General features: G+C 44.6%; 3 protein-coding genes, 1 long non-coding RNA gene and 3 pseudogenes across 14 annotated transcripts; 6 read left to right on the plus strand and 1 right to left on the minus strand.

Moving 5' to 3' along the window:
- The first annotated feature begins 64012 nt into the window (after positions 1-64012).
- Positions 64013-70117, plus strand: LOC143924138 (uncharacterized). The gene is made up of 2 exons (XR_013261828.1): positions 64013-64505; positions 68356-70117. It is a non-coding gene; the product is annotated as an uncharacterized LOC143924138 (long non-coding RNA).
- A 7787-nt stretch (positions 70118-77904) lies between these two features.
- On the plus strand, positions 77905-331547 carry LOC143924139 (UDP-glucuronosyltransferase 1A1-like). Of its 10 annotated transcripts, XM_077448213.1 has the most exons (6): positions 298790-298961; positions 308540-309547; positions 316823-316954; positions 324620-324707; positions 327424-327643; positions 331408-331547. In XM_077448213.1, exons 2-6 carry the CDS (start codon positions 308693-308695, stop codon positions 331544-331546), a joined length of 1434 nt encoding a protein of 477 aa, XP_077304339.1. In that variant the 5' UTR covers positions 298790-298961; positions 308540-308692; the 3' UTR covers position 331547. The 10 variants fall into 10 exon arrangements, with proteins under 10 accessions (XP_077304340.1, XP_077304341.1, XP_077304337.1 ...); XM_077448214.1 differs by lacking the exons at positions 298790-298961; positions 308540-309547 and adding an exon at positions 77905-78782; XM_077448215.1 differs by lacking the exons at positions 298790-298961; positions 308540-309547 and adding an exon at positions 108174-108953.
- On the plus strand, positions 239721-252316 carry LOC143924142 (UDP-glucuronosyltransferase 1A5-like). Its single transcript, XM_077448217.1, has 2 exons — positions 239721-240627; positions 252199-252316. The coding sequence occupies exons 1-2, from the start codon at positions 239764-239766 to the stop codon at positions 252205-252207; spliced, it is 873 nt and encodes a 290-aa protein (XP_077304343.1). The 5' UTR covers positions 239721-239763; the 3' UTR covers positions 252208-252316.
- Positions 247593-251196, plus strand: LOC143925181 (UDP-glucuronosyltransferase 1A1-like; annotated as a pseudogene).
- Positions 262456-263402, plus strand: LOC143925443 (UDP-glucuronosyltransferase 1-2 pseudogene; annotated as a pseudogene).
- LOC143924141 (UDP-glucuronosyltransferase 1A1 pseudogene) lies at positions 272809-273847 on the plus strand (annotated as a pseudogene).
- An 85971-nt stretch (positions 331548-417518) lies between the features above and the next one.
- SH3BP4 (SH3 domain binding protein 4) lies at positions 417519-493768 on the minus strand. 2 transcript variants are annotated; one of them, XM_077448219.1, is made up of 6 exons: positions 493641-493750; positions 488507-488552; positions 447764-447968; positions 428016-430375; positions 425282-425470; positions 417519-418941 (listed from the first exon to the last, which is right to left on the minus strand). In XM_077448219.1, the coding sequence occupies exons 3-6, from the start codon at positions 447879-447881 to the stop codon at positions 418717-418719; spliced, it is 2892 nt and encodes a 963-aa protein (XP_077304345.1). In that variant the 5' UTR covers positions 447882-447968; positions 488507-488552; positions 493641-493750; the 3' UTR covers positions 417519-418716. The 2 variants fall into 2 exon arrangements, with proteins under 2 accessions (XP_077304345.1, XP_077304344.1); XM_077448218.1 differs by lacking the exon at positions 488507-488552 and having other exon boundaries at positions 493641-493768.
- Positions 493769-576716: the final 82948 nt, after the last annotated feature.

Below are 576716 nucleotides of genomic sequence, written 5' to 3' on the forward strand. Positions count from 1 at the left end.
TATTTAAAAGGAAGTTTTCCAACAGGGGTAATCATCAGTGTTCTGTGACAGCGTTCCCCAACGAGGGGATTAACGTAAACATGCACAGTAACTGCTGTCAATCATCTTTTTGTAGCAGACACTTAGAAAACTGTTTAAGTCAGACAATTCAATTCTTAGTAGCATAAATATCAAATACCAAACCAGTCAACGGTGATACCCTTGGATGCAGGTTGCTCACTGATTTGGTGGCAGTGCTTCATTACCAGCATGGGCTGCCACTGCTTGGTTAGCACTCCTAGAGGCCGTGTAAAAGGCTCCAGCTCTCCTGTGGTAAAAGCCTTTATGCTTCCGCAAAGGCTGGAAGGTCCAAAGGGGAACAGAGAAAGTGAGCTTTACCACCATACGGTGGCAACAGATAGAAGGGATTTTCCCATCATTAAGGTGTAGCGCTAACCCCGCTGAAATTAGCTAGTTCTTCCCCATACAATACAGAGTACGGTTGAAATGGATCAGACTAATCATCTGTTGAGTATCTGTCCCTGTCCTAATTTGGTTGTAGTCTCGGAGAAGGTGCCATCTTGGTCTTCACATCCTTTCACACGATGGGAGGGGATGCAGCGGGTGGCCATTTTGAGCAAGGAATATAAAAGCAGTTTATATACAGGAAAAAATATAGACTTTATAGTATAGAAAAGATACATAGAAAATGGGCATTTTACCTGATCCATCACACAGTCACCCAAGCAATAGCCCATTCACTCCGGCTCCAATAAACACTCTAGGGGTTGTCATTTTGTAATTTATTGCTTTTACAATTTGTATCAGGAGAGGGATTGGGGCATGGGATACTCCAAAATGCTTAGTAGTAGTTAGAGGACAGTCTCTTCTAGTAGTGGTATTAGCTGATTGCAGACAGTCCAAAGCCACACAGCTGAAGACCATGGGGCAAATTTTTGGGTATCTTGTTACCATTTGTCAGTAAGCAACTTTCAGTAGCCAGTTCAGCTTACAGTACACAGTCTCATGAATCAAATTAAGGTCACTACTCACAAGTCCCCAGGTTAGCTGCCTCCTTCCATCTTCCTTTGGGCACAGTCCAGTGAGGGAGACGGCACCTCTCAGGGCCAGGTCCCAGATGGAGTGGTTTCTGCAAACAACTTTGAGCAAAATCAATTCAAGTTCTCTGTCCTGGCCTCTGGAGCAGTTGTACAGTCCATGGGTTGCCCAAAAGCATCAGCCCTGTACCTCCAAAGCTCTTCAGGGGAGATGGAACCCTGTTCCCCAGTGTCTCAGACTATTTATCTGCATTCCTTTCTGGTAAATTCCCCTCCAGGGATTGGCCAGAACCTGATAAATATTCAGGCTGGTCATTTTGAGTCTCTTGCCCTTAGCTGTGGATGCTTTTTCCAGAGACAGATTGAAGCAATCACTCCCAGCCTGTGAGATCCTTAACAGGCCAGAACAAACAATTACTGAGGGTCAGATGGGAAACATCTAAGTAGAATGATACATGGGCCACATTGAAGTCCAGAGTATCCTTCTCCCTGCTCTTAGCCAGGATTTTTTCTTTTTTGCTAGAAGAAATGGTAGAAAAAATGTACTCAAATGAGTTGGGTTCCTGAAAGCCTGGGGTATGGTGAGTTGATTAGAGTCCACTTGTGGTAAATTCAGTTGATTAGACATGATTTGGAAAGGCACACACCTGTCTATATAAGGTCCCACAGTTAACAATGCATGTCAGAGCACAAACCAAAGCCATGACATCCAAGGAATTGTCTGTAGACAGGATTGCATTGAGGCACAGATCTGAGGAAGGGTACAGAAACATTTCTGCAGCATTGAAGGTCCCAATGAGCACAGTAGCCTCCATCATCTGTAAATGGAAGAAGTTTGGAACCACTAGGACTCTTCTTAGAGCGGGCTGCCCAGCAAAACTTTGCTGGGCAGCAAAAAAGTGATCGGGGGAGAAGGGCCTTAGAGAGGTGACCAAGAACCCGATGGCCACTCTGACAGAGCTTCAGCATTTCTCTGTGGAGAGAGGTGAACCTTCCAAAAGAACAACCATCTCTGCAGCACTCCATCAATTAGGCCTTTATGGTAGAGTGGCCAGACAGAAGCTGCTTCTTAGTAAAAGGCACATGACAGCCCTCCTGGAGTTTACCAAAAGGCACCTAAAGGACTCTCAGACCATGAGAAACAAAATTCTCTGGTCTGTTGAAACAAATTGAACTCTTTGGCCTGAATGGTAAGAGTCATGTATGGAGGAAACCAGGCATCGCTCATCACCTGGCCAATACCATCCCTAAAGTAAGGCATGGTGGTGGCAGCAGCATCATGCTGTGGGGATGTTTTTCAGTGGCAGGAACTAGGAGACTAGTCAGAATTGTGGGAAAGATTAATGCAGTAATGTACAGAGGCATCTTTGATCAAAACCTGCTGCAGAACGCAGACTGGGGGGAAGGATCATCTTCCAACAGGACAACGACCCAAAGCACACAGCCAAGATCACAAAGGAGTGGCTACGGGACAACTCTGTGAATGTCCATGAGTGACCCAGCCAGAGCCCAGACTTGAACCTGATTAAACATCTCTGTAGAGATCTGAAAATAGCTGTGCACTGATGCTCCCCATCCAATCTGATGGAGCTTGAGAAGTCCTGCAAAGAAGAATCAGAGAAACTGCCCAAAAATAGGCACGCCAAGCATGTAGCATCATACTCAAAAAGACTTGAAGCTGTAATTGTTGCCAAAGCTGCTTCAACAAAGTATTGAGCAAATGAATACTTACTGTATGTACATGTGATTTTTTTTTCTCAATATGTACATGTGATTTTTGTTGTTTTTTATTTTTAAGAAATTTGCTAAGATTTCAAACAAACTTATTTCACGTTGAAATTATGGGGTATTTTATGTAGAATTTTGAGGAAAATAATAAATGTAATCCATTTTGAAAAAAGGCTGTAGCATAACAAAATGTGGAAAAACATGAAGCGCTGTAAATACTTTATGGATGCACTGTAGCAGTTTGTTGGCTGACCAGTCTGCTAGGCAACTATACACACACACATATTTCTGTCTAATCAATCTGCTTTGATGCTTGATCTGCATGCAATCTACAAACACACAATGCAATTATACAATTTTATATGTACCTGTAGGCCATGAGGTGCACTATCAGGTAGAATCAAGCTTGACATACACAAGTAGTTTTTTTTTCATTCGGCCAGAAGATTCCTTCATCCACAGAAGTTAATCATCCCTACTGTGACATTGTATTCTAGCAGCGTGACTTGCAGTTGTCAAAATACACTTGTATGCAAGTGCAGTTAGCTAGTCTGCCACTAGGTGGTTCTGTCCCAGAATAGTGTGGGATGACAGAGAATAGTGTAATCAGGTGCTAGGTCCCCTTTAGGCTGGATTCACACTATTGCGAATTGGATGTGGGGAAGCAGGAAATTTTGACCGGCTTTCTATGAGGCCAGTTCACAAATCTCCGGTGCGAGTTTGCACAGGGGTTCTGTGTGTCCTTTGGTCCGTTTCAGGTCCAAATTCAGACAAAAATGCGGGCTGAAATCGGACTTGAAACGGTGAACGAGGACGCACTGGACCCCTGCTGTGAGCCACAGGCAAAGATAGTGTTAACCCAGCCTTAGCTAGAGCCTCCTGTAGTGATGTAATGGCGGAGTCAATGCCCATACTGTATATAAGCCAGGTTGAGAGGAGCCTTGTGGCAGTTAGGGCATGAGAGCCAGATATCCCATAATGGGCAGATGTAGTCATCTAGTGCAGGGGCCCTTGACAGGGCTGGAGGACAACGTGAGATAGGCGAAAACAATATATACTCCATAAGATGAAAAACAATAATTAATGATGTATATAGAACTTGCAACTGCTGTACACAATGTGCTAATTACTTGATAACATACAGTGGATACATTACAGCGCTTGCAGCATTATAAATAAAGCAAATAACTTATCATAATTATGTTGAAGTATTTCAAAAATTATACTATTAGACCCCTTTCACACTGAGGCAGTTTTCAGGCATTTTACACCCAGGTGGTGTGTTTGTGGGACGTTAGAAAAAGTCCTGAGAGCAGCATCCTTGAGGCGGTTTGTGTATACCGTGCTCCCAAAATGCCCCTGTCCATTGCAATGAATGAAGCACCACAACATGGGAGTTTTCAAAACCTTTTTTGGGCTTAAAAGTGCCCCCCTAGCGGCCAAAAAGCAGAGCAGAACAAAACAACGTTAAAGCATTACTAAAACGAGCGATGCTTTACCACGAATACATGGGCGGCCCAAGTGTGAAAGGGGTCTTAAAGTGCTCTAGTGCTCCAGAAAAAAATAATTCAAAAACTATAAAATTACAACGCTTGAAACAGTGCAAAATGTAAACAACAACATGTGGGATTGAATTATATTTTTACAAAAACGGCCCAATATAGATGCTCTTGTGCTCCAATCCACTGAAAAGTGCAAAGTGCTTTAAACTTCCACTCTGTGATGTGACACACTCCCCTTCAATGTCCCCACTCACCAGATAAAATGGACTCCCTAGCCTTTTAGTCTAAGGGTAAAGTAAGCTGATATCTGGCTAAGGATAATGATTTAAACAGGTCCACAAGACATCTCTCCCAGCGTGGTTAAAGTTGCAATATTCACCAGGAAAGGGAGCTCATAGTGAAGTTCTGTATGATCGGTATTTATTGCGCAAACAAAAAATTCCTACTCACAAGACACCAAATTACAATGGGCATGTAATTAGATACAGGGATACAATCCAGAAGCGCCGCATCCAGCATGCACTCCACCGAAACCGGAAGTGACGTTGTCTGGACTCGGCACCGGAAATGACGTCAACACATTTGGGAAGTCCTCTGGCAAGGAGTGGGCACAATGTGGCGTAGGTTCAGGGCTCCAAGCAGGTGGGTTGCTCTAGCAAGAAGAAGTGAGGCAGAGACTTGTACCAGTTGGCGCCAGCCTTGGCCAATCATAAGCCCTCTTACATATTGATCAGTGACTGTAGCTGCTGACAAACATTTTCCAGCTTTGCTCTTTATGGTTTTTGAAAATTAATATTCCTAAAACCACAGTTGGGTTTTCGGGTTAATTTTTCCAAACTATGGTTTCAGTGCCAGTCTAGCTGGATTGTGCTGAGTTCTCCTTGGCTGCAGGTGTCGCTGTCACCGCCAGCAAGTGGTAGAACGCAGTCTAGTTGGTTGTATTGAGTACCATCATTGTCTCGGTACCAGCCTTGTGGAAGTATTTTCCTGCTGTGCATTCTGGGAGGTTGTATTTAAGGTACTGTGATGACGTGCTTCGGGGTTCCGGTCCAGATGAGATTTTCTGTCTGTTTGGTCCTGGTCCTCCTGACCAGCCCCCATGGCCCTCCTGCCATGGGGTGCGGATCCATGCAATTCCGAGCCTCGGGGCTGGATAGCCTGAGGCAAAGCAACTGCAGGGACAGGCCTGAATGGATATGAGGCCATAATGATTCAAAGGTGGTCCGGTGCCGTCTCATCTAGGGAGAGGCCCAGCAACTCTAGAAGCATTCAGGGGAGGACTCTTCGGGATAAGGCCATGCTCAAGGCTGGTTTCTCAGAAGGAGCCTGGAGGCTCAGTTGAAGAACACTTTGTGGATCTAGATTCATACGGTATCGCTGGACTGGCTGAGAGATACTGGTAGCATATGATAGTTCTCTAAATGCCTACATCCCTCAGTTACATCCAAGTCTGTGGCAGAGGCTTTTATTTCTCAAGTGTTCTATATCCAAGTCTGTGGCAGAGAGTTTGTTTCTCAAGTGTTCTATATCCAAGTCTGTGGCAGAGACTTTGCTTTACTTGACACCCTGCCGGCTGCTGGCCTAGTGAGAGAAGGTCTATCCGGAGGTTGCGAGAATCCAGCTGTGATACGTTTATTCTCTGGATTTTGCTGTTCCAAAAGTACCGGAACTTCCTTCCTAACCCTCTATCCTGCATTACGAGACTATGTTATCTTATAAAATAAATAACCCAAAAGAAGATCCAGTGTCAGTTTCTGCATTTCTTTGGGCCATCTACCACGGGAACCCCTAGACAGAGGCGAGGTCAAGAAGGTAACGGTAAGCCCAACAAAACCAGCAGCTCCTTCGGGGGTCAGTGCTACACTACTAAGTAGGAAAAATAATATGTCTCCTCTCCTAGTCCATCCTATCCCTATACAGTTAGAACACACCAGGGGTAACAATTAACCCCTTGATCACCCCCTAGTGTTAATCCCTTCCTATGCAAATTTTGTCTGGGTGCAGCATCGAACGACCGACCAATAGTCAGTTAATGTGACACAGTGCCAAATTGTAAAAAGAGCTCTAGTCAGGAAGGGGGTAAAATATTCTGGGGCTGAAGTGGTTAATGAATGCAGTGTAATTACCTGAATTGGATTCGGTATCAGCCTTCAGCACTCCCTGTACAGCACAGCAGGAACGTGTGAATGGAAGACACAGTACAAAGGGAAAATCAGCTTATGTGCTGTCAAGAGCATGCTGATAAGGAAAGAAAGCAGAGTAATGCTGTGTACACACAATCAAATTATCCGGCGGAAAAATCCAGTGGAGTCCGCCGGACAATCCGCCCATGTGTGGGCTCCGGCTGACTTTTTTTACCCAAAAGTCCGGCGGACTTAGAAAGTATTTTTGACCCAAAAATTGTCCGCAGGCCCTTGTCCTCATCAACATGGGGACAAGGTGCTTTCCTGATCGACCGGGTTGCGTGCTCGGATAAGGGTCTGATATGGACCTGGGGGGGACCCCCACCCTGTTTTTTTGGCATAGGGCTTCCCCTTTAAGTCCATACCAGGTGACGGGGCCAGCGACGTGTCTATCTCGCCCACCGAAGGCGGCGACATTGACTTCCTTCGCTAGTCCCGGCTACCTGGAACCACGTTCAAAATGAACGGACTTTCCTCCGTGTGTGGGCAAGTCCATTCATTTCAAAAGTACGGCGGATAGTCCGGCAGACTATAGGGTGGACCTAGTCCACCAGAAAAGTCCTGTGTGTGGGCAGGTCCGCTCGTTGGGACAGTCCGGCGGACTTTACGGTGGTTTGTCCGCCAGACTAAGCCCTTGTACACACGGTCAGAGATTCCGTCAGAATGTGTCCAATCGGAGCATTTTGTCGGATATTCCGACTGTGTGTGGTATGCATCGGACTGTTTCGGTCTGAATATCCGTCGGACCAAATTTTCCAACTTGCCGTTCAGGTAAAACTACTGCTCGTAATCGATATAGCACATTCGTCACGCTGCAGTGTTAAAAAGTCTTTCCTGAAGTGCATGCTCTTGTTCTTTACAATGCTGCAAGAAGGAACTTCTTTTGATGCTCATAGACACACACACTTCTCCTGAACGTATTTCCTGACTCTTTTTTAACCATTTCGGCAATACAATTTTTGATTTCGTCACATCTACACAATTTTAGATTTTTTTTTTTTTTTGGATGCATTTATTTTTTGTTTTTTCCTAAACATCTCCTTTTTTGACAGTTTGCTCATTTCTCAATTTTTTGGGGTGTGTTTTGTGTGTAAACTTACCACAACAACATTATTATATTTTTTAGATTTTCTTTTTTAATCTACAGGAGGTTGTTTAGTGTTGGTACCCCTTGTTATTCATTTCACTTTGTATTTTTGAAATGTACCTGCCTGCTCACAAATAAACTGGCCTTTTGGAAGGAAAACACATACGCAAGTATTTCATCAAACAAAAAAAACGTTATTTTGGTCGCAATAAAATAAAAAGAGGAAGGCGGCACTGGAGAAACTTGTTACTTTGGTGCAGCCTTTGGCCCCCAGGGCAGACGTGACCTAATTAGAAAAAGAAAAATTGATGGCCTGAGGAGTACATATCTCAGGGAGAGAAGTCTGGTCCAGAAGTCCTAGAGATCAGGAAAATCAGATGTCATTTATGTCCCCAGGATGTGGTTCTTCAAGAGGCTGCATCTTCTGGCAGACCAGACTGAACCCAGGCCATCACTCTATCGTCTTCCTTAGGCACTTACCACCAGGCATCCTTCGAGGCTGTGGCTGGGCTCCTGTAGTTGGGGCAGGAGGAGGAGAAGGAGGGCGTTGGTCGACCTCCTGGCTTCCATTTGCCACAGCCTCCCCCTGACTGTGGTCTTCCTGTGTATGAAAATGGGACATAGTTTTAGTTTTTTGATCATCAATCACACCATTTTGAGCTCCTGACTTTTGCAAATTGAATGTTATCAAATAGAACAGACTATCATTCTGAGCCCAGCATTTTTCTTTCCTGTCCCAATCATTTTTGGTCACTACTGTCTATTGATATGTAAACCACTTTGTTAAATCACAACTTACTGAGCAATTAGAACATCTAGTTAACATCATTAAATGTACCACAGGAAATATGTTCAACAATGCAATACCTGTCTCAAGCTAGGCCCCACCACATGTTGCTGCCTGGAAGGCCCAGGTTGGACGTTGGAAGCCTCAGCTGGGGGTGAAGGATGCCTTGAAGGAAGACGGTCGAGTGGTGGCCTGGGTACCCCCTGGTCTACCAGAAAATGCAGCCTGTGGAAGTAAACCATCCTGGGGTAATAAACGGCATCTGGATCTCCTGATCTCAAGGACTCCAGGTGCTTCTTTCTCTCCCTGATATATGTAATCTTCATGACCCCAATTTTCCTATTCATATAGGCCATTGGTGGTGAACCTTGGCACCCCAGATGTTTTGGAACTACGTTTCCCATGATGCTCATGCACTTTGCAGTGTAGTTGAGCATCATGAGAAATGTAGTTCCAAAACATCTGGGGTGCCAAGGTTCGCCATCACCGATATAGGCCATGTCTGCCGTGGGGACCATGATCCGCACCAAAGAAAGAAGTTTCTCCAGCGCTGCCTTCCTCTTTCTTCAGTCGTAATAAAACTGGTTGTTGATCTGCCACAGGCAAGGCATCTCCTTGTACAGTTGGAGGAATAGCCCCATAAAATTGGGGTTTTGAAATGGATCCATCTTGTCTGCAAGAACAACACAAGACAAACCCTAAAATACTAATAATGCCATGAAAAACCCTCCTAATCTTGTCCCAACATCGGCCTAGATAGAAGCAGTCTAGTCTAGTGATGCACCAAGTTCAAAATTTTACCTTCGTTTGCACGATCGTCGCGTCCGCACCAAACTCTGTTCCCAGATCATACGTACGACACACGCGTGTTGCGTTTTATATACAGTGCGCATGCGTGAAACTCCGCCCACCCCTGAGTTCTTTCTAGACTATTCCCCGCCCCTTCGCTTTTGGCGCAGTGGGGAGAGCACATGGCGGAGAGAACACGTGCACAATCACAGTTACACTAACGAGGAGGAGGGTGAGGAAAGCCGGGAGCCTGAAACGTCCCGAACCAGGAAGAGAAAATTTAAGGCCTCAAATGTGTCTTTTGGAGAGATGTTGGAGATGGTGGACATATTGAACAGGACCGACTATGATAGGAAGTATGGACTTTACCCAAACCCAAATATCAGAAAGGCCAAGATCATGACTAAAGTTGTGAAGAGTCTTCAGAAGAATTTTGGGGTACGCCGATCCAAGGATCAACTGAGAAAACGCTGGTCAGACCTGAAACTGAGGTAACACGAGCAGTACATAAGGATCAAGCGTGTTCTTAAAAAAAGTAAGTAGTTGTCGTGTGTTCATATGATTATTCTTGCTTGCATACTGCTCCATGTGCTTTGATTTCATGTTGTGCATTTTAAAATGGCCACTTTCAAGTTCATGGTTTCATTCATTCATAAGAAACATCGTTCTGCAGGTAAGTATTCCAGCTTAACAAAGTGTCCACAATAATGCTCTCACCTTGGAACTCAGACAAAAAACACAATTGTACAACACTTCCAAGCAATGTTTCATATTCCTATTTCTGCCCTCTGTGTGCTAATTATTCTTTTTTTACATTCTCATAGGGGAGAGAAGACTCGGCAAGTATGAGGACACCAGGGACCACACCCCTCCCAAAGAAGGGCAAATTCGAAAACCAGAAACAGAAGAGGAGGAGGAGGAGGAGGAAGGAGAGATCGTTGAGGTTGGGCAAATTGTCACCACAACAGGTGAGTGTCGGAGAACACAGCTTCCGGTAAGCTCATCAATGTATGTCACCATATTTTTATTACATGGTGTGTTTTTTTGCTTTGTTTTGTAGGTGATGTGGAAGAAGATTCATGTTTTACCAGTGAAAGTGCCCAGATCCTGATTGGGGAGATAATGGGGTGCAATCGGGATTTGGAAAATATACAGCAAAACATCAATGATGTTAAAAATAAAATGAAGAACATCATTGATGTTTTGGGGAGAGTGTGAAACAGCCAAAACTAGCTAGAGTTTTAGTTTTGCTATTTTAAAACACAACTTTTGTATTTTTCGAAAATCCAAATTTGGAAGATGCACAGAGTGTGTAAACATGCGCTATCTCCCATCATGGGGGATCAATGTACGTGTTTTGTGGAAAGTGGCTGAGATGAAGGGGTTGCAGCCCCAAAACATGTACATTGATCCCCCATGATGGGAGATAGCACATGTTGACACACTGTGTGCATCTTAAAAATTGGGATTTTACAGGGGTGATACCCCATGTGATAAAGGCAATATCAGCCCAGTTTTTACAAACTCATGTCTGACATTGTCTTCACTTTTCAAAGTTGAACTTTGTAAGTTCCTGTGTTCTGTATTTTATGCTGTGATACATGCCTGTTTACACAAAAACACCATGTAAACAAAAATTACCTTAAATAATGTTTTTGATACACACAATTTCTTGGTTTGTTGTAAAAACCTTTTCTAAACGCACATGTGAATGTGCTTGGATTAAAAAGTTAAATTATCAACAATGTGTGGCTTCCTTTTTCATTCCGCCACAAATGTATTTGGAGTAAAATTTTAGTTTGTGGTGAGAATGGGTGTTATTTACTAAAGGAAACTCCACTTTGCACTCCAAGTGCAGTTTCAGGTGCACTTTTGCAGTGCACTTGTAGGGCATAGTGGATGTGCCTTTAGTAAAAAACACCCACAGTGATGTGTAAATTTGGACAATAATGCCATTTTCCTGCCATGGTGCTGAAAATTAGCACGATTTTGGTCAGTAATGCACTACATACATTAGTTAACAAAAACAAGGTTTGTGTGTAGCAGACCCACAACATAATAAGATTATCTGAAGAAGAGACTGTCCCCTCATCTCGCTCAGAAATTGGGTTTGCACTGTTGGTGAAAAAGGCACAACTTGAAAAAACATAAATATACCTAGGAGACACCTAAAAGCAAGCCAAGCAGTAAATGAAGGAGTTTCAAAGAAAAATTTATTGTGAAAATGCCTCTCAGTCTGGCATATCAATGGCCCCCCTACCCACAAAGTAGTCCATGTATTGGGTTCTAACCTCACGGGCGCTTTGAGGGGGGCAAGCCAGCTAGGCGTTAGAAAAAGGCGAAACCGGCTGGCCAGTATACCAAAAGTGTTCTCCACCACTCTTCGGGCTCTGGACAGGCGGAAATTAAAAATCCTCTGGTCTGGGGTGAGGGTCCTCATCGGGAAAGGCCGCATCAGATGGTTCGCCAGGGCAAACGCCTCATCCGCGACGAAGACGCGAGGAGTCCTTCCAGATTCTCCTCTGGGGGTGGCAAGCCCAGACTGCCACTCTGGAGATGCCAGTAGAACTCCGTCCGTGCGTCCACATACAAAAACTCATATGTCGCAGACACCACCACCAACATCACGATACTATGAAACCCCTTATAATTATAATAGTATGACCCCGAGATGGGTGGTGGGATGATGCGGACGTGCTTCCCATCTATTGCTCTTCCAAAATTTGGAAAGTCCCAACGACTGGCAAAGTGGGAGGCCACAGTCTGCCATTCTTGTGGTGTTGAAGGACACTGTGGAGTGAAACAAGACCAAAAATTAGTAGTTTGACAAATCAATATTGCAAGCAGATTAGACACCAACATTTTTGGGCTAAATTAGTCTAACATTTTGGGAACTGAGTATTTAAAGCCTAAGTATAAGGCCCCCCTATCAGAGTCATCACGCCCCTATCCCCCCCATCTGATGGGCCCTTGCTAAAAAATGAGGGGTGATATTTTGGACAGGTAACCCAGCCCTCTCTACTTGATTGAGAGCTGAATGCCAAAATAATGTGTGATACTTTGGGAAGCCCCTCCTTACTTACACTATTGACAGCCCACCGGACAGGTAAGAAGTGTCATAATACCAAAAAGAAAACAAAATGGAAGCACATTTTGACATTCTGCTATTACATATCAAGATAATTAACCTCTAGAGATCCGCGCTATAGCCGAATGATGGCTACAGCGCGGACCTGCTTTGCCGGGACAACGTCTATTTACGTCGTCCCGTGCACGAGCGGCCTGCGCGCCCCCTGAGTCTATGAGACTCGCCTGATCACGGATCCGAGCAAGGGGTTGATCCCGATCCCTTACCACGTGATCAACTGTCAACCAATGACAGCTGATCATGTGACAAAACAGAGCCGGTAATCAGCAAAAAAGCCGATCACCGGCGCCCGCGATCGGGACATCAGTCCCGATCACGGCCAGCGTATCAGTGCCCACCTGCCCCCTGACAGTGCCACCTATAGAATAAAAAAGTGCCCCCCATCAGTGCCCACAGTGCCACCCATTAGTGCCCACAGTGCCACCTATCAGTGCCCACAGTGCCATCTATCAGTGCCCACAGTTCCACCTATCAGTGCCCACAATCTGCCGCAAAAACAGTGCTGCACCTCAGTGCCACATATCCGTGCCCATCAGTGTCATCTACCAGTGCCCAGCAGTGCCGCCCATCAGTGCCCAGCAGTGCCGCCCATCAGTGCCCAGCAGTGCCGCCTATCAGTGCCACCTATCAGTGCCCATCAGTCTCATCTATCAGTGGTACCCATCAGTGCCCATCCAGCCACCCATCCGTGCCGCCCATCTGTGCCATCTTATCTGTGCCCATCTTTGCCCATCAGTGCCGCCTTATCTGTGCCCATCAGTACTGCCTTATCTGTGCCCATCGGTGCCACCTTATCTTTGCCTATTAGTGCCAACTTAACTGTGCCTATCAGTGCCCAACAGTGCAGCCTATCAGTACCCACCAGCGCCGCCTCATCAGCGCATTTCAATAAAGGAGAAAAATGACCTGTTTGCAAAATTTTATAACAAACTATTAAACATGATTTTTTATTTATTTTTTATTTTGCATTGTTTTTTGTTTGTTTATCAAAAAATAAAACTCCCAGCTGGAATTAAATACCACCAAAAGAAAGCTCTATTTGTGGGAAAAAAATGATAAAAATGTCATTTGGGTATGGTGTTGTAGGACCGCGCAATTGTCATTCAAAGTGCATCAGCGCTGAAAGCTGAAAATTGGTCTGGGCAGGAGGGGGGTTTAAGTGCCCAGTAAGCAAGTGGTTAATAGGTGAAAAAACAAAATAAAAAATGCATTTGAAAGTATTGAGGCAGGCCCTTGCACTACATGCTTAGGTGAATTCATCCATAAATGTGAGCATCAAAAAGGTAGGTATAGTGTGTATTGAGTTTGGTAAAGTCATCAGATAGAGGATTGCTATCAGCTGAGCTAACAATTGGGGGGAGGGGGGTTCCTGATGAGTTTGGCACAACCAATTTTTTTTTAAAAAGTCACTCTGCATGAATTGAAGCACACACATAACATTTGTAGACATTTTAGGGGGTGTTTAGGGGAAAGCAATACTATGAAGCTGACAAAAGACATTGCTAAGTGACTAGACTATAGTTTTATGGGCCAAGAAGAGCATGGTGTGGAAGTTAGTGAGGCAAATATGCCTGAGGACAAAGGGGCAGAGTATATGAATTAGAGCATATTGCAATGATGGTAATTTGGGAATGAGGAAAGAAATGCAAGACATTAGCAATCATGAAATACATAGAATGTGATGTTAAAGGATAAAACTTACCTTCATATAGTCCTTCTGCAGGACCTGAATGATGGCAGAACAGGCCTCTGGAATAATGATCCCCAGAGCCTGGGGGGAGATGCCTGTGGAGAACTTGAGGTCCTGAAGGCTTCTCCCTTTTGCCAAGTAGCGCAACGTGGCAATGAGTCTCTGCCCTGGAGTGATGGCTTGCCACATGCAGGTATCCTGCCTGCTGATATAAGGGGTCAGCAAAGCCAGCAGACAGTGAAAAACGGGGTCCGTCATCCGGAGATAATTCCTGAAATCATCAGGATTATTCTCGTGGATCTCACGGAGCAAAGGTATGTGCGAGAACTGGTCATGCTGGCGCAACCAATTCTTGGTCCACAAACGCCTCCCCTCCCTGTTCATGGACCGGGCTTGTGTCAAAGTAACAACCCCAACACGAAGCCCCTGCACAGCACAAACTCTACGACGAGTACGTAGACGAAACATGGTTTCAAAATGGTCGGCTCGTCAGAACGGACAACAGAAAGCACCGATAAACAGCAATGCCTGAAAGAACGACCTGAATAGCAGAAGCAAGCAGACAATAAGAAATGCAAATCAAAGCGTACTATACCAAGGTATAGTCCACAATGAGAAACAAATACTTACTGACTGCACGCACTGATTATCAGATACGCAAAGACAAGCACAAACCGAAGAGCAGTAGCGATCTGAATCACAAATCTGAAAAGCGCGAATCGTCTCTCACCAAACTTCTACTAACACGCGATAGACACGAGATCAGCAGAAGGAGCCCAAAGGGTGCCGGACGTGGTGCTGAACTACCTTTTGTAGGCCCGCCGTACACGGCTTACGTCACTGCGTTCTTGGCAACCGTAAATTCCAACAACTTGATCCGACCGTGTATATGCAACATCACTTCAGGACTTCGTCCGGAATGAATCCGTCGGAATAACTCCGACCGTGTGTACAAGGGCTAAGTCCACCGGATAGTCTGATCCGTGTGTACGTGGCATAAGGCTCCATGCACTCTGGGCTTAAAAAAAAGTCAGTTCCCTTGGCAGAAAAAATAAATAAATTCTCATATAGAGTCTTTTTGAACACAGTTTAGGAGTGTTTAGCATTTTATTTTTTTTGCCAGAAAGCTCCAATCAAAACTGCAAAACAAAAGGGTAATTTTTCCTGCCTCTAAACTCTGAGCTTAAAAGGTGCCTGTAATCGTCCTAATGTGCATGGACGCATAGGATAACATTGAGCTGCTTCTACAGGCAAAACTATAGAAACAGTGATTTTTAAGGTTCTGTGCATGGACCCTGACAGAGATGAGCTCATCCTTGTGTTGCTTCTTCTTTCGCTGACCAGTAACTGGCTGGGGCAGATCCAGGATGACCTGGGCTCAAAGGAAGTGGATTGAATAATGTTTGCCATCAGACAAGAATTTCTAATGGGAAAAAATACTGTAGGAGAAATATCTGAAATGAGGGTGAATATCGCAGCAAAAGCTGGTTTTGTCATATCTTTTAATGGGCAGTGCATTTTTATCTTGTTATTTTTGGCTAGAGTTCTGGTTTAACCTCAAATGATCTAATGTTTTAGATGTTCCTGACCAGTACCTTTCACATTCTGCCCTTTTCTTCCAGTGTACTTTGAATTCAAAGACTTTCAACTCTGGTACAATTGTTTTGCGTTACCATTTATTTTGGTATATTTTAGTCTCTCTTGGCAAAATGTAGTATGCCTGAAAGAACTAATTAGTAAAACAACAACACATTCCTAATCTAGTCCAAATAAGAGATGTTATTAATTAATCTAACTATCCTCAGATGACATGTTTTTAAGATGCAGCCAATGTAGGCTTAATTTATAACAAGGGTCAGAAACCCCTGTTATACAGTACAAGCCAAGGCAAACACTGCCTTCTCCACTGATGTGTTTTATTTTGTAAAGTTTCCAGGTAAGTCCATTCACACAGGGGCAACTTTGGATCCGACTAGTCGCCCATAGTTGCCCCAAGTCGTGCTACATGAAAAAATCAATGTAAGTGAATGGATCCATCTTAATGGACACTACTGCAGTTGCTCCGACTTCAGAAAAGGTTCCTGTACTACTTCAATCTGACTTCTAGGCAACTTGTACCCATAGAATTCAATGGAAGTCACTTCCAAGTCGGATCTCCATCTATATTGAAGCAACTTTACAGGAAAAGTCGCCTCTCTAATAAAAACCGTCATGGGTTCCCCTCCAGGGGCAAACCAGGCCCTTAGGTCTGGTACAAATTTTAAGGGGAACCCCTATGCGGAAAAAAACGGCGTGGGGTCCCCCCAAAATCCATACCAGACCCCGATCCGAGCATGCAGCCCGGCCGGTCAGCAAAGGGGGTGGGGACAAGCTGGTTTTGTCATATCTTTTAATGGGCAGTGCATTTTTATCTTGTTACTTTTGACTGGAGTTCTGGTTTAACCTCAAATGATCTAATGTTTTAGATGTTCCTGACCAGTACCTTTCACGTTCTGTCCTTTTCTTCCAGTGTACTTTGAATTCAAAGCCCCCGTAAACACAGTCGGACATTCCAGCAACCAAATCCGTCAGATAAATTCCAATGGATTTAGTCCGGAAGAGGTCCGGAAATGGTGTCGCATACACACGGTCGGACTAAGTTGTCGGAAGTTTCGGTTGCCAAGAACGCGGTGACGTAAGCCACGTACGACGGGACTAGAAAAAGGAAGTTCAGCACCACATCCGGCACCATTTGGGCTCCTTCTGCTGATCTCGTGTTTATCGCGTGTTAGTAGAAGTTTGGTGAGAGACGCTTTTCAGATTTGTGCTTCAGTTCGGTACTGCTCTTCAGTTTCTGCTTGTCTTTGCGTATATTATTATCAGTGCGTGTAGTCAGTAAGCATTTGTTTCTCATTGTGGACTATATCTTGGTATAGTACGCTTTGATTTGCATTGCTTATTGTCTGTTTGCTTCTGCTTTTCAGGTCGTTCTTTCAGGCATTGCTGTTTATCGGTGCTTTCTGTTGTCCGTTCTGACAAACCATGTTTCTTGTACGTACTCATCGTAGAGTTTGTGCTGTGCAGGGGCTTGGTGTTGGGCTTTTAGCTTTCACACAAGCCATCGAAGGCCATAAAATGCCAAAATAGCACAAAACCCCCCAAAATGACCCCATTTTGGAAAGTAGACACCCCAAGTTATTTACTGAGAGGCATGTTGAGTCCATGGAATATTTTATATTTTGCCACAAGTTGCGGGAATATTACAAACTTTATTTTTTTTGCACAAAGTTGTCACTAAAGGATATATTGCTCACACATGCTATGGGCATATGTGAAATGACACCCCAAAATACATTCTGCTGCTTCTCCTGAGTACAGGGATACCACATGTGTGGGACTTTTTGGGAGCCTAGCCGCGTACGGGACCCCGAAATCCAAGCACCGCCTTCAGGATTTCTAAGGGCATACATTTTTTATTTTACTCCTCACTACCTATCACTACCTATCACAGTTTTGAAGGCCATAAAATGCCAAGATGGCACAAAACCCCCCCAAATGACCCCATTTTGGAAAGTAGACACCCCAAGCTATTTGCTGAGGGCCATGTTGAGACCATTGAATATTTATTTTTTTTGTCCCAAGGGATTGAATAATGACAAAAAATAAAATTATTTTTTACAAAAAGTTGTCACTAAATGATATATTGCTCACACATGCCATGGTTATATGTGGAATTGCACCCCAAAATATATTCCGCTACTTCTCCCGAGTATGGGGATACCACATGTGTGGGACTTTTTGGGAGTCTAGTCGCGCACGGCACCCCGAAAACCAATCACCACCTTCAGGATTTCTAAGGGTGAAAATTTTTGATTTCACTCCTCACTACCTATCACAGTTTCGAAGGCCATAAAATGCCAAAATAGCACAAAACCCCTCAAAATGACCCCATTTTGGAAAGTAGACACCCCAAGCTATTTACTGAGAGGCATGTTGAGTACATGGAATATTTTATATTTTGCCACAAGTTGCGGGAATATTACAAACTTTATTTTTTTTGCACAAAGTTGTCACTAAAGGATATATTGCTCACACATGCTATGGGCATATGTGAAATGACACCCCAAAATACATTCTGCTGCTTCTCCTGAGTACAGGGATACCACATGTGTGGGACTTTTTGGGAGCCTAGCCGCGTACGGGACCCCGAAATCCAAGCACCGCCTTCAGGATTTCTAAGGGCATACATTTTTTATTTTACTCCTCACTACCTATCACTACCTATCACAGTTTTGAAGGCCATAAAATGCCAAGATGGCACAAAACCCCCCCAAATGACCCCATTTTGGAAAGTAGACATCCCAAGCTATTTGCTGAGGGCCATGTTGAGACCATTGAATATTTATTTTTTTTTTGTCCCAAGGGACTGAATAATGACGAAAAATAAAAAAATAATTATTTTTTACAAAAAGTTGTCACTAAATGATATATTGCTCACACATGCCATGGTTATATGTGGAATTGCACCCCAAAATATATTCCGCTACTTCTCCCGAGTATGGGGATACCACATGTGTGGGACTCTTTGGGAGTCTAGTCGCGCACGGCACCCCGAAAACCAATCACCACCTTCAGGATTTCTAAGGGTGCAAATTTTTGATTTCACTCCTCACTACCTATCACAGTTTCGAAGGCCATAAAATGCCAAAATAGCACAAAACCCCCCAAAATGACCCCATTTTGGAAAGTAGACACCCCAAGCTATTTACTGAGAGGCATGTTGAGTCCATGGAATATTTTATATTTTGCCACAAGTTGCGGGAATATTACAAACTTTATTTTTTTTGCACAAAGTTGTCACTAAAGGATATATTGCTCACACATGCTATGGGCATATGTGAAATGACACCCCAAAATACATTCTGCTGCTTCTCCTGAGTACAGGGATACCACATGTGTGGGACTTTTTGGGAGCCTAGCCGCGTACGGGACACCGAAATCCAAGCACCGCCTTCAGGATTTCTAAGGGCATACATTTTTTATTTTACTCCTCACTACCTATCACTACCTATCACAGTTTTGAAGGCCATAAAATGCCAAGATGGCACAAAACCCCCCCAAATTACCCCATTTTGGAAAGTAGACACCCCAAGCTATTTGCTGAGGGCCATGTTGAGACCATTGAATATTTATTTTTTTTGTCCCAAGGGATTGAATAATGACAAAAAATAAAAAAATAATTATTTTTTACAAAAAGTTGTTACTAAATGATATATTGCTCACACATGCCATGGTTATATGTGGAATTGCACCACAAAATATATTCCGCTACTTCTCCCGAGTATGGGGATACCACATGTGTGGGACTTTTTGGGAGTCTTGTTGCGCACGGCACCCCGAAAACCAATCACCACCTTCAGGATTTCTAAGGGTGCAAATTTTTGATTTCACTCCTCACTACCTATCACAGTTTCGAAGACCATAAAATGCCAAAATAGCACAAAACCCCCCAAAATGACCCCATTTTGGAAAGTAGACACCCCAAGCTATTTACTGAGAGGCATGTTGAGTCCATGGAATATTTTATATTTTGCCACAAGTTGCGGGAATATTACAAACTTTTTTTTTTTGCACAAAGTTGTCACTAAATTATATATTGCTCACACATGCTATGGGCATAAGTCAAATTACACCCCAAAATAAATTCTGCTGCTTCTTCCGAGTACGGGGATACCACATGTGGGGGACTTTTTGGGAGCCTAGCCACGTACGGGACCCCGAAAACCAAGCACTGCCTTCTGGATTTAAATATAAAATGCTACCAAAAAAACTGTTAGCGATCGCAGGGATCAGGCCTGACTCTGCGATCGCTGCAGTTATGTGTTTAGTGTTTTGTAAGTGACAGTGATCGATCGATACTGCACTTGGGTGGGCTGGGCAGAGGGGCAAAACGCAGGTGCCAGCAGGTATCTGGGCTGATCAAGCTAACAATGCGTTTTTTTGGAACCCTGAACTGCTGGGGACGCTAGTATAGATCTGATCAGATCAGATATTGATCTGTTCAGGTTCTATACCACTATAGGAGGTTTATGCTTTGCGTGTGGGTGTTAGCGGTACTGGCACTAACCTAGCGCTGCCTGGGGCGACGCAGACCCTGACCCTAAAATCTAATTGATATCACCCACCGGGTGATCAGGGGGTTAAACCTTTATTGGGTAATAAATGGTGGGTGACCTGATGCTATAAAAAGCAAACTAACCAGAGTCACCCGTAACACTTATACGGTGATCAGTGGTGAAAGGGTTAACTAGGGGCAATCAGGGGGTTCAAATTTTTATTAGGTAGTATATGGGGGTCCCTGGCGCTATATAAAAACCTGATGGGGAACCTAAATAACTAACTGGCTAACCAGCGTCACCAGTGACACTTATACTGTGATCGTTGGTGAAAGGATTAACTAGGGGCAATCAGGGGGTTAAAACCATTATTGGGTAGTATATGGGGGTACCTAACGCTATAAAAACCTGGCGGTGAACCTAAAAAAATAACTAGCTACCTAGCGACACTAGCGACACTAATGCAGCAATCAGAAAAATGATCGCTTAGTGACACTGGCAAAAGGGGGTGAAAGGGTTAACTAGGGGCAATCAGGGGGTTAAAACCATTATTGGGTAGTATATCGGGGTACCTAGCGCTATAAAAACCTGGCGGTGAACCTAAAAAAATAACTAGCTACCTAGCGACACTAGCGACACTAATGCAGCGATCAGAAAAATGATCGCTTAGTGACACTGGCAAAAGGGGGTGAAAGGGTTAACTAGGGGCAATCAGGGGGTTAAAACCATTATTGGATAGTATATCGGGGTACCTAGCGCTATAAAAACCTGGCGGTGAACCTAAAAAAGAAACTAGCTACCTAGCGACACTAGCGACACTAGCGACACTGATGCAGTGATCAGAAAAATGATCGCTTAGTGACACTGGCAAAAGGGGGTGAAAGGGTTAACTAGGGGCAATCAGGGGGTTAAAACAATTATTGGGTAGTATATCGGGGTACCTAGCGATATAAAAACCTGGCGGTGAACCTAAAAAAATAACTAGCTACCTAGCGACACTAGCGACACCAATGCAGCGATCAGAAAAATGATCGCTTAGTGACAGTGGCAAAAGGGGGTGAAAGGGTTAACTAGGGGCAATCAGGGGGTTAAACCCATTATTGGGTAGTATATCGGGGTACCTAGCGATATAAAAACCTGGCGGTGAACCTAAAAAAATAACTAGCTACCTAGCGACAGTAGCGACACTGATGCAGTGATCAGAAAAATGATCGCTTAGTGACACTGGCAAAAGGGGGTGAAAGGGTTAACTAGGGGCAATCAGGGGGTTAAAACCATTATTGGGTAGTATATCGGGGTACCTAGCGATATAAAAACCGGGCGGTGAACCTAAAAATATAACTAGCTACCTAGCGACAGTAGCGACACTGATGCAGCGATCAGAAAAATGATCGCTTAGTGACACTGGCAAAAGGGGGTGAGAGGATTAACTAGGGGCAATCAGGGGGTTAAAACCATTATTGGGTAGTATATCGGGGTACCTAGCGATATAAAAACCTGGCGGTGAACCTAAAAAAATAACTAGCTACCTAGCGACAGTAGCGACACTGATGCAGAGATCAGAAAAATGATCGCTTAGTGACACTGGCAAAAGGGGGTGAAAGGGTTAACTCTAGGGGCAATCAGGGGGTTAAATCTTTATTGGGGGGTGATAGGGGGCTACCCTGGACCTAACAATAACTGCCCTGACAGTTTTAACTGTTACAACTGACACTGAATGCATTGATCAGTAAAGAAATTATCAATGCAATCAGTGACACTGTGACTGGGGGGGAGAGGGGGCGGGGGGGATCGGGGGGCGATCGGGGGGGGGGGTTTGTGTGCCTGTGTGTACCTACATGTCAGTGTAGTGTTGGTGCACACTTACTTTTAGTCTTCTCCTCGTAGTCCGGTCAAAAAGAGACCGCCCCGAGGAGAATGACATCACTTCCTCCTTCCTGTGTAAACAATACACAGTGGGAGGAAGTTCGTCATTGGCCAAGAGCGATCCAGAGGGGGTTGCCAGAAACCAACGGCCATCCCCTCATCACGGATCGCTTCTGCAGCGAACCGGACCGCCGTATCCAGCGGGAGGGGGTCCGATCGGACCCCCCACCCGCTGGAAGGCAGGCACGTACATGTACGTGCTTGTGCCTGCCTGTGCCATTGTGATGACGTACAATGGCAATACGGCGGTCCTTAAGTGGTTAAGATAATTTTTTTTGTAACTTGGCGTTTTTGTGTAAACAGGCATGTATCAAAGCGTAACATACAGAACACAGGAACTTACAAAGTTCAACTTTGAAAAGTGAAGACAATATCAGACATGAGTATGTACAAACTGGGCTGATATTGCCTTCATCACATTGGATCGGATTGGCAGAGGCTGTTACATCATCAGCCCGCGCCTCTGACTCTCACAGCCAATCCCAGCAGGCTGCAGAGGTTGTTACTCCAATCCGAGCAGGCGCTGTATTCATTAATAGAATACCTTGCTCGCCGGGATGGCTCAGCGGTGTATATTGTATGTATACAGTATTACCGCACACTCGGCGAGTATCCGGAGGGCTTGACATCCAGCGGATGGCTGGCATATGATAACCCCAGCTTTATATCCGGCGTATAAGACGACCCCCACTTTTTGCTCATTTTTTTTACTGTAAAAGGTCGTCTTATACGCCGGCAAATACGGTAATCATATGAACACACCACAACTACTTACTTTTTTGAAGAACTTGCTTGATCCTTCTGTACTGATCGTGCTTCCTCAGTTTCAAGTCTGACCAGCGTTTTTTCAGTTGATCCTTGGATCGTCGTACCCCAAAATTCTTCTGAAGACTCTTCACAACTTTAGTCATGATCTTGGCCTTTCTGATATTTGGGTTTGGGTAAGGTCCATACTTCCCATCATAGTCGGTCCTCTTCAGTATGTCCACCATCTCCAACATCTCTCCAAAAGACATATTTGAGGCATGAAATCTTCTCCTCCAGGATCGGGACGTTTGAGGCTCCGGGCATTCCTCGCCCTCCTTCACGTTAGTGGAACTCTGATTGCGCACCTGCGTTGTCTCCGCCATGTGCTCTCCCCACTCCGCCGAAAGAGAAGAGGCAGGGAATAGTCTAGAAAGAATGTCGGGGCGGGCGGAGTTTCACTCATGCGCACTGTATATAAAACGCAACACGCGTGTGTCGTACATACGATATGTGAACAGAGGGAGAAGCTGACGTGTCGATCGTGCAAACGAAGGTAAAATTTTGAACTTGGTACATCACTAGCCTATACTGCTTCTAGATTGAGGCCTAAATTAGTGGAGTTTAGCCTGACATTAGGGTTTGTCTTGTGTTGTGTCTTGCAGAGATTATGGACGGTTTCGATGACCACAGTTTCCTCCCTCTGTTCATCAATAAATACAGGGAGCTGCCCTGCCTGTGGCAAGCTATGCACCCACATTACAGTAACAGACTAAAGAGGCAGGCAGCAATGGAGAAACTGGTTGAGTTTGTGAAGCCGGTGGTCCCCAGGGCAGACATCCACTATTTAAAAGTGAAAATTGGTGGCCTCAGGAGTACATATCTGAGGGAGAGGACCAAGGTGCTGAAGTCCATGCAATCTGGAGCTGCAGCAGATGAAGTTTATGTCCCCAGGCTGTGGTATTACGAGAGGATGCAGTTTCTGTCAGACCAGGCTGATGTCAGAGAATCCCTCTCTACCCTTCCTTCCACGCGTCCTTCTATGCTACATTCTACACCCGCTGAGTCTTCCGACGCCCAACCTGGGCCTTCCACTCAGGAAGAACTGGGGGAGCCCAGCTTGAGCCAGGTATAGTATTGTTCTACATATTTTGGGAGTAAAAATGAATGATGTTAACTTGATTTTTGCTCACTAATTGCTGATTTTAGAAAGTGTTTTACATATCAATAGACAGTAATGGCCAAAACCTTTGGACCAAGAATGAAAAATGCTGGGCTCAGAATGATAGTCTTTTCTATTGGTTAACAATTTGCAACAGTCTTGATGTGAAAATTGTGTGTGTTTGATGAACCAAAAACTAAAACTATGTCCCTTTTTCATACACAGAAAGACATCAGCCAGGAGGAGGGTGTGGAATGCAGCAGCCAGGAGGTGGCTGTGGAAAGTGGCAGCCTGGAGGAGGCAGGGGTAAGTGGCAGCCAGGCGGTGGTTGGGCGGAGGAGCCTGACAGAATCCCAGGTCCCTCCCCTCCGACCTTCCACGCAAAAGGGTGAGAAAGGGGGGGAATGTGGAGGAGTCGGCTCTGAAGCTGATCGGGGAGGTTTCAGCGGCCCTCAAAGCCACCCCCACCTATCAAGAGGCCTTTGCCGCCTTGGCTGCATGTAAACTCGAGCAAATGGAGGAGGGGCAAAAGATCTTGTGTGAGGAGCTCATTATTCACACCCTCAACAAGGGTCTGTTGGGCCAAATCACACAAGCAACACACTTGTGTGATTTGGCCCATGCCCCTCCTCCTCCTCCTCCTCCTCCTCCTTCTGCCACACCTCCAGCACCACAGCCACAGCCTGGAAGGAAGCGTGGAAGGAAGACCAGAGTGTGATAACCTGGGTTCACTCTGGTCTGACAGAAGATGCAGCCTCTTGTAGTACCACAGCCTGGGAACATAGATGTCATCTGCTGCTGTTCCGGGTTTCTTGGACTTCTGGACCAGACTGCTCTCCCTCAGACATGTACTCCTCAGGCCACCAATTTTTGTGTTTAAATAGTTGATGTGTGCCCTGGGGGCCAAAGGCTTTGCTTATCTCCCCAGTTTCTCCAGCGCTGCCTCCCACTTTATCTGTTACTGACACCTAAATAAAGGTTTTTTTTGTTTGAAGAAATACTTGCGTATGTGTTTGACTTCAAAAAGGACAGTTTATTTGTGAGTAGGCAGGTACATTTCAAAAATACAAAGTGAAATGAATAACAAGGGGCACCAACACCAAACAACCTCCTGTAGATTAAAAAAGAAAAACAAAATGCAAAAAAGATAATAATGGTGTTGTGGTAAGTTGAAACCCAAAACACACCCAAAAAAATGCAAAGATAAGCAAACTGACAAAAAAGGAGATGTTGATGAAAAAAACCAACCACCAAATAAAAAAATAAATAAAAAAAAAAGATTGGGTAAATGTGATGATTTAAAATATTGTATTGCTGAAATGAGTAAAAAGACTCAAAAAATACGTTCGGGAGAAGTGTGTGTGAATATGAGCATCAAAACAAGTTCATTCTTGCAGCATTATAAAGAACAAGAGAATGCGCTGCATGAAAGAATTTTTAACATTGCAGTGTGACGAATGTGCTATATCGATTACGAGCGGTAGTTTTACCTGAGCGAGTGCTTCCGTGTCCGAATTTGATTGTGAGCATGCGTGGCACCTTGTCTGTCGGAGTAGGCTACACATGATCGGACTATGTCCGATTGGAGCATGTTGTCGGAAAATTTTATAGACAAGTTGGAAAACTTGGTCCGTCGGATACTCCGACGGAAACAGTCTGATGGAGACCACACACAGTCGGATTATCCGACAACACGGTCCGATCGGACACCTTCCGTCGGAATGTCCGACCCTGTGTACAAGGGCAAAGACTTTCAACTCTGGTACAATTGTTTTGCGTTATCATTTATTTTGGTATATTTTAGTCTCTCTTGGCAAAATGTAGTATGCCTCAAAGAACTAATTAGTAAAACAACAAAACATTCCTAATCTAGTTCAAATAAGAGATGTTATTAATTAATCTAACTATCCTCAGATGACATGTTTTTAAGATGCAGCCAATGTAGGCTTAATTTATAACAAGAGTCAGAAACCCCTTTTATACAGTACAAGCCAAGGCAAGCACTGCCTTCTCCACTGATGTGTTTTATTTTGTAAAGTTTCCAGGTAAGTCCATTCACACAGGGGCAACTTTGGATCCGACTAGTCGCCCATAGTTGCCTCAAGTCGCGCTACATGAAAAAATCAATGTAAGTGAATGGATCCATCTTAATGCACACTACTGCAGGCGCTCCGACTTCAGAAAAGGTTCCTGTACTACTTCAATCTGACTTCTAGGCAACTTGTACCCATAGAATTCAATGGAAGTCGCTTCCAAGTTGGATCTCCATCTATATTGAAGCAACTTTACAGGAAAAGTCGCCTCTCTAATGAAAACCGTCATGGGTTCCCCTCCAGGGGCAAACCAGGTCCTTAGGTCTGGTACGGATTTTAAGGGGAACCTCTACGCGGAAAATACGGCTTGGGGTCACCCCAAAATCCATACCAGACCCCTATCCGAGCATGCAGCCCGGCTGGTCAGAAAAGGGGGTGGGGACAAGCGAGTGCCCCCCCAGACCGTATCAGGCTGCATTCCCTCAACATGGGGGGGTGAGTGCTTTGGGGAAGGGGAGCACCCTGCGGCCCCCCCACCCCAAAGCACCTTGTCCCCATGTTGATGAGGACAAGAGCCTCTTCCCGACAACCCTGGCCGTTGGTTGTCCGGGTCTGCGGGCGGGGGGCTCATCGGAATTCGGGAGCCCCCTTTAATAAGAGGGTCCCCAGATTCCAGCCCCCCACCCTATGTGAATGAGTATGGGGTACATCGTACCCCTACCCATTCACTTGAGGGAAAAAACATACTAGACAGGTTTTTAAAGTAATTTATTAGGCAGCTCTGGTGGTCTTCTTCTGACTTCGGGGGTCTCTTCTGACTTCTCCACTCTCCAGCCTTTTCTCCTGGTGTCTGGTTCTTCTCCTGCTCTCCAGCCTCTTCTCCAGGTCTCCGGTTCTTCTCCCGCTCTCCGGTTCTTCTGCCGGGCTCCTCCTCTGACATCTGCTGCTCTTTTGCCGCTCTTTTGCTATTGGTGGCCTGGTCTTCTCTATCGTCTTGATCCCTCTTCTCTTCTTCTGATGTTGACACAACGCTCTCTCCCGATGTAATGCAATGCGTGAGGTGTGCAACGACTTATATAGGCATGGGGCGTGGTCCCCAGGTGATGTCACCCAGTGACCCCGCCCCTTATGACGTCACAGCACGCTGGGACTGTGACGTCATAAGGGACGGGGTCACTGGGTGACATCACCCGGTGACCACGCCCCATGCCTATATAAGTTTTATTATGTAAAACATTTTTTTTTCTACCAAAACATTTAACAGAAGGTACAATTATGATATAATACAGATGTATTCTCAGAGAATTATGAGTTTACAAAAGGAAGAGAGAGAGCACAGCAGACCTTCAAAAGAGAATGGGGTGAGGGGGAGTAGTCTCTATTCTGTCACTTATTGGCTTGCATGTTTAAAATTCAGCTTGCGCTACTGTCAGGGCCTTGCTACAGCAAGACAGAGATGCGTGCCTGTGCGCATGCGCACATGGGTTCCAGTGTTGGTCCAATGAGCTGAGCAGCAGCGCGTGTGTGCGTGCACAGGCACGCACGCTAGCCTCTGCTTGGCGCCAATGGGCCTTTAAGCTTGTGCAGTGCTGTTTGATCTGCAGCTTACCTGTGTTCTGAAACCTGTACCTGCTCTCTGTTACCAGTACTGACCCGGCTCTGCTGACTTACCTGCTTTCTCCAATCCTGACCTCAGCCTGCCTGACTCTGCTAAACCTCTCATGCATGATATTCTGTTGCCAACTAGTGCCTGTCCTTTTGACCTTGCTTCAGCCTGCTGCCTTGCTCTATCTGATTACTTGTGCTGACACGGCTTGTCTGGCCCTGCTCCAGCCTGCTGCCTTGCTCTTTCTGATTTCCTGTGTTTGACCCGGCTTGTCTCACCCTGCTCCAGCCTGCTGCTGATCTTGCATCAGCCAGCACACCTTATTGCTGACCTGCATCTGCTTCTGCTGCCATCTGCATTTCGGTCCTTCCTGGTGATCCATATCCACCCTTCTGTGTCAGCTACCACAGATCTTACAGGCACTCCTACCTCTCTGTGCTATCAGAGCCACTGTCCCAACTCCAGTGGCTCCCGAGCCAGGGCTGTAAGAGAGGTCTCCTCCTACAAGTCATGCTCTACGATAACGTACGTAACAGTATCAAACAACCATGTCTGAACCTGCGGCAGGAACCTCACCAGTTGAGGAGATTTGTCAGCACCACGCAGCCCTCATGCAGGCCATGAAATTTCTATAGGAGGGCTACGTTTGGCTGGAAGAACGAGTACATAATTTAACGGTTCCTACTAGTGCAGCTTCAGCATCCTCTGCTGCACCTACACAGACTGCTTTCCACTCCCTCAGTGGTGATGCTACCACCCAAACCAAGAGTCCCCACTCCAGAGAAGTTTGCAGGGGACCGAACTAGATTCTCAGTCTTCCGCAATGCATGTCAGCTGTATTTGCTCTGCAACCCTGGACTTTTTCACTAGAATCCACCAAAGTGGGATTTATAATTTCTCTGCTTCAAAGGGAACCCCAGACCTGGGCCCATCAGTTAATTGAGGAAAACAATGTACAGACGCATGCTATGTCATCCTTCTTTGACACCATGGTCCAGCTTTTTGAAGACCCACAGCAGACTGCCACAGCAGAGACTGCCCTGTTTGTGCTCTAGCAAGGCCGCAGAGCGACTGAGGACTATGTTACGGACTTCAGATGCTGGAGCACAGACACCCAGTGGAATGACGCAGCTCTGCGACACCAGTTTCGCATGGGTCTTTCCAAAAACCTCAAGGATGAACTTGCCCAAGTGGAAATACCCAATACCCTTGAAGGATTGATCACCCTAGCTATCCAGATGATTGGTGGCTCCGTAAGTGCTGATCAGAGTGTTCCGCCCAGCAGGGCCATCCTGTATGGATAACACCAAGAGCTCCAGTCGCTGCATCACGCTACCTGACACCACCCAGTTCAGGCCTTAGCAGTTTAGCATCTGATGTTCCTGAGCCTATGCAATTAGGATTGATGCAACCAACCCTGTCTCCTGAAGAGTGAGCACACTGCCGACACTGTGGAGAGGCCGGCCACTATGTGCGCAGCTGCCCTGCAAAGACTTGTAAGTGTCCATCTTCTGTTCCTGCTAACCTGTCAACATTGTCTGCCAATACCACTCACCTTGCTCTTCCACTCTCGTTCCAGCTCCTGGAAAGAACAATCTCAGTCAACACTATCGTTGACTCCGGGGCATGCAGTTGCTTCATTGATCTAACCTTCGCCCATTCAGCAACTTATCCCACTGCAATAAAAGACGCATGGACTTTCTGTCTACTGATGGTGCTTATATAAAGTCAGGATGGGTAACCCAGGAGACCCCTCCATTACCTGTTATCATCTCCTCCAAACATAAGGAACTACTGAGCCTTGACGCCATCTCCTTCCCATTGTTCCCTGTTATCTTGGTTCTACCCTGGCTTCAGGCCCACAATTCTCAGATCAACTGGATATCCGGAGAAGTCAAATTCTTGCCATCCTACTGCCAGAGACATTGTGTGTCAAAGCTCCCTGATCCATCAGCCACATTGTTATGTATGGACTCTGATCAAAACATACTCCAGTCAGTGCCTGAACCGTATGACAGATTTATTAACCTCTTCAGCAAATGTGGGGCAGACACACTTCCCTCTCATTGTACTTATGACTGCCCGATCAAACTTCTCCCTGGAGCTGAGATTCCTTTTGTGTGCATTTTTCCACTTGCAGAACGGGAGCAAGGGGCATTGAAGGAATACATCAACGAAAACCTCGAAAAGGGGTTTATCCGCCCTTCTACCTCTCCAGCAGGTGCAGGGATATTCTTCGTAATGAAGGACCAGTTCCTTCGTCCATATGTGGACTATCGAGAATTAAACAAAATCACAATCAGAAAAACTCTATCCCCTGCCTTTGATGCCTGAGCTATTTCAGCGATTACGGTCTTCAACTATCTTTACCAAATTAGATCTGAGGGGATCCTATAACCTGGTCCGCATCCGAGCTTGGGATTAGTGGAATACAGCCTTTCATACCCGATTTGGTTACTACGAATATTTGGTCATGCCATTTAGACTCTGCAATGCCCCTGACACCTTCCAACATTTTATCAATGGTGTGTTTAGAGACTTTTTAGATGTTTTTGTAATCGTCTACTTGGACAATATTCTGATTTTCTCAGGATCTCTTGACCAGCATAGTGAAGTAGAATAATAACGTATTGAACAAGGCAGGACTTCTGTGATGCAGGTTTATTAACCGCTGGGAACATACAGCCTTACAAACAAAGTATTACAAGATGCAGGTCTAATTTATACAGTTTCTTACAATGCAAGCATATTAGGTACAACATGTTTGTTTGGTTGCTAAGATCTACGTCAATGTAACTAACCATAAATCTGACACCTGTCTTATAGGCTTCTCTATATTTATGGAATAACATAGTATACATTAATAAAGATTAATAACTATTGCTTTACTTATTGAATAAGAATATTGACAAGGCCACTACTATATAATAATCATTATAATACTAATAATATGAATAATAATAATTATATTATCAATAAAATATATGCAAATTAATATGAATAACATAAAATATATATTGGTTAATATGAAATTCTACTACAATAGAGAACATGTGTTATGCCAGCTTCGCCAAAACAGATTGTATGTAAAGGCAGAAAAATGTGAATTTGAGCAGCAGAGCATTCAGTTTTTAGGGTTGGTGATTTCTCAGACAGGAATTAAAAATGGACCCCTAGAAGGTGTCCGCAATACTGGATTGGCCTGCACCTACGAACAAGAAAGAGTACAATGTTTTGTGGGCTTCGCAAACTTTTACAGGAAGTTCATTAACCACTTCAGCCCCGGACCATTTTGCTGGTCAAAGACCAGACCACTTTTTGCGATTCGGCACTGCGTCGCTTTAACTGACAATTGCGCGGTCATGCGACGTGGCTCCTGAACAAAATTGACATTCTTTTTTTCCCACAAATAGAGCTTTCTTTTGGTGGTATTTGATCACCCCTACGGTTTTTATTTTTTGCGCTATAAACAAAAATAGTGAGACAATTTTGAAAAAAACACATTATTTTTTACTTTTTGTTATAATAAATATCCCCCAAAAATATATAAAAATTTTTTTTTCCCTCAATTTAGTTCGATACGTATTCTTCTACATATTTTTGGTAAAAAAAATCATAATACGTGATTATTGATTGGTTTGTGCAAAAGTTATAGCGTTTACAAAATAGGGGATAGTTTTATGGCATTTTTATAAATATTTTTTTTTTACTAGTAATGGCGGCGATCAGCAATTTTTATTGTGACTGCGACATTATGGCGGACACATCGGAACATTTTTGTCACATTTTTGGGACCACTGTCATTTATACAGCAATCGCTGCTATATAAATGCAGTGATTTCTGTGTAAATGACACCGGCAGTGAAGGGGTTAACCAGTGGGTGGCAGTGTAGGGGTTAAGTGTTCCTAGGGGTGTGTTACTAACTGTGGGGGGCTGGGCTTTCATTTAGTGAACACTGATCTCTGCTCCAATCACATGGAGCAGAGATCAGCATCACTAGTTGCTAGGCAGAATGGGGAAATGCTGTTTACAACGGCATTTCTCCATTCAGCTGCCCCGTGAGACGATCGCGGGTATGCCCGTGGTGATCGAGTCCGCAGGACCCGCGACCGGACTCACGGGGGTCCCGACCGGCATGCGAGCGCGTCGCTGGCGGCGCGCTCGCGATGGCAAGGCGGCAAATTTAAAGGGACGTACAAGTACGCCCATTTGCCTGCCCGTGCCATTCTGCCAACGTACATCGGTGTGCGCCGGCCGGGAACCGGTTAAGGGGTTCTCTGCCATAATCACTCCCATCACGTAGCTGACCAAGCAAAACCTGCAAATTCACTGGAAACCGGAGGCACAAGATGATTTTGAGACACTTAAGAGACTTTTCATCCTGACCCATCATTAGAAAACTAAAAAAGGCTCCGCTACATCCCATCATCCGATCACCGGTCACTTTGGGCTCCTGGTTTGACGCCCTCTGAGTTCTTTATACCTGATCTTTTAAAACAAGACCCTGGTGGGGTGTTTAGCCACAAGCTGTTTGTTGCTTGCCTCTGGTGATCATCACTTATCAGTGATGGAAGATTGCACGATTTTATCACAATTTCTCAGTTATTAATTGGGACTTTATCGATTATTTGATTTTTATCACATTCACTTTTCATTTTTTTTTCATCATCACACTCATATGGACTTTTATTCATTTAAGCCAGTGTTTCTCAACTCCAGTCCTCAAGGTGCACCAACCAGTCATGTTTTCTGGATTTCCAATATTTTGCACAGGTGATTTGATCAGTTTTCACTGCCTTAGTAATTACCGCAGCCATTTCATCTGAAGGGAAATCCTGAAAACATGACCTGTTGGTGCGCCTTGAGGACTGGATTTGAGAAACACTGATCTAAGCACTCAATTTATGTGGCAACATAAAAACATAAATGTTTTCAGGATTTCCCTTCAGATGAAATGGCTTTATATATATATATATATATATATATATATATATATGTATATATATATATATATATGTATATATATATATATATATATATATATATATATATATATATATATATATATATATATTTATATTTAATTTATTTAGCACTGGTGTATTACCAGGTGTCACTGTCAGCGCAGCTATCTTTTTAGTTTTCTAGTGTTATATGTCTGTATTCCATATATTCCATATATTAGTTGCTGCTTTAAGTTTGTGTTTAGTTAAAATTAACTCTGTTAGGAGCGCGGTATTTTTCCTTTTTTCATCTGACCCATCATTGCCCTACATCTTTGAGGTAGATGCATCCGAAATGGCAGTAGGGGCAGTTATTTCCCAGCATCAGGGTATTAAGGACTTAATGCATCCTGTAGCATTTTTCTCACAGAGGCTTTTCCTAGCAGAAAGGAATTATGATGTAGGAATGGGAATTATTGGCCATCAAAATAGCTTTGGAAGAATGGAGGTACTGGAGGTACTTGTTGGAAGGAACTGCCCATCCAATACTAATATACTCTGATCGTAAAAATCTGGAGTATTTAAGATCTGCTAGGGGCTGAAACCACGGCAAGCCCGATGGGCCCTGTTTGTTTCATGCTTCTCTTTCCACATTACCTATCGACCTGGATCAAAGAATATTAAACTAGAGGCATTATCTCAAATGTATGATGACCCCAAGGACCTACCTGTTCCAGACACTATCTTGCCCTCAGGTAACTTTCTGCTACTGCAAACAGATCTCCTCTCTTGAATCAAAGAAGCCTCTACGGACATTTTTAGTCCCCCTGGGGCCACCCTTACATCTAGAGATGGATTACTTTGGAGAGGGAGACAATTTTTTTCCCCAGAAGATGTACAAGTAGGGGTCTTGAAGCTACTTCACGATCATCCACTGGCAGGTCAGTTTGGCATCCATAAAACCCTGGATCTGGTACGGAGGCCTGGTCTGGAGGAGTTTTGCAAAAAGTATGTGAACTCATGTCCTGTCTGCACTCAAAACAAGATGGCAAGAAGTAGGGCTGTTCCTGATAGATCATGGAGGCTGATCTCCATGGATTTTATAGTAGAGCTCCCATCTTCTGAAGGATTTACTGCAATTTTTGTAGTTGTGGACCGATTATCTAAAATGGCCCATTTCCTGCCGTTAAAAGGCCCCCCGTCCATTATGGAAACCAACAGAGTACTTATAAAGGAAATTGTCAGATTACACAGAATCTCTGTAAACATTTTTTCCACTTTGCCTTGTCCGCTAACTGAAAATTTTCACAAGTATACAGGCTGTGATTTATGCCCAGAATTTGGGGCCTTAAAGCAAATCTGCTGGGGCTTGACTGTCCTTTCCAACGTTTTTTTTGTATTTTAAATAAGCCTTTGTCACTACTACATTATTTTGCCACCATAACACACACAGCTGTTCACTGTAGAAGTGGACACTGTGAAGACCCCAAACTGTATGTAGTTAGAATAATGGGCTTTGCATTTTCTGCAGACCCTGAAGATGCCTCCCTGATTCCTCTGACAACTAGGTTGAGTCCTCTGAAAGCACTGGTGACTGTACTGATTACATCCATGCAATAGACAGTTAAAATTGAGGACTCCCTAAATTTTTCCTTACCCCCTCATACTTTGATAAGTTTATTTACAAAGATTGGGAACATCTGAAGCGTCCTTTTTTGGTTCCAAAGCACTTTGCAGTACATTACACCTTTGAGGAGGCCCTTCTGAAGAAGTGCCTCCTGTGGTAGATTCCCCCTATTTTGAGGTTAAATAAAGCAGCCATGATACATGTGGAGGAGTCTCCCTCCTTTAACCACTTGCTTACTGGGCACTTAAACCCCCCTCAGTCCCAGACCAATTTTCAGCTTTCAGCGCTGATGCACTTTGAGTGACAATTACGCGGTCATACAACACTGTACCCAAATGAATTTTTTATCATTTTTTTCCCACAAATAGAGCTTTCTTTTGGTGGTATTTAGTTACAGCTCGGAGTTTTATTTTTTGCTAAACAAACAAAAAAAGATGCAAAAAATAAAAAAATAAAAATCATGTTTTAATAGTTTGTTATAAAATTTTGCAAACGGGTCATTTTTCTCCTTCATTGAAGTGCGCTGATTAGGCGGCACTGATAGGCTGCATTGGTGGGCACTGATGGGCTGCATTGGTGGGCACTGATGGGCTGCATTGGTGGGCACTGATAGGCTGCACTGGTGGGCACTGATAGGCATAGTTAAGGCGGCACTAATAGGCACAGATAAGGCGGCACCGATGGGCACAGATAAGGCGGCACTGATGGGCAAAGATGGGCACAGATAAGATGGCACGGATGGGTGGCACGGATAAGTGGCACGGATGGGTGGCACGGATGGGCACTGATAGGTACCACAGATAGATGGGACTGATGGGCACTGATAGGTGGCACTGATAGGTGGCTCTGATAGGTGGCACTGCTGGGCACTGATGGGCGGCACTGCTGGGCACTGATGGGCGGCACTGCTGGGCACTGATGGGCGGCACTGGGGTGCAGCACCTGAGGCAGATTTTGGGTGGCACTGTGGGTGGCACTGTGGGTGGCACTGCTGGGTGGCACTGTGGGTGGCACTGTGGGCACTGCTGGGTGGCACTGTGGGCACTGCTGGGTGGCACTGACAGGGGGGCACTTACTTTATTTCAGGATGGCACTGCGGGTGGCAGGTGGGCACTGGCAGGGGGCAGGTGTCCGTTTAAATTGCTGGCCGTGATCGGGACTGATGTCCCGAACACGGCCGCCGGCGATCGGCTTTTTTTTTTTCTCCTCGCGCTGTCAGCGCGAGGAGGAATACTAGCCGATTACCGGCTCCGTTTTATCACATGATCAGCTGTCATTGGCTGACAGCTGATCACGTGATAAGGGGTCGGGATCGACCCCTTACACGGATCGGTGATCAGGCGAGTCTCACGGACTCGCCGATCACAGAGCGCGCCGCGCGCGCCCCTCAGGGGGCGCGCAGGCCACTCGTAACCGGGACTACGTCAATAGACGTAGTCCCGAAAATGTGGGTCCGCGCTATTGCCGTCATTTTGCAATAGCGCGGATCCCAAGTGGTTAAGGAACCTGCAGACCACTGAACAGAATCGGTTGCCCATTCTATCTTTACCATTGCAGGGTCAGTGTTGAGGCCTGTGTTGGCCATGGCTCTGGGGTCTCAAGCGCTTAGCGACTGGGCCAAGGTGCCGCGGCATAATTTTTTCTCCAGACAAGTGGATCAGGTGTACGTGGATCTGGCAGACCAGCTGGTCCAGGACCTACAGTACTTTTGTGATGTATACTTGAATGCTGCTCTGCTGTTTTACAAGCTCTACATTTTGGCAATTGATCTTTGGTGGGGGTTTTGGCCCAAATTATGGTCTTCTATCCAGACTTCTAAAAAGGTCTTGACAGATCTACCCTTCCAGGGAGAATGTCTATTCAGTGCTACCTTGGATGACTTTATCAAGAGCATCATGGGAGGCAAGAGTATTTTAGTCCCACAGGCCAGGGGATTGAACCGTGTCGGAAGCCTGAGCCTTCCTTTTGTCAGGAAAGGTTTCACCTGCTGGTGGCACTGTCAGACCTTTGGTTTGCAGTACTGGTGTCCACCAGAGGGTGTCTCCTAGCAGTCTGTAACTGTCAGGAAAGGTTTCACCTGCTGGTGGCACTATCTGATCCTTGGGTCGCAGTACTGGCGTCCAAAAGCGAGTGTTTCCCGGCAGTGTGGAGCTGACATTATCTCCTGCGATCAGGCGTCACCTGAGAATGATTGCAGAAGATGGACCTGTACCCGTGATCTGTGATCCTGACTCTGTACCTGTCCCTCCTGTGATCCTGTTACTTTGTAGCTTTGCCCTGCAGCCTGATCCTGCTCACCTTCTCCCTGTGCTTCCCCCAGTGCCCGTTACCCAGCCTGTTTAGCCGATGCCTGTTACTCAGCCTGTGGGGCCGGTGCCCATTACCCAGCCTGTGTAGCTGGGGCCCACTACCCAGCCTGTTGAGCCAGTACCCATCATCTGGCTTGCTGAATAGGTGCCCGTCACCCAGCTTGCCGAGCCAGTGCCCGTTATCCAGCCTACTGGGCCGATGCCCATTATCCAGGCATCCAGGCACCAAGTAAGTTTAATTACTACCTTAATCAGCCACAGAACCTGGGAAATCAATGTTTTCGCTTTTAAAGCGATGAGGTGGCAACCCTATTCATATTTTGTGTTATATATAGAGAGATTCTTACACTGTACTCTATACACAACAGGGCAGGTCTATGTGGGATTGTTGTGCTGGACTAGTGGGCTCTCGGGAGACCCAGTCACACATCGCCTGTGGAGCTTCTTTGATGCCTTGGGTGTTAGGCCCCTTTCACACTGGGGCGGTGCGGGCGTGGGCGGTAAAGCGCCGCTATTTTTAGCGGCGCTTTACCGTCGTTTTAGCGGCGGTCTGCGGGCGCTAGCGGGGTGGTTTTAACCCCCGCTAGCGCCCGAAAAAGGGTTAAAACTGCCCGCGGTATTGCCGCGCTGTCCCATTGATTTCAATGGGTAGGAGCAGTTTAGGAGCGGTTTAGGAGCGGTTTAGGAGCGGTGAATACACCACTCCTTCACCACTCCAAAGATGCGGCTAGCAGGACTTTTTTCACTGTCCTGCCAGCGCACCGCTCCAGTGTGAAAGCCCTCCGGCTTTCACACTGGAGTGAAAGGGGCCGGTTTTTTTCAGGCGCTACACAGGCGCTATTTTAAGCACTGTAACGCCTGAAAACCACCCCAGTGTGAAAGGGGCCTTAGTGCAGATTTGCCCACACTTGATGGACCGGACATTGAATTAAACACTTCCTGTTTTGGGGTGAGAGATATATATATATGCTTTGTTTAAGGTCACTTGTGTGTATGGCTTATCTGGTGAGGGGATATTTACCTTTTCTCCTCTTGGATATAGTGTGCTGATGCATCAATTCTGATTGATGTTGCATCTAGATGTGCACTCCCAGATCGTTCTTCATCTATTACTATTAGAGTTTGAACCAATGTACTTTTGCAGGGGAGTGTAGCAGTATTCAGGGTTTTTTTTTTACCATCTCAAGTGTTGTTGGTAACATGGCTATATGGCTAGTGAAATGGGAACTCTGGTTCATCACTGATACACTTTCTTGATTTATTCCCATTAGGTGTGCTCTTTATTATAATCTACACCATATACGGTGACCAAGTCTAATGTATGCTCCATATCAGTGAGGTGACATGGCTTTTCCTTTCTTGGTCTCCCGTTAGCCTGAACACATCCAACTATATATGTATGCTGTGTTGGATGGTCGGACGGGTGTGTGGTGGTCTTTTTTTTGCATGGTGACAGGTGTGTGTGAGTGCGTGTATATATATGAATATATATATATATATATATATATATATATTCAATTGTATGTTAATAATGAAATGATTAATTATGTCTTGTTTGTACATAGATGTTTTGTCATTCGCATATAGAGAATTAAGCCTTGACGTGGTAATGACAACAAAACATGTTGGCAGATCCCGTACAAGCCATGTGATACCGTATTTGATATATGTGCAGTATGCTTTCTACATATATTTGGGCTTTAGTTGCCCCTTTTGTTTCTTTCTCTTTTTTCTCTTTTATGAATATATATACTTTTTTATCTTTGATAATGATTTGTGTGTATGTATGTATATGTTGTATCTTAACCATGAGGACTACCATTTAAAAGCCCATTTTTTACAATATTATTTTTTTTTGGTTTTGCCTATAGATTAAATTAGTTTATTTTGGCGCTACTGTATGTAATCATTTTATTTTGTTCTTATTTTAACAGGGCAGTTCTAGCTCCAAGCCCATATGAGAGATACTGATTATATATTTTTATTGTACCATTTTAGTATTGTTTTTTGTAAATGTTGTTTATCATATTTTTATAAATGTTTTGTTAAATGTTCAACTTAATAAAAAAAATCAGTTTGAGGCGGTTTCTCCGCATCCAATTCACATAGCAAGAGAATGTGACTGGCTCCCTATGGAGCCGGTTCACATATCTCTGTTGCGGCTGCGTTTCAGGGCCAAATTCAGGCATAGACTCGGCCCTGATTGGTCCCTGAAACGGGGACCTGGGACGCACAGCCCTCCTGTGCGATCCGCAGCTGGTTTAAGTGTAAACCTAGCCTAAAATATTTAATACAGTGTTATGTATTGATTTTATTAACCACTTGACCACTGGGCACTTAAACACCCTTAATAACCAGACCAATTTTCAGCTTTCGGTGCTCTCACATTTTGAATGACAATTACTCAGTCATGCAACACTGGACCTATATGAAATTTTTGTCCTTTTTTTCACACAAATGGAGTTTCTTTTGGTGGTATTTAATCACCACTCGTTTTTTTTTTTGTGCTATAAAAGAAAAAATACAGAAAATTCTGTAAAAAAATGAATTTTTCTTTGTTTCTGTTATAAAATTTAGCAGATTAGTAATTTTTTCTTCATAAATTTTGGCCAAAATTTATACTACTACATATCTTTGGTAAAAATAAGTACAAATTGGTGGATATTATTTGGTCTTTGTGAAAGTTATAGAGTTCACAAGCTATGATGCCAATATCTGAAAATTGATCACACCTGAAGCACTGACGGCCTATTTCAATTCTTGAGACCCTAACATGCCATAAAATTATAAATACCCCCCAAATGACCCCTTTTTGGAAAGAAGACATTCCAAGGTATTTAGTAAGAGGCATGATGAGTTTTTTTAAGTTGTCATTTTTTCCCACAATTCTTTGCAAAATCAAGATTTTTTTTACTTTTTTTTTTTCACAAAATTGTTATATTATCAGTTTATTTCTCACACACAGCATATGCATACCACAAATTACACCCCAAAACACATTCTGCTATTACTCCCGAGTATGGCGATACCACATGTGTGAGACTTTTACACAGTGTGGCCACATACAGAGGCCTAACATGCAGGGAGCGCCATCAGGCGTTCTGGAGCACCCAGGACAATTTTGACATTTCTCTCCTACATGTAAAAATCATCATTTATTTGCTAGAAAATTACATAGAATCCCAAAACATTATATATGTTTTTTTAGCAAACACCCTGGAAAATACAATGGTGGTCGTTGCAACTTTTTATCTCGCACGGTATTTGCGCAGCAATTTTTCGAATGCTTTTTTTTGGAAAAAAAACAGTTTTGTGCTAAAAAAAAATAAAACACAGTAAAGTTAGCCCAATTTTTGCATAATGTGAAAGATGAAGTTGCGCTGAGTAAATAGATACCTAACATGTCACTCTTCAAAATTGCACATGCTCGTGGAATGGCGCCAAACGTCGCTACTTAAAAATCCCCATAGGCGACAATTAAATTTTTTTTTACTGGTTATATGTTTTGAGTTACAGAGGAGGTCTAGGGCTAGAATTATTGCTCTCGCTCTAACGTTTGCACCTCACATGTGTGGTTTGGACACCGTTTTCATATGTGGGCGGGACTTACGTATGCGTTCGCTTCTGCATGCGAGCACATGGGGACAGGGGCGCTTTAAAAAAAAAAAAAATTATTGTTCATTTTACTTTATTTATTTTAGTTTGACTTTTTTTTCCCCAAAAATAAATTTTTTGATCACTTTTATTCCTATTACAAGGAATGTAAACATCCCTTGTAATAGGAATATGGCATGAAAGGTCCTCTTTACAGTGAGATATGGGGTCAATAAGACCCCACATCTCACCTCTAAGCTGGGAAGCCTGAAAAAAAAAAAAAAAGATTCTGGCTTTGATCGTATTTGCAAGTCGGTAGAAGCACTGGAGGGCGGCGGGAGGGGGGGGGGATGTCTATGGCTGGGTATTGCAGGGTATCACCGACTATGGCTGGGTATGGCTGGGTATCTCAGAGTATGGCGTTGCAGTGTATTGCGTTGCAGAGCATTGCAGGATATTGGCGGGTGTTGCAGAGCATTGCAGAGTGTTGCAGGGTATTAGCGGGTGTTGTAGAGCATTGCAGAGTGTTGCAGGGTATTGGCAGGTGTTGCAGAGCATTGCAGAGTGTTGCAGGGTATTGCCGGGTGTTGCAGAGCATTGCAGAGTGTTGCAGGGTATTGGCGGGTGTTGCAGGGTATTGGCGGGTGTTGCAGAGCATTGCAGAGTGTTGCAGGGTATTGGCGGGTGTTGCAGAGTGTTGCAGGGTATTGGCGGGTGTTGCAGAATGTTGCAGGGTATTGGAGGGTGTTGCAGAGCGTTGCAGAGTGTTGCAGGGTATTGGCGGGTGTTGCAGAGCTTGGCAGAGTGTTGCAGGGTATTGCAGTGTTGCAGGGTAGTGCAGAGTGTTGCAGGGTATTGCAGAGTGTTGCAGGGTATTGCAGAGTAATGCAGAGTATTGCACAGTAATGCAGAGTATTGCAGAGTATTTCACAGTAATGCAGAGTATTGCACAGTAATGCAGAGTAATGCAGAGTAATGCAGAGTATTGCAGAGTATTGGCAGGGAATTGAGGGGTTCAATTTCGGTGAGCAGTGATGTGGGCACTGCAGATGCAGCCCACATTGCTGCTGACACCGATCTCTTCCCCCTCCGCTGTTCCGATCGGTACAGAGAGGGGGAGGGAGGAATCGGCGTCATAACATGACGCCGGTTTGTTTACAAGTGATCACTCCGTCATTTGACGGAGCGATCACGTGGTAAACGACCGCGATGAGCGGCCGTTTACCGTAATCCGTGATGCGCCGGGTCCTGTGGACCCGGCGGTCACGAATGCTCTCGAGTGCGCACCCCAGGGGGCGCGCGAGAGCGTAATTCTGGGAGGACGTCATATGAACACTGTTTGGATGGGATCTGACAGGGCACTCTGTAGTGCTCACTGGTTCCTGCTGTCCTCACACTTGCTCCCATGCATCCAGGAAGGATTCCTCCATGTGTTGTAGAGGGTCCCTCCAGTACTCAAGCCAAAGACCCGAGGTCACCCCCCCAGACTTGGGGGCTACCCTCAAGGGTCCGCCGACAGCCTCCTCAGCACTCCATCTCCAGCTTCCACCTGAACTCTGAAGACCCTGCTGGGCTGACTCTGAGTATTTATGTGGGGGCCTGCTCCTGCCAACCCATCCTGTCAGGGCACTCATGAATACTCCAAGCAGGTTCTCCTAACCTGCCTCCCATTCTTCTGGGAGTTTTTCAAAAGTTCCATAAGTAGGGGGAGGTACCAGAGATGCTGCCTGCTGAGACATCCAGCCTGTCAACCTGACCCAGATTAAAAACACACGGGCCTGGCTCCTTGCCAAGCCTATTTATCTACACAGCAGAAAAAAAAACTATTTACATTTCTAGGACACTAGAGGGTGCTACAGTTTTAATATATATATATTTTTTAGATCGGTTTTGTCTTAAAGTGGTTGTTAACCCACTCATTTAACTTTATAGAATCTCTATGATAAAAAAAAAGTAGTATATACCATATTTCAGAGCGCTGTTTGGTGCTCACGTGACCATTCGTCTCTCTCCTCTCTCTGACAGCTGTAGCAGGCAGGGCCTAGATTTCCCCACTGGCGTCTGTCGGGAGAGGAAGAGAGAGCTGGCTGGTCTGAAATGCGGTGTATACTGCATTTTATTTTATAATTCACAGAGATGGGAGCACACAGTACTAGCACACACGCAGAATTCTATACGTTTTTTTTTTTTAATGTTATTTCAACAGCAGGAATTTCAACAGCAGGAAGGGGGAGGGGGGGGGGGGGACTTGCATAACTCATTGCTGTGGACTTGCGAGGCTCTTGCTGTGGACTTGCGGGGCTCTTGCTGTGTAGACTCACCACTGCAACTTTGCTCATGCTGGACCAGTGAGGACCAGGGAGGACAGAGGAGAGATAGGAGAGCTGCAGATGATGGAGGCATATAAGCTAACCATGGTGTCGGGGCTCAGCAGCCATGATACCGTGGGCAGTTTACAGGGGGGCGGGGAAAACCAGGCAGGATCAGACAGTTATTTCAGCTCATACAGGGGGCCAAATGACCTAGCACAAACACGTGTTGTATAACATGCTTTAAGGGAACAGGATTTTATTTTTATTGTTTTAGGGTAATAAAAGCTTTAATGGACTATTCAGTGAATTGAGGTAAATTTTCAGGTAATTGGTAACATTTAGGCCAAAAACGATGAACTAGAAATATTTGAATGGGAGATTTAGTTTTTTTCGACTTCAGCCACTTTGGCTTACATTTTGCAATTATCTTTACTTCACTTTCACTTTTTAATGAATAGACCCTATAAAAACTGACTTACATAACTTATTGCTGTGGACTTGCATAACTCATTGCTGTGGACTTGCGAGGCTCTTGCTGTGGACTTGCGAGGCTCTTGCTGTGGACTTGCAGGGCTCTTGCTGTGTGGACTCACCACTGCAACTTTGCACTTGCTAGACCAGTGGTTCTCAGCTCCTGTCCTCAGGACCCACTAACAGGCCAGATTGGAAAGTGATTGTGAAGGCTTGTTTTTTTTTTAAAATAACAAACATATCATACTTACCTTGGAGGGCTTTTTTTTTGTTTTGTTTTTAAGAATGTATTTTTTTTAGGGTGGCCCTCCACTTTAACCACTTGACAACTGGGCACTTAAACCCCCCTCGTGACCAGACCAATTTTCAGCTTTCAGTGCTTCGAAACTTTGAATGACAATTACTCAGTCATGTAATACTGTACCCAAATTAATTTTGTGTCCTTTTTTTCATACAAATAGAGCTTTCTTTTGGTGGTATTTGATCACCTCTGTTTTTTTTTTTTTTGCTCTATAAATTAAAAAAGACCGAAAATTTTGAAAAAAAATAAAATTTTTCTTTGTTTCTGTGATAAAATTTTGCAAATAATGAATTTTTCTTCATAAATTTTGTCCACAATTTATACTGCTACATATTTTTGTTAAAAATAACCCAAATTAGTGTATATTATTTGGTCTTTGTGAAAGTTAGAGAGTCTACAAGCTGTGGTGCAAATCATAAAAAATTGATCACACCTGATGTACTGGTGGCCTATCTCATTTCCTGCAACCCGAACAAGCCAGGAAAGTACAAATACCCCCCAAATGACCCCATTTTTGAAAGTAGACATTCCAAGGTATTTAGTAAGGTGACAGATGGCACTAATATGTGGCACTAATGACACGTGACACTGACAGATGGCACTAATATTTGGCACTGATGACAGATGGCACTAATACGTGGCACTGATGACATGTGACACTGATGACAGATGACACTGATAAGTGGCACTGATGACATGTGACACTGATGACAGATGGCACTGATAAGTGGCACTGATGACAGATGGCACTGATACTAGCTGGCACTAATTTGTGGCACTGACACGTGACACTGATGACAGATGGCACTAATACGTGGCAGTGATGACATGTGGCACTGATAACTTGTGGCACTCATACATGGCACTAGGGACAGGTGGCACTGACATTTACTGTGGGCACTTTATTTTCCTTTTTTTTTTCTCTCTTTCACTGGCCGCTGCAGCCGTTCGTCTCTCCCTCCTCACACACTGTCTCTGATGTTTACATATGAGATCATCTCTCATTGGACACTCAGATCACGCTGTAAATGGCCACTGTGATTGGCCATTAACAGCGATCTGTGACTGGCTGTGTCCAAGGGACACGGCCAGCACAGAATTTACCCAATGCGTGCTTGCGGGATCGCGCATTGAGGAAGTAAACAGGAGGACGTCCAGGGATGGCCTCCCCTCAATTGGCGTCCACGCTGTAGCCGTCTTTCAGCTATAGTGCAGTCGCCTAGTGGTTAAAGAGGGCTGGTTTTAAATTTTTTTTTTTTAAAGTCAGCAGCTGCAAACACTGTAACTGCTGACTTTTAATAAGCACACTTACCTGTCCCGCGATGTCGGCCGTCTGAGGCTGACCCGTCCCTCGGCTCTCGGGTCCCGCCATTTTGGTTAAGGGAAACAGGCAGTGGAGCCTTGCGGCTTCACTGCCCGTTTCCTATTGCGCATGCGCGAGTCGCGCATCGCTTTGTGAATGGGTGCTCTGTGTTCTGGGACACACAGTTCCCAGAACACAGCGCGACCCATTACCCAGAAGATACCGCACGGAGGAGAGACGATAGAAGATCTCCGCGGAGGAGGAAGAGGGAGATTAGGATGATATGCCTAGAAACAGGCATTTCTGGTAAGGTGAAAGAACACGAGGGTTTACAACCCCTTTAAGTATTACCTTGGGGAGATGCAGACTAGAATACTGCAATCACTGAGCAGCAAATGATATCACCTGTGATGTATTTCAGATAGCATGCAAGCCTGGCCTGTTAGTGGGTCCTGAGGACAGGATTTGAGAACCACCGTACTAGACACTTGCCACTCAAGTTTTCTACAAATTGGAAAAGTGTCAACTAGAACTTGTGCTTCAAGTGCTCTGTAAGTGTACGACTTGCCAGTGAAAATGTGCAGCAAGTTAACCAGACTTAAATTTTTCACAGGCATCTTTTTGGTGACATTCTAAGCCCTTGTACACACGGTCGGAGATTCCGACGGAATGTGTCCTATCGGACCGTTATTTATTCCGACTGTGTGTGGTCTCCATTGGACTGTTTCTGTCGGAATATCCGACGGACCCACTTTTCCAACTTGCCGATAAAATTTTCCGACAAAATGCTCCGATCAGACATACCCCGATCATGTGTAGCCTACTCCGACGGACAAAGTGCCACGCATGCTCAGATCAAATTCCTAGACCAAAGCTATTGGCTACTAGCCTGAACGTAGTCCCGTCGTAACGAAATAACATCATCACGTTATGTACAATCAGATTTTCCGACAACTTTGTCCGACCGTGTGTATGCAACAGTTTCGGACAAAATCCGTCGGACAAAATCCAACGGATTTGGTTGTCAGAATGTCCGACCGTGTGTACAAGGGCTAAGAAATAAGACAGTACAAAAAAAACGCCTATTCCTTCTGACTCCATTATTTGCCCATTAGCTGTGATGATTTTTTTCTGTTTTACTCTGGTCAAGGTGAAAAAAACAGAACATTTTATCATACTTACCGTAATTTTCCTTTCCTGGTGCCTATCCATGGCAGCATACCTGTGATAAGCTCCGCCCCAGAGTCCTCCCCTCAGGATAGTTAATAGCTTATAAAAATGAACACTATGTCCCCCCCTAGCATTCTCCCATTATATCAAATACCAAGGGAGGGTATGTATGCTGCCATGGATAGGCACCAGGAAAGAAAAATTACGGTAAGTATGATACAATTTTCCGTTTTTTTGGTGCCTCCATGGCAGCATACCTGTGATACAATAAATAGCTAAAACAAAGATGGGTAATGCTTCTAAGAAAACTTTTATTTAACTGGTTCCCGACCACCGCACGCCGATGTACGTCGGCAGAATGGCACGGGCAGGCATATTGGCATACAGGTACGCCCAATCTTCAATGCCGCGCTGCCATCGCGAGCACGCCGCCAGCGGCGCGCTCACGTGCCGGTCGGGACCCCCATGAGTCCGGTCGCAGGTCCCGTGGACTCGATCACCGCGGGCATACCTGCGATCGTCTCACGGGAAGGCTGAATGGAGAAATGCCGTTGTAAACAGCATTTCTCCATTCTGCATAGCAACTAGTGATGCTGATCTCTGCTCCATGTGATTGGAGCAGAGATCAGTGTTCACTAAATGAAAGCCCAACCCCCCACAGATAGTAACACACCCCTAGGAACACTTAACCCCTACACTGCCACCCACTGGTTAACCCCTTCACTGCCAGTGTCATTTACACAGGAATCACTGCATTTATATAGCAGTGATTGTTGTATAATTGACAATGGTCCCAAAAATGTCTCAAAAATGTCCGATGTGTCCGCCATAATGTCGCAGTCACAATAAAAATCGCTGATCACTGCCTTTACTAGTAAAAAAAATAAGTAATAAAAAATTATTAATAAAAATGGCATAAAACTATCCCTATTATGTAAACGCTATAACTTTTGCGCAAACCAATCAATAATCGCTTATTGCAATTTTTTTTTACCAAAAATATGTAGAAGAATACGTATCGGCCTAAACTTAGGGAAAAAAAAGTTTTTTTATATATTTTTGGGGGATATTTATTATAACAAAAAGTAAAAAATAATGAGTTTTTTTCAAAATTATCGCTCTATTTTTGTTTATAGCGCATGTATGTGCCATTGCTTCAGTGAGTGTGCCATTACTGTATGGGAGTGACGTCATCGCGGCTCCGGCCAATCACAGCGCCGGAGCCGCGATAACCGGAAGTAACCACTGGGAGTGATGTCGGCTGCCGGAGTGGTGTATGGGCACCACAGCGAGGGCTTCAATCTCAGGTGAGTATTACATAATGAGCTAGTATGCTATGCTTGTGCCTTTGTCTTGCAGATGTTTAGTTTTTTTTTTAAAGTAGGTTTACAACGGTACTAGTTCACATCTATGTGGCCAGTGCATTTTTGGAAATGTTCGGTGACTTTTTTCAAATGATTTGCAGGTAATAGATTTCAATGGAACTGCACCAGAAACGCAACTGTTGCGTTTGTGATGTGATTTTTGATGTGTTTTGCGGTTATTATTTTAACACTGTATATAGCTGGTTGCTAACCGGGGGGCCAGGAAGCCAGCTGCTGCGTCTTTAACAATCAATGAATCTTCAGCTGTCAGCGATCTCCCCACTGAAAGTAAAAAAAATGGCAGCCAAAAAAAAATTGCAAAAAAAACTGTATGGGGTCCCCCCCGGTCTATACCAGGCCCTTCGGGTCTAGTATGGATTCAGAGGGGACCCCCCTACGCCACAATTTAACAAATGGCATGGGGTTCCCCCCCAGTTCATTACCAGGCCCTTTGGGTCTGGTATGAAGATTAACCAGTTGCCGACCGCCGCACGACGATGTACGGCAGAATGGCATGGGTAGGCATATGGGCGTACTTGTACGTCCCTACCTGCCCGCGGGTGGGGGGCCCGACCGGGCCCCCCGGTGCCTGCAGTGGTTGAATTATCTTCAGGAGCAATCTGTGATGAGGGGGAGGCCACCGATTCATGGCCACCCCCTCACGATCGCTCCTGACGAATAGAAACCTTCCTCTGCTCCTGTAATGTAACCAGGAGCAGCGGAAGTGATGTAATCGCTCCTTTTGCCGGTCTTTTCATTCCGGCGCTGAGGAGAGAAGACATATGTGAGTTGGACCAAACACTAAACTTACAGTAGAACATGCAGGCACACATTTCACCCCCCAATCAACCCCCCGATCATCCCCCTGCACTCGCTGTCATAGTGACACCAATAGCAGTTTTTGTTTTATTATTGATTATTGCATCGGTGTCATTTTGTGACTGCAATAAGTGGTAGGGCAGTTAGTGGTAGGCCCCTTTAGGTCTAGGGTACCCCCTAACCCTCTCTAATAAAGGTTTAACCCCATGATCACCCCCCATTGCCAGTGTCACCAAGTGGTTGTTTTTCTGATCGCTGTATTAGTGTCACAGGTGACGCTAGTTAGGTAAGTATTTAGCTTCGCCGTCAGCTTTTTTTGTCAGGTACCCCCATATACCACCTAAGAAAGGTTTTAACCCCCTGCTTGCCCCCTAGTTAACCCTTTCACCATTGATCACCATATAACTGTTACGGGTGACGCTGGTTAGCTAGTTAGTTTTTTTATAGTGTCAGGGCACCCGCCATTTATTACCTAATAAAGGTTTAACCCCCGATTGCCAAGTGGGTGATATCAGTTAGGCTTTAAGGTCAGATAGGGACTGCGTTGCCCCAGGCAGCGTCAGGTTAGTGCCAGTACCACTAACACCCACGCACGCACCATATGCCTCTCTTAGTGGTATAGTATGTGAACGGATCGATATCTGATCTGATCAGATCTATACTAGCGTCCCCAGCAGTTTAGGGTTCCCAAAAACACAGTGTTAGCGGGATCAGCCAAGATACCTGCTAGCACCTGCGTTTTGCCTCTCTGCCCAGCCCAGCCCACCTAAGTGCAGTATCGATCGATCACTGTCACTTACAAAACACTAAACACATAACTGCAACGTTCGCAGTCAGGCCTGATCCCTGCGATCGCTAACAGTTTTTTTGGTAGTGTTTTAATACAGTCGCTAACAGTCAGGAGTTTTTTTTCCTGTGAGTCTCACTAGTGTACCAGTAAATTTAGAGCCCAAAATGGCAAATCGAAGGTACACTAGTGAAGAGGTCTACACGTTTCTGAGCATGACAGATAGTGAAGAAGAAGTCACTCATCTGCCAGATTCATGCTCAGAATAGGATCCTGTAGACGACGGCGGCTCCATGACAGATGGCCAACCTGGCATTGAGGTCTCTATAGATCTATTGTGGACCAAAGCAATTTGTATGCTGGTCAATACAATCCCCAGTCTTCCATTGCCAGAGATTGGAGACCAATTACGGTTTCTGAATTTAAGATCTTTCTGGGCCTTTCTCTCGACATGGGCATAGTTAAAATGAGTATGTTGCGGTCATATTGGTCCACTGACCCAATGTATCATATGCCCGTGTTCTCTGCTTCAATGGCCAGGGCAAGATACGAACAGATTTTTGCAGTTCATGCACTTCAATGACAATGAACGTCCTTGTGGAGACCCTGAATAAGATCGGCTCTACAAAATTCGGCCCCTCGTAAACCACTTCAACCAAGGTTTTGCAGACTTGTTTACTCCACATCAAGTTGTCTGTGTTGATGAGTCCCTTTTTAAGTTTTAAGTCATTCAAACAGTACCTTCCCAGCAAGCGTGCCAGATACGGGGTCAAGATGTATAAGCTCTGTGACAGGGCTACAGGCTATTGTTAGGTACCTGATGCTGAGCCTGACTTGGTAGGAGAAGACCTCTCTTACGACTCTGGTGCAGGGGCCACTGGAATGGAGACAGTGAGCACAGCGGGATAGGAGTGTCCGAGCAGGTCGCAGCAGATGATGTGGAGCAGAGTGAAGATCCTCCGGGAAGGCTGTAACTGCAGGAGCTGGCTGGGATGACAGCGGATCAGCGACCAGAGGACCAGCAGATGCTGGAGCAGCGGCTACAGGACCTGGATAGGTTACAGCACACTCGGGGCAAGGCAGAAGAGTAGTCAGGCAAGCTGCGTGAGAACGCGTCAGGCAAACAGGCAGATGCAGCAGGCTGAAGCAAGGCCAGATGGCAAGCAGGTGTTCGGCAACAGAGATCAGGCAAAAGTGCATAAGCCGTGGTCAAACAAGCCGGGATCGGATTAGAAGAGGTCAGAGCAGTCAGACAGGAGGCGGGTTGGTAACACAGGATCAGAACTGTCAGGAATCAAGAACTTGGGCACAGAGCTGCAGATGAAGAGTGCCGCATAAGTGTAGCTGGAATCCTTTTAAGGCCACTGGCCCCAAACAGCGCTAGCGCGTGCACCCGTTGTACGCACCCCCGCACCTGTCACGCACGTTTGCGCGCCTGCAATAATCACACACGTGCGTGCGCCTTAAGCACGCCGATGCCTAGATCGGTCGGCTGCACGCACGCATATTCGCAAATCTTATGCTAGTAGTTCCCTGACATTGCCCCCCCCCCCCCCAAGGGGCAACCTCCAGATGCCCAACAAGTCCTTTTTTTCAGGGTGGGAAGAGAAGAAAGCACAAATCAACCTCTTAGCATGAATGTTACTATCGGGCTCCTAGGAGTTGCTCTCAGGGCCATAACCTTTCCATTTAATCAGGAACTGTCTTTGCCCTTGCTTCCTTCTACAATCAAGGATGGCCTCAACCTCATACTCCTTGCTTCCATCCACTAGGACAGGCTCAGGAGGTCTGGCTCCTCTATCGGGGAAAGGAACGGCCACAGAAGTTTTTAACAGAGAGACATGAAACACCGGATGGATTTTCAGCGAATCAGGCAAAGACAGTTCATAAGAAACTTTGTTCATCTTCCTCCTTCTTCGAAGGACAGGCTAATTTAAGGTTATTAGTAGAGATCCATACCTGGTCGCCGATCTGCAGGTTCAATTCTCCTCTTCTCTTCCAGTCAAAGCCTCTTTTGCTGTCTGCCTGTGCCTTGGCTACCACCTCCTGCAACACTCAATTGTTGCGGCTGTGGAAGTTTACCACGTCATGGACTGCCGGAACTTGAGACTCTGGAATGAGATCATGTAAAAAAGATAAGTGAAAACCATAATTGGCAAAAAAGGGGGACTGTCCTGTGGCCGAGTGACTATCATTTTTATATGCAAATTCTGCTTGTGGCAGCAGTGACACACAGTCATCCTGTACAATGGACGTGAAGCATCTAATGTACTGTTCGAGAGTCTGGTTTGTTCTTTGTTTGCCCGTTGGTCTGGGGGTGATAAGCGGATGACAGGGCTAGTTTGATCTTCAGAATCTTACACAGAGCCCTCCAGAAATGTGAAGTGAACTGTACATCCCTGTCTGATACTATATTAGCAGGGACCCCATGCAATCGAACAATTTCCTTGATGAATATACGGGCAGTCTCGACAGTGGATGGAGTCCCCTTTAAAGGTAAAAAATGGGCCATCTTAGATAGTCAGTCCACGACCACAAATATGGTTGTACATCCCTCGGAGCATGGAAGTTCGACTATAAAGTCCATGGTGATAATTTTCCATGGTCTATCGGGTGTGGGTAAATGTTTTAGTAGTCCCCAAGCTTGGTTTCTTGTTGACTTTTTCCGGATGCAGACAGGACATGAAATAACGTATCTTTTGCAGAATTCCCCTAGACCGGGCCACCAAAACATGCGTTGCACAAGCTCCAATGTCTTGCGAGCCCCAAAGTGCCCTGCCAGTGGGTGATCGTGGAGAAGTGTTAGGACTCTGACCCGGACGGCTTCCGGAACAAAATCTTGACTCCCCCTCCAAAAAAGGCCCTTTCTGCATGTCAAGGTGATTCCGGGGAGTTTTGCAGAGTTTGCGGATGCTTCTCTGATCTGGGAAAGAAGGTCTGTTTGCACGAGTAAAAAGTTGCTTGCCGGTATGATGGTGTCTGTGGTAGAAGAATCCTTAGGGCTATCATACATGCACGAGAGCGCATCTGGTTTCACATTCTTTGATCCCGGTCTGTACATGATGTGGAAACAAAAACGTGAGAAAAATAAGGCCCAACGAGCTTGCCAGGTTTTTAGTCGCTTGGTTGATCTTAAATATTCAAGGTTCTTATGGTCCGTGTAAATCAATACTGGGTGAACCGCACCCTCTAACAAGTATCTCCATTCCTTCCATGCAGATTTAATGGCAAGTAATTCTCGGTCACCAACATTTCTCTCTGCAGGAGAGAGTTTCCAAGAAAAGAACCCCACGGGATGCATCAAGTCCTTGCTGCCTTGCCGTTGTGAAACGACTGCTCCCACAGCTATCTCGGAGGTGTCTAACTCTAAGATGTATGGTAAAGAAGGATCAGGGTGGCTGAGGATTGGAGCTGAGGTGAAAAGTCTCTTGAGTCTTTCAAAGGCATCTTGAGCTTCAGAGCCCCAGTGAAAGCGTGCGTTTTAATTGGTTAGTTGTGTGATGGGGGTGATTATAGCGGAGAACATTTTAATAAATTTTCTTTAAAAGTTTGTGAAGCCTACAAAACATTGAACCCCTTTTTTATCCAAGGGTACAGGCCAGTCAAGTATAGCAGACACCTTTTGGGGATCCATTTTGATACCCGTTGAGGAGATTTCCATTGCGAGAAACTGAATGCTCTGCTGCTCAAATTTGTATTTCTCAGCCTTCGCATACAGTCCGTGCTGACAGAGACGAAACAGAACTCTGCAAACATGTCTCCGGTGCTGGTCAAGTGATTCAGAGAAAATTAAAATGTCATCTAAGTAAACAATTACAAAAAGGTCCAAAAAGTCTCTGAACACATCATTAACGGGGTGCTGGAAGGTATCGGGGGCAGAAGGGCATTACCAAATACTCATAGTGGCTGAATCGAGTCCGGAAGGCCGCTTTCCACTCATCCCCGGCCCGAATGGGGACCAGGTTGTAGGCTCCCCCCAAGTCTAACTTGGTGAACTTGGTGAAGATAACGGCCGATCTTAGTTTTTGAAAAAGTTCTGGTATCAGGATAGCGGTTTTTGACCGTGATTTTGTTCAGCTCACGATAGTCCACACAAGGACGAAGAGTCTGATCTTTCTTAGTGACAAAGAATATTCCAGCGCCTGCAGGAAGGTCGAATGGCGGATAAACCTATTCTCCAGATTTTCATTAATGTAGATCTTCATAGCTTCCTGCTCTTTTTCAGATAAGGGGAAAATACGCCCAAATGGGATCTTGGCTCCCGGGAGAAGTTCGATCGGGCAGTCATAGAGACGGTGCGGCGGAAGGGAGTCTGCACCCCGCTTGCTGAAGACATCAAGAAATTCATGGTATGGTTCAGGGACAGACTGGCACAGATTCTGGTCAATGTCCAAGCACAGAAGAGTAGTTGAAGAATCAGAGGGTTTAGGTAGGCAATGCTTTTGGCAGTAGGGAGACTGGAACTTCACTTCCCCGGTGGCCCAATTGATCCCGGGGTTGTGAGCCTGGAGCCAGGGTATGCCCAGGATCACGAGGAATAAAGGAAAGGAAATCACATCAAAGGTCCAAAGTTCCTTATGTTGGGAAAGAGTAGTAGCAGGCAGAGGCAGGGTCTCCTGGGTCACTTGGCCTGATTTAATGCGGGAACCATCAGCCAAGTAGACGGAAAGTCCCTGTGTTTTCTCTCGAAGGGGCAAAGCATGCTGGTTGGCAAAGGTGGCATCAATGAAATAATTGCATGCTCCGGAATCAATGATGACATTGATTGAGACAGACTTTCCTCTGAACTGTAATGAGAGAGGGAGAGCAAGGTGGGTTGTGTTGGCAGGTAAGGATGAAGAACTGGCAAGAGCAGAGATTGGCACTTACATGTCTTGACAGGGCAGTTGTTCACGTAGTGACCTTATCCACCACTAGGGATGAGCTTCGAGTTCGAGTCGAACTCATGTTCGACTTGAACATTGCCTGTTCGCCTGTTCAGCGAACAGTGAACAATTTGGGCTGTTCGCAGCCAATTCGAAAAGACGGGACACCCTATACAAGTCTATGGGAGAAATCTAAAGTGCTAAGTGATGTAAAGTGCTAAGTGCTAAGTGATGTAACGGAAACGCAGGTTTCCGTTACATCAGAGGGGGCGGGGTCACCCATACGTCACTGGGGAACTCCTGGCTCCCTTCACCAGCGTCAGAGGGGGCGGGGTCAGGTGACGGGTGGCCCCGCCCTCCTAATATATGAAACGTCAGCGATGGGATCCCCGCAGTGTCTCCGCACTGGAGACAGAAGACGGATGTATGGACAGCGCTGGACTGAGAGATCCCCCGTCGCTGGATATGATCATCCATCGCTGGACCCCGGAGATTCGTCGCTGGATAGCAAGAGTGGATTAGCACCGCTGGAATCTTTTTTTTATTTTTTTTATTTTTAATAAAGGAATTTTTCAAAAGTGTGTTTGTCTTATTTAACCATTTTTACACTTTCTTTGTGAAATGGTAGGGGTACTTTTGTACCCCCTTACCATTTCAAACAGGGGGGGGGCCGGGATCTGGGGGTCCCCTTGTTAAAGGGGGCTTCCAGATTCTGATAAGCCCCCCGCTCCCGCAGACCCTCACAACCACCGGCCAGGGTTGTGAGGATGAGGCCCTTGTCCTCATCAACATGGGGACAAGGTGCTTTGAGGGGTCACAGACCCCCAAAGCATCCTCCCAATGTTGAGGGTATGTGGCCTGGTACGGTTCAGGAGGGGGGGGGGCGCTCTCTCGTCCCCCCCTCTTTTCCTGCGGCCTGCCAGGTTGCGTGCTCGGATAAAGGGTCTGGTATTGATTTTTAGGGGGACTCCCACGTAAATTTTTTTTTTTAATTTGATGCGGGGTTCCCCTTAATATCCATATTAAACCTGAAGGGTCTGGTATGGATTTTTAGGGGGACTCCCACGTAAATTTTTTTTTTTACATTTGACACGGGGTTCCCCTTAATATCCATGTCAGACCTGAAGGGCCTGGTAATTGAATGTAGGCGAACCCCCACGCTTTTTTTTTTTTTATCAATGAATGAATGAATTGTCGGCTAATACAGAGAACACTCATTGAATGTTCTCTGTATTACGGGGAGCCGACAATTTAGCCGCAAGTGATTTTAAAAGACTTTTTTTCCTGCACAAATGACACTTTGTGCAGGGACAGTTCTAAGCACCAGAAACATGCGCCCCTTCACAGGCATACTATAGATACTCCCCAGCTACGAAATTTAAAGGAAAATTACACTTTTATTGTTTCACTTTAATCATTATTAAAATCACTGCTCCTGAAAAAACGGCAGTTTTTAAAACTTTTTTTTGCAATGATCCATGTCCCCTGGGGCAGGACCCGGGTCCCCAAACACTTTTTAGGACAGTAACTTGCATATTACCCTTTAAAATGAGCACTTTAGATTGTGAACGTTCGAGTCCCATAGACTTTAATAGGGCTCTAAAGTTCACACGAAGTTTAGGTCTGTTCGCAGGTTCTGGTGCGAACCGAACAGGGGGGTGTTCGGCTCATCCCTATCCACCACAATAGAGGCATAAGTTCAGCTGACGGCGTCGCACATGTTCCTCCGGAGCAAGGTAGGTTGCATTAGACCCAGTTGCATAGGTTCCGAAGTATCAGGAGCTGAACCAGCAGGATCCACCCAAGGGGCGGGTAGGTAACAGGTTGCAGGAATCAGGGCTTTTGCAGTCATCCAAACCGGGCAGCTTTGTTGGGAGGAGTGTTCGGACCAGCGCTCTCAGAGCCAGCGGTCTATTTGAATAGCTAAGGAGAGGCGTGAAATCAAAGACGTGAAATCAAAAATTTAAGCCTGAAGGTGGTGCTTGGTTTTCGGGGCCCCCTACTCGGCTAGGACCCCAAAAAGTCCCACACATGTGGTATCCTCGCTCTCAGGGGAAGCAGCAGAATGTATTTTGGGGTGTAATTTCACATATGCCCATGGCATGTTTGAGCAATAGAACATTTAGTGACAACTTTGTGCAAAAAAAAAAAGTTTGTAATTTTCCCGCAACTTGTGGCAAAATATAAAATATTCCATGGACTCAACATGCCTCTCAGCAAATAGCTTGGGGTGTCTACTTTCCAAAATGGGGTAATTTGGCTGGGTTTTGTGCCATCTTGGCATTTCATTGCCTTCAAAACTGTGATAGGTAGTGAGGAGTGAAATCAAAAATTTACGCCCTTAGAAATCCTGAAGACGGTGCTTGGCTTTCAGGGCCCCGTACGCGGCTAGGCTCCCAAAAAGTTTCACACATGTGGTATCCCCGTACTCAGAAGAAGTGGCAAAATGTATTTTGGGGTGCTATTCCACATATAACCATGGCATGTGTGAGCAATATAACATTTAGTGACAACTTTTTTTTCTTTTCTTATATCAGGGGACACAGAGCCGTAGTACTTACTACGTGGGCTATATCGGCGTATCAGGTGCTGGACACTGGCACACCCCTTAAGGCGCAAACTTCCCCCATATAACCCCTCCCACTACTGGGGGTCCTCAGTTTTTTCGCCAGTGTCTAAGGTGTTGGGCACGTGTAAGGATGTGTGTACTGAGCTCCACGGGCAGTAATCCTTTGATGAGAGCCAGAAATCCTGACCGGATCCGTTCTGATGTCTCTGATGAAGGCAAGTTTTCTCCTTTAACATCACATTCTATGTATTTAATGATTGCTAATGTCTTGGATTTCTTTCCTCATTCCCTAATTACCATGATTGCAATATGCTCTCATTTATATGCTGTGCCCCTTTGTCCTCATGCATGCTGGAAGCTTTTCAAGTTCCTTTTTTGTCCTTCATGCATATTTGCCTTCACTAACTTCCCAGCATGCTCTTCTGGGCCCATAAAACTATAGTCTAGTCACTTACCAATGTCTTTTGTCAGCTCCATAGTATTGCTTTCCCCTAAACACCCCCTAAAATGTCTACAAATGTTATGTGTGTGCTTCAATTCATGCAGAGTGACATTTTTTTTTTTTGGTTGGGCCAAACTCATTAGGAACCCCGCTCCCCCCAACTGCTAGGTCAGCTGATAGCAATCCTCTATCTGCTGACTTTACCAAACCCAATACACACTCTACCTACCTTTTTTCTGGTTACATTTATGGAGGAATTTACCAAAGCATGTAGTGCAAGGGCCTGCCTCAATACTTTCAAATGCTATATATTTTTTCTCCTATTATTATCTTGATAGGTAATAGCAGAATGTCAAAATGTGCTTCCATTTTGTTTTATTTTTGGTATTATGACACTTCTTATCTGTCCGGTGGGCTGCCAATAGTGTAAGTAAGGAGGGGCTGCCCAAAGTATCACACATTATTTATGCATTCAGCTCTCAATCAAGTGGAGAGGGTTACCTGTCCAAAACACCCCCCCTCATTTTTTTGCAAGGGCCCATCAGATGAAGGGGGATGGGGGGGGGGTGACTCTAATAAGGGGACCTTATACTTTAGGCATTAAATACTAATTTTCCAAAATGTTATACTGATCTTGGTCAAAAATGTTGGTGTCTAATCTGCTTGCAATGTTGATGTGCCAAATTACTAATTTTTTGTCTTGTTTCACTCCACAGTTTCCTTCAACGCCACAGGAATGGCAGACTGTGGCCTCCCACTTTGCCAGCCATTGGGACTTTCCCAATTGTGGAGGTGCAATTGATGGGAAACACGTCCGCATTGTCCCACCCCCCAACTCGGGGTCCTACTATTATAATTACAAGGGGTTTAATAGTATCGTGATGTTGGCGGTGGTGTCAGCGACCTATGACTTCCTGTATGTGGACGTGGGTCAAAACGGCCGGATGTCGGATGGCGGAGTGTTCTCACGGACGGAATTCTACTGGCATCTCCAGAGTGGCAGTCTGGGCTTGCCACCCCCAGAGGAGAATGTAGAAGGACTTCCGTTCGTATTCGTCGCAGATTAGGCGTTTGCCCTGGCAAACCATCTGATGCGGCATTTCCTGATGCGGACCCTCACCCCAGATCAGAGGATGTTTAATTTCTGGCTGGCCAGAGCCAGAAGAGTCGTGGAGAACACTTTTGGAATACTGGCCAGCTGGTTCCGCCTATTTTTGACACCAATCCACATGGCGGAATATAAACTCAATCACATTGTGCTAGCCTGCTGTGTTCTGCACAATTTCTTGAAAAGACATTCAGCAAACTATGTGGTCTCAGTTGGCCCAGATGCAGACTTGCCTGAAAATTACAATCTCACGGCCCTTGAAGCTGCTCGTCCTGGCTTGCCCCCCCAAAGCGCCCGCGAGGTTAGAACCCAATACATAGAGTACTTTATGGGTAGGGGGGGCCATTGATATGCCAGACAATGTCTGAGAGGCATTTTTGTAATACATTTTTCTTTGAAACTATAATCATCTTTGTTTTCATTTACTGCCTGGCTTGGTTTTAGCTGTCTCCTAGGTATTTTTGCTTTTTTTTGTTGGGCCTTTTTCTACAACAGTGCAAACCCAAGTTCTGAGTGAGATGAGGGGACAGTCTCTTCTTCAGATAATCTTATTATGTTGTGGGTCTGCTACACACACACCTTGTTTTTGTTATAGGGGTGTTTCAGACTCTCCCCAAAACATCAATGATGTTCTTAATTTTATTTTGAACATCATTGATGTTTTTCTGTATATTTTCTAAATCGCGATTGCACCCCATTATCTCCCCAATCAGGTTCTGGGCACTTTCACTGGTGAAATGTGATTCTTCTTCCACATCACCTAAAAAAAAAGCAAAAAAACACACCATGTATTATAAATATGACGACATACATTGATTAGCTTACCGGAAGCTGTGGTCTCCGACACTCACATGTTGTGGTGACAATTTGTCCAACTTCAACGATCTCTCCTTCCTCCTCCTCATCCTCTGCTTCTGGTGTTGGAATTTTGCCTTCTTTGGGAGGTGTGGGGTCCCTGGTCTCCTCAGACTTTCTGAGTCTTCTCTCCCCTATGAGAATGTAAAAAAGGAATACTTAGCACACAGAGGGCAGAAATATGAATATGAAACATTGCTTGGAAGTGTCGTACAATTGTGTTTTTTGGCCGAGTTCAAAGGTGAGAACATTATTTTGAACACTTTCTAAAGCTGGAATACTTACCTGCAGTGTGAAGAAATGTAGTGAAGTGTAATTTGGGAAAACATTGTTTTGGGAGTGGGCTAACGAACAATGTTTCTTACGAACGATTGAACACATGAACTTGAAAGTGTCCATTTTAAACTGTACAACATTAAATCAAAGCACATGGAGCAGTATACAAGCAAGAATAATCATATGAACACATGACAACTACTTACTTTTTTGAAGAACACGCTTGATCCTTCTGTACTGATCGTGCTCCCTCAGTTTCAGGTCTGACCAGCGTTTTCTCAGTTGATCCTTGGATCGTCGTACCACAAAATTCTTCTGAAGACTCTTCACAACTTTAGTCATGATCTTGGCCTTTCTGATATTTGGGTTTGGGTAAGGTCCATACTTCCCATCATAATTGGTCCTCTTCAATATGTCCACCATCTCCAACATCTCTCCAAAATACATATTTTAGGCCTTAAATCTTCTCCTCCAGGATCGGGACGTTTCAGGCTCCGGGCTTTCCTCGCCCTCCTCCTCGTAGTGGAACTCTGATTGCGCACCTGCTGGGTCTCTGCCATGTGCTCTCCCCACTGCGCCGAAAGAGAAGTGGCGGGGAATAGTCTAGAAAGAACGTCAGGGTCGGGTGGAATTTCACGCATGCGCACTGTATATAAAACGCAACACACGTGTGTCGTACGTACGATCTGTGAACAGAGTGAGGAGCTGACGTGCCGATCGTGCAAACGAAGGTACAATTTTTAACTTGGTACATCACTAACCTAGATTGCTTCTATATAGGCCTATGTTGGGACAAGATTAGGAGGGTTTAGCATGGCATTATTAGTATTTTATGGTTTGTCTTGTGTTGTGTCTTGCAGACAAGATGGATTCCTTCAAGAACTCAAATTTTATGGGGCTATTCATTGATCTGCTGAGGGAGCTGCCCTGCCTGTGGCAGAAGAACAACCCCTTTTATAATGACCAAAGAAAGAGGAAGACAGCGCTGGAGAAACGTCTTGCTTTGGTGAAGATCATGGTCCCCACGGCAGACATGACCTATGTGAAGGGCAAAGTTGGTGCCCTGAGGTGTATATATCTCAGGGAGCAAAAGATGCACCAGAATTCCCTGAGATCAGGAGATCCAGATGCCATTTATGTCCCCAGGATGGTGTACTACGAGAGGCTTCATTTTATGGCAGACCGGGGGAACCCACGCCACCACTCTCCAGTCTTCCTTCAAGGCTTCCTTCACCCCCAGCTGAGGCTTCCGATGTCCAACCTGGGACTTCCAGGCAGCAACATGTGGAGAGGCCCAGCTTGAGACAGGTATAGCATTGTTGAACATATTTCTTGTCGTACATTTAATGATGTTAACTAGATGTTATTATTGATCAGTAAGTTGTGATTTAACAAAGTAGTTTACCGTATATACTCGAGTATAAGCCGAGATTTTCAGCCTCTTTTTTGAGGCTGAAAGTGCCCCCCTCGGCTTATACTCGAGTCATCGCTGTCTGCCCGCTCGATCAGCGTGTCGAGCAGACAGACAGCGGCCATTCTATGATTCAAAAGCCGCGCCTCCGGCTCCGCCTTCGCCTGTGATAGGCGGAACACTGAATTTCCCAGCAGCCTGTGTTCCGCCTATCACGGGCATCGTCTCATCCTCGTACTACGGACGAGGATGATACGACGTCCGTGATAGGCGGAACACAGGCTGCTGGGAAATTCAGTGTTCCGCCTATCACAGGCGAAGGAGGAGGCGCGGCTTTTGAATTTTACAATGGCCGCCGACGAAGAGGGCACGGGACGGAGGCAAGGCAAGGCACGGCACGGGACAGGACGGGACGGGACGGGACGGGACGAAGGCAAGGCACGACACGGGACGGAGGCTCGGGACAAAGGCTCGGGACACAGGTAGGCTGGACACACACACACACACACACACACACACACACACACACACACACACGGATGGAGACACACACACACGGATGGATGGATGGATGGATGGAGACACACACACACACAGGGATGGATGGATACACACACACACAGGGATGGATGGATGGATGGAGACACACACACACAGGGATGGATGGATGGATGGAGACACACACACACAGGGATGGATGGATGGATGGATGGAGACACACACACACAGGGATGGATGGATGGATGGACACACACACACACAGGGATGGATGGACGGACACACAGGGATGGACGGACACACAGGGATGGACGGACACACAGGGATGGACGGACACACACACAGGGATGGACAGGCATGTCTCACCCTCGGCTTATACACGAGTCAATAAGTTTGCCAGTTTTTTTGGGGGTAAATTGGGGGCCTCGGCTTATATTCGGGTCGGCCTATACTCGAGTATATACGGTACATCTCAATAGACAGTAGTGACCAAAAATGATTGGGACAAGAATGAAAAATGCTGGGCTCAGAATGATAGTCTGTTCTATTTGGTAACATTCAATTTGCAACAGTCATGAGCACGAAATGGTGTGATTGATGACCAAAAAACTAAAACTATGTCCTATTTTCATACACAGGAAGACCTCAGCCGGGGGAGGCTGTGGCAGGTGGCAGCCGGGAGGTCGACCATCGCCCTCCTCCTCCTCCTGCCACAACTACAGGAGCCGAACCACAGCCTGGAAGGATGCCTGGCGGGAAGTGCCCAAGGAAGACCAGAGAGTGATGGCCTGGGTTCAGTCTGGTCTGACAGAAGATGCAGCCTCTTGTAGGACCACATCCTGGGGACATAGATGGCATCTGCTCTTCCTGATCTCTAGGACTTCTGGACCAGACTTCTCTCCCTGAGATATGTACTCCTCAGGCCACCAATTTAGCATTTTTGAATTAGTTCATGTCTGCCCTGGGGGCCAAAGGCTTCGCTAAATTGACAAGTTTCTCCAGCGCTGCCTCCCTCTTTAGTTGTTTGACACCTAAATAAAGGTTTTTTTTGTTTGAAGAAATAGTTGCGCATGTGCTTTACTTCAAAAAGGACAGTTTATTTGTGAGCAGGCAGGTACATTTCAAAAATACAAAGTGAAATGAATAACAAGGGGCACCAACACCAAACAACCTCCTGTAAATGAAAAAAGGAAAACAAAATTCAAAAAAGATAATAATGGTGTTGTGGTAAGTTGACACACAAAACAAACCCAAAAAAATGCAAAGATGAGCAAACTGTCAAAAAAGGAGATGTTGATTAAAAAAATCAACCACAAAATAAAAAAATAAAAAAATAAAAAGACTGTGTAGATGTGACGATTTAAAATATTGTATTGCTGAAATTAGTAAAAAGAATGTTTGGGAGAAGTGTGTGTGAATATGAGCATCAAAACAAGTTCATTCTTGCAGCATTTTAAAGAACAAGAGAATGCGCTGCATGAAAGAATTTTTAACATTGCAGCGTGATGAATGTGCTATATCGATTACGAGCGGTAGTTTTACCTGAGCGAGCGATTCCGTGTCCGAATTTGATTGTGAGCATGCATGGCATCTTGTCCGTCGGAGTAGGCTACACATGATCGGACTATATCTGATCGAAGCATGTTGTCGGAAAATTTTATAGACAAGTTGGAAAATTGGTCCGTCGATACTCCGACGGAAACAGTCCGATGGAGACCACACACAGTCGGATTATCTGACAACACGGTCCGATCGGACAGTTTCCGTCGGAATGTCCGACCGTGTGTACAAGGGCTAAGAGATTTGCCAAACTGTATCCTATGGAAAAGGATTTCTATAAGAAATGGGGGATTCCAGCGGTTGATGCTGCGATTACCTCTGTAAATAAGAACCTCACATGTCCGGTTGATAATGCACTCATGCTGAAGGACTCAGCGGATAAGAAGCTGGAGCACCTTTCTAAGAACCAGATGGCTTTAGCAGGTTCAGCAGTGCAGCCACTTCTGGCCGCAATGGGTGTATCCCAGGCCATTAAGGAACAATTTGAGGAGATGCTTAAATTTTTACCTGTTGAACAGGCTCAGCAGTACGCTGATTTAGCAGACGCACTGTGTTTCACAGTGGATGCTATTAGAGATGCGTCCATTCAGATTTCACATCTGATGTTGGGACTAGTGCATTCTTGCAGAGTTCTTTGGCTTAAGAGTTGGTCAGCCGAAGCACCGTGTAAGAAGCTCCTAGCCAGGTTCCCTTTTCATGGTGAAAGGCTATTTGGAGAAGATTTGCATAAATATTTACAAAAGATTTCCAATGGCAAAAGCTCTCTGTTGTCAGTAAAGAAGAAATTTAGAAATTTCTCATTTAAGCGGGCCTCTTTTCCTGTATCAGGGACATCAGCCTCTAGGCAGTCTCGACGGCCTCAGCCGTCAGGTTCAAGGGGGAAACCCCAGGGACAGCACCAAGGTCAGAAAAGATCTTGGGGAAAGAAGCCCAACAAGCAGAGTACTAAAGCCTCCTTATGAAGGGGCACCCCCGCTTGCTCGAGTGGGGGGAAGGCTCCTGCAATTTTCAAAGATCTGGCAGGAGCAATGTCAGGACAAATGGGTGGCTTCTGCAGTGTCTCTAGGCTACAAATTAGAGTTCCGAGTTTTTCTGTCTCCTCGGTTTCTAAGGTCAGGGGTTCCCAAGGACCCAGAAAGGAAGAAGGCTCTCCTTTTAGCACTGGACCATCTGCTAGCCAAGACAGTCATATCAGAGGTTCCCTTAGAGCAGCCGTCATTAAATGGCGGCCCTTGCCGCCAGTGTAGTAAACGACAGCAATCACTGGTTTGCTGGGACCGCAGGTTTCCCCAGCAACCAGTGACACTGCGTGCATGCGCCCGCCCCATGCTCCTGGCAGCGTCTCTCGGAGCTGAAGAGACACTCACGGGCAGTAGGGGTGTGATGTCACGTGCGCGCCCCTCCCCCCCTGCTGCCCGCGGTTCCCGATTCCCGGGTCCTGGATCTCATTGCGAGGCAGCTTCAGTTGTGCCCACCCTCCTGCAGTTAAGGTATGTGGGCACATTAGGGATCTATAAATAAGAATGCTTTTATTGTGCACACTGTTGGGCATATTTTAAGGGGCACACTGGTATATTTTTAATATGCACAATGCTGGGCTTTTTTTTTGTAAGGGGCACGCTGATGGGTATATTTTTTATGTGCACACTGATGGGCATGTTTTGTTAAGGTGCCCCTTAACAAAATATGCCCATCAGTGTGCACATTAAAAATATACCCATCAGCACGCCCCTTAAAATAAAATGTGCCCATCAGAGTGCCCTTTAACATAAAATTTTCCCATCAGCGTGCCCCTTAATAAAAAATAAGGGTCACGCTGATGGGCACCTTTTATGTTAAGGGGTAATCCGATGGACAAATTGTATTTTACGGGGCACGCTGATGGGTATATTTTTAATGTGCACATTGAAGGGATATTTAGCTTAACTGCTTTCATTCTTTAAGAAATTTAGTTTCCATTTTGTGTCTCTCTCTCTCTCTAACATCCACCTCACAAAATGTATGCTCAAGTTTTGCTAGTCTAGTTTCGTTTCCCATGTTACTGTTATCTTATTTAGTTGTTTCGTTTCTTGGAAAGCACATGATTTTGAGGAATTGCTAGTTTCACTTTTATTGTAGGCTGTACTTGTATATGATTGGATAATCTGTATGACACGTTCAAAGGGTGGTACTTTCTGAAAGCCCCCTTTAAATATTCACACCAAAGAATAAAGATTAGATTTGCTCGGAGAGACTTTGTTGTTTTGTGTCATTGTCTCAATGGGCTAATCTCCCAGGCCTATGTGGGGATTGAACGTCACACTTTGACAGACATGAAGGGGTTAAGAAATCACCTTTAGACAATCTACATTTTCCTTCAGTTTGGGGGCTCGTCCGGGGTCGATTATAATATATGTCTATATGGTGAGTTGAATTGATATATGTATCTCTCACTGACATCTATTCAGAAATCGTTCTTTGAACCTGAAAATGTATGTAGAAGTTGTTTTCAGACCTCGTTGATAAGTTTAACTGCTCCGAGAAGCAGTAAAAAAAAGCTGTTCTGAGTTAACAGTGATAAAGCCTTGGGTGGGCTTTAATGGACTCTGAGAAGTTCATTTAATAAGACTGCTTTAAGAAGCAGCACCTGTTCCCGTGTGAACAGGTAGAGAATACTTGGGTGGGCTTTAATGGACTCCGAGAAGTTCATCTAATAAGACTGCTTTAAGAAGCAGCACTTGTTCCCGTGTGAACAAGGAGAAAGCTCTGGGGGGGCTTTCACGGACTCTGAGAAGTTCGTAGGAAAATGATTTATACAGTACTGTAATCATAAGAAAAAGTCTGCTAAAGTGTGACGGACAAAACTCTTCTCTTTGCTTATCTTCCTATCGCCTGTAGAAGTTTATAAGATGATCTGTTAACTGTTTGTGTGGAATTTGTCAACGTTGTAAGGTAAGACGACGCTTTCCACTGCACTGTGTTATAAGGGTACGTAAATAAAAGGCGACAGAGGTGTCTTGCGGTGAACTCCCGACTCCTTTTTGTGATTGATGGAAGTTCCCCAACCGAAACGTAGAGCGATGCTACAGTATCCGGTGATGTATTTATGTTTTCTCTTAATGGTTTACATATGAATGTTTTGACTCCAATGTATGAGATAGTGAGCACAGTAGCAGTGTTAATAACACTCTCTTAAGGTAATACATGAATTGGCATAGTCGGTAGTATACTCTGAGGCTAACTTTTGATCAAAATATGCTATTTGAATAATTATTTTTGCTACTGACATCTCTTGCACAGGGGAATCCAGATGCAAAATTTGAATATTTGGCTTTTTGCCAACAGGGTTCAAGTGCTAATATCTCACTGACCGAAATAGATAGTGAGGAATTGTTTGCGGCATTGGTACTACAGCAATTGAAAGTACAGTTTGAACCCGTTGGCACGCTGCCAAAAATTTGAACTATAAATAAAAATTGTTTGGTTATAAAAATAAGAAAGTAAAGGAAATAAAAGTCAGAATGTTTAGAAAGAAAAATAAGGATGAAAATAAACATGCTGTGGAGATCCCCGGCTGGACCGAGGCTCCCTATAGCATCCTAGCCACAACATTGTCCACGATGGGTTTAACAGAGACATGAGATGGTGGATTTAAGGGTTAAATAAATGTTTTCTATGCATGTACCATGCGCCCCCCTCCTCCCCCTTACATTCCACAACCAGATAAGAGTTTCATGAAAGACTTCATTACATGAGGACACAGTAAATATCAGAGTGGGCTACAAGCACAATAACTGATTTCTGACAGCGAAGGATGCTGCAGGATGTTTTGACATCCTTAAGCAAACACCAGTGCAGACACATTATCAAAATGATTTCTCAGGAAATAAAAGGGGTAACTTTTATAAAAGGGAGGGGGCAAGGACAAAGAGGGGGTTACACACAGAGACAACCAAGAGGGAAATTGTCTCGCCCTACATTAACATTAACCCAGTAAAAAGGCAAATGGTGACTATAGGTTTGTACAAGACCTAAGGGCCATCAATAGCCTAATGGTACCGATTGCCCCAATAGTGCCTGATGTGTCATCAATACTGCCATACCACAGGATGCAGAGTATTTTATTGTGATTGATTTATTGAATGCTTTTTTTATTTCCATCCCTGTGGATGAGGAGACACAGCCAATCTTTGCTTTCTAACAAACATATATGGTGTAGAATGCCCCAGGGCTATGTAGACTCCTCTGCAGTCTATCCCATTGTCCTCCAAACTACTCTCAGAGCTTGGATACCAGGACACTGTTCATCCCTGCTGCAGTATGTGGCTCCTCATCTGCAGTTCTACTCGGTGGCCACCCTGGAGGATGGGAGGGATCTTTTGAAATGTTTTTTTGAAAGTGGTCACAAAGTGTCAAAGAAATTATTGCAATGGTGTCAGGAAATGGTTGCATATCTTGGTTGTGTACTCTCAAAAGGAGAAAGGAAAGTCAATCACAAAAGAGCTATGGTTCTTGTGGGTCTGCCCCACCCACTTACTAAGAAAGACATGCTTACCTTTCTTGGTATGATTGGTTACTGCAGCCAATGAATACCTGACTGTTCCTACTATGACAATCTCCTGAGACAAGCCACAGGTTCAGACATGCCAGACTGTATAAAATGGTCAGATGAAATGTGCAATGCTTTTGTGTATTTGAAAAATGCTATGGTAATGGCTCCAGGGCTCGGCCTCCCTAATTATGGAAAAAAATGTTTTATTTGTTTTCAAGGGAAAATTGTAAGACTTTGTCAGGTGTCCTCGCTCAGGAACATGGAGGCAAGTTGCGCCCTATTGTTTTTTTTTCCTCAAAGATGGTTCCGGTGCAGGTTCAGGGCATGCCTGTGTGTCTCAGAGCTCTCACGTCCTGTGCGATGATGGTTCAGATGACCACTTCTTTCACTCTGGGGCACGACACCACACTTCACACCACCAACAATGTATCAATCCTATTGAAAAATGTACATACACAGCACATGTCTGCTCAGAGGTTGAGTGGCTATGAGGTGATCGTGCTGTCTAATCCAAAATTGCATATCAAATATGCTTCTCCCACTGCAGGACTAGCACCAATCTTAAATGTCCTTTAGAATTAAAAGGAGAGCAGGATGAGGTTGTGCCACAACACGATTGCATAAACCTCATTCACCAAGACACATCAGCCAGGTCTGATTTATCTTTCACAGCACTGCAGAGCACACACAGGCCAACAAACAGATAGCCAAGGGAAATGCTCTGGCTGGTTTAGCTGCTAAACAAGCTGCTATTTCACAAAATGCACACATCTAAATGCCCATGCTAGCCCCAGAATTGCCCTTCTATGATCAGGTTCTTTCAGATTTGCAGGGATGTGCAGAAGAAGCTGATCTCAGGGATTGGGACAAAATAAGTGTGCAGAAAGATCCAAAGACTGGACTTCTCTGCAAAGAGGGGAAGCCATGTATACCAGTAGCTAGTGCATCACTTTTTATTTCCCAGTACCATGGAATAGGTCACAGAGGCTGGAAGGCCACTTGTGAACTATTGGAGAAATATTTTTATTTTCCAGAACTTTCCTGGAGGGTTAAAGATTATGTATCAAGATGCATCACATGTATCAGGAGCAACCCACACAAGGCCAAACACTCCTTTTACACATTTGCAGATTGACTTCACACATATGCCCAAACTAGGCAAAAGACAGAAATATCTTTTGGTAATTGTGAACATTTTCTCAAGATGAGTTGAACTTTTTGTAACCACAAAAGAAGATGCACAAACAGTAGTGAGGATCCTCATTCAGGAAATCATTCCTCGATGGGGATGCCCACTTCAAATAAACTCAGACAATGGACCTACATTTGTATCAAGGGTCTGCCAGGACTTGGTAAAAACTCTCAAGATAGAATGGAAGTTTCACATTCCCTACCACCCTCAAAGCTCAGGGATAAGAGAAAGAATGAACAGAACAATTAAAAAGACAAAATAAGAAAGGCCACAGGAGGAACCTTTGCCAACTGGAAGAAGGTCCTCCCAGCAGTCCTGGCAGAAATAAGAATGACCCTTCCAAGACAACAGGGTATTCACCTTTTGAAGTCTTGATGGGTCTACCTTTCCCCACCCCATGGGCCAGAGCACCTTTAATGATAGAAAAGGGAGATTTAGACTTAATACAGGAAGAATATGTAAGGAAATTGGTTGAAACATTCGATACAGTTGAGAGAAATGTTGCTCGCACCTCTCCTTTTTCTTCACAGGAAGCTACTCACCTCTTTAAGGTGGGAGACACCGTGGTGGCCCAAGGCCCAATAGCTGAACAGAAGTAAGAAGCAAGAGTATCCCTTTGGACCTCCTACCACAGTGGTTGCATTGACCAGAACAGCCATCCCAGTGGAAAATTGCCAGTCTTCGATCCATGCCAACAGAGTGAAAAAGGTTGCCCAAAGCCCCAAGAGCTGGAAGGAGATCTTGGATACAGGAGACCCTCAAGCCGAAGTCCAAGCAGAGGAAGGAGGAGTTCCTGGGAAAGCAGGTCCGGCCAGAGAAGATGACCTCACTTATTTCACCACAGACTTCTGCCAATGCATTTTGCCTCCTGATCCTGATCTCTCTGACAGTGTTCCTACCCACCTGAAGATTTGGGTGCAATTAAAAGTATCTTTTGGAACACACACACAAACACACAAGAGAACATTACAGTGACACAAGTTAGAATCAAGAGAGAGACTGGAGATAGTTTTACTGATAAGATGCTTTTGCTAAAATTTAAGTATGCTTATGCTCGGGAAAAAATCAGGGTATGAAGAATGTAGGATATGTAACAAATTACATCCTAGCACTGCCTGAATTTCCCTTTTGTCTGTACCTTTAAATATTTCCTCCTTTCTCAAGGAGACTCCTCCTCCGGTATTCCTGACTAACATATCCACTCTGTACATAAACAACTTTGTTACCTTTCCAATAGCAGGTCGAAGTCATTCCCCGGATTGGTGTTTTATTTTAGGGAATGAGACGCAGACTAATCCTTCTTTCTGCAGCAGGTCAATATTTAACATCAAGATGTGGGAATCCAGAGTCTCTGCCCCTGCCTGCTCACTGTTTCAAGTATCTGACCCAGGGCTAAACTGTACTTTGCAAAACTTTTCTTCTTTCCCTAAAAATGTAGGTGAAATATTGCACCAATAATCGCGACACAGGACAAGTACACTCATGAGATTGTCGCTAAGAGACCTTTTGCACTAGGACAAAGTATTTATGTATGTTGTGGGAAAGTGTGTTATCCCTGGGTGCCCCTTCATGTTAAGGGATGGTGTTACCTTGCATACTTGGTACCTGTCATGGGAGTGGTAGGGGATGATAAAAGGGGACATCCCTTAGAAGTCAGCTCCAGCAGGAAGCTAGGGACATTGCTAAAACATGGAACCCATTTGCCAATGCAGGATTTGGGCTTGGAGGTATATTTTCATGGTTAAAAGACATTGTCCTTGTTATTGTTATGATATTTATCCTTGCTCTGATTCTTTACCTCTGCTTTAAGTGTTGCACTTGCATAGTTGCACGCCTTCAATCTCCCGATAAGGTTCTATCCTACATGACATACATGAAAAGTCATCAGGCAATCAACACCACAACCCCAAAGAAGTATTAAGACACAACATAGAATGTAGAGATCATCTTATATGATCTAAGAGGGGATTGAAGGGATATTTAGCTTAACCACTTTCATTCTTTAAGAAATTTAGTTTCCATTTTGTGTCTCTTTCTCTCTCTAACATCCACCTCACAAAATGTATGCTCAAGTTTTGCTAGTCTAGTTTCGTTTCCCATGTTACTGTTATCTTATTTAGTTGTTTCGTTTCTTGGAAAGCACATGATTTTGAGGAATTGCTAGTTTCACTTTTATTGTAGGCTGTACTTGTATATGATTGGATAATCTGTATGACACGTTCCAAGGGTGGTACTTTCTGAAAGCCCCCTTTAAATATTCACACCAAAGAATAAAGATTAGATTTGCTCGGAGAGACTTTGTTGTTTTGTGTCATTGTCTCAATGGGCTAATCTCCCAGGCCTGTGTGGGGATTGAACGTCACACTTTGACAGACATGAAGGGGTTAAGAAATCACCTTTAGACAATCTACATTTTCCTTCACACATCGATGGGCATATTTTGTTAAAGTGGTTGTATACTCATTTTTTTAACTTTTACCTACAGGAAAGCCTATAATAAGGCTTACCTGTAGGTAAAAAAAAATCTCCTAAACCTGTACGGTTTAGGAGATATTCCCCTCGGTATGCGCCGCTGACTGCAGCGGCGCATGCGCACAAGGGGATTCTCGGCTGAAAGTCTGGCAGTGGCCGGCCCGGCCGGGATGACGATATCGCGGCTCCGGCCACTCACAGCGCCGGAGCCGCAATACCCGGAAGAAACGCAGAGGGAGCATGTCAGCTCCCTCAGTGTGGATCTGGCCAGATGTCGGGGCCCCGTTCTAAGGTGAGTATTTCATAATGAGCTAGTATGCGCGGTTCATACTAGCTCATTATGCCTTTTGCTTTGGTTTACTACCGCTTTAAGGGGCACGCTGATGGGTACAGCAAAATGTGCCCTACAAAATATGCCCATCGATGTGCACATTAAAAATATACCCATCAGCATGCCCCTTAAAATAAAATTTGTCCATCAGAATGCCTCCTAACATAATAGGTGCCCATCAGTGTGACCCTTATTTCATGTTAAGGGGCGCGCTGATGGGCAGATTTTATTTTAAGAGCAACACTGATGGGTACATTTTATATTAAAAGGGGCACTTTGATGGGCAAATTTTAAGTTAAGGGGCACGTTTTGTTGTGTCCATCAGAGTGCCCCTTAATATAAAATGTGCCCATCAGCATGACACTTATTTTATGTTAAGAGAAATCCTGATGTGCACATTTTATGTTAAGGGACACTGTGATGGGGACACCTGATGTAAAGGGGCACTGTGGTGGGACACCTGATGTAAAGGGGCACTGTGGTGGGGACACCTGATGTAAAGGGGCACTGTGATGGGGACACCTGATGTAAAGGGGCACTGTGATGGGGACACTTGATGTAAAGGGGCACTGTGGTGGGGACACCTGATGTAAAGGAGCACTGTGGTGGGGACACCTGATGTAAAGGGGCACTGTGGTGGGGACACCTGATGTAAAGGGGCACTGTGATGGAGGCACCTGATGTAAAGGGGCACTGTGATGGGGACACCTGATGTAAAGGAGCACTGTGATGGGGACACCTGATTTAAAGGCGCGCTGTGATGGGGGCACGCTGATGGGCATATTTTATTTTAAAAGCAACACTGATGGGCACATTTTGTATTAAGGGGGCACTCTGATGGGCAAATTTTAACTTAAGAGGCACGTTTTGTTGTGTCCATCAGAGTGCCCCTTAATATAAAATGTTCCCATCAGCGTGACCCTTAACATAAAATGTACCCATCAGTGTGACCCTGATTTTATGTTAAGGGACACCCTGATGTGCACATTTTATGTTAAGGGGGACTCTGATGGGGACATCTGATGTAAGGGGACACTCTGACAGGAATGTCTGATGTAAAGGGGAACTGTGATGTGGACACCCGATGTAAAGGGGCACTGTGATGGGGACACCCGATGTAAAGGGGTACTGTGATGGGGACACCTGATGTAAAGGGACACTGTGATGGGGACATCTGATGTAAAGGGACACTGTGATGGGGACACCTGATGTAAAGGGGCACTGTAATAGGGACACCTGATGTAAAGGGGCACTGTGATGGGGACACCTGATGTAAAGGGGCACTGTAATGGGGACACCTGATGTAAAGGGGCACTGTAATGGGGACACCTGATGTAAAGGGGCACTGTGATGGGGACACCTGATTTAAAGGGGCACTGTGATGGGGACACCTGATTTAAAGAAGCGCTGTGATGGGGACACCTGATGTAAAGGGGCACTGTGATGGGGACACCTGATGTAAAGGGGCACTGTGATGGGGACACCTGATTTAAAGAAGCACTGTGATGGGGACACCTGATGTAAAGGGGCACTGTGATGGGGACACCTGATGTGATGGGGACACCTGATGTGAAGGGGAACTTTGATGGGGACACCTGATGTAAAGGGGCACTGTAATGGGGACACATGATGTAAAGGGGCACTGTAATGGGGACACCTGATGTAAAGGGGCACTGTAATGGGGACACCTGATGTAAAGGGGCACTGTGATGGGGACACCTGGTGTAAAGGGGCACTGTGATGGGGACACCAGATTTAACTTGATCTGGGGACACCAGATGTAACTTGACAATAAATATTGTTGAAATGCTAAGGAAATTGTACATTTCTCAAAGTTTTTGATAGATATACAGTTACTACAATATTTCAGTCATAGCACAGACTTGAGATTCGGACCTCGGCCCAAAGAAAATGTTGGCGACCGGACCTCCTTGAATTTTAATTCATTACCCCTGCCTTAGAGGAACAGGGCACAGGTTTTTATTCAAACCTCTTCACTGTCCCAAAGCCAAATGGGAAAGTAAGACCTATCTTAGATCTCAGAGATCTAAATCGGCACTTGAGCATCCGATCCTTCCGCATGGAGTCAACTCAGTCAGTAGTAGCCATCCTCCAAGGAGGAGAATTTTTGGCTTCAATCGATATCAAGGATGCCTATCTTCATGTGCCAATATTTCCCGCTCACCAGAGGTTTCTACGCATCGAAGTAGAAAACCATCACTTTCAGTTTGTGGCCCTGCCATTCTGTCTAGCCACAGCTCCTCTAGTATTCTCAAAGATTCTGGCTCCTGCTTTGGCCAGATTAAGGGCTCAGGGCATAATGGTCCTAGCCTATTTGGACGATCTACTCTTAGTAGATCATTCTGTTTCTGGGTAAGACCATGGTCTGGTAACAACTGGAAAAATCCTCCTTGAGACCATCCAGGAGAGTACAGTACCTGGGACTAATCATAGATACCAGGCAGGGAAAGGTATTTTTACCTCCAAAGAGAATCAGTTCCATTGTAGAACTAATTTATCTCATCAAGGCAAAGAAAAAGCCTTCCATTTGGTTGTGCATGAGATTATTGGGGAAGATGGTGGCCTCCTTCGAGGCCATCCCTTACGCATAGTTTTATTCAAGATTGCTACAAAGCGCAATCCTGTCAGCCTGGAACAAATAGGTTCAGGCCTTAGATTTTCCAATTCAGCTTGCTCCCGAAGTACGTCAGAGCCTGAATTGGTGGCTGATATCCTTCAAAATCCTTCAAAAGGGAAGGACATATTTACCTTCCACCTGGAAGGTAGTAACCACTGATGCCAGTCTTTTAGGCTGGGGAGCGGTCCTGGAAGAGGATTCTGTCCAGGGAAAGTGGTCCAGGTTGGAAAGGATCTTGCTTTCAGAAACAGACTGAGACAGAAGTACAATCAATTCACACATGTTTATTAATAAAAAGGTAAATAGAAAAAAGCGTAGTCAAGCATAGCCAGAGTCCAGTAGCCAGATCGGGTAGTCAGCCAGTCCAAAGTTCATTAACCAGATCGGGTAATCAGCCAGGTCAGAAGTCAGGGATCCAAGGAGAGCAACTGCAAGCAGGATAAGAAGCCAGGAGGGATGTCAGCAAGCCAGTCTTGAAACAAACAGCAGGAGATGGTTCCTTGTGATGTGACCAGGCAAAGGAAAAAGTGAGCTGGAAGGCTTTAAATAGGCAGGTCAGACGAGCATCATCGGGAACAGCTGGTAACTGTGGAAAGAGAAGAGAGCTGGCAATTAGCCGACAGCCGAGTGGCCAGCCCAGAGGAGGAAGGGCTAAGCCAGCCCTGACAGTACGCCCCCATGACCCCTCTCCCTCGGAGGGCCACCGGGCTTGAGGGGAAATCGTCTATGGAACTCGCGGAGGAGGACAGGGGCATGTACATTAGAGGATGAAACCCGGACCATACCCCTTCCAATGCACCAGGTACTGTATGCGCCCACGGAACCTACAGGAGTCAACAATGGATTGTACCTCATACTCCTCATGGTTCTCAACCTGAATAGGGTGAGGATGTGGCACTGAGGTGGTAAATTGGTTACAGACCAACGGTTTCAATAAGGAGACATGAAACACATTTGAGATGCTCGTAGTAGGAGGAAGGTCCAACGCATAAGTTACTGGGTTAATCCTGCGAAGGATACGGAAAGGCCCAATAAACCGAGGTGCAAACTTCAGTGAGGGAACACGAAGCTGGAGGTTGCGAGATGACAGCCAGACCCTGTCCCCAACCTGGTAGGAAGGCGCAGGCAGGCATCTGCGGTCAGCATGGAGTCTGTACCTATCATTAGCATGATGCAAAGCCTCCTGGACTAGTACCCAAGTGGAACGAAGATGCTCCTCTAATGCAGGAATACTCTGCGGAGCAAACAAGTCAGGCAACATTAAAGGTTGGAAATCATAATTCGCCATAAATGGAGACAACGTCCCTTGCCTATCGGCAGTTTTCATTCCCGGTGTAGAGAATTGGCAGGCGGACTACTTGAGCCACCAACAATTGTTTCCAGGAGAGTGGTCTCTTCACCCCAACATCTTTCTTGCGATATGTTAGAGATGGGGTACTTGAGAACGAGGGATTAGCATGCGGAACAGACGCATTTGTTTTCACTGATCTATGCGTTTCCTCCAGTTCTGCTACTTCCGTGTCTTCTCCACAGGATCAAGCAGGAACGAAAGGAGGTGATTCTGGTGGCCCCAGTGTGGCCCAGAAGATCTTGGTTTGCCGAAATCATAAATATGGCGGTAGGAGTCCCTTGGACTCTGCCATTATGGCCAGACATCCTCACACAAGGTCCGTTATTCCATCCTACCTTACGGACGCTAAATTTAATGGTTTGGCTATTGAAACCCACATTCTAAAGGATCGTGGGTTATCTCCTTCAGTAGTGTCTACTTTGGTTAATGCCAGGAAGCCGTCTTCCAGAATTATGTACTATAGGTTCTGGAAGGCATATGTTTCTTGGTGTAGATCCAGGGGTTGGCACCCCAGGAAGTATGTCATAGGTAGGGCAAAAGGGAATGTAAAGCCGCGTACACACGGGCGGACTGTATGGCCAACTTAGTCCGTCGAAACACATTTCAGCGGACAGTCCGCTCGTGTGTGGGCTTCAGCAGACTTTTTCAGCGTGCAGTCTGGCGTACTAAGTATTTCGGAATTTCCGTAATACTGTCCGTCATACTTTGGTTTCAGCGGACAATCCGCTCGTGAGTAGGCTAGTTCGACGGACTAAGAATGGCGCATGCTCAGAAAGGATTTACACGGCGAAAGGTTGCATTGCTGTGTATTGGACTTCCTATTTCTAGTCCCGTCGTACGTGCTGTACACGTCATCGCGCAAGCTTTCGACGGACTGTTTGTGCATCCGTGTGTGGTCAAGTCCGTTCATTCGAAAGTAGGACGGACTGTCCGTCGGATTGTATGGCGGACTAAGTAGGCCATACAATCCGCCCGTGTGTACGCGGCTTAAGAGCGCTAAAGTAAAAAAATATACATAAAATAAACATGCACAGAACAGCAGCAGCATATATTGTGCGACAACACCAAAATACAATAAATAAAAACAAAACTGCGCTTTTCCAAATATTAAACTAAAGTCCAAATTTAATTTCAAGTCCCAAGGAAGTAAAACGTTGTTCAAATATTTGTAGGAAAAAGAAAAATTGAGATTCCTAATTCCAGACACCACGGTGTGCATGCATGAATTCCAAACAGTGCCCGATCACCATAAATGTAAGTTATGCTCACCAGATAGCAAGCATTGAGGGCGATTGGCTAAACTCAGCCTAAGGCCTTTAGGCTTGCAGATGTCCACACCAGGAAACAGAATACACTAGGTCTGTTCCATACATCCTCACAATTCTCTCAAAAAGAAGAAAATGGCTGCCATAGTGTAGTATATTAGATAATGACGAATAGATTTATTTAAAAGTTGCACTTACAATTCCGTAAAGCATAAAACGCATGTAAACAATGTTGCCGGCCGGCATTAAATGAACGGAGCCTGTCCTCCTTGAACAAACAGCATGGTGATGTCACTCTGTACCCTTCCAGATGCGTTTCGTCACTAATCGGACGTTTTCAATGGGGAATTATTTAATATAGAGTCTGGAAGGCATATGTTTCCTTGTGTGGATCCAGGGATTGGCACCCCAGGAAGTATGTCATAGGTAGGATCCTTGATTTCCGGCAAATGGGATTAGAAATGAAGCTGGCTTTGAGTACTATCAAGGGCCAGATCTCTGACTTGTCAGTATTTTTTCAACAGCCTCTTGCTTCTCACTCTCTGGTGTGTAGCTTTATACAGGGGGTAGCACGGATTAATCCCCCTATTAAGGCACCTCTAAATCCTTGGGATCTAAATTTGGTCTTATTGGCTTTGCAGAGTCAACCTTTTGAGCCTATATGGGAAATTCCCTTGGTTATTTTGACAAGAAAGATAATCTTTTTGGTTGCCATTTCTTCTGCTAGAAGAGTATCGGAACTAGCGACTCTATCTTGTAAAGAGCCATATTTGATCACGCATAAGGATAAGGTGGTTTTGTGTCCTCATCCTGAATTCCTACCAAAAGTACTGACAGGTTTTCATTTAAACCAGGATATTATTCTTCCTTCTTTTTTCCCAGAGCCTCAATCTAGGGAAGAGAAGGCACTACATTCCCTTGATATAGTAAGAGCGATCAGAGTCTATTTAAAGGCGACCGCTCAGGTTCACAAAACAGATGTTTTGTTTGTACTGCCAGAAGGTCCAAAAAGGGGACAGGCAACATCAAAATCTACTATTCCCAAATGGATTCGTCAAGTGATTGTTCAAGCTTACAGCTTAAAGAAGAAAATTCCTCCTTTTCATGTTAAAGCACATTCAACCAGGGCGATTAGTGCCTCTTGAGCGGTGCATCATCAGGCCTCTATGGCTCAGATCTGTAAGGCCGCAACTCGGTCTTCTGTTCATACATTTACCAGATTTGATCAATTTGATGTTAAAGGTCATGGGGATATTGCCTTTGAGTGTAGTGTACTGCAGGCTGCAGCATGAGTCCTCTGGCCTCCTTTTTTCCCTACTTTTTTTATTGTGTCTCCCTCCCTTCAGTTGCCGTTGCCATGGGACATCCCACGTAGTAACTACTATGGCTCTGTTTCCCCTGATGTATGAAAAGAAAACAGGATTTTTAAAACGGCTTACCTGTAAAATCCTTTTCTTTGATGTGCATCAGGGGACACAGAGGTCCCTCCATAGTTGTTATACACTTGTATTGCTTGACTACAAAACTGAGGACTCCCAGTAGTAGGAGGGGTTACATAGGGTGTACACTTCTTACCTTAGGGCGTACCAGTGTCCATCAACTATCAGTGGCCCTATAACCCACATAGTAACTACGGCTCAGTGTCCCCTGATGTACATCAAAGAAAAGGATTTTACAGGTAAGCTGTTTTAAAAATCCAGTTCTTTTTTTTCAAAATTTTCAATTTATATCGCAAAAAATAACAAAGCTAACAAAGTTGCACAGAAATCTCAAACACATTTTTCACCCCTGACTTAGTTCTCGTTGGCTCTGTAGTAGTAGTTGGGTAGTCCTAACACACTTTCTGTCCTAGGTTGACCCCAAAGATATAGTACAAACTGCAACTATGCCCAGATGTCACATGTTTACAGATTTTGTTGTTTGAAACAAAGTTAATTGATAACTTTGTGATTTTAGTTAGATGTTTTTATGCAAGATTGGTAGATAAAGGCAGATAAATGTAAACTGATTATAGTAACATTCACAGCAATCTTACCGAGAAGTTCTTCAGCATGGGATTATTTTCATTTTTTAGAATATGGCTGTTTTTTTTAGGAACTTTTAACTTGGCAGATGCTGGTAAACTGCTAGTTGTCCCTATGGATGGTAGTCATTGGCTCAGTATGCGTCATGTGGTGGAAAGATTGGCACAGAAGGGGCATCAGGTTGTGATGGTGATGCCTGAAAGTAGTTTATCAATAAGTGGATCTGAACTTTACACAGTTAAAATTTACCCGGTGCTTGATGAAAATAAAAAAATGAAGGCCCATTTACAAGAGTTTGGAAGAAAGCACTTTATTGATCCTCCATTCCCTGGTGTTGCCTATACAATGCTTAAAGACATGCAAGAAGTGAGCTTACTTTTCCACAAAGTTTGTGAGAGCCTGCTTAGCAACAAACATCTTATCAGTGACCTCAGAGAGGAGAAATTTGATGCTATGCTCACCGATCCTGTATGGGTTTGTGGTTTGATTTTAGCAGAAGATTTAGGCATTCCTTATGTGAGTTTTCTAAGGGGATTGCCTTGTGCCTATGAATATGTAGGTGCACAGTGTGATAGTCCCCTTTCATATGTCCCTCGAATTTTCACTAAGAACTCGGATAGTATGACTTTTATTCAACGTGTGGAAAATGTATTGGTCAAACTTATGGAACCTTACTATTGTGACTTGATATTGCAGTCATTTGAGAGCCTTGCATCAAATTTCCTAAACAGAAAAGTTACTCTGATGGATCTCTACAGCAAATCTTCAATCTGGCTTCTGAGATATGACTTTATCTTTGAATATCCAAGACCAATAATGCCCAATATGATCTTTATAGGAGGAATAAATTGTGTCAAACAGAAGAGTCTACCTAAGGTAGGAGTCAACATTAGAAATTCGTTTTCTTTGTTAAAGCATGTGTATGAGAAAGGAAAGTTGCTTTTAATAACAAACTAAAATGTAGACGTGTCAATTGTATTTAAAGGAGGGAAAACCACACATATACATATAAAGCAATCCAAAATTAGTCGATTTAAAAACTCCTGAAAATGTAAATGATTTTCTAATACATCCCCCCCCCCCCAGTTAGGGAATACTTATAGTGATTGTAAAGTCTGTTTTTTTTTTTTTCTATAGAAATAACTAACATGTCATACTTACCTGCTCTGTGCAGTGGTTTTGCACAGGGCAGCCCAGATCATCCACTTCTTGTGTCCCTCTTCTGCTCTCCTGGCTCCTCCCTCCTGTCGAGTGTCCCCACAGCAAGCAGCTTGCTATAGGGGCATCCGAGCTGAGCAACAGCTCCCTGTGTCCATTCAGACCCAGTGCCCCGGTTCGCCCCACCCTCTCTCTCCCGATTGGCTAACTAATTTTGATTGACAGCAGTGGGAGCCACTGTCCTGCTGCTGTCAATCAAAATTGCCACTCAAAATTGCCACAATCTCAGCCAATCAATGGGGAAAGTCCTGGACGGCAGAGGTATTCGTGGACATCGCTGCATAGAGATGGGGCTCAGGTAACTATTAGAGGGGCTGAGGATGGCTGCTCCACACAGAAGTGGGTAGGGTTGAATATTGATGTTTCGAAGGCCAAACTGTGTCGCAGCGGTCTACAGATATTGGAAATAGGCCGTAGGAGGAAGGCCATAATCCCTGCGAAAGTCAGCAATGGATCGAAAAGTGTTCACGACAAATAAGTGAGAAATAAATCTAACCCCCCAGTTTGAACCAGTACCCCCTGTTTGTTCCACAGAATACTTCTGGTGGAGCATTGGGGGAGTATGTGGTATGTTTTGGACAGCAATAGCTTTGAAAGCTTGATTATCTGTAGGGTCATGAAGAGAACTTTCGTACCCTCCCATCCCCTAATGGAGAGGTGATGTATTTGATTTTGAAGCGATTCATAGGAAGGGAGGATGGCTGCCCCTAATGCTGCAGCCGCATTGTTCTCCTCTGGGCAGAACCACCAGTGTTCATGAGCCAGCTGTGAGGCCCCATAGTTAGTTTGGAGGCAAGGGAGTGCCAGTCCCCCCTCCAAAATTGGTCATTTTAACGTGTTTTTTGCTATCCTAGATACCCCCCCCCCCCCCAAATAAATGTAATGATTGTGTCAATTTCTTTGAATTTGCTTTTAGGGATGTATATTGGGGACTTACTCAGAATATATAAAAAGTGTGGTAGAAAGATCATTTTAAAAATGTTTATTGTACCCAACAGTGTCAGGGGAAGATTGGCCCAGGTCTTAAGTTTATTCCTCATTCTACTGATGAGTGGATCTAAGTTCATTTTGATGTATGAGGAGGTAGGCCACTGTATCTCAATACCTAAGTAGCGAAAAATGTGAACAATCTGCAATGGGCATAAGGGTGGTAGTGAAATTGAGGTGGATTGGTCTAGCATAAACAACAAGGATTTGTCCCAGTTTACCTGGTAGCCAGAAAATTGCCCAAAGCGCCGAATGACATCCAATAGAGTAGGAAGTGACAACTAGGGGTCTGCCAAATATATCAGCATGTTGTCTGCTTATAAGGAGGACACCTTTTCTTTCAGGCCCCCAATCCTCATTCCCATCACCGCCACAATAGATCTGATCAGCGTTGCCAGAGGCTCTATCGCCATTGCAAATAGTAGTGGTGACAGAGGGCACACCTGTCTGGTGCCTCTGCATATCATGAAGGGGTCAGAAATAATTGTATTCAGTCTCAATCTAGCTGTAAGTTTTTGATGTAATAATTGAACCCATTTAATAAATGTGCTACCGAATCCAAATTTTGCCAAGGATTCCTGTATATATGGCCATTGTACCAAATCAAAGGCTTTATGGGAGGGGCCTGCATGTCGTAATTTATTCGAAGTAGACCTGGGGGATAAATCCTGTCTAATTCGCTCCAATGACAGCAGTAATGACCGTATTTCATCTTTGGGCAAGTACTTTGGCTAAAATTTATATTTCCAAATTAATTAGGGAGATCGGTCGGTATGATTTGCAGAGAAGATGATCCTTGTGAGGTTTGGAGATAAGGACAATTAGCGCCTCAGACCAGACATGTGCACTGACAAAAAATGTGTTCATTTTCGTTTCATTCGTTTTTTTGGAAATTCGGAAATTCACAAATTTGGTTATTCAGAAGAAATTAAAAATGTTGGAATTTGGAAATCCTAAAATTCGGACTTTCAAATTTCCAAATTTTTGGAAAATTCTGAAATTTGAAAATCTGAAAAAAAAAGAAAATCGGTAAAATTCTAAATAATAACTAATAATAACGAACTATTAAATTATAGGTATTGGAATTTCCTCTCAAATTTGACTGTTTGTGAACGTAACGAATATAAATTTATCTGAAGTTCTGAATTATCTGAAATAACGAATGCCGCATCTAAACAAATGGAATGGAACAAATTAATTTTAATTAATAATAATAATAAATAATGTTTTTTTTATTATTGTTATTTATTATTAGAATGTTGCGTTCCATTCGTTTAGATATGCCATTCGTTCAGATAATTCATAACTTCTGCTAGTGAACGTAACGAGTACGAATTTAACAGCCAAATTTGAAAGGAAATTCCAGTACCTATAATTTAATATTTATTATTGGTTAGTTGTTGTTTAATATTTTCATTCTTTTGAATGTTCAGATTTTCATTCTTATTTTTGGATTTTTGAATTTCCGAATTTAGAATTTCTGGAAATTCGGAAACCTCTAAATTAAAAAATTCGTAACGAATTCGGAAATAAACGAATTGCACATGTGTACCTCCGATATAGAGAGCGGGAGCTGTTCCATCTTCAGGGCATAGTTATATACCCCGAGTAGATGTGGGACCAGTAGCTCTCTAAATTGCATATACCATTTTATAGGGAATCCTTCCAATCCGGGTGTTTTATTTCTAGCAAAGGACTTGATGGTATCTTCTATTACATGGTACGTTAAATGGGCATTTAGCAATGAAACCTCATAATCTAGCAATTTTGGAAGTGAACTATCCTGCAAATAATCGTCTAATTCCACAATAGTATAGTGGGCTTTGGTGGAGTAGAGAGTAGAGTAAAATGTAAGGAAAGCCTCCACTACCTCCTTTGTCTGTTCCACTGTCTGTATGCCCTCAGAGTTCTTGATTCTAGGGATGTTGCATGGCTGATAGTCAGGTCTAGACAGGTAAGCTAGCAGGCGACTATTTTTGTCGCCACATTCGAAGAGTTGTTGATTTTGACACAACAGTTTTTTCTGAGTTCGTTCAAGTAATACCATGTCCAACTCTCTGGCCTTGTGTTGCCAGACAGCGTGTGTCTTGGGCGCAGGGGACGCTGAGTAGGCAGTCTCCATCACTTGAAGCTCCCCTCCACATCCACTAGTCTGGAATAAGACTCCTTGCAGGCCTGCCCTATTGCCGCAGCAAAAGAACCACGCATGGTAGCCTTGAAGTCATCCCAGACCACAGGGATGAATACACTCTGTGTATTGGTGGTCCAGTATGAGTTCATATCAGCCATTCCCCGGTCTGTGACAGCCTGGTCCGCCAGCCATAGCGGGCTCAGTTGCCACACCCGAAAGGAGGGTGGCACTCCCAGAGCAAGGTCCACCAACGGGAGAGTGATCAGACACTGCCCTAGGGAGGTATCTGACGTCACTCACCATGCTAAGTAAATCAGAGGATAACAGACATAAATCAATACATGATAATGTACTATGAGAATCAGATTAACAGGAGTATTCCCTCACATCTGCATGTTTTCGTCTCCAGGCTTCTACTAGGTCATATTGGGTCAAATAAGGGCCTAAGGGAATAGGGGGTACAGTCACTGGTGGTGACTGTACCCCCCCATGAAATAAGACTCTTGCAGGCCTGCCCTTATGCCGCAGCAAAAGAACCATGCATGGTAGCCTTGAAGGCATCCCAGACCACAGGGATGAATGCACTCCATGTATTGGTGGCCCAGTATGGACTCATATCAGCCGTTCCCCGGTCTGTGACAGCCTGGTCCACCAACCATAGCGGGCTCAGTCGCCACACCTGAAAGGAGGGTGGCACTCACAGAGCAAGGTCCACCAATGGGAGAGTGATCAGACACTGCTCTAGGAAGGTATCTGACGTCACTCACCATGCTAAGTAAATCAGAGGATAGCAGACATAAATCAATACATGATAATGTACCATGAGAATCAGATTAACAGGAGTATTCCCTCACATCCGCATGTTTTCATCTCCAGGCTTCTACTAGGTCATATTGGGTCAAATAAGGGCCTAAGGGAATGGGGGGGGGGGGGTACAGTCACTGGTGGTGCGTGCATAAAGGGCGCAGGAGTGCTGCCCCCTCTCTCCTGGCACCACTCTATCACCATAGATAGATTCATGCATTGCATGAATCTATCTATGGTCGCCGCTGACAGCCCCTATTCAGGTGTCCGGCCCTTTTTCGGTCACTGGGCACCTGAATTACAGAGGCAGGGTGTTTCTTGAAAGCACATGATTAGAGATGTAGGCTCTGAACAGTGGGCGCAATGCTGTTCATTCGCTGTTTACTCAGCTGTGTGTTAGCAAAGCGAAGGAATTCGCTTTTCTAACACTGAACCGCCTCTTAGCCAATCAGGTGCTCGGGTCTGTTACCTGTCACCTGATTGGTTGAAACATCAGGCGATGTGATTGGATACCTGATAGAGAGGAGCGTGCAGGACCCCGCCGATGACCCGCTGCGAGACAGGTAAGTGCCGGGCAATGCACATTGGCAGCATTTGATGGGGCACAGTAGTGGAAATTGATGGGCACAATAGTGGCTATTAATGGGCACACTGGCAGCATTTGATGGGGCACAGTAGCAGCAATTTATGGGCACACTGATAGCAATTGATGGGGCACAGTAGCGGCAATTGATTGGCACACTGGCAGCAATTAATGGGTACAGTAGCTGCGCTTGATGGGCACATTGGCTGCGTTTGATGGGCACAGTGGCTGCATTTGATGGGGGGTTTTTTTTTTAGTTTGTTTGCGCCCCCCCCCCCCCAAAAAAAAAATTTGAGCACCAGCCATCACTGGGTACAGTAGAGCTCCAAAATCTATCAAGAGAGTTGTCAAGGACCATATTATAATCTCCGGTTATCAATAAAGGGCCTTCTGCAATTTCCAGGATGGAAGTGAGTATGCGATCAAAGAATTGTTTAGTAAAGTGCGATGGGGTGTACAGGCTTGTCACTGTGTATAGTTTACCAAGGAGTTCTAGCACCGCAATTAAGTAGCAGCCACCAGGATCTAACTTAACCATTTTCAGACTGGACCATTTTGCTGGCTTAAGACCAGACCACTTTAACTGACAATTGCGCGGTCGTGCGACGTGGCTCCCAAACAAAATTGATCTCATTTTTTTTCCCACAAATAGAGCTTTCTTTTGGTGGTATTTGATCACCCCTGTGGTTTTTATTTTTTGCACTATAAACAAAAATCGTCAATTTTGAAAAAAACGCATTATTTTTTACTTTTTGCCCCAAAATAAATACCCCTCAAAATATATATAAAAAAATGTTTTTCCTCGGTTTAGGCCGGTACGTATTTTTCTACATATTTTTGGTAAAAAAAAACGCAATAAGCGATTATTGATTGGTTTGCGCAAAATTTATAGCGTTTACAAAATAGGGTATAGTTTTTATTAATCATTTTTTTTTTTACTAGTAATGGCGGCGATCAGCGATTTTTATTGTGGCTGCGACATTATGGCGGACACATTGGACATTTTTGACACATTTTTGGGACCATTGTCATTTATACAGCAATCGGTGCTATACAAATGCACTGGCAGTGAAGGGGTTAAACAGGGGGTGGCAGTGTAGGGGTTAAGTGTGTCCTAGGGGCGTGTTACTAACTGTGGGGGGCTGGGCTGTGTCTTAGTGAACACTGATCTCTGCTACAATCACATGGAGCAGAGATCAGTGTCACTTGTTGCTAGACAGAACGGGGAGATGCTGTTTACCCCCGCGGCGACCCACGACTGGACTCATGGGGGGTCCCGGTGGCACGCAATGGCAGGGCGCCAAATACAAATGGACGTACCTGTATGCCAGTTTGCCTGCCCATACCATTCTGCCAACATACATTGTCGTGCGCCGGTCGGGAAGTGGTTAATATGCTTGATAGTGACAGGAGCTGGTTTAGCAATGAAAATGGATGTGCCCTGAGAATATGTGGAGTGTATGGTGTAAGCTATTTTCTCTCTCGCAGTCTGGCCAAGAAAGTATCCCTCTGTTTCTGCATAGTTACTGAGAAATCAGGAAAGATAGTGATCCCACTGCCATTGAAGGATATACGGCCCTTTGCTCAAGCAGCCCTGAGAACAGCTTCCCTGTCTATGAAGTGTAGTAGTTTGATGAGCATGGCACGTGGCAGTGCCCCAATAGTTAATTAGGACAAGGGAACTCTATGTGCTCTTTCTATGGTGAATAGGGGCCAAAAGTAAATATCAACCACCGTTTCATGAAAGCCTTAGGGGCTGTGCCTTCTGAACCCTCCAGAAATCCCATAAAACGCTGATTATTACGCCTCAGGCGGCCTCCCTATCAATTAACTTATCAGTGGTATAATCTTGGTTTTGATGTAATTCTCTAACAGAGGCCTGTAAAGGACGGGTGTCAGCCTCCAAATCTCCTATGCACTGTTCTGCATTGGTCACTCTATGCACATCTTGTTTCAGGAAGGACAGATCTGATCGGCTAGAGTCTGAGTGGTAAGGGAAGTATGGCTGTGCTGAATAGCCTCCATGATCTGTGTCAGTGTGGGTTCTGCAGGGCCTGTGTCAGCATGGTCAGTACTGGGGAAGAGAGGAGCTGTGAGAGCAGGAGGGGATCATCAGGGCTAGAAGCAGAGGGGTTTTGTCACTCACCCTTCCCTGGATTGTGTTGCGCTGCTGCAGATGAAGAGGAGGGCTTGCTGTGATCCCATCCATTAGGCTGGAGCCGTTTTGCTGCAGCTCACATGGAGAAGGCAGCGGCGGAAATTCTGCAATATCCTCCAGCCATTTTTAACCATCCTCAGGTGTTCCAGGTAGTCTCAGGAGGGTAAGGAGGCTGGTGGGTTCCCATAGGAGCGATCCGGTCAGCAAGATGAGGCTAGGATAGAAGCAGGACAGACGGAGCTCAGGCAAGCTGCTTCCTCACATCCCAGTAGTTGGCGACGACCAGTAATCCGTGTCCTTAGTCTGCTTGTCTTCAACAAACTGTTTGCAGGCTTTCTTGTGCATTATCTTTAGAAGAGGCTTCCTTCTGGGACCTCAGCCATGCAGACCAATTTGAAGCAATGTGCGGCGTATGGTCTGAGCACTGACAGGCTGACCCCCCCACCCCTTCAACCTCTGCAGCTATGCTGGCAGCACTCATATGTCTATTTCCCAAAGACAACCCCTGGATAGGACGCTGAGCATGTGCACTCAACTTCTTTGGTCAACCAGGGCGAGGCCTGTTCTGAGCAGAAGCCGTTGTATGGTCTTGGCCACCGTGCTGCAGCTCAGTTTCAGGGTCTTGGTAATCTTCTTATAGCCTAGGCCATCTTTTTGTAGAGCAACAATTCTTTTTTTCAGATCCTCAGAGAATTCTTTGCCGCGAGGTGCCATGTTGAAGTTCCAGTGACCAGTATGAGAGAGTGAGAGCAATAACACCAAATTTAACACACCTACTTCCCATTCACACCTGAGACCTTCTAACACTAACACGTCACATGACCCAGGGGAGAGAAAATGGCTTAGGCCGCGTACACACGGGCGGACTGTTCGCCCAACCTTGTCCGCTGAACAGTGTTTGGGCGGACAGTCCGCTCGTGTGTGGGCTTTCAGCGGACAGTTTCAGCGGACAGTTGGACGGACAAAGTCTTTCGGAAATTCCGAAAAACTGTCCGCTGAAACTGTGTTTGAGCGAACAGTCCGCCCGTGTGTGGGCTTGTCCGCTGTACTTTCGAAATGAGCGGACTGTTCCCGCTCGGAAAGTCCGCCCATTTCGAGCGCGTGTACAGGTAGGCGGGGCCCGCGAAGGAGACGTCGCGGGCTCCGCCGCCTGGAATGGGCTTAAAGGGGAACCCCAACGCCGAAAAAAATCGGCGTGGGGGTTCCCCCAAAGTCCACACCAGACCCTTGTCCGAGCACGCTACCCGGCCGGCCAGGAAAGGGGGGCGAGCGAGCGCGCCCCCCCTCCTGAGCCGTACCAGGCCGCGTGCCCTCAACATGGGGGGGTGCCTTGGGGAAGGGGGGGCCGCGCGGCCCCCCCACCCCAAAGCACCTTGTCCCCATGTTGATGAGGACAAGGGCCTCTTCCCGACAACCCTGGCCGTTGGTTGTCGGGGTCTGCGGGCGGGGGGCTTATCGGAATCCGGGAGCCCCCTTTAAGAAGGGGGCCCCCGGATACCGGCCCCCCACCCTATGTGAATGAGTATGGGGTACAATGTACCCCTACCCATTCACCTGTGAAATAAAGTACAAAAAAAAACACAACACAGGGGAAAAAATATTTTATTGCACAGCTCCGGGGGTCTTCCGTCTTCGGGGGTCTTCTCGCCGGACTCCTCCGCTATCTGTGTGTAGCTCTTTTACTAGCGGAGGAGTCCGGCTTTCTTCCTCCCCGCCGCCGGCCTCTTCTCCCGACTTCGGGGGTCTTGTCCCCCTCTTCGGTTCTTCTGCCGGGCCACCGCGCCTTCTTGTAGCTCTTTTACAGGCGGTGGCCCGGTCTTCTGTCGCCGCTGTCGTCGTCGCCGCCGCCGCCGCCGCCTTCCGTTCTTGTTCTTCTTCTTGTTCTTCTTCTTCTCCTGGAGATGTTGACTCGACGATCTCTCCGGCCGGAATGCCAGGGACACGCTCCGCTGCCACTTATATAGTGACAATGGGGCGGTGTCACATGGTATATGTCACATGGGTTGGTCACATGGTGACCCCGCCCCCTTACGATGTCATAGTCCCCATGTGACATCAACCCATGTGACCAACCCATGTGACATATACCATGTGACACCGCCCCATTGTCACTATATAAGTGGCAGCGGAGCGTGTCCCTGGCATTCCGGCCGGAGAGATCGTCGAGTCAACATCTCCAGGAGAAGAAGAAGAACAAGAAGAAGAACAAGAACGGAAGGCGGCGGCGGCGGCGGCGGCGGCGGCGGCGGCGGCGACGACAGCGGCGACAGAAGACCGGGCCACCGCCTGTAAAAGAGCTACAAGAAGGCGCGGTGGCCCGGCAGAAGAACCGAAGAGGGGGACAAGACCCCCGAAGTCGGGAGAAGAGGCCGGCGGCGGGGAGGAAGAAAGCCGGACTCCTCCGCTAGTAAAAGAGCTACACACAGATAGCGGAGGAGTCCGGCGAGAAGACCCCCGAAGACGGAAGACCCCCGGAGCTGTGCAATAAAATATTTTTTCCCCTGTGTTGTGTTTTTTTTTGTACTTTATTTCACAGGTGAATGGGTAGGGGTACATTGTACCCCATACTCATTCACATAGGGTGGGGGGCCGGTATCCGGGGGCCCCCTTCTTAAAGGGGGCTCCCGGATTCCGATAAGCCCCCCGCCCGCAGACCCCGACAACCAACGGCCAGGGTTGTCGGGAAGAGGCCCTTGTCCTCATCAACATGGGGACAAGGTGCTTTGGGGTGGGGGGGCCGCGCGGCCCCCCCTTCCCCAAGGCACCCCCCCATGTTGAGGGCACGCGGCCTGGTACGGCTCAGGAGGGGGGGCGCGCTCGCTCGCCCCCCTTTCCTGGCCGGCCGGGTAGCGTGCTCGGACAAGGGTCTGGTGTGGACTTTGGGGGAACCCCCACGCCGATTTTTTTCGGCGTTGGGGTTCCCCTTTAAGCCCATCCCCGCCTACCTGTACACGCGCTCGAAATGGGCGGATTTGCCTCCTCCTTACGTGGGCGAGTCCGTTCATTTCAAAAGTTGAGCGAACTGTTTGCCCAACCTTGTTCATCAAACAGTCCGCTCGTGTGTGGGCAAGTCCGCTCATGCAAATTTTGAGCGGACTGTTTGCCGAAACTGTTTGACGAACAAGGTTGGGCAAACAGTCCGCGCGTGTGTACGCGGCCTAAGTCCCAATTTGGACATTTTCACTAAGGGGTGTACTCACTTTTGTTGCCACCAGTTTAGACATTATTGGCTGTGTTTTTTTGAGGGGACAGAAGATTTACACTGTTATACAAGCTGTACACTCACTACTTTACATTGTCGCAAAGTATCATTTCTTCAGTGTTGTCACATAAAAAAGGTATAATAAAATATTTACAACAATGTGAGGGGTATACTCACTTTCGTGAGATACTGTAAATGCATTAGCAGCACAGAGTTACCAAATTACAATTTTTTAATGAATGTAGTCGTTAATGATGCCAGCAGTGTAGCATGTGTAGCAGTCGATGATTGGCATGGATGGTTTAGCAGCTGATCCTGTTTTTCAGTTCACTGATATTAGTGCCCTAATGAGGCAGTATTATACATTTTTATAATGCCAGTGCTAATTCATTACCTTCTGCAATGTTATAAGCAGAACCCTCACTAAATTTCACTGGGTGACTGGGGAATTGAGGTCCCACTGAACAGGGGCGTAACTATAGGGGGTGCAGCAGTTGCGACCGCAACTGGGCCCTGTGCTGCAGGGGGCCCATGCAGCCCCCTCTACATATGGCTGGCAGCAGCATAGGTAGCTAGGGGTACCAGTGCACCATGCACACGGGTGGCTGGAGGTGGAGGGTGACTAGAAGAGCTCCATGCTCGACTATAGCACTGGCTGCTCTTTAGTTGTGCATTCCCCGCATGACCTGTGTCCTCGGCCGGCTCCTCAGAGTACCCCTCTCCTGCTCCATGCATTGATGCTCAGCCCGATGTCTGTTCTCCCCAGCCAGAGTTCCGCCCCCCCGAGTCCGGCCCACACTGCACTGCATACTTCTCCCGGATAAACAAACTTTAAGCACACAGATGCAGTGCAGCCCTATGAGAGCCGGCTCCCCGGAGGACACTGCAGGCTTGTCTGCCAGCCCCCCTCCTCCCCCATCATACACAGATGATGAAAGGTCTTTCTGGGAGATATACTGATCACCCGTCCAGCACACTGGATGGAGCCCAGGCCAACATGGATGAGTGCGTGGCCTGCAGCTTGGTCATGGTGAGTGAGAGGACCCCATCCCCCACACACCATTATTTACCCCCTCCATCTCCCCCTGGGGACAGGGGCCCCTTCTCACGTGGGGACAGGGGCCACCATCTCCCCTGGGGGCAGTAACTTCATCTGCCCTGGAGAAAAGGACCTCATCTCTTCTGGGGACGAGAACCCCATCCTGCCTAGGGACAGTCCCCCAATGGGGCACCTAAAAAAAAAAAAAAAAAACAATACAAGAAAACTACTGATGCCAGTGGTGGAACTACAGGGCTCACAAAGGTCATACCTGTGACCATGCCCTGGAGTTCCACCGCCAGACTCAGAGGGAAGGGCCCTGGCATGGTTTCTTGCATCGGGGCCCTGAAGATTTTAGTTACGCCACTGCCACTGAACACACTGCCGTGTTTGGGGTGAACTGGTTTAGGCCAGTTTACTGAATGAACTGGTCTGTGTGTGTCACATATGGCTGGGGATCTGGGGATTAGGGGCCTTCTGTGCAGTCTGCACTATTGATGGTGGTGTGCTTTGAGAGTACACCCATGCAGGCTACAGCTGATCAGGTCCAGAGAAGTTTTAACAGGAATAGCAGAAGTATCTTGTAGCACTGGGGAGCTGGAATTCATTAGAACAAAGAATGATGGGATTTACAAGGAACTTAGAGCTGCACAGGTGATCCAGGGGATGTAGGTCTGCTGGACAGAGTTGGAGTTAGAGACGGGAAGGACCAGAAAAGCTGGGAAACATTTATTCATTTTTTTTGGGTTTTTTTTTCAAAGCCATTATTTTTATTTATTTTTATGAGAAAAAAGGTGGACTATTTTCTTTTAAAATGATAAGTAATATATCTATGACATGGTATTCAAACTAAATAATATGAAGACCTTAATAAAAGATATCTGAGATTTTATGCAAAGTCTTAAATTATTGCAAGTTCTCTCAGCTGAAGACATTAAAAGCCTGGAACAAAGCTGCAATTTGCAAATATTTTAAGAAGAATGCTACAAGGGTGACAAAATGCATCATGGCATGCCAGAGGTGGCCTAAAGGCACTAAAATACTTTATGTAATTAAATGATGAGGACCATAATGAAAGTGCAAGTAGCTTTTCCCTCTAGAGTTCTCATTTCAGAAACACTCTTCCTGCTTTCTCTGGATAATCACAAAGTGTTTCTTCACCAGCAGCATCTTCAAGTAAGTTGCAAACCGCTACTCACAGAAATACACAATCCCTAAATTTATAGATACAATAGCACCTGAAAATTAAAAGCACATTGATCAAGCTCTTGCAAGAGCAATTTATGCCTCTGGATTAGCATTGTCAAAACCTGAAAATGCATATTGGCAGGAAGCTTATAAACTTATGAGGGAAAGGTAGGTGTTTACCTGTTCTCATAGAAAGCTGAAATGTTCTTAACATATACAGTCCTTGTTATTCCATTTGTAATAAAAAATTAAAAAGAAAGTTTAGTTTATTTACTGAATAAGCTGTACTTTTATTTTACACATAATGTCTGTCTGCTTATCTCTGGGGTTATATCAACTGTAGGGCCTGCACTCACTCTGTCTGCTTAAGTAATCTTCCCTCAAGCTTGTCTCTACCCCAGCCTCTAAGTAGGAACACGATATTAACCTTTGCACTGCAAGCCAGCCTTGCTGATTAATATTGTGTTTGGCTTGCTGTGTGCTTCTTGCTGTGTGCTCTACATCTTATCCTGTTTACCGACCTTTGCTTTTTCTTGACTGTCTCTGCTTGCCGTGTTTTTTTACTTTTCCTGCCTGCTTGTTGCCCCAAACTTTTGGCTTATACCCTGATTATCCCTTGTTGTCCTGGTCTGCTGCTTTCTCTCTATCCTCCAGTAGCCTACCATGAGCGAGATCTGGGAGAACCTGGGGGCCACGACCTGGAGGCAGTTGCAGAAAAGTCCATCCCCACCATCAGGGGCTCTGGTGAACACTTGCTTGGCTCTTAGATTCCATGCTCTAGGGAATCTCATGCTCTAGGTCCCAGTGTGATCCTTGTTGGTGCTCCAGAGGACCTGCTTTCCTGAACCACCCAGAGTTCTATTTGCAGCAGTCAGCCGTAGGGTCCACTAACTTAGCGATGCACTCCGACCTCAACGGGGTGCATTGTCACCTGGCAGTTTGATCTGCCATGGAACCGGCTGATGTGCCACTACCTGCCGATGATCCGCTGCAGGGCATAGTCCGCAGACTCGAGACCCAGTAATTTAATCAGACCCATGTATTGAGGTTCATTCAGGATTTGGCCCCCTGCTTTGAACAGCTTCAAACCTCCTTAGGACCCCCGGTTCAATAACCTCAAACGCTATCTGCTGCTGCACCTCTTCTGGTCACAGCCACAGCCACAGCCACAAATTCTTTGCATTTTTCTGCTCTGACCCATTACTCTGGGGATTCCAAGGCCTGCAGGGGGCTCCTTAGCCACATGAGACACATCAGGAATTGGCCAGTAGTACACAAAGACACAGATGAATTACTAGAAGCAGACAGATTTGGTAATGGTAATGGTAATGGTAATGAATGGTAGGCTGAAACTCAGAGTACAGAGGATACAACAGGTACAAGGATATAGGTTGCAGGTAGGAACACGCAGAGAGTCTATGGGGATAGGCTGGATGACATTGGGAACATTGGGGATATGAAGATCACACTGGAAGGCTCTTGGAGTCACTTGGAATCTCTTGAAATGTTGGAGACACTAGGGAACTTTGAATCTTGGGTTCACTCGGGATCTCAGAAAGTCAGGGGCACCTGGAAGCTCATGAAAACACTGGGGGGGGGGGGGGGCATGGCTCCTGGAACACTAGTTGTTGCTCAGGCAATGGCTGAGGGGATAAGCTTAGCTTAAATAGAAATGGAGATTGGTTGGGCTGGGACTGGGCATGGAAAATGACTGAATCAACTGTAGTCCTGAGTACATATCTTGTGGGATAACAGTAAAGAGTAGAAACTTGATTGTTAAAGCTATGAAATTATCTAAAACCGAGCTCTTAATATTTCCTCCCCCACGTGCCCCATCCCCTGACTTCTCTGCCAAGATCAATGGCACATCTATCAGTCCGTCCTCACATGCCAGGGTGCTAGGGGTAACCTTAGACTCTGAACTGTCCTTTCAGGTCCACATACAATCCCTGTCCAAATCAATGCCGCCTTAGCCTCCGCAACATTTCCAGAATATGCCCCTTTTTAACGAATGACCCAATCAAGCTTCTAATTCACTCCCTGATTATCTCTCACTTCAACTACTGCAACTGCCCCCTCATTGGATTACCTTTACATAGACTATCCCCCCTTCAGTCCATAATGAATGCCGCTGCAAGACTCATCCACCTTACCAACCATTCAGTGTCCTCAATCCCTCCACTCGCTTCCACTCACCCAACAAATAAAATTCAAAGTACTAACAATAATTTACAAAGCCATCCATAACTTTGCCCCCAGCTACATCATTAACCTAGTCCTCCCATGCTCGCCTCCAGGATTTCTCCAGAGTTACTCCCATCCTTTGAAACTCCCTACCCAAATCTGTCCGACTATCCCCTAATCTATCCATCTTTAGGCGATCCCTGAAAACCCTTCTCTTCAAAGAAGCCTATCCTGCTTCTAACTAACACTGTTTTACTTCCTCCATCAGCTCATCCCCCACAGCTATTACCTTTTGTATCAATTGACCCTTCCTTTTTAGATTGTAAGCTCTAATGAGCAGGGCCCTCTGATTCCTCTTGTACCAAATTGTAATGCAACTGTAATGTCTGCCCTCATGTTGTAAATCACTGCGCAAACTGTTGGCGTTATATAAAACCTATATAATAACAATGTTTGCTGCTGATCTGTGACAGGTGGAATGGCCAGTTTGCCTAAACTTGTGTTTGAAGCACGTTGGATTGATCCTCTGCAAGTTCTGACACACACAAATGGGTTCATCTATCTCTAATGCTTAGTTTGCATTGCCCAGTTTTGTGACCATCTATTGCTCTAGTCTATAGAAAAACAGGGCTAACCACGGACCATCTTCTGTGAATTGTAATGGATACAAGCCCATGCAGACCTACCTGTCAGCCACACAAATGCAAAAATGGCAGGTTTGGGACCCTTACACTCTATACCCCTGACCTCAGTCCACAACAACCCCCTTGTGCCTAGAGAAAATTTTACACAGGGCCCTTCATTATACTTGTGGTTTAAGTTAGGACTCCGTAGGTTCAGCTGAACACATGGTGTTCTCCAAGACAAGGGCAAATCCCCTGTCAAGCAGTTGTCACCAGAAGAGGTGCTCCTATTGGACGACTTCCCCTCAACTCCTGATTCTATGACAACATAAAAATGTTGGGTCTCCCATCACTTTCTGTACCTGAGACAGAGGTAACTAAGACAAATAATGATGGTGAATCATCCCAAAGACACAGACAGCAATAAATACCAGCCAAAGGTTTAAAACACTTTATTTCTTTATTTTACCTGGAGATCTGCCAGTAATACACCTACTGTCTTAAAATGGTAGTAGAGTCTTATTTTTCACTTCTACCTACAGGGAAGCCTATAATAAAGCTTACCTGTAGGTACAGTAAATATCTCCTAAACTTGCAGTGTGTAGGAAATATTCACACTACATGCAGCTGGTGACGTCAGCAGTGCATGTGCTCTGAAGCGACGACACACCCGTGCCATCCCTTCAGCGCTCTGTGCCGCGGTTGTGACTCCCATGCGCATGCATGGGAGTAACGTCATCGTGGCTCGACTGAACAGATGGCCGGAGTATGAGAACCTGGAAAGAAAGACCTGAGTGAAGATGGAAGCCTTGTCAGCGGTGACAGCGCGCCTCTGGAGGGCTTTGCTAAGATAAGCATTTCATAATGTGCTAGTACGTGATGCATACTAGAACATTATGTCATTGCTGACCAGTGCTATGGTTGAATACATTGCGATTTTACAAGGTCCTGGCAATGATTTATGGCTGAGACCTGCTGATCGGCTGTGTCCAATCACAACAAGAAGCCCTGTTTTTACAAAAATACACAGAACACCATCAGGCTGTTTCTTCTCCCCACAAAACAGGGAGAAAAACAGCCAGATCTCTTAGTAAAAGCAACACATATTATACACATTACACTTGTTAGGTACACAGTTAACCCCATTGATTGCCCTAGATGTTACCCCTTCCCAGCCAGTGTCATTAGTACAGTTCCAATGTATTATCACCGATAGCTGTATTAACGTCACTATTAATCTAAGTTAGTCAGTTAGTATACCTCCCAGCGAGGGTGTGTTTGCACCAGATTTCCCGCCACACTAACACAATCCCACTATAAGTTGCTGATCACAGCCATTGCCAGTATAGTGTCATATGTATTTGCATACATTTCAGTAAACTGTATATACCATAGTTTGTAGACACTATAATTTCTGCACAAACCAATTAACCGATTGCCGACCGATCACGCCGATATACGTTGTCAGTATGGCACTCCTGCGCAAACTGACAGTCCGCAAAAGCAGGATATAGGGTGCATGCCCACTGCCAATGGCGCGTGCTCCCATCAATGTCCCTCAATGTCTGCCAGCGGCCCACGATCTCAGTGAGGAGAAGCAGAATGAGGAAATGCCTATGTGGACAAGGCATTTACCTGTTCTGCCTAGTTACATGACAGGGATCTTCTGTTCCCTGTCATCGGGAACAGTAATCTCTGTCATATCAGTGGTAGCCCATCAGAGGCGTACCTAGGGTCTCCAGCGCCTTTGGCGAGAATCTGTATCGGTGCCCCCCCCCCTTCATTAAACAGTTAGAATTTCAGTTGTTTGTTTTTTTACATCAATTTCCTTTAATTTTAAATTGTCTGCATATCCATTAAATATAATGTTTAGGCTATACAGTCCCTTTTCCGATGGAGCATACACACGGTCGCATTTTCCGACCAAAAGCTCACATCAGACTTTTGCTAATGGCATTTCCGACCGTGTGTTCCTCCACTAGGCACGGAGGAAGAAGAAGAACCCTCCTATGCAGGGCCGTCTTTAATATTGATTGGACCCGGGGGAAAAAAAAAAAAATTTGGGGGGGGGCCCCCTCCCATGCAATTTCACTCTCCACCTGCTCTGAGACATAAAATAAATAGAAGCTGGACTTAAAATCAGTTTACTGTATCAGATCAGGCAGCAATTGTGATTGGTTGCCAGAGGTTACAGCATATCATTACTGCTTACTGACTGGTTGCTAGAAGTTACAGCACACATTACGGCTCACTGATTAGTTGCTAGAGGTTACAGCAAATGATTTCTGCCTGTTAATTTGTTGCTAGAGGTTACTGTACAGTAATAATGCTCACTGATTGCTAGAGGTTACAGCATATCATCTTCTCACTGCAGGGAAGCATGATATACATATGAATACCAGAATGCCACCTTTATTTACATATCAATGCAGCTGGCCACAGCTATTTGCTTAGTAATGTAGCTGCTATTTGCATATAAATGCCAGTTATTTACATGTAAACACAGGGTATGCAGGTGAGTCATCTGTACACAACAACAGGGCTAAAACTTCAAGGGACAAGGAAATTTAAACTGGGATAGTTGGCAAGTATGAGGCAGCTACTTTGGGCCCCACAACAATGACAGGGCCCAGGGCAGCTGCCCCTTTTGCCCTGCCTTAATGACGGCCCTGCTCCTATGCTCTGAATGTCCATTGACTGCGACAGCAGGAATTTTTGCTGCACCGCAATGCCACGGCATATATTAAACATACTCCTGCTGCCTTTGCACCTAGCTCTGGTCAGGGGTGACTGCAGGCTTAGTCTAGGTTAAAAACTAGCTCTGCCGCATAATGATGTGTTTTTCAGTGCATTCTTGTAGTGCATTTTTCCACAAATCTTTATGTTTGACTGCCAAAAATGCACCATAAATACACATACATGCATTTTTCATGCCCTCCTATTGAAGTCTTTGGAGCCAAAAATACAGGCTGCACTTTTCAAAAATCGCACTGTATCATGTTGCATTGATGTTAACGAACACCATTGAGAAATTTAATGATTTCCTGTTTTGTGCATTGCAGTGCAACAGCAGACACGGGATAAATCGCTAGTGTGAATGGGGTCTTAATGATACTTTAAAGCTCAATTTCAGTCATATGTGAAAGACAAATATTCAATACATTTAAAGCGGAGGTCCACCCTAAAGTGGACCTTCCGCTCATCGGAACCCTCCCCCCCTCCGGTGCCACAATCGGCACCTTTCAGGGGGGAGGGGGGTGCAGTTACCTGGATAATCCAGGTAACTGCACCCACTTCCGGGATAGCTCTCTGCGGAAAGGGGCGTAACTTACGCCCCTTTCCGCAAGTGCCCGCCCCTTCCCGCAAGTGCCCCGCTGCCTGCTGGGAAACACACAGATCCCAGAGGCAGCGGGGAGCGTCCTTATTGCGCAGCGTGATTCGCGCATGCGCAGTAGGGAACCGGGAAATGAAGCCGAAAGGCTCCATTTCCTGATTCCCATACCCAAGATGGCGGCGGCAGGACCCGACAGACGACCTAGAGATCGGCTTCGGGTGCCGACATCGCGGGCGCGCTGGACAGGTAAGTGTCACTATTTTAAAAGTCAGCAGCTGCAGTATTTGTAGCTGCTGGCTTTTAAAAAAAAAAAAAAAAACGCTTTAACTTTGCAAAAAATAAAATAATTTGTTAAAATAACTAAATATTTATTCAATAAATGTAATTTAAAGCAGTTATAAAGATAGTGGTGTTTAGCTCTGTAATTTAGAGCCGAGTTTAGCAATGTAAAAAAAATCCTGCTTTGGAGATGAGTATTTTGGCATAGTTTATGCTCATACGAACGTAAATGTATTCCGATGGATGAAGAATTACATGCTTAACCACTTCTGGACCGGAAGACCGGAAGGATTTGCCCCCTTAATGACCAGGCCATTTTTTGCGATTCGGCACTGCGTTACTTTAACTGACAACTGCGCAATCAGTCGTGCAATGCTGTACCCAAATAAAATGTACATCTTTTTTTTCCCCACAAACAGAGCTTTCTTTTGGCGACATTTGATCCCCTGTGCGGTTTTTTGATTATGCGCTATAAACAAAAAAAGAGCGTAAATTTTGAAAAAAAATTAATATTTTTCACTTTCTGCTATAAAACATTCCCAATAAAAAAATGTAAAAATCTTTTTTTTTTCATAATTTTTGGTCAATTTTTATTCTGCCACATATTTTTGGTATAAAAAAAATCCCAATAAGTGTATTTTGATTGGTTTGCACAAAAGTTATCAAACTACAAACTAGGGGAAAGATTTAGGTAATTTTGAAATTTGAAATTTTTTACTAGTAATAGTGGCGATCTGCGATTTTTAGCTGGACTGCAACATTGCGGTAGACAGATCGGACACCTAACTGACATTTTTGACACTTTTGGGGGGACCAGTAATCAGTGCTAAAAATATGCACTGTTACTGTTATACTGACACTGGCAGGGAAGGGGTTAACACCTCAGGGGCGATCAAAGGGTTAAATGTATGGGGGGTGTCAATAGAAAGTTAACAACACCCCAGATCAGTTTGCATATCGCAGTGCGATCTGTCAGTTTGGACAGGAATCGGATCGCATAGGTCTGAACACCCATGCAATCCGATTCTGCTGGGTCCTGTAACAGTGAAGAGAACTGCAGACATGATCAGAGAGACAGCTAACAGAAGAACTGACCTGTACTGTAGCGAGAGACAGCCAAACAGTGAAGAGAACTGTTACCACCACCACTGCACCAGGCACCACCATCACTGACTGCTGGGAGGAAACTTCAAAGGCCCCCCACTGCTCAAGAGGAAAAAACAGGCAGCGCTGGGGAAGACCACTGGTCTTGCACATGACCTATGGGAGGATCATAGATATGAGGCAGATCGGTCAGGTGTGCCACAGTTACAGATATATCTCCTCTCCCTTCAGTAGCTGAAGCCGACAGGAAGGAGAGGGAGACCGAGACTCCCGCTGCCCCCTATCAGCGCTCTGCAGTGCCAGCAGCAAGCAGCAGTGCTCAGCGGCGGCGCCGCCAGCCCACCGCTACTGCTGGCTGGGGCGACGCAGACCCTGACCCTAAAACCTAATTGATATCACCCGCCGGGTGATCAGGGGGTTAAACCTTTATTGGGTAATAAATGGTGGGTGCCCTGATGCTATAAAAAGCAAACGAACTAACCAGAGTCACCCGTAACACTTCTACAGTGATCACTGGTGAAAGGGTTAACTAGGGGCAATCAGGGGGTTAAAATCTTTATTAGGTAGTATATGTGGGTCCCTGACGCTATATAAAAACCTGATGGGGAACCTAAATAACTAACTGGCTAACCAGCGTCACCAGTGACACTTATACGGTGATCGCTGGTGAAAGGGTTAACTCTAGGGGCAATCAGGGGGTTAAAATCTTTATTGGGTAATATATGGGGGTACCTAGCGCTATAAAAACCTGGCGGTGAACCTAAAAAAATAACGAGCTACCTAGCGGCACCAGTGACACTAATGCAGCGATCAGAAAAACGATCGCTTAGTGACACTGGCAAAAGGGGGTGAAAGGGTTACCTGGGGGCAATCAGGGGGTTAAAACCTTTATTAGGTAATATATGGGGGTCCCGAACGCTATATAAAAACCTGATGGGGAACCTAAATAACTAACTGGCTATCCAGCGTCACCAGTGACACTTATACGGTGATCGCTGGAATGACATCACTTCCTCCCTGTCTATGTTTACACTACACAGGCGGGGGAAGCTTCTCATTTGCCAGGAGTGATTGAGAGGGGATGGCCAGAAACCAACGGCCATCCCCTCATCCCAGATCGCTCCTGAAGTGAAACGGACCGCCGCAGCCAGCGGGAGGGGGTCCGATCGGACCCCCCACCCACTGGAGGGCAAGCACGTACATGTACGTGCTTGTGCCTGTCGGTGCCATTGTGCCGACGTACATTGCCGTGCGGCGGTCCTTAAGTGGTTAAACAGTGGGGGGTTATTTACTAGAGGCAAATCTACTTTGCGCTACAAGTGCACTTGGAAGTAAAGTCGCTATAGATCCGAGGGGGACATCCAAGGAAAATAAAAAAGCATTTTAGCTTACACGATTGGATGATAAAATCAGCAGAGCTTCCACTCATTTCAGATCTACCCCTTATGCCATGTACACACGACCAGACTTTCCGGCAGACTAGGTCCGATGGTCTTCTCGACAGACTTTCGGTGGACTTTCCGAACGAACGGACTTGGCCACACACAATCCCACCAAAGTCCGACGGATTAGACTGCGATGACTTACGACCGGACTATAATAAGGAAGTTCATAGCCAGTAGCCAATAGCTGCCCTAGCGCCGGTTTTCGTCCGTCAGACTAGCATACACACGAATGGATTTTTCAACCGGACTCGAGTCCGTCGAAAAGATTTGAAAAATTTTCTAAATCTAAATTCCGTCTGATTTTTCAACAGCAAAGGTCAGATGAAGCCCACACACGATCGAATTGTCTGACGGATTAGTTCCGTAGGACCTTCGCTGTCAAAGTCCGCCCGTGTGTACACGGCATTAGATTTAGTGTGACTGCACTTTCAAGTGCACTTGTAGTGCAAAGTGGATTAGCCTTTCGTAAATAACCCCCAGTGTGTTACCTGTAGGATCACCAGGTGAAAGTAAAAGAATACATGCTAAATGAGGTAAAAGTAAGGGAATACATACTGAACAAAAAAAAAAATTAAAAACGAATGTAGCCACCACATTTAGGATAAGTTCACCTTTTAGGGGAAAAAATAATAAATGCACAAAGTTTTGCAGGAAACAAAAAGTGCATACCGTATATACTCGAGTATAAGCCGAGATTTTCAGCCTCTTTTTTGAGGCTGAAAGTGCCCCCCTCGGCTTATACTCGAGTCATCGCTGTCTGCCCGCTCGATCAGCGTGTCGAGCAGACAGACAGCGGCCATTCTATGATTCAAAAGCCGCGCCTCCGGCTCCGCCTTCGCCTGTGATAGGCGGAACACTGAATTTCCCAGCAGCCTGTGTTCCGCCTATCACGGGCATCGTCTCATCCTCGTACTACGGACGAGGATGATACGACGTCCGTGATAGGCGGAACACAGGCTGCTGGGAAATTCAGTGTTCCGCCTATCACAGGCGAAGGAGGAGGCGCGGCTTTTGAATTTTACAATGGCCGCCGACGAAGAGGGCACGGGACGGAGGCAAGGCAAGGCACGGCACGGGACGGGACGGGACGAAGGCAAGGCACGACACGGGACGGAGGCTCGGGACAAAGGCTCGGGACACAGGTAGGCTGGACACACACACACACACACACACACACACACACACACACACGGATGGAGACACACACACACGGATGGATGGATGGATGGAGACACACACACACACAGGGATGGATACACACACACACAGGGATGGATGGATGGATGGAGACACACACACACAGGGATGGATGGATGGATGGAGACACACACACACAGGGATGGATGGATGGATGGATGGAGACACACACACACAGGGATGGATGGATGGATGGATGGAGACACACACACACAGGGGTGGATGGATGGATGGACACACACACACACAGGGATGGATGGACGGACACACAGGGATGGACGGACACACAGGGATGGACGGACACACAGGGATGGACGGACACACACACAGGGATGGACAGGCATGTCTCACCCTCGGCTTATACACGAGTCAATAAGTTTGCCAGTTTTTTTGGGGGTAAATTGGGGGCCTCGGCTTATATTCGGGTCGGCCTATACTCGAGTATATACGGTATATAATATTTCCCTAAAGAGCCTGGAAAGTATTGTACGTGATCAGTGGATAAGGGGTGCATTGCTAGACTCCTGCAGACAAGCCCAGTAGGGCTTATAAATGAACTGCAAAGCAGCTCATCAGCGACCTTGCAGTCCATTCAAAACTACAAGCCGCAATGACTGACGGAAGTTGTGGTTCATGCACTCACAGGAGACTGTGAATGAATGAAGCAGCTGTGTGGGGGCGGAGCCCTACAAGATCACGTTATTTTCAAATAGTGACAGCAGGGACAGGGAGAAGATCCCCTGCTCCCTGTCATGGGTGAAACGGGGAGAGACTATAGCTGCAGCTGCTGAAACATGTTACATATTCCACCCTAAATAGCAGTGGAATATGTAACACGTTCCAAAAGTGAACTTTGTGTATGGTATATTTTGCTTGCACCAATGTAAATATATATTGTATATACTGTACAGTGGAACATTGGATTATGAGCATAATTTGTTCCAGAAGAATGCTTGTAATCCAAAGCACTCATATATCAAAGCGAATTTCCCATTACAAGTTAATGGAAACACAAATAAATCATTCCACATTCCACACGCATGGGCGTGGCCTAGGACGTGCACCTCATACTGCTATACAGGCAGCAACGCCAGCGCAGCCATTTCAAAGGCGAATTGTTTTATGAAATATTGTGAGTAGTTTGGATTTTAGATAAATAAATCGTTAACAAACAGTGTTGCACTATGGTTGTACTTCTGTTTCCTCCCTCATGCACTTGCTAAACGGACTATTTGCGGAAGTAAAAGGGCGAACATTCCCCCAGCACAGCAGGAGCAGAGCCCAAGGAAAGCTGCACAGTGGCTTATACTGTGACTGCTCGGCTAACCCTTTCAGGGTTCTCTGTCTGGTGAGCGCAATTATTTCTCTGACACTGAGTGGCGCACCGGAGAAGATTGTTCCTAACCTTTCTGCACTAGTCACTTTGGTCTACCCTTTTTACTTGAAGAGACTTTATGCGTTTTTTCGAGCAACTGTGTGATGCGATTTGAAAAAATTTGTTTGGGCATTGAAAGAATTCTTTTTGTTTTTGCTGTTCTAGGACTGTCACTCTTGGGACTCATAATATAGAGCACAGTTTACAGACCACTAATATAGTGACTTGTGGTTTGCATATGATCTCTCTCACTTAGCATATATGGTTTATTTATTTACATTTTTATGAAATATTTTCACTATTCTTTGGTTATAACACATGTGTACTTTTTGAGTTGCATGCCAACAGGAAAAAATTGTCTTTTCTACACAACACGCATTTATAAGAAGTATATATATAATATTTGGTAGGTACCACCTATAAGGTGGTCCTCAGGAGACCACACATTTCACATCAATTCACAGTATTTATTTATATTATTTTCCGGGGCAATAAACAGGGCCATCTATTTATTACACTGATTAGATCTTTACACACCTTTTTGACACCAGGATATTTGTTAGAAAAGGTTTTAGCGCCACAGCTTAATTCATACTTTATACTATAACTGTGGTTGTCCACACCTGAGTTCAATTTCTCTAGCCACACCCAGGCCTGATTATTGCCACACCTGTTCACAATCAAGGCATCACTTAAATAGGAGCTGCTTGACACAGTAAGGTCCACCAGAAGATCCTTAAAAGCTACACATCATGCCGAGACCCAAAGAAATTCAGGAACAATTGAGAAAGAAAGTAATTGAGATCTATCAGTCTGGAAAGGGTTATAAAGCCATTTCCAAAGCTTTGGGAATCCAGCGAACCACAGTGAGAGCCATTATCCACAAATGGCGAAGACATGGAACAGTGGTGAACCTTCCCAGGAGTGGCCGGCCGCCCAAAATTACCCCAAGAGCGCAGCGACGACTCATCCAAGAGGTCACAAAAGACCCCACAACAACGTCCAAGGAACTGCAGGCCTCACTTGCCTCAGTTAAGGTCAGCGTTCATGCCTCCACCATCAGGAAAAGACTGGGCAAAAATGGCCTGCATGGCAGAGTTCCAAGGAGAAAACCACTGCTGAGCAAAAAGAACATCAAAGCTCGTCTCAATTTCTCCACAACACATCTTGATGATCCCCAAGACTTTTGGGACAACATTCTGTGCACCGATGAGACAAAAGTGGAACTCTTTGGAAGGTGTGTGTCCAAGTATATCTGGCGTAGAAGGAACACTGCATTTCATAAAAAGAACATTATACCAACAGTAAAATATGGTGGTGGTAGTGTGATGGTCTGGGGCTGTTTTGCTGCTTCAGGACCTGGAAGACTTGCCGTGATAAAAGGAACTATGAATTCTGCTGTCTACCAAGAGATCCTGAAGGAGAATGTCCGACCATCTGTTCGTGTACTCAAGCTGAAACGAACTTGGGTTCTGCAGCAGGACAATGATCCTAAACACACCAGCAAGTCCACCACCGAATGGCTGAAGAAAAACAAAATGAAGACTTTGGAGTGGCCTAGCCAAAGTCCTGACCTGAATCCTATTGTGATGTTGTGGTATGACCTTAAAAAGGCCGTTCATGCTCGAAAACCCTCTAATGTAACTGAATTAGGACAATTCTGCAAAGATGAGTGGGCCAAAATTCCTCCAGGACTCTGTAAAAGCCTCATTGCACGTTATCGCAAACGCTTGGTTGCAGTTGTTGCTGCTAAGGGTGGCCCAACCAGTTATTAGGTTTAGGGGGCAATCACTTTTTCACACGGGGCCATGATGGTTTGGATTTTTTTTCACCTTTAATAATAAACACCTTCATTTACAAATTGCATTTTGTGTTTACTTGTGTTGTCCTTGACTATTGTTTAAATTGGTTTGATGTTCCGAAACACTTAAGTGTGACAAACATGCAAAGGAACAGGAAATGAGGAAGGGGGCAAACACTTTTTCACACCACTGTATATATATATATATATATATATATATATATATATATATATATATATATATATATATATATATATATATATATATATATATATATATATATTTATTTACAGTATATACTATACATGGCCAATTTCCCTGGAGGATGGAAGACACTGAAGTAGACAGCACTACTCCGGTGATCGCCACTTGCTTCCAGGTTGCAGGTAGGGTTGCCACCTGTCCGGTTTTGACCCGGACAGTCCGGGTTTGGACACATGTGCCCGGGTTTCCACCCGGCGGAAACCCGGGCACACATATCAACCATCCTGTGGCAGCCGGATCTCTGGCTCCAGCCACAACAAACATCTGGGGTGCATGATCATCCTGTCCCATGTCTGCTATCAATATTTACAACTTCACACACTGCCTAAACATCGGTGCACTCAGAGTCTGAGCCCAGCTCAGCAAAGGGCAGTGGCAGGTGCTCTGTTATTGGCTGAGCAAGCTGCAGGTGACAGGTCATGTGCGGGACGGACCGGATGGCGGACATGAAGGTCAGTGAAAAATTTGCTTGAGAGAGCCGTAGCTGCTGGTCATATGTGCATGCAGGGCTGCACTGTGTCTGGAAAATCGGGCGAGCCCTGCATGCTCCGGAGTGCTAATCCGCGCTGTGAGGTCACACACCTGAGGTCCGTCTCTCTCTCATCTGCTCTGTCAACCCAACCGGCCCCCCTTCTCCTCTCTGTCAGACCCCCCTTCTCCTCCTGTGAAATGCCCCCTCTAATCTATTAGACCCCCCCTTCTCCTCTTTGTCAGACCCCCCCTCTCTCTCTCTCTCTCTCTCAGACCTCTCTCTCTCTCTCTCAGACCCCCCTCTCTCTCTCTCTCTCTCTCTCAGACCCCCCCTCTCTCTCTCTCTCTCAGACCCCCCCTCTCTCTCTCTCTCTCTCTGTCAGACCCCCTCCCCCTGTCTCCTGTATCTTTCTCCTGCCTCTCTTTAACCCCCCCTCCCAACCCCTCTTTCCCTCCTCAGGTGATTGGGGCCCCAATCATTTCTAACAGCAGCCCTGTGAGTGAATGCTTCGACTCCCACACTTCCTGGCTCGAAGCAGCTCTTGGTAAGGCAGTCTATTGGGGGACTTTCAGGTCAGGGGACACTGATGAAGGGTCCCTGATCTAATCAAGGGGGGGGGGAGGGCAATATAAGGGAAGGGGAATCTGAACTTATAGAGGGAGTCTGTGGGGAGGGGGGGTTCTGACTGCTGTTGACCACTTAGAGACCCCCATTATATCAGCACCCCCCTACCTAGAGATCTCTATTAGATAAGGGAAACTCTCTTTATATAAGGACCCCCTTTGGAGACCCACATTATGATATAAGGATCAGTGTTTCCTTATATCACCCCTCTCTTTAGACACACCCATTATTTCACAGTCCCCTTACATCAACACCCCCCTTAGAGACTGGTCTCTAAAGAGAATCTGATATAGGGGACTCTGATTTAAAAGAATAATAAAAAAAAAAAAAGCCTACATTTTTTTTTTTAAAACACGCAGTGCAACCTCCACATATATTTATATTAATACAAATGTGAAAAAAATTAATTGTGAATGATGGTGGAAACCCCCAAGGATAATCCAAGTATTAATACACTCCAATCTTATTTAAACATACATATTGTTCAATTTCCACACACATACAATAGTGTATGAATAGTGGTGTAAATCCATTTCACAAGGTGCTGTGCTAATATCCAACGTATCCAACTCAAAAGGTGTTTATAAATTGGATATTAGCACAATACATTTTGAAATGGATTTACACCACTATTCATACACTATTGTATGTGTGTGGAAATTGAACAATATGTATGTTTAAATAAGACTGGAGTGTATTAATACTTGGATTATCCTTGGGGGTTTCCATCATCATTCACAATTAAGGTTGTGCTGCATTTTTTCAGTCTTTATTTTTTGGGGGTTTTAAGGGGATTCCGATCTAATGGGTTCCTCTATGGGGGTCCCTGTATTATGGAGGGTGTAATACTGACCCCTATATTAAGTGGGTGACACCAACCCTCTGTTATGGGGGATGAGGGTAATACTGACCCCTATATTACAAAGGGGGGGGGGGTGATACTGACCCCTGTATTATGACACCTAGGATTGCCAGCTGTGCGGGGTATACCGGAAATAGCTCAGGTTTTGAATCATGTGTCTGGATTTCAGTCTGCTTAAAACCCAGACACATTATTCAGACCGACTGTGGCTTCCCAAGTAACCAAAATAGTCAGACACCAATCTGTTGCCACCTGTTAAAATTGGGCACTCCAACTGTTTGCCGCGGTGTGCTAAGTGTGATGCATTATTGCTCTCCTCCAGGTCTTTAAAATCCTATAGCATAAAAAAATTTGCCATGCGGCGCTAAAGTGTTCGGGTTTGGCTTGAAGAAAAGGTGGCAATCCTAGTTGCAGGCTGCTCAGCATGGATGCCACTGAGAAAATGCCAATGCCAATTAGAGAACACTGGACCAATGTAACTATATAAAAATATACCATACCTGCAATTCATCTTTAAAGCGGAGGTCCACCCTAAAATGGACCTTCCGCTCATCGGATTCCCCCCCCCCTCCGGCGCCACAATTGGCACCTTTCAGGGGGGAGGGGGGTGCAGTTACCTGGATAATCCAGGTAACTGCACCCACTTCCGGGCTAGCTCTCTGCGGAAAGGGGCGTACATTACACCCCTTTCCGCAAGTGCCCGCCCCCTTCCGCAAGTGCCCCGCTGCCTGCTGGGAAACACACAGATCCCAGAGGCAGCGGGGACCGTCCTCATTACGCAGCGCGGCTCGCGCATGCGCAGTAGGGAACCGGGAAATGAAGCCGAAAGGCTCCATTTCCTGATTCCCATACCCAAGATGGCGGCGGCAGCACTCGAGTGTCGATCTAGAGATCGGCTTCGGGTGCCGACATCGCGGGCGCGCTGGACAGGTAAGTGTCACTATTTTAAAAGTCAGCAGCTGCAGTATTTGTAGCTGCTGACTTTAAAAAAAAAAAAAAAACGCGGAGTCCCGGCGGACTCTTGCTTTAAGGATTGCTAGGCTGCAATATATTACACTTTTGTTTTTGGGTTTAATACCGCTTTAAGTATTTCTGCCTTGTGCAAGACCGGTGGTTAATTTCATAATTTCAAGTCCCAGACCCATACTTGATTAGCTCTTGATATTTTAGATCTAAACACTGACGAGTCACAAACTAAACAGCAGGTTAAACAGCAACTTTTCCTGACAAAATTCCAAGTTCCTCCACAAGATAAAGGGAAGCTATCAAGGTTACCAACATGATCTATTAAAAAGAGCATTTTGCGTTTGATCATCTATAGCGATGTTGCCACGCAGCCTTGCTGTCTTTTTGTTCTTTTTGTGTGCCCTTAGTAAAGGCAATGGGGGCAGGCTGCTTGTTGTTCCCATGGATGGCAGTCACTGGCTCAGCATGCGTTCACTGGTAGCAAAGCTGGGTCAAAATGGCCATCATGTTGTGGTGGTCATGCCTGAAAGCAGCTTGGCAATGAGAAAGTCTGATCTATACAATATAAAGACATTCCCTGTCCCATACACCACTGAAGAGATTGATGCAATACTTCAGAAAATGGGCAGTGAACACTTTACTGCTCCCAACTATTTTCCTGGGACTGCTAATACAATGCTCAACAGCATGATGGTTGTATTTAATATGTTCTACAACATTTGTGAGAGAATGTTACTTAATGAAGACTTAATACGTGAACTTCAGGAAGAAAAGTTTGATGTTGTCCTTACCGATCCATTTTTACTGTGTGGAGTGATACTAGCGGAACATCTTGACCTGCCCTCTGTGAATTTCTTAAGAGGGTTGCCCTGCTCTTTTGACTATGTAAGTGCACAGTGTGAAACTCCACGTTCCTATGTACCAAGATTGTTCAGTAAGAATGAAGACAAGATGACCTTTATGGAACGTGTGAAAAATGTCATGATCAATGTGCTTGAACCAATGTATTGTGGGCCAATGTATGAACAATATGTGCAGCTGGCATCAAAGATCCTCAAAAGAGAAATGACCCCGGTGCAATTTCTAAGTAGAAGCTCTGTATGGCTCTTGAGATATGATTTTGTTTTTGAGTATCCGAGACCTATAATGCCTAACATGGTATTCATTGGAGGCATCCATTGCAAGGAAGGGAAAGTTCTGTCTAAAGTAAGTGTACTTCAGATATTTTTATGTGTTTTTACATCACCTTTTCCAAAACTATAAGCAAATTATTTTTTTGTTTTGGATAGAGTGGAGAGGGATTATTACACCAGTCAGGTTTTTAGTGCTGTCTGTGCCCCCTGTAGGGAGATTCGCCCCCTCTATTTGTCCTATTTATCTGTCGTGTACCTGGTGGAGATCAGGCTGAAGAGGGGAATTTTCCTTAATACCACTACTATAGCCGTCAGGTGGTTAATGGTCTTCTAAAGAGCAAATTTTAAATTCACAGTAGAGATGTGCCCATTCCTACAACAATAGCCAGTCTCTTGATAACTTTAAATTGCAATTTGTTCTTCATTTCACTACATTCAATATTTGTTCAGAATAAAATATATATATATTTTTTTTAACAAAATAAAGGCAAATGGAATGATTAGCTGTAATGACAAATTCTCTGGAGTTATTCTGTAATGGATATTGATCCCTCTCTGTCCCTTACCTTAATCATTTTTTGTCATAGTGTTACAACCAATTTGCACATGATAAATGAAAATCAAGAATTCTTATAGCATGCAGTACATAAGTATTATTATTTAGGTTTTGGTATCGTTTGGTACCCAACAGACCCAGCAATTAGTCTCCACCTGATGTAAGCTGCTGGAAGGGTACTTAGTCTCTCTTTTAGGTTCTCCCCATGTCTAAGTGTTTGTTATCTGTGTATTTTATGCCTGCTCCTGACCCAGGCTCTGTACCTCTTATCCTGACCCAGTATGTCTTTCATCTGCCACCCTGTCACTGACCCAGCTGCCTTCAACCTTTCATCTTGTTCCTACTGTTTATACCTGTTACCATGATCCTGTTGTCTCTAATTCCTCACCTTGTACCTGATCCCTGTCCTGGCCTCCTTCTTGACCCGTTTCACATGTTCTACTGTACACCTCCCCCCTGACTCGGCCCTACCAGATCTCTCCCCCTGATTGTATATAGTTAGTTAGATAGTAAGGCTATGTTTCACTAGGTTTCACTTATCACGTATTTACTTTTACTTGTAAACATTTGTATGGTTTTGTCACTTGCTGTGCTCCCAAAATAACGTAGTTCCAGTCTCCTTTGTGCAGCTACACAGATGTGGTCACACCTGCTTACACGAAAAAGAATACTGTAAGGGATCTTCCCGGGGTAGGGTGTGTTTGGACACAGTTCACAGCAGACTTGGAATATATGAAGCAGATCTTGGCGTTTATTCGTGGTACAAACAGTCCAGCAAACAAAACATACAGCAACACCGTGCTTTCTAAGTACAACAAAATAAACAAAAGACCTAGCCCGGCTGGGCGCTTACTAACAGGTTCTTCTCACCTATCTGACATTTATAAAGACAGCGTCTTTTCGTCTGGATATCGCAGGGTGGGTTTTAGCTCCAGCAGTGTCTGTGCTTGCAGCTTCCTTCAACATACAGGCTGTTCATTCCCTGGCTGGGAGCAATCACCTGCAGACCCTACAGAGCCTTTAGCTTCCCAGGCTAATTAGGATCCAAGCTCACCTGATCCCAAACCCAGAACTGGATCGGGGGATGTGGAATGACAGGTCCCTCTACCAAACCTACCTGCCATTCCATATAAACCCAGACCCGGCAAAATTAAATAACAATTCAGCAGCATATCACTGCTGAGAAACTGATCCATCCTGGATTTACCATCTCACACTGTGTAGCAACCTAGGTGAGATGTACACCCCCTCGATCACTTCTCCAGTGACATGTCTACATATCCCCCCCCTCTTTTTCAGACCGGAGGGCTGAGCCTTTTGTCCCCACAGACAACTTACCCTCGACAATGCGTCAGCATTTGCCTGTAATTTCCCTGGCCTGTGTTCCACAGTGAAATTAAAGTTTTGTAGGGAGAGAAACCATCTAGTCACTCTTGCATTTCTCTCCTTGTTTAACTTCATCCATGTTAGGGGGGCATGGTCTGTCACCAACTTGAATTTCCTGCCTAGCAAGTAATACTTTAACGATTCTAGGGCCCACTTTACTGCCAAACACTCTCGCTCCACAATGGCATAATTTTTCTCGGCCGGGGTTAATTTTCTACTCAAGTACGTCACCGGATGCTCCTCACCATTCACTACTTGTGAGAGTACTGCACCTAAGCCTGTGTTAGAGGCATCTGTCTGGACCAGAAACTCTCGTTTGAAATCGGGGGTAACTAACACAGGTGGTTGGCACAAGGCAGACTTAAGGCTTTGGAAAGCCTTCTCGGCCTCTGGGGTCCACGTGACCATTGCTGTCTTTCCGCCCTTTGTCAAGTCAGTTAGTGGAGCAGCAACTGAGGCAAAGTTCGGCACAAACCTACGGTAATACCCCGTAATACCCAGGAAAGCTCTAACCTGTTTCCTTGTCAGGGGTCTAGGCCAATTCTGTATTGCCTCAATTTTATTTAGCTGTGGCTTAATCAACCCTCTCCCAATAATGTAGCCTAGATATTTGGCCTCTTCTAGGGCTAGAGCACACTTCTCGGCATTTATGGTCAACCCCGCATCACTTATGGCATCCAACACGGCCTGTACCTTACAGAGGTGACTTTCCCAATCAGGGCTAAAAATGACCACATCATCGAGGTAGGCAGCTGAGTAATCACGATGTGGTCGCAGAATCAAGTCCATCAACCTCTGGAAAGTTGCAGGCGCTCCATGTAACCCGAATGGCATCACTACATACTGGAATAGCCCATCAGGGGTGGAGAATGCAGTTTTCTCTTTAGCCTCACCAGAAAGTGGAATCTGCCAGTAGCCCTTTGTGAGATCGAGAGTGGTTATGTACCTGGCGTTACCCAACTTCTCAATCAACTCATCTACCCTGGGCATAGGATACGCATCGAACTTGGAGATCTCATTCAACTTTCTGAAATCGTTACAGAACCTCCAAGTTCCATTGGGCTTTGGGATTAGCACAATTGGGCTGGACCATTCACTCTGTGACACCTCAATTACCCCCAGAGCAAGCATACGTTTTACCTCGGCAGATACGGCTTCCCTACGTGCCTCCGGTATCCTATAGGGCTTAAGGTTTACTCTGCTTCTAGGCTCAGTTTCAATGTGATGATGGATGAGGTGTGTACGCCCTGGGAGGTCAGAGAACTTTTTTTTGTTTTTCTGTAAAAATTCCTGAGCCTCCTGTTTCTGTGACACTGATAGAGTATCACCTACCTTGACTGGAGGGATTGGTTGTGACAAATCATTAACAGTATTTGTCGCCACCAAGGATTCCCTGTCTTTCCAGGGCTTGATCAAGTTTATGTGATAAACTTGGAAAGGCTTCCTTCTACCTGGTTGGTGCACCTTGTAGTTCACCTCACTGATCTTTTCAACAATTTCATAAGGACCTTGCCACTTCGCCAAGAATTTACTCTCAACAGTGGGGACTAGTATAAGGACCCTATCGCCTGGGTTGAATGTCCTGATTCTTGCGGACCGGTTGTAAATTCTACTTTGGGCCTCTTGAGCCCTCTGGAGGTGTTCCCTTACCAGGGGCATTACAGTGGCTATACGGTCCTGCATTTGTGCTACATGCTCAATAACACTCTTGTATGGGGTGGACTCATTCTCCCATGTCTCTTTTGCAATGTCCAGTAGACCCCTAGGGTGATGACCATAGACCAACTCGAATGGTGAGAACCCTGTGGACGCTTGGGGCACCTCCCTAATAGCAAACATGAGGTAGGGTAATAAATGATCCCAGTCACGACCATCTTTTGCCACCACTTTCTTCAACATATGTTTCAAAGTCTTATTAAATCTCTCCACCAATCCGTCCGTCTGGGGGTGGTACACAGAGGTACGGATGTGTGAGATTTTAAATAGTTTGCATAATTCCTTCATTACTTTCGACATAAATGGCGTACCTTGGTCAGTTAGGATTTCTTTGGGGATCCCAGTCCTAGAGAACATATAAAACAACTCACGTGCAATTGTTTTAGATGCAGTGTTTCTTAAGGGTACAGCCTCAGGATAGCGGGTCGCATAATCCAGGACTACCAAAATATACTGGTGTCCTCTAGCTGACTTTACAATGGGACCCACTAAATCCATGGCAATACGCTCAAAAGGCACCTCTATAATAGGGAGCGAAACCAAAGGACTGCGAAAATGTGACACTGGGGCACTAACCTGACATGTGGGGCACGACTCACAGTATTTTTTAATGTCATCATATATGGCCGGCCAAAAAAACCTCTGGAGAACCCTCTCTCGCGTTTTGTCAGTCCCCAAGTGTCCCCCAAGAACATGGTTATGTGCCATGTCAAGCACCTGACGCCGGTACGGCTTAGGTACCAGAAGCTGTTCCACAATCTCATCTTTAACCTTATTGACTCTATAGAAAAGATCATTAGTCACCGAAAAATGTGGAAATCTTTTTTCAGCATCTGGTTCCTGAGGTACCCCGTTCATAACAGCAACCTGCTCTCTCGCATTTTTGAGAGTGGGGTCCTGTAATTGTGCAGTCACAAAATTATCGCTAGACACCTCTAAGTCTAGTATATTTTGCTCAGTGGGAGGATCCTCCTCCCCAACCAGGACCTGCAAAGGAAAACAATCATTTTCATCCTGCATACTTTTATCATTCACAGCGGACAAGGCAACCTCCTTAGAGGTATCCTCACTCCTTTTGGGGATTTCTCTTTTTTCCCAGAGAGCCCAGAATAACGGAAAATCGCGGCCCAATATTACATCATGCATGAGGTTTTTAACCACACCCACTTCATATTGTACGGTGCCTTGTTTAGTCCCGACTTTAGCCCGCACTATAGGGTACACTTTTGTATCACCATGTATGCACACAACACTCATATGCTTGTTAGGCTCTAAGTCCCCAGCCACCAGACTAGCATGCACCAAGGTTACGAGGCTTCCTGAGTCCATTAACGCTTTAACAGGAAAGTCATTGATTGTGATGTTGCAGATTTGCGGTTCAGTCTCTAGTCCAGGAACTGCAGCACAAGATGGTTCCGCAAATAGCGACTGACGCCGGCTAGCGTCACATTCCATGGGTTCAGAGGTAAGAGGGCAATGGGCAGACACGTGTCCCGCCTCATGGCATCTCCAACACTGGATAGGGCCTGGTCTCTTTGGCAAGGAGTCCTTTTCAGAGCCCCTTAGCCACCCGGGACCATCACCAGTCTTTTGTCCCTGAGACACCACTTGAGCCCTTTTCCCCCCATCAGCACCCCTCCACACTCCCCCAACAGATGGAAGTCTTATACCAGCTGACGGCACAGATCTGGCGCTCCGGGGAGGTGAAGATGCTGCAGGAACATCGCGGAGGTAGTCCTCAGTCGCCTGGAACCTCTCCACAAGGTTGACAAGTTCGTTTGCGTCCCTAGGATCACCTTGTCCCACCCAGCGTTGCAGGTCAGTAGGAAGCGCTCGGAGGTAGCGATCCATCACGACCTTCTCTAGGATTTGTGCAGGAGTAGAAGTGTCTGGCTCCAACCACTTTCTTGCCAAATGGATTAGGTCATACATCTGGGACCTCGCTGATTTGTCCAGACTGTAGCTCCAGTTGCGTACCCTCCGGGCACGGACTGCAGTAGTAACTCCTAGTCGGGCAAGTATCTCCTCTTTTAGCCGAGTATAGTCCTTAACCTCTTGCTCACTGAGGTCATAGTAGGCCTTTTGGGGTTCACCTGTTAAATAGGGTGCAATTACCTCTGCCCACTCAGCAGCTGGTAACTTCTCTCGCTCAGCCACGCGCTCAAATACTGTTAGAAAGGCCTCAACATCGTCCTCAGCAGTCATCTTTTGCAGCGCTTTCTGCACAGTCCTTCTCCCAAAAAAAATCTCTGGAGCGGCTCCCTCCATTGTGGGTGGATTAGTAACCACAGGCGCCTCTCGATTTACTATCAGGTGCTCGATAAGTTGTTGTTGGCTTTGGCGCAAAGCTTGCAACTCTTCCTTATGCATCCGCTGTTGTGCAGCCATCATCTGCTGTTGTGCAGCCATGGACTGTTGTTGTGCAGCCATGGACTGTTCATGTCGTCTATTGGCCTCTGTCTGAGCCTGCTGTTGTGCAGCCATCATCTGCTGTTGTTCAGCCATGGACTGTTCATGTCGTCTATTGGCCTCTGTCTGAGCCTGCTGTTGTTGCAAACTCACTTGCATAAACTGCTTCAGCATCTCCTCCATGTTGCTGGACTGTTTTTGGAGTGTAGTTGCAGCTTTCACCCAGGACATCAGCAGCTGTAGCCAAGTCTGTCCACACCGTTGCCCCTAGCAACCGCGTTGCCCGCTACCTCCACCAATTGTAAGGGATCTTCCCGGGGTAGGGTGTGTTTGGACACAGTTCACAGCAGACTTGGAATATATGAAGCAGATCTTGGCGTTTATTCGTGGTACAAACAGTCCAGCAAACAAAACATACAGCAACACCGTGCTTTCTAAGTACAACAAAATAAACAAAAGACCTAGCCCGGCTGGGCGCTTACTAACAGGTTCTTCTCACCTATCTGACATTTATAAAGACAGCGTCTTTTCGTCTGGATATCGCAGGGTGGGTTTTAGCTCCAGCAGTGTCTGTGCTTGCAGCTTCCTTCAACATACAGGCTGTTCATTCCCTGGCTGGGAGCAATCACCTGCAGACCCTACAGAGCCTTTAGCTTCCCAGGCTAATTAGGATCCAAGCTCACCTGATCCCAAACCCAGAACTGGATCGGGGGATGTGGAATGACAGGTCCCTCTACCAAACCTACCTGCCATTCCATATAAACCCAGACCCGGCAAAATTAAATAACAATTCAGCAGCATATCACTGCTGAGAAACTGATCCATCCTGGATTTACCATCTCACACTGTGTAGCAACCTAGGTGAGATGTACACCCCCTCGATCACTTCTCCAGTGACATGTCTACAATACTCATAGGGTGGCTTGACATCTCCAATGTATGTGTTGCATTAATGTGTGGTAAAACTCTAACAAGCAGGGGCGGACTGACCATTGGGCCACTCGGGCATTGCCGATTAACAGCTTCAGGGCGGTTGTATAACTCTGAGAGGCCGTTAATTAACGGCCTCCCAGAATTCTGCTCTCGCGCGCCCCCCTGGGGCGCGCACACGAGATTATCCGTGACCGACGGAGTGATCACTTGTAAACAAACCGGCGTCATAACATGACGCCGGTTCCTCCCTCCCCCTCTCTGTACCCATGGGTACAGCGGAGGGGAAAGAGATCGGTGTCAGCAGTGATGTGGGCTGCATCTGCAGTGCCCACATCGCTGCTCACCGAATTTAACCCCTCAATACCCTGCCAATACTCTGCAATACTCTGCAATACTCTGCAGTACCCTGCCATTACTCTGCAGTACCCCCCATTACTCTGCAGTACCCCCCAATACTCTGCAGTACCCCCCAATACTCTGCAGTACCCACCATTACTCTGCAGTACCCACCATTACTCTGCAGTACCCTGCCATTACTCTGCAGTACCCCCCAATACTCTGCAGTACCCTGCCATTACTCTGCAGTACCCCCCCAATACTCTGCAGTACCCTGCCATTACTCTGCAGTACCCTGCCATTACTCTGCAATACCCCCCATTACTCTGCAGTACCCCCCAATACTCTGCAGTACCCACCATTACTCTGCTGGACCCGCCATTACTCTTCAGTACCCCGCCATTACTCTTCAGTACCCGGCCATTACTCTGCAGTACCCGCCATTACTCTGCAGTACCCCCCAATACTCTGCAGTACCCTGCCATTACTCTGCAGTACCCCCCAATACTCTGCAGTACCCTGCCATTACTCTGCAGTACCCCGCCATTACTCTGCAGTACCCCGCCATTACTCTGCAGTACCCGCCATTACTCTGCAGTACCCTGCCATTACTCTGCAGTACCCCTCAATACTCTGCAGTACCCTGCCATTACTCTGCAATACTCCCCAATACTCTGCAGTACCCCCCATTACTCTGCAATACCCCGCCAATACCCCGCAATACCCTGCCATAAATTGCCATACTTGGAGATACCCAGCCATACTCGGGGATACCCTGCAATACCCAGCCATAGACGCCCCCCCCACCCCTCACCACCCTCCGGTGCTTCTACCAACTCGCCAGTACGATCAAAGCCAGAATCTTTTTTTTATTTTATTTCAGGCTTCCCAGCCTAGAGGTGAGATGTGGGGTCATATTGACCCCCAGATTTCACTGTAAAGAGGACCTGTCACCCCATATTCCTATTACAAGGGATGTTTACATTCCTTGTAATAGGAATAAAAGTGATCAAAAACGTATTTTTGGGGAAAAAAATGTCAAACTAAAATAAATAAAGTAAAATGAACAATAAAAAAATAAAATAAATTTAAAGCGCCCCTGTCCCCATGTGCTCGCATGCAGAAGCGAACGCATACGTAAGCCCCGCCCACATATGAAAACGGTGTTCAAACCACACATGTGAGGTATCGCCGCGAACGTTAGAGCGAGAGCAATAATTCTAGCCCTAGACCTCCTCTGCAACTCAAAACATGTAACCAGTAAAAAAAATTTAAAGTGTCGCCTATGGGGATTTTTTAAGTAGCGACGTTTGGCGCCATTCCACGGGCATGTGCAATTTTGAAGAGTGACAAGTTTGATATCTATTTACTCAGCATAACTTCATCTTTTACTTTATGCAAAAATTGGGCTAACTTTACTGTTTTTTTTGTTTTTTTTAAGCACAAAACTGTTTTTTCCCCCCAAAAAACACGTTCGAAAAATTGCTGCGCAAATACCGCGTGAGATAAAAATTTGCAACGACCACCATTGTATTCTCCAGGGTCTTTGCTAAAAAAAATATATAATGTTTTGGGGTTCTCTGTAATTTTCTAGCAAATAAATGATGATTTTTACATGTAGGAGAGAAATGTCAGAATTGTCCTGGGTGCTCCAGAACGCCTGATGGCGCTCCCTGCATGTTGGGCCTCTGTATGTGGCCACACTGTGTAAAAGTCTCACACATGTGGTATCGCCGTACTCGGGAGTAATAGCAGAATGTGTTTTGGGGTGTAATTTGTGGTATGCATATGCTGTGTGTGAGAAATAACCTGATAATATGACAATTTTGTGGGAAAAAAAAAAAAAGGAAAAAAATCTTGATTTTGCAAAGAATTGTGGGAAAAAATGACAACTTCAAAAAACTCATCATGCCTCTTACTAAATACATTGGAATGTCTTCTTTCCAAAAAGGGGTCATTTGGGGGGTATTTGTACTTTTCTGGCATGTTAGGGTCTCAAGAATTGAAATAGGCTGTCAGTCCTTCAGGTGTGATCAATTTTCAGATATTGGCACCATAGCTTGTGGACTCTATAACTTTCACAAAGACCAAATAATATCCACCAATTTGTACTTATTTTTACCAAAAATATGTAGTAGTATAAATTTTGGCCAAAATTTATGAAGAAAAAATTACTAATCTGCTAAATTTTATAACAGAAACGAAGAAAAATTCATTTTTTTCGCAGAATTTTCAGTCTTTTTTCTTTTATAGCACAAAAAATAAAAAACTGAGAGGTGATTAAATACCACCAAAAGAAAGCTCAATTTGTGTGAAAAAAAGGACAAAAATTTCATATAGGTCCAGTGTTGCATGACTGAGTAATTGTCATTCAAAATGTGAGAGCACCAAAAGCTGAAAATTGGTCTGGTTATTAAGGGTGTTTAAGTGCTCAGTGGTCAAGTGGTTAATGCAGCCACCACAGTTGTACTGGTAAATCAAAATATATCTAAAACTTTTTTCTTAAAAGTTGAAAAGTTTTGACACAAATACATTTTTTTACAAAGTCTGCTGCTTCAGTATTTTTTAATCTTTTTGTCAGATGTTATGGTACACTGACTTATAATTACAAGCATTTCATACTTGGCAAAGGATTTTATTGACAATTATATTAAAGTGTGTGTAAACCCGATTCATGAAATTTGACCACATATATCTGCAGTGTTTACTTATCTCTCTCCAAAGCAATAAGTCCCGTGATTTTCTGCTGCTCTGTTCTTCTGTTATCAGCATGATAACTTCTGACAAGTTCTCTGACACATGAAATAAAAGCAGCTGTAAATTTGTGTCGAGGAGGGTGCATAAATAGATTAGCAGAGAGCTGGTATATTCACAGCACAGCTCTGCAAGTATCTTCCTTCCTCTGCCTATGTGGAGGGGGGTGGGGGTGCCTTACCTCTAATCAGCTGTCACACAGTGTAAGCCAAGACTATACTCCCACTGCTGAAACAGGAAGAACAAAGTTTAACATGATCTTCACTTTCTAAAGAATATAGAAAGCTGAAGACAGCAGATATACATGTAAAACTTATATAGGGAGATTTGTATCATCCCTGAGTATCATCTGAGGTTGTTCGCTTCACTGGGTATACGTGAAGGTTTACATCCACTTTAAGTTTATGCAAAGAGTCAATATTTGCAGTGTTGACCCTTCTTTTTCAGGACCTCTACAATTCGTCCTGGCATACTGTCAATCAACTTCTGGGCCACATCCTGCCTGATGGCAGCCCATTTTTGCATAATCAATGCTTGGAGTTTGTCAGAATTTCTGGTGGGTTTTTTGTTCACCTGCCTCTTGAGGATTGACCACACGTTCTCAATGGGATTAAAGTTTGGGGAGTTTCCCATCCATGGACCCAAAATTTGGCTTATCCCCTTACTATCCTCGTTGTTCCAGCCTGCTGCTTCCTTCCTCTATCTCCTGTAGTCTACCATGAGCGTGAGCTGTGAGACCCTGGGGGCCGTGACCTGGAGCCAGACTGCAGCGCAGTCCATCCTCACCACTAGAGGCTCTGGTGAACACCTGCTGGCTCTTAGACTCCACCCTGGGGAATCTATGCTCTAGCTCCTGCTGGGATCTGTGTTAGTGATCTAGTACAGTGGTCATCAACCCTGTCCTCAGGGCCCACTAACAGGCCAGGTTTGCAAGATAACTGAAATACATCACAGGTGATAACATTTTCTGCTCAGTGATTGTAGTATTCTAGTCTGCATTTCCCCAAGGTAATACATAAAACCTGGCCTGTTAGTGGGCGCTGAGGACAGGGTTGATGACCACTGATCTAGTAGACCTGCTTCCTGAACCTCCCAGGGTTCAATCCGCAGCAGTCAGTCCTAGGGTCCACTACCTTAGCGGTGCACTCCTGACTCCTATGGAGTGCATCTGTCACCTGGTCTAAGGTGACCTGACATTGATTCTGTAGTTTGTGTATGTTATATATAGTTCAGGACATTTATGTTATTGTACAAATGCAAAATTAGAAAATTGTACTTGGTTGCACATCATACTTCTAAAATGCTATTTGACATGTTCCTACAAACTATGCCCAAAATGTCATGTGTTCTTGGATGTTATTTGAGAGACAAATAAAGTTAATTACCCCAGCAGGGTACCCCTGTCTGACGCTGTGGCCCGGTGTGGGGGTCTGGCAAAAAAGCTCCAGTGGCCTGGACCTCCGCGCCCAAGTGCCGTTCTGCAGCCACCCACGACCCCGCACCGCCGTTTCCTCTCTCAGTTGGGCCAGGAGCCTTTCCACATCTGCCATGCTGCTGCTGGAACTTTCCCTCATACTGTGGTGACTCATGGGGAGGGGGCCTACCCTTTTATCTCCTCTTGTCCCCTCCCCCTCGGCACCATCCTAAACCCTCTCTATCTCATGTTACCACTCTCTGTTTTCCATGTCATGTGAACCCTGTGCCTATATTATTTCATTTATTTTGCTTTTCTGGTAAGTTCCGGGGGATGTTTTCCTTAACCACTTTCAGACCGGACCATTTTGCTGGCTTAAGACCAGACCACTTTTTGAGATTCGGCACTTTGTCGCTTTAACTGACAATTGTGCAGTCGTGCGACGTGGCTCCCGAACAAAATTGACATCCTCCTTTTCCCACAAATAGACCTTTCTTTTGGTGGTATTTGATCACCCCTGCGGTTTTTATTTTTTGTGCTATAAACAAAAATAGAGCAACAATTTTGAAAAAAAAAAAAATTTTTTTTACTTTTTGTTCTAATAAATATCCCCCAAAAATATCTAAAACAACATTTTTTTCCCTCAGTTTAAGCCGATACGTATTCTTCTACATGTTTTTGGTAAAACAAATCGCAATAAGCGATTATTGATTGGTTTGCGCAAAAGTTATAGCGTTTACAAAATAGGAGATAGTTTTATGGCATTTTTATAAATTTTTTTTTTTTACTAGTAATGGCGGCGATCAGCGATTTTTATTGTAACTGCGACATTATGGCGGACACATCGGACATTTTTGACACATTTTTGGGACCATTGTCATTTATACAGCAAACCGTGCTATACAAATGCACTGATTCCTGTGTAAATGACACTGGCAGTGAAGGGGTTAACCAGGGGTTGGCAGTGTAGGGGTTAAGTGTTCCTAGGGGCGTGTTACTAACTGTGGGGGGGCTGGGCTTTGTGTTAGCGAACACTGATCTCTGCTCCAATCACATGGAGCAGAGATCAGTGTCACTTGTTGCTAGGCAGAACAGGGAGATGCTGTTTACAATGGTATCTCCCCGTTCAGCCGCCCTGTGAGACGATCGCGGGTATCCCCGCGGCGATCGAGTCCACCGGACCCGCGACCGGACTCACAGGGGTCCCGACTGGCACGAGAGCGATGGCAGGGCAGCATATAGAAATGGACATACCTGTACGCCAATATGCCTGCCCGTGCCATTCTGCCAACGTACATCGGCGTGCGCCGGTCGGGAAGTGGTTAATAAGGAATAAGAAATAATATCCAGAGTGATGAATATCTTTTGTAATGCTTTACTGCAGTACAACCTTTTGACCTTCCTGGGCCACATTGGAAGAAGAGGAATTGTCTTGGGCCACACATAATTTTTTTTATATTATAAAGTAAAAGAGGGTAACATAAAACTAGTGCAATATTTGAAACTGTTTTTCATAAACCAGTACATCAATTATCTGGTATGATAAATGTAGTAGCAATTCTAAATAAATTCTTAAGGTGCTTATTGGATATTTTGGTTCTAATTTTGCCCTTCGTGTGTTTGATCCTTGAAAATAGTTGTTCCCATATATACAGTGTCTTGAAAAAGTATACATACCCTTATATTTTCCACATTTTGTCTTGTTACAACCAAAAATGTAAATGTATTTTATTGGGATTTTATGTGATAGACCAACACAAAGTAGCACATAATTGTAAAGTGGAAGGAAAATGATAAATGGTTTTCAATTGTTTTTACAAATAAATCTATGAAAATTTGTATTCAGCCACTTTTACCAATTGCCCTCAAAAGTTACCGAATTGGTAAGTAGAGTCCACCTGTGTGTAATTTAATCTCAGTATAAATACAGAGGTTTGTGGAGAACCTCAGAGAACAAAGAGCATCATGAAGGCCAAGAACACAGCAGACAGGTCAGGGATAAACTTGTGGAGAAGTTTAAAGCAGGGTTAGGTTATAAAAAAATAACCCAAGCTTTGAACATCTCATGGAGCACTGTTCAATTCATCATGCAAATAGTATGGCCCAACTGCAAACCTACCAAGACATGGCTGTTCAACTAAACTAAAGGCTAGGCAAGGAGAGCATTAATCAGAGAAGCAGCCAAGAGGCCCATGGTAACTCTGGAGCAGCTGCAGGGATCCACAGCTCAGGTGTGAGAATCTGTCCACAGGACAACTATTAGCAAGAAGAAAGCCACTGTTGAAAGAAAGCCATAAGAGGTCCTGTTTTCAGTTTGCGAGAAGCCGTGTGTTACTTTTTCGCCAAAATGCAAAACGCTATGTGTGGCGGAAAAATAACACTGCCCATCACCCTGAACACAACATCCCCACCATGAAACATGGTGGTGGCAGCATCATGTTGTGGGGATACTTTTCTTCAGCAGGGACAGGGAAGCTGGTCAGAGTTGATGGGAACATGATGGAGCCAAATACAGGGCAATCTTAAAAGAAAACCTGTTAGAGTCTGCAAAATACTTGAGACAGGGGTGGAGGTTCACGTTCCAGCAGGACAATGACCTTAAACATACAGCCAGAGCTACAATGGAATGGTTTAGATAAGGCATATTACTGTGTTAGAATGGCCCAGTCAAAGTCCAGAGCTAAATCCAATTGAGAATATGTGACAAGACTTGAAAATTGTTGTTCACAGACATTCTCTGTCCAATCTAACATAGATTGAGCTATTTTGCAAAGAAGAATGGGCAAAAATGTTACTCTCTAGATGTGTAAAGCTGATAGAGATATACCCAAAAAGACTTTCAACTGTAATGGCAGTGAAAGGTGGTTTTACAAAGTATTAACTCAACTATTTATCATTTTCATTCCACTTTACGATTATGTGCCACTTTGTGTTGGTCTATCTCATAAAATCCCAATATGATACAATTAAGTTTTTGGTTGTAACATGACAAAATGTGAGAAATTTCAAGGGGTGTGAATACTTTCTCAAGGCACTGTAAAATAAAGTTTAAAAAAATTAAAGCACTTAATCCACTGCACTCATGCGCAAATGCAATTGTGTACGTTAATCCCATGCACATATGTAAATGGCGATCGCGGCACACATGTGAGGTATCGCAGCAAACATCAGAGTGAGAGAATAATTCTAGCACCATACATGCTGTGTAACTCTAAATTGGTAACCTGTAAGGACTTTTAAGGCATAGTCTATGGAGGTTTTTAAGTACCATAATTTGTGGCCATTCCATGGACGCTCACAATTTTAAAGCATGACATGTTAGGGATCTATTTACTCAGCCAAACATCTTTTATATTTTACCAAACAATAGGGTATTTCATTGTTTATGTGCACTAAAATTCATTAAAGTGTACTATACCCCCCCAAAAAAATTGCGTTTGAAAAACTGCTGTGCAAATATCGTGTGACATACTGTAAATTGCAACAACTAACATTTTTCCCCTACATGCTCTTGCTTTCAAAAATATACAGAGGTTTTAAGGGGAACTCCACACCACCATTTAGAGTCTGCAAAATATTTGAGACAGACCAGACCCTTATCCGAGCATGCAGCCTGGCAGGCCAAGAAAAGTCAGAAAAGTCAGAGATGAGCGAGCGACCCCCTCCTGAACCATACTAGGCCACATGCCCTCAACATGGGGGGGGTGGGTGCTTTTGGGCAGGGGGGATCTGTGCCCACCCATCCAAAGCACCTTGTTCATGGGGACAATGGCCTCTTCCAGACAACCCTGGGCTGTGGTTGCTCGCCCCCTTTTACTAACCTGCCATGGATTTTGGGGGGACCCCACGCCATTGTTTTGTTAAATTTTGGCATGGAGTTCCTCTTAATATCTATACCAGATCCAAAGGGCCTGGTATGGATTTTGGGGGATCCCACATAGTTTTTTCCTTTAATTCTGTCATAGGGTTCCCCTTAACCACTTCAATACAGGGCAAATTCACTCCCTTCCTACCTAGACCAATTTTCATTTTTCAATGCTCTCACAATTTTAATGACAATTACTCATAACACACTGTACCCAAACAAAATTGTTATTTTTTTCACACAAACAGAGCTTTCTTTTGATGGTATTTAATCACCACATTTTCTTTTTTTTTTTTTTGCAATCCAAGTAAAAAAACTGCGAAAATGTTGAAAAAAATATATATAAATGATTTCAAATAAGTACCTTTTGTTCATAAATTTGGGCCAAAATGTATACTGCTACATGTCTTTGGTAAAAATAACCCAAATTAGTGTATATTATTTAGTCTGTGTGAAAGTTATAGAGTCTACAAAAAAATTATCACACCTGATGTACTGGCAGCCTAACGCATTTCTTAAGGCCCTGAAATGTCAGGACAATACAAATACCCCCCAAATGACCCCCCAATTTTGGAAAGTAGACAGTAAGAGGTGAGTTTTTATTTTTTTATTTTACATAAAATTGTCATAATAACAAGTTATTTCTCACACACAGCATATGTATACTTCCAATTACACCCCAAAATACATTCTACTACTTCTCCTGAGTATGGCGATTCCACATGTGTGAGACTTTTTCACAGCCTGGCCACATAGCAAGGTCTAACATTCAGGGAGCACCATCAGACGTTCTAAGAGCATACACATCATTCCTACCTATCACACTCTTGAAGGTCCTGGAGCAGCAGAAAAGTGGAATTACCAACAAAATGACCCCATTTTGGATAGAAAACACCCCAACATATATTCTATGAGACATGGCTGTAGATAAGTTCTCATAAGTGCTTTACAATGCGCCGGTAGGGAAGTGGTTAACATCCATACCGGACCCAAAGGGTCCATCCACGCCGTTTTTTCCCCCATTTTTTTATTTTATTTACATTATTGTTTTTACATTTACTTTGTTAAATTTAGCTCTCAGCGGGGAAACGCTAACAATCTATTGACTCTGCACTCGTCCTTGCATTGACATTCATTGAAAAAAAATTGAAATTATAAGCAGCTGTCAAACGGGTGCAGAAAAATTGGGCCTTGGATGTTTGTGCTGCCTGAACACTGTAACCCCTCACAGTTACTCTTGCTGGGTGCAGGAACGGGTCCTGCTGTTTAAAATTAGAAGAAAAAAAATGTAATTTCATGCAGCTGTCAAACAGGTGCAGAAAAATCAGGCCTCTTCTGCAGTTGTGGCTCAATAACACGACCAGTACCGGAAAAAAAGGAGAGACATGCCCCGCCTGCAGAGGATGCACCATGTCCGCGACCCTCACTTTTCACTGTAGACACAGATGCTGCTTGCCCTCTTTTAGTGGCCTGTGAGCGTCTGCCTCTCCCTCTTGGCCTTTCAGACATGATGAGGATTTTTGGGGGGGATTTTTATAACTTTTTTATTATAGAGTGTGGGATTGAAATATTGTGCTTGGGTACAATACTTTTGTGCTTGGTGCATCATAATCTGTTTTATTATTGTTGTAAGAAAATAAGGGTGCAGCAATTGAGGAGACTTTTTTTATTTTACTGCTGCTGAAAAAACATATAATAACATAAATGTAAAAAAATTAAGAAAGGCCAAAAAAACAAAACAGTGGTAACGCAGAAGGAAGACCACCTGCAACTCAGAAGAAAGAACAGCAATTAAGGAGAATTTTTTTTTTTTGCTACTGAAAAAAAAAAATTATTCAAAAAGCCTGAAAAAAAAAGAAAAAGGGAACCACTGCTGACGCATAAGGAGTAACACCTGCGACAGGGGGGAGTACTAATAATGCAGCAACAGAACCTGATACTGCAAAAAAAAAAAAAGATTACTGAAAAAAAACTGGGATCAGTGGTGACACAGAAGGGTTGTACACACCAACACTTCAATAGCATCACAACACTGTGTTACTCACACAACACTATACTGTGTTATATACACTGCACTACAATGTGTTCTATACACTGCACTACACTGTATTATATACATGGCACTACACTGTATTATATACGCCACTGTGTTATATACACGGCACTACACTGTGTTATATACACAGCACTACACTTTGTTAAATACAAGACACTACACTGTGTTATATGCACTGCACTACACTGTGCTATATACACTAATCTGACTGACCGCACAATACACTAACTAACATGCCTAATCTCCACTAATACACAGCAATATACATGGCTGCCATGTAAGCAGCCTTATATAGTGTGGTTGCATGGACTTAGCCCCTGAGCCATGATTGGGCAAAGGCACCCGGCCTTTGGCCAATCATAGCTCTCACAGTACATCGTGCTGTGATTGGCCAAAGCATACAGGTCAGGTGCTTGATTTGGCCAATTGGCAGCAATCAATGCACTGTGATCTCTCACTTTGATTGGATGGCAGTTATTAGGGACACTGACTTGTAACAGTGAGTTAAAATGTTTTTTTACATTGTGTTTACATACTTTCACCCCAGCAGTACAGTGTCATCATAGTGACACTGCATTACTCTGTGGGAGGGTTAATAGGGATTTTTTTTTTAAACAATGATTGTTTTACAGCCATGATTGCTGTAAAAGCAATAATTTCTCACTCTCTTTGGCTGCAGGAATGCAGCCAGTGGGAAATACGGTGATAGCCGTGATTGGTCACAGCTATCACATGGTACAGTGCTGCTGTGACTTGCTTTGTACCACGTGATCTCTTTGACCTTTGAATTTATTTAGTATTCATTTTCAAGTCCTTTTGCTTTAACATATAGCTAAACAACATGTGAAGATCAACCCTATTTTAATTTCAGTTTATATTATATAATACCGTATTTTGTACATCTTGAAGGTACTGTACATCAATTTAACATTTTGTCCTTTTAAGACTAAAAAATATACAGATAAACTTTCTAAACTCCGTGTTCAAGTATTTTGCACAGTGATGTAGTGAAGACTGTTAAAGATTAAATAACAAATGCTTAAAAGCAGCTTACACATCAGCTGATTTTCAGCAGACATGGCCAAAATGTTTTACTATGTACAAGTCACGGCTGTCCTTATTTTCTTTTCTTCTGGATATGTAACATTTGTTGAGCCTGGTAACGTGCTTGTAATACCTGTTGAAGGCAGCCATTGGCTTAGCATGCGTGCAGTTATGGATGTGTTGGGGCAAAAAGGACACCAGATTTTTGTAGTAGCGCCAGACTTCAGTATCCATATTCAAGCCTCTGAAGGTTATGAGATCAGATTTTACCCTGTGTCATATTCTCGTGAAGATCTACAGAGTCATTTTAAAACTTTTTCAGCTGAAGTTTTCACAGAAAGACCTCTTCTGCAGAAGATTCTTAAGATGCATGAGAAGATGAAACAAGGAGCAGCCCTAATGTTTGATACTTGTTTTAGACTACTGAACAACAAAGAGTTAATACGGACCTTAGAAGAGACCACTTTTGATGTTGTTTTCACAGATCCCGTGCTTCCATGTGGCCAGATCCTTGCAGAGCATCTTGCAGTACCCTCGGTGTACTTTTTGCGTTCCATATTCTGTCAGAAAGATGCAATATCTTCTCAGTGTCCAATACCACTGTCATATGTACCACGGCAGTTATCAGGCCTTACTGATCATATGACTTTCCCTCAACGACTGCAGAACTTTCTTTTTGAAATAGTTTCACATTTTCTGTGTGATGTACTTTACTCTCCATACCAGCAACTGGCTTCTGAGTTCCTTCAAAGAGAGGTCAGTTTACATGAAATTTTAGGTCATGCAGCCATCTGGCTAATGAGACTTGATTTTGCTTTTGATTATCCAAAGCCGGTGATGCCCAATATTGTCTTTATAGGGGGAATTAACTGCGTTCAAAGAAAACCTCTAAATCAGGTGAGAATTCTAACAATTTGATGTGCTAGTATTTATTATGAATTTCTACTGTATGTGTATTTGTTTACCAGGTCCCTATAAACATACAAAGTCTGTCGAGTGTAGGTAAATGTATGTGCATTGACATGTGTTGGCATGCTGTGTTGCATTTTAAAATGAAAAGTTCTCTGTACATCCTGGAGCATGCACAGGGTCTATGGAATGGCTGAAATGTCAAACTTGTGCTGATTTGCTGTCGTCGTTGAGGCATGTTGCGCTGCACTGGTAAGCTTTAACATGTCTTGCGTTTTGCTGAGAAAAACTGGAGCTTGCTATACTTTTTTCCACTGCAAACCAGTGTATATTAGCACAATGCACCAGTTTGAGCTGCTCCCATTCATATATCTAATTTTTACAGGTCCTTGAATTGACATTCATTGAAAAAAATGTGTCAACGTGTATGGTGTGAATGGACCCTTAATGTCAGCTTGAGCTATTCAACTTTTAAGCACCAGACTCTCTACAACAGGTGGTAAGAGGAGAATTGAAAACATGTAAAGGGTCTTGAAGCACCATGTCCTTGCAGGTATTTACTGTGTATACTGTGTATTTACTGTGTAATAAGCCATTTAACCACTTCAGCCCCTTGGAAGATTAGGCTGCTCAATGACCAGAGCACTTTTTACAATTTGCCACTGCGCTTCATTAACTGCGTGGTCATGCAATGTTGAAACCAAACTAAATTTGCGTCTTTTTTTTCCTCCACAAATAGAGCTTTCTTTTGATGGTATTTGATTGCCTCTGGCATTTTTATTTTTTGCGTTAGAAACGGAAAAAGACTGAAAATTGAAAAAAATACATTTCTACTTTTTGTTATACGAAAAATTGAAAGAAAAAAACAAATTTTAGTCATAAATTTAGGCCAAAATGTATTCGGCCACATGTCTTTGGTAAAAAATGTGCATAAGCATATATTGGTTTAGGCAAAATTTATAGTGTCTATAAACTAGGGTACATTTTCTTGAGGTGCTAAAATACCAGGGCAGTACAACTCCCCCCAAATTACCACATTTTGGAAAGTAGACACCCCAAGGAAATTGCTGAGAATCTTGTTGAACCCATTGAATATTTTATTTTTTTGTCACAAGTGATTGAAAAATGACAAAAAAAATAATTACACAAAGTTGTCACTAAATGACATATTTCTCAAACATGCCATGGTTATATGTGGAATTACACCCAAAATACATTCTGCTGCTTCTCCTGAGTAGGTGAATACCACATGTGTGAGACTTTTTGGTAGTCTAGCCGTGTACAGGACCCCGAAAACCAAGCACTGCCTTCAGGCATTCTGAGGGCTTAAATTTTTGATTTCACTCCTCACTTCCTCACAGTTTTGTAGGCCATAAAATGGCAAGATAGCACAACCCCCCCCCCCCCCCCCAAATGACCCCATTTTGGAATGTAGACACCCCAAGCTATTTGCTGGGAGGCATGTTGAGTCCATGGAATATTTTATATTTTGCCACAAGTTGCAGGAAAATGAAATTATTATTATTTTTTGCACAAAGTTGTCACTAAATTATATATTGCTCAAACATGCCATGGTTATATGTGGAATTACCCCCCAAAATACACTCTGCTGCTTCTCCTGAATACAGAGATACCACATGTGTGAGAATTTTTGGCACTTACCCGTGTATAGGACCCTAAAAACCAATCACTGCCCAGTATCCCCATACTCAGGAGAAGCAGCAGAATGTTTTTGGGGTGTCATTTTACATATGCCCATGGCATGTTTGAGCAATAGATCATTTAGTGATTTAGTGAGGTGTCTACTTTCCAAAAAGAGGTCATGGGGGGGGGGGGGGGTGTTAAACGGTCCTGGCATTTTATGCACAGCATTTAGAAGCTTATGTCACACATCACCCACTCTTCTAACCACTTGAAGACAAAGCCCTTTCTGACACTTTATGTTTACATGAAAAAAACATTTTTTTTTTTGCAAGAAAATTACTTTGAACCCCCAAACATTATATATTTTTTGAAAGCACATTAAAATGGTGGATGTTGCAATTTTTTTTCACACAGTATATGTGCATCTATGTTTCCCTCACATTTAACTTGTCTGACTATCCGTTCCGGTTCCTGAACTCTGCTTCTGTTTTGACAACGTTTTGTTCTATTTACTTTTATTATTAAACAAGTATGATCTAACTGTACTTCTGTCTCGGCCTGATTTCATGGTTTCTGACATGGTCCAAAAGAGTTGATTCTTCCCAGGGTGGCCAGCAGCTTTGGGAGAATGGTAAGTCTGGAGCACGCCAGTACGAAGACTCTCTGGGACAAAGCAACAGTCACAAGGTTTCTCGGGAGGAGCATGGACTTGAGCAGCAAGAATTTTGTCACCCAAAGGAGAAGTGAGACTGGTGCGACCCGTAGCCAGAATACGATCAGGAGGAATCACAGGAACCAGAATCGACTCCAACTTGGATGTGGAGGAAAATTGTCTTAACAAGGTGTCAAATAAATAGAAAAAAATCCGTGCTTGGCAAAAACCAATAAAGAAATCAGCAGCTGAACACCATAATCAAGATACTGGGCACAATAAAAATAAAAGAAAAAAAGTGCAGCACTTAACCAATAAATATTACTGAGACTATTGAACAATTAAAGTGCAAAAAGTGCCAAAAAACCTGTAAAAAATAAATGCACAAATACTATTAAGAATAAATCAAGTGTTTAAAAAAATATGAAAATTTATATATGAAAAATTATATATTCAAGTGTCCATATATATTGCAAAAACAAAAGAATATTGTCCAATGTGTGTGTAAAGATAGCTGAAGCTTGATTGCTTAATCAGATTGTATTTGACCACGTGGACCCATCACCTCTAAACACCACTTAAAGATGGAGACTTTCAAGATCCCCAGTGACCCCCCTGATAGGGGAGGTCAAACTGCACGAATTGTATCTCAGATCCCACCATAGTTACCCAGATGTCTGGATGCCAGAGATTGTCCTGATCTTTCAGATGTTTCACAATCTTTGGATTCACATGGCTACTCACAGCAAACCTCTAAACGACGTATCACCATGAAAAAACAAAAGTGCACCAAATCGTGTGATATGGTTTCAACTAAAGATTTATTAGAGCCTGATGCTTAAGCACACATAAAACTACTCCACCGAGTCACAAGAAAAATATACAAGTGCCGTGACAATGCAGATGACAATTTCTTGGAAAAGTAGCCACAAAGATGCATAGCGCTCTCAGAGGTAGGACGTTGAGACAGAAGGGGGCCAACTCCAGTCTCAGAAGCATCAACCTCAAGGATAATTGAGACACAATATACAAGGATACGGACAATTGTAGACACGCACCCACACTCAAGTTGAACTGGATGGACTGGTGTCTTTATTCAACCTTACTATGTAACTATAAAACTATAATAAAAGGTAACGTAGGATCAAGATGTGCCAACACAGGAGTAGAAACAAAGGCAGCCTTGAGACTCTCAAAGGCCTTAACGGACTCCTATGTGGGTTACCATCTTTTCTGGTCATATCAGTCAAGGGCTTGACCAGAGATGAGAAGTTCTGAATAAACTTCCGATAATAGTTGGCAAAGCCCAGGAAACTCTGTAGAGGACGTAAACTCACAGGGTTGCTCCCTTGAGGTGATCAAATAACTCCGTACTCAACAGAATAGGCATTCTTAATTGTGAAACAATTGAGACCCCTATAATTAATACAAGGTCTCAGTTCACCACTCTTCTTTTTCACGAAGAAGAAACCAGCACTAGCAGGGGACAAGGATGTGCAGATGAAACCTTGATAAAGTGCGTCTGCAACATACTTCTCCATGGTCTTATCCTCCAAGAGCGACAAAGGGTAAACCAAGCCACGGGGGGGGGGGGGGGTTGACGTCCCTTCTGGTTTCTGATCCTGCTTGCTGTTCCACTGTTTCCTGATTTCCTGGCCTGTCTGAAGTACGCTGATCTTTGGCTCCCTGACATCCTGGCTTGTCTGACTATCCGTTTTGGTTACTGGCTATGATTTGACCACGTTGCTCTGTTTACCTTTTACTATTTTTTTTATTAAACATGTTTGATATTAAGTGTACTTCTGTCTCGGTAGCAGTATATATTTTGGCCCAAATTTTTGAAGAAAAATTATGTATTTGCAAAATTTTACAATAGAAACTAAAAAAAAAGTGTTTTTTTTTCAAAATTTTGAGTCTTCTTTCGCTTATATCACAAAAAATAAAAAAATCAGCGGCGATTAACTTCCTCATATCCATGCTATAGCTGAATGACGGCTAAAGAGCGGATCTACTTTGCCGGGGCACTGTCATGACGTAGTCCCCTCTTGTCCCCTTTCAGTGCTTCCTACGCACCCTCACGAGCACACATTGGGGAAAATTTGTAATGGCTGTGTCCAAGGGACACAGCCAATCACAGATCATGGCAATCATAACACCCATTGGCGTGTCCAGTGAGAAATGATCTCAAATGTAAATCTATGATATTATCTCTCATTGACAGCTGTCCCTCCTAACACAGAGTGTGAGTGTGAGGAGGGAGAGCTACCTGTGCTGATTAGTGAGTAGTGATGGACGAACGTTTCGCCCGGCGGTCGTTTCGCGGCGAATTTCCGACTTTCGCCGTCCGCGGGTTCGAACGCCTTTTTCCGTCGTTCGCCCCGGCGGACTTACGTGTTTAATGTATACAAGAACTTTAACCTTTCGTGACACGTTTATCATGTGTTACAGGACAACCAATTGAGACATGACAGCTCATGGACACTTGGACATTCCCCCTAACCTATAAATACACCCGATCCGGTGGCCATTTTACATTCTTTCTTCTGTCACTGTAGGGAAAGGATCCTGTGTGGAGTAGGGACAGAGAAAACGCTAGCTATTTGGTACACAAAAGTTCTTTTCAGGACTGGTATAGGTGTTAGGTCAGCAGCCTGAGTTTCTTTTGTCAGTTTAGATAAAGGGACAGAGCGCTGTATGCTGCTATTTTAGGGACAGCTCAGCCAGATTAGTCTTTCTTCATCATCATCATCATCATCATCATCATTAGCTGTTACTATCAGGTCCACAAAAGAGCTGTTCCAGCTAATCGTTCCAGCCTACTCTTTTTTGCCAATTTGTATAGGGACAGGCAGGAAGCAGTGTGTCAGGCAGTGAGGATAATTTTAAAGACTTGCTGTTACTATTAGTTCCACAAAGGTTCTTTTCAGGACTGGTATCAGTGGTACGGTAATAGGCTTGTACACGTATAATATTCTTTCTTCCAAATATAGAAAGAATATTATACTTGACTGCTGCCCTTCTGCTGCAGTCTGCTAATCATTCACAACTCACTTGTTCCACAAAGCTCTTTATCAGGACTGGTAACTTGGTCTGTCTAGGGTGCTACGGTACATAGGCTTGGGTGCGGTACAGTCTGCTGTTCTGTAAGGACCGCTATCGGTCCACAATACATAGGGTTGCCGTGCACTACTGCTGACCGCTGCCCTATACTGCAGCAGTCCTTCAGCGGTATAGGGACTGACGCACAGTCTGCTAAACACTAATACACAACCTGCTTGGTCCACAAAAGTTCTTATAAGGACTGGTAACTTGGTATAGGGTGCTACGGTACATAGGCCTGAGTGCGTTACAGTCTGCTGTTCTGTAAGGACCGCTATCGGTCCACAATACATAGGGTTGACGTGCACTACTGCTGACCGCTGCCCTATACTGCAGCAGTCCTTCAGCGGTATAGGGACTGACGCACAGTCTGCTAAACACTAACACACAACCTGCTTGGTCCACAAAAGTTCTTATAAGGACTGGTAACTTGGTATAGGGTGCTACGGTACATAGGCCTGAGTGCAGTACAGTCTGCTGTTCTGTAAGGACTGCTATCGGTCCACAATACATAGGGTTGCCGTGCACTACTGCTGACCGCTGCCCTATACTGCAGCAGTCCTTCAGCGGTATAGGGACTGACGCACAGTCTGCTAAACACTAATACACAACCTGCTTGGTCCACAAAAGTTCTTATAAGGACTGGTAACTTGGTATAGGGTGCTACGGTACATAGGCCTGAGTGCGTTACAGTCTGCTGTTCTGTAAGGACCGCTATCGGTCCACAATACATAGGGTTGACGTGCACTACTGCTGACCGCTGCCCTATACTGCAGCAGTCCTTCAGCGGTATAGGGACTGACGCACAGTCTGCTAAACACTAACACACAACCTGCTTGGTCCACAAAAGTTCTTATAAGGACTGGTAACTTGGTATAGGGTGCTACGGTACATAGGCCTGAGTGCAGTACAGTCTGCTGTTCTGTAAGGACCGCTATCGGTCCACAATACATAGGGTTGACGTGCACTACTGCTGACCGCTGCCCTATACTGCAGCAGTCCTTCAGCGGTATAGGGACTAAGAGTTTTGTCACAGGGTGATTTAAAAAATGACAGGCAGAGGAAGAGGCAGGCCCTTCCGCAGGGGTGGTAGGGGTAGGGCAGGAGCAACAGCCTTGAGCCAAAGTGGGAAGTTGCAGAAGGTGCGTTCAATTACTTTAAAGGACGCACCAGACTTGGTTGAGTGGCTCACTCAGCCTTATTCTTCTGCACCCTCCTCATCCTCTCGATCTGCACCCTCTTCTTCACTCTCTGCTATGTGCACCCCCAAAGACACTACCACCAACAACACCACCACCACCACATACCTTCCGCTTGAGTGCAAATGGGGGCCTTCATGCTCCAGTGTTTTAATAGGGACCCCCGTATAAAAAGCATGAGGGTCAAGGACCAGTACTGGGTGGCAACGTACTTAGATCCCCGGTACAAACACAAAATGGCGGAAATGTTACCGCCGTCGCAGAGGGCTGTCAGAATGCAGCACTTCCAGGCCTTGCTTCGAGAAATGCTGCATTCTGCTTTTGCGTGCGCTGGCAGAGGAGCAATTCCCACTCCCAGAGAAGGATTTGCGGGTACCAATCCAACAGCGCCTGCAAGAAGAGGCCGGTTTGAAGATGTGTTGGTGACTTCGGATATGAGGTCATTCTTTCAGCCGACCCATCGACAGGTGTCATCCGGATCCAGCATCAGGGAACGCCTAGACCGTCAGGTGTCCGACTACATTGGGTTAACGGCCGATGTGGACGCTCTGAGGAGTGATGAACCCCTAGACTACTGGGTGGGCAGGCTTGACCTCTGGCCAGAGCTTGCCCAATTTGCAATCGAACTGTTGGCTTGCCCCTCATCCAGTGTCCTGTCCGAAAGGACGTTCAGCGCAGCAGGGGGGATTGTGACCGATAAGCGTACTCGCCTAGCTCACGACAGTGTTAACTACCTCACATTTCTAAAAATGAATGAGGCATGGATCTCGGAGGAATTCAACACATGTGATCAGTAGACCATGTATATGTCTATAAACAATTTTTGGAATCAAGCACACAGACCTTCTTAATTCATTTGGCTCACTTCCCTGACCCAAAAAAGCACACCGTACTATATGCCCCTACCCTCCTCTTTGAAGAGGTTGAGCGGTGTCATATTTCTACTGGGGCTGCTTATTATGAGGGGTTCCCACCATCCCTGTGCTGTGCTGACTTCCTCCTGGGTGTTCTTATTATGAGGGGCTCCCACCATCCCTGTGCTGTGCTGACTTCCTCCTGGGGGTTCTTATTATGAGGGGATCACACCATCCCTGTGCTGTGCTGACTTCCTCCTGGGGCTGCTTACGGTGCTGCTGTCAGCGCTGTATGTCACGGAGCTGCTGTCAGCGCTGTATGTCACGGAGCTGCTGTCAGCGCTGTATGTCACGGAGCTGCTGTCAGCGCTGTATGTCACGGAGCTGCTGTCAGCGCTGTATGTCACGGAGCTGCTGTCAGCGCTGTATGTCACGGAGCTGCTGTCAGCGCTGTATGTCACGGAGCTGCTGTCAGCGCTGTATGTCACGGTGCTGCTGTCAGCGCTGTATGTCACGGAGCTGCTGTCAGCGCTGTATGTCACGGAGCTGCTGTCAGTGCTGTATGTCACGGAGCTGCTGTCAGCGCTGTATGTCACGGAGCTGCTGTCAGCGCTGTATGTCACGGAGCTGCTGTCAGCGCTGTATGTCACGGTGCTGCTGTCAGCGCTGTATGTCACGGAGCTGCTGTCAGCGCTGTATGTCACGGAGCTGCTGTCAGTGCTGTATGTCACGGAGCTGCTGTCAGCGCTGTATGTCACGGAGCTGCTGTCAGCGCTGTATGTCACGGAGCTGCTGTCAGCGCTGTATGTCACGGTGCTGCTGTCAGCGCTGTATGTCACGGAGCTGCTGTCAGCGCTGTATGTCACGGAGCTGCTGTCAGCGCTGTATGTCACGGAGCTGCTGTCAGCGCTGTATGTCACGGAGCTGCTGTCAGCGCTGTATGTCACGGAGCTGCTGTCAGCGCTGTATGTCACGGTGCTGATGTCAGTGCTCTGTATTACGGTGCTGCTGTCAGTGCTCTGTATCTCCTGCACCCTCTTGTTTGCCTACCCTGGTCCCTGACCTTCCCTCTCCTCCATTGCCTTCATTAGCTCCATAGTCCTGAATTGTCAGAACAATTTCCCAAATAAAAAAAAAATGCTTGTAGTTATCGATCCCAAATTCACCTCATACATGTATTATGCTATTGTCCAGGTGGTGGGACTACGTGCTACCCCCTAATAATTACCCCGTGGCCGCAAATTCGACCTAAAGGTTTGCGAAATTCGCCTCCCATTGAAGTCAATGGAGCCCGCGGCGAACGGTCGTTTTCGCGAACGTTTGTGTCCGTTCGCGTTTCGCGTTCGCGAAACGTCCCGTCGGAAGTTCGTCCATCACTATTAGTGAGTGATTCTACTATACACCAGGGTATACAGTGCCAACACCAGTGCCCAAACAGTACCCAATCAGTGACACAGTGCCAGTGTCACAGTGCCCATCTGTGCTATCACTGCCCATCTGTGCCGCCTCATCAGTGCACATCTGTGTCATCAGTGCCCATCTGTGCCACCTCATCAGTGCACATCTGTGCCATCAATCAGTGCCCATCTGTGCCACCTCATCAGTGCCCATGTGTGCCATCAGTGCCCATCTGTGCTGCCTCATCAGTGCCCAGCTCATTCAAAGTGTGATAACGCGGAAAGCTGAAAATTGGTCTGGGCATGGAAGGGGGTTTAAGTACCCAGTAGGCAAGTGGTTAAATACCTGTGAGAAAAAAAAAGTTATAAGAATTTTGTTTGGATACAGTGTAGCATGACTGAGTAATTTTCATTCAAATTGTGAGAACACTGAAAGCTGAAAATTGGTCTGGGCAGGAAGCAGGGGCATTGCTTGGTCTACAAAAGCGGGTGTGTGTGACCCCCTGGATGGGTTCACAACACAAAATCAGGCACAGCAGACAGCGTTGTAGGTGCAAAAAAACAAAAGATGCGGTTTATTTATGCTCCATGCAGTGATACATATAACAGCCAAACAAAAATAAAACATGAAAATAAATCCTGGTCAGCTTGACCTCTAACTACACACTTAGATTCCCTGTCTAACAACTGAGTGCAGCCTTGTGCTGCACCAGTCCCTGTCTCTGTTGTAGAGGTTTGCCACACAGGCGTTAACTCACCGCACAGAACAGGTGTCACACTCCCCAGTCTATACAACACAAAACTGGTTCCAGGATGGAGCATCTCCCTAAGCATGCTGGGGTTTTTTGTAGAGGTCTTAATGAGCCCACTTACTTCAGCTGGGCTCATTAACTCTTCCCCTCTAATTGTAAAAGTCTGCATAAAGCCTGAATCTAGGGCACACATATTTCCCATCCTGGATACAACCAGGTGACTTTACCTGCGTGCTGCCACATACCCCCCCCTCTTGTTTCAACCTTGGGGTTGTAACACAAGCATTCAGACACGCAGAAAGCATCCACATTCCCCATTTTAACACCAGGGCGATGCTTAACTGTAAAGTTGAATTCTTGTAGGGCCAGGAACCACCTATTTACCCTTCTATTGGTCTCCTTGTTCTGAGCCATCCACTTTAAAGGAGCGTGATCAGTCACCAGGTCAAAGTGCCTACCTAGCAGATAGTACCGAAGGGAATCTAGAGCCCACTTCACTGCTAAACATTCCTTCTCAATCGTGGCGTAATTTACCTCATGGGACTTCAACTTCCTGCTGAGGTAAATGACTGGGTGCTCTTCCCCGTTCCAGACCTGGGATAACACTGCTCCTAACCCAACGTCTGATGCATCAGTTTGTACAACAAAGTCCTTAGAGAAGTCTGGTGAGTACAACACTGGCTGGCTACATAAGGCTGTTTTTAAGGACTGAAATGCTTATTCAGCCTCTGGGGACCATTTAACCATGACAGACTCTTTCCCTTTTGTCAGGTTGGTGAGGGGCACAGCCTGAAAAGGAAAATGGGGAATGAATCGTCGATAATAGCCAGCGATTCCCAGAAAGGCTCGTACCTGTTTCTTGCTGTTGGGACGTGGCCAACTCTGTATGGCCTCGACTTTATTGACTTGGGGTTTTATCACCCCCCTCCCAATAGTGTACCCAAGATATTTGGCCTCCTCCTGTCCAATGGTACACTTCTTTGGATTGGCCGTAAACCCAGCTTCCCGGATAGAGTCTAGGACTGCTTGTACTTTTGGCAAATGTGAGACCCAGTCTGTGCTATGGATAATCACATCATCCAGGTAAGCTGCAGCATATTTCTGATGGGGCCTCAGAATCGTATCCATTTTCCGCTGGAATGTTGCCGGTGCATTCTGTAACCCAAACGGCATTCTCTTATATTGGAATGCCCCATCTGGGGTTACAAACGCAGTTTTCTCCTTGGCCGACTCGGCCAGGGGAATTTGCCAATACCCTTTGGTGAGATCAAGAGTTGTCATATATCGGGCTGTTCCCAGCCGGTCAATCAACTCATCTATGCGCGGCATGGGGTAGGTGTCAAATTTTGTAACTTTATTTAATTGTCGAAAATCGTTACAAAACCGCCAGCTCCCATCAGGTTTGGGCACTAGTACGATAGGACTGGACCAGTCACTCTGGTACTCCTCTATCACACCCAATTCCAACATCCTTTGAACCTCCCCACGTATTACGTCCCGTCGGGCCTCTGGTATTCTATAAGGTTTTAGTTTTACCCTTTCTCCTGGCGGGGTGATAATGTCATGCTCTACGCCAGATGTTTGTCCCGGAAGCTCAGAGAAAATCTCTTTGTTACGAAGTACAAACTCTTTAACCTCCTGTTGTTGGGGTTTCGATAAGGTGTCTGCTATTCCAACCTCAGGAACTAAGCAATCAGGCTGTACTTGTGACAAAGTCTCTGCGACTAGGGATTCCCTATCCCTCCAGGCTTTCAGCAGATTGACGTGATAGATCTGCTCCGGCTTTCGCCTTCCTGGCTGTCTAACCCTGTAGTTCACCTCACTAATTTTTTCAATTACTTCATATGGACCTTGCCATTTGGCCAGAAATTTGCTTTCAACCGTAGGGACTAGCACCAAGACCCTATCCCCCGGGGAAAAAGTACGGGTCTTGGCCCCACGGTTGTACACTCTCTGCTGTGCTAACTGCGCTTGGGTTAAATGTTCCTTTACAATTGGCATTACCTGTGCAATTCTATCTTGCATCAGGGCTACATGCTCAATCACACTCCTGTGAGGAGAACTCTCATTTTCCCAAGTTTCCTTGGCGATATCCAGCAGCCCTCTTGGGTGTCTCCCATAGAGCAACTCGAAGGGTGAGAAACCCGTAGAGGATTGGAGTACCTCCCTAATGGCAAACATTAGATAGGGTATTAGACAGTCCCAATTCTTTCCATCTCTATCCACCACCTTCTTTAACATTTGTTTAAGGGTTTTGTTGAATCTTTCAACCAACCCATCTGTTTGGGGGTGATACACAGATGTACGCAATTGCGTCACTTTGTACAACTTGCATAATTCTTTCATAACCCTGGACATAAAGGGTGTACCTTGGTCCGTAAGCAGTTCCTTACAAATACCCACGCGGCTAAAAACAAGAGATAGCTCTTTGGCTATGGTTTTGGCCAAGGTATTTCGGAGAGGAATTGCTTCCGGATAACGGGTGGCATAGTCCAATATAACCAAAATGTACTGATGCCCCCTGGCGGACTTCATTATCGGACCTACCAAATCCATTGCGATCCTTTCAAAGGGGACCTCAATGATAGGAAGAGGTACCAGCGGGTTACGGAAATGTGGCATAGGTGCCGACTTCTGACACACAGGGCAGGAGGAACAATAATTTTCTATTTCCTTCATGACCCCAGGCCAATAGGATCTCTGCAATACCCTCTCTCTGGTTTTCTCTGTCCCCAGATGACCTCCCAGAATGTGCCCATGAGCCAATTCTAACACCAACTTCCTGTAAGGTTTGGGCACTACAAGTTGCTCAATGGTTTCTTCTGCCCTTTGAGCCACTCGATACAGCAGGTCCCTTTCCATAGTGAAGTAAGGATAAGGGCAAGTCTTATCTGGGTTCACTAACTCGCCATCTATTTTCACCACATTTTCCCGTGCCTTTATTAGGGTGGGGTCTTTTAACTGTTCTGTGGCAAAATTTTCCCTGTGAACCTCAAGATCCGAAAACTCCACAGACGGCATGTTTTCATCTGAGGATGTTGGCTCCTCCCCAGTTTCTCGAGTTTCCCCCGCCAATACCGACAAGGGAAATTCAGGAGAGTCCTCACCACTCCCAGAGGAATTCTGGTCATCTTCCTGGTTTATAGGGGCACCAGTGGGGGGCTCAGGACAATCCCAGAGTTCCCAGAATTTTGGAAAATCCCTTCCCACAATAGCATCATGTGGTAAGTGAGACACTAACCCCACCTGATGAGAGAGGTTACCTTTGGGGGTCTCAAAAAACACTGAAGTTACAGGATACTCTCGGGTGTCCCCATGCACACAAATAACAGCCACCCTGTTCTTCCCAGAGACCTCTGTAGTAACTAATTCAGCTTTTATCAATGTTACCAGGCTACCTGAATCCAGCAACACATCAACATTTCTACCATTAATACACATTTTACATAAATGTTTCTCAGGTCCCCGAATGGCAGTGCATGCAACTGTCGCAAACAGCGACTGACGTCTCTCCCTTATAAAGTCACATTGCATAGGCTCATCCACAACGGGGCAATTGGCTGCAATATGTCCCTCTTGCCGGCAGCGGTAGCAAATAATCTTTTTCACTGTCTCTTGCAGCATGGGCTTCCTGGGCTGCTCCCGCCAGACCTTAGGTAGAACTCCCACCCTCTCACTCTCTCCACCCTCACTCCTTGGAGTCATCTTACCCGCCACTGGGGATGATCTGGTCTTAGGGTGGAAAGTCCATGAGTCCCTGGAAGAGGTGGTCAGGTTCTCTGTAGCCAAGTACCTCTCAACCAGATCCACAAGTTTATCTGCATTTTCTGGGTCTCCATGGCTTACCCATTTTTGGATGGCAGTAGGAAGAGCTCTCAGGAAACGATCCATAACAACACGTTCCACAATGTTTGGTGCGGTCAAAGTCTCTGGCTGCAGCCACTTCCTGCTCAGGTGAATGAGATCATACATTTGAGACCTGGGGGGTTTTCCAACCTGAAAAGTCCAATTATGCACACGCTGAGCCCGGACGGCCAAGGTGACACCCAGCCGTGCCAATATTTCTGTTTTTAGCACCACATAGTCTTTTGCTTGGTCAGGCTCTAGGTCATAATAAGCTTTCTGCGATTCCCCAGTTAACAGAGGGGCCACCAGTCCAGCCCATTGCTCCTTAGGCCACTTTTCCCTTTCAGCAGTCCTTTCAAATGTGGTCAAAAACACCTCCGGATCATCCTCTCCAGTCATTTTTGTCAGTAAACGGCTCACACCAAAGGATGCGGTATTATTGTAACCACTTGCTTCATTGGTCTGCGGACGTTGCTGTATTAATGTCTCTATTTTCTGTTGAAAACTCTGCTCTTGCTTCTGCAACAGGTCTATAAAGCGGGCTTCAGATTGCTGCTGTGCTTGTTGCTGAGCTTCCAGACTCTGCAGGTGAGCTTTCTGCTGGGCTGCAAGGCTCTTTTGTAAAGCCGCATTTGTTTGCTGCTGATTTGCATTTGCTAGAGCCAGCTGTCTCAGTATCTCCTCCATGCTGGCCTTTAAAAAAAATTGAAAAAAACTGCCAAAATTCTCCACCAACTGTGAGGGGTTAGCTCGGCAGCGGGTGTGTGTGACCCCCTGGATGGGTTCACAACACAAAATCAGGCACAGCAGACAGCGTTGTAGGTGCAAAAAAACAAAAGATGCGGTTTATTTATGCTCCATGCAGTGATACATATAACAGCCAAACAAAAATAAAACATGAAAATAAATCCTGGTCAGCTTGACCTCTAACTACACACTTAGATTCCCTGTCTAACAACTGAGTGCAGCCTTGTGCTGCACCAGTCCCTGTCTCTGTTGTAGAGGTTTGCCACACAGGCGTTAACTCACTGCACAGAACAGGTGTCACACTCCCCAGTCTATACAACACAAAACTGGTTCCAGGATGGAGCATCTCCCTAAGCATGCTGGGGTTTTTTGTAGAGATCTTAATGAGCCCACTTACTTCAGCTGGGCTCATTAACTCTTCCCCTCTAATTGTAAAAGTCTGCATAAAGCCTGAATCTAGGGCACACATATTTCCCATCCTGGATACAACCAGGTGACTTTACCTGCGTGCTGCCACAATATGTATATATATATATATATATTATCTATATTGTTACATATCTGAGTGCGGATCCCCCTTACATCAGGGTCCCCAGAGAGCCCCCCTTACATCAGACTCTCCAGTGAGCCCCTTCCTTACATCAGGGTCCCCAGAGAGCATCTTCCTTACATCAGGGTCCCCAGAGAGCGTCCTCATACATCAGGGTCCCCAGAGAGCCCTCCCATACATCAGGGTCCCCAGAGAGCCCCCCATACATAAGGGTCCCCAGAGAGCCCCCGCATACATCAGGGTCCCCAGAGAGCCCCCGCATACATCAGGGTCCCCAGAGTGCCTCCCATACATCAGGGTCCCCAGAGAGCCTCCCATACATCAAGGTCCCCAGAGAGAGAGGGGGTGGATGAGAGAGGGTGAGGGAGTGTGAGAGAGAGAGGGTGGATGAGAGGGGGTGAAAGAGAGAGAGTGGGTGGGAAAGAGGGACCCCCTAGCCCTGCCTGCAGTCCCTACTGTTCCAGTCCCTGTCTGTGTGGGTAGGCTGTGTGATTCACCTACTGAACATCCTCGGTCAGCCTGTTTGTTTCCTGTTACATGACAGTGACTAGGGATGAGCCGAACACCCCCTGGTTCGGATCGCACCAGAACTTTCAAACGGACCCCAAATTCGTACAAACTTTAGTACCCCGTTAAAGTCTATGAGACTCGAACGTTCGAAATTAAAAGTGCTAATTTTAACGGCTAATATGCAAGATACTGTCCTAAAAAGGGTTTGGGGACATGGGTCAATGCCTAAAATGTTTTTAAAAATGGCCGTTTTGGCGGGAGCACTGTTTTTAGTGACGATTAAAGTAAAAAAAAAAGTGAAATATTCTTTTAAATATGGTGCATGGGGGGTGTCTGTAGTATGCCTGTGAAGTGCCACGTGTTTCCCGTGTTTAGAACAGTCCCTGCACAAAATGACATTAAATGGAAATAACATCATTTAAAACTGCTTGCGGTTTTAATGTTATATCTGGTTCCTGCAATATGGTTGAAAAACATTGAGAAAAATGGCATGGGTAGCCCTCCCTGCCCATTACCAGCCCCTTTGGGTCTTGTACGCATATTAAGGGGAACCCAGTACCCATATTAAATAAAGGAAATGCGTGTGGCCCCCAGGGCCTATATACTCAGAACAGCAGTATACAGGCGGTGCAAACAAGACAGGGACTGTATAGGTTTGTTGTGTTAAGTTGAATCTGTTTGTAATTTTCAACTGGTACATTTTTAAAGTGTAGCTCCAGTCAAAAAAACTATTTTTAAGCTTTTTGGAAAACATAGGGAAGGGTTATCACCCCTGTATAATTTGTTTTGTCGTACATCTTTTTTCATCTCACTTGCTGTTGTCTCCTTCAGTTTGCAAGTAGGAGATGTTTGTAAGTTGGATGTTTGAAAGTAGGGGCCTGCCCTATATGCTCTGCAGAAATGGCGGAACAAGGTGTTGGTTTTGCCACAACATTGTAAGCCCTCAAAGTGACTCTTGGTGGGCGCTGGAGCGCCCTGCTGTGAACGATTATATCAAGAATTGTAATTACATGCCATTGTTGAACAGTGGTAGAAAAATTGACCTTTGGTGGTTGTGGTGCTGGTGTCACAACACTATAAGTCCTCACAGTTACTCTGGGTGGGCACAGGAACGGGCCTTCCTGTGAAATATTATATCAAGAATTGTAATTACATGTCCCTGTTAAACAGGGGCAGAAAAATTGGGTTTTAGGCACTGGTGCTGGTGCCACGACACTGCAACCTCTCCCATATACTCTAGTTTTATTGCAGGAATTAGCCCTGCTGCAAAGCATTCCATCAAAAATTGTAATTAAACACCCCTGTTAAACAGGAGCAGAAAAATTGGGCCTTAGGCACTGGTGCTGGTGCCACGACACTGCAACCTCTCCCATATACTCTAGTTTTATTGCAGGAATTAGCCCTGCTGCAAAGCATTGCATCAAAAATTGTAATTAAACACCCCTGTTAAACAGGAGCAGAAAAATTGGGCCTTAGGCACTGGTGCTGGTGCCACGACACTGCAACCTCTCCCATATACTCTAGTTTTATTGCAGGAATTAGCCCTGCTGCAAAGCATTGCATCAAAAATTTTAATTAAACGCCCCTGTTAAACAGGGGCAGAAAAATTGGGCCTTAGGCACTGGTGCTGGTGCCACCACACTGCAACCTCTCCCATATACTCTTGTTTTATTGCAGGAATTAGCCCTGCTGCAAAGCATTGCATCAAAAATTGTAATTAAACGCCCCTGTTAAACAGGGGCAGAAAAATTGGGCTAATGGCATCACCCAGAACCAGAAATGTTCTTCCAACATATCAGGGGAAGAGGAAGAGGATAGACAATCAACATAACAGGACAGTCACTCAGCATCAGCATAGGCAGTCTTGAAGGGATGTGATATTTCAAAAAAAATTATTCGGTTACATCAGCTTCAGGTGCTTGGTAGCTGTGGGTGATCCAAGACTGATTCATCTTGATGAAGGTCAGTCGATCAACTGATTCGGTGGACAGGCGCACCCTGTGATCGGTAACAAAGCCACCAGCAGCACTGAAGGTGCGTTCCGAAAGAACGCTGGATGCAGGACAGGCCAGTAGCTCAATTGCATACTGTGCAAGCTCTGGCCAGTGATCCATCCTCAAGACCCAGTAAGCCAGAGGATTTTCGGTGGGAAAGGTGTCCAAGTCTGACCTTGCCCCTAGGTATTCCTGCACCATGTAAATCAGACGCTGGCGATGGTTGCTGGAACCGATCATACCTTGGGGCTGCGGACTAAAAAATTGTCTGAAAGCATCAGTCAGACAGCCACCTTCTCCACCGCTCCTTCTGACCGATGCCTCAGCAACACGTTGTCCAGGACCAGGAGTTTGTAACCTCCCAGTCTCTGGGAACGCGTTGCACAGACCTTTCTGCAAGGCCTCCCGGAGATGTCTCATCCTCTGCTCCCTCTGCGATGGCAAGATAAGGTCAGCAACCTTACCCTTGTACCGTGGATCAAGGAGAGTGGCCAGCCAGTAATGGTCCCTCTCCTTGATCCAAAGAATACGAGTATCCTTCCGCAGGCTTTGCAGGATCGGGGAGGCCATGCAGCGTAGGTTAGCTGAGGCATTCGGTCCGGAGTCCTCTGGGTCACTAAGGACAACATGATCCGCAGCTACCTCCTCCCAGCCACGTACAAGTCCACGTGATTCTTGGGACTGTAAATCATCCCTACAAGACTGCTTCTGCTGATGCTGAGTGCCAGCCTCCACCTCCATGCTGACACAATCATCCTCCTCCTCCTCTTCCTCCTCCTCATCCTCTTCCTGTGTGATGGGTGGCACAGCAGGAACACTGTCTGGATAAAGGGGGCCTTGAGAGGCAAGGAAGTCCTCCTCTTCCTGCCTCTGTTCTGCCTCAAGTGCCCTGTCCATTATTCCACGCAGCGTATGCTCCAAGAGGTGGACTAGAGGTACAGTGTCACTGATGCATGCACTGTCACTGCTCACCATCCTTGTGGCCTCCTCAAAGGGTGACAGGACAGTGCAAGCATCCCTGATCATGCCCCACTGGCGTGGTGAGAAAAAACCGAGCTCCCCTGACCCTGTCCTGGTGCCGTAGTCGCACAGGTACTCATTGATGGCCCTCTGCTGCGTGTGCAGCCGCTGCAGCATGGCCAACGTTGAGTTCCACCTGGTGGGCATGTCACATATAAGGCGGTTCTTGGGCAGGTTCAACTCCTTTTGGAGCTCAGCCGGCCGAGCACAGGCATTAAATGATTGGCGGAAATGCACACAGACTTTCCTGGCCTGCTTCAGGACATCCTGTAAGCCCGGGTACCTGCCCAAGAACCGCTGCACCACCAGGTTAAGGACGTGAGCTACACAGGGCACATGGGTCAGTTGTCCCTGTCGGAGGGCGGAGAGGAGGTTGGTGCCATTGTCGCAAACCACCATTCCTGGCTTAAGCTGGCGTGGCATCAACCACCTCTCGGCCTGCCCCTGCAGAGCTGACAAAACATCCGCCCCAGTGTGGCTCCTGTCCCCCAAACAAACCAGCGCAAGCACGGCATGGCATCGTTTTGCCTGCGTACTTGCGTAGCCCCTGGAACGCCTACGGAGCACCGCTGGTTCTGAGGACAGAGCACTGGAAGAGGCCATGGAGGAAGAAGAAGAGGAGGGGGTGGAGGAGAGAGGTGTGTCACAACCAATAGTAGCATTTTGGAGGCGTGGTGGCGGAACAACCTCCAACAGTACTGCACCTTGTCCTGCATCCTTCCCAGCTGCCAGAAGAGTGACCCAATGGGCCGTGAAAGACAGGTAACGTCCCTGTCCATGCCTACTGGACCATGAGTCAGCAGTAATATGCACCTTACCGCTGACCGCCCTGTCCAGCGAGGCAAGGACATTGCCTTCCACATGCCGGTAGAGACCCGGAATTGCCTTCCGTGAGAAAAAGTGGCGTTTGGGGACCTGCCACTGAGGAACCGCACATTGTACAAACTCACGGAAGGGGGCCGAGTCTACCAACTGAAAAGGCAGCAGTTAAAGTGCTAGCAATTTAGCCAAGCTAGCATTCAACCGCTGGGCATATGGATGGCTGGGAGTGAACTTCTTTCGCCGGTCCAGCAGCTGGGTAAGGGACATTTGCCTGCTATAATCGGACGTGGGTGTACTGCTAGCAGAGTGCCCGGAAGCACTTAGCTGTGACACACCTAATTCTACACCTTCATTCCTCTCAGAGCAGGTTTCAGAGAGGACTGAAGGTCTAGTGGGGTTGGAGATGCCAGCTGATGAGGAGCAAGGAGAGGTCCACTTTGTTCTTTGGTGTGGGTCTTTGAGGTACGCTTGCCAACGAGCTGCATGGCAGGTCAACATATGTCTGGTCAAGCATGTGGTGCCCAAGCGGCTAATGTTTTGGCCACGTGAGATACGCTTGAGACATATGTTGCAAATAGCAGCGGTGTGATCTGATGCACTCGTCTCAAAAAAGGCCCACACCAAAGAACTTTTAGAATAACGCGCAGAGGCAGCGCCCTGCACAAGCGGAGCTCTGCGGTGTGATTCAGTCGGTGTGCTGCCCCTAAGCTGGCCCCCGGAGGGCATCCTGCCTCGTTGGACATGTGCCTCCCCCTCCTCCTCCTCCTCTCTCCTACCAGGCACCCACGTGGAGTCAGTGCCCTCATCATCCCCTCCCTCTTCATCGCTGTAGCAAACCTGGCAATATGCTGCAGCTTGTGGAACATGACTGCCAAATTGCTGTCCTTCTTGAGCATCCCCTCTCTCTGCATTCACGCTACTGCCTTCCTCTAGCTGAGTGTCATCATCAGAGCCTACAAAACACTGGGCATCCTCCTGGAGCATGTACCCAACACTGTGCTCAAAGAGTTCAGGAGACTCCTCAGGAGGACGTGGTGGGTCTAGGGAAGGAGTCACTGATGATGACATTGAGACGAGGGAAGACGATGCGTTGGCAGCTGCTTTGGTAGTACCCTGAGACTGGGTGAGAGAGGATGAGGAGGATGAAGAGGGCTTGGTCATCCACTCTACCAAGTCGTTGGCATGTTGCGGTTCAACATGTCCAGCTGCCGAAAAGAAGGACAAGCGTGTCCCATGGCCACGCGCTGATGACAATGCACTGCGTCCATGACCAGCACTGTTGTCTCTAGACACAGAGCCTGCTTGCCCTCTTTTATCGGCTCGCGCCTGTCTGCCTCTCCTTGCTGGCCTTCCAGACATGGTAATGGCCTGAAGGGAGTTGGGTAAAACAGCAGTTGGGTAGTGTATATTGTGCTGGAGGCACACAACACCCACTAACTCCTGCAGATGCCTTTATTATAGAACACCAGAGATAAAGGGGTATACTGTAATGGAGTCACACAACACCCACTAAGCCCTGCAGATGGCTCTATTAGAGAACAACAATAAAGGGTAGATACAGGTGTATATTGTGCTGGAGGCACACAACACCCACTAACTCCTGCAGATGCCTTTATTATAGAACACCAGAGATAAAGGGGTATACTGTAATGGAGTCACACAACACCCACTAAGCCCTGCAGATGGCTCTATTAGAGAACAGCAATAAAGGGTAGATACAGGTGTATATTGTGTTGGAGGCACACAACACCCACTAACTCCGGCAGATGCCTTTATTATAGAACACCAGAGATAAAGGGGTATACTGTAATGGAGTCACACAACACCCACTAAGCCCTGCAGATGGCTCTATTAGAGAACAGCAATAAAGGGTAGATACAGGTGTATATTGTGCTGGAGGCACAAAACACCCACTAACTCCTGCAGATGCCTTTATTATAAAACACCGGAGATAAAGGGGTATATACAGATGTATACTGTGCTGTGCTGGAGGCACACACAACTTCCAATAACTCCTGCAGATGGCAGATGGCTCAAATAGAGAAGAGCTATGTAGGTGGATATAGCAGTGTGTACTGGGTACAGAGCACGCAGACAGCACGCACAAGCTCCTAACACTACTGACTGCAAGCTCTATTATAAAAGATAGATCACTAGCTATATAGGTGAGGTGAATATAGTGGTGTATACTGCGGTCAGGGCACGCAGACAACAACCACTACAGAAGAGCAAGATCGAAAATCGGCCGATAACGATCGTGTATACTGTGTTGAAGGTACACAGAACACCCACTAACTGCCTCAGACGCCAACACACTACACAAGGCCGCCGCGCTGGCGGCCTTATATAGTGTGGGGCGTGTACTACACAGCCTGAGCTATGATTGGCCACAGGCATCCTGCCTGTGGCCAATCATGGCTCTCCTCGCTGCTGGTGCTGTGATTGGCCAAGCATGCGGGGTCACAGTGCATGCTTGGCCAATCATGAGCCAGCAATGCACTGCGATGACGCAGTGCATTGTGGGCCGTGAGCGCCACATGAATTTGGCGCGAACGGCCCATAATGTTCAGAATTCGCCGAACGGGCGAACAGCCGATGTTCGAGTCGAACGTATGTTCGACTCGAACACGAAGCTCATCCCTAACAGTGACAGCTGGGACAGGAGCTTGGAGAAGGAGTGCAGGCTCTGGGAAGCAGTGAGGCCTCGTCTTCTCTCTCACTCCCTCCTGGACTCTTCCCGGCTGCCCAGGCCTCCTCCTCCCTGTTTGATGCCTGCTGCCTTGCACCCCGCCATCATCAGACCAGCGGCAGGAAGAGGGGGCTGGGCTCAACTCTTTAGGCCCCACGAGCACTAGCGAGGAAAGCTAGGAAGTGGAATCCTCCTCTGCTTTGAATGCTGGGCTGGGAGAGAGTTGCAGCTGTGATGTCACTGGTTGCTAGACGCTAGGCGGCTCTAGCAACCAGTGGCCAAAAGCAGAGTCAGTTGGAGGCGGGGGTGGGGCCAGAGCCAGCACTATCACGGCTCAGTCCTCCCGGTCCCCTGCATTCTGTACCGGAACATACCTGCTAATTGCGGCACTGCAGCCACCCCGTAAGATACCCAGTGCTATGGGCCCCAGACTCAGGGCTATAGCCACCCCCTAGCGACGCCACGTGCAGGAAAGGTGTATAAGTGCCCTCTATTGAAGTGGTTAAGACTTTTGCATAGTACTGTATAAAAGTGCATAAAGTGCCAGCAAAAAGTGCTGCAGCTTGATTCGGTTCTAGGAACCAGAGAGCAGAGCACTGTGGAAGGATGAATAATCTACCCTGGATGAAAGTTATCTATGATGACATGTTAAGTTTGCTACACATATTGTAGCATATTTTCTGGGAAGTGTTCATTTCAGGAGGTGGTGGCTGCTGCTTCTTTACATTGGGAAGAGTCTGGCAACAATCTGAGTTGTTGTTGGAGGATTTATAATATATGTTTTCTGGACTATACAGAACTTTTTTGCACTTTATGCACTTTTATACATATATACTTTAATTATTTTAATTATTATTGCCATATTATACTTCACTTTAGGATTGATTATATTTGTGTTGATTTTTGCACTTTACATAGTTATGCGATCAATTGATGCACATTTGATTAATTGTTGATTGTATAGTGCTGCAGGTGATTATTTTTATGGTTCCATAGGGTATTTTTATATATCAACCATTCTGCTAGCAGACTCTTTTTACACAGCGCAGACCTTATAGTAGATATCTGGATTACATTATTGTATTTGTAGATGCATTTTGTAAAACTTACAATTACTCACCTTTGCAGATCTTTATTTTCTGAAATGATGAAAGGTCAGTGCGTGGTCCACTCTTACATAGGGCCAGGAAGTTTAAATAATAAATCAAAAAGCTGATGTTCTAGTAAGGGGAAACATATTTCTAGGCAAATTATTTCTGGGAAAGTTCAAAACTAAAATTAGAAAATACTATTTTGCAGAAAGGATAGTTGATGCTTAGAATAGACTTCCAGCAGAAGTAGCAAGTCAGTCATCGGTAAAGGAATTCAGACATGCTTGGGTTAAGCATAAGTCTATATTCAGACAAGAAAAAAACTCTTCTATTTCAAAAATATTATCTTTTTATTAGAAATTATCTGCTTTATATCCAGTTTATTAATAGTTATTTGCTTTAATTTAATTTATAGCTAAACAACATGTGAAGATCAACCTTATCATTTCAGTTTAAATTATAATATACTGTATATTGTACATCTAAGCCTTGAAGGCCCCAGGATATGTTCTGTGCATCAAGTTAACATTTTGCCAATACAAATATACACATGAACTGTTCAGGTTTATTACATAGTGATGTAATGAAGACTGTTAAACATTAAACAATAAATGTTCAAAAGCGGCTTACAGATCAGATAAGCTTCTTTCAGAAGAGATGGACAAAATGTTTCACTGTGTACAATTCACGGCTGTCCTTATATTATTTTCATTTGGATATGTAAAGTTTGTTGAGCCTGGTAAGGTGCTTGTAGTACCTGTTGACGGCAGCCATTGGCTTAGCATGCGTGCAGTTGTGGATTTGTTGAGGCAAAAAGGACACCAGATTTTTGTAGTAGCGCCAGACTTCAATATCCATATTCAAGCCTCTGAAGGTTATAAGATTAAGTTGTACCCTGTGTCATATTCCCGTGAAGATCTACAGAATCATTTTAAACGTTTTTCAGCTGAAGTTTTCACAGAAAGACCTCTTCTGCAGAAGATTCTGAAAATCCATGAGGAGATGAAACAAGGAGCAGCCCTAATGCTTGATACTTGTGTCAGACTACTGAACAACAAAGAGTTAATACGGAGCTTGAAAGAGACCACTTTTGATGTTGTTTTCACAGATCCCCTGTTTCCATGTGGCCAGATCCTTGCAGAGCATTTGGCAGTACCCTCTGCTTACTTTTTGCGTTCCATACCTTGTCAGAAAGATGCAATATCTTCTCAGTGTCCAATACCACTTTCTTATATACCACGGCAGTTCTCAGGACTTACTGATCATATGACTTTCCCTCAAAGACTGCAGAACATCTTTTTTGAAATAGCTTCACATTTTGTGTGTAATTTACTTTACTCTCCATACCAGCAACTGGCTTCTGAGTTCCTTCAAAGGGAGGTCAATTTACATGAAATGTTAGGTCACACGGCCATCTGGCTAATGAAAATCGACTTTGCTTTTGATTATCCAAAGCCGGTGATGCCCAATATGGTCTTTATAGGAGGAATTAACTGTGTTCAAAGAAAACCTCTAAATCAGGTGAGGATTCTAAGCATTTGATGTGCTAGTATATATTTTGGAGTTATATGTGTGCATAGCTACCAGGTCCCTGGACTCATATCCTCTCCAGGCAAAGTCTAGGAGGCAATGGCCCTTTTTGACAAGCTCCCTGACTATCCCCTTCCCTAGCACACAGTACTGGAATAAAACCTCTTAATGATTGGACAGGGTGAAAAAATATATAGCATTGTTTCTTCTTCTATCTACTGGGGGACATCAGCTAGACAAAACTAAACAATATTCAGAGTTTAGGACAAACCCAACAAATGCAGAAAACAATAGCGATCAGAACTCAGGATGGCTATAAGCTTAGCAGTTTCCCACTACATTAACCCTAGTGGCACTCTAACTTTGCCAGAGCACCTCTTTTAAGGCACAATTCCTCCTTTTGAAACCTAAGCAGGAGTGGTAGGGAGAAGAGTCGGAGTGAGAGGGAATGAGTCCCTGATTAGATGTATTCAGTTGTGTTTAAGGGTCCACTGCAAAGTGTATGTTGAGTGTAGGTAAATAAACGTGTGTTGATGCGTGTTGGCATGCTGCGTTGAATTGCATGTTTAACCACTTTCAGACCGGACCATTTTGCTGGTAAATGACCAGAGGTCTTTTTACACTTTGGCACTGCGCTGCTTTAACTGGTAATTGCGCGGTCATGCAATGTTGTACCCAAACAAAATTTGCGTCCTTTTCTTCCCACAAATAGAGCTTTCTTTTGATGGTATTTGATTGCCTCTGCGATTTTTATTTTTTGCGATATAAACGTAAAAAGACCGCAAATTTTGAAAAAAAATTATATTTTCTACTTTTTGTTATTAGAAAAATCCAATAAACTCAATTTTAGTCATACATTTAGGCCAAAATGTATTCAGCCACATGTCTTTGGTAAAAAAAAAGTCAATAATTGTATATTTATTGGTTTGCGCAAAAGTTGTCACATCTACAAACTAAGGTATGTTTTCTGGAATTTACACAGCTTTTAGTTTACGACTGCCTATCTCATTTCTTGAGGTGCTAAATTGGCAGGGCAGTACAAAACCCCCCCAAATGACCCCATTTTGGAAAGTAGACCCCCTAAGGAAATTGATAAGAGGCATGTTGAGCCCATTGAATATTTTATTTTTTTGCCTCAAGCGATTGAATAATGACAAAAAAAAAATTTTTTTTTTTTTTTTACACAAAGTTGTCACTAAATGATATATTGCTCACACATGCTATGGGCATATGTGAAATGACACCCCAAAATAAATTCTGCTGCTTCTCCTGAGTACGGGGATACCACATATGTGGGACTTTTTGGGAGCCTAGCCGCGTACGGGGCCCCGAAAACCAAGCACCGCCTTCAGGCTTTCTAAGGGCGTAAATTTTTGAGTTCACTTCTCACTACCTATTACAGTTTTGAAGGCCATAAAATGCCAAGATGGCACAAAACCCCCACAAATGACCCCATTTTAGAAAGTAGACACCCCAAGCTATTTGCTGAGAGGCATGTTGAGTTCATGGAATATTTTATATTTTGCCACAAGTTGCGGGAAAATTACAAACTTTTTTTTTTTTTTTTCACAAAGTTGTCACTAAATGATATATTGCTCACGCATGCCATGGGCATATGTGAAATGACACTCCAAAATAAATTCTGCTGCTTCTCCTGAGTACGGGGATACCACATATGTGGGACTTTTTGGGAGCCTAGCCGCGTACGGGGCCCCGAAAACCAAGCACCGCCTTCAGGCTTTCTAAGGGCGTAAATTTTTGAGTTCACTTCTCACTACCTATTACAGTTTTGAAGGCCATAAAATGCCAAGATGGCACAAAACCCCCACAAATGACCCCATTTTAGAAAGTAGACACCCCAAGCTATTTGCTGAGAGGCATGTTGAGTCCATGGAATATTTTATATTTTGCCACAAGTTGCGGGAAAATTACAAACTTTTTTTTTTTTTTTTTTTTTTCACAAAGTTGTCACTAAATGATATATTGCTCACGCATGCCATGGGCATATGTGAAATGACACCCCAAAATAAATTCTGCTGCTTCTCCTGAGTACGGGGATACCACATATGTGGGACTTTTTGGGAGCCTAGCCGCGTACGGGGCCCCGAAATCCAAGCACCGCCTTCAGGCTTTCTAAGGGCGTTACAGTTTTGAAGGCCATAAAATGCCAAGATGGCACAAACCCCCCCCCAAATGACCCCATTTTGGAAAGTAGACACCCCTAAATTTAGGGGTACACTAGTGAGACTAGGTAATAAATGGCGGGTGCCCTGAAACTATAAAAAAATAACTAACCAACCAGCGTCACCTGTAACAGTTATATGGTGATCACTGGTGAAAGGGTTAACTAGGGGGCAATCAGGGGGCTTTATGCGGTAGTATATGGGGGTCCCTGGCGCTATAAAAAGCTGCGGCGAACCTAAATACCTACCTGCCTAACTAGCGTCACCTGTGACACTAATACAGCGATCAGAAAAACGATCGCTTATTAGGCTGGGTTCACACTGGAGCGATGCGGGAACGCCACGAATGCGCGGCGGGTTTCCGCATCGCATGCCTCCCGGCGGCAGTTCACACTGCCCTATGCGAACTGCTGGGAGTGTCAGTGAAATGTTAATGACACCCCCAGATCAGTTCGCATATCGCAGTGCGATCTGCAAACTTGGATCGCATGGTGTGAACACCCATGCGATCCGATTCTGCTGCGGACCAAAAAAAGGGTCCCGTGCGAGTTTGCGGCGGGTGCGGCGGGTGTGACACGAATTCAGCCATACTATCTGTATAGCTGAAGTCGAATCGCACAGAGATCGGATGTGATTTGCACTGCAGTGCGGTGCGAATCACATCCGTTCTCATAAACCGCTGCAATGTGAACCCAGCCTTAGTGACACTGGCGACGGGGGGTGATCACGGGGTTAAACCTTTATTGGGGGGGTTAGGGGGGTACCTTAGAACTAAAGGGGGCTAACCCTAACTGCCCTAACAGTTATTAGTCACAAATGACACCCGCCGGGTGATCAGGGGGTTAAACCTTTATTAGGTAATAAATGGCGGGTGCCCTGAAACTATAAAAAAATAACTAACCAACCAGCGTCACCTGTAACAGTTATATGGTGATCACTGGTGAAAGGGTTAACTAGGGGGCAATCAGGGGGCTTTATGCGGTAGTATATGGGGGTCCCTGGCGCTATAAAAAGCTGCGGCGAACCTAAATACCTACCTGCCTAACTAGCGTCACCTGTGACACTAATACGGCGATCAGAAAAATGATCGCTTATTAGGCTGGGTTCACACTGGAGCGATGCGGAAACGCCGCGAATCCGCGGCGGGTTCCCGCATCGCATGCCTCCCGGCGGCAGTTCACACTGCCCTATGCGGACTGCTGGGAGTGTCAGTGAAATGTTACTGACACCCCCAGATCAGTTCGCATATCGCAGTGCGATCTGCAAACTCGGATCGCATGGTGTGAACACCCATGCGATCCGATTCTGCTGCGGGCCAAAAAAAGGGTCCCGTGCGAATTAGCGGCGGGTGCGGCGGGTGTGGCGGGTGCGGCGAATGGCTGAACTCGAATCGCACAGAGATCGGATGTGATTTGCACTGCAGTGCGGTGCGAATCACATTCGTTCTCATAAACCGCTGCAATGTGAACCCAGCCTTAGTGACACTGGCGACGGGGGGTGATCACGGGGTTAAACCTTTATTGGGGGGGTTAGGGGGGTACATTAGAACTAAAGGGGGCTAACCCTAACTGCCCTAACAGTTATTACAGTCACAAATGACACCAATGCAAAAAAAAAAAAAAAAAAAAAAAAAATGACATTGGTGTCACTGTGACTGGGGGGCAGGGGTAATTGGGGGGGGGGTGATCGGGGGGGTGTGAGTGTGCCTGGTATGTTCTACTGTGTGTGTAGAGTGTTGGTGCAACTCACCGATCCGCTCTCCTCCGTGTCGGAACGAAAAATACTGACACGGAGGAGAGAATACATCACTTCCTCTCCTGTGTTTACATTACAGGAGAGGAAGTGATGTCACGGGGGATTCCTATTCGTCGGGAGCGATCGCGTGGGGGTGGCCATGAATGAATGGCTGCTCCCTCGTCCCGGATCGCTCCCGGACGAAAACCGACCGCCGCAGGCACCGGGCGGGGGCCCGATCGGGCCCCCGACCCGCGGGAGGCAAGGGACGTACATGTACGCCAATATGCCTGCCCGTGCCATGCTGTCGACGTACATTGTCGTGCGGCGGTCGGCAACTGGTTAACATGCAAATTTCTCCTAACTTCTTGCAGCATGTAAAGGGTCTACAGAATGGCTGAAATGTCAAACTTGTGCTGGCCTGCTGATTTTCCTCTTCGTTGAGGCATGTTGTGCTGTGCTGGTAAGCGTTACCATGTGTTGCCTCCCATTATGGTGAAAAAAATTGGAGCTTACTATACTTTTTTCCACTGCAAACCAGTGCATATTAGTGCAATGCACCAGTGTGAGCTGCTCCCATTCACATACCTCATTTTTTACAGGTCCTTGCATTGACATGCATTGAACATAATCTGTGAGGGCATCTGGTGTGAATGGATCCTTAATGTCAGTTTGAGCTTTTCAACTTTATAAACAACAAACTCAACACAACAGGAGCAAGAAAATGAAAATAAAGGGTGTTGAAGCACCATCTTCTTGCAAGCACTGTGTATAAACCATGTATAAACCATTTAAAATAAAAATCTGTGCTTAGCGCCAGATACTAAATGTGAAATTGGACAGCCGCATTCACTAAATATTTGAATGTAAATATTGATATAGTATGAGAGTCCATTCACACCAGATGTGTTTGGACTACATTGGGTGGTTAGTCCAGTGCAGTCCCACCACACCTCTACGGCAAGACAAGACCAGGCAAAATGTTGTGTCACCAATGTGCCTGTTTAGACCACTTTGTGATGATGTGCGGGAAGTGTGCACTGAAAATAAGTACTGTGTGTAGTATCTTTTTCCAGTGGAGCAGCAGGGGTCATCGAACATCACCTGATCTTTGTGTGTTTTACTCTGGTGCATTCATGTATTTTAATGGACATTTATTTTGTGTTTTTACCAATAATTTGTTTTACACATTGAATGTGCAATTGTGAAATGTCTATTTGTCACTTGCATTGTGTTTCCCAAGTACGATTTAAGCACTACTGATGCACTACTGATTTGTTTATAAGAGATATTTGTTTTCGAAACAGCACAACACTTTTTAGTTTTATGATATATCAATATTTATATAATAATATTAGTGACTGCGGCTGTCTAATTTAACATTTGTTAGTTTACACTAAGGGCCGGTTCACACAGCGAGGCGCGGCGAGGGAGCTCAGCGGCGACTTGCAGAGGACTTCTGTATAGAAGTCAATGCAAGTCGCCCCCGAAGTCGCCCCGAAGTAGTACAGGAACCTTTTTTCTGAGTCGGAGCGACTCGAGTCGCTCCTCTCAGAACGGTTCCATAGTACTGAATGGGGGCGACTTGCGGGAGCGAGGCGAGGCGAGCCGTGTCGCCTCGCCTCGCCTCGCTGTGTGAACCGGCCCTAAGTGCACATTTTTACTTATATATTTTTTTTTTTTACACATTGAATATACAATGTCTTGCCGCTGATGCGTTAAATTGTGGATATCTTTGAATATCGCAATAACAGAAAAATTGATGCAGAAAAACTTTTAGAACATCACAATGAGGCCAATTTGGATATCAGTGGTACCTTCATTTGGTTAAAAAAAATATTATAGTGACTGAAATGCACACATGGATATTATGTTCCTTGAAAAATAAATTTCAGATGGGATGGTTTCTAGAAGCTTGAGGTGGAATGTTTTTTTCAGAAAAACAATATAAAGAACTTAAAAACTTAGGTTCTAAAGCCTTGTGTTTTTTATATGTAACTCCACTCACAAAAATAGCAAATAAAGAAAAAATAATATAGCACATACCATTGCGACACAAGTCAGTATTTACTGAATTTAGTGCTCGTGCTAGATAAGTGCCTGGTTTGTTGATTTTTGTATAAAAATTACGTCTAATGCATTTATAGGTTTTATCTGCCTTTTCCGTAAGAAATAAATCATATTCTATACACGTTTTTTCCAATTGGGATTTCGCTATTTCGTATATATTGCAATGGTATCCCTAAGGCTGTTACTATTTCTATTAATTCTCTTCATATTTAAACTAATATATTGGACAACATTAAACAGAAAATTATGTTATTGGTCAATTTGAGTGAGGCTATTTGGGATAAAAGGATAGTTCGAGGCTAATGGTCAGGTAAAGGGATTATCAGTCTTCTTCTGACCCCTAATTAGCCTGAATGTATGCAGTATTTTGCTACTAGTCATTTCCTGACCATTTGTGAAGCTAAATCACAAAAGAATAAAAAATAAATAGTTTATAAGAAAAAGCACAATATTTCCAAATAGCCTCTTAGCCCTTTTACACACGGTCGGAGATTCCGACAACCAAATCTGTCGGAGTAATTCAGATGGATTAATTCCGGAAGAGGTCCGGAAGTGATGTTGCATACACACGGTCGGACTAAGTTGTCGGAAAATCCGATTGTACATAATGTGATGACGTTTCGTTACGTTACGTTCAGGCTAGTAGCCAATAGCTTTGGTCTAGGAATTTGATCTGAGCATGTGTGGCACTTTGTCCGTCGGAGTAGGCTACACATGATCGGAGCATGTCCGACCGGAGCATTTTGGCGGAAAATTTTACCGGCAAGTTGGAAGACTTGGTCCGTCGGATATTCAGACGGAAACAGTCCGATGCAGACCACACACAGTCGGAATATCCGACAAAACGGTCCGATAGGACACATTCCGTCGGAATCTCCGACCGTGTGTCCAAGGGCTTAGGGGTTAAGTAAATATATGAGTTAATGCTATCCATGGAATCTTCTTGATCCAAAGGAGTGGGGGCATATCTTATTCTTTTGTGAGAATGATGGTTCCCATTATTTTTGGATGGGGCTGCTCTTCTGCGCTGTGGGGAAGTGCAGATTGTTTCATGCATCAGGTGAAGGTTTATTAGGGTTTGTTGCAATTCTTCAGCTGTTCTAGAGGTGTATCTGTTGCCTTGAAAGGTGAATTTGATGGAGAAGGGGAATCCCCATTGGTATACAATATTGTGGTGTTGGAGTTCCAGTAATTGGGGTTTCATTGAGAGTCTTTTGGCATTGGTAAGCTGGAATAGATCCGCAAACAGCTGGTACTTATAGCCTTGAAAGATTAAATCTTTTTTTATCTCTGGCTGCAGTCATAATTTGCTCCTTTGAATGATAATAGTGGAATTTTAACAATTATGTCCCTTGGGGGACTGTCTGTTTTCTTTGCTGTGAGGGGCACGATGGGCTCTGTCCAATTCCAGACGTTCGATAGGAATTGATGGTGAAAGTTCTTGAAACAGCTCTGTAACTGTAAACTGTATATCTGTCAACGTTTCTGGAATTCCTCTTATGCGCAAATTCGATCTTCTGGCCCTATTTTCATAGTCTTCTAATTTTAGATTGGAGTAATACATTTTCTTCTTTTAAATTCTGCATTTCAGTCATGTTGGCTTGTGTGTTCAGTTCTATATCATCTATTTTTAGCTCCAAAGCAGCAGTGCGGCTACCTAGCTCTCTGATCTCTTTGGTGAGGCTGTTAGTTATCTGTTCAGAGGTCTGCTTTAATGCCCTGTGGAGCATTTTCTCAAACTAATGCAAAAGTGCGGTGGATGCTGTGGATATTGGTGAGGGATTATGTGAAGGAGTTAGCTCAGTTTCTGAATCAGCGGGGGAGATTAGCTGGGAGTGCTTTTTGCCTGTGGGAATGCAGTGAATGTGGAGAGAGCTGCCGCCATTTTAGCTGCGGTGCGCCCCTGTATGTCCTTTGTGAGGAGAATATTTGACTTGCCACGGCTTCCTCCCAACACCATTATGGTGGCTTAAAATTATATCTGCCTGTTCCCTGGTACAAGGGGTACTGAAGGATACCTTTTTATCCTGTCCGTTATAAAGGTGGCTTTATCCCTCAGTGGAGTGGAGCTCTAGCTCTCCATGTCTGTCCTGCTAGACTCCACCTGCAACCCCCATGTTTTAATATTTTCATTTAAAAAAGTAAAGCGTTACAATCACTCTAAAGAATGTTTTCTATATACTGTAGATGAAGAAATTAATAACATTAAAGTGATACTAAACACACACTGTTTAATTTACATTGTCCCTCCCTTCTATTTCTGTATATGGATGATAGCACTGTAGTTATTTAAAAAAAAAATATATATATAGATACAGCTGTCACATGACCCAGCTCTTTCTCAGCCTGTCTACAGTGAAACATAAGCAGGAGGAGCTTTTAGTCATAGCTAGCTTCTAGCGTCTAGTCCTCTGCTGCTGGTCACAAAAAAAGCCTTTGGAATGCAGAGTAAAAATAAATAATTAATAACAATAACCGTTTTAAATTGTCATACAAATATGCATTTTAAATCTTTATTATTTGTGTCACACCCCTCCAGCCTTTGTCTTAGAATAAGAAAGAGGTGAAGCCTCCATCAATCTACATGTAATTTCACTCCCCTTTCTGTTTAGCTGGTATGTGGTCATGGAGGAGGAAGGAGTGGGCTGTAATTTACCACTGTGTATAAATCCACATGTGCGACTCTATAGTCATATGGGCTGCTCAGATATAAAAGGAAGGAAATGTTCTGCATAGAAACTCACAAAAAACTATATATGTGCAAAGCTGCCAACACTGCTCTGCAAAATCCCTAGCTGAATTGGGGAAATGGACAAAAGGGGGACATAGAGAACAGCAGGATAAACCAGTTTTCCATAAACCATCTTCACCTGGTCTTCCTTCTAGGTTCGCGGACTCCTGCCGTCTGACTGGATGACGTCACTGCATGTCTCACCCGTGGCACATGCATGGGTAAATTCACAGACTGCTGCTTTTTAGAATATCTTTTAAACGGTACACAAAAACTAGGGTTCGCTGAAACCTTAGGGAGCAATTAGGTGGCAGGAGGATGTAGAAGCTGATTCAGGTCCCAGCAAAATAGAGAAAGTTGGTTCAGAATTGGAGCCGATAAAAAATAAAAAATAAATTATATTGAACAGAGAGATGTTCCCTTTACTCCAATTCAGAAACATAAGACTAAATACTCCCATAAAAATGTAACGATGATGAGGGAGGGCACTGTAGATCCCCTAAGGGGAAGGGCGTTGTGGATCATAGGGATACTTTTATGTGGATGGAAAGGATAGCTTCCTCATCCAATTATAGCCCTATCCATTTAACTAACAGATTTGCTTTATTTCTGAATGAAATGTCAAGGGGAGAAATAGAGCCTGTATTTATTATACTAATGGGACCACAGAGTAGCAACACTGGAGATAACAGCAATCCTTTAGGGGAACACAGTATCAAAATAAGGCCTGGTCAAGTTCAAGGGAAAGAATAAGAAGAGAGGTAGCTGAGGAGGAAGAAGGAGCAAGCATAAAAAAAGAGGGGGTTTTATAGGGGAGTCGCATTTTGAATTTAAGTGGTACTAGTCTTAAGCTGCGCCCCATACATGGATTGAAATTTGGTTGGTTCAGCAGTGACTGATCTATGTGTGGTTGCTTTGTTTAACCACTTCAGCCCCGGAAGATTTTACCGTCTTCCTGACCAGAGCACTTTTTGCTTTAACTGACATTGTTTTAACTGACAATTGTGCGGTCATGCAACGTTACGCCCAAACAAAATTGACGTCCTTTTTTCCCCCACAAATAGAGCTTTCTTTTGGTGGTGTTTGATCACCTCTGCAGTTTTTATTTTTTGCGCTATAAACAAAAAAAAGCATACATTTTGAAAAAAATTCATTATTTTTTACTTTTTGCTATAATAAATATCCCCCAAAAATATATTAAAATCTTTTTTTCCTCAGTTTAGGCCAATATGTATTCTTTTACATATTTTTGTTAAAATCGCAATAAGCGCATATTGATTAGTTTGCGCAAAAGTTATAGCTTTTACAAAATAGGGGATGGTTTTATGGCATTTTTATTATTATTATTTTTTATATTAGTAATGGCGGTGATTTTTATCGGGACTGCGACATTAAGGGGGACACATCGGACATTTTTTACACTATTTTGGGACCATTGTCATTTATACAGCAATCAGTGCTATAAAAATGCATTGATTACTGTGTAAATGACACTGGCAGTGAAGGGGTTAACCACTAGGGGGTGATGAAGGGGTTAAGTGTGTCCTAGGGAGTGATTCTAACTATAAGGGAGGATAGGCTTCAAGTCACATGACAGTGATCACTGCTTTCGATGACAGAGAGCAGTGATCTATGTCATGACACAAGGCAGAACGGGGAAATGCCTTGTTTACATAGGCACTTCCCCGTTCTGAAGCTCCGTGACACGATCGCCGGGAGACCAGCGGACATTGAGTGTGCCGGTCCCACTGGCACGGTCATGAAAACTTCAGCCGCTCAATCAGTGCCATCTGTGTATTCTGATGGTGGGAAAGTTTCCTGCTGGAAACATTGAGAGGGCACTTAAGGAGGTTTTCACTCCATTTCTGGAGATATAGACAATTACTAGATTAGCCCAATTAGCCATTTTCCCTCCCTGGTGTCATGTGACTCGTCAGTGTTACAAGGTCTCACATGTGAATGGGGAGCAGGTATGTTAAATTTGGTATTATCGCTCTCTCTCTCTCTCATACTGGTCGCTGGAAGTTCAACATGGCACCTCATGGCAAAGAACTCTCTGAGGATCTGAAAAAATGAATTGTTGCTCTACATAAAGAGGCTATAAGGCTATAAGAAGATTGCCAAGACCCTGAAACTGAGCTGCAGCATGGTGGCCAAGACCATACAGCGGTTTAACAGGACAGGTTCCACTCAGAACAGGCCTCATCATGGTTGACCACAGAAGTTGAGTGCACATCCTCCGCCTCATATCCAGAGGTTGTCTTTGGGAAATAGATGTATGAATGCTGCCAGCATGCAGAGGTTGAAGGGGTGGGGGGTCAGCCTGCCAGTGCTTAGACAATACGCGGCACACTGCACCAAATTTGTCTGCATGGCTGTCATCCCAGAATGAAGCCTCTTCTAAAGATGATGCACAAGAAAGCCCACAAACAGTTTGTTAAAGATAAGCAGACTAAAGACATGGATTACTGGAACCATCTCTTGTGGTCTGATGAGACCAAGATAAACGTTTCTGATTCAGAAGGTGTCAAGTGTGTGTGGCGGCAACCAGGTGAGGATTACAAAGACAAGTGTGTCTTGCCCACATTTAAGCATGGTGGTGGGAGTGTCATGATCTGGGGCTGCATGAGTGCTGCCGGCACTGGGGAGCTACAGTTCATTGAGGGACCCATGAATGCCTACATGTACTGTGACATATTGAAGCAGAGCATGATCCCCTCCCTTTGGAGACTGGGCCGCAGGGCAGTATTCCAACATGATAACGACCCCAAACACACCTCCAAGACGACCACTGCCTTGTTAAAGAAGCTGGGGTAAAGGTGATGGACTGTACAAGCACGTCTCCAGACCTAAATTCTATTAAGCATCTACGGGGCATCCTCAAATGGAAGGTGGAGGAGCACAAGGTCTCTAACATTCAACCGCTCTGTCATGTCATCATGGGGGAGTGGATGAGGACTCCAGTGGCAACCTGTGAAGCTCTGGTGAACTCCATGCCCAAGAGGGTTAAGCCAGTGCTGGAAAATAATGGTGGCCACACAAAATATTGATAATTTGGGCCCAATTTGGATATTTTCACTTAGGGATGAACTCACTTTTGTTGCCAGCAGTTTAGACATGAATAGCATTGTGTTGAGTTATTTTGAAGGGACAGCAAATTTACACTGTTATACAAGCTGTACACTCTTACTACTTTGCATTGTAGCAAAGTGTTATTTCTTCAGTGTTGTCACAGTATTGTCACAGTATTCACTTTTGTGAGATACTGTATGTTCTATTGGAACCAAAACTCAACTGCTACAACATTGTTGTCAGGGGTTCAGGCCACCCAGGCGGAACGGCGCTCTGGCGCATGCACATTCATGGTCTGACGCGCAGGCACACGCACATGCGCACTGGTGCACGCCTGTGCGCATTGGAGCATGTTTAGCGTCCCCCTGATGGCCTATAAAAGCTGCTCTGGCGCACACATCAATTGCTGGTTTGTCTACAGCTCCTGTTACTTGAAAACCTGTTTGTGCATCTGATTACCCGTTGTGACCCAGATTGTTCTTTGACGCTGCTGCTTATCTCCTGGACTTGACCTTCGGCTTTGTTACTCCGCTTCTCTCCAGTGTTTGACCCTCTGCCTGTGACCCGGACCTGCCTCTTGTCTCCTGTCCTGACCCTCGGCCTGTGACCCGCACTTGCTTGTGTCTTCCTAAGACACCTTACCTGAGCCTGTGCCTGTATCTAGGACTACCAGTGTTTGACCCCCAGCTGGGCGTTCCGCCCTCTACAGCTACCAGCCAGTTGCTACACAAGGTGTCCATCTCTACCAGACCTTCACACAAGGCTTCCCCTGCCACCTGGGTTGCCTGTGCCTCTTTGTGCCATTTGCTCCCTGTATCACCTCTAGGGGGCGAACTGCGCTTAGTCGCAAGGGCGAACCGCTCTCGGCATCTCAGCAAGTACTTCTCTGATAATTGTGTCAAGATGGTATAAGTCTCCCTCCCTAAATTCCTGGGTTATATTATTTCCAGTGCTGGTTTTTCGATGGACCCAGAGAAACGATCAATAGTCCTACAGTCCCAACCCGTGGGTTTACATCCTCTGAAGCGTTTTCTTGGCTTTGCCAACTATTATCACAAGTTTATTCGTAACTTCTCATCTCTGGTCAAGCCCTTGACTGATATGACCAGAAAGTACAGTAACCCAAAGAGGGATCTTTTCTTGTCAAGTTTCAATTACATTGTCTCATTCTTACCCGGTACTAAAAAGGTAAGGGCTGACACTTTGTCACGACAATTTTCCTCCACTTCCAAGATGGAGTCGGTTCCAGCTCCTGTGATTCCTCCTGATCGTATTCTGGCTACAGTTCCCACCAGTCTCATTTCTCCATTGGGTGACAGAATTCTTGCTGCTCAGGTCCATGCTCCTCCTGAGAAACCTTATGACCACTGCTTTGTCTCAGAGAGTCTCTGTACTGCCATGCTCCAGACTTATCATTCTCCCAAGGTTGCTGGCCACCCTGGGAAGAATCAACTCTTTTGGGCCATTTCTCAACAATTCTGGTGGCCTAGTCTATGTGCTGATTTAGGCTCCTTCGTAGCTGCCTGTTCCATGTGTGCTCAGAGTAAGACTCCACAACACCTTCCAGTGGGTCTCCTACAACCCATACCCAATGGAGCGAGGCCCTGGACCCACCTGTCTATGGATTTAATTGTGGATTTACCCAGATTTCCAGGGCAACACAGTTATCCTTATGGTGGTTCTCGAAAATGCCTCATTGTATTCCACTTAAGAAGTTGCCCACTTCTAAGGAACTGGCTTCCATTTTTGCTCGGGAGATCTTTCACTTACATGGGCTACCCAAGGTGATTCCCTCAGACAGGGGTAGTCCGTTCTGGCAAGCCTTTTGTGCACAGTTGGGAATTCAGCTTGCTTTGTCCTCTGCGTATCACCTGCAGTCTAACGGGGTCACAGAACGAGCCACTCAGTCCTTGGAGCAAATCCTACATTACTATATATTCGACCATCATAACAACTGGTCAGACCTCTTACCGTGGGTGGAGTTTGCTCACAATAGTGCCTTGAATTGTGTTTCCCAATTGTCCCTATTTATGGTGAACTATGGTTTCCAACCTTCCATGTTGCCTGACTCTTTGGTTCAGCAGAATATCCACTTGGGCACAAGTCCAGGAGGCTTTACGACATGCTAATGAAAGGTACAGACTCCATGCTGACCGCAGACCCCTGTCTGCGCCTTCCTACTAGGTTGGGGACAGGGTCTGGCTGTCATCTCGCAACCTCCAACTTCGTGTTCCCTCTCTGAAGTTCGCACATCAGTTTATTGGGCCTTTCCGTATTCTTCACAGGATTAACCCAGTGGCTTATGCATTAGACCTTCCCTCTAATATGCCTATCTCAAATGTATTTCATGTCTCCTTATTAAAGCCTTTGGTATGCAACCACTTTACCACCTCTGTGCCATGTCCTCACCCTGTTCAGGTTGAGAACCATGAGGAGTATGAAGTACAGTCCATTGTTAACTCCCGTAGGTTCCGTGGGCGCATACAGTACCTGGAGCATTGGAAAGGGTACAGTCTGGAGGAACGCTCTTGGGTCCCATTCTCGGACATACATGCCCCTGCTGTCCTTTGTGATTTCCATAGACATTTTCCCCTCAAGCCTGGTGGTCCTCCGAGGGGGGGGAAATTGAGGAGGAGTACTGTCAGTGCTGGGCTCAGCCCTTCCTTCTCTGAGCTGGCTGCTCAGCTATCAGCTAATTGCCAGCTCCTATCTCTCCACAGTGACTCACCTGCTGATGATCCTGCTCGTCGGTCCTGCCTACTTAAGCCGTCCAGTCCAGATGATCTCTGCCTTTGCCTTGGTCAAATCTCTAAAGAAGCTCTCCTGTTAAAATACTTGCTTGGCTGACATTCCTTCTGGCTCCCTGATGTTTTGGCTTGTCTGACTATCCGTTCCGGTTTCTGAACTCTGGCTATGTTTTGACAATGCTTACTCTGTTTATCTTTTTTATTATTATTAAACAAGTGTGATTTAATTGTACTTCTGTCTCAGTCTCATTCATGGTTTCTGATACTCTCGGACTCAACATCAGAATTTTCTCTCACTAAAGGTTGCGCAAAAGCTTCAGGTGCATGAGGGATATCATGGTCAGGCATAACACCCTCTCCTGGGTCAACAATTGCATCCCCAAAGGAATCCACAGGCTCAACAGGACACTCAGGTTCCTCACTTCAGTCCGTGGCCCAATCCTCAAGAGGAACTGTGGGGTCTTCCCCTACAGGACAGTCAGGGTCCAGAGCTGTAGTTTCTACAGGGGCGAGTACTATTCTGTAGGAACTTATTGGATAGGAGGAAGGTCTGTAGTGTAGAAATCCTTCCAATCCAAGGGGGTAGCTGACAGAACAATCCCCACTCAGCACACAAGACCTTAGTAGGTTTCTATGAAGATGTTTCCTGTCAGCTTTTGGGGCCTTCAGACACTGCATTATATATGGGTTATGGTGGGAACAGTTGTTTTTCTACTCAATATGGGGTGATCTCCCATAGAGGCTCTAGTGTGCTTCCTCTTTCGAATTTTGGATTTTTCATTAACAACCCATTCTGCTCTCTCACTCAAACCTGCCAGTACCCATTAGCCAAGTCCAGTGTGGATAAAAAACTGGTGCAACGGTGCACAGATGAGCTCAAATGCTGGTTGGGACTTCATAATGCAGTGCTTGGGTACCACATAAATTTCACTGATGATCACGTGCTTTGGCAGTGGAATTAGGGCAGTTCCCAGGTTAATTAGCTGGACCAGCGCCCTAACCCGATGAACTTTGGACAGGGTTGGGGCCATTCGGCTCCAGGTGACTTCTTTATAGGGGCCAGGGGTAGATGATGCTTAGGTGGTATACGGTTGATGCCTACTCACTCTGTTTGCTGCCTATTTTCCTTGCAGTCAGCCTTGTAGGCTTGGATCACATTAAGCCATATGGCTTGCAAGCCACACCCTGGTTTGGGCCCGCAAAGCTTCTTATATTCTGCCATTAAGCAGGACAAATCAAAGTCTTTCAGGACATTCATGCTGTCAGGGCTGGGCTCTCAGCAGCTCTCTTCTCTGTGTTCAGGCTGCTCAGCTGTCAGATAATTGTCAGCACTCATGGTTTCCACAGTGGCTCATCTGGTGATCACTTCCTGCTAGTCAGTCCCACCTACAGCCAGTCCCTTCTGGCTACTTAAACTGCCTTGTTCATTCCTTTCATGCCTTTGGGTTGGTCAAATATCTAAAGATTCTCTGCTGTGTTCCTGTGAAAGACTTTACCCAGCTGACGTCCCTTCTGGTTCCTGATTCTGTGGCAGACTCACCCAGGACAGGGGCTTTTGGAGGGGACTGAATGCTAGCCTCTGGCTTACCGATTATGGGCCCTGGAATTTGGGGGAATGGTGCTCTTTGTGAGCTGTATGCCTGGGAACCCTTGAGGTGGTGTTACTATAGATTCAGGTCCATGTCCCCCAAGACACACAGACACACAGACTCTGGGGACCCTGTATCTGCCATATTGGAAATAGTGACTGATTCATACTGTTGGGACACATACTGTAAGGAGATGCTGATGTCATCAACTCCAGCCGCCTGTCTGTTGTCTGCTATAATGTGTTTATTGTAAATCAGGCTAGTGTGGGCTCTAAGAGTCTTTCATCCATTGTTGTTTGTGTTAATTAACTCTTCTACTGTGAGAAGGTTTTCTTGGATTTTCCAAAAAGATTATTCTTGGTTGTTAATTCTGAACAATACATGATCATTGAAAGAGCTGATCACATTGACCTCCGGAGACGGACTGTCTGGTCACCTAGGCTGCCTTAAGTGCTGTGTTAATTAACATGTTAATTATATAATTGTCTTTTAAGTTGTTGCTAGAGGGGAGGGGGGAGTATCCAAAAGCCAGCCCTACCTCTTTATCTAACACCTTGTGTTAAAAGTGTATAAAAAGGCTGTATTCTGTCCAATAAATCATTCAAGATTCTACAAGCTGTTTTTGGCTAGACTTGTATTCAATTCAGCTATAATAATATATGTCTCTGATGGTCAGACTGGAGGAAGTGGGATATACTGATGGAAGCACTCAAGCAGAGTGTCTGATAAGTTCCGTTGCAGCCTCCAATTACGTTAATCTCTGGTTTCATGATTACTGGCCTGTCTGACTATTCACATTGCCTTCTGATCCCGTGCTATGTTTTGACAATGTTTACTGATCTGTACCATTTTTACCATTACATTAATAGGTGTGATTTTACTGCATTGTTTGAATCATGGTTCCTGACACATGCCCAGGACAATGGGTACTGAGGAAACCAATGTACTGCAGGAAACCATGACCAATACTTGCTCCACCACTTGGTTGAATACCTAAACCATCAAGCAGGTGACCCTTTCCACCACAGTGGTTAAATTATTGGCCACTTTGAGAGCCAACCATGACTGATCTAGCTGACCCCGTATTCCGAACAGCTGCACATAAAATTCATATTTTATTGTGATAACTTCAGGCCCACTGACAATCATGCTGGCCATTCACTAAAGCAGCAACCATGGACTTGCTTTGTGGGACATTGACGTGAAGTTTCTAGAGATCATCCCTCTCCCAGGGAACCTCTAGTTTAATGGCTAATGAAAGGTTCCCTTGTTCTAGGAGCAACTGCAGCTCCTAGCCAGGTGCCTGTAGCGCCCACACTGCCAGGACCTCCAATCTTCATCCGGGTCTCTCCACAGCGGATTCTTGTCCTTAGAGAACTGGACCAATTCCTGCTTAACAGGTCTTTCTTTTCTAACCGTTTCCATAACTCTTTAAGGGGTACAGCAAAGTGAGTGAGGCTCTTGCCTTCTTGTTGTCTGCGGGTGAAAAATGCATGTCTGTCGGGGTCACTTTTTCCCCAAATAGGCCTTCTAGCCATGCCACGATTTTCTCTAAGCTAACACATTCATTCTCTGGAAGCACTATAATAGCTTGGCGAGCATCATCCTCCAAGAAGTTAATAGCCAGTTCTGTGATTATTCGGGTGGGTACTTGGTAGAGACAAATGACTCTCCCCAGTCTCTCTTCCCACTCAAGCAAGATGCTGGACCCATTCAGTTCTGGAACCGGAAATGGTGCGCAGTGGCGGCTGGTGGGTACTTCTTTTGGGGGGCAGCAAAACAAACACCACACCGGCAGCACGGCACTTACACACTTGTGTGGCGGAGCTGTGGTGTCCTCTCCTCCTCTGCTGGAGTGCAGACAGCGGTGGATCCGGTGTCCGCTCCTCATGCTTCCTCTGCCACGTGTCCCCTCTTCCACCAAATCCCTAGGCATCCAATAGGATCGCCTGACGCTTTGGTCAATCAGAAAACAGGTCTCATACCTGCCTCCTGATTGGCGGGGAGGAACTTTAGTGTGAAAATAGTGAAAAATTAATTCCCTATCGTCCCACAACTGGGTGGGCTTGGAGCGCAATGCTGCGCTCTCTGAGCCCACCCTTTTTTGAAGCCTAGTAGAGGCTCTGGCTCTAATCAGGTGCTTCAAAAAAATACCCAGCCGCATTGGAATCCATAGTCCGGTGCCCTGTTATGTAGATCAGGGGGCCGGATGCATGGATAGGGGATGTGGCGCCTGTACGCCCTCTATGGACAGACTGCCACTACTAGAGCCACTCCTAACAGTGCCATGGTGGCTCCTTGTCACTGCCAGGGGTCAGGCTCAGGCCAGTAGCTATAGAAGTATGAAGACTCCCACCAACCAGCCGGATAAGTGAACAAGAAGGTCACCTTGGCAGATGCTGCAGGCTCACCAGAGGTGCGGGGTTTAAATATTAACTGATGTTCACCAGAGCTCCCAATGGTGGAGATGGGTTTTGCTGGGTGTTAGTACCAGTTCATGGTCCTTGGAATCACCCGCCAGAAGGTGAGCAAGTCAGGGTCCAGTAGCAGATTGAGCAGGTAGGGATCGAGTAGAAGCATAATTAGTAAACAAGCCAAAGGTCAGTAACAAGTGGTTGCAGGTTAGGATCAAGCAGAAGCATAGTCGAGGAACAAGTCAAAGGTCAGCAATGAGTGGTAGCGAAGATATGGATGGCAGCAGGAGTGACAAGAGAGATATTGGCTGGAGACAGCACAATGATCTGGCAAACAGGAAGTGCAGAGACATGGCTCAAACCAGGAAGTTTATGGCAGGAACAAAGAGTTCAAAATTCACAAAAAACAAAACATAAGGTAAAGATGGCTAGGTAAGAGGGGCGTGGCCTAGGTGGTCATGTGAACAGACGTCTTTCTGTGCAGCTCCAACATCTCCCGCTACAATCCAGCTCCATCCTGGGTTAATCCCTCACTATATGCCGAACGAAAGACGCCGTCCATACCGGAGGACTCCCCCGCTTCCTTGGAAGGTGATATCGGTGGATGGGCAAACGCAGAAGGCAGCCGCCGGGGCGAATGTATGTGCACACACGCTCGGGCCAAGATGGCCGCCGGACCACCGCCGCGGAGCCCTGTGATTCTCCGGCCTCCACGCCGAATCTCTTTGGGGAAGCCTCTCCGCCATCCTCCCCGGGACAGCCGGACCCTCCTATCCTGATGTCACAGATCTCGGCGGGGGAGGAGGCGGAGGAGAACGAACGAGGGCCTACGCTTGCTGAGGTGCTGCAGACCATTAAGGTATACCATGCTGCTCTTATGGGGACAGTGGCTGAAATCAAAAGTCACATTACACTACTGAGGCAGGATGTTCAAAAATACGTGGAAGGGTGGATGAGACTGAAAAACGTATTAGTGACTTGGAAGACTCAGTTAACCCCTTATTGCCTAAACTCAATAGTGCGGGGGGTAAAATAGCCTCCCTAGAAGACAAGGTGGACGACCTCGAGAACCGCCTCAGACGCAATAACCTGAGGCTGGTGGGCCTTCCTGACCGCTCAGGGGGGTCTGACCCAGTGGCCTTTTTGGAAAGTTGGTTGGAGCAGGAGTTTGGTCGTGACACACTGTCCCCTTGCTTTGTGATAGAACGGGCTGACAGAGTCCCGGGCAGACCTCTCCCTGCAGGCAATCCGCCACGCACCATGGTTCTCAGGTTGCTGAACTACAGGGACAGAGACGCTATATTGCGGGCAGCCAGAATAAAAGGCAGTCTGAAGATTAACAATGCTACAGTGTCACTGTACCCAGATTATTCGGTGGCTGTTCACAACCAAAGGGCAAAATTCCAGTCTGTTAAACAAAAGCTGAGAGAACATGCAGTGAAGTTCTCTATGATATTCCTGGCTACCCTGCGTATTGTGCATCAAGAGAAGGTTCTTTTCTTCCAGTCACCCAAGAACGTCATCGCATGGTGGGAGTCCCTACCCCAACCACCTTGAGATCCTGCCTGAAGGATGTTGGCCTGGATGGTTGACGTCTCTGTTTTCTTTTGCCCTCCTCATCTCCCCCCCATTTTTGAATCTACCTCTGGTCAGTGCGGTGGGTCTCTGCTGCTCTTGCTGAAACATAATGGGATTGACAATGTTTATTTTTGTTGCGGGACACTTACTCCCCCATCTTTTTGGTTGAGTATCTGGGAGCTGCTCTAGGAGAACGATGTTGAGCCACTCAGTGGTGAAGTTGACTTGTTGCGGTTAACCACATGGATATCAGGCCATGCGCCCCATGCATGGCCCTAGTTTTGGGTAGAAGCCCGCTCCATTTCCGTGGGAGCAGGGCAGGGTTGTTGCTGCTTATTGGCAGCTCTTTATTTGTCGTCTATTGTATGGTTGAGGTGTGTGTGGAGGATGGATGGATGTGTGTGTGTGTGTCACATTGTCCCACTGGAGGTGCTGTGGCTCTGGCTGCTTGGCGGGGGACTGTCCTGGGGCTCCTGGACAGGCTGCGCCCGCTTTTTCCCAATTGTGCGATATTACCAACCCTCCATGGCTGAGGTAAACATATGCTCATGGAATGTGCGGGGGCTGAATTCCAAATTTAAACGTGCATTGGTGTTTGAGCAGATCAAACGATTGCAACCGCATATTCTCTGTCTACAGGAGACTCATCTGGTGGGCTCAAAAATCCTTGCGTTAAAAAAGTGTTGGGTGGCTCAAAACTTTCACTCGACTTACTCTAATTATGCTCGTGGGGTGGCCATCTTAATTCGCAAAGGGCTACATTTTGAGTGCCACCAGGTGGTCTCGGACCCCAGGGGTCAGTTTTTGGTGTTACACGCTACGGTGCAGAGAACGCCTGTCATCCTGGTCACAATCTATGTTCCTCCGCCAGCAACAGCCACGGTATTCTCAGACTTCAGCGTTAAGTTATCACTGTTACCTGTTTGCCCTACGTTCATTGTGGGGGATTTTAACTCAGTGTTACGGCCCGGATGTCCAGGATGTCCAGGATGTTTAGTAAATGGTGTGAGGCGTATGGATATGTAGATATTTGGCGTTGGAAGTTCCCGGGGGAAAAGGTATTCTCCTGTCAATCCAAAACCTATGGTTCTCTGTCCAGGCTGGACTATGCACTGGCCACCGGGGACTTTCTGCCGGTTGTCAGGGCAATTAAATATGTCTCTCAAACAGTGTCGGATCACTCACTACTACAGGTTACTCTTACCCTGGGACATTGTCCTTCATTTAGGGTGTGGAAACTTAGCCCCTTGTGGGTGTCCACACCGGGGATACAAGAGGCCATCCCATCGGATATGACAGACTATTGGTCTACTAACATTGACACCACAGCAGCGGGCCCCACGTGGGACGCCGTGGAAAGTACATGTCCCGCATTAAGCATCATAGACGAGCCGGGAGGGCCCAACAAACGGAAATTGAACGTTCCCTTGAGGAGGCTAGACGTAGGCATACGCTAAACCCGACAGAGACTACCCGAGGTGAGCTGACGAATGCCCATAAGATGTTGCAGTTACATCTTGTAGACACGACTAAAATACAACAACTACACTTGACAGCAAAACTACATGAACACGGGGGGAAGAACGGGAGGTTGCTAGCCTTTCTTGCCCATACGGACTATATGGATAGTTCCATCTCTACCATACAACTGACCGATGGCTCCACTACCGAGGATCCTGTAGCTATAAATCAGGAATTTACCTCATACTACAGCAGACTATATGACGATCCAGCGCCCCCCTCGGAGGCTACATTTAGGGGTTTCTTCTCCTCGTTGGTGTTCCCTGGCCTGGAGGAGGCTCAGTGGGACCTCTTGGACCGGGAAATCACTCTTGAGGAGGTGGAAACAGCGATAGGTTCCCTACTGCCATCGAAGGCTCCTGGCCTAGATGGTATCCCTTCCGCATGGTATCAGACCTACACTGAATTGATAGCTCCTAAACTACTCCTCACTTACCGAGCGTCCCTGAACTTGGGATCTCTTCCTGGTTCCATGAACGAGGCTCTGATAGTGGTTTTGCCCAAGCCGGGCAAAAACAAACTGTTATGCGAGTCCTACCTTCCCATTTCCCTCCTCAATAATGACGCAAACATTTTGGCTAAGATCTTAGCTCTTCGATTGCAACAAGTCATACTTACTTTGATATCACCAGATCAGGCTGGTTTTATGCCTGGGCGTAGCACATTTGACAATATACGCAGATTATATCTACATATCCATAGAGCATGCAGGGATAAACATAGTAGCTTGGTGTTGTCCTTAGATGTGTTAAAGGCTTTTGATACAGTGCGTTGGTCATTCCTGTGGGAGAAAATGGCTAACATGGGCTTTGGCCCACAATTTACAAAATGGGTCCGCCTGCTGTATGCTAAACCGAGTGCGAGGGTGCGAACCAATAGAGATGTCTCTTCACCATTTCGGCTACTTAGGGGGACTAGACAAGGGTGTCCCCTGTCCCCGTTCCTGTTCGCCATCGCCATAGAGCCCTTGGCTCTGGAGGTGGAGCAGGCTTCGGGGATAGGGGGCATCAGACTTGGGATGCTGGAGGAAAAGATATCTTTGTATGCAGATGATGCCTTGATTTATTTAGATGGTAAGGAAAGCTCCTTCAGTAGCCTCATGCAGGTGGTAGAAGAGTTTGGGGATGTGTCTGGTCTGAGGGTTGGTTGGGATAAATCGATAGCTTTTCCCATTGGCCCTCACTGCTCCTATGATTACTTGAACACTTCTAAACTTCAGACGTCCCGGACATTCAAGTATCTGGGCATTCAGATTCACAACAAGCTCCCCAAATACAAAGACTTAAATATTGCCCCTATTACAAAACAGATGGTTGACAAACTCCAAACATGTGCAACTCTCCCTCTCAACTTAATAGGACATATCAACGTATTTAAAATGATATTCCTCCCTAAATTTTTATATTGTTTTTGAGCTGCTCCAGTTTATCTCCCTAAAAAGTTATTTCTGAAAATAGAGTCTATTGTGTCCTCCTTTATGTGGCAAAATTCCCACCCGTGCCAAGGCGTCTTTTCAATCCTCCAAATCGAAAGGAGGCCTGGCCCACCCTGGCCACTCTCATGTCAATCCTACATGCACCGTTTGACACAGTCAATGACGTACTGCATAGGGCACTATATTCTAAGTGCTCTAGGTTTTCCCCTATGGAGGTAGGTTTACTGGCCTGGAGTGAGGGAGAGAAGCTGCTTTCAATTACCACCCCTGGCAGGTCACCGCAAACCCCACTATGGGACAATCCTAGTCTGCCTGAATTGTGTGGGCATCCAGACTCCCAATGGTGGACCAGGCTGCATATACTGCGCTTGTCCCATATAGTTAAGGGAAATGTATTTGAATCCTTTGAAAATTTACGGGGCACTTTTACAATAGATCATAAATTTTTCTATAATTACCTACTTCTTCGACATGCCATTCGGGCGCAGTTTGGCTCCCTGACTATAGAGCTTCAGGAGTCTCCTATGGAGGACCTGATGTCCTACCCAGATCTTACTAAACAGGTTACAACTTTCTATGGTCACCTCTCCAGGGTAGGGGCAGACCCATTTCACAATTCTTTTGTGAAATGGAAAAGATTAATACCTGACCTGTCGGAGGAGGGGTGGGAGGAAACTACTGAAACTTGTTTTCAGGATATTATCAGCACTTCCGATCAATATGTGCAATTTAAGTTTATTCATCATTTGCATTATACTCTGGCTAGACTGGCTAGAATGGGTCTGAGAAATGAGGCCTTGTGCCCTAGATGTACATTTGATAAGGCTGATTTATATCATATGTTCTGGAGTTGTCCTAGACTGGATTCGTACTGGAAGGACCTGTTTAATTTTTTTGATGAACATCTTGCTTTCCCGGTGCCCCAAACCCCTGAGGTGGGGCTGCTGGGTATACTGAATGACTTCATCCACAGGACATCAGCTCGGACTTTACTACGTACCATTTTATTTTATGCACGTAGAGTGATCTTATTGCACTGGAAAGAGAGTGCCCCTCCAAGGATTCAATCCCTATATGGTATTATTAATGGTGAACTCCCCAAATTTAAAATTGTGTATAAAAATAGAGCCTGTTTGAAAAAGTTCCATAAGGTGTGGCAGCCGTGGATGGATGTCTCTGGTTCTTTCTGGGGGTCGGTACTATCCTCGCAAGTCCCCTAGGTGGGGCTGTGGGGGTTGGGCCGGGGCCTCGGGTAACGTAGAATGTGATGCTGGGTATGGGGGGAGGGGGCGAATTATGGTAGAAGTCAGCAAATATATGACCTTACGAAGCTGCTATCTACGTTAAAAATGATACTGTGCAGTGGGACGGTGACTTGTGTGGATGGGTTGTGTGTGTATGTTGGGATGCCTGCTTGTCTTTTTGTGTCTATGTTTAGTTGGGGTTCTCTGTGTTTTTGTGTTTAACTGTTTTGCTTACTCCAGGGATGCATCCCCACCGTATATTTTGTTTTTTTGGGGTGTTCTGAGTACCGCCACAGTTTTTGCACTAATAACGGTGTAGGCAGCGGACTGTGTGTCAGCTCGCTGCATGGAGGGTTACCTACATGGGGCGGTGCTCGGGCTACTACATACATTACTTTACGCTGTATCCTGCGGGTTTATGCCTCAGTCTGCGCCTCTGGAGTGATGCTATTCGATATGTATCCTGATTGTTGTATAAGCTGTATGTTAAAAATTTTAATAAACACCTTTTAACAAAAAAGGATGGCTAGGTAATCAAGCAGGGAGCTGTCCAGCATCTCAGGTGGCTCAGTGTCAGGAAGAGCACATAAATATGTGCAGGCACAGAACCACAGTGGCCCTTGTTCATACATCATGTGTGGGTCCGCGAACACGCACAGGCACCAGGCGGGCTATTTAAACTGGACTATTGCAATGGGTCCTTGCCGTTAAGTCTATTATATTCCCTGTGTAACCTGCTAGCTGTTCCTGCATTTGATCCTCTGCTGCCGACCTACTCCTGCTCCTGAGCTTGCCTGAATACTGCCTGAACTGACCCCTGGCTTATCTCTGGATCATATTTCTGCTGGCTCCCTATGATTATCTGCCTACCGTTACCAACCCTTGCCTGACTCCTAACAACTCTTCTGCCTGCCGTCTGCACCTAATCTGCCTGCTAGCTGCTGACCTTGATTGCCTGACTCTGATTAAAGACTTTCTTTCTGTATCTGTGCCTGCTAACCTGTGCTTGACTTGCTGTCCAGACTAACTGCCACTGATCATCAGTCAGTCTGCCATCCCCGCACAGTCAGCACCCACTAGCTGAAGACTTAGCAGACACTTGTGCCACTTTGTGCTCTGGCACTCCCTGTTACCTTACTAGGGGTCCTGAGTGAGAGCTGTAAGAGAAGTCTACCTTTGCACGTCAGGCTCCACCATCAGGTACATGATACTCAGCAAAAAGAGCTATTTCCAGACACACCAGAGGTCCCAGATTCAGGTCCTCACATTCATACTTCCCTGCCTGTGCCTAACACTGTGTGGGGCATATCCTGCCAACTTATGCCAAATTGTAAGAGGGGGCCAGATGTTTGGCACCCTAAGTGCAGTGGATACACACAGAGGTCAAGGAATGCAGCACAATATATTAACTCAAAGTTCCAACAAATGTCATGGCAGAACCTAGTATGGCAATACCTGACAGAAGGACTCGTGTTACACAGTCTCAATACGGTAGCAGAGACGCTAGCAGGTTTGCGATACCCATCAGCATCTGATGAAGGGGGTGACTCATGGGCAGTATGGTGACAAAGGCACCCCAGAGGAAGAAAGAGGTCCAAGGAAGCAGCTTAGTTATAAGGTCCCTACATAGTCCCTCTTAGCCCTTGTACACACGGTCGGAGATTCCGACGGAATGTGTCCTATCGGAATGCTTTGTCGGATAATCCGACTGTGTGTGGTATGCATCAGACTGTTTCCGTCGGAATATCCGTCGGACCCAATTTTCCAACTTGTTGGAAATATTTTCCGACAAACTGGTCCGATCGGACATACTCCGATCATGTGTAGAGAATTTTGATCGGAAAAAGTGCCACGCATGCTCAGATCAAATTCCTACACCAAAGCTATTGGCTACTAGTGTGAACGTAGTCCCGTCGAAACGAAATAACGTCATCACGTTCTGAACGATCGGATTTTCCGACAACTTGGTCCGACCGTGTGTATGCAACAGTTTCGGACACAATCCGTCGGACAAAATCCGTCGGACAAAATCCAACGGATTTGGTTGGCAGAATGTCCGACCGTGTGTACAAGGGCTTACAATGGAATCTTTCCCTATGCTAGTCACACTGTCCCTAAACAGTGAGTTCCTGTGCCTGACATAACCACTTCAGAAATGCACGCTAACTTCAGTGAGACAGTGCTTTTTATTAGCACTGCCCTCTCTAAAGATGGCTGCTGAGGTCATTCAGCGCAGCAGCATCCAATCGAACAGCTGCTCCCTTGGTGATGCCTATGGATTCTCAAAGGAACAAAAGTTTCTTTCCGCCTCCATTCTCTCTGCATAGCAGCTGTGGTAACAGTGCCACCTGTGCAGAGAGACTGAACTACACGTGTCTACATGCAGGTCCTCTCCCACCAACCCATAGTTATATGGGCTATATATTGGAGTACTCTTGATACATTTTGAGTTCTGTTAGAACTCTTGAGTTTAAGTGTTTGTCTATCAGGTAAGCAGAAGTGTTTGAAGGTGGTGGAATATTGAAGTACCGTACTTTGAATAGAAGCAGTGCATCTATGTGTGTTTTACTCTGGTGCATTCATGGATTTTTACGGACATTTATCTAGTGTTTTCACTAATGATTTGCTTCACACATTGAATGGGCACTGGTAGAATGTCCATTTGTCATTTTCATTGTTTCTTGCAAATACAATTGATGCACTATTGATTTGTTTGTAAGAGGTATTTGTTTTAAAGGAACAGCGCAACACTTTTCAGTTTTAAGATATATATATATATAAATACATATATATTTATATGGAATATTTTATATTTTCCCACTTATAATTCTTTTCCTTTGGGTATCCTTAGTCAAAAAAAAAAACATTCCAGCTAGAACAGTTCACTTAATACAAATATTGTAGTAAACCTAATAAGTAACCTATTACAGAAAGAGATATTATTAATTCTGATTGCTCCCATCTCCTTTTATCTTCTTGGCAGTTTTTCATGAACTATAATTCCAGGAAAACAAAACTGCCTAACAAAAACAAATCAGCATTTTTACAACATTTGAAAGTGTATTAGTATTTTATATGTTTAGTATTAAAGTGAGATTTTCTTGCATTAGAAAAACATAAAAACACATTATATGAGCCATTATTTTAGACGGTAAAAACATGGTTAAAGCTTGCTTTCAAAATAAAAAACACAAACATTTTCTGCTTGCCGTTTCAGTAAAGCTACATAATATTTTTTCTTAAAACTTTACAAAAATCTGTGTATAAACATAGAAAAAAAAGCAGCTGGGGTTACAAAATCAGCCAATTCAACATTTTGTAATACCTTGCGCAAATATTTTTAACAATTAAAAAACACATAAAGTATTGAATAGTTGTATGGCTTGAACTGCTTTTAGGGTACATAATGGCCTTATAGCAGCTCATTGATATTTTTGATATATACGGAAAGCTGTATATTTTGATATCTTATGATATGTTGGTTCGAATCCCAACCGCAACATTACCTGCCTGGAGTTTGCATGTTCTCCCTGTGCCTGCGTGGGTCTCCTTGAGTTTCTCCGGGAACTCTGGTTCCAAAGACATGATGATAGGTTATTGGCTCATGTCTGAATTGGCCCTAGTATATGTATGTATGAATCCTGGAGGGCAGGGACCAATGTGAATGTACAATATATATGTAAAAGCACTGAGTAAATTGATGGCACTATAAGTACCTATAATAAATAAATAACAATGTCATTTGTACAATATTACACTGCTGTGCTACATACCTATGAAATGTTTTCTCTTTTCACTTTTTCTACATTTTCTTTCTTATAAAAATGTGGAACATTTTCTTACTTCTTACTTACCCTTTTGTGGGGAGAAAATAATAGCAAATAAATAAAAAATAATATAGCACATATAATTGCAACACTACTCATATTGTAATTGAATGTTATGAAAAATTACCTTTCCTTTTCAATCTGCAGCCACTGTCATTTTCTGAGAATGCATTGCAATATGGCTACATAGAGTGGTTTTTGTACACAGAGTGTGTACTGACCACTCCCCATAAATATCATTTCCTGCTTGTGTGAGTGGCTCAACAATTTTTCAGGCATCCCCTAAAACAAAAATTTCGTTTTTGGAGAGATACTTTCAATAGAAGCACATCTAAAGGGATGCAGGGCCAGCAGATTTCCTCATTAGTGCCCTGCAACTGCACACCTGACAATTATGAAACCACTCCCACTTGGTACAGAAGCACAGACAAACACACATGGATTACTTCAGAATAACAAAAGGTAGGAATCTGCAACAAAGGTTGTTATAATCCTTGCAATGTACATAGATCACCCAGAGGGGAATGGAGTTACGCTTTAAATAAACATTTATGTAAAAAAACACAATAGGTTAAAGTAAGTAAATAAGAAATCCCCTTTGTACAAAGTTGAGTTGCTTAGCCTTGTTTCCATGTCCTATGCATGGAAACATAGGAACTGGGGTGCAGAAAATGGCAGCAGGTGCTCTAGACTGATGAGTCAAATTTTGAATTATTTGACTGCAGCAAAAGCCAGTTTGAGGAGGAAGGAGAGTGATATAATAATGAGTGTCTGCAGGCAGTTTGGGGTGAGGAAAGGGGAACAACAATGAGTGTCTGTAGGCAATAGTGAAGCATGGTGGAGGTTCCTTGCAAAGTTTGGGGCTGTATTTCTGCAAATGGAATTGGAGATTTGGTCAGGATCAATGGTGTCCTCAATGCTATGAAATACAGCCAGATACTTATCCATCATGCTATACCATCAAGGAGACATGTAATAGGCCACAAATTTATTCTGCAGCAGGACAATGACCCCAACCATGCAGCCAATGTCATTAAGAACTATCTTCAGTGTAAAGAATAGTGATGGCCGAACGGTTCGCCCGGCGGTCGTTTCGCGGCGAATTTCCGACATTCGCGGTCCGCACGTTCGAACGCCTTTTTCCGTCGTTCGCCGCGGCGGACTTACGTGTTTAATGTATACAAGAACTTTAACCTTTGGTGACACGTTTATCATGTGATACAGGACAGCCAATTGAGACATGACAGCACATGGACACTTGTACATTCCCCCTAACCTATAAATACACCCGATCCGGTGGCCATTTTACATTCTTTCTTCTGTTAAGATAGGGACAGGTTCCTGTGTGGAGTAGGGAGAGATAAACCACTAGCTATTTGGTACACAAAAGTTCTTTTCAGGACTGGTATAGGTGTTAGGTGTTGATAGGTTTGCTGTGCTGCTGATTCTTGCAGCAGCCTGAGTGTCTTTTGTTAGTTTAGAGAAAGGGAAAGGACGGTGTATGCTACAGGGACAGCCAGATTAGTCTTTCATCATCATCATCATCATCATCATCATTAGCTGTTACTATCAAGGTCCACAAAAGAGCTGTTCCAGTAACCACTAATCGTTCTCTTTTTTTGCCAATTTGTATAGGGACAGGAAGGAAGCAGTGTTGTCAGGCAGTGAGGGTAATTTTAAAGACTTGCTGTTATTATTAGTTCCACAAAGGTTCTTTTCAGGACTGGTATCAGTGGTACAGTAATAGGCTTGTACATGTATAATATTCTTTCTTCCAAATATAGAAAGGATATTATACTTGACTGCTGCCCTTCTGCTGCAGTCTGCTAAACATTCACAACTCACTTGTTCCACAAAAGTTCTTATAAGGACTGGTAACTTGGTATAGGGTGCTACGGTACATAGGCTTGAGTGCGGTACAGTCTGCTGTTCTGTAAGGACCGCTATCGGTCCACAATAGATAGGGTTGACGTGCACCACTGCTGACCGCTGCCCTATACTGCAGCAGTCCTTCAGCGGTATAGGGACTGACGTACAGTCTGCTAATCACTAACACACAACCTGCTTGTTCCACAAAAGTTCTTATAAGGACTGGTAACTTGGTATAGGGTGCTACGGTACATAGGCTTGAGTGCGGTACAGTCTGCTGTTCTGTAAGGACCGCTATCGGTCCACAATAGATAGGGTTGACGTGCACCACTGCTGACCGCTGCCCTATACTGCAGCAGTCCTTCAGCGGTATAGGGACTGACGTACAGTCTGCTAAAAACTAATACACAACCTGCTTGGTCCACAAAAGTTCTTATAAGGACTGGTAACTTGGTATAGGGTGCTACGGTACATAGGCTTGAGTGCGGTACAGTCTGCTGTTCTGTAAGGACCGCTATCGGTCCACAATAGATAGGGTTGACGTGCACCACTGCTGACCGCTCACCTATACTGCAGCAGTCCTTCAGCGGTATAGGGACTGACGTACAGTCTGCTAAACACTAATACACAACCTGCTTGTTCCACAAAAGTTCTTATAAGGACTGGTAACTTGGTATAGGGTGCTACGGTACATAGGCTTGAGTGCGGTACAGTCTGCTGTTCTGTAAGGACCGCTATCGGTCCACAATAGATAGGGTTGACGTGCACCACTGCTGACCGCTCACCTATACTGCAGCAGTCCTTCAGCGGTATAGGGACTGACGTACAGTCTGCTAATCACTAACACACAACCTGCTTGTTCCACAAAAGTTCTTATAAGGACTGGTAACTTGGTATAGGGTGCTACGGTACATAGGCTTGAGTGCGGTACAGTCTGCTGTTCTGTAAGGACCGCTATCGGTCCACAATAGATAGGGTTGACGTGCACCACTGCTGACCGCTCACCTATACTGCAGCAGTCCTTCAGCGGTATAGGGACTGACGTACAGTCTGCTAAACACTAATACACAACCTGCTTGTTCCACAAAAGTTCTTATAAGGACTGGTAACTTGGTATAGGGTGCTACGGTACATAGGCTTGAGTGCGGTACAGTCTGCTGTTCTGTAAGGACCGCTATCGGTCCACAATAGATAGGGTTGACGTGCACCACTGCTGACCGCTGCCCTATACTGCAGCAGTCCTTCAGCGGTATAGGGACTGACGTACAGTCTGCTAAACACTAATACACAACCTGCTTGGTCCACAAAAGTTCTTATAAGGACTGGTAACTTGGTATAGGGTGCTACGGTACATAGGCTTGAGTGCGGTACAGTCTGCTGTTCTGTAAGGACCGCTATCGGTCCACAATAGATAGGGTTGACGTGCACCACTGCTGACCGCTCACCTATACTGCAGCAGTCCTTCAGCGGTATAGGGACTGACGTACAGTCTGCTAATCACTAACACACAACCTGCTTGTTCCACAAAAGTTCTTATAAGGACTGGTAACTTGGTATAGGGTGCTACGGTACATAGGCTTGAGTGCGGTACAGTCTGCTGTTCTGTAAGGACCGCTATCGGTCCACAATAGATAGGGTTGACGTGCACCACTGCTGACCGCTGCCCTATACTGCAGCAGTCCTTCAGCGGTATAGGGACTGACGTACAGTCTGCTAAACACTAATACACAACCTGCTTGGTCCACAAAAGTTCTTATAAGGACTGGTAACTTGGTATAGGGTGCTACGGTACATAGGCTTGAGTGCGGTACAGTCTGCTGTTCTGTAAGGACCGCTATCGGTCCACAATAGATAGGGTTGACGTGCACCACTGCTGACCGCTGCCCTATACTGCAGCAGTCCTTCAGCGGTATAGGGACTGACGTACAGTCTGCTAAACACTAATACACAACCTGCTTGGTCCACAAAAGTTCTTATAAGGACTGGTAACTTGGTATAGGGTGCTACGGTACATAGGCTTGAGTGCGGTACAGTCTGCTGTTCTGTAAGGACCGCTATCGGTCCACAATAGATAGGGTTGACGTGCACCACTGCTGACCGCTGCCCTATACTGCAGCAGTCCTTCAGCGGTATAGGGACTGACGTACAGTCTGCTAAACACTAATACACAACCTGCTTGGTCCACAAAAATTCTTATAAGGACTGGTAACTTGGTATAGGGTGCTACGGTACATAGGCTTGAGTGCGGTACAGTCTGCTGTTCTGTAAGGACCGCTATAGGTCCACAATAGATAGGGTTGACGTGCACCACTGCTGACCGCTCACCTATACTGCAGCAGTCCTTCAGCGGTATAGGGACTAAGAGTTTTGTCACAGGGTCATTTAAAAAATGACATGCAGAGGAAGAGGCAGGCCCTTCCGCAGGGGTGGTAGGGGTAGGGCAGGAGCAACAGGCTTGAGCCAAAGTGGGAAGTTGCAGAAGGTGCGTTCAATTACTTTAAAGGATGCACCAGACTTGGTTGAGTGGCTCGCTCAGCCTTACTCTTCTGCACCCTCCTCATCCTCTCGATCTGCACCCTCTTCTTCACTCTCTGCTATGTGCACCCCCAAAGACACTACCACCAACAACACGACCACCACCACCACCACCACATACCTTCCGCTTGAGTCACTGGAATTATTTTCCGATCCATATCAAGAGGACATTTCTGATGCGCAGCCACTCTTGGTATTGGATCAGGAAGAGGAGGTAGCAACAAGCGCTACTCAGCAGTCTGACGCCAGTACCCAGATCAGCCCAAGGAGGAGGTTGGTCCCCGGTGTTGCTGCCTACTCCGAGATCTCTACTTATAGCGGTGGGGAAGGTGACGTTGATGATGACGTGTCTAGTGATGTCACGTGGGTGCCCACAAGAGAGGAAGAGGAGGGGAGTTCAGAGGGAGATATGGACCAGCAGATAGGGAGGAGAAGCAGCAATGACTTACATTGCACAGCAGGGACAAAGCAGACTGCAAATGTATCAGGAGCGAGTCATCGACCATGTACGGTCACATCTGGCGCTCCCAGGACACCGGCACATGGCTCCGCAGTGTGGGCTTTTTTTAACGTGTCCGCTGCTGACAATAGCGTTGCCATCTGCAATCTTTGCAGTCAACGCGTTAGTCGCGGTAAGCCCAATACTCACCTAGGGACGACCGCCTTAAGAAGGCACATGAGCAGCCATCACCGAGCCCAGTGGGAGCAACGGAACACACAAAGCCACACTGCAGGCTCTCACCGTCCAGCCTCGTCTTCTACTTCTCCTTCTCCTCTCTCCTCACAATTGTCCTCCACTCCACCTTCCATCACGCCAAGCTCACATTTTTCTGCAAAAAGGCAGGCTTCCGTGGGCCTAATGTTTGAGCGTAAAAAAATGATGATGCCGGATAACCCTCTTGCCCAACGGTTGGCGGCTGGCTTGTCAGAACTCATAGCCCGCCAACTACTGCCATATAAACTGGTGGACTCGGAGGCCTTTCGCAAATTTGTGGCCATTGGAACACCACAATGGAAGGTCCCAGGAAGGAAGTATTTCTCAGAGAAGGGCATCCCAGAGCTATATGGCCATGTTCAGCGGCAAGTGAATGTATCTCTGGCACACAGTGTCGGTGCCAAGATACATCTGACCACAGACACGTGGTCTAGCAAACACGGGCAGGGAAGGTATATCAGTTTTACTGCCCACTGGGTGAACCTTCTGACGGCCGTCAAGCATGTAACCCGTGGCACCCGTGTAGATTTGGTTTTACCGCCACGGATTGCATGCAGGCCTGACTCTTCTTCTCCTCCTCCTACTCCATCCTCCTCCCTCTCCTCCTCAGCTGCCTCCTCCTTTTCCGCTGCTAGCGTCTCTTCCACTGCACCGCCCAAGCTCCCCAGAACCTATTCCACATGCCAGGTGAGACGTTGCCATGCCGTGCTGCGTCTGTTGTGCCTGGAAGCAAAGAGCCACACTGGCCCGGCACTCCTTTCAGCTTTGCGTTCACAGGCAGATGAGTGGCTAACACCGCTCAATTTGACAGTTGGTAAAGTGGTGTGTGACAACGGTGCCAATCTGCTTAGCGCATTGAAACAGGGCAAAATCACGCACGTGCCGTGCATGGCACACGTCTTAAACTTGGTCGTGCAGCGATTCCTTGTCAAATACCCTGGGGTCCAGGACATCTTGCGGCAGGCAAGGAAAATCTCGGCCCATTTCAGAAGATCTTACACGGCCATGGCTCGCCTTGCTGACATTCAGCGGCGACACCATCTGCCGGTCAGACGTCTTATTTGCGATTGCCCGACGCGATGGAACTCAACCTTCTATATGCTTGATAGGCTGCTCCAGCAGAAACGTGCAGTTAACGTCTACCTGTATGAACTCTGCGAAAGAAACGGTTCTGGGGAGCTGGGTTTTTTTTCACCGCGCCAGTGGCTGCTCATGCGCGACACATGCAGACTTCTGCGGCCATTTGAGGAGATCACCAAACTGGTCAGTCGCAGCCATGGCGCCATCAGTGACATGGTACCTTATGCCTTCTTTCTGGAGCGTGCATTGCGTCGTGTCATTGATCAGGCTGTGGAGGAGCAGGAGCGGGAAGATGAGGAAGTCGCAATGCTGGATGAATTCCCAGGGGGGGCTACTCTATCTGAGACAAGTCAACAACAGGAGTCTGATGAGGAGTCAGAGGAGGATGGTGCCGGGGCGGATGAGCAGGAGCAAGAAGAGCATGCTTTAAACCTTTCTGGGATCCCTGTTGTGCGAGGATGGGGAGAGGAGAATGAAGAGGACGACATTATCCTGGATGATGAGCAGGAGCCAGGCCACCACACCGCTTCCACTTTAGTGCAAATGGGGGCCTTCATGCTCCAGTGTTTTAATAGGGACCCCCGTATAAAAAGCATGAGGGTCAAGGACCAGTACTGGGTGGCAACGTACTTAGACCCCCGGTACAAACACAAAATGGCGGAAATGTTACCGCCGTCGCAGAGGGCTGTCAGAATGCAGCACTTCCAGGCCTTGCTTCGAGAAATGCTGCATTCTGCTTTTGCGTGCGCTGGCAGAGGAGCAATTCCCACTCCCAGAGAAGGATTTGCGGGTACCAATCCAACAGCGCCTGCAAGAAGAGGCCGGTTTGAAGATGTGTTGGTGACTTCGGATATGAGGTCATTCTTTCAGCCGACCCATCGACAGGTGTCATCCGGATCCAGCATCAGGGAACGCCTAGACCGTCAGGTGTCCGACTACATTGGGTTAACGGCCGATGTGGACGCTCTGAGGAGTGATGAACCCCTAGACTACTGGGTGGGCAGGCTTGACCTCTGGCCAGAGCTTGCCCAATTTGCAATCGAACTGTTGGCTTGCCCCTCATCCAGTGTCCTGTCCGAAAGGACGTTCAGCGCAGCAGGGGGGATTGTGACCGATAAGCGTACTCGCCTAGCTCACCACAGTGTTAACTACCTCACATTTCTAAAAATGAATGAGGCATGGATCTCGGAGGAATTCAACACATGTGACCAGTAGACCATGTATATGTCTATAAACTATTTTTTTAATCAAGCACACAGACCTTCTTAATTCATTTGGCTCACTTCCTTGACCCAAAAAAGCACACCGTACTATATGCCCCTACCCTCCTCTTTGAAGAGGTTGAGCGGTGTCATATTTCTACTGGGGCTGCTTATGATATCCCTGTGCTGTGCTGACTTCCTCCTGGGGGTTCTTATTATGAAGGGATCACACTATCCCTGTGCTGTGCTGACTTCCTCCTGGGGGTTCTTATTATGAGGGGATCACACCATCCCTGTGCTGTGCTGACTTCCTCCTGGGGCTGCTTACGGTGCTGCTGTCAGTGCTGTATGTCACGGTGCTGCTGTCAGCGCTGTATGTCACGGTGCTGCTGTCAGCGCTGTATGTCACGGTGCTGCTGTCAGCGCTGTATGTCACGGTGCTGCTGTCAGCGCTGTATGTCACGGTGCTGCTGTCAGCGCTGTATGTCACGGTGCTGCTGTCAGCGCTGTATGTCACGGTGCTGCTGTCAGCGCTGTATGTCACGGTGCTGCTGTCAGCGCTGTATGTCACGGTGCTGCTGTCAGCGCTGTATGTCACGGTGCTGCTGTCAGCGCTGTATGTCACGGTGCTGCTGTCAGTGCTCTGTATTACGGTGCTGCTGTCAGATGCCTCTATCACGGTGCATGTGTCATTCCGGTATGTCACGCTGCTGGTGATCATCTCCTGCACCCTCTTCTTTGCCTACCCTGGTCCCTGACCTTCCCTCTCCTCCATTGCCTTCATTAGCTCCATAGTCCTGAATTGTTAGAACAATTTCCCAAATAAAATAAAAATGCTTGTAGTTATCGATCCCAAATTCACCTCATACATGTATTATGTCATTGTCCAGATGGTGGGACTACGTTTTACCCCCTAATAATTACCACGTGGCCGCAAATTCGACATGAAGGTTTGCAAAGTTCGCCTCCCATTGAAGTCAATGGGGCCCGCGGCGAACGGTCGGTTTCGCGAACGTTTGGGTCCGTTCGCATTTCGCGTTCGCGAAACGTCCCGTCGGAAGTTCGTCCATCACTAGTAAAGAACAAGGAGTCCTGGTTTGGCTCCCACAGAGCCTTGATCTCAACATCATCGAGTCCTGGTTTGGCTCCCACAGAGCCTTGATCTCAACATCATCGAGTCTTTCTAGGATTACATGAAGTACCAAAAGATTTGAGACAGCCTACATTCACAGAAGATCTGTCGTCAATTCTCCAAGATATTTGGAACAACTTACCTGCCGAGTTCCTTCAAAACCTGTGTGCAAGTGTACCTAGAAGAAGTAAAGAATGGATGCTGTTTTGAAGGCAAAGGGTGGTCACACCTGATATTGATTTGATTTGGATTTCACTCCTGTTCATCTACTTTCCATTTTGAAAGCATTCTTAAAGCGGGGTTCCACCCTAAAGTGGAACTTCTGCTCATCGGAACCCTCCCCCCCTCCGGTGTCACAATTGACACCTTTCAGGGGGAAGGGGGGGTTCAGATACCTGTCTAAGACAGGTATTTGCACCCACTTTCGGGCATAGACTCCCATGGGAGTCTATGCCTCTTCCTGTCCTTGCGCGCTGTCTGCTGGGACACACACGGGTCCCAGAGACAGCGCAAACAATTCCTATTGCGCTGCGTGACTCGCGCATGCGCAGTAGGGAACCGGGAAGTGAAGCCGCAACGCTTCACTTCCTGATTCCCTCACGTAGAATGGTGGCGGCAGCAGCCGAGAGCTGAGCGACCGATCAGCCTCGGCTGCCGACATCGCTGGATCCTGGGACAGGTGAGTGTCCATTTATTAAAAGTCAGCAGCTGCAGTATTTGTAGCTGCTGGCTTTTAATAATTTTTTTCACAGTGAAATCCCTCTTTAATTTACTGCATTTTTTCACACCTGCCAAAGAATTTGGCACAATACTGTATAAAAGTGCATAAAGTGCCAGTAAAAAGTGCTGCATCGTTGTTAGAAACCAGAGAGGAGAACACTGTGGATGAATGCACAGGCTTCCCTGGGTGACAGTTATCGATGATGACGTGTTAAGTTTGTTACACATTTTGTAGTACATTTTCTGTGGAATGTTTATTTAATGAGGTGGTGATTGGTGCTTCTTTATATTGGGAAGAGTCTGGCAACAATTTTAGTAATTGGTGGAGGATTTATAATATATATGTTTTCTGGACTATTTAGAATTTTTTTTTGCACTTTTCTGACATTCTATGCACTTTTATACGTATATATTTTATTATTATTGTTATATCATACTGCACTTTTGGGTTTGATTATACTTGTGTTGATTTACATACCGTATATACTCGAGTATAGGCCGACCCGAATATAAGCCGAGGCCCCCAATTTACCCCCAAAAAACTGGAAAACTTATTGACTCGTGTATAAGCCGAGGGTGAGACATGGCTGTCCATCCCTGTGTGTCCGTCCATCCCTGTGTGTGTGTCCGTCCATCCATCCCTGTGTGTGTGTCCATCCATCCATCCATCCATCCATCCCTGTGTGTGTGTCCGTCCATCCATCCCTGTGTGTGTATCCATCCATCCATCCCTGTGTGTGTGTGTGTGTGTGTGTGTGTGTGTGTGTGTGTATTCATCCATCCATCCATCCCTGTGTGTGTGTGTGTGTGTGTATCCATCCATCCATCCATCCATCCCTGTGTGTGTGTGTGTGTGTGTGTGTGTGTGTGTGTGTGTGTGTGTGTGTCCGTGCAGCCTTGTGTGTGTGTCCAGCCTACCTGTGTCCCAAGCCTCCGTCCCGAGCCGCCGTCGTCCCGAGCCTCCTCTGTCCCGTGCCTCCTCTGTCCCGTGCCTCCTCTGTCCCGTGCCTCCTCTGTCCCGTGCCTCCTCTGTCCCGTGCCTCCTCCGTCCCGTGCCTCCTCCGTCCCGTGCCTCCTCCGTCCCGTGTCGTGCCGATGGATCGCCGCTCCAGGATCGCCGCTCTTCTCGGCGGCCATTCTACAATTTAAAAGCCGCGCCTCCGTCCTCCGCCTGTGATAGGCGGAACACTCAATTTCCCAGCAGCCTGTGCTCGTCCGTAGTATGAGAATGAACGGATGTCCGTGATAGGCGGAACACTGACTGCTGGGAAATTCAGTGTTCCGCCTATCACAAGCGGAGGCGGAGAAGGAGGCGCGGCTTTTGAATTTTAATGTCCGCCGTCTGTCTGCTCGATACGCTGATCGAGCAGTCAGACAGCGGTGACTCGAGTATAAGCCGAGGGGGCACTTTCAGCCTCAAAAAAGAGGCTGAAAATCTCGGCTTATACTCGAGTATATACGGTAGATAAGCAATTATGTGCTGCACCATTAATTGTTGCAATTGTTGATTGTGTGGTGCTGCAGGTGATTATTTTTGGGGTTTATAGGGTTTTTTGTATCAACCTTTCTGCTAGCAGCCTCTTTTATCACAGCACGGACATTATATTAGATATTTGGATCACAATAAGTACTTACCTTTGCTGATCTTTTTCGTCTGAAATGTTGAAAGGTCAGTGTGTGGCCCACTCTTACAAAGGGCTATCTGTACTTTGATTGTGTTTTGTAATCATGCCCACAGGAATTTTAAATAATAATTTCAAGGGGGGCATGACCGGATGTGAACAAGGCAGGACGTGTTTCTCAGGAGCTCCATATCTCTCCTGTAAAACATCATTTTTTTGGAACTTTCTTGCCCGGTTTCCATTGCTGGTGGTACTTCCAAAGCGACTTCCAAAGTTGGGCACCAGGCGCAGAAAGATCGGAGTAAGACCCGCTCTGCACGAGGCCCAGAACAAGGCTCCACCTCCGCCATCTTGCCTTCTTCTCAGAAGTCCAAGAGAGCCAAGAAGCAGGCAAGAAAGATGGCAAACAGGGCTGTGGTGCAGTGTCACAGCCCTGAGGCTTCTCTGCCTCTCCAGAGCAGGAGATAGCTCAGGATGCTATAACCAGACCCATTCTGGAGGCTATTGATGCCAATAAGGCTGCAGTGATGGTGAGGATTTACCATTTAACTACTGAGTGTACGCAAATCGGGTATGATCTGGATAAGGACTAGGACTGCATCACTGCAGCTGAAGATAGGATTTCAGAAGTGGAGGATGCCTCTCATTCCCAAGGTAATCAATTATCCAAGCTTCAGGATATGGTGAGATCACTGCAACATAGGGCTGATGACGCAGAGGACAGGCAGAGGAGGAATAACGTGAGAGTAGTGGGGCTGCCAGAGTGGGCAAAGCCCACCATGTTTGCAGAACAGTTATTCAAACAGCTTTTGGCTTTGTGGGAGCTACCTCCCACATAAGTGGTTGAACGGGCCCATCAGGTCCCCGAAGGATCTCGTCCCGCGGGGGAATTCTCCCATCCGTTCTTGGTCAGATTCCTGAATAAAAGAGACTGGGACATTTCTTGGCAAAGTCCAGGAAACACCAGGAGCTAAGTTTTGAGAATACTCGTGTGATGTTATCCCCTGACTTGTCTGCTAAAACCCAGAAAAAAGACGCACTCATTTACTAATGTCCAGAAAAGATTGCGAGATAAGGTTATACAGTACAGCATGCATGAAATTCTTTGATAATCCACTAGAGGCTTGTGAATGGCTTGACAGGAATCCCTAAAGATTGTCTGGGCTGTGATATGTTTTTTTTTTTCTTTTTTTTTCACTGCACCCTGATGGATCCTAGGGCTGCATGCCTTTTCACATTGTTGCATCTGTTGTGCCTTTTTCTGGGCCTACATCTTATTGCTGCAGGCAATTTATTCCAGGTTTCACTTGCTTTAATATTATAAGTTTGGATCAGACATGTAATATCTACTATACATCAACAGATGACGCCAGATGGCCCATTTTTTTTGCTGATTCCTGTTTCAATCAGTTTATGCAGTATTTTGCTCTTTGCTCCTTATTAAGTGGGGTTTCCTGGAATCCATAGGTATACTTATTTGATCTGTTGAAAAGTTGGACCTGCAGTTGAACTTCCGATATCATTTTTTGTTTGTGTTTGGGACTAAAGCTGCATAGCGGACTTTGTTTTTTCTTTTTTGGTTCTGGTATAATGGCAGGGGGGGGGGGGGGGGGGGTAATGTTTTAACTCAGTTCCCAGCTCACTTGGGAATTTTAGCACCAACTATGCATGGCACTGCTCACATAATTCTGACAGTACCTTGACACTATATATATGTGAATGCACTCCTGGTTTTACAATATTTGTGATACGTTTTCATGGCTAACCCAATTAAAATAGTGTCTTGGAATGTTAGGGGGCTAAATAACAAATTCAAAAGGGCTTTGTTGTTCCAGTATCTTAAACAATCTAGGCCGCATGTCGTGCTCCTGCAGGAGACACACCTGGATGGTAATAAGGTACTCGCTCTGCGTAGGCTTGGATACAAAGAGCCTTTCATGTTACGTTCTCTACCTTTGTGAAAGGAGTATCTATTCTCATCAGTTAGGCTATTCCCTGTACTATCCACCAGGTGTACTCTGATCCGGGGGGCGGGGGGGACGATGTGAATATTTACTTACCACCTCCATTTAATGTTCAATTATTGTATGATCTATTTGTTAAAGCAGAGTTCCACCTAAAGAAGAAACTTACCTGTTCAGAGTGCCCGCAATGTTCTCACCCAAAGCTGACCCTTCCCTCAGCTCCGGGGGGAGGCGCCGGCATCGTAAGTAAGGGAATCAGGAAATGAAGCCTTGAGTCTTCACAGCCTGGTTCCCTACTGCGTATGCGCAAGTTGCACTGCACGTTCTGAGTGGTCCCTGCTGTCTTCTGGGGCCTGTGTGTCTCCCAGAAGACAGCGGGGGAGGGGCCGGACATGGCGTAGATTGCTGCAGATACTGTGGCGATCTTTCGCCGTAAGTGGGAGAAAATACCTGTATTAGGTATCTGCTCCCCCCTGAAAGGTGCCAAATGTGACAATCCGGGAAGGATAAGGTTTGTGGAGCTTCTTTCCTGGGCTTTCAGTGACCGGACAGACTGAGTTGCGGCGCTCAAAAAACCCCGCCAACCCAATAAATGCTACACTCACCTCTTGATGTCTCATCACTCATCGGCCAGGATAGATTTAGCTTTTGGCAATTCAGCCTGTTACCATTTATACAAGGGATTGAACATTTGGTTGGGGGCATGTCTGATCATAATCCACTTTCTCTCTCCTTGGCCCTCCCTTTGGGGAAGAGGTCAGAGGGCTGGAGACTTTTTTCTGGCTGGTTGCAAAATGATCAGGTATCCTCTCAAATACTGGACTCTATTTCCCCGACTAGAATTATAGTGTCAATCGATATTGAAAAAGCTTTCAAATCGATCGATTAGCAGCATATGCTTAGAGTTCTAGAGAGGATGGGCATCAGCATGGTCTTCCGACAGTGGATCTCTCTTCTGTATAGTAATCCTAGGGTGGCGATTCGGTTGGGCATTTCCCCTTTCTTCTCAGTGAGTAGAGGTACTAGGCAGGGTTGCCCTCTGTCCCCCTTCCTTTTTGCTCTTATGATGGAGCCACTGGCAGTTGCATTTAGATCATCACAGAGGTTGAGGCTATCAGAGTAGGAAACATTGATAAAGGTCTAGCACTTCATGCAGACGACTTGTTGCTGTTCCTAAAAGACCCGGGAGAGTCATTGAAAGCTGCACTAATCATTATGAATGAATTCACTACTTTCTTGGGTTTGAAGGATAACTGGAACAAGTCATCTATCTTACCATTAGACCCAGGGGCGAGGGAGGAAGCTGACCCTGACTTACCATTGCGATGGGTTTGGTAGAGGCTTCCCTTATCTCTGGTAGTAAGGATAAACCTACTTAAGATGAAAATTCTCCCGGTTATATTATATTTTTAGAGACATGCCTCCTCATGGATTCCTAAATCCTTTTTCAAAAACTTGGATGGCATCACACGTTCATTTCTATGGTCCCCTAAACCACCCAGGATAGGGCTGAAGGTACTGCAGGAGCCATGGGGACAGGAAGGTTTAGCCTTGCCAGATTGGCAGAAATACTATTTAGCAATTCAACTGGTGTTTGCTCACCACTGGTTAATTTCAGATGGTGGGGACTTGGCTTCGGTATTAGAGGCGGCTCACTTGGGGTCGTATGAGTCCTTACGATTGGCAATTCATAGAGGTACTAAGTCGGATCTTCCCCTTACGTTGTCTATGAAAGCCACCATCAAAGCTTGGGACGAAGCAGTCAGGATAGCTTGTCCCAATCATCTGGACTTCTCTCCCTTAACTCCCTTGTGGGTGAATCCCAAACTGCCTCACTTTTACTTTTGCAGATCCCATGGTGTGGGTGATTAAAGGAATCCAGCTACATAAGGATATCACAAGAGATGGGGAAGTTCATCAACTCAACATTTGGTTGAACATTTGGTTGGAGGCATATCTGATCATAATCCGTTTTCTCTCTCCTCGGCCCTCCCTTCGGGGAAGAGGTCAGAGGGCTGGAGACTTTTTTCTGGCTGGTTGCAAAATGATCAGGTATCCTCTCAAATACTGGACTCTATTTCCCCTACTAGAATTATAGGGTCAATCGATATTGAAAAAGCTTTCAAATCGATCGATTAGCAGCATATGCTTAGAGTTCTAGAGAGGATGGGCATCAGCATGGTCTTCCGACAGTGGATCTCTCTTCTGTATAGTAATCCTAGGGTGGCGATTCGGTTGGGCATTTCCCCTTTCTTCTCAGTGAGTAGAGGTACTAGGCAGGGTTGCCCTCTGTCCCCCTTCCTTTTTGCTCTTATGATGGAGCCACTGGCAGTTGCACTTAGATCATCACAGAGGTTGAGGCTATCAGAGTAGGAAACATTGATAAAGGTCTAGCACTTCATGCAGACGACTTGTTGCTGTTCCTAAAAGACCCGGGAGAGTCATTGAAAGCTGCACTAATCATTATGAATGAATTCACTACTTTCTTGGGTTTGAAGGATAACTGGAACAAGTCATCTATCTTACCATTAGACCCAGGGGCGAGGGAGGAAGCTGACCCTGACTTACCATTGCGATGGGTTTGGTAGAGGCTTCCCTTATCTCTGGTAGTAAGGATAAACCTACTTAAGATGAAAATTCTCCCGGTTATATTATATTTTTAGAGACATGCCTCCTCATGGATTCCTAAATCCTTTTTCAAAAACTTGGATGGCATCACACGTTCATTTCTATGGTCCCCTAAACCACCCAGGATAGGGCTGAAGGTACTGCAGGAGCCATGGGGACAGGAAGGTTTAGCCTTGCCAGATTGGCAGAAATACTATTTAGCAATTCAACTGGTGTTTGCTCACCACTGGTTAATTTCAGATGGTGGGGACTTGGCTTCGGTATTAGAGGCGGCTCACTTGGGGTCGTATGAGTCCTTACGATTGGCAATTCATAGAGGTACTAAGTCGGATCTTCCCCTTACGTTGTCTATGAAAGCCACCATCAAAGCTTGGGACGAAGCAGTCAGGATAGCTTGTCCCAATCATCTGGACTTCTCTCCCTTAACTCCCTTGTGGGTGAATCCCAAACTGCCTCACTTTTACTTTTGCAGATCCCATGGTGTGGGTGATTAAAGGAATCCAGCTACATAAGGATATCACAAGAGATGGGGAAGTTCATCAACTCAACATTTGGTTGAACATTTGGTTGGAGGCATATCTGATCATAATCCGTTTTCTCTCTCCTCGGCCCTCCCTTCGGGGAAGAGGTCAGAGGGCTGGAGACTTTTTTCTGGCTGGTTGCAAAATGATCAGGTATCCTCTCAAATACTGGACTCTATTTCCCCTACTAGAATTATAGGGTCAATCGATATTGAAAAAGCTTTCAAATCGATCGATTAGCAGCATATGCTTAGAGTTCTAGAGAGGATGGGCATCAGCATGGTCTTCCGACAGTGGATCTCTCTTCTGTATAGTAATCCTAGGGTGGCGATTCGGTTGGGCATTTCCCCTTTCTTCTCAGTGAGTAGAGGTACTAGGCAGGGTTGCCCTCTGTCCCCCTTCCTTTTTGCTCTTATGATGGAGCCACTGGCAGTTGCACTTAGATCATCACAGAGGTTGAGGCTATCAGAGTAGGAAACATTGATAAAGGTCTAGCACTTCATGCAGACGACTTGTTGCTGTTCCTAAAAGACCCGGGAGAGTCATTGAAAGCTGCACTAATCATTATGAATGAATTCACTACTTTCTTGGGTTTGAAGGATAACTGGAACAAGTCATCTATCTTACCATTAGACCCAGGGGCGAGGGAGGAAGCTGACCCTGACTTACCATTGCGATGGGTTTGGTAGAGGCTTCCCTTATCTCTGGTAGTAAGGATAAACCTACTTAAGATGAAAATTCTCCCGGTTATATTATATTTTTAGAGACATGCCTCCTCATGGATTCCTAAATCCTTTTTCAAAAACTTGGATGGCATCACACGTTCATTTCTATGGTCCCCTAAACCACCCAGGATAGGGCTGAAGGTACTGCAGGAGCCATGGGGACAGGAAGGTTTAGCCTTGCCAGATTGGCAGAAATACTATTTAGCAATTCAACTGGTGTTTGCTCACCACTGGTTAATTTCAGATGGTGGGGACTTGGCTTCGGTATTAGAGGCGGCTCACTTGGGGTCGTATGAGTCCTTACGATTGGCAATTCATAGAGGTACTAAGTCGGATCTTCCCCTTACGTTGTCTATGAAAGCCACCATCAAAGCTTGGGACGAAGCAGTCAGGATAGCTTGTCCCAATCATCTGGACTTCTCTCCCTTAACTCCCTTGTGGGTGAATCCCAAACTGCCTCACTTTTACTTTTGCAGATCCCATGGTGTGGGTGATTAAAGGAATCCAGCTACATAAGGATATCACAAGAGATGGGGAAGTTCATCAACTCAACATTTGGTTGAACATTTGGTTGGAGGCATATCTGATCATAATCCGTTTTCTCTCTCCTCGGCCCTCCCTTCGGGGAAGAGGTCAGAGGGCTGGAGACTTTTTGATGGCTGGTTGCAAAATGATCAGGTATCCTATCATCTACTGGACTCTATTTCCCCTACTAGAATTATAGTGTCAATCGATATTGAAAAAGCTTTCAAATCGATTGATTGGCAGTATATGCTTAAAGTTCTAGAGATGATGGGCTCCGTCATGGTCTTCCGACAGTGGATCTCTCTTCTGTATAGTAATCCTAGGGTGGCGATTCATTTGGGCATGAGCTCAAGCACAGACATGACCTTCCCAATTCGTATTATTTCAGGTTCCTACAGCTGCGTCATGTTTTTCAGGCTTAGGGACAGGAGCATTGAGTCCTTTCCTTTGGATTTCGAAAACCCGCTTATGAGGAACTGAGGAACTTCCTAAAACACGATCTGTAGCATACAAAGAGTTATTTAAAAAGCGACCACTGGCAGTGACTAAATGTAGGGAGGCAGAAATATCTGACATAGGGGAACAGTGGGATGACATGTGGGATCACCCCTTTCAGAATCTGGTCTCTGCAAGAGATAGTTTGATTCACTTTAAATTTTTGCATAAAATTTATTATACACCAGCTAGGCTGGCTGCAATTTATCCATCTGTCCCGGCGGACTGTTGGAGGTGTTCTTTCTCACCGGCGGGTGCTGACCACGTCTTCTGGAGGTGCCTGCAGATCCAAAAGTTCTGAACTAAGGTTACCTCCTGCATTGCAGAGGTCCTAGTGGTGCCAATTCCATTGACAATCAGGGTGTGTCTTCTGGGTCTGGTGGAGTAGGTGGTTACATCACGGGCACATATCCTACTATTCTATGATAGGAAGACCATTTTGTTACACTGGAGGAAATCGGAGGCCCCTAGTTTGCCCTTCTGCAAAGGGCTTGTGAATTCAATGATGCCGTATAATAAGGCGACTTACTTATCAAGAGATTGTGGGAAGAAATTTGATAAGGTGTGGCAGGCATGGTATAACTCTGATTTACTGGTAGGGTTAAAAGGATTGAAGAAATCAACAGTTTTTGAGTGTTCATCCCTTTAATACACTGGTTAGAGGTGGGAGATACTTAACGTCCTGCATGGGGTTGAAAATGCATCCGTGTTTTTTTAGCTGCAATAGATGATAGAGTTTACTGCAGGAGGTGAATGAGATACCCACAAACAATCCTCAAAGGTTTTATATCAAGCATTAGGGGCACTTTTCTTTGGATGATTATGACATATGGGAGCATGAGAGGACTCAGCTTTGGTATGTTGGGGGGTGGGGGAGGGGGGCACTGGGATTGTTCTCTGAATTTTAAGTCAGAGTTTGTTAGTTAGATTGACTGTCATATGTAACTTGTTGGGCCATGCTTGGCTGTGTGAGTGACTTGGCGTTGTGTCAATGTCACTTTTTTTCACTGTCTTTTATAAAATGTAATAAAAAGAATTTTCCCAAAAAATAAAAAATAATAATAAACCCAAAAGCTGATATTCTAGTAAGGGGAAACATATTTCTAGGAGGGTTATTTAGAAAAATTCAAAACTAATTATGAAAGTACTATTTTGCAGAAAGAGTAGTTGATGCTTGGAATAGATTTCCAACAGAAGTAGCAAGTCAGCCAACAGTAAGTGAATTCAGACATGCTTAGGATAAGCATAAATCTATATTCGGACCAAAAAATTGTTAAAAAAAAATGGGGCAGTCTCGATAGACCACATGGTCTTTTTCTGTCGTCACGCTTCTTTTTTAAAAATAAAATCTTTTTATCCAAAATGATCTGCTTTATAGGCAATTTATTAATATTATTTTTCCAGTTCTTTACTTTAATATATAGCTAAACAACATATGAAGATGAGAATTATTTTTTATTTCACTTTAAGTGATAATATACTGTATATTGTTCATCAGAGTCTTGAAGGCCTTGGGATATGACCTGTGCATCAGGTTAACATTGTTGCCCTTTAAGACAATACAAATATACAAATGAACTTTCTAAACTCTATGTGCAGGTTTATTACATAGTGACGTAATGAAGACTGTTAAACATTAAATAAAAAATGCTCAAAAGCAGTTTACAGATAAGCTTCTTTCAGAAGGCATGGACAAAATGTTTCACTATGTACAAGTCACGGCTGTCCTTATATTATTTTCTTTCGGATACGTAACGTTTGTTGAGCCTGGTAACGTGCTTGTAGTACCTATTGAAGGCAGCCATTGGCTTAGCATGCGTGCAGTTGTGGATTTGTTGAGGCAAAAAGGACACCAGATTTTTGTAGTAGCACCAGACTGCAATATCCATATTCAAGCCTCTGAAGATTATAAGATTAAGTTCTACCCTGTGTCATATTCCCGTGAAGATCTTCAGAGTCATTTTAAAAGTTTTTCAGCTGAAATTTTTACAAAAAGACCTCTTCTGCAGAAGATTCTGAAGATCCGTGAGGAGATGAAACAAGGAGCAGCCCTAATGTTTGATACTTGTGTTAGACTACTGAACAACAAAGAGTTAATACGGACCTTGGAAGAGACCACTTTTGATGTTGTTTTCACAGATCCCATGCTTCCATGTGGCCAGATCCTTGCAGAGCATTTGGCAATACCCTCTGTGTACTTTTTGCGTTCCATACCCTGTCAGAAAGATGCAATATCTTCTCAGTGTCCAACACCACTTTCTTATGTACCACGGCAGTTATCAGGCCTTACTGATCATATGACTTTCCCTCAAAGACTGCAGAACATCTTTTTTGATATAACTTCACATTTTCTGTGTAATTTACTTTACTCTCCATACCAGCAACTGGCTTCTGAGTTCCTTCAAAGGGAGGTCAATTTACATGAAATGTTAGGTCACGCGGCCATCTGGCTAATGAGAATCGACTTTGCTTTTGATTATCCAAAGCCGGTGATGCCCAATATGGTCTTTATAGGAGGAATTAACTGTGTTCAAAGAAAACCTCTAAACCAGGTGAGGATTCTAAGCATTTGATTTTCTAGTATATATTCTGTATATATGCTTTATATATTCTGTACATAGTGTGTGTGTGTGTGTGTGTGTGTGTGTGTGTGTGTGTGTGTGTGTGTGTGTGTGTGTGTGGTTACTGGGTTCCTGGAGTCACTCACATCCTCTCAAGGCAAAGTCTTTAAGGCAATGATTATCTCCTTCCCTAACACACAGTACTGGAAACAAATCTCATAGTGATTAGCCACAAAATAAATATCCATAACTCCTGCTAGCAACAGGCAAAAGCAAACAATATTCTGAGATTAGGGCACATTCAATGAATGCAGAAAACAATACCAATCAGAGCTCAGGCTGGCTTTTAGCTTAGTAGCCTCTTACTAAATTTGTTATAATGGCACTCCAACTGGCAGTGCACCTACATCTCCTTTCAGGTAAGATTTCTACTTTTGAAACATCTGAACACATAGTAGGGAGAGGAGTGGGAGTGGGTTGGTATGAGTCACTGTGTAAACTTATTTAGTTATGTTTAAGGGTTCATTCAAACTTGTCCAAACATGTACATTGAGCGAAGGTAAACACGTGCATTTATGTGTATTGGTATGCTGCTTTGCAGTGCATTTTAACATGCACTTTTCTCCCCACTTTCTGAAACATAAAAAGGGTCTACAGAATGACTGAAATGCCAAACTTGTGTTGGCCTGCTGTTTTTCCCATTCGTTGAAACACATTGCTCTGCACTGGTAAGCTTTACCATGTGTTGCCTTGCATCACGCTAAAATAAAGTGGAGCTTGCTGTACTTTTTTCCATTGCAAACCAGTGCATATCAGTGCAATGCACCAGTATGAGCTGCTCCTATTCACATACCTTATTTTTTACAGGTCCTTGCATTAAAAAAATGTATGAATGGACCTCTAAGGTCATCTTGAGCTATTCAACTTTCTGCACCAGGGCATAAAAAGAGAATTTAAAACATATAAAGGATCTTGAAGCAAGATCTGCCTGCTGGTATATACTGCATATAAACCATCTAAAGCAAAAATCTGTGCTTAGTGCCAACTACCAAATGTGAAATTATACATGTAAATATTGATATACCATGAGGGTTCTTTCACACCAGGTGTGGTGGGACTGTATTGGGTAGCTATTCCAGCGCAGTCCCATTGCAAGACTGAACAAGGCAGAAAAGCCAAACTTGTGCTGGCCTGCTGTGTCTCCTGTGCATTGAGCACATTGCGCCAACAAGCAATATCATGCTTTGCTTCACGTTGCACTGAAAAGAAGTTGGGCTTGCTCTACTTTTTTCCACTGCAAGCAAGTGCATATCAGTGCAACGCACCAGTATGACTGCTCCCATTCACATATCTTATTTTTTATGGGTCCTTGCATTGCCAACGCATCTGGTGTGAATGATTACTTAACCACTTACAGACCGGACCATTTTGCTGGTCAAAGACCAGACCACTTTTTGCGATTCGGCACTGCGTCGCTTTAACTGACAATTGCGCGGTCGTGCGACGTGGCTCCCAAACAAAATTGACGTCCTTTTTTTCCAACAAATAGAGCTTTCTTTTGGTGGTATTTGATCACCCCTGCGGTTTTTATTTTTTGCGCTATAAACAAAAATAGAGCGACAATTTTGAAAAAAACGCATTATTTTTTACTTTTTGTTATAATAAATATCCCCCAAAAATATATAAAAAAACATTTTTTTTCCCTCAGTTTAGGCCAATACGTATTCTTCTACATATTTTTGGTAAAAAAAAAGAGAATTAAAAACATCAGCGATCAGCGATTTTTATTGTGACTGCGACATTGTGGGGGACCCATCGGACATTTTTGACACATTTTTGGGACCATTGTCATTTATACAGTAATCACTGCTATATAAATGCAGTGATTCCTGTGTAAATGACACTGGCAGTGAAGGGGTTAACCAGTGGGTGGCAGTGTAGGGGTTAAGTGTTCCTAGGGGTGTGTTACTAACTGTGGGGGGGTTGGGCTTTCATTTAGTGAACACTGATCTCTGCTCCAATCACATGGAGCAGAGATCAGCATCACTAGTTGCTAGGCAGAATGGAGAAATGCTGTTTACACGGCATTTCCTCCATTCAGCCGTCTCGTGAGACGATCGCGGGGATGCCCGCGGCGATCGAGTCCGCGGGTCCCGCGACCGGACTCACGGGGGTCCCGACCAGTGCAGGAGCGTTCCGCCAGCGGCGCACTCCCGATGGCAGGGCGGCATTGAATATTGGACGTACCTGTACGCCAATATGCCTGCCCGTGCCATTCTGTCAACGTACATCGTCGTGCGCTGGTCGGGAACCGGTTAAAGTATTAGTAAACCTAAAGACAAAAAAATATTAAATTGCAGATTATCAGTGCTTAGTTGTGGTGGTTGGATTAGATTTTTTTTTTAACCTTTTTTTCCTTTTTTTAATTCTTTATTTAACCTCCCTGGCGGTATGATTAGTTCTGGTTTTAGGTGCTGGAAGCGGTACAATTATTTTGCATGGAAATTTGGCGTTTTATATTGTAGTCCTGTAATTCTTAGGAATAACGCTCTTAAATCTGTTCAAAACAGAGTCTAGCAGACATGATAAAGTTTATAATATAATAAATAATAATAAAAATTATTCAATAATGTAATCAAATCCAAAAACACTGAAATTTGCTAATTTGCAGAATTGTCGCTGTCATTAGATTTAGTGTTTGATGACGAATTTCCCCACAAATCGCTATCGCTCAATTCTGCAAGTGATTATAATTTATTATCGCTGTTTTCTAGTTGGTCTAAAATCACTTTTGACATAAAGGGACACTTTTTGGTTGCTATGGACAATCTCCAAATTCCAGGCAGAAAAAAACAGTATTTATAATATAAAAGTGCATGCAGGGCACTGCACAGACCACTAGGGACAAAGGGGGTGTGTAATTTTTTTTATACAGTACTGTAATCTGTAAGATTACAGTACTGTGTGTGTTTTGTGTGTTTTTACTTTTTTGAATTTGGCGCCGATCTCCACTCCCGTGCGCCGTAACGTCGCAGGGAACGGAGCTCGGCGGCATTCGGGCACTGTGTGAATCGAGCGGAGGACAGCTCGATCACACAGCGCGGAGGACATCGCTGGATCCTGGGGGATCCGATGCGATCCCGAGTCTGACTCGGGGTTACCGATTATGGTACTAAAATTCCAGGCCGAGCCAGACTCGGGATTACTGCTAGGGAGGTTAAGCATAGCATTCAGCAAAACAATACAAAGCGGCCAGCACATATTACATTACCAGGTAACATTGTCCTGAGTGGGAACCAGTCAATAGAAACAAAAAGATAGGTAAGGGACATCATAACAGGACATGTTTGTATACAGGAAAATAATAATAATAAAAAAAGGGAAAAAAAAACAACATATGTCTCAGTACATACAATAGGCTTTATGACCCAGCAAAGAGCTGCCAGAAATTAGAAAAAAATATTGCATTCCAGCATATTTTGGGAGGCACTGTGCCCCCATACATTGTAAAAGATGGGAAACCTTGTTTGGTTCTCTAACTTTGCTGTAGCTGCGATCGTCAGCTTCTGTGATGGGGAAGAGATTAGGTGCAGCTCTGCTAGGAGGGCAGTCCCTGTTTCCAGGAGGAGGAGTACTGTCTTGGCCACTGCTAAACCCAATCACTGTAACCAATTTCACTCAACCAATCACTGGATCAGCAGGATGAGTGTGCCAGGACAGGTAGATGTGTCTCATCTCTGCTTCCTTTCACCACTCTGCATACCACGCATGTCATAGATGAGAAGAGGGTACAGTGGTGGAGCAGATGAGCAGGAGGGTACAGCAGTGGCAAAAATAAGCAGGAGGGGTTCAGAGGCAGAACAGACGAGCAGGAGGATACAATGGTGGGGCAGATGTGCAGGGAAGTACAGTGGTGAAAGAGATGAGAAGGGGGTTCAGGAGTGGAACAGAAGAGCAGAGGGGCACAGTGATGGGCCAGATGAGCAGGGGGGTTCAGTGGTGAGACAGAAGAGCAGGGGGATACAGTGGTGGGGCAGATGAGAAAAGGGGTACATTGATGGGGCAGATGAGCAGGGCGGGTTACAGTGGTAGGACAAAAGAGCAAGGAGGTACAGTGGTGGGGAAGATGTGCAGGAGGTACAGTGGTGGGAGGGATGAGAAGGGACTTCAGCGGTGGGAGAGAAAAGCAGGGGGGTACAGTGATGGGGCAGATGAGTAGGGGGTTACAGTGGTGGGACAGATGAGCGGGGGGTCAGTGTTGGGCCAGATGAGAAGGGGGTTATAGTGGTGGAAAAGATGAGCAGGGGGTTCAGTGTTGGGGCAGTAGAGAAAGGAGGTACATTGGTGGGACAGATGAGTAGGGGGTTACAGAGGTGGGGCAGATGCGTAGAGGGGTGTAGAGGAGAAAGGAGTTACATCGGTGGAACACATGAGCGGGGAGTTGCAGTGGTGGGGCAGAAGAGCAGGGGGAACAGAGGTGGGACAAATGTGCAAGATATACAGTCATGGGGCAGATGAGAAAGGGGGTTACAGTGGTGGGGCAGAAGAGCAGGGGGAACAGAGGTGGGACAGATGTGCAGGGGAGTACAGAGGTGGGGCAAATGTGCAGAGTAGTACAGTGGTGGGGCAGATGTGCAGGGGGTTACAGTGGTGGGGCAGATGTACGGGGGGTTACAGTGGTGGGGCAGATGTACGGGGGCTACAGTGGTGGGGCAGATGTACAGGGGGTTACAGTGGTGGGGCAGATGAGCAGGGGGTTACAGTGGTGGAGCAGATGAGCGGGGGGTACAGTGGTGGGGCAGATGAGAAAGGGGTTATGCCCCATACACATGGACGGACATTCCGACTACAAAATCCGTCGGATTTTTTCCAACGGATTTTGGCCCAAACTTGTCTTGTATACACACGGTCGCACAAAGTTGTCGGAAAACCCGATCATTCAGAACGCGGTGACGTACAACACGTACGATACTATAAAGAGGCCAGTAGCCAATAGCTCTTCGTCTCATATTTTATTCTGAGCATGTGTGGCACTTTGTCCGTCGGAATTGTCTACACACGATCTGAATTTAAACGATTGGATTTTAAGGGTATGCAGTAATGTAAAAGTGTTACAAGGGGGTGCCATAGTATAAGAGAATTTCAGTGGTAGAATATAGCTGAAAAGGGTTGCAGGGCTGAGCAGTAGTAGAAGAGAAGTGTAGGGGATATAGTGGAGGGTACAGTTGTGGAAGAAATGTACAGAGGAAAGCAGTGGTGTGAGTGGAATGCAGAGGTAAGCAGTAATGGAAGATGGGTGCAGTGCAACAGAAGGAAAGAGGTGGACAGCCTAGGGAGATATGAGGCAATACTGTGCCCTGAGTACCTTGCTGCAGCAACAGTGGCAAGGAGGACTCTTAATGAGGGGGTAGGCTAGGAGGACCTAATTGGCTGCTGGCCACATTTAGCCCTGCCCACTACTCGGGAAAAAAGCAGAAATCCATGTGGAGTACAGAGGGAGTCTGCTGAGAACTGCAGGGGAAGCTGAGGTGCCGGGGGGGGGGGGGGGGGGGTGTGACCCCTGACTGTGCTGCCTGGAGCTTTGGACTGCCTGTTCCTAAACTGTGCTGTAGGAGGAAAGCTGCAAGTGGACTTTGCTACTGAGAGCTTAGGCAGAAAAAGAGACTGGTCACTATGAATATTCTGCTACTACTATGTTTAAAGGCAGCTGCTTTTTCCAGTGCTGGATGAGTGAGCCTCAGAGATGCATGCTGCTGCAGTGGAGACTGTCTGCTGAGAGAGGGCTATGTACTGCATGTATAGTACTACACTTCTGTTCCAGTTGTATCCTGTGTTCCAGTGTTTCAGTTATCCAAAGCTTAAGAGGGAGGACCCTTTTGCTGGCCACCAAGGGATCTCTTGGGACAAAAACAGAGCTATCAGTGGAGAAAAGCCTTTTGTCATAATTTTAGTTACATTCCTGCTGAAAGGGACCACACTATCCCTTTCTGGGACCACCCAGGATCTGTTCTGTGGAGTGTTTCTCTTTTCTTGTTATGTCTAATTCTGCGTACATACGATCGGAATTCCGGACAGAAAAAGACCGATGAGAGCTTTTCATCGGAAAATGTGACCGTGTGTTACTCCATCGGAATTTAGCTGTCCGAATTCCCGCCAGCCAAAAATTGATAGCATGTTCTCAATTTTCCCGACAGAAATTCCGATCATGTGTATGAAATTCCAATATGCCAAAAATTATGCATGCTCAGATTCAACTACAAGGCAGAGGCTATTAAACTTCCTTTTTCTAATCCCGTCATACGTGTTGTACATCACCGTGTTATAAACGATCGGAATTTGGTGTGACCATGTGTAGGCAAGACAGCTTGAGCGGAGTTCCATTGGAATTCCGACGGGAAAACCATCAGAGCTTTTTACGACGAGAATTCAGATCGTGTGTACGCGGCATTAGTGTATGAATATGTTCATTAGATTTTATATGAGGATGAAATATTTACTTGTGTTTAGAATTAAAAGAAGAAAAGAAATAAAAACTGATTATTTCTAGAGTTCAACTTTAACCACGTCAGCCCCGGACCATTTTGCTGGTCAAAGACCAGACCACTTTTTGCGATTCGGCACTGTGTCGCTTTAACTGACAATTGCGCGGTCGTGCGACGTGGCTCCCAAACAAAATTGACGTCCTTTTTTTCCCCACAAATAGAGCTTTATTTTGGTAGTATTTGATCACCCCTGCGGTTTTTATTTTTTGCGCTATAAACAAAAATAGAGCGACAATTTTGAAAAAAAGGCATTATTTTTTACTTTTTGTTATAATAAAAATCCCCCAAAAATATTTATAAACATTTTTTTTTTTCCTCAGTTTAGGCTGATACGTATTCTTCTACATATTTTTGGTAAAAAAAATCGCAATAAGCGATTATTGATTAGTTTGCGCAAAAGTTATAGCGTTTACAAAATAGGGGATAGTTTTATGGCATTTTTATTAAGAATTTTTTTTACTAGTAATGGCGGTGATCAGCGATTTTTATTGTGACTGCGACATTATGGCAGACACATCAGACATTTTTGACACATTTTTGGGACCATTGTCATTTATACAGCAATCATTGCTATATAAATGCAGTGATTCCTGTGTAAATGACACTGGCAGTGAAGGGGTTAACCAGTGGGTGGCAGTGTAGGGGTTAAGTGTTCCTAGGGGTGTGTTACTAACTGTCGGGGGCTGGGCTTTAATTTAGTGAACACTGATCTCTGCTCCAATCACATGGAGCAGAGATCAGCGTCACTAGTTGCTAGGCAGAACGGGGAGATGCTGTTTACAATGGCATTTCCTCGTTCAGCCGCCCCGTGAGACGATCGCAGGTATGCCTGCGGTGATCGAGTCCGCGGGACCCGCGACCAGACTCACGGGGGTCCCGACCAGCACTGGCAGGGCGGCAAATTTAAAGGGATGTACAGGTACGCCCATTTGCTTGCCCGTGCCATACTGCCGACGTACATCGGCGTGCGCTGGTCGGGAACCGGTTAAAGAGAACTTGTGCTTTGACAATGTAGGGCAAAGCAACAGATTCACTCTAATTCTGGTGAACGTGGTCCTCACATTTACTTGTATTTACCTTCTATTCATCTGGTGGATTGAGGAAAGGAAACTTTCTCTCTGCTTCATGTAACAGGACTGGGTGCCTGAGTAGGCAATTATAGAGCACTAGCTCGATTACGTGGAAGAAAGGGGAGTAAAACACATGACTAAGACCTATGTAAGAGGCTAAAACGCATCAATAACTACTGGTATTGATTCCTTTTATTAGATGGATTAACCACTTGTGGGCAGCCACTTTGTGCCAGATCACATACCTAGTACATGATCTGACACTTCCGGGTCCAAGGCACGCATGCGTACCGCCGGTGACCAGCTCCCACTGTAATTGGACACATCAGGAGCCAATCAGAGGGTCCGGTGGATGCGAAGTCCGACGGGACCCACCGATCATTTGGGAGACAGGCACAACTAAGGTCTGCCTATGTAAACAAGGTAGATTGCCTTCCTGTGAGAGGTGAAAATGCACATCTTGTGTTTCTCTTAACCAGGAACATGGATCTTTACCTTCCTCCAGTCAATGCACCTCCCCCACAGTTAGTAAGGACTCCCTAGGAACACATTTAACCCTTTGATTGCCCCTAATGTTAACCCCTTCCCTGTCAGTGTCATTAGTACAGTGACAGTGCATATTTTTTATCACTGATCACTGTATTAGTGTCACCGGTCCCCAAAACGTGTCAAAAGTTAGTTAGGTGTCTGGCTTGTCCGCAATATCGCAGTCCTGCTGTAAGTTACTGATCGCCGCCATTACTAGTAAAAAATAAATAAATATATCCCATAGTTTGTAGATGCTATAACTTTTGTGCAAACCAATCAATATACGCTTATTGGGATTTTCTTTACCAAAAATATGTAGCAGAATACATATTGGCCTAAACTGATAAAGACATTTTTTTTTTATGGCAGAAAGTAAAAAATATTGTTTTATCTTTAAAAATTGCCTGCCTTATTTTGTTTATAACACAGAAAATAAAAACCGCAGAGGTGATCAAATACCATCAAAAGAAAGCTCTATTTGTGGGAAAAAACAGATAAACATTTGATTTGGGTACAGCGTCGCATGACCACGCAATTGTCAGTTAAAATAAACCTTCTGGGGCTGAAGTGGTAAATAAAATCGTATATGTTTTATTTTTGAGACCTGAGCACTGGGGGATAACACATGAGTCTATATCCCATCCTGCTTATCATTAAGGGCTACTTCGGGGTAGTAGCACTATTTCAATAGATGCATGGAGTAAAACACACAGGGCCTGATTTACTACTTACTTGTGGAGACCTGGGGGATTATTTACTAAAGGCAAATCCACTTTGCACTACAAGTGCACTGCAGTCGCTTTAGATCTGAGGGGAAGATCTGAAATGAGGGGAAGCTCTGCTGATTTTATCATCCAATCATGTGCAAGCAAAAATGTTGTGTTTTATTTTCCTTGTCCCCTTCAGGTCTACAGAAACTGCATTTCCAAGTGCACTTGGAAGCCTTTAGTGAATAAACCCCTAGGTCTCCACACCCAGAAGTACCAGGTATTAATCTTCGCTGCTGGTGCTTGAACTGAGTGGAGTGTTAACATGAGTATATGCTGCTGGGGGGCTGCAATAAAAATGTACCGGTTGCATTGCCCTGCTGTCCTTACTGTATTTTTCACTATAAAATATGTAACAGAAAGCTCAATTTAAACAAAGAAATTCAAGAGGTTTGCAGAACGCTTGAATAAGGAATGCCCTACGTTTCTAACCTTACCTTTACTTGTATTCAGTTTTGAATATCACTCAATATTTACACTTTACCGGCACACTGGGCTCTCACCTGCTTTATCTTTTTAAAATGTTATTTATTATGAATAATTCTAATAGCTACTATACATTAGTTATCACATTTTATGATAAGGCTGACAAATTGTTGTTATAGAAGGGAGTGTCCGGCACTTGAGACATTGTGATAGACATAGGCTATTTGAATTATTTGACTCACTGAAAACCAAATTTATAAGAATCTATTTCTGAGGTGTGTTCTCAGAGAGTGCAGACTACTCACTCAGACATGGCGGCCATTATTCTTTCACTGACATTCATCTGGATTGTTGTCATTCTGGGTCTTCCCACCTTGGCAGAGAGTGGAAATGTACTGGTAATCGCTCAAGATACCGATACGTGGCTTGACATGCGCACTATGGTGGATAAAATCCAACAAAACGGACATGAGATAGTGTTGGTGATACCTAGGAACATGATGGACATGGGCTCATTTGAAGGAATAATAGTGAAGATGTACAGTGCCCCTCTCCTTAAGTCTGGGCTCAGTATAAATCTGGAACCTATATCAGGTCAATCTCTGATGGACAGCTTGCTAAGTTCTATTAGTACAGAATATAAGAGGATGAAGTATACGGCATCAATTTTATCTTGTACCTGTCTGGATCTCCTGGCTGACCAGGAGTTGCTTAGTTTCTTGGAAAAAATACGTTTTGATGTTTCAGTCATGGATCCTTTTTTTCCCTGTGGTCCAATCCTTGCAGAACATCTCCAGCTCCGATCCATTTATTTTCTACCCTCACTTCCCTGTGGCTGGGATAAAAAGGCTGTAAATTGCCCAAATTCAGATCACTCTGACCTAGGAAACAATCAGGAGGATCTTTTCCAGCGGACGAGGAATGTTCTGTTTCACATTTTAAAAACCTTAGCCTGCCAGCAAATTGAGACTGAATACAACAGACTGGCTTCCAAGTTCCTACATAGAGATGTGAAGTTACTTGAAATATTTAGTCAGGCTGAACTTTGGTTATACAAATTTGATTTTGTACTAGAGTCTGCTAAACCTTTAATGCCAAATATGTTGTTTATCGGGGGTCATAGCTGTCCAGAGAAGAAAAGAGCAAACCCGGTAAGTGTACTAAGTGTGTTCAAGCTCAACAATCTAAAAAATTGTTGAGCGTGTTGAGAGTTGTTGACCAGATACTGAGTGTGCAATGTACAAATTTAAAGAATGTGGTCTTCTAGTGTTCTTTGTAATATTGTGCCTTTTAGTGGGGATTTAAGCATTATGTTTTTATGTGAAATACCAATAATTGCAAATAACGCAGGAGTGAATCTGTGGTAAACCAGATATCAGACTGTAACCTGTCAAATAACAGTATAAAAAGTTTCTAAGAACATATGATCGGTGAATGGGGGACAGCGGGATGATTGATAGCTCCGAACACTACATTAAAGTGTAGTAAAATCAGTAAAATCAGTTTGTATATGCAGTAAACCATGCTTGTTATACTCAACATGGAACCTAAGGGTTTTATCCTCTGCATGGTGTAAACAGGTTGTTTGATCCTGTGTTGTCTGATCCTCCCCTTCTTCCACAGTCCCCAAACCATCTCCTGATTGAACAGAACTTTGGGTGCAAGCTGCACATGCTCAGTTTGGTGTGTATTGTTAGAGAGTTTTCCTTTTCTTGGGAGAGTGCATGTGATCAGCACAGGGCCAATCATTACTGTCCAGACAGAGGGTCAAGGGTCCTGCAGCCTCATAGGACAGTCAGGGTACAATGAAAATGCCTACTACAAGCTTTAACCAGACACTGATAGAAGTCACAAGACTGCTCTAACTGCTGATGAGAAAAGGTATTTAGCAGTTTATATTTACTAAAACTATTGCATTTCCATGTTCTGTGTAATGTGGCAGACCAGATATAGTAAATGCAGGGTCCTGGGTTTAGTAACACGTTAATAGATCCTGTGTAATTCATAGAAGCTGTAGTACGGCTCTTTTAATGAGAGCTCCTGACAGCCTTAGAAACTGTATAAACTCCTGCAGCACTGGAATATTATGTCAGTCAAGGATGGCTAACCATGGGGGCGTGGCCGGATGTAGACCTAGGAGGACGTGTGGTGCTGGAGCTCCTGCCATCCTGAAAATAATCCTCTGCCATCCTTCGCCTGTCTGACCTTGGGGACGGCCAAGTTATCTCCCCTGTGCCTCTGACATCCCGCTGGGCTATAGGGAGGCATTATTGGCGCGGAGAGCGGTGTGTTTGGTGGCCCTGTGGCTTGAGGCCTAGCTGACTCGCGGTGTCCGGCCGCCATCTTGCGGCCTGTAGAGCCTCCGGACCGGCCGCGGTGGAGTACTGAGTGCGGGAATCGGCTGCACCGGGGCGCGGAACGGAGGGGACGCGGGAAGGAGAAGAATCCTCGGGCCATACCGCCGGACACGGATGCGGTGACTGCCACGATCCGTCGCAAACGGCCGTGCAGCGGTACATCTGCCGTGGGGAGGACTGTCTGATCTGTGGAGGCCCTGTACTGTCCTTGCTGGGGCGGTGAGTCCTTGACTGGGGGGCATTGATAGCTGCACAGGAGAGGTGGAGAAAGGAGAGGGAGAGAGGGTAGCAGCCCTGGTGCCATTCCCTGATGCTTTACATGCTGGGCAGATGAACTGAATGAACTGAATATCTTCAAGGGCCATACTCCAACTTCCTAGTACATAGCAAGACTGTATGCATACTATATTGTTTTGTTTCTGGATGTGAGAGGCTCTTGGGGGCTACCAGAACTGTGCTTTTTGCCATTCTAATCATTCTCTGCTGTATCCCTGAAGTTGAGTATCCTTAAAGGGCCGCACCATCCTCTCTACACACAAGTATACTTCAGGCCAGCTTGCCTGTCATCTTTTCCTCATGCCCTCCAAAGGCAAGTCTGCGGCTAAGAAAGCACCGTTACAGCCTGTGCAGACTCCTAGTGACTTTCTAAATCAATTCAAGGCTCTAATGGCGGATATGGAGCAGGCGGCCCCACAGGAGGCTAACCCATCTGCACCCACGTTACCTCCAACCAATGATACCACTGTTATTCTTGCAGCGATTGAGCAAAGCAGAACTTCTTTGTTGGTGCGCATAGATCACCTGGCGGAGGAATGCAACCTCATAAGACCAGATTTTGATAAATTCCAGGGCAGGCTCTCGGAAACTGAATTGCGCATCTCAGTGACGGAGGACACTACTCACCGTCATGATGAGGCCATCCAAGCGCTGCAGCGTACGGTTCAGACTCTGGTGGCCAGGTCCGATGACGCTGAAAACCGTTTGCGCAGAAACAATGTCAGGGTCTTGGGCCTGCCGGAGGGAGCAGAAGGGGACCGTCCGGCTGAATTTGCCGAAGATTTCTTTAAATCGTTGCTTCACTTGACCGATGTCCCCCCAACGTATGTGGTTGAAAGAGCTCACAGGGTCCCGACCAGTCGGGGTCCCCCGGGGGCCCCCCCAGACCATTCTTGGTACGCTTTCTCAATTTTCGGGACCGAGATCGGATCCTGCGTGAGGCTCGTAAACATCAGAATTTGCCTTTTGAGAACACGGTGGTGCACCTGTATCCTGATTTCTCTGCTGATCTTCAGAGACGACGCAAGACATTTACAGACGTCAGAAGGAGGCTTCGTGAGCGTGAGCTGAAATATTCTATGCTTTATCCCAGCCGACTGCGGGTGCAACATGGAGGATCGGTGAAATTCTTTGAGTCTCCTGCGGAAGCAGATCAATGGCTACAATCGCTGTAACTGGCCTGCTAGGACACTCCTGATTACCAAACGGCGGATTGATTTGCAGCTACCTGTTTTTTCTTCTTCTTTTTTGTTGCCATGTGTGGTTGATGCCCCACTTCGGGGTGGCCTGACTCCTCTACAAATGTGTCTCCTGCTGGAATGCACTTGATATCCACCAAGAAGCCTGACGTACTTTGGCTGGGGTGGGGGGTGGGTGGTGGCAGTTGATGGCAGCTTCTCCTGTACATTCTCCTGCAGGTTCCCTGCCTCGGTTGGGGCCGCCTGTCATGGTTGCCTATATCTTTTCTTCTTTTGTTCCTACCCCCACCTGGATAAACGAGCTGGTGGAGGATGCGTAGAGGCACAGGCTTTCCGGATATCCATACCGAAGGACTGACGTGTTGCGAACGGAGTGGGAGCTCCAGGCACGTGAACACTATGTCCATGTTACTTTGGACTCTTGGTTTACACTTGAACCTTTTTTGGTTCTAGGGTTTTTACTTTTTGTCTAGTGGTCCTTTTTTGACCCATCAAGGCTATGCCTTCCGGGACTGTTTTTGGACTCAGTTTGGGGATAAGCTGCGTGTACATGTTTTTTTGTGTTGTTACACAGCAGCAGGGTGTTTTTGGGTTTCACAGGGTAATGGGTGTGATAGGTGCAGCCCTCCAAGGTAAATTGTTTATTTATATGCTTAATGTTATCTCTGATTTCAGTCTGCAAGTGTATGTATCACTGATGTCGTTTGTACTTTACTTACCGTCTAACGAGTCACGTGGGGAATGATGGCGGGGTCGGGGTTTAATGTAGTGTCATGGAATGTTAGAGGTCTTAATGATAAATTCCGTAGAGCTTTAATGTTTCAATATTTAAAAACGTTCAATCCTCATGTGGTGTTCTTGCAGGAGACGCATCTGGATGGGAGCAGGGTGTTGGCCTTACGCAGAGCCTGGGTACAGAGAGCGTTACATGCTACATACTCTACCTTCTCCAGGGGAGTATCAATTTTAATTAGCAAGGCGGTACCGTGCACCATCCACCATGTGATCTCAGACCCGGGTGGTAGGTTTTTGGTGATTGTGGCGGATATTGGTGCGTGCAAAATGGTATTGGTGAACGTTTATATCCCACCCCCATTCCAGATTCAGATCCTGTATGACCTTTTGGGTAAATTGGCGCCCTACATGCATCTCCCTCTCCATCTCCCCTAGCTGGGGACTTTAATGCTATCCTATCTACTGCTTTGGACTCGTCCAATGCATCTAGAGTAGCGTCGGCCGATCTCTCTGCCTGGGCGGCGGTTGCCTCCCTGACAGAGCTTTGGTGTTGGAAAAACCCTGTCACCAGAGGTTACTCACATTTATCAAAAACTCATAAATCCTCTTCGAGAATAGATCTAGCATTTGCAAATACATCTATGCTTCAATTAGTGGGGGGGGGGGGAAACTATTTAGCGGGTGGTATTTCAGACCATTCGCCCTTGTCAATTCACATTGGATCCACCTTAGGTCCTACGGGGAGGGGGTGGAAATTGAACCCGGGGTGGTTGGAGGTGGAAGAGGTGTCCTCTCAAGTAGCACCACACTTTGCACATTATTGGGAGGATAACGAGGGGTCTGCTGACGCCGCCATCGTATGGGATGCCTTTAAGGACCTGCATGCGGGGGCACTATATTTCAGCCATCAAACAGGCCCGCAGGTCCCATAATCAGATGGATCAAGAATTGCAGGACAGGGAGAGGGTGTGTGCTATGGAGCACGCGAACAATCAGTCTGATGCCACCTATGGCGCACTGTTGGAGGCAAGGCGTGCTTTAGCACTCCATTACTCTGATCTAACACACGCATCTAGGTCGAAAATGGCTGAATCCCTATTTGAACAAGGGAACAAGAACGGTAAACTGTTGGCCATGCTAGTGGCTGAGCAAAGGGTGCAGACTAATATTCCTTGTATCAAGAACACTCAGGGTGACCTATTGACAACCCCGACGGACATACTAGACACATTTGTGGAATACTACAAGACTCTGTATGCACCCATACCGACCTATGACATAGCGGAGTTAGACGGGTTGTTAGCATCATTGCAGATCCCGAGGCTGTCTGAGGCGGATAGGGACTTTTTGGAGGCTGACATAACGACAGAGGAAATTGAAAAAGCTATTAGGTCCTTCCCTCCCCGTAAATCCCCAGGGCCTGACGGCTTCTGCATCGAGTGGTATAGGCAGCATCTGGAAGAATTGGTTCCTAGACTTAAAAACCTATATGATTACTGCTTGGAACACAGGTGTCTCCCGGCTTCTTTGCTGGAGGCACAGGTGATCCTGCTGCCGAAGCCGGGCAAGGACCCCCTATCCTGCTCTTCGTATAGACCGATCGCACTGCTGAACCAAGATTTAAAAATTCTAACGAAGGTGTTGGCTACCAGACTCTCTCAGGTTATCACGACTCTGGTGGATATAGATCAGACGGGGTTCATTCCGCAGAAATCTACTGATACTAATTTACGCAGATTGTTTACCCACCTACAGATTGAACACACAGAAAAAGGATCTAGAGTGGTAGTTTCCCTGGATATGGCCAATAGTGATGGACGAACTTCCGACGGGACGTTTCGCGAACGCGAAACGCGAACGGACACAAACGTTCGCGAAAACGACCGTTCGCCGCGGGCTCCATTGACTTCAATGGGAGGCGAATTTCGCAAACCTTTAGGTCGAATTTGCGGCCACGGGGTAATTATTAGGGGGTAGCACGTAGTCCCACCACCTGGACAATAGCATAATACATGTATGAGGTGAATTTGGGATCGATAACTACAAGCATTTTTTTTTTATTTGGGAAATTGTTCTGACAATTCAGGACTATGGAGCTAATGAAGGCAATGGAGGAGAGGGAAGGTCAGGGACCAGGGTAGGCAAACAAGAGGGTGCAGGAGATACAGAGCACTGACAGCAGCACCGTAATACAGAGCACTGACATCAGCACCGTGACATACAGCGCTGACAGCAGCTCCGTGACATACAGCGCTGACAGCAGCTCCGTGACATACAGCGCTGACAGCAGCTCCGTGACATACAGCGCTGACAGCAGCTCCGTGACATACAGCGCTGACAGCAGCTCCGTGACATACAGCGCTGACAGCAGCACCGTGACATACAGCGCTGACAGCAGCTCCGTGACATACAGCGCTGACAGCAGCTCCGTGACATACAGCGCTGACAGCAGCTCCGTGACATACAGCACTGACAGCAGCTCCGTGACATACAGCGCTGACAGCAGCTCCGTGACATACAGCGCTGACAGCAGCACCGTGACATACAGCGCTGACAGCAGCTCCGTGACATACAGCGCTGACAGCAGCTCCGTGACATACAGCGCTGACAGCAGCTCCGTGACATACAGCGCTGACAGCAGCTCCGTGACATACAGCGCTGACAGCAGCTCCGTGACATACAGCGCTGACAGCAGCACCGTGACATACAGCGCTGACAGCAGCTCCGTGACATACAGCGCTGACAGCAGCTCCGTGACATACAGCGCTGACAGCAGCTCCGTGACATACAGCACTGACAGCAGCTCCGTGACATACAGCGCTGACAGCAGCTCCGTGACATACAGCGCTGACAGCAGCACCGTGACATACAGCGCTGACAGCAGCTCCGTGACATACAGCGCTGACAGCAGCTCCGTGACATACAGCGCTGACAGCAGCTCCGTGACATACAGCGCTGACAGCAGCTCCGTGACATACAGCGCTGACAGCAGCTCCGTGACATACAGCGCTGACAGCAGCTCCGTGACATACAGCGCTGACAGCAGCTCCGTGACATACAGCGCTGACAGCAGCTCCGTGACATACAGCGCTGACAGCAGCTCCGTGACATACAGCGCTGACAGCAGCTCCGTGACATACAGCGCTGACAGCAGCTCCGTGACATACAGCGCTGACAGCAGCTCCGTGACATACAGCGCTGACAGCAGCACCGTAAGCAGCCCCAGGAGGAAGTCAGCACAGCACAGGGATGGTGTGATCCCCTCATAATAAGAACCCCCAGGAGGAAGTCAGCACAGCACAGGGATGGTGGGAGCCCCTCATAATAAGAACACCCAGGAGGAAGTCAGCACAGCACAGGGATGGTGGGAACCCCTCATAATAAGCAGCCCCAGTAGAAATATGACACCGCTCAACCTCTTCAAAGAGGAGGGTAGGGGCATATAGTACGGTGTGCTTTTTTGGGTCAGGGAAGTGAGCCAAATGAATTAAGAAGGTCTGTGTGCTTGATTCCAAAAATTGTTTATAGACATATACATGGTCTACTGATCACATGTGTTGAATTCCTCCGAGATCCATGCCTCATTCATTTTTAGAAATGTGAGGTAGTTAACACTGTGGTGAGCTAGGCGAGTACGCTTATCGGTCACAATCCCCCCTGCTGCGCTGAACGTCCTTTCGGACAGGACACTGGATGAGGGGCAAGCCAACAGTTCGATTGCAAATTGGGCAAGCTCTGGCCAGAGGTCAAGCCTGCCCACCCAGTAGTCTAGGGGTTCATCACTCCTCAGAGCGTCCACATCGGCCGTTAACCCAATGTAGTCGGACACCTGACGGTCTAGGCGTTCCCTGATGCTGGATCCGGATGACACCTGTCGATGGGTCGGCTGAAAGAATGACCTCATATCCGAAGTCACCAACACATCTTCAAACCGGCCTCTTCTTGCAGGCGCTGTTGGATTGGTACCCGCAAATCCTTCTCTGGGAGTGGGAATTGCTCCTCTGCCAGCGCACGCAAAAGCAGAATGCAGCATTTCTCGAAGCAAGGCCTGGAAGTGCTGCATTCTGACAGCCCTCTGCGACGGCGGTAACATTTCCGCCATTTTGTGTTTGTACCGGGGGTCTAAGTACGTTGCCACCCAGTACTGGTCCTTGACCCTCATGCTTTTTATACGGGGGTCCCTATTAAAACACTGGAGCATGAAGGCCCCCATTTGCACTAAAGTGGAAGCGGTGTGGTGGCCTGGCTCCTGCTCATCATCCAGGATAATGTCGTCCTCTTCATTCTCCTCTCCCCATCCTCGCACAACAGGGATCCCAGAAAGGTTTAAAGCATGCTCTTCTTGCTCCTGCTCATCCGCCCCGGCACCATCCTCCTCTGACTCCTCATCAGACTCCTGTTGTTGACTTGTCTCAGATAGAGTAGCCCCCCCTGGGAATTCATCCAGCATTGCGACTTCCTCATCTTCCCGCTCCTGCTCCTCCACAGCCTGATCAATGACACGACGCAATGCACGCTCCAGAAAGAAGGCATAAGGTACCATGTCACTGATGGCGCCATGGCTGCGACTGACCAGTTTGGTGATCTCCTCAAATGGCCGCAGAAGTCTGCATGTGTCGCGCATGAGCAGCCACTGGCGCGGTGAAAAAAAACCCAGCTCCCCAGAACCGTTTCTTTCGCAGAGTTCATACAGGTAGACGTTAACTGCACGTTTCTGCTGGAGCAGCCTATCAAGCATATAGAAGGTTGAGTTCCATCGCGTCGGGCAATCGCAAATAAGACGTCTGACCGGCAGATGGTGTCGCCGCTGAATGTCAGCAAGGCGAGCCATGGCCGTGTAAGATCTTCTGAAATGGGCCGAGATTTTCCTTGCCTGCCGCAAGATGTCCTGGACCCCAGGGTATTTGACAAGGAATCGCTGCACGACCAAGTTTAAGACGTGTGCCATGCACGGCACGTGCGTGATTTTGCCCTGTTTCAATGCGCTAAGCAGATTGGCACCGTTGTCACACACCACTTTACCAACTGTCAAATTGAGCGGTGTTAGCCACTCATCTGCCTGTGAACGCAAAGCTGAAAGGAGTGCCGGGCCAGTGTGGCTCTTTGCTTCCAGGCACAACAGACGCAGCACGGCATGGCAACGTCTCACCTGGCATGTGGAATAGGTTCTGGGGAGCTTGGGCGGTGCAGTGGAAGAGACGCTAGCAGCGGAAAAGGAGGAGGCAGCTGAGGAGGAGAGGGAGGAGGATGGAGTAGGAGGAGGAGAAGAAGAGTCAGGCCTGCATGCAATCCGTGGCGGTAAAACCAAATCTACACGGGTGCCACGGGTTACATGCTTGACGGCCGTCAGAAGGTTCACCCAGTGGGCAGTAAAACTGATATACCTTCCCTGCCCGTGTTTGCTAGACCACGTGTCTGTGGTCAGATGTATCTTGGCACCGACACTGTGTGCCAGAGATACATTCACTTGCCGCTGAACATGGCCATATAGCTCTGGGATGCCCTTCTCTGAGAAATACTTCCTTCCTGGGACCTTCCATTGTGGTGTTCCAATGGCCACAAATTTGCGAAAGGCCTCCGAGTCCACCAGTTTATATGGCAGTAGTTGGCGGGCTATGAGTTCTGACAAGCCAGCCGCCAACCGTTGGGCAAGAGGGTTATCCGGCGTCATCATTTTTTTACGCTCAAACATTAGGCCCACGGAAGCCTGCCTTTTTGCAGAAAAATGTGAGCTTGGCGTGATGGAAGGTGGAGTGGAGGACAATTGTGAGGAGAGAGGAGAAGGAGAAGTAGAAGACGAGGCTGGACGGTGAGAGCCTGCAGTGTGGCTTTGTGTGTTCCGTTGCTCCCACTGGGCTCGGTGATGGCTGCTCATGTGCCTTCTTAAGGCGGTCGTCCCTAGGTGAGTATTGGGCTTACCGCGACTAACGCGTTGACTGCAAAGATTGCAGATGGCAACGCTATTGTCAGCAGCGGACACGTTAAAAAAAGCCCACACTGCGGAGCCATGTGCCGGTGTCCTGGGAGCGCCAGATGTGACCGTACATGGTCGATGACTCGCTCCTGATACATTTGCAGTCTGCTTTGTCCCTGCTGTGCAATGTAAGTCATTGCTGCTTCTCCTCCCTATCTGCTGGTCCATATCTCCCTCTGAACTCCCCTCCTCTTCCTCTCTTGTGGGCACCCACGTGACATCACTAGACACGTCATCATCAACGTCACCTTCCCCACCGCTATAAGTAGAGTAGGCAGCAACACCGGGGACCAACCTCCTCCTTGGGCTGATCTGGGTACTGGCGTCAGACTGCTGAGTAGCGCTTGTTGCTACCTCCTCTTCCTGATCCAATACCAAGAGTGGCTGCGCATCAGAAATGTCCTCTTGATATGGATCGGAAAATAATTCCAGTGACTCAAGCGGAAGGTATGTGGTGGTGGTGGTGGTGGTCGTGTTGTTGGTGGTAGTGTCTTTGGGGGTGCACATAGCAGAGAGTGAAGAAGAGGGTGCAGATCGAGAGGATGAGGAGGGTGCAGAAGAGTAAGGCTGAGCGAGCCACTCAACCAAGTCTGGTGCATCCTTTAAAGTAATTGAACGCACCTTCTGCAACTTCCCACTTTGGCTCAAGCCTGTTGCTCCTGCCCTACCCCTACCACCCCTGCGGAAGGGCCTGCCTCTTCCTCTGCATGTCATTTTTTAAATGACCCTGTGACAAAACTCTTAGTCCCTATACCGCTGAAGGACTGCTGCAGTATAGGTGAGCGGTCAGCAGTGGTGCACGTCAACCCTATCTATTGTGGACCTATAGCGGTCCTTACAGAACAGCAGACTGTACCGCACTCAAGCCTATGTACCGTAGCACCCTATACCAAGTTACCAGTCCTTATAAGAACTTTTGTGGACCAAGCAGGTTGTGTATTAGTGTTTAGCAGACTGTACGTCAGTCCCTATACCGCTGAAGGACTGCTGCAGTATAGGGCAGCGGTCAGCAGTGGTGCACGTCAACCCTATCTATTGTGGACCGATAGCGGTCCTTACAGAACAGCAGACTGTACCGCACTCAAGCCTATGTACCGTAGCACCCTATACCAAGTTACCAGTCCTTATAAGAACTTTTGTGGACCAAGCAGGTTGTGTATTAGTGTTTAGCAGACTGTACGTCAGTCCCTATACCGCTGAAGGACTGCTGCAGTATAGGGCAGCGGTCAGCAGTGGTGCACGTCAACCCTATCTATTGTGGACCGATAGCGGTCCTTACAGAACAGCAGACTGTACCGCACTCAAGCCTATGTACCGTAGCACCCTATACCAAGTTACCAGTCCTTATAAGAACTTTTGTGGAACAAGCAGGTTGTGTGTTAGTGATTAGCAGACTGTACGTCAGTCCCTATACCAATGAAGGACTGCTGCAGTATAGGGCAGCGGTCAGCAGTAGTGCACGGCAACCCTATGTATTGTGGACCGATAGCGGTCCTTACAGAACAGCAGACTGTACCGCACTCAAGCCTATGTACCGTAGCACCCTATACCAAGTTACCAGTCCTTATAAGAACTTTTGTGGACCAAGCAGGTTGTGTATTAGTGTTTAGCAGACTGTACGTCAGTCCCTATACCGCTGAAGGACTGCTGCAGTATAGGGCAGCGGTCAGCAGTGGTGCACGTCAACCCTATGTATTGTGGACCGATAGCGGTCCTTACAGAACAGCAGACTGTAACGCACTCAGGCCTATGTACCGTAGCACCCTATACCAAGTTACCAGTCCTTATAAGAACTTTTGTGGACCAAGCAGGTTGTGTGTTAGTGATTAGCAGACTGTACGTCAGTCCCTATACCAATGAAGGACTGCTGCAGTATAGGGCAGCGGTCAGCAGTAGTGCACGGCAACCCTATGTATTGTGGACCGATAGCGGTCCTTACAGAACAGCAGACTGTAACGCACTCAGGCCTATGTACCGTAGCACCCTATACCAAGTTACCAGTCCTTATAAAAACTTTTGTGGACCAAGCAGGTTGTGTGTTAGTGTTTAGCAGACTGTGCGTCAGTCCCTATACCGCTGAAGGACTGCTGCAGTATAGGGCAGCGGTCAGCAGTGGTGCACGTCAACCCTATCTATTGTGGACCGATAGCGGTCCTTACAGAACAGCAGACTGTACCGCACTCAAGCCTATGTACCGTAGCACCCTATACCAAGTTACCAGTCCTTATAAGAACTTTTGTGGACCAAGCAGGTTGTGTATTAGTGTTTAGCAGACTGTACGTCAGTCCCTATACCGCTGAAGGACTGCTGCAGTATAGGGCAGCGGTCAGCAGTGGTGCACGTCAACCCTATGTATTGTGGACCGATAGCGGTCCTTACAGAACAGCAGACTGTAACGCACTCAGGCCTATGTACCGTAGCACCCTATACCAAGTTACCAGTCCTTATAAGAACTTTTGTGGACCAAGCAGGTTGTGTGTTAGTGATTAGCAGACTGTACGTCAGTCCCTATACCAATGAAGGACTGCTGCAGTATAGGGCAGCGGTCAGCAGTAGTGCACGGCAACCCTATGTATTGTGGACCGATAGCGGTCCTTACAGAACAGCAGACTGTACTGCACTCAGGCCTATGTACCGTAGCACCCTATACCAAGTTACCAGTCCTTATAAAAACTTTTGTGGACCAAGCAGGTTGTGTGTTAGTGTTTAGCAGACTGTGCGTCAGTCCCTATACCGCTGAAGGACTGCTGCAGTATAGGGCAGCGGTCAGCAGTAGTGCACGGCAACCCTATGTATTGTGGACCGATAGCGGTCCTTACAGAACAGCAGACTGTAACGCACTCAGGCCTATGTACCGTAGCACCCTATACCAAGTTACCAGTCCTTATAAGAACTTTTGTGGACCAAGCAGGTTGTGTGTTAGTGATTAGCAGACTGTACGTCAGTCCCTATACCAATGAAGGACTGCTGCAGTATAGGGCAGCGGTCAGCAGTAGTGCACGGCAACCCTATGTATTGTGGACCGATAGCGGTCCTTACAGAACAGCAGACTGTAACGCACTCAGGCCTATGTACCGTAGCACCCTATACCAAGTTACCAGTCCTTATAAGAACTTTTGTGGACCAAGCAGGTTGTGTGTTAGTGATTAGCAGACTGTACGTCAGTCCCTATACCAATGAAGGACTGCTGCAGTATAGGGCAGCGGTCAGCAGTAGTGCACGGCAACCCTATGTATTGTGGACCGATAGCGGTCCTTACAGAACAGCAGACTGTACCGCACCCAAGCCTATGTACCGTAGCACCCTAGACAGACCAAGTTACCAGTCCTGATAAAGAGCTTTGTGGAACAAGTGAGTTGTGAATGATTAGCAGACTGCAGCAGAAGGGCAGCAGTCAAGTATAATATTCTTTCTATATTTGGAAGAAAGAATATTATACGTGTACAAGCCTATTACCGTACCACTGATACCAGTCCTGAAAAGAACCTTTGTGGAACTAATAGTAACAGCAAGTCTTTAAAATTATCCTCACTGCCTGACACACTGCTTCCTGCCTGTCCCTATACAAATTGGCAAAAAAGAGTAGGCTGGAACGATTAGCTGGAACAGCTCTTTTGTGGACCTGATAGTAACAGCTAATGATGATGATGATGATGATGATGAAGAAAGACTAATCTGGCTGAGCTGTCCCTAAAATAGCAGCATACAGCGCTCTGTCCCTTTATCTAAACTGACAAAAGAAACTCAGGCTGCTGACCTAACACCTATACCAGTCCTGAAAAGAACTTTTGTGTACCAAATAGCTAGCGTTTTCTCTGTCCCTACTCCACACAGGATCCTTTCCCTACAGTGACAGAAGAAAGAATGTAAAATGGCCACCGGATCGGGTGTATTTATAGGTTAGGGGGAATGTCCAAGTGTCCATGAGCTGTCATGTCTCAATTGGTTGTCCTGTAACACATGATAAACGTGTCACGAAAGGTTAAAGTTCTTGTATACATTAAACACGTAAGTCCGCCGGGGCGAACGACGGAAAAAGGCGTTCGAACCCGCGGACGGCGAAAGTCGGAAATTCGCCGCGAAACGACCGCCGGGCGAACCGTTCGGCCATCACTAATGGCCAAGGCCTTTGATTCAGTAGACTGGCAATACATGTTAACAGTTCTGCGGAGAATGGGCTTTGGGGAGATCTATGTGACCTGGATTTCTTTGCTTTACAGTTCTCCACAGGCGGGTATCAAGATGGCCAATTCAGTCTCACCCCAATTTGGCGTTAACAGGGGCACGCGTCAGGGGTGTCCTCTATCCCCATTCTTATTTGCATTGGCAATAGAACCACTGGCTATAGCCCTGAGGCTATCACCTGGGGTAGGAGCACTGGAGGTGGGGGGTATTAGGGAGTGTATAGCGCTCTATGCAGATGACATGCTCCTCTTCTTTAAGGACGCTGGGCCATCTTTGGAGGCGGTGTTTGGGGTGCTCGACAAATTTGCTGAGTTCTCCGGGGGCTCCGGTTCAATTGGGAGAAATCCAACGTGATGGCTATTGACGGGGAGGCGCGAGAGTTGGCGACCACTAGGGTCCCCATTGCCTGGGTGCAGGAATTTAAATACTTGGGAGTGAGAGTTTCACCAAGAGTGGGCGACTTTATGTCTCTGAATCTCCTCCCCTTGCTGGCCAGGGTTAAGGTGCAGCTGGAAGCTTGGAAGCATCTGCCGCTGTCCCTCATTGGTAGGGTTAACCTGCTCAAAATGAAGGTTCTGCCTGTATTCCTTTACCTTTTACGTAATTCTCCTATTTGGATTCCCTGCTCATTTTTTCGGAGGGTTAATAGTCTCTTTGGATCCTTTTTATGGGCCGCTACGCACCCCCGAATAAGTCTCAGGGTTTTGCAGGAGCCATGGGGTCAAGGTGGCTTGGCATTGCCGGATCTTTTTAAATATTATCTAGCTGGGCAAATGGTGGTCGCCGGACGGTGGCTAACACGGGAGGACGGGGATTCGGCAAATGTACTGGAGGCGGCCCTTTTGGGCTCATATGAGAGCCTGTTCTATTTGGTGTATAGAGGTCAAGGGGCTTCACCAGCTCTGACGGCCTCTATGCGGGCAACGATACGGGCCTGGGAAAAAGCGCAGACCTTGATGAAACAGCCAGAGGGAAGCTGGTCTCCTGACACTCCTCTATGGTTCAATCCTAAATTGCCACATTTTGGGGGCATACCGGATCCGGTGATATGGGCCAGGGTAGGCATTAAACAACTGAAGCATGTGGTGGGAGGGGGGAAGCTCTTAACGTTTGATCAGCTTAAGGTAAATCATGATCTTCCAAATTGGTATTTTTTTCGATACCTACAGTTGCGGCACGCTTTTCTCTCTCAGTTCGGTCCTGGGGCTCTGCAGTTGGGAGCGTCGCCTCTGGAAAATGTGCTGCGGACAGAGGACCTGAAAAAGCCTCTCTCCGTGGTGTACAGAATGTTGTTCCGGACAGGCCGAAGCCTGTCCAAAAATGTAGAGATGTTTGGAGTGCTTTAGTACCAGACTTTGGAGGGGAGGATTGGGACGACATGTGGGGACACCCGTTTCAGACCCTAGTATCGGCTAGAGACAGTTTTATCCAGTTTAAAATCCTGCATAGAGTATACTACACCCCAGCCAGACTGGCTAGAATTTACGGTACGGGTGCGGGGGGATGCTGGCGTTGCACAGCTGACCGTGCTGACTTTGACCATGTGTTTTGGCAGTGCCCGCGGATTGAGGAGTTCTGGAAGGGAGTGACACAAGTTATACAATCTGTCCTTTCGGTGACGATTCCAGTCACAGTTGCGGTATGTTTGCTCGGACTGGTGGAGGAGTTGGCACCTCGAAAGGCGCAGAGGACTCTGATCTCTCTGGCGCTGTTTTATGCACGTAAAGCTATCCTGCTATGTTGGAAGAAACCCGAACCTCCTACGGTTTCTTATTGGAAAGGTTTAATTAATAAAGCTTTACCGTTATACAAAGCCACCTATCTTAGCAGAGGGTGTCCTAACAAATTTGAGAGGGTGTGGCGGTGTTGGCTTGATGCCGCAGATACTGTGAATTAATCGCTAGGCGGGTGGTGTACTCCTTGAGTGTCGGGTGAGGGGCGGGGCAGGGAGGTGCTACCCCTTGGGTTGGCTTACATCCCCATCTCGGGTAGTTAAATACTCAGTTACGGTACAAGCTATGTGTTTCTTATATGTGTGATACTGTCGGTGATCATAGACTGAGCTCAAGAAGAAGAATGGAGGGCTGCACAGGAGGGAGTTTTGTTGGGTGGGGGGAGGGAGAGGGTGGGAAAGGCGGGGGGGGAGGTCTGGGGGTTTTTGAGACCTTTTTGTATGTTTGTATGTTATTAATGTGTTGAAAAACTTTCAATAAAAAAATAAAAAAAAATAAATAAAAAGGATGGCTAACCATGAGGGCTGGATATAAAAGGGCTTAGGCCACCCAGATCAGCTTAAACAGTAGCAATAACGCCCAAAAATGCGATGGTGGGCAGCAGTGAGGTTTTATCTAACGATACCGAAGCTTGCCAGTGTGCGCTACTGATGACAGTAGTAGGCCTAAACCAGCTGGGTAAGCACAGTTATATTATAACTAACATCAAAAAAGATAGAGGAATCTGGGGGGGGGGGGGGGGGACCTGTAAGACTAATGGTAGGGGTAGTCCTTTGAGTTAGGCAGCGTACACACGGGCGGACTGTTCGCCCAACTTTGTCCGTCAAACAGTTTCGGCAAACAGTCCGCTCAAAATTAGCATGGACGAACATGGCCACACACAGGGGTCAAGTCCTGGGAAAAAAAGTGTGGGAACTCCCACCCAAGATCCATTCCCCCACCAAAAAAAAAAAAAAAAGGTACGCTCATATGCATATATACTTCACAGAAAATACAGTACAACATGTATTGTAAAGTGCCAGTTTACAAAAACAAAATAACGTGTCAAACAAAACAATCAACACAATGGGTGATGATCTTTCCCTCGCAGGGAATTTCTACCACAAATACACCCTGTTCCAAATTCTGTTACACAGCCCATTAGAAAATATCCCACAAAAGGAATAAGTATTGAAGAGTATTGGCAGGGTATTGCAGAGTATTGATAGGGTATTGCAGAGTATTGGCAGGGTATGTATTGAAGAGTATTGGCAGAGTATTGCAGAGCATCGGCAGGGTATGTATTGGCAGGGTATTGCAGAGTATTGATAGGGTATTGCAGAGTATTGGTAGGGTATGTATTGCAGAGTATTGGCAGGGTATTGCAGAGTATTGATAGGGTATGTATTGTAGAGTATCGATAGGGTATTGCAGAGTATTGGCAGGGTATTGCAGACTATTGGCAGGGTATGTATTGGCAGGGTATTGCAGAGTATTGATAGGGTATTGCAGAGTATTGGCAGGGTATTGCAGAGTATTGGCACAGGTTGCAGAGTATTGATAGGTTATTGCAGAGTATTGGCAGGTTATTGCAGAGTATTGGCAGGGTATGTATTGTAGAGTATTGGCAGAGTATTGGCAGGGTATGTATTGGCAGGGTATTGCAGAGTATTGATAGGGTATTGCAGAGTATTGGCAGGGTATGTATTGCAGAGTATTGATAGGGTATTGCAGAGTATTGGCAGGGTATTGCAGACTATTGGCAGGGTATTGCAGAGTATTGGCAGGGTATTGAAGAGTATTAATAGGTTATTTATTGCAGAGTATTGGCAGGGTATGTATTGCAGAGTATTGATAGGGTATGTATTGTAGAGTATTGATAGGGTATTGCAGAGTATTGATAGGGTATTGCAGAGTATTGGCAGGGTATTGCAGACTATTGGCAGGGTATTGCAGAGTATTGATAGGGTATTGCAGAGTATTGGCAGGGTATTGCAGAGTATTGATAGGGTATTGCAGAGTATTGATAGGGTATTGCAGAGTATTGGCAGGGTATTGCAGAGTATTGATACTGATAGGGTATTGCAGAGTATTGGCAGGGTATCACAGAGTATTGATAGGGTATCGCAGAGTATTGATAGGGTATTGCAGAGTATTGGCAGGGTATTGCAGAGTATTGATAGGGTATTTCAGAGTATTGATAGGGTATTGCAGAGTATTCGCAGAGTATTGCAGAGTATTGATACTGATAGGGTATTGCAGAGTATTGATGAGTATTGGCAGGGTATTGCAGAGTATTGATAAGTATTGGCAGGGTATTGCAGAGTATTGATAGGGTATTGCAGAGTATTGGCAGGGTATTGCAGAGTATTGATAGGGTATTGCAGAGTATTGATAGGGTATCGCAGAGTATTGATAGGGTATCGCAGAGTATTGATAGGGTATTGCAGAGTATTGGCAGGGTATTTATTGGCAGAGTATTGGCAGGGTATTGCAGAGTATTGGCAGAGTATTGCAGAGTATTGATAGGGTATTGCAGAGTATTGGCAGGGTGTTGCAGAGTATTGGCAGGGTATGTATTGCAGAGTATTGGCAGGATATTGAAGAGTATTGGCAGGATATTGAAGAGTATTGGCAGAGTATTGGCAGAGTATTGAAGAGTATTGACAGGGTATTGCAGAGTATTGGCAGGGTATTTATTGGCAGAGTATTGCAGAGTATTGGCACAGTATTGCAGAGTATTGATAGGGTATTGCAGAGTATTGGCAGGGTGTTGCAGAGTATTGGCAGGGTATGTATTGCAGAGTATTGGCAGGATATTGAAGAGTATTGGCAGAGTATTGAAGAGCATTGGCAGGGTATTGCAGAGTATTGGCAGGGTATGTATTGGCAGGGTATTGCAGAGTATTGGCAGGGTATTGCAGAGTATTGATAGGGTACTGCAGAGTATTGGCAGGGTATTGCAGAGTATTGGCGGGGTATTGCAGAGTATTGGCGGGGTATTGCAGAGTATTGGCGGGGTATTGCAGAGTATTGGCGGGGTATTGCAGAGTATTGGCAGGGTATGTATTGGCAGGGTATTGCAGAGTATTGGCAGGGTATTGCAGAGTATTGGCGGGGTATTGAAGAGTATTGGCAGGGTATTGCAGAGTATTGGCAGGGTATGTATTGCAGATTATTGGCAGGGTATTGCAGAGTATTGGTGGGGTATTGCAGAGTATTGGCAGGGTAGTGCAGAGTATTGATAGGGTAGTGTAGAGTATTGATAGGGTATTGCAGAGTATTGGCAGGGTATTGCAGATTATTGATACTGATAGGGTATTGCAGAGTATTGATAGGGTATTGCAGAGTATTGGCAGGGTATTGCAGAGTATTGATAGGGTATTGCAGAGTATTGGCAGGGTATTGCAGAGTATTGATAGGGTATTGCAGAGTATTGATAGGGTACTGCAGAGTATTGGCAGGGTATGTATTGCAGAGTATTGGCGGGTATTGCAGAGTATTGGCGGGGTATTGCAGAGTATTGATGAGTATTGCCGGGGTATTGCAGAGTATTGGCGGGGTATTGCAGAGTATTGGCGGGGTATTGCAGAGTATTGATGAGTATTGGCGGGGTATTGCAGAGTATTGATGAGTATTGGCAGGGTATTGCAGAGTATTGATGAGTATTGGCAGTATGGATGAGTATTGGCAATTTGGCAGGGTATTGCAGAATGCAACTTACTTACACACTACTAGTGACTGACCTCCTGGTATTCTCTTCCCTTCTGTTCTGGGGGGAGAAGAACTAAGTAAACTCAAAGTGCAGCGGCTGTTTCCACAGGAGGCACTGGGTAGAGGGGAGCGGGAGGACAGTCCGGCGCGCGTGTGTCACACTGACGGTCTAGTGCCTGTGCGTGCCCACGCCGAAGTCATGTGACCGGTTGCTAGGCAGGGGCCGCTCCGCATCTAGCAACCGGTCACATGACTTCGGCGTGGGCACGCACAGTCACTCGGCGGCTGAGGAGCGGCGCGGACTACGCGCTGCATAGCCTCAGCCGGCCCGGCTCAGATAGCTAATGGGAACGGCGTTCCCGCTGTGGAAATAGTACGGGAACGCCGTTCCCATGCGTTCCCGCAGCACTCGAGCCCTGGCCACACACGACGAACGAACAGTTTGCTGAAACCGTGCGCGATGACGTGAACGGCACGTACGACGGGACGAAAAATACGACGTCCTATACACTGCATTATAACTTTCGGCGTGAAAATCCTTTCTGAGCATGCGCGCAACTTTGTTTGACGAACAAGCCTACACACGAGCGGACTGTTCGCTGAAACAAGGTTTCAGCGGACAGTTTTACGGAATTTCCGAAAAACCTTGTTCGTCAAACTGTCCGCTGAAACTGTCCGCTGAAAGCCCACACACGAGCGGACTGTCCGCCCAAACACTGTTCAGCGGACAAAGTTGGGCGAACAGTCCGCCCGTGTGTACGTGGCCTTAGTCTTCTGCTGTAGTGTAGTGTAGTGACACTATGGAGGCACTCTCTGTTCTTCTTTTATGTTTTATGTATTGTTACTCTATCCATACTGAGCTTGTGAGCAGCCTTGAGGAGCCTAAGGTTTTGGGGACACCTGTGAAGTTTCCCTACGCTTAAAGAGACCATTGTATTATGGTCATGTGGAGTCGGTAAGGGTTACCTTTACTCACCTTTTGTGTATCACATCTTTTCTGGATTGATTTACCGGCTGGGATTAAGGAGTTTATTTCACATCTATCAATCTGAGACTGGATTGTTTTTAAACACCTTTGGCATGGACATTAATTAATTTTTTTAGCACTATTGCAGAACATTGTTCTATATAATGATTATTTAATTTATTATTTGCTTATTAATTCTATTTGAGCAAGTTATCTTTTCACTTGATTAATTTTTGGTGGTTGCTTGCCTTAGTTTTACTTAATAAGGTTCTTTTCACCACTACTGGGATATTGGATGTATTTATTTATTTATTTATTTATGCATTCTTTCATCACATTATATGATTCATTCTTGTCACTTTATAGGTATTTATATTATTAATTGAATTTATTCATTCATTTATTTAAATAATGTAATGGTTACTTATTTAGTTTAATACTTATTAGCGCTGCAGTCTCTTTGCACATTTATAGACACACACAGGGCGCTCAGCCCTGTTCCCTCCTCTAACGATATGATTGACATCAGCAGGAGCCAAAGGTTCCCAATGCTGCCTCTGTCCTGTGAATGCAGGGAAAAAGAGGAGAGAACTTCTACATATGGGCACAGCAATTGATCGAGTGAGGACTGAGGTAAGTATTTAAAAGGACGGGGGGATACAAATACTGGTACATTTTTACTTGCAGGGAATGCATTTAAACGGTTCTGCACTCACTTTCAAAAGTTAGGCTTATTCGCTAGGAAACGCAGCAAAGAGTGCACAGTGGCTTTTTTATTTTTTTTATTCGTACCTGTTCATGTATGTAATCTTTTTCTTCCATACCCTGCGGCTGTGGGCGGTGTTTGTGCGGGGATCCGCATCATGTCCGGTGAACGCCGCACTGTCTCCTGGGATTACGCCGCTGTAGTGTCACATCGTAGAATGCTCCAGAAGTGATGTTGCGGACAGAAGTCTCACACTGCGCATGCGCTATACGTTCCAAGCCCTTGCACCATGCGTTCCAAAGGATTTGCAGCAATGCAGTTCAGTGAAATAAGACTTAAAACGGAGCGGAGAGTGGCGGAGAGAGAGTGGGTAATCGTGGCTCGGGGAGGGGATTACCTCCCCATGTGGATTCGGGAGGAAATTATCTGACAATTTCAGTGGTCTGCATTGCCGCAAATCCTTTGGAACGCATCGCGCATGCGCAGTGCGAAATTTCTGTCCGCAACGCCACTTCCGGAGCATTCTATCATGGGGAGCAAGATATGACACTACAACGGAACACGGAAGTGATTGCTTGTGGGCTTTAAATGCCCAAAAGCAAGATGACATCTGCAGTGCTCGATTTTATAAAGTGTCGATTATACCAAAAAACGGACCTGGATACTGGGCATCAGCAGTACAAGTAAGTCTGGCATTAGAATGAAATGCTTTTTAAACAGTACAAGAAAAGAAAAAAAACATCAGTGCAGAACTGCTTTAAGTTAAAAAATGTGTAGCCTTTGTAACCACTGTGTACTGGCAGTTTTACCACACTGGACCTACTATTCCAAAATGTTTCTAACTGTAATGAATACAGAGAAAAGGAATGTTTGTAAAGATAATTTTCAGGAAGCTTGAAAAATTATATGAAAACCATTGCACTGACTTATTACTTACTAGGGATGGAGGTACTGTATAATGACATGTGCGAGAAGCATAGAAAATACAGAAATGTGTATTTTAGTAGCTGGCTTTGGTCAAGAGTGGGTGGTGGTCTGTAGATGACAGATCTGATAGTGGAGTGGTTGATAGGTTTCATTGATACCATCACTAGGATGTTTGGGATACTGCAATGTGATCTCTATAGAAAGCACAGGGTTTGCCTATGGACTAGACCTGAAACCTCTGAGGAAGTTCAAAGACCTGAGAATGCCAAGTATGTAAGTGTTGTTCACAACAAGACCATAGGAAGAGAAGTTGCCGTGAATCTGTTCACATGAGAGCCGTGGGATGGGATTGGGCCATGGTGCTCCATCCCTGCAAAGCTTTAATGCAGTCACCTGGGTTGGAAACTGGCCTAAAAACCTAGCCCCTCACAGTGGTGAACTCCCCCTCGCCCTCATTGGGAGAATACAATGTCTTAGCAGGAGGGATTCCCCTGTCAGCAATGTCTGGGAAAAGAAATTCGCACCGTCTATGGCCAGCTTTAGTCTGAGTGCTGCTGCTGTGTAAGCCCCTGTACACACGGTCGGAGATTTTGACAACCAAATCCGTCGGATTTTGTCCGTCGGATCTTGTCCGAAACTGTTGCATACACACGATCGGACTAAGTTGTCGAAAAATCCGATCATTCAGAACGCGATGGCGTAATTTCGTTACGATGGGACTACGTTCAGGCTAGTAGCCAATAGCTTTGATGTAGTAATTTGACCTGAGCATGCGTGGCACTTGGTCCGATCAAAATTCTCTACACATGATCGGAGTATGTCCGATCGAACCAGTTGGTCGGGAAATATTTCCAACAAGTTGGAAAATTGGGTCCGACGGATGTTCCGACGGAACTTGACACATTACGCACACAAGTCACTGACATGCTTAACTTTAAAGCAAAGATGGTCCTACAAATCTCACGCAAAAAGATCTACGAATCGGGAAATAAATGTGGCAGGCTACTTGCTCAATCCCTACGTGACCAGAGAACAGCCTCTTACATACCGTTCATACAGTCCTCGACGGGACAAAAGGTAGCCCTTCCCCAGCAAATAACACAGGAATTTAAATCTTACCATGAATCACTCTACAATTTGAACAGCTCACCTCCACCAAGGACCCGACCAACTGCGGAAGCTACAGACCTATATCCCTACTCAATACAGACCTTAAATTGTTCACCAAAATAATAGCTACCAGACTACAGATTCATTTACCCCACCTGATCCATCTTGACCAAGTAGGTTTCGTCCCCACAAGAGAGGCAAGGGACAACACCACAAAAGTCCTGAATCTGCTCTATTCAGTCACCCGCACCAAAACACCCAGCGTATTCTTAAGCACAGATGCTGAGAAAGCGTTTGACCGTGTGAGCTGGGCGTTTATGTTTGCCACATTGCGACATATAGGTCTGGGTGACAATATGCTAAATTGGATGACCGCAACGTACAAGACTCCGTCGGCCAGAGTCAGGGCCAATGGTGTACTCTCAGACCCATTTCCGATCACCAACAGGACAAGGCAGGGCTGCCCGTTGTCCCCCCTCCTGTTCGCCCTATCCCTCAAACAGTTCTTATGCCATATACGATTGAATCCCAACATCTTGGGTGTGCAGGTCCACCAAACCCAACACAAGGTCTCAGCTTATGCGGATGACCTTATGTTCACCCTCGCCACCCCCACGATCTCCCTTCCCAACCTCCTACGGGAATTTACCACATATGGAGCTATCTCCAACTTAAAAATCAATTTCGCCAAATCGGAAGCAATGGGAATGGAGATTCCACCGACCCAACTTGCCCACCTACAATCTAGCTTCAAACTGAAATGGACGACAACTGCTCTGAAGTACTTGGGTACAAACATACCCTGCAAGTTCAAGCGGCTTTATGAACTTAATTTCCCGCCCCTTCTGAACACAGTTAGGACACTACTGACCAAATGGATCATGGGCCTACACTCGTAGATAGGCCGCTGCAATATATTAAAAAAGACGATCCTCCCGAAATTCCTGTACCTCATGCAGGCACTACCCATCCACATACCGACGTCCTACTTTAAGCGGGTACAAACTGTGTTCACAGAATTCGTCTGGGCTAAGAAAAGGCCACGACTCTCACACAAACTTTTAGTCCTTCCCAAACAACACGGTGGGCTTGCGCTGCCAGACATTCGCACATATTACCGAGCGACACACCTAGGAAGACTCATAGACTGGGCCCGGCATTATGAGTCCAAGCTTTGGACACAGCTAGAGCAAAACCAAAGCGGGATCCCCCTTAACAGAGCCCCCTGGTGCCACTCGTCCCTACCAGCAGAAGACAAGCGACACCTACTAATTGGCAACACATTACGAATTTGAGCACGCCTTATAGCAGGGAACTCCATATCATCTCCTAACTCGCCTCTTTTCCCCATTTTGGGGAACCCCAGTTTTTTGGCAGGAATTCATGACCCAGTGTTCCGGAGACTGGCAGACGTGGGCCTATTTCAATCCTCCCACTTCAGTACTAGGAGTAGATGGTACACAATAGCAGAGCTCTCCAAGCCTGCAGGTCAGTTCAGACTGGACTTCCTGAGAGCCCGCCAACTAGGCCACTTCCTCCACTCACTGACTCCCCCTCCTACAGAGGATTCTCCCCCTCACGTTATTGGAGGAATTATGCAATGCCACAGGTATCGTAACACACACACTCTCACAAGCCTACAATTTACTGAATGTACCAAAAGCTGACTTTATACCCCCAAGCTTACTTAAGTGGGAGTTGGAACTAAACTGCCACTTCAATATTACCAAAAGACAACAGATACTCAAATTTACACATAAATCCTCTATATGTGCCAAAATTCAAGAGACCAACTACAAAATCCTGTCGCGATGGTACAGAACCCCCGAATTGCTCCATAAAGTCTTCCCGGAGGCGTCAGACATGTGCTGGTGCTGCCGGGCAGATAAGGGAACACTGCTACATATTTTCTGGTCATGTCCCGAATTGCATCATTTACGGAAAGTAGTGCGTGAGGTCACCCAGAAATTTACAGATCGTACTATACCAGAAGACCCCGTGTTTTTCTTACTCCACGCATCTGACTCCCCGGAGAAAACATACAAAAAATCTCTGATTAGACATCTGCTGGATGCTGCCAAAGCCTGTATACCGCTACAGTGGAAGTCCACACGCCCCCCGACGATAACCTCATGGGTTGCTAGAGTAGAGGAAATAAGGCGGATGGAGGACCTCGTCCTTACCACGCAACATAAACAGGAAGCATTTTCTAAAACCTGGCAGCTGTGGATTGCCTTCATCTACTCGGCCGAAGGCCAGGCGCTGAAGGGAACCACATCAGATGCATAGGGTCGTACTCCCCCTTCGTCTGTTCCACCTAAAACCCAAACCTAAGTAACACCAATATAACTACCCCTATCGAAAAGCTCCCTGCAGCTATCTCCTGTATAAACGCCCCAGTAATGTAACCTCATCTCTCAATTACCCCCCCTCCCGCCTTACGGCCTCCAGCCTCCCCCCCCCCCCCCCCCTTACTGCTATTATCTCTTGCCTTCTCTTAGGCATTCACTTTAACTGTCTCCCCCCATAAGGGGATCTATTAGTTCCCTTCCACTAAAAAGGAAAATTAAGGAACCGGACTCGTGACCCCGACAATGCACACCGAAATAACCCTACACGCAATTACCCCTGTAAGGGAAAGAAAGCCCATAGACGGCTTGGAACATTCAGAGACGCCTGGGTTATCAGAACCAACATACACTAGAAAAGATCACCAGGGAGTTAACGATAACCCGAACCTACCATACCATGTTTTTTTTTTGTTTTTTTGTTTTTGTTACATATTACGGTTATATTCAGTTACATAATAACTTGACCTGTTGGTCTCTGCATTTTCTGAATAAGGTGTTTTTCCTGTCTCATGTAATGCTCTGTAACCTGTCGACCCGATTGGGTCCTGTTCCTGTTATAAATAAAAAAAAATTAAAAATACAGCTCAAAAAACTCAGTTGTTACCAGCCTGAGGTTTAGGCAGCAATAATAAATGTGGTAATGGTTTGTGAACTGAGTTTTGATGTTAGGAAATCACAATGTTAGAATATGATTAAATTATATTGTTTTATGCAATATTGCCATAAGTGCATAAAACATTAATTTGTGTTCATACAGAAAAAACTAATTACATAAGGATTTATATACCAAATGTGTTATGCTTTTATTAACTAAGCGTTGGAAATTTAATATACACATTAAGTTATGTTCAATTGCATATTTCAGCTCAGCTTTTAGAACAGCATAATGTGATTGGTGGCTGTAAGTGGCATAATCCAGACTTTTCCCTAACTAATTAGTTCTTGCTAACATATGAGGTTTATTGTCCCATTTGTTTTACAAAATAAAGTTTAAGCCACACTTTCAAAAACCTTGGATGGAGTAGGGAATGGTAAAATTTTGTCTAATTTCTCCATTTCTGTTCTGTCATCTATTTCACACTAGGGAAATGTTTTGTTACTCGTTGCACAGTAAACACAACAGCAAGTGAGAGGAAACATTTCAAAAGTGAAAACATATCAAATGGCCATATTGGAAGATTTCCCTTTTATTCCTCTTTTGGTGGAAATTAATATTCCTTCAATTTCTGTCCAAGCGACAGTGGTCACCAGGACAAACAGAAAGGGACTTTCCCTAATGGCAGCAATAAAGCCTGACAGGGGCTCTAGCCCCCCCCCCCCCCCCACCACCACCACCACTGTATCCAAAAGATCTTATGACTTTAGATACACTATACTTATGTGGTTGCTTTAACAAATACTTAGCACTCATTCTGCACAGCCTTACTCCTGCGTGTCAGCGTTCTTTGTGCACAACAAAGTGTTCAAATATTTGTGCCATAAACAATCACCTAGCATTCTGTTATCTAAGTCTCTAGGTCATTTGTGTTTGATTTTTTTTTTGTGCCATGCAATGTGTAGTCAAAGTTCATTTCTGAAAAGGATTTCAGCTCCGGCTACATTAACATTCATTCTGTGGAACCTCTGGATGTAGTCATGGGGACCTGGGTTATGTGCTTCAGTTTTATTGGAATTCTTCTTTTCTCCACAGCATTTAGACTAAGTGAAAGTGACAAGTTGCTTGTTATACCACAAGATGGAAGTCTTTGGCTCGCTATGAGTAGTGTGGTTGAGAAGCTGTCCCAAAGAGGTCACCAGATTGTTATGGTAGTCCCTGAAGTACATTTTTACATAAATAAGATGGATAATGTCACAGTGAGAACTTTTACTGTACCCTTTAACAAAGAGTTTATGGAATCGCTGGTAAAGGAGACTGGTCATGATATATTTCAATACCGGCCTGTTCTGCAGGATGTGAAGTTTATGTATGATAGAATAGTAAACATAACCAGTTTTGTAGTTACTCAGTGTGAGTACTTACTGCAAAATGACTCCCTTATCAAGTATTTGGAAGACTACAAGTTTGATGCTATGTTGAATGACCCTGTCTACCCATGTGGAGAAATCATTGCTGAACATCTTTCTATACCGTCCGTGTCTTTCATAAGGGGGGCTTTCTTCGGTGCAGACCTGGAAGCAACACAGTCTCCAGTCCCAGCTTCTTATGTTCCCAGATTCTTTACTGTGTATACCGACCATATGGAGTTTACCCAGAGAGCGAAAAACTTTATTATAAGTTACATCGACCAGATTGTATGCCGCTTATTCTATGCACCCTATGCCCGTTTAGCTTCAGACTACTTGCAAAAGGATGTCACAGTTATGGATCTTTTCAGTAGAGCTTCCATTTGGCTTCTAAGATATGACTTTGTATTCGAATTTCCTAGACCTACTATGCCAAACATGATCTTTATAGGAGGCATCAATTGTGTTAGAAGAAACCCTCTGACTGAAGTAGGTGCAATGCTTGCTAATGCCTTTAAAGTCTGTGTTTCTTTGTTTTTTTTTAACCGTTGTGTTATTATTTGTTGTCAGTAAATAACAGGGATGAATTTGCCAACCAGCATACCAGGCCTTTGTGAATTAAGGTGCAACTCAAGACAATTTTTTTAAATATAATTTTGATTAGAGTGAAAAAGAGTTACAGCCCCTGTAAACTTTTTTTTTTTTACAGTTGTCTATGTTCCCATGCAGAAAATTCTCCTCACTTCCTGTATTTTTAACAATTGTTACAACAGAAAACAACATTCAAAACCATCCTCTTTATTACTTACTAAGGGACAATTACTTTTCCTCAAAAAGTTGAATGCCTTTCTCGGTTTGCCCATGCATTATAGTTTGGAGAGAAATTTCAAATATGAAGTAATACAACATTTTTTTCTCTTACTACCTACTTTCTCAGCTTTGTAGAAATGCATATGTAGCAATTTAGCTTTCAACTGAAAGACTGACAGATATTGAGAAACATTTAGTATCTGAAAACGTTCAATAAAAAAGCAAAGTTCATGTTGTGATAGCTGATAAGGAATTAGAGTGGACTACAAAGTGCATATAAGTGCATACAGTGCTGTGTAAAGAGTTTTGAATGAACCTCTTGGCAGACATGAGTTTCTGCAACGTTATTAGATTTCTTTTTTTTTTGGTGACATTTAGACTGAATGAAGGTGGAAAGCTGCTAGTTGTACCGCAAGATGGAAGCCATTGGCTCAGCATGCAAAACTTGGTGGAGGAGTTGTCCCACAGAGGTCATGAGAGTGTTGTGGTTGTCCCGGATGTTAACTTTCACTTTAAGAATTTAGACCAATTCACAGTGAGGACTTTTTCTGCTCCATACACCAAAGAATATATGGAATCAATGATAAAAGACTATACTGATACACTGTTTGAAGAGAGAACAGGCTTACAGAAAGCAATGTATATGTATGATAGGATGGTGAATATGAGAAAATCTTATGTAGCGGTCTGTCAGAACTTTCTTTACAATGAAACTCTTATCAATGATTTGGAAACATTCAAGTTTGATGCTATGTTGACTGATCCAGTTCTCCCATGTGGAGAGATATTAGCAGACCATTTATCTATTCCAACTGTGTTCTTCATGAGAGCGGCTTTTTTTGGGGTTGACCAGGAAGCAACCCAGTCTCCCAGCCCACTTTCCTATGTGCCACGATTCTTCACTGAGTACACTGACCACATGACCTTCAAAGAAAGAGTAAAAAACTTTCTGTTGAGATATGCGGAGCTGATTATGTGCCGAATTTTCTATGCTCCTTTTGCCGAACTGGCATCACAATTTCTGCACAGGGAGGTCACAGTTGTGGACCTTTTTAGTCGGGCTTCAATCTGGTTATTAAGATATGACTTTGCCTTTGAATTTCCAAGACCTTTAATGCCAAGCATGGTATTTATTGGAGGAATCAACTGTGCTAAGAAGAAGCATCTAAACCAGGTAGAAATTGGTGTTAAAACTATTTGAATGAAAAAACAAATGCATGCAATCCAGCATGCCAAGTTGTGAATGGGCCTTAATTAACCACTTTCAGACCGGACCACTTTTTGCGATTCGGCACTGCGTCGCTTTAACTGACAATTGCGCGGTCGTGCGACGTGGCTCCCAAACAAAATTAACGTCCTTTTTTTCCCACAAATAGAGCTTTCTTTTGGTGGTATTTGATCACCCCTGCGGTTTTTATTTTTTGCGCTATAAACAAAAATAGAGCGATAATTTTGAAAAAAACGCATTATTTTTTACTTTTTGTAATAATAAATATCCCCCAAAAATCTATAAAAAAAAAAATTTTCCCTCAGTTTAGGCTGATACGTATTCTTCTACATATTTTTGGTAAAAAAAATCGCAATAAGCGATTATTGATTGGTTTGCGCAAAAGTTATAGCGTTTACAAAATAGGGATAGTTTTATAGCATTTTTATTAATAATTTTTTATTATTTTTTTTTTTTACTAGTAATGGCGGCGATCTGCGATTTTTATTGTGACTGCGACATTGTGGGGGACCCATCGGACATTTTTGACACATTTTTGGGACCATTGTCATTTATACAGTAATCACTGCTATATAAATGCAGTGATTCCTGTGTAAATGACACTGGCAGTGAAAGGGTTAACCAGTGGGTGGCAGTGTAGGGTTAAGTGTTCCTAGGGGTGTGTTACTAACTGTGGGGGGGTTGGGCTTTCATTTAGTGTACACTGATCTCTGCTCCAATCACATGGAGCAGAGATCAGCGTCACTAGTTGCTAGGCAGAATGGAAAAATGTTGTTTATACAGCATTTCCTCCATTCGGCCGCTCCGTGAGACGATCGCGGGGATGCCCGCGGCGATCGAGTCCGCGGGTCCCGCGACCGGACTCACGGGGGTCCCGACCAGCATGGGAGCGTGCCGCCGCCGGCGCGCTCCCGATGGCACGGCGGCAACGAATATTGGACGTACATGTACGCCAATATGCCTGCCCGTGCCATTCTGTCGACGTACATCGTCGTGCGCTGGTGGGGAAGTGGTTAAAGACCAGTAATGAATTTGACAGAAAAAAAAAAGATATTGGCGTTAAATTGCTACTTGTATCTCTGAAGTTAAAGATGTGAATGGTCCTACAAGTTTGCATTTTATTTTGGAGTTATAGAAAACCATATAGCCAAATCCTGCAAATATAAATAATTTAGTATCAGATCACTTCACAAGCATCTCCATAAGAGACAAAAGAGCTCAAATGTTTCTTCTTATTGGGATTGATTTGCTTGAAGGTAAATAGGATGTTCACTTTGCAAGGGAATTTGCCCCAGAGCCTAGTGAATGAGGTGAAGCTCTGCTTCCTTCATTGAATCATGTACAAAGAAAAATGCAATTTTTTTATTATCCTTGCATGTGAGTGGGTATTCTTTGCAAAAGGAGCCACATTCATTAAACTCTGGAACTAACTCCCTTACAAAGTGAATAGTCTATTTGCCTTTAATAATTCAACTCCCTTGTGTTGTATGAGGATAGCAGACATGCTCTAAACCAGTGTGAAAATCAATAACAAGGTTGTGCTGAAAAGAATACCAGAGGGAACCCACCTATGTGCAGCATTAGGAAAACGTTACAACGGACAGAAGAGCTGACGCGTTTCACACTATCAAACAGTGCTTAATCATAGCTATGATTAAGCACTGTTTGATAGTGTGAAACGCGTCAGTTCTTGTCCATCAAACAGTGCTTAATCATAACTTTGATTAAGCACTGTTTGATAGTGTGAAATGCGTCAGCTCTTCTGTCCGTTCTGCTGCGGCATGTATTTTTTGATTCCTTTTGACAAATAAAGGGTATTTTTTGGAGTGCGGCTGTCCAAAATTTGTCTCAAATTTCATTGCTATATGCATTGCCAACATCTGTGGATTCCAAACTAGAGGGGAGGTTTATTCCAATCTGACCTGCCTGGAGCGGTGATATCCCTTTCTCCATTAGAAAAATTATTAACGATAAAAAGACAATAAACAACTCGCACAGGTAGCAAATATGGCACCTGTCATAAGCATATCACGGTACAGACCCCATGTGGATACATGGCAGATCACTCCAATCCAGGAACCAGCCTCACTGCAGCTGGCTGGGTATAGACATGTGCAGAATTAAAAAATGTGTTTTGTTTCGATTTGTTATTTGCATAAATTTGTTTAGTTAAATTCGTTTAATCCATTTTAATTTGTTTTCGGAATTAGTTTCCTTTATTCATATTTGAATCAATTAAAATTTTTGGAATTTGAATTCAAATCGTCTTTGAATCAATTTCAAACAATTTTCAAATTCAAATAGTTTTCAAATTCAAATAGTTTTTAAATTCAAATAGTTTTCCAATTCGAAAAATTTTCTAATGTGGAAAATTTTCGAATTTGAATGGTTTTTAATTTGAAAAGTTTTCTGAGTTCCAAAGAGAATAAAATAGAAAAGAAGATAAATGAATAGAATAGAAAACAAATTGAATAGGAAAGAATATAACAGAAAATAAAAGAATATAATATAATAAAGTAAAACAGAACAAAAAGTGAACAGAAAATAAAAGCACAGAATAGAATAAAATAGAATAGAAAAATAGAATAGAATAAAATATAATTAAAAAAAGAATAAAATAGAATATAACCATCTTTTGAAATTCGAATAGGAAAGAATAGAATACAAAAGAATATAAGTAAAAAAACAATAGAATATAATAGAAACAATATAGCCATTTCCCAAAATTCAAATAGAATCAATTTGAATAGAATAGAAAATAATATGTTAGAATAGAATAGAATAGAAAATAATAGAATAGAATAGAAAAACAACATAATAAAGGAAGAGCAATTGGTTTTTATAGGAATACACCATTTATTTTAAAAGCAATAGAGTCTGACTCTGAAGGAAGGTACCTATTTATTAAAGGTTCCCTGTTTAACTATGAGTATGCATTTGTTAATATTTACTGCCCAAATAGTCACCCTTGTGTCTTTTTGAGAAAGATATTGAGAAACTAAAAAATTTTAAGGAGGGGAAAGTTATTATGGCAGGAGACTTTAATTTTGTGCTTGATCCAACTCTTGATACTCTAATATCAAGAGTTGATATATATTAATATTTTAGGACCAACATGGAGAAAACTGAGATATTAAATATCTCTGTCTCCTCAACTGAGGGTAGGCTTCTCAGAGCTCTCTTTCACTTTGTGTGGAAACAAAAGGGAGAAATAATAGACTTAATCCAAAAAATGTGTGGACATGAAATCGGGCTGGATCCTTGGCAATGTTTGTTCCATGCGATAAATTTCACAAGGAAGAAATATAGAACAGCAATTATTCCTTTTTTGCTGAATGCGGCAAAGGCACTGATCCCCAAACATTGGGGGTCTAAGAAGGCCCCATCAATAAAGGAGCGGTTTAGGGAGGTAGATAAGACTAGGCTTATGGAGGAAGTAATCCACTTGCAAAATGACTCTGAAGCAAGATTTGCTAGTATTTGGAAAGAATGGTCAGAATTTAAACAATCTCCGGTATACAGGAGTTATATGGGAATTGAGGGGGGTAGTTAGGGTCCTGCGCTGGGCCCCTTCCCTTCTCCTTCCTTCCTCCCTTTTTTTCTTCTCCCCCCCCTTTTCTATGCCCCTCATGAAGAGGCACATTATTAGGGGTATATAGTGGTGGTTGAGATATGGTTCTCTCCACCTCATAAATAAATAAAGAAAAGGGTAAGGGAGGATCACAGATTCACTAGTGTGTGTGTGCACTGTGTGTGTATAGACATATACATAAAAGAGATATTAATAAATAAGGTAGGAGTAGGGGGGGTGTTTATTAAATAAATAATATAGACTAGAGTGGGGATGGGGGACATTCACTACACGGGGGGGGGGGTGGAATGAGAGTGTGTGGGGGGGGGGAGAGGGTTGTATATAAAAGCACATTATAAATTTAAAGAGGAAGGGGGAGGGATGAGAGGAGAGGGAGTGAAAAGGGGAAGTAGGGAGGGTTTGTATTTAATTTTTTAATTTTAATTTTTTTGGGGGGGTGGGTTGTGAAGAGGGGATTGGGAGCTAAGGGCGCAGTATCCTTGCCTCCACACTTAACAGGAAACAAGGAGATAGGGAGAAAGGGGGAAGAAGGGAGAGAGGAAAGGGGAAAGTAAAAGAAAATGTTTTGACTATACATTTTTTCAGAAATGTGGCCATTCGAGAGGGTATGATAAAGGATAGATCCAAGGTTTGTCTTTTTTCTTGTTTTTGCATTTGTAAATGTGTATGTATTTTCCCTTTTTTGAATGTTTTATATTCATGTATTGGAAATTATGTATTGGAAATTATAAAAAAATAATTTAAATGAAAAGAAAAACAACATAATATAATAGAAAGAATATAACTATGTTCCTCTTCTAATTTATTATTTTCTATTCTATAGAATCGAAAATAATAGAATAGTATAGAAAAACAACATAATAGAATAGAAAGAATATAACCATCTTCCTTTTCTAATTTATTATTTTCTGTTCTATTCAAATTAGAATTGATTTGATTTGAACTTTGGGAAATGGTTATATTCTATTGTTTTTAAAAGTCTATAATTTTTCTATTTGTTTATTATAGAAAAAAGGGAGGGCTATGGACTTTCTAGGCACAATTACAAAAATTGTTATTTAAAAAGGTATAATTTTATTTACAAAAATAGCAATACATTTATAAACATCTTAGCCACTTAAGGACCAACTCCTGCACATATACGTCGGCAGAATGGCATGGCTGGGCACAAGCACGTACCTGTACGTTGCTTTGTAAGTGCCCAGCCATGGGTCCCAAAAACGTGTCAAAAATGTCCGATGTGTCCGCCATAATCCCGCAGTCACAATAAAAATCGCTGATAGCCGCCATTACTAGTAAAAAAAAAATTAATAAAAATGCTATAAAACTATCCCCTATTTTGTAAACGCTATAACTTTTGCGCAAACCAATCAATAATCGCTAATTGCGATTTTTTTTTTAACCAAAAATATGTAGAAGAATACGTATCGGCCTAAACTGAGGAAAAAAATGTTTTTTTTTATATATTTTTTGGGGATATTTATTATAGCAAAAAGTTAAAAAAATGTAATTTTTTTCAAAATTATCTCTCTATTTTTGTTTATAGCGCAAAAAATAAAAACCACAGAGGTGATCAAATACCACCAAAAGAAAGCTCTATTTGTGGGAAAAAAAAGACGCCAATTTTGTTTGAGAGCCACGTCGCATGACCGCACAATTGTCAGTTAAAGCGATGCAGTGCCGAATCGCAAATAGGGGCCTGGTCCTTTGGGTGCAAATTGGTCTGGGGCTTAAGTGGTTAAAAAATCATAAGCAATCATGGGTTCATCAACAAAAGATGTTACTGCTATTAGTACCGTAGCCATAATAGAATTATTAGTAGGAAGAAGACATTTTCTTCAATATTAACCAGCCCAAGACTTTGGTATAATAGACAACGTTGTGGAATATCAAGGATGACTGAGTGCTGATGCTGGATTCGTGCTTGACATGTTTTGCGTACCTTTACGCTTCTTCTGTAAAAAATTTATAACATTACTGACAAGAAGATAATAAAGATTTATGGTGGTATATTGTTACCATCTAGGATATAAATCTGCAATATCCCAGCAAGGGAGTGGAGATACTTTTTGAAACACATTGTAACAATTGCCAGAAAGTCGGCGTTGGATGAGAGACCACTGGACTCAGGCTAGTCTGTTTTACCACTGTTACTCCCTGTTTGAACAGCACGGGTTTTCTTTTTTATCTTGCTGCTTCTCACTGGAGGATGATTAAAAATTTTGGTTTTCCGTCTTTTTGATTGCACCCTTGCGGAATTTTTTTAACCTTTGTTGTGCTGGCTCCAACCTATTATAATTACCAGTGCTCTCCATACCAAGTCCTCCTCTTTTTTGAGCTCCCCTTTGACTGCAGAAACATAATATATACCTGAATCTCTCTCCCTTCCTGGGATATTGCAGATTTATATCCTAGATGGTAACAATATACCACTATAAATATTTATTATCTTCTTGTCAGTACCATTATAAATTTGCTCCAGAAGAAGCATAAAGGTACGCGAAACATGTCGAGCACGAATCCAGCATCAGCACTCAGTCATCCTTGATGTTCCGCAACTTTGTCTATTATACCAAAGTCTTGGACTGGTTAATATTGAAGTAAATGTTTTCTTCCTACTATTAATTATATTATGGCTAAGGTACTAATAGCGGTAACATCTTTTGTTGATGAACCCATGATTGCTTATGACTTTTTAAGATGTTTATAAATGTATTGCTATTTTTGTAAATAAAATTATACCTTTTTAAATAACAATGTTTGTAATTGTGCCTAGAAAGTCCATAGCCCTCCCTTTTTTCTTTTTTCTTGACTTTAATTCAGGACATGGCACGCTCATTTACTATTTGTGTATCCACCACACCACATGGTGTATTGATACACTTATCGTCTTTTCATGTTTGTTTATAATATTCTTTTCTATTCTATTATTTTATATTCTATTCTTTTCTATTAAAATAAAAATTTATTCTATTCAAAATTTGAATTTCAGAAGATAGTTATATTCATTCTATTCTATTCTGTTGCTTTTTTCTATACAATTATGTTATTTTCAATTCTATGCTAATCTATTCTTTTCTATTCAAAATTTAAATTTCGGGAAGATGGTTCTATTCATTCTATTCTATTCTGATATTTTTTTTCTGTACTATTTGTGCCATATACATTCACCTGGCATTCTGGTATCTAAGTCTCTAGGTCATTTGTGTTTGATTTTTTTTTTTTGTGCCATACAATGTGTATTCAAAGTTCATTTCTGAAAAGAAATTTCAGCTCAGGCTACAGTAACATTCATTCTGCGGAACCTCTGGATCTAGTCATGTGGACCTGGGTCATGGGCTTCAGTTTTATTGGAATTCTTCTTTTCTCCAAAGCATTTAGACTAAGTGAAATTGCTTGTTATACCACAAGATTGGAGGCTCTGGTTCGCCATGAGAAGTTGTCCCAAAGAGGTCACCAGATTGTTATGGTAGTCCCTGAAGTACATTTTTACATAAATAAGTTGGATAATGTCACAGTGAGAACTTTTACTGTACCCTTTAACAAATAGTTTATGGAATCGATGGAAAAGAGACTGGTCATGATATATTTTAATACCGGCCTGTTCTGCAAGATGTGAAGTTTATGTATGATAGAATAGTAAATATAACCAGTTTTGTAGTTACTCAGTGTGAGTACTTACTGCGAAATGACTCCCTTATCAAATATTTGGAAGACTACAAGTTTGATGTTATGTTGAATGACCCTGTCTACCCTTGTGGAGAAATCATTGCTGAACATCTTTCTATACAGTCCGTGTCTTTCATAATGGGGGCTTTCTTCGGTGCAGACCTGGAAGCAACACAGTTTCCAGTCCCAGCTTCTTATGTTCCCAGATTCTTTACTGTGTACACCGACCATATGGAGTTTTCCCAGAGAGCGAAAAACTTTATAATAAGTTACATTGACCAGATTGTATGCCGCTGTCAGGTCACCTGAGACCAGGTGACAATTGCACTCCATAGGAGTCGGAAGTGCACCGCTAGGTAGTGGACCTTAGGACTGACTGCTGCGGAGATTCAGGACACAGGTCTACAGGATCACTAACACAGATCCCAATGGGAGCTGGAGCATAGATTTCCCAGGGCGCGGAGTCTAAGAGCCAGCGGGTGTTCGCCAGAGCCTCCAGTGGTGAGGATGGACTTCGCTGCAGTCTGGCTCCAGGTCGCGGCCCCTAGGGTCTCACAGCTCACGCTCACAGTAGACTACAGGAGAAGGAAGCAGCAGACTGGACCAACAAGGATAGTAAGGGGATACGGTAGAGGTCAGAGCAACCAGCAGACAGGAACAACAGAGTACACGCCAAAGGTTCAGGGTCACAGGCAGACAGGGATGGTCAGGGACATGCAAAAGGTCAAGGTCACAAGCAGACAGGAATCATTGAGAACACGCCAAGGTCGGTAACAGAGTCAAACATAGAGCACACGGCAAGCAGGAACCAGGAAGCCAAACACACAATGAATACACAATGGTTGATCAGCACTGTTGGCTTGTAGTGCACAGGCTAATATAGGGTTCCCTAATAGGGCCTGGGGTGGAGCCATGCTTAGAGGAGAGGTTATAAAAACCACCAGGTGGAAGTGGCTGGCCTCTTAGTCAGAACACATGAGGGGAGGTAAGCAACCAGAGGAAGATCACTGCATAACCATGACAGCCACTTATTCTATGCACCCTATGCCCGTTTAGCTTCAGACTACTTGCAAAAGGATGTCACGGTTATGGATCTTATTAAAGATACTTTTAGACTCATATGCTGTGGTATGTTATTGCCATCATCCCTATATTGTAAACCAGATTTGATACCTCAAAATGGATGTGATTTTTAAGGCAATATACAAAAAATATATAATTCTTATAGAAAAATATTTTTTATTATAAATACAAAAAGAAAAAATACTATATATATATATATATATATATATATATATATATATATATATATATATATATATAAAAATCAATAATGTAACATGATTATATAATCATACAATCCTGCATTAAACAATACAGCATACATGAACATATAGAACAGATGAGAGGCTATTCCAACGCGTTTCGAAAAGTGCATATAAATAGTTTCTTCTTCAGGGAAGCCACTCTCTGAAAGCACATAATATACAATAAATATAACACATTTAAAAAATACACAAAAAAAGAAGAATAAATATTTATATATCATCATTTACATAGATAGAGCCAACATTGGACTACTCACATGTTCACCCTTTACATCAAGGAGACGATTCTGTATCCCTCACCAGAACAGCCCAAAAAGGAAGGATCATCTGTTGGTTTACCACTGTACTGCAAAGCCCAGGAGTCAAGAGGACTCAACAATAGATGAACAAAAAAACTTCCTTTTAACATGTCATACGGCCCAGGTGTGAAAAAACAACTGAGCCCTCAATCACCAGGAAAAAGGGGAAAACCTAAGGCAGAAAGAACGATAAAGAAGCTTTTAACTTTTCTTCTACTTCGCCATTTCTTTCGAAAATAGAGAAAATGTTACTATTACTTATGGCAATATTGAGGTATAAAACCTCATCCAAAGTCCAAAGACCAAAAACCTCAATTCCCACATCTTTCTGCCATTGCACCCTAGTCCTGGAGACATGTGAGGAGTTACCACCCTTTTGGGCTCCTGGCGTCTGCCTTAAATAGCCCGAATCAGGGTGACCGGCGCCAAATAATCCTCCAATCAAAAGTGCTCTTTAGGTGGAAGGGGAGGGGCCTGCCACACTTTATTTACAACCAATAAACCAATAATGCATGTACATCCAGACAATCTAGGACATTATCATTCACCAACTCACCAAAAATACATTGCCCACACATCAGAGAGCCCATCTTTATCACCAACATAACCCATCGGTGGAGGGCCTCTCCGTGGAATCCATTCCAGCCAAACGGCGCCGCCGTTACCTAGACGACGGAGTCGTCACTGTCATCCCGTCCACATCCGGTTCGTTATCTTCACCCGGAATCCGGTTCTTATCGTTCTTTCTGACTTAGGTTTTCCCCTTTTTCCTGGTGATTGAGGGCTCAGTTGTTTTTTCACACCTGGGCCGTATGACATGTTAAAAGGAAGTTTTTTGTCCATCTATTGTTGAGTCCTCTTGACTCCTGGGCTTTGCAGTACAGTGGTAAACCAACAGATGATCCTTCCTTTTTAGGCTGTTCTGGTGAGGGAGACAGAATCGTCTCCTTGATGTAAAGGGTGAACATGTGAGTAGTCCAATGTTGGCGCTATCTATGTAAATGATGATATATAAATATTTCTTCTTCTTTTTTATGTGTATTTTTTGATTGTGTTATATATATATTGTATATTATGTGCTTTCAGAGAGTGGCTTCCCTGAAGAAGAAACTATTTATATGCACTTTTCGAAACGCGTTGGAATAGCCGCTCATCCGTTCTATATATTCATGTATGCTGTATTGTTTAATGCAGGATTGTATGATTATATAATCATGTTACATTATTGATTTTTTTTATATATATATATATATAGTATTTTTTCTTTTTGTATTTATAATAAAAAATATTTTTCTATAAGAATTATATATTTTTTGTATATTGCCTTAAAAATCCCATCCATTTTGAGGTATCAAATCTGGTTTACAGTTATGGATCTTTTCAGTAGAGCTCCATTTGGCTGCTAAGATAAGACGTTGTATTCAAATTTCCTAGACCTACTATGCCAAACATGATCTTTATAAGAGGCATCAATTGTGTTCGAAGAAACCCTCTGACTCAAATAGGTGCAATGCTTGCTACTGCCTTTAAAACCTGTGTTTCTTTGTTTTTTTAACTGTTGTGTTATTATTCATTGTCAGGAAATAACAGGGATGAATTTGCCAACCAGCATACCAGGCCTTTGTGAATTAAGGTGCAACTCAAGCCAATTTTTTTAATATAATTTTGATTAGAGTGAGGAAGAGTTACAGCCCCTGTTTTACAGTTGTCTATGTTCCCATGCAGAAAGTTCTCCTCACTTCCTGTATTTTTAACAATTGTTACAACAGAAAACAAGAGCTTCCAAAACCATCCTCTTTATTACCGTATTTATCGGCGTATAACACGCACTTTTTCCCCCTTAAAATCAGGGGAAAGTCGTGGGTGCGTGTTATACGCCGATCCCCACTATCTGCGAGTCAAAAATACCGAGCGCGGCCGAAAAATACAGAGCGCAGCCGAAAAATACCGAGCGCCGCCGAAAAATACCGAGCCGGTTGCTCGGCTCCGCTCATAGTCCCGCCTCCCTGCTGTTTCTCTAGCGAGCGCTGCTGAAAAAGACCAAGCCGACTGTACTGTGTACTCGGCTCGGCTCGGCTTGCAGTCCCGCCCATACTGGGCGGGACTGCGAGCGGAGCCCAGCCGAATACACAGTACAGATGGCTCGGTATTTTTAGGCGGCGCTCGCTCGGTCTGTCTCGGCTGCAGGAAATTTAAACATGGCCAAGCTGCAAATGACACTGCAAAGCTGCAAACAGCGTGGGGCAAGCTGCAAATGACACTGATCATTCTGCAATGATGGACAAGGCTGCAGATGCACACTGATAAGGCTGCATTGACTGGCATTTAAATGTAAGTTTTTTTTCCCTTAAACTTCCCTCCTAAAATGTTTTTCCTTAAAATGCCCTCCTAAACTTGAGGTGCGTGTTATACGCCGGCGCGTGTTATACCCCGATAAATACGGTACTTACTGAGGGACAATTACTTTTCCTCAAAAAGTTCATGTTGTGATAGCTGATAAGGATTTAGAATGGACTACAAAGTGCATATACGTGCATACAGTGCTGTGTAAAGAGTTTTGAATGAACCTCTTGGCAGACATGAGTTTTTGCAACATTCTTAGATTTCTTTTTTTTTTGGTGACATTTAGACTGAATGAAGGTGGAAAGCTGCTAGTTGTACCGCAAGATGGAAACCATTGGCTCAGCATGCGAAACTTGGTGGAGGAGTTGTCCCACAGAGGTCATGAGAGTGTTGTGGTTGTCCCGGATGTTAACCTTCACTTTAAGAATTTAGACCAATTCACAGTGAGGACTTTTTCTGCTCCATACACCATAGAATATTTGGAATCAATGATAGGAGACTATACTGATGCAGTGTTTGGAGAGAGAACAGGCTTCCAGAAAGCAATGTATATGTATGATAGGCTGGTGACCATGAGAAATTCTTGTGTAGCAGCCTGTCAGAAACTTCTTTACAATGAAACTCTTATCAATGATTTGGAAACATTCAAGTTTGATGCTATGTTGACTGATCCGTTTTTCCCATGTGGAGAGATAGTAGCAGAACATTTATCTATTCCAACTGTGCACTTCATGAGAGCGGCTTTATTTGGGGTTGACCAGGAAGCAACCCAGTCTCCCAGCCCACTTTCCTATGTGCCAAGATTCTTCACTGAGTACACTGACCACATGACCTTCAAAGAAAGAGTAAAAAACCTTCTGTTGAGCAATGCGGAGCGGATTATGTGCCAAATTTTCTATGCTCCTTTTGCCGAAATGGCATCACAATTTCTGCACAGGGAGGTCACAGTTGTGGACCTTTTTAGTCGGGCTTCAATCTGGCTATTAAGATATGACTTTGCCTTTGAATTTCCAAGACCTTTAATGCCAAGCATGGTATTTATTGGAGGAATCAACTGTGCTAAGAAGAAGCATCTAAACCAGGTAGACATTATTGGTGTTAAAACTATTTGAATGAAAAAAAAAATGCATGCAATCCAGCATGCCAAGTTGTGAATGGGCCTTAATTAAAGACCAGTAATGAATTTAACAGAAAAAAAAAAAAAGATTGGTGTTAAATTGCTACTTGTATCTCTTAACCACCTTCAGACCGGACCATTTTGCTGGTAAATGACCAGAGGTCTTTTTACAATTTGGCACTGCGCTGCTTTAACTGGTAATTGCGCGGTCATGCAATGTTGTACCCAAACAAAATTTGCGTCCTTTTCTTCCCACAAATAGAGCTTTCTTTTGATGGTATTTGATTGCCTCTGCGATTTTTATTTTTTGCGATATAAACGTAAAAAGACCGCAAATTTTGAAAAAAAATGATATTTTCTACTTTTTGTTATTAGAAAAATCCAATAAACTCAATTTTAGTCATACATTTAGGCCAAAATGTATTCAGCCACATGTCTTTGGTAAAAAAAAAGTCAATAATTGTATATTTATTGGTTTGCGCAAAAGTTGTCACATCTACAAACTAAGGTACGTTTTCTGGAATTTACGCAGCTTTTAGTTTACGACTGCCTATCTCATTTCTTGAGGTGCTAAAATGGCAGGGCAGTACAAAACCCCCCCAAATGACCCCATTTTGGAAAGTAGACACCCTAAGGAAATTGATAAGTGGCATGTTGAGCCCATTGAATATTTTATTTTTTTGCCTCAAGCGATTGAATAATGACAAAAAATAATTTTTTTTTTTTTTTTTTACACAAAGTTGTCACTAAATGATATATTGCTCACACATGCTATGGGCATATGTGAAATGACACCCCAAAATAAATTTAGCTGCTTCTCCTGAGTACGGGGATACCACATATGTGGGACTTTTTGGGAGCCTAGCCGCGTACGGGGCCCCGAAAACCAAGCACCGCCTTCAGGCTTTCTAAGGGTGTAAATTTTTGATTTCACTTCTCACTACCTATTACAGTTTTGAAGGCCATAAAATGCCAAGATGGCACAAAACCCCCACAAATGACCCCATTTTAGAAAGTAGACACCCCAAGCTATTTGCTGAGAGGCATTTTGAGTCCATGGAATATTTTATATTTTGCCACAAGTTGCGGGAAAATTACAAACTTTAATTTTTTTTTTTTTTTTTTCACAAAGTTGTCACTAAATGATATATTGCTCATGCATGCCATGGGCATATGGGAAATGACACCCCAAAATAAATTCTGCTGCTTCTCCTGAGTACGGGGATACCACATATGTGGGACTTTTTGGGAGCCTAGCCGCGTACGGGGCCCCGAAAACCAAGCACCGCCTTCAGGCTTTCTAAGGGAGTTACAATTTTGAAGGCCATAAAATGCCAAGATGGCACAAACCCCCCCCAAATGACCCCATTTTGGAAAGTAGACACCCCTAAATTTAGGGGTACACTAGTGAGACTAGGTAATAAATGGCGGATGCCCTGAAACTATAAAAAAAATAACTAACCAACCAGCGTCACCTGTAACAGTTATATGGTGATCACTGGTGAAAGGGTTAACTAGGGGGCAATCAGGGGGCTTTATGCGGTAGTATATGGGGGTCCCTGGCGCAATAAAAAGCTGCGGCGAACCTAAATACCTACCTGCCTAACTAGCGTCACCTGTGACACTAATACAGTGATCAGAAAAATGATCGCTTATTAGGCTGGGTTCACACTGGAGCGATGTGGGAACGCCACGAATGCGCGGCGGGTTCCCGCATCACATGCCTCCCGGCGGCAGTTCACACTGCCCTATGCGAACTGCTGGGAGTGTCAGTAAAATGTTAATGACACCCCCAGATCAGTTCGCATATCGCAGTGCGATCTGCAAACTCGGATCGCATGGTGTGAACACCCATGCGATCCGATTCTGCTGCGGACCAAAAAAAGGGTCCCGTGCGAGTTTGCGGCGGGTGCGGCGGGTGCGACACGAATTCAGCCATACTATCTGTATGGCTGAACTCGAATCGCACAGAGATCGGATGTGATTTGCACTGCAGTGCGGTGCGAATCACATCCGTTCTCATAAACCGCTGCAATGTGAACCCAGCCTTAGTGACACTGGCGACGGGGGGTGATCACGGGGTTAAACCTTTATTGGGGGGGTTAGGGGGGTACCTTAGAACTAAAGGGGGCTAACCCTAACAGTTATTATAGTCACAAATGACACCCGCCGGGTGATCAGGGGGTTAAACCTTTATTAGGTAATAAATGGCGGGTGCCCTGAAACTATAAAAAATAACTAACCAACCAGCGTCACCTGTAACAGTTATATGGTGATCACGGGGTTAAACCTTTATTGGGGGGGTTAGGGGGTACCTTAGAACTAAAGGGGGCTAACCCTAACAGTTATTACAGTCACAAATGACACCCGCCGGGTGATCAGGGGGTTAAACCTTTATTAGGTAATAAATGGCGGGTGCCCTGAAACTATAAAAAAATAACTAACCAACCAGCGTCACCTGTAACAGTTATATGGTGATCACTGGTGAAAGGGTTAACTAGGGGGCAATCAGGGGGCTTTATGCGGTAGTATATGGGGGTCCCTGGCGCTATAAAAAGCTGCGGCGAACCTAAATACCTACTTGCCTAACTAGTGTCACCTGTGACACTAATACAGCGATCAGAAAAATGATCGCTTATTAGGCTGGGTTCACACTGGAGCGATGCGGGAACGCCATGAATCCACGGCGGGTTCCCGCATCGCATGCCTCCCGGCGGCAGTTCACACTGCCCTATGCGAACTGCTGGGAGTGTCAGTGAAATGTTAATGACACCCCCAGATCAGTTCGCATATCGCAGTGCGATCTGCAAACTCGGATCGCATGGTGTGAACACCCATGCGATCCGATTCTGCTGCGGGCCAAAAAAAGGGTCCCGTGCGAATTTGCGGCGGGTGCGGCGGGTGCGACACGAATTCAGCCATACTATCTGTATGGCTGAACTTGAATCGCAGAGATCGGATGTGATTTGCACTGCAGTGCGGTGCGAATCACATTCGTTCTCATAAACCGCTGCAATGTGAACCCAGCCTTAGTGACACTGGCGAGGGGGGGTGATCACGGGGTTAAACCTTTATTGGGGGGGTTAGGGGGGCACATTAGAACTAAAGGGGGCTAACCCTAACTGCCCTAACAGTTATTACAGTCACAAATGACACCAATGCAAAAAAAAAAAAAAAAGCAATTGGTGTCACTGTGACTGGGGGGGCAGGGGTAATTGGGGGGTGATCGGGGGGTAAAGGGGGGGTGTGAGTGTGCCTGGCATGTTCTACTGTGTAGTGTAGTGCTTGTGCAACTCACCGATGCTCTCTCCTCGGTGCCGGAACGAAAAATACCGACACGGAGGAGAGAATACATCACTTCCTCTCCTGTGTTTACATTACAGGAGAGGAAGTGATGTCACGGGACATTTTCATTCGTCGGGAGCGATCGCGAGGGGGTGGCCATGAATGAATGGCCGTCCCCTCGTCCGGGATCGCTCCCGAACGAATACCGACCGCCGCAGGCACCGGGCGGGGGCCCGATCGGGCCCCCGACCCGCGGGCAGGCAAGGACGTACATGTAAGCCCTTATGCCTGCCCGTGCCATTCTGTCGACGTACATCGTCGTGCGGCGGTCGGCAAGTGGTTAAGTTAAAGATGTGAACGATCCTACAAGTTTGCATTTTATTTTGGAGTTATAGAAAACCATATAGCCAAATCTTGCAAATATAAATAATTTAGTAGCAGATCACCTCACAAGCAAAACATCTCCATAAGAGACAAAAGAGCTCAACGTTTCTTCTTATTGGGGTTGATTTGCTTGAAGGTAAATAGGCTGTTCACTTTGCAAGGGAATTTGCCCCAGAGCCTAGTGAATGAGGTGAAGCTCTGCTTCCTTCATCGAATCATGTACAAGGAAAAATGCTATTTTTTTTATTTTCTTTGCATGTGAGTGGGTATTCTTTGCAAAAGGAGCCACATTCATTAAACTCTGGGACTAACTCCCTTGCAAAGTGAACAGTCTATTTGCCTTTAGTAATTCAAATCCCTTGTGTTGTATGAGGATTGCAGACATGCTCTAAACCAGTGTGAAAATCAATAACCAGGTTGTGCTGAAAAGAATACCAGAGGGCACCTACCTATGTGCAGCATTAGAAAAACATTAGAACGGGCAGAAGAGCTGACACGTTTCACACTATCAAACAGTGCTTAGTCATGATTAAGCACTGTTTGATAGTGTGAAACGCATCAGCTCTTCTGTCTATCAAACAGTGCTTAATCATAGCTATGATTAAGCACTGTTTTATAGTGTGAAACGCGTCAGCTCTTCTGTCCGTTCTGCTGCGGCATGTATTTTTTGATTTCTTATGACAAATAAAGGGTATTTTTTGGAGTGCGGCTTTCCAAAATGTGTCTCAAATTTCGTTGCTATATGCATTGCCAACACCTGTGGCTTCCAAACTAAAGGAGAGGTTTATTCCAATCTGACCTGCCTGGAGAGGTGATATCCCTTTCTCCATTAGAAAAACGTTATTAATAAAAAGACAATAAACAACTCACACAGGTAGCAAATATGGCACCTGTCATAAGCATATCACGGTACAGACCCCATGTGGATACATGGCAGATCACTCCAATCCAGGAAACAGCCTCACTGCAGCTGGCTGGGTATAGACATGTGCAGAATTAAAAAATGTGTTTTGTTTCGATTTGTTATTTGCATAAATTTGTTTAGTTAAATTCGTTTAATCCATTTTAATTTGTTTTCGGAATTAGTTTCCTTTATTCGTATTTGAATCTATTCAAATTTTTGGAATTAGAATTCAAATCGTTTTTGAATCAATTTCAAATAATTTTCAAATTCAAATAGTTTTCAAATTTGAATAGTTTTTGAATTCCAAAAAAACTTTCTAATGTGCAAAGTTTTCAAATTCGAGTGGTTTTTAATTTGAAAAGTTTTCCAATTTCCAAAGAGAATAAAAAAGAAAAGAAGATAAAGGAATAGAATAGAAAAAATTAAATAGGAAAGAAAATAAAATAGAATATAATAGAGTAAAGCAGAACAAAAAATATAGCAGAAAATAAAAGCACAGAATAGAATAAAATAGAATAGAATAAAATATAATTAAAAAAAGCATAAAATAGAATATAACCATCTTTTGAAATTCGAATAGAAAAGAATAGAATACAAAAGAATATAAGTCAAAAACAATAGAATATAATAGAAACAATATAACCATTTTCCAAAATTCAAATAGAATCAATTTGAATTTGAGAGAATTAGAAAATAATACAGTAGAATAGAATAGAATAGAAAATAATAGAATAGAATAGAAAAACAACATAATAAAGGAATAGCAATTGGTTTTGATAGGAATACACCATTTATTTTAAAAGCAATGGAGTCTGACTCTGAAGGAAGGTACCTATTTATTAAAGGTTCCCTGTTTAACTATGAGTATACTTAGGTCATATAATTTGGAACCCACCACAGTACAGAACACTGGGTCAGAATACACATGGCATAAGGAGAGTCACATTGAAAATATGGGATAGGGTACACATACAGAAAAAATTTAAGTATAACTCCCCTTTGATCTATTTAAATGAAAATGAATATTTTGAACCAGGACGGAAGGAGGTGGGGGGGTAATTTGATAAAAGAAGGGGACACACAATTGAAAGATGTAGTAAAAAATGGGAAAATACTCACATTTCAAGAACTTAAATTAGACACGGGGTGATGAAAATTGACATATGACGGTACATTCAACTGAAGCACTTTGTGCAGAATCTCCCAACCCCCATTAGATCTGGAGAAGATTACACTCAGTTGGAGAGGTTGACCTTGAGGGAATATCCCCCAAAAAAAAAATATATAGCAAGTCTATATAAAATCCTCCTAGGAGAAGAGGAAGGGGATGTACCGCCATATATTAAGAAATGGGAAAATGAAATAGGGACACGATGCACTTTACATAAGTTAGAAAAAATCTGGAAGCTTACTCACAGTTCTGCGATAGATATTAAGACGGCCAAAACAAACTAAACTAAACTATGAATGTCTGGCAATATGGTATCTTACGCCAGACTGAATAGGCAATTTTCAACGGGAGAAGTCTTCAGACTGTTGGAGGGGGTGTAAAATTAAAGGTACAATGCATCATATGTGGTGGGATTGTCCCGTTATTAAAAAATACTGGAGAGATATATTGCACCTAATCAAGACAATCATTAAGGAAGACATTCCAGAGGACCCATGGATATGCCTTTTCCATGGGACAGATAGACCAGTTAGATAGGCTGTGGAAAGTCCAAAAACACAGGATTGGATTTTCAGGGTAAATTCTATACAAAGATTGGAGAGAGATGACGAATGGGGGAAGACCAGATAGAAGAAGTAGAGGAGTGGAATAAGTTTAAAAGTACATGGAGGTATTTGATGGAGATCACTCAATAAATATGAAAAGTGGTAGGAGGAAGAAGGAGGGAGGATAAGGGAAAAGAAGGAAGAGGAAAAGGAGGAGGGTGAGGCTGGAAAATGAAACAAAAAAAAAAACTATGAGTATACATTTGTTAATATTTACTGCCCAAATAGTCACCCTTGTGTTTTTTTTAGAAAGATATTGAACAAACTAGAACATTTTAAGGAGGGGAAAGTTATTATGGCAGGAGACTTTAATTTTGTGCTTGATCCAACTCTTGATACTCAACCTATTTCCCTACGTTCAGAAGGGGTAAAACCTTGAAGCTGTCAAACAAAAACTATATCAGCAGCAATTAGTGGAGGTGTGGAGAATTATGCACCCTAAGGGGAGGGACCTCACATATTATCCTCAAGTTCATTCATCCTATTCAAGAATTGATTATATCCTAGACCATCAGCTTTTAGAGGGCCTATTAAAAGTGGAGGTGAAGTCAATCACCCTCTCGAATCATTCTCCGGTCTTATGCCGCGTACACACGATCAAACAATCCGGTGGAAAAGTCCGGCAAACTCAAGTCCGCCAAACAATCCCCCCCGTGTGTAGCCTCCGGCATACTTTTTTGACCCGACAGTACGGCGGACTTAGAATTTCGGTTTTTCCAAAATTCTGTCCGTCGGACTCGCATTTCGGAGGACAATCCGGCCGTGTGTATGCCAGTCCGCTGTACTTTAGAAATGAGCGGACTTTTCCCGCCCGGAGAAAAGTCCGCTCATTTCGAGCGGGTCTCCAGGTAGGCGGGGCCCGCGAAGGAGACGTCGCTTGCCCCGCCTGGTATGGACTTAAAGGGGAACCCCAACGCCGAAAAAAAACGGCGTGGGGGTCCCCCCCAAGTCCACAACAGACCCTTGTCCGAGCACGCTACCCGGCTGGCCAGGAAAGGGGGGCGAGCGAGCGCCCCCCCTCCTGAGCCGTACCAGGCCGCGTGCCCTCAACATGGGGGGGTGCCTTGGGGAAGGGGGGGGCGCGCGGCCCCCCCACCCCAAAGCACCTTGTCCCCATGTTGATGAGGACAAGGGCCTCTTCCAGACAACCCTGGCCGTTGGTTGTCGGGGTCTGCGGGCGGGGGGCTTATCGGAATCCGGGAGCCCCCTTTAATAAGGGGGCCCCAGGATACCGGCCCCCCACCCTATGTGAATGAGTATGGGGTACAATGTACCCCTACCCATTCACCTGTAAAATAAAAGTACAAAAAAAACACAACACACAAGATAAAATAATTTATTGCACAGCTCCGGGGGTCTTCCATCTTCGGGGGTCTTCTCCTCCGCTATCTTCTTGTAGCTCTTTTGCTAGCGGAGGAGTCCGGCTTTCTTCCTCGCCGCCGGCCTCTTCTTCCAACTTCGGGGGTCTTGTCCCCCTCTTCGGTTCTTCTGCCGGGCCACCGCGCCTTCTTATAGCTCTTTTACAGGCGGTGGCCCGGTCTTCTGTCGCCGCCGCCGCCGCCTTCCGTTCTTCTTCTTCTCCTTCTTCTCCTGGAGATGTTGACTCGACGCTCTCTAGGGCCACAATGCCAGGGACGCGCTGCGCGGCCACTTATATAGGGACAAGGGGCGGTGTCACATGGCTTTATGTCACATGGGTTGGTCACATGGGTTGATGTCACATGGGGACTGTGACATCGTAAGGGGGCGGGGTCACCATGTGACACCAACCCATGTGACATAAAGCCATGTGACACCGCCCCTTGTCCCTATATAAGTGGCCGCGCAGCGCGTCCCTGGCATTGTGGCCGGAGAGAGCGTCGAGTCAACATCTCCAGGAGAAGAAGGAGAAGAAGAAGAAGAAGAAGAACGGAAGGCGGCGGCGACAGAAGACCGGGCCACCGCCTGTAAAAGAGCTATAAGAAGGCGCGGTGGCCCGGCATTTTTTTGTGCCATACAATGTGTACTCAGTGTGAGTACTTACTGCAAAATGACTCCCTTATCAAGTATTTGGAAGACTACAAGTTTGATGCTATGTTGAATGACCCTGTCTACCCATGTGGAGAAATCATTGCTGAACATCTTTCTATGCCGTTCATGTCTTTCATAAGGGGGGCTTTGGTGCAGACCTGGAACAACACAGTCTCCAGTCCCAGCTTCTTATGTTCCCAGATTCTTTACTGTGTACACCGACCATATGGAGTTTACTCAGAGAGCGAAAAACTTTATAATAAGTTACATCGACCAGATTGTATGCTTATTCTATGCACCCTATGCCCGTTTAGCTTCAGATTACTTGCAAAAGGATGTCACAGTTATGGATCTTTTCAGTAGAGCTCCATTTGGCTTCTAAGATAAGACTTTGTAATCAAATTTCCTAGACCTACTATGCCAAACATGATCTTTATAAGAGGCATCAATTGTGTTTGAAGAAACCCTCTGACTCCAGAAGTTGCAATGCTTGCTACTGCCTTTAAAGTCTGTGTTTCTTTGTTTTTTTAACTGTTGTGCTATTATTCATTGTCAGTAAATAACAGGGATGAATTTGCCAACTAGCATACCAGGCCTTTGTGAATTAAGGTGCAACTCAAGCCAATTTTTTAAATATAATTTTGATCAGAGTGAGGAAGAGTTACAGCCCCTGTAAACTTTTTTTTTTACAGTTGTCTATGTTCCCATGCAGAAAGTTCTCCTCACTTCCTGTATTTTTAACAATTGTTACAACAGAAAACAAGAACATTCAAAACCATCCTCTTTATTACTTACTAAGGGACAATTACTTTTCCTCAAAAAGTTGAATGCTTTTCTAAGTTTGCCCATGCATTATAGTTTGAAGAGAAAGTTCAAGTATGTAGTAATCTAAATAATTTTTCTCTTACTACCTACTTTCTCAACTTTGTAGAAATGCATATGTAGCAATTTAGCTTTCAACTGCAAGACTGACAGATATTGATAAACATTTGTTATCTGAAAAAGTTCAATAAAAAAGCAAAGTTCGTGTTGTGATAGCTGATAAGAATTAGAATGGAATACAAAGTGCATATACGTGCATACAGTGCTGTGTAAAGAGTTTTGAATGAACCTCTTGGCAGACATGAGTTTTTGCAACATTCTTAGATTTCTTTTTTTTTTGGTGACATTTAGACTGAATGAAGGTGGAAAGCTGCTAGTTGTACCGCAAGATGGAAGCCATTGGCTCAGCATGCGAAACCTGGTGGAGGAGTTGTCCCACAGAGGTCATGAGAGTGTTGTGGTTGTCCCGGATGTTAACTTTCACTTTAAGAATTTAGACCAATTCACAGTGAAGACTTTTTCTGCTCCTTACACCATAGAATATTTGGAATCAATGATAGGAGACTCTACTGATGCAGTGTTTGGAGAGAGAACAGGCTTACAGAAAGCAATGTATATGTATGATAGAATGGTGACTATGAGAAATTCTTGTGTAGCAGCCTGTCAGAAACTTCTTTACAATGAAACTCTTATCAATGATTTGGAAACATTCAAGTTTGATGCTATGTTGACTGATCCGTTTTTCCCATGTGGAGAGATATTAGCAGAACATTTATCTATTCCAACTGTGTTCTTCATGAGAGCGGCTTTATTTGGGGTTGACCAGGAAGCAACCCAGTCTCCCAGCCCACTTTCCTATGTGCCACGATTCTTCACTGGGTACACTGACCACATGACCTTCAAAGAAAGAGTAAAAAACTTTCTGTTGAGCAATGCGGAGCGGATTATGTGCAGAATTTTCTATGCTCCTTTTGCCAAACTGGCATCACAATTTCTGCACAGGGAGGTCACAGTTGTGGACCTTTTTAGTCGGGCTTCAATCTGGCTATTAAGATATGACTTTGCCTTTGAATTTCCAAGACCTTTAATGCCAAGCATGGTATTTATTGGAGGAATCAATTGTGCTAAGAAGAAGCATCTAAACCAGGTAGATATTATTGGTGTTAAAACTATTTGAATGAAAAAACAAATGCATGCAATCCAGCATGCCAAGTTGTGAATGGGCCTTAATTAAAGACCAGTAATGAATTTAACAGAAAAAAAAAAAAGATATTGGCGTTAAATTGCTACTTGTATCTCTTAAGTTAAAGATGTGAACGGTCCTACAAGTTTGCATTTTACTTTGGAGTTATAGAAAACCATATAGCCAAATCTTGCAAATATAAATTATTTAGTAGCAGATCATCTCACAAGCAAAACATCTCCATAAGAGACAAAAGAGCTCAACGTTTCTTCTTATTGGGGTTGATTTGCTTGAAGGTAAATAGGCTGTTCACTTTGCAAGGGAATTTGCCCCAGAGCCTAGTGAATGAGGTGAAGCTCTACTTCCTTCATCGAATCATGTACAAGAAAAAATGCTATTTTTTTTATTTTCCTTACATGTGAGTGGGTATTCTTTGCAAAAGGAGCCACTTTCATTAGACTCTGGGACTAACTCCCCTGCAAAGTGAACAGTCTAGTTGCCTTTAGTAATTCAACTTCCTTGTGTTGTATGAGGATTGCAGACATGCTCCAAACCAGTGTGAAAATCAATAACCAGGTTGTGCTGAAAAGAATACCAGAGGGCACCCACCTATGTGCAGCATTAGAAAAACGTTAGAATGGACAGAAGAGCTGACATGTTTCACATTATCAAACAGTGCTTAATCATAGCTATGATTAAGCACTGTTTGATAGTGTGAAACACGTCAGATCTTGTCTATCAAACAGTGCTTAATCATGACTTTGATTAAGCACTGTTTGATAGTGTGAAATGCGTCAGCTCTTCTGTCCGTTCTGCTGCGGCATGTATTTTTTGATTCCTTATGACAAATAAAGGGTATTTTTTGGAGTGCGGCTGTCCAAAATGTGTCTCAAATTTCATTGCTATATGCATTGCCAACACCTGTGGCTTCTAAACTAGAAGAGAGGTTTATTCCCATCTGACCTGCCTGGAGCGGTGATATCCCTTTCTCCATTAGAAAAACGTTATTGATAAAAAGACAATAAACAACTCACACAGGTAGCAAATATGGCACCTCTCATAAGCATATCACGGTACAGACCCCATGTGGATACATGGCAGATCACTCCAATCCAGGAAACAGCCTCACTGCAGCTGGCTGGGTATAGACATGTGCAGAATTAAAAAATGTGTTTTGTTTCGATTTGTTATTTGCATAAATTTGTTTAGTTAAATTCATTTAATCTATTTTAATTTGTTTTCGGAATTAGTTTCCTTTATTCGTATTTGAATCTATTCAAATTTTTGGAATTTGAATTCAAATCGTTTTTGAATCAATTTCAAATAATTTTCTAATTCAAATAGTTTTCAAATTTGAATAGTTTTTGAATTCAAAAAACTTTGTGGAAAGTTTTCGAAATTCGAGTGGTTTTTAATTTGAAAAGTTTTCCAATTTCCAAAGAGAATAAAAAAGAACAGAAGATAAAGGAATAGAATAGAAAAAAATTGAATAGGAAAGAATATAACAGAAAATAAAATAGAATATAATAGAGTAAAGCAGAACAAAAAATATAGCAGAAAATAAAAGCTCAGAATAGAATAAAATAGAATAGAAAAATAGAATAGAATAAAATATAATTAAAAAAAGAATAAAATAGAATATAACCATCTTTTGAAATTCGAATAGAAAAGAATATAAGTCAAAAAACAATAGAATATAATAGAAACAATATAACTATTTCCCAAAATTCAAATAGAATCAATTTAAATTTGAATAGAATAGAATAGAAAATAATAGAATAGAATAGAAAAACAACATAATAAAGGAATAGCAATTGGTTTTGATAGGAATACACCATTTATTTTAAAAGCAATGGAGTCTGAGGCCGCGTACACACGGGCGGACTGTTGGCTCAACTTTGTCCGCTGAACAGTGTTTCAGCGGACAGTCCGCTCATGTGTGGGGCTTCAGCGGACAGTTTCAGCGGACAGTTTGACGAACAAAGTTTTTCGGAAATTCCGAAAAACTGTCCGCTGAAACTTGGTTTGAGCGAACAGTCCGCCCGTGTGTAGGCCACTTTCGAAATGAGCAAACTGTTCCAACTCGGAGGGAAGTCTGCTCATTTCGAGCACGTGTGCAGGTAGGCGGGGCCCGTGACGGAGACGTCGCGGGCTCCGCCGCCTGGAATGGACTTAAAGGGGAACCCCAACGCCGAAAAAAAATCGGCGTGGGGGTCCCCCCAAAGTCCACAACAGACCCTTGTCCGAGCACGCTACCCGGCCGGCCAGGAAAGGGGGGCTTGCGAGCGCGCCCCCCTCCTGAGCCGTACCAGGCCGCGTGCCCTCAACATGGGGGGTGCCTTGGGGAAGGGGGGGCCGCGCGGCCCCCCCACCCCAAAGCACCTTGTCCCCATGTTGATGAGGACAAGGGCCTCTTCCCGACAACCCTGGCCGTTGGTTGTCGGGGTCTGCGGGCGGGGGGCTTATCGGAATCCGGGAGCCCCCTTTAATAAGGGGGCCCCCGGATACCGGCCCCCCCACCCTATGTGAATGAGTATGGGGTACAATGTACCCCTACCCATTCACCTGTAAAATAAAAGTACCCAAAAAAAAACACAACACACGAGATAAAATATTTTATTGCACAGCTCCGGGGGTCTTCCGTCTTCGGGGGTCTTCTCGCCGGACTCCTCCGCTATCTTCTTGTAGCTCTTTTGCTAGCGGAGGAGTCCGGCTTTCTTCCTCCCCGCCGCCGGCCTCTTCTCCCGACTTCGGGGGTCTTGTCCCCCTCTTCGGTTCTTCTGTCGACGCTGTCGCCGCTGTCGCCGCCGCCTTCCGTTCTTCTTGTTCTTCTTGTTCTTCTTGTTCTTCTCCAGGAGATGTTGACACGTCGCTCTCTCCGGCCGGAATGCCAGAGCCGCGCTGAGCGGCCACTTATATAGTGACAATGGGGCGGTGTCACATGGTATATGTCACATGGGTTGGTCACATGGTGACCCCGCCCCCTTACGATGTCATAGTCCCCATGTGACATCAACCCATGTGACCAACCCATGTGACATATACCATGTGACACCGCCCCATTGTCACTATATAAGTGGCCGCACAGCGCGGCTCTGGCATTCCGGCCGGAGAGAGCGACGTGTCAACATCTCCTAGAGAAGAACAAGAAGAACAAGAAGAACAAGAAGAATGGAAGGTGGCGGCGACAGCGGCGACAGAAGACCGGGCCACCGCCTGCAAAAGAGCTATAAGAAGGCGCGGTGGCCCGGCAGAAGAACCGAAGAGGGGGACAAGACCCCCGAAGTCGGGAGAAGAGGCCGGCAGCGGGGAGGAAGAAAGCCGGACTCCTCCGCTAGCAAAAGAGCTACAAGAAGATAGCGGAGGAGTCCGGCGAGAAGACCCCCGAAGACGGAAGACCCCCGGAGCTGTGTAATAAAATATTTTATCTCGTGTGTTGTGTTTTTTTTTGGGGTACTTTTATTTTACAGGTGAATGGGTAGGGGTACATTGTACCCCATACTCATTCACATAGGGTGGGGGGGCCGGTATCCGGGGGCCCCCTTATTAAAGGGGGCTCCCGGATTCCGATAAGCCCCCCGCCCGCAGACCCCGACAACCAACGGCCAGGGTTGTCGGGAAGAGGCCCTTGTCCTCATCAACATGGGGACAAGGTGCTTTGGGGTGGGGGGGCCGCGCGGCCCCCCTTCCCCAAGGCACCCCCCATGTTGAGGGCACGCGGCCTGGTACGGCTCAGGAGGGGGGGCGCGCTCGCTCGCCCCCCTTTCCTGGCCGACCGGGTAGCGTGCTCGGACAAGGGTCTGTTGTGGACTTTGGGGGGACCCCCACGTCGATTTTTTTTCGGCGTTGGGGTTCCCCTTTAAGTCCATTCCAGGCGGCGGAGCCCGCGACGTCTCCGTCGCGGGCCCCGCCTACCTGCACACGCGCTCGAAATGAGCGGACTGTTGCCTCGTGTGTGGGTGAGTCCGCTCATTTCAAAAGTTGCGCGGACTTAGTACGACGAACAAAGTTTGCCGTATTTGTCCGCTCAAAAAGTGCCGTGTGTGGGCGTGTTCGTTCATTCAAAAGTTTGAGCGGACTGTTTGACGAACTTAGTTTCGGCAGACAGTCCCCGCGTGTGTACGCCGCCTGACTGAAGGAAGATACCTATTTATTAAAGGTTCCCTGTTTAACTATGAGTATACTTAGGTCATATAATTTGGAACCCACCACAGTACAGAACACTGGGTCAGAATACACATGGCATAAGGAGAGTCACGTGGGATAGGGTACACATACAGAAAAAATGGAAGTATAACTCCCCTTTGATCTATTTAAATGAAAATGAATATTTTGAACCAGGACGGAAGGAGGTGGGGGGTAATTTGATAAAAGAAGGGGACACACAATTGAAAGATATAGTAAAAAATAGGAAAATACACACATTTCAAGAACTTAAATTAGACACGGGGGTGATGAAAATTGACATATGGCGGTACATTCAACTGAAGCACTTTGTGCAGAATCTCCCAACCCCCATTAGATCTGGAGAAGATTACACTCAGTTGGAGAGGTTGACCTTGAGGGAATACACCAAAAAAAAAAAATATAGCAAGTCTATATAAAATCCTCCTAGGAGAAGAGGAAGGGGATGTACCACCATATATTAAGAAATGGGAAAATGAAATAGGGACACGATGCACTTTACATAAGTTAGAAAAAATCTGGAAGCTTACTCACGGTTCTGTGATAGATATTAAGACGCCGAAACAAACGATAAATGTCTGGCAAGATGGTATCTTACGCCAGACTGAATAGGCAATTCTCAACGGGAGAAGTCTTCAGACTGTTGGAGGGGGTGCAAAATTAAAGGTACAATGCATCATATGTGGTGGGATTGTCCCGTTATTAAAAAATATTGGAGAGATATATTGCACCTAATCAAGACAATCACTAAGGAAGACATTCCAGAGGACCCATGGATATGCCTTTTCCATGGAACAGACCAGTTAGACAATACAAAGCTTCAATAATTCCAACCCTGCTTAATGTAGCTAAAAGTCAAATTCCAAAAAAATGACAGGCAGTGGAAAGTCCAAAAACACAGGATTGAATTTTCAGGGTAAATTCTATACAAAGATTGGAGAGAGATGTCGAATGGTGGGAAGACCAGATAGAAGAAGTAGAAGAGTGGAATACGTTTAAAAGTACATGGAGGTATGTGATGGAGATCACTCAATAAATATGAGAAGCGGTAGGAGGAAGAATAAGGGAAAGGAAGGAAGAGGAAAAGGAGGGGGGTGAGGTTGGAAAATGAAAAAAAAAGTATACATTTGTTAATATTTACTGCCCAAATAGTCACCCTTGTGTCTTTTTGAGAAAGATATTGAACAAACTAGAACATTTTAAGGAGGGGAAAGTTATTATGGCAGGGGACTTTAATTTTGTGCTTGATCCAACTCTTGATACTCAACCTATTTCCCTACGTTCAGAGGGGAAAAACCTTGAAGCTGTCAAACAAAAACGATATCAGCAGCAATTAGTGGAGGTGTGGAGAATTATGCACCCTAAGGGGAGGGACTTCATATATTTTTCTCAAGTTCATTCATCCTATTCAAGAATTGATTATGTCCTAGATCATCAGCTTTTAGAGGGCCTATTAAAAGTGGAGGTGAAGTCAATCACCCTCTCGGATCATGCTCCGGTCTTAGTAAGCTTGAATCTGAAGGATATACCAGTTAGGCAAAGATTCTGGAGGGTGGATGAATCACTCTTACATGACCAATCTTATTGATGCATGAAGCTAAGAAAAGCAGGAAGCCCGGGTTTTTTCTATCAATTGATGCCGAAAAGGCCTTTGATAGACTAGACTGGGACTTCATGCTGGGGACATTGCAGAAATTTGGCATAGGACCATGTATGCTGAGGTGGATTGAGGCCTTGTACTCTAAACCTACGGCCCAAATTCTGGTGAATGGCACTTTATCGGAGCCCTTCAGGCTATATATTGGTACACATCAGGGGTGCCCACTCTCCCCCTTACTTTTTGTGTTCTCTCTGGAACCCTTTTTAGCCTCCATAAGAACTAACCATGAGATTAGAGGGATAGAAACTGCAGGACAAGAATATAAGATATCCACTTTTGCGGATGACATTATGTTCTATATAACATAGCCTTCACAAACACTCCCAAAGATCTTGGGAGAATTGAGTAGTTATGGATCTGTCTCCAATTTTAGGACCAACATGGAGAAAACTGAGATATTAAATATCTCTGTCTCCCCAACTGAGGGTAGGCTTCTCAGAGCTCTCTTTCCCTTTGTGTGGAAACAGAAGGGATTGAGATATCTGGGAATATACCTGTCAGTATCAAAGACAGATCTATATCAAGATAATTATTTTCCCCTATTGAATAAAATCAAACACGATTTGAAAGGGTATCCTGCACATAGATTATCATGGTTTGTTAGGATAAATGTGATTAAAATGATGATTCTTCTAAAAGCCCTATACGCCTTCCAAAGCCTGCCGATCAATATCCCTGGAGCATACTTCAAAACCCTTAGATTGATTCTGCTGAAATTTGTATGGAATAACCGAGCCAACCGTATCACCTATAAAACAATAAGTAGACCAAGAGAGAAGGGGGGAGTGTTCCTTCCAGACCTTGGAAAATATCATGAGGCGGCAGTGTTACTGAGGATCGTGGACTGGGTCCATGACTCACCATACAAAAAGTGGGTGTCCCTAGAGGAAAGTGTGAGTAAAGTTGCCAGATTATTTGGATTCCAAAGCAATACAGGGGGCACTCGGGAGAAATAGCATCCAATCACTATAGAAACATTTAGATTATGGGATAAATTACTTAATAGCATTTCATGGCAGTATAATAGTCCCCCGACCCCCTTGACTGGGAATAACTTTTTTCCACCAGGGAAATAAAATAACCAGTATCTAAAATGGACACTATCAGACCAGCTGAGGCTTAAGGATGTCTTGAAGGGGAAGGTTTTGTGCTCATTAATGGAGCTGAGAGAGAGGTATGGTACGACCCCATGGGATGTGTGGAGATATAGACAGCTCCAACATTTTGTGGATTCTCTCCCAAAACCTCTCTGTGATGCTTCTAGGTTAAACTCGTGGGAAAGATTAATTGATCAAGGGGGAATAAATAGACAGGGGATCTCAAATATCTATAGGAGATTGATATCCCCTATGGATGATGGAGCCGCATGAATAAAGGAGCGGCTTAGGGAGATAGATAAGACTAGGCTTATGGAGGAAGTAATGAACTTGCAAAATGACTCTGAAACAAGATTTGCTAGTATTTGGAAAGGATGGTCAGAATTTAAACAATCTCTGATATACAGGAGTTATATGGGAATTGAGGGTGGTAGTTAGGGTCCTGCGCTGGGCCCCTTCCCCCCTTCTTCCCCCCTCCCTTTTTTTTTCTTCTTTCCTCCTCCCCTTCTCTATGCCCCTTACGAAGAGGCACATTATTAGGGGTATATAGTGGTGGTTGAGACATAGACATATACATGAAAGAGATATTAATAAATAAGGTAGGAGTGGGGGGGGGGTGTTTTTATTAAATAAATAATATAGACTAGAGTGAGGATGGGGAACAAGCACTACACGGGGGGGAAATGAGAGTGTGTGGGGGGGGGAATAAGGGTTGTATATAAAAACACATTAAATATATAAATTTAAAGAGGAAGGGGGGAGGGATGAGAGGAGAGGGAGTGAAAAGGGGAAGTAGGGAGGGGTTGTACTTAATTTTTAAATTTTTATAATTTTTTTTTTTTTTTGGGGGGGGGGTTGTGAAGAGGGGATTGGGAGCTAAGGGCGCGGTATCCTTACCTCCACACTTAGCAGGAAACAAGGAGATAGGGAGAAAGGGGGAAGAAGGGAGAGAGGAAAGGGAAAAGTAAAAGAAAATGTTTTGACTATAATTTTTTTCAGAAATGTGCCCTTTCGAGAGGGAATGATAAAGGATAGATCCAATTTTTGTCTTTTTTCTTGTTTTTGTATTTGTAAATGTGTATGTATTTTCCCTTTTTTGAATGTTTTATATTCATGTATTGGAAATTACATGGAAGAATTTGTATGTTTATAATAATTTAATAAAAAATAATTTAAATGAAAAGAAAAACAACATAATAGAATAGAAAGAATATAACCATCTTCCTCTTCTAATTTATTATTTTCTATTCTATTTAAATTAGAATTGATTTGATTTGAACTCTGGGAAATGGTTATATTCTTTATATTCTATTGTTTTTAAAATTCTATATTTTTTCTATTTGTTTATTATAGAAAAAAGGGAGGGCTATGAATTTTCTAGGCAGAATTACAAAAATTGTTATTTAAAAAGGTATAATTGTATTTACATAAATAGCAATATATTTATAAACATCTTAACCACTTAAGGACCACCTCCTGCACATATACGTCGGCAGAATGGCATGGTTGGGCACAAGCACATACCTGTAAGTTGCTTTTTAAGTGCCCAGCCATGGGTCAGGAGCGCGCCACCGCCAGCGTGCTCCTGACCCAGTCCTGAGCTCCGTGACTGTTGCAGATTTATATCCTAGATGGTAACAATATACCACCATAAATCTTTATTATCTTCTTGTCAGTACCATTATAAATTTGCTCCAGAAGAAGCATAAAGATACGCGAAACATGTCGAGCATGAATCCAGCATCAACACTCATCCTTGATGTTCCGCAACTTTGTCTATTATACCAAAGTCTTGGACTGGTTAATATTGAAGAAAATGTCTTCTTCCTACTATTAATTATATTATGGCTACGGAACTAATAGCGGTAACATCTTTTGTTGATGAACCCATGATTGCTTATGACTTTTTAAGATGTTTATAAATGTATTGCTATTTTCGTAAATAAAATTATACCTTTTTAAATAACAATTTTTGTAATTGTGCCTAGAAAGTCCATAGCCCTCCCTTTTTTCTTTTTTCTTGATTTTAATTCAGGACATGGCACGCTCATTTACTATTTGTGCATCCACCACACCACATGGTGTATTGATACACTTATCGTCTTTTTATATTTGTTTATTATATTCTTTTCTATTCTATTATTTTATATTCTATTCTTTTCTATTAAAATAAACATGTATTCTATTCAAAATTAGAATTTCAGAAGATGGTTATATTCATTCTATTCTGTTGTTTTTTTCTATACAATTCTGTTATTTTCCATTCTATTCTAATCTATACTTTTCTATTCAAAATTCAAATTTCGGGAACATGGTTCTATTCATTCTATTCTGATATTTTTTCTGTACTATTTGTGCCATAAACAATTACCTGCCATTCTGTTATCTAAGTCTCTAGGTCATTTGTGTTTGATTTTTATTTTTTTGTGCCATACGATGTGTATTCAAAGTTCATTTCTGAAAAGGATTTCAGCTCAGGCTACAGTAACATTCATTCTGTGGAACCTCTGGATGTAGTCATGGGGACCTGGGTCATGTGCTTCAGTTTTATTGGAATTCTTCTTTTCTCCACAGCATTTAGACTAAGTGAAAGTGACAAATTGCTTGTTATACCACAAGATGGAAGTCTTTGGCTTGCCATGAGTAGCATGGTTGAGAAGTTGTCCCAAAGAGGTCACCAGATTGTTATGGTAGTCCCTGAAGTAAATTTTTACATAAATAAGATGGATAATGTCACAGTGAGAACTTTTACTGTACCCTTTAACAAATAGTTTATGGAATGTTAAAGGAGACTGGTCTGTTTATATTTCAATACCGGCCTGTTCTGCAGGATGTAAAGTTTATGTATGATAAAATAGTAAACATAACCAGTCTTGTAGTTACTCAGTGTGAGTACTTACTGCGAAATGACTCCCTTACCAATTATTTGGAAGACTACAAGTTTGATGTTATGTTGAATGACCCTGTCTACCCATGTGGAGAAATCATTGCTGAACATCTTTCTATACCGTCCATGTCTTTCATAAGGGGGGGCTTTCTTTGGTGCAGACCTGGAAGCAACACAGTCTCCAGTCCCAGCTTCTTATGTTCCCAGATTCTTTACTGTGTACATCGACCATATGGAGTTTACCCAGAGAGCGAAAAACTTTATTATAAGTTACATCGACCAGATTGTATGCCGCTTATTCTATGTACCCTATGCCTGTTTAGCTTCAGACTACTTGAAAAAGGATGTCACAGTTATGGATCTTTTCAGTAGAGCTTCCATTTGGCTTCTAAGATATGGCTTTGTATTTGAATTTCCTAGACCTACTATGCCAAACATGATCTTTATAGGAGGCATCAATTGTGTTAGAAGAAACCCTCTGACTCCAGAAGGTGCAATGCTTGCTACTGCCTTTAAAGTCTGTGTTTCTTTGTTTTTTTAACTGTTGTGTTATTATTTGTTGTCAGTAAATAACAGGGATGAATTTCCAGGCCATTGTGAATTAAGGCGCAACTCAAGCCAATTTTTAAAATATAATTTTGATTAGAGTGAGGAAGAGTTACAGCCCTTGTAAACATTTTTTTTTTTTACAGTTGTCTGTGTTCCCATGCAGAAAGTTCTCCTCACTTCCTGTATTTTTAACAACTGTTACAACAGGAAACAAGAACATTCAAAACCATACTCTTTATTATTTACTGAGGGACAATTACTTTTCCTCAAAAAGTTGAATGCCTTTCTCAGTTTGCCCATGCATTATAGTTTGGAGAGAAAGTTAAAATATGAAGTAATCTAAATAATTTTTCTCTTACTACCTACTTTCTCAACTTTGTAGAAATACATATGTAGCAATTTAGCTTTCAACTGCAAGACTAACAGATATTGAGAAACAGCTGTTAACTGAAAAAGTTCAACAAAAAAGCAAAGTTCATTTTGTGATAGCTGATAAGGAATTAGAGTGGATTACAAAGTGCATATACGTGCATACAGTGCTGTGTAAAGAGTTTTGAATGAACCTCTTGGCAGACATGAGTTTTTGCAACGTTCTTAGATTATTTTTTTTTTTGGTGACATTTAGACTGAATGAAGGTGGAAAGCTGCTAGTTGTACCGCAAGATGGAAGCCATTGGCTCAGCATGCGAAATTTGGTGGAGGAGCTGTCCCACAGAGGTCATGAGAGTGTTGTGGTTGTCCCGGATGTTAACTTTCACTTTAAGAATTTAGACCAATTCACAGTGAGGACTTTTTCTGCTCCATACACCATAGAATATATGGAATCACTGATAAAAGACTATACCGATACAGTGTTTGGAGAGAGAACAGGCTTACAGAAAGCAATGTATATGTATGATAAGATTATGAATATGAGAAAGTCTTGTGTAGCAGCCTGTCAGAAACTTCTTTACAATGAAACTCTTATCAATGATTTGGAAACATTCAAGTTTGATGCTATGTTGACTGATCCGGTTTTCCCATGTGGAGAGATATTAGCAGAACATTTATCTATTCCAACTGTGCACTTCATGAGAGGGGCTTTATTTGGGGTTGAGCAGGAAGCAACCCAGTCTCCCAGCCCACTTTCCTATGTGCCAAGATTCTTCACTGCGTACACTGACCACATGACCTTCAAAGAAAGAGTAAAAAACCTTCTGTTGAGATATGCAGAGCTGATTATGTGCCGAATTTTTTATGCTCCTTTTGCCGAACTGGCATCACAATTTCTGCACAGGGAGGTCACAGCTGTGGACCTTTTTAGTCGGGCTTCAATCTGGCTATTAAGATATGACTTTGCCTTTGAATTTCCAAGACCTTTAATGCCAAGCATGGTATTTATTGGAGGAATCAATTGTGCTAAGAAGAAGCATCTAAACCAGGTAGACATTATTGGTGTTAAAACTATTTGAATGAAAAAACAAATGGATGCAACCCAGCATGCCAAGTTGTGAATGGGCCTTAATTATAGACCAGTAATGAATTTAACAGAAAAAAAAAAGATATTGACGTTAAATTGCTACTTGTATCTCTTAAGTTAAAGATGTGAATGGTCCTACAAGTTTGCATTTTATTTTGGAGTTATAGAAAATCATATAGCCAAATCTTGCAAATATAAATAATTTAGTAGCAGATCACCTCACAAGCAAAACATCTCCATAAGAGACAAAAGAGCTCAACGTTTCTTCTTATTGGGGTGGATTTGCTTGAAGGTAAATAGGATGTTCACAGGTAAATAGGCTGTTCACTTTGCAAGGGAATTTGCCCCAGAGCCTAGTGAATGAGGTGAAGCTCTGCTTCCTTCATTGAATCATGTACAAAGAAAAAAAGAAGACGCCAGGTAGAAATTATTGGTGTTAAGAATATTTGAATGTAAAGCGTACCATGGTGACTACTATTCTTAAAAAACATTCCCCTGACATATATGGCCTGCAAGAGACACATCTTGTACCGGACTAATTATCTTGTGTGAACTACTCATGGGTGGGCTGGGCGTACCACTCCACACACACCTCGTATTCCTGGGGTGTGAGTGTCCTGGTACACCGAATTGTGGATTTTCAATTAATCGATAAATTAATTGATGCTAGGGGACGTTATGTGATTTTGTTGTGCAGGATTTATCAGATAAAATGCATAATTGCAGCCTTGTATGTGCCACCGCTGTTTGGCTTAGAAGTATTGAGAACTGTGTTGGCATACCAGCTGGGCAGTCCGGATGTTCCTTTTATTGTGCTGGGAGATTTAAATTAGCCATATTTTAAGCAAACACTGGCACATTTTGGGGAACGATAGGGTATTGAAGACCATCTTAGCCAATAGACCGCAGGTTGTGTTTAGGGATGTTCCCTCCTTGAGAGATAAGTTGGCACCTAATGTGTGGAACCCCCCTGAGAATATATCTAATTTCTTTGGAGATTTCACAGGCTATTATCAATGTAGGCGATGCCAAGCATGTTCCTTAAATGGATGTAGAGTCAGGAGGACTACCAATTTTACCTCCATGGCCACATCCAAAAATTATAAAATTTAACCCTTTGTTGCTTGTTCTATGGAGGAGGTGGTGTATTTACTGCAGTGCCCTTGTAGCCTGCAGTATGTGGGCAGGGCCAAATGCCCTTTAAGTGTATGTCTCAATGAGCATATTAATAATATTAGGAGTGGGTTTACCAAACACTCTGTATTAAAGCATTACCTGATTGCCCATAGAGAGCCCTCTAACACCATTTTCCTTGGTATAGACAAATTTATCCCCCATTGGAGGGGGAGTAATTTGGTAAGGAATATTTCAAAATTAGAAATGGCATGGGTACACAGATTGAAGACAAATACCCCTCACGGTTTAAACCTAGACGTAGACGCGTTTATTGATAACGCTTGAGTTATGAGTACTGTAACAAGTTATGTGATTCTATTTTCTATGTTTTGATGTGAACTCGATCTGAATCATGGGGTGTAGGTCCCTGAGTAAGTAAATCTTAAAACTTTCCCTTTTGGTGAAGCTTTAGATTATATAGTATGTATAGATCTATGTCCGTTTATGTGTTTCCTTTTTTTGGCATATATAATATAACATATACTAGGCATATGCAGACTGAAATATTTTGTTTTCGGAATTTAGTTTTTGTCCGAAAAATGAATTTATTTCGTTACTCCCGAAATACGTTTTTATTTATTTTGTTTTTCGTAAAAAATTGCATTTGTCTGAAAATCCAAATGAATTATGGTCGAATCTGTCATTGAAGGCTTATGGTGTCTGTCGGAATGTTTAAAGAAGATTCGACGGAGCAGCGAAACTCACTTATGATGTTGCAACCATACATTCCTGGTCGAACATTTAGACTACAAGCTATAGTAGGATTCTAATGTTGTACATCTTCTATGGGTTTTTTAAAGGCTATTTGCATTGCACACAGGTCATTAGCATTGGCATTAAGAAAAAATAATGCGTGGGCTCCCCCGAAATTCCATACCAAGCCCTTCGGCTCTTAAAACGAAATCTAGTATATGTTAGACATGTGCATTCATTTTCGTCGGAATGCATTTTCGTCCGAATTTCAGGTATTTTCATTATCATTTTGACAAATGATAACGAAAGCACAGAATCCGAAAAACAAAAGATCCGACATAAATAAATGTTTTATTTTTTTGACACAGTTCGATACAGATAAGGGATTCGACGTGACTCTAACAATAACAATCTGTGTTTATTGAACTTGTGTCATAACAGTCCATTCATGCACACAGGGGCAACACGACTTCCAGCACTACACTCATGTCGTGTCCAAGTTGCTTCCCAAAGTAGTGCTGGAAGTCGTGTTGCCCCTGTGTGCATGAATGGACTGTTATGATACAAGTTCAATAAACACAGATTGTTATTGTTAGAGTCACGTCGAATCCCCTATCTGTATCGAACTGTGTCAAAAAAATAAAACATTTATTTATGTCGGATCTTTTGTTTTTCGGATTCTGTGCTTTCGTTATCATTTGTCAAAATGATAATGAAAATACCTGAAATTCGGACGAAAATGCATTCCGACGAAAATGAATGCACATGTCTAACATATACTAGATTTCGTTTTAAGAGCCAAGGAGGCACGACTTAGGATAAATAGTGGTGGTGCTTTTTGCGAACTGGTATTATTTAAAGTTTTCTTGCACCTTACTTTATGTATTTAAAAAATGTTTTCCCCCTTTTTCTCTTTTTGGTCTATTTTCCCTTCAATGGGTGGTATAGTGGCTATATGCGTGGCCCCCTTGTACCTGGGAGCCAGTTATTCTAATGAGGTTATTGATGTATGTGTGGTCTGGTAGGGATTTATATCCTCACATTTGAGCACGTATGCATACATCGATTTCCATTTGGAGCTTTTCTGTATTGGTCGATTTGGTTGACACACGATATTTATCCTTAGGATCTGATCTGCCAGGATGGGTGTAATAATTTAGGTTAGGTATGTTGTTTTCGGGGTTGGTGGTAAGGCAAGGCATTGATCTGTTTTATTCAACTCAAATTGTGAAACTCTAAGCCCACGTACACATGGTCGGAGATTTTGCCAACCAAATCCGTCGGATTTTGCCCGTCGGATTTAGTCTGACGGATTGTGTCCGAAACTGTTGCATACACACTGTCGGGCCAAGTTGGCGAAAAATCCGATCTTTCAGAACGTGATGACGTAATTTCGTTACGATGGGACTACATTCAAGCTAGTAACCAATAGCTTTGATGTAGGAATTTGATCTGAGCATGCGTGGCACTTGGTCCGATGAAAATGCTCTACACATGATCGGATTAGGTCCGTCCGGCCCAGTTGGTCGGGAAATATTTCCAACATGTTGGAAAATTGGGTCAGACGGAGATTCGGACGGAATCAGTCCGATGCATATCACACACAGTCGGATTATCTGACGACGCGGTCCGATAAGACTCATTCCGACAGATTCTCTGACCGTGTGTACAAGGGCTAATGGGTGAGAAAGTATTAAAAGCATCATTGTATTTGATGCGGTAGCGCCCTATCCTCTTTTAATATTGGATTTAGAATAATTCCCTTTTCCTGACACAGGTTATCATCTAGGGTGGAAGGTGGACTTTTGTTCCGCCTAAAAGATAAAACAAAAAGCAATTTGGTTACACTACTTGAGCTTTCAGCGATGTCGCACTTTGAATGACAATTGCATGGTCATGCTACGCTGTACCCAAATGAAATTTTTATCATTTTTTCCCCACAAATAGAGCTTTCTTTTGGTGGTATTTCATCACCTCTACGGTTTTTATTTTTTGCTAAACAAATAAAAAAATACCGAAAATTTTTTTTTGTTTCAGTTTCAAAACTTTGTAAATAAGTAAGTTTTCTCCTTCACTGATGGGGCTACACTGATGGGCACTGATAAGGTGGCACTGATGGGCACCAATGAGGTGGCACCAATGAAGTGGCACTGATGAGGTGGCAGTGATGGACACTGATATGTGGCACTGATAGGTGGCACTGATGGGCGACACAGATGGGCACTGATAGGTGGCACGGATTGGCATGGATGGGCGGCATGGATGGGTATGGATAGGCAGTACAGATGGGCATGGATAGGCGGCACAGATGGGCATGGATAGGCGGCACAGATGGGCATGGATGGGCACTGATAGGTGGCACGGATGGGCACTGATAGGTGGCACAGATGGGCACTGATAGGCGGCATTGTATTATATTATACTGTACTAATGGATGCCAATCAGTGCCAAACAATAATGCATGCCAATCAGTGATGCCCATTGTGGGCACTGATTGGCATCCATTATGGGCACTGATTGGCATCCATTGTGGGCACTGACTGGAATCCCTGGTGAAACTGAAAACAGGAAAAAATATATTGCGCTAACCCCAAAAGTAAAAATTAGTGCATAAATCAGCAGCTACATACGAACATAACCAAATTCATATAAAACTCCAACAATATAATGTAGCGCTAAAAACCTGTTTTTAGCACTACATTATATTGTTGGAATCCCTGGTGGTCTAGGGTGGCATACCTTGTGCTGGGCATTCCTGGTGGTCTTGTGGCATCCCTGGTGGTCCAGTGTGGGAATCCTCGGGGGGTGCTGTGCTGATAATCGATCAGCACAGACCCCCCCGTCAGAGGAGCAGCCGATCAGCTCTCCTCTACTCGCGTCTGACAGATGCGAGTGAGGAAAAGCCGATCACCGTCTCTTCCTATTTACACTGTGATCAGCCGTCGGAGACTCTTTACCGAGATCGTAGTTGCGGGGTGTCAGACTGACACCCCGCAACAACGATTGCCGCGATGCGCGCCCCGGGGGCTCAAAATCCTGATCCCGTCATATGACGTCCGGTCAGGATTTTGGTTAAGGACCATTTTTAGCCCCGTGGGCCGAATATAATAATTTTTTGTTTGTTAGGCAGAGGTTGATATTATCACCAGAGGTGGATGAGATGCTAGAAATTTTTTAGTTTATACCTAGTTTTATATTGTTTCATGTGTGGCGCCTTGAGGTTGGAGAACTATCCAGTCATAGATGGTAATTCACCCATTCTCAAGATGGCACTGCCTATACCAAACCACTTACCATTCAGATCGAGGCTTGGTTCTTGTATAAATAGCGGTACGTCAGTATGCCGCCTGTGCCCCATGACAACGTCAAACCTGTGAAGAAACGCGTAGGAAGGAGCAACGTGCTGACGTCACCGCGCGCTACATCCGTTGTTTGTTAGCACGGGCATGTGTACTGCAGGTGGCCGGCCGCAAGTTTGTTGTTTTTATATATACTTTTTCTTATTCTTTGTTTTTAGTTTGAGCTAGTGTTTGTATACTACCTAGCATTTTTTTAATAAATACCCTCGGGTTTTACCTATAGTCGTTCCACCTTTCTTTTTTTCGATCGAAATCCCACCACTATCCAGTGCTGTAATTTTGTCCACCGTTAGTGGAAGAATAATGGGATTGAATCCAGACCGGGGGCCACCCTTGTGAAACGAGGACCGGACGGTTTGGTATATCACCTGAAGAAAAGACCTAGGCTGGGTAACAGCTATAAGCATTAAAGCACTGCAATCTGGTATTGAATAATATATCATAGGAATGTACTGATTTTTCTTCACAGGCATATTTACGGACACTCACTTATAAGGATACTTTGTAGCATGGATTGTTTGAATTTGGGTATGCCATTTTAGTTTTTTTTACAGGATTCATTATATGCATTGAAAAATTAAATTTTCACTTTTTTCGTGGTGTGGTTAATATTTTTTATTTTGTCACAGCGCAACCTTTTTTTGTATTTATGTTGTATTGTGTGTATCTTACGTAGTGTTGCAGCTAATAGTTTTTGTTTAATATATTTTTTTTTTGGTCCAGCACAGTTTTTCTTGCTATACTAGTTTTCCGGATACATTATTATTGCAGCAGGACTTGTTGATTTTTTAAACTATATATTAATTTGGGTCGTTATTTGAATTATATATTATTAATTATATATATTATCAATTATGGACATTTTTGAGTTTAGAGCCACTAGGGTGGTCAACACAGAGGGGGTCTGTGAAATTTTTAGAGAAGGGGATGGTGATCTGGGAGGTCTATTTACTAGATTGAAGAACCTCACGGTATCTGAAACTCATAGCCAGTGGGATATAGCCTTTCTGGAGACATACATAAAACACCAGATGGTCCCTCGGAGCCTGAGGTGGGGGGTGTGTCCCCAGAGAGGTGAAGTTCAGCTGGATGAATGGTACAAATACTTCAATGATGTTGGTGTGAATTTTATAAGATTTTTGGTTGAAAGAAAGACAAATAAGTTGTCAAGGATTGATGAGGAAATTAAAATCATAAAAGAAAAACTGGCTCCTTTCAATAAGAGCGAGGAATACAGCTAGAGGTCTAAAAACCTCTTGAAATGCCTTGAGAAAGAAGATAGGGAACAGAAAATTAAAAAGAAAAAGAAGTATAATAGGGATATGTCTGATTACCAGACACATAGTGTATTTGATTGGCAGAAAAAGTTGCAGGCAGAACAAGGGGCTAGCAACAGTCCTGACATGGACACTACACCACAGTTGGGTGGTTTAGCGAGCGGTGGTCAGATGGGAACCATGCCTGGGGTGCAGTGGCGGGCTGGTGAAGTTTTAGGATGGGGGGGCGCAAGACCACGCCCTCAGATTTGGCCCCTCCCACTTCTCATGAACCACACCCCTTATCGAATCAACATCATATTCCAGGCTGCACATTATACACTGGGCTCTGCACATCATATACCAGGCTGCACATTATACACAGGGCTCTACTAAAGCAGATGAATCATGCCTATCTTGTGTATAACCACATCAAGCACCTTTTCTGCAACCTGTAAATCGCACATATTTGCATTCTGTAACCTATAAATCACACATATCTGCATTCTGCAACCTGTAAATCACACATATCTGCATTATGTAAATCGCACATAACTGCATTCTGCAACCTGTAAATTGCACATATCTGCATTCTGTAAATCACACATAACTGCATTCTGCAACCTGTAAATTGCACATATCTGCATTCTGCAACATGTAAATCGCACATATCTGCATTCTGTCAATCGCATTCTGTAAATCGCACATATCTGCATTCTGTAAATCGCACATCTGCATTCTGTAAATCGCATTATGTAAATCATACAAATCTACAACCTGTAAATAGCACATATCTACAACCTGTAAATCGCACATATCTACAACATGTAAATCGCACATATCTGCATTCTGCAACCTGTAAATTGCCCATATCTGCATTCTGTAAATCACACATCTGCATTCTGTAAATTGCACATATCTACAACCTGTAAATCGCACATATCTACAACATGCAAATCACACATATCTACAACCTGTAAATTGCACATATCTACAACATGCAAATCGCATATATCTACAACCTGTAAATAGCACATATCTGTATTCTGTAAATCGCATTCTGTAAATTGCACATATCTACAACCTGTAAATCACACATATCTACAACCTGTAAATAGCACATATCTGCATTCTGTAAATCACACATATCTGCAACCTGTAAATCACACATATCTGCATTCTGCAACCTGTAAATTGCCCATATCTGCATTCTGCAACATGTAAATCGCACATATCTGCATTCTGTAAATCACACATCTGCATTCTGTAAATTGCACATATCTAAAACCTGTAAATTGCACATATCTACAACATACAAATCGCACATATCAACAACCTGTAAATTGCACATATCTACAACCTGTAAATAGCACATATCTGCATTCTGTAAATCGCATTCTGTAAATAGCACATATCTACAACTTGTAAATTGCACATATCTACAACATGCAAATCGCACATATCTACAACATGCAAATCGCACATATCTACAACCTGTAAATAGCACATATCTGCATTCTGTAAATCCCATTCTGTAAATCACACATATCTGCATTCTGTAAATCACACATCTGCATTCTGTAAATTGCACATATCTACAACCTGTAAATCGCACATATCTACAACATGCAAATCGCACATATCTACAACCTGTAAATCACACATATCTACAACGTGCAAATCGCATATATCTACAACCTGTAAATAGCACATATCTGCATTCTGTAAATTGCAATCTGTAAATTGCACATATCTACAACCTGTAAATCGCACATATCTACAACATGCAAATCGCACATATCTACCACATGCAAATCGCACATATCTACAACCTGTAAATTGCACATATCTACAACCTGCAAATCGAACATATCTACAACCTGTAAATTGCACATATCTGCATTCTGTAAATCGCACATATCTGCATTCTGTAAATCACATTCTGTAAATTGCACATATCTACAACCTGTAAATCACACATATCTACAAAATGCAAATCGCACATATCTACAACCTGTAAATTGCACATATCTGCATTCTGTAAATCGCATTCTGTAAATTGCACATATCTACAACATGCAAATGGCATATATCTACAACCTGTAAATAGCACATATCTGCATTCTGTAAATCGCATTCTGTAAATTGCACATATCTACAATCTGTAAATCGCACATATCTACAACCTGTAAATTGCACATATCTACCAGATGCAAATCACACATATCTACAACCTGTAAATTGCACATATCTACAACCTGTAAATCGCACATATCTACAACCTGTAAATTGCACATATCTGCATTCTGTAAATCACACATCTGCATTCTGTGAATTGCACATATCTACAACCTGTAAATTGCACATATCTACATTCTGTAAATCGCATTCTGTAAATCGCACATATCTGCATTCTGTAAATCACACATCTGCATTCTGTAAATTGCACATATCTACAACCTGTAAATCGCACATATCTACAACATGCAAATCGCATATATCTACAACCTGTAAATCACACATATCTACAAAATGCAAATTGCACATATCTACAACCTGTAAATTGCACATATCTACAACATGCAAATCGCATATATCTACAACCTGTAAATAGCACATATCTGCATTCTGTAAATCGCATTCTGTAAATTGCACATATCTACAACCTGTAAATCGCACATATCTACAACATGCAAATAGCACATATCTACAACCTGTAAATTGCACATATCTACAATATGCAAATCACACATATCTACAACCTGTAAATTGCACATATGTACAACATGCAAATCGCACATATCTACAACCTGTAAATCTTGTTGGGGGGGGAGTATGCTGCCGACCACTGACAATAACCCTTCTTTTTTAAATCTTGTTTGGGGGATATGCTGCCAAACACCAATTATAACTTATTATCGGTGGTCGGTAGCATACCCCCCCAAACAAGATTTAAAAAAAGGGTTAATATCGGTGGTCGGCAGCATTAACACCCCCCCAAACAAGATTTTAAAAATAAGGGTTATTATCGGTGGTCAGCAGCATTACCCCCCCCCCCCCCCCGACTAGATTTTTTTTAAAAAGGGTTATTATTAATAACCCTTTTTTTAAAGCTTCTTGGGGGGGGCTGCCGGCCACCGATAACACTTTTTCTTTAAATCTTGTTTAGCAGGGGGGTAACCCTGTGGAGGGGGTACCGGCGGCTGGGCTGAATTAATAATCAAGAATTTCCTGATCCTCTCAGGCGGGCAAAACAGAGAAGTGCCTGCCAACATCAATTCCTTGAGTGACATCGGAAGCACCGCCCACCGCTCACTCAAAGTGCAAGTCTATGCACTTGCTCGGCCAGTCGATCACGCCAGAAGCTGTGGCGCGATCAGCTGCGCCACAGAGCGCTCTTTTTTTGTCCAAATGAAGCGCCTCGTCTGCAATCTTGTGATTGCATAGACGTGGCGCTTCCTATATTGCACTGCGCCCGGGGACCTGGCGCCAGTGCACATAGGGAGGGAAATTAAAAAAAAAATCATTTTTATTTTTTTTGTATTTTTATTTTTTTACTACATGGGAGGGGGAGTCCCTGGACAATCCGCAACGTGTGGCAGGTGACATGGCAAGGGACAATCCGCAACGTGTGGCAGGTGACGTGGCAAGTGGACAATCCGCAACGCATGGCAGGTGACGTGGCAAGTGACAATTCGCAACATGTGGCAGGTGACATGGTAGGTGGACAATCCGCAACGTGTGGCACGTGACGTGTCATGTGGACAATCCGCAACTTGTGGCAGATGACATGGCAAGTGACACGCTCAGGGCTCCCACTGATTCTGCATTAAGGTGAGTTGAACCATTTTATTTTATATTGCAGTGTAATAATATAAATAATGCTCTTCAATCATCCTGACACCATAACAACTATGGTGCCGTGATGATTGAAGCGCCAACACCAGCCATTTCCCTCATAAATTGCCCGCAAAAAACAAACGTATTTTCTGGCAGTGCCCCTCCCGAGACTAGACTCTGGATCCGCCCCTGGTTTGAATAGCTTTCGAATCAATTTAAAATAGTTTTCAAATTTGAATAGTTTTCAAATTCGAATAGTTTTCCAATTCAAAAAATGTTCTAATGCTGCCTACACATGATCAGAATACTCGTCGGAAAAAGCTCTGATGGTTTTCCCGATGGAATTCTGCTCAAGCTGTCTTGCCTACACACGGTCACACCAAATTCCGATCGTTTATAGCGTGGTGACGTACAACACGTACGATGGGACTAGAAAAAGGAAATTCAATAGCCATTAGCCAATAGCTTCTGTCTCGTAGTTGAATCTGAGCATGCGTGATTTTGCAGACACACCATCAGAATTTTTGATAGAAAGTTTTTCCGTCGGGAAAATTGAGAACATGCTATCAATTTTTGGCTGGCGGAAATTCGGACAGCTAAATTCCGATGGAGCATACACACGGTTGCATTTTCCAGATGAAAAACTCTCATCTGTCTTTTTCTGGCCGGAATTCCGATCGTGTGTACGCGGCATAATTCAAATTCGAAAGGTTTTTAATTTGAAATGTTTTCCAATTTCTAAAGAGAATAAAATAGAAAACAAGTAGGGCTGTTACTGATTAAAAAATGTTGTGTTCGATTAATCGTTTTGTTTTTTTAATCGATTAATCGACTAATTTTGATTAATTATAACGCACATACAGATCCAACTACTTTTAACTGATCTCCTTACATTGCAACTCTGCATTAGCTGTGGTAAATGTGGTATACACTATATACAATCAATCGACACTAGTTAGTTTCCACAATCCATGACTTAACTTCACAGTTCACACAAATACGTTTTAAATTCAAACTGTAGCGCTGGCGTAAGTAATTTTTTTTCCACAGTAGCTTCACAATCCCTCCACCTCCGGTCTAACTAATCACTCTCACCTTATGGTATGGACCCCTGTGCAAAGGGTTAACACGGACCATAAACTTCTCTCACGTCTCCTTAGATCTCAGCAAGGACGCCAGGTCATGGGTAGAAAGAAAAGATCGAAGTGCTCACTGCTTAAGTGTAAGATTTCATTTTTGTGTTCAAACACAAACTACTCACATAAAGATGATAAAACACAGCATGTAAAGCCGACAATCTTGTTAGTTCCATAGGGCAGCAGCGGGTGACATGGGGGAGGAGTCCAGTGACATTGATGTTCGTGACATCACCGTATCTCCCTGAAGACCCAGAAGCCAGTGGAGAGGCGAGTACCAATCAAAAGAATTTTGATTGATCAAAAAAATTAATCGAGGAATTAATCTTTAATTTTCACAGCCCTAAAAAGAAAATAAAGGAATAGAATAGAAAAAAATTGAATAGGAAAGAATATAACAGAAAAAAGAATAGAATATAATAGAGTAAAACAGAACAAAATATAAAATAAAATAAAAGCACAGCATAGAATACAATAGAATAGAAAAATAGAATAGAATAAAATAGAATAAAATAGACTATAACCATCTTCTGAAATTCGAATAGAAAAGAATAGAATACAAAAGAATATAATTAAAAAAAACAATAGAATATAATAGAAACAATATAACCATTTCCCAAAATTCAAATAGAATCAATTTGAATAGAATATAAAAGAATAAATTAGAATAGAATAGAATAGAATAGAAAATAATAGAATAGTATAGAAAAACAACATAATAGAATAGAAAGAATATAACTATCTTCCTCATCTAATCTATTCTTTTCTATTCTATTCACATTAGAACTTTGGGAAATGGTTATATTCTTTCTATTCTATTGTTTTTGAAATTCTATAATTTTTCCATTTGTTTATTATATTCTTTTCTATTCTATTATTTTCTATTCTATTTTCTATTAAAATACAAATGTATTCTATTCAAAATTTGAATTTCAGAAGATGGTTACATTCATTCTATTCTATTTTTATACTATTCTGTTATTTTCAATTCTATTCTAATCTATTCTTTTCTATTCAAAATTCTAATTTCGGGAAGATGGTACTATTCATTCTATTCTATTCTGATTTTTTTCTATTCTATTCTAATCTATTATTTTCTATTTTATTAAAATTCTAATTTATTTTATTGGAAATTTGAATTTCACAAGATGGTTATATACTTTCTATTTAATTCTATTATTATCTATTAATTTTTTTTTCTATCCTATTCCCTTATTTTCTATTCTATTTTACGCCTTTGGAAAATTGGAAAACAAAATTGAAAACTTTTTCGAATTCCAAAACTTTTTGAATTTGAAAACTATTCGAATTTGAAAACTATGCAAAATTGATTCTAAAACTATTCAAACAGTTTTGAATTCGAATTGTATCAAATTGCATCAAAAAAATTTTTCATTATTATTTTGGATTCGTTTTAAATTTGGTACTATTGTTCAATACCATCCCAGATCCACAGGCCTGGGCCAAATACAAAATACTGACCCTTGAGCATGTTATCACCAACAGAGAGCTCACCCCTTTTCATGTTTTATGCACCACATTTAATGTGCCTGCACTTCCCCATTTTAGGTATTTTCAAATCGCTCATGCATACAGGTGTCAGTTCTTAGGCCAACCAGTTGAATTGGCATACTCGGTGCTCAAATCCACCCTTCAGGCAAAAGACTTGGTGAAACCCACGTCTCAGCTCTACGGGTCCCTGGTGGTTGCTGCCGGTGATGTATCAAATAGTGTCCCCCATCGGATAGTGTCCGCCCTGTACTGCACTTGCACAGTACGGAGGACAAGGAGAAGCCGAACATCTCCGAAGATAAACAGCGCCTGCGCAGTGAGTCCAGGTTCAAGCCCCACCATCCAAGTGGACATAGAGTTAGAATAAAAAATAGCCGAGCGAAACGAGGCCGTGCCCAACGCGTGGCGAGTGAAGCGAGCCCGCGAGGGGCCCCCTTTCTATCTGCAACCGTATGTCCACTTGGATGGTGGGACTTCAACCCAGACTCAGTGCGTTCTTATTCTGAGACTTTCGGAGTCTCCTTCTCCTCCGTACGGACACTTTTTGACAGAACACTGGCCCTGAGTTGTCCTCCCTCCGCAAGAAATGGGTGCGGGACATACCGGAGCTGGACGAGGACGACTGGAGGGAGATTTGGGACAAACTGGTTCAATACAAAATTGTGCATAGAGCTCACTACACGTCTCACAGGCTGCACCAGATGTCGCCGGCACATTCTCCGGCATGCTGGCGTTGCTCCTACCAACCAGATGACTTTTTCCAAATTTTTGGAGTTTGCCCAGCAATCGAACATTATTGGAAAGAAGTACTCCACGTGATTGCCAAGGTCACTAAGACTCGTGCTCCTTATGATCCTAAATATTGTCTGCTGGGGCTGGTGGAACAACTGTCAATGCTCAGAACCAAGAAAATACTCATATCCCTGCTATTGTACTATGCTCGTAAGACCATTACGATGAACTGGAAACAATCGTCTCCCCCCTCTGTCAGATTCTGGAAAAGCCTAGTGAATGCCAGTTTACCCCTGTATAAAGCCACCTACTTGAGCAGGGGTTGTCCACAAAAATGTGAAAAGGTATGGACCCATTGGCTAGATAATACCACAGCAACTGATGCAGTAACCATTTCCTAGATTAACAATATATCTGTAGTCTGTTAGTATATTGATCCAACTACTCTCATGTTGCATTATCCTGTTGGTACCAATTTGAGCACAGATTCTCCTGAACTGAATCTCTCCCCACATTGGGGTTATAATATAAGTTTGTTTATGTTGTATGTTGTGCCCTGTGGTGGTATTTTGCCGCATCAGAAGAACTGCCCCTGCTTGGGCAAAGGTTTGGCCCCTGTGTGGGCTAATTTTGTATGCCAATGAAATATTTAATAAAAAAGATTTAGCAAAAAAAAAATTTGGTTATATTGTAATTTGAATAATCGGATACATTCCGAATTTCCGAAAAATGAAAATTCATCCGAATTTCAATTCAGAACGAAAGAAACTGCACATGTCTAGCTGGTTAAAAGAAACCAGGACACCGGCTCAGAACCTCTGAGCCTGCTTCCTGTTTTTTTCCACCTGGTCAGTGGCAGCGAGGCCAGGCCTGAAATGCAGTGATCTGCTATCCATCCACATGGGATCTGTATTGGGATGTGCTTATGAAAGGCCCCATATTTTGCTGCCTTTGTAAAAAATGTTATTGTAATTTTATCATGAAAGTCTTTCTTGGGCTGGTTGTACTGAAGTTCATCAATGGATCAAGCTGGGATGAAAGCAAATTTGTGGCATTGCTCTTGTGTTAAATATAGAGATTTCTAAGAAAAAGTAATTAGAGGCAGGGTAGATTAGAACAGAAAATTACTTTTCCTAATACACAGTTCTTCAACATCAAAACACGCACTGAAGAGAATGCTATCCCAGCCAGCTACGCTTCCACAGTACCAGTGCTATGAATACTGGTCTGCGAGACCACAGGCTCTTCAGGCTTGCTAGGAATTGTAGATTGCAGCACCTCCCTGCACAGGTCCACACTCTGACCTCTCAATAGGCGCCCACGTGATTACTGGAATGAGACCTCCTGTCTCTTGGCTTGGGGCACCCCTGACCCCTGACTGAGACCTCCTGTCTCCAATATGGGAGCCCTGAGCTATCCTCAGGCTTTGTATATATGAACCCTGTATACCTGTATATTCACACAGGATGCAGGTATCCAGCAAAACTTGTACACAGGATTGAAGTGTCTATCCATCCCAAGACACTTTAGAACCTTCAAGCTCCAGTCCTCAAGCCGGGATTACAAAACCCAGAGAAAACCAAAAACACAGCTTTCTCTGCTCAGAAACAATAGTCTGACACTTCAAATTAAAGGAGAAGTACAGCCAAAACTCATTTGGCTGTACTTATCCTGTAGATCAGTTCATTCTGCACTCCTGTGATCCATTTTCAGCTGACAGCGGGCTGAAGCCCACTGTCGGCTGATGTCGCAGATCTGGTCCAAGCTTGAGCAAGATTATAACAATGAAGTCGGGATCCACCCACATGCCTGGAACCGGCACCCGGAGCCAGCCGTTTCCGCCCCTTCACAGCCCAGCACTCCAGTGGCAAGGGGGGGGGGGCAGAGCAGAGAGCACAGGGACTGACAGCCACCAGCTCTCTGCTCAGGGTGCCCTGAGAATCGAGCAATCGGTGTTAGATTGCTCGGTTCTCAGTGTTGGAGCCGGCAGGAGACAGGTGCAGCATCGGACCGCTGCATCCACCTAGGTAAGTAGGATACAAAAATTTTAAAAAAGTCCATACTTCTCTTTTAAGCCTTAATGCAGTTGTATATAAAAAGACATGCTATACAAAGAACACAAGGCTTGAAAACATTATGTCTTTCAACCTATCTTTCAGTTATTTCAACATATATTTCTAAAAAAAAAAAAAATCTATAGATAGAATGTATAGACTATAAATTCATCTTTCATCTCAAAAATCTTTCTCTAAATGGTATATTGTACCTGCTAATACTCACCAGTGTCACCTTTATTTTAGATGACAGGAATTGCTAAGTCATGGAAGTTAGGAATATACTGATAATAGCAATCAATTGCAAAACCTAGTTGACCCTATTTATCTGCCAAGTTCACTTTCGCTGTTAGCAATATACTAACTTATAAACTACTGTATATTAACTATATATGTCACGTGAGGTTCTGACCTTACACCATACTTTGGTTTTTATCGCTAAACTGAAATATTGATCCATGCAAGACTCTTTGTGCTCTTTTCACACAGTTATGTGTTATCATATGCATTTGAACAACATTTATCATCATTTTTTGCATGTTATTAGTGCATGCAAATATGCACAAACTGTTTTAAAAGTAGTCAAAATGCATTAACAGATTCATGCAATGTGAATTGGTCCTTCCACTAACTTCAACTTGGCAACCAGTTGCCAACTGTCCCGGTGTCTTATAATATAAGGTCCCCCATCAGATAGCGTCCGCTGTGTACTGCGCATGCGCAGTACACAGCAACACAGATTCCGAAAATAGCCGAGGATGAACAGCGCCTGTGCCGTGAGTCCAGGTTCTAGCCCCACCATCCAAGTGGATATAGAGCAGGAATAAAAAAGAGCCGAGCGCAGCGAGGCCGAGCCCGAATCATGGCTCGCGAAGCTCGCCTGTGAGGGGCCGTCTAATTTTCACAACCCTATTTCCGCTTGGATGGTGGGGCTACCACCTCCACTCACGGCGCAGGCGGCGTTCATCTTCGGAAATTTTAGGAAGCTTCTTCTGCCCCGTACTGCGCATGCACAGTACGGGGCGGAAGCTATATGATGGCCGGACTGAATATGCCAGAACACCGGATTTATTGGGACAGTCATACTAAGCTGTCCTGGGCTGGCGGAGTCCTCTCCTGCCTCCCCCTGTACTGTGACCTCCTGCTCCCCCCTACTGTGTCCTCTTGCTCCTACTCAATACCATGCCTTCCTGACCCCAGTATTGTGCTCTCCTGACCACCCCTCATACTGTGATCTCCTGACCCCAATGTTGTGCCCTGCTGCCCCCCTGTAATGTGTCCTCCTGTCTCCCCCTGTGCTGTGCCTTACTTCCCCTGATACTGTGCCCTCCTTACCTCCATGTACTGTGCCCTCTTTCCCCCCTACATTTCCGTGCTGACCCCCAGTCCTATGCCCTGCTGACCCCCGGGCCTCTGCCCTGCTGACCCCCGGGCCTCTGCCCAGCTGACCCGTGGTCCACTTCCCTGCTGACTCCTGCCCTCTGCCTTACTGACCCCCTGTTCTCTGCCCTATGGATCCTATGTCCTCTGCCCTACTGACCCTTGTCCTCCACTCTATTGACCCCTTGCTCTCTGTCCTGTTAGCCTTGTCTTCTGCCTTACTACCCTAAATACTACTGACCTGTGTACACAGCCTTTACATCCTACTGACTTCTGTATACTGCCCTACATACCTACTGACTTCTGTACACTGCCCTACATACCTACTGACCTCTGTACACTGCCCTACCTATTACTGACCTCTGTACACTGCCCTACCTATTGCTGACCTCTGTACACTGCCCTACGTACTACTGACCTCTGTACACTGCCCTACATACTACTGACCTCTGTACACTGCCCTACGTACTACTGCCCTATGTACTACTGACCTCTGTACACGGCCCTATGTACTACTGACCTCTGTACACTGCTCTACGTACTACTGACCTCTGTACACTGCTCTACGTACTACTGACCTCTGTACACTGCCCTACATACTGCTGTCCTCTGTACACTGCCCTACATACTACTAATTTCTGTACAATGCCCTACCTAATACTGCTCCCTTAACATCACCCTACATATTCTGCAGACCTCTGTAGACTCCTCTACATCCTACTGAGGTGATTTGGTAACTGGTCGTGGGCCACAATAAAATGGTTCATAATGTGACAGGGAGGCCACAAGGGCCCCCTGGAGCATATGCTTTAAGTGTTTTTTTGTTTTTTTAAGAAGGGGAGAAGAAGGAGGGAATGGGAAAGGGAGGAGAGGAAACGTGTGAGGAAAATGGGGGAGAGGGAGGGAGAAGATGGCAAAAAGGGAACCCCCTTCCCTTCTCCTTTTTCCTAAAGAGAGGGAGCGGGTGAAAACAGGGGAGAAGAAGGCGGGAAAGGGAAAAGTGGATTGGAAAGAAGGAAATAAGGGGAGAAGAAGGAGGGAATGAGAAAAATGGGAGGGGAAGAATGAAGGGAGAGTGGGAAGGGAAGTGAAATTAGGGAATTAGGGATAAGCAAAAGGGGGGGAGAAGAGAAGAGGAAAGGAGGGTGGGTTTTATGTTTTACTTTAGTTTTTTTCTTGTTTGTTTTTTGAGGAAGGGAAGCAGGGGAGAAGAAGGAGGGGAAGGGAAAAGGGGATATGAAAGACAGGTATAAGGGAAGAAGATGGCGGGAAAGGGAAAATGGGAGGGGAAGAATGATGAAAGAGGGGGAAGGGAAGAAGGGAAATTAGCGATTAGGCAGAAGGGGAGGGTAAGGGAAAAGAAGAGGGCAAGAGAAGAAGGAAAGAGGGGAGGAAGAATTTTTTAAGTGCATTTTGTGGAGGAAGGGGAGAAGGGGAGAAGAAGGAGGGAAGGAGAATTAGAGAGAAAGGGGGACAGGGGAAGGGGAAGAAAATAGAGGAAGTGGAGAAGGTGGATGACGGAACTATAGGAGCACTCCTCTGTTGTTCTACTGCACCACTGCAGTTGGGGGGGTCGTCGCTGTCATCGCTGTGATTTTCAGCGCCGTCTTCTGCCATCCAGGTGCGCGTCCCTCATTTTTTTTCTTGCGCTTCAGCTGTAAGTACTTAAAGAGGAATGGATTCTGCTCACATAATTTCTAATAAAAACATTTGCTATTCTGAAGCTTCCCTCCAACCACTTTGCATATTATTTTATATATTCTGTGATTCTGTAGCCAAATATGCTGCAGAAATCTCCTTCCCCCGTTTTGGTTGCATCCATTTTAATTGTGGGCAGCTGAAGCTGCTGCCTGTTCACTTCCTGGATTTACACAGACACACATAGGCACACCTCCAGCTCTGCAGCTCTCCTTGGCCCTCTTATGTCTCATCCCCCCTCCCTTACTGACAAACTCTCATGAGTGTGTGTGTGTGAGAGAGAGAGAGAGAGAGAGAGAGAGAGAGAGAGAGAGAGAAAGCGCTGTGCATGATGTCATAAGCCTAGGCTAATGACCAGACAAGAAACAGGAAGTGGGCTGTATAAGGTATTTACTGGTAGAGAAAAAGTAAAATAACAAGGGCAGAAGATTTCATAGATGGAAAGTTGAACAAAGTACTGAAGGTCCGCTTTAACTACAAAGCAGATTGCTAGTCCAGGAAACATTAGAAGCAGGACAATTATGATACCTATTGATAAATACAGGAAGGCACCACTATTCTTTCAAACTTTGTAAAACTTAGCTATCTGCATTATGGTAGGCTCTATATCGTGGTTAAACGGTAGATTACCATTGGCCCCCGTAATGATGGGATGGCTGGTGGAAAGGTCTGATTGTTTTAGAGGTGATTTTGTATTGAGCAAACCACCATTGGCCTGTAATGGCTGATCTTGATTTAGATGGCTGGGGGAAAGGCCAAATCACTTTGGAGGTGATTTTGCATGAAGCACGCCATCATTGGCCTGTAATGAATGATCCCCATTTGGATAGCTTTTAGAAAGGCCAGATCGATTTGGAAGTGATTTTATATGGAGCATACCACCATTGGCCTCTAATGAATGATCTCCATTTGGATGGCTGGGGGAAAGGCAAGATAGTTTTGGAGGTGGATTTTGCATGGAGCACACCATCACGGGCCTGTAATGAATAATCGTCCTTTGGATGGCTGCTGAAAAGGCCAGATCCTTTTGGAGGTGATTTTGCATGGAGCACAACATCATTGGCTCGTAAAGAATGATCCTTTTTTGCATGGTTGTTGGAAAGGCCAAATCCTTCTGGAGAGAAGGATAAAGGGACCTCACTTTAAAGACCGAGAAAGGAATTAAAGTGGAATTCCACTCAAAAATGGAACTTCCACTTTTTGGAATCCCCCCCCCCCCCCCCCCCACTGTCACATTTGGCACCTTTCAGGGGGGAGGAGGGAGCAAATACCTGTCTAATACAGGTATTTGCTCCCACTTCCTGCCATAGATCACCTCAGCGTTTGCAGTGAGCTACGCCACTTCTGGCGCCTACTCTGTCCTCCCCCACTGTATTCTGGGAGACACACAGGTCCCAGAATACAGCAGGGACCAGTGAGGACATGCAGCGTAACTTGCTCATGCGCGGTAGGGAACCAGTAAGTGAAGCCCCAAGAATTTTTGATTCGCTCACGAGGATGGTGGCGGCAGCTGCCGAGAGACGACTGACAGTTCAGCTTCAGCTGCCGACATCACGGGCTCCCTGGACAGGTAAGTGTCCATATATTAAAAGTCAGCAGCTGCAGTATTTGTAGCTGCTGGCTTTTAATATTTTATTTTCGGCGGACCTCTGCTTTAAGGACACAGGTTCTTCAATTCCTTTCTCTGCAGCCTCAGCTGAATTAATAGGAAGTGCTCTGTGCAGAGCAGCTTCCCATTCATTCACAGACTGAACCATAGTAAATAAAACAGTTTACTATTTAATAAACAGAGTGAGTGATCAGTACAGATCACTCACGTTGTTCATTCAGAAAAAGAAGAGACTGGTAAATTACATATTTACTGGCCCCTTCCCCCGCTCTCTATCCTGACACATACTGCAGCAGTCGGCGGGAGAGGTGAGGTGGGAGCCGGAAGCACTGCAGGGGAGGGAAAAGACAGGGGGGACCCAGGCAGCAGGAGGAGAGGAGGGGTGGAGGGATGGCATATACAACCAGTCACCAATGGCGGCTTTCGGCAGCTGCAGGAAGAAAATACAGCCTATCGGCTGTAGCAAATGCTGCCCCTGCCACCCCTCCTGTGCAGGTCTGACTTCAAGGCAGCAAGGTAGCAGGCTGGATCCCCAGGGCCTGGATCCTGATTACCTTGCGATCAGCGCTCAGTCCAGCCTGATCCAACCTCCCAAATCCAAGCTAGTGTCAGCACTGCAGACAAATTGGCACCCCCTCAAGTTGGCACCTGGGGTACAAGCCCCCCACCTACTCTGACTTTCGCCACAATCTTCAAAACTAAGCCTGGTCCACTACTCTGCCTCTAGTGGAAGCTGATTCAAAAATTCATGACACTTCCATTTCTACCTATGTAATGTGTGAGTGACTGCACTTACTGCTTTGCAAATTAGAGGACACTGTTGCTTAGGAATACATTCGGGGAAACAATACCCTTCTTCAACTTGGCAATAGTACAGTCTAGGCGGCATATAAAGACCTAACAATGCACACACAGGTTTTTACAGGAGTTCAGGAAGAAAGGAGGCAGAAAAAAAAACTGCTAGTGCATACAGGAGCAGAGGTGATTTGGTGGAAAAAACTCTTGACATGCATAAACATGTGTAAACACATCTAAATGCTCGCTATGGCTAGGTGCGCTTAGTGCTTGAGCATTAATTCATTTAAATGGGCAGAATAAATTATTATTCTGACCAAGGAAATTAATTAATACCCAAATAGTTGATGTGTCTATCACTGGGGCGGGAAGGGAGGGGGGGGGGTGATCATTGGTGCTTAGTGATGGATGGGCATAGCTCCCAATTGTCCCTGATTTTGAGGGACTTCCCTAATTTGAAACAAAGTCCCTCTGTCCCTCTCTCCTCATTTGTCCTTCTTTTTGGTATTATCTACAGTACGCATTATTTATCTTTCAAATAGTGTTTCCTAGTGCTAAACCTTTCATCCCAAATCCCAAATTCAAAATTGTTGCATTTGTAAATTTCAAAAGCCATAATGGCTGGAAAGAACAGTATTGTTGAAAAAAAAAAAAACACTGTGTTTAACTTATATTTTTTTGTTTAATTCTCCTTTAAGGGGGTATGGTGGGAGTGTGTCCTATGGCCACATAGGATAGATTTTTATATTGTAAGTGTAGCAGAGTTTTTCTGGGCTTACCGATTACCTCCACCAGCTCGTAACTCGTTGTTCTTGTCTAAGGGGTTCCAAGGGTTGATGACCCAGTAACTGTAGAGACTGACACTTGAATTTCTTTTTGGATTTTTATTTGCATAAAACAGTTGAACAAACTCAGTCTCTTAGTTGGGAATAGAGGGTATAAGGGTAAAGTTTAGCTCAAGTGCTTGGAACTGCTGACTTCAATAAAAGTCTCTGTGTACATAATCCAAGGAATAGCCACACGCAACTGGATTCTTTAACTGTTGGATAAATCCTTGACCTTGGATCTAGCAGCCAACAAGTAATTCTAGCTTGACAAAGTCTCTCTCTTAGACTTGGTTGAAAAAACTTAGTTGCAAATGGAAGGATAGAAGTAGTAACTTTTCTTACTGTACCAGAATCTTGCAGCCGGTCTGGCGATACCGTAAGAAATTGTGGATTCAATCAATGTCCATGTCAGCTCAGCTTCCTGCTTCTTACCGAGCAGCCAGCCTCCAGTGTGGCCCTCTTACTGAAGAGTCCTCCCCTGGTTGCATGTAGAGCTGCTAGGCCTCTCCAAACCCGAGACGGCACCCGAACACCTTAGAATCCTTCCAGTTACTGCTCCTCGAACTAGCCAGTTCTGAGGCTCATAAAAGGATGGATCCGCACCCCAGGCCATGAGGGCCTCTGGGGGCTGGTCAGGAGGACCAGGACCATGGAGTCAGCAACAACTTCTGGACCGGAACCCAGAACCAAGTAACTTCAGCACCTTAAGTACCCTCTCCCGGAATACACAGCGAGACAAACGCACCCACTGATTGGCTCCAAAAGAAGAATTGGTACTTAATGCATCCAACCAGACTGTGTTCTAATGCCTCTCACAGGTGCAAACCCCACCTATGACCAGGGAGAACCTCTCTACAGCCCAGCCAAACTGATGCCAAAGCATAATTTAGAACAATTAATCCCAAAACTCAACTACAGTTTTGGGAAAAAAAAATTTTTACATACATAGCACGTACTCATCAGGAGTACCAGCGCTACATAAGAACCTATTTTTATTTTTTAATTTTTTTCCCGAATTGCAATTGCTTTATGTTTTTTAATCAAAAAGGGGAAAGCAGTTCCCTTGTTTTAAGACTGTATGTTTGGTGCTCCGACTACCATGCATACAGTGCACTGGCAGGTAAAGTCTATATTATGATGTCAGAATGTAGAAATAGATTACAGACCTTTAAATTTACATTTTCTTCCATTGTTTTGTCCAATTTTCTCCAGTTATATGCCATGTAATAATGAAATACTATTTATTATTTTTATGATGTGAAGGTAAAGGTAAACACATGATGATGGCCATTGTATAGGTCAAATCTTACAAAAGTCTGCATAATCCCTATATACTCACAGGCTGCAAAAAGGGGGGGAGCTGGGCGTGTGAAGCTGGAGAGATTTGGGAGGGGAACGGAGAAGGGATGGGGGATCGTTTCCTGGAAAATGTTACCTATTGAGCAATATTGAGAAGTTGCTGCTTCTTGCCTTTACTAGTAGAGGAGGAAAAGTTCTGCAGATTTTGCTATGCTCCCTAAGGCTGCCTCTATACAGACTTGCCTGCACTCAAAGCTGATTTGTTGACACTGCTGTCTCTTGATCCTTACTGAGCCCTATGCCTTTGATGTTCGCTATAGTTTAGTGCAGAGTTCAGTCAAACAAGGAGGACACAGAAGAGCACAGTAAGTACAGCTAACAAATGTATAGCTAACAGGCCAGGGAAACTAATGAGGGTCTGCTGCAGCTCTCTAAAAGGCAATATAATACATTTTAGTGCAGTCATTCCTGTGCATTAAAGTAACACACATTTTAACGCATGATAGCGTAACAGTGTGAACGAGCCCTTAAAGCTCCCTCAAAGGGATGGTGCTTTGCACAGCTGAAAGCATGTTCCTATTTTTTATAACCAGGGTGTTTGCCTAATGATACTTTTTGTTTGGTATCTCTGTTTTAGCAGTACAGTTTTCACCTATACATTACAAAATCCTGCTTGCTACAATTTTCTGTAAGGTTTTTTATTAATGTCGATTGTGGGATAGCTAGTACCGGACCATAATTCAGCTCAACTTGTTCTGTAATGTTGAGGATGTTTCACAGATTATCCGAGTCACATTTCTGCCTCTGCTTTCTGCGGTTGACCTGCAATTTCCAGAGAGCACACCTTAAATAGAAATCAATAGTAGAGCATGTTAAACACATGTTAAAATGTTAACCGCTTCAGCGCCGGAAGATTTGGCTGCTGAATGATCAGGCCATTTTTTGTGATTTGGCACTGCAATGTTTTAACTGACAATTGCGTGGTCGTACGACGTTGTACCCAAACAAAATTGACGGCCTTTTTTTCCCTACAAATAGAGCTTTCTTTTGGTGGTACTTGATCATCTCTGTGGTTTTGATTTTTTGCGCTATGAACAAAAAAAGAGTAACAATTTTGATAAAAACACAATAATTTTGTACTTTTTGCTGTAATATCCCCCTTTTTGTTAGAAAAAGGCAAATTTTTTTTCTCATTTTAGGCCAAAATTTATTCTTCTACGTATTTTTGGTAATAAGAATCGCAATAAGCGTATATTGAATGGTTTGTGCAAACGTTACAGCATTACAAAATAGGGGATAGATTTATAGCATTTTTATTATTATTTTTTTTTACTAGTAATGGCAGCGATCTGCAAATTTTTTTATCGTGACTGCGACATTATTGGGACCATTGGCATTTATACAGTGATCAGCTATAAAAATGCATTGATTACTGTAAAAATATCACTGGCAGTGAAGGGGTTAACACTAGGGGGCGATCAAGGGGTTAACTGTGTTCCCTAGTGTGTGTGTTCTAACTGAAGGGGGATGGGACTTGCTAGGGGAAGAGTTAGATCGATGTTCATACTTTGTATGAACACATGATCAGTCTCCTCTCCCCTAAGAGAACCGGGATCTCGTCGCGTCACGAGCAACTCAAGCTGCGTGCGCCCCTAGTGGCCAAAAAAGGAAGCGACATAACATAATGGCAATTCGCGCAGCCGAGCCATGTACAACTGCGGCGGCTGGTTGGCAAGTGGTTAATGCACAGAGAAATACTCCCTGCATTGCAAATGCACATTAAAGTGTAAAAAAAAATATATATATATATGCCTTAAAGCAGAGGTCTCCAAAATACAGCCCTTAGGCAACATCTGGCACTCTATGAGATTTGACTGATTTAGGTCAATAGAGGCTACCGATGGTCTCTGGTTCCCACGGGGACTTTGATAGGGAACCTGGTGTAAGGGAAACTCTGATGGGGACCCTAATGTAAGAGGGACTCTAATTGGCACCCTCATGTAACCGTGGACTCTGATAAGGACCCTGATACAATGGTGGGCTTTGATGAGGTCCCTGTTGTAAGACAGACTCTGATGGGGACGCTAGGGTAAGGGGGGACTTTTATGGGGATCCTGATGTAAGAAGGAACTACGATAGGGACCCCGATGTAAGGGGAAGTACAAAGGGGACTTTGATGGGGACCCTGATGTAAGGGGGACTCTGATGGGGACCCTGATGTAAGGGGGGGACTTTGATGGGGACCCTGATGTAAGGGGGTACTGCTACAGGCTAAGTTCGATGTAAGAAAAGCTCTGAATGGGGACACCAGTGTATAGGAGAACTCTGATCGAAACCCTAATGTAAGGGGAAACTTTGATAAAGGCTCTGATGTACCCTAATATTAATATTTGGCTATTACTTGTAAATTATACATTGCAGCCCTCATACTAAGAAGTTTAGAGATCCCTACCTTAAAGCGGTGTTTCTTAACCTTTTTTGAGTCTCCCCCTTTTAAGAATCTGATGAAAGCTATAGATCCCCCTCCCCAGACCCCCTCCCCAGAAATATTCACATAAACACAACTTTGCATGCAGTACTGTATATGTACTTTATTTGACTGAAATTTGATTGCCTCGCACATTCTTGACATACACATTTACGTAAACAGTCTTAGCAAAAAGTGGTTTTGAGCACTTTTTGTTTCACATTATATTTGCAATTGATAAGGATATATGAATTTTGTATATAATTTAAGGAAGATATATGTATTTTATTTATGGTGGGAACATTTGCACTAAAACACTTAAGTATTTTTAGCTCTTTATAGTTTAGGATAGAGCAAAGAGGAAGTAGAATTGCTGCCTCATTTTTCTAACTTTACAGCAAAACTGTTACTTTCATTCAGCCCCCACAGTACTGCAAGTGATGAATGTTCCACGCTGAGACTTGTAGTTCCATCAGTAGTAAACGAATCATAGCAGATCGCTCATTGAACACCTCTTCCATCCAGAGAAAGCAATTGTATTTATTTCACTGACTGCAATGCTTTCTATGATTGGAGAGGGGGTGATTATGATCTACTGTTTTCCAAACATGGCCCCTGTGCTCCCACTCACCTGTACTGTTGCTGCACATACAATTTGACTATGCAGTGTATCCCTGATGAGTGCAGTATCTCTTATGCCCCGTACACACAACCGGACTTTTCAACATCAAAAGTTTGACGGAATAATTCCGGCAGACTATTCGATCGTGTGTGGGCTGCAACGGACTTTTGATTCACAAAAGTCTGACAGACTTTAGAAATGGAACATGCTTCAAATTTTTCCGCCAGAACTCTGCCGGACCCAGAAATCCGCTCGTGTGTGTGCTAGTCTGACGGACTAAAACCGACGCTAGGGCAGCTATTGGCTACTGGCTATGAACTTCCTTATTCTAGTCCAGTCATACGTCATCACGTTCGAATCCGTCGGACTTTGGTGTGATTGTGTGTGGCCAAGTCCGTTCATTCGGAAAGTCCGTCAGAACTCTGTCAGAACTCCGTCGAAAGTCTGCCGGACTTAAGTCCCGTCGTGTGTACGCGGCATTAGTCTTTTTTTCTGCATTGCTACTTATAGAGATAAATTGAGTATAAACTCAAATTGTAAACCCACTTAAAAAAAAAACATAGTAATTCATTAAAGCAGTATTTAATCCCAAAACAAAAATGTTTGATATTGCAGTTTACAAATCTCTAAGCCCCCGTTCACAGCTATGCTAATTAGATGCGGCTTACAACGCATCCAATTCGCACAACATTTTAAAATATATTCTTTTGAATGCATCTGGTTCACATATGTGCGTTGCATTCGCACTGCGCATTGCACAAAAAACGTGTGCGTTTTCTGGGCATTGCGGTGCGAATTACAACCCATTATCTTCAATGGGAACGCATCTGATTCGCAGATGCATTCCGTTCTGAACACAAATTCTCTCCTTCTCCTCACTACACCACCCCCCTCTCCCTGCTCACTGATTTGCAGCTAAAATGCAGAGGAAACTCTGAACAACTGATTTTTATCTTTGCAGTGAAACCGGAGCTTCAAGTCGCAACACACACGTGTGAACCCAGGCTTAATGCGTTAATTTTCTTTTTTAAAGTGGATATCCACCCAAAAGTGGAACTTCCACTTTAAGCACTCCTTGCCCTCCTACCTACCACATTTGGCATGTCATTTCTTTGGGGGGGGGGGGGGGGGGAGTGGGTACCTGGTTTTGACAGCTACTTCCTGTCCCACTTCCTCCTTTCGTCTTCTGGCCGCCTAGGCGACTCCTCCTCTCTCCCTAGTTGGCCCCTCCCTCTCTGCAACCTTCTGGGACATGTCACAGGTCCCAGAAGATTGCCTGGCCACTAGGAGAATGCAGCGCAAGCTGTCACAGCCAGGCGCCCCGAGTTGCCACAGTAGGGTTGCCACCTTTTCATCAAGCCAACAATAAAGCCCCTTTCACACGTGCTTTCTGATCAGGTCCACCTGTCCGTTTTTCAGGCGTACCTGATCGGAGCCTCCATTCACCTCTATGGAGCAGCGGATGTTAATGGTGACATGTTCACTGACACCCACCACAATGCGATCCAATTTTGTCTGTGAAATCCAGACAGATGGTGACCCTATTTTCTATTCGTCTGGCAGATCGGATGGGATGGGATGAAAATGGAGAACGGGGCTCTGACAGGTCCGTCTCTGCACAGTCAACAGAGACATCTGTTATCTGCCTGCTAAGTGGGGATCAGCAGATCAATCCCCCGCTGAGCAAAGCGGAGTCCGCCGGCAGGATTGCCCATGTGAAAGAGCCCACTAGCCTATGGCACTGTGCTTGCTTTACTCGACCTATTCAACTGTGGGGCTGTGCAGCAACTGTGTGCAATGCACATGGCTACAGCACAGTGGCATGGGATTTTAGGGGTTAAAAACAAGTGGTGAGGAGAACACACAATACTTCTTCACCACCTGTCAAAAACTTTTTAAAAATGATCCACTGTGGATTTCTCTTCAGGGTGCTCTGCGACTTCATTAACACTTGTGGTTGGGGGACATAAAAAAATAGAGGTTGAGCTGTTTTTTTTTTTATTATTATATTAATTTTCAACATGCATTGTGTTCATTGTGTCTTTCACACCCCCCCTTCCACCAATAAACTTGTTCAAGTCATACTATCCTTCAAACATTCCATAAAAAAAATAAAAAAATACAATTAGGAGGCTTCTCTGAGCCATCTCATTCCCACTCTTAAACACCAAACCAAGACAATAAAAAAAAACGTAAAAATACATTTTTCGATTTATTTTTTATTTATTTTTTTAATAATGTACAAGGCTTCTGTGAGTCATAGTTCCCTCTTATTAACCTAAAGTGAGTATATACCCCATTTCTTCCCTTAACCATATCTACTCCAACTTGCCCCCCTCCTCTGTGTCTACCTTCCCTCCTATGTGTTCTATCCCCTCCCTTTTACCCCCATCCCTTGTCCCCTCCCAATATCTATTTCCACATTCTTCAAAAAATCGTGTGTACCACTCTATACTCCTGCATATATCATCTGTAGGAAAGAAGAAAAAGAAAGGGAAAAAAAATGTATTAAAGAACTTTATATAAAAATCCATGGGTTCAGTAATGCCTGCTGAATGTGGCCCATCCAAGTGAATGGGGGTTTCCTACATCCGTGTGCAATGCATTCAGTTGTGGGGTGCTGTTGTGGGGTTTAAACAGGTCTTGAGGAGGCGATATAACATCTCCTCGCTGCCTGTCAAATTCCCTCTGAATGCAATCCAAACATGCATTGCTCTTCAGAGGGCACCACACGTGTAAACAAGCCCTGAGCCTAGGTTCACACATATGCGATGTGGGAAGCAGCGCAATTGCAGTGCTGGTTCTTGCATTGCATCTCTCCTGCAGGCAGTTCACACTGCCCTATGCAAACCATTGCGGGTGTCATCACAATGTTAATGATACCCCCAGATCGGTTCACAGATCACAGAGAACTCACACAGGAATCAGATCGCATAGGTGAGAACACCCATGCAATCTGATTCCAGTGTGGGGGGGGGGGGGGGGGAGTCCCTGCACTATTTTCCTGCAAATCTAATGTGAGTTCAGCTATACAAATGTATGGCTGAACTCGCATTGCACAGGCATCGCATGTGATCGGCACAGCAATGCGGATGCAAATCAAATGCAATGTCTGTGTTCGCACAAGTGTGAACCCAGGCTAAGGCTGTTCAGCCATGACAGTATATTCTGTGGAGTAACCTCTTGTCTGCAGCAATTCCAAAAAACTTCTTCTCAGCTGGGGGCCAGGAGAAGGAACACTATTTAACCCCCAGCTCAAGTGCTTAGCTCCTGTGGTAGTCCAGACTGGGGTTTTGAACTCCATCTGCTTATAAACATGAGTAGTCAATGTTATCAGGAGAAAGTTCTCATCTTTATTCAGCAGATCCGACAATCTAATCTGAGTCCCGAAGTCAACTTCTATACAGATACACTAGGCGGAACCGCAGCGCAAGGATTACTCCGCCGGGACTATTTGATGATTTTTGGGCTCAGGCGGAGTAATCCTTGTGCTGCTGATCCTGTCAATTACATTACCTAGTGTATCTGTATAGAAGGGGAAGTTGGGACTCAGATTAGATTGTTGAAATTGCTGAATAAAGATAAGAACTTACTACTAATAACATTAACCAGTCATGTCCCTCCACCAGCTGAGCAGATGGACACAGAAACCACAGTGCAGTCTGGATCATGTGTCCGGGTACCAAGCAGAAGGAGACCCGGACACATGATTCAAAACCTGTACTGTCCGGGTACTGCCCTACGCCACGGAGAGGAGGGGGAGAGTAGCGAGGCTTCAGGTGGCCGCATCGCTGGACCGTGGGACAGGAGAGTGTCTGTTTATTAAAATTCAGCAGCTACACTTTTTGTAGCTGCTGACTTTTAATAAAATGAAAAACAAGTGGAACTCCACTTTAAGGTTTTTTTCTTTATTTTCACCTGGTTAGCCAGCCAGTAACACACTTCCTGTCATAGGGTGGCTCCATTCTTTGTAGGAACAACCGAGCCACCCTAAAGCCTCATACACACGATTGGACTTTGTACAAACTTTCCCGTGGATTTTTGTACAAGGTCCGATCTTGTGTATGAGGCTTTAGATGTACTAACAGATTCAGGCTGGGTTCACACTGGAACTCGCAGCGGCTCACAGCAGGAGTCCAGTGCGTCTGCATTCACTGTTTCAGGTCCAATTTCAGACTGAATTTTGGGCTGAATTTGGACCTGAAACGGATCAAAAGACACACAGGGATCCTCTGCAATTTGCATCAGAGTCACTGCGGAAATGTGTGAACTGGCTCCATAGAGAGCCGGTCACAATCTCCTGCTATGCAAATTGGATGTGGAGAAATCCACATCGATTCGCATAAGTGTGAACCCAGCCTCGGGTGGCATTTCAAATTATGACAAATCAATGCCAAATTCAGCTAACACTTTTTAAGCAAGTTCCAGCAATAGTTTTATTTTTTTGGTTTTATTTTAATTAAAAAAAAGTTGTAAGCATCCTGTAAGTGTTATATGGTGTGTCCCAACCCTGTGTTCATTCATCCATTCACACACGGTCGGACATTCCGACAACCAAATCCGTTGGATTTTTTCCGATGGATTTTGTCCGAAACTGTTGCATACACACGGTCGGACAAAGTTGTCGGGAAATCCAATCGTTCAGAACGTGATGACGTTATTTCGTTATGACGGGGCTACATTCACGCAAGTAGCCAATTGCTTTGGTGTAGGAATTTGATCTGAGCATGTGTGGCACTTTGACCGATCGGAATTCTCTACACATGATCGGACAAGGTCCGATCGGAGCATGTTGTCTGAAAATTTTACCGACAAGTTGGAAAACTTGGTCCGTTGGATATTCCGACGGAAACAATCTGATGGAGACCACACACAGTCGGATTATCCGACAAAACGGTCTGATCGGACACATTCTGTTGGAATCTCCGACCGTGGGTACAAGGGCTAATACAGGATTTGTGTTACTGGCCATATCACCAGATAAAAAGCCTAAAAATAAGAAAGCTAATGCAGCCACCACATCTACTGATTGGTAAGCTGCAATATATTACATTTTTTGATTTTGGGTTTAATAACCCTTTAACCACTTGAGACCCGCGCTATAGCCGAATGACGGCTACAGACCTCCTTTGCCGGGACTACGTCTATTGACGTAGTCCCGTGCACGAGCGGCACGAGCGGCCTGCGCGCCCCCTGAGGGGCACGCGCGGCGCGCTCTGTCATCGGCGAGTCTATGAGACTCGCCTGATCACCGATTCGAGCAAGGGGTCGATCCCGACCCCTTATCACGTGATCAGCTGTCAGCCAATGACAGCTGATCATGTGATATAACGGAGCCGGTAATCGGCTATTATTCCTCCTCGCGCTGACAGCGCGAGGAGAAAAAAAAAGAGCCGATCACCGGCGGCCGTGATCGGGACATCAGTCCCGATCACGGCCAGCCCTGCCAGTGCCCACCTGCCCCCTGCCAGTGCCCACCTGCCCCCTCATCACTAAAGATGATTAAAAAATAAGTGACCCCCGTCAGTGCCACCCAGCAGTGCCCATAGTGCCACCCAGCAGTGCCCACAGTGCCACCCAGCAGTGCCCACAGTGCCACCCAGCAGTGCCCACAATCTGCCTCAACAAAGGTGCTACACCCCAGTGCCACATATCCGTGCCCATCAGTGTCATCTACCAGTGCCCAGCAGTGCCGCCCATCAGTGCCCAGCAGTGCCACCTATCAGAGCCACCTATCAGTGCCACCTATCAGTGCCCATCAGTCCCATCTATCAGTGGTACCTATCAGTGCCCCTTAGTGCCACCCATCCGTGCCACCCATCTGTGCCACCCATCCGTGGCATCTTATCTGTGCCCATCTGTGCCCATCAGTGCTGCCTTATCTGTGCCCATCGGTGCCGCCTTATCTGTGCCTATTAGTGCCGCCTTAACTATGCCTATCAGTGCCCACCAGTGCAGCCTATCAGTGCCCACCAATGCAGGCTATCAGTGCCCACCAGTGCAGCCTATCAGTGCCGCCTCATCAGCGCACTTCAATGAAGGAGAAAAATGACCTGTTTGCAAAATTTTATAACAAACTATTAAACATGATTTTTTTTTTTCCATCTTTTTTTGTTTGTTTAGCAAAAAATAAAACTCCCAGCTGTAATTAAATACCACCTAAAGAAAGCTCTATTTGTGGGAAAAAAAATGATAAAAATTTCATTTGGGTACAGTGTTGTATGCCCGCGCAATTGTCATTCAAAGTGCATCAGCGCTGAAAGCTGAAAATTGGTCTGGGACTGAGGGGGGTTTAAGTGCCCAGTAAGCAAGTGGTTAAGGATTGTTATGTTGCAATTCATTACATTTTGTGTTTGCATTTATTACTGCATAGGTAAAAATGTAGCAAAGTAAATGAACCTACATGGTGACTATGAAAAGCAGGTCCTATAGCAGGTCCCGAAGTTCTGGGTCATGTGACACACAGCTATGCTGGCAGGTGCTGGCACAGCGGATTGGTGAGGGGTGGTTATACTGTGTATATATAGATTTAAACTGGCATTGTTAAAAGCAAAACTTGCTCAGAACATTTCAGTATTGTGAAGATTCATAGTGGATGCTCTCATTCTGCCTTACGTTTACTATTTATTTTTGACCTGCTTTAGGCAGAAAACTTGCCTTACATAGTAAGGCCTGATTTGCATTAGTATTTATAGTTAAGTTACACTATGTTTGTATTAGGGTGTGCTAATCACATGTCCAAGTCATTGTGTTTTTTTGGAATTTTGGCATTTTTCTGTCATTTTCTATTAGTTCCAATTTTGTACATACTATAAACAGTATTTAAATTTTTTATTTAATGCATTTTATTACAGGTGAAATTTGAGAAATCGCAGGTTTTGTCTGGAGTTTAAATATCTCTGCAGATCGAAGAACCTTAAACACTGCCTTGTTGCTGTTAGTAGAAGCCTTCATTCCTGGATTATTGTACGTGCTGTTGTTGACTGAGTTGTGAATATACTGCAATTATGCAGATTCACATGTTTCTGTCTTTGATGATAGAAATCTTTTTTGTTTTGGTAACTATTAAACAGGCTGAAAGTGGGAAACTGTTAGTGATACCTCAAGAAGGAAGTCATTGGCTCAGTATGCGTGGTATGGTGGAGAAGTTGTCTCACAAAGGACATCAGATTGTTGTGGTTGTTCCTGAACCTAATATTTTCCTTAATGATTTGGGCTTTCCAGTGCAATCATATAATCTACCTTTCAGCAAAGAATTTATGGAAGCTCAGGTAAAGCAAGTGAGCAAAGAAGTGTTTGAATATAAAACAGTGCCTCAAAAGTTAAAGATATTGTATGAGAGAGTTACAAATTCAGCTAACTGGCTATTGACTTCCTGCAAGCTTTTTCTGCAAAATGAAACACTTATCAAATATTTGGAAGAAGCCAACTTTGATGTTCTGCTGAGTGAGCCGGCTGTTCCATGTGGTCAGATTGTAGCTGAGCACCTCTCTATTCCATCTGTGAACTTCATGCGTGGGACTCCTTTTGGCATGGATGAAGAAGCTTCTCAATCACCAAGCCCACCTTCTTATATACCTAGAATGTTCACAACTTACACTGACCATATGAACTTCAGCCAGAGAGTGAAGAATGTTCTAGTCCAATTATTTGACTATGTACTATGTCGCATGCTTTATTCCCCATACGCTCAGGTTGCCTCAGAGTTTCTGAAAAGAGATGTGACATCTGTAGATCTTTTCAGCCGAGCTTCTATATGGCTGCTGAGATATGACTTTATCTTTGAGTACCCAAGGCCTATAATGCCAAACATGGTTTTTATAGGTGGCATCAATTGTGTCAAGAGGAAGCCATTAAACCAGGTAGAAAAATGTTATTATATGACTTGTCTATCTGTAATCAGCAGGGTCTACCTCAGTGGTTGTCAACTTATGGGCTAAAGGAGTCCTCAAATGTGGCCTCTGACATTACCAAAAGGCCACACATAATGTTCAATATATATAATGCTTGACAGGACTGTCAGAAACTGAAGACCTAATAGAGGAGAATAGACAATCTTCGGATTCAAACAGCTACTCACAGCAAGCTCCAATAAGAACTTATTGGAGCTTGCTGTGAGTAGCTGGGTGAATCCAAAGATTGTGAAACATCCGAAACATCAGGACAATCTCTGGCATCTGGACGTCTATGGTGGGATCTGAGATCCAACTCGCGCAGTTTGACCTCCCCTAGCAGGGGGGTCACTGGAATCTGGTAAGCCTCCATCTTTAAGTGGTGTTTAGAGGTGACGGGTTCACGTGGTCAAACACAATTTGATTAAGCCATCAAGCTTCAGCTATCTCTACATACACATTGGAAAATACTCTTTTGTTTTTGCTATATATATGGACACGTGAATATATAGTTTTTCATATATAATTTTTCATATTTTTCTAAACACTTGATTTATTCCTAATAGTATTTGTGCATTGATTTTCAATTTTTTTGGGCACTTTTGCACTTTAATTGTTCAATAGTTTCAGTAATATTTATTGGTTAAGCGCTGCACTTTTTTTCTTTTATTGTTATTGTGCCCAGTATCTTGGTTATGGTGTTCAGCTGCTGATTTCTTTATTGAGTTTTGCCAAGCGCTGATTTTTTCTACTTATTTATTAATCCCATATACCCAATCCTATACCCACAGTTGATCCAGAGGAAGGCGAACCCCGAGTATAGTTCTGATTAGAGAAAACATTAGAATGACCAGGCTGTGATATACTACATGGCGGTATGTGCTACATAACAACAAAGCAATTGGTTAGCTGCAAGGCTTGGCCATTGTTTTTACCTGACTGCCTCAAATTTAGCCATGTGGAGAGATGGATGCAAAATATTGGGCACCTTTGTCTATATATCTGTAGCACTGACTAACGAAGTAGCAGCTGGTTTTAATGTGCTTACCGTTACCTTCTTCACCTCGATTTGCATCTAGGGGTTTCCCATGGTAGTTGACCCAAGAACTATAAAGACTGACGACAGATCCGTTTAAAGGGATTTCTATTTTCGAAAACGTAGTTAACAAACAGTCTCTATCAGTCGATATAGGATCAAAGGGTTTAGGTGAAAAGTCCAGGTACTCTTATTGTCAAAGACAGCATAGGTGAACTCTCTTACTTTGAATAAATCCAGAGAATAGCCATTCACAGCTGGATCTTCACCTTAATTGGATAGTCCTTCTCTCACCAGGCCTAGCAGCCAACAGGGTGCTTGAGTCAGGAACAAGTCTCTGCTACAGACTCTATTATAGAACACGTGTAAGAAAACTTGAAAACTTGTACAACACTCTTGTGGTACCAGTATCTTGCAGCCGGTCCGGCGATACCGCACGAGATTGGATTCGCTTAGGTCCTTCAGCTTTACCAGGCTCTTGTTGAGAAGCCAACCCTTGCGTGGCCTTTTCCCAAAGAGTCCTCCCCTGGATAACTTTGACGTTGCTGGGCCTCTCCACAACCTGAGATGGCACCAGACCACCTCTGAATCCTTCCTTTAGTATCCTCGCCTGGGGCTAGCCAGCCCCGAGATGTAAAGTTGGGTGGATCCGCACCCCAGGCCATAGGCGTCCTGGGGGCTGGTTAGGAGGACCAGAACCATGCAGCCAGAACATACTTCTGGACTGGAACCCTGAAAAAACGTGACATCCGCATCTTAAGTACCCTCTCCCAGAAGGAACAGCAAGAGTGACACTCCCACTGGGCTGACTCTAAGAGAAAGCAACCTTAAAGCACCCAACCAGACTGTGTTACCATGCCTGCCAGAAGTGACAGCACCCCCCATGGCCAGGCAGAACACCTTGCAGTCCAGTCAGACTGATGCTGAGGTCAAAATTTGGAGCAATCAAACCCAAACTAAACTGCGGTTTAGATTTAACATTAAATTTCAAAAACACATAGCGCGTGCTCTTCAAGAGGCGGCGCTACATATCTTTTAAATTACTTTCTAACCACACAGTGTCCTCTCTCTTTTATGTTGCTTGCTATTTTAAAACAGTCCTTTACTGCATATGTTTTCCCTTAAATTGTAGAGCCTCTTCTTTTTTTTTTTTTTGTTAAATATAACAAACATTTTATACTTGCCTGCTCTTTGCAGTGGTTTTGCACAGAGCAACCCAGATCCTCCTCTTCTTGGGTTCCTGTTTGGTTCTCCTGGACTCTCCCTTCTGTTGAGTGCCCCCATAGCAAACAGCTTGCTATGGGGGCACCAGAGCCGAGCTGCAGCTCCCTGTGTCCAGTCAGACATGGAGCCGTGATGTTAAATCTTTCCAGTGGGAAAACCCTTTCTAATGTCTTTTCTGCCCAAGCCATCCCACTGTGCTTATCTCTCACTTACCTTGTCCATGGCAGCTTTCAATCTTCACCACTCAGTACACAATTTTAAAAAGAAAAAAAAATGCTTTCTGAGCTAACTTCCTGTATCATTATGTGACCTTCCAGGAACGTTCATATACCATCATGCACTACCTTACTGCATCACAGAATTGGATGTGTTTACTTCTGTGGACCACATTTCCCTCATTACTTTTCCACCCACTTTTCTATTTCCTCCTTTCACCACATAAGCCCCGGACCATTTTACTGGCCAAAGACCAGACCACTTTTTGCGATTCGGCACTGCATCGCTTTAACTGACAATTGCGTGGTCGTGCAACATGGCTCCCAAACAAAATTGATGTCCTTTTTTTTTCCCACAAATAGAGCTTTCTTTTGGTGGTATTTGATCACCCCTGCGGTTTTTATTTTTTGCACTATAAACAAAAAAAGAGCAACAATTTTGAAAAACGCATTCTTTTTTACTTTTTGCTATAATAAATATCCCCCAAAAATGTATAAAAAAAATGTTTTCCTCAGTTTAGGCCGATACGTATTCTTCTTATATTTTTGGTAAAAAAAAATAAAAATCCCAATAAGGGATTATTGAATGGTTTGCACAAAAGTTATGGCATTTACAAAATAGGGGATGGTTTTATGGTATTTTCATTAATAATTTTTTTTTTTACTAGTAATGGCGGCGATCAGCGATTTATTTATTTATTTATTTATTTATATTTTATTGTGACTGCGACCTAATGGCAGACATATCGGACATTTTTGGGACCATTGTCATTTATACAGCAATCAGTGCTATACAAATGCAGTGCTTCCTGTGTAAATGACACTGGCAGTGAAGGGGTTAACCACTAAGTGGCAGTGTAGGGGTTAGGTGTGTCTTAGGGGTGTTGCTAACTGTGGGGGCCGTGGCTGTGTTTTACACATCACTGATCTCTGCTCCAATCACAGGGAGCAGAGATCAGTGTCACTGTTGCTAGGCAGAACAGGGAGATGCTTGTTTACTTTAGCATCTCCCCATTCTTCCTCCCCGTTCGTTCCTCCCCGATCGGACTCACGGAGGTCCTGACCCACCTGCGCTAACCGCCGTCGACTCTTATGCGATGGCACAGAGGCAAATTTAAAGGGATGTACCTGTACGCACATTTTCCTGTCCGTGCCATTCTGCCGACGTACATCGGCGTCCACTGGTCGGGAAGTGGTTAAGGTGGCCATACACATTTCAATCTGATTGCACAATCTCCTTTAAATCTATCATCAGCTATGTAGTGCAAGGGCCTTCCTGATTTGATACAAATAGAATGGACTTTTCAGGTGGGCCCTTTATTCCATAGTTTTAAATTTAAATCAAAAGGAAATTGTACAGAGATTGTACAATCAGATTGCATAGTGTATAGCCAGCTTTATACTAGGGTTGTAAACACACACCGCTGAATCATCCACCTAGGTGAGTATAATGTATTTTTTTTTAATAAACCCAAACTTCTCTTAGGGTAAAAAAGAACCTTCTGCCTTTAGAACCTCTTTAATGGTGTATTGGTACATAGGGAAGTTGCAATTTAGAAAAAAAAAGGTAAGCGTAGTCTTTAAAGGATACAAGGATTTGCTTTTAAACGAATGTATAAAAACAATAAATACCTAGCTGCTAATATTTTGCTGAAAATGCTGACCATAGCAGATTGATAGGTCAAAAATCTGTTTGCTCTATCAGTTCAGTAAGGCCATCATGCTGGGTATGATCTTTATAAACAAGATTTATTTCAGCTGAGTACACAATGAAATAAGAAGACTGTGATTCTTCAGCAGTTGTACGATGGGGCCATAGTATGAAGTTGTTTGACCTTTGTGTTGGCAATAACAGACATCTGATGATGTAAGCAGTAATAGCATAGAACTTATAAAATAAAAATTTCTTTCATGGAGAGCCATTTTAAATATAGATTATTTATATCACCCTTAGGTATATAACAAATGTTGCTACAGTACTTTATCATGGTCTATTCATGTTGATGCTATGCGGATGATTATAAAACAGAATAGATGTTTATATGTGTTATATAAAATAATAAGTCAAAAAAAAAAAAGGAAATTTGTATTTAATAATTAAGCAGACTATTTCAATGACTATAATATACTGTAACTTTAATGATCTTGGTAAAGAGTAGACATCTGGTTTCTTTAAAAAAAGCTGGATTCACACCTATGCATTTGACTTTTTTTTTTTCTTTTTTTTTTTGTGTTAACCTAAATTAAACTTGTAGAAGACTTGTGTTAGACGGAATAACCAGGCAGGTTACTGCAAGTAGGCCAAAGGAACCAAAAAGCCCTCAAGTAAAATGAATTTAAAATTAGCTTATTGTCTTTGAAATTTTTGTAGAAGTGATGGAATATAAATATATTCTATTTAAAAAAAGCAAAGATGTATGTCAATGCAGTATAATAATAGAGTAAATTCATTGATTAGTTTTGCCTGCCTGAATCTAACCTATCCTGACTTATTGCTCCCAAGTCCTCCTCCATAAACATCCTGTGTTAACAATAGCTAATAATGCAGAAACAGTAATAGGCAAGTTGTGCATCACTTTAGACAGTATTTACCGTATATTATTACCTACCAGATTGCTAATTCATATAACTATTTCTTTTTTTTTTATCTATAGAGAGCTGCTACCTCTTCCATTACCCTAATGAATTACATTAGTATGTAGGATATGTAGGTTGAAGGGAGATATGTGGGATAGTATATATCTTATATGTCTAGAGGAATTAGTTTAGTTTGCTAATGATAAGATTAATAATAATTGAAATGGCTTATAATTTATGGGTAAAGTTTTATTTATTCTATATTTTATAGCTCATGTCCCTTTTTTTAAAATATTTTTTAAATTTATTTATTTTATATATATATATATATATATATATATATATATATATATATATATATATATTTTTTTTTTTTTTTTATGAAATATGCAATTTATACTCATCATCACCTTAGTGCTTGGGGGTATTGTGCCCCCCAAACGCCTTCTGCACTTAAATGTTTCATAGTGTTTTTGAATTCTGCACTTTGTGCTCAATGCACTGCCGATTTTTGGTGCATTGGGCACATATTACACTTCAGATTTTTTATTTTGTGTGCTACACATTATATTATTAAATTATGCCCAGTTCACTATTAATCAACTGTACTCGGGGATCTCTGGGTACTTGGGATAAGTTGTATCTTGTGTGAAGGGTATTATTGGTTCCCTTACTGTGTATATAATCCACTCTTTTTATATATATAAATTTCTGGGATATAAGTATAAAGATTGGTCTTTTAATAAGTCCTATTATATATTACGAATTTAATTTAAAGTTGAGATGTTAGGATTGACTGGGTTTGCTTTGTTTTTTTTCTTGTTTTTTTATTGGAGTTTGTTTAATCTTATATGGGCTGCTTCACATGGACTGTCCGTTCAGGTCCGCCTGTCAGTTTTCTTAGGTGGACCTGAACAGATGCTCCATAGACCTCTATGGAGCGTTGGATGTCAGCGGTGACATGTCCGCTGACATCCGACGCGCTCCGATCCGAAAAAGTATGACAGAGGGAAAAACCTACTTTTCCATCCGTTATCGGATCGGGTGACGACGGACTCTTACGGTCTGTCCTCATCCAATCCCCCATAGGGGAGAGCGGCATCTGACAGGTCTGTCCCTGCACAGTGTGCAGAGATGGACCTGTCATCTGCCTGCTCAGCGGGGATCGACAGAGCGATCCCCCCTGCTGAGCAGAGCGGGCTCCATACACGGACACGTCAGTGTGAAGGAGCCCTTACACTATGCATTAAATAGCAACAGGAAGAATAGAAGATGGAAGGGCTCCTTAGTTGAGGGGCTCCTCCTCCTCCTTTTTTTTTTTCCCCTTTTGATGTTTATATACGTTTTGATAATATATGTATGTCAATAATGGATAATGCTATGGTTGTTAAGTATTTTTTTCTGTTGTGTAAATCTCAATAAAAAAAAAAATCTACCAGATTGGCATGCGCAGTTTGCTGCTAGAGCATTCAGGATTGATATACATTGCTCTGCCCATTAGCCATAAAGTGTGTGTCAGGGCAAAATAAAAACAAAATGTACTACATCTCTGCAATATACATAAATTTCCTCATGACCCAACAAGAACAGAAAAATACCAGTTGTGGTACAGAAAAATACAGTTTTGTGATACCACAAATCCTGTTGTGGGTTGACAGCATTTTTATCGTCTACGGGTTGTCGGCCATGTCCAGTTTTCTTTTTCTCCACTATTCAAAGTCCCAAGATAACAACTAGGTGAGCTGATTAGACTCCTTGAGATAACACTGAATATGCACAGGACAGAACAGGCAGATATAGCAAAAAAACAAGTAAAACAAGAGAGTACATATTTGCAGTGGAATGCCAAAAAGCAGTGAAAACCTGGCAAGGGGTCTAACCCAATTCTATTTAAAAAAAAAAAAAAATGTACATGGACATTCACTTTAACAGACCTTACAGTAGCAAATAGTACAATCTCGTTGTTGGGGGTTACATACATTTTATTTAGAAATGTTCCTCCTAGCAGCGTAAATAAGGCTATAGCAGATGTATTATTAGTGGAGGTTTCCATTTAATATTAGGTATCAGTAAAAAAAAAAAATTTTTAATTTCTTGCACAAAAAAATGCATAAACTTTTAAATGTAAGGTATTATCACATTTTATTTTACTTAAGAAATACTGTTTCATCTTTAATTTTTTTCTGTTTTTAGGACTTTGAGAAGCTGGTAAACAGTTCTGGGGATCATGGCTTTGTGGTTTTCTCACTTGGATCTATGGTATCGGAAATCCCTATACATAAGGCTATGGATATAGCAGAGGCTTTAAGGTCTATTCCTCAAACGGTAAGTGTTTCTCCCTAGTCTTTAAAACATAAATGTGATATTGCAGTTATTGGTAATGTCAGCTAGACTAATCACCTGCTGGCTTCTTATATTTTTGAGGACTTCCAAGATAGTCCTCCATTACTCTCAGTCGCCACCATAATTTCCCAATCACTCTACAGCCTTACAGCCTAATCTCCCCATTGTACGGTCAAAGATATAAAAAATATAATTTAGCAGATTACAGAGCAACCCTTTCAGAGTGCACAGGTGCCCCTCAGCAACACACTTCCACGTCACACATCCCAGGAGGTAGCTAGGGGTGAACGCCCTCCTTGCCTAAGTGCGGAAGGAGGAAGTGCTGGGCTGCAGTATTGAAATGATTAAAAACTTTGGAGAAGTGAGGGGACAATCACTAATCATGGAGGAGGGAGGGGGAGCAATCGGTAGAGAAAAGCAGTTATAAGTGTGAATGTCTGCTTTAAGGTTTAAATCTTTTATTATAGATACAGGGTTGCATACCTGATAACTCAGATGTATTTACCACTAGGGATGGCCGAACGGTTCGCCCGGCGGTCATTTCGCGGCGAATTTCGGCTGTTCGCGGTCTGCCCGATCGGCGGACTATTGCCCGGCAGACTTCCGTGTTTACTATGTAAGAGAACTTTGACCTATGATGACACATCCATCATGGGGTACAGGACAGCCAATTGAGACATTACAGCACATGGACACTTGGACATTCCCCCTAACTCATAAATAGACCCGATCAGGCGGCCATTTTACATTCTTTCTACTGTCACTATAGGGAGAGGTTGCTGTGTGGAGCAGGGAGAGACTGCAGTGACCCAAATCGCTAGCTATTTGGTCCACAAAAGTTATTTTCAGGACTGGTATAGGTGTTAGGTGTAGTTCAGGATATAGGTTTGAGGCACTGCTGTGCTACTGATTTTTGCAGCAGCCTGTCTTTTGTCAGTGTAGAGAGAGGGACAGGACGCTGTGTGCTGCAGGGACAGTCAGTTTAATCGTTAGCTGTTACTATTAGGGCCACAAAAGTGCTATTCAAGTTATTGTTCCAGCAGCCTCTGTTTTGTCAGTTTAAATAGGGACAGGCAGGAAGCTGTGTGTGAGGCAGTGAAGGACAGTCAGTTTAATCAGTAGCTGTTACTATTAGATCCAGAAAGGTTCTTTTCAGGACTTTTACAGGGCTTGTACACGTATAATATTCTTTCTTCCAAATATAGAAAGAATATTATACTTGACTGCTGCCCTTCTGCTGCAGTAGTCCTTTATCAGTATAGGGACTGAGGTACAGTCTGCTAATCATTCACAACCTACTTGTTCCACAAAGGTCCTTATAAGGACTGGTAAGGTCTAGGGTACTACAGTACATGGGGTTGGGTGAGGTACAGTCTGCTATTCCTTAAGGACTGGTATAGGTCCACAATTTATATAGGGTTGAGGTGCACTACTGCTGACTGCTGCCCTTCTGCTGCAGTAGTCCTTTATCAGTATAGGGACTGAGGTACAGTCTGCTAATCATTCACAACCTACTAGTTCCACAAAGGTCCTTATAAGGACTGGTAAGGTCTAGGGTACTACAGTACATAGGGTTGAGTGAGGTACAGTCTGCTATTCCTTAAGGACTGGTATAGGTCCACAATACATAGGGTTGAGGTGCACTACTGCTGACTGCTGCCCTACTGCTGCAGTAGTCCTTTATCAGTATAGGGATTGAGGTACAGTCTGCTAATCATTCACAACCTACTTGTTCCACAAAGGTCCTTATAAGGACTGGTAAGGTCTAGGGTACTACAGTACATAGGGTTGAGTGAGGTACAGTCTGCTATTCCTTAAGGACTGGTATAGGTCCACAATACATAGGGTTGAGGTGCACTACTGCTGACTGCTGCCCTACTGCTGCAGTAGTCCTTTATCAGTATAGGGACTGAGGTACAGTCTGCTAATCATTCACAACCTACTTGTTCCACAAAGGTCCTTATAAGGACTGGTAAGGTCTAGGGTACTACAGTACATAGGGTTGAGTGAGGTACAGTCTGCTATTCCTTAAGGACTGGTATAGGTCCACAATACATAGGGTTGAGGTGCACTACTGCTGACTGCTGCCCTACTGCTGCAGTAGTCCTTTATCAGTATAGGGACTGAGGTACAGTCTGCTAATCATTCACAACCTACTTGTTCCACAAAGGTCCTTATAAGGACTGGTAAGGTCTAGGGTACTACAGTACATAGGGTTGAGTGAGGTACAGTCTGCTATTCCTTAAGGACTGGTATAGGTCCACAATTTATATAGGGTTGAGGTGCACTACTGCTGACTGCTGCCCTTCTGCTGCAGTAGTCCTTTATCAGTATAGGGACTGAGGTGCAGTCTGCTAATCATTCACAACCTACTAGTTCCACAAAGGTCCTTATAAGGACTGGTAAGGTCTAGGGTACTACAGTACATAGGGTTGAGTGAGGTACAGTCTGCTATTCCTTAAGGACTGGTATAGGTCCACAATACATAGGGTTGAGGTGCACTACTGCTGACTGCTGCCCTACTGCTGCAGTAGTCCTTTATCAGTATAAGGACTGAGGTACAGTCTGCTAATCATTCACAACCTACTTGTTCCACAAAGGTCCTTATAAGGACTGGTAAGGTCTAGGGTACTACAGTACATAGGGTTGAGTGAGGTACAGTCTGCTATTCCTTAAGGACTGGTATAGGTCCACAATACATAGGGTTGAGATGCACTACTGCTGACTGCTGCCCTACTGCTGCAGTAGTCCTTTATCAGTATAGGGACTGAGGTACAGTCTGCTAATCATTCACAACCTACTTGTTCCACAAAAGTCCTTATAAGGACTGGTAAGGTCTAGGGTACTACAGTACATAGGGTTGAGTGAGGTACAGTCTGCTATTCCTTAAGGACTGGTACAGGTCCACAATACATAGGGTTGAGGTGCACTACTGCTGACTGCTGCCCTTCTGCTGCAGCATTCCTTTATCAGTATAGGGACTAAGGTACAGTCTGCTAATCATTCACAACCTACTAGTTCCACAAAGGTCCTTATAAGGACTGGTAAGGTCTAGGGTACTACAGTATATAGGGTTGAGTGAGGTACAGTCTGCTAATCCTTAAGGACTAGTATATCATGGTGCTGGTGTCAGTGCTTTATGTCACGCTGCTGATGTCAGTGCTCTCTGTCACGGTGCTGGTGTCAGATCACTCTATCACAGTGCAGGTGTCATTGCTGTATGTCACGCTGCTGATGTCAGTGCTCTCTATCACGGTGCTGGTGTCAGTGCTGTATATCACGGTGCTGGTGTCAGTGCTTTATGTCACGCTGCTGATGTCAGTGCTCTCTATCAGGGTGCTGGTGTCAGATCACTCTATCACGGTGCAGGTGTCAATGCTGTATGTCACGCTGCTGATGTCAGTGCTCTCTATCACGGTGCTGGTGTCAGATCACTCTATCACGGTGCAGGTGTCATTGCTGTATGTCACGCTGCTGATGTCAGTGCTCTCTATCACTGTGCTGCTGTCAGTGCTGTAAATCACAGTGCTGGTGTCAGTGCTTTATGTCACTCTGCTGATGTCAGTGCTCTCTATCACGGTGCTGGTGTCAGATCACTCTATCACGGTGCAGGTGTCATTGCTGTATGTCACGCTGCTGATGTCAGTGCTCTCTATCACGGTGCTGGTGTCAGATCACTCTGTCACGGTACAGGTGTCATTGCTGTATGTCACGCTGCTGATGTCAGTGCTGTATATCACGGTGCTGGTGTCAGTGCTGTATATCACGGTGCTGGTGTCATTGCTGTATGTCACGCTGCTGGTGATCATCTCCTGCACCCTCTTCTTTGCCTACCCTGACCTTCCCTCTCCTCCATTGCCTTCATGCGCTCCACAGTCCTGAATTGTCACAATTTCACATATAAAAAAAGAATGCTTGTAGTTGTCGATCCCAGATTCACCTCATACATGTGTTATGTCATTGGCCAAGTGGTGGGACTATGTTTGCACAGCTAGTAATTATTTTGTGGCTGCAAATTTGACCTGTAGGTTTGCAAAGTTCGCCTCCCATTGAAGTCAATGGGGCCCGCCACAAACGTTACGGTTCGCGAACTATCGCCCGCGTTCGCGGTCCGCGTTTGTGAAACGTCCCGTCGGAAGTTCGTCCATCATTATTTACCACATCACTAAAGTACTTAAAAACATGACATTCTGTTGCATGGTTTAATCCTCCAGCCATCTATCTAAGTATGAAATATTAGTTTGGATGGAATGACCTCTTAATAGCCCTGGTCACAATTACATATATTAAAATGCTGGTAAGCTTATAGCTATGCCAAACAGCTTCTCTAGACTTCTAGGAGGTGTGGACAGGAGGTGTTCCATCTTTTGCTGCAATAACAAGACTACCCCAAAAGCCAAATTATATTATCACCACATCAAATTACTATTTAATGTTTAGCTCATTTGATGCTAATGATTAAGGAACAATAAGCCATGTGTTTCTGCTTGTGCCTTACCCGTCCCCGAAACGATCACATTAAACACCTAGGTCATCAAACCTACCTATATTCGGAGTCATTGGATATGTACAATATATACACAAAACAGAACACTGTTTCAACCTCCTCCTGTTTTACCCTTGGCTACATCCAAGATAAAAAATATATCTTTATTATATCAATAAAATTAATCTTAAGCCTTGAAATCAAAGTAATTTAAGAATGTTAAACCATAAACCATCAATTCTAGTTTCTAGAATTCACAAAAAAGATTAATTTTATGGCTTGTGAATAATAAAGATATATATTTTTTTATTGGATGTAGCTTCCCTTCATTTTCTCTACAAAAAGGATCCATGATATTCACATAAAGAAAGTGAAAATCTCTGTTTTGGTGTGAAAATATCATATCAATAAAATTATATTTTATTTACGCATTGTAGGTAAAGAGCCTATTCAGTTTGTATCCATTCAGGCTGGCCATTGCACCAAACAGTTATTGGTAGATTGTACAATTAGATTGTAATGTACTGTATATAGTTAGCTCTAGGGCCCATTCATATCTTTGCATTCTGCAAACAGGCATTAGGCAGTTTTACCTACAATTCACCCTTGGCTACATCCATGATAAAAAGTATTACTTTGTTATATCAACAAAATCAATCTTAAGTAATTTAAGAATGATACGCCATAAACTATCAATTCTGGTTTCTAGAAGTCACAAAAAGGATTGATTTATGGCTTGTGAATAATAAAGATATTTTTTATATTGGATGTAGCCCCCCTTCCCCTTAATTTTCTTGTCAAATTAGGTTTATTAAATTTTAACAAGTTATACAAGCAGATTCAGATTCAACAAGAAAGAGGTAACATAAAGTACAGTTATGAAGATGGCTTCAATATACAGAATAATATAATGTATTTTGTACAGCTTAAAAGTAGACATAGTGATTAAGAAAATTTGTTCTTAAAAATATTTGGGGAGGATCAAAATCCAGTATGGTAAATGAGACAAATTAAATTTAACCAAGAAATTATCAAACTTCAAAAATCATGTATAGCATAAACATGGAAAATGCCATGAAATATCCGTCTAATGTATATGGAGCCCCTTCATTTTCTTTACAAAAAGGATCTATAATATTCACATAAAGAAAGTGAAAATTTCAGTTTTTGTGCAAAAATATCATATTAATAAAATTACGTGTCTATGCAAGATTCGGTTGATTTGTGCAAAAATACTATAAGGAAACTATAAAATAATCCCTTGATGTTGGACTGTGCCCACACAGCAAGGGATAATTGCTGGTTTAAAGCCAAATAAATAAAGCAAAAAATAAAATCAGGTTTTCTGTGTTCCTTTAAAGTAAAAATAAAAACAAAACTTTTTTCTAGTTTTGTATAGAGGGGAGAGGGTTTGGAACAACAGTTTTTTTTCTACTGCTGCCTGTGTCCCCATTGGGGAGAGTCATCTTTTCTATTTATATTTTTTATCATTTTCACTGAAAGTTAAAGTAAAAAAAATGTACAATGTTTACTTGTTACAAGAACAGGAATAGAGGGGAAATCATCCAAGAGGGACACTAGTTCAGGTGACCCTGGTGACAACCAAGGATTTCCTCCCTTTGGTTGGCTTTCCCCTCACTTCCTGTTTTGGCTATGGGACAGGAAGTGAAGGGAAATCCCCCAATGGGACACAGATGGCAAAAACTGATATAAGCCCCCCTTAGTTTATTAAAAACTAAAAAAGTTTTGCTGTTAGTTCTACTTGAAGTGAATTGAAAAAATGTTTTTGATCTTTTAAAAAAAAAAATGAGTGTATGTTAATGAAAGTACAGCCCACATTGTATGTAAAGAGCCTATTCAGGTTGTATCCATTCAGGATGGCTGTTGCACCACACAATTGTTGGTAGATTGTACAAATTAGATTGTAATGTACTGTATATAGTCAGCTTTAGAGCCGATTTAAATCTTTGCAATCTTCAAACAGGCAGTAGGCAGTTTTCCCTACAATTCTCATTAGATTACAAACTGAGATGCCATTCATTTTGAAAATCAGCCCAACCTCAAAAAAGCATATCCATGTGAACTGTCTGTGGAATATGTTGTGGTGTGTTAAAAATAATAATAGCTGGTCTTTTTTCTTGTGCTTTGAGTTGTGTTGCTAGTCCTTTAAACTTAATGTAATTAAATTGAATGCCTTGCATCTTAAAGTGGTTGTAAACCCTTACAACACACTTTTTGCTACAGGTAACCCTATCATAAGGCTTACCTGTAGCTACCCTGGATATCTCCTAAAACTGAACTGTTTAGGAGATATCCCCTGTATTTGCATGTGCCAACGTTATCGGCACATGCAAACTGAATCAACGTCATATACGTGCCGTTGCTTCAGTGAGTGTGCCATTACCGGCGAAAGTAACTCCGGGAGCGATGTCGGCCGCCAGAGCGGTGTACGAGGATGGCTGCGGGGGCTTCAATCTCAGGTAATTCATAATGAGCTAGTATGCATAGCATACTAGCTCATTATGCCTTTGTCTTGCAGGTGTTTTTTGGGTTTACAACCACTTTAATTGAAATGCATTGCATTAACCTGTGTGTATTAATATAGTACATCATAAGAATGGGTCTTCAGAGTTTTCTGTTACTGGAAATGAAAATTGATTAAGGTTAAAGTATAACTAAAACCAAAATGTTTTTATTAGTTTTGAATGGAGTGGGGAGGGATTAGAAAATCTATCAGTTTTTATTGCTGTCTGTGCCCCCATTAAGGAGATCCACCCTCGCTATTTGTCCTGTTTACCATTTTCATTGAAAGTGAAAGTTAAAGAAAAGCCCACATTTTGGGTTTTCCTTGGAAAAGTAATAGACGGGAAATCTTCCAAAGGGGACACTAGTTCTGGAAATTCCTTTAATTTGCTTTAATCACTTCCGGTTTGTATATGGGACAGGAAGTGAAGGAGAATCTCCGCAATGGGACAGATATGGCAAAAAAAATAAAAATCTAACAGGGGTTATAACCTTCCCTTTCGCTTTCCAAAATGAAAAAAAAAGTTTTAGCCCATAGTTCTACTTTAAATAAAGTAGATGTAAATTATCACACCATATTATTACCATATTTTTTCTCTATATGGATAAATCACTAATTTGTTGTGTTCTCCTTTCAGGTTATATGGAGGTATACAGGGCCAGTGCCTTCAAATCTAGGTGAAAATACCCACCTAGTGAAATGGCTGCCACAAAATGATCTGTTGGGTACGTTTTTGATACACTTTAAAGTAATTACAACACTTTACAAAAAGGTGTGCACTTTATCTCTTGAAATATGTTTTTTGGACAAAGTTGGGTACTACCTTCGTCCATTCAGTACCAATATTTTTTAATTTTCTTAGATTTAATACCAAAATTTGAGTTCAGAGAAAACCCGAACTTCTCTCCATAATGCCAACACAAACTTCAACTGCTTTGGTTCATCTCTTTTTACATCCCATGCCTTTCCGTTGGTCCACCAAAGTGATAAGTAGCCTCATGAGCCAATAGAGAGGCACTGGAGGCTTGGTGCTGGCCTAGTAGCTTAAGTCAGTATTTTTAGAATATAGATATTGATGACATGTTCTTTTGTCATATAGACATAATATCTTCATATAGAAGTCATTGCAGAGTCTGAACTTTACATATGTAGCAAAGTACCGGGCCTCTCTAAGCCTAATGGTGACCTCCAGAGTTAGGGACAGCCAACATCCTTCTGTATAGAGTGGGTTATGTGGCATGGTGGCTATAATGTAAGATAGATTCATGGGTGCCAGCCACTTTTTGAATGCAAAGAGATTTATTGTCTCTTAAACAGAATTGTGGGAGAGAGGTTTAGGGCCAGGACACCCTTTAGTTGTTATAATGTTAATTTGGCAGACTCAGAGACTTATAGGTAGACAGCCATGCAGGGAAAGGGAAATCCAGCAAGATACCACTTCTGCATGAGTAGGACCGCTGTCTCCTATAGTAATCATCTTGAAACAGTTTCTAACAAAGGTTGTAATGAACTTATTCACTTCTTCAACAATTTCCTATTGTAGATCTTCACTCAGCTGAGCTCCCAGTCTTTCACTAGACTTGCTGATCCACTGCCACTGGATCCCCTGAGCTCTTCCAATCTTCTCATTCGGTATCTTCCTCAAGCGTCACCCCCGCGTCCCAGCTGGGTCCCTAGCATGGCACTCACCAATACTCCTCAAGTGTCGCTCCACTAGCCTGCTTTTTCTTTGGCTTGGCAGATAGTACTGCTCTGCAAGCGTCGCCTCCACTGGCTGGGTCTCTGGCTTGACATCTGCTGAAGCTTCCAAATTCTTGGTTGGTGAGACTAGTGCTCTGGTACTTACTTCAGCTACTCACAGTGGCCCTTGGTAGTAAAGTGGATGGTCTCTAAGCCCCTGTACACACGGTTGGAGATTTCGACAACCAAATCCGTCGGATTTTGTCCGTCGGATTTTGTCCGCTGGATCTTGTCCGAAACTGTTGCATACACACGGTCGGACTAAGTTGTCGAAAAATCTAATCTTTCAGAACGTGATGATGTCATTTCGTTACAATGGGACTACATCAAGGCTAGTAGGCAATAGCTTTGATGTAGGAATTTGATCTGAGCATGCGTGGCACTTGGTCCGATCAAAATTCTCTACACATGATCGGAGTATGTCCGATCGAACCAGTTGGTCGGAAAATATTTCCAACAAGTTGGAAAATTGAGTCCGACAGATATTCCGACGGAATCAGTCCGATGCATACCACACACAGTCGGATTATCCGACAACACGGTCCGATAGGACACATTCCGACGGATTCTCTGATCGTGTGTACAAGGGCTTAGTGGCGTCAGCTTCCCTTCTACCTCCAACCATGACAGGTTCTCTGGCCGGCAGGACCGTCACTTCTGGTTGGGCTGCAAGCCGCAATCCCAAACCTATGTTGCTCTCTTGCTTCTAGGATAGCCTAGCCCAGCAGCCAGATGTCCCCAGGATAGGCCTCAGGCTCTGGCCTAGCAGCCAGAGGCAGCACAACACATGTTCACCCAGACAACTGTCCAGGTGGCACAGAACCCTGATCCCCTTACCGCTCCAAAATAAATAGGCTCTCCCAGCAGGCCAAGGGAACTAAGAAAATCCCTGCCCATTGGCTGAGACACCCCATTTGTTCCTAATCTGTCTTTTCATTGCCCTTGTTTTATCTAATGCCACCAGATACCCGGCCATCTAATGACAGAAGTAATAAGTGCAGCAATTCCAGAATTAAGCCCCATACACACTATCAGATTCTCTGCTGATTTTTTTTCCTTCAGATTTACAAAAACATATAATATGAGGTCAAACCTTAGGAGTTTCAATTTGTATGCAATCAGGCAGGCCCTTGCACTACATGGTTTTGGTAAATCTGAAGGCAAAAATCAGCAAAAAAACTGATAGTGTGTATGGGGCTTTAGGGTGAAATCACTTGGCAAATAAATTTACTAGCAACCCTGCCTAAACATCAGGGTGCTACACATACGTTGAAAGAGATATCACTCATTAGAATTATGAAGTAATTCGATTTTTTTTTGTTTGGATATGTTTTATAACAGAAAGTAAAAAATATATATTTTTCTTTTTTCATTTATATCTCAAAAAGTAAATATCCCAGTGGTGATCAAATGCCACCAAAAGAAAGCTCTATTTGTGTGAAAAAAGTGATATAAATTTAGTCTGGGTACAGTGTTGTATGACCACACAATTACCAGGTAAACTGGCGCAGTGCCGAATAACAAAGAATGGCCTGGTCATGAAAGGGGGTAAAATGTTCCGAAGCTCAAATAGTTAAAGATGGCTGCTGCATTCATACACAAGTGACTGTTCAAATTAACTCTGTTCCACAGTAGAATAATACAGCAACAACAAAAGAAGCGGAAAAGTTCCTCAGCAACCATGTTTTTCATTTTTTACAGCTCATCCAAAGGCCCGTGCCTTTATCACTCATGCGGGTTCACATGGAATTTATGAAGGTATTTGTAATGCAGTCCCCATGGTCATGTTACCACTCTTTGGTGACCAAATGGACAACGCTAAGAGGATTGAGTCTCGAGGAGGGGGAATCACACTGAATGTCTTAGAGCTGATACCTGAAGATCTTAGCAATGCTCTGACATCTGTGATAAACAATTCAAGGTATGAATGAAAAATCTTCATAGTCTGCAGTAACAAAATCAGACTGGATTCAAAAAAAGTAAAGTAGATTGTAAGCACACGTTTATTGAGAAAGAAAATAATTGATGAACTGGCTAAAAAACATTGGTATCCATTTAGGTGTTTAGGAGTTTAAAGCCCAGCTGAACTATTAGCACAAATCAACTACATAAATTACAGATGCATCAAAACAAAAAGTGTTCAAAGTCTTAGGATTCATGCACCTTGGGCATTTAGCCCAGGTGCATGAGATCCCAACATTTTAGTGCAGGTAGAAGGCATAGGTGCATTGGCCAGCTCTGCTGCCAGCAGCCTGTAAAAGTCTCAGAGGCTGAAATCTGCTGCAGATGGACAGTCACTGATTGGTACTAATGTTTAGGGCAGTATATGTGCCCAAGGAAAAATGCCTGAAACACAGACTGCAGAGAACCAGAAGACCAGTGCTCTGAGCTGAAGCAATGGTCTCTCTGGACATGATTGACATGCCCCTTGCTAAGTCAGGGCTTTAGCTCTGAAATCAGCAAACCTCATTAAACTGCTGATTGGAGAACTCTAGCTCTACCTCAGCAGGGTAAATGTTGACCAGCCATGTAATGTAAGGAAATATAAATATTTGGTGGTTAGATGTGCACCCAGGTCCATATATAGAAACAATGGAGTTTATTTACTGACTGCAAATAGTCTGTTTACTTTTCTAGGAAATTATCCTCAATGTTTTGTGACTGTGGTGCAATCTCACTTAGCAAAGAATACCCAATCATGTGCAAGGGGAAAACAAAACTGCATTTTTGTTTGCACATGATTGGATGATGGAAGTCAGCAGAGCGTCACCTCTTTCACTAAGCTCTGGGGCAAATTCCCTTGCAAAAGAAACTATTTGCCTTTAGCAAATCAACCCTACTGTACTGCAATATGTTGTTATTATAGTGATGTAATAAAAAACACAAGATGTCGATGGGCTTAGATCAGAAAAGCACAACACGCTTTTGACATCAGTTTAAAACTTCTCTGAGATCATCCAGAATTCTTTGCAGATGCATGTGAACTGCAGTTGATCTGCTTTAAAGGTGTTGTAAAGGTAAAAAAAAATTCACCTTTAAAGAGGGGGTTCTCACTTAAAAAAAAAAAAAAAAGTAAAGGTCAGCAGCTACAAATACTGCAGCTGCTGACTTTTAATAATCGGACACTTACCTGTCACTGGGTCCAGCGATGCGGGGGATCGAAGCCCCACTCGCCCCCCCCCCCCCCCTCAGTTCGGCGGTGCCGGAATTTTAACTGTGGGTGCCCAGCTGTTGCTTCACAGCCGGGCACCCACTGCACATGTGCGAGCCGCGCTACGCATCGTCATTGGCCGCGCAATCATCTGGGGCCGGTCACGTGTCCCAGATGATTGACAAGAGGGAGGGGGAGAGGTGATCTCCTTTCCTGCACAGAGGAAAGTAATGCCAGGAGCCCAGACACCGAAGGAGGCAGACTACTAGGGACCCCCTAGCAACAGGCATTTAGAGGTGAGTAAAAAAAAAAATGTCTCCAAATGTTTTTTTCTTTTCTTTTTTAAGCACATACATTTTTGTTTTTTGGGGTAGAGATCCACTTTAATGCCTTTTATGCATTAAGGTGAAAAAACCTCTGACAATGCCTGCCCCCCCCCCCCCCGTTTTACTTACCTGACCCCTCGAAAGTCCCACGCTCGCCCCTGACATCCTCTTCGCCGCTCACCCTGGCCGTTCATTGGTTACAGTGGATGGATTGAAAGCAGCACAGTCATTGGTTCACGCTGCTGTCAATCGCATCCAATGATGTGGCCAGGGGGCAGGGCCGAGTGATACAGTGAGCGGCTATGGCCACCGGCTGTATCACGGGAGAGCGCCCACAAGCACTCCTCACCATGCGAGGGCACTCGCATGAACATGAGAAGTCCTTTGCGGGGGGGAGCCGAGACAGCCGCCGAGGGACCCCAGAAGACCAGGTTTGGGGCCACTCTGTGTAAAACGCACTGCACAGTGAAGGTAAGTATTACATGTTTTTTATTTTTATTTTATTTTTTTAAATGACCTTTACAACCCCTTTAAAGGATAGTTTTACCTTTTTCACAGGTAAAAAAATATGCATTTATTTTTTTCTTAGGAGCCTGTAAAAAATTGCACCCGTGATTAGCAGATCGCGGATGCAATGTTACGCTCCTGCAGACTGTCAGCGTAGCTGTCTTCCTGTACCTCCGATATGGATAGGCAGTTACTTCAATCCAGGTAGAATCGATGAACTATGAGGATGCTCATGAGCACCCTCGTAGTTCATTGAGAACTACAAGCTGTGGCAAAGGCTGTCCGAACCAGTAGTCTATATATTCACAGGATTCCATTAATAAATGATGCGGGCGTGTGGGTGGAGCCCCACATGGCCACACTTTTTTTCAAATTGTGACAGTGGGTACGGGAGAATATTTCCAGCTTGTTTTCAAAAGGAAGGGGGATCGGAGAAAGAGCTGGAGGAGCAAGAATATGTTACATATTCCACCCTAAAACCGGGTGAAACAAGTTACATGTTCCCGAAGGTGAACTTATCCTCTAAGTTGCATTTTCATTTCCATAGTCTGGTAGTGGGAGAAAACCAGTTCTGAAGCAAAAAAGACTGTTGACACAGGCCCATAAAGTCCCAAATAGCCAGCAGAATGACCAGTAGCATGCTGATCTCTGATTAGCTGCTAGGATATTGTTGTTAGTCCCTTGCTCCCCACTAAAGACACAGCCTAAATACCTAAAGGGATCCACTTCAACCAAAAATGAGAAATTGCTTTTTGGTGTGGTTGCTTTTTATTATTGTTTAATGCTTAACCCCTTTGTGCCTGCTCTAAGCCCAAAAGATGGCTACAGAGTGGGCCCCAATTGCTGGGAGGGCATCCATGTATGTCCTCCTGTGCATAAGCTGCCTATGCACCCCCTACGGGGTGCGTGCGGCATGCTCAGTGATCAGCGAGTCATTGAGGCTTGGCTGATCATAGATTGGAGTAAGGGCCAATCCTAACCCCTTACCATGTGATGTCATGTAATGTAAACAGAGCTGGTAATCGGCTTCTTTTTTTTCCTCTGGAAAAAAAAAACCCAATCACCGGCTTCTGACAGAGGGACATCGGTCCCAAACACAGAGAGTCAGTGCCCACCATTGCCCACCAGTGGCACCTATCAGTGCCGATCGGTGCCTCATCATCAGTGCTGCCTATCAGGGTCACCTACCAGTACCCATCAGTGCCACCTATCAGTGCCCATCAGTGCAGCCTCATCAGCCTCATCAGCACCCATCAGCGAAGGAGAAAAATTACCTGTTTGCAAAATTGTATAACAAGCTACGAAACTGTTTTTTTTTCCCTCAAAACAAAAATCCTCAGTAGTGATTAAATACCACCAAAAGAGAGCTCTATTTGTGTGAAAAAATGATAATAAATTTCATTCAGGTACTGCGTTGCATGACCACGCAATTGTCATTCAAAGTGCAACAGTGCTGAAAGCTGAAAATTGGCTTGGGCAGGAAGGGGGTTTAAGTGCCCAGTAGGCAAGTGGTTAAAATTCCTGAACTAGTTCTGACTAATAGGATGTTGTACAACTGTTTTTCAGGTTTTTTCATATGGACTGTAGCCAGAAACTAAACATTAGATAAGAAAAGTAAACCTGGTTTTATTTTAGCTTCTTCTATTTATCTATAGCTAAACTGCAAGACTCTGTGACAACTCATGTTTCTTATTTCTTTAGTTACAAAGAAAACATTCAGCGGCTTTCTGATCTGCATCTTGACCGGCCCATCCACCCTCTGGACCTGGCAGTGCACTGGGTAGAGTTTGTCATGAGACACAAAGGAGCTCCTCACTTGCGCCCAGCTGCCCATGACTAAAACTTCAAGGGACAAGGAAATTTAAACTGGGATAGTTGGCTAGTATGAGGCAGCTGCTTTGGGCCCCACAACAATGACAGGGCCCAGGGCAGCTGCCCCTTTTGCCCTGCCTTAAAGACGGCCCTGGCTAAATCGATCGAAGCCTGACAATTGATGGATGGATTGGTTAATTGACCGTTCGTGTTGCGTTTGATAAATATTTATGATTTTTTTTAATTAATCAGACATAACTATACATGGGAAAATCTGTTTAATAGTTTGTCACAGAAACAGAAAATCAGGTTGTGTTTGAGTGGATACTTCTCAAACAAATTCCTTGGTAGTACAGGCTGTGCTCACACAATGGGAACTATTGTCAGTTTGAGCAGTCTGTTAAGGTAATCAAGTTTGTAACTGTTGTTCAGTAATTATAGTAAACAAGCTGACATATAAAAGGTTATCAGGCAAAAGCTGGACAGGACTTATCATGGCTTAAACACCAAGGACAGTTTGTAACCAGCCAGAAGATACCTCAAGACAATTTTGCCTGATCTCCAGCAACTGCTGAAGAAGCCTGAGTCCTCGTTGTCAACGGAGATCACAAGCACACAGTAACCGGAGTTAAGAAACTTTTAAGCGTGTTTCTACTGTTAGACCATAGTTTCTGCTTATTTGCTAGACATCTTGCTTGATATATCTGTCAGTCTTGTACTGTATTCCTAATATCCTAAAACAGAGGTCTCGGTTTCCTTGCTTATACCGCAAAGTAACCTTGCTAGATAGGCACAAGCAAAACATTGATGGATCAACTATTGCTATACAGTGACATTGATCATTTGACATCAATGTTACGTTCCTTTGATCAATTGACCGATTCTTCCTTTGATCGATTGATCAAAGGAACCTAGCCCTGTTAATCAAATGATCAACGTCACTGTATAGCAATAATAAATAAAAACTTTGCAGAAGTAATGTATTTTTAAATATTAGTTAAATTAAATATAGTTTTTTAAATTGGTTAAAAAGACTGCCATGTGAAAGCAGGAAAACTGTCCTGGTAGCTGTTGTCTCCAAAGATAGTAAACTCTGGGAGACACTGCAGCTTTAACAAAGAGGAGGGGAGGAGCAGTTGCAAGGGAATAATAACTCAATGAAGGCAGCAGGAAGAGAGGGGAGGGGCGTGAGCAGATCGGCATCACACACACTAAGGAAATGATAGAAGAGAAGGGAGAGGGAGTGGGGAAGATGCAGAGACGCTGAGGAGAGAGCAGGATGGTGGAGTTACAAAAACTGACCACGCTATCATGAATCAGCAGGCATGATAAGTGTGATCAGATCATAGAGGGGAACACAGAAATAGGCAGGCTCAACTAGGTATTGTGCAACATTGAAATGGATAAATCACACCAAAGAAGCTCTGTGCTTTATATCATGCCTTAAAGGGACAGGAGCATGTTTTTTTTTTTTTTTTTTTAGGGTTACAACCACTTTAACTTGAAACCTCTTACACACAGTCCATACATATCTCAAATTATATGATAAACTGAACATTTTATGGTTCAGTCATATGAATGTAGTTAAAATGGACATCTTGGGGGCGTGACCAGAAGCTGTCCTGGATGGAAGCCTGACTCTCCAACTCTCTCTCAGCCGTGATCCATAAGCACTTTTGGGGACATTCCACCGCATTTTAATGGGCAGATCCAGGGCCACCCGCTCCACAAAAGCTTGGGGATTATCACAGCCCCCACCTGGTTGCTCCATGGACCTCTGGTCCTTCTCCTCCCCGACGGACATGCCTCCAGGCGGAGCCGACAAAATGGTGCCAGACGCCTCGCCGGCCCACTCCCAGACATCAGTACAGCTCTCCCAGCCGGCTCACACATCAAACCGGACCTTCGCAGATTACCCGCTGGCTCCGATGGGCACCATGGACATTCCATCCGTCTCAGGAGCGGTGAGTCTCCCCTACCACTCAGTCTCCCTTTAAGCCTTACTGCACGGCTTACAGGCTGCCATGCCCACACCCCCCCCCCCCCCCCCAACAATACACTCAATCCTGAGATGCATACCCTTGTTTGCTGAGGACAGCATCAGACCCCTGTATACATGGAACTGACCCTGGATCCCCGGCATCATCAGATATTCTCAGCCCTGCCAGGCCCTATGTACCCACCCATGCAGATACTACAAGAGCCTGCCGGGATCCATGCGGTCTTCAGTCCCTCTGCACCTAAACCGCCCCCCCCAAAGCCCAGAAACTGTCTCACTCACAGGCCCTCAGCTCCTCCAGGGATCAGGCTGCACCACCAACCACCTATGCACAGAAAGTATGCTCCCCTGCTTCCCATACCTCTGGAGTAGAAAACATGAGGGCCTCCTCCCCTGCTCAAACATCAATCTGGGGCGAACCATGGGACTCATCATCAGGGCTAGCACACCCTGCCCAGGGCAACACCACCCCACATTCTCAACCAATGCCTCCTCGCTCACCTCCACCACAGCAAACCCCAATGCCAGCCAAAACCCACCCTGTACCCCCACAATTGCATTTATATCTACAAGCGATGCCCACTAAAGAGGACTTCAAGCAGCTGGTAGAGATGTTTATGTCCACCTGCCACTCAGAAATACAAGTGCTCCAGTCAGGCCTTAAGCACCTAGCAGACAGAGTGGAGATGGCCGAAGAAGAAATACAGGAGACTAAGCTAGCAGTCCACAGGCACCCAACTCCAGGTAGCAGACCATCGCACCCTGTTAAGAGACATGCAACGCCACATAGAGGACTTAGACAACAGGGGTGCAGAAACAAGTGTGAGGGGTGTCCCGGAAGCTGAAGGCCCTGAGGACCTACAGAATACATTGCAGAATGTGTTTAACAACCTCCTAGGGGAGCCTGCCACCAAACACATTGAAATGGACAGAGTCCATCGAGCCCTACGTCCTAAGTGCACCACCTCCAAACCGAGGGATATTATCTGTAGGATCAGTTCCTACCCCCTGAAAGAAGAGATCAAGCTCGCTTAGCACGCAAAGTGACTTTCAAAGATGTCCAAGTGCAACTGTACCCCCAGATCTCTCATGGATTACCTTACAAAAACGCAGACTTCTTCAACCCTTACTACACACCCTACAAGACGAAAACATTCCCTACCGCTGGGGATTCCCCTTTAGTCTCACATCTAAACGCCAGGGCAAATCTGCCACCCTGCGATACCCAGAGGATCTAACAGCCTTTTGTGACATCTTAGGGATCCCTATCCCCCAGTTTCTGGATTGGGATCTTGTGGCCATACCACCCCCACCATCCACAATCTGGGAAAAGGTCCCCCCATCCAACCGCCCCGGAGCATGGATGCATCCCGCAGAACCACCAAACACAGAAACGGCTGAACTTTATGTACCCCTCTTCATATGATACCTGCTAATGGACTGACTTACCATCCAATAATGGCTGGTGATTCTGCCCAGGACACTTTTGAATATATAGCCCCCCCTTGTGCCCCAGTTTTAATCCCCAGTTTACCTTATGGGCATGTCTCTGATGAGACCCGAGAGAGTAATAATTCTCATGCTTACTCCCCCGGGTTAACCAGTTAAGTGACTAAAGTTACCTCAGTTTTACTTTTTGTGCTTTATATGACCAATTTTGGTCTCCCTTGCATCCATCCAACATTTGCTTTAAGCTCTCAATATTTTTTGTATATAAACTTTTTCTTTCTCTTTCAGTCTCCCTCTCTCCTTTCTTTTCTTCTGTCATCATGTAGCTTACCGCGCAGTTCGCGGAATATGCCCTCCTGAAGTGTGCTCTTGGCCTCCAGTTTTCAGAACCTCCTCTCCACATCAGGTAAGATACCTTCCCCTTCCCCTTACCCAACACCATGGCTAAGATCCTATCTCTGAACATTCATGGCCTAAATTCCAATACAAAGAGGCATCTGGCACTAAGGGAGTTTAGACAGTCAGGGGCCGACATTATTTTTGTCCAGGAGACACACTTCGATAAGGGGGGCTCCGTCGCATTCACCTCTAAAGAATTTCCCCAGATCTACCTTTCCTCAGGACCTCATAAGCGAGCTGGAGTCACCATACTCATTAAACATGGATCCCTGTTCACCTGTTTGGAACAAGGCCACTTCTTCATCCTCAGAGGTCTGTGGCAAACACAGGCAGTCACTTTCTGTGCCCTATATGCCCCGAACATTAAACAATATAGATTCCTGTCTAAAGTGTTTACCCGCCTCTTTCAGTCTGACCACGGGTTTCTGGTGGTGGGGAGTGACTTTAATTTAACCCATTCTGCAACTGCGGATCGCCACGTGGTGAGCCCCTGGACATCATCGGCTCAAGCCCTCAGGGTCTCAAAGTTCTTTCACCAACTCTCCAGACATTATGCTCTCTTTAATGCCTGGAGGGCTCTCCACCCAGGGGATCGGCAGTACACCTTTTACTCGGCCTCCCATCGAACACACTGACGCATTGATTACTTCTTTATCAACAACCCCACACATAGAATAACGCGTGAAGCACAGATACTCCAGAATTCATGGTCAGAACAATTCAGCACCTCTACTCCAACCCTTCATGCCAGGTTAGGACTCCCTTTGCCCTCTCCCCCTCTTTCTCTGTACCTAATGGCACCCGGCAGGGGTGCCCACTCTCACCCCTGCTATTTGCGCTTTGTGTTGAACCCTTAGCTGCCTCTATTCGAGGTAATCCGGCTATACAGTGTGTATCGGTCAGAGGCAGAGAATTTAAAATTTCACTATTTGCTGATGACATTATCCTCACCCTGACGCAATCTAGGATCTCCCTTCAAAATCTCCATGCAGAACTTAACCGCTATGGGACCCTTTTAGGATATAAAATTAATACATCCAAATCAGAGGCCCTCCCAATCAATATCCCCAAAGCAGAAACTACACACTTGAAAGCCAACTTCTCTTATCATTGGAAACTCACCACTTTCAAATACCTGGGAATACACATCACCACAAAATTCACCACTCTATACCAGGAAAACTCCCCCCCCTTCCGTTCGATCAGAACCCTGCTTCTGCAGTGGAAGAAGCACCACATCTTCCTTCTAGGCTGGATCGCCTCAGTTAAGATGACGATCCTCCTGAAGCTACTATACCTGATCTCTATCCCACTAGTCTGATCACTGTTGGCAATCCCAGGGAGATAAAGGCACCCTCCTCCACATTTATTGGAGCTGCCCACTAATTGCCCCCTACCTGAATGCGATTCCCATGACCCCCAAATTTTTCCTATTAGGGTTATCGCCACTAAAGATTTCCACACCCTACAAAAAACTAGCACACCACATCCTCACAGCTGTCTTATCACCCAAAACTGGAAAAAAGGACCCCCCCCCACTCTTGAGGCCTTATACGCTAGAATAAAAGATGTGGAGTTGATGGGGAAAATTACGGCAGAATGCAGGACAGGCTGGTGTCATGGTTATGCAATAGTTTGTCATCTTGCCTGTTTCCATGTAATCATCTAGAGACCAGCCGACCCTCACCTGTCTGCTTTTGTAATCCATCCTCTGGCATGGCTCCACCCTAGCTCCTATCAGGGAGCTCTATATTAACCTGTGCACTGCAGACCAACCCTGCTGATCAACCTTTGTGCGTTAGCTTCCTGTTACCTGCCATGTGCTCTTCTGTTGTTCCGTTACCGACTTTGGCGTGTCCTTGACTATCCCTGTTTGCCTGTGATCCTGACCTTTTGGCGTGTCCCTGACTATTCCTGTCTGCTTGTGGCCCCGACCTTGGCTTTGTCCCTCACTATCCCAATCCTCCTGTTGCCTACTGTGGGTGTGAGCTGGGGGTCCCTGGGGGTCGCGACCTGGAGCCAGTTGCAGCCAAGTCCTTCCTCACCACTAGAGGCACTGGTGAACACCTGCTGGCTCTTAGACTCCGCGCCCCAGGGAATCTTACGCTCTAACCCCAGTGGGATCTGTCTCCCGTCTGCAGCAGTCAGCCGTAGGGTCCACATCTTTGATTAGAGTGATGGACTGGTACCACGGTAAATCTACTAAATAATGGACCCACATAGAAAAGGACCTTATTGTCCAGATCTCACCTCCTTGCCCTGGATGGATCTTGCCCATATGCCCCAGAAAGATCTTTTGCCTAAAATTACCATTGTGACTTAAAGCGGGAGTCCACCGGGACTCCGCGTTTTTTTTTTTTTTTTTTAAAAGCCAGCAGCTACAAATACTGCAGCTGCTGACTTTTAAATAGTGACACTTACCTGTCCAGCGCGCCCGCGATGTCGGCACCCGAAGCCGATCGCTCGCTCGGCTGCCGGGTCCTGCCGCCATCTTGGGTATGGGAATCAGGAAATGGAGCCTTTCGGCTTCATTTCCCGGTTCCCTACTGCGCATGCGCGAGCCGCGCGGCGCAATCCGGACGGTCCCCGCTGCCTCTGGGAGCTGTGTGTTTCCCAGCAGGCAGCGGGGCACTTGCTGAAGGGGGCGGGCGCTTGCGGAACGGGGGCGTAACGTACGCCCCGTTACGCAGAGAGCTAGCCCGGAAGTGGGTGCAGTTACCTGGATTATCCAGGTAACTGCACCCCCCTCCCCCCTGAAAGGTGCCGATTGTGGCGCCGGAGGGGGGGGGGATTCCGATGAGCGGAGGTCCATTTTAGGGTGGACCTCCGCTTTAAAGAGTGTGGGATGACTATCTAAGTAAAGGCCTACTCTCCTTGAGATCAAGCCCTTTGACTCCATTGTTTGGTAATGTTTCCTTTTCATAATGCTCAATGGTACTAAATTTCTCTCTTGATGAAGAGGAGATAACCCTCTATTGTGGCACACTTTTAGTAGTGGTAGGAATCTTGTTCCCCTCTCTCAGATAATTTCAAACTGTCATAACCCTTTAAGGACCTGGCTAGAATATACTCAACTAAACAATTGTCTAAGAAAATGGCCCTCTACAGACTCTTTTAATAGAGTACTGACTCATATTCTGTATGAGGTCTAAGTCCACTAGGCCTCAACGCTCGCTTTCTCAGATGTACCAAATTTTGGTGAAAGAGTCTTACCTGAATTTATCCCCTTTTCTTTTGAAATGGGAACAGGAATTAAATACATCTGCAGATGATATGGAATGTGACAGTTTTGTCTACGCTGCCAGGCTCCTATAAAAAAATCAAGAAAAGCTTGGTCAGGCGCTCCTTAACAGCTGCACGATCTGTGATTGCCAGACATTGGCAACAAGCAGAAGCTCCCTCGATTGCAGAATGGGCTTGTGAAATTAATACAATTGACTATATGCCTAATAGTACAGTGCCTTGAAAAAGTATTCATACCCCTTGAAATTTTCCACATTTTGTCACGTTACAAGAAAAAACGTAAATGTGTTTTATTGGGATTTTATGTGATAGATCAACACAAAAAGGCACATAATTGTGAAGTGGAAGGAAAATGATAAATGGTTTTCAACATTTTTTATGGCTTTCTTCTTGCCATTCTTCCATAAAGGCCAGATTTGTGGAGTGCCCGACTAATAGTTGTCCTGTGGATAGATTCTCCCACCTGAGCTGTTAATCTCTGCAGCTCCTTCAGAGTTACCACGGGCCTTTTGGCTGCTTCTCTGATTAATGCTCTCATTGCCCTACCTATCAGTTTAGGTGAACAGCCATGTCTTGGTTGGTTTGCAGTTGTGCCATACTCTTTCCATTTTTGGATGATCGATTGAACAGTGCTCTGTGAGATGTTCAAAGCTTGGGATATTTTTTTATAACCTAACCCTGCTTTAAACTTCTCCACAACTTTATCCCTGACCTGTCTGGTGTGGTTCTTGGCCTTCATGATGCTGTGTGTTCACTAAGGTTCTCTTACAAACATCTGAGAAGCAGCCAAGAGGCCCATAGTAACTCTGGTGGAGCTGCAGAGATCTACAGTTTAGGTGGGAGAATCTGTCCACAGGACATCTATTAGTTGTGCACTCCACCAATCTGGCCTTTATGGAAGAGTGGGCAAGAAGAACACATTGTTGAAAGAAAGCTATAAGAGGTCCCATTTACCATTTGTGAGAAGCCATGTGGGAGACACAGAAAACATATGAAAGAAGGTGCTTTGGTCAGAGGAGACCAAAGTTAACACATAACTTAATTTCTGAACTTATATGTGTTGATTTCTTTGTATGTTTGGATTGCATGGGTTGTTACAGACATGTGGTGAAAATTTCATGTTACTAGCACCTTTAGAAATATATTTACTTTGAAAAATGGTGACGTGTTCAACACTTAATTGACCCACTGTATGTTAAATGCGCTTGTGCTTTAACCACTTGCTGACCAGCCACCGTCATTATACTGCGGCAGGTCAGCATGATCCCGCAAACTGTCGTAGTTGTACATTGGCCCTTTAAATGCCTATAGCAGGAATGCACGCTGTGCACCGTGGAGGAGTCAATGCACAAGGTCATGCGTGATCCTGGGAACGAGAGCCAGAACAGGGATGTGTGCGTGTAAAACACACAAATCCCTGTTCTGTGAGGAGAGGAGAGACAGATCATCTTCCCCTACTAGCTAGGAACAACAATATGTCTCCCCCTCTAGTCTGTTCCATCCCCCCACAGATAGAAACACAAACGTGGGAACACATTTTACCCCTTGATCGCCCCCTAGTGTTAACCCCTTCCTTGCCAGTGACATTTATACAGTAATCAGTGCATTTTTATAGCACTGATCGCTGTATAAATGTCAGTGGTCCCAAAAATGCGTCAAAAGTGTCCGATCTATCCGCCACAATATTGTGGTACTGCTAAAAATTGCTGATCGCTGCCATTACTAGTAAAAAAATATATATATAATAATAAAATCACCATAAATATATCCCATAGTTTGTAGATGCTATAAGCTGCAACCACACAGAGATTTCTATCATAGTAACCAAGTAATATATGAACACTGTGTTGTGCTATAATAAATTATCAACAAAGAAAGCAAATGTGAACACTTGCTTATAAAAACCATGTGGTGAATAATCAAAAGTAAGTGTCCAAAAGTGTGTTTCCACGTAAGAGAATCTCCACCATCTGATAGCTAAATATGAAGGATTACCAGAGAAACATGACTTTCATTGTATAGAAAAAGCATGTATCGCATATGATGATAATATTCAGTAACAGGTAAAACTTCCAATTTCTCCCATCTGAATCCTCAAATGGCTGCAAGTAAAAGGACCCCCAGAGTGTTTTCAATCCACTACTTCAACTCCAAATATGCTGAGAGAAGAAAAAACAAAGGCCCTACATAGTGTAGGATCCAAGGTTTAAAAATTATTACTATACATAAATGTACTTACAATTAAAGCATAGATAAATGTGCAGCATAAAAAATTCCAGGTAGAGGGAAGATGACGAAACCCGTAGAACATAGGGCCAAGCTATATGCTGATGTCATTGCGCAACCGAAAGTTGATTCTGGAAGGGAATTTATGCTGACTGTAACATAAACACAACATAAATGCTCTAGGTGCTTTTAAGGTACAGTTAGACCTGATTCACACCTATGCAGGTTGCAATTTGCATATTCCAGGTGCATTTTGCATTTCTCACTACACGCTTTTGATACATTTGAAGTCTATGGAACCAAAAACCAGAAAAAAGTCCCGGGCCCTTTCCATAAAATGCACAAATGTGAACTAAATCCATAGGAAACCATGCTAAAGGGGCTATAGTGTGTTTCTGCAAAACTGAAAACGCACAAAAAAATGCATAGCTGTGAACCAGGCCTAATAGAGCATTACCATTAAAACCAATGGAGGTGGTTGACAAGTGTAGATGCCTCATGAAAGCAACATGCTGCTTAATGTTAAACATGACACAATACTACTGCTCCTGTGTGAACAGCACTATGTGGTACCATTGTAATAATAATGGCAGGCCTTGAAGAACAGTTTTGAATGCTTTAAAAATGCTGAATAAATGCTGCACAAACACATGGTATAGACAAATGCATGAACGTGCCCCAAAGGTACTCCTCAAAACGCACCGTAAACGCGGCAAAAATGCAAAAACGCTGTCAAAGGTATGTTCAATGTTCGACAACTTCTGGATGGAAGGAGACAGCATCCTCCTCTCTGACACTGTTGTTATTGAGTCAGCACAGTGGACACATCATACTTAGGCTGCACACTTAGCCCTTGTACACACGGTCTGAGAATCTGTCGGAATGAGTCTTATCGGACCGCGTCGTCAGATAATGTGTGTGGTATGCATCGGACTGATTCCATCCGAATCTCCTTCCGAATCTCCGTACATGTTGGAAATATTTCCCGACCAACTGGGCCGGACGGACCTAATCCGATCATGTGTAGAGCATTTTCATCGGACCAAGTGCCACGCATGCTCAGATCAAATTCCTACATCAAAGCTATTGGCTACTAGCCTGAATGTAGTCCCATACGTCATCACGTTCTGAAAGATCGGATTTTTCGCCAACTTGGCCTGACCGTGTGTATGCAACAGTTTCGGACACAATCCGTCGGACTAAATCCGACGGGCAAAATCCGACAGGCAAAATCCGACGGATTTGGTTGGCAAAATCTCCGACCGTGTGTACGTGGGCTTAGGCTGCTTTCACCCTGCTCCATTGCAAAAACACAGTAAAAAGACATATGCATTCCTGCTGTATTTTTGCTGCATTTTGCATCCGTGAAAAAAAGGACATGTGACTCAAAAGGTGCACCAATAACGCAATCGCGTGTGCTTTTTGATGCATGTTTGGCATGTTTTAGATGAATTTTCTATTAACTTCAATGAGTAGGTGTTTTTTTTATTTTTTTTACCGCACCACACTTGTGCCAAAAATGCAGCATTCAGTACTTTTAAAAATGCAACTGTCCCACAACTGACTGGTGTAAATAGTGCCATAGATTTTAATGCCCATGCATTTTTCTTCTGCTTTTCGTAAGGCAAAAACTGAACAAAAATTGATCAGTGTGCAAGCCTTAATGTAAACGATATTCCTTGTGACAATTTTTCTGTTCTTTAATTTAGTCTTTAAAAAATAACAATATTCTCAGGGGAATTGGGATTATTCAATACCACTGATCTTTTTCCCTCATATAGCATGAGATACTATTTCCTCATACTACACAGTAGGTAGATGATACATACCTCCCAACTTTTTGAGAAGGGAATGAGGGACACCTATCAGCAAAAGTATGCAGGCATAGGACACACCCCTACCACGCCCCCTTAACCACCTGACATCCGCGCTATGGCCGAATGACGGCCACAGCACGGATGTGAATTCCCAAGAGGTCATATGACAGCCTCCCCTGTGCACGCTCCCTCTGCACTGTGATCACCGGCCCCTTACCATGTGATCAGCTGTCAGCCAATGACAGCTGATCACATGATGTAAACAAAAGCTCAGTGATCTTTTTTTTTCCTCCTCGTGCTGACAGCGGCTTATCTTAACCACTTCCTGCCTGCGCTATAGCCTAAAGACGGCTACAGCGTGGACGCTACCTACCGGGAGGGCGTCCCTGGACATCCTTCTATTTACTTCAGCAATGCGCGCTCCTGAGAGCCTGCATCGGGGAAGTTCTGCGCTGGCCGTGTCCCTTGGACACAGCCAATCACAGATCACTGTAAACGGCCAATCACAGCGGCCGTTTACAGTGCGATCGGCTTGTCCAATGAGAGATGATCTCATATGTAAACATATGAGATCATCGCTCAGCGCCACTCTCCCTCCTCACACAGACAGCGTGTGAGGAGGGAGAGATGAACGGCTGCAGCGGCCGTAAGTTACAAAAAAAAAGTAAAATAAACTGCCACCTGCCTCCACTGCCATCTGCGCCCAGTGCCACCTGTTAGTGCCATCTGTTCCCAGTGCCACTTGTCCCCAGTGCCACCTGTCAGTGCCATCTTTCCCCAGTGCCACCTGTTGTCAGTGCCACATCAGTGCCACATGTCATCAGTGCCACATAGTGCCATCTGTTATCAGTGCCATATCAGTGTCACGTGTCATCAGTGCCACATATTAGTGCCATCTGTCATCAGTGCCACGTATCAGTGCCATTTGTCATCAGTGCCACGTGTCATCTGTTATCAGTGTCACGTATCAGTGCATCTGTCATCAGTATCACGTGTCATCAGTGCCACGTATTAGTGCTATCTGTCAATCTGTCATCAGTGCCAGGTATTAGTGCCATCTGTCATCAGTGCCACGTATTAGTGCCACGTGACATCAGTGCCACGTATAAGTGCCATCTGTCATCAGTGCCACATATTAGTGCCATCTGTCATCAGTGTCACGTGTCATCAGTGCCCCGTATTAGTGGCATCTGTCATCAGTGCCACATCAGTGTCACGTGTCATCAGTGCCACGTATCAGTGCCATCTGTCATCAGTGCCACATCAGTGCCACGTGTCATTGTCCTGGTGCTCCAGGGCCTTCAAAAGTGTAATAGGTAGTCAACAAGTTAGATGTGTCATTTATGCTCCTAGAACACGTGAAGGTGCTCCCTGCATTTTGGGCCTCTCTAAGTGGCCAGGCTGTGAAAAAGTCCCACACATGTGGTATCGTAATACTCAGGAGGAGTAGCAGGATTTATTTTGGGGTGTCAATTGTGGTATACACATGCATGTGAGAGAAATAACCTATTACAATGACAATTTTGTGGAAAAATAAAATAAAAATCTTAATTTTGCAAAGAATTGTGGGGAAAAAAACTCAACATCAAAAACCGCACCATGCCTCTTACTAAATACCTTGGAATGTCTACTTTCAAAAAAAGGGGTCATTCGGCGGGTATTTGTACTTTCCTGGCTTGTTCGGGTCACAAGAAATTAGATAGGCCACCAATACATCAGATGTGATCAATTTTGTATGATTCGCACCACAGATTGTAGACTCTCTAACTTTCACAAAGACCAAATAATATCCACTAATTTGGGTTATTTTTTACCAAAGATATGTAGCAGTATAAATTGTGGCCAAAATTTATGAAGAAAAAATAATAATTTTCATAATTTTATCACAGAAACAAAGAAAGAAAAATGCGTTTTTTTTTCAAAATTTCCAGTCTTTTTTCATTTATACCGCAAAAAATAAAAAACCCAGAGGTGATCAAATACCACCAAAAGAAAGCTCTATTTGTGAGAAAAAAGGACAAAAATTAATTTGGGTACAGTGTTGCATGAGTAATTGTCATTCAAAGTGTGAGAGCACCGAAAGCTGAAAACTGGTCTGGGCAGGAGGGGTGTTTAAGTGCCCAGTAGGCAAGTGGTTAAAGGGACATCGGTCCCTAAGAGAAGTGCCACCTATCAATGCCCACAAGTGCCACCTATCAACGCCCACCAGTGGTACCAATCAGTTCCACCTAGAAGTGCTGCCTATCAGTGTAATCGATCAGTGCCCATCACTGCCACCCATCAGTGCCCATCACTGCCAACCATCAGTGCCACCTATCGGTGCCGCCTCATCAGCGTACATCAATAGGGGCCCCTCTCCCGCCACTGCTAAAAGTGATCTTGCGGCGAATCCGCCACAGACACCACTTTTATCTACCGAACACGGTGATACCGGGGTTATGGCAGCTAGCTGCTGCCATACCAACGATATCCGTCCCCAAAGTAGGTACGTACATCGGCGTGCGGTGGTCGGCAAGTGTTTAAAGAACAGTGTAAAAATAAAAAATAAAAGGTAAAATAAATACGAAAATTATTTTTTTTTTAAACCCGCCCCATCCTGCCGCGCTTGCGTGCAGAAGCGAATGCATACGTGAGTAGCGCCCGCATATGAAAACGGTGTTCAAACCACACATGTGAGGTATTGCCACGAACGGTAGAGCGAGAGCAATAATTCTATCCCTAGAACTCCTCTGTAACTCAAAACTTGGAACCTGTAGAATTTTTTAAACATTGCCTATTTAGATTTTTAAGGGTAAAAATTTGTCGCCATTCCACGAGCGGGAGACATTTTAAAGTGTGACATGTTGGATATCAATTTACTCGGCGTAACATTATCTTTCATAATATAAAAAAAATTAGGCTAATGCCGTGTACACATGACCGGACTTTCCGGCAGACTAGGTCCGACGGTCTTCCCGACAGACTTTCCGAATGAACGGACTTGGCCACACACAATCACACCAAATTCCGATGGATTCGAATGTGATGACGTATGACTGGACTAGAATAAGGAAGTTCATAGCCAGTAGCCAATAGCTGCCTTAGTGTCGGTTTTCATCCATTGGACTAGCATACAGACGAATGGATTTTTCGACAAGACTCGAGTCCGTCGGAAAGATTTGAAACATGTTCTAAATCTAAAGTCCGTCTGATTTTTAGACAGCAAAGGTCCAATGAAACCCACACATGATCGAATTCATTTCCATTCCTTCCGTTGGACCTTTGCTGTCGAAAAGTCTGGTCGTGTGTGTTTTTTTTTTTAAAGTGCACTTCTAAGACAGCTGCGCAAATACAGTGTGACAGAATGTATTGCAACGACTGCCATTTTATGCTCTTGGGTGTTAGAAAAAATGCGCGTTCTGCGCATGAGCAGGCACTTTTCGACGGAGAGCACATATCGATAGAACACCAGGACCAGCGTGGAGCGCAAGCTGTCGACAGTGACGTCATGCCGCCTCCGTTCGTAAGTACATGTATTCATTAAGCCTAGGTTCACACGGCACTGGAATCTTTCTTTTTCCCGCAACGCATCTCTCCAGCAGGCAGTTCAGACTGCCTTTTGCGAAGTGCTGCGGGTGTCAATACGTTGTTAATGAGACCGCTAGATTGGTTCACAGATCGCAGTGCGAACTGTGAACTCGCACAGAAATCTGATCGCATAGGTGAGAACACCCATGCGATCTGATTCTAGTGCAGGGAAAATCAAGTCCCTGCACTTTTTTTCTGTGCCAATCCAATGCACGTTTAGCCATACAATTGTATGTCTGAACTCGCATCTCACAGACATCGCATGGGATCAGCATCACAGATGCGGGTGCGAATCGCATGCGATGTCTGTGAATGCACTGGTGTGAACCTGGGCTGAAGCAGAGAAGAAAAGCACAGTTCTCGCCTAGCAAGGGCACAGAGGGTTAATTACTAGAGAGTCTCAGATTTCAGATAACAGGGAGATAAGAGAAACAAAGTGGGAAAGCTGTAGCACAGATAAGCAGTGGCATGAGGTTTGCAAGGAGACACCATGATGATTGGTATTTACTTTAACCCCTTCAGCCAGGTCAGATATACAGAATGTACACAGTCCCCTGCTGAAGCCACAATATGAAGGCTCTATGTGCACCCGGGGGCACAACACAGGCAGAGAAACTGACCAGCTCTCTCTCTGCTCTCCCGTCTGTGTGGAAGGGGGGGGCTTTTTTCATGCGGGGGGGGGTCGCCCTAGGCCTGGGCCTTGTCGGCCTAGGCCAGTGATGGCGAACCTTGGCACCCCAGATGTTTTGGAACTACATTTCCCATGATGCTCCACTACACTGAAGAGTGCATGAGCATCATGGGAAATGTAGTTCCAAAACATCTGGGGTGCCAAGGTTCGCCATCACTGGCCTAGGCCAAGACACAACAGTAGTGCCTGACTACGTTCAACATGCAGGATCCTATCCTTTCTAATTGTCTCTGTTCACACTTATACGCTCATTCACTCTATGCCAGTGATGGCAAACCTTGGCACCCCAGATGTTTTGGAACTACATTTCCCATGATGTTCATGCACTTGGCAATGTAGTTGAGCATCATGGGAAATGTAGTTCCAAAACATCTGGGGTGGCAAGGTACGCCATCACTGCTCTATGCTCATAAAAGGGTTTCTTTGTGTACCCTGAATTCAATGGGAGTGCCTGTAAACATGTTTTTGCTTGTGCTTTTACATATGAAGAATTGCTCTCTTCCTATAGAACCGCTCTCTTCCTCTTGACCAGCCCAGGAAAAAAAAAAAACTCCTGAAGCTTGATACATGTGCAAAAACGTTTGTAAAGTGCCTGCCATATAGCTGTAAAATGTCTGTAAAAAACGCTTATAAATCACCAGGAATACTTTCTATTTAGGCTCTGCTCAGGGGTGAATGCAGGCTTATACTGCCCATACACTATACAAAAAATCAGTCAAACCCACTTTCAAAAAGCAGACATTTGGCCGTGAGAGCAAATGATAGTACCATCATGTAATGACCGATAAATCGTTCAATGGACATAAATGAATCCATTTTTTGTTACTTTTTATTACATATATGTAGCGCAGGCTCCGGACGAGCATGGGCTATATGTTTTGAAAAATAATATTCCTAAAACCACAGTTGGGTTTTATGGCTAATTTTGCTAAATTATGGTTTCAGTACCAGTCTAGCTGCATTGCACTGAGTTCTCCTTGGCTGCCGGTGTCGCTGTCACCACCAGCAAGTGTGAGAATGCAGTTGAGCTGGGCGTATTGAGTGCCATTCTTTTCTCGGAACCAGCCCAGTGGGAGTGTTTTCCTGCTGTGCATTCTGGAAGGTGGTATTTAAGGTACTGCGATCACATGTTTAGGGGTTCCGGTCCAGAAGATATTTTCTGTCTGTTTGGTCCTGGTCCTCCTGATCAGCCCCCATGGCCCTCCTGAGCCTCGGGGCTGGATAGCCTGAGGCAAAGCAACTGCAGGGACAGGCCTGAATGGATTTGAGGCCCTAATGATCCAGGGGTGTTCCGGTGCCATCTCATCTGAGGAGAGGCCCAGCAACTGGAGAAACATTCAGGGGAGGACTCTTCGGGAGAAGGCCATGCATAAGGCTGGTTTCTCTGAAAGAGCCTAAAGGCTCAGTTAAAGGACACTTTGTGGATCTATATTCCTACCGTATCGCTGGACCGGCTGAGAAATACTGGTACCATATGATAGTTCTCTAAATTTGTTTACGTCCCTCAGTTACATCCAAGTCTATGGCAGAGACTTTGTTTCTCAAGTGTTTTACATCCAAGTCTGTGGCAGAGACTTTGTTTCTCAAGTGTTCTACATCCAAGTCTGTGGCAGAGACTTTGTTTCTCAAGTGTTCTACATCCAAGTCTGTGGCAGAGACTTTGCTTTGCTTGACACCCTACCGGCTGCTAGGCCTACTGAGAGGAGGTCTATCCGGAGGTTGTGAGAATCCAGCTGTAAAACATTTATTCTCTGGATTTCCTCAATGAGAGATTTTCAATTTTTGTAGTTCTAAAAGTACCTGAACTTTGTTCCTAACCCTCTACCCTTCATTGAGAGACTGTGTTATCTTCTAAATAAATAACCCAAAAGAAGATTCAGTGTCAGTATCTGCATTTCTTTGGGCCATCTGCCAAGGGAACCACTAGACGGAGACGAGGTCAAGAAGGTAACAGTAAGCCCAATAAAATCAGCAGCTCCTTCAGGGGTGAGTGCTACATATACCTAATGCAAACAGTTCGGACGGGAAACACATTAACCTTTCAATTTATCGTTCGTTTGGCAGAAAATTTCCAAACTTGTCCTTCATTTTTTCGGCAGAAAAATATCCCAACGATTATCAATTTTGTGGCCATTAGCTTGCCAAAAAACAAACAAACTAGCCAAATGACCGAATTTCAGCCGATTTTTTTGTATAGTGTATGGCCAGCATAAGTAGTCACTAAGGAAGTGCTCCGGTGTGTTCGCACACCCCACGTGCAGAGCCCACCAGGAAGTCGGCACTGCGCTAATCACAGGCAGTGAGACATTTGCATCTAGACAGAGACTGTGTTCCTTTTTTGTCCTCCTCCTTAAGGACCAAGGAGTAGTTCTTACCTGATGGAGTCGTTGATCTGGTCCTGGCGATTCTCTTTTGCACATGGTGGCGAATTCTGGCGGTGTGCTCTTCTGGAGTCCAGCTTCCCAGCTATTAGCAGGGTGGACATGGGTGATTAAGCGATGCCTTGATGAGCTTACTATAAAGCGATTGGCTGGCAAGCGGCAGTATGGCCAATCTTCCTAGCTATTAGCAGGAGGCCCCCTCTGTGATGCCCGGTTATTTACAATGGATGTGTGTTTAAGCCAGGTTGGATCGTTTCTGTGCTGGAGTGGTAATGTATTTCTCATGGCAGCATGTGTTTGTTTATGTTCCGTTTGTCCCTTTCCGTTTTGCTGGGTATGGCGGCAGGGATGCATCTGCATTCCAGTTTGCCACTTCTCATTCCTACTGCGCAGCCGCGTTGTCTCGATCGAAATCGAGGCTTCGTTTGTGAGTGCTCAGTTTGGACAAGATGGTGGTGGTCGCGCATGCAGTACATCGCTCAGGGCGTGATGATGTCATCCTGGGTGGCAGATTTAAATAGCTGTCAGATTCCGCTATTCCTTGGCTTGCTTCTAAAGGCTCAGGCATCTGCATCTCATCACTGAGTGGTTCTGAATTGAGGTAACGGCTTGGTACCTTTATTCTCCAACTGTATTTTGAACACCATGTGTGAAGCAGTTTTTTTTTTTGCATGTGTGTTTTTTTCCTGCAGTCTCTTTGAATCTGTTGCCATTGATGTGTCACCATCTCCTAGTGGCCAGCCGCAGGTAGGATGAAATTTTATTGTTCCTTCTGCCTGTTTGTGTGGGTTGGTAGGTTGAACAGGATAAATAGTTTTCATGTTTTTTGCTTTTCATTTCAGCTCTTCTAGGTCTGATCTTCTTTCACCAGCACGTGAAGATAATGTCCAGTCTAGGTCACCGCGTAACCTTTCAACGTCAAGTTCTAGACGTCTTAAGTCATCTTCCAGACACCACACAGATAGATCGAGGTCTGGATCTAGACACCATTCTCACCGCTATTCTGGTCCCATGGAGGGAAAAGCCTGCTGGGGATGCAGAGCTCAAGTTCCAGAGGGTAAATCTCTCTCCGAGTTATGTTAATCCTGGGCTGTGAAGGAGAGAGGTGCTGGAGACCAGCAGGTGGAAGCTCCAGTCAGGAAAGTTATTCACGAATCTCTGAATAAAACGGATTCTGTCCACACAGTCAATCCTCCTTCTGTACCAGCCTCAGCCGCTGATGTGGTTGATCTTGAAGTTCCGGGTCCTTCTTGTGGCAGTTTTTCTTCAAGTGGATCTTCTGACAGCGAAGCTGAAGTGGATGATTCTGGTGCAGGGTTCGACTTTTCCATGGTTCCTCAACTGGTAGAACAGTTAAGGACGCGTTAAGGTGAAAAGAGCCAATAGAAGCACCCTCTAAACAGAGGAAGTACTTCAAACATCTTAAGAAAGAATGCCCAAACTTCCCCTTCTTGGGTGAACTTGGCGAAATTATCTAAGATGAATGGCGTAAGGTTGAGAGAAAGAACTCACTAATCTCCAAAGTGGCAAAAATGTACTCATTCAAGGGTGAATAAGTAAAGCATCTGGAATCAGCTCCACTCATTGATGCGGCTCTAATGAGGTTGGTGAGACATGTTACGCTCCCTCTAGAAGACACCGTTTCTTTCAAGGATGGTCTAGAAAGGAAAATCGATACTGATCTTAAGCGCATCTATATCACTGCAGGTATGACCTGTAAGCCGGGCTTGACTCTTGCGACATTGTCAAAGCTATGGCGTCCTGGACAGATGATGTGGGTGCAACTTTAGGAAGTATTTCTGAGGAAGTGGTCAAGAACTCACCAGTACACGAAATGAAGATGGCATCGGCTTTTCTGGGTGAGGCATCCCTGGATATTATTCGTCTAGTACCACGTATCATGCTTTCTTCAGTTACAGCCAAATGCGCCTTATGGCTACACCCATGGGTGGCGGATCCTGCCTGTAAGCAGGCATGGTGTAAGATTCCTTTTGAGGGTTCTTCCCTCTTTGGGAATAAGCTTGATTCAGCTATCACACATGCTACTGGGGGTAAGTTGGGATTCTTACCCCAGGACCGCCATCTGTTGGGTCAGAAAAGAGTTCAATCCAGACAAGATCTGGAGTGTGCTAGGGTTGCATGTTGCTATACGCCTGGTCATGAATTCAGAAAAAATTGGAGAAGAAACCAACCTTCTGGACAGAAACCCTTACAGACAACATCTTCCGGAGGGCGAGAAGCTTCAAAATCTTTTTGATACAAAGACTGTCCAGGTGGAGCAGGTGGGGAGCCTCGATTCAAGATTACTGAACCATCAAGACAGTTTCCTCAGGACACACCTGTGTATTCAGCAGTCCACTCACACATGGTTTTGTTCCCACAAATCTACCAGAGAAGAAAAAAGTTCTTTTGTCTTACACAAACTCCCTTATGGCTCAAGGTGCCGCCATTCCGGTTCCAGCCTAGGAAAAATTTCAAGGGGTTTACTCCCCCCTTTTCATGGTCCTCAAAAAGAATGGTTCATGGAGGCCGGTCATCGATTTGACATACCTGAACTCCTTCATCAAGAAGGAAAAGTTGGAGACTTGATGGAAACTCTATTAAAAATACGTCAGACAATACAACCAGGCGACTGGCTGGTCTCAATAGACCTGAAAGATGCCTACTTTCATGTGCCAATTGCAAGGGATTTTCAGTATCTCAGATTTGCAGTAGACCAAAGACATCTTCAATTCACATGTCTCCCGTTCGGGTTTACAACATCGCCTCGGGTATTTTCGAAGCTCTTACTGGGGGTAGTGGCATTGTTCAGAGTCAGAGGTATCCGGTTGCACCACTATCTAGATGATTTACTCCTGCTGTCACAAGACAAGGAGCAACTGTTATCACATCGGAATCAGGTCATCTCTACCCTGATAGAGTTCGGTTGGCTGTTGAACAAGGAGAAAAGTCATCTGAACCCGACACAGTCCCTAATATTCCTCGGGGCACAATTCGACAGTGAAGAAGAGCACCATCTAACTACCTCTAACTACCTCTGGAGAAGATTCTGGTGATCTGGGACAGAATTCACCTTGCAATGTCTCCCCTTCTCAGAGCTTCACAATGTCTCAGAGTAATCGACACCATGGTAGCCACAGCCCCTATGGTGAAATAGGCACAATGGAAGATGCGGCCCATTCAGAAGGGTTTTCTCCAACAGTGGGATCCGGAGTCGCGAGACCATCTTGTTCGGATAACTCCTTCCATGCGGGAGAGCCTTCCCTGGTGGCTACAGCAGGAAAAATCTCCTCAATTGCCATTCCATAGCACCCGTCTCCTGGACCACAGTGACAATGGATGCCAGCAACAGAGGTTGGGGTACTCTCTGTCTGTCGGAGGTAGCCCAAGGCAAATGGGATTTCCCATCCCAGGGTGTAGTCTCGAACATACTGAAACTCTGAGCTGCCATCCAGGCCCCTCAAGCTTTTCTCAACTTGATGTCAGACGCCTCAGTTCTCTTGACAATACGACCGCAATGTCATATATCAAGAGACAGGGGGGAACCAGCAGTCTCTCCTTACTGAAAGAAGTGAGTCTGATCATGTCCTGGGCCCAGGCGAACTTGTCAAATCTGACAGCCGTTTATCTTCCCGGAATTCAAAATGTCCAGGCAGACTTCCTTTCAAGGGTCTCCCTGGACAACAACGAATGGTCTCTCCACACAGAAGTTTTCAACTGGATCCTGTTTCTGGGAATGACGCCGGAGGTAGATCTGTTTGCATCTCTCTGCAATGCCAAGCTGAGGAAATACTACAAGAGATGTCGTTGTCCCCAGGCCTTCGGAGTGGATGCCCTGACGGACCAGTGGAGATTCCACAAGGCTTATGCCTTTCCCCCAGTTCCGGTCATTCTTCGGTTTCTAACGAGGCTCGGGTGGGAAGAAGCCAAAGTAGTGCCAATCATTCCGTATTGGCCCAACAGGCCATGGTTTCCCCTCCTGATACAGCTCAATTACCGGGACCCAGTTCCTCTCCCTTCCAGGCCAGATCTCCTGCTGCAGGGAACATCTCTTCACCCATGCCCATCCCATCTCCATCTGATGGCTTGGTGGATGAAAGGGAAAGGCTAGAAGCGTTAGGATGTCCAAGGTCAGTGATTGCTACCTTCCTAAATGCCAGAAGAGAGGGCACCAACAGAGTTTACCAAAGAATTTGGTTGAAGTTTGCGGATTATGTCTCCTCTACTGGTGGTTCCTGTAACGATCCAAAGATAAAGGATATTTGGGCTTTCTTCAAACAGGCCTGGATCTGCCTTTATCCATGAGTTCTTTACGGGTTCAGGTTTCCGCAAACTCTGCTTTCACAGGTGTATGCTGGGCAAGACACCCACTTACTAGACAGTTTTTCAAGGGAACGATGAGGCTTAGACCTCAAAGAAAGCCGAGATTTTCCAAGTGGGATCTTCCCCTTGTCCTAGATTTCTTTTCAGGAGAAGATTTTCAACAGGTGGATCAATTGTCTATGAAAGACCTTTCCTTTAAAGCGGTTTTCCTGGTGGCCATAACATCGACTAAAAGGGTCTCCGAGATCTGCTCTCTAGGATTCAAGGAGCCATTTCTTACTTTCTTCCCTGATCGGGTTGTCTTGATTCCCATGTTAGGATCAAATCCTAAAGTGACATCTGTATTCCATGAGAATCAGGAGATTGTTCTTCCACCTTTTCAGTCAACTGACGCTTTAAGCATTCATCCTCTTGATGTTGGAGAAGTTTTAAGGCATTATCTGGAAGCTACAGCTCCTGGGGTCTTTTTGACCCCAGATCTCATATTTAAGAGGTCCTGTCATGCTTTTATTCTATTACAAGGGACAACTTTTTTTTTTTTTTTTTTTTTTTAAGAACAGTGTAAAAAAATAAAATAAAAGGTAAACTAAATAAGTCCCGCCAAGCTGGTGTGCAGAATTGAATGCACACATGAGTAGCGCCCGCATATGAAAACAGTGGTCAAACCACACGTGAGGTATCGCCGCGATCGGTAGAGCGAGAGCAATCATTCTAGCTCTAGACCCCCTCTTTAACTCAAAACGTGCAACCTGTAGAATTTTTTAAACATCGCCTATGGAGATTTTTAAGGGTAAAAGTTTGTCGCCATTCCACCAGCGGGCGCAATTTTGAAGCGTGACATGTTGGATATTACTCTGCATAACATTATCTTTCACAGTATAAAATTATTATTCGTTTTTTTATTGCATTTTAGTCCAAATATAAGATCTGAGGACTTTTTGACCCCAGATCTCATATTTAAGAGGACCCGTCATGCTTTTTGCTAGGGGTGTTTACATTCCTTGTAATAGGAATAAAAGTGATCCATTTTTTTTTTTTTTTTTAAGTGTAAAAATAAATAAAATCAAGTAAAATAAGTAATAACAATTTTTTTTTGTAAAACGCCCTGTCCCGACGAGCTCGCGCACAGAAGCGAACGCATACATGAGTAGCGCCCGCATATGAAAACGGTAGTCAAACCACACATGCCATGATTGGTAGAGTGAGAGCAATAATTCTAGCCATAGACCTCCTCTGTAACGCAAAACATGCAACCTGTAGAATTTTTTAAATGTCGCTTATGGAGATTTTTGAGGGTAAAAGTTTGACGCCATTCCATGAGCGGGCGCAATTTTTAAGCATGACATGTTGGGTATTAATCAGCATAACATTATCTTTCACAATATAAAAAAAAAATGGGATAACTTTACCGTTGTCTTATTTTTAAGTCAAAAAAGTGTATTTTTTCCAAAAAAAAGTGCGCTTGTAAGACCGATGCGCAAATATGTTGTGAGTATTGCAACGACCGCCATTTTATTCTCTAGGGTGCTATAAAAAATCTATATATAATGTTTAGGGGTTCTAAGTCATTTTCTAGCAAAAAAAAAAACTTTTTACTTGTTGACAATAATTCTCAGAAAGAGGCTCAGTCCTTAACCCTTTCATGACTAAGCCTATTTTTGGAATTTGGTGTTTACAAGTTAAAATCCATATTTTTTGCTAGAAAATTACTTGGAACCCCCAAACATTATATATTTTTTTTTAGCAGAGGCTCTAGAGAATAAAACGGCGATTGTTGCAATATTTTATGTCACACGGTATTTGCGCAGTGGTGTTTTAAACGCAACTTTTTGGGAAAAGGGACACTTTCATGAATAAAAAAAAAACAAAACAGTAAAATTAGCCCAATTTTTTTGCGTAATGTGAAAGATAATGTTACGCCGAGTAAATAGATACCAAACATGTCACACTTTATAATTGCGCGCACTTGTAGATTGACGACAAAGTACGGTACCTAAAAATCTCAATAGGCGACGCTTTAAAAAAAAATTACGGTTACCAGGTTAGCGTTACAGAGGAGGTCTACTGCTAGAATTATTTCTCTCGCTCTGACGATCGCGGCGATACCTTACATGTGTGATTTGAACACCGTTTACATACGCGGGCGCGACTTCCGTATGCGTTTTCTTTGCTTCGCGAGCTCGCGGGGACGGCGGGCGCTTTGAAAATTATTATTTTTTTTTTTATTTTTTTTATTTATTTTAAAACGACTAAATTGTTTTAAAAAAATAAAAATATTTGATAACTTTTATTGCTGTCACAAGGAATGTAAACATCCCTTGTGACAGTAATAGGTGGTGACAGGTACTCTTTATGGAGGGATCGGGGGTCTAAAAGACCCCCCACCCCTCCTTTACACTTCAATGTATTCAGATCGCCGAAAACGGCGATTCTGAATACCGGATATTTTTTTAAAACCGGCGCCATTGGCAGCCGAGTAAACGGGAAGTGACGTCATGACGTCGCTTCCGTGTTTACGATGAGGAGACTGGAACGAAGCCGATTACGGCTTCGTTCCAGTTCCTCCGCAGCAGCCGGAGGCGTCGGACCACTGATCGGTGCTCCCGATCGAGCGGGAGCACCGGTAACAGCGGCGAGAGGCGGCGGGAGGGGGGGACGTCCCCTCCCGCTCCTCCGGCATAACAGCCGAGCGGCTTTTAGCCGCATTGGTTGTTATGGCTGGAAAGCCAATCGCCCGCTGAACAAAACGGCACCGGGATGATGCCTGCAGGTGCGGGCATCATCCCGGTATACCCCCCAGAAGCCGAGTACGCAGATCTGCATACGCTCGGCGGGAAGGGGTTAAAGAGGGATTCCACCAAAAAAAAAATATTAAAAACCAGCAGCTATAAATACTACAGCTGCTGACTTTTAATAAATGGACACTCACCTGTCCCGTGTTCCAGCGATGCCGGCAGCCGAGGCCGATCGATCGCTCGGCTCTCGGCTGCTGTCGCCACCATTCTAGGTGAGGGAATCAGGAAGTGAAGTGAATCGGCTTCACTTCCCGGTTCCCTACTGCGCATGCGCGAGCCACGCCGCGCAATAGGAAATCTCTGCGCTGTCACTGGGACTAGTGTGTGTCCCAGCAGACAGCGTGGCAGGGCAGGAAATGGCATAGACTCCCACGGGAGTCTATGCCCGGAAGTGGGTGAAAATACCTGTCTTTGACAGGTATCTCCACCCCCCTCCCCCCTGAAAGGTGTCAATTGTGACACCGGAGGGGGGGAGGGATCCGATCAGCGGAGGTTCCACTTTAGGGTGGAATCCCGCTTTAAGTAGTTAAATACTTTTTATGGAGTATTTTCATTACTAGCGACTCAGCATGCATTGCATGTATCAATGCTACCATCTTGTGTTTTGTTTGAAAACTGCATGTGTAGCAATTAACTATCAATGAAAGCAGAAAACATTCTATTTATTTATTACAGGTATCATAATGCCAACAATGTATGCACTGCTTTACATACACACTCACTGGCCATTTTATTAGGTACACTTTGCTACTACCAGGTTGGACCCCGTTTTGCCTTCAGGACTGCCTTAATTCTTCATGGCATAGATTCAACAAGGTGTTGGAAACATTCCTCAGAGATTCCTCAGAAAGTTTGGTCCATATTGACATGACATGACCACATGATCATGCACATCCATGATACGAATCTCCCGTTCCACCACATCCCAAAAGTGCTTGATTGGATTGAGATGCGGTGACTGTGGAGGTCATTGGAGTACAGTGACCTCATTGTCATGTTCAAGAAACCAGTGATGAGATGATTTGAGCTTTGTGCAACATCCTGCTGGAAGTAGCCATCAGAGGATGGGTACACCTGTAGTCATAAAGGGATTGACATGGTCAGCAACAATACTCAGGTAGGCCGTGATGTTTAAACAATGCTCAATTGGTACTAAGGGGCCCAAAGTGTGCCAAGAAAATATCTCCCACACCATCACACCACCAGCAGCCGGAACTGTTGATACAAGGCAGGATGGATCCATGCTTTCATGTTGTTTACACCAAATTCTGACCCTACCATCTGAATGTCGCAGCTGAAATTGAGACTCATCAGATCAGGCAACATTTTTCCAATCTTCTATTGTCCAATTGTGGTCAGCCTGTGCAAATTGTAGCCTCAGTATCCTTGTTCTTAGCTGATAGGAGTGGTGCCAGATGTGGTTTTCTGCTGCTGTAGTCCATCTGCTTCAAGGTTCGATGTGTTGTGCCTTCAGAGATGGTATTCTGCATACCTTGGTTGTAACGAGTGGTTATTTGAGTTGCTGTTGCCTTTCTATCATGTCAAACCAGTCAGCCCATTCTCCTCTGACCTCTGACATCAATGAGGCATTTTCCTCCACACAACTTCTGCTCAGTGGATATTTTCTCTTTTTTTGGACCATTCTCTGTAAACCTTATGCACCGTACACACGAGTGGAATGTCCGACGGGATGTATGTTCTGATCATGTGTATACCTCATCTGACTTTTTACATTGAAAATTCTGACGGACCTAGAAATAGAACATGCTCTAAGTATTTCCAACAGAACTAATTCCTATCGGGAAAACTGCTCATCTGTATGCTGTTCCGACGGACCAAAATCGACACATGCTCTGAAGCAAGTACGAGACGGAAGCTATTGGCTACTGGCTATTGAACTTCCTTTTTCTAGTCCCGTTGTACGTCATCGCGTTCTTGACGGTCGGACTTTGGTGTGATCATGTGTACGCAAGTTTCAGTGGAATTCCGTCTGAAAAACTTTCAGAGTTTATTCTGACGGGAAAACCGGTCATGTGTACAGGGCATTAGAGATGGTTGTGCATGAAAATCCCAGTAGATCAGCAGTTTTTAGAATACTCAGACCGGCATGTCCGGCTGCAACAACCATTCCACATTCAAAATCACTTTCTTCCCCATGCTCAGTTTCAACTTCAACAAGTCATCTTCACCACATCTAGATGCCTAAATGCATTGAGTTGCTGCCATGTGATTGGCTGATTAGCGACTTGAGTTACTAAGCAATTGAACAGGTGTACCTAATAAAGTGGCCAGTGAGTGTATATTGTACATTCATATCAGACCTTGTCCTGAAAGCTTACAATCTAAGGTCCCTAACTCACATTCATACATACACAAACTGGAGCCAATTAACCTAGAAGAGTCTTGAGAGTATGGGAGGAAACTGACAATTTAAAACAGTTCTAGCACATTAAGCCACTGTCCTAGTGCCATTTTAAAATGGTAATAATAAATAATAATAATACATTTTATTTATAATGCATTTTACATCAAAAGATCCCAAAGTATCTGGTATCTGGTATATGATATCTGGAACTAGTGCAATTAACAGTAAATATAACACTGGGAAGGAGAGGACATATGTTCATTGGTGTTTTGTTATGTCTCCTCATCTCTAGGAAATAATATTCTGAGAATCCATTGCAATGCTTTGAATGTTTATTTTTAAACATGATATTTTCTATATATATTGTAAAACAGATATACAATTATTGTTAAAAAAACTGACCCCTTATAGTCTCCCTGTAGAGTAGACTTAGACATGTGTAGCACCCTGGGGTTTAGTCAGGGAGCTCCTCACAAATGTACTTGCCAGTAGTAGTTATCTTGGTCAATTGCTAGAGATCCATTGATTTCTCCCTAAGTTTGGCCTGGTTGCACTTTTCTCTTCTATCGCTAGATGGCCGGGTACTTGGTGGTACTAGATACGAGAAGGGAAACCCAACGAAAGGTTATGGGTATATGCGGTATCTCAGTCAATGGGCAGGGGTTTTCTTGAATCCCTTGGCTTGCTGAGAGAATCTATATATTTGAGTGAGGTCAGGTGATCTGTGTTCTGTGCCGCCTGGACGGCTGTCTGGGTGGACATGTGTCATACACCCTGGGCTGCTAGGCCAGAGATTGGGCCTATTCCGGGGACATCTGCCTGCCAGGCTGTGTAAGGGCCTATCCAGAAGTAAGAGGGCAGCGTAGGGTTGGGGTTGCGGCTTGGAGTCCAACCAGAAGTGACGATTCTGCCGGCCGGAGAACCTGTCGTGGTCAGAGGTAGAAGGGAAGCTGTTGCCACTAAGGGACCAATCACCTTTACCAGGGACCACAGTGAGTAACTGAAGCAAGTACCAGAGCAGCATTCTCACCGAACGGGCACGGTGGAGTTTAGGGAAACTTCAGGTGGTGATCAAGTCAGGGACCCAACCAGCGAAGGTGATGATTACAGAGCAAGAGCAGCCTAGTGAGTCAAGCCAGGGACCGAGCCAGTTAGCAGGGGTCAAGCTTGAGAAGTATCTGGAGTGCCAAGCTAGGGACGCAGCGGGGAAGCTTGGGTGACGCTGGAGGGAGATACCACCGCAAAACTTTGAGGAACTCCAGGGATTCGGAGTCAGTGAATCAGAGGGTCCAGTGAGAGACCCGGAGCTCAAGGGGCTGAAGAACTACAAGTAGAAGTTGTAGTGAAGCAAAGAGGACTGAAACGATTTGTGTTAGGATCTGTTAAAGCCTGTTGCCATAGGAGACAGCAATCCTGCACGTGCAGATGTGGCACTTTGCTGGGGGGGGGGCCTTTACCTGTACGGTTGTCCTATTGAAGTCTCAGAGTCTGCTAATTGAAATTGCAACTGCTTAAGGGTGTCCTGGCCCTAACCCTCTTAACTTTAATAACTTCATCCACCTTGCACCCACTATGCCTCACAACCCACCACATACAGAAGGATGTCAGTTATCTTTGGCCCTGAAGGTTCTCATTAGACTGGAGTAGGCTAAAGACTTTGCTACACATGCATCTAAATCTCCCTTGCCATTGAAGTCTGATCTGCATTCAGATCGCATTCCAGAAGCTACTGGCAGGCGGTGAGTAAGGCCGCGTACACACGCGGGGACTGTCTGCCGAAACTAAGTTCGTCAAACAGTCCGCTCAAACTTTTGAATGAACGAACACGCCCACACACGGCACTTTTTGAGCGGACAAATACGGCAAACTTTGTTCGTCGTACTAAGTCCGCGCAACTTTTGAAATGAACGGACTCGCCCACACACGAGGCAACAGTCCGCTCATTTCGAGCGCGTGTGCAGGTAGGCGGGGCCCGCGACGGAGACGTCGCGGGCTCCGCCGCCTGGAATGTACTTAAAGGGGAACCCCAACGCCGAAAAAAATCGGCGTGGGGGTCCCCCCAAAGTCCACAACAGACCCTTGTCCGAGCACGCTACCCGGCCGGCCAGGAAAGGGGGGCGAGCGAGCGCGCCCCCCCTCCCGAGCCGTACCAGGCCGCGTGCCCTCAACATGGGGGGTGCCTTGTAGCTCTATTGCTAGCGGAGGAGTCCGGCTTTCTTCCTCCCCGCCGCCGGCCTCTTCTCCCGACTTCGGGGGTCTTGTCCCCCTCTTCGGTTCTTCTGCCGGGCCACCGCGCCTTCTTATAGCTCTTTTGCAGGCGGTGGCCCGGTCTTTTGTCGCCGCCGCCTTCCGTTCTTCTGCCGGGCCACCGCGCCTTCTTATAGCTCTTTTAGAGGCGGTGGCCCGGTCTTCTGTCGCCGCTGTCGCCTTCCGGTCGCCTTCCGGTCGCCTTCCGTTCTTCTTCTTGTTCTTCTTCTTCTCCAGGAGATGTTGACACGTCGCTCTCTCCGGCCGGAATGCCAGAGCCGCGCTGCGCGGCCACTTATATAGTGACAATGGGGCGGTGTCACATGGTATATGTCACATGGGTTGGTCACATGGTGACCCCGCCCCCTTACGATGTCATAGTCCCCATGTGACATCAACCCATGTGACCAACCCATGTGACATATACCATGTGACACCGCCCCATTGTCACTATATAAGTGGCCACGCAGCGCGGCTCTGGCATTCCGGCCGGAGAGAGCGACGTGTCAACATCTCCTGGAGAAGAAGAAGAACAACAACAAGAAGAAGAACGGAAGGCGACCGGAAGGCGACAGCGGTGACAGAAGACCGGGCCACCGCCTCTAAAAGAGCTATAAGAAGGCGCGGTGGCCCGGCAGAAGAACGGAAGGCGGCGGCGACAGAAGACCGGGCCACCGCCTGCAAAAGAGCTAAAAGAAGGCGCGGTGGCCCGGCAGAAGAACCGAAGAGGGGGACAAGACCCCCGAAGTCGGGAGAAGAGGCCGGCGGCGGGGAGGAAGAAAGCCGGACTCCTCCGCTAGCAAAAGAGCTACAAGAAGATAGCGGAGGAGTCCGGCGAGAAGACCCCCGAAGACGGAAGACCCCCGGAGCTGTGCAATAAAATATTTTATCTCGTGTGTTGTGTTTTTTTTTTGGGTACTTTTATTTTACAGGTGAATGGGTAGGGGTACATTGTACCCCATACTCATTCACATAGGGTGGGGGGCCGGTATCCGGGGGCCCCCTTATTAAAGGGGGCTCCCGGATTCCGATAAGCCCCCCGCCCGCAGACCCCGACAACCAACGGCCAGGGTTGTCGGGAAGAGGCCCTTGTCCTCATCAACATGGGGACAAGGTGCTTTGGGGTGGGGGGGCCGCGCGGCGGGCGGGAGGGCACGCGGCCTGGTACGGCTCGGGAGGGGGGGCGCGCTCGCTCGCCCCCCTTTCCTGGCCGGCCGGGTAGCGTGCTCGGACAAGGGTCTGTTGTGGACTTTGGGGGGACCCCCACGCCGATTTTTTTTCGGCGTTGGGGTTCCCCTTTAAGTCCATACCAGGCGGCGGGGCCCGCGACGTCTCCTTCGCGGGCCCCGCCTACCTGGAGACGCGCTCGAAATGGGCAGACTTTCCTCCGAGCGGGAACAGTTTGCTCATTTCGAAAGTGGCCTACACACGGGCGGACTGTCCGCTCAAACCAAGTTTCAGCGGACAGTTTTTCGGAATTTCCGAAAAACTTTGTTCGTCAAACTGTCCGCTGAAACTGTCCGCTGAAGCCCCACACACGAGCGGACTGTCCGCTGAAACACTGTTCAGCGGACAAAGTTGAGTGAACAGTCCGCCCGTGTGTACGCGGCCTGAGAGATACGATGACTGCTCACCGCCTGTTTCAACCTCATTTTTGCTGAAAAATATGCTGCAGCTGTGTACATTGCACGCGGTTGTGGGGCTTTGTAGAGCTTTCCCATTTACTTGAATGTGTAGTAATCAGAGGGGCTTGACATTTGCAGATGGCTACAAGTTGGGTGAACTTTGCTGCAGGCATGATCAAAGTATGTGAACACCGCCATCTGCTGTCTATTGCAGCTTAAGCTCAACTGCACATTTTTGCTACTCCACCACCACAAGTCTAAATGAGGCCTTAGATGGAATTTGTAGTGAGCAACATGCAGTGGCAAGAAAAAGTATGTGACAATAACTTCCTGCACAGAAGTCGCCACAGCAGGAATATTACACCCATACTCCCCTCAGCAGGAATATTACACCAATACTCTCCCCAGGAGGGATATTACACAAATACTCCCCCAGCAGGAATATTACACCAATACTCCCCCCTAGCAGGAATATTACACAAATACTCCACCCAGCAGGAATATTACACAAATACCCCCCCCAGCAGGATATTACACCGGTACTTCTCCCAGCAGGAACATTACACCAATACTCCCTCCCATCAGATATATTACACAGGTACTTCCCCCAGGAGGAATATTACACTAATACTCCCTCCTGCAGAAATATTACACCAATACTCCCCCCCTCCCAGCAGGAATATTGCACCCATACTCCCTCCAGCAGGAACATCACACCGATATTCTATCCAGCAGGAACATCACACCAATATTCCATCCAGCAGGAATATTACACCAATACTCCCACCAGCAGTAATATTACACCAATACCCCCCCCCAGCAGGAATTTTACACTGACACCCCATCATCCTGACACTCATGCCCCCCCAGCAGGAATATTACACCCATACCCCCCCCCCCCCCCCCGCAGTCAATATTACACCCATACACCCCCCCCCCCAGCAGTCAATATTACACCCATACCCCCCCCCCCCCCAGCAGGAATATTACACCCATACTCCCCCCAGCAGGAATATTACATCAACACCCTACCATTCTGACACTGATGTCCCACTCAGCAGCAATATTACACTGACAACCCACCATCCTGACACTGACACCCACCATCCTGACACTGAATTCCCCCCAGCAGGAATATTACACCAATACTGGTCACTGGATTCTGGACTGGGGACAGAGATGAGGGGAAGACACATTGCCGACAGGCACTGTTGACATCTCACCGTGGAGTATGCTATCAGAATAATGTGTCCAGGTGTCTGGGAGTTGGAAACCTGGGCACATGATGCAAAAACCAGACTGCCCGAGTCAAAACTGGATAGGTGGCAACCCTAGGTGATGCCAATTTGCCAGCAAGGAGGAATCGTTAGGAATGTGTCACAGCAGCAAATATGGAGGCAGGCTGTAATCAAGGATGTACAGCAGGAGTTCTTTGTTCTTCTGGCTGCATGGATGGTCAGCCATGACCCCGACTTTACTTTTAAACATGTAAAATGTGTTAATTTGCTATTAAAGTGACCCTGCACTTCAACATCTGTGTTTTGTTTCTCACTTCAGTATTTATTTATTACAGGTACTTAAATAGTGACGTTAATTTACACATACACACGATTTACATATTTATTGTGAGTTCACATCAGTCCCTGCCCTCAAGGAGCCTACATTCTAAGGTCCCTGACTCACATTCATACATACACATACTAGGGTCAATTTAGAAATGTAGATAGGAGCCAATTAACCTACCAGTAGTGGTGTTCCAGGGGGGGGGGGGGGGGCGGTTCACCCCAGGCGCCACACAAGGGGGGTCAGCCCAGGGGTGTGAAGTGTGAAATGATCCGGAGAGGAGATTGCAGCAAGGCCATATTAATGAGTGGGCACACCTTTACTTTCCTAGCTTTGTAAACATCATGGCAACATAAAATCTCTTTAACATTAACAATCAAAAATCAGTACCTGTAAAGTATCCCTAGAACTACGTTGCAGGTCTTAGGAGGCATCCCATAACCGTATTCAGCTTGGGTATCACCGTTATACTCAATTATTCCCAACCACGCAACACTAGCTCAGGGGCAAACATTATCTCTCCAAATTGCAATGCCTGCATAGACCCCAACCGCCAGAGCGCACAGTTGTTAAGCCTTACAACTGTGGGTCTCTCCACACATGCAACGCTCTCTACACCCCGTTCTGAATATCCAAAGCCCACAAATCAATACCAACAGCATTTAAGTGGACCCCGTCCTTCCGCAGATAGTGCCAAGTATCCACCTCCAGCTCACAGTGTCACACCACGAAACCCCTTACTTGAAATAAAACGACTCACCTCTTTGTTAACTTTTATACGTGCCTTGTTTAACTTCTCTATAGACCTGGCAAAGTGCAAAGAAGAGCGGCCGATAATGTTGGACCACGCCACTAACAGGTTAGGGAAGGCCATTCGTAGCCTAAGGAAGTAAAATTTTACATCCTGGGCAAGGTGACACATGGACCGGACTCCCATGTCGTTGCCCCTGACATGCAGCACTAGTATGTGGGGAACCTTGTCCAACCAGGCAAAATGGTGTACTTCCAGAAGGACCCCACACCATAACATGCCCAGGATACCAATCCACCTAACAGTGGCCAACTCCCTCGGGAAACCCAACTGGCGACCGTTAGGTTGAATCTCAGCAGGCTCCCCCCCCCCAATAAACGAAAGAGTGCCCCAGTATGCACACAAGGGATGGATCTGATCCTGTAAACAAAGATGACAAGAAAAACATGGCAGAAATCAAGCCACCACACCACACCAAGTCAAGAAAAACATTCAGGACATGTTAAACCAAGTCAGGACTCACGTAAATCTTAAAGCTATTGGATTCCCATCTGCTGATAAGCTTCAAAATTTACTCATCCAATCCCCACCGAACAGCTTCAGTAGCTGCCCCGATGCGGAAAGAGTGGGAGGAGTAACTTTGAGTATCCAAACCCAATACGACCATGCCAAATCATGCACAAATACCTCCACAAATACTGGTGCAAACCCCGAACTCTGTAAAGGTGCAAATACATGCACAACTGATCAGTCTTGGAGCACCAAATAATTAAAGCTATGGAAGAATCAAAACAACTTACTTAATTCGCCAAAAGCCCATCTTGGGCCGTTTTGGACGGACTGACCAACTCACCAACCTGAAGAGCCCTGAAAAAAGCTAGGACAAAAGCCATCTGGAACAAATGTGACTCATACTCAGAGACACACACGGAGCCTGTTTGAGCCCATAAGTCCGGCAACATAGAAAAAGTAACCGGATGTCGACCATCCTAGCTGCAAACCCCGTCCTATAGGCCTTTAGGGCCTGTCGAACAAGAAAAGTTTTTGTAAAATCTGGATGCCAGACCCACAATTTTATGGTTGATAGCTGAGACTGACACTCCCTGTTCAAAATTCAAACATGAAATAAAACAAGAGAGTCGGATATTCCATATTGACTCTTTCCACACCTTGGAATAAGCCGACCAAGTAGCTGCACTAAAGGAGTTACCTAGCAATTTGGCTGCGACCCCAATGCAATGCTCCACAGCTCCCACGGACAAGGCACTCTGTTTTGCTCTGCAGCAAGTGCTAACTCTAGGTGCCAACCTGTCTAGCTGTAAACGGGACAGAGAATCGGCCCCAGGATGGTGCACAGCATATAAAAACACATTCAGTTGTAAGCAGCGCAACACCAGATGCCTAATAAATGGACAACCATCATCGAAGTGGCTGACAGCCGGTTCAAAACTTGCACCACTGCCATATTGTTGCAGTGCAAGTGAGTTTTCTTGTCCCAGAAACAATCACCCCAAATTTCTATGGAAACAATAACTGGAAAAGCAGGACAAGGTTCTGCAAAAACCCAGCCTCCCTCCATGTCTTTGACCAATGTTCCGCTCTCAACCACCCCCCAAAGAATGCCCCATAATCCATGGAGACCACCGCATCTGTGTAAAGGTCCATATCATAATTACTAACCGGGCCCTGCTGCCATAGGGAATGACCATTAAAGGCAGCCAGAAACACCTTCAAGTCCTCCCTAAGCTCCGCAGTCAGCATAACAAAGTGCCATGGGGAAGTAATGCCAGCTGTAGCTGCTGACAAACGACGACTAAAAAAAGCTTGCGGAGGAGGGATTGCAGCTGTTGCAGTTGGATTTTCCGTTTACCCACCAGCAAAGCAATCTCTGCCTGGAGAGCTAACAGTTTGTCCTCAGGCAATCAACATTCCATAGCCACTGAATCTATGACAACCCCTAAGAAACTAATAGTGGAAACTGGGCCTTGCATTTTATCCGCTGCCAATGGGATACTGAAAGGCTTAGCTACATGTTAAATGGTATCCAGCAGAATGCTGCATACGTTAGATGAGGGAGGTCCCTCGGACAAAAAGTCATCCAAAAAATGGGTGACCAAATTGATCCCCATACCTCCCGGACCACCCAGTCAACAAAGGAGCTGAACATTTTGAAAAATGCCTCCTCCACTCCTCCCAAAGACTCATTCACTGGCTAATCCTGCAGCTGAAGGAGGAAAAAAAAAGGAGAGAACACAGGAGTTGCGGGTGTCTGCCTCTCCAGCCATGCTGTAAGTGACCAAGCACACTTGTTGCTACATACAGCCCTAACCTACCACTATAATACCTTATACTACCCCAAACTGCCACCATAATACCCTATAAAGCCCTAGCCTGCCACCATATTACCCTATACAGCTCTAACCAGCCACTATAATACCTTATACCGCTTTCATCTGCCACTATAATACCTTATACTACCCTAACCTGCCATTATAAAACTTTATACTACCCAGAATTGCCACCATAATACTCTATACTGCCCTAACCTTCTACTATAATACCTTATACTACCCTAACCTGCCACTATAATATCTTTTACTACCCTAACCTGCCACTATAATACCTTATACTACCCTAATCTACCACTATAATACCTTATACTACCCTAACCTGCCACCATAATACCCTATACTGCCTTAACCTGCCACTATAATACCTTATACTACCCTAACCTGCCACCATACAACCGTATACTATCTTAAACTGCTACTATAATACCCTATACTGCCCTAACCTGCACTATAATACCTTATACTACCCTAACCTGCCACTATAATACCTATACTGCCCTAACCTGCCACTATAATACCTTATACTACCCTAACCTGCCACTATAATACCTTATACTACCCAGACCTTCCACTATAATACCCTATACTGCCCCAACCTGTTACCATATTACCTTATACTACCCTAACCTGCCACCATAATATCCTACACTGCCATAATCTGCCACTATAATACCCTATACTGCCCTAACCTTCCACTATTCTACACTAACCTTCTTAATGGCATCCCAATGGTGGTGCAATTTTGCAGCGCAATAAATCACGCTGCAGTCACGGAAAATTGCAAAACGTGACACTGTCGCCCAAAAGAAGCTCCTGCTCCTTTTTGAGTGACAAGCTTTGCATACTGCGATTTTGTCAGGGGGTGCCAGATATAGAATCCACCCTGGGTGCGAAATGCTCTAGGTACGCCCCTGCCTACCAGCATGTCTCTTGAAGTATGCAGGTAGTGTCATGGTTGAGATTTGAACCGACAACCCTAAGTATATGAAGCATTTTGTTTAGATCACTTTTAATTGAATTTAATTTTATGATATAGTTTACACTCAAATGTTTGTGCTTACTTTTCTTTAGCTGCATTTATCATTGTATGCCAAATTAAAAAAAAAAAAAAATTCTCAAAATTGTCACTCTTTTTTTGTTTATAGCTCAAAAAATAAAAACTGCAGAGATGAGCACGTACCACCAAAAGAAAGTTATATTTGTGGGAAAAAAAGGACATCAATTTTGTTTGGGTGCAACATCGCATGACCACGCAATTGTCAGTTAAAGTGACGCAGTGCCGTTTCGCAAAAAATGGCCTGGTCTTTAAAGTGGATGTAAAGTGGAATCTCATCCTTTCTAAACTACTGCAATATTGGTTATCTAGAAGGATATACATGCCTTATGCATGCATGTATTCTTATATGTCAAATGTGTCCCCTCTGTCTGCTATGAGAACCAAAAAACTGGAGATTTTGTGGGTGGGTCTGTTTTCCAGGGCTCAGTGGGTGGAATCGTGATGTCAGTAGTCTCCTCCCCCCCCCCCCCCCCACACACCTCTACACTCCCCTTATCAACATGCATTTTCTCCTGTGTATTTCTTACACTGAACTTCTGCTATGAACACTAACATCCAGTCAAAACCCACATGACTTCAGCATGCCAAATCATGCTGAGGTGTGGAACATCCAATCCTTGCAGAGCAGCAGAAGAAAGGAGTTGGAGGGAATTAAAAAAGAATGCATGTCTCTTAGGCTAGTGCACCGAGATATATAAATCACCTGTCACTCACAGCAAGGGGGAGGATTTGACAAAGTTTTTCTCTGTTTGTCAAGATTTATCTTACTGAAAAATAAAAGAGGATTGCTCAGAGCTGGATTAACTCTTTGTGGCTGCACAATAATAATAATAATAATAAAAAAACAAAATAAAATAAAAACAGGCATAATATAAAATGCCAAAGACTAAGAGCCTCTATGCTTGTGTAGACGTATTTAGCTGTCAGTGTTGCCCTACAGGAGCCAGTTAGATTAAGATCAGCAATGGAAAATTACAGTTAGAGACTAAATAAATTTTATCTGATTGCTGTGAGACAATATTCTTTAGTTTAGCACAAATTACATGAAGCTGCATGCCATATGATGTCCTTTTGAAATCGTTCTAACCACCAGGAACAATATTATCCGTTCCACAGAAAAAAAATTCAAGAATCTTCAAACAATGAAATAAATGGGGAAAGGGAAACACATGCAGAGCATCTGTTAACCAGACACTGGAATGAGATAAAGAAAATACATAGGGTTGCATCAGACACAACTACAAACCGAATCATATTTAACACAACTGGAATTAGAATATTCCCTAAACTAGGTTATTTCACATAAAATACGTAACTTTTACACTACAAATATTGCCACGGATTGTCCCAACAGGACCTTTTATCATAATTGTAAAATAAATACTACTAGTTTACCTATTACTGCTTCAAAAAGTGAGAATAGATATAAGGAACATCAAGAAGTGTATAATCCTACTCTGAAAATGTTCCCTTTGTCTTGAATCCCTCTTTAAAAATTGCATTGCACTTCCTGATGGGTGCCTACCTAGCCACTGCTGATTTGGAGCTTAAAGTATAACTGAAGGTGAAACTTTTTCCTGGTGCCTCCATGGCAGCATGCGTATGATAGTAGCCTCACCTACTTCTGCCCATAGGACCAGTGCATAGCTATAAAAAGTTAACACCCACACAACAGCCCATTCCATTTTTCTCTGGTTAGTTTCTATCTGTCTACTCAAACAGGACATCCTTATTCAGTTCACCCAAAGGAAGTTTCGGTTTCTTGGTTAGATGTGGTCAGGATGGAAAGTTTATCTCTTAGCCTTTACTTTCCTCTTTTTTGTATTTTAAGATGGATCCTGTACTGATGTTTTGATTTCTAGCTCCATCATGTCAAGGCGACTCAGCAGACCTGTCCTGTACTGACAAGATGCACTCTGATCTGTGAGTGCATCCTGAGCTTTTGGCTATAGACTATGGTTTAACAGATTGGCAAGGCTGCCACCTAGGCTTCTATCCCCATTTACCCTATATTCTACCAGGGGCTTGGGGTGATTGTAGCCGGATTAACACACTTGTTGTGGGAGCATTTGGGTGCTGTCTGTTGTTCTATTTCCATCTGCACTGTAATTTTTGGGGCAGGCTTTGGGGACGTGTCCCCTTGAGAAGTGGGTGTGCTCTGGAGGCCTGTCCTAGCAATTTGAATGTTGGTGCAGATGGGGAGGGTATCGCAGATGGTGCTCAATTAGTTTTTTCTACCAGGCAGACATTCACCTTTATCTGAAGCTAGATTCTTGTATAAGAATTATTTGGGAAGCTCTTAGAGCTGCAGGAAGTTCGCAGCCCTGCTATATTGTCATGGCATCAAGAGCCTGTGGGCATTTGCTTGCCTATCCAACATGGCAGGCAAGGGAGCCAATCCGGTTCTATTATAGCGCATTCTTTCAGCACTACTGATGGGCTTAGTAGTCCTCACTACATCTGTCTTTGGCAGGAAGCCAGTAGCTTACTCACTTTCTTATGATATAATTTGCTGAAGCTTCCCACTCTGATAGCTAGTTATTGATCTAGCATACGTATGCTGGATGGAGGCAACAGGAAAACAGAAAATTGTATCCTACAGTAGACCTGGTGCCTATCCAAGGCAGCATACAGAACCCACTCAGTTCATTCCTAGCGATGTACAGGGAATGGGCTGTTGTGTGGGTGTTAACTTTTTATAGCTATGCACTGGTCCTGTGGGCAGAAGTAGGCGGGGGGCTACTATCATATTTATGTGTCATGGTTTCTCCCACGGAATGGGGCGGATGCGCGTACGCGATGTTCGCGTGCGCGCGATGTTCGCGTGCGTGGCGTGCGTGCGTTAGCGCGGTTTGGCGCCAGTGGGCCTATTTAAAGGAGGCTGCTGCATCTACTCGGTGCTGTTTGTCTGCAGCTCTGTACCCGAACTACCTGCTATCTGCCTGCTGTTGTGATATCTGACCCGGCTACCGTCTGACCTCGCTGACCTCGCTGACCTCTCCTGCTCTGACCCCGGCCTGCCTGACCTTGCTTTGGACTGTACCTCTGTTGCCGAACCTCTGCCTGTCTGCACTTCTCTTCTGCCTGCTGTACTTACCTGTCTGCTTATCCATTGTGACCCGGCCCGCCTGACTATTCTTCTGCTGTTCAAGTGTGCTGCACCCGGTCCTTGCTGCCACTGCCTTGCCTGCTGATCGCTGCCTGCCTGTCTACCATCTTCTCTGCAGTTCCAGCATCCAGAAGTAACCAGCCGCTGCTTCCAGTCAGACACTCCTACCCCGCTGCGCTCACGGGGCCACTGTCTCCATTCCAGTGGTCCCTGAACCAGAGCTGTAAGAGAAGTCTTCTTCCATCAAGTCGGGCTCATCACCAGGTACCTAACAGTACAAACAGCCATGACTGAGCCTGCGGGAGAAGCTTCTGCCATGAAGGAGATCTGCACCCACTTAGCGGCCCTTACACAGGATGTGAAGTCGCTCCAAGAGGGATATACCAGACTGGAACAGCAAGTTCAGCACCTTTCCGGTACCAGTCCTTCCACCTCAGCATCACCTCCTCTTCCTACTCAGCCTGCTACCCAGCCTGCAGTGGTGATGCTCCCTCCTGAACCGAGAGTACCTGTTCCAGAAAGGTTCTCTGGAGACCGATCCAAGTTCCGGGCCTTTCGTAATGCCTGTCAGCTATACTTCGCCCTCCAACCCAGGACTTTTTCACTTGAAGCTACCAAGATGGGGTTTGTGATATCGCTACTACAGGGAGAACCCCAGACGTGGGCCCACCGTCTCCTGGAGGGTGACAGTGCTATTACCCATTCCCTTTCTTCATTCTTTGAGGCTATGGCACAGCTTTATGAAGATCCTGAGCGAACTGCCACAGCTGAATCCGCTCTGTCTGCGCTCCAGCAGGGCCGCCGTGCGGCCGAGGACTATGTTACTGACTTTCGGCGCTGGAGCGCAGACACCCAATGGAATGACTCTGCTCTAAGACATCAGTTCCGCATGGGCCTCTCTGAGGGACTGAAAGATGAACTGGCCCGTGTCGGTATCCCGGACTCTTTGGAGGAGTTGATCATCTTGGTCATACAAATTGACCGTCGGCTTCGGGAACGGCGGGCCGAGCGCTCAACTCAGCCCCATCGCTTGAATTGGATGACTGCAAGGGTTCCTATTCCCGCCTTCTGTCCTCAGCCTGCTCCGCAAAGGGACCCTGCCAGTCCTGCTCCTGACACTCCTGAGCCAATGCAGCTGGGATTGATGCGTTCCACCTTGTCTCCAGAGGAACGTGCCCGTCGTCGCCAGCTGAACTTTTGTCTTTACTGCGGGGGGTCCGGACATTATGTTAACAACTGCCCTGTTAAGACACGTAAGTGCCTTTCCTCTGTGTCTCCTGTTCCTGTTTCCCTGCCATCCAGCACAACCCACCTTGCTCTCCCTCTCTCATTGCAGTTCCAGGGAAGGACGGTCTCCACCAGCGCCATCATTGATTCTGGGGCTTGCATTTGTTTTGTTGATGCCACCTTTGCCAGTCTGCAAGCCTTGCCCCTTCAGAAGAAAACCCACGGACTGTCTGTGTTCTTGGCTGATGGGTCCCGCATCAAGTCGGGACAAGTAACCCAAGAGACGCTACCCCTGATGGCTTGTACCCCCTCCCAGCACAAGGAGCTGCTCACCCTTGATGTGATTTCTTCCCCTCTATTTCCTGTGATCCTGGGCATCCCCTGGCTTCAGGCCCATAATCCCTGCATCAACTGGGCCACAGGGGTTATCAAGTTCCAGTCCAGCTACTGCCAAGAGCACTGTCTTCGTGTGAACTCTGTTGTGCCCTCTACCCTTCTTTGCCTTGATTCTGATCAGGACTTATGCCAGCTGGTGCCTGAACCATACCATGAATTTTTAGATGTTTTCAGCAAGCGAGGAGCAGACACACTTCCACCTCACCGCCCCTATGACTGCCCCATTGAACTTCTTCCAGGAGCTGAAATCCCATTTGGGCGTATCTTCCCCCTGTCTGAAAAGGAGCAGGAGGCTTTAAAGGTTTATATTACAGAAAACTTGAAGAAGGGGACCATTCATCATTCCACCTCCCCAGCAGGCACTGGAATATTTTTTGTGACCAAGAAAGACCAGTCGCTCCGGCCCTGCGTGGACTATCGTGAGCTTAACAACATCACAGTCAAGAACCGTTACCCTCTTCTTCTGATGCCGGAACTCTTTCAGAAACTGAGATCAGCCACGATTTTCTCCAAGTTGGACTTAAGGGGGGCTTACAACCTGGTTCGCATTCGGGCTGGGGACGAGTGGAAGACAGCATTCAGGACCAGTTTCGGGCATTACGAATACGTGGTCATGCTCTTTGGCCTTTGTAATGCTCCTGCCACCTTCCAGCATCTCATTAATGACGTGTTCAAGGACTTCCTGGACATTTTTGTGATCGTCTACTTGGGCGACATTTTGATTTTTTCGGGGTCTCTCGAACAGCATCGGGGTCACGTGGGCAGGGTGTTACTCCGGCTCCATCAGCATGGACTGTATGCTAAGGCTGAGAAGTGTAGCTTTGAGCAAAGGAACATCCAATTCCTCGGGCTTGAGATCTCCCCGGCTGGCATCAAGATGGATCCTCAGAAGGTTTCCGCTGTTCTGGACTGGCCTGCACCTACGGATAAAAAGGGGGTAAAATGTTTTGTGGGCTTTGCAAATGTTTACAGAAAATGTATTAAGGGATTTTCCGCCATAACTGCCCCCCATTACCCTGTTGACAAAACAGTGTGTACACTTCCAGTGGGGGTGGGAAGCCCAGGAGGCCTTTGAGAGACTCAAAAGACTGTTCACCTCTGCCCCCATCCTCAGCCACCCAGATCATTTCCTACCATATATTCTTGAAGTGGACGCTTCCGAAGTAGCTGTGGGGGCAGTTGTGTCGCAGAGGCAGGGCGGCCACAATTTGATGCATCCCGTAGGGTTCTTCTCCCGAAAGCTTTCCCCTGCCGAGAAGAACTATGATGTCGGTGACTGTGAATTACTCGCTATGAAATCTGCCTTGGAGGAATGGAGGTTCTTGTTGGAAGGTGGAGTTCATCCAGTGCTGATCTACACCGACCACAAGAACCTCGAACACCTGAGGACTGCCAAGCGTCTGAAGCCCCGACAGGCCCGTTGGGCCCTGTTTTTCTCATGTTTCTGTTTCCCCATTACTTACCATCCCGGATCTAAAAATGTGAAACCAGACACGCTCTCGTGTATGTACGATTGCCCCAAAGACCTTGGTGCTCCGCTGGACACTATACTACCTGTGAGTACCTTTCTACTTGTGCAACCAGACTTGCTGGCGCAGATCAGGGAGGCATCCACTAATTCACCTGCACCACCAGAGGTCACACTGATTTCCAGAGGGGGTCTTCTATGGAAGGAGAGCCAAGTTTTTGTGCCTGAAAGCATTCGGATTAGAGTTCTAGCCCTCCACCATGATCACCCGTTAGCAGGACACTTTGGGCCCCGTAAGACCTTGGAATTGGTACAGCGTACCTTCTGGTGGCCCGGCCTGAAGGAATTCTGAAAGAAGTATGTCGACTATTGTCCTGTGTGCATCCGGAGCAAGGCAACAAGGAATCGGGCCTGGGGACTTCTGAAGCCTCTTCCTGCACCTGATCGGCCTTGGAGGATGATCACGATGGACTTTATTGTCGAGCTTCCATGCTCTGAAGGTTGCACGGCCATTTTTGTGGTTGTAGATAGACTGACTAAGATGGCCCATTTCTTGCCCTTGAAAGGAACTCCATTCTGCTCCAGAGATGGCCCGTGTCTTCATAAAGGAGATAGTCAGACTGCATGGAGTACCTGCTAACATCGTGTCTGACAGGGGAGTCCAATTCACCTCCCGGTTCTGGAGGGCCCTGTGTGAGTGTTTGAAGATCGAGCTGGCTCTGTCATCTGCCTACCACCCCCAGACCAATGGACAGACTGAGCGTACCAACCAGACCCTGGAGCAGTACATTAGATGTTTCACGTCCTTTGTCCAGGATGATTGGGTATCTCTGCTGCCCCTTGCGGAGTTTGCCTACAACAATGCTAGTCACTCAGCCACAGGGCAGTCCCCGTTTTTTGCTAATTACGTGTTTCACTTAACCTTTCTGCCTGACTTTCTTCCAGAGTCACCAGTTCCAGCAGTAAAGGACACTGTGACCTTCCTCATTCATAACAATCGGGTGTTACAAGAGGCGGTATCCAAAGCTCAAGCAGACAGCAAGAAGACCTTCAATCGTAAGAGAAGAGGGGAATTGAACCTGCAGGTTGGAGATCAGGTATGGCTTTCTACGAACAATCTTGAATTAGCCTGTCCTTCTAAGAAACTTGCACCCAAATTTTTGGGACCCTTCCCTGTAAAGAGAAGGATTAATGAGGTGTCGTATGAGTTGGTCTTGCCTGATTCAGTGAAAATCCACCCGGTCTTTCATGTGTCCTTGCTGAAGCCCTCGGTGCCCGATCCCTTCCCGGGTAGAAGTTCCAGACCACCTGAACCCATTTTTATCGATGGTAGCGAAGAGTATGAGGTGGAGGCTATCCTCGATTGTAGAAGGAGACAAGGTCAGAGACAGTTTTTGGTTAAGTGGAAGGGGTACGGTCCAGAAAGTAATTTGTGGGAACCCGATGGTAATTTGCATGCCAACAGACTGGTCCGTGCCTTTTTCTCTACTCATCCGGAATAGAGGCACCTTGTGGGCACCCGGAGGTGCGCGGTTTGGCGCCAGTGGGCCTATTTAAAGGAGGCTGCTGCATCTACTTGGTGCTGTTTGTCTGCAGCTCTGTACCCGAACTACCTGCTATCTGCCTGCTGTTGTGCTATCTGACCCGGCTACCGTCTGACCTCGCTGACCTCTCCTGCTCTGACCCCGGCCTGCCTGACCTTGCTTTGGACTGTAGCTCTGTTGCCGAACCTCTGCCTGCCTGCACTTCTCTTCTCTTCTGCTGTTCAAGTGTGCTGCACCCGGTCCTTGCTGCCGCTGCCTTGCCTGCTGATCGCTGCCTGCCTATCTACCATCTTCTCTGCAGTTCCAGCATCCAGAAGTAACCAGCCGCTGCTTCCAGTCAGACACTCCTACCCCGCTGCGCTCACGGGGCCACTGTCTCCATTCCAGTGGTCCCTGAACCAGAGCTGTAAGAGAAGTCTTCTTCCATCAAGTCCGGCTCATCACCAGGTACCTAACAGTATGCTGCCATGGATAGGCACCAGGAAAAGAAAATTACGGTAAGTAGGATACAATTTTCAGTTTTTTTGGATAGAATGGAGATGGATTAGAACACCTGCCAGGTTTTTATTGCCGTCTGTGTTTCCGAAATTTGCCCTATTTGTCCTGTTTACTGTTAAAACCGAGAGTGAATGTGAAAAAAAAAAAAGATCCTAAATTTTGGGTTGTCACGTATAAGCCCTTGTACACACAGTCCGACATTCCGACAAAAAAATCTGTCAGATTTTTTCTGACGGATTTTGTCCGAAACTGGTGTTGCATACACATGGTCGGACAAAGTGGTCGGAAAATCTGATCATTCGGGACGTGATGACATTCGTTCGTTACGATGGGACTACGTTCAGGCTAGTAGCCAATAGCTTTGGTCTCGTAATTTGATCTGCGCATGCGTGGCACTTTGTCTGATCGGAAATTCTCTACAAACGATCGGACAAAGTCCGATCGGATCGTGTTGTTGGAAATTTTTTTATCCAGCTCTCAAACTTTGTTGGTCGGACATTCCGAAGGAAAAAGTCCAATGGAGCCCACACACAGTCCAATTGGACATTTTCCGTCAGAATTTCCGACCATGTTTACAAAGGCTAACAAGAATAGAAGGGAAAGTTCTAGTGACCCTCGGGACAACCAGGAATTACTTCACTTTGAACAAATTTCTTCTCGCTTCCTGTTTTGGCTATGGGATAGAAAGTGAGGAGAAATTACCCCAATGGGACACAGATGAGAAAAAAGTGTTGAACCCCCCCTTTACTCTTTATCTAAATTGAAAAAAAAATTGCCATTAGTTCTACTTTAATAGCTGTATGTCTGAAATGTGGGGACATCTAATGCCGCGTACACACGAGCGGAATGTCCGACAGAAAAAGTCAGACGGGAGCTTTTCATTGTGTATTCCAATCGTGTGTATGCCCCATCGGACGTTACGTCTTTTGACTTTACGTCAAAAATTCTGACGGACCTAGAAATAGAACATGTTCTAAATATTTCCGAAGGAACCAATTCCTATCGGGAAAACCGCTCGTCTGTATGGTGTTCCAATGGACCAAAAACAACGCATGCTCTGAAGCAAGAACGAGACATAAGCTATTGGCTACTGGCTATTGAACTTCTTTTTTCTAGTCCTGTCGTACGTGTTGTACATCACCGCGTTGACGGTCGGACTTTGGTTTGATTGTGTGTACGCAAAACAGTTTCAGCGGAATTCCGTCAGAACTCCGTTGGAAAAACCATCACAGTTTATTCCGACGGGGAAAAATGGTCGTGTGTACAGGACATTAGGCACTGCTGCCTTTCACTGATAGTCTTATGCCCCGTACACACGAGCGGACTTAAATCCGAAGGAGTTTCCGCCGGAGTTCCGCCGGAGTTCCGACGCAACGGACTTGCCTACACACGATCCCACTAAAGTCCGCCCGTCTGGTCCGCGGTGACGTACACCAGGTCCGACGAGACTATAAAACGGAAGTTCAATACCAAGTGCGCCACCCTTTGGGCTCCTTCTGCTAATTTCGTGTTTATCTCGTGTTAGTAGAAGTTTGGTGAGAGACGATTCGCGGTTTTCAGACTCGTATTTTTCAGACCGTTTTTCACTGCTTTTCAGTTTGTGCTTGTGAGGTTTGTATCTGTTTTTTAGTGCGTGTAGTCAGTTCGTGTCTGTATTTTGCAGTGCGATCTAACTGCGCTCGCTGACTTTCAGCTCGCTCTTCACAGGCCTTGCTGTTCTTCAGTGACGTCTGTTAAGTTCGCTCTGACAATCCGACCGTTTTGAAGCCATGTTGCGTGTACGTACTCGTCGTCGAGTTCGTGCTTTGCTTGCGCTTGGTGTTGTAGTTCATTCTGCAACCCAAGAACAGTCCGTGGACGGGGTGTTGAGGAGTTCATGCTCCAGCGTGACCAGTTCTCGCACATGCCTTTGCTTCGTGAGATCCGGGAGAATAATCCTGATGATTTCAGGAATTATCTCCGGATGACGGACCCCGTTTTTCACCGTCTGCTGGCTTTGCTGACCCCTTATATCAGCAGGCAGGATACCTGCATGCGGCAAGCCATCACTCCGGAGCAGAGGCTCGTCGCCACGTTGCGCTACTTGGCGACAGGGAGAAGCCTTCAGGACCTGAAGTTCTCGACAGGCATCTCCCCCCAGGCTCTGGGGATCATTATCCCAGAGACCTGTTCTGCCATTATACAGGTCCTGCAGGAGGACTATATTAAGGTAAGATTTAGCATTTAACATCACATTTTATTGTCTTTAATGTTTGCTAATGCCTTGTATTTCTTTCCTCAATCTCTAATTACCATGATTGCAATATGCTGTGAATGTCCCCTTTGTCCTCATGCATGCTGCAATCTTTTAATGCTCCTTTTTTGTTTTTCATGCATATTTGCCTTCATTAAACCTCACCAACATGCTATGGTAGGCCCATATCCACCTAGTCTAGTCACTTAAAATGTCTTTTGTCAGCTCCATTCTATTGCTTTATCCTAAAACCAAACATTTTAAAGATTATTCCAAATGGTCTGTGTCCCCTTAACTGAATCCCCCCCCCCCCCTTAATAGTATCCCAAATGGTCTGTGTGTCCTTTAACTGGATCCCCCCCCCCCCCCCCCACACACACTTAATATAATTCCAACGAGTCTGTGTGTCCTTAAATTAATATTGAATTATATATTGTATTTTTAACACACTTCAACCCTGGAATGATTTTCCCCCCTTCCTGACCTTCATCACTTTTTTGGGTGATTTGGCAGTGCGTTGTTTGAATTGACAATTGTGCGTCCTTGTAACATGGCTCCTCCTAGTAAATTATCTTCATTTTATTAGCACAAAGAGATTTTGTATTTGGTTGTCTTTGATCACCTCTGCTTTTTTAGTTTTGGTGATTAACCACCAACAAACCCAAAATGCATTTTTCTAAATATGCATTTTTTTCTCTCTTTTCGCTCTAAAGAAAGATAGGCACAAAAATATATCACCATGATTTTTTTGGACATCATTTGATGCTGATACGTAGTCTTTTAGTAAACAAAAATGTGTTAAAATGAATCACAATTTAAGCGTTTCTTGATTGTTTTGGTTAAAAGTTCAATCGTTTCGTAAATATGGTCTATTTTGCTGGCATTTGTAAAATCTTGCCATTTTTGAAAATAGTAATGGCGTTGCTAACCGTTTTTTTTTTGTTTTTGTTTTTCTGGTGACTGCCACATTATGGCGGACACATTGGCCAATTTCCATACATTTTTGTGACCATTGTCATTAATACAGTGATCAATGCTGTCAAAAATTGTCTTGATTACTGTAAAAATGTCACATGCAGTGAAGGTGTTTTATTAAGCACAAGGGGGCCAAGGAATGGTTTAAAGTGTGTTCTGGGTGAGTGTTTTTCTTAACTGTCTGGGGGATGGGCTAGCAGTGACATGACCCTGATCACTGCTCCCAATGACAGGGAGCAGACGATCGGTGTCATGTGACTAGGCAGAAGCGTGAAATAAAGTTTGTGTTGTAATGTACAATGTTTAATGTGCAAAAGTACTTATTTTGTTTTTTTTCTGCTTTTTGCCTCCCCAGTTTCCTTCATCGCCACAGGAATGGCAGACTGTGGCATCCCATTTTGCCACCCGTTGGGACTTTCCTAACTGCGGTGGTGCGATAGATGGGAAGCACGTCCACATTGTGCCACCACCCCATTCGGGGTCATACTTTTTTAATTACAAGGGGTTTCACAGTATTGTGTTAATGGCGGTGGTGTCGGCACAGTATGAATTTCTATATGTGGACGTGGGGAAGAATGGCCGGATGTCGGATGGAGGAGTCTTCACCCAGACGGAGTTCTACCGCCGTCTACAGACAGGTGGCCTGGGCTTGCCACCTGATTCGGAGAATGTGGAGGAACTACCCTTCGTATTCATTGCTGATGAGGCTTTTGCTCTTGACGACCACATCATGAGGCCATTCCCCCAAAGAGCCCTCACCCCGGAGAGGAGGGTTTTTAACTACCGGCTGGCCAGAGCGAGAAGAGTTGTTGAAAATGCATTTGGAATAATGGCCAGCCGGTTCCGTGTATTTCTGACTGCTCTAAACCTAGCGGAATACAAACTGAACTATGTCATACTTACGTGCTGCATTTTGCACAATTTTTTACACAAATACTCAAATACTTATTTATCCGGAATAATGCCGGAGGCTGGAGTTGGTCCAGAATCCATGACAGGCCTGGATACTGGCCGTACTGGCTTGGCCCCCCAAAGTGCACGTGAAATTCGCGAAAGATATGTGACTTATTTTAACGGTAGGGGGGCCATTGCAATGCCACCCAATCTTTAATTTTTAAAAAGAGGAAAATAATAAAAGAACCTCAAATCTGAAATGTGTTTTCTTGCTTGCTTTTGGTTTGTGCTGTCTCCTATGTTATCCTAGTGCACTTGTAGTGCCAAGTGTATTTTCATTAAATTCAATAAGGCCCATTGTCACTGGATACACAAAATCCCTTTTCCCAAACTGGTATTAAGCATTGAAAGAATACGCCACACATTCTTGATTATTCAAAATTTTAATTTGGCCACATTCACATGTGCCATTGAATATTTAGTGATGTAAATTTTTTTTTGGGTTTATTTAACTTTCTTTGCCAAACATTTTTTTGTTTCCTTTTTTTTTAAATTTTTAAAAACATTTTTTTTTTTTTTTTGTGGTTTTTTTTTTTTCTATAAAAAATATGAAAAATGTATAACAACAATCAGCCACAATCATAAAAATTGGTGAAGTAACAATCTTTGAACTAAAACAAGGGAAATGAAGAACATGATCGATATTATGGAGAAACGGATTATATTCTCCCCAAAATATCGATCATGTTCTTCATTTCCAGCTGCATATTGTCAATCTGAGTCTTCATGAGATCCAGGCTAGTTCGCATGTCATCTAGTTCCCCATTCCAGCCCATTATCTGGCCAATCAGCCTTTGTGCGCTGTCACTGGAAAATGGGGCCCTTTCCACAAACAGAACATCACCTACAATAGATGGGAAACATTTGGTCAAAAATTATGCAGTCATACATGGATTTCAACAAGCTGGGGTGTCAGACACTCACCTGGTGGGGTGCCCATCTCCCCTACTTCCTCCACCTCTCCTTCCTCAACCTCTCCTTCCTCGACATCCTCGGGGGGGGCACTGGTGCTTGGAAATGTGTCGCTTTCCACAACCACAACATCACCTAAAATAGATGTAAAAACATGTGTTTGGAAATATGCAGGTATACATCGATTACCTGAAGCTGTGGTGTCAGACACTCACCTGGTGGGGTGCCCATCTCCTCTCCTTCTTCCACCTCTCCTTCCTCCACATGCACATCCACGGGGGGGATGGGGCTAACCTCACATTCCTGCTGGCAAGGGTGGCGGTCCCTGGGATCCTGCTTTGTGAGGCTTTTCTCCCCTATGAGAAATTAACAAACAAAAAGGTATACTTTAGCACACAGATATTTAAGGCCAGAACTAGGAAGATGAAACCTTGATTAGAAGTGTTGTACAATTGTCGGTTTATGAAGAGATGCAAAATGTGAAGACATGATAAATCAATTCACTTTGCCCAAAAATCAAATAATTTGCTTTTTGTGCCAAGGTTCACACATGCCCAACCCCCCCCCCCCCCCACCCAAGTATACCAGGGAACCCCGTGTGGCGTGTGGTTTACCCTAATAAATGTTCTCTGGTGTCCCACACCTTTGCTCATGAGTGCAGATGTGTTTTTACCCAGCTGCCAAGTGTCCTCTCCTTCAATTACACTGAATGTTCTTTTCTAGTCATTGTATTTTGAAACACATCTAAACCACAATGTCCTAATCATTTGTTGTGTCCTAAAAATTACACAGCCAAAAAATGCTGTTCAAACCCTGTATCATAAACGAGGTTTGCCACGAACAATTTACGAGGGTTTGTTAAAACGATACGATTCTTTTACTGTATACAACATGAAAGCAGCAATTTTTTACATTGTACAAAGGTAAAGCATATGGATCTGTATGCAATAATCATAAAATAGGAACACACGACAAGTACTTACTTTTTTTCAGAACTTTCTTGATCCTTCTGTATTGATCCGGCTCCCTCAATTTCAGGTCGGACCACCGTTTCCTCAATTGGTCTTTTGACCGTCGTACCCCAAAACGATTATGCAGGGTCTTAACTACTTTGGCCATGATTCTGGCCTTGCGCAAGTTCGGATGGGTGTATGGTCCATACTTGCCATCATAATCCTTACTTCGCAAGATTGCCACCATCTCCACCATCTCTTGAAATGCCATATTTGAGGCCTTAAATCTCCTCTTTCCGGATCGGGACGTTTGTGGCTCCGGGGATTCGTGACTACTGGAGTCGTTAATATCAAGCACCTGTTGTGTTTCCGTCATGTCTCTCCTACTGCGCACCGTAGAGAAAAGGGGGCGGGAAATATTCTTGTAAAAGAACGTCATGGGCGGGCAACGCAGGCGTAGTTCTACGCGTACGCACTGGATCTTACGCCAAAATGCACATGTGGTACGTACGTTAAGTGCGCAGAAAGGGGCGGGAAAACATGAACTTGACTAAAAGAACGTCAGGGGCGGGCAACGCAGGCGTAGTTCTACGCGTACGCACTGGATCTTACGCCAAAATGCACATGTGGTACGTACGTTAAGTGCGCAGAAAGGGGCGGGAAAACATGAACTTGACTAAAAGAACGTCAGGGGCGGGCAACGCAGGCGTAGTTCTACGCGTACGCACTGGATCTTACGACAAAATCACACGTCGTACGTACGGTAAGTGCGCAGAAAGGGCGGGAAAACAAGAACTTGACTAAAAGAACGTCAGGGGCGGGCAACGCAGGCGTAGTTCTACGCGTACGCACTGGATCTTACGACAAAATCACACGTCGTACGTACGGTAAGTGCGCAGAAAGGGCGGGAAAACAAGAACTTGACTAAAAGAACGTCAGGGGTGGGCAACGCAGGCGTAGTTCTACGCGTACGCACTGGATCTTACGACAAAATCACACGTCGTACGTACGGTAAGTGCGCAGAAAGGGCGGGAAAACAAGAACTTGACTAAAAGAACGTCAGGGGCGGGCAACGCAGGCGTAGTTCTACGCGTACGCACTGGATCTTACGACAAAATCACACGTCGTACGTACGGTAAGTGCGCAGAAAGGGGCGGGAAAACATGAACTTGACTAAAAGAACGTCAGGGGCGGGCAACGCAGGCGTAGTTCTACGCGTACGCACTGTATATAACGACAAAAATCACATGTCGTATGTTCGTTTGCGAAAATAGGAACAGAAGTTGGGAGCAAGCAAAACGAATGTAAGTTTAAACCATTTCCCCAAATAAGTGGCAGATCCTGGAGTCTATCTTGGGCTAAGATTAGGAGAGTCTGAGCTAACATTATGTTTTTTGGCTTGTGTATTGTCTTTCAGAAAAATGAATCAAAAATTCAGGGATCCGGAATTTTTAAGTCTGTTTATCGACAAATATAAGGAGATGTCAAATCTGTGGTATGCCAAGCACAAGGATTATTTTAATAAACCAGTAAGGAGGGCAACACTGGAGAGATTTTTGACATTTGTGCAGACTTGGATCCCAGAGGCAGACGTGGACTTTGTGGAGAAGAAAATTCAAATATTGCAAAACATGTACCGAAAGGAAAAGAGGAAAATCGAACAATCCAAAACATCAGGAGCAGCACCAGGTGATGTGTATGTACCCAGGCTGTGGTACTTTGAAAAGCTACGGTTCCTGGACGACCGGTGTAGACCCAGGGAGTCGCTTTCTACTCTTCCCTCCACCCTTCCCTCCACCCTTCCCTGCAGCATTCCCTCCACCTCAGCAGAGGCTGATGAGCCTTCCATCCTGGAAGAAGCGGATGCACCCAGCTGGAGCCAGGTATTTTTTGAGCAAAAATAGTGATATTCATAATATTAATGATGTTAACTAGATGTTATTCGAATTTGTACGCTATTATTGATGTTAAAAAATAGTTAAAATTTGGACATATCAATTTACAGTAGTGGCCACAAATGTTTGTCACCAGCAGAAACAAGAAATAGTGGTGTCATAATGATACTCTTTTATATGTATTAACAGAATTTTGAAGTCAGGAGCTGAAAAATGTTTAGGATTGATGAACAAAAAACTAAAACAATGTCCCTTTTTTATACACAGGAGGAGCTCAGCCAGGAGGAAGGTGGGGAAAGTGGCAGGCAGGAGGAGGCCGTGCCCTCTGTCAGCCAGGAGGTGGCCGGGCCTAGTAGAAGCATGACAACATCACAAGTGCCTCCCCTCCGTCTTCCATCAAAAAGGGCAAAAAAAAATACGCTGGCACAGGAGGAATCCCTGCGCCTAATTAGAGAGGCTACTAATGTCTTAAACAGCCCCCCTGACGCAGAAGAGGCCTATGGCTGCTACATCGCCAGCCGTCTCCACCAATTAGAGATGGCCCAACGTCTCCACTGTGAAAGGCTCATTTTCTTGGCGTTACAGAAGGGGCTGAGTGGAGAATTATCGGCCAACAGCAATATTGTGGAGCAAGTTCCTCCTGTTCCTCCTCCTCCTCCTCCTCCTCCTGCCACGAGTCCACCACCGGAGACACAGCCTCCCAGGAAGGCTACAGGGAAGTCTGCAGGGAAGGGTGCAGTGAAGGGTGGAGCGAAGAGAAGAAGGTGATGACCTGGCTTCACTCTGGTCCGACCAAAAAGACACAGCCTGTTGTACCACAGCCTGGGGACATATATACCATCTGATGCTGCTCTTGATGTCTGGGATTCTGGGACCATATTGGATTTCGTAATATTTGAATTTTCTTTTACACAGTTTCACGTTTGCCCTGGGGCCAAAACGCTACACAAATGTCACAATTTTCTCCAGTGTTGCCTTCATTTTTTTGTTTGTTCAACCAGAATAAATGGATATTTTTTTTTGAAAATATAATTGCCTATGTGTTTTTTGGTCAAATACCTTTCTATAAAAGACAATGTGAAATTAACAAGGGACACTAACCTCCTTGAGGTTATAAACAAAATAAAAATGTTATTGTGGTAACTTGTCACCAGAATAAAAATAAAAAGGTTATTGTGGTAATGAAAAAAAAATAAAAAAAGTTTTTGGTGTTAACTTGACGGAACAATTAAATATGGAGATCACAATAAAACAAAAATGGTAAAGAATTCTACCAAAAATATGTTTGAAAAAAATTAGTCAACACCATTTTTTATTTATTTATTTATTTATTTATTTTTTGGAGTAATTTTTTCATCAAGATTTTTTTGGGAATTCTTGAACATTTTTTTTCTTGTGATCTCCATATTTAATTATTCGGTCAAGTTACCAATTTTTTTTTTTTTTTTTTTTTACTTGACAGAATAATTAAATATGGAGATCACAATAAAAAAAATAGTAAAGAATTCTACCAAAAATATGGAGGCCAAAAATTAGTCAACACCATTTTTTATTTATTTATTTATTTATTTATTTTTTGGAGTAATTTTTTCATCAAGATTTTTTTGGGAATTCTTGAACATTTTTTTTCTTGTGATCTCCATATTTAATTATTCGGTCAAGTTACCAATTTTTTTTTTTTTTTTTTTTTTACTTGACAGAATAATTAAATATGGAGATCACAATAAAAAAAATGGTAAAGAATTCTACCAAAAATATGGAGGCCAAAAATTAGTCAACACCATTTTTTATTTATTTATTTATTTATTTATTTTTTGAGTAATTTTTTCATCAAGATTTTTTTGGGAATTCTTGAACATTTTTTTTCTTGTGATCTCCATATTTAATTATTCGGTCAAGTTACCAATTTTTTTTTTTTTTTTTTTACTTGACAGAATAATTAAATATGGAGATCACAATAAAAAAAATGGTAAAGAATTCTACCAAAAATATGGAGGAAAAAAAGTAATCAAAAAAAAAAAAAAAAAAAAAATATATTGAGATGGGGCTTTAAAGTAAAAACAAGATCATCCATGAGATGAGGAGAAATAAAACAGAAATGTGTTTGATGAGAACTCTGTGAGTGAATATGAGCAGCAAAGCAACTTCGTTCTTCTAGCATTATAAATAAAGACTTCGTTCTTCTAGCATTATAAATAAAGACTTCGTTCTTCTAGCATTATAAAGAAGATGCGCTATACATTTAAAAGAGGACAGAATTTGCAGCATGACGAATGTGCTACTTCCAATACGAACTGGAGTTTTACAAGACCGAGCACTTCCGTCTCGTACTTGCTTCAGAGCATGCGTCGTTTTAGGACTGTCGGAACAGCATACAGACGAGCGGACTTCTACATCAGAACTGGGTCCGGCGGAGTTCCGTCGGGAAAATTTGAAGCATGCTTCATTTCTAAAGTCCGTCAGACTTTTGCGAAGCTAAAGTCCGTTGCAGCCCACACACGATCGGATAGTCTGACGGACTCGGTCCGTCGGAGTTTGGATGTCGAAAAGTCCGCTCGTGTGTACGGGGCATTACTGTTTTACTGGGGGCCTGCTGGAGAGAAATCTGTACCTGAGATTTGCAGTGCAAAGATCGTCCTGCTTCTGTTTAATTTTGTAGATCTGGGCTTCCTTCACATCAACTGGTGTTTTTTAAACATTATCCCACCAGTCATCCGGGGACAGCTCAGACATAAGGAGACATTGCTTGCTTTTCTACCAGCAAAGAAAAAAGCATCCAAGAGGCGCTAGGACCTTCATGTGAGTTCATACAAAGTAGTGAAAGCACTCTGAGAGCTCACTAGCTCAGGTTAGGCTGCTCACAACAGACAAGACTACTGTCCAATGAGTACCCCAGCAAATTACCAGAAAAAAGCATGCACTTATGGAAAGCATGCCAGACCAAAGAATAAAAGAGTTAAAATGAATTTATTAGCTTATGCTAAAACATAAATAAAAAAAATAGCAAAACAATCTTTCATTAGGGCTACAGCAAAACACAATATAACATAAATGCAACTGACTAGTATAATAAGTCTATCAATCATAGATAAAATACATATATATATACTGTATATGCGTGCACCACGCACCACATATAGAGTGTGTGTAGTTATGTATGCACATATACATTGGGGAAGATCATTATTTGAATCCCTGCTGATTTTGTAAATTTGCCCAGTTACAAAGAAATTAAGTGTCTTATCGTTTTTATTATAGGTGTAGTTTAAATGATAGAGACAGAATACTAACCAATAATCCAGAAAAAACACAATACAAATGTTATAAATTGAGGTGCAGTTCAGTGGGTAAAATAAGTATTTGATCCCCAAGAAAAACATCACTTAGTACTTGGTAGAGAAACCCTTTAAGATGTTTCTTGTAGTTAAAGCGGAGGTCCACCCTAAAATGGACCTCCGCTCATCGGAATCCCCCCCCCCCTCCGGCGCCACAATCGGCACCTTTCAGGGGGGAGGGGGTGCAGTTACCTGGATAATCCAGGTAACTGCACCCACTTCCGGGCTAGCTCTCTGCGGAACGAGCGTAGGTTACGCCCCCGTTCCGCAAGCGCCCGCCCCCTTCAGCAAGTGCCCCGCTGCCTGCTGGGAAACACACAGCTCCCAGAGGCAGCGGGGACCGTCCGGATTGCGCCGTGCGGCTCGCGCATGCGCAGTAGGGAACCGGGAAATGAAGCCGAAAGGCTCCATTTCCTGATTCCCATACCCAAGATGGCGGCGGGACCCGGCAGCCGAGCGAGCGATCGGCTTCGGGTGCCGACATCGCGGGCGCGCTGGACAGGTAAGTGTCACTATTTAAAAGTCAGCAGCTGCAGTATTTGTAGCTGCTGGCTTTAAAAAAAAAAAAAAAAAAACGCGGAGTCCCGGTGGACTCCCGCTTTAATTACCAGTTTTGCACACATCTCAGGAGGGACTTTGGTCCACTTTTCTTTAGAGATATCCTGTTCCTTTAACCACTTCAGCTCCGGACCAATAAACACCTTAAGGACCAGAGGTCTTTTTGCAATTTCGCACTGCGCTGCTTTAACTGGTAATTGCGCGGTCATGCAATATTGCACCCAAACGAAATTTGCGTCCTTTTCTTCCCACAAATAGAGCTTTCTTTTGATGGTATTTGATTGCCTCTGCGATTTTTTTTTTTTGCGATATAAATGGAAAAAGAGCGAAAATTTTGAAAAAAAAAGATATTTTCTTCTTTTTGTTATAAGAAAAATCGAATAAACTAAATTTTAGTCATACATTGAGGGCAAAATTTATTCAGCCACATGTCTTTAGTAAAAAAAATGTCAATAAGCGTATATTTTTTGGTTTGCGCAAAAGTTATAGCGTCTACAAACTAGAGTACATTTTCTGGAATTTACACAGCTTTTAATTTATGACTGCCGATCTCATTTCTTGAGGTGCTAAAATGGCAGGGCAGTACAAATCCCCCCCAAATGACCCCATTTTGGAAAGTAGACACCCCAAGGAAATTGCTGATGGGTATGTTGAGCCCATTGAATATTTATTTTTTTTGTCCTAAGGGATTGAATAATGACAAAAAAAAAAAAAAAATTTTTTTTTACAAAAAGTTGTCACTAAATGATATATTGCTCACACATGCCATGGTTATATGTGAAATGACACCCCAAAATACATTCTGCTGCTTCTCCCGAGTACGGGGATACCACATGTGTGGGACTTTTTGGGAGTCTAGTCGCGCACGGCACCCCGAAAACCAATCACCACCTTCAGGATTTCTAAGGGTGCAAATTTTTGATTTAACTCCTCACTACCTATCACAGTTTCGAAGGCCATAAAATGCCAAAATAGCACAAAACCCCCCCAAATGACCCCATTTTGGAAAGTAGACACCCCAAGCTATTTACTGAGAGGCATGTTGAGTCCATGGAATATTTTATATTTTGCCAAAAGTTGCGGGAATATTACAAACTTTTTTTTTTTTGCACAAAGTTGTCACTAAATGATATATTGCTCACACATGCTATGGGCAGAAGTCAAATTACACCCCAAAATAAATTCTGCTGCTTCTCCCGAGTACGGGGATACCACATGTGGGGGACTTTTTGGGAGCCTAGTTAACTAGCTACCTAGCGACACTAGCGACACTGATGCAGCGTTCAGAAAAATTATCGCTTAGTGACACTGGCAAAAGGGGGTGAAAGGGTTAACTAGCGGAAATCAGGGGGTTAAAACCATTATTGGGTAGTATATCGGGGTACCTAGCGCTATAAAAACCTGGCGGTGAACCTAAAAAAATAACTAGCTACCTAGCGACTGTAGCGACACTAATGCAGCGATCAGAAAAACGATCGCTTAGTGACACTGGCAAAAGGGGGTGAAAGGGTTAACTAGCGGCAATCAGGGGGTTAAAAACATTATTGGGTAGTATATCGGGGTACCTAGCGATATAAAAACCTGGCGGTGAACCTAAAAAAATAACTAGCTACCTAGCGACACATGCAGCGATCAGAAAAATGATCGCTTAGTGACACTGGCAAAAGGGGGTGAAAGGGTTAACTAGCGGCAATCAGGGGGTTAAAAACATTATTGGGTAGTATATCGGGGTACCTAGCGCTATAAAAACCTGGCGGTGAACCTAAAAAAATAACTAGCTACCTAGCGACTGTAGCGACACTAATGCAGCGATCAGAAAAACGATCGCTTAGTGACACTGGCAAAAGGGGGTGAAAGGGTTAACTAGCGGCAATCAGGGGGTTAAAAACATTATTGGGTAGTATATCGGGGTACCTAGCGATATAAAAACCTGGCGGTGAACCTAAAAAAATAACTAGCTACCTAGCGACACTAGCGACACATGCAGCGATCAGAAAAATGATCGCTTAGTGACACTGGCAAAAGGGGGTGAAAGGGTTAACTCTAGGGGCAATCAGGGGGTTAAATCTTTATTGGGGGGTGATAGGGGGCTACCCTGGACCTAACACTAACTGTCCTGACAGTTTTTACTGTCACAACTGACACTGAATGCATTGATCAGTAAAGAAATGATCAATGCAATCAGTGACACTGTGACTGGGGGGGGGAGGGGGGGCGGGGGGGGGATCGGGGGGCGATCGGGGGGGGGATCGGGGGGGGTTTGTGTGCCTGTGTGTACCTACATGTCAGTGTAGTGTTCGTGCAGACTTACTTTTACTCTTCTCCTCGTAGTCCGGTCAAAAAGACCGCCCCGAGGAGAATGACATCACTTCCTCCTTCCTGTGTAAACAATACACAGGGGAGGAAGCTTCTCATTGGCCAGGAGCGATCCAGAGGGGGTGGCCGAAAACCAACGGCCATCCCCTCATCACGGAGCGCTCCTGGACCGAATCGGACCGCCGTAACCAGCGGGAGGGGGTCCGATCGGACCCCCCACCCGCTGGAAGGCAATCACGTAGATGTACGTGATTATGCCTGCCTGTGCCATTGTGCTGACGTACAATGGCAATACGGCGGTCCTCAAGTGGTTAAAGTGTTATAATACATGGCCCCATCCATTGGCCCCTCAATGTGGCAAAGTCAGCCTGTACCTTTAGCAAAGAAACAGCCCCAGAGCATAATGTTTAAACCTCCGCGCTTGACTGTAGGGAATGTGTTCTTAGGGTCTTAGTCAGCATTTTTCTTCCTCCAAACACAGCGAGTCGGGTTAAGGCCAAAGAGCTCAATTTTGGGGTCATCTGAATTTCTCCCAATCCTCTGAATCATTTAGATGTTCATTGGCAAACTTCAGACTGGCCTGTACATGTGCCTTCTTGAGGAGGGGGACCTTGTGGGCACTGCAGGATTTCAATCTATGATAGCGTATTATGTTAAGAATGGTTTGTTTGGTGACTGTGGTCCAAACTGCCTGGAGATCATTCACAAGCTCCTCCCATGTAGTTCCGGGCTGATCCCTCCCTTTTCTTATAATCATCCTTGTGGTGAACATGGGTATCAGATCCCTGGCCTCTTCACTAACTCACGACAAAGGACCAGGCAATCTCACAATGCACTGTCACTTATGTAACAATGCCACTCTCAGCTGCACCCAACACAAAGATTTTCCAGCTTGTGGGACCATCATCTAGGTGCCAGCAGCCCGACAGCGAATGTCACTCGGTTAATTAAGCAATTAACCCTTTAACTGCCACCACTGACCTTTGATACGGAAGAATCAGAACTTTAGAACCATCAATTTAGCATTACTGTTATGATTTTAGAATAATCATCTGTAACACCCACTGCTACCACAGACAGGTATGTTAAGAGGGTTTATCCTACACAGTAGCAATCTTAAACAAATAGGTTTCTTTTTAGCTTGCATTAAGAGCTTAGGGACAAGGTTAACACTTTTCAAAATAAGGTTTTAATAATTAAAAGGTCAAAATTGGTGCAAATAAAATATTTACAGAGAAAGGGGTTTCAAATAAATAAAGACAATACGCAGCTACAGAGAAATAAGGTAGAATTGAGGAGGAAGTATACTTGCAATCAATGTCCTTGGGTTGAACAGAGTTTGGTCGACGAGCCAGGTGTTAATCGGTTCTCAAACTTGGCTATGTTCCTGATTTGATGGTAAAGGAGAACTTACAACTATCCTGGCATCTTCCTTTTTCTGTGGGGTCAAAGGGTTGGTGACAGATGCCCCTGACCAATAAAACAGGTAAGGAATGTCCATTGGCTGTCCGATGTTTATGACAGTATAACGACCCTCCCTTACACACAGTTTTATACCATTATTCATATCTCCCAATATGTACCAGTTGCATTCTTGAAACAGATAGATTATTGTTTAGCATTGAATTTGGTGTCCAGGGATACCAAACACAGGGTAGCTTGGATAAACGTGTCACCAGGGGATTCCTGACAGCTATCTTGCCTTTTGTATGTTTTAGTGTAGTCATGTATGAACTTGATTCGTTCAGTATGAAATTCCAAATTCAAATATATACTTTCTATTAATGTGTCATGTTCCTGTCTGAGTTTATGAATCGTGTGTGGATTTCTTAAGTTATGAATTGGGCAGAGGTCTCTGAAAGGTCACTTCTGCTTTGAATGCCTTTTACGATCCTCATTAATTCTGGCTATCATTTGATAGCATGCTACAGTGGGGAAAATAATTATTTGATCCCCTGCAGATTTTGTAAGTTTGCCCACTCACAAAGAAATGAAGGGTCTATAATTTTTATCATAGGTATATGATATATATATATATATATATATATATATATATATATTTATATATATATATATATATATATATATATATATATATATATATATATATATATATATATATATATATATATATATATGAGCAAATTCCAGTTAAAAGTGGTCAATCATCAAGGGAGACCCCAGGAACTCAGAACGTGGGGGGGGGGGGGAACCACATTCCGCAGAAAGAATACACTAAGGTAAGGGGGGTGGGTTACTAATACTAATATAAGGGGGAAAACCCTTTATATCAGTACCATTATCGTATTCACTCACCCCCGTACATCAGTGACCCTTCAGACTGGCCTGGCGGTGCTGTCACTGACCTCCTCTCAGGTGCACCGTGCAGGGCTCAGTCAGTCGGCTCCAGCTTGGTGGCTCTGGTTTTATCTTATAGTCTCCTCTCCACAGTCCACACAAGTTTGACTTCTCCCATGACCCCCATTCTCACACTGATAAAAGAGCTCATTGCAACCTCACCAGTGCCCATCAAATGCAGCCTCACTATGCCCACTCATCAAATTCAGCCTCACTGTGCCCATCAATGCAGCCTCACTTTGCTCATCAATGCAGCTTTACTCTGCCCGTGAATACAGTCTCACTGTGCCCATGAATGCGGCCTCACTGTGCCCATCATTGCAGCCTCACTGTGCCCATCAATGCAGCCTCACTGTGCCCATCAAATGCAGCTTTACTGTGCCGTGAATGCAGTCTCACTGTCCCCATGAATGCAGCCTCACTGTGCCCATGAATGCAGCCTCACTGTGCCCACGAATGCAGCCTCACTGTGCCCATCATTGCAGCCCCTCCTGTGCCCCATGTCCCAGTCTGCAGTCCCTGTCTGTGGGAAGGTGTGCTATTGATTCTCGGTATGGTACCTTGCTTGCCAGCAGGATATCCATGATGGCCAGCAGCAGGCAGGGTCTGTTCTCGTTTTGGATGGGGACGGTGCTGCTTCCAGAGGATCTGTTTGCTGTGAGATGAAGTGGTCCCTGGCCACCTGCACCTTCAGCTGTCCTCAATTTCTGGCCCCAGTCAGTCTGTCCTCTGGTCCTGGGGAAGTGGAGAGCACTGGGTGGGAGCTGGAGAGAAGGGGGAGCAGAGAGTACTGGCGGGGTTGGAGAGCACATGGGTGGGGGCAAAGAGCAGGGGGGAGTGGAGATCACAAGGGTGGGGAGTGGAGAATGCTGTGGGGGAACTTGAGAGCAGTGGTGGGGGGCCAAAAAGAACAGGGGTGGCGAGCATGGGAGGCTGAGAGCACTGGGGGGGGAGCTTGAGAGCAGTGGGGGAGAGCTAGAGAGTACTGGGGGGCAGAAAAACAGGGCTGGAGAGCACTGGGGGGTACAAAGAGGGGGGAGTGGAGAGAAATGGGGGGAGCGTGAGAGCACCAGTGGGGGCCAGAAAGAACAGGGGTGGAAAGCACGGGGGAATGGAGAGCAGTATGGGGGGCGGAGAGCACACTATGGGGGGCGGAGAGCACTGGCAGGGTTGAAGTGCACATGGGTGGGGGAAAAATGCAGGGGGGAGTAGAGAGTACAGGTATGGGGAGCAGAGAGTGCTGGGGGGAGCTTGAGAGAGCACTGGAGGGGGAGACAAAAAGGACAGGGGTTTGAGAGCATTGGGGGCAGACAGCACTGGGGGGACTGGAGAGCAATGGGTGGAGCTTGAGAGCACCGGGGGGCAGAAAGAACAGGGGTGGGGAGCATGGGGGGCTGGAGAGCACTGTTGGGGGTGGAGAGCACTGGGGTGGGGGCTGGAGAGTGATGGGGAGAGCTGGAGAGCACTGGGGGGGGAGAAAGAACAGGGGTGGGGAGCATGGGGGCTGGAGAGCACTGTTGGGGGTGGAGAGCACTGGGGTGGGGGCTGCAGAGTGATGGGGAGAGCACTGGGGGGCAGAAAGAACAGGGGTGGAGAGCACTGGGGGGAGTGGAGAGCACTGGGATGGTGGCTAGAGAAGGATGAGGAGAGCTGGAGAGTGGGGGGTGGAGGCAGAAAGAACAGGGGTTGAGAAAACTGGGGGGGGACTGGGGAGTGTGGTGGGGGAGGGGAGCACTGGAGGGGGGGAGCCAGGGAGCACAAGGAGAACTGGGGGGGGGGGGGGGGGGACAGTAAAAGAAGTTGGATTAGATAGGAGGAGAAGTAGGGGATATAGAGGAAATGAGCTTTCTATATTCCTCCATGCAGCCGCTGAATGCTTGATTCTCCTCCTCACCGTTCTGCAAGCATTCAGCGGCTGCATGGAGGAATATAGAAAGCTCATCTCCTCTATATGCCGCCTCCCTATCCAGGCACACAGGGCAGGCATCTCCTCCTGTGGATCACAGAGCTGGCTGGGTCTGTGTTCGGCGGCCGCGCTATAACACGGTCCCCCCCCCAGACCAGCTTGTGTAATAGGCGGAACACTGATTCTATCCACTATCACACGAGCCGGTCTAGGGGGGCAGGACCATGTTACAGCACGGCTGCCAAACACAGACCCAGCCAGCTCCGTGACACACAGGAGCAGGAGAGAGGGGAGCACTGCAGCCGCAAAGTGGCCCCAGGGCAGGCGGCCTACCGGGAAATCTCCCGGTATCCCGGTAGGTTAGTCCGGCCCTGGATGGGAAGGGGACTGAACTGTAAAGAGGCCCTGTGATGTAAAGGGGAATGCACTGTATTTTAGTCTCTGCCTCCCCTGCACAGTCCTACCTTCGGCAGGGCAGAGGCAGGATTCAGCCTGTGTGTCCTCTCCAGGGTCTCCCACCCCACTGACGATGACATCCTATCACTAGGGATGGCCGAACGGTTCACCCGGCGGTCGTTTCGCGGCGAATTTTCGGCTGTTCGCCGTCCGCCCGTGTTTACTGTGTAAAAGAACTTTGACCTATGATGACACATCCATCATGGGGTACAGGACAGCCAACTGAGACATTACAGCACATGGACACTTGGACATTCCCCCTAACTTATAAATAGACCCGATCCGGCGGCCATTTTACATTCTTTCTTCTGTCACTATAGGGAGAGGTTGCTGTGTGGAGCAGGGAGAGACTTCAGTGACCCAAATCACTATCTATTAGGTCCACAAAAGTTCTTTTAAGGACTGGTATCATGGTATAGGTGTTAGGTGTAGTTCAGGATATAGGTTTGAGGCACTGCTATTCAAGTCATTGTTGCAGCAGCCTGAGTGTCTTTTGTCAGTGTAGAGAAAGGGACAGGACGCTGTGTGCTGCAGGGACAGTCAGTTTAATCATTAGCTGTTACTATTAGGTCCACAAAAGTACTATTCAAGTTATTGTTCCAGCAGCCTCTGTTTTGTCAGTTTAAATAGGGACAGGCCAGAAGCTGTGTGTGAGGCAGTGAGGGACAGTCAGTTTAATCAGTAGCTGTTACTATTAGGTCCAGAAAGGTTCTTTTCAGGACTGGTATGGTAATAGGCTTGTACACGTATAATATTCTTTCTTCCAAATATAGAAAGAATATTATACTTGACTGCTGCCCTTCTGCTGCAGTAGTCCTTTATCAGTATAGGGACTGAGGTACAGTCTGCTAATCATTCACAACCTACTTGTTCCACAAAGGTCCTTATAAGGACTGGTAAAGTATAGGGTACTACAGTACATAGGGTTGAGTGAGGTACAGTCTGCTATTCCTTAAGGACTGGTATAGGTCCACAATACATAGGGTTGAGGTGCACTACTGTTGACCGCTGCCCTACTGCTGCAGTAGTCCTTTATCAGTATAGGGACTGAGGCACAGTCTGCTAATCATTTACAACCTACTTGTTCCACAAAGGTCCTTATAAGGACTGGTAAGGTCTAGGGTACTACAGTACATAGGGTTGAGTGAGGTACAGTCTGCTATTCTTTAAAGACTGGTATAGGTCCACAATACATAGGGTTGAGGTGCACTACTGCTGACTGCTGCCCTACTGCTGCAGTAGTCCTTTATCAGTATAGGGACTGAGGTACAGTCTGCTAATCATTCACAACCTACTTGTTCCACAAAGGTCCTTATAAGGACTGGTGAGGTCTAGGGTACTACAGTACATAGGGTTGAGTGAGGTACAGTCTGCTATTCCTTAAGGACTGGTATAGGTCCACAATACATAGGGTTGAGGTGCACTATTTCTGACTGCTGCCCTACTGCTGCAGTAGTCCTTTATCAGTATAGGGACTGAGGTACAGTCTGCTAATCATTCACAACCTACTTGTTCCACAAAGGTCCTTATAAGGACTGGTAAGGTATAGGGTACTACAGTACATAGGGTTGAGTGAGGTACAGTCTGCTATTCCTTAAGGAATGGTATAGGTCTACAATACATAGGGTTGAGGTGCCCTACTGCTGACTGCTGCCCTACTGCTGCAGTAGTCCTTTATCAGTATAGGGACTGAGGTACAGTCTGCTAATCATTCACAACCTACTTGTTCCACAAAGGTCCTTATAAGGACTGGTAAGGTATAGGGTACTACAGTACATAGGGTTGAGTGAGGTACAGTCTTCTATTCCTTAAGGACTGGTATAGGTCCACAATACATAGGGTTGAGGTGCACTACTGCTGACTGCTGCCCTTCTGCTGCAGTAGTCCTTTATCAGTATAGGGACTGAGAGTTTTGTCACAGGGTCATTTAAAAAATGACAGGCAGAGGAAGAGGCAGGCCCTTCCGCAGGGGTGGTAGGGGTAGGGCAGGAGCAACAGGCTTGAGCCAAAGTGGGAAGTTGCAGAAGGTACTTTCAATTACTTTAAAGGACGCACCAGACTTGGTTGAGTGGCTCACTCAGCCTTACTCTTCTGCACCCTCCTCATCCTCTCGATCTGCACCCTCTTCTTCACTCTCTGCTATGTGCACCCCCAAAGACACTACCACCAACAACACCACCACCACATACCTTCCGCTTGAGTCCCAGGAATTATTTTCCGATCCATATCAAGACATTTCTGATGCGCAGCCACTCTTGGTATTGGATCAGGAAGAGGAGGTAGCAACAACCGCCACTCAGCAGTCTGACGACAGTACCCAGATCAGCCCAAGGAGGAGGTTGGTCCCCGGTGTTCCTGCCTACACCGAGATCTCTACTTATAGCGGTGGGGAAGGTGACGTCGATGATGACGTGTCTAGTGATGTCACGTGGGTGCCCACAAGGGAGGAAGAGGAGGGGAGTTCAGAGGGAGATATGGACCAGCAGATAGGGAGGAGAAGCAGGAATAACTTACATTGCACAGGAGGGACAAAGCAGACTGCTAATGTATCAGGAGCGAGTCATCGACCATGTACGGTCACATCTGGCGCTCCCAGGACACCGGCACATGGCTCCGCAGTGTGGGCTTTTTTTAACGTGTCCGCTGCTGACAATAGCGTTGCCATCTGCAATCTTTGCAGTCAACGCATTAGTCGTGGTAAGCCCAACACTCACCTAGGGACGACCGCCTTAAGAAGGCACATGAGCAGCCATCACCGAGCACAGTGGGAGCAACAGAACACACAACGCCACACTCCAGGCTCTCACCGTCCAGCCTCGTCTTCTACTTCTCCTTCTCCTCTCTCCTCACAATTGTCCTCCACTCCATCTTCCATCACGCCAAGCTCACGTTTTTCTGCAAAAAGGCAGGCTTCCGTGGGCCTAATGTTCGTGCGTAAAAAAATGATGACGCCGGATAACCCTCTTGCCCAACGGTTGACGGCTGGCTTGTCAGAACTGATAGCCCGCCAACTACTGCCATGTAAACTGGTGGACTCGGAGGCCTTTCGAAAATTTGTGGCCATTGGAACACCACAATGGAAGGTCCCAGGAAGGAAGTATTTCTCAGAGAAGGGCATCCCAGAGCTATATGGCCATGTTCAGTGGCAAGTGAATGTATCTCTGGCACACAGTGTCGGTGCCAAGATACATCTGACCACAGACACGTGGTCTAGCAAACACGGGCAGGGAAGGTATATCACTTTTACTGCCCACTGGGTGAACCTTCTGACGGCCGTCAAGCATGTAACCCGTGGCACCCGTGTAGATTTGATTTTACTGCCACGGATTGCATGCAGGCCTGGCTCTTCTTCTCCTCCTCCTCCTACTCCATCCTCCTCCCTCTCCTCCTCGGCTGACTCCTCCTTTTCCGCTGCTAGCGTCTCTTCCGCTGCGCCGCCCAAGCTCCCCAGAACCTATTCGACATGCCAGGTGAGACGTTGCCATGCCGTGCTGCGTCTGTTGTGCCTGGAAGCCAAGAGCCACACTGGCCCGGCACTCCTTTCAGCTTTGCGTTCACAGGCAGATCAGTGGCTAACACCGCTCAATTTGACAGTTGGTAAAGTGGTGTGTGACAACGGTGCCAATCTGCTTAGCGCATTGAAACAGGGCAAAATTATGTACGTGCCATGCATGGCACACGTCTTAAACTTGGTCGTGCAGCGATTCGTTTTGTCAAATACCCTGAGGTCCAGGACATCTTGCGGCAGGCAAGGAAAATCTCGGCCCATTTCAGAAGATCTTACACGGCCATGGCTCGCCTTGCTGACATTCAGCGGCGACACAATCTGCCGGTCAGACGTCTTATTTGCGATTGCCCGACGCGATGGAACTCAACCTTTTATATGCTTGATAGGCTGCTCCAGCAGAAACGTGCAGTTAACGTCTACCTGTATGAACTCTGCGGCAGAACAGGTTCTGGGGAGCTGTTTTTTTTTCCACCGCGCCAGTGGCTGCTCATGTGTGACGCATGCAGACTTCTGTGGACATTTGAGGAGATCACCAAACTGGTCAGTCGCAGCCATGGCGCCATCAGTGACATGGTACCTTATGCCTTCTTTATGGAGCGTGCATTGTGTCGTGTCATTGATCAAGCTGTGGAGGAGCAGGAAGATGAGGAAGTCGCAATGCTGGATGAATTCCCAGGGGGGGCTACTCTATCTGAGACAAGTGAACAACAGGAGTCTGAAGAGGAGTCAGAGGAGGATGGTGCCGGGGCGGATGAGGAGGAGCAAGAAGAGCATGCTTTAAACCTTTCTGGGATCCCTGTTGTTGTGCGTGGATGGGGAGAGGAGAATGAAGAGGACGACATTATCCTGGATGATGAGCAGGATCCAGGCCACCACACTGCTTCCAGTTTAGTGCAAATGGGGGCCTTCATGCTCCAGTGTTTTAATAGGGACCCCCGTATAAAAAGCATAAGGGTCAAGGACCAGTACTGGGTGGCAACGTACCTAGACCCCCGGTACAAACACAAAATGGCGGAAATGTTACCGCCGTCACAGAGGGCTGTCAGAATGGAGCACTTCCAGGCCTTGCTTCGAGAAATGCTGCATTCTGCTTTTGCGTGCGCTGGCAGAGGAGCAATTCCCACTCCCAGGGAAGGAGTTGCGGGTACCAATCCAACAGCGCCTGCAAGAAGAGGCCGGTTTGAAGATGTGTTGGTGACTTCGGATATGAGGTCATTCTTTCAGCCGACCCATCGACAGGTGTCATCCGGATCCAGCATCAGGGAACGCCTAGACCGTCAGGTGTCCGACTACATCGGGTTAACGGCCGATGGGGACGCTCTGAGGAGTGATGAACACCTGGACTACTGGGTGGGCAGGCTTGACCTCTGGCCAGAGCTTGCCCAATTTGCAATCGAACTGTTGGCTTGCCCCTCATCCAGTGTCCTGTCCAAAAGGACGTTCAGCGCAGCAGGGGGGATCTGTATATCACAGTGCTGGTGTGAGTGCTTTATGTCACGCTGCTGATGTCAGTGCTCTCTATCACGGTGCTGGTGTCAGTGCTGTATATCACGGTGCTGGTGTCAGTGCTTTATGTCACGCTGCTGATGTCAGTGCTCTCTATCACGGTGCTGGTGTCAGATCACTCTATCACGGTGCAGGTGTCAGTGCTGTGTATCACGGTGCTGGAGTTAGTGCTTTATGTCACGCTGCTGATGTCAGTGCTCTCTATTACGGTGCTGCTGTCAGTGCTGTATATCACGGTGCTGGTGTTAGTGATTTATGTCACGCTGCTGATGTCAGTGCTCTCTATCACGGTGCTGGTGTCAGATCACTCTATCACGGTGCAGGTGTCATTGCTGTATGTCACGCTGCTGATGTCAGTGCTCTCTATCGCTGTGCTGCTGTCAGTGCTGTATATCACGGTGCTGGTGTTAGTGCTTTATATCATGCTGCTTATGTCAGTGCTCTCTATCACGGTGCTGGTGTCAGATCACACTATCACGGTGCAGGTGTCATTGCTGTATGTCACGCTGCTGATGTCAGTGCTCTCTATCATGGTGCTGGTGTCAGATGACTCTATCACGGTGCAGGTGTCATTGCTGTATGTCACGCTGCTGGTGATCATCTCCTGCACCCTCTTCTTTGCCTACCCTGACCTTCCCTCTCCTCCATTGCCTTCATGCGCTCCACAGTCCTGAATTGTCACAACAATTTCACATATAAAAAAAGAATGCTTGTAGTTGTCGATCCCAGATTCACCTCATACATGTGTTATGTCATTGGCCATGTGGTGGGACTATGTTTGTACAGCTAGTAATTATTTTGTGGCTGCAAATTTGACCTGTAGGTTTGCAAAGTTCGCCTCCCATTGAAGTCAATGGGGCCCGCCGCGAACGCTACGGTTCGCGAACTATCGGCCGCGTTCACGGTCCGCGTTCGCGAAACGTCCCATCGGAAGTTCGTCCATCACTACCTATCACCAGGACAGGGGGTGGGAGGAGTTGCAGATCTGCATGGAGCTGCCCAACTTATTATAGTAACAAGGGGTTACATAGTTACATAGTTAGTCAGGTTGAAAAAAGAAAGTCCATCTTGTACAAAAAAAAAAGAATTCATACAATCTCATATAAACAATCCTTCACCCACAGTTGATCCAGAGGAAGGCGAAAAACCCCAGCAAAGCATGAACCAATTTGCTACAGCAGGGGAAAGAGGCAATCGGATTTTTTCCTTGATCAACTTTACTTATAAATGTTAGTACCCAGTTATATTATGTACATTTAGGAAAGAATACAGGCCTTTTTTTTAAAGAAATATACTGAGCTTGCCAGAACCACCTCTTGAGGGAGTATATTCCACATTTTCACAGCTCTTACTGTGAAGAAAGCTTTGCGTATATGGAGATTAAAAATGTTTCCTTATTATTCTTAGCCCCTAAGTGCATAACTTTACATTTATGAACATTAACCACTTGCCGAACGGCTGACGCCAATATACGTCGGCAAAGTGGCACGTTTCCGCGAATGGCCGCATGGGTACGTCAGCTCCTTTAAGAGCCATAGCAGGAGTGAGTCTGCCACGCGCGATCGCGGGCATGAGAGCCAGAATGGGGATTTGTGTGTGTAAACACACAAATCCCTGTTCTGACGGGGAGAAGAGACACATCTGCCATTTGTAGTAATTACAAACAGCGATATGTCTCCACCCCCAGTTAGTCCCACGGGTACCCCCAAGGAGAGTGCTTCTCCTAGGTGGTTTCCCGATGCAGGGAGGAGCCAAGAGCGCCATTGAAAGACCCCAGAAGAGGAGGATCAGGGCCACTCTGTGCAAAACGAACTGCATGGTGGAGGTAAGTATGACATGTTTGTTATTATGAAAAAAAAGGACACAGGTACAGTGTTGCATGACTGAGTAATTGTCATTCAAAATGTGAGAGCACCAAAAGCTGAAAATTGGTCTGGTTATTAAGGGGGTTTAAGTGCCCAGTGGTCAACAGCTTCTGAGGTCTAGGCAGATGGTATACAGTAAAGTGAGAATGTTTTGCTTATTCAGTGTGTACTGTCCCCTTGCATGTGTTTGTTGATTAGGAGGACCTCCTCCCCTCCCCCTTTATACCTTGTTGTATGTTTTTGAATAAGTTGTATCCATTGTCTTCGCCCACTTTGGGCATTAATAAAATTCATATTTGAAAAAAAAAAATCAGGTTTGTTTGACAGCTTCTGTCTTTCATGAATCCATGCTGTCTATTGCTTAAAATATTTTTTTCCAGCAGGAACTGTCCTTCGGTTGGAATTTTTGCATCCTTGATTTCCTTTTTTCATATTCTGTTATATTCTTTGTAGCATTTAAACGATGATAGTGTTCCTTCATTTTTATATTTTTTAAAAGCTCTTTTCTTATTATTTATAGCCATTTTAACTTTGGCCATGAGCCACATAGGTTTTATTTTTAGCCTTTTAAACTTATTGCCCATGGGGTTGGGGACCCCTGCCTTAGTGCGCCCTTGTTAGAGCAGGGAGTTCCAAAAGAAGTATGTGATCTCCAAAATAAGAATACCTTTTTTATCTTTCTTCTAGCAAGTTAACAAATCTTTCCCGATAATTATAACAGCAATGCCCCTTTTCACACACGCATCCATCCGTTGATAAATAAAAACAGACATCAATGCATCTCTATGGAAAAGCGGATGTAAATGGATGATCATCTGCTTTCCTCAACATCCGTTTTTCTGGAACAGTTTAAAACCCTATTTTTTTTCAGGTAAAAAGACGGATCAGACGAAAACCAGATGTAAACAGACAAACGGTCCATTTTTGCATGAAAAAATAGCTCCAGGACTTAAGTGGTTAAGGATTCTAGCTGGCAGATGTAGGGTGAATGGGGAGGTGTACAATGTACCCCATATTTATTCACATGGGGGAGCAGGATTTGGGAGGTCCTCTTGTTAAATATGGCTTCCAGATTCAGATAATCCCCCTGCTCACAGACCCCCATAACCACCACCCAGGGTTGTCGGGATGAAGCCCTTGTCCCAATCAACATGGGGACAATGTGCTTTGGGGTGGAGGGGGAGCAGAGCCCCCTCTGCCCCAAAGCACCCACCCCCATGTTGAGGGCATGTGGCCTGGTATGGTGTCAGGGTTGGCTTAGCCCTTCCTCCTCTGGGCTGGCCGCTTAGCTGTCGGCTAATTGCCAGCTCTCTTCTCTTTCCACAGTTACCAGCTGTTCCCGATGATGCTTGTCTGACCTGCCTATTTTAAGCCTTCCAGCTCACTTTTTCCTTTGCCTTCACGTTGGTCACATCACAAGGAACCATCTCCTGCTGTTTGTTTCAAGACTGGCTTGCTGACATCCCTCATGGCTTCTTATCCTGCTTGCAGTTGCTCTCCTTCGATCCCTGACTTCTGGCCTGGCTGATTACCCGATCTGGTTAATGAACTTTGGACTGGCTGACTACCGGACTCTGGCTATGCTTGACTACGCTTTTTTCTATTTACCTTTTTATTTTTATTAATAAACAAGTGTGATTTGATTGTACTTCTGTCTCATGGTTTCTGACAGTACGCAAAGGCCATGAATTCAGAAGATACAGTCAATCCACTTGTTGGTAATATTTTTTCCAGATTGGATGAGCAAGATCACCACATGGATCAGTTTGCCTTGGCGTTACAAACGCTCCTGAATCGTACGGCTCACCTGGAATCCCCCACGTTGGCTGCTCCGGTACAACCTGAGTCGCAGGCCGTCCCTGCTGCTGCGCCAGTCTCTGTGCAGGCACCCGCCCCCAGTATTACCTCTATAAGAGGTATGTCTGGTTCTGCTCCGCTTCCCCAGCGATTTGGGAGCCATCCAGTTCAATGCAGAGGGTTTCTCAATCAGGTTGAGATATACTTCAAAATGCTGCCCCAAGCATTTCCCACGGACAGAAGCAAAGTAGGTTTCGGGATATCTTTGCTTTCTGAGAGAGCCTTGGCCTGGGCTAACCCTCTATGGGAGACGCAAAAACCTGTAGTCTTGAGTTACCCTCAGTTTGTGGCCTCCTTTAAAAGGGTTTTGACGTTCCTGCACGCTCAGCTTCTGCTGCCAAGTGCCTAATGTCCATCAGAGTACGAGAACTGTTGCCGACTATGCCATTGAATTCCGTACTCTGGCAGCAGAGGTTGCTTGGAACAATGAGGCCCTTGTGGCTGCTTTTTCTCATGATCTCTCGGATTCCATCAAGGATGAGATAGCAGCCCGAAATATATACCCACTGAGCTGGAGAGCTTGATCTCGTTTGCTATCCTCATTGACTCCAGATTCAGAGAAAGACTTTCTCTTAAGGAGCGCTTGCGGAAGCCTCCTGTACGTTTGCCTCCGAGCTTTGTAGTCCTACCGAGTTGGTCAGTGAAGATGAACCCATGCACCTGGGCTTCACGCATCTCTCTGTGGATGAGAGAGCCTTTAGGAGGAGGGAGAGATTGTGCCTTTATTGTGGCCAGGCAGGTCACTTTTTGAAGTCTTGTCCTACCCGTCCAGGGAACGTCCGAACCTTGAGGTCCTGTCATGGACAGACCTTAGGTGGTGTTGTTTCATCCCCAGTTATCCAGAAGGATAAGCCCCTGTTATTGGTCACCCTTGCTTGGGCTGAGTCGTCCATCGAAATACAGGCTCTAATCGACTCTGGGGCAGGAGGCCTGTTCATTGATGCTGCATTTGTTTCGTAGCACTCGATTCCGCTGCAGTTGCGTGATACTCCACTTGCAATTGAGGCTCTTGACGGGAGACCTTTACAGCCTGCCCATGTGACTCATGAGATGGTTCCGTTGTCCATGGCCGTAGGGGCTCTTCACCATGAGATAATCCAATTCCAAGTTATTTCCTCACCCAGATTTCCGCTGGTTATTGGTTATCCTTGCTTACAGAGGCACAACCCCTCTTTGGATTGGCTCCATGCTGAGGTTCTCTCCTGGTCACCACAATGCAGTGAGATATGCTTCCTGAAGGTATCCATGGTCCTGTGCACCGCTTCACTCCCCTCCCTGCTGAAGGAGTACCGTGATTTTGGCGATGTCTTTGATAAAGGTCAAGCCGGTAGTTTTCCTCCACACCGGTCTTATGATTGCGCAATTGACCTTCAACCTGGTGCCATACCTCCTCGTGGCTGGGTTTACCCTTTGTCAGTCTTGGAGGATAAGGCCATGGAGGAGTATGTTGCGGACGCACTTTCTCGAGGTTTCATCCGCAAGTGCTCATCTCCTGCAGGTGCTGGTTTCTTCTTTGTGAAAAAGAAGAGCAGTGAACTAAGACCTTGTATAGATTATAGGGGTCTTAATCGTGTCACGATTAAGAATGCCTACCCGATTCCATTGGTTACAGAGTTATTTGACCGCCTCAAGGGAGTAACGGTTTTCACAAAGCTTGACCTGAGAGGGGCATACAATCTCGTGCGCATTAAGGAGGGCGACAAGTGGAAAACTGCCTTTAATACCAGAACAGGCCATTATGAATACCTGATAATGCCTTTTGGCCTTTGTAACGCCCCGGCAGTTTTCCAGGAATTTATTAATGATGTCCTCCAAGATTTGTTGCAATTGTGTGTGGTGGTTTATCTCGATGATATCCTCATATTTTCCAAGTCCCTGGAGAGCCACCACACAGATGTCTGTTGTGTACTTCAGAAACTAAGAGAGAACAATCTCTATTGTAAACTGGAGAAGTGCGAGTTCCATCGTGAACAGGTTACATTCCTGGGCTATGTCATTTCCTGCTGGTTTTTCAAAAGACCCAGAGAAACTGTCGGCAGTCCTACAGTGGCCTCAACCCGTGGGTTTAGGTCCTCTGCAGCGTTTCCTGGGCTTTGCCAACTACTATCGGAAGTTTATTCATAACTTCTCTTCTCTGGTCAAGCCTCTGACTGATATGACCAGAAAGGACGGTAACCCACAGAGTTGGTCTCCGGAGTCCATTAAGGCCTTTGAGACTCTCAAGGCTGCCTTTGTTTCTGCTCCTGTGTTGGCACATCCTGATCCTACGTTGTCTTTTATCCTAGAAGTTGATGCTTCTGAGACTGGATCCGTGTCGGCTACTTTTCCAAGAAATTGTCACCTGCTGAGTGCAATTATGAGATTGGTGACAGAGAGCTGTTGGCGATCATTTTAGCCCTGAAAGAATGGAGACATCTCCTTGAAGGTACAACTGTGCCCGTTTTTATTCTTACTGACCATAAGAATCTTACATTCTTGTCTGAGGCCGCGTACACACGGGCGGATTGTCTGTCCAACTTAGTCCGCTGAACCGTGTTTCAGCGGACAATCCGCTCGTGTGTGGGCTTCAGCGGACTTTTTCAGCGGACTGTCTGACAAACAAAGTCTTACGGAATTTCCGTAATTTTGTCCGTTCAAACTTGGTTTTGTCCGTCCAAACTTGGTTTCAGCGGACAGTCCGCTCGTGTGTAGGCAAGTTGGAGGGACTAAGTATGGCGCATGCTCAGAAAGGATTTACACGGCCGAAGGTTGCATTGCAGTGTATAGGACGCCGTTTTTCTAGTCCCGTCGTACGTGCTGTACACGTCATCGCGCACGCTTTCAGCGGACTGTCTGCTCATCGTGTGTGGTCAAGTCCGTTCATTCAAATTTTGAACGGACTGTCTGTCGGATTGTCTGACGAACTTAGTTGGGCAGACAATCCGCCCGTGTGTACGCGGCCTGAGGCTAAGCGACTTTCTCCCAGAAGGGCGCGATGGGCTCTTTTCTTGTCGAGCTTTAATTACATTGTCTCATTCTTACCCAGTACTAAGAATGTAAGGGCTGATGCCTTGTCACGACAATTTTCCTCCACTTCCAAGTCGGAGTCGGTTCTGGTTCCTATGATTCCTCCTGATCGTATCTTGGCTACGGTTCACACCAGTCTTCTCCTTTGGGTGACAAATTTCTTGCTGCTCAGGTCCATACTCCTCCTGTTAAAGCTTGTGATCCCTGCTTTGTCCCAGAGAGTCTCCGTACTGCAGTGCTCTAGACTTACCATTCTCCCAAGGCACCTGGCCATCCTGGGAAGAATCAACTCATTTGGGCCATCTCCCAACAATTCTGGTGGCCTAGTCTACTGGCTGATGTTACTGCCTTCGTAGCTGCCTGTCCCGTGTGTGCTCAGAGTAAGACTCCACTACAACTTCCAGTGGGCCTCCTACAACCCATACCCAATGGAGAGAGGCCCTGGACTCACCTGTCTATGGATTTCATTGTGGAATTGCCCAACTCCCAAGGCAACACTGTTATCCTTATGGTGGTTGACCGGTTCTCAAAGATGTGTCATTGTATTCCACTTAAGAAGTTGCCCACCTCTAAGGAACTGGCTTCCATTTTTGCTCGGGAGATCTTTCGCTTACATGGGCTACCCAAGGTGATTGTCTCAGATAGGGGCAGTCAGTTTGTCTCCCGGTTCTGGCGAGCCTTTTGTGCACAGTTGGGAATCCAGCTTGCTTTCTCTTCTGCGTATCACCCGCAGTCTAATGGGGCCGCAGAACGAGCCAATCAGTCCTTGGAGCAATTCCTACGTTGCTATATTTCTGACCATCATAACAATTGGTCTGACCTATTACCTTGGGCAGAGTTTGCTTACAACAGTGCCTTGAATTCTGCCTCCCGATTGTCTCCATTTATGGCGAATTATGGTTTCCAACCTTTCATGTTGCCTGACTCGTTTGTTCCGCAGAGTATTCCTGCATTAGAGGAGCATCTCCGTGGTCTTCGTTCCACTTGAGTACAAGTCCAGGAGGCTTTGCGTCATGCTAGTGTTAGGTACAGACTCCATGCTGACCGCAGACGCCTGCCTGCGCCTTCCTACCAGGTTGGGGACAGGGTCTGGCTGTCATTTCGCAACCTCCGGCTTCGTGTTCCCTCACTGAAGTTTGCACCTCAGTTTAATTTGCCTTTCCGTATCCTTCGCAGGATTAACCCAGTAGCTTACGCGTTGGACCTTCCTCCTAGTATGCGCATCTCAAATGTGTTTCATGTCTCCTTATTGAAACCGTTGGTCTGTAACCGATTTACCACCTCGGTGCCACATCCTTACCCTATTCAGGTTGAGAACCATGAGGAGTATGAGGTACAATCCATTGTTGACTCCTGTAGGTTCCGTGGGCGCATACAGTACCTGGTGCATTGGAAGGGGTACGGTCCGGCGGAACACTCCTGGGTTTCATCCTCTGACGTACATGCCCCTGTCCTCCTCCATGAGTTCCATAGACGGTTTCCCCTCAAGCCCAGTGGCCCTCCGAGGGAGAGGGGTCGTGGGGGGGTACTGTCATTGTTGGCTTAGCCCTTCCTCCTCTGGGCTGGCCACTCAGCTGTCGGATAATTGCCAGCTTTCTTCTCTTTCCACAGTTACCAGCTGTTCCCGATGATGCTCGTCTGACCTGCATATTTTAAGCCTTCCAGCTCACTTTTTTCTTTGCCTTTGTGTTGAAACAAACAGCAGGAAATAGTTCCTTGTGATGTGACCAAGACTGGCTTGCTGACATCCCTCCTGGCTTCTTATGCTGCTTGCAGTTGCTCTCCTTGGATCCCTGACTTCTGGCCTGGCTGATTACCCAATCTGGTTAATGAACTTTGGACTGGCTGACTCCCCGATCTGGCTACTGGACTCTGGCTATGCTTTTTTTTCTATTTACCTTTTTATTTTTATTAATAAACAAGTGTGATTTGATTGTACTTCTGTCTCAGTCTGTTTCATGGTTTCTGACATATGGTCCGGGAGGGCGGGGGGGGGGGGGGTAGTTCAATCACCTCCCCTTTCCTGACCCACTGGGTTGAATGCTCGGATAAGGGTCTGGTATGAAGTCAGAGGGCAAAGTCAGATAAAACTTTTGTGTGAACATAGCCTTAAAGTTACTTGTTCCTTGATGGCAGCCCTGCTGCTTAGATATTTTGTCCCTACCCTGCATGCAACACTGTTACTGTTTTTGAGTCTACAGATCCTGACTGCTACAATGATAACTATCAATAGGTGCAGTTGCAGGAATTTTAGTTCACTGTATGTACAAGGCAGCGGCTCTGTCCTATTTATAATACATGTATTTTCCCTTCCAGTATATTCAATGGAATTTACAGAAAATATACTTGACCATCAATGCATCTGTGTAGCAGCAGATGGCACCCTAGGCCACATTCCTTATGTAGAAGCTGCAAGTTAAGAGTACATTCATACATTGTTTGGCTGTCACCTTGTTTACAACTGTCTCTTCCTCCTCCAGCTGGGTCTGTCTGTACCCCCACCGCAACAGGAAACCGCTTTACTGTCAAAATGAGCAGGACTGGGATACTCTATTACAAAGTTCTCAGTGGAGGCAGGGAGTAGAGTTTTAAGTTTGCCTCTATAGCAACTAGTGCTCTTCCAGGATTCAGAGCACATTTACTAGTAATCTAATAAGGAAAATACTGCCAGTGTAATGGGATCTGCAGCAGGTACAGGTAGAATAAGGCATGAGCAAGCAGGAAACCTGTAGGCGGTGCTGTGAAAGTAATGGAATGTGCAGAATGGAGCTTGCCTGCTCTGTGCCAAAGAACGACAGAATTATCTCAGTACTAATGACTGCTAAAGATATCTGGTTACCTTCCTGTCTTCATCCTTATCAGTTCTAAAAATAAAAAATAAACTGCATTATGGATACAAAGCAGCCATTATGTTAAAGATCCAGGCAGAACTGAAAAGCGTATGTAACCCTTAACTTAAAGGGTGACTTTTGTTTGGGGAAAAAAAAAAATAAATAGCAAAAAAAAATTAAAAAAAAATTTTGTTATTAAAAATTACCTTTTCTTTTCAGTGCTGTAAATTTTTTTGTAAAATTCAATGCTATTTTATAACCTGAAGGTGTTCTGTACACAGTCGGTGTACAGTACACCCCCCAGAAATGCAATTTCCCACTTGTGTGATTGGCTTACTGATTTCCCTAGAAGTCTGCACTAAGATACAAATTGAATATTAAACACTGGAGGTTATTTACTAAAGGCAAATCCACTTTGCACTACAAGTGAGAAGTGCATTCGCTGTAGATCTGAGGGGGACATGCAAGGAAAATAAAAAACAGCATTTTAGCTTGCACATAATTGGATAATAAAATTAGCAGAGCTTCCCCTCATTTCAGATCTACCCCTCAGATTTACAGCGACTGCACTTGTAACACAAAGTGGATTTCCCTTTTGTAAATAACCCCCAATGTCTCCAAAAGGAATTATATTTTTGGCAAGATACTCCCATATGGTTGAAGCTTCATTAAAGCAGAGTTCCACTCAAAAATGGAACTTCCGCCTTTTGGATTCCTCCCTCCTCTCCGGTGACACATTTGGCACCTTTCAGGGGGGAGCAGATACCTGTATAATCCAGGTATTTGCTCCCACTTCCGGACATAGATCACCACAGTATCCACGGTGATCTACGTCATGTCCGGCGCCTCCTTTGTCCCCCCCCCGTTGTCTTCTGGGAGACATACAGGTCCCAGAAGACAGCAGGGGCCAGTGGGATTGTGCATGCGCAGTAGGGAACCAGGCTGTGAAGCTGCAAAGCTTCACTTCCTGAGTCTCTTACTGAAGATGCTGGCGCCTCCACCCGAGAGCCAAGGGACAGATCGCCTTCCGGTGAGGACATCACAGGCGCCCTGGCCAGATAAGTGTCCATATATTAAAAGTCAGCAGCTACAGTATTTATAGCTGCTGACTTTTCATTTATTTTTTTCCGATGGAACTCCACGGCATACTAGCTCATTATGAAATACTTACATTAGAACGAAGCGTCGGCATCGCATCCCGGTCCCCACTGAGGGAGCTGACATTTTCCCCTCTGGCAAAGTGGCCGGAGTTGCAATGATGTCACTCCCGCGCATGCGGTTAATTTCTGGCAAAGAGCTCAGATTTTCCAGCAGCATCCGCAAGACCTACAGAGCGCATGCACTGATGTCAGCGGCTGCATGCAAGATGAATATCTCCCAAACCATACAGGTAATCCTTATTATAGGCTTTCCTGTAGGTAAAAATGTGCTAAAGGGGTATATGAGCATGTGCAGTGGTGATTAAAATGATCAGCTTTCAGTTATTTATGCAAAACCTTTAACCCAAAAGGGGGGGGGGGGGGTTTGCTCTGATCATAAAGTGTAAGCTGGAGCGCATCTAAATCTGCTCATATATTTAACACTACCTTCTCCATCCCCAGACTGACAATGCTGCCATCTGCTGCAACTCCTGTGCTTATCCCTCCAGAGTTCTGTTTTACTAATACAGAAGGATTGTCACTGGCCAGATCACCAGGTAAAAGCAGAGGGCAGAAAAAAGCCAAAGAAAAGAAAACGGATGCAGCTATCACATCTAATGACTGGTAAGCTGCAATACATTTTTGGTTTTGGAGCATAATACCAAATAAAATAAAAAAGATGCAAACACTGCAACTTTCCTCATTAGAAGACTGACAGTACATCAGCGGATTAAAATGAGTACAAACACTCTCATTCAGGAATCAGTATTCTGAGAACATACAGCTTTTTTTTTTTTTTTTTTACAAGAACGGACACAGGTAAGAAACTGCTATAACGTTTGTTAACCACCAAGACCGGGCCTCTTTTTTAGATGTGGTGTTTATAGAAAATTACTTGGAACCCCCAAACATTATACTTTTTTTTTCTAACATCCTAGAGAATAAAATGGCGGTCATTCCAATACTTTGTCACACTGTATTTGCACAGCGGTCTTACAAACGCACTTTTAAAAGAAAAAATCAATCAACTTTTTGGAATAAAAAAACACAACAGTAAAGTTAGGCCAATTTTTTATATTGTGAAAGATAATGTTATGCCAAGTAAATCGATACCAAACATGTCACGCTTCAAAATTGCACCTGCTTGTGGAATTTCAGCAAACTTTTACCCTTAAAAATCTCCATAGGCGACATTTAAAAAATTCTACCGATTGCATGTTTTGAGTTAGGGTTAAAATGATTGCTCTCACTCTACCGATTGCGGCAATACCTCACGTGTGGTTTGAACACTGTTTTCATGTGCGGGCGCTACTCACGTATGCGTTCGCTTCTGCACATGAGCTCGGCAGGACGGGGCGCGTTTACATTTTTTTTAATGGTGCAAAAATAAAAAGGTAATAGATAAAAAGCTTGACAGGATCTCTTACATATGAGATCTGGGGTCAAAAAAAAAAAAAAAATTTGTAATTTAAAAAAATAAAAAAAATTGGCCTGTTTAAGAGCTATGGGCGGAAGTGACGTTTTGACGTCACTTCCGCCCTGCAGTGTCGTGTCGCATCTTCCCCTCACTCATCTCCACGTCAGCCCAGGGGACAGAAGCCATCACCACCGCTGCTGACGGCTCTGGTAAGCGGCGGATGGCAACGGATCGCGGCGGGAAGGGGGGCCTCTCCTGCCACCGAATCCGCTGCAGAGACCACTTTTATCTTGTAGCCGACCGCCGGCCAAACACAGGGATACCGGGGTTTTGGCAGCTAACTGGTGCCATAACTAAATCCGACCCCAAAGTGTTAAGCATATGCTGGTAAATCCAACTTTTTCAGTTTTTACTTATACTTTTATAAGTACCTGGTGATCCTGCAGTATCCCTTTACATCCCAATTCAAAATTGGCCATGCCAGGCATGGAAGCATATTGGTGCTTGTGTGGTCAGTTTACATAGCTGTGTACAGCTTGAAGTTACAGGACAATGTGTCAATGCACAGCTTACCTGTATCTCCCATTTTCAGTTTGGCTGCCACACCCCCCAGCCAACCCTTTTGTGCTGAATGACAGCAGCTTCTGCTGGAAGTCGCTATCAAATACAGCATGTTGATTGTGACAAACACCCCCGCCCGGTTATGCAGTCATGTGACCGCCGTTTAAAGCATAACTGGAAGTGCTGTTTCACATTGGTGCAATGCGGGAACACTGCGAGTTCCCACATCACACCAACTCACACAGAAGTACACACTGCCATATGTGAACTGCCCCCATATGTGACACCCCCATTTCAGCTCACATATCACACTGTGAATTGACAGTTTGGACAAGAATCGGACCACATGGGTGTGAACACCCATGCGATCCGATTCTGGTGCGGCCCAAAAAAAAAAAAAAAAAAAAGGGTCCTGTGCAAGTTTGGCCCGAATGCCTTGCAAATTCAGCCATACTATCTGTATGGCTGAAATCGAATGTGATTTGCAGTGCGGTGTAAATCAGGTGCAATCTTGCAGAGAGCACAGGTGAAGCGGCACTAAAAAGGGTCATTTTTTTTTTTTTTTTTTTTTATAAATGCAGTTTAGGTTACAAAATTCTTCTAATGTATAAAGAGTTGCTTATACTAGTAGAATAAGGAAAGGGATGGTCGACACTCAGAGTGACATCCAAAAAAAATTAAAATTGTATTTCTGTACAGTGCTGAAAAACAAAAAAACCCTACGCATTGTCAGAAGCCTCGAGGTCTGAGCACCGGGCGGAGCTGTTAGGTGGGAAGGAAGGTTGTAGCACCTATACACCTAGTTTTCCTATTTTAGTAAAATATTCACAAACAGTTTAAGTCAAAAGGCTATGTTCACACTAGCATTACAGAGTTTGCGTTATTTAAATGCAGGCTCAATTAACTGGAAAGTATAAAACTTTGCTTCCCAGATCAAGCGCTCGTGTCCCAATGTACCATTCTTGCCCTTCACCTGGGTTTACTTGAATGAACGTGTTTAGAGCAGGCGTAGGCAACTTTGGAGAGATGGAGAGCTATTTGAACAACACTGATGAAGTGAAAAATCCCCAGGCACAGTGTCCTGTTAGGGTCGATTCACACCAGAACGTGATGCCAAAAAGGCATGTTCCATGTGTGTTTTCTGCACCACCAAAAAAAAAAAAAAAAAAAAAAAAAAAAAAAAAAAAAAAAGATTACAAGGGTTTAGTGGTGCATTGCGCTCATAATGCAGGGTTCAGGAGTGTGTTGCGCTCAGAATACAGGGATTGGGGGGGGGGGCGGTTGATGTCATGTGTTAGAGGACACTGTTATGGGGATAGTCCTGCCCATAGCAGTGTTCACATGCCCCCCACACACTCACTAAGTAGTCTCCTCTTCCCCCCCCCTCCCCCCCTTCCTCCCATAGCATCCTACCTGTGCACACAGAAGAGCGAGTGGCAGCACAGTTCTTAACAGGGGGCAGGAGCTAGCAGAGTGACTTTTCATATTAACAATCCGGTGATTGGTTACTTAGGACCTAGCAACCAATCACCTGTGGGTTAACATGGCCAGCTCCTGCTACCGCCCTAAGCTGTCCTGCCTCTTGCTCCGATAACAGGGGCGGAGGAGACTGAGGGCGGAAATAGACAGCTAGCAATAGAAAGTTCCCGGTCTACCTGTCACTTACATGTGGTCGACAAGTAGCTGGCGATCAACGGGTTGCCGACCCCAGGTTTAGAGTATGTAATCTGCCCCTGGAGGCACAGAATTACATTTTAAATGAACACAGCTAAAAATGAATGACCCAAAACACAAATAAAACGTGAGTTTTTCCATTAACCCCTTCGCGCCTGCTCTACACAAATATGTGGCCTCTTGGTGTCTGTCCGTTAGCGCGGAGGGGCCACATATTTGCATTAACTGTCCTCAATACACCTGTCGAGAGCGCGTGTGCTCCGCGCGGTTAGCGTTGCTTTGCCAAAAGCTCTCGATTGCTCCTTGCGATTGAGTTTTCGGGGCACGTGACCGCCAATCACGCCAGTTGCGTGCGTGACCTTAATCCAGGTGCCGACTCCCGGCGTCATAAACCTCTTTAAGGGCCAGGAGGTGCCGGCATCAAGCGGTTAACCTCATCCTGCTATTATAATACTTATACAATACATACTGTGTATGTGGGTGATGAGCTAGATTCGGCCTGTGGGATGTACTTTAGAGACCTTTGAACTAAACATAGCAGATATTAGTTAAGTTAAGCCATGTGATGGAAAAGTCGAAGGTAATGCCACCATGTGGCTGACCATCACAGGAAATGGTTTCAGTGGTGGCCCACCCATTGGGAGGGGGGCGCCCGTGTGCTCCTATCTACATGCAGGGCGCATGGATTCCAATTGGTGGGGGTTGAGCAAGTGATTAGAGCCAGAGGCTCTAATAGGCTTTGAAAAAGGGTGGACTCGGGGCACAGAGCACTGCACCTGAAGCCCACCCAGTTGTGAGACAATAGAAACTGAACATTCGCTATTGTAACACCGATTCTCCTCCCAGCCAATCAGAAAGCAGGTCATGTCACCCGATTGGCCGAAAGGAGATCTGATCGGATTGGCCGCCAGGAGGAGGGAGGAGATGATGGGGAACCGAGACACCTGCCACCTTCAGCCCGGAGAAGCCACCCACTGCGCTGCCTGTGAGATGGGGCAAGTGCGGGGCCCTGACTGACCGACCAGGGGAGGGGGTGAATTGTCTGATGACGCTACCCCCTCCAAAAAAACAAACAAAAAAACACACAAACACACACCAGCCACCACTGGTTAAATTTGTAGGCTATAAGCCAGGATTTATTTCCCCCATTTGAGAAGATGGGTCTGGAATTGCTCTTTAAAACTCCTTACTACAACAGCAAATCTACCCTTAAAGTGGGCCCCCCTTCCCTCCTCATTAGGTCTAGGGGTGCATGAACAAGGATAATATTTATCTTATTCCTTGCTCCAGCAGAGTTCCTCCTGTGATGCAGCCAGTGCTGCAAAGCCCCCTCTCCAAGTTACTGCTGGTCACAGTCTTACTCCTTCCTCCTCCACCTTCAATGCAGAGTTAATAGCCCTGCAAAAGTACGAGCTGAAGCAGAGAATCCACATACAGGACTGGACCTTTGTGAAGAAGAGGACAGTGCCAGAGCTGGGCCAAGGGTAAGTAATACAGCCTGTTCATGCACCCCTGGCTATAAGGAGCCCGTAACCCTTGCAGTGTAGGGGTCCAAATGCAAGGGTAGATTTTGTCCAATTCCTGCCATTGGGCTTTAACCAGTTGCAGACCGCCCCACAGCACATGTACTGCTACAGGGCAGCCACGTTGCACAGAAACACACACACACACACACACACACTATACAATATATTATATTTATTTCATATACACACATACACATATGCAATTCTGCACTTCTGGGTTTTGGGCGTTAGTGCATGCCGCCAGCAGCTCGCTCCTGCTGTGGGAGCCGATCGCGAGTCCCGAGTACCTGATGTCAGCCAGAACCCGCTGATCATTCTGTACACAGGCAGAACGGCAGTCTGCCTATGTAAACAAGGCAGATTGCCATTCTATCAGTACAGAAAGCATAGATTCTGTGTTCCTGTGAAACACGATCTATGCCTTCCATCAGTAATAGCACCTCCCCCACTGCACTGAATCACATTAGTTAACCCTTTGATTGCCCCTGATATTAACCCCTTCCCTGCCAGTGTCACTGGTTCCCAAAAAAGTGTCAAGTGTCTGATTTGTCTGCTGCAATATCGCTGTCCTGCTAGGAGTCACCGATTGCCGCCATTACTAGTGTAAAAAATAAATAATTGCCAATATATCCCATAGTTTGTAGATGCTATAACTTTTGCGTAAACCAATATACGCTTATTGGGATTTTTTTTTACCAAAATTATGTAGCAGAATACATATTGGCCTAAATTGATGAAGAAATTCGATTTTTTACATTTTTTTTTATTGGATGTGTTTAAGAGCAGAAAGTAAGAAATATTGTTTGTTTTTTTTTCAAACTTGTTGGCCTTTTGTTTTTAGGAGCGCAAAAGAAAAAGAAAGCTCTATTTGTGGGAAAGAAAGGACATACATTTTATTTGGGTACAGTGTTGCACGACCGTGAAATTTTCAGTTAAAGTAACGCAGTGCTGTATCGCAAAAAATGGCCTGGTCGGGGGGGGGGGGGAGGGGGGTTAATCTTCCAGAGCCGATGTGGTTAAGAAACTCTCTACTGCACAATATGTTCTTTACACAGGAAATACAAAATGTAAATAATTTACAAAAACCATCTACATACGAAAACCTTTTGTAGCCTTGGATTTTTAGATTCCAGAATATGAAAAGAGCAGTAAAAAAAATAAAAACAGATTTGTTTTTTTACCTTACATTTTTATTAGACTTATGTTAAAATCATGCGAGGTAGTTAGCAATCTGTCAGAAATAAAAAATAGAAATAGAAAATAAGGTCTGTCTGCCTGTTCCGGTCCTCTGCTTTTACTAGTCCCTGGCAGTCACTAGATACTAGGAAACCGTATGCAACCTCATTGTACGAGCCACCCTTCCTTGATGAAAGACATGTCATTTGCGATGCAAGCAGGATTGGTAAGCCCGCCAGGCTAGCAGGGCTTGGCTTGAATTAATACAACAAGTATAAGGCACAAAAATACTAACATTGGGACCTGAAGACCATTTAAAAATTAAAATCATCTGACCCAACACACCAGGCAGAAGATCACAGAACTTCCAAGCTAGGTCAGCACAACCAGTTAAACTGCACTGCAAGACACGGGGGTAAGGGTTTGTCCTGCCATTAGAACTGTCATTAGGAAATGTTAAGCCCACTCTAATTCTCATTTATTGCTTTAACAGGCACATGTAACAGCAGATTGTCTCATAGATGTTGCCCATATAAAGTCCAAAGCGGGCCTGTTGGATTTACCTACATATATACACATGGCTCCACATTTTAGCCAAAGATAAATAACACATGGTAACAAAAACATGATATAATTTTTTTTTTTTAAACACAGGGAGTGACATATAAAGCACAGATGACCCAGAAGGGGCAGTGATTACACAATACACGTGTATGAACTGAAATAAAAAGTAAAAACTAAACTATGGAAAAAAAAAAAAGTGTAGAATTCATTTGTGCTCATAAAGGAATCCAAAACAAGACAAATTGTCAGGAGGACCAAGTCTCTGGCCTATGAAGCACCCTGTGCCTGCGAATCATCCCTACATATTTACATTGTACACACATTCCTCGGTTAGAACAGACAGGAGAGAACTGGTGCCTGAAATCCATGGCCATCCAATGCATAAACTTCATTGTCTGTCCGTACTGATTTATAAATGCAGCACAAGGTTCAGATAACCCCCGAGAATACAGGAGTAATATATCACTAATATACATGAGCTCTCTGAAGAATTAGAGGACATTTACAACTTTCATACAAGAAAAACTGAAATTCCATAACGCCCCATAATATGTTCTTCTTCAGGCAGAATGGATCTCTAATAACAATGTGTTGACATAAATGACAAATCCTTCCCAAAGACATGATTAGATAACAAAGTCCTCATGTTCCTGGGTGCTAAAGGCCATTGACCGAAGGGTGTCCAGAGAATTTACAAGAATCAGCGTTCCCGTAAGATGTTTCCATCTCTTGGTGATAGGACTGCGCATTTTGTCCAGTCCTGTGTGGAGCTCCTGGATGACATCTCTGTAACTGTCGCCAATCTGAGCACTCCATGTCAGAAGAAAGTCATAGGCTGGTTTCCACATAGCCTGCAAAAAAGAAAAAAAAAAAAAAAATAGATTTAACACATTTTTAGAACACAGACACACAAGGCTTAAAAGTTGCCCTGGACATGTATAGCACTTTGCGTATGACTACACAAGGTTCACAAAGTGCCAAGGTGAGTGCCCAAGCAAAGCAACATCACAGGCTGCCCCCATGGCTTGGGACCCGAGTACAGCTCCCAAGGTTTTATTTTGGTTGCACCAAACCGGATGCAACTCTTCTATTGTGGTATTAGAACACAGAGAGGAATTCATTGAAGAGAAAAAATAAATAAACAAAACCAGTTAAACTAAAAGTGATTTCTCTGTAAGGGAGAAGAGGGCAGTCACTTTGGGGGCCAAAGTCCAGTCATTTGAAGGTGCCCAATTATAACCCAGGGTCTATGAATGTGCTGTACAATTAAAATAAAACCTCCAAGCAGCACAACATCTACATATATTATATATATATACATATATATATATATATATATACATATATACATACATATACACATATATACATACATATACACATATATACACATATATACACATATATACACATATATACACATATATACACATACACACACACACACACACTACCAAGAAACAAAAATTCTGAAAAATACAAAAAAAAAAAAAACACACACCACTTGCTGTTTGCTTGGCGCCTACATGCGTTTTAATAGTATTATTGTGGAAGAAATTAGAAAAACTATAGACCTGGTGTGGTCATACACCGCAAGCCTCCCAAAGATGTGCTTACCACCTTCTAAAAATACTATTTGCCTGGCGTCTGCTGATTCAGTGATTTCAATACTTCCTAAATCTACCTTTTCCCAGCTTTGATACCAGAGTTTGGACAAGGTGGAATGCTGCAGCAGTGCATAGGCAAGGCTCAGTTAGTATAAAGCCCTAGTGAAGATGGTTGTGTATAGACACTACCACTTTGCACTGATTGGGCTCAGCAAAATGAGTGCCTAATTTATAATAAAAACCATCACGTCTACTTTAATAATACTTGTAGTTTAAATGGTGGGTTCAGATTTTTTTAAAGCATAATCTAATCCCTCTACTGCCAGAAAAAAGACTAGCTAAGTCTTTACAAGAAGCATGTGTACAAAGTCAACAACAGTCATAGAAAAAAAACACTATTACTGTAAAAACAAAATTGTTCTGGGTTTATTAATAATTACTTTAGCGACTCAATACGGACTACAAACAATAAGTGTCACCGTACATGCAAATTATGTTTTAAACTGGAAACTAATTTGTTAACTCTTAAAGTTAATCTGTCTTTATACCCAGAAGAAGAAAACCTTTTGCTAGACCAGTCCTTAGCTTTTCTTTCTGCTAGAACTGACTTAATCCTAAAAGGCAGAAAAGTTAACAAGATTGGGAGTTTATATGAAGACACAGGGCGCAGCCCAGTGCTTCCATCCCTATTTACTGAAAATGGGAGGAGAGGTTGGGACTTTGTGTGAAGCGTGCAACCAGGGAGATATCACAACAAAAAAGTGTCTGGTGGGTACATAATAAGTTTAGAACTATATACATTGCATGAAGACATAATGCACAACAACGATATATACAGTCAATAAGATTTGTTATATATAAATTATATAGTGATATATTATAGTAACATATTACCGTATATACTCGAGTATAAGCCGAGATTTTCAGCCTCTTTTTTGAGGCTGAAAGTGCCCCCCTCGGCTTATACTCGAGTCACCGCTGTCTGACTGCTCGATCAGCGTATCGAGCAGACAGACAGCGGCCATTCTAAAATTCAAAAGCCGCACCTCCGTCTCCGCCTCCGCCTGTGATAGGCGGAACACTGAATTTCCCAGCAGTCAGTGTTCCGCCTATCACGGACATCCGCTCATCCTCGTACTACCGACGAATATGAGAGGATGTCCGTGATAGGCGGAACACAGGCTGCTGGGAAATTCAGTGTTCCGCCTATCACAGGTGAAGGCGGAGGCGCGGCTTTTGAATTTTAGAATGGCCGCCGAGAAGAGCGGCGATCCTGGAAGGACGGAGGAGGCTCGGGACGACGGCTCGGGACGGAGGAGGCACGGGACGGGCGGCTCGGGACGGGCGGCTCGGGACGGAGGCTCGGGACACAGGTAGGCTGGACACACACACACACACACACACACACACACAAGGCTGCACGGACACACACACACAGGGATGGATGGATGGATGGACACACACACACACAGGGATGGATGGATGGATGGATGGATGGACACACACACAGGGATGGATGGATGGACACACACACAGGGATGGATGGATGGATGGATGGACACACACACAGGGATGGATGGATGGACGGACACACACACACAGGGATGGATGGATGGATGGACGGACACACACACAGGGATGGACGGACACACACACAGGGATGGACGGACACACAGGGATGGACAGCCATGTCTCACCCTCGGCTTATACACGAGTCAATAAGTTTTCCAGTTTTTTTGGGGGTAAATTGGGGGCCTCGGCTTATATTCGGGTCAGCCTATACTCGAGTATATACGGTAGTTTATATTGTAGACATTGTGATGTGTTCTGGGGGGCCTCCCCTCCCCTCCCCCCCCTCCTCCTCCTCTCCTCTCCATGGTGTTGCAGGGGCTCTGACAGACGTTGCATTGATGCCACTCGCATTACATCATTTCCTGTGGTGTGACTCCTTGGCATCCTACAAGAGGCTACTTGGCGCCGTATGGCAAGGAGTGCCGCTGCGTGGCTGTTGGCGCCTCTCCTCCTTTTGGCCACCTGCGTGTCGTTGAAGGACACCCACAACCACATTGGAGTGTATATATGCTATCCTTCCAATCCCCATGGCTGTTACCCCTGCAATCACTGGGCACTATTGGACCTCAACTATTCACCTAGATACTGTAGGTAACTTGTTAACATTTTTCCCCCCTTCCTTCCTTCACTCGCTTATACAAGTTTTTTTCATTGTTTGTGGTTCATATGTCACTCCTGGTCTGTCACTATATTTTATTGGCCTTTTATTGGGGCCAAATTAAATCACCTATACCACCTTTACCTGCCCTTTAAGTACAGTTTTTCATTATGGTTTTGGTCCCAGCACTAGCAACACTCCATTTATTAGCTACTCCAATTTTATATCTTCATTTATAGTTTACACTTTACTATATATATATATATATATATATATATATATATATATATATATATATATATATATATATATATATATATATATATATATATATATATATATATATATATATATACTGGTTTGGATCCCATTTATTTTGAATATCTACGGGGTTCACCATCGGGGACTGCTGTTTTCTACTCGTAGGCCACCTTATGTTTCGGGGTTTCCCCCTCAGCTCCCGGGCCAAGTAACCTTTCTTGGCTGGCCTCCAGCCCTCCACGCATGCGCCCACTCACTAGCATGTCTGTAAGTAGCATTTGACAATTTCCTCCTATCCCTATAGATAGATCTCATATTACACAAAATTCAACTGTTAGTCATTTTAACAATTCTTGTAGACCTACCCTACATCTTCTCCTGAAGAGTGGCAGAAGCCATGAAATGCGTCAATATATTAGATGACCCCTGTGTTTACTTAGCAAGATTTTTTTTTACCATTCTACCCTTCATACCGATTTGGATTGTACCAACCAAGAAAGACTAGGTTTATTATTTTGTGGAGAAACGCAACGAGTTTTTACAATGTCTACAATATGAACTAATGTTATTTTACTATTGTGTCACTATTTAATTTATAAATAATAAATCTTATTGACTGTATACATCGTTGTTGTGCATTATGCCTTCATGCAATGTATATAGTTCTAAACTTATTATGTACCCACCAGACGCATTTGTTGCGATACCTCCCTGGTTGCACGCTTCATACAAAGTCCCAACCTCTCCTCCCATGTTTAAGCCTAAGGAAAAATCTGTGCTTCTCCCTCCCTTCTCCATTTGTGGGAAAGCAATAGGTTTGCCTTAGGCTAGGTTCACAGGTCTGGCTTCGGTAACCAGTTCAGGTGCAAATTTTTACTTGAAGTCGCACTTGAACCACACCCAAAATGGCAGGCCCGCCCCGAACATGTGTGAATCGGCACCATTGAAAGCTGGTCCGGTTCACACATTATACGAATCGGCTGCGAATCAAAACACATCTGATTCGCATATATGTGAATTGAGACTTAATTATCCCTATCCAGAGCAGCATTTGCTTACCCTTCATCACCAACTCTGTTTAGCTTCAGCAACGGGAGGAAATACCAAATAAGCCAATGAAGGAGAAGGGTAAGGTAAAATATGTGTGTCTGCAATAGTGCTGTGGGCTTGTTTAAATGGCATCAGGCTTATGAACAGGTTTTGTATTGCCATAGACTTGTACGGGAATTCAAAACTCATCTGATGCAACATAAATCCATCAACACAGACCCTTAAAGTGAAACTGTTGCTGGCCAATAGGCCACAGTTTGGAGACCACTGCTGTAGACTATAGATTTTTCTTCCCACTTTTCAATGTAAAGGAGGGAAGAATTCATAAATTTTCCCTCTAAGAAGTGTGCTGGCCAAAAATTAAAACCCAAATGCCAGACATTTTTAACATTACAGTTGGCAAGGTTTATAATAGTGGTGCAGGAGAGGACAGAGGGCTGGGCTGCGTATGACAGAGGCACATACTGACTCCAGTGTCAGAGCTCAGCAGCCCGAATATAGCAGAGTCAGTGTACGGGGAGAGGGTAGAAACTGCCAGGATCAGACCGGTATTACAGGTGATACAGGGGGCCAAATGACAACACAAGCACTGTACAACATGCTTTAAGGGAACAGGATCCGTTTTTTTTGGGTTAACAGCTTTAAGAGATTGTGGACATGATACAAGAGATGGTTAGAGACTGAGGATATGATACAAGAGATGGTCAGACTCCAGACTGCATTTTTCTTGAGCTTTCCTTGCAAAAAAAATAAATAAATGAAAGTGCCACTAATGGCTAACAAATTTATATTAAATTTAAAATTGATATTAAAACATTGAATACAATTATATATATATAAAAAATGTTTTTTTTTTTTTAAACTGGCGATTACGGTTTTCGGCTACGTGCATTTTCGGTACAAAAATTTCCATTCAGTTTGCCCCCAATTTATAACCTTAACAGGTTTTTTTGCGGTCTTTCCCAACTTGGGAGGTTCTCCCTTACCTCATGTCCAGGTGATGGATGAAGGACGTGAGAGGAAATCTCCACCTAAACCTTTTGAGAGGCTTAAACAGAATCTGTGTGTAACACTAACCTTTTAAACAAGCTAGTTGGATTTTATATGGCGTAGTTCGATTTTGACCCCATGCATCACCATTGTGATGTTGGATTCTTTTAAAATTGTAATAAAAAAAAAAAAAAAAAAAAAAAAAAACTTACCTATTTTTAAATCTATTTTTGGATGTGGTAAGTTATTAGCTGCCCAGTTTTTTGTATGCAAGCCTTTAGGATAGATCCATGGATTAAGCCATCACTCATAGATCTAAGTGACATGCAGTGTGCAACATGCCTGTAAAAATCGCAATCTTCGTGGAGCAGGCTTGATTGCCGCTCAGATTACTACTCTATAAGCAATCATCAGTTCTCTAGGGTTGGATTCACACTGCATGAATGTTTACATGCATTATGGGAAAGCAACCCGTTCAATTCTGAGCTTGTTGCCAACCCATTGCAACAAAATTTTATTGCAACTGCTTTTTTTTGTTTTTGTTTTACACCATGCATTGTGGTCCCATTGAATGAAACATGAACGGCACTGTGTTTTTTTACACCATGCATTTGTTTTAAACTGAACAGTTTACTTTGCATTACTGTAATGCACAGATCTATTGTAAGCTCTTCTGAGCAGGGCCCTCTTAATCCGCTTGTATTTTTATTGTATTGTAACTGCATTGTCTCCTTTTTATATTGCTGGCGCTATATAAATCCTGAATAATAATAATAAAGATCTGAATATATGTTTGAATTATTTTTACTGTGTAGGTTATAGCGAAAGATTATAGATTTTTTTTTTTAAATCAGAAGTCCTAATCTGTACAGCATCGTTACAGGTTTACTCCAGTCACTGTACCAGGAGATCATCATTTATTAATTCAATAGGAAGATCCTTCAGATAACTTTGCCAAGAGTACCAGAAACTTCCCAAAGACACAATCATTGAACCCTAGCTTTAAATAAAACAACCACCATGCTCAGCACAGTTTTAGGCGTTCAGTAAATTAAGGTTCTGCTTAAAAAGGATTCTGTGTTACAAGACGAAAATGTGCCAGATTCCCCTTACCTCGCTATCAAGAACGCCATTCTTGTCACGATGTGGTGCTTCATAGCCATCCATTTGCTGTTTGGACACTTTAGCTAGTTTCTCTGCCAACTCTCTCCAACGCTGAGCAACCTCAACCGCTGTAGTAAGCAAGACAAAATCCTGAATCAGGCGGACCACCAAACCTTGGCAGTCCATCTTCAACAAGGCCTAAGCAAAAAAAAAAAAAAAAAAAAAAGAAGAAGAAGAAGAAGAAGAAAAACCAAACATCATTCTATAGTCAATGCAAAAGAATGGTTTTATTGACTACAATATTTATAGGAAACAATTACGTGTAGAGACCCACACTATAAACAAGATATAACAAACTGGGAACCCATTTGTTAATCTGCCTTGGATCACCCAGCAACCAACCCATCGCTCTCACTGAATAAATTATAGCCCATAAAAGCTCATGGTAAAACCGTGCTAAAATTAACATTCTGGTAACTTTGCTGCTGTTCAAGCTCTTCCAAAGTAGGTGGAAGCTCATCTGACCAGCTGGGCTCAAGTTACAGCCCCCATCGTTGAAGTTAAAGTCACTTATAAAAAAATAAATAAAAAAAAAGTTAAGGGTTTGTCATTACTTGCCTTATTCTTAAAAAAGCTAGATTCATGGCTGTGTCTGACTTCAGGTGGTTGCAAAGCCTAAACATTTTTTTTACCTTAAAGCGAAAGGAAAGTCAAAAGGAACAGACAGACTGCCAGGAACTAGCATTTCAAAAGAAGATGATAGCAATGGCAGTTTCCATTACCTCTCATGAGGAGGACAACGACTCTTGAGTACTGCATGGACTGCCTCCCAGCTATGAAGAGGCAACTAGGTAAATCTATAGCCAATTAGTATGAGCTGGCTTCACGGTCATATCTACTTAGCTGTGACTGAAGATCTAAAAACTTCCCAGTTTCATGTTGATGTTCACAAAGGCCGCAAGTTCTGCTCTAGACACGCATACTTCTTTTTTAAGTATACATTTTCAGAATGAGCAGAAGAAAAATTTCAGTAAAAATCTTTGCAGGCAACACTACCCATTCCCATTGCTTCATAGTGCTTGTCATCATGCAGACCACACAAGTAAGATTGGCTATAGCCATTGGAGAATGGTCAAATGTGCAGGTGCAACTAGACAATCTTCAAAGCAACAAACCACCTAACCACTGCAGTGTGTGGCATAAATAGTACAGTTCTGCCAACCTAACAAGCACATTTCAAAAAAAGGGAGGATGAGAGCACAAGATGTGCAATGCCTTCTAACGGTTCACATCCTGGGTGGGGGAAGAACCATGATTGGTAAGTGTTTGATAACCTACACACAATATATTATTCTTACTGGGCGTGGGCAGAAACACACAGAACTTAAGTTTTTTTTTTTAAATACCAAGGCAGAATACACAGACCATGCTAATAAAATATTGATAATAACCAAGCTATTGTTCATCCATCTGAACCTGTCTGGGGATCCACTATATATTTTCCCAAGCTGACCACCACCACTATAAATCTGCAATATTTCACAGGGCTTTACGTCCCTTCAGATTAAAAGCTTACTGGGATTCTATAAATACAACCGTCTATTGGGATTAGAAAAAAATTGCTTAAATTAAAATTCTAAAAAGGCACCAGGTCAATATAATTATTTTACGTAATGAAAACACAACATCTCCTATACTTAACTCAGCTTTTAGAAAAGGAATATGAAATTCAGCGCAGTCTGCATGATGAATAACATTTTCAGCTTTTATGATTGATGATTTTCCAGCTCTCTGGTCATTACCAGGGGCAAAACAGTATTTCCATTTACTGAATTTACATCAAGACATAAGCATTCCAGCTTTTAAAAATGTGTCCATCACTGGATCGTGAAATTGTTAGAGGCCACCGCAGTAAAACAGGTCACTGACCACCTATACATCTACATTGCAGAACATGAAGCGTGTGCGCTGTAGACAAGTTGGGGAGGGGTTGAGTGAAGCATACTATTATATTCTTTTAGTCAATGCAGATGCAGGCTGTATATAAAACCTGTTTAATATAGTATCATGTTCCTCAGTCAATCACACTAGGCTTTTAGAATAAAGCATACAATTGCATAATCCGAGTATAAAGTTGGCCATACACCACACAACGACAGTGGCTAGCCCCTGGTCCTGCTTAAAATATATACATTTTTTTTATTCTAAAAGTCCTAATTTAGGACCATGGGCAACTAAATCCGTTCAAATACTCTGAACGGAAACCAGTAAGCTTGGAAAATCCTTAAAATGCTAGGTACAGTATAAGAGGATGCCCATTGATGGGATCTTCTGTTCTCACACCCGCAACACAAAAAGTATCGGGCTGCTTTTTTGTTCCGGGTGTGAGACAGATAGGAAGGTCTTGTACCACACCTAGAACACAGTGCTGTCTACTGCATGTAGCTGAAGCTGCATAGAATTTATACAGTGTCCAGCCCAGTGGGCGCACAGGTTAGTGACGGAGACAATTTGTGCTAGCTGTGAAAGTAAAGCTTTAACTAAAACATACCGCAGCATGCACAAAGATTGCTTGCACTCCACTTTTTTTTTTTTTTTTTTTTTTATATAACCGTTGGCACGTTTTTACCCCAGTCATGTGAAGATCAGAGGTTTTAACAGTGTAAATTAAAACAGTAATCTGTGTAGACCATTACTTGACAAACAAACAAGTCAAACTATTACAGCATGTAGCTCATCTTACCGAAATTAGCTCTTTTTGGAATGATTTCCTTTCCTTTCCCTCATTGTTATTGCACTCTTCTTTCAGTTTCTCCAGCACAGATGCCACTCGTTCTGACTCACTTTCTAGTTCCACGCGACAGAAGTAGGAAAGAGGAAGGTTTCCATATCCAAGTGCATCAGCAAAGGACCTCCAGCTGCCGATGTTCTCCATTAAAAGAGTTCGCACTGATGCATATATGTACGTTAAGAATTTGCATGGACGCAAGATCTGCTCTAATAAGGTGCCTGTGGTCAACTCTGGACCAGAAAAATAGCTTGGTTTTACTTTGCCTACTACTAGTACATTTTTTGCATGAACCAGGCCCAGTTTTCCTTGATGATACCCAATGTACCATTCTTTAGTCCACAACTGTCCCTTAAGCTTGATTTTTTCCTCGCTCAAGAGAGCCATCACATCTCCCTTCTTGTACTCGAGTAAATATGGATTTTTGCTTTGACGCACCACAGTCTTTATTAGTTTCCCATATTTCAGGTTTGTTACTGGTCGATCCTGAAATATTGGATATTTGCATGTGATCGCAAGGGGAGACAAAACAATCTTTGCAACTTCTTTTTTCTTGAGAAATCTTCTTGGTCCAGTGGATTTCAGCCCCGTTTTTGGTGGTGGCCGTGGAGTCTGTACACAGTATTGTGACAAGATGTTACCCAATTCATCCCTAACTTGCACCCTCAGTGTGAAGTCAGAAAGTTGTTCAGGATCATGGCAACTAATGGGAAATATTAACCTGCTAACTTTTCCAAGCTTTAGTTGGAAACCTCTCACAATCTTTCCCTGATCTCCAGCATCTACTCTGTAGTTTGTCATATTGGAGAAAAGGCAAATCTGAAGATCCTGAGGCTTGGGAAGCACAAACTGTTGTTTGCCCCACAGATGTAAAGTCACTGGTGCTGCCCCATGAGTCTGTTGGCCTACTTCATTGACTAGAAGTGTCTTGGGTGCACAGTCATGACCAAAAATGGCTACAACAGCCTTAAACAAAGGATGAATATGTTTAGGCCCATATAGTCCAACAGTGATCCTTTTATTAATATAGTCCCAAACATTGCAAGGAGGCACAATATTTTGTGCTTGAGCCACCATCACTATATACATAACTGGCTCAAGATTTTCCAGCTTTACTTGAATCGTGTCTCCATATGTGTAGGAGTGTGGCAGCAAGCTGTATGGACCTTCTTTAGTATCACTACGCAAACATTTTATTGCTACTGTATTTTGACCAACAACATTATTGCGCAATTCCACAGATGCTTTTACCTCTAGGCTTAACGAACTTTGTACTTCCATGTTGCTCAGTTTGATTTCCATCACAGGGCTTACAGTGGTACATTTGTCATTATTGAGTTCTAAGGGCGGATCCAACATAGCTTTTAAGGAGATTTGCTGTGTCTCACCTGGAGCTACATGTCTTTCTGGAACATGTATACTAATATTTGTATCCGGAAGCTGCACGGCACCCCCTGAGCTGTCCAGCCTGCAGACAATGCTAGTCTCCACAGGCTGAGTCTGACCCCAGCCAGGATTCTGGCCCAACAAGTCTAGATCATGGCAGGACCGGGCCAGCTTGCGGTGGTTGAGCCATGCAATTCTGAAATCCTCCCTACTCTGGAACTGCTCAGGAGCTGGGGACTTGAGACCAGCAAAGAAGCTGCCCGTGGCTGGACTCTCAGACTTTGCCTGGAGGATGGACAGCTCAGAGAGGCTGTAGGAACGCTTGCTCCGGAAGAATGGGTTGTCCCTTCTGACAGTGACGGGCTCTTCAACAACATTTGTTTGATGATTGGCACGGGGTAACAGATCTAAGAACACATCGGTACTTGTTTCTGTAGAGCTAACAGAAGGGGGAGCCAATGGATCAAACAGTAATAAATCAACAGAATTTACGGAATCATCCCCATTCTTCTTTTCTGTTATCAAAGGCCCATTGACAAAGGGATTAGACACAGCTGGCTTCAAAAAAGGGTTGTTGTTATTGGTTTTAACAGAGTTCTGATTTAAAAAATCTGTCCAATCACCCAAGAGATCCATCTCCTTTACTCCATCAGCACTTTCCAACAGTCCGTCTATCATACCGCTGTCACTCAGACAAGAATCTCTGTAATTGACAGGTTGCACATATGCAGATGGTATGTAACCCATTTCTGTAGTATTGTGTGCGTACCACCATTCTCCACCAGATGTGTCCAGCACATACAAATGTTCTCCCTTGGAAAATTTCAAGGTGGTGAAGTTGCTGGGACAATAATCCTTGATGGCCACCACTTCCTTAACATTCTCGAGTGACGTAGGACTATCAACACGCAAAGAGCTTGGCGATAACACTAAAAAGGGATGAGAAGGAAAAAAAAAAAAAATTCAGTTAGAAGAGAACATTTTCTTGCCCAGCAAATAAAAGCAACTCAACCAACAAGTAGAACACCTGTCAAAAGAGGTGTTTAAAGAAAGCACATTGCCCAACTCACACATAGTTCTAGGGCTGCAACATAATCAGTGTCAATTTAGTAGACTAAAACATTTTAGTTGACTAAATGAATCCTAATTTTAGTCGACTAAAATACGACAAAAACTAAAACAATTGAGATGACTAAAATACCACTAAAACTAAAAGCCATTTTAGTCAAAAAGACTATGACCAAAACTAAATTGCCATTACTAAAATGTACTGGAGATTTTAGTCGAATAAAACGTAGGACATTTTAGTCGACTAAAACTTACTGGAGATTTAGTCGACTAAAACAATTGCAGAAGACAAAAAAAACTAAAATGCCATTTTAGTCCTAATACTAAAATTAACACTGAACATAATTTGCAGTGAAGCTAAATGTGTCCAGAACTTAGAAAATTCCTGATGCCATCTATTGTTTCTAATTCAATCTGTTTGTAAGTGTTATTTTCGTAATAAATGATTCCCTTTAAAATGCTATCCTTCTCAAAAGTGAAGTTTCAGATTTGGGTAGGTACTGCAGGTTTGAGTCACTCACCAGCTTCTTACACCAATCAAGAATGCCACCCACCAGATTTCTAGGTTCAAACTCTTATGCCCTGTACACACGATCTGAATTTAGGTCGGAAAAAGCTCCGATAGTTTTCCCGATGCAATTCACACCAAATTCCGACCGTCAAGAACGCGGTACAACACGTATGTCAGGACTACAAAAAGGAAGTTCAATAGCCAGTAGCCAATAGCTTCGGTCTCGTAGTTGAATCTGAGCATGCGTGAGCTTTTGTGCGTCGGAATTGAATACACGCGATGAGAATTTCCAATAGAAACGTTTTCCGTCTGATCTTTTGCTGGTGGAAATTCAGCCAGCAAAATTCTGATGCAGAATACACACCGTCACATTTTCTGACGAAAAGCTCTCATCTGTATTTTGCTGGCCGAAATTCTGACTGTGTGTACACGGCATTAGAATTTCCAAGTGGCTATAGCCATTATGGGGTGGTCTAACTCTCTAGAAGAAGTTGTAATTTTATCCAGATATGTCGATTGCAGCAAAAGCAGTTAAAGTCTTCTTAAAAATAAATAATAATAAAAAAAAACCATACGCAAAAGTGGTCATTGTTTGATTCGCAAAATCAACAAGTTTTTAGCGGAGATTATACTTTACTGGTTAGAATAAGCAGCAATAAACCAGTCTATGCAGCCAAGTTTGTGAAAACAAAGGATAACAACTGCCGACAATTGATCTCACTTGGAAAAAACAACAAAGAATTACCTGCTAATAAGGGAGGGCCAAATCCGTGGAATTCAAATATGTTTACTGTAATCTTTGAATTGTTTATATAAAATACAAAGTCAAAAAAGAAGAATATTTCATTAGGAATATTTCAAAGAATGAAAAGTAGGATAGTACCTGGAATATCAGAAAAATTACAGTATGTATAGCCAATTTCTGTTTCCTTCTGGGGATGCACAAGATATCATGTTTTAGAAAAGAAAAAAAAAAAAAAAAAAAAAGTACCTTTTAGATGCACTTTAAAGTGCCAGTAACATAGTGCTGTGAAAAACGATTTGCTCCCTTCACGATTATTTTTCCCCCCCGCATATTTTTCACACTTTTTTTAAATGAGGATTTCATGTATTAAGGGAAAAAAGTTGTCCAAACCTGCCTAACCCTATGTGAACAATCATGAATGTAACTAATTAAACATTTTTTTGGGGAAAGATTCGTTAAATGTCACTTGCCGCACCCAGGCCCGATTACTGCCAGACCTGTGGAATCGAGAAATCAAATCAAATAGTAGCTGTCTTACAAAGTAAAGCACGCTAAAAGATCTCAAAAAGCCACACATGTCGCAACCTAAAACTCAAGAACAAATGAGAAACAAAGTAATTGAAAAGCATCAGTCTGGAAAGGGTTACAAAGCCATTGCTAAGGCTCTGGGACTCCAGCGTACCATGGTGAGAGCCATTATCCACATATTAAGAAAACATGGAACAGTAGTGACCCTTCCCAGGAGTAGCCGACCCACCAAATTTACTCCAAGAGCATGACAACTCATCCAGGAGTTGATAAAAAGAGCTGCAGGCCTCACTTGCCTCAGTAAGGCTGGATGCACACTTCGTTCGCATGCGGCTCACAGCAGAGATGCAGTGCATCCCTGTTCTCCATTTCAGGGACGAATCTGGCCCAAATTCTTGCTTTTTTTGCGTTTTTGGACCTGAAACTGAGCCAAAAGACGCATGGGACCTCTGTGCAATCCGCTTTGTGGCCTCCACGAAGATGTGTGAACTGGCTCCATTGAGAGTCGGGAACACTCCTATCATACGAATTTAATTCGTACTAGTGTAAACCCAGAACCCTACATTCACTATATCTGGTCTCCAACAGTACAAAACATGAAAATGCAAATATTTTAGTAAATAGTAACTGCTAAATACCCCTCATCAGCAGTATATAGAAGTCTTGTGACTTCTATCAGTGTCTGGTTCTTAAAGTGTAAATGCAGAAAAAAAAAAAATAAAAAAATCAGCACAGTACCACCCCTTTACGAAAAGCTGCCGAACACCAAGGATCAATTACCAAATCCCAAAATAAAATATCTCAAACAGATGGTACAGCGCTCTAACTATAATAAAATGGTTACTAACATATTCAAATTAATTAAAAGTCCAAAAGATAGCTTTTGTGTCAAAAAGTCCACGTGGAGAATCTTCAGTGGTATACAGTCAGTTCATGCATAAAGTGACTTAGTGCCAAGGGGGGACCACCACCAATGGTAAAATTGGCTGCTCACCTCATCGTATGGACCCTTTAAATTACAGATGGTCTTATGCACTTAAATATCAACAAATTCTTATCAACTCGTCCAATCGCTGTACTCCTCTCAGACAATATCCGACCGGTTCACACAACGAAAACACAGCTCTCCCCCATTCAGAGTCAAATGAACTGACACGTTTGTGGAATACCCACACTGGATCGGTATATAGCAGTATTCACATTTCCTCAGACCATGTGGATAGAAAGACAGGCCATAGTGCTCTCCATAGAAAAGCATTTTAATGATGAATATACATAATAAAAAAAAAAAAAAAAAACACTTACAATAACGAAGCTTCATACAATCGTTAAAATGAACAATGACCGCGGGTGACGTCACGTGATCTCTGTCCGTACGTTACGTCCCTATGGGCGGGACTTCATCAGCGGACATGGAAACTACGCGACACCCAATATATAAATAGACAATAAGGGGTTCCTATAGTACGCCTACTGTGAGCATGACGTGACGGACAACCTCTCCATGTTTACGAAAGTTACCAAGGTAACAACACATCCTGTCGTGTAGTACGAATCTACACGATAACAGGCAAAGACCTCGGGGCAGCCCTTGTGAATTTAAACAAACGTTACCATGTTAACAGCTCATCCCATCATGCCTATCCGCACGATGCAAATGAGCACAACAACGAGCGGAATTTAAAAAAGGTATCATATCAATATTTGCAAACACTGCCGTTGCAACAATGAATCCCTTCCCCTTATATATGTCCGTCACGTCCTGCTCACAGTAAGCACACTATAGGAACCCCTTATTGTCTATTTATATATCAGGTGTGGCGTAGTTTCCGTGTCCGCTGATGAAGTCCCGCCCATAGGGACGTAACGTACGGACGTCACCCCGCGGTCATTGTTTATTTTAACAATTGTATGAAGCTTCGTTATTGTAAAGCCTCATACACACGATAAGACTTTGTACAAACTTTCCCTTGGATTTTTGTACAAAGGGCGTCGGCCCTGAACTTGTATTGCATACACACAGCAGGACTTTTTCAGCCAACTTTCACCAAACCACGTGGTTTTTCTGCTCTTTACCGCCACCTTTGGTCAACTTCTGTATTGTTGTCTGATCTTTTGCATTGGTTCTGAGCATGCCTGTTTGCACTTTGTACAAAAGTCCTATGGTTTTCTGTACACACGATCAGACTTTGCTCCATCGGACTTTTGTTGCCAGAAAGTTTGTCCGTTCGCACAGCCAACAAAAGTCCGATGAAAACCAAAAAAGTTTGTCCAATGGAGCGTACACAGTCGGATGTTGCTCCAAAACAGCTAATTTGCATGTTTGTTGTCAAAAAGTCTGATTGTGTGTATGGGCCTTTAGTGTGTTTTTTATGTATATTCATCATTAAAACGGTTTTCTATGGAGAGCACTATGGCCTGTCTTTCTAGCCACATGGTCTGAGGAAATGTGAATACTGCTATATACCGATCCAGTGTGGGTATTCCACGAACGTGTCAGTTCATTGGACTCTGAAGGGGATCTTTGGACTTAATTTTAATATGTTAGTAATTATTTTATTTTAGTTAGAGCGCTGTACCATCTGTTTGATATATGGTTCTTAAAGCGGGACTGTACTGGGGAAAAAAAAAATATTAAAAGCCAGCAGCTATAAATACTACAGCTGCTGACTTTTAATAAATGGACATTCACCTGTCCCGGGGTCCAGCGATGCCGGCAGCCGAGGCAGATCGATCGCTCAGCTCTCGGCTGCTGCCGTCACCATTCTAGGTGAGGGAATCAGGAAGTGAAGCGAATCGGCTTCGGTTCCCTAATGCGCATGCGCGAGTCGCGTAGCGCAATAGGAATTGTCCGCGCTGTCTCTGGGACCCGTGTGTGTCCCAGCAGACAGTGCGGCAGGGCAGGAAGAGGCATAGACTCCCATGGGAGTCTATGCCCGGAAGTGGGTGTAAATACCTGTCTTTGACAGGTATCTCCACCCCCTCCCCCCGAAAGGTGCCAATTGTGACACCGGAGGGGGGGAGGGTTCCGATCAGCGGAAGTTCCACTTTAGGGTGGAACCCCGCTTTAAAGTGGTTGTAAACCCTTACAAACCACTTTGACCTACAGTTAAGCCTAGATTAAGGCTTGCCTGTAGGTCCAAGAAATATCTCCTAAACCTATTACGGTTTAGGAGATATTTACCCAAAGACAGCCACCGCTGTCTACGGCGCACTGGGCAGGCCGCAGCGATATGCCGCGAGTGTTGGCTCCCATGCGCAGGAGTAACGTCATTGCTGCTCCGGCGAATCACAGCGCCGGAGCAGCGAGACCCACCAAGAAGATGGACGCTTGGAATTACAGGGGACAGCGGTGACTTCGCTGGCTCCTGTGTCAGGTAAGTGACACATAATGGACTGCTATGCGATGCATAGTAGTCCATTATGCTTTACCTTTGCAGGGAATCAAAGAGGAAGTAAACCCATCAGGGTTTACTTCCTCTTTAAAGCTTGTAGGAGGAGCATCGATGACCCCTGATCCTGTCTGGACAGTACCAATAGGCCCTGTGCCAATTACATACACCCTCCCAAAGAAAATAAAAAAAATAAAAATAAACTCTAGCAATATACATCCCCAACTGAGCATGTGCAGAGTGACTTCAAAGGCTCTGTGCCACCAGGATTGGGGACAGTGGAAGGGAAGGATCAGAGAAGACAGGATCAAGCAGCCTTTTAAAGGATTACCCCATTAGGTTCCACAGTGAGTATAACAAGCATGCTTTACGGCATATACACACTTATTTTACTGTTGGTTTAGTAAACACTTTAAGGTCAGCGTTCACAATTTAAAAATAAGATTTGGGGGGGGGGGCAGGGGGAAATGGCACCTATGGGAGAGTTTCAAGGCCAAAGCCACTGCTGACCAAAAAGGAACACATTTGCCAAAAAACATCTGGATTATCCCAAAGACTTTTGGGCAAATATTCTGTGGACAGATGAGACAAAAGTTTAACTTTTTGGAAGGTGTGTGTCTGTTACATCTGGCGTAAAGCAAACAGCTTTTCATAACAAAGAACATCATGCCAACAGTCAAACACGGTGGTGGTAGTGTGATTGTCAGGGGCTCTTCAGGACCTTGATGCCATAATTGATGGAACCATGAAGTCTGCACTCATTCAGAAAATCCTGAAGGAGAATGTCTGACCATCAGTTTGTGAGCTCAAGTGCACTTGGGTTATGCAGCAGGACAATGATCTGAAAACACAAGTTCCCCTTTGAATGCCTCAGAAAAAAAAAACGAAATGAAGGCCTAGTCACAGTCCGGACTAAAACCCAATTAAAACCCAATTAAGACCATGGCACAGCATCTCAAACAGACCATTCATGCTGGAAAACCCTCCAACTCCGCTGAATTAAAACAATTCTGCAAAGAGTGGCCCAAAAGTCCACACAGTGATGTGAAAGACTCATTGCCAGTTATCACAAATGCTTGAATGCAATTGTTACCACCAAGGCTGGCACAACCAGTTATTGGGTTCAGGTGGCAATTACTTTTTCACATAAGGCCAGGCAGGTTTAGACAGCTTCCCCCCCCCCCCCCTTCATGAATTAAATCATTTAAAAAAATGCATTTTGCATTTACGCAGGCTATTTTTGTGTAATAGTAAAATGTGTTTTGATGATCTGAATCATTTAAGGGTGACAAATATGTAAAACAATCAGGAAGGAGGCAAAATATTTTTTTACAGCGTCATACTTTCTGTGCTAGGGTTACAGCATATCATATCTATGGAGCAACATTTGTGGGAAAGTGTTTTGCAGTCCTAACACAAATTTTGTCAATTACACATACACACACACACATACATAACACACATACAATGCTGTGAAAAAAGTATGACCCTTTCTGATTTTTTTTTTGCATATTTGTCACACTTAAATGATTCAGAGCAAACAAATTTTACTATTACATAAAGAGAACCTGCGTAAATGCAAAAATGCAGTTTTTAAATGATGATTTTATTTATGAAGGGGAAAAAAAATAAAAATAAAAAAAAAAAATATATAAAAAAAAAAAAGCTGTCCAAACCTCCCTGGCCCTATGTGAAAAAGTAATGCCCCCTAAACCTAATAACTTGTTGTGCCATCCTTGGAGGCAACAACTGTAATCAAGCATTTGCAATAGCTTGCATTGAGTCTTTTACATCACTGTGGAGGAATTTTGGCCTACTCTTTGCAGAATTGTTTTAATTCAGCCACATTGAAGGGGTTTCCAGCATAATTAGCCTGTTTAAGGTCACGCCTCAGGCATCTCAAATCGGATTTAAGTCCAGACTTTGGCTAGGCCACTCCAAAACCTTCATTTTGTTTTGTTTGAGTCAGAGGTGGACTTGCTGGTGTCTTTAGGATCATAACCAAAGTGTGCTGGAGCTTGAGGTCAGGAACTGATGGCTGAACATTCTCCTTCAGGATTTTCTGGTAGAGCTCAGAATTCATGGTTCCATCAATTATGGAAAGTCATCCAGGTCTTCAAGCTGCAAAGCAGCCCCAGACCATCACTCTACCACCACGTCTGACTGTTGGTATGATGTTCTTGTTATGAAATCCTGTATTAGTTTTATGCCAGATGTAATGGGATGCACACCTTCCACAAAGTAACATTTTTGTCTCATCAGTCCACAGAATATTTGCCTAAAAATCTTGGGAATAATCAAGATGTTTTTTGGTAAATATGAGATGAGCCTTGGTGTTTTTTGGTCAGCAGTGGCTTTGGTCTTGGAACTCTCCCATGGATGCCATTTTTGCCGAGTCTCTTTCTTATTGTTGAATCAGTCGTCGTCATGCTCTTGGAGTAATTTTTGTAGTCCATCCACTCCTGGAAGGTTCACCACAAGTTATCTTCATTTGTGGATAATGGCTCTCCCCGTGGTTCACTGGAGGTCAAAAGCCTTAGAAATGGCTTTGAACCCCTTCTTAAACCAATACGTGTACATTACTTCGTTTCTAATCTGTTCTTGAATTTTTTTTTTTAGATTGTGGCATAATGTGTGGCTTTTTGTGATCCGTTAGCGTGCTTCACTTTGTCAGACAGCTTCTATTCTAGATTTCTTGATTCAACAGGTCTGGGTGTGGCAAGTGAAATTAACTATCCACAAATTTGTGGTTACTCACAGTTCATGCATGATTCAGCATGGGAGGGGGCAATTACTTTTTCACATAGGGCCAGGCAGGTTTGAACAGCTCCCCCCCCCCCCTTAGAAAAATGAATGAAATAGTAATTTAATAACGGAATCTTAGATTTACTCAGGTCATGTTTGTTTAATATTAAAATTTATTTGATGATGATCTGAATCATTCAAGTGTGAGAAATACGAAGGAAAAAAAAAAAAAAAAAAAAAATCAGGAAGGGGCAAATACTTTCACAACACTGTATTTTTTACATTGTAAGCTCTAACGAGCAGGGCCCTCAGATTCCTCTTGTACCAAATTGTAAGGTAGCTGTAAATGTCTGCCCTCATGTTGTAAAGCGCTGCGCAAACTGTTGGCGCTATATAAAACCTGAATAATAATAATAATAAATAATATCTATAGGAAGAGTTTTTGTCATAAGACATGCAAAGTCTGTTTTGCCCAAAAAAATAAAAAAAAAACTCTTCCCTGGCCCCTTCAGTTTTAAAATTTTGTGTAAACTACGCGTCACATGTGCCAAGGACAATGCAACGCCTGTATGTTACATCATTAGTGGCCAACTAATGGCTGAAAAGAAGCCTGGAAGCAGCAGTGTTGGGAGGTGGCATCAGCTTAAAGCGGTTGTAAACCGCTGATGTTCAAAAAAATAAATAAAAACCTGCAAGGCAATGGGATAATGTGTTAGTATACAATGCATACTAGCACATTATGAAATACTCACCTTGGAACAAAGCCCTCCAGTGCTGTAAAGTCACCACTGAGAGGGCTGAAATGTTCCCCCATCTGTCTTCTGGGTTTGTGAGATCCGAAATGCGATTGGCCAGAGCCACGATGATGTCACTCCAGAGTATGCATGCAGGAGACACCATTTCCAGCACAAGCTCTGAAGGCCCAGCACTGTAAGGCGGACCCTTCAGAGCCCATGTGCCGATGAGGTCATCGGATGCATGCAGTCTTAAACTAGCACAGTTTAGGACAGGGATATGCAATTAGCGGACCTCCAGCTGTTGCAAAACTGCAAGTCCCATCATGCCTCTGGATGTCATGCTTGTGGCTGTTAGTGTCTTGCAGAACTACAAGTCCCATGAGGCATAGCAAGACACTAACAGCCACAAGCATGACATCCGGAGGCATGATGGGACTTGTAGTTTTGCAACAGCTGGAGGTCCGCCAATTTCATATCCCTGGTTTAGGAGATATTCAGAGATATTCACAGTACCTACAGGCAAGTCTTATTATAGGCTCACCTAGAGGTACAAGTGGTAGTACAGAGTTTACTACCACTTTAAACAGCAGAAATGGTTAGAGGTTTGTGCAATCCAAATGGCATATGTAGAAGTGATCCCTCTCCAGCCAGTCCCTGCTCTTCTGTGCAAAATGTCCAATACTTCGTTGCTGATCGCATAATTGAATGGACCTAAAGTAAGACAGATGAGAGCTACAGATCTGGTCACTGCCCCGCACTATGCAATAGATAAGGAAAGAGGTCTGTGCTAAATTCCACATGAGCTGGTAAAAGGACAGAGAGGAATCACTGATGTAGCTGGCCAGCTTGAACTTGTAATATATGCAAAGAATCCCTGTCCTTATGCAAGAAATATGTAAAGATATATAGCAAGGTGAAGAAAAGATCCTGGACCTGTCAACACTAAGACCCTTTTCACACTGAGGCGGTTTTCAGGCGTGTTAGCACTAGAAATAGTCTTTAAATAACGCCTGAAAACCGCCTCCAATTAATTTCAGTGTGAATTTTTGCACCGGCCCCAGTGTGCATTAGGAAAAGTCCTGCAAGCAGCATCTTTGCAGTTTGGGAGTGCTGTTTACACTGCTCCCAAAACACCCTGCCCATTAAAGTGAATAGGCAGCGCATCAGAAGCACCGTTACAAGGGCACTTTTAACCCCTTCTTTGGGGTTAAAAGCACCCCGCTAGTGGCCAAAAAGCACTGCAAAAACGAGTGGCACTTTAGCACCAACGACCGGGTGCTGCAGTGTGAAAGCAGCCTAAAAGCGCCCCACTGTTGGGCAAAAAGTGCTGCAAAAACGAGTGGTGCTTTACTGCCAAACGGTCGGGCACTGCAGTGTGAAAGTAGCCTTAAGGTGGGCACAATAGGAGTTATTTTGCCATAATGTGCATTATTGCACACTATGGTAGAAGTCCCCTGATGTAGATTTTGGTGCGCTATAATGCGCAAAACCATGTGTAAAGACCAGGAACTCATTTAAAGTGTATCTAAAAGAAAAACGTTTTTTTTCTGCCATTTTGGGTAGAGTAAGGGAGGGTTATAACCCTGTACAGCTTTTTTTTTTTTGGTGATGTGGGCGATGATATGATCCTTCCATGATATATACAGAGTGTTAACTCCTTGGTGCCATCGTAACACATAGGCGGCGGCAAAGTGGGTGGACCCTAACACAAGGTATCCATAGATGGCCAAGATTTTGTGTGCTACGAATACTCATTGTGCGCACCCAGCACAGTGACCGAGCTGTTATAGATCGCTCTTGGTCTGATCAGCTCTCAATCATGTGACCATTGTGACAGTCAATCACAATGGTCATGTGATCAGGAAGTCCGTTTCCCCCTCCTCCTACCTGTATAGAACTACTTAAAAGGAATGCAAGAGTTGGATGGGAAAGGGTTAAAATACATATGTAGATGCTGCTCGTGTTTTTTTTTTTTTTATATAAATGCAGGCTGGATTTTCTGCTCGGTAACCACAATTTGTTATTTACTGTTCTTCACTTCCTAGGCCAATTTGGAAGGATTTGATAAATATCTAATCCTTTGACAGTGCAGATCCTAGACATATACATGTTCATAGATGGATAAAATAAAGAATACATTTCCAGATGGTTGGATAATTATTCTCTGGAGATGCCCATTTAAGAAATGTTATCAGTACAAATGATCATTTTAGGCAGTTACAGTCTAAAAGATATCCGGCTACTGTTCATAGTGCAAATGATGGGAACAGTCTAACCAGTTACCCTCAAATCGAACACGTCACAATAAATGACTGCAACTGTGTTCCTGTTGATCATTCACTTACACTCATACATTAGGCATTACTGAAAGAGTGATTCTAGTCAACACGTGAAAGAAAATAATTAAACAATTGCTATAATGTCCAAAATTACATACTAGAACATATGATCAAAAGCAGGGAACAGGAAACATGTAAAAAAAAAAAAAAAAAAAAAGTTATTCCGGCCATAGACAGATCAAAATTTGATCGGTTCAGCAGTAACCAGACGACTTTCAATCAATCAGTCTATGGGCAGGCTGGTTGTACTCAATTTGATTGATCCATCAACTTCAGCACAACCAGCCCGTTTTTTATTTTTATTTTTTATTTGACCGATCACTACCATCAGCCATAATTGCCAGCAATGATCATTATATTCTGCAGGTGGGGAAGGCTTCCCATCGCCAGAACACAATAGCGCTGCAGGAGGGATTCCCCCAACAATGATTGTGTTGATGGAAGAATCAAGCAATTTTCTTTAAAGTGGTTCTAAAGGCCTGAGGTTTTTTACCATCCTGCATTTTATGCAGGATGGTAATAAAATAAACAAACACAACACACCTATGTGCAGCAGCCCCCCTAATACTTACTTGAGCTCCATCGGGATCCAGCATGGTGCACAAAAGCCTCTCTGGGGACTCTGCCTCCCGCTGCTGTCAGACAGTGAGCAAATGAGGAGAGAGGGTGCAGGGCCAAGCCACTACTCTAAATGGAAAAGCAGAGCAGCGGCTCGGGAGCAAGCCTCCTTGGGTGAACCCCTAGAAAGCTGCTTGCTCGGGGGGGGGGGGGGGGTCTTGGGAGGCAGGAGGGGCCAGGAGCACCGCCGGTGGAACAGAGAAGAGGATCGGGGCTGCTCTGTGCAAAAGTGCTGCACAGAGCAGGTAAGTGACAGGTTTGTTATTTTTATTTTTTTTAATTGCCTTTAATATCACTTTAATTCAGCTTGTGAATGAAAGAAATAAAATTGCATAATGAATGGCCTACCTTACAGCATTTTTATTTTTGATTGTAACGGGAAATCCCTAGTTGTCACTGGAATGCTCTTCCCCACTGGAAGATGTACCTTTAAAGCCTTTAAAATACTCTATACACATCCTCTACTTAATGACCCTCTAATCTGTTTTTCATAAAATTCTTTCTTGCTGTGTCTTTCTGCCGCCTTGTAACGTTCTCTTTGAAAGCTCACAGATGACAAGACCATCCAATGGGAAGGAAAAAAAAAATGGAAATTCCTAGCATTTAAGAGTTACAAGGTTTTATAACATGAATAAATAGCACTGGTCTGTGCTGCACAATTAAAGACGCACTGATGGATGAACTGAACTATACCCATTTAGAGGAAATGGTCATTTCATGCAAGGGAATTAAAAAGGAGAAGTATGGCAATCGGGGGGTTATTGCAGTTGTATAGTTGCCTAGGTGGATGCAGCATCTGTCCCCCGGTGTCTCTGCACTGAGAACCGAGCCATTGAACACCGCCGATCGCTTGGTTCTCTCGGCTTCCCCAGAAGAGAGCTGCTGCCTGTCAGCATCTCTCCTGCTCTGCTCTTCCACACTCACTGGAGCGCTGCGATGTGGAGGGGTGGGGAGCGCTGCGATGTGGAGGGGTGGGGAGCGGCCGTCTCAGTGGCTTGCCGAGAGGCTGAGACGGCCATCAGTCCAGGCACCTGGCCGATCCAGACTTACGGAGTTGGAATGATCTGTGTGACGTCAGACCTCTCTGCTAAAAACAGGTCACAGATGTGCAAAACTAATTGCACTCCTGCGACCCATAGGAGGAGCTAAGCCAAAAAAGCTCAGGCTGGACTTCTTTAAAGTGGTAGTAAACCCGCTGAAATGTATTATTTTTTTCATACCTGTAAGGGAAAAGGCATAATGAGCTAGTATGCACCGCATACTAGTACATTATGAAACACTTACCTTAGAACGAGGCCCTGACATATCGCCTGATGCACGCAGAGGGAGCCGACATGTTCCCTCGGCATGTCTTCCGGATATCGTGGCTCTGGCGCTGTGTGTGGCCGGAGCCGCGTTATCGTCAATCCCACGCATGCTCGCGGGAGATTTCTTCCCAGCGGGGTCTGGCGTCTGCCGGGCTTCCAGCCGAGAAACGCCTCTGCAGTGAAGGCTCATTGCCAGGGGAATATCTCCTAAACCATACAGGTTTAGGAGATTTTTTTTTTTTTTTTTACCTACAGGTAAGCCTTATTATAGGCTTACCTGTAGGCAAAAGTAAAAAAATTTACTATACAACCACTTTAAAGTCTGTAAAGCGGGTCAACTCACTAACCTGTACAAGTTCTTTCAAACTCACCTTGAAAGTGTACAAGTGATTTTATCTAACAAGTTTCATGGGCAATTTAAATGGAAGCCTTAATCTCTCATGAAATCATAGTTTTGTTTATGGAACATAAAGTCCAAACAGGTATTTATGATACAGAAGCACCAAAGAACAAAAAAAAAAAAATAAAAAAAATAAAGTTTGCTTTAAAGGGGTTGTAAAGGTAAATGTTTTTTCACCTTACTTCATTCTATGCATTAAGGTGAAAAAACATCCGACAGTCCCGGCGCCCCCAGCCCCCCGTTTTACTTACCTCACCCCTCGAAAGTCCCGCGCTCGTCCCCCCGACATCCTTTCCACCGTTCAGCCTGGCCGCTGATTGGCTGGAGTGGATGGAAAGCAGCGCAGCCATTGGCTTGCGCTGCTGTCAATCACATCCACTGATGCGGAGCGCCGGGGGGCGGGGCCGTGTGATACAGCGAGCGGCTATAGCCGCCGGCTGTATCACGGGAGCGTGCCCGCAGATGCTTCTCACCATGCGAGGGAGCTCAAAACGAGCTGCACAGTGGAGGCAAGTATAACGTTTTTTTTTTTTTTTTTTTTTTTTTAAATAACAAATTCACTTTACAATCCCTTTAACTGATTATAAAATGTGCAAGCTGAATCTTGGTTTCAATTCTTAACCCCCCCCCCCCCAGACTGACAATGTTTCTGTGCCTCCTGTGCTCATTCCTCCAGAGAGTGGTCTCTCACTAATGCAAGAGGTGTGTTACGGGCCAGACCACCAGGTAAAAACCAGAGAAAAGAAAACTGATGCAGCCACCACCACTAATAATTGGTAAGCTGCAATATAATACATTTTTTGTTTCAATACCACTTTAGGGGGGTAACACCCAAAAAGGGGTAGCTCTGCTTGTTTGCATCTCCCCCACCCCCACTCTGCTGCAACTCACGCATGAGCAGTAGGAAACAGGCTGTGAAGCTTCACTTCCGGTTTCCCTTTCTAGAGATGCCGGAGCCTGCACCTGAGGCCGATTGAAGTATCAGTTTAGGTGAGGATGTTGTTGGATCCCTGGACAGGTAAGTCAGCAGCTACAGTATTTGTAGCGGCTCACTTTTTTTTTTTTAGGAGGAGCCTGGAGGTCCTCTGAAGTCATCATAGTAGTGGATTTTCTTTAAAAACACAACCATGGTACTACCACAGTTCATCCTAAAGTAAAAACGTACTACACTGAGATTACTTTCACAGCAACCAGGAAGAGACAAAGCTCATTCATTTCAGACCTCTCATATATCGATACGCATGTATCTACAGAATTCACTTTTCCAAAAGCACGTCTTGTGAATTCTGCCTGCTGCCCCTATCTGGCTATGAGAAAAGCGCTGATGTGTATTTTAAGTGACCTTGGTGATAGTCCCAGGCCTGCAGTACAGCAACTGCTGCTCTTTGAAGTCCATGCAAGAACAAGGACAAGGACATTGACCTTCTCTTCACACCAAAGCAAGCTCTTTATTTTCTGGATAAAAATTGGGTCCTTAGTGATGTACTCACTTAATATGCTTAGAATGCCACAATATTAGACAATGGGTTAAATCAGATACAAAAATATGGGGATTACAGCAGTGAGATTTCCCCACACTAATTTGTGTGCCCCCTAGAAGGTCAGAACAAAGGGGTCACCTTCACAGCTGGACTCTCCAATTAGTGTCTTCTACATTACGGAGAATCCATTAGTGGAGCAGGACACAATATGGCTTTTTAATAGATCTAGTAATTCTACCAAAATATCACGTTGATAGAGTCCCTGATAGGTATAAAAAGCAAATATGTCATTCAAATTTCAGCAGCCGAGTAAATTTGAAAAAACTCTTTTTCAGCAGAGAGTCTTTTACGTAAAGAATTAGGCCTCATGTACAAAGAGCATCTGTTTAGCACCTCTGAACGCCAGAACTCCTGGGCGGAGAAAGAAAAAACACCACGCCTAAAGCCACGTTTTGCACATGCATTAAAGCACATTAAGTGTTTGAGCATTTATGGATTCCATTGGCCAGAATATTCATTTATTCTGGCCATTGGAATGCATGAACATTCAAAACTTACCTAGCGTTTAGGTGTGCACGTTTCTCTGCTTTTCAGCTCCTCTCCAGAATGCGCTTTTGAGGTTTGTTTGTTTTTTTCAGCCTGTGAACGCTCCTCCTAATATGCCTGTAAATGCATGCATGGGTACATAGGCCAATATAAAAAAATAAAAAATAAAACACACAACACCATTCCCCGCTGGGTGATCTATGTACATTATAAGAATTTTAACTGTTGCAGATTCCCAACTTTTGTTATTCTGAGGAAATCCCTGTGCGTTTGTCTGTGTCCATGTAGGAAAGCGAGTCTCTAAGGCGCCTTTGACATTGGGGTGGGAGCGGCGTCGGCGGTAAAACAGCGATATTTTTAGCGCCACTTTACCGTCATTTTTGCAGCACTATTCGGCTATTAGCGGGGCGGTTTTAACCCTCACTAGCGGCTGAAAAAGGGTTAAAACCACCTCTGCAGCAGCGCTATGCTGGTGGTATAGCTGCGCTGCCCCACTGATTTCAATGGGCAGGAGTGGTGGAGGAGCGGCGTATACACCGCTCCAAAGATGCTGCTAGCAGGACTTTTTCTGGCGTCCTGTCAGCGCACCGCTCCAGTGGAAAAGCCCTCGGGGGTATCACATTGGAGAGACGGCTGTTTCAGGGCGCTTTGCAGGCACTATTTTTAACACTGTAGTGCCTGCAAAGTGCCCCAGTGTGAAAGGGGCCTAATGGGATTGAATTTTTTTTTTTGTTGCAGGGATGAGTAAAATCTGACTTGTATCTTAGTGCAGACTTCTGGGAAAATTGGTGAGCCAATAACACAAGCAGGAAATTGTGTTTCTGGGGGGCGTTATGTATACATTCTGTGTACAGAACACCTCCAGGTAGCCATATTGCATTTTCAGAAAACGACAGAGTTGCAGATTGAAAAGGAAAGGTAATTTTTAATAACATTCAATGACAATATGACTTGTGTCACAACTGTAGACGCTATATATATATATATATATATATATATATATATATATATATATATATATATATATATATATATATATATATATATATATATATATAATTATTTTTTCTTTAATTGCTATCCCCCCCCCCCCCCCCATGAAAGCCTCCGGAGCAAACTATATCTTTCTGCTAAGCGAAGCCTATAGATTGAATTCGCCATTGTTGCAGACCCATGGTGAAGCGGGGATGTGCCTCCGGCACCTTCCTCCTTGCATTGCTCACAATACCTTCTGTGAAAATGAAAGGGTAGCTCTGGGCATCCTCCAACACCACAATGGAAATCAATGGAAACTCCATAATACGCTTAGAGAGTAGATTTACAATGAGCCAAAAAACAAAAAAAGGAACACAATTTAAAATGAAGAGCAACTTAGAAAAAAAAAAAAAAAATAAAAAAATTATAGAAAAATCTGAAATGTTGTTACTTGCTTCTCTACTGGCAGATTAAAAGTGAATTCCAGGTAGGTTTTTTATTTAACAAGGTAGAGATTATGACATTGCAGCTCCACCTTAGCCAATCGGAGAATACTTTGCATCCTTTGAGAAACTGCAAAGTTTTCTCTGAATTCGAGTGGGCACCCCCTTGTGGTTACTGCAGCAGGGGGCAGCCACTTGGCACAGGACCCTGAAGACAGCAAGTTGACTGTAGTAGCGGCAGCTACTACAGGGATTCTCTGCTTTCACAGGGATCGGCCAAGTATGGAAAATGCATACTTACATTACTGAAACCCATCGGAAAACTTTTAACTGAGTGATCAGCTCATCTGTTTAATCACCGTACACTCCAAGTCATAATCAGCAGCCAACCTTCCCTGCCATTTACAACAGACCTTTCCAAATCACTTGGCATGCATGGAACACTCCCTTATACATGTAAATTAGTACTAGTTATGACTCACCTTTCACATCAGTAAGGTTTGGGTCAGGAACATTGCTACTAATGTCTATCAATGTCCCCTCAGACTTGCAACGAGGCAGACCATTGGCATTCGCAGATCGAATCTTCTGAGCAGCCATCGTGTTATGGGAGCCCGCTTACTCAGGAAGTCATTTTCAGCTACTAAGAGAAACTTGTCCAGTCAACCAACCAAAAAGCAAAGGCAGCTGCAAAATAAAAACAGAGTTTGTTAGGGAAAATGTCTAAGCAATCTAAATGGGCAAGAAAAGAAAAGAAAAGAAAAAAAAAAAAAAAAAAAAAAAAAAAACCCCACACACAAAGGGCATAGGAATTCAATAAGGCTGCTGTGCCACTTTTCTGGCGTTAATACCTCGTTAATATATTTTGCCAAAATCATAAAGCATTTACAACACCGACTCGTGCATACCAGATTGAGATTAAATGCACCACTTTTACGTTGTGTCACATTGAATACTCCAAATGTAAAAGTCAGCCTAATTAAAGTGGTTGTAAACCCTTACAACCAACTGACCTACAGGTAAGCCTAGATTAAGGCTTACCTGTAGGTCCAAGAAATATCTCCTAAACCTATACGGTTTAGGAGATATTTACCCGAAGACAGCCACCGCATGCACCGTAGACAGCGGCGTGCAGGCGCACTGGGCAGGCCACAGATCGCGGCGATATGCCGCGAGTGTCGGCTCCCGTGCGCATGGGCGGGAGTGACGTCATCGTGGCTCCGACAAATCACGGCGCTGGAGCCGCAAGACCCGGAAGTCGCTCCAGGATCCATGGCAGCGGTGAAGAGGAAGACCTCTTCGGGGGCTTCGTTCTCAGGTAAGTTATTCATAATGAGCTAGTATGCTATGCATACTAGCTCATTATGCCTTTGCCTTACAGGGTGTGCTTTTTTTATTTTTATTTTGCCTTTACTTCCTCTTTAAGACCAACTTTCTTATGGCATACACAGAAAAACTGACTTAGATTGTGAAAGTGTCTCGTGCATTCTAAAAGTGGCACGGTAGCAGCCAAATTTCACCACTTTTAGAATGCAGGAAAGACACTTTTGCAAAACCTGCCTGCTCCAGTCTTTATAAATTCAAGGGAATAGCAATGCCAGTGGCAAAAATAAAAAGGATCAATAGATCTCATACATAAAAGTTCAACAGAAGCAGCTACTAATATTCACAAAAGGTTCCTAAAGGGTGCATCCAAAAGGAATAATACGGCTTCTATTTACCATCCACGCAATTGTCATTATAGGTAAACAGCTGATGACCCATTCAAGAACTACAGCTGTTGTGGCAATCTACACCAACACACATGTACAGAACCTAGGCCTACCACGTGACGATCACAAAGATATTTGATGGTGTATAGAAAGGTCTCGCATGGGCAGAAAATTTTTTTTTTGCAAAAATAACAAAATGACTGGCGTTCAAAATAAAAGTAGAATGTGTTGCTTGCGATAATTTGCTTACACATTTGCCAAGTACCGTTGATTTTCCTGGTTCTCATGAGGTTTGTCCGGAAAATGTTATCCTTGGAAACATGCAATCATCTGTACCAGTCTTTGTTTCTGCATCAGTTTCAATCTTTACATCTTCCTGGCCGATAAAAGCGACTGTTTATAGCTGACATTTAAAGTGAACCTATCCTCAAAATATAGTCTCCAGCATACCTCACTTACCTTAGGCCAGCCATACACAAAAGTGAATTTCTTTCTAGCAACCTGAAGAAATTTGCTAGACTCTCTCTCCCCCCCCCACCAAAAACAACAAATAGACAGTGTTGATATGGGAATCCCTCCTGCCAAGCCATTGTTTGTTCCCGGCGGGACCATGATTATTGCCACCATTGATAAGCACACATAAAACCCGGCATGCTGGTTGTACCCAAGTTGATCGATCAACTTGGAATGTTCAGCCTGCCCATACATGGCTTGAATCTCGGCTGGTTCCTGCTGAACCGCCCAAGGTCTGAACCGTGTATGGTCTGCCTAAAGCCCCATACACACGGGCCGAACTGTAGTGTGCACCCAGCTTTGGATTTGGGCCTCTTGCAACCCTTTACATTATAAAAGCCCTAAAAAAATAAAAATGATTTAGTGACTGATTATATGATCTTTATGGAAGAGGAGGATTAAACTATTTGAACTTCCGGCTGCAGACGATACATGAACCCCCCTGACATTTGGTAATTTGAGAGTGCCACAGAAGAGAAAAAAAAAAAGGTGACAACCTCTCAGGTACCTGCATAATCGAACAAAAGTAAAGAAGCACATGGGTGAGCCAATCTGTAGGACAACAGAAAAAAAATAAAAATAAAATAAAATAATAAAATGAGTGAAATAAGTACAGGCAGTCCGAGTTACTAACGACTCCTACTTATGAACGGACCTCAATGCCAGCTGCTTGTGCTCTACATTGGCCCTGGATACCTCCGAGCAGGTATCTTGCAGGACCAAACACATCCCACACTGCAGTACTACATGGCCAGAAGCGCCCGGAACATCCCACATCCCAGCACAGGCTGAAGTTACACTTAAAAATGCACAGTTCCGACTTACACACAAATTCCACTTATGAACACAATAGGGACTGTAGGTTTGTTCTTAACCCAGGGACTGCCTGTATTTGACCCCTTTGCAAAACAGGACTCAGTATTTGTTGGCAAGAGGTCAGACATTTCTTGTAGTTGGCCACTAGGTTTGCAAACATCTCAGGAGGGTCCCACTCCTCTTTGCAGATCCTCTCCAAGTCATTAAGGTTTCGAGGCTGGCATTTGGCAACTCTATCCTTGAGCTCCTTCCACATATTTTCTATGGGATTAAGGTCTGGAGACTGGCTAGGCCACTCCAGGACCTTAATGTGCTTCTTAAGACACTCTTTCGTTGCCTTGTCTGTGTGTTTTGAGTCATTGTCATGCTGGAATACGCATCCATGACCCATTTTCAATGCCATGGCTGAGGAAAGGAAGTTCTCACCCAAGATTTGACAGTACATGACCCCCATCCATTGTCTCTGATGCGGTGAAGTTGTTCCCTTAGCAGAAAAACACCCCCAAAGCATAAGGTTTCCACCTCCATGTTGGACGATGGGGATGGTGTTCTTGGGGTCATAGGCAGCATTCCTCCTCCAAACACGGTGATTTGATACCAAAGCTTGATTTTGGTCTCATCTGACCACAACACTTTCACCCAGTTCTCCACTAAATTATTCAGATGTGCATTAGCAAACTTAAGATGGGCCTGTACATGTGCTTTCTTGAGCAGAGGGACCTTGTGGGTGCTAAAGGATTTCAGACCTTCACGGCGTAGTGTGTTACCAATTGTTTTCTTGGCAACTATGGTCCCAGCTGCCTTAAGGTCATTGACAATGTTTTCCCTTGTTATTCAGGAATTGGGCTAGGCCCCTTAGTTCCAGTGAATGGAACCCTTAAGGTGTCAGCATACCAACACACTTTGGACAATTTCACTCTCCCAACTTTGTGGGAAAAGTCTTGGGATGGCCCTTTCCTGTTCTAACATGATTGTGCAGTTGAGCAAGTTTGGTCACAGGAGGGAAATTTGCTCGATTCCCCCATCAGCACAAACGAGTGCAGATGCAGGAATCCCTCCTGCCAGGCCATTGTCTTCTCCCTGTGGGAGGAGGCGGGGAATCCATCCCCACTGGGAGAAGATATTGATTGCGGCTATAGCAAGAGAATCCAGTTAATTGATAGATCAACTTGATACATTCAGCCTGCCCATTAACAGTTCGAATCTCAGCCTGTTCCTGCTGAACCAGCTGAGATTCGAACTGTGTATGGCCGGCCTTAGACAGATCCAGCCAAATGACATTACGCACAATGCTCCCTCAGTGAAATGTATTACACTCTGCTTTGCAAACATGTATCCAACAAGTGTTGATATATGAAGGCAATTTCTTATCATTATGAGGTATTGAGATACTGCAATGTTTATCTAACTCTCACACTTTAAAGGCATTCCTATGTAAACAGTCTCATGGTATAAACCAGAACAGAAGCCAAAAGGACACCACTACTAGATGAAGATCGTACAATTAGGAGGTAACAATTTATGGAAGGTCTGCAAAAGAAGAGAGTGACATTTAGCCAACCCTCTTTGTTACTGTGGGGCAGTTTAAAAAGTAGCATTTCAAAGGCAAAAACACCAAATGGCAGCTTCACCTGAGAATGTAACAAAGTTATGAAGAAAATGGCCACGAGATAAGGCATTATTGGCAACATATTTTCAATACATTAACAAGATACCAGTTGTGTGTGTGCACGCACGCGCATGAAATATCGTAGGAATATGACATTTCATTTAACACATACAAGCACATCACACAATAAGTTTTGATAGTTAAAAGGCGGTTTAAATAATTAGTAACATTTCATTTTTGGAGATACCCACTTCCCAAGGGGCTGTCAACACACAGTACCAGCGACTTAATTTCTTCAACACTATACAAAAGGTGATAATGGGATTTGCAGCACTGAGAGGAAAAAAAAAAAAAAAAAGTTAAATATAAAATTTGAGAAATGCATTTGCATTTCACAGTAGATTATTCACCCATAAACTCCTCAATTCATTGCCAACGTACCATGTGCAAAAAGTTGTGGTATGCTAAATAAACTTCCAAAGAAACTATTATTGTTCTGTGTTGTACAAATGAGTATGACTGCTCAGGTTGGTTAAGGTGGGACGATCGATCGATTAGCGCAGTGATGGTCGGTGTATTCTGACAGTGGAGGAGTCCTGCTCTCAGAATACAATAGCTCAGCACGGAAGATTCCTCTACCCACCTCATATGTGTGGCTGGGGGGGGGGCGGACACATTTATTTTCGTCCAAAAAAAAAAAAAAAAAAAAAGTAACGTATGGTCAGCTTTAGCCACTTTAACCACTTGCCGCCCGCCCTATAACAAAAGCACAGCGGCATAGTGGTTTCAAAAACCTGACCAGACATATGACGTGATCAGGATTTTGAGCCGCTGCGCGCCCCCGGGGGCGCGCATCGCGGCGATCGTTGCTGCGGGGTGTCAGTCTAACACCCTGCAACTACGATCTCGGTAAAGAGAGGGGGGGTCTGTGCTAATCTATTATCGGCACAGCCCCCCCCCCCCCCAGGATGCCCACACTGGACCACCAGGGATGCCACCAGACCACCAGGGATGCCCAGCACAAGGTATGCCACCCTAGACCACCAGGGATTCCAGTCAGTGCCCCAATGGGCATCACTGATTGGCATGCATTAGTACAGTATAAAAAAAAAATACAATGCTGCCTATGAGTGCCCCTCCGTGCCGCCTATCCATGCCAATTTGTGCTACCCATCGGTGCCCATCAGAGCCACCTATCAGTGCCACCTCATCAGTGAAGGAGAAAAACTTATTTACAAAGTTTTGAAACAAAAAAAAAAAAAAAAAAAAAAATTTTTCTCCAAAATTTTCGGTATTTTTTTTTTATTGGTTTAGCAAAAAATAAAAACCGTAGAGCTGATCAAATACCACCAAAAGAAAGCTATTTGTGGGAAAATTTCATTTAGGTACAGTGTAGCATGACCGCGCAATTGTCATTCAAAGTGTGACAGCGCTGAAAGCTGAAAATTGGTCTGGGCTGGAAGGTGTTTAAGTGCCCTGTATTGAAGTGGTTAAAGCGGAGTTCCAGCCTGGGGAATTTTTTTTTTTATTTTTTTTTATTAAGTCAGCGGCTACAAATACTGTAGCAGAGGCCTTTTAATGTAAGGGCACTTGCACTTACCTGTCCGGGAGCCCGTGGTGTCAGCACCAAGCCAATGCGGCCATCGGCTCTAGGTGCAGGCATTGTTAGCAAGGGAAACCAGCAGTGAACCCTTCAGGTTTCACAGCTGGCTCCCTACTGTGCATGCGTGCAGCACTTTGTGAGGCAGCAGAGGGGGGAAGGAGGATTGCCCAAATCACTCAGGGAAATGATGTACCTTGCCGCGGTGACATAGGACGCAAGTCCAGAAGGGGTGGGGGGGGGGGGTGAGAAGAAAAAAAAAAAAAAGGTACTAAACAGCCCCCAAAAAATATATTTATAGATAGATAACCCAAAAACGAGAAGGGGGGGGGGGCTGTACTATTGCTTAAGGCTCCATGCACACTGAAGCTCATAAACAGCCCATAAATTCCCCTCTATGTTGTCCTATGTGTCCATGCACACATGGACGTTTTTTCAGCTAAAAAAAAAATGCCATTACAAAAAACATTGAAACACTCACTGCAAAGCTACTGGCGTTTTTATAACATTATTTTAACGTCCAGTGTGCATAGAGCCTAAGACCGAATTGTCTTTTTTCCTGAAACGCCGCTTTAACTCCAGATCAAATATTTTACAAGGCTAGTTTAAAGTAAAAATTGAAGGGTTAAGAAAACTGCCTTTGTCTCATTGTAGACAAAACGTGTCTTGATGTTAACCCAACATTGTTGTTTTCTGTGAATTCACCACTCAAGTCAATTCAAAAGAAACATCAGCAGGGGTCAGTCTAACAAATTGCAATTCACATCAGTTTCTGGGAATCACAGGACCAGCTTAAAAAAACAAAAACAGTAAAAACCAAAACAGAGTGAAACTGCAAGCCAACAATAAAAAGGAGTATATTGTCTGCACACACTGAAACTGCAGAACAATGGCTGGAACAGCATAAATGGTGCCACACACCTTGCTAAACCCTGGGACAACAGACTCACAATCTTCATGGTATCTACAGTACATGTTTATAAAGAGATCAATGCAGTTTAGGGACCCATTCAATGACATTGGTAGTTAAGCTGCCCCAGGATTGCATGATGTATGGTTAACAGCTCATATACATGAATGCGCAATTTGCGCTGTTGTAAAGTAGATTTACATTGCATTTGACATGTGCTGCAGCAAAGTTTTGAAGGATTTCATTCAAGATACTTGAATGGGACATAACAGGACTTTCCCAAAAAAAAAAAAGAAAGATATTTGTTAGTTGAGAATATTTTTTCCTATCCTGCTCCTTCGAATTTTCTCGTCACTACAGAAAGGGAAAAAAAAATAAAATACAAACAAAACAATTCGAATCCCACTAATGATTAACACACAAAATTGCTAACAGAAATTCTGCTAAATGTGCGGCCAGACTAAAGCCCAGCCCACACAAAGTAAAAACAAATCGGACCAACAATGGCTCGGTTTTCCTTGACGTTTCACAGCAGGTCAAAACAAAGGTACTAACTGTACAAAAATTCTTGAACATCGGAGGCTTCTTTTTTGTGGCTTGTGGTTTCTGATCATGCGCAGTCTTTTACATCAGATGTTCCTCATGCGAAAACAGTACATATTAAATGAAAATCATTTTATGGAGCTTGTCCCTTCAGAAATGTGCTTGCAAAGTCTGAATCAGATGTTGAAATTTGTATTTATGCACTATAAGAAAATTGAACAATTGTTCCTTGTACCAATTTTCTCATAGTGTATAGTTTCATAGTTAGTAAGGTTGAATAAAGACACCAGTCCATCCAGTTCAACCTGAGTGAGTGTCTACCCCTATCCCTGTACATTGCACAGTCACATTGGTCCCTACCCTCAAAGAGTCCACAATCCAAGGTCCCCATTCATATACTAGGGACAATTTTGGACAGAAGCCAAATTAACCTACCTGCATGTCTTTGGAGTATATCCCACAAATGTATGGGTGTATGTGTTGCAGCGCTCATGCTTCTCATCATGTGTGTTATACAAGTAAAAACAATCTGATTGGTTGCTGGGACAACAGCTGTACTTTTGATCTTACTTCTATTTCCTTTCTATATTTTTTTATTTTTATGAAATTGGCCCCTTGATAAGCCATACATGAATCACATTTCATTTACTAAAAACACTTATTATTGAAATGCTGCTGATCTCTGGTGGCCTCTTTCCAGCCACTTCCCGTCTACATGCCCTATACAAAAGCGATGGTTGCCACCTTGGTCAGTGTCCAGACTGGAATACAAACCAGGGAAATCCAGTGCTGCAAGCCAGAAAATAATGTGCTGCCCCTACATTCCTAAATGGAATTCCAATTTCAGGTGCTGTGTGCAGAAATGGCAATATGCACATACTGGCATTACGAAAATGGGGCACCCTGGTCTCAACCCACTGGTCTATATGGCACACAAACCACAACAACTGAAAAGAAGTTGATGGGAATGTATGGGAGACAAGAGGGGATTTGGCAGCAGACCATCTGGGTCATCTCTAATTAAACAGCATTATATAATTAATTCCTGTACTGTCAGTCTGCAATTTTATAGGGCCATGTATGTTCTAATCTAAGCGGTATACCAACATCAAAAGGCCATGCAGAGAAGTTGTATGTTGTAAGAAGCAATATGTAACATATCTGAGTCCCTCTGGCTGGACTCCCTGCTCGCCTCGTCTTACCTCCTCCTCAGTAAAGCATGCAGGATCAGCGCTCTTCCGGTTTACACTCACACAATAGCTCAAAGCTATAAATACTCATTAGTTTGGGCAGACTGGGTGGGTGTAAAATGTCCAAACTCTCCCCCCTCCAGGGGATCTCTTGGGAAACTCAGCCAGTATCTGGTGAGAATTAGTGAACAGGACATCAGATTTCACCTTGGAGATCACTCCAGGCCAGTCTATTGTACACATTAAGCAAATCATATTTCACATGCTGGGAGACCACAAAGGCTCAGAGGGGTCAACACTACTGACGGGATTAAATATTAAACCCATCAGCCCCTGACACATACCCATTTGCAGAGCTATATTGTCCGTATGTGCAAAGTCAAAAAGGTATGTTTGCTGTATGTAAACATGCAAAGTAGCTCTCTATTCTTTTAAGTATATAATTATACTTTTTTTTTTTTTTCAATTACATTTATTTTACAAAGAAGGCATGTCCAGCAACAGTGCTAAGTATGACTGCTAATGAACGCACAAGATGATTTTAAAGTTGAGATCCTTGGTTTTAGGGGTGCACCCAGTGGTGTATTTTGGTTTTGTGCTGCCCTGGGCAAGGAGTAAAATTGGGCACCCCTTCATCTAAGTGTCGGATCACACTGAGGCAGCACGACAACCTCAGGCGACCTGGACATGACCGCTGTGGCGACTTTTAAAAACGACTTCTCTAAAGAAATCAGTACAAGTCGCCCCCAAAGTCATACAGGAACCTCTTTCTAAGTCGGAGCGACTTGTGTCGCTCCGATTATAAGGGTTCCATTGTACAGAACGGGATGCAACTTGTCGGGCATCTAAGTCGCCTGACAAGTCATCCCAGTGTGAACCAACCCCAACTCTGTCTCACCCCAGCTGCTTTAAAATTTACGCATGCTCGTGCAACAGTGACAAATAACATACATTTTACTATCCATTGGTGAGGCTTTAAAAGCCTTTACAGGTTACCACTTTAGATTTACACAGGAGGTCTGGTGCTAGAATTACTGCCCATGATCTGACATTTGCGGCGATACTTCATATGTGGGACAATCACTGTCTGCGTGCATGTGGGACCGACATGCGCGTTCATCTTTCTGTCCTATAGGGCTGCATGACCCCCGACTTTCTACTGATTGGCCTTGTGCTGATCACATGCACAAAAAAAAAAAAATATATAATAATAATAATAATAAAATAAAAACACACACACACACACACACAACACTGAGCTTGTGCAGAGTACCCCCAAGGCTCTGTACTATCAGGAGATGGATAAAGAACAGTGCAAGAAAGGGAGGATCAGTGAAGACAGGATCATCCTTTTTACACAATGTACAGGATTAACCCCATAGGTTCCACAGTGAGCGTAACAAGCATGCTTTACTGCATATACAGACTGAATTTACTGTTATTGGTTTAGTAACAGCAAGTAAGACCCCGTACACACTATTCGATTTTCTACAGATTTGTGTCTTCAGCTTTACCAAAACCATGCAGTGCAAGGGCCTGTCTTATTGCATACCAATTGAAACTCTTATGGCTCCTTCACACAGAGGTGTCCGTGTACAGAGCCCACTCTGCTCAGCAGGGGAATCGCTCCATTGATCCTCTGAGCAGAAAGATGACAGGTCTGTCTCTGCACCCTGTGCAGGGATGGACCTGTCAGAGTGCCGCTCTCCCCTATGGGGGGAAATTGGATGAGGAGGGGCCGTAGAGTCCGTCTACATCTGATCCGATGGCGGATTTCGGGTCGGATGTCAGACATGTCACCGCCGACATCCGGCCCTCCATAGAGGTCTATGGAACGTCCGTTCAGGTCCGCCTAAAAAACTGACAGTGTGTGAAAGAGGCCTTAAGGTTTGACCTCATTACATGGTATTGGTAAACCTGAAGACAAAAAAAAAATCTGCAGAAAATCTAATAGTGTGTATTCACATTGCATGCTGCATATCCAATGGATCTAAATACCTGGCTGTGTGAATGGAAGAGCTGACTCCACATCTAGGCTGAGAAAGAGTTAACAGGAGCACCTGTACGTCACCAAATCCAAAGCAGGTGACAAACGTCATTGTGATCCTATAATCAGAAGAGGTCAGGGCAAGGGACTTCTACGGACACAGCACACAGAGGAGCAGGCATGGATTCCTGGATAGTCACACAGTATTAACACCCACACTCTTTGGAGTTAAAATAAACAATTATACTACATGTAATTAAGATCAATAGGTACTTCATTATTCCTCATTTCTGCAGGAGTTTTGGTAATTGTCCCTATAAAACCCTTTTACTACAGCGTTATGAAATTCTTGTTTGGGTTCTAAACAGTTTCAGAGTGCTTGCCAAGTGACCAGAAATGTTCCCTAATCCAGTACAGCTGTGATATCCAGAGCCGGCCTGTGTCACCTACAGACTGGAAGAACCATATGCTGCGCACGTTTAGGAGGTTACAACGGATAAAGAGGCAGCTGCAGACTCTTGACATGCTGTCAGACCTTTCCTTCCTCACTAAACAGAAGAATCAGATCCTCCATCCAATGAATTTACACGAAGAACAGTTGTTTATAGCGGGTTTTATTAAGGATACATGATGCATCTCTTTTTTTTTTTTTTTTTTTTTTAAAGACAGCAATATACAAGCATTAAATATTGTAATGCGTTTTAGGCCAATATGTAATTTTTTTTTACCAAATATATGTAGAAGCGTATATTGGACTGGTTTGCGCAAAAGTTAGAGGCTACAAAATAGGGGATTTATGGCATTTTTATTAATATATATTTTTTTACTAGTGTATTAAAGGGGAGATGTCAGGGGTCTAAACAGACATATCAAAGCACCCGCCCCCCCCACACCAGGATTGAAAAAAAAAAAAAAAAAAAAAGGAAGGAAGGAAGGAGGAGATAGAGATGTGTGTGTATATCTGACACCATCCAGGCCTCATCAGTGCTACATATTAGACCCCTTTCACACTGGTGCCGCCCATAGCGTTTGTGGTAAAACGCCACTATGTGTACGGGTTTAAAGGAATGAGACAGTGCGGTAGCATTTTTTTTTTTTTTTTTTTAAACCAAAAATACGTTGAAGAATACATATCGGCCTAAACCGAGAAAAATAGTTTTTTTAGGATGATATAGCAAAAATAAATAAAAATATATTTTTTTTTTCTAAATTTACGCTCTTATTTATACCACAAAAAAATTTAAAATAAAACAAAAACAAAAACAAAAAGAAAAGAAAAAAAGGGGACATCAGTTTTATTTGGATCCAACTACGCAATTGTCAATTAAAGCGATGCAGTGCCGTATCGCAAAAAGTGTTCTAGTCAGGAAGGGGGGCAAATCCTTCTGGGGCTGAAGTGGCTAGAGATAAAAGTTTGCAGTTACCTCATCACCACTTCTTATAAGGAGTAACTGCCGTGGCCGAAGTTTGCGTGATATAATGGTCCATACAGACCCAACAGCCCCTACTCCTACATGGCTTTCCCAGCCTAGGTTGGATTTCTATGAAAATGCTCCAATTGCTCTACTTGTAATTGTCATCTTAGCCAGGGCTAATTTTCGACACCCCTACTCAGGGAAAAGATCAATATTACAATATTGGCTTGCCAGTAATTTTTGAACTTGTGATTCAATGCCTTTGCTGTCCATACAGCTTGTACAACATGGGGGCACCACATTCCAGGAGGTTCAGAAATCATAACTGCGATATGCAAAGCTTTGGCCTGGGCAACTTAAGACCAACACGTTGCATGGCATTTGGCACTAAACCAACTTTCATTACCAAGCCCAAAATGCACAATCAGCCATGTTCCACCAATGACTAGAGAAGGGAACCACCAGCAAAGCCTCTTGCTTCAGATAGAATCCAAATTAATCTTTTACCTCCACACTTTAGGCTCGAGGAGCCTGCATAAACAATTCAGCTACTGAAACAAAGTATATACAGGCATCCAGCTGCTAAGAAAATGCATAACAGCTAAAAAAATAAAAATAAAAAAAAATAAAATAAAACCCCAAATACACACACACACACACACACACACACACACACACACACACACTTCTGCTCAGCTGAACTTTACTTACGCTGGCCATAGTCAGAACAAAATTTGGCAGATTCAGCACAGACCAGCTGCATTTGATCAACGAGCGCTTGTTCCTGTTCTATAGATTGTTTGATCAACTTCTGCCGAAAAGGGCATGTTGGAAAGGTTCTCAATTGGCAGTGGAACCCATTCATTCAGCCTTGCTAGGACCATATCGTCAGTTTCTTCTTCCAGGTAAGGTTTCACTGAGAATGGCAGCTGTTCAAAAAACAGGCTCCTAACACTTATGCCGCGTACACACGATCGGACTATCCGGCAGACTTTGCAGCAGAGGTCCGCCTGACTTTCGGAAGGATCGGACCTGCCACACACGCCCGGACTTTTGAAATGAACAGACTTGCCCACACACGGAGTAAAGTCGGGGCGTGGGGGTCCCCCCAAAGTCCACAGCAGACCCTTATCCAAGCATGCAGCGCGGCCGGTCAGGAAAGGGGGGTGAGGACGAGCGAGCTACCCCTCCCTCCTCAGCTGTACCAAGCTGTGTGCCCTCAGCATGGGGGATGCTTTGGGGAAAGGGGGGGCCCTGTGGCCCCCACCCCAAAAGCACCTTGTCCCCATGCTGATGAGGACAAGGGCCTCTTCCTGACAAGCCCGCAAACCCCAACAACCAATGGCCAGGGTTATCAGAATTCCGGCCTCCTACCTTATGTGAACCAGTATTTTGTACCACGTACCCCTACCCATTCACCTGGGGGGGGGGGGAAGAGAAACAAAAACAAAAACAAAAAAAAACAAACACCCCACACAACTCAGGTTTTTAAAATACTTTATTATGCCACGTACACACGATCAAACAAGCGGGTGGAAAAGTCCGGCAAACTCAAATCCGCCGGACAATCCCCCCGTGTGTAGCCTCCGGCATACTTTTTTGACCCAAAGTACGGCGGACTTAGAATGTAGTTTTGCACTCCAATCTTCCCGCCGGACTCGCATTTCGGCAGACAATCCGGCCGTGTGTGTGCCAGTCCGCCGTACTTTTGAAATGAGCGGACTTTTCCCGCCCGGAGAAAAGTCCGCTCATTTCGAGCGGGTCTCCAGGTAGGCGGGGCCCGCGAAGGAGACGCCGCTGGCCCCGCCACCTGGTATGGACTAAAAGGGAACCCCAAAAAATAAAAGTCGGCGTGGGGGTCCCCCCCCCCAAAAGGCCACAACAAACCCTTGTCCGAGCACGCTACCCGGCCGGCCAGGAAAGGAGGGGCGAGCGAGCGCCCCCCCCCCCCCCCCTCCTGAGCCGTACCAGGCCGCGTGCCCTCAACATGGGGGGTGCCTTGGGGAAGGGGGGGCTGCGCTGCCCCCCCACCCCAAAGCACCTTGTCCCAATGTTGATGAGGACAAGGGCCTCTTCCCGACAACCCTGGCCGTTGGTTGTCGGGGTCTGCGGGCGGGGGGCTTATCGGAATCCGGGAGCCCCCTTTAATAAGGGGGCCCCCGGATACCGGCCCCCCACCCTATGTGGATGAGTATGGGGTACAATGTACCCCTACCCATTCACCTGTAAAATAAAGTACAAAAAAAAAAAAACACAACACACAAGATAAAATAATTTATTGCACACTCCGGGGGTCTTCTCGCCAGACTCCTCCGCTATCTTCTTGTAGCTCTTTTACTAGCGGAGGACCCCGGCATTCTTCTTCGTCGCCGCGGCCTCTTCTTCCGACTTCGGGGTTCTTGTCCCCCTCTTCGGTTCTTCTGCCGGGCCACCGCGCCTTCTTATAGCTCTTTTACAGGTGGTGGGCGAGTCCGTTCATTTCAAAAGTAGGGCGGATAGTATGGCGGACTTAGTACGCCGTATTAGTCCGCTGAAAAAGTGCCGTGTGTGGGCAAGTAGCCCGTTCGGAAAGTCCGACGGACAGTCTGGCGGGAAGTCCGCCAGACTAAGTACGTCGGACAGACGGCTACGTGTGTACACGGCTTTAGACAGCTCCAGTGGTCTTCTCTTCTTCCGTCTTTGGGGGTCTTCTCACCCGACTCCTCCGCTATCTTCTGCTAGCTCTTTTACTAGAAGAGGAGTCCGGCTTTCTCCGTCGCCGCCGTTCAGGGGTCTTCTTCCGTCTTCGGGGTCTTGTCCAGCGGTTTGGTTCTTCTTGCCGGGCCTCCGCTTTCTTTTTCCAGCATTGGCCCGGTCTTCCGTCATCGCCACCGCTGATGACACAACGCTCTCTCTGGCCGCAACGGCAGGGACGCGTTTTGCGGCGACTTGTATAGGGACAAGAGGCGAGGGTCACCGGGTGATGTCACACGGTGACCTCGCCCCTTATGATCTCACAGAGGATGCTGGGCTGGGCTACATGCTCGGATAAGGGTCTGCTATGGACGTTTTGTCGGCGTAGGGCTTCCCCTTTAAATCCATACAGACGATGGGGCTAGCGAGGTGTCAATCTCGCCGATGGAGGCGGTGACATTCACTTCCTTCGTTAGTTCCGTCTACCTGGAGCCATGTTCAAAATGAATGAACTTTACTCCGTGTGTGGGCAAGTTCGTTCGTTTTAAAAGTCCGGCGGACTAGCACGCAGACGGGCGGATTGTCCGCCAGACTGCCGAGCCTGGTGGACAATTTTGAGTCAAAATTTCTAAGTCTGCCGGACTTTTGGGAACAAAAAGTCAGCTGGAGCCCACACACCAAGTCCGTCGGATAATCCGATCGTGTGTACGCGGCATTACAGCCTAAGCCTTTATCTACTGTAAACACAGGCTACTTTGACCGCCCGCCAACTGTTTTGTTTTCCAGCTGATAAAGCGTTCCTATCCTGAACGCGATTGACGCTCCCCTAACCGCTGCAGCTCAAAATCTATGGTAAAAGCCTTTGTGTACATGGACACATAGGCTTGATGGAGTTGAGTTTAGGAACTTTGGCAATAAAAAAAAAAAAAAAAAAAAAAAAAAAAAAGACAAAAGTTCCTAAACGTGTAATTGCTTGCAATGCTTCATAGACCATGTATATACCTCTAATGAGCCCATGATCCAATCAAATACACCACTAGCATTGCTGTTACCCAAAGTAGAATTGGAATTTGACCTATATGTTAGATTTGAAACAGATACCCCACCATTGAGCTTGACCCCTGACTTGATCAAAATAAAACTGGCCATACACCAAACACCGGTATCAAGCTGTCAAAAAAAAATAAAAAAAAATAAAATCAATCATTCAGAAGACGTTAACTCAGCCTCAAGCGGCATGATATGGCTCAGCTTTCTTTTAGCCCCTGTTCACACTATTGCGATGCGCAGCACATTGCTGTTCACATTACATGCGATGTCTGTGGATGCGATGTCAGCCATACAGATAGTATGGCTGATATCGCACCGCATTTGGTGCAAACATGCGCAGGGCCCTTTTTTCAGGTCGGAGACAGACTTGGATCGCATGTGTGTTCACACATATGCGATCCAATTCATGTCTGATCTGTCAGTTCGCAGTGCGATATACTGAGCTGAAATGGGGGTGTCGTTAACATATAATGACACTCCCCAGCAGTTCGCATATGGCAGTGTGAACTGCCGTGCGTGCCAGGTGCGATGCGGGAACCCGCAAGTGATTCGCAGGGTTCTCACATCGCAATAGTGTGATCCAGCCCTGAGAGAAGATGAGCAGGAGTTGTCAGTGTCAGGAGAGTCAGTGATAGACACCTGCCTGAAACCCTCCGCCTCCTGACCACCCTTGACTATGTGCACCTCTTCAACCCCCCCCCCCCAGCTCACCTACCTAACTGGGAGTACATGGGTCCCACCACCCACCGGTGCCTGATGACCTGATGCTGGAGAGATTCTCCTCTGTCCTGACCATCTGCCCACCTCCTGTCCCTCTGACTTTTTCCTGTGACACTACCCCTTACTTGTCCCTCTGCCCCGCTCCTGTGACACTGCTCCCCCACCTGTCCCTCTGCCCACCTCCTGTGACACAGCTCCCCCACCTCCTGTAAAGCTGCTCCTGATCTGTTCCTCTGCCCACCTCCTGTCCTGCTGCCCACCTCCTGTGACACTGCTCCCCACCTGTCCCTCTGCCCGCCTTCTGTAAAGCTACTACCCATCTGTTCTGCTGCCCTCCTCCTGTGACGCTGCCCCTCACCTGTCACTCTGCCCCCCTCCTGTGACACTGCTCCCACCTGTCCCTGTGCCCCTCCTATGACACTGCTTTCCCCCTGTTCTGTGCTCCTCCTGTGATGCTGCCCCCCCCCCCCCCCACCTGTCTCTTTGCCCACCTCCTGCAACTCAGCACCCCCCCACCCCACAATGTGACTTGTGCTTTCACCCCGGCCATGCAGAGGCTGCTCAGGGTGCCGGTGGTGATGCCTGTATGAGGAGTGCAGGGGGGGGGGGGAATCCATGTGCACGAGGAGTCGGCGAGTCGACGATGGGGAGAATGTCTGTCTGCACATTCTTGGTCCCAGGTAGCACAAGGTCTTGGGCCAGCCCTGCATACAGTAGACATCATACATACATACACAGTAAAGTTGGGGGGGGGGGGGGGGGGGGGGACCAAACACACACACACACACACGAAATCTATTTTTATATTAGCACGTGAAGAGCATTTACACTTTCATCCAAATTCAGGCGAGGAAAACAACATTATGACACCAAATGTGCCAAGCCACCAACATTATATTATATAAATACACAGAGGGTTTCCCTGCTGTGAGTGTTTCCATTAGTGAATATAACAGCCCAGCTAACAGCCCAAGTTAGGACTTGGCATACAAACACATCTTTTCCAACACCTCAAAGTCGCAAATGAATCATGGCACTTACAAACTTGGTTGATAGCCTCTTGTTACAACACTCCGGTCAAAACTGAGAATTAAAGCAGATCTAAACCCAAAAGCAAAAAAGTAATATATTGCAGTTAACCAATTCTTTAGCTATGGATGCATCACTAGTTTTCTTTTATTTTCACCTGGTGATCCAGTCAGTAAAAGGTTCACACATGTGCGGCTGGGGGGCAGTAACACCAGGCATTTGAGCCGCGGTTTTACTGCCCCCCTCCAAATGCCCACCTGAAGGAGGACATGCAGCCACTCAATTGGATGGCATTAGGAACTCACTGATTGGCTTTTGTGTGGCTTGCAACTGATCATTTTTAAGAACCAAAAAAATAAAAACACATTCTCAAAAAACATATATTGGTGGTCATACCGGACAACAGCTGCCAACTCAAAATATATGTTCCCCTACTTGCAAAATATAATTACACTCTTAAAATGTGAAGCTGGGATTTGCCTAATTGACTGTGATAAACAGGAAGAACTTTGGCAATTATATTTTCATTCCTACAGCGAGCACATCGTTCTCTGGAGAGGAATGGAGTTCATGCACAATCCGGAAAGAGCCGAGGAGGGGCAGATTAAGTAAAAAGGTTAATATATTTTAAAAAAGGTTTTGCAGCAACATAACAGGAACAAAAATGATAAGGCCTGATGTTATAAAGTGCCTGTTGATATTTTACGGCAAGTAAAAATGTATCATTTATTAAGAGCCCTGTAATGTGCATCAAACTGTAGACCCCACCAGGTTCTGACGAGTAGCCACCATTCCTGGAAAGGTTTTTGAGAACCCGAGACCCCTGAATGCAACGCTGAACCTTCAGAAAACTAGAGCTGAATGTATGGCCTCTGCAACCTTTCATTGAGGTACGTTTTTTTATTTATTAATTTTAGTTTTTTTAATTTATAAATCAGGGCCTACTTTCCTAAAAATCACACTTTACATTCAGAAGATGCTCTGGGTTTGGAGGGTGAGCAGAGCACACTTTAGCGACATGCGCTCAGTACTGATCAGCATTTGTTGGTGCCCAGCGCTCATTCATAGGAAGGATAGAAAAAACAAAATATTAGGTATACCTTGCAAGGAAATCCTATACATTAGCAGTGGCCTGCCTCCCCATAACAAGACTGCACCCTTCTCTTACTCACAGTTGTCATCCCAGTGAGCGAGGAGGGGGCAGATCAGAGAGCCGCTGACTGACAGTCTGCAGCTCTCTGCTCACAGAGTACTGAGAGCTGAGTGATTGGCTGTGTTCAATAGCTCGGTTCTGAGTGTAGAGGCGCCAGGGGACAGATTCAGCATTGGACCCATGCTGCATCCACCCAAGTATAAATCTTAAGGGTTTTTTTTTTTTTTTTTTTTAAAGAAAGGGAGTAAAAGCACTAACATGTTGCTGCACAGCAATTATCAAAAGTTTATGTATACAATTCCAAAAATACAAGCTATACATCCTAGTCCATAAACACACACACACACACACACACACACACACACCCTTGCACATTGGGCATCTATCCCCTGTGTGTCCAAACCCAGTATTTTAGTGCACCCAGGAGGCGCAGTTGCAGCATTCAGCTAGGTTGCCTGCAGCCTGTCAGTCTATGGTAGATTGATATAAGCTGCAGCTGGATGAATGCCCAGAATGCAGAACATCTGTGTTCCAGGCACATGTCCCTGAAAACATAGTGCCCTGAACACGAGTATTCAGCCCCGTCCAGTCACATGGTTTATCAGCCCGCCAAAGACGGACAGGATGCAGACAGTGGGGCTGGACAGTGCACCCGTGCCTCCCAGGTACACTAAATACCAGGACTATATGTACAGGTGCTAGACATCCAGTGCCCAAAGTGTAAGGCTGGCCATACATTTTAAATGGTCCTTTAGAGATTTACCAAAACCATTTAACATGAGGTCAAACCTAAACATTTCCAATGTGTATGCAATCAGGCAGGCCCTTGGAACACATAGTTGAAGGTAACTCTAAAGGAAATTGAATAGGAAAATTGGATAATTTATGGCCAGCTTTAGTAAACCCAATACAGTTAGGGATTCTACAAACAAATCATAAAGTGCATTTCCCCTTTATTGCAACAAATGGGATAACACCTACTCTATATTTCTTATTCTGGTGCATCTCAAAAAATGAAAATATCAGTAATTTAATTCAAAAAGTGAAACTCAGATTCATTACACACAGAGCGATATAGTTCAAGCATGTCTTTGACGATTTTGACCAGTATGGCTTACAGCTAGTGAAAATCCAAAATTCTGTATCTCAGCAAATCAGAATATTGCACAAGACCAATACATTTTTTTTTTTAAATAGTATTTTTTAATACAGAAATGTGAGCTTAGTGAAAAGTATGTCCATGTACAGCAAGTATCTGCAATTAGTGGACCTCCAACTGTTGCAAAACTACAAGTCCCATCATGGATCTGCCTCTGGGTGTCATGCTTGTGGCTGTCAGAGTCTTGCTATGGCTCATGGGACTTGTAGTTCTGTAACAGCTGGAGGTCCGCTAATTGCATATCCCTGATGTACAATATAGTATCCACTCAATACTTGGTTGGGGTTTCTTGCGCATAAGTTACTGTATCAATGTGGCATCACATGGAGGAGAGCAGCCTGTGGCACTGCTGAGGTGTTATGGAAGCACAGGTTGTTTTCATAAGTTTTCAGCTTGTCTGTATTGTTGGGTATGGAGTTTCTCGTCTTCTTGGCAATATCCCATAGATTGTCTATGGGGTTTAGGCCAGGGGAGTTTGCTGGCCAATCAAGCACAGCGATACCATGATCAATAAACCAGGTATTGTGATGTTCGGCAGTGTGGGCAGGTGCCAAATCCTGCTGGAAAATGAAATCAGCATCTCCATAAAGCTGGTCAGCAGAGGGAAGCAAGAAGTGCTCTAGAATTTCCTGGTAGAGGGCTACACTGACTTTGGACATGATAAAAACACAGTGGACTAACACCAGCAGTTGACATGGCTCCCAAAATCATCAGACTGTAGAAATTTCACACTGGACCTCATGCAACTTGGATTCTGTGCCTCTCCAATATTCCTCCAGACTCTGGGACCTCGATTTCTAAATTAAATGTAAAATGTACTTTCATCCGAAAAGGGGACCACTGAGCAACAATCCAGTCCTTTTTTTCTTAACACAGGTAAGATGCTTCTGATGTGGTCTGTTCCAGGAGTGGCTTCAAACAAGGAATGCAACAGTTGTAGTCCATGTCCTGGATACATCTGTGTGTGGTGGCTCTTGAAGCCCTGATACCAACCGTAGTCCACTACTTGTGAATCTGCCCCAAATTCTCAGGGCTGCAGTTATCCCTGTTGCTTGTGTACCTTTTCCTACCACACTTTTTCCTTCCACTCAACCTTCACTTATAAATGCTTGGATACAGCACTCTGAACAGCTAGCTTCTTTAGCAATTACCTTTTATGACTTATCCTTATGGAAGGTGTCAATGACGGGCCTTCTGAACAACTGTCAAGTCAGCAGTCTTCCCCCTGATTGTCTAACCTACTGAACCAGACTGAGAGACCATTTAAAGGCTCAGGAATAGTGATGGCCGAACGGTTCGCCCGGCGGTCGTTTCGCGGCGAATTTCCGACTTTCGCCGTCCGCGGGTTCGAACGCCTTTTTCCGTCGTTCGCCCCGGCGGACTTACGTGTTTAATGTATACAAGAACTTTAACCTTTCGTGACACGTTTATCATGTGTTACAGGACAACCAATTGAGACATGACAGCTCATGGACACTTGGACATTCCCCCTAACCTATAAATACACCCGATCCGGTGGCCATTTTACATTCTTTCTTCTGTCACTGTAGGGAAAGGATCCTGTGTGGAGTAGGGACAGAGAAAACGCTAGCTATTTGGTACACAAAAGTTCTTTTCAGGACTGGTATAGGTGTTAGGTCAGCAGCCTGAGTTTCTTTTGTCAGTTTAGATAAAGGGACAGAGCGCTGTATGCTGCTATTTTAGGGACAGCTCAGCCAGATTAGTCTTTCTTCATCATCATCATCATCATCATCATCATCATCATTAGCTGTTACTATCAGGTCCACAAAAGAGCTGTTCCAGCTAATCGTTCCAGCCTACTCTTTTTTGCCAATTTGTATAGGGACAGGCAGGAAGCAGTGTGTCAGGCAGTGAGGATAATTTTAAAGACTTGCTGTTACTATTAGTTCCACAAAGGTTCTTTTCAGGACTGGTATCAGTGGTACGGTAATAGGCTTGTACACGTATAATATTCTTTCTTCCAAATATAGAAAGAATATTATACTTGACTGCTGCCCTTCTGCTGCAGTCTGCTAATCATTCACAACTCACTTGTTCCACAAAGCTCTTTATCAGGACTGGTAACTTGGTCTGTCTAGGGTGCTACGGTACATAGGCTTGGGTGCGGTACAGTCTGCTGTTCTGTAAGGACCGCTATCGGTCCACAATAGATAGGGTTGCCGTGCACTACTGCTGACCGCTGCCCTATACTGCAGCAGTCCTTCAGCGGTATAGGGACTGACGCACAGTCTGCTAAACACTAATACACAACCTGCTTGGTCCACAAAAGTTCTTATAAGGACTGGTAACTTGGTATAGGGTGCTACGGTACATAGGCCTGAGTGCAGTACAGTCTGCTGTTCTGTAAGGACTGCTATCGGTCCACAATACATAGGGTTGCCGTGCACTACTGCTGACCGCTGCCCTATACTGCAGCAGTCCTTCAGCGGTATAGGGACTGACGCACAGTCTGCTAAACACTAATACACAACCTGCTTGGTCCACAAAAGTTCTTATAAGGACTGGTAACTTGGTATAGGGTGCTACGGTACATAGGCCTGAGTGCGTTACAGTCTGCTGTTCTGTAAGGACCGCTATCGGTCCACAATACATAGGGTTGCCGTGCACTACTGCTGACCGCTGCCCTATACTGCAGCAGTCCTTCATTGGTATAGGGACTGACGTACAGTCTGCTAATCACTAACACACAACCTGCTTGGTCCACAAAAGTTCTTATAAGGACTGGTAACTTGGTATAGGGTGCTACGGTACATAGGCCTGAGTGCGTTACAGTCTGCTGTTCTGTAAGGACCGCTATCGGTCCACAATACATAGGGTTGCCGTGCACTACTGCTGACCGCTGCCCTATACTGCAGCAGTCCTTCATTGGTATAGGGACTGACGTACAGTCTGCTAATCACTAACACACAACCTGCTTGGTCCACAAAAGTTCTTATAAGGACTGGTAACTTGGTATAGGGTGCTACGGTACATAGGCCTGAGTGCGTTACAGTCTGCTGTTCTGTAAGGACCGCTATCGGTCCACAATACATAGGGTTGCCGTGCACTACTGCTGACCGCTGCCCTATACTGCAGCAGTCCTTCATTGGTATAGGGACTGACGTACAGTCTGCTAATCACTAACACACAACCTGCTTGGTCCACAAAAGTTCTTATAAGGACTGGTAACTTGGTATAGGGTGCTACGGTACATAGGCCTGAGTGCGTTACAGTCTGCTGTTCTGTAAGGACCGCTATCGGTCCACAATACATAGGGTTGCCGTGCACTACTGCTGACCGCTGCCCTATACTGCAGCAGTCCTTCAGCGGTATAGGGACTGACGCACAGTCTGCTAAACACTAACACACAACCTGCTTGGTCCACAAAAGTTCTTATAAGGACTGGTAACTTGGTATAGGGTGCTACGGTACATAGGCCTGAGTGCGTTACAGTCTGCTGTTCTGTAAGGACCGCTATCGGTCCACAATACATAGGGTTGCCGTGCACTACTGCTGACCGCTGCCCTATACTGCAGCAGTCCTTCATTGGTATAGGGACTGACGTACAGTCTGCTAATCACTAACACACAACCTGCTTGGTCCACAAAAGTTCTTATAAGGACTGGTAACTTGGTATAGGGTGCTACGGTACATAGGCCTGAGTGCGTTACAGTCTGCTGTTCTGTAAGGACCGCTATCGGTCCACAATACATAGGGTTGCCGTGCACTACTGCTGACCGCTGCCCTATACTGCAGCAGTCCTTCAGCGGTATAGGGACTGACGCACAGTCTGCTAAACACTAACACACAACCTGCTTGGTCCACAAAAGTTCTTATAAGGACTGGTAACTTGGTATAGGGTGCTACGGTACATAGGCCTGAGTGCGTTACAGTCTGCTGTTCTGTAAGGACCGCTATCGGTCCACAATACATAGGGTTGCCGTGCACTACTGCTGACCGCTGCCCTATACTGCAGCAGTCCTTCATTGGTATAGGGACTGACGTACAGTCTGCTAATCACTAACACACAACCTGCTTGGTCCACAAAAGTTCTTATAAGGACTGGTAACTTGGTATAGGGTGCTACGGTACATAGGCCTGAGTGCGTTACAGTCTGCTGTTCTGTAAGGACCGCTATCGGTCCACAATACATAGGGTTGCCGTGCACTACTGCTGACCGCTGCCCTATACTGCAGCAGTCCTTCATTGGTATAGGGACTGACGTACAGTCTGCTAATCACTAACACACAACCTGCTTGGTCCACAAAAGTTCTTATAAGGACTGGTAACTTGGTATAGGGTGCTACGGTACATAGGCCTGAGTGCGTTACAGTCTGCTGTTCTGTAAGGACCGCTATCGGTCCACAATACATAGGGTTGCCGTGCACTACTGCTGACCGCTGCCCTATACTGCAGCAGTCCTTCATTGGTATAGGGACTGACGTACAGTCTGCTAATCACTAACACACAACCTGCTTGGTCCACAAAAGTTCTTATAAGGACTGGTAACTTGGTATAGGGTGCTACGGTACATAGGCCTGAGTGCGTTACAGTCTGCTGTTCTGTAAGGACCGCTATCGGTCCACAATACATAGGGTTGCCGTGCACTACTGCTGACCGCTGCCCTATACTGCAGCAGTCCTTCATTGGTATAGGGACTGACGTACAGTCTGCTAATCACTAACACACAACCTGCTTGGTCCACAAAAGTTCTTATAAGGACTGGTAACTTGGTATAGGGTGCTACGGTACATAGGCCTGAGTGCGTTACAGTCTGCTGTTCTGTAAGGACCGCTATCGGTCCACAATACATAGGGTTGCCGTGCACTACTGCTGACCGCTGCCCTATACTGCAGCAGTCCTTCATTGGTATAGGGACTGACGTACAGTCTGCTAATCACTAACACACAACCTGCTTGGTCCACAAAAGTTCTTATAAGGACTGGTAACTTGGTATAGGGTGCTACGGTACATAGGCCTGAGTGCGTTACAGTCTGCTGTTCTGTAAGGACCGCTATCGGTCCACAATACATAGGGTTGCCGTGCACTACTGCTGACCGCTGCCCTATACTGCAGCAGTCCTTCAGCGGTATAGGGACTGACGCACAGTCTGCTAAACACTAACACACAACCTGCTTGGTCCACAAAAGTTCTTATAAGGACTGGTAACTTGGTATAGGGTGCTACGGTACATAGGCCTGAGTGCAGTACAGTCTGCTGTTCTGTAAGGACCGCTATCGGTCCACAATACATAGGGTTGCCGTGCACTACTGCTGACCGCTGCCCTATACTGCAGCAGTCCTTCATTGGTATAGGGACTGACGTACAGTCTGCTAATCACTAACACACAACCTGCTTGGTCCACAAAAGTTCTTATAAGGACTGGTAACTTGGTATAGGGTGCTACGGTACATAGGCCTGAGTGCGTTACAGTCTGCTGTTCTGTAAGGACCGCTATCGGTCCACAATACATAGGGTTGCCGTGCACTACTGCTGACCGCTGCCCTATACTGCAGCAGTCCTTCATTGGTATAGGGACTGACGTACAGTCTGCTAATCACTAACACACAACCTGCTTGGTCCACAAAAGTTTTTATAAGGACTGGTAACTTGGTATAGGGTGCTACGGTACATAGGCCTGAGTGCAGTACAGTCTGCTGTTCTGTAAGGACCGCTATCGGTCCACAATACATAGGGTTGACGTGCACTACTGCTGACCGCTGCCCTATACTGCAGCAGTCCTTCATTGGTATAGGGACTGACGTACAGTCTGCTAATCACTAACACACAACCTGCTTGGTCCACAAAAGTTCTTATAAGGACTGGTAACTTGGTATAGGGTGCTACGGTACATAGGCCTGAGTGCAGTACAGTCTGCTGTTCTGTAAGGACCGCTATCGGTCCACAATACATAGGGTTGCCGTGCACTACTGCTGACCGCTGCCCTATACTGCAGCAGTCCTTCATTGGTATAGGGACTGACGTACAGTCTGCTAATCACTAACACACAACCTGCTTGGTCCACAAAAGTTTTTATAAGGACTGGTAACTTGGTATAGGGTGCTACGGTACATAGGCCTGAGTGCAGTACAGTCTGCTGTTCTGTAAGGACCGCTATCGGTCCACAATACATAGGGTTGACGTGCACTACTGCTGACCGCTGCCCTATACTGCAGCAGTCCTTCAGCGGTATAGGGACTAAGAGTTTTGTCACAGGGTGATTTAAAAAATGACAGGCAGAGGAAGAGGCAGGCCCTTCCGCAGGGGTGGTAGGGGTAGGGCAGGAGCAACAGCCTTGAGCCAAAGTGGGAAGTTGCAGAAGGTGCGTTCAATTACTTTAAAGGACGCACCAGACTTGGTTGAGTGGCTCACTCAGCCTTATTCTTCTGCACCCTCCTCATCCTCTCGATCTGCACCCTCTTCTTCACTCTCTGCTATGTGCACCCCCAAAGACACTACCACCAACAACACCACCACCACCACATACCTTCCGCTTGAGTGCAAATGGGGGCCTTCATGCTCCAGTGTTTTAATAGGGACCCCCGTATAAAAAGCATGAGGGTCAAGGACCAGTACTGGGTGGCAACGTACTTAGATCCCCGGTACAAACACAAAATGGCGGAAATGTTACCGCCGTCGCAGAGGGCTGTCAGAATGCAGCACTTCCAGGCCTTGCTTCGAGAAATGCTGCATTCTGCTTTTGCGTGCGCTGGCAGAGGAGCAATTCCCACTCCCAGAGAAGGATTTGCGGGTACCAATCCAACAGCGCCTGCAAGAAGAGGCCGGTTTGAAGATGTGTTGGTGACTTCGGATATGAGGTCATTCTTTCAGCCGACCCATCGACAGGTGTCATCCGGATCCAGCATCAGGGAACGCCTAGACCGTCAGGTGTCCGACTACATTGGGTTAACGGCCGATGTGGACGCTCTGAGGAGTGATGAACCCCTAGACTACTGGGTGGGCAGGCTTGACCTCTGGCCAGAGCTTGCCCAATTTGCAATCGAACTGTTGGCTTGCCCCTCATCCAGTGTCCTGTCCGAAAGGACGTTCAGCGCAGCAGGGGGGATTGTGACCGATAAGCGTACTCGCCTAGCTCACGACAGTGTTAACTACCTCACATTTCTAAAAATGAATGAGGCATGGATCTCGGAGGAATTCAACACATGTGATCAGTAGACCATGTATATGTCTATAAACAATTTTTGGAATCAAGCACACAGACCTTCTTAATTCATTTGGCTCACTTCCCTGACCCAAAAAAGCACACCGTACTATATGCCCCTACCCTCCTCTTTGAAGAGGTTGAGCGGTGTCATATTTCTACTGGGGCTGCTTATTATGAGGGGTTCCCACCATCCCTGTGCTGTGCTGACTTCCTCCTGGGTGTTCTTATTATGAGGGGCTCCCACCATCCCTGTGCTGTGCTGACTTCCTCCTGGGGGTTCTTATTATGAGGGGCTCCCACCATCCCTGTGCTGTGCTGACTTCCTCCTGGGGGTTCTTATTATGAGGGGATCACACCATCCCTGTGCTGTGCTGACTTCCTCCTGGGGCTGCTTACGGTGCTGCTGTCAGCGCTGTATGTCACGGAGCTGCTGTCAGCGCTGTATGTCACGGAGCTGCTGTCAGCGCTGTATGTCACGGAGCTGCTGTCAGCGCTGTATGTCACGGAGCTGCTGTCAGCGCTGTATGTCACGGAGCTGCTGTCAGCGCTGTATGTCACGGAGCTGCTGTCAGCGCTGTATGTCACGGAGCTGCTGTCAGCGCTGTATGTCACGGAGCTGCTGTCAGCGCTGTATGTCACGGAGCTGCTGTCAGCGCTGTATGTCACGGTGCTGCTGTCAGCGCTGTATGTCACGGTGCTGCTGTCAGCGCTGTATGTCACGGAGCTGCTGTCAGCGCTGTATGTCACGGAGCTGCTGTCAGTGCTGTATGTCACGGAGCTGCTGTCAGCGCTGTATGTCACGGAGCTGCTGTCAGCGCTGTATGTCACGGAGCTGCTGTCAGCGCTGTATGTCACGGTGCTGCTGTCAGCGCTGTATGTCACGGAGCTGCTGTCAGCGCTGTATGTCACGGAGCTGCTGTCAGTGCTGTATGTCACGGAGCTGCTGTCAGCGCTGTATGTCACGGAGCTGCTGTCAGCGCTGTATGTCACGGAGCTGCTGTCAGCGCTGTATGTCACGGTGCTGCTGTCAGCGCTGTATGTCACGGAGCTGCTGTCAGCGCTGTATGTCACGGAGCTGCTGTCAGCGCTGTATGTCACGGAGCTGCTGTCAGCGCTGTATGTCACGGAGCTGCTGTCAGCGCTGTATGTCACGGAGCTGCTGTCAGCGCTGTATGTCACGGTGCTGATGTCAGTGCTCTGTATTACGGTGCTGCTGTCAGTGCTCTGTATCTCCTGCACCCTCTTGTTTGCCTACCCTGGTCCCTGACCTTCCCTCTCCTCCATTGCCTTCATTAGCTCCATAGTCCTGAATTGTCAGAACAATTTCCCAAATAAAAAAAAAATGCTTGTAGTTATCGATCCCAAATTCACCTCATACATGTATTATGCTATTGTCCAGGTGGTGGGACTACGTGCTACCCCCTAATAATTACCCCGTGGCCGCAAATTCGACCTAAAGGTTTGCGAAATTCGCCTCCCATTGAAGTCAATGGAGCCCGCGGCGAACGGTCGTTTTCGCGAACGTTTGTGCCCGTTCGCGTTTCGCGTTCGCGAAACGTCCCGTCGGAAGTTCGTCCATCACTACTCAGGAAATCTTTACAGGTGTTTTGCGTTAATTAGCTGATAAGAGAGTGTGACACCAGAAGGCTCCATGCACACTGGAGCTGATAAACTGCAGTTTATTGGAGTTTGGGCGTTTTTTTGTAAAAGCCCATAAACTCCACTCTATGTTAGGCTATGTGTCCATGCACACATGGACGTTTTTCAGCTTTAATGAGCAGTGGAGTTTATGGGCTTTTTTCTGAACGCCAGAAATTCGCGTTCAAAGTGCCGTTTTTCACCGCCAAAAAACGACAAACGCTTATAAACGCGCGTTAGTGTTTGGCATTCTATTTTTTCAATGCATTGTGGGAGTTTGGAATGTACTGTGGGATTTTTGGAGTGTCCTCTGTGTATTTTTATTGAAAACGCTCATAAACGCTAGTACAAAACGCTGTTAAAAGCACGTTTTTCAACCAGCGTTTTCTGCCAGCAATCTGGCGTTCAGAAAAAGCTTTTTTGAGCTTCAGTGTGCATGGAGCCTAAGGCCGCGTACACACGCGGGGACTGTTCGCCCACCTTTGTCCGCTGAACAGTGTTTCGGCGGACAGTCCGCCCGTGTGTGGGCTTTCAGCGGACAGTTTCAGTGAACAGTCTGCTGAACAAAGTTTTTCGGAAATTCCGAAAAACTGTCCGCTGAAACTTGGTTTCAGCGAACAGTCCCCTCGTGTGTAGGCTTGTTCGTCAAACTAAGTTCCGCGCATGCTCAGAAAGGATTTACACGCCGAAAGTTGTAATGCAGTGTATAGGACGTCGTATTTTCTGTCCCGTCGTACGTGCCGTTCACGTCATCGCGCACGGTTTCAGCAAACTGTTCGTTCGTCGTGTGTGGGCAAGTCCGTCCATGCTAATTTTGAGCGGACTGTTCGCTGAAACTGTTTGACGGACAAAGTTGAGCGAACAGTCCCCGCGTGTGTACGCGGCCTAAGTCTACAATATTGAACCTTTCCACAATATTCTAATTTTCTGAGACACTGAATTTTGGGTTTTCACTAGCTGCAAGCCAGAATTAAAATTAAAAGAAAAATGCTTTAAATATCAAGTGTGTAATGAATCTATACGAATTTAACTTTTTGAATTGAATTAACTTTTTGATATTTTAAATTGAGATGTACCTGTACATGTTCTCCTTCGCATAACATATTATAACCAGTATAAAAATTGCTGCTTACCATTTAATACACTTATTTGGTAACTCTAGCACTAAAAAAAATACAAATAATGCTGGCCATAGATGGTTAGAATTTCAGATAATTCTTCTGAACCAGATGAAATGCTAACAGTGCTTATGGAGCCAGGTCAAAAATTGTCTAACGGTCAATTTGCTGTGGCACCTGTTGCCCGCTATCAGTTAGCAAAATACAACAGCCTGGCAAGGATGGGTATTCGTCCATCCATATTTGTGTGAATGAAGGAGTCTGTTAGATTTCTTTTGTACAGCACTCAGGTGTAAGGCCAAATGTAGATCTCATCAGTAAACTAAATTTTAACACTCCAAATCCTTACAAACAGTGGTGGCCTGTGCATTGTGGGCGCACGGGTACCACACCCCCCCTCCCCTCCTCCCTATCCACATGCCTGACCCCTTTCAGGATACCGGGCACATGAATTCCTATGGTGGGGTTTTTTTTTTTTTTTTTAAGCACCTGATTAGAGCCAGAGACTAATAGGCTTCAAAATGGGGTGGGCTTGGGGTGCAGAGAGTTCACCCCGATCCCACCCAATTGTGCAGCCATAGCGAATGAATTTGCCATTGTCACGCTACACTACAGCTGCATCCCACCAATCAGGAGTCAGGTCAGTGACACCTGTTTCACCAATTAGGATCCCCTGGCACTTTGGCTATTGGATGCCTTGCACTGTGGAAGAGGAGACGCGCTGGAGCCGGAGAACACAGCAGGAGAGGAGGACAGCCCCACAAGTCCCACGGCCGCCCCTGGTACCGGGGGGGGACCATCAGTGCTACGCCGCCCGAAGCGGGGGGGGGGGGGGGTAGTGCTGGTTGTTTGCTGCCCCCCCAGAAGAAAAGCCCACCAGCCTCCACTGCTTACAAAGGGTTAAAGATTAAGCAGCTTGCCTTAACCACCTTATGTAAATTTAGAGGAAACTCAGCCTGTCCTTAGCCTATTAGGACAGGCTCCCTCTGAAATTGTTCAGAAAAGCTTGCAGTCTGTCTAATAAAACAGCAAAAAGGTAATGTGAATAATCATTTTTAAAGAGGGATTCCACCAAAAAAAAAAAAATAATATATTAAAAGCCAGCAGCTATAAATACTACAGCTGCTGACTTTTAATAAAATGGACACTCACCTGTCCCGGGTTCCAGCGATGCCGCCACCATTCTAGGTGAGGGAATCAGGAAGTGAAGCGAATCGGCTTCACTTCCCGGTTCCCTACTGCGCATGCGCGAGTCGTGCAGCGCAATAGGAATTCTCCGCGCTGTCTCTGAGACCTGTGTGTGTCCCAGCAGACAGCGCGGCAGGACAGGAAATGGCGTAGACTCCCACGGGAGTCTATGCCCGGAAGTGGGTGTAAATACCTGTCTTTGACAGGTATCTCCACCCCCCTGAAAGGTGCCAATTGTGACACCGGGGGGGGGGGGGGATCCGATCAGCGGAGGTTCCACTTTAGGGTGGAACCCCGCTTTAAGTATGCCGTCTGATTGAAGAAGTCAGATCTGAGAAAACATAGGGGGAGATTTACTGGTGTACACAGAATATGGTGCATAGTAACCAGCTTCTAACTTCAGCTTGTTTTGATATGTACCCAGCTTCCACTTCCTGTTCTCTGCAGCTCACCATCTAGGCAACTCCTCCTCTCCCCAATCTTCTGGGATGTCACAGGTCCCTGAAGCTTGTCTGGCCACCAAGAGAGCGCTTACGTATGCGCAGTGTGCACCCGGCTGTGAAGCCACAAGCTGTCACAGCCGGGTGCCCATACTTGCAATGCCAGCACTGCTGAGAGGCGGTGGGAGAGGAGCAAGGCTTCAGGCGGCCGCATCTATGGACCGTTGGACAGGTCAGTGTGTTTATTATTAGTCAGTCATTACACTTTTTGTAGCTGCTGACTTAATAAACTTGCAAAAATGAGTGGAACTCCACTTTAAGCATGGACAATAAAACCTAGAAGCAGATTGGTTACTATGCACAGCTGCACCAGATTGTGTGCTCCAGGTTTAGTAAACCACCCCCATTGTTTTCCCAAAATTTTACTGCAAGAGTGGAAGTACACTTTAAGCGATCTCTAAAAAGCCTTTATTTATATTCTACTTCTCTGCATTATTTACCTGGTGATCCTGCCAGAAGTCTTATCTTTCTTGATCACAATAACAATCGATAGGTTCTGTGCAGCAACTTGTCCTAGAAATGCTCTCGCTCTTCTATAGCTCTATACAATTGTTTGCACAGCTTTCTGGCACGCGAGAGCGGTGTCCTCCACATATGAAAAATTTGGTAGTTAAGAAACTGGTGCTAACATGCAAGGTTAGTTCAGTGATCTCCCCCGATGAGCTGTTGTGTTCTGACAGGGGGACGTGCCCACCAGAACACTCTGATCAGCGTTCTCAGCTCTTGGCTGAGAGCACTGATTAGGAGTCAATCAGCTGCCGATTTCTTTTTTAGCACGCATGTCTGACAGAAACCGGCCGAATGGCTGGCTACTGTTGGACAGACCGTCAGGAACCAAGCCGTTGTCTGACATTCAGCTGTGTTTACGGGGCTTTAGGGAGGAAAAACAACTAATTTGGCCTACATAGCAGGCGCATGCACAGTTCTATCCCCCTGTTCTGTCATCCAGGGGGCTACACCTCTATAGCCTTCAGTCAACAGGGTCCTTGGTGACCAGTCTGACTTCAGCAAGTTCCATTATGCTCAGCTAGAATAAAAAAAAAAAAAAAAAAAGTCAAGGGTTGCTGGGGGAAGAAGATACATTTTTATCTTCATGCATACCTGTACAGTTAAAGATCTTTACCTGTAAAGCCTAAAAAACACTTGGGTCGAAGGTGGGCAGCATCGGCCAGTTCTATAAAAGCCGGCCAACATTCAGTCCGTGTGTACGGCAGCCGGTCCGACAGAGGCCAGCTGTTCGGCCGGCTTCTGTCGAAGTGGCCTGACTAGGGAGAGGGGGGGTACCCTCTGTCAGAGCACAATAGCACAGCAGGGGAGATCAATGTACTAACATTGGATAGTCAGTACAGCGACTTCTCCTGAACTGTCAGTTTTTTCATTCAATCCGGTGGGCAAAAAAAAACATTTAGTAGTGTGTATTAGGCTTTAGCGTCACAATTGCAGCTCTACAGCACTCAACTTACTTGACAAAGTATCATCTCTTCCAAGCATGCTAATTAACTGCATAGCTTAGCCTTCTTTCACACTTGAGTGTAGTGTTTGTAGGCAATGAGGATTTTTTGGAGGTGTTTTAAAAAGGAGTGAAGTGGTGCACAGGATCAGGATTAGATGCTTTTTAGTACCATTGATCAAAAGATACCTATGGAAGTGCCTGAAAGACATGTGTAGTACTCTTTTTTTTGCATGCTCCCATTGAAGTCAGTGTGGCCAAAAAAAAAAAAAAAAAAAAAGAGACAAAAAATTCTGCTTCAGAAGCAGCTTGCGTTCCTTTTGGAGCTTCAGGTGCCTGAATGCCAACAGGGAAAATTTAAAAGCATAGGTTTTGGTTTGTTGTGTTTTATTTTTTTTTTTTTTAAGCTTTGCGCTTTAAGTTACAAAACCTTCAGGTTTTTAATAGGGGACTTCTACAGCAGCACAGCTGTAAAGGTGCAAGCTGCATCGTTAGAAAGCACCATCTTCCCTGTTTAAGTAGCGATAAGCAAAATAAAACTAATGTTTCTACATACAAGACAGAAACCGCATGGAGATACAGTACCACAAAATTCATTCCACCCCAGAGGAAGGGCTCTATTTTCTTCCCTTTAATTACAGTGTGGTGATGTTATGTGGCTATTTAAGGTACAGACAGCACATGGTGCAGCTCCCTCACTTGAAGAGGGTAAAGTTTCAATATGAAGCTGCATGCAGCATAATACATTAGTGGGTTTTTTTGGGGGTTTTTTTTTTTGTTTTTTAAAGGTCAGCAGGTAGGGGAAAAAAAAAAAAAAAATTAATAAATAGTGTAGCGCAAAAAAATTACCAAAACATATTTTGAATCTGCTATCTGGTTAACTAGCGAGCAGTTTCCAAATGAAGCGCACCAACATTCAGCCCGTCATCAAACAGTTAACTTGCTTCGGAAGCAGCAAGCGGATGGAGGATCTAGGAGGGCATGGAGATGGGCCCTAATCCTCTCATCAAAAGAAAGCAGAGAACATCCACCCATTCCCTCCCAGAATTCCACGCTGCCTGGAAGACTGACACTTCACTAAAAACGCTAGCGGAATACTACATACTGTCTTCACGGCTCCAAACAGAACCTAAAGAATACAGGACACTACATCAAAGTGCCCAAGAGTGTTTTGCTTGAATACTAGATTTGTACTGAACCATGACAACCAGTTTTTCCCTTATTCTTGGGACTCAGTAAATGGCACAGCCTGAATGTACTAGAGGTAGCCAGAAGAAAGGAAATGCCAGAAGAGTGAGTGAATTACATTGTAAACTAGGAAGGAGATTGAACATTTATCCCAGATAAGAGGCTGTAGCTGTGGGGCACTGCTGGGGCTATTCAATGATGAAAGATAAGCACATCTGTCTGTAAACTGTGAGAGCACCCAAACAGTCATCTGATACCGCATGTAGACGGTGTATAGCTTTTCATTCACTAGCAGATTAGATTAATGTATGATGAGGTCTGGAGACTACATCCAACTGTACACTGGAGCATGCTTTCTGTACGTCTAGTACACACGATTAGAAAACCGAAAAAAAAAAAACAAAAAAAAAAAAAAAAGTACCACTTTTCAAGTGATCACACAATAATCTGATCGTTCGTACACAGCCTTTGAGAACCAATCATGGTAATTATGCAAAGAGACAAACACAAAAAACGTTTTCCTCGTACGATACAATACCAGCATGTTTAATCAGTACAGTATTCATCCGAAAAAAAATTGGAAGCCCAAGACCATGCATGCTCAGAAATGACAGTATACATTACAACATAATACAAACACATTGCATCACTGCCAAAGTTGTATTCTGTTGTAAGGGAATTTGTCACTTTTGTAAAAGGCAGAAGGTTTTTGTTTTTGTTTTTGTTTTTTTTATCTTCATGCAATCTATGCACGAAAAAAAAAAAAAAAAAAAAAAAAAAAAAAAGCTTGTGTGCAGCAGCCCGACCCCCCACCATAATACTTACCCAAGCCCCATCTTGATCCAGCAATGTCAGTGTCTGAATGGACACACGGAGCTGCAGCTCGGCTGCCCCCATAGCAAGTTTCTTGCTGTGGGGGCAGGAGGGAGGGGCCAGAAGTGCAGATGAGGGCCCCAAGAAAAGGAGGATCTGGGCTGCTCTGTGCAAAACCACTACACAGAGCAGGCAAGTGTGACTTTCTTCTATAAAAACACACACACACACAAGACTTTAGTATCATTTTAAGTAACCTCTTCATTTTCAATATGAAAGTAGCATGCAAAAAAATAAATATATATATATATTTTTTTTTTTTAAAAAGCAGACGATCATTCGTTCAATATTCTCATGGTATGTATGAGGCAGGCTATACATTATGCAATTTCAATTTTCTTTCCTTCAAATAAAATTCCTCAATTCCCCATCAATACAGTCAGTGTTAATGGAGGAATTGCTCCTGCAGCACTATTGTGTTTTTCCCCATCGACAGAATACAGTGATCACTGTTGCCTGCTAAAGCCGCCAGCAGTGGTTGGGCAAAAAAAAAAAAAAAAAGGTAGAACTTTTATTTATTTTTTTATTTTAGGACAAAGTAGCGAGAGACTGTCAGTCTTTTATTCCTCTATGTATCTCCATTAGGGAGATTCACTCTCTTTTTGTTATGTATACACCAAACAAAGAAAATCCCAATTCTTGGATTGTCCACAGAAAAGTAAAAGAGGGGAAACCTTTCTATGTCAACAACACTAGTTCTGGTAACAAACTGACTCCCTCCCTTTGGAGGAATTTCCTCTCACTTACTCTACTGGCTACGAGATAGGACATGAATGGAAATCTCCCAGATGGCGCAAAAAATAAATAAATAAATAAATAAAAAAAAACGTACACCACACATGACAGGGGTTATAACCCACCCTTACTCTATTCAAAAATGAAAAAATAGTAATAATATTATTATTAATAATAATGTCTTTAGTTCTATTTTAAAAAGAAAATGCATTTGTATGCAAATATCCAAGATGGTTATCATCAAAACCTTCCTCCGTGACTTAAGCCACTGCCACCCTGCCCCATGGTGTATCCCTCAGGCAAGTTTCCTGTGCCAGCAGATCCTACTACTCTTGTGTGATTAAATTGCTCACCAGCCACCTCACCCGTTTACAGTGCTTGCTAAACTTCACAGGGGCCGTTACCAAGGACTGCTCACTCATCTGATGTGGACAGACAGACAGCCCTACTTAAAGCAGGGCAACAAGTCTTGACCCAAAAGGCACAATATTGTACATTATAGGAAGGCGGATTATTAGATCTACTGGTTTCTTCTTTTTACTGCAGATTGGTAGAGAATGTTTTGCTTTTTTCCTGTAACACATGGCAGATTCTTAGTGGGGATTTTGCAGTGGTTGTGCCCATTATATTCTGCTAACAATTTGGTTCTGAAGGCAAGGGCTTTGGGGTGGCCACTTATAACCATGTCTTGATCAATTAACTGCATTGGTACGGCCAGGGAAAAAGATTTTGGGCCAAAGGTTCTGATGATTTCTGCAGGACGTGAATGCCCAATTTATAATACTGTAGGATCTGAGGTAGGTATGTAGGAGGAGGCTTCAAAGTAAGCTGGGGGATAGACAAAAGGAGTGATTAAACTTTCCATGAAAGTACAATCATTCCTTATAAGGGAAAACAATGGCAGCTTCCAAATTCAACATAAAGCCTTCTTACCATGTTCTCTCGGTTATGCTCAGCTAATAAAAGGAACATGAAGAAACAAATAGTCCTGTCCATCAACTCAGTCTTGGTGGAGGCTGGAGAGTTTAGGAAATCATTTCTCATGAAAAAAAAAAAAAAAAATGCCATGGCACTGCCATTGCTGCCCCCCTGGAAATGCTAGTTCACATTCAGTGCATCTTCTTTGAAAAAAAAAATATAATGGCAACCTACATAATTCTCACACACAGATGTGCAGTACTTAAAAAGGCTGATTAAAAATAATAAATACTTGTCTTTTTAAAATTGTGAATATTGGTTTAAGGACTAGGCTGTGACTTCTGGAATGATCTTCTTTGAGGATGTATACAAAACCATTCATAAACAAGAGCAGCAAAGCCCTATTCAACAAATATTCTAACATCGTGACTACTTTTCTTTAGTTGTGACCAACCACTGGCTTCTATGACTGGCTATACTATGACTGCCTGGGAATGGGATTGAATTACCCTATTTTAATAAATGTTGGTTACGTATACCCTCAAAACAAGAACACCAAAGACCTAGTCCATCAAATGATCTAACGTTGTAACTTCTTCCCTGAGGGCTTGTTTCAGCCACATGCATTGTCATACGATTGGCTGCATTAACAATGCAGACATCAGAAAATTCCTTGTTTTTCCAAGAATGCCTGTTCCCACTACTGCATTTTCAGTGGGATGACCAGCAGTTTGCCATTCAAGGTAATGTAAAAGGACTTGAATTGTGTTTTGAAAGAACAAGTATGGCAACACCCATTAATGCAATGCATGTCAACCTATGTGCTCAGTTGAAGCAAGCCCCTAAGTTTTTCATTAAATCAACAGCAAAATAAAAAAAAAAAAAATAAAAAAATAAACCCACACAACATTCAGGGCTCTGGAAGAATCTAAAACAAGAATTGTCACATTTCATACGTATTGTCCTACGTCACCCATCGAGGATGGGCTTGAATATGATTTGTTGCTATGAGACAGACAGACAGTCCTATCTTCAGAAACTTTGGCAAGGCCTATTTATGATTTACACCTACAGCTGTCAGCTCTAACCATCAAGACATATTTTACCAAAACAGGAAAAGTAGATCAAAAAGAACTACAAAAATAGAACTACAAAGCAAAGAACATAAAGGGGTTGATTTACTAAAACTAGAGTGCAAAAATCTAGTGCAACTCTGCAAAGAAACCAACCAGCTCCCAAATTTTATTGCCAAAGATTAATTGAACAAGCTGTTGAGAAGTTAGAAGCTACCATGCACGGCTCCATCAGAATTTGCACTCTGCAGTTTTATTACTGCAACCCCAATGGGCCTGTTCCCAAAAAGTATACTGTATCTAGGGGTGAATTCAGATGCAAGAAATCCGCCAGAGTCTTCTTGAATACCTTTGGGATTTCAGCTGCAAAATCTCCTTCCTAAAGTACCAAGCTCTGCAACATCTGACATGACTCACTAAACCTCAAACAGGGAAAGCAAGACCCCTAACCCCCCCCCATTAAGATCCCTTTCACACTGGGGCGCTTTGCAGGGGCTACATCGCTAAAAATAGCACCTGCAAAGCACCTTGAAAGAGCCGCTGGTGTGTCTCCAGTGTGAAAGCCCTTGGGCTTTCACACTGGAGCGGTGCGCTGGCAGGACAGTAAAAAAATAAAAAGTCCTGCTAGCAGCATCTTTGGAGCGGTGTATACACCGCTCCTGCCCATTGAAATCAATGGGGCAGCGTGGCTATACGGTGGTTTTAACCCTTTCTCAGCCTCTAGCGCGGGCGGGGGGGGGGGGGTAAAAGCGTCCCACTAGCAGCCAAATATCGGCGCTTTACCGCCGGTGCCACCCCAGTGTGAAAGGGGTCTAAGACTATAAACCGTGGTTCTCACTGACACGATTTGTCATGCAACCAAGTTCCCCCCCATTAACTGCAATGGAACCGTTCTAATTGGTGCAACTCGAGTAGCTCCAACTTAGAAAAAGGTTCCAGCACTACTTTTGGTGTGACTTCAATACGACTTGCATGGACTTCTGTTAAAGAAGCCATATGCAAGCAGCGATGAAGTCACGAAGGGATGTCAAATTCGAAGCCATGGAAGTGTGAATCCGGCCTAACTGGTGCAAAGAGCTAGGAAAAAAAATTGGTAGGTGTATACACCGCTCCAAAGATGCTGCTAGCAGGACTTTTTTATTTTTTTTTACTGTCCTGCCAGCGCACCGCTCCAGTGTGAAAGCCCAAGGGCTTTCACACTGGAGACACACCAGCGGCTCTTTCAAGGTGCTTTGCAGGTGCTATTTTTAGCGATGTAGCCCCTGCAAAGCGCCCCAGGTACAAAAGATCTTGTTGGCAGGTTCCACAAGAAACGTGACAAGTCTGTGGTTTAAATTAATCCATCGGCCTATCCAAAACGAAACATCACTTTTGGGTAAGCCGAGCCTTTCGCGTTAGCTCAATGGACTGTAGTATTTTTAATATTGCCTGCGACATTTTCTGGAGATGAAAGGCAATCTACTACAGCCTGCAGACTATAATCATTGCAGTGAAGCATATGTGTCTTCCAGCTGCTCTGTTTGGAAAAAAACTGCTGCCAACTATATGATCATAATGGCAGCAAAGAACGCCTTGTATATATATACACACACACACACACACACACACACACAAAAGCTAGGAGCACAACACAATAAATGTGCACGTCTTTGTTCAATTAGGAAACAGGACAAAAAAATAAATAAAATTATGTAAACTCACCCTACGGCTGAGAAAAAAAAAAAAAAAAAAAGACGCAGCATTTGTCCCTAACTGGTACACTCCCACAGGTGCTCCTGCTTACATGTCACCCTCAGACGTGGCAAAAAAGGTCTATTTACCAAAACAGAAGTGACCTTCTCTAATGCGGCGTACAAAGGCAGGTATAGTACAGCAGATTAGCAGTAATTTACTCCAAGCAGCACCTCAACAGCGGCTTTCAGTATATTACGTAGCCCTGGCTGGAAATCTCTTTTGCAATGAAGGAGTTAATTTGTCGGCGGTCTCTTGTCTACTTATTGTACAGTCTTCCAGCAGCTGGGACAATGAATGAGGATTTGCCCTTAGGAAAACCTCCTGAGAGCCCTTCAGTGCAGAGCCAGGGCCTTGTACACACACATTACCATGGATACCTCAGTGGCTGTCCCCACATCCGCTTGTTTTCTCCATTTCCAGTTGTGCGAGTCGGTTTTACGCAAACAGAGCTGCTGAAAGCGGCGTGAATAAAAATAAAAAAATAAAAAACAACCCACGGTTGCCATGTAAAAAAATAAATAAAAAAAAGACACTAAACTAAAACCTGACCTAGCGAAGTAGACCAACCAGGCTTCATGTTCCAGTCACAGCCGTCATCTCCTCAGCATTGCCTTACTTTTACCATAAAACCTGTATGCCAAATGCAGGTGCGGCATGGAACATATATCCCCAGGAACCGCCATGTAGAACATGTCCTGCGGGTTTGGGAAATGAGTGCTGTAAAAAGGGGAGGCAATTAATTCCCAGCAGATCCAGAGCAAGCAGAATGCCTTGGCTTTACAGCTTGGGTGAAGAACTTTTACAACCAAATTAATTGCACGCTTGTAAAAGATAAATAAAAAGATTACTGTAAAATCGCCAGAACTGTTAATCTGGTTATGCGAAACAATACGATATACTATGACACCCCCTCCCACCCTCCTCGTCTCTCTGGGACCAGGAACTGAACTAAAAGCTGCAGCCAAGTAACCTGACCCAGTCAGAAGAGAGTGGCTCAGCTAGATGACCTACTACAGTTGTCGGCCTCACGCTACTTCTATAGAACCCCCCGAAAAAAAAAACCCCAACCTGAGGAACCAACTACAACCAGATTCATCCTGACCGCGCCTGCACAAGGGCATTAATGCACACACTTGCTCCAGTACTGGGGAGCTGGAATTTAATGTAAGGAAAAAAGCATAGAGAGTAAACATTTACTGAGGACAGCTAATTTTAGCAGCTTGCAGGAAGGGTCATTAGCATGTCCTGGTGTCAGATGACTGGCTACAAATGAGCTACGGATATTCATCATCATAAGCCATGGGGACGTGAGCACTTTCTGTATGCAACGCTCACTGGAAGCATTTGATTGGCACAGTTTGTAAAAGTTTTTTTTTTTTTTTTTTTTAAGAACCTGGAGAACATGGTGTTCTGTGGTCACCAGTACTGGCAGGGTTACATTTCCCTTTCAGCTCCAAGGTGTCACCATATGGGAGGAATCAGGAGAACATTCCAATGACGTCAGTTTACCGGATCTTTACACAAGTTTTGAATGAAAAGTGTGCCGATATAAACATTTCTTCTTACCCAAAGCAACCAATCAGCTGACAACGATTTCCCTCTCCGTGCAGAGCTGAAAATGAAAAAGAATTCTGATTGGTTGCTACAGGCAACAAAAAAAAAAAAAAAAACATTCTTTCTTGCATGCTTTTCATACACTAGTGCCGTAGGGTGACCATCAGACAGCAGCTAATGTGAATTTGCATAGAGCTGTGATGGAAAAGCAGAAGTCATCATCACCTAAGGCTTCACACTGATGCGACTGCAGACATCGCATGCGATTCACACTGCATTCTGGTGCACATCACATGCGATGTCTGTGCGCTGCAAATTCAGCCATAGTTTGTATGGCTGAAATCACATCGTATTCGGACCAAAATGGTGCAGAGCCCCCCTTTTTTTTGTCTGTACTGGAATCAGATTCCACAGTTCGCACTGCATTCTACAAACCAATGTGGGGGGGTGTCATTAACTTTATAAAAAGACACCTGCAGCGGTTTGCAGATTGCGATGCTGATGCGGTGTGGGAACCCGAACAGGAATCGCTGTGGTTTTGCCATTAGACTAATGTGAACCGAGCGTAAAGGGCTGTCAAGTACAAATACTGGATTCATAGAAAAGAGCTCTGAGCCCCCCCATTCACATCTCCGCATTTTCCAGCCCAAAGATCTAAAATGCTCAACAAGCCAAACTCCATTCTTGTCATGTATCCCTGTTCTCATTTAAGCATTCAGGTGCCTGGCTCAGTTCACACTGCCCTATGAGAACTGCTGGGACTGTCAATACAAAGTTAATGACACCCCCACTTCAGTTTGCATATCGCAGTGCAAAGTGTCAATTCGGAGAGGAATCAGATCGCATGGGCGTAAACACCCATGCGATCCGATTCTGGTGCGGACCAAAAAAAGGATCCTGTACAAGTTTGGTCCGAATACAATGTGAATTCAGCCATACAATCTGTATGCCTGAGTTTGCAACGCACAGACATAGCTTGCGATTTGCATCACATCCAATATCAAACAGTGCACCAGCGTGAACCGAACCTTGAAATACTGTCCAAACGTTTATTTAGGTGATCACAGTGGTAGAGTGCAACATTTCAGAGTCACATAGGACCCCTTCATCAGGCATAAGGTGACATCACATACCTGACAAAGGGGTCCTGCATGGCCCCAAGACAACGCCCATTACCAGTGTGATGTGATCACCCGAATAAACGTTCAGACTATATTCAAGGATCTGTGGGGTACAGGCGATATATTCTTTGACTTATAGTACCGGTTTCCAGCACGCAATTGCTACAGCGCCGGCTTACATCATGTGGGAATATCACACGTGTAGCATAAAGTACACAAGCTGCTTCTGAAGCAGAATGGGGTGTTTTCGGCCCCAATAAGTTCAATGAGAGCACGCAAAAAAAAAAAAAAAAAAAAAAAAAAGAAAAAAGGAGAGCATGAGTACGTACGTACACGCGCGTTATTTTAGGTGCTCTCATAAATAAAAGTCTACAGGCCAATTATGCAATTTAAGAAGCTCCTGTGTGGCACTTCCCATGCAAAACTGCACCCAAAAAACAAAAATCACCCCCCTACACAACTCAAGGGTGGATGGGGGGGGGGGGGGCTGAGAGCACTGACAGGTAAAAGTTTCAGGACTTGTCTCTCTACACATAGCTGATCTTTGTTCGATAAGCCTGCATGCACTGCAAAGACATCCTGGTAGGTTAATTGGCTCCGGTCTAATCTGGCCCTAGTACACATGTATGCATGTGAGATAGGGACCTAAAGTTGGCCACACGTAAAAATCCAACAACTTCCTCCAACAACAGCACAGACTGACAAATGTTCCTGTTGGGCTACTGTATTCTAGCATGGGCAGCATAGTCAGAATACCTGAACAGCGGCTGCATCTGAATGGATGCAGCTGCTGTTTGGCTGACCATTTTTCACCCGACACCTTTGATTTTTCCAATCAGTCGATATCATGCAGGAGGGGAATTAATTTCACTAAATTAATTTCATACTAGCTCCCAACAAAGCAGCCAAAATTCAAACTGTGTATGACCAGCTTTAGAGAGTGTAAATTCCTTGAGGGCACAGTATGTAAATGTACAGTATGTAAAGTGCTGTGTAAATTGTCTCATATAAATAACTGTAATAAATAAACATTGAACAGGCAGCACAGAGAACAAAAACAGACACCTTTGTAGTTTTTGTTGGCGGTTCCTCTGGAGACCCTGCCAATCAGCTGTCTGAGCACAGCTTGGAGTAGACCTGGGTACTCTGTACCTGCCTATCATATTATCATACACTAGGATTTCTGAGGCCATTATACAAAAACCACAGATATTGGATTTCAAGGAGTTCCAATCTCTAGAGACTTATCACTCTAAAGCCTCGTACACACGATCAGATTTTTGGACGACAGTTTGTCCGTTTTTTGTTACATTCTAGTCTCATGTCAGAAGTGAATGAAAATTCTCATATGACAGAATTCAACTTCAGAAGCGACGTTATGTGTTGAATCGTTTTGTATGTATTCTTTTGTTTGAGCATGCGTAGTACGGATTTTTTTTGGACGAAAACGGTACTAATTATACAAAAATCAGACATTGTGTTCACAACCGACAAATTTTATAGTCTGCACATCCAGCTTTTGTCGTAGGAAAAAAATCAGAATCGGCTGTCAAAAGTCCCATACTAACAATCCGAAAATTGGCAGATCGTTTGTCATACAAAAACTTTTACTTCCGATTTTCGTATCGTGTGAACAGGCCTTAAGGCTCAGTTCACACTGGTGCAGGCAGTGCGTCCCGCGTTTGCTTGGGCACATATGCCCATTCATTGGAATTTTTTGGAACGGGCTGCTGTGTCTTTTTGACCATGCGGTTTTCCTGCAGTTCCCGCACCCACAATTGCGCTGCGGGCTGAGATGCATGGGGTGGGACACATTAAGAATGAATAGTAGCCCATCGCATGAGCAGTGCGATTCGGCTGCGGGTATCAATACGTTTCCTGCACCCACAACTAGTGTTTACTGAGCCTAAGAAAGTAGTCCTGCAGCATGGCTCAGACAGGAGCTACCCTACTACTCGGGCCTAAATCTGACCACACACTCTGCAATCTGACTGTACAATCGCCATAAGGCCAAGTTCATATCTATACATGTGTGGCTGGTACATTTTTGCAGCATGTTTCTAGTGCATTTTTTTTCCATGCACATTTTTAAATGCATAGCAGCCCTGGTTCACATTGGTGCGTTCCGACATGTCAAAATTGGCACCGTCCTAAATCAGCACAATGTTGCATTTGCGGCGCTGCACCGATTAAAAAAAAAAAGTTAATTCTGTACTATTATTTGCGATTTCAGGGTGCGATTTGCATCGACATCTGTGCAGAAAACCAGGTGTCTTTGAAATCGCAGCCGAAATCGGGACTGATATGTGGGAGCGAAATTGTGCAAGCTGAACTCGCACGGCTTCATTCCTGCAGTTCAGTGTGACTGTGCTTAATGCATTTTGCATTTGGGAAGTACAGATGTTGCTAAGAGGAGGTGTCTGTTATCACGCAGGAAAACGCACCAAAAAACACATGTACATTAGTTTTCCCATGCGATTTTCAATGACATCTATGGTGGCAAAAATGCTCCGTGCAAAAGAAACTAAAAAAATAAAAATATAAAAACACAACGTGCATGGAACTGAATAGATGTGAACGGGACCCATAGGAAATATGGTGAAATGGACTGTAGTGCATTTCCATTGATCTGCAAATATACAAAACAAACAAAAAAAAAAGAAACACACACACAGATGTGAACCTAGTTTTATATCTACCATCAGCTATGTAATGCAAAGGCTTGCCCAATTGGATAGGGTTTGAATGGATTGTTCAGGCTTGTCCTTATAACATACTTTTGTTAAATCTGATGCCCTGTACACACGGTCTGAATTTCTTGCGGAAAATTATCCAATTGTATGTGGGCTCCATCTGACCATTTCTGTTGGAAATTCCAATACAAAGTTTGAGAGCAGAATCTAAAATTTTCCGACAACAAAATCCGACAGACAAAGTGCCACACGTGCTCAGAATAAATTACGAGACCACAGCTACTAGCTCGTTTATAGTCCAGACGTACGCGTTGTACATCACCTCGTTAAAAATGATCGGATTTTCTGGCAACTTTGTCCGACCGTGTGTATGCAAGAGAAGTTTGGCACAAACTCCGCCAGAAAAAAAATATCTGATGCATTTTGTTGTCGGAATGTACGACCGTGTGTATGGGGCATTAGGCTCACCATACATGTTACCAGGGGTGTTGCTAGGTCTACAAAAGATCTGGGGCTAGAGCCCATAGCTGCGTAGTAAAGAAAGTCATACGCTTGGGTGGGCATACACATGTATATACAGTAATACACATGCGTGTGTATGTATATATCCCCAGAGAGCCCCCCCCCCCCCCCCCCCCCACTTACATCAGGGTCCCCAGAGAGCCTCCCCTGCCGAGACTCAGGGCTATGGGCCCCAGATTCGGGGCTATAGCCCCAAAAGACACCCCCTAGCGACACCACTGCATGTTACAATGTGACCACAGAATGTACAATCAACCTTAGATTTACCATAACTATGTAATAGGAGGAACTCCCTCCTCTATCCAAACAATGAGTATCCAATCAGGCAGCTCCTTGCACTACATAGTTGTTGGAAAATCAAACAAGGAGGAGATTGTAATGTGTGTTGAGCTTAAAGGCTGGTGTACAATCAGATTGTATGGTGCATGACCACTTCTCAGCCACAAACGTTTCCTCCAATAAAAGTGGGGCACCCTTTTAGGTAAAGCCCATCCAATGGAAGTGCTGTCCTTGTATTAGTAGATCCCAGATCTCTCCCATATGTTCCCTGCTGGTTGTAGCACACAGCCTCTGCAGTACACACAGATCTCCATGTGATGTGATCCAGGAATACCCCAGAGAGGGGCAATTAGAGACCCCCCCCCATGGGACAGTCAGGAACAAACATGAATCACCTCCACAAGGCAGACATGCTCACCGATACGTGCACAGCATCCATCCCCGGCCACACAACACTAAACAAGGACAAAGTAAGTTGGTGTCCCCCTCGGGTGACAGCTGTGTCCGGGGTGTCACCGTGTGATCGCTCACCTCTGTGTCCGGCATGCTCCTGTCACCCCGGGTCACCGCAGTCCCATCGCCTCCTCCACTCTCTATACTCTGTACAGCGGCTCACTGCTCAGTCCTGGCAGCTTTCAGAGGAGGGGCGGAGTGCTGGGGCGGGGCTTGTCCGGGGAGGAGGGAGGAGACTCTTCATCCTTATTAACTCGTGCAGAGCAAATCCTAATCTGTAGCCTGTTCCAGGAATCCCGCAGGATCGGGGTCAGTTTAGTGCACGTCACATCGGGGCTGATAACAGGGCACAACATGCAGCCGGATAGTGAGCAGCAATGCAACCATGTGATCCCAATCATCAACATGTCATCCAAGCTTTACCATCCGATTAGAAATGTTCGATCTATTTGATCCTGTAGCACTTGTTCAAATCATTGATGGTGTCCCCATGTCTTTGTAAAGACACTTCCTGTTATGTGTCACTGTCTCCTGCGATGTCCAACCTCATCTGCGGATAGCCCAAATCATCCCAGGATCTCCTGCTCTCTATCCCTTGTTACCTCCTCTCATGCTCACCTTCAGGACTTCTCCAGAGCCTCTCCCAACCACTGGAACTCCCTGTCTCAGTCTGTCTGAGCAGCCCCTACCCTGTCCACCTTTAGGCTGGATTCACATCTATGCATTTTTAGTACTTTTTGAATTTTGCAGATTTGCACTACAGAACGTGATCCATAGGAAACCATTTTAAATGGACTGTAGTGCAAATTTCAAATGCAAAAAGCACCAAAAATGCATAGGTGTGAATCCAGTCTTAGGAGATGCCTGAAAACTCATTTATTCAGGGAAGCCTATCCCACACCCACCTAACAACTGTCCCCGAGCCACCCCCATCAAATCATTCTCTGCAGCTATTACCTTTTGTACCACCAGCCCCTCCCTTTAGAATGTAAGTTCTACGGGCAGGACCCTCCTGTACCCATTTGTATTTAACTGTACTGTGATTGTGTTGTCCCCCCCCTATACATTGTAAAGCGCTGCGTAAACTGTTGGCGCTCTATAAATCGTGTATAATAATAATGTCACCCTGTCACATGGGCTTCTGATAGAGACTACACTACAAATTACACCTCTGTGATCCATTGTTATCACCAACCTATGCAGTCCTCCTTAGGTTAAAGACAGGGTTGCCAACCTCCCACAGCATTTTTTACTGACAAAACATGGAAAATTTACTGGCGGAGCACATTTTTTACTGGCAACCTGAGAAATTACAGAACTTCTTTTGAAAACTAACACAGTGAATATTTGAACAATATAAACAGGATATGAAAACACTGACAATACTGATAAAAAAAGTAATTTGCTTGATTTACACAAAAGAGGTCAACACAGCATGAAATTATCAGCCCCTGATATTTAGTGGCAGTTGTAAAAAAAATCACAGATTTTTACAAACTGTCAGTAAATTTACTGGCGGTTGGCAACCCTGGTTAAAGAGGAACTGCAGTCTGCTCACATAATTTGTAATAAAAACATCTTTGCCATTCTGAAGCTTCCCTCCAACCACTTTGCATATTATTTTATATCTACTGTGATTCTGTACTTGCCATGCCAAATATGCTGCAGAAATCTCCCTCCACTGAGTCTGGCTGCAACCATTTTAACTGTGGGCAGATGAAGCTGCTGCCTGTTCACTTCCTGGATTTACACAGACACATACCTCTAGCTCTCATTGGCCCTTTTATGACTCATCTCCCCTCCCTTCCTGGCAAAAGAGAGAGCTGTGCACAATGTCATAAGCCTAGGCTAATGACTAGACAAGAAACAGGAAGTGGGCTGTATAAGGAATTTACTGGCAGAAAAAAAATGTTTTACCATCCAAAGTTAAAACAACAAGGGCAGAAGATTTCATAGATGGAAAGTTGAAAAAATTACTGAAGGTCCACTTTAAGTAAAAGATATCGCTGGGCTGGTGCTGCTCAGGGCTGCCTAGTGGCAAGTTATTATGTGGAAGGATTAGAAGGAATTGCTTCCAATGGGTTGTATCCCAATTGTAGGTGGTAAATGATAGACTCATTTGGGATCTAGGGCTACTACCTTTCTGATAACAACAACGGAGGTGTTACTGCAGTGAACACTTGGGTGATTGGGGAGGAGTGCCCAATGTCCAAAATGAAGACGGTCTCGCTTGATAAATTTTATAGTTGTTTATTTGAGATAAAAGTTTACAAGTAGAGCCAACGTGTTTCGGGGGAATTGCCACCCCCTTCTTCAGGGCTAGTATATAGAGCAGTGATGGCGAAGTCATGGCACACGTGCCTTAGCTGCCACGCAGATTCATCTCTGTGGGCATGCGAGAGAGTCCAGGTTCGTGGTGGTGAGAATGCGGTACCAGGCAGCGGTGAGGTGCAGGAATCTATGTGCATGAGTGAGTGGGTGGTCCTGCAGCCTCCGCAGGGAAGGGGACAGGCCTGAGAGCATGGGTGGGAGAGAAGAGCTTCACCGCCTCCTTGACCCCCGAAGAGACGAGCAGCGGGCACAGCATCCCCAGCGCCTGGACTCCTCAAAACTCCTCTTCAACTGTGAGGCCCGGAAAACAGGCTGACTGGGGGCCCAGAAGACGTGGACAGGTGGGAGGCGCAGGCTGCGAGGAAGCCGCTGGATGGAACAGAGCAGAGAGCTCCCCTGCATCAAGGATGAAGACTGGCATGGAAGGTACCAGGCACAATCATACACAGACTGCCTGCAGACAAAGACTGGGACAGCGGGGTAGAGCAGGGACAGAGCTAGAGGTCTCTCTCTCATCTCCCCCAAGCCCCCCCCCATCTCTCTTAGACCCTCTCCCTCTCTTTCCCTCTCTCTCAGCCCCCCTGCCTCTCTCTCAGCCATGATATCCCCCTCTTTCTGTGTCCCCCTCTCTCTCACCCTCCTCCCTCTCTCTCAGTCCCCTTCTCACTCTCTCCCACCCCTCTCTCTCTTTCTCTCTCTCTCCTTCCACTCTCTCTCAACCCCCCACTCTCTCAACCCACCTCTCTCTTTCAATCCCCCTTTCTCTCACACCCCCTCTCTCACACATACACAGAGCTAGAGGTCTCTCTCTCATCTCCCCCCAGCCCCGTGTCTCTCTTTGCCCCCCTCCCCCTCTCTCTCAGCCCTAATCCCTCCCTCTCTCTCAGGCCCCTATCTCTGTTCCCCCTCTCTCTGTGTCCCCCTCTCTCAGCCCTCCTCTTTCTGTGTCCCCATCTCTCTCTCAGCCCCCCTCTTTGTGTCCCCCCTCTCTCTCACCCTCCTTCCTCTCTCTCAGTCCCCTTCTCTCTCACCTCTCACCCTTCCTCTCACCCCCCCCCCTCTCTCTCTCTCAACCCCCCTCTCTCTTTCAATCCCCTTTCTCTCACACCCCCTCTCTCTCAGCCCCCCTCTCGCCAATTGCAGTGTTGACCTTTGAAATAAATAAGTTGGTTTTGTATTGCAGTTTGGGCACTCAGGCTCAAAAAGGTTCATTATCACTGATATAGAGAAAAAGGTATATGGTAAGAACCCATAGCCAGGCCATAAAATTCATACAAAAAAAAAATCAGTGTAGTTAAATATAGTTTCAAGTTAAATTGGAACCCTCATTAAGACCCCTTTCACACTACCGAGCCCATAGCGTCGGCGGTAAAACACCGCTATTTTTGCGGTGTTTTACCATCGGATTTGCAGCACATTTCGGCCGCTAGCGGGGCGCTTTTACCCCCGCTAGCGGCCAAGAAAGGGTTAAAACCACCCGCAATACGCCGCAATAGCAGCGCTTTGCCAGTGGTATTGCAGCGCTGTCCCATTGATCTCAATGGGGAGCAGCGGTGGAGGAGCGGTAAACACACCACTCCTTCACCGCTCCAAAGAAGCTACTGGCAGGACTTTTCCTGACGTCCTGCCAGCGCACCACTCCAGTGTGAAAGCCCTCGGGGCTTTCACACTGGAGACAATTGTGCAGCAGTTTGAGGGCAGATTGCAGGTGCTATTTCTAACGCTATAGCACCTGCAAAATGCCCTCCGTGGGAAAGGGCTCTTAGGCTTTTAGAATCATATTGTGAATGGTATATGGAATGAAAACATATCCACATTGAATTTTAAATGATACAAGAAAAAAATAAAAAAATAAAAAAGCAAAAACACAAAAAAAAAGAAGCAAACAAAAAACAAAAGCAAAAAAGCAAAACCATCCCGGGAAAGCCTGCATGTAGAAAAGAAGTGGCTGTACAGTGGCTGCAGGAAATCCACAGCACTAAGATGCAACCAATTAAAGAGGAAGTAAACCCTGATGAGTTTACTTCCTCTTTCATTCCCTGCATCACTTACCTGACACAGGAGCCAGCAATGTCACCGCTGTCCCCTGTAGTCCGGCGCATCCATCTTCTCGGTGGGGTCTTGCTGCCCCGCAGCTGTCATTCGGCGAAGCCGCGATGACGTCACTCCCGCGCTTGCGCACGGGAGCCAACCGGCGCAGCATCTTCGTCGTTGACGATGCCGCGCTCAGTGCGCCTGTGCACCGCTGTCTACGGCGCATGCGCCGTAGAAGGCAGTGCCTGTCTTTTGGCAAATATCTCCTAAACCGTGTAGATTCAGGAGATATTTCTTGGACCTACAGGTAAGCCTTAATCTAGGCTTACCCGTAGGTCAAAGTGTGTTGTAAGGCTTTACAACCACTTTAAAAACTGGTTGTATGCAGGTGTAGAAACAACCTCATGCGCTCCAATGTGGTATTCAACGTTCAATAGGTTTCCACTCCTCCAGTCGTGACAGAATGGCATCACCACACTTTGCTGCCCCCTTAAGACTGAGGGTATCCCATCATGCACAGCACTAAAACTACCAAAGAGGGCACACCAGCCTAGAGCAATACCTTCATATGCCATTTATTATTCATAAAAGCAAATATACTTACAAACAGTATTAAACAATATCGTGTATTAGTGAAATGGAAAAAAAAAAACGGATCAGTGAAATCAAAGCCACAACTGCAGCCCCTAATCAACAGCATAGAATAAAGCCATCAAGGTCCAATAAGGCTAGCGCGTTTCAAGGGAAATCCCCCCTCATCAGAGCCAAAAAACACTGCCTCCTCCAATATGATTCCTCCTCAATGCCTGTTTTAACCCCGTAAATACCAAAAAAGCTTGCACTGCACACAGTTTCAGAGCCATTGAAGAGCATCCCCATTTGCTTGAATGGGTCACATTCAGCGGTGGTACTGCCCACTAAATCCATCAGGGGGGATACATTTTGTAAAGCATCACATTGATGGTCTGTGAACACCGCCATTCTGCACTACTTCTGCATGCAGTACTTTTTGTGTGGTGCAATTTGAGCCCATTCAAAATGAATAGACTCAAACCGCACTGCACTGAATCACATGTGAATTGCACAGGAATGTGCAACGTGTTCCGTGAGATTCGTGGTGTGAACCGAGGTGAAATCTAATTTTCTTTTTTTTTTTTTTTTAATCCAGAGTTTAGTATCACTTTAATTGTAGCAATGTACAGTTTTACTTGACATGTTTATTTGTGTATCAAAACAGCATTGGTAACATTATTTTGTTTCCTTTTTGGAGAAAAACTTTCGCCTGCTAATCAGCTAGTTCAGTTGTGGCTTTATAAACACCATTATTGGACCTATTTTATGAATCTGGCCATATACAACAAGATTGCTCATTCTGGGATTTCACTTGATTGCCCCATCCATCCTAAAAAGTGTGAATGGATGACTATGCAGTGGCATCTATTGTATTCTGACAGCTCACATCCATGGCTGTCAGAATACCTAAAGGCCTGGTTCACACCTTCTGCAGTGCGTTTTGCATTTTCATACATGTGTTTTTGACACGTTTTCATGTGTTTCTTGATATGTTTTGCATGTTGCATTTTTTTATGATTTTTTTTTTTTAAGGGGAGATTATTTGTTGTTAGGCAGATAAAAAATGCAAAATGCATCAAAAATGCACTACATGCGTTTCCGCAGCGTGTCTATTGAAGTTTATTGAACCAAAAACCCACTGTGTGCATTTATAAAATTCCATGACCCTTTCCAAAAATGCAGCAGCTGAAAAACAGATGGATAAAAACATGTCCCATAGGAAACCATGTTAAATGGACTGTAGTACGTTTCTGCAAAATGAACTAAAAAACGCATAGGTGTGAACCAGGCCAAACAGATGCTGTTTGTTTGAGAATTTTGCCCTTGGCTACTTTTGACTGAAAAATTGACTTTTGTTAATTTGGGCGATGCCAACCAGGCCACCCTCAGAATGCATTTTTCCCAATTTAGCAGGAAAAGGCAAAATTTGTTCAGTGGATGGCCAGCTTAACCCATAGTAACTGTTCAAATTTCTGTGTACTCAGAGAATTAAAAAAATGTGGATGTGGTTGTACCGAAGTTGAACGTTTTAATATTACATCACTTCAGGCTGTAAAACTTTCCACTTATGTTACCATTTCCTCTTTCAACTCATTTTTCTGTAAAATAGTTCTTTTTAGTGTATGTTTTTAATGTTAATACTGTAATTTGCAGAAATTTGTCTGTATATTTTATTCCCATAATCCTGTGCACACCAGCTTCTACCCACTTACTCCAGTGCATTAAACACTAACATATTTCAAGCAGTTTTAGCTGGAGTTCTATATTGCAGCAAGACCCAGGCATAGGCATGCGCACAGGATGTGTCAGGTGTGCCTGGGCATACCCTAATCAACCAGTGTGGCACAGATCCCCCCTCTTTAAACCCCTGATATTTCATTAAAGCCCCAAAATGAATCAAATTGTAAAAAATAAAAACATAAAATAAAAAATAAATAAAAACTACTGACACTGTCCACTGCACTACTGATACCATTCTCTGCCCTACTGACACCGTCCATTGCTCTGCTGACACCCTCAGTATATATTGTACGCACACATGCAAATGCGTTTAAACTTTGGGATGCACAGCCTAAAGCCGCGCACACACGATCTGACTTTCCGACGGGCAATGTTTGATGTCAGGCTGTTGGCGGTAAATCCGACCATGTGTATGCTCCGTCGGACAAATGTTGTTGGATTTTCCATGGACAAATGTTGGATGGCAGGTTTTCAAATTTTCTGCGGACAAATGTCTGTTGTCGGATATTCCGAGTGTGTGTACACAAGTCCGTCAGACAAAAGTCCAAAGTACAAACACACATGCTTGAAAGCAAGGACGAGCCAGAAGTGGTCTTGTAAACTAGCATTCGTAATAGAGAATAAACATTCATGACGTGGCAAATTATGAAATATTCGAAAGCAGCAGACAATTCTCTTCTTCTTTAATGGGATAATAAGAAAACTGCTTTGCTGGTGATACTGATGGAGTTATTGAAAACTAATCTTATGCTTTTTTTTATTTTATTTGTGCAAGTTACCACAACACCATTATACCATAGTTTTAAGATCAAAGATATGTTGGTGTGCCTTGTCAATTTTACATTGTATTTTTTTAAATGTAACTGCCTACTCCCAAAATGTTATTTTGAAGTAAAACACATAGCCAAGTATTATTCTCCACAATTTTTTAATGGCACATTAAAAAAATAAAACAAATAAAATTAGACATGCTATCTGCCAATAGAACTTAACCAAAAAGTGCATCCTATGCATCTATGCATCCAAAAATATAGAAAATATACCAAATCAAATTATTATTAAACCAAAAAAATAATGTCAAAGCAATAACTCCAAGGCCAATAAAAATAACACATTATCTCCTCAGATTCTGCAACATGTCTGGTTGATGAATGGCCATTCAGAAATGAACTGAAAAGCGCAAAATGAAAAGCGCGAATCAACACTCACCAAACTTCTACTAACACGAAATTACCAGAAGGAGCCCAAAGGGTGGCGCTAAAAAAAACGTAGTACGTCTAGTAAGTCACTACATTTGTAATTGTTGGCCAACAATTGTGTGGCCATGTGTATGCAAGATAAGTTTGGGCCGACCCCCTTCCACGGTTTTGTTGGCCAACAGTCCGATCGTGTGTACAAGGTTTTAATGCAACAGGCTGTGCAGACCTATGAACCCAGGATTGATTTACACATTCCAAGGCCAGTTTTGTAAGCAGCCAATGAATGTATCAGTATATTTTGGATTGTGGAAAGAAATCGGACAACCTGGAGGTACTCCATGCAAATATTTGGGGAGCCAACAATCCCCATGCAAATATAGGCCCCAAAGGGCTTTCCAAATAAACAACATTAACCATCTCAGGTCCGAAAGGTTTTACCCCCTTCATGGCTAGGCCGTTTTTTGCTATTTAGCGCTGCGCTAATTTAACTGGCAATTATGCAGTCATGCAACACTTCTTTTTTGTGGTATTTGATCACCACAGTTTTGTTTATTATTTTTATTATACAAATGAAAAAACACTGAAAATGTTGAAAAAAAAAACAATATTTATTTACTTTATTTACTCTAATATAAAACATATCCAAAAAAAAAATTTTTTCATAAATTTAGGCTAAAATGTTCTCTTCTACATTTTGGTAACAAAAATCCCATTAAGTGTATATTGATTGGTTTGTGTAAAAGTTATAGCGTTTACAAACTATAGTATTTAGAGTATCTCACAATAGTGAGTACACCCCTCACATTTTTCTAAATATTTTATTATGTCTTTTCATGTGACAACACAGAAATGAAACTTTGCTACAATGTAAAGTAGTGAGTGTACAGTCAGCTTGTATAAAAGTGTAAATTTGCTGTCTCCTCAAAATAACTCAACACACAGCCATTAATGTCTAAACCGCTGGCAACAAAAGCGAGTACACTCCTAAGGTGGAGGAGCTGTATACACACCGCTCCTTCACTGCTCCAAAGATGCTGCTAGAAGGACTTTGTGCCCTCGGGCTTTCACATTGGAGAGACAGGAACAGCTCTTTCAGGGCGCTTTGCAGGTGCAATTTTTAACGAATCTTCCAGCACTGCCTTAACCCTCTTGGGCATGGAGTTCACCAGAGTTTCACAGGTTGCTACTGAAGTCCTCTTCCACTCCTCCATGACGACATCACAAAACTGGTGGATGTTAGAGACCTTGCGCTTTTCCACCTTCCATTTGAGGATGCCCCACAAATGCTCCATAGGATTTAGGTCTGGAGACATGCTTGACCAGTCCATCACCTTTACCCTCAGCTTCTTTAGCAAGGCAGTGGTCGTCTTGGAGGGGTGTTTGGGGTCGTTATCATGTTGGAATACTGCCCTGCGACCCAGTCTCCAAAGGGAGGGAATCATGCTCTGCTTCAGTATGTCACAGTACATTTTGCACTCATGGTTCCCTCAATGAACTGTAGCGCCCCATGCCGCAACGCTCATGCAGCCCCAGACCATGACACTCCCACCACCATGCTTGACTGAAGGCAACTTGTCTTTGTACTCCTCACTTGTATGCCACCAAACCCGCTTGACACCATCTGAACCAGATAAGTTTATCTTGGTCTCATCAGACCACGGGACATGGTTCCAGTAATCCCTGTCCTTAGTCTGCTTGTCTTCAGCAAACTGTTTGCGGGTTTTCTTGTGCATCATCTTTAACCGCTTCTGGACCAGTTATACTGCGGCAGGATGGCTCCTCTGCGCAAGCCGTCATAGCTGTATGTCGGCTCTATAAGACACTTTAGCAGGTGCACACGCACCCACAGCGTGTCCCCGGAGCCAATGCGTGTGCCTGATTCTCACTCTGTCACGAGTGATCGCGGGTGCCTGGCGGTCATCGCGCCCGCCGGGCACCCGCGATCACTCGTGACAGAGTGAGAACCGGGATCTGTGTGTGTAAACAAACAAATCCTGGTTCTCTCTAAGGAGAGGAGACAGATCGTGTGCTCCTACTAAGTAGAAAAACCGATTGGCCTCCTACCCTAGTCAGTCTCATCCCCCCACAGTTAGAACACAACTAGGGAACATCGTTAACCCCTTGATCGTCCCCTAGTGTTAGCCCCTTCCCTGCCAATGACATTTATACAGTAATCAATGGCTATTTTTAGCTCTGATCGCTGTATAAATATCAATGGTCCCAAAAAAGTTTCCGATCTGTCTGCCACAATGCTGTAGTCATGATAAAAACCGCTGATCGCCACCATTACTAGTTAAAAAAAAAATAATAATAAAAATACCACAAATCTATCCCCTATTTTGTAGACACTATAACTTTTGCACAAACTAATCAATATACGCTTATTGCAAATTTTTTTACCAAAAAATATGTAGAAGAATTTTTTTTTTAGTTTGGGATATTTATTATAGCAAAAAGTACAAAATATTGTGTTTTTTTTTTTTAAATTACACTCTTTTTGTTTATAGCGTAAAAAATAAAAAACACAGAGGTGATCAAATACCACTAAAAGAAAGCTCTATTTGTGGGGAAAAAAGGACATCAATTTTGTTTGGGTGAAACGTCGCACGATCGCATAATTGTCAGTTAACCACTAGCTGACCAGCCGCCGCAGTTGTACTGCGGCAGCATGGCTCGGCTGCGCAAATCGGCGTTATGCTACGTCGGTAGCATAAACGGCCACTAGGGGACGCATGTGCCGCCGGAGGCACTCGCTCCCCGAGCTGATGCAAGTGCCAGGCGGTCTCGATCACCGACTGTGCTCCTGCTTTCGCTCAGGGCACACGGAGAACCGGGAGCTGTGTGTGTAAATCGCACAGATCGCTGTATTAATGCCAGTGGTGCCAAATATGTGTCAAAATTGTCCAACGTATCCACCAAAATGTTGCAGTCATGATAAAAATCGCTGGTCTCTGCCATTACTATTAAAAAAAAAAATTATTAATAAAAATACCATAAAACTATCCCCTATTTTGTAGACGCTATAACTTTTGCACAAACTAATCAATATACGCTTATTGCAAATTTTTTTACCAAAAAATATGTAGAAGAATTTATTTTTTAGTTTGGGATATTTATTATAGCAAAAAGTACAAAATATTGTGTTTTTTTTTAAAAATGACACTCTTTTTGTTTATAGCGCAAAAAATAAAAAACGCAGAGGTGATCAAATACCACTAAAAGAAAGCTCTATTTGTGGGGAAAAAAAGGACATCAATTTTGTTTGGGTGCAACGTCACACGATCGCATAATTGTCAGTTAACCGCTAGCTGACCAGCCGCCGCAGTTGTACTGCGGCAGCATGGCTCAGCTGCGCAAATCGGCGTTATGCTACGTCGGTAGCATAAACGGCCACTAGCGGACGCATGTGCCGCCGGAGGCACTCGCTCCCCGAGCTAATGCGAGTGCCAGGCGGTCTCGATCACCGACTGGGCTCCCGCGTTCGCTCAGGGCACACGGAGAACCGGGAGCTGTGTGTGTAAATCGCACTGATCGCTGTATTATTGCCAATGGTGCCAAATATGTGTCAAAATTGTCCAACATATCCACCAAAATGTTGCAGTCATGATAAAAATCGCTGGTCTCTGCCATTACTATTAAAAAAAAAAAAATTATTAATAAAAATACCATAAAACTATCCCCTATTTTGTAGACGCTATAACTTTTGCGCAAACCAATTAATATACGCTTATTACAATTTTTTTAACCAAAAATATGTAGAAAAATATGTATCGGCCTAAACTGAGGAAAAAAAATGTTTTTTTTTATATATTTTTGGGGGATATTTATTATAGCAAAAAGTTAAAAATAATGCATTTTTTTCAAAATTGACGCTCTTTTTTTGTTTATAGCGCAAAAAAAACGCAGAGGTGATCAAATACCACCAAAAGAAAGCTATTTGTGGGAAAAAAAAGAACGTCAATTTTGTTTGGGAGCCACTTCGCACGACCGCGCAATTGTCAGCTAAAGCGACGCAGCGCCGAATCGCAAAAAGTGGTCTGGTCTTTGGCCAGCCAAATGGTCCAAGACTTAAGTGGTTAAAGTGACACAGTGCCATATCGCAAAAAATGGCCTGGTCAGGAAGGGAGTAAATTCTTCCAGGGCTGAAGTGGTTAAAAGAGGCTTCCTTCTGGGACAACAGCCATGCAGACCAATTTGATGCAGTGTATGGTCTGAGCACTGACAGGCTGACCCCCCACCCCTTCAACCTCTGCAGTAATACTGGCAGCACTCATACGTCTATTTCCCAAAGACAACTTCCGGAAATGATACTGATCAAGTGCACTCAACTTCTTTGGTCAAACATGGCGAGGCCTGTTCTGAGTGGAACCTGTCCTGTTAAACCGCCATATGGTCATGGCCAACGTGCTGCAACTCAATTTCAGGATCTTGGCAATCTTCTTATAGCCTAGGCCATCTGTATGTAGAGCAACAGTTCTTTTTTCAGATCCTCAGAGAGTTCTTTGCCATGAGGTGCTATGTTGAACTTCTAATGACCAGTATGAAAAAGTGAGAGCAATAACACCAAATTTAACCCACCTGCTCCCCATTCACACCTGAGACCTTGTAACACTAACGAGTCACATGACACCGGGGAGGGAAAATGGCTAATTGGGCCCAGTTTGGATATTTTTACTTAGGGGTGTACTCATTTTTGTTGCCAGTGGTTTAGATATTAATGGTTAAATGTTGAGTTATTTTGAGGGGACAGCAAATTTACACTGTTATACAAGCTGTACACTCACTACTTTACATCGTAGCAAAGTGTAATTTCTTCAGTGTTGCCACATGAAAATATATAATAAAATATTTACCAAAATGTGAGGGGTGTACTCACTTTTGTGAGATTCTTAATGCTGGAATTTTTTTTATGCTACTAATGGAGGTGATTAGCGACATAGAATGGGTCTGCGATAGTGTGGTGGGCAATCTGGCTAACTGCCACTGATCTCTCCAGTGACACTAATACAGTGATCAGTGCTAATACCATACACTGTCACTGTACTAATGACATAGGCTGGGAAGGGGTTAACATCCAGGGTAATCAAGGGGTTAAATGTGTGCCTAACAATGTGTAATGTGTGTACTGTGTGCTGATTTTTACTAAAGATCTCTATGTGTCTTACCCCTGATTTGCAGGGATAAGAAACAGAGAGAATGTTACCTCTGTACAGTGCTCTGTGTTGATTGTCAACACAAGGCTCTGGGCTGTGATTGAACACATAGGGTGTCGGCAGGGGGCACTCATTCTCTAGCAGGGGAGCCAACCAGTCGATGTCCGCCACCCACCCGTGACTGCTCCAGAGAGAGGCAGAACGGGCATGTACCAGACTGCCAGTGTAAACAAACAGATTCCTATTCTGTCAGGGGAGTAGAGTGAGATCATCTGTTCCTAGTGATTAGGAACAGCGATCTCTCTCCTCCTCCAGTCAGCCCAGCCCCAATACAGTTAGAAACATCTCTCAGGGAACACATTTAACCCCCTTGATCACCACTAGTGTTAACCCATTCCCTGCTAGTGTAATTTGTACAGTAATCAGTGAATTTTTATAGCACTGATAGCTGTAGAGATGTCAATGGTCCCAAAAAAGTGTCAAATATGTCTGATCTGTCTCTGACAATGTCGCAGTCCCACTAAAAATCACAGATCACCGCCATTACTAGTAAAAATAAATAATAATAAAAATGCCATAAATCTATCCCCTATTTTGTAGAAACTATAACTTTTGTGAAAACCAATCAATGTACACTAACTGGGATTTTTTTACCAAAAATATGTGGAAGAATACATATTGGCCTAAACTGAGGAAGACATTTGTTTTTGTACATTTTTTGGGGGATATTTATTATAGCAAAATGTAAACAATATTGTTTTTTTTTTTTCAAAATTGTCACTCTTTTTTTGTTTATAGTGCAAAAAATAAAAAATGCAAAGGTGATCAAATAACACAAAAAAAAGCTCTATTTGTGGGAAAAAAATGACATAGTTTTTTTTTTTATGTACAACGTCGCACAACTGCACAACTGTCAGTTAAAGCGACATAATACCGTGTTGCAAAAAATGGCCTGATCATGAAGTGGGTAAATCCTTCCGGGGCTGAAGTGGTTAAATACATAGTATTTTTAGGCACCCAGGCTCAAATGTCCTGATAACTATTGTTTCCAAGATAGAAAGTGAAAATCCAACAGTTTACACTTATACATGAATAATAAGAGATATCCTTCAATAGGGACACTTGTCTAGGATTATTCCTCTCTCTTTTTATTTCTATATCTCCTTTTGGAACTGTGGGAAAGAAAGTAAAGAGAAATCTCCCGAATGAGACACAGACAGCAAAATATAAACTGACAGGTGTTTGAACATTCCCCGCTCTATGCAACACTTCAGTGAAAAGTTTTGGATATGGTGTATGTAGCACCCGCTGTTGGCACTTTTAGTCTGCCCGTTAGCGTATTCCCACCTGCAGATTGTTGCTCCCTACCATGATGGAGTGCTGAGAAAGAGAAGAGGACACTGGAGGAGGCAACCTGACAATTAGGCAGGTAAGATCGGGATTAGCAGCTGCAGAGCAAGGGACTGGAAGGCCACCCATCAAACTCAGAATTGTGGGGAAAGGCAGGTGGGACCCAGGGGGAGTTTGCTGTAGTACTGGACCCAGGCGCTGCTCTTATGGCTGTGTGTTCAGAGCCAAGGGCAGTCTGTGACAGGAGCCCGGGTGATAAGGATAAGAAAAAGGTGGCTGTGTGTACTGCTGTACCAGTGAGTCTGTTGTGAGCCTGGAGAGACCCATGAAGCCGCTCTGCTGCCTGCATGGAGTACAGGGAAATAATTTAGGACTTTGCCATGCTGGGCAGAGAGTATCCTGACAGCCCAGGTGGGAGCTGCTTTGAGAGGACCACATGCGAGCGCTCTCTCATCCCCCCTTTTTTCCTGCGGCCTGCCAGGTTGCGTGCTCAGATAAGGGTCTGGTATGGATTTTGAGGGGGATACCCACACAATTTTTTTTTAATTTAGGTGCGGGGTTCCCCTTAATATTCATACCAGACCTGAAGGGACTTGGAATGAAATTTGGGGGGACCCCCACGCATTTCTCTTTTTAATTTTTAAATTTTGGTTCGGGATTCCCCTGTGGGGGAATCCCATGCCGTTTTTATCAATGAACTTTTATGTGTATTGCGGAACGACAATTCATTGTAACTGCGAGTAGTTTTAAATGACTTTTTTTTCCTTTAGAAATGTCATTTTACTGTCAGACTGTTCTAAACACGGGAAACATGCACTTTACAGGCATACTATAGACACCTCCCAGGTACGAAATTTAAAGGAATATTACAGTTTTATTGTGTCACTTTAACCACTTGCATACTGGACACTTAACATGGATGTAAACCCAAAATTTGTATTTATGTTTTTGATGTCATAATGTAGAGTATAATATTTCCTATCATTTGAGCCCAGTCTTGCCACAAAGAGTTACCGTATTTATCGGGGTATAACACGCAGCGGCGTATAACACGAACCCCAAGTTTAGGAGGGCATTTTAAGGAAAAAAGTTTTAGGAGGGAAGTTTAAGGGGAAAAAAACTTACATTTAAATGCCCGTCAACAGCGGCGACAGAAGACCGGGCCACCGCTTGTAAAAGAGCTAGAAGAAGGCGTGGTGGCCCAGCAAGAAGAACCGAAGAGGGGGACAAGACCCCCAAAGTCGGAAGAAGAGGGGGGCGGCGAAGAAGAAAGCCGGGCTCCTCCGCTAGTGAAAGAGCTAGCAGAAGATAGTGGAGGAGTCAGACGAGAAGACCCCCGAAGACCCCTGGAGCTGTGCAATAAACTATTTTAACCCTTGTGTGTTGTGTTCTTTTACATTTTTTTCCACAGGTGAATGGGTAGGGGTACATTGTACCCCATATTCATTCACATAGGGTGGGGGGCCAGGATCCGGGGGCCCCCTTATTAAAGGGGGCTCCCAGATTCCGATAAGCCCCCCGTCCGCAGCCCCCGACAATCAACGGCCAGGGTTGTCGGGAAGAGGCCCTTGTCCTAAGGGCCTGGTATGCTCTCAGAGGGGGAACCCACGCCAATTTTTTAAAATAAATTTGGCGTGGAGTTCCCTCTTGAGAGCTGATAATTCTGTGAGAGTCGCCACAGTATAGACGGAGATCCGACTTGTAGGCGACCTCCATTGAAATCAATGGGTACCAGTCGCCTACAAGTCGGATTGAAGTAGTACAGGAACCTTTTCTGAAGTCGGAGCTACTTCAGTAGTGTGCATTAAGATGGCTCTCATTCGCTTGCATTGATTTTTACATGTTGTCAAACCTGAGGCGACTACGGGCGACCTGAAGTCGGATCTGAGTCGCCCCTGTGTGAACCGGCTCTAATGCCGCGTACACACGACTGGACTTTTCAACATCAAAGGTCCGACGGAACAATTCCGGCAGACTATTCGATCGTGTGTGGGCTGCAGCGGACTTTTGATTTGCAAAAGTCTGACAGACTTTAGAAATGGAACATGTTTCAAATTTTTCTGCCAGAACTCCGCCGGACCCAGTTCCTACCGAGAAATCCGCTCGTGTGTATGCTAGTCCGACGGACAAAAACTGACACTAGGGCAGCTATTGGCTACTGGCTATGAACTTCCTTATTCTAGTCCGGTCGTACGTCATCACAAGACTTTGGTGTGATTGTGTGTGGCCAAGTCCGTTCATTCGGAAAGTCCGTCAGAACTCTGTCAGAACTCCGTCAGAACTCAGTCGAAAGTCTGTACGCGGCATAAGACATGCATTATTTTTAATTCCCTCCCACTCCTTTCTTCAGCAGCTCTGCAAGGATTGGATGTTCCACAGCTTTTCACTGGATGTTAGAGATCAAAGCAGAAGTTCAGTGTAAGAAATACACTGGACTGGAGAATATGCATATTGACAAGGGGAGTGTAGAGGTGGACGGGGAGTCTACTGACATCACGACTCCACCCACCGAGCTCCAGACAACAGACCCACCCACAGAATATGCAGTTTTTTTCGGGTCTCATAGCAGACAGAGGGGAGACATGTGACAGGTAAAGATAAATGCAGGAGGCTTGTATATCCTTATAGATAACACCTATGGCAGTAGTTTATAAAGGATGGCATTGGGTTTACATCACCTTTAAACCCCCTCCTGTCCAGACCAATTTTCAGCTTTCAGCACTGTCACGCTTTGAATGACAATTGCGCGGTCATGCTACGCTGTACCCAAATGACATTTTTATAATTTTTTCCCACAAATAGAGCTTTCTATTGGTGGTATTTGATCACCTCTGCGGTTTTTATTTTTTGTTAAAAAAATTGAAAAAGTCTGAATTTCTTTAAATGTTTTTTATATATTTTTATATTTTGTTATAAAATTTTGTAAACAGGTAATTTTGATTTTGATGAGGCGGCAGTGATGGGCACCGATAGGTGGCAGTGATGGGGACTGATGGGTGGCAGTGATGGGCACTGATTGCTTACACTGATAGGCAGCACTGCTAGGTGGCACTGATTGGCACCATTGGTGGGCATTGATAGGTGGCACTGTGGGCACTATGGGCACAATGACAGGTGGCACTAGCAGGGGGCACTAAATGTCACAGAGGGGGTAGATGTGCCTCCTTCCTCTTCGGGACCGTTGTCCCTTTAACATAAGCCAGCGATCAGCTTTTTTTTCTCTTCACGCTGTTAGCGCGAGGAAAAAAAAACGCTCACCGAGCTTTTGTTTACATCTTACGATCAGCTATCATTGACTGACAGCTGATCACATGGTAAGGGGCCGGGACCAGCCCCTTAGTAGGTTTGGTGATCAGTGAGTCTCCATGAGTTGCACAGGGGAGGATGTCCTATGACGGCCTCCCAGAAATTGAGGTCCGTGCTGTAGCCGCCATTCGGCTATGGCCCGGACCTCAAGTGGTTAAGCATTATTAAAATCACTGCTCCCGAAAAAAACTGCCATTTATAAAACTTTTTTTTGCATTGATACATGTCCCCTGGGGCAGGACCCAGGTCCCCAATAACATGACAATAACTTGCATATTAACATGTGGGGACCAAAGAAGATGGCGACAATCTTTCAGAAATATGGATGCCTGAATAATTTGTCTCATTCCCTCTGTGATAATGTCTTCCTGTCTTTTAAAATACAACATCAAGAAAAGATAGTAACTAAAATTAGACATATAGCAAAGATTTCCACTTATTCCATATAGTTAAAAAAAATAAGGGTTATTACCCACTTGACCACTGGTCACTTAAACACCCTTAAAGGGATTGTAAAGGGATTTTTTTTATTTTTCAAAAATAACAAACATGTTATACTTACCTCCACTGTGTAGCTTGTTTTGCACAGAGTGGCCCCGAACCTGCTCTTCTGGGGTCCCTCGGCGGCTGTCTCTGCTTCCTCCTGCAGGTACTTCTCATGCCGCGTACACACGATCAAACAATCGGGTGGAAAAGTCCGGCAAACTCAAGTCCGCCGGACAATCCCCCCGTGTGTAGCCTCCGGCAGACTTTTTTGACCTGAAAGTACGGCGGACTTAGAAAGTAGTTTTGCACTCCAATCTTCCCGCCGGACTCACATTTCAGCGGACAATCCAGGCGTGCGTATGCCAGTCCGCCATACTTTTGAAATGAACAGACTTTTCCCACCCGGAGAAAAGTCCGCTCATTTCGAGCGGGTCTCCAGGTAGGCGGGGCCCGCGAAGGAGACTTCGCTGGCCCCGCCACCTGGTATGGACTTAAAGGGGAACCCCAACACCGAAAAAATTGGCGTGGGGGTTCCCCCAGGTCCACATCAGACTCTTGTCCGAGCACGCTACCTGGCCGGCAGGAAAGGGGGGGACGAGCGAGCGCCCCCCCCCCCTCTGAGCCGTACCAGGCCGCGTGCCCTCAACATGGGGGGTGCCTTGGGGAATGGGGGGCCACGCGCCCCCCCACCCCAAAGCACCTTGTCCCCATGTTGATGAGGACAAGGGCCTCTTCCTGACAACCCTGGCCGTTGGTTGTCGGGGTCTGCGGGCGGGGGGCTTATTGGAATACGGGAGCCCCCCCACCCTATGTGAATGAGTATGGGGTACGATGTACCCCTACCCATTCACCTGTGAAAAAAAGTACAAAAAAAAAGCACAACACAGGGTAAAAATAGTTTATTGCACAGCTCCGGGGGTCTTCCGTCTTCGGGGGTCTTCTCTCCAGACTCCTCCACTATCTTCTGCTAGCTCTTTCGCTAGCGGAGGAGCCCGGATTTCTTCCTCGCCGCCGTCTCGTCTTGTTCTTCTGCCGGGCCACCGCGCCTTCTTATAGCTCTTTTACAGGCGGTTGCCCGGTCTTCTGTCGCCGCCGCCGCCTTCTGTTCTTTTCTTTCTGTTCTGTTCTTTGGGGGGCCAGTACCCAGGGGCCCCGGATTCCGATAAGCCCCCCGCCCGCAGACCCCGACAACCAACGGCCAGGGTTTTCGGGAAGAGGCCCTTGTCCTCATCAACATGGGGACAAGGTGCTTTGGGGTGGGGGGGCTGCGCGGCCCCCCCCTTCCCCAAGGCACCCTCCTTGTTGAGGGCACGCAGCCTGTTACGGCTCAGGAGGGAGGGCTGCTCGCTCGTCCCCCTTTTCCTGGCCGGCCGGGTAGCGTGCTCGGACAAGGGTCTGATGTGGACCTGGGGGGAACCCCCACGCCGATTTTTTTCCTTTTAAGTCCATACCAGGTGGCGGGGCCAGCGACGTCTCCTTCGCGGGCCCCGCCTACCTGGAGACCCGCTTGAAATGAGCGGACTTTCCTCCGCGTGTGTGGGCGAGTCCGTTCATTTCAAAAGTAGGGCGGATAGTACGGCGGACTTAGCACGCCATATTAGTCCGCTGAAAAAGTGCCGTGTGTGAGCAAGTAGCCCATTCGGAAAGTCGGACGAACAGTCTGGCGGGAAGTCCACCAGACTAAGTCCGTCGGATAGTCCGCTACGTGTGTACATGGCATCACGTTCATGTGAGCTCCCTCGCATGGTGAGAAGCACCTGCCGGCGCGCTCCCGTGATACAGCCGGCAGCTATAGCAGCTCGCTGTATCACACGGCCCCGCCCCCGACACGCGGCGTCATTGGATTTGATTGACAGCAGCGTGAGCCAATGGCTGCCCTGCTTTCAATCCATCCACTCCAGCCAATCAGCGGCCAAGCTGAGTGGCGAAGAGGACGTCGGGGGCGAGCGCGGGACTTTCGAGGGGTCAGGTAAGTAAAACGGGGGGGGGGGGGGCTGGGGGCGCCGGCACTGTCAGATGTTTTTTCATCTTAATGCATAGAATGCATTAAGGTTAAAAAACATTTACCTTTACAACCCCTTTAATAACCAGACCAATTTTCAGCTTTCGGTGCTCTCACATTTTGAATGACAATTACTCAGTCATGCAACACTGTACCCCTATGAAATTTTTGTCCTTTTTTTCACACAAATAGAGCTTTCTTTTGGTGGTATTTAATCACTACTGGGTTTTTTATTTTTTGTGCTATAAAAGAAAAAAGACCGAAAACTCTGTAAAAAAAATACATTTTGGTTTGTTTCTGTTATAAAATTTAGCAGATTAGTAATTTTTCTTCATACATTTTGGCCAAAATTTATACTACTACATATCTTTGGTAAAAATAAGTACAAATTGGTGGATATTATTTGGTCTTTGTGAAAGTTATAGAGTCCACAAGCTATGGTGCCAATATCTGAAAATTGATCACACCTGAAGGACTATCTAATTTCTTGAGACCCTAACATGCCAGAAAAGTACAAATACCCCCCAAATGACCCCTTTTTGGAAAGAAGACATTCCAAGGTATTTAGTAAGAGGCATGATGAGTTTTTTGAAGTTGTCATTTTTTCCTACAATTCTTTGCAAAATCAAGATTTTTTTCCCTTTTTTTCACAAAATTGTCATATTATCAGTTTATTTTTCACACACAGCATATGCATACCACAAATTACACCCCAAAACACATTCTGCTATTACTCCCGAGTATGGCGATACCACATGTGTGAGACTTTTACACAGCCTGGCCACATACAGAGACCCAACATGCAGGGAGCACCATCAGGCATTCTGGAGCACCCAGGACAATTCTGACATTTCTCTCCTACATGTAAAAATCATAATTTATTTGCTAGAAAATTACATAGAACCCCAAAACATTATATATGTTTTTTTTTTAAATACCCTAGAGAATACAATGGTGGTCATTGCAACTTTTTATCATGCACGGTATTTGCGCAGCAATTTTTCAAACTTTTTTGGGAAAAAAAAACTGTTTTGTGCTTAAAAAAAACAAAACAGTAAAGTAAGCCCAATGTTTTTGCATAATGTGAAAGATTAAGTTACGCTGAGTAAATAGATACATAACATGTCACTCTTCAAAATCGCACACGCTTGTGGAATGGCGCCAAACTTCGCTACTTAAAAATCCCCATAGGCAACGCTTTAATTTTTTTTTCTGGTTACATGTTTTGAGTTACAGAGGAGGTCTAGGGCCAAAATGATTGCTCTTGCTCTCGTTCGCAGCGATACCTCACATGTGTGGTCTGAATACCGTTTTCATATGTGGGCGGGACTTACGTATGTGTTCACTTCTGCATATGGGGACAGGGGCGCTTTAAATTTTTTTCTTTTTTTTATTGTTCATTTTATTTTATTTATTTTAGTTTGACATTTTTTTCCCCAAAAATACATTTTTTGATCACTTTTATCCTATTACAAGGAATGTAAACATCCCTTGTAATATTGGCTACTGGCTATGAACTTCCTTATTCTAGTCCGGTCGTACGTCATCACAAGACTTTGGTGTGATTGTGTGTGGCCAAGTCCGTTCATTCGGAAAGTCCGTCAGAACTCTGTCAGAACTCCGTCAGAACTCAGTCGAAAGTCTGTACGCGGCATAAGACATGCATTATTTTTAATTCCCTCCCACTCCTTTCTTCAGCAGCTCTGCAAGGATTGGATGTTCCACAGCTTTTCACTGGATGTTAGAGATCAAAGCAGAAGTTCAGTGTAAGAAATACACTGGACTGGAGAATATGCATATTGACAAGGGGAGTGTAGAGGTGGACGGGGAGTCTACTGACATCACGACTCCACCCACCGAGCTCCAGACAACAGACCCACCCACAGAATATGCAGTTTTTTTCGGGTCTCATAGCAGACAGAGGGGAGACATGTGACAGGTAAAGATAAATGCAGGAGGCTTGTATATCCTTATAGATAACACCTATGGCAGTAGTTTATAAAGGATGGCATTGGGTTTACATCACCTTTAAACCCCCTCCTGTCCAGACCAATTTTCAGCTTTCAGCACTGTCACGCTTTGAATGACAATTGCGCGGTCATGCTACGCTGTACCCAAATGACATTTTTATAATTTTTTCCCACAAATAGAGCTTTCTATTGGTGGTATTTGATCACCTCTGCGGTTTTTATTTTTTGTTAAAAAAATTGAAAAAGTCTGAATTTCTTTAAATGTTTTTTATATATTTTTATATTTTGTTATAAAATTTTGTAAACAGGTAATTTTGATTTTGATGAGGCGGCAGTGATGGGCACCGATAGGTGGCAGTGATGGGGACTGATGGGTGGCAGTGATGGGCACTGATTGCTTACACTGATAGGCAGCACTGCTAGGTGGCACTGATTGGCACCATTGGTGGGCATTGATAGGTGGCACTGTGGGCACTATGGGCACAATGACAGGTGGCACTAGCAGGGGGCACTAAATGTCACAGAGGGGGTAGATGTGCCTCCTTCCTCTTCGGGACCGTTGTCCCTTTAACATAAGCCAGCGATCAGCTTTTTTTTCTCTTCACGCTGTTAGCGCGAGGAAAAAAAAACGCTCACCGAGCTTTTGTTTACATCTTACGATCAGCTATCATTGACTGACAGCTGATCACATGGTAAGGGGCCGGGACCAGCCCCTTAGTAGGTTTGGTGATCAGTGAGTCTCCATGAGTTGCACAGGGGAGGATGTCCTATGACGGCCTCCCAGAAATTGAGGTCCGTGCTGTAGCCGCCATTCGGCTATGGCCCGGACCTCAAGTGGTTAAGCATTATTAAAATCACTGCTCCCGAAAAAAACTGCCATTTATAAAACTTTTTTTTGCATTGATACATGTCCCCTGGGGCAGGACCCAGGTCCCCAATAACATGACAATAACTTGCATATTAACATGTGGGGACCAAAGAAGATGGCGACAATCTTTCAGAAATATGGATGCCTGAATAATTTGTCTCATTCCCTCTGTGATAATGTCTTCCTGTCTTTTAAAATACAACATCAAGAAAAGATAGTAACTAAAATTAGACATATAGCAAAGATTTCCACTTATTCCATATAGTTAAAAAAAATAAGGGTTATTACCCACTTGACCACTGGTCACTTAAACACCCTTAAAGGGATTGTAAAGGGATTTTTTTTATTTTTCAAAAATAACAAACATGTTATACTTACCTCCACTGTGTAGCTTGTTTTGCACAGAGTGGCCCCGAACCTGCTCTTCTGGGGTCCCTCGGCGGCTGTCTCTGCTTCCTCCTGCAGGTACTTCTCATGCCGCGTACACACGATCAAACAATCGGGTGGAAAAGTCCGGCAAACTCAAGTCCGCCGGACAATCCCCCCGTGTGTAGCCTCCGGCAGACTTTTTTGACCTGAAAGTACGGCGGACTTAGAAAGTAGTTTTGCACTCCAATCTTCCCGCCGGACTCACATTTCAGCGGACAATCCAGGCGTGCGTATGCCAGTCCGCCATACTTTTGAAATGAACAGACTTTTCCCACCCGGAGAAAAGTCCGCTCATTTCGAGCGGGTCTCCAGGTAGGCGGGGCCCGCGAAGGAGACTTCGCTGGCCCCGCCACCTGGTATGGACTTAAAGGGGAACCCCAACACCGAAAAAATTGGCGTGGGGGTTCCCCCAGGTCCACATCAGACTCTTGTCCGAGCACGCTACCTGGCCGGCAGGAAAGGGGGGGACGAGCGAGCGCCCCCCCCCCCCTCTGAGCCGTACCAGGCCGCGTGCCCTCAACATGGGGGGTGCCTTGGGGAATGGGGGGCCACGCGCCCCCCCACCCCAAAGCACCTTGTCCCCATGTTGATGAGGACAAGGGCCTCTTCCTGACAACCCTGGCCGTTGGTTGTCGGGGTCTGCGGGCGGGGGGCTTATTGGAATACGGGAGCCCCCCCACCCTATGTGAATGAGTATGGGGTACGATGTACCCCTACCCATTCACCTGTGAAAAAAAGTACAAAAAAAAGCACAACACAGGGTAAAAATAGTTTATTGCACAGCTCCGGGGGTCTTCCGTCTTCGGGGGTCTTCTCTCCAGACTCCTCCACTATCTTCTGCTAGCTCTTTCGCTAGCGGAGGAGCCCGGATTTCTTCCTCGCCGCCGTCTCGTCTTGTTCTTCTGCCGGGCCACCGCGCCTTCTTATAGCTCTTTTACAGGCGGTTGCCCGGTCTTCTGTCGCCGCCGCCGCCTTCTGTTCTTTTCTTTCTGTTCTGTTCTTTGGGGGGCCAGTACCCAGGGGCCCCGGATTCCGATAAGCCCCCCGCCCGCAGACCCCGACAACCAACGGCCAGGGTTTTCGGGAAGAGGCCCTTGTCCTCATCAACATGGGGACAAGGTGCTTTGGGGTGGGGGGGCTGCGCGGCCCCCCCCTTCCCCAAGGCACCCTCCTTGTTGAGGGCACGCAGCCTGTTACGGCTCAGGAGGGAGGGCTGCTCGCTCGTCCCCCTTTTCCTGGCCGGCCGGGTAGCGTGCTCGGACAAGGGTCTGATGTGGACCTGGGGGGAACCCCCACGCCGATTTTTTTCCTTTTAAGTCCATACCAGGTGGCGGGGCCAGCGACGTCTCCTTCGCGGGCCCCGCCTACCTGGAGACCCGCTTGAAATGAGCGGACTTTCCTCCGCGTGTGTGGGCGAGTCCGTTCATTTCAAAAGTAGGGCGGATAGTACGGCGGACTTAGCACGCCATATTAGTCCGCTGAAAAAGTGCCGTGTGTGAGCAAGTAGCCCATTCGGAAAGTCGGACGAACAGTCTGGCGGGAAGTCCACCAGACTAAGTCCGTCGGATAGTCCGCTACGTGTGTACATGGCATCACGTTCATGTGAGCTCCCTCGCATGGTGAGAAGCACCTGCCGGCGCGCTCCCGTGATACAGCCGGCAGCTATAGCAGCTCGCTGTATCACACGGCCCCGCCCCCGACACGCGGCGTCATTGGATTTGATTGACAGCAGCGTGAGCCAATGGCTGCCCTGCTTTCAATCCATCCACTCCAGCCAATCAGCGGCCAAGCTGAGTGGCGAAGAGGACGTCGGGGGCGAGCGCGGGACTTTCGAGGGGTCAGGTAAGTAAAACGGGGGGGGGGGGGGGCTGGGGGCGCCGGCACTGTCAGATGTTTTTTCATCTTAATGCATAGAATGCATTAAGGTTAAAAAACATTTACCTTTACAACCCCTTTAATAACCAGACCAATTTTCAGCTTTCGGTGCTCTCACATTTTGAATGACAATTACTCAGTCATGCAACACTGTACCCCTATGAAATTTTTGTCCTTTTTTTCACACAAATAGAGCTTTCTTTTGGTGGTATTTAATCACTACTGGGTTTTTTATTTTTTGTGCTATAAAAGAAAAAAGACCGAAAACTCTGTAAAAAAAATACATTTTGGTTTGTTTCTGTTATAAAATTTAGCAGATTAGTAATTTTTCTTCATACATTTTGGCCAAAATTTATACTACTACATATCTTTGGTAAAAATAAGTACAAATTGGTGGATATTATTTGGTCTTTGTGAAAGTTATAGAGTCCACAAGCTATGGTGCCAATATCTGAAAATTGATCACACCTGAAGGACTATCTAATTTCTTGAGACCCTAACATGCCAGAAAAGTACAAATACCCCCCAAATGACCCCTTTTTGGAAAGAAGACATTCCAAGGTATTTAGTAAGAGGCATGATGAGTTTTTTGAAGTTGTCATTTTTTCCTACAATTCTTTGCAAAATCAAGATTTTTTTCCCTTTTTTTCACAAAATTGTCATATTATCAGTTTATTTTTCACACACAGCATATGCATACCACAAATTACACCCCAAAACACATTCTGCTATTACTCCCGAGTATGGCGATACCACATGTGTGAGACTTTTACACAGCCTGGCCACATACAGAGACCCAACATGCAGGGAGCACCATCAGGCATTCTGGAGCACCCAGGACAATTCTGACATTTCTCTCCTACATGTAAAAATCATAATTTATTTGCTAGAAAATTACATAGAACCCCAAAACATTATATATGTTTTTTTTTTAAATACCCTAGAGAATACAATGGTGGTCATTGCAACTTTTTATCATGCACGGTATTTGCGCAGCAATTTTTCAAACTTTTTTGGGAAAAAAAAACTGTTTTGTGCTTAAAAAAAACAAAACAGTAAAGTAAGCCCAATGTTTTTGCATAATGTGAAAGATTAAGTTACGCTGAGTAAATAGATACATAACATGTCACTCTTCAAAATCGCACACGCTTGTGGAATGGCGCCAAACTTCGCTACTTAAAAATCCCCATAGGCAACGCTTTAATTTTTTTTTCTGGTTACATGTTTTGAGTTACAGAGGAGGTCTAGGGCCAAAATGATTGCTCTTGCTCTCGTTCGCAGCGATACCTCACATGTGTGGTCTGAATACCGTTTTCATATGTGGGCGGGACTTACGTATGTGTTCACTTCTGCATATGGGGACAGGGGCGCTTTAAATTTTTTTCTTTTTTTTATTGTTCATTTTATTTTATTTATTTTAGTTTGACATTTTTTTCCCCAAAAATACATTTTTTGATCACTTTTATCCTATTACAAGGAATGTAAACATCCCTTGTAATAGGAATATGGCATGACAGGTCCTCTTTACAGTGAGATATGGGGTCAAGACCCCACATCTCACCTCTAGGCTGGGAAGCCTGAAATAAAAAAATAAAAATGGCAGAGTATTGGCAGGGTATTGCAGAGTATTGGCAGGGTATTGCAGAGTATTGCAGATTATTGCTGGGTATTGCAGAGTATTGGCAGAGTATTGCAGGATATTGCAGAGTATTGGCAGGGTATTGCAGAGTATTGGCAGGGTATTGCAGGGTGTTGCAGAGTATTGGCAGGGTATTGCAGAGTATTAGCAGGGTATTGGCAGGGTATTGCAGAGTATTGGCAGGGTATTGGGTGTTGCAGGGTATTGCAGAGTATTGGCAGGGTATTGCAGAGTATTGCAGGGTATTGCAGAGTATTGGCAGGGTATTGGGTATTGCAGAGTATTGGCAGGGTATTGGGTATTGCAGAGTATTGCTGGGTATTGCAGAGTATTGACAGGGTATTTGGTATATCAGAGTATTAGCAGGGTATTGGCAGGGTATTGCAGAGTATTGGCAGGGTATTGGGTGTTGCAGGGTATTGCAGAGTATTGGCAGGGTATTGCAGAGTATTGCAGGGTATTGCAGAGTATTGGCAGGGTATTGGGTATTGCAGAGTATTGGCAGGGTATTGGGTATTGCAGAGTATTGCTGGGTATTGCAGAGTATTGACAGGGTATTTGGTATATCAGAGTATTGCAGGGTATTGCAGAGTATTGGCAGGGTATTGGGCATTGCAGAGTAATGGCAGGGTATTGGGTATTGCAGAGTATTGAAGGGTATTGCAGAGTATTGGCAGGGTATTGGGTATTGCAGAGTATTGCAGGGTATTGCAGAGTATTGGCAGGGTATTGGGTATTGCAGAGTATTGGTAAGTTATTGGGTATTGCAGAGTATTGCAGGGTATTGCAGAGTATTGGCAGGGAATTGAGGGGTTAATCTTCGGTGAGCAGCACTGTGGGCACTGCAGATGCAGCCCACAGTGCTGCTGACACCGATCTCTTCCCCCTCCGCTGTACCGATCGGTACAGAGAGGGGAGGGAGGAACCGGTGTCATAACATGACGCTGGTTTGTTTACAAGTGATCGCTCCGTCATTTGACGGAGCGATCACGTGGTAAACGGCTGCGATGAGCCTATGGACCCGACGGTCATGGATGCTCTTGAATGCACGCCCCAGGGGGCGCGCAAGAGCGGAATTCTGGGAGGACATCATATGACAGCCTCTCAGAGTTAAACAACTGCCCTGTAACCGTCATTCGGCTATGGACCAGTTGTTAAGTGGTTAAAATTTCGAGTGGTTGCAAGTTATTATGGCAACTCAAAGTAAACAGTTGATATACCCCTTGGAGGGCCATTCGTTGGTTTTCTATATTGCCTTTTACATGAAGTTATATATTTTTGTTTTTCAATTTTTTCATGCATGATATACTGCATGCACATACATTTTCTGTCTTATATAGAGGCTGATATGCTCCGTCTCAGTTAGTATGTCCCCCTACTCACAATGGGTTCCCAAAATATGGCTCAGCTTGTAGCGTTTTTTACGCATCTGATCATGTTATCTGTTATTTTAACAGATAAGGCTCCCTATGTGAGTTTTGGACAATTTTGTCCACACCAAAATGTTTTTTGGTCTAGTGGTGCTTCACACTAATTACACTATATCATAGTAATGAATAGTCTGATCTCTTTCACAGGCCCTATGAAAATCCCAATGCTGATGGTGATGAGGACAATAGTAATTTTGTATCTTTTCGCATGGCTGCTGTGCCCTGGGCCTCGTGAGCTTTATCTATCACCCTACAACTACTACAATTACCCATCATCTATCCAAAGGGACTTAGGGTGATATCTCACAATGCCCAGGGCATTAACTCTCCTCAAAAGAGAAAAAAAGCTTTCCGTCACTACAAGAGATTGGGGGCTGACATTATTCTGTTGCAGGAAACCCATTTTGCAACAGATAAACATCCTACATTTTTTGATAGTCAATTCTGTTGCACAACGTATAACACTAAATCCAGAGGCACAGCAATCTTTGTAAGGAACTCAGTGGTGTTTGAAACACAAAGTGTTTTTAAAGACCCAGACAGTCGATATCTGATCTTGAAAGGTTCAATAAAAGGACGCTTGGTCACCATGACTTCAGTATATGCCCCTAATGACGCACATACAAGCTTTCTTTCTAAATTCTTCGATACCCTAGACCAGGGATAGGCAATTAGCTGACCTCCAGCTGTTGCAGAACTACAAGTCCCATGAGGCATAGCAAGACTCTGACAGCCACAAGCATGACACCCAGAGGCAGAGGCATGATGGGACTTGTAGTTTTGCAACAGCTGGAGGTCTGCTAATTGCATATCCCTGCTCTAAAGCATTCCCTAAATCACGAAACCGATCTTTGTACAACCACCAACTAGTAGATACATGGAGAGCTCACAATGTAGGGAACAAAGCCTACACATTCTACTCTCACCCACATGACAGCTATGCACGGCTGGATTATATATTTTGTACCCCAACTTATTAACCAATTCCTCAAAAGCAGAGATTCACCCATGTCCTTGGTCAGACCACCATATAGTCTCCTTCAACACCTCACATATAGGCCTAGCATCCATTACGCATAAATGGTGAATAAATGATTCCCTGTTAACTGATCCATCAATCTCTCAAGAAATTTTATCTCACCTCGAGCAATACTTTGCATTTAACATAGCACCAGACATGCCACCTACAACTTTATGGATGGCACATAAAGCAGTCATAAGAGGCCATTTGATTAATATTGCCTCAACTAAAAACAAATCTAAACTCGCTGATATAAGATCTCTTACAAGAAATCTAGATCTCTTATATCACAGGAACAACCAAAACCCCTCCAGCGATCTTTTTAAACAAATCCTAGAAAAACGCACAGCCTTAGCCTCATCGCTTACATCAGATACAGAAAAAGCCCTTAGGTGGTCTAAAACCAGGTTTTTGCTTAATAGCAATTCATACTCTACCATGTTTGCCAGAAAACGAAATCAAACGACAAACCCCCCCCCACACCTATAAATTAAGGAATTCTTCAGGCAACTTAGTACCCCATCCCAAAGAAGTTATGAACATATTTTTAGACTTCTATAAAAAGCTTCTCTCTACTCCCCAGGTCCACCTAAACAATCTTCCCTGAACTAGCTTAATGATATTACACTACCCGTTTTATCTAACCAACAAATAGAGATTCTCAACGCTCCTTGCTCAGACACAGAAATTAATAGAATTATAAGCTTGTTAAAAACCTCCACAGGCCCTGATGGATATTCCACATCATATTATAAAAAATTTGCCTCCACATAAACCCACACCTAACAAAATTATATAACCATATCCTACAAGGAAACCAATTCCCATCAGAAATGCTCCTAGCAAACATGTCCCTTCTTACCAAACCAAATAAAGATCACTCCATCCCACAAAACTATTGCCCAATTTCGGTCATTGATAATGATCTCAAAATATTTGGCCGAATGCTAGCTGACAGACTAGCTACTGTTATTTCCCCATTAATAAATCCAGACCAAACAGGATTCATCCCAAACAGACAAATTACGGATAACATAAGACTGACTAGACTCTAAACCTACTCTCTTACTTAGTCTTGATATCCACAAAGCCTTCGACAGCCTTCGACAGCATCAGCTGGTCATACTTAGACACACTACTCCCCAAATACGGCATAAACAGTGAATTCTTACATGGTTTCAAAGCACTCTACTATAACCCTCAAACACGCATCAAACTCCCCGGCAACAATTCTGACTTTTTGCCTCTGAGCAAGGGCACTAGGCAAGGTTGCCCCCTTTCCCCGCTCCTCTTTGACCTGGCAATAGAGCCCCTTGCCTGTGCACATGGGTTGATGTCACATGGGGACTATGACATCGTAAGGGGGCGGGGTCACCATGTGACCAACCCATGTGACATATACCATGTGACACCGCCCCATTGTCACTATATAAGTGGCCGCACAGCGCGGCTCTGGCATTCCGGCCGGAGAGAGCGACGTGTCAACATCTCCTGGAGAAGAACAAGAAGAACAAGAAGAAGAACAAGAACGGAAGGCGGCGGTGACAGCGGCGACAGAAGACCGGGCCACCGCCTGCAAAAGAGCTATAAGAAGGCGCGGTGGCCCGGCAGAAGAACCGAAGAGGGGGACAAGACCCCCGAAGTCGGGAGAAGAGGCCGGCGGTGGGGAGGAAGAAAGCCGGACTCCTCCGCTAGCAAAAGAGCTACAAGAAGATAGCGGAGGAGTCCGGCGAGAAGACCCCCGAAGACGGAAGACCCCCGGAGCTGTGCAATAAAATATTTTATCTCGTGTGTTGTGTTTTTTTTTGGGTACTTTTATTTTACAGGTGAATGGGTAGGGGTACATTGTACCCCATACTCATTCACATAGGGTGGGGGGCCGGTATCCGGGGGCCCCCTTATTAAAGGGGGCTCCCGGATTCCGATAAGCCCCCCGCCCGCAGACCCCGACAACCAACGGCCAGGGTTGTCGGGAAGAGGCCCTTGTCCTCATCAACATGGGGACAAGGTGCTTTGGGGTGGGGGGGCCGCGCGGCCCCCCCTTCCCCAAGGCACCCCCCATGTTGAGGGCACGCGGCCTGGTACGGCTCAGGAGGGGGGGCGCGCTCGCTCGCCCCCCTTTCCTGGCCGGCCGGGTAGCGTGCTCGGACAAGGGTCTGTTGTGGACTTTGGGGGGACCCCCACGCCGATTTTTTTCGGCGTTGGGGTTCCCCTTTAAGTCCATTCCAGGCGGCGGAGCCCGCGACGTCTCCGTCGCGGGCCCCGCCTACCTGCACACGCGCTCGAAATGAGCAGACTTCCCTCCGAGCGGGAACAGTTTGCTCATTTCGAAAGTAGCCTACACACGGGCGGACTGTCCGCTCAAACCAAGTTTCAGCGGACAGTTTTTCGGAATTTCCGAAAAACTTTGTTCGTCAAACTGTCCGCTGAAACTGTCCGCTGAAGCCCCACACACGAGCGGACTGTCCGCTGAAACACTGTTCAGCGGACAAAGTTGAGCCAACAGTCCGCCCGTGTGTACGCGGCCTTAATGTTTAGGCCACAACTAAAAGGAGGTCTAATATCCCAAGTTTATGGATTTATTATCTGTCAGCCAGATTCACCCAGCTAGCACAATGGTACGCTCCAGCCTTCCAAATCCCCTGGCTCCTGTTCGAAGAACAATCAGTCCTTCCATACCACCTACAAGGACTACTCTGGTCCAAGTCTATCTTACCACAGAAAATAAGACCATTAAACCTAATTGTAACACATTCCCTCCAACTGTGGAACAGACAAGATACAAAATTCAACATGTCTTCAGACATTCCTCCCCTAGCATCTTTTCTAGGAGACCCTCACTTCACTTCCTCTCACACTCATTAACAATATGGAAACTGCATAAACGAACAAATTTAAAATCACTTGCCCATAACAATACATTTTACTCTTTCACTGAACTACAAACAAAATATGACCTTGCACCTACAGAACATGAAAATTATACAAAAATAAAACACTTCTACCAAAAATACTACTCACTCACTCTACGTACCCCCTTCCCACAATTCGAACAGATTTGTATTTCCTCCCCACGGGACAAAGGACTAATTTACAAAATTGATAAACGCCAGAAAAATCACACCCCATGCTACAGTGGGAATCAGACCTAAACGTTTCATCCCCCCCCCCCCCCCCCCGAACAATAGGATACCATTTTTGAAAACTTACACAAATGCACCAAAACTACCACCATTAGAGAATCTGCCACAAAACTGCTTCTTAGGTGGTATCTTACCCCTGCCAAACTCAATTCATTCTACCCATCAACATCCCCACTCTGTTTCAGGGGCTGCTGAAAACATGGGACACTACTACATATATTTTGAGATTGCTCCCATCTAAAATCTGGCACAACGCAAGTCTCATGACTGATCAAATTTCAGGCAGAAAAATCCCACTAACACCCCAAATGTGCCTTCTATTCTCCCCCATACAAGACATACCATTAGCCAGTTCTAGCCTAATCCATACTTTATTTAGCTCTATCCACTGGACCATAGCTTCCAACTGGCGTTCATCCAACGTACCATGGCCTCAGGTTCTCAACCGTATGGCGAACATCAAACTATCAGAAAGAATACACCACACATTATATGACACCATGCTCATATACCAAAAAAAATGGTCTTTGTGGGAAATCTCACTACTGGTGTAATGTTCACTACTGTTAATCTAATTAAGCACATTTACAGATCCTTCCCTGCAAATGTTATATAGATTTATAATCTACTATGTGCATTTTCTCATATCTAAATGACTCTCTCACTTGTACTTCTTCTACCACTGTTAAAATCTTGTACTGTGACCTTATACATAATAAAAACCATTTGTAAACAAAAATAAAATTAGCACTTTTCATTTCTCCCTGAGACATTTAAAGGGTGTTCCGTGGCTTTCAAATTTGCCGCGAACACCCCAAATTGTACGCTATTCGGCGAACGGGCGAACAGCCAATGTTTGAGTCAAACTCATGCTCGACCCGAACACAAAGCCCATTCTGACTCCCAACTTCTTGAGATTGGAATGAGGGGCACCTATTAGCAAAAGTATGCAGTCATAGGACACACCCCTTGTCACGCCCTCTTAAAGGAGAATTGTACAAAAAAAAAGATTGGTTAAAATCACAAGTGCTTTTTTTACCACTGCTATTCCTTTATATTGGCTTTTGGAATTTACAAATGCAGCAATTTAGAAATCGGATGAAAGGTTTAGTCCTGGAAAACACCTTGTGATAGATAAAAAGTGTATTTTATATACATCTATATAGATCAGACCAAAATGAGGGACAAATGAGGAGGAATAAGGGACAGAGGGACATTTCTGCAAATCAGGGACAGTCCCTCAAAATCAGGGACTGTTGGGAGCTATGTGTATATGTCTGGCCGTTTCCATTCATGTTGTCTGTTGAGTAATTCTGCTGGAGCAACGATCTGCGGATATTACAAATCTCCTATTTGGAAAAAGAACTGTCCACCAAGAGTAAAGGGCCCCAATGCAGACAGGGTATTAGAGTCAGTGGCTAGTCAGGGACATATAGATAGCAGTGGCGGCTGGTGCTGACATTTTTTTTTGGGGCACCCAGCATGGCACTCGCAGGGCACCTTTTTTTTTTTACGCCTATTAGAGCCTATGGCTCTAATCGGGAGCTTCAAAAACACCTCCTGCCGATATAAAAGGGGTCGGGCGCCTGAATAGCGGTAGCAGCGGTGGCCATAGATAGATTCATGCAATGAATGAATCTATCTATTGGTGATAGAGGGGACAGAAGGAGAGAGGGGGCAGCACCCATACGCCCTTAATGCATGGGCCGCCACTGATAGATAGGTTGCTTAATACATGATTTGTCATATTGTGATATTGTCTGGCATTTTATTGTGCCAGTAGTTGAGACAGTTCTAATATTGTGCAAATTTAAATTGCTCCAAATCTGTCTTTGTTGAATTGTTATTTATTGCTTAAAGCGTCTGTTACCCCAACATTTCATATTCCCGTTATGTGGCTGCTGTACCATGTACTTGTATGAGAAAGTATCCTGTTCTCCTTTTATTGCTTCCTTTGTGTGAAATCACTGGTTTTTCTTCCTTTATTCCTGGTGTTCCTGCCAGTCCCTCCACTTTCCTATTAAAAAATAACCATACTAAACAGCAGAATACAACGTGGTCAGTTCTCTAGCTATGCTGGGAACACAGCCTGCTCTCCTCCAATGATCAGATTCGTTCGGATATCCACCCCTCCCCCCCATCCTCCCCTGCACAGCCATTCACTGGGAAGCTCGCTCAGTGTACTGCTGCTTCTCCTCCCCCCAGCTCTTATGTTGCTGAGATCAGAGGGAATGTGATCACTTAGGCTTCATGTACATTGCTGCTGGTAAACTGACCTTTTGGAGCAGTTGGGCGTTTTCTTTTCCAGCTGCCCCTGAACTCTCCTCTGTTATTTTATCAGTACATGTACATAGGGTCGTTTATAGTAGTAGTAGTATACAGTGGTGTGAAAAAGTGTTTGCCCCCTTCCTCATTTCCTGTTCCTTTGCATGTTTGTCACACTTAAGTGTTTCGGAACATCAAACCAATTTAAACAATAGTCAAGGACAACACAAGTAAACACAAAATGCAATTTGTAAATGAAGGTGTTTATTATTAAAGGTGAAAAAAAATCCAAACCATCATGGCCCTGTGTGAAAAAGTGATTGCCCCCTAAACCTAATAACTGGTTGGGCCACCCTTAGCAGCAACAACTGCAACCAAGCGTTTGCGATAACGTGCAATGAGGCTTTTACAGCGTCCTGGAGGAATTTTGGCCCACTCATCTTTGCAGAATTGTCCTAATTCAGTTACATTAGAGGGTTTTCGAGCATGAACGGCCTTTTTAAGGTCATACCACAACATCTCAATAGGATTCAGGTCAGGACTTTGGCTAGGCCACTCCAAAGTCTTCATTTTGTTTTTCTTCAGCCATTCGGTGGTGGACTTGCTGGTGTGTTTAGGATCATTGTCCTGCTGCAGAACCCAAGTTCGTTTCAGCTTGAGTACACGAACAGATGGTCGGACATTCTCCTTCAAGATCTCTTGGTAGACAGCAGAATTCATAGTTCCTTTTATCACGGCAAGTCTTCCAGGTCCTGAAGCCGCAAAACAGCCCCAGACCATCACACTACCACCACCATATTTTACTGTTGGTATAATGTTCTTTTTATGAAATGCAGTGTTCCTTCTACGCCAGATATACTTGGACACACACCTTCCAAAGAGTTCCACTTTTGTCTCATCGGTCCACAGAATGTTGTCCCAAAAGTCTTGGGGATCATCAAGATGTGTTGTGGAGAAATTGAGACGAGCTTTGATGTTCTTTTTGCTCAGCAGTGGTTTTCTCCTTGGAACTCTGCCATGCAGGCCATTTTTGCCCAGTCTTTTCCTGATGGTGGAGGCATGAACGCTGACCTTAACTGAGGCAAGTGAGGCCTGCAGTTCCTTGGACGTTGTTGTGGGGTCTTTTGTGACCTCTTGGATGAGTCGTCGCTGCGCTCTTGGGGTAATTTTGGGCGGGTGGCCACTCCTGGGAAGGTTCACCACTGTTCCATGTCTTCGCCATTTGTGGATAATGGCTCTCACTGTGGTTCGCTGGATTCCCAAAGCTTTGGAAATGGCTTTATAACCCTTTCCAGACTGATAGATCTCAATTACTTTCTTTCTCAATTGTTCCTGAATTTCTTTGGGTCTCGGCATGATGTGTAGCTTTTAAGGATCTTCTGGTGGACCTTACTGTGTCAAGCAGCTCCTATTTAAGTGATGCCTTGATTGTGACCAGGTGTGGCAATAATCAGGCCTGGGTGTGGCTAGAGAAATTGAACTCAGGTGTGGACAACCACAGTTATAGTATGTTTTAACAAGGGGGGCAATCACTTTTACAATACAGGGCCATGATGGTTTTGATTTTTTTTCACCTTTAATAATAAACACCTTCATTTACAAATTGCATTTTGTGTTTACTTGTGTTGTCCTTGACTATTGTTTAAATTGGTTTGATGTTCCGAAACACTTAAGTGTGACAAACATGCAAAGGAACAGGAAATGAGGAAGGGGGAAAACACTTTTTCACACCACTGTAGTAGTAGTTTCTAGGCAGTTTAGAAGCATTTTTTGGAAAGCAAAAAAATCCCTTCATGACGGATGTTCAGAGGCATTTGAAACGCCAAACTCCTGCAACAGCTTGTAAACGCGATAACGTGAATTTAGCCATGTTTCATTTACAGTGATTTAAAATTTTTGACTATTTGAAAAAAAGCGCTTCTAAAAGCAAACGTGGCATGTAAACGCGGCAAAACTGAAATTTTTAAACGTCGGATACAATATGTCAAGTTAACTCGTTCAGGGGAGGTTGTAAAACGCCCCATATACATTAAGCCTCATAAAAACTGACAAAATGTATTTAAAAAAATGTTTTATACCTATACAAAAATGTTTCATTTCTATTTTAAACTGAATGGGTTGTTTTACAAGGTGATTGTACAATCACCTTGTAAAACCCTTAGGCCCCTTTCACACTAACGTCCCGTTCAGGCCCGCCTGTCAGTTTTTCAGGCGGACCTGAACGGGTGCTCCATAGAGCTCTATGGAGCGTCGGATGTCAGCGGTGACATGTCCGCTGACATCCGACCCGCTCCGATCCGAAAAAGTGTGACGGAGGAAAAAGCTATTTTTCCATCCGTCTGCGGATCGGATCGGGTGACGACGGGCACTGCGGTCCGTCGTCATCCGATCTCCCATAGGGGAGAGCGGCGCTGTGACAGGTCCGTCCCTGCACAGTGTGCGGAGACAGACCTGTCATCTCCCTGCTCAGCGGGGATCGGCGGAGTGATCCCCGCTGAGCAAACGGACATCCACGGGGCGGATCAGAACTGATCCGCCCCGTGTGAAAGGACCCTTACAGGGCTTTTTTTGTTAATAACACCAACAATTCCAGGTTGTGTTGATGTTTTTCAGGTCCAGCTACAGGGTGGGTCATCACTAGAGCAGGTCAGGAGCACTCAAACAATCCAGTGATTCCTCTGGAAGTAGAACTACATGTAACTTGACTCTTAAGGTATTACTGAACCCACAACAATAAAATCAGTCTGTGTATGCAGTAAAGCATGCTTGCTATACTCATTGTGGAACCCAAGGGTTTAATCCTCTGCATCATGTAAAAAGACTGTTTCACCCTGACTTCCCTGTTCCTCCCCTTCTTCCACTGTCCCCAATCTATTTCCTGATACGATACAGTCTAGGGGACAAGCTGCACATGCTCAGTTTGGTGTGTATTGCTAGAGAGTTGTTGTTTTATTTCCCTGGGAGAGTGTGTGTGATCAGCACAGGGCCAATCAGCACTGTCCAGACAGAGAGTCAGGGTCCTGCAGCCTTATTGGACAGTCAGTGCAGAATTAAAACTCCTACAAGCTTTAACCAGACACTGGATAGAAATCACAAGCCTGCTATTTACTGCAAATGAAAAAAAGGTATTTAGCTGTTTAGATTTACTAAAACAATTGCATTGCTATGTTCTGTGTACTGTGGGAAACCATATATAGTGAATGCAGGGTCCTGGGTTTAGTATCACTATAACAGCTGCATAGACCACATTTGTTTTCAACAAATATTTGAACACCAACAAAAATACAGACATGCTGACTCTGCAGACCTAGCTATATTTGGAGAAAAAGGTCTACTGGGAAATGTAGATAGATCTAAAATGGTCCATACTCTGAACTCAGGGTGTCTGCGACTCTCCAGAGGTTTGGAGGTATACAGACAGTGATGTTTGTTTCATAGACTAACTAGACTGGAGAGGGCACCAGAGGGAAGTGGGAAACACTCCCTGTACGGTTTAGGAGATATTCCCCTTGCAATGAGCCACTGTCTTCAGCGGGGATTCTCAGCTGAAAGTCCGGCAGACGCCGGACCTTGCTGGAAAGAAGTGACGACATTGCGGCTCCAGCCACTCACAGCGCCAGAGCTGCGATACCCGGAAGACATGCCGAGGGAAAATGTCAGCTCCCTCGGCATGGACCCGGTGAGATACCGACGTCTCGTTCTAAGATAAGTATTCCATAATGAGCTATTGTGCAGTGCATACTAGCTTATTATGCCTTTTCCCTTACAGGTGGAGAAAAAAAAAAGTCAGCAGGTTTACTACCCCTCTAAAGAGACCCTGTAGCCAGGCTATTTATATCAACAATGACCTTCCCATAAGGTTATACGTGCTTTTAACATATTTTACCCATGTTATTTAACTGTAAGTCTTGTGTGGACATTAAAAAGGCCTGACACTGCTGCTGGTTGCCACCATCTTGGATGTGATGTTGCCCACATCAGCAGATTCAGAGCTGTCTCTCAACTGACACTTTATAGCAGGGGTGTCAAACTTTATTTCCTCTTAGGCCACATCAGCAGTATGGTTGCCCTCAGTCGGTTGTATCTGGGGTGTGCTATGTACAGAGTGCAGAGTTCATGACTGTGTTACGTACAAAGTGCAGTTCAGACGTGTGCTATGCCCTATGCACTGAGTGCAGGGTTTAGGGGCGCAATATATACAAAGTGCAGGGTCAAGGAGTGTGTTATATACAGAGTTCAGAGTTCAAGGGTGCACTGTGTACAGAATGCAGGGTTGCACAGTGTGCAACCCCAAACCTTTACCCCAAAGCTTCCTCGCATCTCTACTCTCTCCTACCTGGCTAGGTTCTAGTACCTCCCTGTGTGGGCAGCTCTAATACACATATATTCAGCTCTAGTACCTCCCTGTGTAGGTGGCGCTAATACCCATATATTGAACTTTAGTACCTCCCTGTGTAGGTGGCTTTAATACCCATATATTCATCTCAAGTACCTCCCTGTGTAGGCGGCTTTAATACACATATATTCAGCTCTAGCACCTCCCTGTGTAGGTGGCGTTAATACCCATATATTCATCTTAAGTACCTCCCTGTGTAGGCGGCTCTAATACCCATATATTCAGCTCTAGTACCTCCCAGTATAGGTAGCTCTGCCTTGCCTTGCCTTGCAGGGAGATCATTCTCTCTCTCAGATTCTGGAGATTTGTCCCTGAGGTGAGTGTGTGCAGGGATCTATTAGATTTGGGAGCTACTGAGAGCAAAGCTGTCCCTTGTAAACACAGAAGGTTTTTGTGTTTACAAGTGACTGCAGGGAGCAGGTGTAGAGGTTGAGAGCTGGAGGTGGAGGAATGGAGTTCAGCCATATTCCGGCTACAAAAAGGTTGCCAGCTTATATTTAAAGCCAAACTCGAACACTTTTGCAGCACCAATTTTTTGCAGTACACGCTATAGGATTGTAAAATACCTTGGGTTACCCAAAGAGAGTAGTAATGAGGTGTGCTACGGTGAACAGTGGCTGTGGGGGGGGGCGGGACAACTTAAAGGAGCATGGTTAAATAAAACAAAAGCATTAGTGTAACCATAAAATATGATTCAATTAATAAAATAAATGTCAGTAAAAATATGAAACTAGCCTACCTTAAAAGTGGACATGGTCAGCCAGTAGAGCAGTGGATGTTGTCAATAGAGCAGTGGATGGCGTCAGCAGAGCAGTGGACGGCGTCACAGTGTGCAACCCCAAACCTTTACCCCAAAGCTTCCTCGCATCTCTACTCTCTCCTACCTGGCTAGGTTCTAGTACCTCCCTGTGTAGGCAGCTCTAATACACATATATTCAGCTCTAGTACCTCCCTGTGTAGGTGGCGCTAATACCCATATATTGAACTTTAGTACCTCCCTGTGTAGGTGGCTTTAATACCCATATATTCATCTCAAGTACCTCCCTGTGTAGGCGGCTTTAATACACATATATTCAGCTCTAGCACCTCCCTGTGTAGGTGGCGTTAATACCCATATATTCATCTTAAGTACCTCCCTGTGTAGGCGGCTCTAATACCCATATATTCAGCTCTAGTACCTCCCAGTATAGGTAGCTCTGCCTTGCCTTGCCTTGCAGGGAGATCATTCTCTCTCTCAGATTCTGGAGATTTGTCCCTGAGGTGAGTGTGTGCAGGGATCTATTAGATTTGGGAGCTACTGAGAGCAAAGCTGTCCCTTGTAAACACAGAAGGTTTTTGTGTTTACAAGTGACTGCAGGGAGCAGGTGTAGAGGTTGAGAGCTGGAGGTGGAGGAATGGAGTTCAGCCATATTCCGGCTACAAAAAGGTTGCCAGCTTATATTTAAAGCCAAACTCGAACACTTTTGCAGCACCAATTTTTTGCAGTACACGCTATAGGATTGTAAAATACCTTGGGTTACCCAAAGAGAGTAGTAATGAGGTGTGCTACGGTGAACAGTGGCTGTGGGGGGGGGGGGGGGCGGGACAACTTAAAGGAGCATGGTTAAATAAAACAAAAGCATTAGTGTAACCATAAAATATGATTCAATTAATAAAATAAATGTCAGTAAAAATATGAAACTAGCCTACCTTAAAAGTGGACATGGTCAGCCAGTAGAGCAGTGGATGTTGTCAATAGAGCAGTGGATGGCGTCAGCAGAGCAGTGGACGGCGTCACAGTGTGCAACCCCAAACCTTTACCCCAAAGCTTCCTCGCATCTCTACTCTCTCCTACCTGGCTAGGTTCTAGTACCTCCCTGTGTAGGCAGCTCTAATACACATATATTCAGCTCTAGTACCTCCCTGTGTAGGTGGCGCTAATACCCATATATTGAACTTTAGTACCTCCCTGTGTAGGTGGCTTTAATACCCATATATTCATCTCAAGTACCTCCCTGTGTAGACGGCTTTAATACACATATATTCAGCTCTAGCACCTCCCTGTGTAGGTGGCGTTAATACCCATATATTCATCTTAAGTACCTCCCTGTGTAGGCGGCTCTAATACCCATATATTCAGCTCTAGTACCTCCCAGTATAGGTAGCTCTGCCTTGCCTTGCCTTGCAGGGAGATCATTCTCTCTCTCAGATTCTGGAGATTTGTCCCTGAGGTGAGTGTGTGCAGGGATCTATTAGATTTGGGAGCTACTGAGAGCAAAGCTGTCCCTTGTAAACACAGAAGGTTTTTGTGTTTACAAGTGACTGCAGGGAGCGGGTGTAGAGGTTGAGAGCTGGAGGTGGAGGAATGGAGTTCAGCCATATTCCGGCTACAAAAAGGTTGCCAGCTTATATTTAAAGCCAAACTCGAACACTTTTGCAGCACCAATTTTTTGCAGTACACGCTATAGGATTGTAAAATACCTTGGGTTACCCAAAGAGAGTAGTAATGAGGTGTGCTACGGTGAACAGTGGCTGTGGGGGGGGGGGGGGGGGACAACTTAAAGGAGCATGGTTAAATAAAACAAAAGCATTAGTGTAACCATAAAATATGATTCAATTAATAAAATAAATGTCAGTAAAAATATGAAACTAGCCTACCTTAAAAGTGGACATGGTCAGCCAGTAGAGCAGTGGATGTTGTCAATAGAGCAGTGGATGGCGTCAGCAGAGCAGTGGACGGCGTCAGTAGGGCAGTGGATGGCGTCAGTAGGGCAGAGGTTGGTGTCAGTAGAGCAGAGGACTGTGTCAGTAGAGCAGAGGATGGTGTCAGTAGAGCAGAGGATGGTGTCAGTAGAGCTGAGGATGGTGTCAGTAGAGCTGAGGATGGTGTCAGTAGAGCCGAGGACAGTGTCAGTAGAGCAGAGGTTGCTGTCAGTAGGGCAGTGAATGGTGTCACCCGATGAAAACTGTATATATGGATGGTTTATGGGGGGGGGTGAGAACTGTACAGTCCCTTGCAAAAGTATTCACCCTCTTGGCATTTTTCGTGTTTTGTTAATTGGATTTAACATGGATTGTTTGAGGATTTGCATAATTTAATTTAAAGAACATGCCCACAACTTTGAAGATCGTTTTTTTTGTTTTGTTTTTATTCTGAAGCAAACAACAAATAGGACAAAATAACAGAAAAAGTCAATGTGCGGAACTATTCAGCCCCCTAAAGTCAATACTTTGTAGAGCCACCTTTTGCGGCTATCACAGCTCCAAGTTGCTTTCGATAAGTCTCTATGAGCTTGCCACATCTTACCATGGGATTTTTGCCCATTCCTGCCCATTCATGTTGGATGTGAAAACATGAAACACATATAAATGTTTCCTCTTAAACCACTTAAGTGTTGCTTTGTTGCTTTAGCAGTGTGTTTGGGGTCATTGTCCTGCTGGGAAGTGAACCTCTCTCCTAGCCTCAAATCACACACAGAGTGGTACAGGTTTTGCTCAAAAATATCCCTGTATTTAGCACCTCCATCTTTTCCTCAACTCTGACCAGTTTCCCAGTCCTGACTGCTGGTGTTCTTTGGGTGATGTGATGTGTTGGGTTTGCGGCAGACATAGCGTTTTCTCTAATAGCCAAAAAGTTCAATTTTAGTCTCATCAGACCACAGCACCTTCCTCCATACATTTTGGGAGTCTCCCACATGCCTTTTCGCAAACTCAAAACATGTCAAAACATGTCTTTTTTGTTTTTTTGCTGAAAGTAAAGGCTTTCTTCTGGCCACTCTATTGGGCGTGTGGCTTATTGTCATTCTATGTACAGATACTCCAGTCTCTGCTGTGGAACTCTGCAGCTCCTCCAGGGTTACCTTAGGTCTCTGTGCTATCTCTCTGATTAATGCCATCCTTGCCCGGTCCATGAGTTTTGGTGTGCAGCCGTCTCTTGGCAGGTTTGCTGATGTGCCATGTTCTTTCCACTTGGTTATGATAGATTTGATGGCGCTCCTAGTGATCATCAAATATTTGGATATTTTTTTATAACCTAACCCTGACTTGTACTTCTCAACAGCATTGTCCCTTACTTGTTTGGAGAGTTCCTTGGTCTTCATGGCAGTGTTTGGTTAGTGGTGCCTCTTGCTTAGGTGTTGCAGCCTCTGGGGGCTTTCATAAAGGTGTGTATATGTAATGATAGCTCATGTGGCACTTAGATTGCACACAAGTGGACATCATTTCACTAATTATGTGACTTCTGCAGGGAATTGGTTTCACCAGAGCCTTTTATGTGCTTCATAACAAAGGGGGTGAATACATATGCCAATTATCATTTTTTTATTTCTGAAAAAAAGTTTAATAAATAAATATTTCAAATTTTACTTCACCAACTTAGACTATTGCGTTCTGATCCATCACATATAATTATATAATTCAGATTAAAAAACATTGAACTAAAGGCTGTAATGTAACAAAATAGGTAATACTTTTGCAAGGCACTGTATATATGGATGCTATATGGGGGGGGGGACTGTATATATGCTTGGTGTATGAGGGGGGAGGCGGAGAACAGTATATATGGATGGTATATGGGGGGTGGTACATGTGCCCGGGTCTCAGGCGGGCAGAGACCCGGGGAAGTGTTTCAAAACCCATACTGTCCGGGTGAATCCCAGACAGGTGTCAACCATAGCTACAAACCTGGGTGCATGGGTCACCTGACAAGGCCTGGCGGGCCTTGTGTTTTGCATATGTACATTATTGTATTCCCCTTTGCTCCTCCCCTGGCAGCCCTATAAATAGTTATGAAGGAAGGTGATGGGGGAGAGGTGAAGGAGTTGGGCCATCACAGACAGTAATTAGACACTACCTAAAGAGAGGAGGGCTATGACAAGGCAGGAAAGAGGGGATTATGCTAGGGAATTAGCTCTTGAACAAATCAAATTTCCTAGCATGTACAAAGGCACATTGTAGAGTAATTTTTAAAAGTACTGACAGCCAAGGAACTAGCATTTTCAGAAGGAGAAGCCAGCAATGGCATTTTCCATGCTTTCTTAATACAGGTTTCATTTATTGTTGCTGATGGTGTGATGATGTTTGACAGTAGCATTATAGGAATCACAGTAGGTGTCTAGCCTAGGTCTCCATAATGGTCCAAAAAGTATCTATGCATGGCCTTAGCTATTTTAACCATATAGTCAAATACATTACCACATATGCAGTAGAAACATTTCTTGCAAGCTCCTACAATTTTCATTGGGTGCTCCTACCCTCGGCCCTCATCTTTGCCACCCTATTAGGCCTTGGTGGTAGATTAGAAGGTGGCAGTATGCAATAGACCTTTTTGTTTGGCAAGTATCCTTCCACCGTACTAAATAAAGGAAGAACATTTTGACATAGATTGCCATTCAGTCTCTGCACTTAACAGGCTTTCAGGTTACCAAGATGCATTTTACAAAACACAGTGGAGAAGGAGAGAACAAGGAGGCCGGGGTATAGGACAGAGTGCCATGCAAAAGGTCATTTTTCTTGATAATGTTACAGGGAGAGTAAGCAGTATTTACTTTATTGCTATTGTTGTTTGTGCACCAAATTGTAATTTTGCAAAAAGCACCACTTAACATGAGTATTGAATGTACAAAAGGTCACCAAAATCATTCATTTTCATTGATGCTGAATAATCGTATGAAAGCCAAGTACGTTCAATGGAGTGGCCTTTATGCACTTATAGCCCTGCCTTGTTTTTTATACATGAACATTATAGATATATAAGTCTTTGTAGCCAAGCTAACGAAATATGTTAAAATATATTATTTGAACAGATATCTGGCAGCCTCAAATGGTGAGGTCGGCCTATGCAAAGGCTTATGACAGAGAAATCCACAAGTTGTTTGGCAGATAACTGACCAATCAATGGAGTATATTCTCATACCGCTGAACTTTCTGAGCTGGGAAAGATGAGATATAGGGAAAGATGAGATACATACATTTTAGTACATGGTATGCATAGTATGAGGACACACCTCTTCTACACTCCCAGTTGCGCAGTCCTTAAAGGATAAATATGCAAAAAAAGATTTGCAAAAGCAGCCCTTCTCAACTAAGGCTCCTCCTGAGGTTGCTTGGGGTTCCCTGAGCAGTGAGCAATGAAGAATTGATCTCTCACTTATACCGCAATTACAAGGGCACAATTTTCCACCACCAATAAAATCTAAGGCTTCTATACTGAATGACAATGTAAGACCATATCTTTTCTTTACCTTTTAGGATTGCTACTGAAAATTATTTTGATGTATCGAACAGGGTGTGGTAAAAATGATCTGCCTTGGGTGTTAAATATACTAGGTAGGTATGCCATATTGTTTATTTAATGTATTTCAAATTTTCTACGACTTACTGATCATGCTACTGTACTATTGGTTGCAGGTTTATACATTTTTAGTGGGTGTTCTCTGAGACCTGTATATCACGTTAAGGGTCCTTCTGAGGCAAAATGGTTGAGAAAGGCTGGCCTAAGCCCCATAACTGCTTTTTCACCTCTGTGTTGCCTTTATACTGGCTTTTCAAAATGAAAAATTACCCAGTTTTCACCCAGCCATCATTTGACTATATTTGTTATTCCAGGTGGATATCATATGACATGCTCCTGGAATGTGCCTTGCGAGCACCCACCAGCCACACTGCAGCGCAATCTGTGACCCGTTGTGTCCGGCCGCTATTGGTTCCATGTGATCACTGTGACCAATTATCAATACACAATGAATGGCTTTGGGTCATGCCATTCATTGTGTACTATTGTGTTGATCACAGTGATCACATGGTACAGGGCCAATCACAGCAATAGTATTGAGGTTTTGATGAAAGATTTAGTATAGTATAACACTTTGAAAGAGTACCATATTGATAGTGGTCTATACTTCAGACCTTAAAGAGGGACAACTTATAAGGAAAGAGTGACAGTGGGCTAGGGTCCCAATAGAGGGACAGGTTGGAACTCTTCACCAATAATATAGAGCAGTATATCGACTGTATACGTCACTAGGCTTTTGTTGTTAGTCGGCATACCTCCCAACAGTCCCAGATTGGGCTAGACTGTCCCACATTTTCAACTTTGTCCCGCAATCCCGGAGTAGAGGGGCTTTGTCCTGCATTATAACAGCAGAGCAGGACCTGCAGCAGTGTGAAGTACATAGCACAGCCAGGGATTAGTGGGAAAGCCAGCTGGGGTACGACCAGCCTCAATGAGATAAAGTGTAGCTCAAGCTGTCAAATTCTGCCTCTGATGTCGGGGATGGGTGGGCCAGTCTGGTGTCCCGCCCCCTTCGTCAACCAACCTGTGCTTAAACAGCTTCCTGACTCCCCACACACAGAGCGCCACTCTTCCCCTCCCTGACACCGCCCACCACAGAAGGGAACCCTGCTCCTCCTTCCTTCTCTGACCATCACAGTGCAGCACCCTGCCCGTCCTCTTGACCCCGCCCACCACAGAGAGGAACCCTGCCCCTCCTCCTTTCTCTTACCATCACAGAGGGGAACCCTGCCCCTCCTCCTGACTCGGGCCAACACAGAGCAGCGGTCACCCGGTGACATGGGGGTCCAGTAAGGTCATGCTCCTTGGCAGGCTGAAGAGGATGGACGCTGGTGCCCCCAGGAGGGAAAAGAGTAGTGCGGTGATAGTCTGGAGGCCCCTTCTGTGCAGAGTGAGATCCTCACCCTGCAGTCTATGAACCGCAGGCGCTGACTAAAACTACCAGCATGGCTATGACAGGGGGACTACAACTGCCAGCCTTGACCATGACAGGGGGACTACAACTACCCGCATGACCATGGCAGGGGGACTACAACTACCAGAATGACCATGGCAGGGGGACTACAGCTACCAGCATGACCTACTGACATGGGGACTACAACTACCAGCATGACCAACTGACAGGGGGGCTACAACTACCAGCATGACCAACTGACAAGGCAACTACAACTACTAGCATGACCAACTGACAGACTACAACTGCCAGCATGACCTACTGACATGGGGACTACAACTACCAGCATGACCAACTGACAGATGGACTACAACTGCCAGCATGACCAACTGACAGGGGGACAACAACTGCCAGCATGACACCATGACAGGGGGACTACAACTGCCAGCATGACCAACTGACCAGGGAGACTACAACTGCCAGCATGACCATAATATCAGGAATACTACAACTGCCAGCATATCCTGAGTTACAGGGAAATTAAATGTTCCTGTATGCATATGATAACACGAGACTGTATGTACGTAATGTACTCCTGAACCTCACACTCTGTACGTAATGCACTCCTGAACCTCACACTCTGTACGTAATGCACTCCCGTACCTCACACTCTGTACGTAATGTATTCCTGAACCTCACACTCTGTACGTAATGCATGCCTGAACCTTGCACTCTGTACGTAATGCACTCCTGAACCTTGCACTCTGTACATAATGTATTCCTGAACCTAACACTCTGTACGTAATGCACTCCTGAACCTCACACTCTGTATGCAATGTATTCCCGAACCTCGTACTCTGTACGTAATGTATTCCCGAACCTCACACTCTGTACATAATGAATTCCTGAACCTCACACTCTGTATGTAATGTATTTCTGAACCTCACACTCTGTATGTAATGTATTCCTGAACCTCACACTCTGTACGTAATGCACTCCTGAAGCTCACACTCTGTACATAATGCACTCCTGAACCTCACACACACTGTACGTAATGCACTCCTGAACCTCACACTCTGTACGTAATGTATTCCCGAACCTCACACTCTGTGTGTAATGTATTCCTGAACCTCAAACTCTGTACGTAATGTAACCCTGAACCTCGCACTTGGTACGTAATCTACTCCTGAACCTCCCACTCTGTACGTAATGCAATCCTGAACCTCACATTCTGTACGTAATGTATTCCTGAACCTCACAATCTGTATGTAATGTATTCCTGAACTTCACACTGTGTATCTAATGCACTCGTGAACCTCACACTCTGTACGTAATGCACTCCTGAACCTCACACTCTGTACGTAATGTATTCCTGAACCTCACACTCTGTGTGTAATGTATTCCTGAACCTCACACTCTGTACGAAATGTAACCCTGAACCTCGCACTCAGTACGTAATCTACTCCTGAACCTCACACTCTGTACGTAATGCACTCCTGAACCTCACATTCTGTACGTAATGTATTCCTGAACCTCACAATCTGTATGTAATGTATTTCTGAACTTCACACTGTGTATGTAATGCACTCCTGAAACTCACACTATGTACGTAATGCACTCCTGAAACTCACACTATGTACGTAATGCACTTCTGAACCTCACAATCTGTATGTGATCTATGCCTGAACCTCACATTCTGTACGTAATGTATTCCTGAACCTCACAATCTGTATGTGATGTATTCCTGAACCTCACAATCTGTATGTAATGTATTCCTGAACCTCAAACTCTGTATGTAATGCATTCCTGAAACTCACACTCTGTACGTAATGCACTCCTGAACCTCACACTCTGTACGTAATGCACTCCTGAACCTCACACTCTGTACGTAATGTATTCCTGAACCTCACACTCTGTGTGTAATGTATTCCTGAACCTCACACTCTGTACGTAATGTAACCCTGAACCTCGCACTCGGTACGTAATCTACTCCTGAACCTCACACTCTGTACGTAATGCACTCCTGAACCTCACATTCTGTACGTAATGTATTCCTGAACCTCACAATCTGTATGTAATGTATTCCTGAACTTCACACTGTGTATGTAATGCACTCCTGAACCTCACACTATGTACGTAATGCACTTCTGAACCTCACACTATGTACGTGATCTATGCCTGAACCTCACATTCTGTACGTAATGTATTCCTGAACCTCACAATCTGTATGTAATGTATTCCTGAACTTCACACTGTGTATGTAATGGACTCCTGAACCTCACACTATGTACGTACTGCACTTCTGAACCTCACAATCTGTACGTGATCTATGCCTGAACCTCACATTCTGTACGTAATCTATTCCTGAACCTCACAATCTGTATGTAATGTATTCCTGAACCTCACAATCTGTATGTAATGTATTCCTGAACCTCAAACTCTGTATGCAATGCATTCCTGAACCTCACACTCTGTACGTAATGCACTCCTGAACCTCACACTCTGTACGTAATGCACTCCTGAACCTCACACTCTGTATGTAATGCACTCCTGAACCTCACACTCTGTATGTAATGTATTCCTGAACCTCACAATCTGTATGTAATGCATTCCTGAACCTCACACTCTGTACGTAATGCACTCCTGAACCTCACACTCTGTACGTAATGCACTCCTGAACCTCACACTCTGTACGTAATGCACTCCTGAACCTCACACTCTGTACGTGATGTATTCCTGAACCTCACATTCTGTACGTAATGCACTCCTGAATCTTTCCACACTTTGTGTAACACACTCTTCCACAGTATGTGCAAAACCATTTGTAATGGAAGCTTCTTTTTTTTTTAAATGATTGTACTGGGATTTGTGTCTGTGGGACTCTTGCTTGTGGCACAGCAATCAAAGCAGGAAGACCAGGTTTTGTTTAACCATGCTTCATATGCCCTCCTGCTTTTAATCACATGGCCGCGGCGTGTGTAGTGACACTTCCTCTCTCAAGTGTCCCTCATTCTGAAGTTCAAAGTTGGAAGGTATGGCAGTGTACTGAATTGATGTTCCATACCAACTCTGTACACATTGGGGGTTATTTACAAAAGGCAAATCCACTTTGCACTACAAGTGCACTTGGAAGTGCAGTCGCTGTAGATCCGAAGATCGGAAATGAGGGGAAGCTCTGCTGATTTTATCATCCAGTCATGTGCAAGCTAAAATTATGTTTTTTATTTCCCATGCTTGTCCCCCTCAGATCTACAGCGACTGCACTTTTAGTGCATTTTCAAGTGCACTTATAGTGCAACGTGGATTTGCCTTTCGTAAATAACCCCCATTGTGTTTTTTGTAGCTATTGAATAATGCAACACAATTGTGTATTATCTTATCCATTTTCCTAGAGCCCATCAGCATTTTCTCTGAAAACAATTAAAAGATCCTAAAGCTGAGATTCAAAACATGTTGTTTAAAAAAGATAATGCCTTTTTTCAAGGTCATGAGGACCTTAATTGTCAAACTAGAAAAGAGAAAGATAAAGTATCAGAAAAGGGCAGCGCAAGATAACGTAAAACAGACCAAGACAGTGTCTGGACAGTCTACAGGAAGAAAGTGCTAAAGACTGTGATAGTCTACAGGAAGAATGTGACAGAATAGGATCTAAGGAGTCAGACGCATTGCAGCAGCACAGAACACATGAATATATAGAGTAGCAGAGAGTTTAATGAGCAGCGTTATCACTCTAGTACTAGCAGGATCAAAGATACAGAGAAAAGGACTGAGGCTTAAATGATGTCATTATTGTAAAATATATATGAGTACATGGTAGGTCGGGCTATAGGGATTGGTTCTCAGGACTGTCTGAAATTGCCCATATATATTATTGGATCACCATTTTATACAGCCAAAATAACCTTGGCCATCTTAAGTCTTTGGGATCTTTAGGACCCATCCACACCAAGGCAATCTGTTGCAGTGTAGTTAATGCATTTTAAGTCTTGTGCTATTGTGCCTGGAGTTAAGGTAGCCTATTTACTTGAATGGGTTGTCTTAACCACTTATGCCCCATACACTCGAGCAGATTTTCCGTTGGAAAAATCTTGCATGTTTTTTCCGACGGAATTCCACTCAAGCTTGGCTTGTGTACACACACGGTCACACAAAAGTTCGCTGAACTTTCAACCATCAGGAACGTGGTGACATTCAACACTATGACAAGCCGAGAAAATGAAATTGAATGCTTCCGAACATGCGTCGAATTGTTTCCGAGCATGCCTAGGCATTTTTTCGTGTCAGCGTTTGCACAGACGATCGGAATTTCCGATCGGAACTTTTTCTGACCGAAAAATTGAGAACCTGCTCTCAATCTTTTGCTGGCCGAAATTCCACCAGCAAAAGTCCGATGGAGCATACACACAATCCCATTTTCCGATCAAAAGCTCTCATCGGACTTTTGCTGGCGGAATTTCCGATCGTGTGTACGGGGCATTAGAGCTTTCTTTTGGTGGTGTTTGATCACACCTCAGAATTTTAAATTTTTTGCGCTACAAACAGAAAGACCCACAATTTTGAAAAAAATGAATACTTTTTTTTTACTTTCTGCTATAAAACCGATCCAATAAAAAAATTTAAAAATTCTTCATAATTTTCAGCTATATGTATTCTGCTACATATTTTTGTTAAAAAAAAACACAATAAGTGTATATTGCATGGGTTGTGCAAAAGTTATAGCATCTAAAACTATGGGATAGTTTTAATTATTTTTATTTTTTAACTAGTAATGGCGGCAATCAGCGACTTATAATGGGATTGCGACATTGCGGCAGACATTTTTCAATATTTATATAATTTTATTTATATAATATTTTTCAATATTTATATAATTTTTATAATATTATTTATTGGTGGGGAGTCCCCCCTGTCAAAATACAATAGCGTTGTGCATCGCTTGTTGTGCACACCTGCTGGTTAATTAAAAAAAAGATAGAAAAGCTGCACGTGTATATCCAACTTTATGCACTGCAACAGACCAATTGGAAACAGACAGCAGTACAAATCTGTTAGGGACTCTAGTCTTACCCAACCATAAAAAAAAAAAAAAAAAGTATATTTTGTTGTTTTTTTCGTGTCCCTCTTGGAGACTGGCCCTCACACCCGATTTGCTGACAGGGCAGTAGGACAGAAAGTGAGGAGAAATCTCTCCAAGGGGGCCATAGAATCCTTGTCAGCTCTATCCAAAACATTAACAACATCAACAGGTATTTGCACATGTGGTACTGAAGGAATGCCTTCATTAACATTATAGAATCGATTGCTCTATTTAAACCACAAAACAAAAAAGGATTTGGGTTAGCAATACACATTAAAGCGTATTTAAGCCAAGATTGATTTTTTAGTTACATCTCCACTATATTTGCCATGCTAAAACTTTAATAAACACTGCAGTATGCAGAGTGCTTTGAAAACTTTTGGCATGTTTCTGAAATACTGCTGCATTCATAATTCTTTTTCTCTATTTATATATACAGTTACAGTAGTAGAGTATTGTACCATACTGATAGGGATGCCTACAATGGTCAGCTATTATCCATTTAAAAAAATACAACTTTATCCAACGAAAAAAACGCTGCTGTAACTAATTAAAAAGTGCTAGCTGGAGTTTGGCTTTGGATTGTTAGACAACTCTATATAAATCTACTAGTGCATAGAGCACTACCATCTTACCCGACTGACAATGCTGCTTTCCAAAGATGTCTCTGTTTTTCCCCCAGTGGAGTGGAGACACCCTAACACAGGAAATGTGTTACTGGCTGAATCACCATGTGAAAATAAAGGAAAAAGGCCCAATAAAAGAAAATAAATTTGAATACCACATTTACGAACTGGTAAGCTGCAATACGTTTAAAGTGATACTAAATTTTTTTTTTTTGTATTATAATAACAAACATACTGTATCTATACTTACCTGCTCTGTGCAATGCTTTTGCACAGAGCAGCCCCGATCCTCTTCTTTTGGAGTCCCCTGTCGGCGCTCCAGGCCCCTCCTCTTCATCAGGTACCCCCACGGAAAGCTGTTTTCCATAAGGGCACCCGTGTGTGCTTGCTCCTGAGCCCAGTTGCTGTGTCCATTGACACAGACAGTGGAACTTGGCCCCGCACCCCGCTCCCATGTCACAGGATTTGATTGACAGCTGTTATCAATCTATCCAATGAAGAGAGAGACAGCGTCGGGAGCCGCTGAGCTCGTGCATATCGCTGGATCGGATCAGGCAAGAAAGAGGGGGGGCTGGGGGGGAGCTGCAGCACAGAAGGTTTTTGAAACCTTCAAGTGGTTGCAGTGACGGCTGGTGGCTTCTTTCAGGGGAGTGGCAAAACAACACCCCCCCCCCCCCGTTGCATGGCATGGCACTGGAACCACCCCCCAGCGGGCAGGCGGTCCGGCACTTACCAGCTCGTGTGACGGGGCTGTGGTGTCCTCTCCTCCTCTCCTGGAGTGCGGGCGGTGGCTGTGGTGGCTCCGAAGTCTGTTCCGCCAAAGCACTAGGCATCCAATAGGATCACCTGACATGATGGCCAATGATGGCTATTATCACAGAAGTGTGATAATAGCAAAAATTCATTCGCTGTGGTCACACAACTGGGTGGGCTCATAGCACAATGCTCTGCGCCCCAAGCACACCCTTTTTTGAAGCCTATTAGAGGCTATGGCTCTAATCAGGCGCTTCTAAAAAAAACACCCTCCACGCATTGAAATCCATGGTCTGGCGCCACTGATATGTAGATCAGGGGGGCGTATGAATGGATAGGGGAGGCGGTGCCCATACGCCCTCTATAGATGGGCCGCCACTGAGTGGTTGTAAAGGCATAAGGTTTTTTTACCTTCATGTATTCTATGCATGAAGGCAAAAAAAATCTGTGTGCAGAAGCCCTCCTAATACTTTCCTGAGCCTCCTCTAGATCACTTGATGTCCACGAGAACCTTGCCTCTCCAGGGACTTGCACTCCTGATTGGCAGCAGTGGGAAGTATTGGTGCTGTCAATCACAGCCTGTGAGCCAAACAGGCGACGGGGGGCGGGCCGAGCCACGGCTATGTGTGTCAATTCACACACAGAGCCGCAGGATGGAAGCTTGCCTGCTTGGGTGCCTGTACAGCAAGTTGTTTGCTGTGGGGGCACCCAGCAGAATGGAGGAGCCAGGAGCGCCGTCGTGGGAACCGAGAAGAGGAGGACCAAGGCTGCTCTGTGCAAAACCACTGCACAGAGCAGGTAAGTATAACATGTTTGTTTAAAAAAAAAAAAAATTAACAAGAATTTAATATCGTTTAAGGCTTTAGACACACTTTAAGCCTAAGTTTAGTTTTTTTTATTATTTAATGCACAAGGGACAGTACTTACATTCACTGAGAAGTGAGCTTGTGCTGGTGGTTGCTCTCTCTTTTTTAACAGAAAAGTTTTTATTTAACAAATCAGTATTACAATACAGTCAGCTTCCGATAATCAAATATTTCTTAGTTACAGTATCAGTTTGAAATATCCATATTCAGATGTTAGCATTCTACAAATCCATGAAAACATAGTTTCTGCCATTTCTCAACCGGTGATAATTCCCAAGTATATTCCTGTCTAGGCCCAGTCCACATTGCCTTTAGGGTACTCAATCTTTCCCCCGGGGGGGGCCTCATCAGTTGCATAGCCAGTGCATTTAAAATGAAGGGCATACGTTTCCCATCTCTTATAACATATTTCAGGGTGGTTATCCCCCGCCCAGCCCAGTATGATGGATCCGGAATGTCATTCAAATGGGGTAGTGTGGGGTTACCCCATAGTGGAGTGTGTGGGGATTCACAATTTGGCTTGCCATAAACTACTCTGGCCTCTTTCTATGCCCTAAGTGTCGTCTTCATAGGTATTGTCAGATCGTGTGGAGCTTTGAGTCGCCTAAATGTGAGGTTGCTCAATGCCGCGTAAGACCCTAGTATAGCCGCCTCTAGTCTCAACGCTGGGTTCTGTCTAGGCTGGGAGAACCAACATCTGACCATGACCAGAACTGCCGCCCAGTAGTATATGAGGAACTTGGGCATCACTAAGCCTCCTGCAGAGAGAGGAAGGTACAGTATACGTTTCACCACTCTGGGTGGTCTCCCAGCCCATACAAAGGAGGTCCTTTTACCCTCAAGATGCCTGAAAAAGGCCCTGGGAATATGCAAGGGGGTATTTCAGAAAAAAATAATAATTTCGGGAGATATACCATCTTCAGAACATTTATTTAAATTACAATTTAAAAATGACTGCTTACCAGTGTTGCCCGTTAAAAGTAAATTCAACTGGATTATGGTTAATGACAAACTTACCTGCATCCTTCATAATAACATGGTGAAATTTGACAACACGTGGGACCCATGGATCCAGGATTTGTCAGTCCCCTTGGTTGACCCTCTTCTATCTCTACTTCTACTCTCCCCCTTTTTCTCCCCCCTTTCTTTTTTATTCTTTAGTCTTATTTTTACCTCTTGATGCATTAGATTTTTTTTTTTATCTGACCGTTTTTGTGGTCGTACTGTCTGGTACCTAAACACAGGGCTGCTGTTAGAAATCACGGGGTCCCATACAGACTACCTGACAGGACACCCCCCCACACCGCCGAAAGTGACTGATGACATAGATTTATTAGTCCCTTTCTCTGCAGCCAGTGGCGTAACTAGAACCTTCAGGGCCCTGATGCAAGAAACCACGAAGGGCCCCCCTGAACCCCAGCCAGGGCCCTTCCCTCCGAGTCTGGCGGTGGAACTCCAGGCCGTGGTCACAGGTATGACCTTTGTGAGCCCTGTAGTTCCACCACTGGCATAAGTAGTTTTTTTTATTATTTTTATTTTTTATTTTTAGGTGCCCCATTGGGGGACTGTCCCTAGGCAGGATGGGGTCCCCGTCCCCAGAAGAGATGAGGTCCTTTTCTCCAGGGCAGATGAAGTTGCTGTCCCCAGGTGAGAAGGGGTCCCTGTCCCCAGGGGAGATGGGGGTCCCTGTCCCCACGTGAGAAGGGGCCCCTGTCCCCAGGGGGAGATGGAGGGGTAAGTAATGGTGTCTGGAGGATGGGGTCCTCTCACTCACCATGACCAAGCTGCAGGCTGCGCACTCATCCATGTTGGCCTGGGCTCCATACAGTGTGCTGGACGGGTGATCAGCATATCTCCCAGAAAGACCTTTCATCATCTGTGTATGACAGGGGAGGAGGGGGGCTGGCAGTCAAGCCTGCAGTTTCCTCTGGGAGCCGGCTCTCATAGGGCTGCACTGCATCTGTGTGCTTAAAGTTTGTTTACCCAGGAGACGTATGCAGTGCAGTGTGGGCCAGACTCGGGGGGGGGGGGGGGGCGGGACTCTGGCTGGGGAGAACAGACATCGGACTGAGCGGCAATGCATGGAGCAGGAGAGGGGTACTCTGAGGAGCCAGCCGAGGACACAGGTCATGCGGGGAATACACAACTAAAGAGCAGCCAGTGCGATAGTCGAGCATGGAGCTCTGCTAGTTACCCTCCACCTCCAGCCACCCGTGTGCATGGTGCACTGGTACCACTAGCTGCCTATGCTGCTGCCAGCCATATGTAGAGGGGGCTGCATGGGCCCCCTGCAGCACAGGGCCCAGTTGCGGTCGCGACTGCTGAACCCCCTATAGTTACGCCCCTGTCTGCAGCCTCAGCTGCACAGATGAATGAAAAGAAAGCGCTCTGAGGCTTCCTGTTCATTCACAAACTGAAGCATAGTAAACACAGTTTCAATGATGAATGAGCATAGGATTGATAGGTACCAATTGCTCATTGTGTTCATTCAGGAAAGGAAGGGGCCAGTAAATTGCATATTTACCAGCCCCTTCCCCTGCTCTCCATCCTGAAACAACACCCTGTGTGCCCACAGCAGCTGCAGACGGGAGAGGAGGGAAGTCAGAATCAATGCTGGGGAAAGGGGCACACAGGGGGGCCCAGACAGCAGATGGAAGGGGAGCATGTGCTAGAACCAATCCCCCTGCAGTGCAGCGGAAGGGAAAATGAAGAGAAGAAGCTGGCACAGCTGCAGGGGGAGACAGATGAGGATCGATGTCTGCAATAAGACTGTACAGCTGGTCCTCCTGCTCAGCAGGTGCCTAGGCCCTTGTTTTGAACTGATGGGTCCCAAGCCCAGAACAGGAGGGCTGACTGTACTGCCTATCGGCGGCCCTGCCTAAACAATGTTTTATCTACCGGTTATTCCCCCTAAGCCTTCTTCCCTTCTCCCTCCTATCACCATTACCAATACATTTTCATAACATTTATGTGTGGGGATGTTAAAATGTTCTCATCTACTCTAGATAATGTAGATTAGTGTAATATGTTTAGGATTAGTGATGAAGGATGCTGTTTATCTCTTTATTACTGAGTCTCACCAGAGGGACCTCTGGTTGTTACGTTTGTGTATAACACTGATTTATTTTTTTATCACCTTTCCATGCCTTATAAATGCTATTTATGTTATATCTGACTGATAACTTGACACTTGTTTCTTTCCATACAGTGTTTTTCATTATTGTACTTCTTTTTTCTCTAATAAAAAGATTGAGATATAAAAATTACTGCTTAGGTTTTTCCTTTTTTTAAACTTGTCTGGCCACTTCTGGTAATAAATTAAGAAAAAGTACTGGCTTTACAGTAGTTTATTTAAAAATGATCACATGACAAAAAAATTGGATTTTGTACAAGGCTGCTTTTACATTCAAGAGGCGTCATATTGAATACATCCTTGTACAACCGAGCCATGTTTTTTTTAAGCATGGCGAGATTTATATCTTCTATCCCCTAAGGCCAACTGTCTGTGTCACTTCTTTTCTACCTTGACTGGCTAGACTTTGACATCAATAACACCAAACATTTTAGCTATACAAGGCACACTGAAAAGGAGAGGATGTGTGAGAGTGTGTCCATTTTTCAACAATATAACCAGGGTTGACAACTAGAAAAGTAGGGCATACTGTCACACTATTCTGTTAGCTTGGTTCTAGGAGTGTGAACCAAGACATCTTGCTGCCTGTGAGCCAATACTGGCAGCCTTGCTGCCCTAAACATTGGCCTATGTTGGTTACACAGTGAGTACCTTTATTACTACACATATACAGCTTTAGTTACATCCTTGTAATGATTTATTTTGTTTGAACTAACTATGTTGCTGGACATAAGTATAAAGCTTGGAGCACCGCACAAGCTAGAGAGGAAGCTTTTCTCCTTGATCCTAGGAGACAGGGTTCTGGCGTTTCACTGCAGTCATCCAAAAAGTCAAATACAATGGAGTGGGATGGACACCACTTTCCCGGCCAGCCCATGTTAGGTAAAGGTAAAGAACCGCCTCAGCCTACACTTTTCTGCAAACCATGCTCTGATGCGTTTTGCCCCTCTTTATGACTTAGGCTGGCCATACATATCTACAAATGTATTTCCTGCAAACCCAGAGAGAAAGAAATTTGCTTGATTCCCCCATCAACACAGTGCTAATGCGGTGATCCCTCCTGCTGGGCCATTGTCTTCTCTCGGCGGGGGAAGCTGTCCCTGTCGAGAGAAGACAGTGATTGTTGCTAGCGGCTATAGCAGCCGCTAGCGATAACAGGTAAAACCCAGCATGCTGGTTGTACCCAAGTTGATTGATTGATCAACTTGGTACATTCAGCCTGTCCATACAGAGTTACAATCTCTGCCCTTTCCTGCTGAACCAGCCGAGAGTTGAACCATGTATGGCCTGCCTAAGCCCCAGTGGACAAGGTGAAACGTGTCAATGGTGTGGTTTGCGGAGCAGTGTAGGCTAATGCTTTTCCTTCCCTTTACCTCGCATGGGCTGGACACGGGAAAGCAGCATCCATCCAACTTAATTGTATGTTGCTGGACAGCTGAAGCCAGGACAAATGAGCATCAAGCAGCCACACATAACAAATAGGGCACCTTCATACTCAAAATGTGTATGTTTTACTGCATGAAAATGCATTTCACATAGGAACCCTATAAATTATTCGTTTTATAGTGCACAGCAAGGCATCGCAGCTTAGCATTTTATTTTTTATTTTCCTTTAGTTCAAATAGGACCTGCAGCACTTTTGTACATTCATTAGGCAGATGGAAATCAAGCTGTTAATTTAGGCCATGAAACATCGCTATTCTGAATTTCTTTTTACTTTTATAATGCATGAACATAAAACATTTTTAGATGTACAAATACACATAAACACCTTTATCAAAAGCACAAAACCTTCATGCATGCTGCGATGTGCACTACTGCAGTGCATGCACATTAAATGTGAGAGGACCCTTACTGTACATTTTAATATGCCAAATACACAAAGGCTATCTCACCAACCAGACCTAGGCTATTGTAGAACAACTGACGCTGCAGGTATATCAAATGCTTTCAAAGCACTTAGCACAGTTGACTAAACCGATATCCTAATTTTTGGCTAAAAGTTTTTGTGGATTGGATAAAACATTACGCAGTCAGACGGAGTTTGGGATATGAATATGGATTAATATACAGTATTTATATACTAAGGCCCCTATGCTGGAGCGCTTCAGAATGTATTAGGTACATTGCCTTGCTATACCTAGTAAACATATTTGGTATGGATAGGTAGATTGTATGGACTATCATTTACATCTATTCTGCACTTGCTATAATGCTAATTTGGACTTTGTGCATTTAGAATAACACAAGACTTTGATAACTTTTTCATTTTCAATCATGACATACTGTATTTTAGGACTAATGCTTCTTTTTCTTCCTTGTCCCTGTTTTAGAAACTAGTTCTCTTATCTGGTATGTGGTGGTGTCAGCGTCTACCACTTTGTGATATTATCTTAATTTGCAGGACTGGTTTTACCTGGACAAGCGCAGAAGCTGAATGACGTCAGAAATTATTTTCGCTGTTGCTTCATGAACTTGTGGAATGTAGCTCTCTAGACAGAGCTGTAAATACATTTTGAACGTGAAAGAGTATAAATAACTCAAAAATACTTTGGTGCATGATGGATAGCTTCAGCGGGGTTGCTAGGTCTGCAAAAGATCTGGGGCTAGAGTCCATAGCAGCGGTCAACCTTTTTGCATGCCCACGCAGGGGGGGAGAGAATAGTGGTAAGCAATTTTTCACGGGCGATGGCTGGTGTTGGCGCTTCAATCATCATGGTACCATGGTTGATATGGTGTCAGGGTGATTGAAGTGCATTATTTCTATTGTAACATTCTAATATATAATAAAGTGGTTCAACTCACCATACTGCAGAATAAGTGGAAGCCCTGGGTGTGTCTCTTGCCACATCTCCCACCACCAGATGCAGTGTGTCACTTGCCACCGTCACCTGCCACTAGAGGTGGATTGTCATTTGCCATGTCGCCTGCCACCAGATGTGGATTGTCACTTGCCACTTTCACCTGGCAGCAGATGTGGCTTGTCACTTGCCACGTCACCTGCCACAATTTGCAGATTGCCACTTGCCACGTCACCTGCCACCATTCGCAGATTGCCATGTCTCCTGCCACCATTTGTAGATTGTCACTTGCCACGTCTCCTACCGCTGCTTGCAGATTGCCACTTGCCATGTCACCTGCAACCATTTGCAGAGTGTCACTTTCCACGTCTCCTGTTTGCAGATTGCCACATCTCCTGCCACCATTTCTAGATTGTCACTTGCCACGTCACCAGCCACCAGATGTGGGTTGTCACTTGCCAACTGATGTGGATTGTCACTTGCCATGCCAGCCAATGCCACCAAATGTGCATTGATGCTGCATTGGTGGCAGGCTGACAGCACTGATGAAACAGAGCTATCCGAAATAAATCTGCTATAAAAGGTGTACCACATCCCGAGAAGGATAGAAAAATGGAGAAACTCCCTAGAAGTGGGACTTTATAGGTACTACCATATTCACATACGTAGGAAAATATATATAAAAAATATTTTATTATACAAAAAAATACATAATTACAATATCACAGAAACATATAAATAATCAAGGATGCATAACAATACACAAAAAATCATGGATAGGTGTAATGGATTAACCCAAACCCAACGAAGTTTCAGAGATGAGTCGTATTCTCCTTCATCAGGATTTTTTTTCGGGTAACACCATATCTAAAAGATTTAGACAAGGAAATCAGCCAAAAAAATCACAACTAAGATTGTTGTAATGCCATTTGATAGTACAATACATATACTTACATCCTAATCACTAGATAGGTACATTCTAGCATCCAAAACAATTTTAAAATAAAGGCAGACGAGACATCCTGACGCAGGGGCCAATGGTAAACATGAAAAAGGAAAATTGGAAAAGGCTAGGGAATAATATTGCATTCCCCCACTTAATCACCTATCCTATCAGCCACACTGCAGTCCAAAATATCGAACCAACAGGGGGCCTACATGTGCACTGGGGCCCAGAAGAGGCTGGAGAATCACACAACAAACAAAAAGGAATACCTGCGCAGACTGGGGTCAAGTCATGGCCCCACCAAGTATGCCAAAATCAGCATCCATCTCCAAGCCCTGTCTCACCTGTACTCAAGCAGAGCTTAAATAGTGAGCTAAGGGCCCAGGAAAAGCTGGAAAATCTTAGTCAAACAGTGATGTTGCTTACAGGCCACTAATAGACAGGATAGGGACGCATCAAGGGCCCTGGGGTCCCATGGAGTTGTACCCACTGGCAGGTAAAAAACAACAAGAAAAAAGGAATAAACACATGTATATATATATATATATGTGTGTTAAATCCCCAAATGGGAAACATGGCTGACAGCACTGGTCAATTTAGTGAGAGCAGTAGAGCGATAATGCGGGGCAGGCAATGAGAGATAATGTCATCTCGCTGCTCCCCTCCGCACCTCCTACATTAAAGCAAGGGGGCCTGGCTGCAAAGTAGAGCTCTAGGATGGCAGGAAGCATATGACCTCCACTCCACCATGCTGTGAGGGCGGAAGAGCGCTGTGTGGTGGACAGTGAAGAGCGCTGATGTGGATCAGGTGGAGAGAGATGTCATCTCTGCTCGTCCGCCCGCTCGCTTCTCTCCTCTCCCCAGGGCCAGATTAAGAACATCACGGGCCTGGTGCTGAGGATTTTGGTGGGGCCTTTTATAAACAATAAATAAATAAAAATGCAAACAATTTTTTGTTATAACAAATTAAATTAAAGAGAGAGAGGGAGGATGAGAGAGAGAGAGAAAGGGGATGAAAGAGGTGTGAGGGGGTAAGGGAGGGAGGATGAGAGCGAAAGGGGGGGATGAGAGAAAGAGGATGCACATGAGCATGTGTGGGAATGACATCAATGCAGCCTGGCCAAGGCAAGTGACTGAAGGCACAGAACCCAGAAGGAAGACCGGATGAAGATGGAAGTGCCCGGGTCCCGCCGGATTGATCACAGCACAGCACTGGAGGGCTCAGTCTGACAATTTAAGTGTACCCTAATGTCCTAATAGAGAAATATTTGGGCTCAGATGGAGCAAAAAAATCAGTCACTGTATAGTCTCTATTTGAGTATGAGTATTTTAAAATGTCAACAATAGCATTTGTAATAATACAGGGGGAGCACCGTCGGCAGCAACAGTCTTGAGAGGAGAAGCAGGGCATGTGCTAATATGCTGGGCATACTTGTACATTATGGCATAACCTAGCCTCTAAAAATTAGTAATGTTAGAAAAGTTTACTACCGCTTTAATATCACAGGAGCCTCTCATGGGGCCCCCTACTGACCCTGTGGCCCTTGGGCAGTGCCTAAGTGCATAGTTGTCAACATTTTCAGGGACTTTTTTTTACAAGTGCTATATTTAGAGTAGCTGGCATCCCTTATGTTCCTCTATACATCACAATAGTAATTACAAAATTAAATAAGTACTAATAATTGGGCAGAACAAATATGAGGACTGTGAGATTTCCTTTAGTTGAACTAACAAAAGTGTGCCCATTCTATAGCTGGTAACATTGAGGATATTCAGTATAATTTTAAAGAACAGTTTTTGTGGATAAGAGGCATAGGGGAGGAGTATGGATGGTATAAAAGTGGGAAATATGTGCAGGTGAGGGAGAGGAATGTGGAGGGTCTAACAGTGGGCACTTTGTACATGAGAGGAGTGCAGAGGGTATGGCAGAAGGCACTATGTACAGCAGAGGAGTGTGAAGGGTATGACAGTGGGCAGTATGCACAGCAGAGGAGTGTAGAGGGTATGACATTGGGCACTATGTATAAGAGAAGAGTGTGGAGGGTATGACAGTGAGCAATATGTGCAGGAGTGTGGAGGGTATGACAGTGGGCACTATGAATAGGAGAGGAGTGTGGAGGGTATGACAGTAAGTAGTATGTACAGGAGAGGAGTGTGGAGGGTATGACGGTGGGCACTATGTACAGGAGAGAAGTGTATGACAGCAGGCACTATGTACAAGAGAGGAGGAGTGTGAAGGGTATGACAGTGGGCAGTATGCACAGCAGAGGAGTGTGGAGGGTATGACAGTGAGCAGTATGTACAGGAGAGAAGTGTGGAGAGTATGACAGTGGGCACTATGTATAGGAGAGAAGCGTGGAGAGTATGACAGTGGGCACTATGTATAGGAGAGGAGGATGAAGTAATCTGGGAAGGAAAAATGTAAAGGTTTGTGGAAGGATGTTTAGGGACTGCGTAGTGGTTAATCGGGCCATACATGGATTGAAATTACACCAATTAAGCAGAGACCAGCCATAGTCGATCTATGTATGGGCTAGCTGGTTTTACACAAGTCAACCTATTAACCGACTTGAGTACAACCAGCCTGTCAGGTTTTCCCCAAAACAATCAGTGCTGCCAGCTATAGTTAGCAACACTAATCATTGTATTGGCAGAACACAATAACACTGCAGGAGTGATTGCCCCATTCACAAGTCAGCAGGTGAGAGGGTGTGTGGGGACAGGCTGGGGAGAGATAATAGTCAGTCCCTGGGTAGGCACTGGTTAGTATCAGAGCCAGATACACACAGGTTACATAAGCCACGATCGTTAGAGAGAGAGAGCAATAATTCTAGCACTAGACCTCCTCTGTAACTCTAAACGTGTAACCTGTAAAAAAATGTAAAGCATCGCTTAGTACACAACAAAAAATTGTGCTAACTTTAGTGTTTTTTTTTATGAATGAAACCGTTTCTTTCCAAAAAAAAGCTTGAAAAATTGCTGCTCAAATATCGTGTAACATAAAAAATTGCAAAGACCACCATTTTATTCCATAGGGTGTCTGCTAAAACAATATATAATGCTTGAGGGTTCTGAGTAATTTTCTAGCATAAAAACAATGATGATTTTTACATGTAGGAGAGAAGTCTCAGGATGGGCCTGGGTGGCAAGGGGTTAATTATCATAAGTAATATACAAATAATTATTGTAAGCACTGTGAGGTCATTCTCTCAGTCTGCTGCAATGTTCCAGCTTGTATTTAAACTGGCCGGTCTGTATGTAGCTTCTGACAGGCTACGCAAGATGCCCCGTATCTCCAGAACCATAGATGATAACAGCCCCATATTTTAACCAGTGCTGGAGTGGGTAAAATGTGGGGTCTCTGTGACTCCTGATCAACAAGTTACAATCCTCAAAGTCGATCTTCTTTTTTTTCTTTTTTTTTAACTTTTTTTTTTTTTTGGACAAATGGGCCTATCTTGAGAAAGGGGCCTGGAGCTGCAGCTCCAATAGCCCCTATGTTAATCCGGCCCTGCCTCTCCTCCGCCTCTCTCAAGCAGCCAGCCCGCCCACCACAGCAGCCGCAACCCGCTGGTTAAGCAGAGACCCTGCAGTAAGAGGCTCGAAGCTATGGGCCCCAGATTCAGGGCTATAGCCCTTATAGCCATCCTCTAGCAAAGCCCCTGGATAGCTTTATCTCCATGTCTAAAAGAAACTGCTGCATCTGCTTAGTGTCAGAATCTGGCACACATGGTGAATTTGCCCTTCTGTTTAAAAAATAGGAAGGCTTGCCATTCCTTGTAAGAGATGTTTGCATATGCTAGGGAATGGGACATAATTGTGGAGTTAAAGCAGAACCCCAGCCCGATATATTAAGAATGAACAGCCCATTATAAAGCAACAAAGCCAGTTTTTGCTGCGATATTAACCATCAGTCCAGAGATTTCCCCCAGAGTACTCTGTTTCTGCCACTAGATGTTCTCAGTCAGGTGTTAGCCTTGTTCAACTTGATTCCTCTGAGCCCAGGATCCGCCTCAGCCTGTGACTGGACAATGAAGGAAGAAGCAGCACAGATAATAAAGAGACTGCAGAATACTGATACCAGGTTCAATTCAGGTACTTGCACTACTTGCATTTAAAAAATGCATTTAATGATGTATTCAGGATTACAAAGCTGTATTCATTTTTGTCTTTTATCTCTGCTTAGAGTTCAGCTTTATCTTGCATTTGCCCAAAAATAAGTTTATATCAGTGTCTTTGTTGGCAAAAATGTGTCAAATAAAACGAAAAATCGTCTATAACACCAGTGTCAGATAAGCATATATATTACAGTTCTCATAAAGTCATTCCTATGAACTGGAGCTCACTAGCAAGGTACAAGCAATTATTCTGGATTCACACATTACACTGTAAAAATGACTGTTTTGCATATATTTTGCTTAAGGCCTCATGCACACAGGGTGTTTTTACAATCGCTTTTAGCAGCATCATGCTTTTTTTTTCTTTTTTTTTTTCTTTTTTTTTTTTACATCTTTAAAACGCCTCTCCATGTTATTCTATGTGCCCTTGCACACATGGGCTTTCAGGAGCTTTAAGTGGCATAGGCGTTTTCAAGCTGCATAAAAAACCTAAGGCCAGTGCGTTCTAGCGTTACAGCTGTAAAAATGCCTGATGTGGCTAAATGCGTATTAACGCTGTATACAGTGCTAATCCACGTCAGGCGTTTTTAAGCTGTAGTAATTGGATTTGGGAGAGGAAAAGAGAACATGGCAGAGAAATGCTTCTTAACGCTTAGGCGGCGAAACACGCATTAGAGCCAATGCAAAATGCTTCTAAAAGCTTTTTTTTACAGCTGCTTTTTCCCGGCGTCAGTACTGTCTTTGCAGCACGTTTTCTTTCCCCCCAATACTTTATTCAAGACAACACACTGTATAGCACAGAAACCACAGCTCCAGTAATACTGGAGTAAAGTACTGGCATTGAAAATTCAACAAATCTAAAGTCATTGCATACATAAGAAGTAGATGTGTGTGTGAACTTGTAAACCGGAATACCAGGTATTAGGGAGTCTCTGCACCCTTCATGGCATTTTACACGGTAGACACAAGTATTGTAAAGAAGAAGAAAAAGAGTGACCCAACGGTTGCACAAAAAGAAAGAATAGCATAGAAGAGAAACAAGGAGGGCGAGAACAGAAAACAAGAAAAAAAAAAAAGACCTGCCGCCAGCCTTCAAGGCCTAGGAACTCACTATCGCAGGCTCTGGTGGAGGGGATTTAATTCAGCAGCTCCTTGTACTCCTCAGAGTAGACAAATTCTTCCCAATAGAACTATTTTTTAAGGAATTTCTCCCGAAGGCCTTTCTCTGTGGCCACTAGGTCTTCCATCATATTGATTTCAGCTACTTTTTCCAACCAGTTGGCTGTGGAAGGCTGCTGTGTCTGCTTCCAAAAAAAGCGGGATACAACTCTTAGCCGCTGTAAGCAGCAGAGGTAAAATAGATCACCTGTAGACTTTACTCGAATACCGGTGGTGAAGCAGAAGAAAAAACGCAGAATCTTTTGGTAGCTCATGATCAGTGAATTTTTGGGTGATGCGATGGACCTCCGTCCAATATGACTGTAGAAAGCGGCAAGACCAGAAAATGTGAAGAAGAGACCCGGAGTCCTCCCACACCTCCAACAAAGATCCAAACACAGGGGGAACATCTTCCAGATCTTAACCAGCGTGAGCTTGTTTTGTTTTTTTAATGCCCTGTGTGCATGAGGCCTTAGGATGTGTGTTTGTGTGTTGATGTGTTGATTACATTTTTAGTACAGTTTACTGTGTGCTTTACATCACTTTGCCTAAGTTTTGCATATTCTTGATGGTCTCTGCTGGTCATATACAGTGCTTCGAAAAGGTATTCATACCCCTTACAATTTTCAACGTTTTGTCATGTTACAACCAAAAATATGAATGTATTTTTTTGGGGATTTTATGTGATAGACCGACACAAAGTAACACATAATTGTGAAGTGGAAGGAAAATGATAATTTTTTTTAATCAAATTTTTACAAATAAATATGTAAAAAGTGTGGCATGCATTTGTATTCAGCCCCCCTGAGTCAATACTTTGTAAAACCACCTTCTGCTGCAATTACAGCTGCAAGTCTTTTTGGGGATGTCTCTACCAGCTTTTCACATCTAGAGAGTGACATTTTTGCCCATTCTTCTTTGCAAAATAACTCAAGCTCTGTCAGATTGGATGGAGAGCATCTGTGAACAGCAATTTTCAAATTTTGCTGTAGATTCTCAATTGGATTTACCCTGTTTCCCCTGAAATAAGACCTAGTGTGATTGTCGGTGTTGGCTGCAATATAAGCCCTACCACTCAAATAAGCCCTACTCTGTTTCCTCAAAAATAAGCCCTACCCTGAAAAGAAGACCTACAAGGACTTTAACTAGGGCTTATTTGGGGGGTAGGGCTTTTATTGCAGCTATCACCGACAATCACACTAGGTCTTATTTTAGGGGAAACAGGGTAGGTCTGGACTTTGATTGGGCCATTCTAACACATAAATATGCTTTGATGTAAACCATTGTAAACCATTGTTCTGGCTGTATGTTTAGGGTTGTTGTCCTGCTGGAAGGTGAACCTCAACCCCAGTCTCAAGTCTTTTGCAGACTTGTAAGCCCCATACACACTATCAGTTTTTCTGCTGAGTTTTTCCTTCAGATTTACCAAAGCCATATAGTATGAGGTCAAACCTTAGGCGTTTCAGTGGGAGAAGGGTAGGTGGAAGATAGGGGGGTGGCGATTTCCTAGAGATTAGCTTTAATGGGACCAGCATTATGTTTCAGTTCAGTAAAATTCATACTTTATATAAATCAGTAGGGCGTAGTCAGCAATACCAAATCACACTGTTATTTTGAGGGAAAAAATGAACCCCATTCCGGCCATGAATGGTAAAAATACTGTAGCTTTGTGTGATATAATGCCTTAGGAAAGATCACATGCTCCCTGGCAACTAGAAACATTGTGTGTATTTCACATAGAATCTACTTTCTTTTAATCAAAAAGACCTTATCCAACAGACTTTCAGTAAAGGAAGATGATTGGAAAGATTCAATTACAATGCAATACTACTAAGCTGGAAGCAGAGTCTCCTGATGTTATGGGCAATATGGCTGCCCCCATGAAGATATGTACAGTGCCTTGCAAAAGTATACACCTCCCTTGGCATTTTTCGGCTTTTGTTGCCTCACAACCTGGAATTAACTTGGATTGCTTGAGGATTTGCATCATTTAATTGATAGAACATGCCCATAACTTTGAAGATTTTGCTCCACGGCATGATGCTGCCACCACCATGTTTTACTGTGGGGATGGTGTTCTTTGGGTGATGTAATGTGTTGCGCCAGACATAGCGTTTTCTTTTATGGCCAAAAATTTAAATTTTAGTTTCATCAGACCAGAGCACTTTCCTCCATACATTTTGGGAGTCTCCCACATGCCTTTTCGCAAACTCAGAACGTGCCATTTTGTTTTTTGCAGAAAGTAATGGCTTTCTTCTGGTCACTCTGCCATAAAGCCCAAATCTATGGAATGTACGGCTTATTATAATCCTATGTACAGATACTCCAGTCTCTGCTGTGGAACTCTGCAGCTCTTCCAGTGTTAACTTAGGTCACTGTGCTGCCTCTCTGAATAATGCCCTCCTTGCCCAGTTTGTAAGTTTTTGTGTGCAGCCGTCTCTTGCCAGGTTTGTTGTTGTGCCATGTTCTTCTCATTTGGTTATGATAGAGTTGATGGATAGATTTGACCTAACCCTGACTTGTACTTTTCAACAACATTGTCCCTTACTTGTTTGGAAAATTCCTTGGTCTTCATGGCAGTGTTTGGTTAGTGGTGCCTCTTGCTTAGGTGTTGCAGCCTCTGGGGCCTTTCAAAAAGGTGTGTATATGTAATAACAGATCATGTGACACTTAGTTTGCACACAGGTGGACATCATTTCACTAATTATGTGACTTCTAAAGGTATTTGGTTGCACCAGAGCTTTTTATGGGCTTCATAACAAAGGGGGTGAATACATACGCACATGCCAATTATCAGTTTTTTATTTCTGAAAAATAGTTTAATGTATATATTTTTCTAATTTTACTTCTCCAACTTAGGCCGCGTAAACACGGGCGGACTGTCTGGCCAACTAAGTCCGTCAGACAATCCGACAGACAGTCCGTCCTACTTTCGAATGAACGGACTTGACCACACACGATGAACAGACAGTCCGCCGAAAGCTTGCGCGATGACGTACAGCACGTACGACGGGACTAGAAATAGGAAGTCCAAGACACAGCAAAGCACCCTTTGGGCTCCTTCTGCTGACTTTGCGTTAGTAGAAGTTTGGTTAGAGACGATTCGCGCTTTTCAGACTTCAGCTTAATTTGTCAGTTTACTGCGGCGCAGTCTACCTGTGAGGTTTGTATCTGTCTTTCGGTACGCGTGGATCAGTTGTACCTGTTGTTAGGCGCTTCTGGTCCGCTCGTTTCTGGGTTTCAGGTCGTTCTTCATAGGTCTGGCTGTTCTTCAGTGCGTTCAGTTGAGCTTGTTTGTCCAGCCGACCGTTTCAAAGCCATGGAGAGTGGACGTACTCGGGAACGAGTTCGTGCTATATTGGGGCTTGGTGTTGGGGTTAATACTTTGACCTGAGCCCAGTCTGTGAACAGGGTGAGGAGGAGTTCATGGACAAAGAATTGGTTGCGCCAGCGTGACCAATTCTCGCATATGCCTTTACTCCGTGAGATCCGTGAGAATAATCCTGATGATTTCAGGAATTATCTCAGGATGACGGACCCCGTTTTTCACCGTCTGCTGGCTTTGCTGACCCCTTATATCAGCAGGCAGGATACCTGCATGCGGCAAGCCATCACTCCGGAGCAGAGGCTCGTCGCCACGTTGCGCTACTTGGCGACAGGGAGAAGCTTTCAGGACCTCAAGTTCTCGACAGGCATCTCCCCCCAGGCTCTGGGGATCATTATTCCAGAGACCTGTTCTGCCATTATTCGGGTCCTGCAGAAGGAATATATGAAGGTAAGTTTGTTCTTTTAATATTGCATTATATGCATTATATGCATTGTATGTTTGTATTCATTTCATCATGACTTTTAATATCCATGACAGGAATATGATGTGAATGTCCCCTTTATATGAATGCATGCATTTTGTTTTGTTTTTTTTTTGTTTTTTTTAATGTTTTTTTATTTATTTTTTGTGTCATTTTTTTTGGAGCTTTTTACCTTTTTGTGTCCCACGTGCATATTTGCTTTCACTAACGTCCTCAGCATTCAATCCTGGGCCCCTATACACCCACAGCCGAGACTGTTTTTCTCAATAATTCATATTGTCAGCTCCATTGTACTATTTTACTGCCCCCCCACCCTTTGTATACTCTTTGTATACACCCTTTGTGTGTATGTGTGTATATATATATATATATATATATATATATATATATATATATAGATTGTCTACTCATTAATTAGTCCCCCCACCCCACTCAAATTGGTTGCAGGTATTGTCTACTCATTAATTAGTCCCCCCACCCCACTCAAATTGGTTGCAGGTATTGTCTACTCATTAATTAGTCCCCCCACCCCACTCAAATTGGTTGCAGGTATTGTCTACTCATTAATTAGTCCCCCCACCCCACTCAAATTGGTTGCAGGTATTGTCTACTCATTAATTAGTCCCCCCACCCCACTCATCCACCTAACTTATGTCCCCTGGTCCATCAGAGGGCTGAGTAATCTGTGAATTGGGCCGTCTATTTTTTTTGTTTTGGCAGAATTTTTTTTTCAATATTTCTGTTTAACTGTTGTTCCAAAATGTTTTTGAGTTTTATTTGTTATGAATTATTTTGATTTAATGACTAATTTTTTTTTCCTGTGTTTGACTCCCCAGTTTCCTTCCACGCCACAGGAATGGCAGACTGTGGCTTCCCAATTCGCTGCCCGTTGGGACTTTCCCAACTGCGGAGGGGCGATCGACGGGAAACATGTGAGGATTGTGCCCCCACCACATTCGGGGTCCTACTATTGGAATTATAAGGGGTTCCATAGTGTGGTGCTAATGGCGGTGGTGTCAGTACAATGTGACTTTCTTTATGTGGATGTGGGGAAGAACGGTCGGATGTCTGACGGAGGAGTCTTTAGGCAGACCGAGTTCTGCCACCGTCTCATCACTGGTGGCCTGGACTTGCCACCAGATGCCGAGAATGTGGAGGGTCTACCGTTTGTGTTTCTAGCTGATGAAGCGTTCGGTCTGAGTGACCATCTGATGAAACCCTTCCCCCAAAGGACCCTCACCCCGGAGAGGAGTGTTTTTAATTACCGGCTGGCCAGAGCAAGAAGGGTTGTGGAGAATGCCTTTGGCATTATGGCCAGCCGGTTCCGTCTGTTACTAACAGCGATCAACTTAGCAGAGTATAAACTGATGTGTATAAGGATTAACAAGTCTCCATTTTGTTATACTGTCTTCCATTTTAAACTTTGTATGACCAAGCTAGAATTCTAACTGCTAAGACATAGATGCTCGCTATTTGGAAAATATGCTGTTTTCTTAGAATGCCCTTGGCCGCGAGAGTTTGTACAGAGAAAGCCAAGATATGCAATTATCTTATATTCCCTTAACTGCGTCTGTGACCTAGAACGTCTGGATCACAGACTACTAGCACAATGTTGTTGAATATTGTAGTCTTATTCTTATCTCGTGAAGGTTAATGACGTGCTTTGCCATGAAGACACGATTTCTGCTTATTCTGCTTGTTCTGTCAATAAACCTGTTACTAGGAAAAGTTTGGTGTATAACTACAAGGGGGAATGGGAATCCCTGATTGGCTACTCCACAGGGTGCCACCCCAATTGTCTCAGCATATAACCTGTTGTATTCAAAACATTAAATGTAATCATTATTCACATACATCTCGTGTATGAGTCTTGGTTATCTCACCGGTGAATGGGACTCCCAAGTACATCCAGACCACGGCCTAGGAAAGATAGGAAGAGGGAAATCGAGCACCTAACAGAGCAAGGACCTACCTTTACAGCTGGTACCAGAAGTGGGGTCATCGATCGGCAGGTGAGTGACTACTGATTTATTTACCTTATTGGTGAGGATCTTTTGGTGTCACTCATACTGCCGCGGTGACCGCCACGTGCGGGACCTGTATTGCTGCTGTGCCTCCGCGGTGGGCTAGGCTGGCCCATCGGGAGAAGTAGAGGGCTCGTACCTGAAAAGAGAGTCCGGCTAGGTTGGCCTGACTTAAAACTATTAAGTAAAATAGATTAAAAGAGAGTCCGGCTAGGTTGGCCTGACTTAAAACTATTAAGTAAAATAGATTAAAGAGGAACATTACAGGGAAGGGAAGCAATAGATTGCGCCCTCCCCAAATAAGGTCGGATGTTCAAGGGACGCCCGAAGGGTAATTTGATCAAATCAAACACAGTGCACATTTTATCTAGTCATGTAAAACGATTGTATGTGATTTAGTTGTTCATATTTTTCTTTCCAGGTTACGTAAGTATTTCAAACTTGCCTTTTCAATTGTTTTTTTTGGATTTTGCTGTTTTTTCAATGTCTTTACCTTGGGATCCAGATTGCTGTGAAATTGTTAACCCTTGCCCTCGCTGTACTGTTGGTTTATTGTTTCTTAACCACTTGCTTACTGGGCACTTAAACCCCCCTCAGTCCCAGACCAATTTTCAGCTTTCAGCGCTGATGCACTTTGAGTGACAATTGCGCGGTCATACAACACTGTACCCAAATGACATTTTTATCATTTTTTTCCCACAAATAGAGCTGTCTTTTGGTGGTATTTAGTTACAGCTCTGAGTTTTATTTTTTGCTAAACAAACAAAAAAAGATGCAAAAAAAAAAAAAAAAAAATCATGTTTTAATAGTTTGTTATAAAATTTTGCAAACGGGTCATTTTTCTCCTTCATTGAAGTGCGCTGATTAGGCGGCACTGATAGGCTGCATTGGTGGGCACTGATGGGCTGCATTGGTGGGCACTGATGGGCTGCATTGGTGGGCACTGATAGGCTGCACTGGTGGGCACTGATAGGCATAGTTAAGGCGGCACTAATAGGCACAGATAAGGCGGCACCGATGGGCACAGATAAGGCGGCACTGATGGGCAAAGATGGGCACAGATAAGATGGCACGGATGGGTGGCACGGATAAGTGGCATGGATGGGTGGCACGGATGGGCACTGATAGGTACCACAGATAGATGGGACTGATGGGCACTGATAGGTGGCACTGATAGGTGGCTCTGATAGGTGGCACTGCTGGGCACTGATGGGCGGCACTGCTGGGCACTGATGGGCGGCACTGCTGGGCACTGATGGGCGGCACTGGGGTGCAGCACCTTTGAGGCAGATTTTGGGTGGCACTGTGGGTGGCACTGTGGGTGGCACTGTGGGCACTGCTGGGTGGCACTGTGGGCACTGCTGGTTGGCACTGTGGGCACTATGGGCACTGCTGGGTGGCACTGACAGGGGGGCACTTACTTTATTTCAGGATGGCACTGCGGGTGGCAGGTGGGCACTGGCAGGGGGCAGGTGTCCGCTGGATATGCTGGCCGTGATCGGGACTGATGTCCCGAACACGGCCGCCGGCGATCGGCTTTTTTTTTTCCTCCTCGCGCTGTCAGCGCGAGGAGGAATACTAGCCGATTACCGGCTCCGTTTTATCACATGATCAGCTGTCATTGGCTGACAGCTGATCACGTGATAAGGGGTCGGGATCGACCCCTTACACGGATCGGTGATCAGGCGAGTCTCACGGACTCGCCGATCACAGAGCGCGCCGCGCGCGCCCCTCAGGGGGCGCGCAGGCCGCTCGTAACCGGGACGACGTCAATAGACGTAGTCCCGGCAATCTAGGTCCGCGCTAATGCCGTCATTCGGCAATAGCGCGGTACCCAAGTGGTTAAACAAATTGATATCCTGATATTGATAGCCACTCGCCCAGGGGGATATTCCACTAGACTAGGAGAACGCCCTGTGTACCCCCAGGACGAAACTTCTCCCGTTGTCCCGCTAGTCAGAATAAACCTGCATAGCCCAGTCAGTGAATCCCACCTCCTTGCTGAATCTTCCCTGGAAGAAGTTCAACAACAGGTGATTCGTGCCACTGGCTGCTATCACCTCTGCCCCCTTACCAAGCATCTCATAACACCCCCCCATAATGGGGAATACTGTAGGCAAAGACGGGACCCCTTATGAACAACCTACTCCCTATCAGTATGTGCAGACTATAGTGCCCGGTCCCTATGTAGAACCATTTTGGAGTCAGGTTAGGGAAAGGTGCCAGCAATTAGGGATCCATGATATAGGTCCCGCGGGCCCCTGCAACACAGAAGATTGGCATGTAGTAAAAAAGATTTGTCAGTTACATAAGCACTCATACCCCCCCGGAAAGTGGGATGTAGATTACATGAAAAAATCTTGCAAGATATGGGAAGCCCCTCTAAAAATTTATAAAAAAAAAGCATGCCAAAAATCATGCCCTCACAGAAGGAAAACCAATACCCTCAGCCCCTATAACTACACCCCTGAATGCCCCAGAAATACCCCCTCCTTATGTCCTTGTCAAAACTGACGAGGGCGAGGTTGCCCAGGCCTTGGCCATCTACCCCAGCCTTGGGGTAGACATGGCTGCCATATCCGCTGCACTGTACAACGCCTCCACCCCGCACCAAAGACAACAATGGGACAGGGAATCCCAAGCCAAAAGAGACAGGGAGGGCCAGGAGTACCAGGACCGAGTAGAAGCCGATGGGAGGGCGAGGGAGACCCCTGAGCAAAAAGACTTTAGGGAAGAGAAGGAACGGTTTGCCCTTGAGGTAGAGGCAGCCAGAGCTAAAATAGAACAGGGACATAGCATTTTGAGGGAAGCCCGAGCCGCCCTAGCACAAGCAAAACGAGAAACAGAGGGAGACCCGGACCAGAGCCCGGGAACCTCCCAAAGCAGTGATCCCACTGAGGGAGAGGCTGTAGTCCTGAGTCCCGAAGACAATCGGGCCATGGAAAAACTCTCTAAGATGGGGGTGGTCACCAGGAGTAAGGTCAAAATCAAGTTGGCTACAGAGAAACCACTACCCGTACCCATACCAGCGCCAGGACCCATTATCTCACCTATGGCCACTCCCGTAGTTACTGACGAGGATGATGAGGACACCCCCGATATTAAGGCTCCCCTTATGACCATTGGTAACACAGAAATTCACCTACCCCTGCCCCTAGGCACACTGACAAAACTCAAAGAACTCTGTCCATCCCCCAGAAAACATCCTAGGGAAGCTGCCACCTTCCTGTTGCGCCAGTGCGCCGGGTCAAATCTGGACCCGATTGATCTTGAGAGTATAATACATATTCTAGACCCCGACTGCCCCGACCCCCCAAAGGTAAAAGACCTGTTTAATGCCCATGTCCAGGGAAAAGGGGGCTGGCCAGCTTTCTGGAAAACCCTAGGACAACATTGGAGCACCCTTTACAAAGGGATCACAGCACTGCAAGATCTGGTCCAAACAAAACAAGCCCCGAAGGAAAAATTCTATGATTTTTGCACCCGAGTATACAACCTCTGGAAAGCGGTAGATGGGGCGGATGGGTCCCTTTTTACCACTACTGTAATGGCCGGAGGGGAGCCAAAAGTAGTACAGCTGCTAAAATTAATTAACTCCAAATGGGCTACCCAACCCCCGGAGGATTTCATGTCAGACACCCGCTCCAGGGAAACTTCCGGGGTTTTTGAACAAAAAGGTGGGTTATTTTATAACACATTTGAACCCCCAACCCCTTTAATGGCACTCCAACCATATGCCCCCACTCGAAGACCAGAATATGCCCCCCAACCACCAGACCAGGGTTGTTTCAACTGTGGTCAAATGGGACATTGGAAGTCCAATTGTCCCTACCGTAGGGGCCAAACGGGACCTTGGGGGAAGGGAAATGGACGAAGGCGTTACCCTAACGCCTTTCCTTCAACTCCACAACATCAACGTCCCCCAACTTACCAAGGACCAGTGTCAGGCCCCAGATATCACCAGCCCTATCAAGGACCCCAAAGACCCCCTCCACCTAACAATACCGCCCTACGTGTTCCACCACCCCCACCGACCCCTATTCCCATGCAATGGCCTGCCACCCAACTCTCAAGCAGGACATAGGGCTGCCTGGAGTATGTCCCCTCAGCCTGGTATGTTACAATGTGTCCTGAAGGAGCCTACCCCAGGTGATCCTGGGTGTAGATGGAAAACGCATTTGTTTTCTCATTGACACTGGTGCCACCTCTAGCTCCATCAATGATGTGACCTTTGACACGCCACAATGTTCTGAGGGAAGCTCCATAGGTATTAATGGGACTCCTGTTACCCACCCTATCACCCCACCCTCATCAGTAACCACCCCGGAGGGGGTGCTACTTTGCCAACAACGGTTTGCCATCCTGCCCCAATGCCCAGTCTCCCTGATGGGAAGGGACTTAATGTCCAAACTGGGAGTGGTGATCAAATTTGATCCACAGGGAGCAGTAACTGCCAGCTCTGCACTCTGCGACTTAAGTTTTTGTGGACGGCAGTTGCTCGCGCCCTTCGGATTCCACTTTTCTGACAGGATACGCGGTAGTACAACTCCCAGATCTGGTTCTGGAGGCTAAGCCACTTCCGCCTTCCTCGGCACAGGTCGCGGAACTGGTGGCCCTCACTAGAGCATGCATCCTGTTCACAAATAGGGATGTCAATATTTACACTGATAGTCGATACGCCTTCGGCGTGGTTCACGATTTCGGGGTGATCTGGGCTAACAGGGGGTTTAGAACGGCTGACAACAAAATTATAGCCAATAAGGAGCATATCCTGGCCCTTCTCCAGGCTATACTACTGCCCAAACATTTGGCGATTATTAAAGTCAAGGCTCACACCACCACTGGTAGCTACATTGCCCGAGGCAACGCCCTTGCGGATAGATGCGCTCGAGCGGCGGCAAATTCCTCCACACATCCACCCGCCCCTACCACGATATTTTTCCAACAAGATTTTTCAGCGCCAGATTTCCCCTCAGTTGCAGCCCAAATCCAATCCATGGCCACAGACGCTGATGTCCTTTTCTGGGTCCAGCAAGGATTGTCCAAAGACCAAAGAGGCCTTTGGACAAATGGAGGGGTCATTGGGATCCCCGAAGCCAGCTCGGCCCTCATCCTTTCCTACCTGCATGGTCCCGGACATATAGGGTCCCAACCCTTGCGACAGCTGTATGAAAAAACCTTAAAAGCATTAGATGCACAGACTGACATTAACCTATATTCTTTACAGGAAGAGTACGTGAAACATCTGGTAAGTACAATAGAAGAACATAATGAACAAGTTGCTGTCACCTTTTCTCCTCTTCCAACAGAACCTACTCACCCCTTCATCCCGGGGGATAAAGTGTTGATCAAGCAGCTTGCCCAATGGAAGCACGTGGGGCCCATCTACTCCGGTCCATGGAACGTGGAGAAGGTCTCCAGGACTGCTGTCCTCACAGACTACACCCCTCAGTGGATCCATACCAGCAGACTAAAAAAATGCCCCGAACCTCCACCGACTCCAGAACACCCCCAGAGGACACTTGCCCAAGACCAACAGGAGGACGCCACCACCAAAGGGACCCCAGAGACGAACCTACAGACCCTCCAGGAACAGTTCGGCAGAATCTCCCTGGACTTTCCTCCTCCTCCCACCAGCTCGGACTGAAGTCTTTGAAAAAAGAAAGAGACAGGGGCTTAGAAGATCAGTATGTACTACACACCATTTTGCTCTGGTCGATAGTATTGACTTTTGTGGTTTTTTCTATAGTCATGATGACATGTATCATGACAGGGTCGTGTGGGTTTACAAGAAGCTCAAAAGGTACTGAGAACCGATCACTAGACAGAAGAGCATTAGTTCCAAGGCCCAGTAATCATAATAATAATAACAACAAAGGTTTAGGAGTAATGGTAGCACGGAACGAACTACCCCCCCAGGACAGTAAAACTTTTTCTTTAGCCCCAACAATACCACATCATTTTCTATGGCAATACGCGTTTGGTCAAGTAATGGGAAAAGGGGCACCCTGTTGGGTGTGCTCCCACATGGGAACGGGTAGGAATCAAATTCCAGTAGTGGGAATCCCCCTCCCAGTAGAGGACCTGTTTAACGAGACGACACAAGACCATATGGCCAATATAACGACCAGACCCTCCCCCCTTATTTTCTCTGGTTTCACACAACCCCCATCCTTCTGTTTCCTAAATGGAGCTTGGAAAGAAAACGGGGAAATCCCCAATGACCAATTCTGTAGGAACACACTAGTAAATCTTACCCTTAGAGACTTAGGGAAGTTTCTGCGGGATGGGACGTTTGACATCCAGGGGTTGAATACTTCCACCATTGGAGATAGTGACGAAAGGATAGGGAACATGTCTTTATATAACATAATGGACTGTGTACTATCATCAGAAACATTTGACGATACTGACCTAAAAGACTGGTTAGAGTCCTACCACATGAATGATACTTTACTAGGGTACAGTAGCACCGCGAGTTTAGGAGATTGGTTATGCCTAGTTGGACTCAGGTCAGGCATATCCCAACCCCCTGATATAATACCAGCACCTCATCTGCCTCATGGATGGATGGTGTGTTGCGGTCTAATATGTCACACCACCATACCTTACCCTCTAGATTCCTCTACAGGTGGTTGGTGCACCATTGCCAGGATGGTACCATATATGGGTATAGCCTCTGACAATCAGTACATCAAAATGACCCCTGCCCATGGGCATTTAGAGTTCGGGAGGGCTAAGAGACAAGTAACATCATGGTGGGAAAAATTAGCCGCCTCCATTGGAAGCCCGGGAATGTTGAATGCCCTAGATAAAATAGATCTTTCTGCTGAAATAATCTCTGGGGTAGTGAATTCTACTTCCAGAGATGTTTCTCTGCTAAACGAAGAAACTTGGAAGATCTGAACTGTGCAGGAACTGATAAAAATGAGGCAGGAACAACTTTTGGCCGCCATCACTGGGATTTGTAACCTCATGGCCAATTCGGAGATGTGTTGCACCTTCATACACAACTTCACCGTTCCTGTGGAAAGTCTGTCGGTACCCGATTATTACGATATTATCAAAAGTCATTCAGCCCAAAGACAGACCCTCCTACAGGAAGCAAAAAACTTGGGAGATGATTGGAACCTTTTCTCGGGTACAGGAGGGTGGTTTGGAGGTATTTGGGGGGGCATACTGGGATTTTTCAAGAAAATATTTCTCGTATTAGTGATGATAGTGTTGTTGATAGTAATGTTCTATGTGATCGCCAAGTGCTGCTGCATAGCAGCCTCCAAGGTTTCCCATCCAACAATAGCAACCAAGCCCAATGACGAAGAGAAAGCACTTATGGCTTTTTCCCAAGAATGTCTGGTATAGAGGATGATCGATAACTTCGTGCCAAAGTTATGATCACAGGAGGGATTATAAGGATTAACAAGTCTCCATTTTGTTATACTGTCTTCCATTTTAAACTTTGTATGACCAAGCTAGAATTCTAACTGCTAAGACATAGATGCTCGCTATTTGGAAAATATGCTGTTTTCTTAGAATGCCCTTGGCCGCGAGAGTTTGTACAGAGAAAGCCAAGATATGCAATTATCTTATATTCCCTTAACTGCGTCTGTGACCTAGAACGTCTGGATCACAGACTACTAGCACAATGTTGTTGAATATTGTAGTCTTATTCTTATCTCGTGAAGGTTAATGACGTGCTTTGCCATGAAGACATGATTTCTGCTTATTCTGCTTGTTCTGTCAATAAACCTGTTACTAGGAAAAGTTTGGTGTATAACTACAAGGGGGAATGGGAATCCCTGATTGGCTACTCCACAGGGTGCCACCCCAATTGTCTCAGCATATAACCTGTTGTATTCAAAACATTAAATGTAATCATTATTCACATACATCTCGTGTATGAGTCTTGGTTATCTCTCCGGTGAATGGGACTCCCAAGTACATCCAGACCATGGCCTAGGAAAGATAGGAAGAGGGAAATCGAGCACCTAACAGAGCAAGGACCTACCTTTACAATGTGATTCTTTGCTGCTGCATTTTGCACAATTTTCTCCGCAAACTTTCAGGGAACCAGTACCTGCAACCTATTGGGCCTGAGGCCGGACTAATATTAAAAGAACTCACAGGGCTGGATCATGCCCTTCCTGGCTTAGCCCCCCAAACAGCACGTGAGGTGCGTGACCGGGATGTCAGCTATTTTAATGGTAGGGGGGCTATTCCAATGCCAGCTGACCAATAAAAATTTATTTTTCTTGAAATATGTATTGTCTGTTCAAATTTGTAAGTTTGGTTCTTGTTTGCTTTTCACGGTGCTTGTCTCCTACATTCTCCTAATTCAGGGATATGCAATTGGCCAACCTCCAGCTGGTGCAAAACTACAAGTCAATCATGCCTCTGGGTCTCATGCTTGTGGCTGTCAGTCTTGCTATGCTTCATGGGACTTGTAGTTCTGCAACAGCTGGATTTCCACTAATTGCATATTCCTGTCCTAGTGCATTTGTATTGCAAAGTGGTTTTTGCCAATGGTAAATAAGGCCCTTTGTGACAGAAAACACAAAATGACTTCCCAAACTGGTATTGAGTATTGAAAGAAGTAGACACACACACACACACACACATCTTTTTTTTGGAATTTTTAATAGTGCACATTCCAACCAGTGCCTCTTTTTTAGATATTTTTCTTTTTGTTTTTTTTTTTTTTTGTAATTTTGTTTTTTGGAAACATATAAATATATAGATATATCTATATCTATATCTATATATATATATATATATATATATATAAAATAAAATTATAAAAAAAATACATAAAATCACATTTTTAACTATTTACAGAAAACAAGGGGTAAAGCCAAATTTTGAAGATGCACACCAAAAATTGGTAATGTCAACATGTGCTATGTACCATCATGAGTGATCAATGGACGTGTTTGGTGGGTGCAATCCCTTCCTCTCACATACTAGAATGAGGAAGGGTTTGCAAACACCAAATGCGTACATTGCGATCCTCTGATGGCACATAGCACATGTTGACACACCGTGTGCATCTTCAAAATTTGGCCTCTAAAAACAATGTTATAAAAACATTAAAACATTTTTGGCAAGGAAATGAAGAACATGATCTTTCATTTTAGGGAAAAGGGGCTTAGATTCTCCCTAAAACATCGATCATGTTCTTCATTTCCTGCCTCATAGTGTCCAGTTGTTGTTGCATGGCATGGATGTTGTTCTCCATCAAATCAATGTTGCCATTCCAGGCCATGATCTGCCCAATCAGCCTCTGGGCACTGTCTGTGGAAAATGGCTCCGCGGCTTGTCCTTCCACAACCAGATCATCACCTAAAAACATGTGTAGATAAAAAATTGGTTAAAATATACAGCCATTAATTGTTTACCTTAAGCTGGGTTGTCAGACACTCACTTTGTGGGGTGCGTATCTCCACCACCTCTTCCTCCTCCACATCTAGCCCTGGGCTGGGCTGATCCAGCTCTGACACTGGGCTGGGCTGCTCCCTCTCGGACACTGGGCTGGGCAGCTCCATCACGGACACGGGGCTTGGGCTAACTGCCCAATCAGGCTGGTGAGGTCGGGGGGTCCTGGGCTGCCCCACCTCTTGTCTGAGTCTTTGTTCCCCTATGAGAATGAAAAAACAAAAAGAAAAAGGTATACTTTTAAGCATAGTGATATTTGAGTTCAGAAATTGGAATATGAAACATTGGTTTGAAGTGGTGTACAATTATTAGCTGGTTATTACAAGATCCTAGTTTAATACATCATTAAAATGACATTTTTTTAGTTAGGCTGTGTTCAGACTGCTGCGATGTGCGAACGCTGCAAATCTACTGTGGTTTCACGCATCGCATGCCTCCCGAAGTCAGTTCACACTGCCCTATGTGACCTGCTGGGAGTGTCAGTGTAAAGTTTTATTGACACCTCCAAATTAGTTCTCATATTACACGATAAACGCAGAGTTTACTTACTTTTTTTCAGGGCCTTTTTGATTCGATGGTATTGGTCCGGCTCCCTGGACTTGATGTCGGACCATCGTTTCCGGAGCTGATCCTTGCCTCTTCGTACCCCAAATTTGCTCTGCAAAGTTTCGACGACTATATCCATGATGCCGTTTTTGCGGATATTGGGTTTGGGGTACGGGCCATTTTCCCCATCGTAATCCTCCCTTCTCAATATATCCACCATCTCCACCATCTCTTCAAAGGCCATGTTTGTGGCCTTATATCTCTTCCTTGCTCCGGAAGCATGGGGTTGAGGGCTTTCCTCCGCGCTGCTCACTGAAATTCCGTCCGCCATTTTCATCTATCAATCTCCCACAGCGGAACGAGGGTAAAAGGGGCGGGGAAATACGGTCACACGGAACGCCAGGGGCGGGTGACGCAGGCGGAGCTTGAAACGCATGCGCTGTATATAAAGCGTTACCGCGAGGCCGTACGCTTGTCCGAACGGAAGCAGCGAGTACTACACGTGACGGTAAGATGGTTATCTTTTTATTTTATTTTAATTTTAAGCCTGCGTTAGGAATGTATATAGTGAGATTTCACTTTGTTGATGGTTAATTGATTTTTATGTGGGTTGGTGGTTGAGTGGGGTTGGTGTTTTGTGTGGTAGTGTGGGGGTGGGGGTGGGTGTGTGGGGGGGGGGTAGTGTGTGTGTGGGGGGGGTAGTGTGTGGGGGTAGTGTGTGTGTGTGTATGGGGGTGTAGTGTGTGTGTGGGGGTAGTGGGGGTGGGTGTATGGGGGGGTAGTGTGTGTGTGGGGGGGTAGTGTGTGGGGGTAGTGTGTGTGTGTATGGGGGGTAGTGTGTGTGTGGGGGGGTAGTGTGTGGGGGTAGTGTGGGTGTGGGGGGGTAGTGTGTGTGTGTGTGTGGGGTAGTGTGTGGGGGTAGTGTGGGTGTGTGGGGGGGTAGTGTGTGTGTGTGTGAGGTAGTGTGTGGGGGTAGTGTGGGTGTGTGGGG

The sequence above is a fragment of the Lithobates pipiens genome, unplaced genomic scaffold, assembly GCF_037356315.1.
Source record: "Lithobates pipiens isolate NorthernLeopardFrog02 unplaced genomic scaffold, aLitPip1_a1.2 Scaffold_22, whole genome shotgun sequence".
In the NCBI taxonomy this organism is placed as follows: Eukaryota; Metazoa; Chordata; class Amphibia; order Anura; family Ranidae; genus Lithobates; species Lithobates pipiens.

Excerpts from the sequence above, each read along its gene's own strand:
- LOC143924139 (XM_077448211.1), top strand. The coding sequence starts at position 127,383 with ATGGCCAAAATGTTTTACTATGTACAAGTCACGGCTGTCCTTATTTTC. Across the intron at positions 324,708-327,423 it reads GCCACAAAATGATCTGTTGG|CTCATCCAAAGGCCCGTGCC; the intron begins GTACGTTTTTGA and ends CATTTTTTACAG. Across the intron at positions 327,644-331,407 it reads TCTGTGATAAACAATTCAAG|TTACAAAGAAAACATTCAGC; the intron begins GTATGAATGAAA and ends TTATTTCTTTAG.
- LOC143924142 (XM_077448217.1), top strand. The coding sequence starts at position 239,764 with ATGAACCTCTTGGCAGACATGAGTTTCTGCAACGTTATTAGATTTCTT.
- SH3BP4 (XM_077448218.1), bottom strand. The coding sequence starts at position 447,881 with ATGGCTGCTCAGAAGATTCGATCTGCGAATGCCAATGGTCTGCCTCGT. Across the intron at positions 430,376-447,763 it reads AAACCTTACTGATGTGAAAG|TGTTATCGCCAAGCTCTTTG; the intron begins GTGAGTCATAAC and ends ATCCCTTTTTAG. Across the intron at positions 418,942-425,281 it reads ATGGCGTTCTTGATAGCGAG|GCTATGTGGAAACCAGCCTA; the intron begins GTAAGGGGAATC and ends TCTTTTTTGCAG.